This window comes from Giraffa tippelskirchi, chromosome 8 (genome assembly GCF_054371585.1).
Source record: "Giraffa tippelskirchi isolate mGirTip1 chromosome 8, T2T-mGirTip1v1.2.pri, whole genome shotgun sequence".
In the NCBI taxonomy this organism is placed as follows: domain Eukaryota; kingdom Metazoa; phylum Chordata; class Mammalia; order Artiodactyla; family Giraffidae; genus Giraffa; species Giraffa tippelskirchi.
The window spans coordinates 161,509,394-162,015,527 of NC_137282.1; the positions used below are offsets into that span (position 1 = coordinate 161,509,394).

General features: G+C 49.5%; 4 protein-coding genes, 12 long non-coding RNA genes and 1 pseudogene across 32 annotated transcripts; 10 read left to right on the forward strand and 7 right to left on the reverse strand.

Moving 5' to 3' along the window:
• Positions 1-8,531: 8,531 nt before the first annotated feature.
• Positions 8,532-9,551, forward strand: LOC145519053 (lymphokine-activated killer T-cell-originated protein kinase pseudogene; annotated as a pseudogene).
• Positions 9,552-27,476: 17,925 nt separating this feature from the next.
• Positions 27,477-33,360, forward strand: LOC145517860 (uncharacterized). The gene is made up of 2 exons (XR_014062412.1): positions 27,477-31,914; positions 32,494-33,360. It is a non-coding gene; the product is annotated as an uncharacterized LOC145517860 (long non-coding RNA).
• Positions 33,361-58,572: 25,212 nt separating this feature from the next.
• On the reverse strand, positions 58,573-347,689 carry FARS2 (phenylalanyl-tRNA synthetase 2, mitochondrial). Of its 4 annotated transcripts, XR_014062413.1 has the most exons (12): positions 347,566-347,689; positions 299,107-299,726; positions 272,089-272,248; positions 262,521-262,652; positions 188,800-188,960; positions 162,014-162,165; positions 74,798-75,471; positions 73,797-74,544; positions 62,750-62,899; positions 62,174-62,427; positions 61,014-61,142; positions 58,573-60,738 (listed from the first exon to the last, which is right to left on the reverse strand). XR_014062413.1 is itself a non-coding variant. In XM_081521166.1 (7 exons), the coding sequence occupies exons 2-7, from the start codon at positions 299,701-299,703 to the stop codon at positions 58,709-58,711; spliced, it is 1,341 nt and encodes a 446-aa protein (XP_081377292.1). In that variant the 5' UTR covers positions 299,704-299,726; positions 347,566-347,689; the 3' UTR covers positions 58,573-58,708. The 4 variants fall into 4 exon arrangements, 2 of the variants coding, with proteins under 2 accessions (XP_081377292.1, XP_081377293.1); XR_014062414.1 differs by lacking the exons at positions 61,014-61,142; positions 62,174-62,427; positions 62,750-62,899 and having other exon boundaries at positions 73,797-73,959; positions 74,057-74,544; XM_081521166.1 differs by lacking the exons at positions 61,014-61,142; positions 62,174-62,427; positions 62,750-62,899; positions 73,797-74,544; positions 74,798-75,471 and having other exon boundaries at positions 58,573-58,847.
• LOC145517869 (uncharacterized) lies at positions 61,966-67,062 on the forward strand. The gene is made up of 2 exons (XR_014062420.1): positions 61,966-65,993; positions 66,471-67,062. It is a non-coding gene; the product is annotated as an uncharacterized LOC145517869 (long non-coding RNA).
• Positions 161,081-167,733, forward strand: LOC145517865 (uncharacterized). The gene is made up of 6 exons (XR_014062416.1): positions 161,081-161,718; positions 163,302-163,390; positions 163,771-164,200; positions 164,408-164,710; positions 165,089-165,162; positions 165,391-167,733. It is a non-coding gene; the product is annotated as an uncharacterized LOC145517865 (long non-coding RNA).
• Positions 176,989-203,411, forward strand: LOC145517864 (uncharacterized). The gene is made up of 3 exons (XR_014062415.1): positions 176,989-177,138; positions 188,758-189,070; positions 200,917-203,411. It is a non-coding gene; the product is annotated as an uncharacterized LOC145517864 (long non-coding RNA).
• Positions 182,424-186,928, reverse strand: LOC145517870 (uncharacterized). The gene is made up of 2 exons (XR_014062421.1): positions 185,202-186,928; positions 182,424-183,925 (listed from the first exon to the last, which is right to left on the reverse strand). It is a non-coding gene; the product is annotated as an uncharacterized LOC145517870 (long non-coding RNA).
• LOC145517872 (uncharacterized) lies at positions 216,121-224,834 on the reverse strand. The gene is made up of 2 exons (XR_014062423.1): positions 224,602-224,834; positions 216,121-218,723 (listed from the first exon to the last, which is right to left on the reverse strand). It is a non-coding gene; the product is annotated as an uncharacterized LOC145517872 (long non-coding RNA).
• On the forward strand, positions 224,926-231,658 carry LOC145517866 (uncharacterized). The gene is made up of 3 exons (XR_014062417.1): positions 224,926-225,375; positions 228,087-228,338; positions 231,355-231,658. It is a non-coding gene; the product is annotated as an uncharacterized LOC145517866 (long non-coding RNA).
• Positions 245,993-256,773, forward strand: LOC145517874 (uncharacterized). Its single transcript, XR_014062425.1, has 2 exons — positions 245,993-246,041; positions 254,752-256,773. It is a non-coding gene; the product is annotated as an uncharacterized LOC145517874 (long non-coding RNA).
• A 234-nt stretch (positions 347,690-347,923) lies between the features above and the next one.
• LYRM4 (LYR motif containing 4) lies at positions 347,924-472,059 on the forward strand. Of its 5 annotated transcripts, XM_081521170.1 has the most exons (7): positions 347,924-348,518; positions 370,973-371,093; positions 442,289-442,405; positions 457,839-457,919; positions 466,956-467,214; positions 467,468-467,722; positions 469,589-472,059. In XM_081521170.1, the coding sequence occupies exons 1-4, from the start codon at positions 348,433-348,435 to the stop codon at positions 457,899-457,901; spliced, it is 387 nt and encodes a 128-aa protein (XP_081377296.1). In that variant the 5' UTR covers positions 347,924-348,432; the 3' UTR covers positions 457,902-457,919; positions 466,956-467,214; positions 467,468-467,722; positions 469,589-472,059. The 5 variants fall into 5 exon arrangements, with proteins under 5 accessions (XP_081377296.1, XP_081377297.1, XP_081377295.1 ...); XM_081521171.1 differs by lacking the exon at positions 469,589-472,059 and having other exon boundaries at positions 467,572-467,722; XM_081521169.1 differs by lacking the exons at positions 457,839-457,919; positions 466,956-467,214; positions 467,468-467,722; positions 469,589-472,059 and adding an exon at positions 443,119-445,944.
• LOC145517871 (uncharacterized) lies at positions 399,445-402,829 on the reverse strand. The gene is made up of 2 exons (XR_014062422.1): positions 402,500-402,829; positions 399,445-402,317 (listed from the first exon to the last, which is right to left on the reverse strand). It is a non-coding gene; the product is annotated as an uncharacterized LOC145517871 (long non-coding RNA).
• Positions 412,308-422,111, reverse strand: LOC145517867 (uncharacterized). Its single transcript, XR_014062418.1, has 3 exons — positions 421,725-422,111; positions 413,021-413,149; positions 412,308-412,554 (listed from the first exon to the last, which is right to left on the reverse strand). It is a non-coding gene; the product is annotated as an uncharacterized LOC145517867 (long non-coding RNA).
• LOC145517873 (uncharacterized) lies at positions 422,203-435,597 on the forward strand. Its single transcript, XR_014062424.1, has 3 exons — positions 422,203-426,937; positions 427,014-427,088; positions 435,481-435,597. It is a non-coding gene; the product is annotated as an uncharacterized LOC145517873 (long non-coding RNA).
• PPP1R3G (protein phosphatase 1 regulatory subunit 3G) lies at positions 447,178-450,203 on the reverse strand. Its single transcript, XM_081521168.1, has one exon. The coding sequence runs from the start codon at positions 450,092-450,094 to the stop codon at positions 449,069-449,071; it is 1,026 nt and encodes a 341-aa protein (XP_081377294.1). The 5' UTR covers positions 450,095-450,203; the 3' UTR covers positions 447,178-449,068.
• On the reverse strand, positions 462,475-465,820 carry LOC145517868 (uncharacterized). The gene is made up of 2 exons (XR_014062419.1): positions 465,774-465,820; positions 462,475-464,719 (listed from the first exon to the last, which is right to left on the reverse strand). It is a non-coding gene; the product is annotated as an uncharacterized LOC145517868 (long non-coding RNA).
• Positions 472,060-472,326: 267 nt separating the features above from the next.
• RPP40 (ribonuclease P/MRP subunit p40) lies at positions 472,327-481,854 on the forward strand. 10 transcript variants are annotated; one of them, XM_081521176.1, is made up of 8 exons: positions 472,327-472,477; positions 474,300-474,444; positions 475,666-475,734; positions 476,395-476,487; positions 477,366-477,491; positions 479,622-479,877; positions 480,063-480,197; positions 481,309-481,854. In XM_081521176.1, exons 1-8 carry the CDS (start codon positions 472,355-472,357, stop codon positions 481,505-481,507), a joined length of 1,146 nt encoding a protein of 381 aa, XP_081377302.1. In that variant the 5' UTR covers positions 472,327-472,354; the 3' UTR covers positions 481,508-481,854. The 10 variants fall into 10 exon arrangements, with proteins under 10 accessions (XP_081377302.1, XP_081377305.1, XP_081377306.1 ...); XM_081521179.1 differs by having other exon boundaries at positions 479,679-479,877; XM_081521180.1 differs by having other exon boundaries at positions 479,685-479,877.
• The last annotated feature ends 24,280 nt before the right edge of the window (positions 481,855-506,134 follow it).

A 506,134-nucleotide genomic window follows, 5' to 3' on the forward strand; every position in this document is an offset into this window, starting at 1 on the left:
TATTGTCAGTTCCCAAGAACGCTTGCCTTCTCCCCAGAGACTTGCAAGAATTACTTAATACTAAATGCTTGTCAAGCCCTTTACCAATGTTAAGGATTTGTTTCATGTGAAAGGTCAGAGTAAGCACAAATAGAAGAGTTTGGCTTTATTTTGTAAATACTCTGAGGATGAGCAAAAATGAACTTGCCCGTGGAAAGCACAAGTGAGAGCCTCTGCTGTACAGAAGGGTCATCTCCACACCACACCTGCCTGCACTGAGTTGGGTGCTTATTAAGTATATGATATATACTACGGAATTGCATCAACGGGTAGATGCACAGCTAAAGACAAGGACCTCATTATTTCCTCCAAGAAACACCTCTGATACCTACAATAAGATATAAGAGCATGCTGGGAAAGATTGAGGGCAGGAGGAGAAGGGGGTGACAGAGGATGAGACGGAGGATGGCATCATCCACTCAATGGACCTACGTTTGAGCAAACTCCAGGAAATAGAGAAGGACAGGGAAGCCTGGCATGCTCCAGTCCATGGGTGTGACGGTGGAACACCTGAATTATTAACACAAGGTAATGGAGGGTTGTCTGTTGTCTAGAGAAGGTTCAGAGGCAGACGGGGCCTTACCTGGAGCCAGTCAAGCTGAAAGTCTAAGGGAACAGCCCCCAAGGCTTCCCTGGCTTCTGATACCACCTTCATGGTCAGGAACTTTCCAAAACAACCTCTGTTGTCAATAGGTCACTAGAAGGACTCACAGTTCTCACTGGAAACTGTTACCCTCACAACTACAGCTTGTTACAGGAAAAAGGCTGCAACCAGACAGACACACGCAAGGTAGAGTTGGGGTCCCACTGTCCTCAGGAGTCCCACCCTCTTATTAACAGCATCAGCATGTGACAATCTGTGTCAGGCATCCCAGCCTGGGAAGCTCACCTTTAACGAAGGCAAAATCAGTGGACCAGTGGCGCCCGAGGTTGAACCCCAGTCCAGTTCCCTTCTCTAGTATCACTTGGCCCGAGGGTCGTGAGCCCCCGTTAGCATACATGATCAGGTGAGGTCCCAGGAGCTAGTGGTGAACAGCAAGGCCTCTCTGATCAGGCAGGGAGGTGACCTCCCAGGAGCCAGAGACAAGGGCCAGATTTCTTTGTGGGAGGACCAATTCCTTGCCATCCAGCTCCCAGGGAGAGCAAGGGTCTCTGCGCGAGAAGTGTACTGGGGGCAGAGGCCGAAGCAGCAGGGCCCAAGAAGTCTGAGGGAAAATGATTATGCCCCAGATGGGAAGTCAGGGGATTTATGCTCTTCATGCCTATGTCCTCTCTGCAGAGCAGACGTGGGGGTGGTGGGAAGAGAATGTTCTAGAAACAAGCCACTGCCAGTCACGTACCCTAAGGCTGGAGCATGTTCAAGGAACAGCGGGGGAGCCCCTGCGGTGCGGTGGAGTGAGCGAGAGGGAAAGAGGCGGGGAGGGGGCACAGGAAGTCTGACCTCAGCGACGACCTCGCCGTCTCCTCGGTGCAGGGAGAAGCCGTGCAGGTTTGTGCAGAGGAGCAACGTGAAGTCCAGTTTTCCAAAGGCCACTCTGTGCTGAGCGTTGGGACAGACTCAAGGAACAGGTTCAGAAAGTGGAGCGCCCCAAGAAAGCTTTGCAATATTCCACACGTGAGATAAGCCTGCCCCGGACCAGGGTGCAAGCAGAGGTGGAGTTCTGGGTCAGTTGTGAAGGTGGGGCCGGCAGAATTTGCCCCCATATGGGATCCAGGGCTTAGAAAGACCGAAGTCAAGAAGAGTAGATCAGTCCAAACCACGTGCAGGAGAAAATGCGAAGACATGAGAAAACACTCAGGATGTATTTCTAAGTGAAAAGGCACGCTGTGGATCAGTGAGTCCAAGATGATTCCATTCTTGGAAAAAGGAAAAGACATATGTGTGGATGCAAATACAAGAAGGGTGTCAACTGAACTGTCCCCTTGAGAGGGATCACGATAGTGTTTATTTTTCCTTTTGCTTATTTTTAATTTCTACATTTCCCAGTATGTACAGGCATGGCTCTTTAACTAGGAAAAATAAAGCAAGTCATTTAAATCTGAAGCTCCTTCCCATCATTTTATCCCCTCATCTGTCGCTACCGAACCCTCCTCCAGGTCACTCCTTGACGCTCTCTGGTGGTCCTGATGGTAATTAAAGCTGCTGCTGCTGCTGCTAAGTCGCGTCAGTCGTGTCCGACTCTGTGCGACCCCATAGACGGCAGCCCACCAGGCTCCCCCGTCCCTGGGATTCTCCAGGCAAGAGTACCGGAGTGGGTTGCCATTTCCCTCTCCAGGGCATGAAAGTGAAAAGTGAAAGTGGAGTCACTCAGTCGTGTCTGACTCAGTGACCCCATGGACTGCAGCCTGCCAGGCTCCTCCGTCCATGGGATTTTCCAGGCAAGAGTACTGGAGTGGGGTGCCATTGCCTTCTCCAAATTAAAGCTACTAAAGACGTTATAGCTTCAAAGAGAGAAGCCAGTAAAGAGGTGGAAATCTTTGCTTTATTTCCCAGAAGCCAGCTCAGGCAGAAGAGGGCCCATGCCTCGTGAACTCAGAGGAAGCAGACGCTTGGGAAAGTTGTAGTGGTAATTCATATCAAATTGCCTGACACACAGGAAGTGCCCAGAATGGTATCCAGAATGATTGGGTACCACATCTGCTTTACCCTTTCCTCTGATGATGGACATTTAGATTGCTTTCATGTCCTAGCTACAGTAAATAGTGCTGCTATGAACACTAGGGCTCATGTATCTTTTTTAATTATGGTTTTTTCTGGATGTATGCCCAGTAGCGGGATTGTTGGGTCACACGCTAGTTGTATTTTTAGTTTTTTAGGGAAACTCCATACTGTTTTCCATAGTGGTTGCATCAGTTTACACTCCCACCGACAGTACATGAGGGTTCCTTCCCTTTCCTCCACACCCTCTCCAGCATTATGGATACAAGGAGTAAAGGGGAGGGTGGGAGAAACTGGGAGATTGGGATTGACACATGTACACTGTTGATACTGTATATAAAATCAATAAATAATGAGAACCTGCTGCATAGCACAGGGAACTCTATTTAATGCTGGGCGGGGACCTGAATGGGAAGGAAGTCCAAAAGGGAGGAGACTCATGTATGTGTGGTTGCTTCATTTTGTTGTGCAGTAGAAAATAATACAGTGCTGTACAGCAACTATGTTCCAATAAAAATTAATCTCAAAAAGAGTCCCTGGGGACACCTATCGGCTCCAGCTTGCTGTTGAGGGTCTGTCTCCTGTGCTGCTAGAGGAGGCAGCACGTACAGGCGGGAGAAGGAGGAAATGCCTAGTGCAGCTCGGACCCTGGGTGTCACAGGTGAGCGAGAAAGATGGGAGGACATGCTGGGGTTTCGCTGCCTGGAGGTCGGAAGCTGACCTCCATCCTCAAGAAAGAAAAGGGACAGATGAAGGCAGGCACAGAGCAGAGGAGAAAGTTCCCGATTAAACAAAGGGCTTGTTCTCTTTACAGCTGTTCAGTAAATGACGGCAGCTTCTCCGGAGAAACCCCCTGAGGAACACTCAAGTCCCCTTTTCACAGGAAGCTCTATTACTTCTGGTGCATGGCGGCGGCTCACCCAGCCTCCTCGTCTATGGAAATGTTCCTATCTCCCCAAAATAAAACCTTAATAGAGTTAGGATTATTTAACTAATCCTCTCCTTTTAAATGAATAGTGAAAATGGAAACCTTTAAATGATGTGCTCGAGGTTATTTATGTGTTTAAGAAATGAGTTTCTTCAGCGCAATAATTTTAGCGTTGCCAGTCTCACAGTTAATGACTAAATAAATGGTCCCACTTTCGGTTTTGGTAAATATTCCTCACTCCATCATCATTTATTCTCTTAGGGGAGCCGTAGACTGCACCATAAACTCGGTATGGAGAATTGGTCCAAGTTTCTTTGATGCAATATTTAGCAGAAACTGCCTATCACATCCTTTAGAGGAGATAATGGATTTTTCTCCTTTTCTGGAAAGTCTGTAACTATGACAGTCACAAAATGAGCGTTTTATCCTCTCTGGACCTGGGTCTGCTCCAGTTCTCAAATTGTGCAGATTTAGACATCGGCACGAGGCTAATTCTCTCCCATCCTGTAAATTCCCAGCCTTTGTCACTGCCTTCACTAGAGAAGGAAGAGATCCCCTGGTCTAGGACAGGGCACCTCCCCAGGCCTGCCGGCTGTGAACTGAGTCAGCGACCCCTGACCTGACAGGCATGTTGCGGGCTCACAAGGCCTTGAGTTCAGACTTCTCCCTCCATAGCAAAGTGCCATCTGTGCCCACAGCAGAGGCGACCCCTGGAGTCCATGCTGTGCCCACGTGTCCCGGAGGAGGTGTTCTGCTGTGAGCCCTGGAGGGCGGCAGGCACCACCGCTCATCCCCAAGCTCAAGCTGCCAGGATGAGGGGCTTCCCAGGTGGCTCGGGGGGAAGAATCTGCCTGCCAACCCAGGGGGTGCAGGAGATGCGGGTCAGATCCCTGGGTCGGAAAGGTCCCATGTGCCACAAGGCAGCGCTGCCCCATGATGACCAGGCCTGTGCTCTAGAGCCCAGGAGATGCAACTACTGAAGGCTGCCTGGAGCCTGTGCCCCGCAACAAGACAAAAAAACAAACCAAAAAACCCGCCGCAACGAAATGCTCACGCGCTGCAACTAGAGAATAACCCCCACTCAGCACAACTAGAGAAAAGCCCGCACAGCAGTGAAGGCCCAGCACAGCCAAAACAAACAAAGAAATACAAATTTAAAAAATAATTCAGAAAGGAGAGTAACTTTATTTTAAAAAAGAAAAGACTCTGTGATGGGAAGATTGCACCCCCCTACCCCACCCCGTGCATCCCGCCCTGGTCGATCTAGTGCCAAACCTCTTGCAACAATGCAAAACTGAATAGGATTGTTTACTGTGGAAACAGACCATTGAGAATGCAGAGATTTATTGATATAAACTTGCACATTTTAATGACAGCTTGTAAATACGAGTAGCTTAGAGACAAAAATCTAATATCTGGCCCCAGTTCTCTCTTGGAGTTACCTGTTAATCCTTGGATTGCTTCTCCGTTTGCTTCTGCATCATCAATATATATTTTTAAATATTTATTGTGCATCTATTATGTGTCAAGCACTGTTCTATGCATAGAGTACATCCAGTGAACAAAAAGCCATCCTGTCCTTGTGAAGCCCACCACCTTGCAGGGGAGAGAGATAATGAGTTATGAGCATAAGAAGAAAAGAACATTGTACAGCATGTTAGAAAGCGGTAACTATGGAGAGGAAAATTAAGTTGAACAGGAAAAGGGGGCAAGAGCACCTGGAAGAGTGTAGGGACCATGGCTCGATGCGCAAGAGGGAGCCAGGAGGGGAGGGGCTGGGGCCAAGGGCTGAAGGGTGGCACTGGGCACATCCCGGGATGCAGGAGGCCGGGGTGGCTGCACCAGGGGCCCAGGGGCCAGCAGCGAGAGATGGGGCCGGAAGTGGTCAGGGCCAGAAGCCCCAGGGAAGACCTCTGCCTTTTTCCAGGGGCAGCTAGGAGCCCACTGGAGGGTTTCAGAAGAACTGAGGCACCACAGACTTTCACCTCAAAAGGATCCTCTGTGTCTGTGTTGAAAGTAGACTCCAGGGGACAGAGGTTGGGGCAGGAAGGTCAGGTCAGAGGCTCCGCATGAACCCAGACAAGAGTGGATGGTGGCTCGAAATAGACCAGGAACAATTGAAGTGGAAAGGGCCCTCCGAACTCTCTAACATACCAATTATTTGTACCTTCAAGCCTGAAGCCACGCGGCTGCTTCTCTGTCTCTCTTTTTTGGTTAACTTTTATTGAAAAGTGTATAAGTTCTCCGTGTACAGTTTGATTAATACTCACCACCCGAGTGGGAACCTCAGCCCTCACTGTGTCTCCGCATGGTCCCCACCCTCTTCTCCAAACATAAGCAGCCTTGAACAGTGTAGATTAGGGGTTTTTTTTGTGTGTGTGGGGTGCTTTGGGAGGTTGATGTGGACCATTTTTAAATTTGTTATTGAATTTGTTACAATATTGCTTTTCTTTTGTGTTTTGGCTTTTTGGCCATGAGGCATGTGGGATCTTAGCTTCCCCTTCAAACCCACACCCCTTGAACTGGAAGGTGAAGTCTTAACCACTGGACTGCCAAGGAAGTCCCCAGTTTTTTGGTTGTTTTTAATTTATATGACTATAGAGGAATTATACAAGTCTTTTATGTCTGGCTTTTTTTTTTTTCAGTGACATTTCAGTGTATAGCAATAGCTGGTTCATTTCATCAGATTTCCAGCCATTCTGTCCACCATTTACTCTATTTTCTTTATTATTAACCACTGTTATTTAAAATTCACATCTGATGCACTTGCGTATCTGCTAGTGGCAGGTCTTTTTCTATCGTCTATTTTTGCTCTTTGGGCTGGATACCAGTATTGTGCATGGAAACTTGTAAAGGCTGTGAATGATGTCTTTTTTCCTGAAAGGATTTATTTGTGCTTCTGGCAAACAGGATGGAAACAGGGCGCTTTAATCTAGTCTGTGATTGAGCTGATGCAGAACATGGTTTCAAACTCAGAGGCTGGTTCATTTCTCACTCGCCCTTACTTCTGGGGTTCCACCTGCCAGCCGGGGGTTCCCCAGGGACCCCTCCTCATGTGTAGACCCTGAATCCAAAGCTCTGTCTTCCCAGTACTATCAGACTGCTGAAATCTCTGTTGAGCTTCTCAGCCTCAGAGCAGCCACTTCCTGCTTATCTTCACAGCTTTTCTGCTGCAAATAAACTGGCAAATAGCTCAAGAGAAAAATAAGAGCACACCAGCCTCGTCTCCCTGTGGTTCTGGGGGTCTGAGAAACCTGTGGCTACTGGTCACTTCCTCTGTCCCATGATGCCACTTGGAATGCATAGACTGAGCAGCTGGCAGAAACCCAACCAAGAAGACAGGAAGGAACAAGTGGAAACTCCAGAAGGTGACCCCCATGCTCAGATGAGACAGCAAATCTCTACGGAATGGCTGAGATTGGTGCTACCCTCGGGAATCGAACGAACACGGGCTGAAAGTTGCCGTCTTACCCCCATTCAACCCATCTGTTATGGTTTCTGCAAAAATCAGATGGATTTTCACGGATGTGTACTCAGTTGCTAAGATGTATCCGATTCTTTGCGACCCCATGGACTATAGGCTGCCAGTCTCCTCTGCCTATGTATGGGATTTCCCAGGCAGGAAAACTGGAGTGGGTTGCCATTTCCTTCTCCAGGGGATCTTCCTGACCCAGGGATTGAACCTAAGTCTCCAGCGGCTCCTGCATTTATTATTTTTCATATTTTATTTAGTTATTTGTCTAGGCTTTGCCAGGTCTTAGTTGTGGCGTGTGGGATCTAGTTCCCTGACCAGGGATCAAACCCAAGACCCCTGCATCAAGAGCTCAGAGTCTTACCCACTGGACTACCAGGGAAGTCCGAGCAGATGGGCTATCGCTTTATCGCTGAGTCCCCAGGGAAGCCCTGGATTTTCATGAATGATGGTAGATTACCAAAAACTTACCCAATGAGTAGCCCCAACTGTAGCTGCTGAATTAGAGCTGGTCTCTTAACCAGAACGGATCAGCACAGCCTTTGGTACTTGGGTTGCCACTATCCATCTGGCAGTGAGTTCTTTTAAAACCTTCTTAGGAGAGACAGCCGACAGCAGCTGCATTACATCAAAAGGACGGAAGTGCACGTCCCTGCTTGACGCCAGGGGCACACTCATTCTCCTGCTCTCTGTTGTCTCGACAGCCCCCAGGATACCAGGCGGGTCTACTGTGCTTCTGGCATCACGCTAATTGGAAGGGCAAACAGGAAGTGGTGAGGGCTTTGGAGGCCAGAGCAAAACACATGTGTGTCAGAACATAACAATCCCTTACGCTTCCCGAGTCCTGCCGTGCTGATGCCGATCTGAGAGGTGGGTGCCTCCTAGGGGGATGTCCTCTAAGGCAAATGACTACCCTGTATAAAATGGTCCATGGCTTGGGGACGCTTTGGATTTGGGGGGCAGCCTATATTGCACTTGGTATTATTTCTTGAGTGCTGGGCTTGAGGGAGGCCCACAGTATAAGGGGCTCTCCAGGAATTCTAGGTTTCAGTGCAGCCTATCCTGCTACTGAGGCCACACGATTTATCAGATCCATCAGTGCTAGATGTATCCAGAGTAGCCTAAGATGCTGTCAGGGATCTTAGACAAGCCCTGGTAGGAGATTGGCAGTGCAGAATATCGAGGGTTCTAGACCGAGGTCATGGCCATTCCATTTCAAGGACTATTTACTGTGAAAATGCTCCTATTTAAAAACCAGCTCCTGGGAAAAGGCCAGCAGATTCAGGACAGTTGCTGAGTCCGTGTGTTGGCAGGTGGGACCCCCAGGCAGCCGTGGAGTGTTCGGGGCCACTCGGGACCAGTTTTCAAAACAGCCTTTCCCTGGACGTCTCATCGTCTCACCTCATGGCTCCAGACCTTGAACGATTATTACAATGGAAGAAACCAGTAATTTCAAGACACCAAGATTATCTGAAAAAAGGAAATCTGCATTATGTTTAACTGCATGCATAAATATTCCTGCCTCTTCATTTATGCGGAAGCTTGGCTTTGGTACTGGAGTAAACATCTACCTTATGAAAAGATCTCCAAGAGGTTTGTCTCATTCTCCCTGGGCTGTGAAAAAGATTAATCCTAGATGTAATGATGTTTATCAGAGTATGTATCTAAAGAGACTAGCTGATGAAGCTAAGAATTTGAAAAGCCTCAATCATCCAAACATTATAGCTTTCACTGAAGCTGGCGATGGTTGTCTGAGTCTTGCTATGGAGTATGGGGTGAAAAGTCTCTGAATGACTTAATAGAATAATGAAATAAAGATAGCCAAGATCCTTTTCCAGCAGCCATAATTTTAAAAGTTGCTTTGAACATGGCAAGAGGGTTAAAGTATCTACACCAAGATAAGAAACTGCTCCATGGAGATATAAAGTCTTCAAATGTTGTTATTACAGGTGACTTTGAAACAACTAAAATCTGTGATGTAGGAGTCTCTCTACCATTGAATGAAAATATGACTGTGGCTGACCCTGAGGCCTTTTACACTGGCACTGAGCCTTGGAAACCTGAGGAAGCTCTGGAGGAGGATGGTATTATTACTGACAAGGCAGACATAATTGCCTTTGGCCTTACTCTGTGGGAAATAATGACTTTATTCCACACATCAATCTTCCAGATGATGATGATGAAGATAAAACTTTTGATGAAAGTGACTTTGATGGTGACGCATACTATGCAGCTTTGGGAACGCGGCTGCCTATTGATACGGAAGAACTGGATGAAACGTACCAGAAGTAATTGAGCTCTTCTCCATGTGCCCTGATGAAGATCCTAAAGATCATCCTTTGGCTGCGCACATTGTGGAGGCTTTAGAAATGGATGTCCTGTGCTCACCTCACACCCGTGACGACTGGAGCCTCAAGTATGGCTCATGCACACAGCAGTTCTGTTTACCATGATACATTTATGTAGCTATTATGATGATCCATAATTATTAGATGGAAGTGGTCTATTTTAGGACCGTAGATAGCACCTGAGTAACAGTTGAATAACTGTTTCTATCATAAAGGTATTTTATGTATGCTTATGTTAATAAGCATTTGTGATTGTAGAGAGTTTTCTATAAAGTTTAAGAAACTACTCAAAAATTTGAACTTTATATAGGTTTAAGAGTGCTGTAAAACTGATGTCTAACATTAATTTGGATTGAGTGACTATTTGATTGATGATCTTTCTTAGATGTTCTCTGTTTTAATGGATCCACTGAAATTAGCACTTTGTGTATTACAAAATAAGTCTACATTTGCTTACCTTTTAAAACAAACCTTTTGCTGGCCTTTCTTGGCTGATATGCATATTAGATATGGTCACTGAGACCAGAGACCTGGGATAAGGCTCAAAAAAGTAGTTCCCTGGGTAGATCCAAACAGTTTTGGTTAAGGCTCGTCTTGTTCCAGAGCTTTGGGTTTTGCTTTAATTTATTGAATGTATTTTCTGTACTGGTATCTTTAATATTTTTATTTACTGATCTATATCTTAAACATATCACAGTATTGGTATAAAAATAAAACCCTAAAAGGACAATATAGAATAAAGGACTTGTCAGTTACCCAAAAGTGTGTTATCCTATTTTGTACTCCACTGAATTGAGTGTTGTCATTAAACTTACTGAGTGAAAGTTAAAAAAAAAAACAAAAAAACAAAACAGCTCCTGAACTTCCCTGGCAGTTCAGTGGTTAAAACTCCATGCTCCCAAGGTGGAGTTGGTGGGGGAAGGGTGGGGGGTGGGGGTGAGGGTGTGTGTGTGTGTGTGTGTGTGTGTGTATGTGCATATTTCAGTTTCTGGTCGGGGAACTCAGATTCTGCATACTGTGTAGTGCAGCAACAAAAAAATAATAATAATTAATTTAAAAATTAAGAAAAATTTTAAAATAATATAGATTTTGAATTTTAAAAAAATTAAAAGAAACTAGGAAGAACTTGAAAAAATATTTTAAAATAAAAACCAGCTCCTGAAGTGATGACAGATAATAGAAATCAAGCTGAAAATGGAACATCAAGTGATTGTATGACCAGACATCAAGTGATTGTATGACCAGAACTGCTCATCACGAGCAGGACATCTGCACATCCACCAAGTCATTCTGGCATCTGATGGAAGCAGTCCATTTAGAATCAGTCCTGAGCAAGTCCAGAGGGCACAGGGGGTCCCAGGGCCCCACGTCACCTCCCTGCATTGTCCTGACACTTCTCTCAGCTTTATAACAATGAGGGGGACGGGGGCTGCTACGATTCACTGGTGAAGGCGGGGAAACACAGCTTGTTCCTGCTTTGTGGATGGATCAGTTCTCATCGCCGTGTTGGCTGGCAGTGGACCGCTGTCAAAACTGCGGCTCTGTCAGGGGTGGCCCTAGGGACAATGCTGAGGGGAGACCCTACCAGAAGGTCCTGTGCTGTGAGAACATATGCTTACAATGTCTGTGCACACATGCACGCGTGCGCACGCACACGCACACACACACACACACACACACACACACACACGACTATAAGGAAAATATCATTGTAGCTGCACAGGAGAAGCTGGCTCTCTGGATCACAAAAGACATTATCAAGACATTGCCAGTGGGAGAGGGGCTAGTTATGAGCCAAAGATTAGAGAGGAAAAAGCCTTTGTAGTACATAAATAGCCTGATGAACTCAAATAGACTCAGTGTCTGGAGAATCACAGGACAGAGCAAGTTCCTTTTTCATCTACGGAGTGAAGGGGTTTGCATGGACGAACCCCACATATGTGCCTTGTGCAACTTCAAGGCTCTGGGAAACAGTTTGAAAACCTGAGCCAATCCACCTCTTTCTTCCAAAAATGTCTCCAGTCCATCCACCTCTGGCAGGGAAGAACCATCCACGTTACTAACAGCCCTCAGAGAAGGGGACCGGTGCAGCTTCCCAGTTACCATGAAGCTCTACCATTTTGACACAAGTGGATATTGCTTTAAGGCTCTCCTACTGCAGGTCGATCCTCATTATTCTTCTCCTAGTCTCGGGGAAACAGGAAGAAGTTGCCATCATTTCACCAAGTCCTTTTACATCCCTCGGGGTATTAGAGTTAACAGTTTTTATATTTGATCGGGTTGTGATTAACGGGAATTAAAAGAGGCTGAGAATATATGTATCAAGCAATTCTTATTTGCAGTGAGTTGTTCATTAAATTTCTGTTTGCCTCCCCGGGTAGATATAAAGAACTGAGCAACGACAATTTTTTCTTATTTATTAAAGGTTAAATTATGTCCCCCTCCAAAAAACTCTGTGTCGGAGTCTGAACCTCTAGTACCAGGGAATGTGACGTTATTTGGACACAGGTAGTTAGTGAAGATGAAGTCACACAGCAGTAGGGTGGGAGGACTACATCGTATTCCAGGATGACTGGCACCTTATACTCCACGTGGAGACAGAGACACACACAGGGAGGAGCCCTCTGATGATGGAGGCAGAGATGAAGTTATACAGCTACAAGCCCGAGGATGCCAAGGAGAGCGACTGCCTCCGGAAGCTAGAGGAGGCGCCTGCTGGTCCCTGATTTTGTATTTCTAGGCTCCAGAGCTGTGAGACAATACGCTTCTTTTTTTAAGCCGTCTGGTATGCAGACCTTTGTTGTAGCAGCCCTAGGAAACTAATGCACTTGTATTAATGGTTTCTCTTTGATTAAGTCTCTAACATGTATTGATCAGAATAAAAGCGTGTCTCCACAACTGACCCATTTCTTCTCTTTTTTGAGAGACTTTGGAAGCTTCTGAATTAAGAGGCTATTTTCAGGAATAGTAACCTAAGTTTCAGTTTTGGCTATATTTAATTCTAATTTATAAATCAGTAGCACTTCTCACAAAAAGATCTGTCCTAAATCCATCTGAAATTCAAAGAGGTACTGATTTCAAACAACTCACTACCTCCACAGTCCTTAATAGATACACAATTCTCTGTAAGAATAACAGAGCATTATTCTAAAATTAAAATCACCACTAAAGCTGGGTGACAGAATGCCTTTATGTGGGCCTCCACAGGCCTGGCTATGTCAGATTTAATTAAGGAGTTTTATTTGCATCAATAAATTATTATCCGAGGTAAAATAAAAGTTATTCGATTTGTTCACACTCAATTTCGTTTAGGTGCACAATTAGTGGTTTAAGTCTATTGCAAAATAATTCAGCCAAGAAATCAATTTTAGCACCTACCAAAAGCCCAACCAAGCTATAATTACAATCTTCTAAATGCTAATTGTGTACAGTTTGGGATAGGAAGTACACATATATATCATCTTACTGTTTACCACCAAAAATTATACTTGCGTAAAACATGGGAAAATTATCTTTGTTATTTATGACCCTCCATAGGCTAGGGTGTTCGTTTTATAGCCCTTTCCGGATCGGTCCAGGTTCATAAACTACTGTTTTCTGTGGTTGTCTGTGTACCTTTTATTCTTCTTCAGCCGTTGGAAGTTAAAGAGGGTTGAGGCACAGAACCCCATAGTCGGAGGCAGTGGGGCCCAGAGGCCACAGTGGGAGCTGGGACCTCAGGGAGGGCAGAGCCTGGGTTTCTGGGGGCTTCTGCTACCTGGATGCTCAGAGTCTTCACATCCGCTAAGAGGACAGGCCACCAGCTGGGGGGTAAGTGACTAATGGAGGGACTGATGAAAACGAAGCTTGTTGCCAGATTGGAAACTAAATACTGCTCTGGGGAGGCTGTCAGGGGACTACCCCTGACGAAGAACCAGGATAACGTGTGACAATGTTCCACAGGCTGTTTTGAGAGTCTTAGTGGCCTCTAAAGCATTCTGCATCTAAAAATTCTGCATGGAATATTGGGAACAATTGAAGAACACAAAGGCAGGACATGTTTGAGATGTGCTGTGCTGTTTTGACATATTCTCTTCCCATCTGCCAAAACCATAGTCCCTGTGACAAGGACGCTTGCAGGCCCAACATGAGTCTCTCTCCCTGGGAGGCGGATTAGCAAGTGACTGTTCCTGCCACGCCTGCCAGGAAACTAAAGAAGGACTGGAATGGGAGAAGCTGGGTGGTTCAGCCAGGGCCCCGAGGCTCCTCCAGGCTCCTCCGGTACCACCTTTTGACACTACGAGTATTTTGCATTTCACAGGGAATGGCGAATGTCACAGCAAACACACGTCCATTTTTCTATTTATTATTAAGAGTTATTTTGTATAGTGTTCATGCACCACACAGTGTCTTCTTGCCTGGGACTGTTGAGGGAAGCTTCTTAATGTCTTAGCACATAAAGAAGCGTTGTCAGGACTTCCCCGGAAGTACAGCGGTTAGGAATCTGTCTGCCAGTCCTGGAGACAGATTGAATGTCCAGGGAAGAGCCACAGGCTGCAGATCAGCTAAGCCTGGGCACCCACCGCAAGGACTGGGGCCCCCGTGCCTAGAGCCCGAGCTCTGCAACAGCAGAAGCCATGGCAATGAGATGCCCCGCACGACAGTAAAGACCCAGTGCAACTAAAAACAAACAAAAATTAAAAAGAGAACTGTTGTCCTGAGCATAGAGCTGGGGGTGTCCCTGCTCACACAGCCCAGCATCCTCTGGAGAAATGGATGTATGTTCTTCTGGGCCACCTTCACTCCCAAGAACACCTACAAGACGCTCCAAGGTGCCTGGGTGTTGAAAGACAAGCAAGGGTTGATCCAGAGAATGATGGTGGGGAAGGTGGAACAGGCAGAGGTGACGAGGCTGGAGGATGTCATCGTCCCTGACACTGACCATGATCGGCTCATGGGGAGTGCCACGTGACCCTGGCACTAAGCTCGAGGGGAGACGGTGACAAATGCCGTGTGTCCAAAGAAAGTGCGGTGGGCAGTTAGGAAAGAGTCCTCGTGAGGAGGTGATGAAGGACCTGGGGGTGGTGAGTGTGGATTGGAGAAATCTCGAGGAGGCATCATATCTGGATCCTCCTAGGCCAAGTACCCATGAAGAAAGAGGCAGACATTCGGTGGATGCACAGGGCATGTGAGATCACTGGAAAAGAGTACCAGGCAGGAAAGTTCACCTTGGGTTAAGAAAAATCACCCTAACAATTACAGCGGACAGTGATGATCTATGGAATTTTTTATCCTTGGCTGGAATTATATAAGCAACGATTGGAGAGCTGTCCAAAAGAGCATCATTTGGCTCAAACAAATGGCCTCGGGTGTCTTCTGGAATCTAAATGCCTACACCTCCAGGAATAAGGTCTTGGCTCCCCAGTTTCATTATTCCTTGGTGTCTGCGAGAGATCTCTCCACAGTACAGCAATCCTTTTTATCTCCTATGATCTCAGGGCCACTTAGAATATCATTTCTTTGGCTGACTCCTTGGCTCTGAAAAGCAATGCCAAAACGCAAAGGAATCATGATGCGCTGTTGGTAAACCTCTATAAATTGCTGATCTATTTCTTATCTTAGTATCTCAGACTTTGTAGGCATTCAATAGAGTTTTGATGGGTGAATGAATGAATGAATGAATGCATGAGTGTGAGCATTACTTAGCTAATTTTGAAAACAGTATTCCAGGCTTCAAAGACAGAAGAAGAGGGGAAGAATCCAGATAATCTTTTGAATCTTTTAAAGCAGGTGTAAGTTAGAAATTAATTAGTAACAACTGCTCATGATTTTTAAAAAAATACTCATATCATTTTATTTTTTACTCTTAAGATAGAAAATTTCTTTAAAATTATTTTTTTAGCCTATAAAAATATATGCATACATTACACTAAGTGGTGAAATATAAAAGCATTTCCTTTATTTTTTTGAATTTTTGGGGGGGAGGGCCACATCACTTGTCACATGAGCTCTTAGTTCCCAAACTTGTGCCCCCGGCAATGGAAGAGCAGAGTCTTAACTACTGAACTGCCGGCTGTTGTTCAGTTGCTAAGTCGTGTCTGACTCTCTGTGACCCCATGGACTGTAGCACGCCAGGCCTCCCGGTCCATCACCAACCCCCGGAGCTTCCTCAAACCCGTGTCCATTGAGTTGGTGATGTCATCCAACCATCTCATCCTCTGTCGTCCCCTTCTCCTCCTGCCCTCAATCTTTCCAGCATCAGTAATTTAAAAATTCATTTATTGGTCATAAATAATCAAACAATAAAAGTAGAATAAAAAACCAATACAGATTTATAACCACCAAAATGATCTCTTCTTAATTTGACCTTGCTAAATCTTTTCTGACTGTCTCTGCTCTCACGACTAAACAGCATGGAAACAGAAGTCTCGTGCTCACAGACTCCCTCGTGAGCTCACAGGCCGCCTGGGCAGCTGCCTCCTGGGCAGCTCCGTCTGCTCTCAGGGGGCAGGTTAACTTTTGGGAGCTGCACTTCCTTTCCCGTCTTTACACAGAGCTTCCTCCTGGAGAAGCAAAGCAAACCTGCTCTTCTCGGCCATAATCTTCTCTATGATCCCTCTTGTTAAAGACTCAACCTGGGCGAAGCATAGTGGATTCCCTTTAATAAAGAATTTAAATCAAATTGAAGTTTTTTATCATGCTTCCCTGATAGCTCAGTTGGTAAAGAATCCGCCTGCAATGCAGGAGACCCCAGTTGGATCACTGGGTTAGGAAGATCCCCTGGAGAAGGAATGGGCTACCCACTCCGGTATTCTTTCTGGCCTGGAGAATTCCGTGGACTGTATAGTCCATGGGGTCACAAAGAGTCGGACATGACTGAGTGACTTTCACTTCACATATTAACTAATTATGAGCAAAAATATGTGTGGGGTCAGAAAAGGCATAAATAATAAAATAGGCATATATATACACATTTATACAAAATGGACTACTACTCAGCCATAAAAAAAGAATTAAAAAAAAAGAATGACATTTGCAGCGACATGGATGGACCCAGCAGTTATCATACTAAGTGAAGTCAGTGGGAGAAATGCAAATATTGCATGGTATCACTTACACGTGGAATTTAAAAAATTATACAAATGAACTCATTTACAAAACAGAAATAGACTCACAGATGTAGTAAACAAACTTATGGTCATCAAAGGGGAAAGAAGAAGGGAGAGATAAATTAGGCGTTTGGGGTTAACATACACACTCTACAATCTATTTCATAATAGATAACCAACAAAAACCTACCATATAGCACAGAGAACTCTACTCCATATTTTGCAATAACCTATAATGGAGAAGAATGTGAAAAAGAACAGATTATATATAGATAGATACATAGATATGTATAACTGAAGCCTGGCGTGCAGCAGTCCATGGGGTCGAAAAGACATGACTGAGCAACTAAACCACAATAACTGAATCACTTAGCTGTACACCTGAAACTAAAAAAATTGTAAATCAACTATATTGCAATAAAAAACGAAGCCTCAAAATAAAGACAAGTATGATCTATTAAAAAAAGAAGAAAATAGGCACATTGACTGAGAAGTCTGTCTGACAGGTTCGGTCATCCAAGAGCTCCCTGGGTATGTCTGGCACCTTCAACACAGGTGTCAATAAAAGAAAAGTAAAATGTGACTTGAAACCAGTGTAACCAAGTGAGATATGCAATCGAACGTAGGGAACATTCGCTGATGGCTCAGATGGAAAAGACTCTGCCTGCAATACAGGAGACCCGGTTTCGATCCCTGCATCAGAAAGATCCCCTGGAGAAGGGAATGGCTACCCACTCCAGTATTCTTGCCTGGGAAATCCCATGAACAGAGGAGCCTGGTGGGCTACAGTCCCTGTGGTCGAAAAGAGATGAACAGGACTGAGCGGCTAATACATAGAGAATATCTACTATAATTTCATGATTAATATTTCCATACATTTAAAAAATGTATATATGACATGAAATTAAACTTCAGTTTCTTCTCTGCCATTCTGCAAGCCTGAACTAAGTCAAGACAGGTTTTTGACTTTATAGCGTAAGCTGTACAATGGAAAGAAAAGGAAAGTTTATTTAGTACCAATCTAGAGCCAAAAATTGTGCTTCAAATTTCACAGCATCCTCCCAACAACCAATAAGTACTATTAAACCATTTTATCTATTGTTCTGTTATCTATTGCTGAATAAACTACTCTAAAACTTAGTAGCTTAAACCGACAGCTTATTCTTATACCTCGCCCTTCTGTGGGTCATAAACTTGGGTCACAAAAGGCAGGGCAAAGACAGACAGTCTGCACTCCGGTCTGTGCTGTGGGGCATCAGTGGGAACGTCTGGAAGGCCGGGGGCTGTTAGGGCCTCTCTCTCTGTCCCCCACATCCAGCCCCTTCACGGGGGTTTCCTCCCAACATGATGACCTCAGGACAGGCGAGTCTCTACGAAGGGCTTGGGGTGCCAAGAGATGAGGCAGCTGCTGCCGCGCCTCTTAGGGCCTGGCTCGGGCCAGCAGAGGACCACCGCCCCAAGCCAGGCCATCCTAGGGCCAGCCTGCATTGAGACAGAGGAAGCGGGAGGCACCTCACAAGGACCCACGAGCCTGTGGTCCAACCCCAGATGAAGAGGCACACAGCAGCGGGAGGCAGCGGAGCCAGGACTCAAACCAGACTTGACCAGTTATTCCCCCCCCGGGAACCACTCATGACCACATCTGTGCTCATGGATTCAAGGGTGTCCTGCAAGGTGACCTCCAATGCCGTGTCCTTTCAGTCTCAGCGACTCTTCCAAGCTCCCGACCTCAATCTCCAAACATGAACTGCATGTATCCATTCAAATGCCACAGCAAAATTCAGACTCAACTTTTTGTTGTTCACTGGCTCAGTTGCGTCCAACTCTTTGCAACCCATGAACAACAGCACGCCAGTCTTCCCTGTCCTTCACTATCTCCCGGAGTTTGCTCAAACTCGTGTCCATTGAGTCGGTGATGCCATCCAACCATCTCATCCTCTGTCGTCCCCTTCTCCTCCCACCTTCAATCTTTCCCAGTATCAGGGTCTTTTCCAATGAGTCAGCTCTTTGCATCAGGTGGCCCAAGTATTGGAATTTCAGCTTCAGCATCAGTCCCTCCAGTGAATATTCAGAGGTGATTTTCTTTAGGATTGACTGGTTTGATCTCTTTGCAGTCCAAGTGACTCTCAGGAGTCTTTTCCAACACCACAATTCAAAGGCATCAATTCTCCAGTGCTCAGCCTTCTTTATGGTCTAACTTTCCCATCCGTATATGACTACTGAAAAACCATATCTTTGACTAGATGGACCTTTGTCGGCAAAATGAGGTTCCAGACTCTGGAGCAGACATGAATTCTGGCCACATCATGGGTCCCCTCTATCCCAAACCAGCAGCCCCTGACATCCCCCCAGTCTCGCTGGCTCAGCACCTCGTGGGGACTCTGTCCCTGCTGTCACTTTTCCCTGGGTCCACTGTCAGTCACCCAGGTGAGTCACCCAGCCTTCGAGGCTGCCGGAGGACCTTGCCCACCGGCCTCGCCAGCCTCCCTCCCCACCCCAGGCTCACCCCGCCCCCACCACACTGCCCTGTTGCTCCTCCCAGAGCACCTGCCTTGTCCCCACCTTCGGTCACTGCCCAGACCCCGTCTCCGCAGAGGGCCCACCCCCCGAGAAGAGCATCTCCGCTCCACCCCAGCTTGTGTCACTCCACCCCATCCTTCACCTCCTGATGTGGCGATATCTGTTTATTCACTTCTTTACTTACTGTCCCTGCCTTTGGCTGGAACAGCGCTGATCAGGAGAAATACAGTGTGAGCCTCATACGTAATCTTCCAGTTAACAGTCACCACACATCAAAGGGCAGAAGGAAGCAGATGAAATCAACTTCAGTGATATATTTTATTTAGCCCAAGACACCCAGAATGTTATCTTTTCAACACATAACCAATGGGGAAAAGTATTCATGAAGTCCTTTCCACTTTTGGTCTCTGGTGCATTGACAGTGCTTCTCATGGAGATGACCCACGTGTTAAGGGCTCCACAGCCACGTGAGGGCAGCTGGAGAATATAAATACCATGGAGGCAACGCCTTCTTCTCTTGCTCACCTCCCACGGGTCAGCCTGGAACAGAGCCTAGCACTTAGCATGCATTTGTTGATGGCCTGCGTGGATGTGGGCGTGGGTACAATGGACCACACACATCCCTTGCTTTTGAGCCTCCTCCTGCCTCACCTGCCCGGCCCCTCCTCGCCTTGAATGTGGCACCTGTCAGCCTCTGCAGGTGTGGCCAGCAGCTACTCTTTTTCAACCTGGGATGCTCTACCCTCATCAGCAGTTCCAGAGGCCGAGAGAAAGAGGCTCTGAAAGTCACAGAGCTGAAAGTCAACTACCTGGGAAACTTCAGGCAAGTTTTCAAACATCTGTGATTATTTTCCTCTCTGTTATGGATAAATCCCATAACTCTAGCCCCAGCCACTATAAGAATAAAAATAAAGCAACATGACTAAAACAATTTAAAAAAATGGGCAAAGGGCTCAAATAAACATTTTTCCAAAGAAGATATGAAAATAACCAGCAAGTACAAGAGAAGATGCTTGACATCACTAATCATTAGGAAACTGCAAATCAAGATCACCATGAGTTACCACTCATATCCACCAGGAAGTCTATTATCAGAAAAGACAGGAAGTAGCTGGTGTTGGTGAGGATGTTCAGAGGGTAAACCCTTGTGCAGTGGTGGTAGGAATGTAAAATGGTGTAGCCTGTGGAAAATGGTACAGCAGTCCTTCAAAAAATTAAAATAGAATCACCATATGATTCAACAAGTACCCTTCTGGGTACAGACACAAAGGAAGTGAAAGTAGAGATCTGATCTGTTGTACACCCGTGTTTATAGCAGCATTATTCACAACAGCCAAAAGGTGGGAACAGCCTGCTGATGGGTGGACGGATAAACAAAATGTGGTCTATGTGTACCATGGCACGTTGTTCAGTTTTGGAAATTCTGGAACATGCTACAAAGTGGATGAAACCAAAGACATGCTTAGTGCAACAAGCCAATCTGTAAAAGGCCAATATTACGTGAGCTGCCTAGACAGTCAAGCTCATAGAGGCGGAAGGAACAGTGGTTGCCAGGGGCTGGGACTGGGGGAACAGGAGCGAAGTGCTGAATGTGGGCAGCGTTTCAGTTTGAGACGAGGACAAATGTTTGTGGATGGATGGTGGTGATGGCTGCAGAACAACAGGATGCGCTCAGTGGCGCAGATTTGTGCGCTTAAAAAGGATTAAGATGGAAAATATTATGTCTACTTTATCACAACAACAAAAAGTAAAGCGGTGTCAGTGAAAGTGCTCTGTTGGGTGTGATACTCACACAAATGTCAGGTGGCGTTATCTCTAATGGTCCCCCCCACCTGCTCACCCACACCCCCGGGCGTCTCTGAGACCCAGGCAACAGTCGCTAAAGCGATGCGGTGAGCCCCCCGCCCCCCACGGAAGTACTCGCTCCTCCTTTACCTGCCCCTCCGCAGAGGCGTAGAGTGGGCCATCTTCCTTGAATGTCTTTTTTTTCTTTTTTTACATTTGAATAGAAAATTTATTATTTTCATTTTCCAAGTGTTTTCTTTTTCTATCAGGGGAAAAAAAAGAAATCTTAAGGACAGTTGTCACTTGCTGCCAAATTGAGGGTAGTCTTTCTCTAGTGGTTTAGTCACTAAGTCGCGTCCGACTCTTGTGATCCCATGGACTGTAGCCTGCCAGGCTCCTCTATCCATGGGATTCTCCAGGCAAGAATACTGGAGTGGGTTGCCATTTCCTTCTCCATGAATATGTCTTTTAAACTACGCCAGTCTGAATAGTTTTAACGTGACGGAACGCGGAACGGGATGCAGAAAGCACGGTAGAGAGGTGTGTGTGCTGTGCCTTCACGGGTTTGTGTTTAGAAGACAGCGATTTATTTTTAAAGTCGGCAACCGCTGGTTCCACCTGCTGGTTTCTTTTGGCGACCCGGTCTGTGTGCGCCTTCTCTACCTGCTTGCCTTCTCTACCTGCTTTGGAGTCAGCGTCCGCGAGCTGTTTGTCCCCCTGACCAGCTGCACGCGGTGCATGTGGCGAAAACACAACCCACAGCACGTAGCCTGGGGGGCCCGAAATCCGTGCCCCCTCCCCGCCGTGGACGCAGAAGCTGAGCGAAGCAATAAGGCCTAATAACCTCCCCCGTCCTCCTAATTGCTTTCTTCTCTTGACAAAGAACCGCAGCAGCAGCTCCGGCTGCCCTCAGGGAAATCTCGGCTTGTTATGAGGCTGGTGGGCAATCCTTTCATCCCCGTGAAATGCTGGCAGTTTGTGTCAACAAATCCAATTTCAGTCAATCAACAGACAACCCGCCTCCCGGCTCCGTCCTCCCGGCTCCGTCCTCCCTGCTGGGGGGGCTGACACAGGCCCCTGCTCCTTCCACCCCTGCCCGAAGGGCCCCGCAGGAAGGACACCTGGCGTGGTGCCCAGGCAGCCCGCCATGGGCACGGATGGCCCAATCCGTCAGGAGCGCAGCCGAGTGCCAGCTTCACGCAGACGGACCCGGTACCAGCTCCGGCTCTGCCGCTGCTGGCCGCCTGGCCTTGGATGAGATATTACCTCTCTGACCCCTCGTTTCTAAAGTGAGATGATGACAGGGCTGGACAGTGGGCAAAGGAAGCGTTACCATACGCGCAAGCCACTTAGCCAGCCTCGGCCTGCAGTAAGTAAAAAGCCAGAGAGGCCTTGATGATCTGCCAGGTCTTTAGCCAAACAGGGCAATAAATGGGAGCTACTGAGGGCTTTACAACCATCATTAGCATCTTCATCACACCCCGTCACCTTGAGGATTGGATGGAAAACAGCTTAGGAACCAGCCTGTGTGGCTCTCCTTCAGCTGCTAGTCAGTGAAGGTTCACTTTGCAAAGATGTTCAGGGCGCCGTCAGTGTTTGCAACAAGAAACAGCCAGACTGCAGTGTCCTCATCAGGGGCCTGGAGTCTGCAGCTAGAGGGGCGTTCAGGCGGCTGCCCCATCACACGGTAGAACACCCGGCAGGAACCTGGTCCTGAGAGCAGACCCAGCGGGGCCCGGCAGGGGCACCCTGAGATCTCTGTGTCTTCCCTGGGGAGCTGGAGGGAAGCAAGGCCTTCCCATGAGGAGCCCTCCCCCTGTAGGGGAGACCCCAGATTTTTAGGTCTTTGGGGACTAGAGGTCTTTGCTGGGCAACAAAGAGTTAATCCCACTCTGTTCCATTTCGTGCCAGGTGGGGTGGCTGTCACGCCTCCTAGTTGGGGGTGACACGCCGTTGCCTGAGCCCAGGAATCCCCGAGATGAGAAGCCTTCAGAATGGGGTGCAGGGGTGGGAACCAGCAAATCGAGAGCTCGGGGGCTCCCACGAGGTCCAGGAGGTCATTTCCAACTGACTGGGGAGACGGACGTCCCTCCAGCAGGAAACAGAACAAGTACCTGGGCTGCATCTTGCTGGTGCTGCTGCCGCCACCACCGCTGTGTTTAATTGGGGAGGGAAAGGGTAACCAGAGGCGAGGTTTTCAGCCACAGGACACCCTGACATTGACAGACTTCCTGCGCCGGCGCAGGCGTGGTGAGAGGCCCTTCTGCATGGATTACTTCCTTCTAGGTGTCACAATCACCCCGCACGGCAGGTACATTTATCTCTTTTGTTAAATGACGATGCCGAGGCCCAGATGTCACCAGAGAGCTCGGGGACCTGGCTCAGAGCAGGTGCCCAGGAACAAGAGCGACCGAGGCTTGCCCGGGTCACAGTCGGCAGGGACAGTCAGCCGCAGGCTCTAAAGGTCCAAGCCGCTCCTGATGGCGTTCTGTTCTTTCCCGACGCGACTGTTCCCGGCAGGGAGGACTTCACCAGGAATGGGTTTTGGCTCCTGGGAAACAGTTTCAGGTGGGGAAAAAAAGCTTTTTCTAGGGAAATCTGCCTTTAGAAGAGCAGCCGGGCTGCTTCCCGCAGCCCGAGGGTAGGGCCCTCTGAACACGACGGCAGTCCCGAGTATTGGGAGGAGAGAGTCAAAGATACTGCATGAAAGAAAGACCCCAAGCCAGCAACATGTGAGTTATGTTGGCTATGACATTGCACTTTTCTCACGTGACAGGGAGTCCTCAAAATGTCTGATTCTTTTCTAAAATTTTCATTATATTGACAATGAAAAAAAATTTAAAAAGAAGAGACTTCCCTGGAGGTCCAGGGGTTAAGACTCCACATTTTCACTGCAGGGGGCATGGGTTCAATCTTTGGTCAGGGACTAAGATCCCGCATGCCACACGGTGCAGCCAAGATAATAAATAAATGAATAAAGATATTGGGACAATTGGCTACATCCATCATAAATTCCTACTTTAGTACATTTCAAAAATAAGCCTCATATGGATTACAGATAGAAACAAAATCAAAACAAGGGAAGTATTAAAGAAAAGAAAAAGAAAAGAGAAAAACCACAGAGCCATGTATGATGGGGAAAGTTTGAGACAGGCACACGTGGAGGGAATATTCACAGCTCCTAAAAATTTAATTGCTGGAGAGAAACGGACATAGAAATCTGGGTTTCCAAGCAGACTGCCCCTTGAGTTCTGAATGAGGATGTGAAACTACCTCGGAAGCCCTCAGTGACGTCCCCCAAACATACACAACTCAGCACGCCTGAAACCAGATGAGCTGTTGGCCATGCCCACCGCGGAGAATGTCGCCTGCAGGCTCCTCTGGGGTTGGTGCATCATTGTCCCCACAGCCTCTCCAGCTGGACCCGTGGAATTCCTCCCAGACTCCCCCTCCCTGGTTTAGCAGGTCTATTCACTGCTATGTTGTCCTCTTACCACCATCACTGCCCCTGGCCTTTCTTTATTCTTCTGTGCCAGCTTCTAAACCAACCTCTCTGACAGCAGGCTCACCCTCCTCTACCCATCCGTGGGTCCTGGGCGACCTCTCTAAAGCCTACACTTGACCCTGGCATGCCCCTCCTTACCACAGTCCATCACCCACCAGCACTAAGGAATCTGGAGCCTAAGCTCCTTGCCTGGTACGAGAATGCGCCTGATCACCAGAGATGGACACCCCGGATCTGCCTGCTCAGTCCTCACAGTCTCGGTAAAGAAGCATCGCTGTGAAGGTTCATCCTGCTGTCAGCTTGGCTGGGTCCGGTGTGTTGGTTCGCTCAGGCTGTCATACAAAGGACCACAGGCTGGCCAGCTTCTAGAGGCTGGAGTCCAAGGTCAAGCTGGCAGCAGGACTGGACTCTCCCGAGGCCTCTCTCCTTGGGGAGCAACGGCCACCTTCTGGCTGTGTCCTCGCATGCTCACCCCTTGGACACCTGCTGTCCGTCTGCGTGTCCTGATCTCCCCTTCTCCTAAGGACATCAGTCAGACTGGATCAGGATGCATGCTAGCAAGTTCATTTTAACTTCATTACCTCTTTAAAGATACTATCATCAAATGCCATCATATTCTGTGGTACAGAGGGATAAGAGTTCAATGTAAGAGTTTAGAGGGGACACAGTTCAGCCCATAAATGCCATGGTAACCACTTTGGGGTCAAGCAACAACCTGGACATTGCTGTGAAGGTATTTTTTAGATGCAGATAAAATTTAAACCAGTGGGCTTTGAGTAAAACATAACACCCTCCATTATGTGGGTGGACCTCGTCCAATCAGTTGAGAGCTGTAAGAGAAGAGATTGAATGCGGTGCCCTGAAGACGTGGGGTTTCTGCCTCCAGACTGGCTTTGGACTCGAGCAGCAGCATCGACTGTTTCATAGATCTGCAGATTTCAGATTTTTCAGTCTTCACAATTGTATGAGACAATTCCTTAAAACAAATATCTCTTTACAGATACATACATACCCTATTAGTTCTGTTTCTCTGGAGAGTCCTGATTAACACAATCATAAACTCCAAAAGTTACCCAATAACATATAAAAACATTTGTCCCGAGGAGGCAATCCGAGACTAATACCTGGTTTCCAGAGTCACCAGAGAGCAGGCTTCTTTCATCTTACTCTTTCCTGATCCTAGAGTGCTACCTCATGGCTCAAGCTGGCTGCTTGAGTTCCAGACATCACATCGCCATTCTAGCCAGCCAGAGAGTGGAAGGTGCATAACAGGGCACACTTCCCTTTAAGAACACTTTCTTGAAGCTGAAGCTGAACTTCCTATTGGCCAGAGCTTACTCATATCTAGCTGTAAGGGAACTAGGAAGGTAGTCTTTATTCCAGAATACGTGTGCCCAGCTAAAATCAGAAGGTGTGGTATAATGGTAGAAAGCAGGAATGGATGTTGCACTGCACCACAATACCACATCTGCAACAAGTGCCAAATGATGCATGCCAACACGAATGAGCTACTGAGAAATTAGGAGGAGCTTAACGTCAACCTGGGCAGACAGAGAGGGCTGCATAGTGGAAAGGGCTACCTTTGAAGGAAGGGTTAATTCGCTCAAGGAAGGAAACATCCCAGCACCCTTGCCCCAGGGTGAGCATGAAAACTGCTGTGACAGCATGGCAACCCAGGAGTCTGTGATGTGAGGCCAGCGCTGGAAGGCAGCCTCTCTCTGCCACTGGCTTGCAAGTGGCAGCTGCCAGCTGACGATGGCCAGGCTGACAGGCTGTGGGCCCACGGCCAAGGGCATCGCGACCTTTCCAGCACCCCTGGTCCTCGCTGAAGCCTCGGAAGGCTGGGGCGGGGCGGGGCAGCTGCAGCCATCGCCTCAGGCCCTGCCAGCCAATGAGCGGCCTCGCTGATGCTGTAATGCTCCAGCTCGGCATTTCATTGGCCGGCTGTCTTTCTGGGGCTCAAACTAGTTCTTTCTTTCTTTCTTTTTTTTTAGAAATTGAAAGTGGGCATAAACAAAATTACAGAGGAGAGGGGCTTACCTGAGCCCAGATGGGTGGACACAGTGCAGTGTTGTTTGTGAGGACAGAAGGCTCTGCTCCCAGGCACTCGCTTGACTTCTGGGTCAGGGGAAGGACTGCTCTCATATTATTTAGGTTTTGGTTTTATAGTCTGACAATTCACAGTTCTTACTGTAGCATTGCTCAGAGCTTTTAATACACCAAAAGGCGCTGTGAAGCTTCACAGGGATATGCCTTTCTCACGCTTGGATGGTCTCAGAACCTTTTATTCCCAGAGCATGGGGACTCAGCGTTCCACAGACACACTCTAGAAAACGCTCCTACCGGGACGGGTCACTCCAGAAATCCAGCTTGTCAGGCACCCTCCAGGGTCCCCTCATACGCACCTTGAGGTTTTCTTATCAGGCTCTGGTTAATTGAGGGTTCTGACGTCACAGGAAATCAGCAGCTGCCCTGGTCAAACGTGGTCCCAGCTGGAGGGGGAAGCCTCACTCTGCCTCCCAGCCTGCCCTTTGCACCCTGATGTGGATCACAGGTGCCCAGGATCCCAGTCAACCCATAGTGACCGAGGCCCTTCTCAGCACCAGCATCCTTGGGTGGGAAGATAGGTTCTGCCTTCAAAGTGTCTCAGGTGAGAAGACCCAGGGCAGAGAACTAAGCAGGTCGCTGCAGTACAGCCTGCGGGATGCAAGGGTGTAAGTCATACCAGGTACGGTGGCAGCTCGAAAGAAGGGAGTGATGACTTCGCTCTGGGGGGGGTCGGTGTGGGGGAGAGGGGTAGCACCAAGGAGGAAGGCAGGAGAAGCTGGAGACCCAAGTCGGCCCTTGAGCTTGTCAGATGAAACCCACACACTGCCCAGGAGCCTCTAAAGTGTTCTCATCCCAGGGAAGCAGGTCTGGAGTCTGAGAATCAGGCTTGTGGGACAAGAACCTGCCTCACTCTCACCCTGGGAGTTACTGATGTTGGTGCCTGGGCAGAGGGTCAGCAAGTCCAGGCTGCTGCAGGTGCCCTGGGCAAGCCCACCCCTGGCCTCCAGACTGCAGCTCCTACTTGATGTCACAGAGGGAGTTTTGGTCAGGCAAGGCCACGTGGTCAGAGGCCACCAGCCCCCCAGCCCCAAGCTGGGTTAAGCACATCGCATGGTGGGGGAGAAGGTACAGGCGCGGGAGTTGCTGGTGTGTTGGGTCCTCCTGCAGCTGCAGTCGGGACTGAAGCAGTCAGAGAAGGTGGAATGCAGATGGGGCCACGACAAGGAGATGGGGGAGAGAGAGGAGGAAACAGGGAGAGGGCAGCTGGCCCAGGGCCAGGGAGTGCCCTGTGATCGGGGGTGGGGTGGGCTTACATCACGTTCCCAGCTGCCCCTTACTGCCTGCATGACCTTGGGCATCATCTCTGCTCCTGACCAGCTCATTTACCTGCAAGAGGAGGTGAGGAGGCTAGCAGTGACCGCAGTGCCCCTCCTCCTCAGAGTCACAGCATCCTCAATTCTGGATGGTCCCATACCAGCTGCGGCCACTGACCAGGAGCAGGCAGACAGGTGCAGATGGCACGGCAGTGCTGGCGGAGTGGGGGGGCGACTCCACAGGGGTGCAGCCACCCGTCTGCCCTCCAGATGTCTGCCTCCTACCTGCTGAGCCCCCAGGACCCAGGGAGTAATGGAATGGCCTCCTCCAATGCCCAAACGGTCCTGCAGCAGCTTCTGCAGGCCCCCCTCTCTGCTGACAGCAGGCTGTGAGTTCAGAGGGAAAACGAGCTCCCTGCCCTCGAGGTGAAGCCAGGCTGCAGCGTCAGCCCAGGACAGAGGCTGGCTGCATCCTCCAGGTGCGGGTCGGTCTGGAGAAAACCTCGATTGTTCCTCTGCCCCACGGGATCTGAGTAGAAGCACCAGGAACATCCTTTGCTCCTCATTTGATACGGTGTCCTTTCCTGCAGTTATTTCCAAACTGGGTTTCGCTAAGAATCCTTTCTTTACATGCAGTCTTATGCAGAAGTGTAAGCAACACATTATTCAATAATTCTTTACTGAAATAAGTACGCCTTAGGTGCAGTGTTGAGAATGGGGTCCCCACTGAGGTCACAAACAGACTTGCTCCCCGCCACAGAGGCCGCTCAGCTGACTGGAGGTACAGCCTTGTACGCACCTTCTCTGTGGTCCTTAGTGAAGAGATCTCCACGTTTGGGGCCAATCAGGAGTTCATAAGCAAGGGCAGACCCAGTCAAAGCCAAGGAGACTGTACATTGGGCAGAAGACAGGAGAAGGGCTTTATGTGGTCAGCTTAGCCCTGAGACACCCTCCCTGCGCAGACAATGTAATCTGAGCACAGATCTTGGGAAATTCCTATTCTTCGATCCAGCAGCTCCCCGTCCACAATGTGATAGACCTGCTGAGAAAAGCAAGTCTAAGTCAACTGATAGAGGCCCTCTCTGCTGATTCAAATTTCGTTTTCAGAGAACCTGGCTGCCCACGGGCTGCTCCCTCTTGGAACCCTTTAAAGGCTGAGTGTGTGCTGATGAGATGCCGTGAACTTCCCTGAGTCCCCCCAGGACTTGGGAATTCTATTTCACACCAAAGTCTGCATCTGTGATGTTTTGATTTGTGAATGTGAAAACTGAAGTGGAGGTGAATACTGATGTACCCCAAGGCCCCTCTCGGCTACTTAATTCAACAGGGCCTGGGATTCTGGAAATTCTGATGTTCCAGTTTACCTGAAATTTCAAGTGGTTCCCCAGAAGCTGACCTGAGATGAGGAGGGTGTGAAGGTGACTCAGAGGAGGGGGGAGCATGAAACAGAGACGGAAGCGGGTGAAGATGCAGACAGCAAGGCCTTGGGCTCGCACATGACCAGCTCGTCCACCCGAGCGGTGGGGACCAGGAGCCCGCCCCCTGCCTGTCGAGAGTGAAGGGCTGTCTCAGATGGAGGAGCATCCAGGTGTTTCCTGCTCTCCAGATACCCGCCATGTCTTTGACCATGCTTGGTACCGCGGAGAAGACAGCAGCCACCAGATCTCACCATTCCATCAGCAGTGGGGTCTGTTCTTTCGACACCCCAAACCAGCCTTTAAAGGTCATCATCTCTTGGAACTAGCTCCCTGGGGTAATGACAGGGACCATCAGTGAACCATCACGGGCCATAGGTACTCTGGAAATGACCACCGTTTCAGTAACTGTGCTACTGATAACAGCAACGACAAGGAGAACAGTGTGGCTGGCACCGGCCTGATGCCCACCACATGCATTTTCGCTTCCTGGCACACAGCAGTTTTCTATTCCAGCTCCCTTGGATCTCAGAAGGTCCTAGTTCTCCACAAGGAATTTGTGTCTGGGTCTAGATAGTGAAAGCAGATATGATGTTCCCTTAGATAACTTCAGGCTTCCCTGATAGCTCAGTTGGTAAAGAATCCACCTGCAAGGCAGGAGACCACCTGTGTTCGATTCCTGGGTAGGGAAGATCCACTGGAAAAGGGATAGGCTACCCACTCCAGTATTCTTGGGCTTTCCTTGTGGCTCAGGTGGTAAAGAATCAGCCTGCAACACGGGAGACCTGGGTTTGATCCCTGGGTTAGGAAGATCCCCTGGATACCTTCAAGGCTGCCTGTTGAAGATCCTGGTGCCACAGAATGGAAGGCCCCAAGGGATCCTTGAGTGCTTGGGTCGCAGGAGAGCTGGCTGACCAGAATCATCTACATTGGACTCTGCACTGGGGAGAAACAAATGTTTATTAAGGACCGGTGGTGGTGTTTCAGTCTCTAAGTTGTGACCGACCCTTGCGACCCCATGGACTGTAGCCCACCCGGCTTCTCTGTCCAAGGGATTTTCCAGGCAAGAATACTGGAGTGGTTTGCTATTTCCTTCTCTAGGGGATCTTCCCAGGGATTGAATCTGCAGCTCCTGCATTGCTGGCGGTCTCCTGCATTGCGGGCGTGGGGATGTTCAATTTGTTAGCGGTTAGCTTGCTCTCTTACAGTGAACACTGATGACCACAGAAGCAGCAGCCTGTTGGGTAGTTACCGCTATTTTCATTTTGTAGGTGAGAAAATTGAGGCTCGAAATGGTTCAGCAGTTAGCAAATGGCAGAGGTGGGACTCAAAGTCTGTTTTTAGGCCCTCTCCTGGGCTCATTGTTATGTAAAGCTTAGTGTGGACTTTGATGCTTTCCCACTTGTAGGCATTGATGGGACAGAGGGGAGAAGAAGGACTCCCTGGGTCCCTTGGGTGGAATCTGGGTTGGGGAGGGAGGATACAGAACAGGGAGGCCCCCTGGCATCAGAAGCTGAGTTTTGGGCACTCCACGATTTTGCTAAGGGCTTCCCCCCCTGCTCATATTGGGTCTGGTCCCCAGTGTTCTCACTCTGATAAAGCTGTTTCTTCATTATACACTGGGTTTCCCTGATAGCTCAGTTGGTAAAGAACCTGCCTGCAATGCAGGAAACCCCGGTTCGATTCCTGGGTAGGGAAGATCCCCTGGAGACGTGAAAGGCTACCCACTCTAGCATTCTGGTCTAGAGAATTCCATGGACTGTATAGTCCATGGGGTCACAAAGAGTCAGACACAACTGACTACACTCATTTGTCTCTTGTGATTCAAATGAGTACTTGCTCCTGAAAAGAAGAAATGAGATGCTCAAAGGGGCAAACCCTGAATCTCCAAGCCGGTGCCCTCAACTCCAAGCAGAGGAAGCAGGAACATCTTGTTCTGTGTGGACACCTTGGTGGCCTTCTGTTCTGCCTTAGTAATAGAATCTGATCTTGTTCATCCTCATCCAAGTCCTCTGGGGAAATCTAGGCCATCACCTTTACCAAGGGTGGGAGTCCATGGCCTTGGCTGGAAGGCCAATGTGTTGGAAGGATCTGTCCCGACAAATGATTGGTTTAGGCTTGGGTATGGGGTGCCGTTTTTATCAATGGACCTAAGCAGGAAATCTGCAGGGGAAGCCTTTGGGCTTGGAGTCTGTGTATTGTTCCTAAAATCAAAGCAGTCTTCTTGGGTCCATCAGGAGAACAATTGATGAGGATAATCCAAAATATTTTGGATGGCAGAGTAGAAAAATGAAAATAAGCTGGGTCGTTGAGACGTTGGTGAACTGGTGAGTCAACCACCCCAGAGCGGCTGTCTGTCTGGACTCCCTTTGTGAGATGATGAACCACTTAGCCCTTGAGATCATGGTGACTCAGGATTTCTGCTACTTGCACCCATCTGCACCCAATGGATTCAGCTGACGTCTTGTCATAGACTTCATCCAGAAGAGCACATGTGAGCTTCCGACTCGCTCAGCCTCTGATGCAGCTGGCTTTGGGGTAGAGTCTCAGCTTACATGCCCAACCCTCCTCTATAATGAACTCCTGCCCATTTCTCTTACTCAGGGGTCCACTGTCTTAGCCCCTACCTGGTAAACGGAGTCTCTGCTGAATTACGACATGACAAACCCTCAAGTGCCCCCTGGCTACCCAGTCATCCATTCCTGTGGTTGTGAGAAGAGAAGGATGTTGAAAACTGTGAGTCTTGACAATGCTGTGTACATGGACCGTCAATGTTTTCTTGAGTTTCCATAGGTAAGTAACAGGAAGGGAAAGAAAATAGGCTCATTTTTTCTAACATTGATTAATTCACACAAGGTCACATTTTACATCATTTTAATTAACTTCCACTGAGTTCATGTTAAAAATGGGGACAAGGGTTTATTAAAATAAGTCGCAAGAACCCTAGGTATAACAGCATGGGTATTTAAATAGGATAGGAAATTGGCAATCTTTCCCTTCTGCTCTGATGCATGGAGGGGTTTTGTGAAATCCTAACTTTTCTCAAATATATCCCTTTTGCAAATGATGGAAAGAAATAGACTTACAGGCAGCGACTCATCCAGGAAGCCCTTCCCAAGGTTTCTCGCCCCTGCTGGTCCCCCTCCTCGGCCACTGGGTAGGACCCCTTCCTTGTTAATACCCTGGAAACCTCTGCCTCACAACCGCTACGTCATCCTGACATTAATTGTTTACTTTTTTGTTTCTCCCACAATATTGTGAGATTTTTGAGGGTGAAACTTTGTCTTCTAGCAGGATACCTGGTGTAGCGTAGGTGCTCAGTATAGGTTTATGAATGAAAACCAAGACACTTTTTCCTGGCCTTCATTTCAGTTCAACAAAGGACAAACGTGTCTGTTTTGCACTGTGTAAAATGGAAGTGAAAGGAGCAAGTCCATTCACGGAGTGTCCAGAGGCTGCAGGACCTGCCGTACACGCGGAGGGATTGGTGGGGCACAGCTGGTGGGCATTCTCTGACGTGGGGCCCCGGGGTGAGTGTGGGTCCGTGAGCTTCACACACCTGGACATACAGTAGCAGGGCCCTAAAGCTGCCCCTAGCACACCTGTGCTAACCTGGGCCGGGGAGGGGCGTCGCTGCTGCCAGAGATATTTTTGTTCCATGTTTTGGCTCCGCGGTTTGTCCCCAGATTAAGCAAAAGCATTTCTCTTGGCTGGGCTGACACAGATTCTCCAGGCACCTGCCCACCTAACTCAGAAGGCCTCCACCACTCCTCATTTCTCAGATAAACTTCACCCCAGGAGTTCTCGTTGAGCGTGTCGTCGGCCTAGTTACACACCCAGTCCCACCGCAGGACTTCACATCCTCCTTGGTTGCCCCATTTCCTTTGTCCACCAGCCCACTGTCCTCTTCATTCCAGCCCCCAATGGGATGACCATGCCTGTCCCCATTTGGCAAACTAGCATGAAATGAACTGGAGGAAAAAGCAACTGTCTTCTTATGTTCAAGAGAAGGCTTTGTAGCTGGGAAGGTTTGAGGCTGAATTTCCCCACACTTAGATTGACCTCCCTGTTGAAATTTTTAAGTACTTGTGTGACTTACTTCTGAGAAAATCTGATATTCAGATTCCTAAATGTAGAGTCAAACACTACTCATACCACAAAAGGATTCTCCTGTTTTCAAAAGAATTGTTCTCATAGCACTCTTACAAATCGCTAATAGAACAGACAGCCAAACAAAAATGAACAAAACATTTGATCAAGCTTTTCCTTTGAAAGTTTATCTAAATGACTGATATCATAGAAAAGAATGCTCCACTGCATTAGTCATCATGCAAATACAAATTAAAACCGTAATCTAGTATCAACCGACACCCACCAGCATGAGTAAAATGAAAGACACAGGAATAGCAAGTGTTGATGGAGATACAGAGCAACTGAAATTCCCATTCACTGCTCGTGAGATGGGGAATCGGTGTAGCCTCTACAGAAAACTGACACTATTTTTAAAACTGAAAATATGCATAACCTCTGACTCAAAGATTCCACCCAACAGAAATGCACGTATATATCCACTGACACACATATTAGGATGTACCTATAAGCACTATTTGTTATAGAATAAATCTGGGCACTATAAAAATGCCAATTAGTGGTTGATACACAGGGATATAGTTGCACGATGGAGTATCTACAGCAATGACAATTAACCCAGAACTACCTGCAACAGCATGGATGAAATTTACAAACACAAGGCAAGCAAAGAGGATGGACGAAAAGAGCATAAATTATACGAATCCCTTCAAATAAAGTGAAACCTGGTAACATTAACCTATGTTCCTAGGAGTCAGGACACAGGTGGTCCTAAGGGGATAAGTGAGTGGAGGGTTCACGGGGAGGGGTCTTTATTGGCGTGTTCAGTTTGTGATATATGAACTTTTCAGAACGTATATGTGTACGCTCAGACACGTCTGACTCTCTGTGACCCCATGGACTGTAGCCCGCCAGGCTCCTCTGTCCATGGGATTCTCCAGGCAAGCATACTGGAGTGGGTTGCCACTTCCTTCCCCAGGGAATCTTCCCGACCCAGGGATCAAACCTGAATCTCTTGCATCTCCTGCCTTGGCAGGTGGATTCTTTTCCACTGCACCACTTGGGAAGTTCTTTATTAAACTTTAATTAAAAAAACCCTTTCTTGGAGTATGATTCACTTTATAAAATTTCCATGTCAGATGGAACTTTCTAGAATCACGTTTCATCCAGCATGAAATGCACCCCGGATATGCAGTTGCTTCGAGTGTCGTTCCTCCCACCCTATGTTCACTTATTCACTGTCCCTGCAGGACAGGGAATGAGCTAGGATTCAGGGAGCACTTCTGTTTGGGGGCCTCGGATCCTGTGCTTCTCGTATCACCCATGATACAACATGACATGTCCATGGCATGCTCTCCGGCTGGGTTTCACACTCTCCTTCCTCTCCACCCTACCCCGTTCCTCAGTGCCCAGCTGATCAGAAGATTCTTCAGAAGACACAGTGCTGAGTTGCAGAGGATTCCTTATTCCTCTGACTTGGTTATGGAACAAGTTCTGAGGCTGGTGCCCATCCTGTAGGAAGCGAACATTTATTATGTGCCTGGAATCACCTCCACACGCTCCCTCAGCCATGCCCATTTTACAGAGGAGGAAACTGAGAAGCTTCCCTCAAAAGGCCTCATCCTGGGATGTGATGCACTGGCCTCAGGATCCGGCTGGCCTCCGGCACCAGCACCCTGCCTGCTGTTTCCGAGAGAAGCCTGGCTCTGGGGTTTTCCTTGCCCTGACTGGCTCCCTTCCTTGTGCAGCTAATGACAGACCACCGCCGGCCCGCCATCTGTGGGGAGCTGTGCTCTCACCCCCTCCCTGCCGGGGCCTGGGACGACTCTCAGGACATGCCTGCTCCTGCTGGAGGCCTCGTCTCTCCCCAGATCCCAGTGGGGCTGAGAGCGGCTCGCCAAGCTCTGGGCCTGCTTGTTCTCTCTCTGCTGGAGAGAGATGGAGCCCCGGAGCCTGGCCCGCCTCTCTGCAGCAGGGGGAGCAGGCAGCTGGCCCACCCCGGCCCCGGGGAGGCTCTGCTCTGGGTGCCCGGCCCGCAGAGGCTTCCAGGCTGCCCGGGTTACCGCCCACACTGGCCACCCACGCTGGCCGTCCACATCCCCCAGGCAGCCCGACGGCAGGGTCCACAGCACAGCCTCGCTGTCCAGAGCGTCCGCCCTGCCGGTCACAGCACCGCCTCTGCAGACGTAAAGCTGCCCTGGAATGTGCCGGGGGAGGCTCGGTTCTGCCCAGGGATGTGATCACGGCTCAGCTTCAGGGAATGAGCTGCCGGGCCTCAGCTCACCCCAAATCCTTCGCTGCAGCCTCAAGCCGGAATTTCCCCCAGGCTTGCTTGTCCAGACCCCGGGGGGGCACACTGGCCTCCCCCCCATGCCCCAGTGTTGTCATGGAAACAGCAAACTGCCACGTCTCGGGGGGCCCATGGACACTCGTGATCTCTGTGCCTGGGGCTCCATTCTTTGGCCGACCCTCTGTGACCGCTTTCTGCACTTGGCATGCCTGCCTCGTCCTCGGAGGGAAAACTCCTGCAGGATCCCAGCAGGAGTCGCAGAGTTCCAGCTCAAACGACTGGAACCTCAGAGGCGTCCGCTGTTCATTTCACCAAAACAAGCCCAGAGAAGCTCAGTGACTGGCCCAGCATCGACACAGTCCGCGGTTTGCTCCGGGTGGTCCTAACTCACCCCGTCCAGGATCCAGGAGACGGAGCTCAGGGCCGCTAGGCCAGGACCCTCAGGGACCAGAGACCCCTCCCCAGCCCCGCCTCCTTCCAAGTGGGCAGGCTTCCCCCCGCTGGGGGCGCGCATGGCCCCTGCTGTCCACACAGCCCTGATCATCCAGGGCCTGCTTCTCTGCTCAGGAAAACTGGCCTCTATGCCAGCCCCACCCAATGAGCCTGGGTTAGGAAGTGGGCTCCAGCAAGGGCCACCAACAGAGCAAGTGGGACCAGGGGCTCAGCTCTTCCTGGAGGCACACAGCCCAGGGAAGAGTTATTCAAAGCACAGGGACAACAAGCTCCGGAGGTCACCAGGGCAGCCAGCAAAGCCCACCCTTCACCAACCAGCAGCCTCCCTGCTTGGGGGGGGTCCCCACATCCCAGCTCCCAGGGAGGCGAGTGGGCCACGAACCGGTGGGAGGGGTCTCCTCTCAGGAGGAGATTCAAGGTGCGTGAGGAGAGAGGTGGTCCATGTGGAGGGTACTTACAGTCCAATTCAAAACAGTCAATCCTAGAGGAAATCAATCCTGAATATTCACTGGAAGGACTGATGCTCAAGCTGAAGCTCCAATACTTTGGCCACCTGATGGGAAGAGCTGACTCATTGGAAAAGACCCTGATGCTGGGAAAGATTGAAGGCAGGAGGAGAAGGGGACGACAGAGGATGAGATGGTTGGATGGCATCACCGATTCAATGGACATGAGTTTGAGCAAACTCCGGGAGATGGTGGAGGACAGGGGAGTCTGGCATGCTGCGGTCCATGGGGTCGCAAAGAGTCGGACACGACCAAGTGACTGAACAACAACAACAGTTTTAGGAAGCAAACACAAATATTCTCAGGCCTCAAGTGAAGCCAGGCAGGCCTGTGAATCAGCTCAGAGAAATTCTCACGACAAACTCGGGAACCAGTCCCACCCCGCAAACTGGGGTTCAGTGCGCCCTCCCTGGCACCCCAGCTCAGGGCCTCCAGCCACAGAGCCCCCCACCTACCCATGCAGGACCGGGCCTGACACCTAGGATGCGCCCAAATATTGTAGCTGTTACTATCACCACGGGCCCCGACATCCCAGTGAGCCCACCTGCAGGAAACTGAGGCCTGGGACGCAGCCACAAAGCCGGTGAGAGGCCACATGCAGGTTCCGAGCCTCCCGGCCGAGGCTTGGACGATGCGCTTCTGACGGCCGAGCGCAACCTCAGCCCGGGCCCGCTGCGTGTCCCAAGAGGCGCTGACTCGGGAACCCCAGAGGCTGCTCCGGCCCAGCGGCCCTGGTCCACCGCCCCCACCCCCGCCCTCAGCCGTTTCAGCAGCTATGCTGTGCTCATTTCAGGTTTTTAATTTTTTTCTCTTCCTTTTTTTTTTGCTCCCTCTGAGACGCAAACGTTCGAACAAAGATGTGATGCTGGAATGAGGCATTAATTTCAATAGTCACTTGAAAGAAATTGCCGGGGAAATATCTCATTTTCCCATTAAGAGCCGTGGAGCCCAGGCCTCTGGCGGTTCTGCTCTGCACCCGCTCCAGGCCCCGACCCCCGCGCTGCCCTCCCCTCTCCTGCCAGCATCGCACTATACCCTGCAGGCGAGGTCTCACTCCCTGCCCTGGAAGGACGCCCTGGGCTCCATGTGGCTCCCCGACGGCAAATGCCCAACAGGCAGGCTCCTCTGGGGACGCCTCCCTGGAGGGGGTCCCCCGGCACACGGACGGGGCGGCTTCCTGGGGGCACAGAGCAGGTGCTCATCCTCTTCACATCTCGGGGACCACTCAGGGTGGGGGCGGGGGGGGCAGCGGGCACACAGGCCGGCTCCCCAGAGGTCCCGCCTTGACGGTGGGAAGTGGCTGGGGTCAGAAAAGGGTTTCCAGCCTCCCTGCGGCCTCCACACCACAGGGCCAGGAGGAGGACACGCCTTCCCAGGCCCCTGCCTGGGCAGCGGCTCACCTGCGGAGCCCGAGGTTGACGGGTGTGGCTGGCCTGAGAGAAGGAGGGTGTGTCTTTCTCTCCAAATCCAGAGCCCCCCCGCCTCCCCCGCCCCAAGGCCCAGGCCTGCGTGAGGCAGAACCAGAGGCTGAGAAGGGGGTCTGGTCCTCCCTCAGCCTTCCATCCCCCCATGTGGTGACCACCGACCCCTCACCTCCCCGGCGCCCAGCTCTCCCCCGGTTCTATTCCTGCAGGCCCCGTTCTCGCCTGTCAGCTAACCTCCCGTCAACAAATACTTGTGAGGCACTCCACCCAGGGCTCTTTCTCTCTTACAAAGAGCAATTACTATTTAACAAACTTATTTATACATATTTTTAATGTTATCTAGGGGCCTCCCGTGTAGCACAGTTGGTAAAGAATCTGCCTGCAATGCAGGAGGCCTGGGTTCAATTCCTGGATCAGGAAGATCCCCTGGAGAAGCAAAAGGCAGCCCACTCCAGTATTCTTGCCTGGAGAATCCCATGGACAGTGGAGCCTGGTGGACTACTGTCCAGGGGGTCGCAAGAGTCAGACACGACTACTTAGTGACTAAACTACCGTCACCACCAATGTTATATAAAAATTGTTATGATTAGAAATTAGAGCCGAGGTGTGTGGCGCCCTCCAGGACATGACCCGTGTCCGTAGGCTCGAGCCCGTCCACCACGTGTGGAGACTGGGTGTGGGACCCACCACAGCCTGGGTTACAGAGGAAGGGCTGAAGCCCAGAAACTTGGTCCTGTGTCCTGAGGTCCTGCAGCCGAGCTCTGAGGATCCGAACCCAGCTTCTCTCTGCCCCAGTGGCTGAACGCTTGACCTGGTGGCCTGGACCGTTGTCCATCCAGCCCTCAAGACTCAACGGAGTCCGTCTCCAGGGAGGGTGCCTGAAAACTGGCAGGAAGGTGCTCGGCGCTGGGGGCCCCACTACGCCTGTGTGGGTCCACGGCTACGGACGCCGGCGGCCCCATTTAGGTCTCACCTGAATGAGACGGACGAGGGGACCACAGCCACTACGGAAAACAGGACGAAGGGGCCTCAAAAAGTTAAGAATACAGCTTTTATATGTTAACACAAATGCCTGTTTCCTGTGTACAGTGAGGTGAACAAAGCTAACAGGAGTTTGGAGCAGAGGAAGGTTTACTGCAGGACCGTGCGGAGACAGGTGGCCCATGCCCTGAAAGGCCCAGACTCCCAGAAGGGTTTCGGCAAAGCACTTCTAAAAGCCAGGTGGGGGAGTCGGGCCGTGGGGTCTGTGGTCGTCTCATATACAAGCCTCTGGTTGACTGATGACGAGCTAGCAGGTGGTGTCACAGGGTGAACTGTGTCAGACCTTAGGCTGCTGAAGACCTGGGGCTGTGTGCTCAAGGTCATCAAGTGGTTAACATCTTCCATTTGGTGGGGGTTTTGCATCTGCAAAACAGCTCAGGAAGTGTGCCTCACATGCTATAGTCTGGGTACTTCAGAGAGGTGCTAAAGCAGAGGATGTGGGTAGGGTCTGCCCCACCCCTTCCCAAAGACCCCACGGGGTCCTGCTTGGTTACAATGGAACATTACTCAGCCTTGAAAAAGGGAGAGCCCTCCCATTGGCAATAACATGGATGAACCTGGAGGACACTACACTTAGTGAAAAAAGCAGACAGAGAAAAAGAAAGTGAGTGGTACTTTTAGACACGTGGGCTCTTGATGCAGCCCAAGTCACAGAAGCAGAGAAGCTTGGACACAGGAGCCAGTGAAGGGACAGCACTTCGTTTATGCCGGATGAGCAAGTTCTGGGGACACAGAGGACAGCGTGGTGACCCTGGGTAACACGGTGCCGTACTGCGTGCTTGAAATGTGCTAAGACGGTAGGTCTTGAGTGTTCTCGTCCAAGGAAACAAAGCAAAGGAAATGGTGACTGAGGTCGGGTCCTGGGTATGTTAGCTCGCTCACTTGTGGGGACAGCTTCATCGTGTGTTCCGTGTGTGGTCAGTTGCTTCAGTCGCGTCCGACTCTGCGACCCCATGGACGGTAGCCCACCAGGCTCCTCTGTCCAAGGGATTCTCCAGGCAAGAACACTGGAGTGGGTAGCCATGCCCTCCTCCAGGGGATCTTTCTGACCCAGGGATGGAACCCCAATCTCCTGCACTGGCAGGTGGGTTCTTTACCACTGAGCCACCTGGGAAGCCCTAGAAGGGTCCTAGGAACCAACAAAACTGCAGATGAAGGCAGAGGCCATCTATAGCCCCAAGAGATGGGGTAGGGGGGAACCCAGTCATTTTCTCCAACATGAGGCCCCATCTCTTTGCTTACTTTCAATATCAGTAAAATAATTTCAGGCACGCACCCCAATATGATTTATAAATTCTACAAACATGCTCCCGAACTAATGAAAGCATCACAAAGCAGACACAAAGGTCAGCATATTAAAGGAAGAACACAGAACTCCACCTCGATTTCTGGTGTTTTCTCCCTGCATGCCCTGAGGTCCCAGGCTGGCCCTGCTGGGCTGGTGGGCACGGCTTATGGACCCTGGTGGGAAACCCGCTGGGGTCTGAGTGCGAGGCGGGAGGGGGGCAGCCCACAGACAGGCCCTTCCCCACAGGAAGCTGGTGGGTGAGGCTTCGGAAGCACAGACTTTGGGGTCAGACGGAAGCAGGATCTGAGCTCAGCCCCACCTCTGAGGAGCCGCGTGGCCTAGGAGACGACCTTCCTCTCCAAGCCTCGGCTTCCTGACTTCAATGAGGGAGACAGGCCTCTGCTCAGAACTGATGAGGTGCTGGCCACAGGGCATGGCACGTGTGGGCACACAGGTGTGCGAGGAGTCCTCTGCCCCACCCTGCCTGGGTATCTGGAAATCAGTCCTGAGTGCTCAGTCGTGTCCAACTCTTTGTGACCCTGTGGACTGTGGCCCACCAGGCTCCTCTGTCCATGGGATTCTCCAGGCAAGAACACTGGGGTGGGTTGCCGTGCCCTCCTCCAGGGATTTTCCCGACCTAGGGCTCGAACCCACGTCTCTGACGTCTCCTGCAACAGCAGATGGGTTCTTTACCACTAGTGCCACTTGGGAAGCCCAGTCAGTCCTGGGGATGAATCTAAACAGGAGGAGATGGCCCCCAAGGTCCCCTTTGACTCTTGGGCACACCTTCCCCTGCAACCATGAGAGGGGCGGGCCTCCCACAAAGCAGGAGACCTTCCGGGTAGAGAGAAGTCCGTGAACACACACAGACATTATTTTGGTTTACCTCTTCTTTCAGCACCTTCCCAGTTGTTTTTCCACAGGTGCCTGTAAGTCTCTTTGGCAACTTAGAAAGCAGAGTAGGCCCAGAAAAACAGTCCAGGAGCAGTAGAAATTTTTTTTGGCCTGAACAGTGCGGTGGAAGTGTGCTATCTCCAAGTCAAGGCCGTTTCTCCCAACCCACATTGGCCCCCGGGGCCCCAGGCTGCCGCCCCACATGGCGAAGTCACGCGCCCCCTCCCGAAGGAGCAGTGCTGGATGGTCAGAGCCGCTCACCAGCTGGGCTGACCTCTGACCCCGCCCGAGTGGCCCGGGGACTGTGGCCTGGGACAGAGCATTTCAGGAGAGCACTCCAGGGCAATCAGTCCCAGGACTGTCTTCCCCTGGAAGAACTGCTTTCCAACTGGCACCAAATCAAACCCGCATTTCAGCAGGGCTTGGGGGGTGGGGAGCTATCGGGCTGTGATGATGGAGAAGGGATGCAGGAGACGCGGGCAAGGCGGAGGGAGGAGGCGGCGTGGCTGCTTGGCCTCGGCTGCTCCCAGCAACCGGAGCCCTGTTCTCTCTCCCATCCTCCCCCAGAGCTCTTCACGTACAAGTGTTAGACTCCGCTGGGCTGCAGCGGGCACACTGACGGACGACCCAGCAGGCTTCGAGGATGCCTGCCCAGTGCCAGCCTGGATTGCAAAGACCTTAGGGGAGTAGGTGCTGGCCTAGACGCCCCTGGTGACCCGTGCTCTCTGCCAGCCGCCTGCAGCGGCCTTTCGCCCTTGCCTTCCTTGCTGCCCACCCAACCCCCATCCCGGTGAAAGGCTCTCAGCCCCCAGCACCATCCTCATGGCACTTTCAGCGCAAAGTTGCATAAGCTTTCACTCCCCCCAATCCCCGCCACCCGCCCTGCCCTGGCTTGGCCTGCCGGCTCCGCTCCAGCCACTGTGAGGACAGGAGGAATTCATCTGCAGAGGACAAGCTCAAGTCTCTGGTGGAAAACAAATGCATGTACTGCAGTAAATGGGAGCAGCTTAAAAAAAAAAAAAGAGCACAAAATCCATTGGGGACCCCGTTGCCATAGGAACTGGTGTTACAGCTGCTTCCGATAATTAATGGAGGGCTTTGCTATTACGGTCTTCTTGAAACTTCGCTCTCCCCACTGCTGCACTGCAGCATGTGGCAGCCTCCCCATTCATAAATATTTCATCACCCCGGACAGCGCAGGGCCCGCTCTGCTGAATCTCGGTCCCGGCTTCTCTCAGCTTCGCTCTCTCCCTCCGCCTCCTGCGTCTGCTTGCCTGCCGGGCGTCCTCTACCTCTAAACCCGGAGGGGCGGCTTTCGCGCCCTAGTTTTCAGAGTCCAGGTCCTGGGCCTGGTCTTCCTTCCTCAGGGTCTCTGGCCTCCCTCCCTCGTGGCATAGTCAGCTGGGGCCCTGCAGCCGGCCGCCTTGCTTTCTCCCCGAGGGCGCCCTGGGCTTCCGGACCTGCTGTGAGCTGGCCGAGCTCGGGTTTCTGCTCAGTGCGGAGTCCGCCTGCCCTGCAGGGTTTGAGAGAGAGACCCTCGCCCCCAGCCCCGCTGCCCCAGATATACTCAGATGTTGGTCCCCTTAGCGGGGGGTGGCTGGCCCCGGTTTTCATCTAGATGAAATAACATCCGAGGGTTTTTCTCCTCCTGGCTGCCCTGGACAGCAGCGGGAACTCTCTGGAAGGCGTGGCACAGGGAGGGCCCTTCACAGGCACAGGGGGGAGAGCTGGCCCCCCTCCTGGGGACCCCACAGGGCGCTGCTGACCGGAGGAGTCCCGAGCTGGAGTCAGGCACCCGGGGTCCAATTGAGTGCATCACGGGCGGAGATCAGGCTCGGGGTCACTGTCCCCTCCGTCCTGCGCTTCCTGGGAGGGTCAGGGCCCCATTAGCGATGCTTTCAGCTCCATGAGCCTTGCTCTGGAGGAGGTGCTGTGCTGGGTGGACGGGCCCTTTTCCTCCGGTTCAGGCAGCACAATGGGTCCCAGCGGTGACCCAGGGGTATTCCCCAGCTCCCCAGGGCTCTAGACTTGGCTCCCTGCCCCGAGAGGATAAGCCCAGCCCTGTCACTGGCCTGGCCCTGCCCCTCTCCCCTCAGAACCGCCTTGGGAGCCTTGTTCTTGGAGAGCACCTCCCCTCCAGGCCTGATTTCCACACCTGCCACGCGTCCCTGGTAAACGAGTGGTGCGCTTGTCTGGTCCGAACCTCCCCTAACAGGGGCCCAGCTGGTCACACCAGTGACAGTGACTGAAAGGGGAGCGGAGGCTCCCCCGGAGGCTGAGGACAACTAGCCCTGCAGGGCGTTCACTCTGCACAAGGCACGTTCCATTCGGAGGGCTCTGCACACGGGGCGCAGGGGGCGGCTCGGAGGGCTTTCCCGGTCCCTGCGTGTGTGAGCGGGATGGCTGCGGTGTGGGCTCAGCTCCTGCCAAAAGCGCTCTTCCCCCTCGGAAGGGAACCTGGGCGCCTTCTCCCTGGGGAGGTGGTGCAGGGGCCTCAGGTCTGGAGTTCAGTCTGCTTCTGGGATTCTTGTCCTTAGACCTCAGCTGCTTCACTTCTTAGCGAATGCAAAGTGGGTTGAACGTGGACCCCGTAGTCCACACCTGCCAGCGCCAGGTCAGACAATGATTCCTTAAATCCAGAACACTTTATGCAGTTTCCAGGGGTTTCCACCCTGTCTCACCTGACAACACCCCAGGACGCAGACACCTCTTAGCGAATGCAAACGCCTACCCTGTCTGCATCCTGGAGTGTTTCAGGTCAGACCAGGTGGAAACCCCTAGAAACTGCACAGAGAGTTCTAGATTTAAGGAATCATTGTCTGACCCGCCGCTGGCCAGTGTGGGCAACAGGATTCGTGTTCAACCAAATGCAACGTGCAGAGACGTCAAGACGCAGGGCATAAGGACCTACTGTACAGCACAGGGAACTGAACTCAACACTCTAATGACCTGGATGGGAAAAGAACCTGAGCAGGTAGACGCATAACTGACTCGCTTTGCTATAAGCAGAAGCTAACACAACATTGTTAATCAGCTAGACTCCGATAGAGCTGATTCCTGACCCAGGGATGGAACTCATGACCCCTGCACCACCTGGGAAGCCCAATACGCCAATAGAGATTAATTAAAAAGATACAGGGCGGTTGGTGGTGGTGGCCATCTGTGCCCACCCCCCACATTACAGATGCAGCCATTCCTTGGGGTGGCATGAGGCATGTCTGAATGGCTTCCAAAACGACCAATCCTTTGATGTTAAATTTAAATATATAAACTTGCAAGCTTCTCATCCGAGTTCCCTGGGAAAGGGAGTTTTAGTTTTGGTGTCTCTTTTTGTAGCAGGCAATTAATGATACTGTTTAAACCCCTGGGTCTACGGGTGGACCCTCTGGACTAGAATCCCATGGCATTCCTCAGCACAGAGCCCTGCTTGCTTTGACAGCGCCTAGCCGGCCTAGGGGACTGCGTATGTGTGCAAGAGGAGAGGGGTCCAGAGGAGGGGGCACGCTGAGCTGCACAGGGCCGCCCCCTCCGTGTGGACCCCTCTCTTTGCTTCTGCGCCACGCGTCCCTCTCGGCACTCCCAGACAGCACGCCGCAACAGTGCCCCTTCACACACAGGCACCTCCAAGTTGGGGACTTAACAGTTTGGAGAAACCCGTTAGAAGCAACAGCCAGCGTTGCAAAGCTGGCAACGGTCTAGGGCTCTTTTTTGCCGTTCCCCATTTTAACTGTTAAAATCCAACTCCGACATCGCACGCGCGGATGAAATCAACCGTCTCTTATCAGATCCCAAATCTGTCAGCTGGAGTCTACCAGCCGCCTGGAGCCAGAAGCCTGTTCGCACGTGTGACTTGAGCTGAACAGGGGCTGGGACGATAGCGAAGTCAGCTCTGCTCCAGCGCCTGCCTTCCCCAACATTTGCTCACTTGGAGCCCGGGAGGCAGGCCGCCAGCCTCCGTCTCCCCGGCGGGCTTCCAGGCCCCTGTGGGACCAGCGACCAAACGCAGTCCTCTGCTCCCGCCGGTGTCCACGACGGGGGCGGCCCGGGGCACCAGAGCCCGACCGGGGAGAGGGGATTCACCCCGCCCCGCCCGGCCCAGTGCTTTCAGGGCTGGGGGCTCTGCTCCCAGGCGGGGTGGGCAGCTCCCGGATGGACCTGGACACACGCCACTGCACTTCCGTCCAAGACGCCTGCTCCCAGGACATCTGCTGGAAAGAAACAAAAGACTTCACAGAATGTAAGTTTCCCAAGGACAGGTTTGCAGTTAATCCATCTACAGATTCCCCGGTCTGGCACAAGAGCAATATTAATAAGAACCATTCACTGGGCATCTGCTGGGTGCCAGGCACTTGACATCATCTTGTGAGTGTAAACAGATATATACTTTTTTAAGCTCATGAAATTAAGGAAACTTCCTGAGATAGTGAAAAAGCAAAGCCCCTGTGCGTTTCCCTGGACTCTTATGATAATGATGGATGAGTGGATACGTTGAATGAATGAATGAATGGGTGAGGGGGTGAGTGAAGTCTTTCTTCCTGTCTGTTAACCAGTTGCTGCATTTATCTGACGGAGGACGAGGGACGAGCATGGCACACGGCAGGTGCCCACGGCTGTGAGGTGAAGGTGGGGCCCCAGCCCCACCCGAGTGAGGAGGCTGAACCCTCACGGGCACAGGAGCAGAAGCCCCCTTGTCCCTGCAGCCTTCACGCCTGAAGCCCAGCCCCCAGCTGCTGAGACTGAGCCGCCCCAGGCTCTGCGGCTGCGTCCTGCGGGCAGGACGGGCTGGCCCGGTCAGGCAGGCAGGGCAAGGCCCCGCACCTGCGGCCCTTGTGCTCGTCTGGTCTGCAGATGCTGGGACGAGGCCCACCCGCAGGGTGTGCGCCTGCATCGTTGCTCCAGCCGTGTCTGACTCTGCGACCCCGAGGACTGCAGCCCGCCAGGCTCCTCTGTCCACGGGACTCTCCAGGCAGGAAGACTGGAGTGGGCTGCCGTGCCTCCTCCGGGGGATCTTCTCAATCTAGGGATCAGACCTGCGTCTCTTATGTCTCCTGCATTGGCAGGCGGGTTCTTTACTGGGAAGCCCACTCATATTGGGGGGAGGCGGTCTGCTTTACTCAGTCTACCAGTTCAAGGGCAAATCTCATCTAGAAACACCCTCACAGACACAGCTAGAATAAGTGTGATCAACTATCTGGGCACCCATGCCTCAGTCAGGCTGACTCCACACATAAAGTTAGCCACCCACTACTCACAAGTGCTACCAGCTCCTAGGACTTTAAGTGTCTGCAGCTGGCCTCCACTCCTCCCCTCTGCCAGCCGCCCCTTCTCCTGCCAGCCTCCCAAGCTGGGACCAGGGCCTAACAACCCCCCTCAGTCCACATGGCTCAGCCTCCGAGCCCCGTGGAGCCCCCTCCAGAGACGCCCCCCGCGTCCCCTCCCAGCTCTCCTCCCGCGGCGCCCGCCCGCCCCTGGGCCCCGTCAGGTGCCTGAGTTTCGCGCTCTCCCTGGTTGTCGTTCCCCCTCCAGGCTTTTCCCCGCTTCACGTCCTTCTGCGATGCCGTGCCCTGGCCTGGAGTCTATGGTCGTGGTGTATTTGTTGTTGTTCAGTCGCTCAGTTGTTGTCCGACTTCTTGCGACCCCATGGACTACAGCATGTCAGGCTTCCCTGTCCTCCGCTATCTCCTGGAGTTTGCTGAAGTTCATGTCCATTGAGTCAGTGATGCCATCCAACCATCTCATCCTCTGCCGCCCCCTCCTCCTTTCGCCTTCAATCTTTCCCAGAATCAGGGTCTTTTCCAATGAGTCGGCTCTTTGCATCTGGTGGCCCAAGTATTGAAGCTTCAGTTTCAGCATCAGTCCTTCCAATGAATATTCAGGGTTGATTTCCTCTGTTTACATATAAACTTACATATTTATATATACATTTAAAGCTTTTCCCCTAAAATCTAGAGTATATGCACATATGTCCAGCACCATGAATCCTCAAATGACATTTTCTTTTCTCCCAAGATTTTTACTGACTCTTCTTCATAGATCAAACATTAATCTAGGTACTAGTCCCCATTATTGCTTCCTTGTTCACTCACTTTTCAATTTCATCACTAATTCAAAGCTTATTTGAAGGTATTGTGAAATATTTAAGATGTACCCAATGTAGGTAGAATAAATTCAATGCACTACTCTGCATCCACCATCTGATTGAACAAATAAAACATTGCACATACATATGATGGAGAAGGCAATGGCACCCCACTCCAGTACTCTTGCCTAGAAAATCCCATGGATGGAGGAGCCTGGTAGGCTACAGTCCATGGGGTCACTAAGAGTCGGATACGACTGAGTGACTTCACTTTCACTTTTCACTTTCATGCATTGGAGAAGGACATGGCAACCCACTCCAGTGTTCTTGCCTGGAGAATCCCAGGGACGGGGGAGCCTGGTGGGCTGCTGTCTATGGGGTCACACAGAGTCGGACACGATTGAAGCAACTTAGCAGCAGCAGCAGCAGGATACATATGAAACTTTCACAGTATCAGCTCCCCATGAACAGGTGAACTGTGAAATCAGACCTTAAAATCACTGTTCTTTGCTTTACATAGTTACTACATATGCATTCATCCCTACACAGGATGTAGTACCATTTTCATGTTTTATTTTTAATATAAATGAATCTCAGTGTATGTCATCTTTTGCAACTTGCTTTCCTTATTCAACACTACATTTTTGAAATCCATGAATGTTAATACATAACACACTGGCTCTTGCATTTTTCATGGCTGCATAGTACTCTGCACACGAATACATCACAATCTGTGAATCCGTTGTTCTACTGATGAACATTTAAAGAAACGCTGCTACGAACCTTCTAGGACAGATCTTCCTCCGTCTTTCATTGTGGTCCATCATCTTAACAGATTTTCTAATGTTAAACCAGCTTTGGATTTCTGGGAGAAACCCAACTTGCTCAAAATGTCTTTATTTTTTATAAAGTACTGAATTTGGTAGGAAACAGTAATATGGAGGCCCTCAATCGGTCGTAGGTGGCAGGTGAAAAAAGTGGAGTGTTAGTCCTTCAGTCGTGTCTGACTGTGTGACCCCATGGACTGCAGCCCGCCAGGCTCTTCTGTCCATGGGATTTCCCAGGCAAGAATACTGGAGCGGGTTGCCATTCCCTTCTCCAGGGCACCTGCCTGAGTGGCAGGTGGCCAATCCCAAAGTCAGGACCATCGCTGAAGGGCCCCGAGTAACTCCGGGTGGGCAGCGTGCTCGACTCTTCCTGACTGTTGCAGGCACCTGATCCACACCTCCTGTCCAGCTCCCTCCTCCTGTGGGCACCCTCCCCCAGCTGCAGGTCTCCGGCTGACGTCTGCTCTCCTAGTGGAGTCGAGTAAGACGGCAGCTGCCAGGTAGAGGCCCCGCCCAGCTGGGTCATTGCCAGGCGGTGGGCCTGCCTCTTCTCCTCTCCCTTAACTGAGACTTGGCCATCTGCCCCAAGAGCCCAAATCTGCCAGGGTCCATGCTCACCCCTAGGGCAGCAGGAGAAAATGCCGCCTACACACCAGGTGGTGGAGGTTAATACTGGACAATCAACTTGAGACCGAGATGCAAGTCGCATCTTACTGAGAGAGGACGGCATGCTTGGGTGGGAAGAACAGCTTCTTTATGACGATGCAAGGTTTTTGTTTTCTGACCACGCTCCGCAGCAGGTAGGGTCTTTGTTCCCCTACCAGGGATCAACCAGGCCCCCTGTAGTGGGAGCGCCGAGTCTCAGCCATCGGACTGTACGGGAGTCACCGATTGTTTTGGTGGCACCCCCGTGGCATGTGGGATCTTAGTTCGCTGGCGGGGGATCAAAGCCACGTCCCCTCTTGGAAGGGCGAAATCTTAGCCACTGGACCACCAGGGAAGGCTGGAGGATGCTAGGACTTTTAAGGGAGGTAATTTGGCATATATATTTTAAGGGAGGTAATTTGGTGTATATATATATATATATATATATATATATATTTTAAGAGAGGTAATTTGGCATATATATATATCTATATATATCTATATTTTAAGGGAGGTAATTTGGTATATATATATCTATATATCTATATTTTAAGGGAGGTAATTTGGTATATATATATCTATATATCTATATTCTAAGGGAGGTAATTTGGTAGAGGGCTATCTAAAGACGAGGGGGAAGAGGAGAGAGAGCTGAGTGGAGAGGGGTCTTCCGGACCTGCCTCTTCAGCGTCTCTGCTCGCTTCAAGCAAGTCAGTAGCGGGATGCTCAATGTCCTCAGGGAAGCATGAGGCAGGGTCTGCCTCCGCCATCCCGGGAGCTCCTTCTGGCTTTGTTATCTGTGGGAAACCCCAAATACCTGGGCACAGGGGATTCAGAGCACCTTGAAGAAACAGAAATGATCACTCAGGCTTAAAAGAGGGGCCTGACCACTTCCACCATTGCCACTCAGGCCTGCCTCTCCGAGAGGGCAAATCCTGGAAAGGGAAGGGCCGCAGGGGGTGCCTGACCTTATAGGATCCTCCGCCCCTGACGCCCCCGCCGGCTCTCCGTGGCAGCCTGGGCGTGTGGATGCCCGCGGACCAGATGGACATTTGCACTCTGTGAACCTGGGCGGGGAGGGGAGGGGCCCTGGGGATGAGCTCAGTCACACAGTCCGTCTGCAAGTTCAGGGTCGGAAAACGCACCGGGGACATTGGGACACGGTAGGTCATCCGGTCTACGGGCCATGAGACACGCCCACCACTCCTTGTGGAGCAGCGAATTCTGCCCTCCGGGCCTTGTCAGCCCACAGCTGCAGCGCAGGCTGGGGCGGGCATGCAGCTGCAAACAGCAGGTGCACCCCCGGGAGGAGGATGCAGCCACCGGAGCACCTGACTCACACTTGGGTACCTGGTGACGGGCAGGACCCACCAGGCTGGCCTTTAAGGCTGTGAAAAGTCAGTGGCGAGAAGGGTGCTGGAAGCTTCTGAGCTTCTTGCCAGCGGCGAGCGCCACGTGCTCCCAGGCTCGGAGCATCACCAGGGTAACCCGTCTGGAGGCAGCGGGTCACTGCGCAATCGGAGGAGTGAGTTTGAGACTCCTTGTTCCTAATTTCTCCCCAGAGTAATCACTGTCCGTTATGCCCGTGTACACTTCCCATTGGGATAGGGACATTCGACACGCCACAGGCTGCATGTCATTAGACGCAGCAGAGCATGCTGGTGGTTCTGTTTTACTAAGGAAAATGGAAATAAATTCAGCGCAGAGAAAAGATCAAACCATGAAGTTGCACAGAAACAGGAATGAACCAGAGGGTTCTCTGGGCTGTGCTTGGTGCTGATTCCTCAAGTTTGCCGTTAAATTGTCTTTTAAAGCTGTTTTCTTTATTTCTCCCCCGTTTTAAACTAATTCTCTCCAACCATCCAGCACAGATTCAGAACAATTAACCCGGAAAAGAGGGGGAAAAGGGAAGGTCGTCTTGGTAACGGGAGACTTTGAGCGGCTGCAGCTCCCTGCCCGGAGGACCTGATTCCCGCGTTCCTTTACCGCTCCTGTGCCCACTCTGTCAGCATCCTCTCCTGGAGGCAGCAAGGAAGCTGGAGAAAGACAGCGCCAACACCCCCAGGCTCAGGGGACCATCTCCGCCTGATACAGCCCCTGCTTCTCCCTCAGGATTTCTAAATCTGCTCTTGGTGGTCGGTTGCAATTCTGGGTTCCCCCTGTTTTAAGCTCAAGTCTCTGTCTGGATCATCAGAAATGATTTTGGATATAAAACTGTACCCTTTGACCCAGAAATTCTAGCTGAATGAACTAATCTCCAAGATACAGAAAGTTGTGGATCTGAAGATGTTCACGGCAGCGTGTTTTATACTGGTGACAGGTGGACAGCGGCTTGCCTATATGAAATAGTGGATGATTATGCAATGCGTGAGTGCAATGGGATGGTTAGATTCCCTGTGTCTTACTTCCTGCTGAAATGGCACCGTGGTTCCCAATAGGGGTCCTGGGGGATCCCTGGGGTGCCTCAGTGGGGGGCAGTCTGGGAGATGCTGTGAACACATCACAGAGCAAAGTGAAAATCCCCACATTCCCCCAGCAAGGCTGTGAAGGCTATCAAAAATATTAAGTTCCTTTGCTTTAGGCAGGAATTAAATCAACCCAGGGTGGTAATAAGGGTTATCTCCTGCAGATCAGAGACTCTGGCTGGCAGTATGTATATCTTTGATTAATTTTAAAAATGAGAAAATGAATAAATTATTGCTTGGTAAATGCACTTGTTTGGTAGATGAGAATCTCTTAAAACATGGGGTCCTGGGGGAGAAAAATCACAAATGAGTTTCTTAGTGGTAAATAAAATTCATGAAAGTGTCAGCCTGCTCGGCAAACAGTGGCCTGGCCTCAGCCCCTTTATTCCTCCCATGAAGGGGTGACTTGTTGTGCGGGCCTGGGATTCTGAGGGTTCTCAGATGGGAACCCTCACTGAGGCACCCCAGGGACCCCCCGGGACCCCTACTGGGATCCATGGCCTGGGATTCTGACACATAGGGGTGGGAGGTGAGAGATACGTGTCTTCCAGGGGAGGCCATGCAGTCCAATCTCTGCCAGCATCTCAGCATCATCAGTGGCAAGAGGTCCTGCAAGCGACAAGGCCCAGGACAGTTGCGTCCCTCCGAACTCCTCTCCTGCTATCCTTCTGGCTCACAGATGGATGCCTCCATTGGCTGTCTTCATCACCTGGGCCGGCCGGGCCCCGGGAGCATCCTCTCTCTTTCCAGCCTCCCATCCATGCAGCCTTGTCCTCCCTACAGCCGGCTCCTGTGGGGACTGCAGCTGGCTCCTCCTGGCAGGCCCCCTCTGCTCCTCTGGCCAGTTTCTTAGGTCACGGGTATGTTCTTCTGCTCTTTGCCTGCAGAGCTGTGGCCACATCACTCCTTAGCACTGAAGGCAGCCATGGCTTCTGCCTTTTCAGGTCTATCACTCACCAGCCTTCTGGAAACCTGGACCCAGGCACGTGCAGCCTGACCGGTGGGGCTGGTTGTGCCCTACCTCCGAGCCTTTGGGGCTTCCGTAACTGCTTTCCTGACATTTGGCTTGGAAAAGTGACAAAGGGCTTTGCGTTGTGATTTCTGGTGACACGTAGTGCTCCTGACAGCAAATGTGGTAAATCCCAGGGAACCAGAATGCTGGGTTCCTATGTGACTTTGAACCAGTCCATCCACCTGTCTGAAAAGTATGGTTGCCATCTACTGAATCATGCATTACAGACACACAAAAATGAGTTATCTAAAGGGCTTCTCTGGGGACTCAGATAGGAATCTGCCTCCAATATGGGAGACCTGGGTTTGATCCCTGGGTTGGGAAGATCCCCTGGAGAAGGGCATGGCAACCCACTCTGGTATTCTTGCCTGGAAAATTCCATGAGCAGAGGAGCCTGCATGGCTATAATCCATGGGGCCACAAAGAATCAGACATGACTGAACACACACTCATAGGACTAAAAAACACTAGAGAAGCAGGCGCCTGGCAGTGATAAACGTACTTGGAGAAGAGCCAGCTCCGGAGGGACATGGAGCCCTGGGTCACGAATACCAACACCCCTGCCCGATGAATCCACCAGTGCCTGTCCCGACCCTCCATGACAAAAATCCAGACATGGGGGAGTCTGGAGGGGCGGGCCCACTTAGGAGCCCTGGGAACCTCTAGGCTGAGCAGCTTTCCTGCCATACACACGGGCGGCTCCCGCTGCCTCTCAGCCTGGCCTCCTAGTGCCCCGCTCAGTGTGGACTCCAAGCTTCAGCATAACTAGTTCTCCAGCAGAGACTAGCGGCCCTTCACTACACACTTTCTGACGCCCTCGCTCAGCAAGAAGGCGGCAACATCCAGGAGGAGACACCGAGAAACGACACCGGGCCTGGAACCAAGAGAAGTGGGTTCTCATCTGGGCCCTGTGAGCTCTGGTCGCCAAGTAGCTGGATGGCTTTGGGTCAGTCTGGGTGACACTGTGGCTTGCCTATGAAATACCATCTCCCACTCCCCTTATCTATTTGTTTATTTATTTTTTGGTAGCATCTTTTTTCCTACAATAGAGGCTAGAAATGATAGACACTTCCCTTCCCAAGTCTTGAAGCTGGACTGCGGATTTGTGAACAAATCCTGGCCAGTGAGACTTGAAGAGAAGGCTGTTTTCTCTATGAGAAAAAGAAATTTGTGGAGGGAAACCGAGATCCTGTGCTCCCTCCATTTCTTCTGTTGGAGGGTGTGTGGAGACATGCTGGCTGGTGCATCTGCAGCCATGCTGTAACCATGAGGGGAAGACATCACCCATCTGCTGCAGCTGGCAGAGCAGAAGGAAGAGCCTGGGGTCTCAGTGAAGCACTGGGCCAGTGAACCAGACCTGTCTCCTCCAGCCTCACTGTTCTGAGGTAACTGTCTAAGCCAGTCGGCACTGGTTATTCATCCACGTAGTGCAGAAGTCATTTTACTGCTCTGGGCCTCAGCAATTCACCCCTAAAATGGGGCCACCAGACAAATGATCACTAAGTTTCCTTTGAGTCTAGATCTCCTAGGATACTGCCCTGTGCCACATCTTCCCAGACCCCGCGGTCACTTTAGTTGGGAGGGTGGCCCTCTCTGAACCCACAGCCGCTCTCCTTCCACTGTCTGCTTACCCGGCAGCATGCAAACAGCTTCCCATACACAGGGTCCCGTCATCCTTACAACATCCACTGCAGACCTGCTCCGAGAGATTAAGGGGTTACGGACCCCATGTTTGAGCTTGCCTCTGCCTGATGACAAAGCCCATGTTTTCAACCATTTTGCTAAACCGCCTGTCTTCTTGAAAACACGCTTGAAGCGACCCCATTCAACGGTATTTTTCAGGCCCCAAGGCCCACACGCGGCATCAGTCCAGGAGTTAACAGGCTTTCCTGGCCTGGGCTGAGCTGCCAGCGAGCATCCCCGCGAGCCTGCTGGAGGGGCTGGCACAGAGGAGGAGAGGCCGGTTATCTGAGCGCCCGGCCCACCCTGCGCCGGCAGAGCAAGACCTCAGAGACTCCAGCCCCGCGGCGCCCTGCAGGGAGGTGGCCGGCTTCCCCTCCATCTGCCGGTGCTCCTGGTGGGGCGGAGGGGCTTCGGGAGCCAGGAGGAGGCCGGGCCGCCCGCCCAGTCCGCCACACAGCGACAGGAGCGCTGACTGCAGTCCTCACCAGGGAGTGGCCCTTTGCCAGGCGCTGTGCCCTCATCCAAGGGGTGAGACCATGAACAGACCCGACGTGTTTCCCTCCGGTGAGCCTGTGGCTTCATTCTCATCATCCGGGTCCGAATTAATCCAGGCCAGAGCGGCCTCTTCCAGACGGCTGGGCAGGAGGCAGGGAGGGAGGGGAGGAGGGAGGGAGAGGACGGAGAGGGGGCAGTGGGGGGCAGACTTGGTGGCTGGTGGTACCCAGGCAGCTCAGACGCGTGGTCCAGAAGGACTGAGGGGTGGGCTGCATGTGGCCGGGCTGTGGTCCTCACAGCAGCCAGCCGGGAGGGAGCCTCATGGGGTCTGATTCTCAGCGGGGCCACGTGTTACCCTTTCCTGGTGGCAGAGAGAAGTGCAGGCACCTTGTTGCTCCAGCCACCCCCCTCCCCGTCCCAACTTCCTGGAGAGCTGCCCACCCATCTCAAGCGTGATCTTGTCCCTGGAGTCCCAGAGCCCCGTCTACGCCCACCTCTCTGCCTGCTCCCCCGGCTCCGAGCTGGAGCTGTAGTTGCTCACCCGACCGTGTTGGTTGTCTCTTTTTCATTGTGGCATAATTTATCTGTGGCGCAAGGCACAGATCTTAAAGCATCCAGTCTGAGGAGTTTTGACAAATGCACCGTCCGCGTAACCTGCGTGCCAGTCAAGACGGAGACGATTCCCGTCACTCAAATCCCCACGGGCCCCCATCAGTCCCTCCCCGGGTGCAGGCCACCTCTGGTCTGCTTTCTGCGGCCACGGACGAGTCCTGTCTGCTCATAGCTTCATCAATGCATTTCCCTGGTGGCCAATAACGTTGAGCCTAAGTCTTATTGGTCATTTATAAATGTTTTCGTGAAGTGCTTGTTCTTTTTTTTTAGTTTTTTAGTTATCAAATTGTAGGAAACCTTTGTGCATTTTTCTAAAGACTTTTTAAAGAAATTATTCCAAAATTGTAGTAAATCTTTGTGTATTCTGGATAAAAATTTCTTTGTTGAATATGTGTCACAAATTTTTCTCCCAATCTGTGGGTTTCCTATTCATTTTTTTTTTTTTTTAACTCTTCGTTTTGTATTTGAGTAGAGCTGATGAACAATGTTGTGATAGTTTCATTTGAACAGTGAAAAGACTCAGCCATACATATACATGTAGCCATTCTCCCCCAAACTCCCCTCCCATCCGGGCTGGCACATAACCTTGAGCAGAGTTCCCTGTGCTGTCCAGGAGGTCCTTGATGGTGACCCACTTTAAACACTGCAGTGTGTACATGTCCATCCCAAACTCCCTACCTATCCCTTCCTCCAACTCTTCCCTCCTGGTAACCACAAGTTCCTTCTCTAAGTCTGTGAGCCTCTTTCTGTTTTGTTCATTTGTATCATTTCTTTTTAGATTCCACATATAAGGGATGTCATACGATATTTCTCCTTCTCTGTCTTACTTACTTCACTCAGTATGACAATCTCTAGGTCCATCCATTCCTACTCATTTTCTTAATGATGTATTTCAAAGAGTAAATGTTTTAAATCTTGAAAAAGCCCACGGTATCAGTTTTTTCTTCTCTAGCTCTTTCTGTGACCTCTGTAGGAAGTCACTCCCTACCTGAGGTCACAAGAACAATCCCTTATGTTTTCTTCTTTAAGCTCGATGGTAAGTTTTTGACTTTTATATTTAGGCCTATGTTCCATCTTGAATTAATTTTTGTGTGAAGTGTGGAAGTGGGGTTGAGATGATTTTCTTTTTAAATAACATCTTAAAAAATTTTTTTTAATTATTTTGTGGCTGCAGCATGCAAGATTCCAGTTCCCCGACCAGGAATCAAACCCGTGCTCCCTGCCCTGGAAGTATGGATTCTTAACCACCAGAGCTCCAGGGGAGTCCCCCTTTTTCTTTCTTTGTTTTTTTAGCATGGAGAACCAGTTGCTCTGGAAATACCTGTTGAAAAGACTTTCCTTTTTCCATTGACTTGCTTGTCATCCTAGTTGTTTCTTATTAAGTAAAGATGACTTCAAATGAGACACTCAGTAGACTGGAAGCCGTTAAAAATAGATTTCAAAATGTCCTCTGTAACAGTGCCAGGCTCACACACCTGCCCGTGAAAGCCCTTCTTGTCCGGGAGAGAAGGGCGATGACCCAGCTGGCACGATGTGGTGGGCCCTGGCCCTGGGTGCCTGTCCTGCCCACAGACGCCAGCAGCCTGGGATGCAGCTGGGACCCGGCTGGACGTGAGGCTTTAGAGCGGAGCCTGCTGATTACACTGATTTCCTTCTCTGATGGATCCTTGTAGTTTACCCGGGTTCATGCGCCCTCCTTGAGGCCTCCTGTTTAACTCAGCGTGGCCTGGTCACCCCGCGTCCTTTGGAAGCATATGCACACCAAGCCCTCTTTAAGGCTTGTGTCCAAATAGACAAACACGTGCGCGTGCTGGCTTGCACTTGAGCAGTGGAGACCGTGGAGGGCGAACCCCTTGTCTCACGCCTGAGGCTGCAGAGGGCAAGGCATGGCCACTGTGCTCTCATCCGCTGTCCATCCTTGGCCCACACAGGGCATGGCGGGAAGACCCCGGGCTTTGGTCTTACAGAGAGGGGGCCTCGAGTTCTAGCTCTGCTCCCCGCTGCCCGGAGGACCCAGGGTCTGTCCTTGGCCTCGTGGTCTCAGCTCCCAGGGGGACGCACCACGGCCCCTGCTCCGCGAAGGAGAGCGGCCCCCCGGTGGGCGTGGTTATGGCAGGGGTGCTGGTCACCACGCTGCACGAAGCAGAGTCGTCTGTCACCAAGTTGCAGAGTGCCGGTCATCTCAGGGCTTACATTTTCCTTCTTCTTTTTTCCTTCCTCACTATTCTCCTTTTTCACTCCCATGAAGAAGTCAGGAGCTGGGCGTCCCCTGGTGCCCCTGGTAGGCAGGCCCACCTTTGGCAGGAGCGCCAATACCCAGAGCAGACTGAGGGGGTCGCACAAGCTCCTGGGTCTCATGGAAACAGAATGAAGGCCCGGAAGCAGGAGGGACCTGGCACCCCATTTAGCTGCAAGTTCTGAATCTGGGGGCAGCAGGCTCAGGTGAGGCCTCCCCCTGCCTGGCATGTTCCTGGTTGAGGCCCCTCACGAAAGGGCTGACTGCATCATATAGAGTGTTGAGAGGAGCGTTCAGGAAAGCCCTCTGTAAGACGCCCCCCACCCTGAACGCCAGCTCTCCCAGCCCCAGTGCCCGGCCCTGGGCATTTCTGAGCTCTGCTGGCTGGTCAACAAGCAGCACCATGTCTTCTGAGTGCTACTCCGTCAGCTGGTTTGGGGGGAGCACTTCCATGAACGCCTAACTGGTTTGGGGGGTCAAAGCGATCCCAGGCCGGGTCAGGAATGTCTGCAAGCAAAAGATCAGCAGTCCCGCGGGGCACTGCACGTGTCCGATCCTGGGCCCTGGCCCCCAGCTTGGCTGGGCTGGGGTGCAGCCTGCACTGGATTCCCATGAAAGTCCACGGGAAGCGCCCCTCAGGATAAAGGCCAAAATGACACTGAGGCCGTGCCTCCCGCTAGAGCGCCTGCCCACCCCACGCCACCAGCTGCTAATGGCCGCGCTCATCAAATATTTATCCCGGCGCGTGCGGTCCGCCATCAGCCTCCAGCATCATGCTGGGGAGGGAATCTGATTAGAAAACTGGTCGGGAGTGGGGCAGGCAGACTACAGAAGCGCTGGGCATGGAAACGGGGAGACGCCAAAGCCCCACAGTCCCCCATAAAGGTCGTCTCAGAAGCAGAGGCCGCCTGTCAGGAAACAAAAGCTCCCGGGCTTCCAGGACGTGTCCCACCAGGTCAGGGGCCTCCCAACCCTGGGGACAAGGCTCCGTCTCCTCCCTGGGGACAGGAGGCACCTCCACCCACGCGCTGAGGCCAGAGGCTGGCCTCCAAGGTCTGTGAAAAGGAAAGAAAATCCTGTCCGCTCCCTCCGCCTCCAAGGAGCCCTGGTGTCTCCTCCACACCCCACGCTCCTGCCCTTTGCGGAACAGAAGGAGGGAGACGGGCTGGGAGCCGGTGCAGGAGAGCTTCCGGGGTCTGCAGTCAGTCCCTCGGTGTGGCTTCACTCATTCCGGGGAGGGAAGAGCCTGTCAGGCAAGAAGTCATGTCTGGTGTTTACACTTGAGCGGAATCCAGGGACCAATTAAGCACCCCGAGCGCCCACGGCAAAGCGTTTCTAAAAGGAGTGGAAGGTCGCTCTCGCCTCACTGTGCCTCCCCCGCTTCTCCCAAATAAAAGACAAACGGCCACAGGTTCTCGAGAGCAATCCTTTATTTTCTGAGAGTCCTGGAACCAGCTCCTTTATCGCAGGATGACGGATGCCTCAGTCCACAGACGGGATCCTTCTCTCCTTCACTCAGCAACCCTGGAGCCCCGGGGAAGCGGGGCCTCAAAATCTGCCCTCGACGCCCAGCTGCCGCACGGCCGCCTCCTGCACGGCCTGGTGGACGCCCCCGACCTCTCTCTGCGACAGCGTGCGCTCCATGTGGCGGTAGGTGATGCGGTAGCAGTGGCTGGTCCTGTGTGTCCTGGAGGATGGGAGAGAGAGGCAGGTGAGCGCGGGCAGGTGTGAGTGCGGGCAGGTGTGAGTGCGGGCAGGTGTGAGTGCGGGCAGGTGTGTGAGTGCGGGCAGGTGTGTGAGTGTGAGTGAGGGCAGGTGTGAGTGTGGGCAGGTGTGTGAGTGTGTGAGTGCGGGCAGGTGTGTGAGTGTGAGTGAGGGCAGGTGTGAGTGCGGGCAGGTGTGTGAGTGCGGGCAGGTGTGAGTGCGGGCAGGTGTGTGAGTGTGTGAGTGCAGGCACGTGTGTGAGTGTGAGTGAGGGCAGGTGTGAGTGCGGGCAGGTGTGTGAGTGCGGGCAGGTGTGGGGAGTGCAGGCAGGTACGTGAGTGCGGGCAGGTGTGTGAGTGCGGGCAGGTGTGTGAGTGAGGGCAGGTGTGAGTGCGGGCAGGTGTGTGAGTGTGTGAGCACAGGCAGGTGTGTGTGTGTGAGCACAGGCAGGTGTGTGAGTGTGTGAGTGTGTACAGGTGTGTGAGTGTGAGTGTGGGCAGGTGTGAGTGCAGGCAGGTGTGTGAGTGTGTGAGTGCGGGCAGGTGTGGTGAGTGCAGGCAGGTATGTGAGCGTGGGCAGGTGTGAGTGAGGGCAGGTATGTGAGTGTGCACAGGTGTGTGAGTGTGAGTGTGGGCAAGTGTGAGTGCAGGCAGGTGTGTGAGTGTGTGAGTGTGGGCAGGTGTGTGAGCGCGGGCAGGTGTGTGAGCGCGGGCAGGTGTGTGAGCGCGGGCAGGTATGTGAGTGCGGGCAGGTGTGAGTAAGGGCAGGGGTGTGAGTGTGGGCAGGTGTGTGAGTGTGTGAGTGTGGACAGGTGTGTGAGTGTGGGCAGGTGAGAGTGCAGGCAGGTGTGTGAGTGTGTGAGTGTGGGCAGATGTGTGAGTGTGTGAGTGTGGGCAGGTGTGTGAGCAGGCAGGTGTGTGAGTGTGTGAGTGTGGGCAGGTGTGTGAGTGTGTGAGTGTGGGCAGGTGTGTGAGTGCGGGCAGGTGTGTGAGTGCGGGCAGGTGTGAGTACGGGCAGGGGTGTGATGGTGGGCAGGTGTGTGAGTGTGTGAGTGCGGGCAGATGTGCTACCCGAGGGAGCAACAGTGAGCGCCGAGGACGACAACAGACTGCTGACGGGTGATGCGGAGGCAGTGGCCCCCACGAGAGCCGGCGCGTCCCTTAACAGACTCCGGGGCAGGTGCTGGTGACGGGAACCCCGACCACTGGGTCCCCTGGGAGGGAAGCCTCCTCCAGTCTGACTTCCTGGGCCAGCCCTGGAGACCAAGTCGGAGCTGGGGGGCCCCTGGGCTCCCGGGGACTCTGACCAGCAGAGCGGGTCAGGAGCCTGCGGGCCGCAGGCAGCACACAGACGGGGGTGCCCTCCCCGTGCTGTGCAGACAAGTCACTCGAACCCGCCTGCGCCAGGCGGCTATGGGCCTGGCCGCCACAGCGCAGCTGGGGGGCGCTGCAACAGAGATCGCGGATGGCACGTCTGCAGCGCGGCAGCTGCCAACCCATGGGCGCCCAGCGCCTAAGCAGGGAGGCCTGGGCACTAGCTGGCAAGCCTGGGCCTCCCTCACCCCTCCCCAGGCACCTCCGTCTCTCTCCTGAACCTCAGCCACTAAATCCCTCCTCTCCAGCCCCGGCCGAGCCAGCCCTGCCGTCCCCGCCGCTGGTGACGAAGCTGGAGCAGACGAGTGGTCCTGGGCAGAGCCCAGGGGAGTCAGCCTGACACCACGTGTCACGTGCCCTTGGCCCAGACCCTTGAGCCAAGGACCTCTGGTGGGGTGGCCGCTCCACACCCCCTGGCTGGTGGGGACGTCAAGTTGTGCGGCCGCTGGGCAAAGAGCTGGAGGAACCTCCGGGGGTCACACATCGACGGTCCTTCGAACGCTGAAACACACCATCACCCAGTGATTATGCGTTCAAGAGAAACGAAAGCATGCGTCCACACACAAACCAGCATGTGCATGTTCAGAGCAGCATCAGTCACGCCAGCCAAAGTGGAAACCACCCAAGTGTCCTTCACGTGGTGGGTGGATAAATGCTCGACCTCTGCATGGAGTACTACGCAGCCATGAAGAGAAAGGACGTTATAGCGCCACGAGCAAGACAAAGCTTGAACACACGGTGCTTTAGTGAGAGACGCCAGGCAGGGAGAGCCACACCTTATATGATTCCATCTAATGAAATGTCCAGAACAGGCAAGTCCACACAGACAGAAAGCAGATTCCTGACAGCCCCGGGCTGGGGGGTGCAGCTGGGCAATGGAGTGACTGCTAAGGGGGTCCGGTTATCTGTTGAGGGTAATGGAATGTCTGGAGTGAGATGGTGATGACTATTATAAAACCGCTAAGTTGAACACTTTAAATGGGTGTATGATGTCTGAATCACGTCTCACTAAAGCCATCCTACTAGAAGAAGAACCTTGCCCTGTGGGCCGAGGGTGGGCCCGTGCCGACCGTGGGGCTGCACACTCTGCTCTTCCGGCGCCCAGAGCAGTGTCTGGCATACAGCAGGTGCTGCATAAAAGCTGCTGAATGAACGCTTGTAAAATCACCAGAACCTGGGGCGGCCGTCTGCATTCAGGCCTCATGGGGGCGGGCCAGCCTATCACTGCCCGCTGGGTCTCCCTGCCCGAGTTCTTCTCCTCCCTCCTCCCACCCCTGCCTCTAACGGTGATGGAAGTGATGCTGTCAGCATCCCGAGGGGACGGCAGAGGGGAGGGAGGGTCAACACCGGGAAGCCCCAAGCTCTCGGCCCACAGGAGCCTCGTCTTCACTGTGTTTCCTGGTTCCCGGAAGCAAAGCCTCTGCGGAGCCCTCGGGGGACACCAGGCCACGGTGCCTGATGCAGAGGCTGTGTGCGGGCTGCAGGAGGCTCCTGCACAGGCCTTGTGGTGGGGCTGGAGGGGCAAGGCCTGAACTGCCCAGGTCCCCGAGCAGCCACGTCCCTGCAGAGGTGTAGCCCAGCTGGGCCCCACCAGACAGCTCCCCGCGGCCGCTGGAAGACCTGCCCGCCCCACTCCCAGAGAAGAGGGGCGCTCTTCCCCCATCTCAACCTCAGCTGGCAAGGGTGCTGCCGGGCCCAGGGTTCTGAGACGCGGAGGGTTCTAGGGGAGGGTCAGTTAGTTAAGGAGGAGAAAAAGGGCAGAGAAACTGCGGGCTGCAAACGTTTACTAGAATAGGCATGGTGATGGGACCTGGGCCCAGGCTGTCAGCAGATGGGGCCCCAGCGAGGATGGAGGACAGTCTCCTGCAGGGGAGGTGGATGCCCCTCCCTCCCCGACCACACAGGCCCCGCAAGGCTGGAGGCCTCGAGCCAGCACCTCCATTCCAGGCTACGACACACGTCCTGACTCCCAGCGTCTCCTCCATCGAAGGAGCAACAGTGCAGACTCCGACGACCTTTCCGGACCACAGAGGAGATGCGGGCAGAAGGCGCCGGGGCCCAGAAACTCTCAAGATTCACGAGCACGAGATGAAAGTGTTCTCACGACACTGTTATTACATTTTTCCAGGGGTTCACGCAGGTCTCTGTCTCTCAGCTGAAGAGCTGGAACGTAGACTCGCCAGGCTGAGACTTCCAACCAAAGACAAGTGGGAAAAGTTTTATCTCCTTGCTCCTGAGTGCTTCCGAGAAGGCCCCTGTAAGGATTCTTGGGCTTCAAACAGCTTTTATAAAACACTGTGAGGAACTGGGTGTAATGAATCATGAACATATGGATTAATTTTAAAAATTGAGAGAAACAGTATTTGGCAGAATAGTTGGCGAAAGTTCAGTAGATTCAACTGAAAACCAACCAGGTTTGCCTTTTCCTAGCGTCTCTGGTGAGAGAGAGAAAGGAGCGCCTTTTGTCTGCTTCCTAGAGACTTGTATTTGGAGCTTCAGACGGTGGACATACCTGGTCCTCCTTTTACTGGCTGGGAAACCTGGGCCCTGGTCTGACTGCAGGACCGAATCTCCCAGCCCCGAGGAGTGGTCCCGCCATGAAGACCGCACGGCTCAGCGTGGAGCAGGTGAGAAGATGGAGTCCCCAGACGGGGAGGGACGCCTGGAAGGGACAGCCCCAAAGGCCTGGATTAGGGCCTCTCTGATTCTTCTACATCCTCTTAACGTGGCCTCTTTTAGCCCAAAAGCTTCCCAAGCTTTCATCCACGAAGGCTCCCCCTTCACAGAAACAGAGCAGCCGCAGACACGGATGCAGCGCCTCTTACACACCACGTCAGCATCACGGCCCCCACGGCCCCAGCGGGGAGCCCACATCACTGTCCCGACACACAAATGAGGAGACGAGGCAGAGAGGGCACAAGACACAGAACCACATCCACACAGCGAGTCAGGGCTGGACATGAAGCCAGGCAAGGATGTGCAACAGGGCAGTGTCTCCTCAACAAGGTGAACAGAGCTACCATGTGACTGGGTACCCAGAGCTACCATGTGACTGGGTACCCAGAGCTACCATGTGAGCCAGGTACCCAGAGCTACCATGTGAGCCGGGTACCCAGAGCTACCACGTGAGCCGGGTACACGGAGCTACCATGTGAGCTGGGTACACAGAGCTACCATGTGACCAAGTACCCAGAGCTACCACGTGAGCCGGGTACCCAGAGCTACCACGTGAGCCGGGTACCCAGAGCTACCACGTGAGCCGGGTACATGGAGCTACCACGTGAGCCGGGTACATGGAGCTACCACGTGAGCCGGGTACATGGAGCTACCACGTGAGCCAGGTACACAGAACTACCATGTGACCAAGTACCCAGAGCTACCATGTGACCCAGGCACACAGAGCTACCATGTGAGCCGGGTACACGGAGCCACTACGTGAGCTGGGTACACAGAGCTACCATGTGAGCCGGGTACATGGAGCTACCACGTGAGCCGGGTACATGGAGCTACCACGTGAGCCGGGTACATGGAGCTACCACGTGAGCCAGGCACCCAGAACTACCATGTGACCCGGGTACATGGAGCTACCACGTGAGCCGGGTACATGGAGCTACCACGTGAGCCAGGCACCCAGAACTACCATGTGACCTGGGTACACGGAGCTACCATGTGTACAGCACTCCTGGGTGCGCACTCCAGAGAACAGAGACTCCCAGAGAACAAACCAGTGGCTACCAGAGGGGAGGAGGTGGAGGAGGGCAAAACAGAGAAGAGGGATGGAAAGGAGCAGGCTGCTGGACATAAAATAAGTAAGTGGTGAGGCTGGAACGTACAGTACAGGGAAAACAGCCAATATTTTATAGTCAGTTTGTATGGAGTACGATCTACAAGAAACACTGAATTGCTATGATGTACACCCGAAACTAACGTCATGTTGTAAATCAACAATCCGTCAGTGGAAAGATGGTACCGTGGAGCTCACTGCTGCTTTCCAGGTGACAGTGCTGGGGGTGGACTCTGAGGAACCGGGTCACCAGGCTTCCCTGGATGGGAGGGACGGTGGGGCAGACCACCTCCACCACCCCCACGGGGGTGACCTAGCCGCCCACACAGGCTCCGGACTCGAGGTCAAGTCCGTCCCGGCATGCAGATGACAGATGCAATGTCTGCTTGTCCGTCAGTGAGGAGGGCAGCTCCTTCACATTCTCGGTGGTGTGCTGGATGCCACCCAGAATGGGTCAGCGCGTCCACAGGGCACACGGACACCTCCACCTGCAGGGCTACCCCCAGAGGCGACGAGCTATCCCGGGGCAGGTGCGGTTCTCGGAGGAGGCAGTGCAACCCCAGACTCACTCCTGGCTCAAGGGACGCCGAAGCCCAGCCTGACGGCCACACAGCAGAACCCTCGCCCCTCCAGGAGGCTCGGGAGAGGGAACAGTGCGGTGGGAAGGGGATCAGGGAGGGGACGGGGCACGAGGCGGAGAGAAGCCGGACCTGCAGCTGGAGCCCTGCCTCCACTCCCTCCCCCGCCTCCTGCGGCCCAAGGTGAGACGGTGCCATGTGCTTCCTGGGCTGGTGCTGCTAGTGTGGGACCCCCCAGCAAACGCATGAGACCCTGATGGCCAGGTACCCGGGGTTGGCGGTCTGCCCCAACCCCGACTCGTGCTACTGATGGGGAGAGAAGGGCGGACGGGGAGAGGATGGGGCGTGAACGCCCTGGGGGCCTGGCTGGGGAAGCTGGTGAGGCGTGGGCAGGGAGTCAGGGAGAGACGAGAATTACCGCTCAGAACTGCACACGATTTAAACACGTGCTCTGCACACGAAGCAAACCACAGCCCCCTCCCCGACCTTCGCTATATTAAAAAAGCCAGAGGGGAGAGGAGAAATGAAATCCTGGTCACAAGACCTCGGGTCCAGGGACTGTGTGCCTGGCTCCTAATGAACTGCTCTGGGCTTTCCGAGGACAGAGGTTTCACGGATTTAATGCAAGAAAGCACCCGGGCCCCAGTCCCGGCCGTGCGATCTCCCGGGGGCAGGCTGGACTGAGCGATGGCCGGCTCCCCCCGGCTCTGCATCCCAGGTGACAGCATGGGCAACAGTGGAGGTCCTGTGGGGAACGAGCCGGCTGGGCCGAGCCTCTGCTCAGCCCGCGTGGATGAAGGGGAAGGGGCGCCCATCTGAGGGGCTTCAGGGAAGGGCAGAGCTGGGGTGCAGCCACCCTGGGGGCAGGGGCGGTGGAAGCCGGGGGCAGCGGCTGGCATTGTGGGGGCAGGTGAGGGCCGGGCGGGCCGGCCTAGGGAGACGTCCTGCAGGAGGTGGGTCTTGGGTCAGACCAGACCCCCCGCGCCGTCCTGGGCCCCCGTCCACCGCTGTCTGCCACCCCTCCCAGCGTCACATGCTCTGCGTGTCGCTCACGTCTCAGGCTCAGACGGTCTGGCCTGCCGCTCCTGGGGGCCACTCTGAGTGTGCCTGTGTGTTCACGGTGTGGACACCACTGCCTTGCGCGGCCTCTGCAGCGGCAATTTCTCCCCATAGGGATTTCTGTTCCTTGGAGTCATTCACCAGAAACCAGCCAGATGGTTCTTCTGACAGTCACCGCCTGGGGAACGAAACTCCATTCCAGGCCTCGATGGAGGGAGGGGAGCTGGGAGAGAGGCTCGCTTCCAGAGCGGCCCCCACCACGGGCCCCAGCACCCCCGACTCCCTGCACCCTGGCAGCTGAAGAGGTCCTCGGAGACGCAGGCTTTGCCGGCAAGGTAAGCTGCTTCACATCAGATACTTGTCAAGCCCTCAAGGAGGCGTCAGCTCCCCCCACTCCCCACCCACTTCATTCTCATGGATCCTGGAAACTTCCCGCATCTTTGCGGCGGCCGGGGGGGGGGGGGTGTCTAATGTCACTAGGTTGGGAGGAGGAGACCCTGCCCTGGCCTTCTGGGGAGGGGGCCGCTGTTCTTGGTCTCCACTGCAAGTTCTGATGAAAACAACTGCTCTGGGGAAGTTTCCTAAAAGCCTCTCTCATGGGGAGGCAGACGGGGACAGCTCTGCTGAGCCCTACCGCTTCCCCGGTCTGGGTCTCGGGCCAGTTCCTCGTTGCTGATCCAGGCTCTCACTCTAAGATGCAGATCACAGGCTCACGGGGTTTTTGAAGGACCAGATGACGATAATCCATGTCACGTGTTCCGCACAGTTCAGGCTACAGCTGACAACTGGTCTTATTACTCGTGTGCCCAAAGATTCTGCAGCCTCAGTTGGGACCACAGAGGAAGGCCGCAAAGACCTCGGACAAGTCACCGAGCTTCAGCCCCCTCACCTGTACAAACGGATCCCAAGAAGATACGTGCTGCAAACTGGGGGGAGCTGGGAGGCGTTCTGATCGGTGAAATGGGGCAGACGCAGAAGGTCAGAGGTTACACAGCTCCAGTCCCACAGAGTCCCAAGAGCAGCCAGACTCACAGAGATGGAGGAGAGAGTAGGGGTCGCAGGGTCTGAGGGAGGGGACAGAGAGGTAGTGTTCAAGGCAGGCAGGGTCCCACTGAGCAAAGGAGGTGGACAGTGGGGATGGGGGCACATGAGGGCGTCCAGGAGGTGGACGGTGGGGATGGGGGAAGATGAGGACATTCAGGGGGTGGACGGTGGGGATGGCTGCGCAGGAGTGTGGGGGCATCAATGCCACTGGAATGCACACTGGAGAACGGTGACGGGGGTAAATTTCGCATCTGTGGATTTCAGCACAATAAACTTCTCCTTTTGGAGGAGCGTTGGCCCAAACCACCTAGTTGACTATTGCTAGAAATGGAAATTGGGAACTCAAATTTACACTAAAAAGAGACAAATCGAAAACAAGGATGAAAAACCCCACCAGGCCACTGCTCAGCAGGGCAGGACCGTCTTAAGAGAACGGTGTGGTTGGCTTCCACCTGCCCAGACAGCTCAGCTTCTTGACGTCATTAACTTAGCAACCAGGCTGCCCTGCGTTTCACACAAGTGGTTTCGATGCTCACCGTGCTATCACAGGGTTTACCATATTTGAAAAATTCTTTGCAACAACTCCATTGTCTTCCAAGCCGTCCTCCTACATTTCTAACAAACTTGAAGTAACGTCTCATGCAGCACAGATTTCCAAAGCTCCGTGCTCTTCCTTTGTGGGAAAATTTGGAAGAGGTTTTCTTTTCCTCCCTGGCTGCATTTGCCCAGCCCAAGTCGACCAGCTAACTTTAACTCCAGGCTGGTACGTGGTGGCTTCCTGAACGAGCTGGCACTCCAGTGGATGAGTCGGGTCACAAAACACAAGATTTTTGGTAGGTGACGTGCTACATTTTCAACTCAGTCAGTTGACCTGCAATGATGTATTCTGCATTGGGGCAGAAACTGCAGGAGATACAGAATGGGGATAGCATTGCTTTATCAATACATGAATACTCAGGCAGTGGCCGTTCTGTGCATGACACAGCGGCAGGTGAGGGGAAAATGTGCCCCAAAACAAGACACGCAAGGATGAGGCTAGATTACCACCTGTGTGGGGGCTGAGATGTGGATGCATGGCCCAGGGCCAGGCTGTCAGTGCTGAGTGTCAGACGCATGACATAGGCTGTAGGTGACTTCGGGGTGAGAAAAGACTGGCGGGGAGATGAGCTTACACCTAGATCTTAAGCATGGGTAGCGTTTGGCAGGTGAAGGGCAAGGACGCTGTTCTAGGTGGTGAACGACACACGTGTTACTGATGGGGGTGTTCATTATGTCTCCCCTTTTGTTTCAACAAAGGACGCTGAGTGTATGCTCCAGGTATAAGTGGTCCAACGGGGAGAAGTCCAGAGGCTGCGTGATCTGTGGGGAGACGGCTTTAAAACTCTGGCTAAGAAGCCTCAGGGCTTCCCTAGTGGCTCAGATGGGAAAGAATCTGCCTGCAATGCAGGAGACGTGGGTTCGATCCCTGGGTTGGGAAGATCTCCTGGAGAAGGAAATGGCAACCCACTCCAGTATTCTTGCCTGGAGAATCCCCTGGACAGAGGAGCCTGGTGGGCTATAGTTCATGGGGTCGCAAAGAGTCACACATGACTTGGCAACTAAACAACAACAAAGAAGCCTCAAGTGAAAGTATTCAGAGTCAACTGAAACCAGAGTTCAGGACTGGGGACCTAAGGAAGCCGTGAAAGGTGGGTGGGCCCTTGCTCCTGGCACTTTCACTGCATCTAGAGGCTGTTAAACTAGCTTTTACAGCCCCCAACAACAGAGGGTTCCAGAGGTTTAACACTATATACCATGTCACCCATCTGAATTAAGAGCCACCCAACCAAGGAGTATGTGGTAGAGTTCCCCATGAGAGTGCATGTCCTACAGCTTTTATTTCTTTAATGAGTCCTGGAGGAAATGGGCTAATTATGTTAAAAGAGTCGGTGACTAGTTCATTACAAAGGAAGCACACGATAGTAAAGGGAAATTTATGCATATGTCTATGATTTATGGTTATTTTGCAAATGCTTTTGAGAAGAGACCCTCTGGGTCTAATAGTCGCACATCCCTCCACAAACAGTGAGAGGTTGAGGGCCAGAGCAACCAAACAGGGACTCGGCTGGAGGACAGGCTTCCTCTCGACATAGACTCTAGGCTGGAATACGGCAGGGAGAGCTGATTAAACACTCGTCATCCGAGCAGCGTGTTTCATGGGATCACGGGATCCAGCATCAGGGACCATGGAGACTTTGCGGTCCAGGGTGGAGTGCTCGCTGCAGACCCTTGTGATGATCACTTCCGGGGCAGCCCACCCAGGAACCCACAGCACAGGCTGAGAGCGACCTCACCCCACGGCGAGCTGGCAAGGGTTCCCTGGCTCTCCTGGCTGGTCCTGCGTTCACCTCAGTCCTTCTCCCCTACGAGAGCCCTGCTGACCCCTCGGTCACTGTCAGCAGCAAAGCAGTCTGGTGGTCTTGGTGGGGACCCCAGGACCAGTGGTGATCAGAGTGACAAAGGGCCTTGGGGGAAGTGCCTGTAATGTTTTAACACCTCTGCCTAGGAGGTTAGACACTGTCTCGCCGCGACATTCATTCACTCTCTCATTCGCTCAACAAATGAAATGAATATCCGCCACACGGCGTGTATTCTGCTGGGTACTCAAATCGACCACCCCAGACGTCTACTCCCCCGAGAAGCTGATAGGAGGAAACACACTGACACAAACTTGTTCTAGAAGCTTGTATGACTTAGGTATGTAAACAGATTTTAAATTCCAAATACTGACAAGACTGACGAAAGCTCTGGGCCTTGGCATCACATACTTTTTAAACAACTGAAGACACTTTGTCAATAGTAACAGTAGCAGCAATAGGAAAGTTGGCAGTTATAAAGCTATGCAGCTTCTAGAACCTCACGCCCACACGACATCACTGGCTGTGACCATGGGGCAGTCCTGAGAGGTGGACACTGTCGCCTCTGCTTGCAGAACAGGGCCAGGCCTGCAGAGACAGCGTGAGTGGGTGGGGGTCGAGACTGGAACCCCACTCCCTTCCCCCGCATTCAACTCGGCTCATCTTCCCTCCCAGACGCACTCTGCCGGGTTGTGGACGTCCACTGCAGTCACCACTGGCTGCTTTTCAAAAGGGAGATCCCACTAACAGATGAATTACAGGATGCCTTCTGAAACGTGACTAGAACTTTATCACACAAAGGAAAGAACTGAATTGTTAGCAAATATTATACAGCAGAGAAAGCGTAGGAAGTATGAAGAAAGGGCAAGAGAAGAAAAACCCTTTAAAGGGAAGGAGGGTCTATTAAGCATAAAGTGCTAGGCCCTTGAATATTTCATTCCATCTTTGCCCTGCATAGAAAATATGGATAAAAAAAAAAGCCAGAATGAGGGAAAACATAAGGTTGATGAAGGCAAAGTGAGACCTGGGAAGCATGGAACACAGACGTGCAGGCGTGAGCTGAATGAACGGAGATGTAAATCTGGTTTAGAACTCGCAGCCACGGTGGAAGAAGCCTGATCAGTCCCCAGGTCCTCACTGCCCGAGGGGAGAAGAGATCACAGGGGTTCAGAGAAGGAAATCCACCCCGGAGAAAAGCCTAGGTGGGGCTCCATACACACAGCTTCAGGTGAGCAGTGACTACGATTTCTGGGTGACTTAGCCTGGCTGCAAGCACTCACTGAATTTTCATCACGGTCCCATCGTAATGGGGATGCCCCCCCTATTTTGCAGGTGAGAAAACTACGGCTCAGAGAGGCTCCAAGCGCCCTCTCAGATCACTCAAGTAGCAGGTGACAGGGTGGGCTCCCAGCTGTCTCCAAAGCTGCGCTTTTAGTTCCGGCTTCTGCCCGACTTAGTGGCCAGTGTCTCAACTATGCTGCTATTTCAAGGCGGTCGTGCATTTCATAAACCTATTCCCTTGATGAAACTTCAGAGAAAGCTCTAAAATGTACTTCCAAGAAAAAGCAATTTTGTCTGGGGCCATGGAGGTGGGTCCGCTCAAGTGCACAGCACTTTCTTGGTGGTCTGGCCATCTCTGTTTTGTCCATAAATCTATTGACCTCTCCAGCTCTCAATAAAACCAAAGTAATGCTGTTTGCTCCTAACTAGTCCCTCGGTTAGGAAAAGTCATGTGAGCAAAGCATGGTCAGCAACTTGGAAGAAAGTACTAATAAAATAAAAGTCAGAGTCAATAAACCATATCAAAATATAATTGAGTTGTGGTTGTCCATTTTCAAACTCAAGGAAAAGAAAAGTTCTTTTCTTGATATTTTCTTACTTCAAAAAAAGAAAAAGCCACTGAGCTTACATTTCTGGTATACAGGAGAAAAACATATTCCATTTTCTAAGTTGAATTCTGCTCCTTATAAACGTTTAGGTGAGATTCAGTAAGACTGCTCAGGAGTCAATTTCAAAGGCAAAGTATCAGCAAGACACCTCCATCATGGGCTTGAGGTCCAATCTGACACTGCCGCGCATTGATGGAAGCACCGTGTGGTCCAACATCTTCCGGCTCCCGTACTTCATGCTGAGTTTTTTTACTGGGCAAAGGACTGAGTGTTGGGCACTGAGTTGGGCACAGTGTTGTGCTTTGGAAAGATTGCTAGAACAGGCGATCAGAGAATTAAGTCTGTCCCTTTCTTTTCCACAATCTGTTCCATGTATGACAATTAGCTCGGAATAAGATAGTACTGAGCCAAGAAGAGTCCAGAAAGATGGTGAAATATGATAAACTAAAGATCCTACTGCAACATACTCCTAGATTTGCGAATAACACTTGAGAACATTGACAGCTGAGTAGATTATGAAAGCAAGTGGAAATCTCCAGGTACAAAAAACAAAGGAAAAAAAAAACCCTGAAATAATACGTGTCTAGAACTTGTGCTGCCCAGAGGAGGGAGCGGAATCAGCCACTGTAACCTAGAGTGCAGATGTTAATGTCTACCTGGGAGCAGGAGATGGAGGCTTTGGTCCACATGAAGCGAGAAATTGGACCTGAAATTCCCACACGAAGCTGGAACTCTAAAGGGCTGTATCCCTGACGTGACAGTAGACTAAGAAATGCTGCAGATCTTCAAGCTGAGACATCAACACAAAACTGGTCCTGGAATGATGCTACCCGCAGGATCCCTAGACAACCTGGCAGAAGACAGTGCAGAACAGCCCTGGAGAAAACAGTGGCCATGGAGGATCACTTCAGCAAAGGTCCCAGTGAACATAACCTCAGTTAGGAAACACAGAGCACACGAGAAGACGCCCAGGACATGCCAGTCACTGGGTAAAAACACGGAAGGATTAGCATCCCGAGAACTTCAAACACAAGGACAATCCAAAAAGTGCTTCAGTGATTAAAAGTTAGCTTAAACATTTAAAAATACTTATAGACATACAAGATATGAAAGAACATTATAAATAATAGCAGATCTGAAAAAGACCTATATGTTAATAGAAAATGTATCGAAATAAAAATATAGTTATAATTTTAAAATGAGTGGAAGGGCTAAACAATAGACTAGATACAACTGAATGCAGAATTAAAAAAACAGGAAGACACATGTGTGGAACTGTTTAGAATGCTGATGGCTCAGACAGTAAAGAATCTGTCTGCAATGCGGGAGACGTGAGTTCGATCCCTGGGTCCGGAAGACCCCCTGGAGGAGGGCATGGCAACCCACTCCAGTATTCTTGCCTGGAGAATCCCATGGACAGAGGAGCCTGGTGGGCTACAGCCCATGGGGGCTGCAAAGAGTCAGACACGACTGAGCAACTAAGCACAGCGCAACAGGGAAGCACAGAAACGAAAACCCTGGAGAATGTAAGAAAAGTCAGATGACTATGAGTCCCAGAAGAAGAACAGAGGACAAGGAGGGACAATATCTGAAAACACAGCGGATGGGAACTTCCAGAAATAATGAAGTCCTCAGACTCAGAAGCACAATAAGTTCTGGATGGGATTAAAAAATAAAAGTCTGCCCTAAGCACACGGTGATGCAACTGCAAAACAATTAAGACCAAGAGACGACCTTCATAGCAACTAGAGAGGAAAAGTAGAAAACTTACAAAGGAACAATTAAAGACACGGGTGACTTCTCAGTGGCTCCAAAGAAGTCAGGAGGTGATAGAATAATATCAACAAAATGTGGACCTATAGAGTTACACTCAGCTAAGCTGTTACTCTGGAATAACGGCAAAACAAAAACATTTTCAAAGTGAGACAAAATGAGAAAGCTTACCACTCAACACCTGCAATGAAAGCCCTATGAATGGTATCGTTCAGGAAGAAAATCAAACTCAGAAAGAAGTGACGTTAAGAAGCCAGCAGCAATCATAGGATGGCTCAGATCATAGACGAGCGAAAACCAGGTTCAGTCTCCAGCGGAACTGCTTCCAGGGGCTGGTCTCAGAGGTCCCACTTTTCCAGAGGTGGTCTCCACCTTGGATGCTGTTCCAGATGCCCTCAGTTGCAGTAAAATAGCTCAGGAAAGCGGACTTCCTGTTTAGGTTGTTACCATCAGCCCCAGGCTTCCCACAGAACCTTACCACTCACGAAACACGCGGTGAGTCAGGTCAGCAGAGGGACTGAGAGACCTGCTCTCATTCTGGCAAGTTCCTGACTCTCCCTAAGCCTAGTGTTCAACACCAAGTAGGGCTAATAAAACATGGGCTTCCCAGGTGGGTCAGTGGTTAAAAAAAAAAAATCTGTCTGCCAGTGTAGAAGACGCCAGAGATGCAGGTTCCATCCCTGGGTCGAAAAGATCCTCTGGAGGAGGCAATGGCCACCCACTCCAGTGTTCCTGCCTGGAGAATCCCATGGACGGAGGAGCCTGGGAGGTTGCAGTCCTGGGGCCACAAAGAGTCAGACACGACTGGGAGACTGAGAACCCAACACAAATAGGCTTATGAGATAAGATTACAATGTAATGCCCGGTACAAAAGGAGTACTCGGTAAAAGACAACATTTACTATAGTTAGTATCAGCATTATAAGCCTTGTAATTAATTTGTTTAATGAGCAGGGCATACATTTAGGTTAATAAAAAGTTATGTGTCCCCCGATTTACTTAAAAAGAAAACAAACAAACAAGGGCATTGATATTACCTGTGACGTCCTGGGCGCCAGGCACTCAGCCGCGTCCATTCACCCTTGTGCCCCGCCACCGGCCCGTGAGGACCCCTGGCCGGTGAGCACCGACACCTGAGCAGCCTCTCTGTCAGCACCTCCGGGATGCGGGTTCGGTCTGGACCGCCCGCTCGTATCCAAACTGTAGGGAAAAGGCTGGTGGGTCTTTCAACTGTGCTCAACTTGGAAGACATACCCCGGTTGGTTCTGTTTTTTTAAAAACCACTCTCTGCAGTTACCTCGGGGCACAGGAAAAATCAAGACACGGAGAGAAGAGCGCTTTTCAGCAAACGGGCCGCAGCCATGAAATTCACACGCACGTTAACACGGGGAGGCAGCGCCCAGGTTACGGATGGCCGTTTGGCGTGGCCGGTCATTTCACAGTCCATTAAAATATGCTCATTCACTCGGCCTGCAGGTGTAGACCCAGGTACGTTCCAACGACAAAAATAGCAACTCACGAAACACGGGCAAGTGTCCATCAGAAGGGCTGCAGAGGGATCTCGTGTCCGTGGACAGATGTGGGCAGAGCTCTGAGCTGGGATGGAGGCCCCAGCGTAATCCTGGGCCCCCGAGCACAGTGCCAGAGGGAGCTTCCGTCTTCCCGCTCAAGAGAGGGGGGCCCCCCAAAGCAGAGCCACCTGCTTTTTCCAGTGTTTGTGGGAGTGGCCGATTCATTACGTTTTCACACCTGCGTTTGCTCTCTCTCCTCTCCAGCCTCCTGTCCCTGAATCAAGATAGAAGGGATTTTGGGTACTGAGGGTCTCACCAAGGAGACCCTGAGAGCTCAGGGTCAAGTACGGAGTCTGGGAGCCCGAGGGGCTGTATGGCTCCCCGCCTCACTGCCCTGCCAGCTGGGGCAGAGTCTGTAGGGACCATGGGGGGCGGCTACAGGTGTAGGCCCGTAGGGGGGTGTCAGGAGACCCGGGTCCCCAAAGTGTAGCCCTTCCCTAAGTACCCGGGTAATCCCAAGCAAGCACCTTCTTGTCTCTGGGCCTCAGTTCTTGCCCGGAACCTCCGGCTGCTCTAACCATGAGTGTCCAAGGGCGTTCCGTGTCAACTGCTGGTGAAGGACAGAGAAAAGCAGGGACCCCGGGTGAAACAGGCTTCTCACCCACCAGGACCCCCAGCGCCCTGCGCTGGCGCACGCACTCTGGCCACAGTAATCGCTGGTGACAAGTGGGCAGACCCTGGGCTGGGCGATGCGTCTGGAGCCAGACTTGACTACAGCCGCTCGGAGGAAGGAGCTGCAAAGCTGCTAATTGGATTCGGCAAGTTGCTGAGTCACTGTCGGGTGAGATCAAGTCTCTCTGCGAAGACAGGAGGCCTGGCCTGTCAGCAGCTGAGAACATCTCCTTCATGATGAAAAGGAGCAGGGGCATGCAGAGCGGAGCCTGGGAGGAGCTTTCACAATTTACGAGTAATTAAAATCAAACAGGCCACAATTAGAAAGCACCCGCCACAACCTTATTTTGCCATTTGTCTTTTAATTAAATACGCCCTGGTACTTAGCTTTAGTGTGCAGAGACTTCGATGGGGTAGAAACCACGGAGCTGGAGCCTGATGTGCTGGCTGCCATGTCTTCTTGGAGGCGGAGGGTGGGGAGAAGCAGAAGTGTTTCCTGTGAGTCGCAGCCCGCCCCCTCCTGGGACCTCTGCAGAGCAGAGCAGAGGAATCAGGCGAGCCTGACTCTTCAGGAAACCACCTCTTCCCAGATAGGAGTGTGTGTGTGTGTGTGTGTGAGTGTGTGTGTGTGTGTGTGTGTACACGCATGTGCGTGCATGCGTACGCACTCAGTCGTATCTGACTCTTTGCAACCCTATGTTCTGTAGCCTGCCAGGCTCCTCTGTCCGTGGGATTCTCCAGGCAAGAACACTGGGGTGGCTTGGCATGCCCTCCTCCAGGGGATCTTCCCCACCCAGGGATGGAACCTGCGTTTCGAACATCTCTTGCTTTGGCAGGCGGGTTCTTTACCACTAGCGCCACTTGGGAAGCCCATTACTAGTAACAGTCATCTCTTACATGATCTTGTCTTCCTTCCAGGCAGGAAGAGGATGTCCTCAAGAAGCCCCTCCAGCTGCCCGCCAGCAAGCCCACAGCTCCGCCAGTGCTCACAGCCTCCTTGCCTTTCTCTTCCATCCTTCCTCCCATCTAAGGCTAAGCCTAGCATGGCGATGGCTGTTCCCCTGCCTTCAAACTCTGGGGACCTTCCCTCTACATGCCCCATTCACAAATTCCTACTCATTCCTCATGTTTCTGCTTGGAAGCTCCTCCCTTGAGAAGCTCTCCCTGTCGTCCCTGTGCTGGAGGGTTGTGACAACCCATCACATGTGTGTGCACCAGCCCCCCCTACACCCTCAGAAGGCAGGACTCCTTGCCGAGCCACAGGCACCGGTACGATGCTTGGTCCACAGCAGCGGCTCAGCAGACACCTGCCGGATGGCAGAGAGCAGACTCCCTTGGGAGGCCTGCAGCCTCCTGACCATGCCCCAGCCTCACCAGCCAAGTCAGGCTGCTGCCTCCAGGCTGGACCACTTCCCTGAAGACCTGGGCCTGAGTCGGTGCTGTCCACAAAGAACTTTGGTTTGAAAAGACGAAGAGCACTGTGCCAGCCACCTTCCTTGGCTGAGGACACTGAGTGGCCGGAGTTCATGACCAGGACACAGAAAGCCGCCGTCTGGACCGCACCAAGAACGCATGGATGGCCGGCAGGCAGATAAGGACCCGTGAGGTCAAACACAGAAGCTGGATACCACTGGTGTGGAGACGAGTGCATGTGTGCATGTGTGTGCATGTGTGCATGTGTGTGTGTGTGTGTGTGTGTGTGTGCTTCCTCATCGGTGACATTGTCTCTGTTTGCAAGGGTGGCCCTGACTTCCAGAAGAAAGCCTGCTCCACTCTGGGCTGCCCTCCGCAGTGAAACAGAAAACTACCTGCTGGCTGTGTGGGAGTTTAAATAGCAAATATTAGATTACTTAGTAATTAAAATAATGAAAGGAATCATGAGAGCTGAAAGACATTTTTTTTTTTTTTGTCTTTTTAAACTGAAGACTAAGTAAGGGTTAAAGTCTGAACCGGAGACACATATCCTGACGGATCCACTCTTAATTGCAGGGCAGGCCAGCTGGAGCCTGGGCCACATCACAGGCTTCGGGGTTCCTTTCAAGGGTGAGCCGCTCCCAGGGTTCCCCTCTGACTCCACCACACAGGGTCACAGAGGGCTCCCTTTGGTATAAAAGACCCCTTGATTTATTTCTTCTCTTATGGCAGCGATGGACATTCTGTGCTTTCTTCAAACAGGTCTTTTTATTTCACTGTCTTTGAGAAAAGCTAATAAAGAATCAATTACAAGAGATACACACAAATAGAAACTGGTATTTATCTAGGCGGGATGTCTGCTGAAAAGTAAAAGAGCCCATTAAACCACAGGCACACACAGTGAAGCATGTCTACGTAAGATCTCCTACCGTAGGCGTGAGCGTGTCTGGCTCTCAAAGGAGAGGCTCGTCCTTTCCCGACGGAAGGGAAAAGGGCGCAGGGCGAGGCTGCGGGTGGGGGCAGTCATCTCATGGACCCAAGAGCCCTGGACTCACTCCTAACTTAGGATTCCCAGGAAATCGCTGGGGAGGCCATTTTTTCCCCTAAGAATTTGGCATCACATGAGCTAGAAAGTAGAACAGGGCTAATAATAACTTTATCATCACTGTAGCCTTGATTCAGAACTTTGTTTTATTATTTTTCTTAACGGCTCTGTTCTAGGATACCATCTTGTAGGTCTATTTGTGGGTGTTAATTGTGGCATAAACGTTACAGATCATGACGTAAACACCACTGCTTCTCCTGAAGAGTGCCAGATGCTGCAGAGGAAGGTAATGGAGTGACTAGGCTGGAGAGGATGACCAAGATCACCATGACTAGTTCTTTGTCATCAACGCTTGAAGGCAAAAGGAGAAGGGGGCGGCAGAGGATGAGATGGTTGGATAGCATCACTGACACAATGGACATGAACCTGAGCAGACTCTGGGAGAGAGCGAAGGACAGAGGAGCCTGGCGCGCTGCAGTCCATGGGGTTGCAGAGAGTGAGACGTGCCTTAGTGACTGAACACCATCACCACCACCAAGGTTTAATGACCAGATCCAACAGATCTTGACTGGGATGGCTTCTTTACGATTATTCATTGTACTGCACATTTGTGTTGTTGGCACTATCTGCACATGTGTTGCATTTAGCAATAAAAAGGTAAAGCGTTTTCATGTCCTGCCCACCTAGAGGGTTCTGTGGGGAAATCACAGCACCTGCCTGGAACTCCTGGGTCCTCCTCTGGAGGAGTCACTGAGCCCACACGCTGAGCACAGCATGGAAATGGAGAGGTTCCTCCCGCCCCCGGAAAAGGGAGCGTCTTCCCAACAGAAAGCCCATCAGGAGGTGGAAGCAGATGGGGACCCCGGAGAAGGAGAGCAGGCTTAGGACTCAGACAGAACTGGGTTTGCATCCAAGTTTTGCCACTTCGTGGCCACGTGCCCTGGTGAAGCTACTCAAGCCCCCAAAGCCTGTGCGTCTCCCCTGTTGACAGAGACTCTGAGAGTCATGGTGACTCAGTGCCACACGGGTCCAGCCAGGACGGGGCTGGCCGTGGGGACCACAACCCCAGGGCAAAGGGACTCAGAGCACACAGCAAGTGCAGGGTCAGGCTGTCCTGGTAAGAGCAGGGCGGGTGAGAGGGTCGGCCTGTAGCCGGTCTGGTTCCTCTGCCTCTTGCTGAGCCCTGCTCTCCCTCAGCCCCAGACTGCGGTCCACAGGCCAGCAAAGCATCGTCTGGGGTGTCCCTCGGGAGTGTCCCTTCTGCTGCCTCACACCCTCCCCCGTGGGGCCTCACTGCCCACGTGAAGCCGCTCCGTGTCACTGCTGGTGCCGGGTGCTGACCGGTCAGGAGGAAGAGAAGAAACGACCATCAGCAACTGAGAGTGGCCGGCTGGGGTCAGAGCCCAGACGTAAGTGTGGAAGGATGGTGAGGAGAAGTGCGCACGTATACGGGACGTTCCTAGCAGGGATCAGCCCTCGAGGAACTGAGTCCACTATCGCTGGTGGTTGCATACATGACAGATATTTATTAAATGCTTCCTGATAAATACATTGGCTTTTCACTTCCTGAAAGGAGAGGGAGAGAGCTGACTGTAGGCTCAGCACGATTTCAGTGGCTGCTTTCCCGGCCTCCGCTCACCCCCTCTCCCAGCTCCTCCAGGATGTGCCATCTACCAATGATGGCCCCGACCCAGCCTCCTGAACTCGGAGTCAAGCTCAGCGCAACAGGCGTGAGCTTTCAGCCACGGCATCAGAAACACGGTTTTGTTCTGGGCGAGGTCTGTCACTGATCAAATGCTCCCATGAAACTCTGATGGGGTTATTAGAGAGCACGGCTTTCACCTTCTAATGCTGAAGCCGTTTGTACAGAGGCGAAGAGACGGCAGAACCAGGGGCATCGACTAAGGGGCCCCATAAAGCAACACCAGCGCCATCGCCTTTCAGCCGCCGCAGGAAAGCTGATGCGTGAGCTTGGGCCCGTCTGCCGCCCTCCGGGCCTGTGGTCAGCGTCCCCCACAGGGGCCGTCGCTGGGGGCTTTGGCGTTGAGGTTGGGATGGACAGAAGGAGGCCTCCACAGTTTCCTATGTGGCAGAGCAGTTTGCAGGGTGACCGCCACCAATCAGACGGTCCCGTCAAGAGAGCTTCAGAGTTGAGTGAGAAGAAGGTTCAAGGGTGCACAGGTGGCTATTGAGTAAGATACTGAATCGCTGAGGGACTGCCCTTGGGTTCTCCGGAGGCTGCATTATAGCTGGGAGAGTCTGCAGAGCTCAGACGACTGGACCCTGCCTACAGGGCAGCGGACTCAGGATTCCACTCGTCTCTCGAGTCATATACCGTGTTCCCGCTCCCGTGATCTAACACACACCCCCAGCCTGAGCACACACAGACACACCCACACCTGCGGGCACCTCACGGGACACCAGGCACAAGCGTGATTTCTCTTTGTAGCTCTGGGACCCGTGTCTCCACAGGATCTGAGCTTCTCTCCGCGTTGCCTTCACAGACCGTGATGCTTCTTTTTCAAGAAACCTTTATGGGACAGGACGTTCACCTGTTACAGTACTACCCCCAGAGCCCTATTCCTGGTTTTCAGTACCCTCAAACACATCTTTTTTGCAGACACTTAAAGAGTGAGAGGCACGCGGGGAAGAGGAAGTGGTGAAGGTTACGGAGGGCAAGAAAAGGCACTCCGCCAGCCTAACGAGGCTGAAAGCAAAACACAACAGCCAAAGGAAAATTCTGCCACACAAAACACGACAAAAAAAAGTCTCCAACTCTTCCAAAGGCTTCCACCAGCAAAGTTCACTGAACTTCACGCTTAGATGGTTAGGCATATAATGAGAAAAAGTGAAATGTACTAAATAAAAAACAACCTGCTACAGTTTTTGAGAACTGTCATCTCTTTCCCCACTCGGCCCTTAGAATAAGTGACTTGGTTCTTCATTAGAAGCTATGTTTAGAATCAAAGGGATGACAGATCTGGGGAGGTGTCAATGCAGGAAGAAGGGACAAAGTCAGAGACGGGTGATGATTAAAGGCCACACTGCAGGGGCTGAACAGCTGTGCTCCCAGGGTCCGCAGGGAAGGAGCCCAGTCGTTCCGTGAGCATCTGGGTAACAGATCCTAGGAGGAGATTCAGGGCCCAGCAGACCTGGAGTTCCAGGTACACTTTGGGGAAAAGCTCACTCAGATGGACCCCTTCATCTTAGAACTGGAGGAGGTAGGGTTGTCTTTCCCAAGGCCGCATGGACACAGAAGCTTCAGAGGAACAAGATGGCAACCAAGGCTGGGTTTAGAAATGGACACAGAGGAGACGTCCCGGCGACCTGGGGGACCCGAGGTCCCTGTGACCAGAAAGAGGCCAGTCCTCAAGGCCACTGTCTGGGAGGCGAGGGGCCAGGGAGGGAGGGTGTGGGGGCCCCGGGGATGCCGCTGGGCGGTGTCCCAGCCTCAAGGCTTCATGTGTACGATGAGGTGAGTACTCTGTGTAGGTGTTGAGAGGATAAACACAGTTGGAAGTGGCTGAGCCAGAAGTTAGAATTCTTGGGTGTTTAGTTTTTTGATTTGTGCTCAGATCTCAGGGCATTGTGCTGAGTGAGAAGAGCCAATAACGAAAGGTCATATACTGAGTGATTCCATTCCTACAATATTCTTAAAATGACACAATTACAGAGATGAAAAATGGCAGTGATACAGAGATGAGCGGTTGCGAGGGGCAGGGTGGTGGGGGGAGGGGGGGTGACTGCAAAGAGGACACAGGGAGCCGGTTTTCACAACCGCGTCGCTCGGCAGGAGACCGGGCAGCGCTCACACCGGTGTGCACACACATCACACATGTGCAGACGCACACTCACATCCTCTGTCACACGTGTGCAGATGCACACCCACACCCTCTGCTCAGCTTCTCAGGGAGCCATCGCACAGTTATCTTTCAACAGAATACAGTCATGTGCAGCAACCTGGATAGAGCTAGAGATCATCACACTAACTGCGGTGAGTCAGGCAGAGACAAACACCGTATTATATCGCTTACAGGTAGCATCTAAAATACGGCACCAATGAATGTATCTATGAAACAGAAACAGCTTCACAGACACAGAGAACAGACTTGTGGCTGCCAGTGGGGAGGGGGGTGGGGATGGACAGATTGGGAGTGTGGGATGAGCAGATGCAAATTATATAGGGTGATAAGCAACAAGGTCCTACTGGAGAGCACAGGGAACTAAATTCCATCTCCTAAGATAAACCATAGTGGAAAAATATGAAAAAATGTATATATATGTACAACTGAGTCATTTTGTTATACAGCAGAAACAACATTGTAAGTCAACTATATTTCAATAAAAAGTAAATTACAGTGATCTTTCCAACAACCACAGAGCCCTAACTTCCTCAGCATTGGAGATTCCTGAGCTAGAGGTGAGGGTCCTCGCTGGCTTCTTATCGCTCTCTTTATTGGTGAGGCCATCTTTCATTGCATCTAAATCCGGGGCACCAGAGTGTTTAAAACCACACTGAGCTAGTGCAGAGACAGAACCAGAAGCCACACAACCCACCCTACCTCCCAGTGTCTTAGATTCTGATGGCTCAAGGCTGCCTGGGTTGTAGATGGTCACCCAAGCAGGGCACAAGAATGGAGATACGTTTCAGCATCACACACACACTGTCCCCGCAGACCTCGGGGCTGGTGCCCTGAGACTCGGCACCAAGGACCAGCTCACCTGCGGCTGTGGCGGATGGCTGCTCTGTCAGAGACCATGCCGCACTGGCTGGTCAATGCTAGACTATGACCCCTAGGTCTCACAAGACTTTATTACACATTCTAGAGGATGAGAACAGAAAACAGAAAGCAAAACAAGTACACAACACTCTGATGAAAGTTTTATACTTTTAGGAGTCTTGAAACTTGAAATTTTTTTTCTAAATGCAGGGACCTGTGATGAGTATTTTGAATTTAACTGTTGGAAAGGAATCTGTGACTAGCTTCGTGACTTGTAAGTAACTCTTCTTGCTGTTACCATATGGTGTTTCCTTTAATAAAAACATTTTGCAGAAATAATGATAAAAAAATCACTTTAAGCTTTTAAAAAAGTTAGATGTTTTTGGCAATAAAAACATTCCTTGTGATTATGTAGATAACTTTGTATCTGATAAACAGGAAAGAGTCTGTTCTCCTCGTCACTTTACTTCTAAGTAAAAATGATGTGTTGCTCTGTGTCATTCATTCTGAGACAGTTTCTGAGCATGTTCTTATTCATCAAGTTCTCTCTAGATTTCAGGAATGTACATTAGAGGATCCTGTTCTGTTCACGTAGGAGCCCATTTCCTTTGATTTTTGCAACAGAACAAAATACTCTATATCTGCAGAGCTTGGAGCCGTAATTGTGTATGTCAGTTCTGATGAGTTCAGCTTCATGCTGCACGAAAAGCTGACCTGGCTTCAAGGCATTCAACACTTCCAGAAGTGCAAGGCAAGGGGACAAACCTAGACAGTGTATTATAAAGCATAGACATCACTTAGCCAACAAACGTCTGTATAGTCAAAGCTATGGTCTTTCCAGTAGTCATGTGCAGATGTGAGAGTTGGACCATAGAGAAGGCTGAGTGCCAAAGGATTAATGCTTTCGAACTGTGGTGTTGGAGAAGACTCTTGAGAGTCCCTTGGACTGCAAGGAAATCAAACCAGTCAATCCTAAAGGAAGTCAATCCTGAATATTCATTGGAAGGACTGATGATGAAGCTCCAATACTTTGGCCACATGATGTGAAGAGTTGACATTGGAAAAGACCCTGATGCTGGGAAAGATTGAGGGCAGGAGGAGAAGGGGATGACAGAGGATGAGATGGCTGGATAGCATCACCAACTCGATGGACATGGGTTTGGGTAGACTCAGGGAGTTGGTGATGGACAGGGAGGCCTGGTGTGCTGAGGTTCATGGGGTTGCAAAGAGTTGGACATGACTGAGCAACTGAACTGAACTGAAGCTGAAACTCCAATACTTTGGCCACCTGATGCAGAGAACTGACTCATTGGAAAAGACTCTGATGCTGGGAAAGATTGAAGGCAGGAGGAGAAGGGGGTGACAGAGGATGAGATGGTTGGATGGCATCACTGACTTGATGGACAGGAGTTTGAGCAAGCTCTGGGAGTTGGTGAAAGACAGGGAGGCCTGGTGTGCTGCGGTTCATGGGGTCGCAAAGAGTCACACATGACTAAGAGACTGAACAACAAAGGCCAAAGGAGCAGTCAAGGATGCCAAGGGGTCAGAACCCCTTTTCCTTCTGCTTCACCAGCCTTAACAAGCTATAGTCACAAGGTGGCTGCTCCAGCTCCAGGCCTCACATCAGCATTGCAGACAGAGGGTAGTGAAAGGCCACAGGGGTATACTGGGCAAAAAGCCTTCTGGAAACCACATCCAGAAATTTCCGCTTATTGTTATTGGTCAGAACTGGGTTGCATGGTCACTGCTAGGCCAAGAATAAGAGAGTTGTGGATGGGGGTCAGGACACCCAACGAGTATCACCTACTCGCACTGCTGCAGAAAGGGTGAGGGGTTGTCTTCCTTCCTGTAGGATCTTATTTCTGAAGTGTGTTCTATTTCTTGCTTCCTCCATGGCCTTCTAGAATCCCTGGGAGAATGCTTCTCAGTGCATATATAAGAGGCTTTGGTTGCTTAAGTTTCCTTATAAGAAGCTAGTGAATATGTGATCTTCCTTCACATGAGCTTGATTGTATTGCCAATGAGTGGTAGCTAGGAGGTTTGATTTCATTTCCTTACATTAATTCACAGGGCAAAGTGAAAGTAGAGTGGGTTTAAATCAATGTCTTCACCCCGAGTCATCGGGCTTAGTGTGGAGGGAGAGAAGAAACAGCCCGTGTACTAATGGGAATTGTATAGACAGGGAAGAGAAGAGTGAGACGGAGTACACATTACTGTATTTATACATCACAGAAACCTAGCAGTGGATTGCTTTTCTGTGCATTTTACCATCACTCTTTTTTTTTTTTGCCTCCTCTTACACTTTAATAAGGAATTTGACATAAGTCCTAGGTCTTCCTAAGACTGCCTGGTGCCTGTTTTGACAAGGTTCATATATAAGAAATATAAACAAACTTTCTTGTACCAGGGGCTTCATCATTAACTTTACTCATTACAGTCCCATCAGCTTGTCAGTTCAGTCACTCAGTTGCGTCCGACTCTGCGACCCCATGAACCACAGCACGCCAGGCCTCCCTGTCCATCACCAACTCCCTGAGTCCACCCAAACTCATGTCCATCAAGTCGGTGATGCCATCCAGCCATCTCATCCTCTGTCATCCCCATCTCATCCTCTGTCATCCCCTTCTCCTCCTGCCTTCAATCTTTCCCAGCATCAGGGTCTTTTCCAATGAGTCAGCTCTTTGCAGCAGGTGGCCAAAGTATTGGAGTTTCAGCTTCAGCATCAGTCCTTCCAATGAACACCCAGGACTGATCTCCTTTAGGATGGACTGGTTGGATCTCCTTGCAGTCCAAGGGACTCTCAAGAGTCTTCTCCAACACCACAGTTCAAAAGCATCAATTCTTTGGTGCTCAGCTTTCTTTAGAGTCCAACTCTCACATCCATACATGACCACTGGAAAAACCATAGCCTTGACTAGATGGACCTTTGTTGGCAAAGTAATGTCTCTGCTTTTTAATATGCTGTGTAGGTTGGTCATAACTTTCCTTCCAAGGAGTAAGCGTCTTTTAATTTCATGGCTGCAATCACCATCTGATTTTGGAGCCCAGGAAAATAAAGTCAGCCACTGTTTCCACTGTTTCCCCATCTATTTGCCATGAAGTGATGGGACTGGATGCCATGATCTTAGTTTTCTGAACGTTGAGCTTTAAGCCAACTTTTTCACTCTCCTCTTTCCCTTTCATCAAGAGGCTCTTTAGTTCTTCTTCACTTTCTGCCATAAGGGTGGTGTCATCTGCATATCTGAGGTCATTACAGTCCGTGAAAAATCAAATGCCCAAATGGCAGAGTGTGAGGTGGGCAGATAAGCTCTCCTTATATCAGAAAATGTATAAGAAGGAAGAGAAATGGTGATGTCTCAGACAGGTGGATGGTTAGGTATGCCTACTTGTGCTACCTACTTTATTGAAACTTGAATCCGAGTTGTCACCTCCTGACAAATCTGTACACTGTGTGGATGTAGATGCAAACCTACCCTACCTGGAATCTGACCGAAGTTCCCTGACCAATCACAAGTGATACCTGGGCGGCAACAGACTCACACACTGATCTCCATCTTTCTATGTTAACCATCATTCTCAGACAACACTCCCCTCTGGACTGAATGATGGAGATTCTAGCAGCTATGACCGCTTGAAATGAATAAGAGCTGAATTCATGCTGTTTTATAATTAAGGATCTGTACTCATCTCTGTCATAAATATCCAGGAGTTTGTTTGCTGTTGTTGTTTAGTTGCTAAGTCATGTCCTACTCTTTGCGACCCCATGGACTCGCAGCCTGCCAGCCTCCTCTGTCCCTGGGATTCCCCAGGCAAGAACACTGGCGTGCGTTACCATTTTATACAGTAAACAAATAAACCTTCAGGCTATACTGGCATTATGTTTCTAGCTTTTGTTTCAACACAATTATTATCAGTTGGGCTTTCTGCATTTTAATATAATCCATCAATTATAAAATCCACAGGTTCAGCTGATGAGTCTTGGAATAAATGTGGACTGACTCTTCTACGAGGATGCTTGGCCCACAGGGTTGGCCTTTGTAGAAAGAAAAGTCAGTGGATGGGAAAAACCCCATGTTTTTGGAACAACACTCCCTCCCCCCTTTTCAGGCCATGGTCATACAAAGGTTAAAGAAAACGTGCCGTGAATCTCCCTTCTATAACATGAAACGGGTCAAGACTCACTTCACTTAGACTGGAAAGTGGAAACCACGTGACCAACACAGCTTCAATTTCCTCTGCTGAAAACCAAATCCTATTTTCACTAGTGGGTATTTCATTCATCTCTGCTTTTTTGGTTTTTTAATTACATCGCAGAAAGTGCTACTGTAATTTCCTCCCTCAGTAACGACAGCATTATTCATCAAGAAGCTTTTAATTCTATACAGCAATTGCTTCTCTTCAAAAATCTGATTTCAATCTCCGCAGAGGCAGAAGGGTATGATTTTTTGACCCGAGGGTTAATTATCTGCAAATAAGTTAAAAATCGCACAAAACCTCATCCTGGGAAAAGGGAATCCAGGCACGACCTTTCAGGCTCCCTGTCTCACTGTTAGAGGGTGTGGTGTGCAGCTGGCCGGGCACCCATGCCTGGAGGGTCCCTTGTCTGTCCTGCCAACCTCCGCCCCGCCAGTGAGGGTGGCAGGGCCTCCATCTGGGCTTATCTTCAGAGCCCAGGATCGGCACACAGGAGGAACTTGATAAGCATTTACAGAATTGACCTGAATTGAAGGGACAGTGAATGGAGGTACAGGCTTTGAAATATTTGTTAAAAAAAAAAAAGGTGTCTAAAAAGGTCCTATTTCTGGACAAAGATAAGGAGAGAAACAGAGAGGAGACTCACTGGGGGCCATCCGCGGACTTGAGATGGGGCTGGAGGGGCACAGTCGCCCCAAGGGAGGGAAGGGGGACCCGTGGGACCCCATCTCTCCCGGCCCCACCGGGCCTCCAGGAACGCCCGCTCCTCCCTCCAGCTTCCCAAGCTCTCTCCCGGGGGCCCCAACACTCACTTATTCATTTATTTAATTTAATTTGGAAGCTTTTCTGAATACAAGTACATCTGATGCTGGAACTAGGGGAGGAGTGGGCCGGAGGGAGACAAGGACAGTGACAGCTGACACCTGGGGGCCGGGTACCCCGTCTCGCACGGCCCAGCAGGAACCCATCCGACACCCAGTGCCCCTTGGGGCTGAACTCCAGGTGGTCCCTGCCCTCCGAGGTACCTGGTGCTGACTGGTGAGCTGTGCTGTTTACGTGGCTTCGGGTCCAGCACGTGAGACTGGAAGGATGCTCGTGGAGAAGCCTTGCAGAGCAGGCACAGAGGGCTGAGTGTGGGCGGGGCTGGACCCCAGGCGCACGTGACCCATGGGCGGACTCCGTGAGTCTGTCTCGGGGTTGGGGGCGCAGGACCCCGGGAGGAGGGCAGGAGCGAGGGCGCTGAGGGTCTGCAGGGCTGGGCCCCACTGCCGCCCAGAGGACACACGACCCGGGATGTGCTCAGTCACGCTGGGGCACAGAGAAGGGCGAGGTCCCCACCATGCAAATGAAGGCTGAGGCCCGGGAGGGACCCAGGAAGCCCATTCTCACCATCTTCAGTTTTCAGTGGGAAAGGACATCTGAGAAGACAGACACCAAACAGTGTACCCCGGATCGAAAGCTCCCCAGCCTCGGATGGATTTCACTGCAAAGGGGCTGTGAGCGCCAGGTACACGGCACTTCCGATTCTGCCCCCTGGCACAGCACGACCCATGAAGGACATGCAGGAGATCAAGGGCAGGATAGGGGAAGCTGGTTGTTAAAAATCAGGCTCCACGTGTGGGAGCCCTGGCTCTCAGTCCAGCGGCTGGGCCGAGGGCAGGGGCAAAGGGGGCACACATGGGATCCATACACACAGCAGAGAGGGGGCTGTCGGGGGGGACTGCAAAGAGGAGGAGGGAGGCGCAGGATGGAGGAGGGGAACACAGAGAGGGAGCCCCCTGCCTCTGAGTGGTGCTCCATCTCACAAGCGCGGCTGGCATCCCAGATTTGCTTAAATGCCCCAGGCTTGTCAGCTGAACGTCCGGCACAGTCAGCCCACGGAGGCAGGTGAGACTGGTGTTCTCAAGGTCACCCTGCAGGGATCGGGATCCCCTGAGCAGCTGTGTGATGTGGGGCAAGTGACTGAGCCTCGCTGAGCTTCCATTTCCCCTCTACCTTCGGGGGCTGCAAGATCTGAGTGAAGCTCGGGGACCATAAGCCCATGATGAAGGGACTAACTCTATGGTGAGGGGGGTCCATTACCGGAAACAAGGGAACCGTTCGCTGAGACTGGAGAAGCCGGGACTGGGCTCCTGACCGCTGAGGCCACCCACTCTGGTCTGACGCACCCTCTGTGGACAGCCTGTTACCTCTGCTCCATCCGTGCCTGCCAGGACTGCCTGAGATGGCACAGCCCACCCGCCTTCCGCCCTGACGCTCGCTCCTGTCTCTCAGCCGCCGGGATGCTGCACTCTGGGAATCTCACTGCGTCTCTGACCCGCTGCTTCCTGGGTCCCTCGCCTCCCCATCCCCCAAGCCCTCACCTGCTTCCATGTTGCCCTGGGCAGGTGAACGAGTAAAGAAGTAATACGCAGATCTAAGAGCCAAGAATGACGCTCCTGTTGGAAAGGGGAAGGGGCTGCCCTAGCATGGTTCCAGGGTGGCAGAGGTTCCTAGCAGGGGAATGCGTCTGGAGAAGTTGTGGGCTGTCACAGCCTGGTGGGAGGCAGTGTGCAATGCCCCTGGCACCTAGTGGTGGACACCCTCCAGAGCACCAGCTGGCCCCACAGTAAAGAATGATCCGGTCCAAATGTCAGCACCCCTGAGGTTGAGAAGACTGGCTTTAGGCTGACCAAAGTCAGTCCCTTGGGAAACGGGCAGGTGTTTTGAGAGGAAGAGAAGGAATGCAGTGAGTCATTCCAGCCTCTGAGTCATTCCAGCCTCGGACACTTGTGCTTCAAAACCAGGCAGATGAGAACGGGGAAGCCTGGTGCTGAGAAGAGTGAGGACAGAGGCCCCTGCAAGGGACCCAGGCCCCCACCCCTTCGGAGGAAGAGCAAGGCTCCGAACCCACAGGAACCCAAGCACCGTGGGAGATCCCAAAGCGTTCCAAGGAGAAAAAGGAGAATGAGCACAGACGTCAGCTTTGGAAACACCAAGCGTTGGATGCGTGTTGCCTTTTCTGAACAGCTGTCTCTGCTGAGACCGCGTGCCTCCCCTGGCCTGCTGCCCTGGGTCCCGAGACGCCCCGCTCGCCTCCTCGTCCACCCCCGCTCTCTGCCACGTCCAGGCCCAGCCCTGGGGCCAGGCTCTGGGAGCCCTCCGGCCGGGCTGAAGCTTGGTGGGTTCCACAGGGGCTCAGGCAACCTGGCCCCTGCCCTGCCCTTGGGAGAGCTGGGACAGCAGGGCTCTGGGGGCATCGTGTTCACCAGCACAGGCCGTTCGTGAGAGGAAGCCGAGTCAGCACACGCCCCAGACCAAGTCCAACCCCAGCAGCACAGGCCCGCCTGTTCCCGCGGCGAGAAGACTGATGCTGCCTGGGGCTCCAGGTCTGCTGTGCTTAAGTGCCCTTTGCAGCCGAGCTGTGAGACGTGGAAGTCACCGCTGTCCGCAGCGCGAGTGGGCACCGTGGACCTGAGAGCCGTTGCGCCCACTGCCAGCTCCCTATGGGGCTCGGGCGGGGTGCTGGCTGGGTGCCGTCAGAAGCGTGCCGCCTGCTGCTACAGACTAGGGGCCCTTTGAACCGCCTTCGGAAGTCAGTGGGGAGAGAAGTGGTGAGCCCAGGCGGGCTCAGGGAGGTTTCACGTGGGACAGCTTCAACACAGCAGGCTCAGAACCCCTATGAAGCTGCAGCCCCGGATGGAGGCCAAGGGCAGCCGCAGGGAGTGGAAAATTCTACCAAAAAGCACAGCTTCCGGGGGGCGAGCACCTGGTATTTCCTGGGGAAACGCAACCACAGGAAGTTCGGAACAAGGACTTGACACCGAGCCTCCGTGTCCCTCCCCTGCGGTCCAGCGTGAAGCCACCTCTCTGCCAGCTGCAGCTGTCCATGGCACACGCTGTTTTTCCTGTCAATTTACTGCAGGCAGAGAATCATGTGAGCACAGTCTCAGCTTTGCCAACAGCAAAAAATCATTTTGAAGAAGGCATCTTTTCTAGATGAGCAAAATTATTCTTCCCTCCCCGGCATGAATAAACAGTCATTGCAGCTTTAGCAAACCTTGCTTCAAAAATAGGCATGGAAGAAAAAAAAAAGCAAGCAAACAATCCAATAAAGCTGTAATGCTCTAAAATCCACAGTTCCCCTCCAAACGTCATGATGTGAAAGCACCGGGTCCCTTTAAGCACATCAGCAGGCGATACTAGCCCATCTCCGCCTCTGAGACTATTGAAACAAACCTGAATTCCTGGGCGGAACTGAAGGCCAGACATGATTCCTCTATTGACGTTCCTCATGAAGCCACTCCTGTGGCTGGAAACTCCTCCTACTGTTCAGGACTAACTAAGGAGGCAGGCGCTGCTGATGAAACATCAATGACCAGTGTGCAAACGTCCGAGGGCCCCTTTAGCTCATCACGGCTCATCAGCCCACCACTCACCCACCTCCCACTTTAGACACTCAGTTACTCAGCATCCATTAAGCGCCCACAGTGAGCTAAGCCCTGAGTGGGCTTTCACCCACCGTGGGGCCCCTTGGACCCTCCACGCACCTGATGCCTTTCTCTCTGCTCGGGCAGATTGACTTCGGCCTTAAGGCGGGAAACTCGCTGAGAATCACCCTCTCTGGGAGCCCCCCTGTACAACATGTCCGAGGGCTGAGGACGCAGGGCCACGAGCATCATGCAGAAGCAGGGATGAAGTGGGCGGCTGAGCGCTTTGGCCTGTTCAGAGCCACGTTCTGATCACACGGACAACTGGCCCATCTTCACCCACGTGGAGCCGGGGACCACGGAGGAAGCATGAGGTGAGAGACACGGGGAGGACCCCCTCATTCCAGATGACACCCCGCACTGCCTGCTCCAGACTTGGCTGCAGCCCAAGTCACAGAGCCTGAGTCCAGAAGGTCCCCGAGTGCACTTTCTTCGCCATTACCAGAAACCCCCAGGGTAGCATTTCCGGCCTTTAGACAGACAGTCCCCGACCTGGTCTTTACTTCGCTCTGGCTGCTCAGTACCGCGCCATTACCTCTGAAAAGAGATAACGAATACAAATGGCACCACGACCATGGTGAAACAGGTACAAACAAAACGTTCTAGGGACCAGGGGAGAGAGAGAGCCCCTGGCAGAGGACCAGGTCTAGGCCCTGGAGGCGGCAGCCGGGGAGCTGACCCCGGGACGCTGGTTCTGTTCAGAGAAACCCACGAGGGCGAACATCACCCCACCGCCCACCACTGCAGCTGCAGCAGCCCCTGCGTTTACACGCAATTTCCTGGGTGCTGAGCACCGGGGTTGTGCTTTTCTCACTAGAACAGTCCACCAATCCCATTTTCCAGATGGTAAAAGTGAGGCTCAGGAAGGCTGAGTCTTTACTCAAGGCCATGCTATCTGCACGTGACGGTGGAAGACAGAGCTGAAATGGGCGTCATGTTTGCTTAACTGAGCCCATCACTCAGCCAGCCTGAGGATGCGGCATGTGCATCCCACGTCCAGAGACCCTGGGAGCCCACTCTGGGAGGCCTGGAGTCCCCGGGAAGCGCTGCCTGCTGCTGAGAGCTGGCGCAGGCGCTGTGTTCTGGGGCTGAAGAGAGGGCAGTGGGGACCTGGGCTTTCTCTTGACTGTCGAGGTCCCCGCCCCACCCTGTCTGTGGCCTCTAATATCTCTGGAAACAACAGCTTGCTCATTCTTTTTTAAAGCTTTTTAAACGTTATTTTGAAACTGCAGAAACATTACAGGGAAACAATGGGCTGAGACTCTCTCCATCTTAATACGAGTGCAGCCCTGTGCCTGCCCTTCTCTGCAGCCTTGCTCGTCCACGCTCAGGCTCACAGGGAACGACGGTTCTGCATGTGCCACCTTAGGTTTTGTTCCATTTAACATGACTGTCCGAACAGTTTCCTTTCTGCTGCTGTCTTCACAGTCATCATCTGGGTGGTGGGCTCCAGCCCACCACCAACTCAACCATGTGTCCCCAGCATGCTGGCTCGGGAGGGGACGCTTGAAACTCCTTCCCCAAGTCCACATGCACATATCCGTTCCACACTTTGACTAAGGGGTTCCAGTGTAATTAACCCAAGTGGGGATTAAGCAAGATTTTAAAAAGAAACAAAAGTCCAGTTTCTATTTGTGTTTCAACTGCAGGGGAGGAGGAGGAGGTGAGAACCTGGAACAGGTGGCGTGGGGGAGGGAGGGGGTGGGGGTATGCGGGGGCAGACCCAGCCCTTGAGAGGCTGGTGGGCCCCCCTGCCCTCCTGTGAGAGTCATCTAACCGCTCAAACTCACCCACCTTCCTTCTGACCAGTGTTCCTAAAATAACGACCACGACAGCGATGAACACAGGGAGCACTATTACGGTGCTGTTTCACACGCTAGGTACCGTTCCAAGAGCGTCACACCGTCAACTCATCCAGTCTTCACAACTTCGTAGTATTATTGTTCCTGTTTTACAGATGTGGAAACTGAGGCTGGAGACGGCCAGGATTGAACCCGGGCAGCAGGAGGAGAGACCTTGCTTGGAGCCAACAAGCGCTTCAACACTCAGACCTTATTTCCCTCCCCAGTCTCTTTTCTCATCTCTTGTTGATCGTCAGGTTCAGTTCCGATTGTCAGCCTGGCACGTGCGGCCCCACACAGCCTCCTGGCAAGCTCCACTCTCCCCACGCGTCCCCTTCAACCTGCCCGACTCCGGGCGTGAGGCCCTGGGGTCACTGTTCCCGGCCTCTGTCCCCCAGGCGCCGGCCTGGGATGCCTCCACCCCAAGTTCTAGTTTTCACCTGCTTTCCTGTTCCAGGAGCTTCCTTCCCAGACACACAGCACCCCCAACCCCCAACTCTGAACATTTCAAGTCCACTGGAAACTTGTAAGACAAACAGAAAACCTTCCTGCCTCGGCCGGGGCCCACTCAGTAAAACAGGCCTCCCTTCAGTCACCTAGGCCCCACCTTGGCAAAGTCATGGAAACCACCCAGAGAAGTCCCCTGCAGTCCTCCGTCTCGTCCGTTCCATACACAGCCCATCTCCCCGCCTGCCTCTCGCTCTCAAATCACCTCCGCTCGGCGCCCCCAAAACTCTGCCCTCGCGCCCTTCCTACCCACACTGCTGCAGGGGGAGCCCGCCGATGGGGCAAGGTGATGGGTCACCCTGGGAACTGCCTGTGCTGGGAGGCGGCTCTGAGGTGCCCTGGTGAGGGGTGGGGTGGGGGTTGGGGCCACCTCTGGTCTCTGATGGCTCTCAGCCCTGCACCAACCCCTTCCTTACAGAAGTGTCTTAGTTCTGGAAGCTGCCTGGTAGGGCAGATTCAAAGCTGAGGTCGTGCAGTAGCAGAAGACCCCTGAAATTCAACAGGGCGGCCTGGTGCAGTCTCCCGGGCCTCCCACCCCGGCCGCCTCTGCCAGCTTGCAGCTGTGCAGGTACCTGGGCCCCTCACTACTGGGACCGCCTGCTGCTGCGGCTGCTGCTAAAATTTGTTTCAAGCCACATCTTGGCCCAAAGCCCGAAGCCTCTTTTCAGGAAGAAAGCATGCATCTTCTCAATTTCATATATATATATATTTACTGCTTGTTCAAAGAACAATAAGATAAAAATATCACCTCAGGCAAAGGGAATTTAATTCAAACATTCTTAAGAATAGATTCAACAATCTTTTCCTCAAAAACCAAAACAAAACAAAACAAACAAACCTGCTTCATTCTTGGTTTCCCCAGCTACATAGAGAAAGAGCAAAAGGAAAGAAACGGGGAGAATTTACAGGAAAGGGAATTTTCGCGCGCCCTTTGCAGGTGCCTTAGAGCCTGGGAACCAGCACTTTCGGCGTTGGTCTATTCCGTCTTCTCAGCGAGCCTACGAGAGGGGTTCTGCCACCAGCCCACAATGCAGATGAAGACCCCGACAAGGCCTGGAGGGTTAGCGGTGTGTGCATGTCTGGAGGTGCACAAAGCAAGGGTTTGAATCTAGGGGGCCTCAGCCCAGGACCCACGCTCTTAACCAGATGCTGAGTTCATTTCTGCACATCTGTCATCAGAGATCCATGTGCTGCCTTTTGGTTTGTAAAGAAAGGAAAGAGGTGTCAGACTTGTTTCTTCTCCACGTTCATCTTCCTTTTATATCAAACCCCAGGTGCACACACCTGGGTCAGCCGTGGTCCGTGGCTCTGACACACTCTTACGAAGGGTCCACCCACCGCTGCCTGCTTTCTCTTACTTATCTGCCCTTAACCTGGGAAGATTAAGTTACTTAATACTACTTAATTAAGACTAAGATACCAATACTTTGGCCACCTGATGCAAAGAACTGACTCACTGGAAAAGACCCTGATGTTGGGAAAGACTGAAGGCAGGAGGAGAAGGGGACGACAGAGGATGAGATGGTTGGATGGCATCACCGATATGACGGACATGAGCTTGAGCAAACTCCGGGAGTTGGTGATGGATAGGGAAGCCTGGCGTGCTGCAGTCCATGGGGTCACAGAGAGTCGGACACGACTGAGTGACTGAACTGAACTGAATCTGGGAAATCCCTTAAACAGAGGAGCCTGCAGGCTACAGTCCATGGGGTGGCAAAGAGTTGGACGTGAGTGAGCAACTAAACCACCACCACCACCAATGAGATAAGACTATACACACCCAGGACCCCAGCACTCAGGTCAGAACTGGAACCCGGACGAGGACCCATGTCTCCAGGTCGACTTCCCCTAAGCGGCCCTCCTGACCCCTGGGCCAAGGTCTGTTGACCCACGGCTTCCTTTGCAGGCAGCCTCATCACAAACTGTACTGTTGTTAGAAGTGATTTTTCCCTTTATAGACAGGATCATGCTGTGTGTCATCTGTGGGACTTTTCCCACTCACATTCAGAGTTTTTACAGCTGGGGTTAGCATTAGGACTTCAAATCCTGCTGTGCTCACCCACCGGTGAAGACGCAGCCTCCTGGGGGCAGTACAGGGGCCATCACCTTGCTTCTGGGCGTGGTGGGCTCCGAGTCCTCACAGACCAGAGGATACAGTCCTTCTCCTCTCCTTGGTTTCTAAGGCCCAACCCGGTGGGGCATCTTGACTGTCTTGCTAACCACCCCCTCCCCAGCTGAACTCACTATGCTCAGCACCTGGGTCCTCTCGCTGCCTCTTGAACATTCTGGCCTTGGAGGCTGAGCGGCCTGTCCCACTCTGCCTGCCGGAAGTTTCAGCCAAAATTTACCTTCTCTGAGAAGCCTCTTATCACTGTCCGACCTAAACTAGCCCCTCTGTCACACGGCCCTGCTTTTTGCTGGTGACAGCATGACCCACATTTGGGGTTTATTATCTGTCTTCCTCCGCCATGAGAAAAAGGCCTTGTGGAGGTCTGCTGTGTATCTGGTGCAGACTCTGGGGGTCCCTGAGACTCTTTCAGGAGTTCATAAGGCCAAAAAAAAAAAAAAAAAGCACTTCCACTACAGAAGACTTTCTGTGCGCTTTCTACCATGCTGACATTTATTATTGATTTATTTTTGGCTGTGCTGGGTCTTCGTTGCTGTTCAGGCTACTCTCAGTTGTGGTGTACGAGCTTCTCATTTTGGTGGCTTCTCTTGTTGTGAAGCTTGGGTCTTTAGGGTACATGAGCTCAGTCGTTACGGCTCCCAGGCTCTAGAGCACAGGCTCAATAGCTGTGGTGCAAGGTCTTAACTGTGGCATGTGGGATCCTCCCAGATCAGGGATCGAACCCGTGTCTCTTGCACTGGCAGATGGATTCTTTACTACTGAGCTACCGGGGAAGCCCGTGTGTGGACATTTAAAACATCGGTGCAAAGGCACACGAGGAGAAGACTCCTTGTGCCTTAACACGGATCCCAAGAGCGGCATCAACTATGCTGGTGTTCATGGAAGGTTTCACTATCTCACACTTGCAGGAAAAACCTCAATGCGGGCCCACTGAAGCTTCACCTTTATTGACTCTTTCCCCCAGGGCGCACCAGGCTTGTGTACGTTCTGTGCAACTGGACAGGGACATGGGGCATTCCTGCTACACGCTGACGCCCAGGGGTCGTCTCAAGGAGAAGCACTTCTGTGACTGAGTTACAAGCACTTTCCTCCCTGGAACGGCGATTTCAGGTGCGAGAAACGCAGGCAGATGATGGTGGGATTTTCTCAGAAAATGAATGCAGTGAGTCTGCTGGTTCAAGAGCTGACAGTGGTTTTTTTGCCAAAGATAAACTGCTAGCTTTCAAGTGAAAATCTGAATTCTGGACAACTTATATCTGCCAATGCCTCCCAACACTTAAGATGTTTCTGCCGAGATTGGTGGTGATATTAGTGAACGTGATGTTTTTTGATCTTGGATAATAAAAGGTGTCAACTTGGAAGCAGCTGTATAACTCAGTGAACTGATATTTTCCAACTGCCTCTCGTAACTGTCAAAAAACCATGTGTGGGTGAAAGATCTGTTCAGACTGGGAGACAGACTGATGGATTTTAACATAACTAATACAGAAGTTCATCAATAGGGTTTCAGATCCCTCAGTGCAGCTAACTTTTAAGGAACTACTATTGTTGACTTTTGGCATAATATCAAAGAAGATAATCCATGATTTTTTCAAAAGGAGATTATAGCATCTCTCTCTTTTTCAATAGGATATCTGCGGCAAAGTCAAATCCTTCATAGACTTCATCCAAAACATCTTAGAGCACCAGACTGAATAGAGAAGCTGAGATAAGAAACCAGCTCTCTCTACTAAGGCAGACACGAAAGAGAGCTGGAAAAAATGCAAACCGGGAACTCCCTGGCGGCCGAGCGGTTAGGAATTGGAGCTTTCACTGCCACGGGCCCAGATTTGATCCTGGTCAGGGAACTAAGATCCCGTAAGCCCCGTGGCTCAGCTGAAAAACCAAAAAAGAAAATATGTAAACCACTGAGATTCCTTTCATTAAAATTTTCAGTTATTTTTCATATACATGTGCTATTTTTGTGAACATGTGATGGTTTCATGATTATGTCTAAATGAATTAAAACATAAATTTAAGCATGTCTTAATTACTTAAGATATAACATTTAAAATTTTAACATGCATGCGTGCATGTACAACCTTGGCAAGACATTTAACTTCTTTGAACTTCAGTTTTCGTCAATGTAAAACGGGGGTACTACAGGTTTATATGGATGACATGAGGGTCATATATTTAGAGCACGTGGTGCAGTGTAGGAACATATAAAACGCTCAAGAAACAGTGGGCTTCTATTCTTCTCAACTGTTGTTTGTTTTCCCTTCATATTAGCCCTTTCAGGAGCATCTATCTCTTCAGCATCTCCCTCAGAAACCACAGAGAATATGATGGATGCTGAGATGCTCACAAAACCTTCCTGACTTCCAGATGCTTCCTCAGCTTTGTCCTTCTTACACTGTCTGAGTATGGAAGAAGAGTGGAGAAGAGACTTGTCTGATACTGTATGATCTCTCTGACGTGCGGTTTAAAAACAATACAGATGAATACACATGCAATGCAGAAGCAAACTCAGGTTTAGGGGCTTCCCTGGTGGCTCACTGGTAAAGAACCTGCCTGCCAATGCAGGAGATGTGGGCTCGATCCTGGGTCAGGATGATCCCCTGGAGGAGGAAATGGCAACCCCCTCCAGTATTCTTGCCTGGAGAATCCCATGGACAGGGGAGCCTGGCGGGCTGCAGTCCACGGGGTCACAGAGTCGGACACGACTGAGCGACCTCAGAGATACTGTCTGATTCTCCTGAAGGAGCCTGTCGTTCCAAGGGTTCTGTTCTCGGTGAGTGAGGGAGTCAGTTTCTATTTGGCTTCAAGTTACAGATGAGGATTCAGGAAGAGCAGCTAGCGATGTAAGGAAACCAATTTCAGCTACTTCGGTCAAGCCCGTGGGGAAGGCTGACCCCCTCACCCGATGGCCAGAGACACCAGGACAGCAAAGGAGAGGGGCCCCCAGGTGAGCCTCCGACCCCTTCTTGGGAGGCGCCTCTGGTGTCCAGCTGTGCCCAGCCCGGAGGCGGCGGCTGCGTCCCGCTGCTCCCACTAACCCTGGACTCCACCAGCACGGTCGTCTGCCCTGGATCCCGCTCCTTCGTCCCTGCAAATCACCTCCTACGTCAGCAAAGGGCTCTGGCTCCTTTTCAGTCACAAAGAGCTCTCCATGAACAGAAATCGGGAAAGCTGCGATAAATGTTTCATAAATGGCACTCTGAAAGCTCCGTTCACACACACGCACACAATGGGATTTATTCACTCACGTGCTCTCGGCACAGAAAGGCAGCATTTTCTCCCGTTCGAGTTTGCTCCAAAACAGATTTAAAAGTTTCGTTTGGTTGTACTGTATGTATCAACTGCACCAGGCGATGAGCCAAGGAGAGACTGAAACATATGGACTCAACTGCAGGGCTTTGAGAGACGTGGTGGAACAAGACAGAGGTGAGCTCTCACACTCTGTTCTCTGGGGCTGCCACTCGGCTGGGCAGGAGCCGGGCCCGAACTCTGCACCCTGGGGCGCAGGGCCAAAGGGCTGCCCCGTCTCTGCAGTGCTGATGTGCTTTTAAACTCTGATCATCCCATCCATCACAGGAAGGAGGACCCGGCATTGTGTTTCTCTATGTATATATACATAATTTTGTTTATTTATTTCATTTTTGGCTGTGCTGAGTCTTCGTTGCTGTGAGGGCTTTTTTTCTCGTAGCAGAGAGAGGGGACTACTCTCCAGCTGTGGTGCTCCTTTCTCATCGTGGTGCCTCCTCTTTCTGCCCACCATGGGTTCTGGGCGTGCGGGCTGCAGTAGTCGCGGCACGTGGGCTCAATACTTGCGGGTCCCCGGCTCTGGAGCACAGGCTTAGTCGTTCGGAGGCATGTGGGATTGTCCTGGACCAGGGACGGAACCCGTGTCTCCTGTACTGGCAGGCAGACTCTACCACCGAGCCACCAGGGACGCCCCCTGGCATTGTGTTTTTAAAGCCCACCCAGGGGAGGTGACACAGACCTTCCCAGAGAGGCGGCGAGTGGAGGGCGAGAGGGCACTGGATTGGAAGTGGGTGACAGGGCCCACATGGGGAAGGACCAAGGGTCCAGGGGACCCCAGGAGCAGGGGAGGCCAGGAGCCCGTGCCTGCATAGCATCTCCTGGGGTGGAGGGACCTTCCTAGGGGAGCTCAGGGATGCAGGGTGGAATGCACATCCAGAGCGGAAACTTCAAGAGCCCTGATGAAAGAGCATCATGCCCAGCTTTGCACAGAAGTAGCCAGCACTCAACATATACCATGTTCAGTTCAGTTCAGTCGCTCAGTCATGTCCAACTCTTTGCGACCCCATGAACTGCAGCATGCCAGGCCTCCCTGTCCATCACCAACTGCCAGAGTCCACCCAAACCCATGTCCATCGAGTCAGTGATGCCATCCAACCATCTCATCCTCTGTCGTCCCCTTCTCCTCCTACCCCCAGTCCTTTCCAGCATTAGGGTCTTTTCCAATGAGTCGACTCTTCACATGAGGTGGCCAAAGTATTGGAGTTTCAGCTTCAACATCAGTCCTTCCAATGAACACCCAGGATTGATCTTCTTTAGGATTGATCTATTAGATCTCCTTGCAGTCCAAGGGACTCTCAAGAGTCTTCTCCAACACCACAGTTCAAAAGCATCAATTCTGCGGCACTCAGCTTTCTTCACTGTCCAACTCTCACATCCATACATGACCACTGGAAAAACCATAGCCTTGACTAGACGGACTTTTTTGGCAGAGTAATGTCTCTGCTTTTAAATATGCTATCTAGGTTGGCCATAACCTTCCTTCCAAGGAGTAAGCGTCTTTTAATTTCATGGCTGCAATCACCATCAGCATACCATGGGTGTCCCATTAAAGCACAAAACTACTCTTAATAAAAAGTTCTGGCTAGAACACATTGAGCATTTCAATCAGCCTTTTCTTTACTCGTGTTTTCTCAAAGTTGACGTCAAGTTAACCGCTCTCTGCTTTTCATTTATCTCACTTAATGACATTTCTTCCTCATTTCTACTGCTCTTTTAGGGATGGTGCCAGAGGAATGAGACACAAAGTCCTGCCAGGACCAGACTTGTTGGGTCTGGACGCCAGTGCTAAGTAACTGTCTGTACAGAAACAACAGACTTGTCGTCGCCAAGGGGGAGGGGGTTGGGAAGGGGAGGATTGGGAGTTTGGGAGGAGCAGGCGCAAACTATTATATATGGGCTGGATAGACAACAAGGGCCTACTGTACAGCACAGGGAACGGCAGTCAGTATCCCGGAGTAAACCGTAGTGGAAAAGAACATGAACAAGAATGTTTCCATCTGTATAAAAGAGTCACTGTGCCGTAGAGCAGAAATAAATACAACATTGTAAATCAACCACACTTCAATGAAATAAATTTTTAAAAAAATGCTGCAAAGAACCCATCATTCTGGTTCCGAAAGGGTCACGAGATGCCTCCGTTCTGCATCCCCCACCAGATGCTGCCGTGTGTGCACCGTGTCTGGTCCCCGGAGCCCAGCTCGAGGTCTGTGCACCTCCACGTTCACAGTCACGCTCTGTATGCACAGGAAGAGGTGACTGACAGTAACCCTGGCTTCCCAGGCGGTGCTAGCGGTAAAGAATCTGCCCGCAGTGTAGGAGACATGGGAGATATGGGTTCAGTCCCTGGGTCGGGAAGATCCCCTGGAGAAGGAAATGGCGACCCCCTCCAGTATTCTTGCCTGGAGAACCCCAGAGACAGAGGAGCCTGGAGGGCTACCCGTGGGGTCACAGAGAGTCAGACACAACTAAGCACCCAGCACACACACTAATCCTGGGCCTTCCTAGAGCTGGCAACAAGCGGGCCTGAGCAGGTCACCCCGATGGATGAGAGGACCCCAGGGCTCTGGTGCCAGGTACCCCGCCCCCCCAACTCCCGCAGACGGCCACAGGCCGGCAGCCCATCTGTCGGCCTCGGCCACCAAGTCCCAGGGAGCCTTCCGGCCTTTGCTGCAGGCTTCTCAGGCTCTCGATCTTATAACATTCATGGGAAAAGAGCAATTGCTGCTTGCTAGGCCCATACACGTCTTGTTGAAAATGCACACCTGTCTACAGCCATACTACCCTGAGTGCGCCCGATCTCGTCTGAAAATGCACACCTTGCTCAAGCAGAAGCAGGAAGTAGTGTGTTCATCCTCTTCCAAGGCCATTTGAGAAGGGAAACTCTGCCCACGGAACAGAGTCTCCAGCCACAGAGCAGAGTCTCCGCCCATGGGAGCAGGGTCTCTGCTGTGCGCCCCACAAAGGTGGGCTTCAGTGGACCCTGCAGGCGCCTGTGTGTCTGACATCTCACTTCCTTGGGAAAGGTATCAGAGACGTGGAGGGTCTTTATTTGATGATGTGTGAAGGGAGCAGTGGGAATCTTGACAGCAGATTACCAAGGCTACTGCAGCAAAAATTTTAAAAAGATCCTTCTGTTTATAACCCCAAAAGTTAACTAAATGAAATCAAGCACATTCTTTCCATTACCTACTCTAGATCTGACGTTCAGTAAAAAACAGAACAAAGAAGGAACCAGGGTAAAACAACCTTCTGCTGTCTGGGGACATCAAGTTTGAAATTCTATTAGTCTGGGAAATACTTTAAAGGTACAGTTTAGTAAATGGGTGGATTTGTATCCCCGTGACTTGCAGTCATGGCATCTTCAAAGGGAAATTCAGGCGTGGTGCCTGTGCCCTCTCCAGTCGTGTACAGAGCCCCACTGACTGCTGGGAACGGGTGGAAGCTGCACTTTCTGAAAAGCACAGGGTGCATTTGGGGGTCGGAGATCAGTCTGGCACAGCTGAGCAGAAATGGCCCTGGGAAGGTTTAGGGAGGCCCCAAAGGTGGCCGTGAAAGTCACCTGGGTTCCTGCACAGCAGTGGTCCTCAGACGCTGCTGCATGACACGGCTACCTGGGAGCTCTAAGAGTCTTGGTGCAAGACCTGCCTGCACACCTGGAAACCTATCAATTCTTCTTTAAATCTCTCTGGGTAATCCAAATGGGCTACCCAGTGTGAGAACCAGGGCCACGGTTAAGAGCTTTTCCAACTTCAATGTGAACACGAATTTCCGGGGATGGTGTGAAGATGCAGATTCTGATTCAGCTGGTCTGGGGTCAGGCCTCAGAGCTGCATTTTAACAAGACCCAGGGATGCTGTCCCGGCTGGAGGACTGGTTTACATGGCGGAACCAGAGACCGTGGGAAACCAGCACAAATTTCTGTGTGCGGAGGTGACGTCATCAAAGCTGAGCTTTGCGAAGATGACCCAAACAGCCCTGGGCATAAGCAGATTCAAAGAAGTGGCAAGGAGTAGGGGATCAGTAAGGAAGCGGTTGAGAGGGGATCAGACAAGTCAGAATGGCTCCTTCAGACAAGTCACGCCCTGTCTTACTCAATACCGCCCCGCGGGGGCTGCTGTCCCAGGGTGCACTTGTAGAAAGCTCTCCTAGGCACTCAAAGACCACGAAAATTGAGTCTACTTGACTATATTTAAAGCAGATAACCGACAAGGACCTACCGTATAGCACAGGGAACGCGGCTCAGTAATCTATAATAACCTAAATGGGAAAAGAATCTGATGCTTGTACGGGCATTGAATTATCACTTTGCCCTACACCTGGAACTAACACATCATTGTAAATCTAACTATACATCAATATAAAATGAAAATAAAGAAAATAAACTGAATGCTATTGGTAATATCCCATACTTAGGAAAAAAACAGAGAGTCTACTTGAGCGCGTGGTCCTTCCCCGAGGTCTGAGGGACTGAAACACAGTGTGGGGAGGAGCGGCCGAGTTTTGTGAGCAGACTGTGCTGCCCTGCGCCCGCCCCTTCCCCGCTCCTTCCAGGCACGTGCCCGCCCTCCGGCAGTGACCGTGTGTCTGCAGTGTGGACAGGCAGTCAGGTAGACAGAGTGAGAAATACACTCCTGGTAAGTAGTGTTTTTCGGGTTACCTGCTACTGCAGAGTTGACCTGGCTAATCTTGACTGATAAGGGGCTTCACAGGTGGCTCAGTGGTAAAGAAGCCATCTGCCAATGCAGGAGATGCAGGAGGCTTGGGTTCGATCCGTGGGTCGGGAAGATCTCCTGGAGGAGGAAACGGGAACCCACTCCAGTATTCCTGCCTGAGAAATCCCATGGACAGAGGAGCCTGGCGGGCTACAGTTCATGGGGTCGCAAAGAGTCAGACATGACTGAGTGACTTAGCACGCACGCAGTCTCGGCTGATACACCGACTGACGGCCTTCCTCCCTGGGGACCAGTCCCAGGAGGCTGGGAGAGATGATCGGAGACTCCCAGTGGCTGGCGAGCCCGCTGATGAGCTGCCTGAGTTCCAGTGAGGCTGGGAGTGTGGTCCTGGTGACTCGTGTGACCCACGGGGCTTCGGGGGATGCTTCACAAGGCTCACATCTCAGAAGGGGCTCCTCAGCCCCGGAAGTGCTCCTTGTGAATAAGATGCTTCTGCAGGAAGTGCTCCTGGCTGAAGGCTGTCTCTCCTGCCTTGGCCCCCCATGGCGGCGGGACAGGCCCAGACACTGTAACTTGGTTTCCACCTCTGCTCTCTGCTCCATCCAGACTCCTTCCAAGCCTCTTTTCCACACCCAGAGTTTTAACTAAAGAGGGTGACACAAATCTATTGTTAAGAAGGCTCAAATGATATCAGATGATTTTTTTAATTAAAAAAATAAGTGTTGCTTTTAAGCTGAGATGTAGTTTGAGATTCTTCCCCGACGTCTCACTTCACACCCAGCCAAAGACAGTTCAGAGGCTCCCGATGTCACTCGGCCAAGCTTTGCCCGAAATTAGATATTTGAAGGCTGCAGATGAATGTAAAACAGGTCCTGTGTGAACACAGTATGAAAATAATGACCTGAAAGCACTTCAAAGGCCAATCATCAACTTCCCGTGTATCTCATGGTTTGTCTTTGTTTATTGAAAGTCAGACCGACTTCTCAAGTGAATAATGAGCAGTGTCCTGGGAAAGCACTCAGGAAGTAGAAAGAGTACCACATGGGGTACTCGATAAATATTTTTAAATTCAATTAATGAATAAATGAACCCAGATTCCTCATTTGCAGGATGGACTTAGATGTCTTTTCATCTCTAAAGTTTTTGCAGCGTTGCTTCAGGACGCCCTCTCGCGGGAAATGTGACCCTATCTTTGCTGGAAATTGGAGTACTTTTCAAAGAATGCCTTTAGTTCTTCTCTCAGACAGGCACCCTTTAACTCTCCACCCATCAGTCAGCTTCCTTCACCTCTCATGAAAGTTGCAAAAAAATCTCAAAATTCATTCTAATCAGTCCTCAGTCCAGCTTTTTGTTTAGATGTGACCTTGGAATTGTTCTCTGGGTCTAAGTTTATAGCCCACGGGTTTCCCCAGTGGGCTCAGCAGGTAAAGAATCTGTCTGCAATGCAGGATACACAGGTTCCATCCCTGAGTTGGGAAGAGCCCCTGAAGGAGGAAATGGCAACCCACTCCAGGATTCTTGCCTGGAGAATCCCATGGACAGAGGAGCCTGGCGGGCTGTAGCCCATGGGGTCACAAAGAGTCGGACACAACTGAGCACTGCATGGTAACAGTAAGAAAACCCGTGTGCACGCAGGCTGAGTCACTTTAGTTGTGTCCAGCTCTTTGCAACTCCATGGACTGTAGCTCACCAGGCTCCTCTGTCCTTGGGATTCTCCAGACAAGAACACTGGAGTGGGTGGCCATGCCCTCCTCTGGGGGATCTTCCTGACCCAGGGATCGAACTCATGTCTCTTATTTCTCCTGCATGACAGGCAGACTCTTTACAGCTGAGCCACCTGGGAAGCCCTAAAATAAAGCCAATGTGAGATTAATTTTTTTTCTTTGAGCTAATTGGTATTTTTCAAATTTCGACAATAAATGTACCACTTTGGCGGACAGGAAAACATGGTACTGTTGTACACAGATGGCAGAATCCCTTCCCTGTTCATCAGAGACTATCATCACATTGTTAACCGGCTATACAAAATAAAAAGTTCAAAAGAAAAAAAATAAAAATAAAGTGCATGGCATTGTATGACAACTCAGAAAGTGTCTTTCCTTCCAAAATATTTTTTCCTATTTCTGCTGGGCTAAAAAACTCATCTAGGCAGAGACTTATCCCCCAAGAGATTCTAGTCAGTTTTCCTAAAATTTTTATTACCTTCACTGTTTGTTAAGTCGTTGATACCTGTTCTCGATGGTGGGGTAAGTTCTATCAACAGGGGTTGATCCATTTATATAGGCTGTTTCTGGCAAAGGGAGCCCTAATAAATGAATATCTTCTGCACTGGGTTTTAAAATTACTGTTTTATTATAAAAATAATATACGCTCATAGTAAAAAAATTAAATTATACAGAAGGGGGTTATGAACTGAAGAACATAAGATATCCCCAATTCCAGTTCCCTGCTGCGGAGATAACACTGGCTCGCAACTTCCTTTGTATCTTTTTAGATGTTTTCTAGGCATAGAGAAGTCTATGAAAGTGAAAGTGTGAAAATGTTAGTCGCTCAGTCATGTCCAACTCCTTTCGACCCCATGGACTGTAGCCCGCCAGGCTCCTCTGTCCATGGATTTCCTGGGCAAGGATACTGGAGTGGATCGCCATTTCCTTCTCCTAGTATACATGTCTATTAAAAACAGGAAATGGGATAATCATCTACAGAATTATGCAAGACTTGGTTCTTTCAGTATATCCTGGTCATCTTTTCTTATTGATGGATGAAATAACGATGACTAGATTCCTGTATAACTCATCAGTCGTCCACGGAAGAACAGTTTTTGACGTTATGTGAAACGGCAATAAACACACAGGCACACATCTTTGAATACCTATATTAAGATATTTATGGGATAGATAAAATCTGGATCAAAGGGAGTGTGTATTTTAAATTTTGATAGACATTGTGAAACTGCCTTCCAGAAGAACCGTACCGATTTGCATTTCCACAAATAACACAGATGAAAGCGCCTATCATCCCCTTGTACATTTGACAGCATAGAGTTTTACCAATTAAAAAAATCTTGGCCAATTCAACAGATGATAAAGTATAACTTGCACTTCCCTAAGCACCAGTGAGGCTGGCACACTCGCCCTTGGAGCCATCGGCTGCCTTTAAAGCCTTTACAGAGCTGAGGCCACTGGGGAGGACCCTCCGGCCACACGGAGGGGACGGTGCTCCTGCCCAAACCCCAGAGGTCCCACTGGAGCCTCTGCCAGACCCCAGAAGTAAGATGGCTCACTCCACCTCGGTGCATTTTCCCCAACTGCGCCCCGACGCTGCACCAACAAGGATAACACGGTCAGCAGAGCGGCGTAGGGGCACTCGGTTACACAGCTGCAGATAGCTAGACGAGCCGGAGATACCTAGATGCTGATTCTAGGTCCACTGAAAAACGGGCTGTCTTGCAACTTGCTTAGGAAAAACGACTCCCTGGGTCGCTGCTGCTTGTCTGCAGGACCGATGCAAACAGACAAGCCACGTTGCCCAGGAATGTCCTGCTAACAGCCTCACCTCGCCCCGGAAGCAGCGGTTTCCCTCTCCTCCCAGTCTAAAGGCTGAACAACAGAGCCTTGTAAATCATCAGGCTGCTCAGAGATTAGCGGTGAAGGGGCAGACCCTGGCTAGGGCTTTCCAAGAGGAAAATAAAATATTTACATCATCTCGCAAGTCACTCTTCAAATGCTACATTTTTCTCTTTCATCGGTTTTTACCTGACAGCACTTGACAATTGTCTCTGCGGCTGTGAAAACTTCAACCCATTTATCTTGAGAACACGGAAGATGAATGCAGACTGGACTGCCGCGTGGAAGGCTAACAGGCTGCGTGTGGGTGCGTCCAAAGAGCGCAACAATGACTTACCATGATCGTTAAAATTTACTTTGCAACAGAGGAAATACTAATTCTCTGACAGAGGGTTCAACATGGGGATGGGGTACAGGAGACATAGTATTGATTAACCTGAGTTTATAAAGATCCTCCTTTCTGGTGGCAAAAAAGTGAGGACCCTGGAATAAGGCATTGGAATGACCCAACGCCCAGGATGGTCAGCAACTAGCTGAGAGGTCATCAATGCGGTTTCGGAACAGCACATTCTGAACACCTGGACCAGCATGCAAGGCAGGGGTGCACAAAAGCCACGCACACACCTCGGCCCACAGGTTCACCTGGCACAGATTCGGTATATTGGTACACACGCATTTCCACGTCGGCATCTATTACAGTAAACTTGGGAGGAGGTATATTATAAACACAATTTAGCATTCCTCTCCTAAGGCTGGTTAGTAGTAAATAGTCAACTTTCCAACCTTCAAGCGTAACATTTTTGAAGCCTGTTAGCTTCTGTAGGTAGATTTTACTTCCCTCCCAGGTTTTCAAAAATCTTGCTTTCAAAGTGAACTCTGAACATGGCTGCACACACCCAGCTCAGGGTGTGGTGGCAAGTGAGAGCTTAGCTCCCAGTTTTGATGGCTAGAAAAGGAAAGTGGCTAGTTGCTATTTTAAAAGCTGGAGCTGAGATCAGTTCCAAGTGGGATAAGAGGTTCATGGAAACCAAGACAGTTCTCACCAGCAAGAGCCAACCTATGGGGCTTGTGCAGATGCGTCCTGAGGGTCCACTGTGGTCCAGGCACCTCCTTTGGCTGCCCCGGGCCCTCTCAAGTCCTCCCCGGCATAATTTCACCATTTTACATGTGAGAGAGCAGAAAGTCTGCTGAGTAACACGGTGGGGACTTATTCTAATGGTCTTCGGTCTAACTAACATCCTTTCTGAATTACAGTCTCCGTTCTTCTGGCTCTGTTCTGAAGGTTTTCTCACCCAAAACCCAGGAAAATACTGCCAAGGTAACTCGACTTGAATAGTAAGAGACCCAATGCGATATGAGCCTTTTCTGGGCACCCTTTGGATGCGGCGTCACTCTGGTGCTGGAGGCCCTGTCAGAGCTGGTCCAGGAGAGGGTGCGGCCTCCTGCCCTCGGTACAGCCCGGCAACCGGAGCCCCAGACATTCTCTCACTTCAGTCTGAATTTAGAAGGAGCTCCCTGGTCCAGAGAGTCTAAACCTGGTCCTCAAACTTTGTTGGTGTCATTAAGTTGCTAAGTCGAGTCCGACTCTTTGTGACCCCAGGTCCTCAAACTAAGTTCTTCTTATTCTCTGTGGGGCAGAGTCCACCGGGCTCCTGGAAATGTCTTTCTTTCCATGGTGCTCACAGGTCAAGGTCACCCACCCTGGGAGTAGAGCCTCCTCATTGCAACAGCGACTTGTAGGATGTCCCGCTGAGGCCTGCAGATCCGCACGGTTACAGTCTGGCTGGCTGGGTGGGGTCAGACAGAGTCCAACAGGACAGTGTGAAGCTGGCCACTGGACCTGCAGCCCAGGTGGGGACCAGGGTCGGAGGAGAGGGCAGGAAGCTGAGGTGGGGGGATCTCAGACCCCTCACCTGACTCCCAAGTAATGAATGTTTTATGCAAAAGCAATTATATCCAGGAGGAAAACATTCTTTCTCTGAACTGGCACAAATGAAGCAACTGTTGATTGGCTTTGTCCCTAAACGACAGGACCACGTCTCCTGCACTCTCAGCCTCCTTTGGCGGGGGCGGGGGGGGTCCGCCTCGCTCTGCTTTGGCCCTGCCTCCACATGGCTGGCTGCAGGCACACGAACGTCTTCTCGGGTCACGGACCTCCCTGAATTCCACAGGTTCTGGGTGATGAATTCTGAGCTTCTCCACTTCAGGAAGAAAAATTATAAAAGGAGATTGACCTCCGGTTCCACTTCATCTTCTTCTGATGCTGCAGGAAAGCACACACGAGCCCCCTCGCTGGCCGGGGACCGGCAGTCTGAAGGACTGGAAGTTGAATCAAGGACCAGGCGTCAAAGGAACAGCTCTTCAGAGTCTTTCCGCTGACCTAACAGACTCGCTGGCGAGATTGTGTAGATTAGTGCCCCAAATGTCCTTTCAAATCCATTCTACCTCTCCATTCCATGTGTGAGTTGTCTCCTTAGGTGATGAGTCCTTGGCCTGTTTAATATGGCCTTTGAGAGGTAGAAGGGATTTCCCTGGTGGCTCAAATGGTAAAGAAACCACCTGCAATGCAGGAGTCCCGGGTTTGATCCCTGGGTCAGGAAGATCCCCTGGAGAAGGGAATGGCAACCCCCTCCAGGATTCTTGCCTGGGGAACCCCATGGACAGAGGAGTCTGGTGGGCTACAGTCCATGGGGTCGCCAAGAGTCGGCCGTGACTGAGTGACTGACACTTTCACTTTTTGAGAGGAAGCAAGGACAGAAGCCTGCCGACCTGCAGTGGCTGGGAGGGGAGAAGCTGGTGTCCTGTGTTGGCTTCTCATGTCCCTCAGTCCAGGGCGGTGGTGATGAAGACAAACCAGCCCCTGAGGTGGCGGGAATCCTTAGAGAACAAAATGCAAACTTAACTTCCGGATCCCGGAAGTCGTGAGATCCGCCTTGCTTTGTTCTCAGAGGGGACCTTGCGCTGGTTCTGAGCGGCAGTGCCCAGCGAGGCTCCTGATGGGAGGACGGTGGGGCTGGCACGGGCCCAGCGGGGCTGCAGGCTCTGCGGGCTCTGCAGCAGGGCTGGCATCGGGGTGACTCTCCGACATGTTCGCACACATGCTCTGGGCCACGACTCCAGATGGGAGAGCTCACTGCACAGGATGGCGGGTGGAAGGGCGGCACCATCGCAGGTCTGCACGGAGCGGGAAGCAGCTTACCATGCTCTAAAAGGCGGGCGGGGCACAGGAGACGGCGATCAGGGAGACGGAACCACGTGCCCGGGATGGAACTGCTGCCTCGGAGGGCCCGTGGACTAGGCTCGGTTCTCCAGCTGCAGAGCAAGGGCTTAGCTGCCCCGAAGCGTGCGGGATCTTCCTCTATCAGGGACTGAACCCACATCACCTGCATTGGAAGGCGGATTCTGAAAGTTCACTGAACGACCAGGGAAGTCCCTCTGATGACATCTCTGAGGATGAATTCCACCACCTCTACCTTATATTTCTTTAGGAGTTTACATATTATATAATCACATTTTAAAAATGAATACATGGGCCCAGCCCAGTGCCTGGCATACGGTGAGAGCTCAGTAAACATTCACTGCAGAATTAAAGGACTTCCCAGGTGGTGCTAGTGGTAAAGAACCTGGCCTGCCAGTGCAGGAGACATAAACGACTTGTGTTCGATCCCTGGGTCAGGAAGATCCCGTGGAGAAGGAAATGGCAACCCACTCCAGTATTCTTCCCTGGAGAATCCCCTGGACAGAGAAGCCTGGCAGGCTACAGTCCATAGGGTCGCAAAGAGTTGGACATGGCTGAAGCAACTTAGCATGCATGCACAGAGGATTTGAAAAAAAAAAACAAAAACCTATCATCTGGCATCAAATTAATCATTTTCACTTCTCCATGCTCCCTCTGTTTCCTTTCAATATGAGTAATATGTTTTTACACTGTTGTAACCATAAATAGGTATTAATTTGTTTTCTGCCTTTCATAGCATGTTTTGATGTTGCAACCTAGTCTGTGGTGTCTAATGACTGTGTAATATTCCGTCAAGGTGTCTAGTCTTCTCTAAATCAAGGTAGGATTGGGCCTGTTCTTTCAGCAGAACCCAAACCTCACCAACCAGGGCAGAGTAAAACCACAGGGTGGTCTGTCTGCAAGCAGCCCAACCTCCGCCTATCGTCTGGGTTGGCGACACACCCTGTATGCTGTCCTTGGAAAACTCGAAATCATTTCACAAATTGTTTATGAAAGGATGACTTCAACCACTGACCAGATGCAAGCAGCCTCAGGAAAAAACCACCGACGGAGGGAGAGGTAGGGGGATCAGAGGAGGGGCAAAGAGACAGCTGACATCGACCTGAAGAGACATTAATAAAGGCACCAGCCAGGGGCCAGGGCCTGCTTTCTTCCTCCCATCTCTTGGGAAAACAGTCAGCAGTTCTTAGCAGATGGATCAGCCAGAGTCAGGGGCCTGGGATTTTCCCATCTTGCATTGTTAAAACGCTTATGAGATGCCGCAGCCAGAGTGCGGTTTCCTTCTTTTTCATCTTTAGATAACTTTTCCTCCCCTTTATACAAGGGAAACACCCACTCACTCAAAATAATCTGGGAAACAGGGGGGAAATGTACAGAAGAAAGTGAAAACCGCCTGCAGTCCTGAGCCCGGGACAACACGGGTGTGGTGTGTTTGCTGACCCCCACTTCCGTCCACGTTCATACAGCGATGCTTAGATCACAGCCCCCCACCTTCTACACCTGCAGTTAGACGGTGAACCTCTTCATCCGTGTCGGTAACGATTCTTTAAAATGTTTTAAATATGTGTAAAAGAGTTCACTGTTGGGATTAGAGACGCATAATTGATTTGCTTCCTCACTGGTAACAGGATGCCACCTCATTCAGGGTGCTCCTCAGTTCTCTCTCTTAGAAGTGACAGCGCCCCAGTCTTTGAGTGTTTCTCAGCTAAATGCACCAGCGCAGATCTGAAACTGCAGAACCACTGGATCAGGGTGCGGACGCCTGGAGACTGAGCCACAAGGCAGAACACACTCATTCCTGGAGCTCTACACACGCGCCCAGGCCTGCACCAGGCTCGTTACATCATTATTGTTATCATTTAACTGTGGATGAAAAATGAAATCATTATTTTAAATTGCATTTCGTTGATTGCTGGAGAGGCTGAACTTTTAAATTTTGTTTTCCGGCTATAAGTTTAAATAAACTGCTTAGTGAACTGTTTTCTACTGAACTGTCCATTTTTCTATTAAAGCTAGAGATTTTTTTCACTGATTGCGCCACTATAATCTTACTTTGTGAAAGCTAAAAAACATTTACATACATTCAAAATGCAACTCTGCAAAAGAAAAAAAAAAAAGCTTGGAAACAAGATTAGTAGGAAACACAATAAAACACTAACCATGTTAGGCATTAGGTGGAAGGAGCACTGGCTGAATCTTCCCAAAGCAGGACCATGAAAAGAGGACAATAAGCCACGCTCCGGGGGCGCTGTCTGCGGTGACGAAGGCGGTGGACAGGGCAGGCGTGCGGGGGCTGGAGCTCAGGCGTGTGCGGCGGCGCGGGGGGGGGGTCTCTTTATTCTGATTCACCACGATCCCCACTGCACACTCCCTGGTCCACCCCTATCCCTGATACAGACACCCACGAGGCATCCACCTCTGTTTGACCCCGGGGATAAACAACATGGGCTGGATGACTGCGTGACTCAGGATCACTGTTTTAATTTATTTATCTCATTGAAGTATAGCTGATTGATACAATGCGTTAATTTCTGCTGTGGAGCAAAGCGATTCAGTTTACACACATACACATCCCTTTCCATCTGCTTCTCTAAGTTCATCACAGGACAGCGAATGTAACTCCCTGTGGGTACGGTATGACCTTGTTTATCCATCCCACACTTAACAGTCTGCATCTGCTCAGCGTCAAGCCCCATGCCACCCCCCACACACCCCTGCCTTTGGTAACCACAAGTCTGTTCTCTCTGTGAGAGCCTGTTTCTGTTCTGTGTGTGCTGTTAGCTGTGTTCTGCAGATAAATTCATTTCTGTCCTATGTTCGAGTCCACACATAAATGATATCATGTGGTATTTGTCTTCCTCCGTGTCACTTCCTTCACTTGGTATGATCATCTCTAGGTCCAGCTATGTTGCTGCAAACAGTATCATTTCATTCTTTTCATAATAGTCCATCGTCTACATGTACCACATCCCCTTCATACATTCATCTGCTGATGGACATTTAGGTTGTTTCCATGTCTTGGTTGTTGTGAAGAGTGTTGCTATGAACGCTGGAGTGCAAGCCCATACACTGTATGTAGACCGCCAGGTTCTGCTGTCCACGGGATTCTCCAGGTAAGAATACTGGAGTGGGTTGCCATTTCCTTCTCTAGGGGTCTTCCTGACCCAGGGATGGAACGTGGGTCTCCTGCACTGCAGGCGGATTATTTACCAGCTGAGCCATGAGTGAAGCCTCCATACTGCTCTCCGTAGAGGCCCGGGCCTCTCTCACTGCCAGGGCTGCAGTCCTGTTTTCCTGGTGAAGTGTCTCCTTGCTGGAAGGGCAGGGGGCTGCATCCAACGTTGCTTTATCTGCACAACTCCCAAGGATATGCCGGGGCTCTGACCACATGGCAGGTTTACAGACATCCCCGAGCCTCAGCACTGAGCTACGCTGTAATGGTGGGCACGGAGTGGAGCCGGCTGAGATCAGATCTTCACTGTATAGCGGAAAGAAACAAGGGCTATCAACCTATATCTGGATGCAGCTATTTCCACATTGGCTTAGCGGATAAAATTTAGCTTTAGAGGCAGAACAACTCTTTAGTCTGCAAAAACAGGTGAATGAATTCTTTATGATGAGAAGTAAGGCCCTGGGGACAGGGCTGCTGAAGGAGAGAAAGGGAGGCCGCCCACACGGTGAAGTAAAGGATCCCGCAGGGCTCGGGTGAAGGAAGCGACTTGTGGGGGCTTCCTAGGGTGAGGCCCGAGAGGTAGGTGTTTGGGGAAGGACGGCCCTGAGGGGGAGCCGGGACGCAAGGCTGGGTTTCCCCGAAGGAGACCAGAGCTTCCTAGCCGTAGCCCAGGAGACAAGACGAGGGCGGCCAGGGACTGACTCAGACGGTGACTGGCCCTGATAACCCGCCACGACTGCGCGGCACACGCTCAGCTCCAGTCTCCTTTCCATTACGTCTGACCTTTTGCACACGTGTTCGTGCCATTGAGGGCGTCCTGGAGAACAGACAGGCACCAACGCGGGGAAGCGACGGCCTGCAGTGTGGCGGGACGGGGTGGGGGTGGCGGAGGGGGCCCAGGAACAAGTGTTCGGGGCTGGAGGAGACGGCAGGACGTGACAGCCCAGCGAACCCTGCAGAGACCCTCAATGGGCGGCCGGGAAAGCAGGGCTTACATGGTGCTTGGATGTTTCTAAAAAAGGGGAGAGAAGGCGCCTGACCCGAGGGCACATTTAGTTTCGAGGACGTTCCTGAGGCCCTAGGTTTAACATCTCGCAGGCACGGTCTCTGCAGATAGAGGGTGTCGCCCCTTGCAAAGCACAGCCTGAAGGAAGGAGCAGGAGGTACAAGGCCCACCGGTTGCTCGTTTTCTGGCTTCAAGGGAAGGTCAGCGGCCGCCGGGCGTCTCTTCACCAGCAGACAACCCCGTGAGACGGTTTCCTGAGGACAGGCCTCTGGCAGGATGGCTCGGTGCCCAGCTCTCCCTTCCAGCCCCAGAGCCGCGGGTGTCGGACGCTCCTCTGATGAGAAGGGCGTGCTTCTGGGTCGAGGTGAGACCACAGCCCGAGTCGCCAGGGAGCAGACGCAGCAGACGAACACTCGGGAGCACCTGGCACTGTGTCGTCTGGCAGTTTCAGAGATGCCCTTGGGAGGTCCGTGCAAGAGCGGGGGACCTGGGACTGAAGACGGACCCTTCTCGACACCCGTGGGGCGGCTCCCGGACCCCAGCGAGCACACCTGCCCCTGGCCCCCCACCCCTCACTCACATCTTCTGTGTTTCTCAGGGATCTGGGGACAGACGTGGTTGAAGCTCCAGGGGCCCGAAACGGTGCAGACGGTGTCCAGGTGACGCTTGGGTCACAAACGGTGGCTGGGATGATGTGACCCAGAGGACATCCAGCCGGGGCTCAGGGTGCTGATTTCCCAGCAGATCCTGAGCCATGGGGTGCTGCTGAGGCCGAGGGGCTGACCCTGAAACCCCCTTCCCGTACCAGCCTCCAGGTTCCCCGTCCTCCCGCCCTCCTCCCGAGTCTACAGAGGACTGTGACCTTCAGGAAAGGAGGGAGACACTCTTTAAAACAAGTGCATCCACTGGGTCTATCAAAGAAGGTTTTTCTGCTCGAAAGTCATTTATCTGAACAGCGATCTTGGGAAACTGGGTCGGGCTCGGAGAGGGGAGGGGATGTCGCAGGCTGGGAGGGACGTGCGTTTAGAGAAGCTTTCCTCGAAAACAAGATTTTTGACACGGTTTCTCCACGTTCATTCACCTTGTAGGAAGGCGTATTTGTCATCGCCCCTCACGACCCTGCTCTGGTGGAGTCCCCATCTCCAGCTCTGCCAGCAAGCTCGCCCTCTGCTCAGGCAGGGCCCAACTCCCAGGGCCTGGCTCACTTGCCTCCCAGTCCCCTCCCTGCACATCGCATCCACCCACTTCTGCCATCTTCACCGTCATCATCTGAACCCAGACTCGCGGCTGGTGCCAGGCTTAGCTGCCTGTGACAGGTTCCTTCAGTCACTCTACACACATTTCCTGCACGCCTGCTTCTGCCAGGACTGAGAAACAACCCTGCCCACTGGGAACTGCACGATCAAGTGGGGAAAATAAGACGTGCAAACAACCATTTCAAATACGTACAAGGCAAAACGAGAAACGCACGCACACACCCTGTTACACGAGCACTCAGGTGAAGGGAAAAAGACTTGGGTTTGGTAAGAGTCCCCGGCTGGTCTCCGTCTGGGGTGGGTGCCCACTGCCCCCCGTCCTCACTGAAGCCAGGGGTGTGTCCCAAAGCACTGGGGCAAGGCCACTGCCAGCAGCACCCCCACGGGCGGGCAGAATTGGAGGCGGCTCCTGCGTCTTTGTGCAGCAGCTCTAGTGATGAGAAAGTGTTTGCAACAGAGCATCCTGAGTGCCCCGCTGTCAGAGAAGACTGGCCAACGGAGTTTTATGACGTTGGTTCATCACCACATTCTGAACAGACTTGAAGGTGCGCAGGGGCAAGGTAGAGCAGGGCGGGAAGAAAGCGTGATGAAAGGAACCGGGAGGAGAGGATGCAGGAAAGCTGAATACAGATGTTGCTTTTTGGTTCTCTTACGGACTAGTCCTTTCTAACTATGTTTGTTTGATTCTCAGCACTTATACCAAGTCTCTATTAAAAAAAAAGAAAAAGCAGGACGTGTCGCTTGATAAAGGATTTGGTTGGATTCACAAAATTTTGTAAAAATTTTACTAAGATACTACATTTCTAATATTTTTAATTGAAAGAATAACAGTTTATGAAGCCAATCATGAACAATCTTAGATATGGGGGTACTTTAAATATACAAAACACCTCTGAATTTGAGATGGATTTTTAAAACACTTGTTTGGTCACTCGTAAAGTAAAGCAGGGCAAAACAAACAGTTCTTTCTGACAGTAATAATGGCCATACTCTGCAGTTTTCTCAAATGGAATTTTCTCTGTAGGTAAATATTGAGACAACACTTAAGTTGGCTCAGATCCGTCTATATTGACTTCAGGAAGCAGCAAATATCACAGGACAACACAAGAGTGAGGGAGGGAACCCTGGAGTGGTGATCCCCACGGCAAAATGGGGCACATAGTCATTCAAGATCAACTGTGAGGACTTTCCCTTACTAATATTCAATACAAACACAGAAGTTTCCGGTTTATTAAATCTGGGAGCATTTAATACATGAGTAAACAGAATGAGACTTTCACATTCAAAATATGGCTCCATACAAAAATTTTTAAATCACTTTGAACCTTTTCTATACAAAACCCTATTTACAATCATTTACTGTATTACTCTCGATGAAAGTGGAAGAGGAGAGTGAAAAAGTTGGCTTAAAGCTCAACGTTCAGAAAACTAAGAGCATGGCATCTGGTCCCATCACTTCATGGGAAATAGATGGGGAAACAGTGGAAACAGTGTCAGACTTTATTTTTGGGGGCTCCAAAATCACTGTGATGGTGATTGCAGCCATGAAATTAAAAGACGCTTACTCCTTGGAAGAAAGGTTATGACCAACCTAGATAGCATATTTAAAAGCAGAGACATTACTTTGCCAACAAAGGTCTGTCTAGTCAAGGCTATGGTTTTTCCAGTGGTCATGTATGGATGTGAGAGTTGGACTATAAAGAAAGCTGAGTGCCGAAGAATTGATGCTTTTGAACTGTGGTGTTGGAGAAGACTCTTGAGAGTCCCTTGGACTACAAGGAGATCCAATCAATCCATCCTAAAGGAGCTCAGTCCTGGGTGTTCATTGGAAGGACTGATGTTGAAGCTGAAACTCCAATACTTTGGCCACCTCATGCGAAGAGTTGACTCATTGGAAAAGACCCTGATGCTGGGAAGGATTAGGGGCAGGAGGAGAAGGGGACGACAGAGGATGAGATGGTTGGATGGCATCACCGACTCGATGGACATGGGTTTGGGTAAACTCCGGGAGTTGGTGATGGACAGGGAGGCCTCGCGTGCTATGATTCATGGGGTTGCAAAGAGTCGGACACGACTGAGCGACTGAACTGAACTGTATTATTACAAAGCACACAACTTACACTCTACCTCAGTATGACATTATAAATGTCTTTATGGCTAAGTGTTGCTCTCTGTGATACTTTTATTAGGATGCTATTGAGAATTTAAGCAGGTCCCAAACTAGGACACCAGAGGCATGTGCAATAAAATATGCTGTTAGTCTCTTATATAAATGCATGCTTCTGAATATGTTTCCAGTCTGATATGTATGCTGTTGTTTATATTTAACAAATGCAAAATCCAACTGAATGCCTAAGGGCCCAATATGAGAATGGAGGAGAGGAAAGGAAGGAGTAAATAAAATAGATCATCAATAATAGAAATGACAGAGATCCCCTGTTCATCTAATGCTCTATTCAAGTGAGTAGCCTTGATAACCGAAGCTGACAGACATCTTTAAATACCATTAGGGGGACTTCCCCGGTGGTCCAGTGGTTAAGAATCAGCCTTCCACTGCAGGGGGTGTGGGTTTGATCCCTGGTTGGGAAACTAAGATCCCACCTGCCTGCAGAGCCCCTGAAGCCTGCAGGCCCTCAGCGAAGAGCCAGTGCAGCCGACATAAATAAGGAATCCCCATCAGGAACGTTTTCCTGCATACTTAGAGGGAGCGTACTAAACGTTTTTTGGTAGCAAACTTGAGTCATGCTGTTTTAACTGTTATTATTTGTCTATATGAGCCTAACCAAACTTATTAATAGTAGTTATCTTTAATTTGTACTTTAAATGCCTCCTTCATTCAATAAAGCAGTGAAATTTCCCCAAGGTGGGAGAAAAAGAATGATTTCACCATAGTTTCAATGTAGCATATGCCACAGTTATGACCAAGATGTGGTTCAATACGGGCAACAGGTGATTAAGAAGACATATTCTGTGACAGCGTAAAGGAAATGAGAAATTTACCTTCCTGCTTGGCATGTCAAACCAACAGAAGACATGATGAAAACAAGGTCCCTTCTGTAGAGTGTTTATGAATTAGTCCACGTTGCTTTATTTACCTGCGACTTTTCACTCTGTCTAAGGTGAGTTCTTCCTTCAAGGTTTTCTAAGTTACTCTTTCAAAATAAAATAGAAGCAACTCGAAAACACAAATCCAAAACAAAGATGCATGGTATAATTACTGGGTACCGTTCCTCCCACACATGCTCTATGGTTCATCCCCATTTAACACGCCTGTGGTGCCGTCTGGTACCTGTGGAGTGTCAGTGACATATTTTCTGACTGAATGAGCACTTAAGCCAGCACCACCCTGACACCAAAGTACCCGCGCGCAACCGTGTACGGCTTTCTCACCTAGCAGGCTTGCAGTGACAAGGAGTATCCTTTCTCTGTCTCCTAAAATTCTCTGTCACTCCTCCCCAGAGCCTCTTCCTTTTTTAAAAATTTTATTTTATTTTAGGTGGCGCTGGGTCTTTGTTGCGGCAGAGCCTCTTCCTTTGAAGAGAGCCAGGTGGACTAAGGACACAGACTAACTAAATCCTTGTGCGGACAGGGAGCAGGCATGCTGGTGCTACTGGCTACCTAGTAGCATCATCCGTCTATCCATCCATCCATCCTCCTACCTACCTATCTGTGTGTGTACAGATGTGCTATACTTTTTATCAACTCAGTGGGTCAATGGGTCAATAAATATGCAAATTTATTAAATAATGTCTTCATCAATTATTGATTGACTACCTACATTGTTAGAAAACACTGCTGTAGTTTCTTATAATAGCTGGAAATCTTAGGTAAAAAGCCCCACATATTAAAAGCAGTAAAAAGAGCACGGGGCTTTAGCCGCAGCCCCGCCACCAGCTTCTTCTGGGGACTTCGGGCATTTCCCTTTGCCGGTGTTGAGCTCAGCTCTTTCTTTTGAATAATGAAGACACTGAAGCACACGCTCTCTTTTAAAGAACTCCTCTGAGTACAGAATGCCACAAATATGGAAGTATTTTATAATGCTGGAGACGGGAAAAGTAACACTTCTCCCAGAAGAACTTAGGGATACTGATCTCATTTAAGTTAAAATCATTCCAATTTGAGAAAAACGTTATGTATCGTGCCTTCTAACTCCCAGTTAAGAATCTGAGCCTGGGTAAAAAGAAGTCAGGCATTCCCAGAGCTCTTGTGAAGAAAACAAGCTTGGATGGCCATAAACGTTTCCTAAGGGCAGTAGGCCATAAAATGCACCTGTGAAGGCATTACTTCTTGCCTACGGTTGCAGGGTACGTGGAGGGTGAGCAACATTTCCCAGTCTCTAGTCTGCTGTCCCAGTGTGTTTCCACGCCCTCCAGGGTCAACCGTCAGTGTCCTCTGAGGTCTGCGGAGGACAATTAGAACTAATATTTGAACAACAGTTGCCGTTGTTCAGTCACTCAGTTGTGTCTGACTCTTTGCAACCCCATGGACTGCAGCATGCCAGGCTTCCCTGTCCATCACCAACTCCTGGAGTTTGCTCAAACTCATGTCCATTGAGTCGGTGATGCCATCCAACCAACTCACCCTCCGTCACTCCCTTCTTCTCCTGCCCTCAGTCTTTCCCAGCATCAGTCTTTTATTAAGGGACCGTTTCTGACCAGTAGGCTTTCCTCATAATATTTCCATCAAACACAACCTTAATAGGAGGTTAACTTTATGAGAATACTCACAAATGGAGAAAATTTGGGCTGTTACCAATATTAGGTTTAGATGCAAAGAAAATACAATTATCAACATGGAACACTTTCTCTGATTTGTGAATTTGTGGCATCTACTTTCCTATTTTTTTTCTTCTTTTTTTGGAAGAGGATGCACTGCCTGAAAATAGTCATCTTTAAACTGACGCAAAAACGGACAGATCTTCAGGATAAATGGTTTCTAACTCCATGCTGGAATATAACACACAATAGGTCTTTGGCTGGACCACCCACTCTTGGAAAGTCTAACTTCAACATTTTGCTTAGTATTTGGCTGACTTAAAAAAAAAAAAAATCACACGACTGATTCACATAAATGATTTTAAATGAAAATAAATACATAAGGGGAAAAAAAGTTAAAGGCTACCACAATCCTATGATTCAGAGATAACCAGACTTAACATCTGGTGGTATATCCTTCTACTCTTCTGGAAGGTAGGTGTACATTACATATATGTATCTCTATCTATGCCCACAGACAAAATCCATCCCATACTCCCACATATCCAGGTGTCCAGAGAGCTCACGATGGCATCCCTGCCTCTCTGCACACATCTTTCTACAAGGTACCCTCTTCTGGAAATCTCACCTCCTATAAATCTTAGTTTATTGGCAACAGGCATTGTTGGCGTTGCGGTGAAGCCCTTCTGCTTCCTGGAGAGCACCTGAGCTCCTGTTCTCTGCCCTCACTTCCCAAGAGCTGGCGCAGGTCCAGCTGACGGCAGTGCAGCCGGATTCTGCACACACGCAGGAGTACGGGGTTCCTTCCTGCCCAAGCCCCACTTTGAGAATAAAACACAGTAACTGCACTCGGCTGACACAGATCTCCATGCTTCCCCAGACCCTCGCACCCTTTGGTGGTCTGGCCCAAACCCATGCCCCTGGCAAGGCTGGAAGGAACTGTGTGGGGACCCAGTCCTGATGGCAGAAGGGGGCAGGCGGGAGCTGCAGGCAGTGCAAGCTCTCCTCAGGTCCACAAACTCGCCGACCCCTCAGACACCTGCCCAATGACCACAGGGTGTGGCTCTTGCTTCAAGGAAGCTGCCTGGGAACAGACACACGTGGTTAGAATTGACGTGGGAAGTTCAGGCTGCTGCCTTCATTGGCTCTGTCTTCCTAGGTTCCTCTAGGGGAGTGTGTGGGGGCTAAGTCGCTTCAGTCATGTCCGGCTCTTTGAGACCCTACAGACTGTAGCCCGCCAGGCTCTTCTGTCCATGGGATTCTCCAGGCAAGAATACTGGAGTGGGTTGCCATGTCCTTCTCCCAGGGATCTTTCTGATCCAAGAATCGAACCGGCAACTCTTATGTCTCCTACAATGGCAGGCGGATTGTTTACCACAAGTGCCGCCTGGGAAGCGCTCTCTAGGGTAAGGACCACATCTATTTGATCTTTTGTCTCTCCTCAGTGGGACGCTCAGTTTGGAGCTCATGAAAGGTGCTCCTGAAGCTCCAATACTCTGACCACCTGATGCGAAGAACTGACTCATTTGAAAAGACCCTGATGCTGGGAAAGATTGAGGGCAGGGGGAGAAGGGGACGACAGAGGATGAGATGGTTGGATGGCATCACCGGCTCAATGGACATGCGTCAGAGTCAACTCTGGGAGCTGGTGACGGACAGGGAGGCCTGGTGTGCTGCAGTCCATGGGGTCACAGAGTTAGACATGACTGAGCGAGAGAACTGAACTGAAAGGTGCTGGGCACTCGGCTGGTGGCCTGGCTTGATATCAGGCTGCAGCGGTGGATGAAATGCACGTCCTGTACAGCTGTGTTCTCCACAGGTCTTCAGTTATGCTAATTACACACTTTCCCCTAATAAATAGTGAGGAATTCTGTGGGTGGGGCTTTTCAGGTGGCTCGGTGGTAAAGAATCCACCCGTCAACGCAGGAGACCTGGGTGTGATCCGTGGGGTGAGAAGATCCCTGGAGAAGGAGATGGCAACCCGCTCCAGTATTCTTGCCTGGGAAATCCTATGAGTAGAGAAGCCTGGTGGGCTCCAGTCCATGGGGTCACAAAACAGTCAGACACGACTGGGTGACTAACAACAACAGTTCTGTGGGTCATAGGGGGAAGGTCCATCTCATCCCATTACTGTCATTATGCACAAGGGTTTCTACACCAAAGGCAAAATATGGTGTCGCCAAACTCCAGGGAAGAACAGAGAGGAACACGTTGTCCGTGGCAACCAGGCTTAGCCTCCATCATGAATCACTGTGGCCTCATTCTGACAGGTCCGGTTACAGCCTAGCCCCGATCACACCAAGCAGTGACTCAGCTACAATGAGACTTCAGATGCTATTTTTAAGGGGGAGGGGGAGGCAGGGGGAGGACGGAGACACAGAAAGGCTTCATGATGCCTTCCTGAATTTTAATAGCCTAAACTAAATCTCCACTTTGACACTTGGAAACATTAACCTGCCCCTGAAGTTATGTAACTTCTACAGTTTACTTTTTATATCGCAGCTTGCTCATTAAATCCACAAATGACTGCCATGGTGAAAAGCTGATGGAAACGGAAGAGAGGAGTTTTCACAAGAGTTGGGGCCTAAGGGAAGCAACTGTGGTGCTGAGGACGGAGCGCTAGCTGGACGGTCAGACGCTCGGCCTCTGGAAGCTGAGTCCGGGGGCCTGAAGGGCCGGGATGTGCCCGGGGTGGGCAGTGGGGCAGCTGTGCTGCGGGGGTCCCAGGGTGAGCATCGGGGCATGGTGAGCGTGTCTGTCCTGCTAACTGTGCACCTGGATTTGGTGACGGAAACTGTCCCGACCTCAGGGATCCTGTGTCCCACCCCACGGACCTCAGCGCTGTCTGCTCACTCCCTCTCCAGGCCCCGCTTGCCACGTTGGCTTTGCTGCTCCGTAACCACCCTGTAGCCGCCAGGACCCCCGCTATCAGCTCACCGACACCTCCCTGACTTCTTCCAGCTGCGCCGCCCCTCGAGCTGTTACAACAGCGCACATGTGTCCAGAGTAGACACGTGACATTTCTGTGAAAACGCAAGATGATGCTCTCCTCATGGTCAGAATTTTGTCCCCTTGCCTGCCAGAGTCCCTGGTCACCTACAGCAATTCTTTTCCTCTGGATACAGGTCGATGGTCCCCGAGGCCCCCAGCTGACCCTGGAGCGGTTTCCTCTCTGAGGAGGAGCCGGTGGGCGGCGGGGGGACCTCTCCCGGGGTCAACTCTGCTCCAGACAGCCTTCACCCGGTGAACATCCTGCAGTGGTCAAACCGACCTCTTAAGACACACGGGCGGCTCTTTCAAGAACGCTTGTTTCCGGAGCAAAGCCTCTCCCGGGCTGCGGGCTGCGAGGAGGCCGGGGAAGACGCCACCCGCAGCGGCCCCGGGTGTGGAGAGGAAGGGAGGACGAGTGAAAGGAGGAGGCCTAACCACCCCCGCACCGGCCCGTCCGCCGGCGACCCCGGACGTGCGGCTTCTTCCTGCAGCTGGGGCGGCTGGGGACCCACACCAGCACGGAGGGCGCCCCCGGCCGAGCGGACGTCCCCCTGGCCCCTGGCGAGCCCACGGCCGGGACGCTCGCCCGCCGCCAGCGCCCGCGGCTCCGGGGACGGCAGGGCGGGGCTGTGGGGGCGGCTCGCCATCGGTCCCGGAAGCGCCGGCCGGAGCCTCGACCGCCTTTCCGAGGAGCTCGTGGACACTTCCTCCTCCTCCTCAGCTGCTGGCCGGCAGCCGGCCCCAAGCTGGTTAAAAGTAACTGTAATAGACATGAGGCAAATGAATTATATTTAACTCTCGCCGCCACCTCAGGGATTGTCTAGAGACGGAATAATTTTAGCTTCTGCTCCAGAAGTCCCCAGCTGAGGCAGAAAGTCATTACCTCAGGATTCACCGTGAGGCGCTGACACGAGGTGTGTATTCCAGCGCGTGAGCGTTCAGATTTCTTACACAGTCAGGCACGGAGAATACGGTCCTGGGTGGGCACAACAAGGCCAGGCAAAATAAAGACGTTCCAGGCACAGATAAATCCAGTGACGTCACCTGACTTTGGGCTTCGTTAAGAACTAGTAACGGCCATGGAGGGTCCTGGTGGAACAGGGTCTGGACAGGGTCTGCTGTGCAACGCAAATCCTGAACATCACACCTCAGACAGTCGGCTTTCCCAGAGAAGAAGCTGCATGGCAACACTTGAAAAGTGTGCTTTTTAAAAAAAAAAAATGTAATTGGGCTTTATTAAAAAGCAGAGATATCACTTTGTTAAAAAGGTCCGTATAGTCAAAGTTGTGGGTTTTCCTGTAGTCATGTACGGATGTGAGAGTTGGATCATAAAGAAGGCTGAGTGCCGAAGAATTGATGCTTTCTAACTGTGGTGATGCAGAAGACTCTTGAGAGTACCTTGGACTGCAAGGCAATCAAATCAGTCAATTCTAAAGGAAATTAACCCTGAATATTCATTGGAAGGACTGATGCTGAAGCTCCAATATTTCGGCTACCTGATGTGAAGAGCTGACTCATTGGAAAAGACCCAGATGCTGAGAAAGATTGAGGGCAAAAGGAGAAGGGGGCAGCAGAGGATGAGATGGTTAGATAGCATCGCCGACTCAATGAACATGAATTTAAGCAAACTGCAGAAGAGAGTGCAGGACAGGGGAGCTGGGCGTGCTATCGTCTGCGCTGTAGTCTGACAAGAGTCAGACACGACTTAGCTAAACAATGACAACAAACTGGGCTTCAGTGCTGGGCATGCTGATCAGAAACCAAGCTCATCTATCTATTAAAGCAGGTGCTTATTTACTCAGCAGCATTTGTGAGCAGACAGTGTGTGTTTCTGGAAGTACCTACAAGTAATAACAACTTGTCTGAAACGCCGTTCTTCACAAGCACTCTGAAATCCTACACTCCACTTATTCTGAATACTCTCCCCATGTGCAACACACTCATTTGGCCACTCGTGCCCTGTGTGTTTATGATGCTTCAGCTGAGGGCCCAGCACGACAGGGATGAAGAACCTAAGGCAGGGCCTCTGTGCTCCGGAAGCGGGGCAGGAGACACAGCCCTGACGACTTCCTGCGTCTGGTCTCTGCCCTGATGAGCAAGGGGCGACCTTCCAGCACAACAGCAGTGGTCGGCCCTGGTGTACATCCTTCGAGGGGAGACGCCTGAACGGGACCTGACGGGTGATTGGACCGCCCACCACTGCCGGTCACCGCAGGCCCTTTGCACACACATGCTCAGGGCACCACGTCCCACGGTGGGAGCCTGCAGCCGCTGCACGCAACAGTTAACTTGGACACAGATCTCTGCTGCTTCGTGGTTTTACATCTCGCCTCACTCCACAGAGGATTTAGAGAGGCTTACGAAAGAAACTACACCATAAAATAATGTTGGAATATGAATAAAAATAAAGAATCCACGTGAGGGGTGGGATGCTACCGACACGTTCCTCAAGCCAGACTCACTTCTGCCCACTCCTTCCCTGCTCCCTTCACGGGAACCTCGCAGGCAGACCTGAGGATGTGGGCTTGGGGTTGCTGGGTGCTCTGCCCAGCTGGGTGCAGCCCTGTCAGCCCCTCCTGGCCTGCGTGGACCAGGAGGTGTGACGAGCAGGAGCAACCCACAAGGCAGGATTCAAGTTGTAGTTGAAATACCATGAGAGCCAGAACAACACGATCTGCTAGGCACTCAGAGGTGACTCCCATCCATCCATCCATCCATCCATCCATCTGTCTACCCATCCATCCATCCATCCGTCTACCCATCCATCCATCCATCCGTCTACCCATCCATCCATCCATCTGTCCTTCTACCCATCCATCCGTCCATCCATCCATCCGTCCTTCCATCCGAGATCACTCTCTTAGGAGGAGGGGAATTAACATTTGTTTTGTTTTCAGTGACTGTGCTAAGTACCTTATATTTATTAATTAAAACACAGTTCTCCCGAAAACACTACGCAGTAAGTATTACCATCCCCATTTTACAAGTAAAAACACTGAGGTTCAGAGAAATTAAATAACTTGCTCAAAGTACATAGCTACTGAGAGGTAAAGCTAGAATTCAAACTTGGATTTATCTTCAAAGCTGTAGATTTTTGCTTCAGCTGTTGCTACATTAAAAAAAAAACCCAAAAAACAGATTAAACATTTTGCCTGAATCAAGCAGCAAAAACCAACTGAAAAAGTCAACCATTCATTTAAATAAGCTTTAGCGATTCTTTCCCCATTGGTTTCTCTGATCATCTGGCTGAAATGCCTGATCGACCAGCTATTGCAACGTCATGGAGAATCCGAACAGTGTGCGGGCGTCTACCTAGCTTTCTCAAAGGTAGATCCAAGCTTGAATCTGTACAATGTTATAGATGTTAGCAGCTGCTGTCCAACAGTACAAGAGTGAAAATAAATTAAATATTTGCCTATGTGGCTGCATATACAATACATATAAAACAGAAAATTAAATTCATACATAAGTCATCAGCATTCATAAGTAAAATTCAACATAAATGAAGCTGCTAATAAGCTCCACCTCATTCCTCAGGGTGGGGAGGAGGCCAAATTGAAAAACCTCATCTTTTCAGGCTTACTGTTTATTCTGAGTATACAGACTTCTGAAAGAGTGGAGCTGAGCAGGCAGAATGATGGGCATTAAAGGCACATTGCCATGAATGGTAAAGCGGATGTTGGGGGGGCGCTGTGAGAAAGCTCAGCACCCCCAGAAGAATGGAAAGCATCAGTGTAATTGCCCATCAAGGTCAGAAGTGCTTCTCTGGCTCTAAGCGTCAGTCACAACAGTCAAAGTATTTGAAGATGAGAAAGCATGAGCCTCCACCAACCCAGTCAAGTCTGGGTGCGGCCAGAAAGAAAAGTAGACCAGAAGGCCAGCATCTCCCCCTCTGGTTCTCTTTCTAGAGACAGTCCTACAAGTTTGTTTGGTGCCAAGATTTTCCATAAATTCAACTGCTGGCTCCACAACTGGTATTTGTAGTTTCCTTTTAAGGGGCTCTCTGTAATGTCAAATGATACCTCTTTTTCTCTCCCCTGAATTTGGTCTTGTTGGACATGATCTTAATCACATCTTAATTATTTTGTTTCTTAGTATCTCTTCTTATTTGTATCTCTAGTATCTAGCATTGCATACGCCTGGTACATGGCAAATCTGAACTGCACACTAAATATTGATTAAAATTTCCTCTCTCTTTTCAGCTGGCAAGGGTCCTGTGGAGCCTAGTACCATACAGGATAGAACTCCAAATTGTTCTTGGGGGTCAGCCTGGTTTCTCTCCTGTGATGAAGGGTCTCATAAAGTGCATCCAGATGCTGCCTCTTCTAACTTAACACACATCCCTGCAGTGGCCATGACCAGCCAGTGCTGAGCACATTAATGTGCCTTGCTCTGTATAACAAGCACAGATATTTGCAAACCGTATATCTCTGATAATGGGTCAATATCCAAAAAACATAAAGAAGTCACACAATTCAATAGCAAAAACCCGAAATAACCCAATTGAAAAATGGGCAAAGAATCTGAATAGATATTTCCCTAAAGAAGACATGAAAAGTCAAGAGGCACATGAAAGATGATCAACATCACTGGTCATTAGGTAACTGCAAATTAATATCACAGTGAAATATCACCTCACACCTATGAGAACAGCCATTCTCAAAAAGATAATGGAGAACAAATGCTGGCATGGGTGTGGAGAACAGGGGCCCTCGGGCACTGTGGATGGGAATATAAATCGGTATGGCCACTGTGGAGAACAGTATGGAGGAGCCTCAAAAAAATTAAAATTAGAACTACCATATGATCCAGCAATTCTGTTTCTGGGAATATATCCAAAGGCAATGAAAACACTAACTCAAAAAGATAATCTGCACCCCCATGGTCACTGCAGTGTTATTTATAACAGGCAAGACATGGCAACAACCTAGATGTCCATGATGAATGAATGGGTAAACAAGTAGTTGTCATATGTATGTATGTGTGTGTGTGTATGTGTATATATATATATATTAATACATAATGATACATTATGCTCAGTTACTCAGTCATGTCTGACTGTCTGACTCTGTAACCTCATGGACTGTAGCCCACCAGACTCCACTGTCCATGGAATTTTCCAGGCAAGAATACTGGACTGGGTTGCCATTTGCTATTCCAGGCGATCTTCCTGACCCAGGATTGAACACATGTCTCCTGCAATGGCAGGCAGATTCTTTACTACTGAACTACCTGGGAAGCCTATAATGATGCATTATTCAGCCAAAAAAAAAAGAGAAAATCCTACCATTTGCAACATGGATAGACTTTGGAGGCATTACATTAAGTGAAATAAGTGAGACAATGAAAGACAAATGCTCTATGATCTAACTCATATGGAATTAAAAACAACCCCCTCCCCAACAAACTCATGGAAAAAGATCAGAATTGCGGTTATTACAGGTGAGGGATGCGGGAGGGGGCATTGGAGGAAGGCAGTCAAAAGGAACAAACTCCCAGTTATAGGATAAATAAGTGCCTGGGATGTGGTGGAAACATAACTAGAGTGGACGCTGCTCGATGATGCGTAAGAAAGTCGTCAAGAGATTAGACCCCAGGAGTTCTCATCACCAAAAGAACATTTTCCCCCTTTTCTTCTTTACTTTCTTTTTATTGAATCCATACAAGGAGATGGATGTTAACTGAACCTACTGTGGTCATCATTTCACAGTATGTGTAAATCAAATACCGTTTTTGTACATCTGAAACTTGGACAGCAATGGATGATAATTATTTAAAAAAACTAACAGCCACCAGTTTTTTCCCCCCAGTTATGTTCCTTTTCAGTAAGAAACAATTATTCTAAGTCAGTTGAGGGAATTGCTGGATTGTTTGTGTAGCACACTGTTCCTATCACAGGGCATTGCACCTTGTGGTCACAGGGTGATCTTGGTATCACAGGAAGCACCCAGTACTGAGAGCTCAGTTCAGCTCAGTTCAGTTCAGTTCAGTTGCTCAGTGGTGTCCGACTCTTTGCGACCCCATGAATCGCAGCACGTCAGGCCTCCCTGTCCATCACCAACTCCCGGAGCTTACCCAAACTCATGTCCATCGAGTCGGTGATAGCATCCAGCCATCTCATCCTCTGTCATCCCCTTCTCCTCCTGCCCCCAATCCTTCAGCTCAGGGAGTCAGTAAACACCAGAGCCTTTGCCAGGACAGCTCCCCAGGCCTTCTGTGGCTGTGAATGCCCCCTCCACCCGCAGGCCCAGACACGCCTCTCCACTCTGGGCCTCTTCAGCGCCAGTGCCGCTACAACCCCAGCCGTCCCCTCTCCCAGTCCCCGACTCTCTGCCGTATCACCGAGTCCCTCCGCTGGGAAGAGTGGAGCACCACGGAAAGAAGGCGGAGGCCAAGATGCCACCTCGCAGAGGGTCTGCGACTAGCCGGTCATTTACACATTTGAGTTCTGCCAGGGTCTGTTTCGTGAAAGCATTAGAAAGCCATACGAGACAGGCAGACCTCAGAGGAGACGGTTACAAGGAAGAGGCACAATCTCCACAAGCTTTCCAAATGGCGAAACGCATTTCAGCCCCGTACGGAATGTGGAATGTACTTCTCTCTCCCAGGTCACTGAGATGCCTGCCCTGTGCTGTGTTTCTGGCTCAGACACCCTAATGCGAGGGGAAAATGGGTACGATGGAAATAGAACTTGCAGTCCTACCGTTGAGTAGATAGGAGCCACCTCATGCATACCTACCCACTCCCTGTATCTCCTTGACGTCCCCGTCTCAAATCTCTCAGGAGTGTGTGAGGACTAAGTCTCCAAGAAATCCTTTTTGCTTTGAAGACAAGCTACGTTATGTCCTGTCCACCAAGTCTGTCCAGTCAGCACCCTCTGGGCCTTCTCCTCGCTGGGTCCCGGGGGCCTCATGCATCGTGGGGTGCCGCCAGCTCCCACCCCACCCCTAGAGAGGGCCGAAGGGACCGCTGCCCCGTATTCACCCACTACATCTCTCCCATCACCCTGCGATGGCGTCCAACGTGGGCCGCCAGTCAGCACCTTGGCCAGTGGAGCCTCGGGCAAGCGTCCGCAGGGCCACAGTCTCTGACCACCCAGCGCCTGCTTTTTTCAAGTGGGAAAGGATGACAAGAAATCCTGTCTTAACCAACAGTGAAGATGTCTTTGAAATGATGTGAGGGAAGCCGGAGACCGACGTGGCATGGCGTTGGACCAGGTCTGCCCTGCAGCTCTCGAGGAAAGACGGTCCAGCCCCTGTGGTTCACCCGCAGGCCACTTGCTCCGTCACAAACAGCCCCCATCGCTGGAGGCTCTCCGAATGCAGCTGAAATCAACCTTTTATAATTCTCACATCAGTCTTAGTCCTGTCTGTGAACAGGCATACTCCCTTTTCATCATCAACCGTCTCCTTAAAACAACATAAAGAAAACTAAAAGCCAGCAGCATCATGTGTGGAAGGACACAGGAAGCCGCAGGAGCACAGGCAAGATCAAATGGACACAGCAGCACTTTTGTGAAACCAGCTAAAGTGCCGTGAAAACGAGACCCTTCCAACCTTTTCCTTGTCCACTTGCCCTTGAACTACTAGGGGGCAGACTGATAGGAATCTCCAGATCAGTTACAAAATTCAACAACCGTGTATGCAGTAAGTGGCTGCTCAGAGGAAGCTCCCACGTTAGTGCTAACGGTGCAGACTGAGGTTCCCACCCTCGGCACCTCATATTCTAGTGAGAGAAGCAGATGCGTCTAGAACTAAACATAACACAACATCCATTTCAAAGAGCTCTGGGCTTGGACTCATGGGTTACTTTGTGTTTTAGTGGCGCTAGTGGTAAAGAACCTGCCTGCCAATGCAGGAGACATAAGAGACGTGGGTTCGATCTCTGGGTTGGGAAGATCCCCCCAGAGAAGGAAATGGCAACCTGCTCCAGTATTCTTGCCTGGAGAATCCCATGGACTGAGGAGCCTGGTGGGCTACAGTCTATGGGGTCTCAAAGAATCGGACATGGCTGAAGTGACTCGGCACTTGTGCTTTTGAGATGGCGCTTTTTATGTCTTAATTATTCATTTAAAACAGAAGTGGAGGAAATGCAGGGAAGTCAGTTTGGGGATGTGGACACACCAGGCAAGTCGCTGGTGGGAGAGCCCGGAGGAACGTGCAGACTGGCGAAGGCACGAGCCCATGCCCCAGGCCTGGGGGTCAGCTCCGGGGCGGGAGAGGAAGACCTTGGATCCCTCAGCACAAAGCTGGTGGCCTCGAGGGCCAGGCCAGCACAGAGGACATCTTCTAGGCGGCATTGAATGGACGATTGGCGGGGGTTGGTCTACTGGGCTCCCTGCCACTCAGAGAGGCTTTGATTTCCAGCCCTTTCTCTCCTCTTCCTAAGCAGGAGAATTCCCATTTGCAGCATAAAATTAGCATAGAGATGAAATCGTCTCAGGGGACACAGACTGAACGGACACAGGAGACATTACATTTTTCATTTCTCAAATGAAAAAGTTTTCCTTTTTCTTTAAAGCCCAAGACTGCCGCTTAATTTGTGTTCAGACGACGCTTGCACTGCTGAGTGAGGCTGCAGGAGGCGGGGGGAGCCGGCAGCAGGGGTCTGCCCTGGGCCCCACAGGGCCCCGCCTGGGCTGCGTGGACGGTCCACGCTCCGCACCTCCGGCAGACACGCTGGCAGCCTGAGGGTGAACTGCAGGGCTGGACGCATCTTTCCTCGAGAGCTGCAGGGCAGGACCTGGTCCAACGCCATGCCATGTCAGTCTCCGGCTTCCCTCACATCATTTCAAAGGCATCTTCACTGTTGGTTAAGACAGGATTTCATGTCATCCTTTCCCACTCGAAGAAAAGATTCTGAGTAGCTAGGCTGGGACGAAAGCCAGCCCCGCCCCTTCTTCCATACCAGCTCTGGTCTTTTTTTAGGATTTCTCACATCCCTCCTCTCTGCTCTCCTAAGCACTCGAGTTCTCTCCATTTTTTCTTTAGTGGATTGCTTCTGATCTCATCGGAAAACATTCTCTGAGTCATTAACAATACAAGACGGTAAAGCAAGCTGTCCACCGGTGGCCCCAAAGGCAATCCCTCTTCAGCATCAGTGTCAAGGCCCTTCAATTAAGAGAGCAGACAGTGGCCCGGAATAATACCGGGTCTTTGCAGCAAATGAGTCCATCCAAACAGACTTGGGAGGAATGTTTTCTTAAAAGTTCAACCATCTGATTCCTCTGTTGAAAAGAGCTGAAAAAGAACGCTTTTATCTGTACCAAGCTGAAAGAAGAGACACCCTTGTATTCAAGAGCCCCACCCTCCAGGGGAGAGGGGGTTATTTTTAATTTTTGAAGTGAACCATTTTTTTTAATTTATTGACTTTATTACAGTATCACTTCTGCTTTATGTTTTTGGTTTTTTGGCCATGAGGCATGTGGGATCTTATCTCCCTGACCAGGAATTGAACCTGAGCCCTCTATGTTGGGCGGGGGGTGGGGGGTGATGTCTTAACCGCTGGATCACCAGGGCAGTCCCGAGGGGGCTGTTTTCAATGCACAGGGAGCAAGTGTTGCTTATTACAAATACGGGAGAAGAGAAATCAGTATCCATGTCATATAAAACCTTACTACTGTGGATTAATATTTAGACATTGTAAAAAGCTATACAGCAGCCTACTTTCTGAGGTGTGTGTGATGAGCAGCGAGTGTCTGCTCAACGAACCTGACAGTGGACACAGCAGACGATCCCAGCCTTCTGAGTCCCCACTGCAGGAAGGAACACCATCCAATCACAGCTAGAATCTGCTAAGTACTGACCCTGTGCCAGGCATTGTTCTAAGAGCTCTATGTGAATTAATTCTTTTAATCCTTACAATAATCACATAAGATGGGTAGGACTAGGTCTGTTTTATAGAGAAGTAAACTGGGGCGCAGGGATGTTATAATCTGCCCAAGGTCACACGTGGCAGCAAAGGGCAGGTCCTTTTTATTCAAAGCCAGGCGGCCTGACCCGAGAATCTCCCTCTTGACCACAACACATGCCAATTACACATCGCTAGCTTCTCACAGAAGGACCTGAAAAATGACTACTTGGCATTGCTTACTCAGGCGATTATAATTTTGATTAATAACTTGAAGGAGAATTGTGTCTCAACCACTGGACCACCAGGGAGGTCCCTGTCTTGTACACACTTGAATTAATCCAGAGATACTTCTCCCTGAGCTAGTTGAAATGGTAAACACCATAAACAGGGGGGCGGACGCCAGGTCCCTCTCTGCTCCATCCTGGGGGAGCCCGGGAGGCTCCTTCTAGACACGAGAGGCCACGTGCAGCTGCGGGAGCTGGCGGTCTGGGTAAGAACCCCGACACTGCTGTGGGGTGAGCTTCACACACAGCACACAGGCGCTATGAGAATGACTGTCATCTTTCATAAATTACATCCTGCTATTCACAGGGAAGGCCCTGCAAAACTAAAGTAATAATATGCATAGAGAACAGCGGTAATAACATCGTAAGCAACACATCGTAAGGATGAGGACAACACAGCACGTGAAAAATACAAGCGGTAATAAAAGACCTGACAGAGAAGAAAAGGAGATTGAAAAAAAAAGTCATGAATTTAAAAACCTGTTGAGGCACGGAATAACGCATGGTAAGAACTCAACAAAAATTACAGTGGCCTAGATTCATGTCAGAGATAAACCCACGTAGGAAAATAAGAGCAAAACAAACAAAAAAACCACTTCTCCTTTCCTTCTTTCAATGTAAAATATCTTTTCGGGCAGTTGAACATACTAATGTCTCAAGGGCTTGGCAGCGGGTTTCCTGGGGAAGGAAGCAGGCTGGGATTGCCAGCACTGGGGCCCCAGGAAGGACCTGTGCCCGAGCCCAGCTGCCAGGCGCCTCCCTCGCAGGACCACCTGTGCAGCTGCCCCTCCCCCACCACCACACGGTTTCAGACGCTCCCCAGTGTCCTCAGCCCACCCTGACTCGACCTCCCCGTCACTCACCTCGGGAGGTTCCTCCCACCTGCGTCACAGAGCAGCTACTCACTCATGTGTATACACACACGTGCACACACATGCACGCACGCACACGCACACACACGCGTGCACACACATGCACACGCGCACACACAGACAACTTGACCTTCCAGTCCCCACGTCTCCTGTGAGATTTAGACTTTTTCAACTCACTCAAGCCTGTGCAGCATGCTGACCTCAGCATCTCAGGTGAATCTCAAGGTCAGTGCGCCCAAACCTCTGCCCCGGCCAGTCCTGTCCTTTCACCAACACCTGCCAACCCTGCACATCGTGGTACACTTGGTACCATCCCCCATAACCTCAGACTCAATCAAGAGCCAGGTTCTGGAGATTCTGGTTCCTATTAATCTTGGGATGTCCACGTCCCTCATTCCCTCGGCCACAAGCTCGGTTCCTAGCTGCCATCTCCTCCTGCCCCGGGGTCCCTCCCTCCTCCTCCTCCTGACTCCAGGGTCCCTCCTCCTCCCTGCCCCATGGCGCTCCTCCTCCTCCTGCCCCGGGGTCCCTCCTCCTCCCACCCCGGGGTCCCTCCTCGCCGTGCCCTGGGGTCCCTCCTCCTCCCTGCCCCATGGTCCCTCCTCCTCCCTGCCTCATGGCGCTCCTCCTCCTCCTGCCCTGGGGTCCCTCCTCCTCCCACCCCGAGGTCCCTCCTCCTCCCGCCCCAGGGTCCCTCCTCCTCCTAGCCCCATGGTCCCTCCTCCTCCCTGCCCCATGGTCCCTCCTCCTGCCCTGGGGGGTCCCTCCTCCTCCTCCTCCTGCCCCGGGGTCCCTCTTCCTCCTAGTCCTCCCTCTGCAGGACAGCCTGGGTACCTCCTTCTGAACACCATGACCAGTCACCTAGCAGGTTTTGCTTACTTAACCCACTCCGGGGGTTCCTGCTGCTCTTGGACGTGGCCTGTGAGGCCCGGCATGGTCTGAGCTCACCACCTCCTCAGCCTCGTTACCACGGCCCCTCGCGTCCAGCCACACGGCCTCCCCAGGACCCCCGTGTCCCTGCCGGAGCCGTGCTGGTGCTGCCTCAGCTCTGCATGGTCTCCTCCTCCCACCCCTCGATTCCAGCGCTCAGCTGTGCTTCAAGCACCATGTTGTAACACTTCTCCCAGCTGTCATGTCACATTCATACGTGTGATTATTTGATTAAAGTCAGCTTCTCCAGCTGGTCTAGACCATAAGCTCTTGGAGAACATCAGCCAGGTCTGTCTACTTCCCAGTCTCTACAGCGTGTGCGCACAGTAGGCATTCAACTGAATCAGCAAACGAATGAATGAACTAGAGGTGCAGAGAGCCACCGACCAAGCAGCAGCCAGGGCCGGGCTGGGGCGTCCTCTCTCTAGACGGCTTCGGAGGGAGGGTGGCCTCGCGGTTCCGAGCACAGGGCAGGTCCACCAGCCGACCCTCCTCCAGAACCACTCAATCCAGACATGCCTCAGCGGAGGGGGAAGAAAGGGAAGGAGACGGCAGTAGGTCCGACAGGATTTCCAGCCTAGTGGAAGGTGCAACTGCGCCCGAGAGGGAACATTTTACAGTTCCTTCCATGAAGGAGCACACAGCACGCCTGTGAACACCTCGGGAGGATTCAGCAGGACTGAAGTGGTGTCTTCGACGCACCGTGTCATTCTTATTCACATCACAGGTCCTTAGACACATCTCTGTTCTCGGTTCTTCACACGCCTGTCTCCTTCACCTAGACGATAAATCCCTTGACGGCAAGGACCTGATTCTCTCCCTCAGGCATGTGGCACCGACGTGAGGCTGGCGCCCAGCACAGCTCAGGCACTCGGGAGTGTTCTCTGAAGGACTCAAGGAAGAGGAACTGACTGGGTAAGTGGAGAGACAGGCGTCAAGAGCGAAGCTGCCTACTCGACAGCTCCATGGAGGGACTGAAACAGCACCTACCGGACAACTGTACGACCCCGCCCCGGGGCGCTTTGGTGGAGAGGATGCAGACAGCTCGGTTCTGTAATTACCGGTTTACCTGACCGTCACCTCTCTAAGCTGGGGGCTGGGGGCTCCCCAAGGATGGCAGCCTCCGTGCTGAGCAGATGTGATTTTATCTGTCTTTGTGCTGAGTGGCTGTGAGTGATCACAAACCCTTTACTTTAGTTACTAAATGAATCCAAGTCCGGTCCCAGCTCTTGGACTATCAGGGTTGGTACTGGCTGGAAAAGCCTTGTCTTTCTGGCTCTAATGCCTCAAGGGTAAGATGCTACAGTACGATGACATGATCACTCTAGCCCAAGCACCTGATGAACTGTCATCAACTGTCCTAACAAGCAGAGAAGACCAGGGACAGCCTGGGCCTAAGCAAGTGTACTGACCACAGTGAACCACAAGCTACTTTAAAAATCTTGCCCACTGCTAATCTTAGCAGGCGCTGCTCCCAAGGATCAGGGTAAAGGAACAACTGTAGCCTAACACAGGCAATCTGCATGGAAGTCTTCTGATATATTGCAAACCATTATCAGGAACAATTATAAAACAGGGATGAGCATCGGCGCCAAGTAACTTGGCAGCTCACAGGGCAGTAATTCAAATAAAAAATAACCCCGATCTGAAGTTGGATGTGAACATATATAAAATATTGCTATAATCAGCATCCCTGGAAAGGATGAGTAAGCAATGTGACATGAATTTAAAATTATCTAATAACCTGGTTTTATCTTTGGGGAGGAAATGTTTGATTTCTCCCGAAATGCATCTCTTGAAAATTTGTGGCAGAAATTCCAGTCATGTATTTGGCTAACAATGTATCTATCTCAATCTGGAAAAACTGAGCTCTTTAACGCAGAATTCTTGGCAACTTCCCTCCAGTTTATACAATGTAAATGCCATCTTGGCTCTGACAACAAAACATGTATACCAAGCACTTGTCAAACAAGCAAGTGTACGGTAGAGAACTACCGAGGGGAAAGGCAGTGAAATGCCTCAGACCCTAGCACGCTGCTCACCCCCTTCATGTGTCCACCTTTTATGCTTTTAGGCGACAAAAGTCTTTTAAAGATGTATTAATGCTTCCAGTCCCTGCAGAGTAATAACTTAGCAACAGTAATAATCATCCATGTTTGCGTGCATGGGAAGTCGCTTCAGTCGTGTCTGACTCTTTGCGACCCCATGGACTGTAGCCCACCAGGCCCCTCTGTCCATGGGATTCTCCAGGCAAGAATACTGGAGTGGGCTGCCATTTCCTCCTCCAGGGGATCTTCCCGGCCCAGGGTTGAGTGCGCGTCCCTTATGTCTCCTGGCATTGGCAGGTGGATTCTTTACCACTAGCACCTGTTTACTGAGCGTATTTTGTGCCAGGCACCCGCCTAAGTGCTTCCGTGTGTTAACCTACGTGACCGTCACAGCAGCTCTGAGGCAGGCACTGTTGATGTTCATCCCTCATCTCTTGGGTGCAGACGCTGATGCACAGAGATATTCCTGGGGCACCACGGCCCGTAAGTGGTGACATGCAGACCTGAACTCAGGCAGCCCGCCTCCAAGCCTACCCTCTTAACCACAACTTGACACTGAGCCCGTTAAGCTACTGACCATCATGTAAACTTTTACTGAAGACCGAGAGCAACATACAATTGTGAGCATCAGACTCTGAAAGGGCCACGCTCGCTTTCAGTACTGTCCGGTTTAAAAACGGTTAATGCGGTTCGGGCTTCACGCAGCTGAAAGCGTGTAAATCCTGACGGGACACAAATACACCCAAGCCCCTCTGTAGCCAGAACCTCATTTCCAAGGGCCAGGGGCTCTCAAATAACACAACTCTAGGGCCAACTCTACTGAAGCTGCTTATCCGAGCTTCCGTCAGGAGGGCAGATGTGTAAAGGACGCCCACATCCGGTCTCCCATGCCATTGCCTCTTCTGAGCTTGACTGGGTGACCTCATCAGTGCAGTCTAGTGGAAACAGCCTTTCACGGCCCCAGGCGACCCTGCACTCGTGTGTGGCCAGCGGGACCTAAGCTCTGGGCCCTCGTTTAGACAAAGGCTCTCATCTCAAAAGATGCAGCCATCGGTTCTTCAACCGATTCATCAATATATACACCTTGACATTAGGCTTCCCTGGTGACTCAGTCGGTAAAAAATCCACCTGCAATGCAGGAGACTCGAATTTGATCCCTGGGTTGGGAAGTTCCCTTGGAGAAGGACAAGGCAACCCACTCTACTATTCTTGGAGAATCCCATGGACAGAGGAGCCTGGCGGACTACAGTTCATGGGGTCGCAAAGAGTTGGACACAGCTGAAGCAACTGAAATGTACGTGGGTATACACAGATGCATGCCTAGATTGACTAGTTAGCAGGCCTTCCCTATCTCTGAAGCAAGAAGAGACAAAAATACAATGCATGTTCAATAAGTGGCATATGGCCTGCTTTACAAATATAGTTTATATTTAGTCTCTCTCCTGCACACACAAAACACCCAAACTCTGCCTCTCAGGGTGGTGGCCTCTTGCCCTAGTTTGAGGGGCCCCAACAGAACCTGTCAGGACCTTTAGGGCCACCATCTCCTTACAGATTGGGGGAAGCTTGTCCGTTCCCACCAACCAGGAAGCACCCTGTACACTAGATCCTCACATGCGGCGAGGTGCTTTTAACGCCCTTCCCACCAAGGCCGGAGGTTCCTCTAACCGTGCCAGCTGCACCCTGGGTCCGGCCACCACTGCCTCCGTCCAGGTGCCCCACGAGGCCCGAAGGCGTTAACAAGCACAGATCGGAAGCCTCTGTCCACAGCGTCCCCCACCGTCCTCTTGTTCGCTGGACGTCAGTGGCAGACCACGAAAGGGCCGATGGGTGGCTGGACGACTTTGAGGAAAGCAGTCAGTCAACGTGGCCACGCAGTGACTTTTGTACATGAGGGGAGCCTTGAAAGAAAAAGGAAAACTAACACTTATGGAATTCCTAGGAAGAGGGAACTATTTTATAACAGTCTTGCAGGTCTTCCTTTCTGAAATTTAGTTGTTATTTTTATCTGCACATATTTGAAGAGCCAAATAATTCTGCAGGCTTGTTGTGAAAGGCAGCGGCCCCCAGCTCACTCCTCCAGTGGGCTCCTGGAGTCTTCAGCTCTCATGCTTGATCAGCTCCCAAATTTCCATTGCTGGCACACCCCCTTCCTGTTCACCTGGTCCTTGATTAATTTATGCCCCCCAAAACCCCAAACTCTTTACTGTTACTGTCAGAACATCCTGAGAGGTAACCGAGGCTAACGCTTGTGTTCAACCTGCCACCTTTAATCAAAAGTCTATTAACCTTATTTCTTAGGAAAGGTGACTGATGCACCAGGAGAGGGTGAACCATGTGTTCATGAGTCAAGTTCTCGAACCCAGGAAGAAAAGGATGAGAACCTGACATCAGGTCTGCCTGATCCTGAGGCCCAGGCCTCTCCAGGAGAGCTCGCCACATCCCCTGAGGAGCACGGGGCTCCTGTGCTGGACCACTGTCCCCTGAAATTGACAGCAGCACGAACACCAGCAGCCCGGGGAGATCCAGGTGGCTCTCAGTGTTGCCGTCACCACTTCCCATCCCACGCCTTGTCCCGAAAGCCCCTCACTGTCGCCCCTGAATCCCGCCCACTGACCAGGCTCTGCCCTCTGCCCTCTACCCTCAGTTTGCAGGGGCTGCTAACAGGGAAGGGAATGGTTCCAATGGTGGGTGGGTGGAGGGACTTGCCTAATAGTACGGATGTTGACTGTAACCTCTTCCAGCGATCGAGACTTCTGGGAATTCAAAAAAACGCCTTCTCAGAAAATGTCTGAGAAGACATTTTTTTTTTTAACCAAACCAAAAAGGCAGGAGAGGGACACTTTCAGGTCTCATCACAAACGGTCATTACTGATCAACCACAGACCCTGTGTGATGACTTTGTTCTGAGGGTTGCAAGCAGGTCAAGCTCTTCTCTAGGCGAGTGGCTATGAGCACAGGCTCTCGAGTCACACAGCCTGGTGTTCAAACCTCAGCTCGGTCACTTCTTATTCATGTGGACTTTGGACAAGCTTTGTAAGTTCTCCAAGCATGGCTTTCTCATCCATAACATGGTATTAATAACAGTCATGCATACACTTTACTGAGATGCTGTTGGTTTAAATGAGATAGTGTACATTACACGTTAATTATAATATCTAGCAGTGCACAGTTCATACATACTAGCTCATATTTTATTTTTCCTGCTATTACCACGTTCAAGAAATGTTTATGCACAAGAAAAAAATGTAACTACATATGACGACGGATGTGAACTGGTCTTACTGTGGTGATAATTCTGAAATATATACCAACATCAAATCATTGTCGTGTTACACCTGAGACTAACATAATGTTATATGTCAATTATACCTCAATTAAAAAAACATTTATGCCACAAATTCACTGACAATTTATCAAAGCACCAACTACGTTTAGAGAGTAGAGCCACACTTTAAAAACAAAAATAGTTTATCTGGCTGCACCGGGTCTCAGTTGCAGCCCTTGGGCTCTTTAGTTGCAGCCTGAGATTGAACCCAGGCCCTCTGCATTGGGAACATGGAGTCTTAGCTGCTGGACAGCCAGGGAAGTCCCGAGGGTTGTGTTACACTCTGTGGAGGATACTAGAATGAGCAAAGCTCAGCTCTATCTTTAAATGGCTTGTGGCCAGGTGCCAGGTGGGGTGAACGGCACAGGTATCCTGTACGGCATTAGCCAGGAAGGGAGCCAGGGAGCCAGCAGGCACAGCTTAGGCCCTGCAGGGAGCCTCACGTCCCCGGAGGCTGGCCTTCGTGTTCCTAGGTCGTTTCCAACCACTCAAATCTCCCAAATGATGTGTACCAGGGACAGAAACTTCAGTTATGTAAGAGCATGAGATGATGCAAGCCACTTGAAGGGTACCGGAGATAAATGATCTATTTATATTTTTATGCTGAAGACATAAATAGAAAAAAAAAAAATAAAACAGCACCAAAGAAACGTTCCTTAAGATAGACGGAGAGCATGGTTGAGAGATGAATGCACAGAACAAGCAGATGCTGACTACACAGCTCTCCACATCAGCCAGAACGCCGCAGGACCCTGCACTCAAGGAGACTTGCCGAGCGCACCACCACGACGGCAGCTGACCCTCTGACACGGGACACGGTGTGCTTGGGCGGTGTTTAGAGACATTGTGTAATAAGGCTGTTGAAACGGAGTAATGAGGTGCTCCAAAATCCCAGCCCCGACTATAAACCCACAGACATCATGAATCTATAGCACAGCGTTATTTTATGCAGCATGTATCCCCTCAGCAGGGATGGGCTGGTACCCACTGAGTGCCCGGGGCCATGTGGGCCCAGGGACAGAGCAGGGCAGGACCGAGATCTTATCCCTGAAGTAACACCTCAGCGTCAGTTTGGACGCTAAACACGCTAATGAAGAATATTTCCACATAACAACAAAAAAAAATGCCATAAAGAAAATTTTTGAACGGTAGCAGACCTGAATGACACACCTCAAATAGAGTCGGGTAAATTGAAAACCCCAAAATCTAACCTAAAAGGATTTGAATTCTTTGAGGGGCAGAGAGACAGAAAAAAAGAGAGGGGGGCGTCGGGAAAAGGTGAAGTCAAAGATTAAGAAAGAAAGTATCAGAAGTGTAGGCTAGAGAGGTCTGGCCCTCATAAAGCAGGGACCCCGGTCGGCAACCCCAACCCCTGCTCCCGCAATGCAGCCTGTGGACAACCCCCTGACCGGGACAGAAGGCGGGGCCCTGACGCAGAACCCCCGCCCCGCCAAGAGGAGCCTCCCCAGACAGCTGTGATCTGAACACAGGCTGTCTGGCTCCCCATTTCAAGCTCTTCACCATCAGCTCACGAGCTAATTGCAGGAGTGGCCAAAAGGTGGGGGCGTGGGGGACTCCGGTGGTCTGTTTGGGTCACACGTGGCTGTCAGGATGCGAGGGGGCCCCGTCCTTGGTGATTCCGTGGAGGCTGGAGCGCACGCTTGTGTTCTACTCGCCACCTGCCCACCTGACCCTCCCACAGGGAAACGTCCGACTTCGCCCCGAACGCGTTTCAGTTCTGCTGGATTCATGCGTCCTGCCTCAGGCGTAGGGGCAGCTTCTCTACGTTCTGAACGAAGGAGGCGGCGATCTGGGTGAGTGGGACAGGATGGCACACGTTTCCCACGGTGATACAGAAATCAGGGGATCGATCCAAGTGCTGAACGGTCTGACCCCAGTCAGCACGCGTGCAGGCCAGGCTTATGAATGGACGACGCTCTGTCTTTCCTACCGGTGACAGTTCCATTTTGAGGATTATGTTAAATTTCAAATATTCTTTCTCATCTTCTTGGCTTACTTTGAAACCAAGGCAGTCAACCAGTATACTCTGATGATATGCTAAGCGCCAAACTCTCTGCTAAGGGTACAAAGATGAATAGTGTTAGTCGCTCGGTTGTGTCCGACTCTTTGTGACTGCAGCCCGCCAGGCTCCGCTGTCCAGGGGATTCTCCAGGCAAGAATACTGCAGTGGGTTGCCATTCCCTTCTCTCCAGGGGATCTTCCCAACCCACCCCACGGATCACACCCAGGTCTCCTGCATTGCAGGCAGATTCCTTCCTATCTGAGCCACCATGGGTGAATAAGAAGCCCTTGGTCCCGAACAGCAAGGAGGAAAGAAGAGGCGGGAGCAGAGTCTTGCTTGGAATGGGATGAGGGTGAAGACCCTCCTGGATAAAACAGTAGCTCCCTGTACCCTTCCAACTGTGGGTGAGGAACACAGCAAACCAAACCAAACCAAAGAACATCAGGATCCGTGTCTTCACTGTGCGATGCCTATGTCTCAGATTCGCCAGTGCTGACCACAAGTAGAGGACACGTGATACAGAAATCAGAGGGGATCGATCAAAGTGCTGAAGTGCCTTGCCTCTCCCGAGGCATCTCTGCTGAACGTGTTTACAGGCGCCAGGAACACCATACCAAGTTTAGTAAACAGATTCATAATCCAACCCCGCCCAGGTATTCTTCTTAAAAGACTTCCTCTTTCCTAGAGCAGAGGCACCCTGGAAAGGGTGGGGTAGACAGGGAGACAGAAGACCCCACCTCGACTTCAGAGCCAGGAAGTGGGTTCTCAGGGTCCGGGGACGTTTCCAGGGTCACCCGGCTGGTGATGGCTGGGCCCCTGCAGCCAGACGTGTCCGTCCCTAACCTAAGTCTCCTCGTGACGCTGTAGCCTCCATATGAAGGGCGGCAGGGGACACGTTCTGAGGACAGCGAGAGGCATCCAGCAACTCCGAGAAAACCTTCTATACCATGTCTCCCCGCCACTACTCTATACGAGAACTCACCCTCATCTCAATCCACCAAACCCCGAGGCTTCCGTTTAAAACAGGTGGACCTGGGCACAGGACAGCCTCCTTGCAACAACCTATTCCCGACCCTCCATCAGCTGGTGCGCAAAAAACATGCAAAGATGCCTCACGCTTTGAATGAAGTGTGAATAGATCAAAGACCACGGGGCACTAAAAATGGGAGCCCAGAAAAGGCTCTTTGTGGCACTGTGCGGTTTGTTAATCCTACAGCCGACGATAATGTATGAGGCCAGGCAATTAATTCCAATATTTCACACGTGCTGATTTTTTAAAGCACCAGATCAATTCTATGCAGGCCCCTGTGCCAGACGCACATTTGCCAAGACAAAGGGCCGATCTGACAGGACCAAATCCCCCCAGGGTCTCAGGGCCCCTCTGACTTGAAAGCCTCCGGACTCGCCAGCTTCCCTTCTGCTGCAGGTTCACGCCCGTGGAGGAGACGTCAAGAGGATGGTGAAGCAGGCATATGACCGCCTGGCCCTGAACAAAAGGTGCGTCTGCCGTCTGGCGGGGACCCTGGTCCCACGGGGATGGACCGGCAGAGCGGGCAGGAGCGCAGAGGCCGTGTGGGGACCCCGGGCGAAGCCTGGTCTGCCCTGCTCCTCCCCTGGGACTTCTATTGGCTTCACACGCTTCTCCAAGGTGACATTCAAATCAACCCCACAGCTCAGGTTCCTTTGCTTGTGGCCCTAATTGAATAAATGTAACATAGCAACAGATGCACTGGCCCAGAGCCTTGGCCAGATTCCCCCTTGGACATTAACAGCCCATTCTAGCTGTTTCAGCTGTGCCTGCGAGCAGGGAGGGGCACCCGGGGCATCCTCCCGTCTCCATGTGTATAGTAAGTGTATATATGTGGTATAGAGGGCATCCCCCTGTCTACATGTGTATAGTATGTGGATATATGTGGTATAGAGGGCATCCCCCTGTCTACATGTGTATAGTATGTATATATATGTGGTATAGAGGGCATCCCCCATCTCCATGTGTATAGTATGTGTATATATGTGGTATAGAGGGCATCCCCCATCTCCATGTGTATAGTATGTGTATATATGTGGTATAGAGGGCAGCCCCCCGTCTCCATGTGTATAGTATGTGTATATATGTGGTATAGAGGGCAGCCCCCCGTCTCCATGTGTATAGTATGTGTATATATGTGGTATAGAGGGCATCCCCCCGTCTCCATGTGTATAGTATGTATATATATGTGGTATAGAGGGCAGCCCCCGTCTCCATGTGTATAGTATGTATATATATGTGGTACAGAGGGCAGCCCCCCGTCTCCATGTGTATAGTATGTGTATATATGTGGTATAGAGGGCAGCCCCCGTCTCCATGTGTATAGTATGTGTATATATGTGGTATAGAGGGCATCCCCCCGTCTCCATGTGTATAGTATGTATATATATGTGGTATAGAGGGCAGCCCCCGTCTCCATGTGTATAGTATGTATATATATGTGGTATAGAGGGCAGCCCCCCGTCTCCATGTGTATAGTATGTATATATATGTGGTATAGAGGGCAGCCCCCGTCTCCATGTGTATAGTATGTATATATATGTGGTATAGAGGGCAGCCCCCCGTCTCCATGTGTATAGTATGTGTATATATGTGGTATAGAGGGCATCCCCCGTCTCCATGTGTATAGTATGTGTATATATGTGGTATAGAGGGCATCCCCCCGTCTACATGTGTATAGTATGTATATATATGTGGTATAGAGGGCAGCCCCCCATCTACACCAGAGCAGAATGACTGCCCTCCGCTGCTTCAGTGGCTGTTAATATTTACTCATGGGTGAAAAGTCTGCAGGAGAATCTGAGAAGAATTGAAGCGTCTTCGAAGGTGGGAAGGGTACCTTAGCCAAGTCGGTTTTTAATGCAAAGATGTTCAGAAAGGGGCTGTTCTGTGCCTAAACATACACGGCTTCAGAATCCTAAGAGGTGAGTCAGCAGAGAGTTTGTTGAGTCTGTTTTCATTAAGATGACCTGAGTTTGCAGCTATTCCCATTGGTAAACATATTCAGGGAACCAGTCACTAAAATAAACCTGCCATTCATTTGAGCTTCTTTCCGTCCTTTTGCAGAGGGTAAAAAATTTTAAAACTGTATCATTACCTCCTGGGAGTAGGCATGCAGGTTATCACGTGAGCAAGCCGTTGACGCTGGGTTTAAAACTGGAAGATCAGACCCTGGCGCCTCCAAGCTCCTCTCTGGGGAGGACACCGCCCGGCGAGGGTGCTTTCAAGGGACTCACGGGGCTGAACAGCCAAGATCACAGGGGCCAGCCTGCTGACATCCAGCCAGCCATCTGAGAGCAGGGCGAACAGGGACCAGCGCGCACGACCGGCCCCTCTCAGGGGAGGGAAGGCTCTGCTGTGAGCACAGGGCTGCGGGCTCCTGTCTCGCTGGCAGACAGGGACAACCCTCTCCTCCCAGGCGCGGCCCCGCGCTCAGACTCTCGCTGTAAAGAAGGTTTCTGCTCCTCCCCGTGTGCGTGTTTTCATTATACGTTCTTCACATGTTCTTTTTTAAATTAGTTTTTTATTTGGGCCATTTTTTTTTTAAGTTTTTTTATTGAATTTGTTACAATATTGCTTCTGTTTCATGGGTTTTTTTGTTTTTTGGCCATGAGGCATGTGGGATCTTAGCTTCCCGAAACCACACCCCCTGCACTGGAGGGCCAAGTCTTAACCGTCGGACCCCAGGGAAGCCCCTCATCGCACATTCTCGAGAGTCTAGGAACTTGTCCCCACCCAGCAAGCACTGGGGCTCACAGACCTCCTCCCGCCTGGACAGACCGCACATGGTCCTCGCCTTCGCAGTGACCCTGCCACCCGCCGGTCCTCGCCACCTCTTGCTACGCTTTCCTTTCACAGGCAGAATCGTTCCAAGTCTTTGACTTCCCTTCTCAGGCCCCTGGGTCCCTTGTCAGACTAACAAAGCCCAGGTTCAACTACTGCGCGGGCTGGAGAGTCTGCACCTAGCGGTCCACGCTGGAAACTGACCCCTGGCCACCAGGACGCAGGGCGAGAAGGGGGTTTAGCAGCCCGCAGGCCTGTCTGCTGCCAGGACAAACGCTCTCACTGGAGCCAGCCGGTCGTCTCGCCTTAGTGTGGCAGGGTGCCCCACGGTCATCGCCAACGCTGCCCCAAAGAGCGGGCATGTGTTCAGCGGCAGGGAGGATGGGGGTGAACGGAGGTCAACATCCCTACCCGGGGCACGAGCCTATGCAACAGCCCTCAGCCTGGGCATTTCAGCGCCTGGGTGAGATTTTCCCTTCTTACCTTCCTCTTCTGCCCCTCTGATCTCACATCTTGCCTCTAATCACAGCTCAGAGGGAACACATGTAAGGTAATTACTCCTGAGCGAGCTGTGGAAGAGCTCATTGATTAGAAATCATTTTCAGAGGGAATGCTGTAACACAAGAGTTTTGATCAAAGCTGGATTATTACTTCGGTTCTTTGTCTTACCCACATACACTTGCTCCCTACTCCTAGAAGAAAATTTGTGTGTGCATGAAGGTAGAATCATAAGGGAGCTGAGAGTTCTTAGAGTAGAGCTATTTGTTTCTTTCATTAGTCTAGAATAAATATTTCCCTAAAAAGCCACTCATCAAGCCTTTTTCCCCTGAAGCCCATGCTCTGAGCCCATAATAGCATTTCCTTCAGCACCACCTCCCTGGAAGGAAGTCAAGCTCAGGTTGAGACGCTTCGTGCTGCAGGGCGAGACCCAAGCAGGGTCAGAGTGAATGCACCTGTCCAGGCTGCTGAGAGTGCTGAGAGCGAGTATCGAGAGGGTGCAGAGAGCCCTCTGAAGACGTGACTGGGCCCTGGGGGGCTCGGGGTAGCCAATGCGTTTACCCACGGGCCCATCTTCCTGTGCTGGCCTCTTCAATGACGAGCACCTTCATGGTCCAGTGCATTCACAAACTGCCTTCTTTCAAGTGGTTCACAACTGTGCAAATTTACTCTCTTATCTCGCCCTGGAAGGCAGGCATCCAAGGTCAGCAACAGAAGCCGGAGGAAGGTGCAAAGGAGGAAGTTCTATTTTTTTTTTTTTTTTTTTTTACATTTAAAAAGCCTTTTTCGTTCTTCCTGAGGTGCTAGGTTAGATTCTACATGCAGCGGCAAAGGCAGGATATATTACAAATCAACTCTCAGTGACTGCTTTACATGGGGCAGGAATGACTTCAGATATCCCAAAAGGCTTTTAAAGTGAAAATACTTTGTTCAGAGTAAGAATTTTATCTTGGAGTAAACCATCCTTAGCCCTTACTCCGATTAATCAGAAAGCTTAAACAACAGACAAATGATTTTTAAAAAAGTCATATGAGGGATTTATGTGATTCAGAAGCATATTATACATGGATTGTCCTGGATCAATTATAGCTCAAGCTTTAGCCTATACTGTTCTTCATTTACAGTTTTCTATACATGTCTCAAGTATGTATTTTATATATATGTGTGTTATAATCCGGGCTTCCCTAGTGGCTCAGACAGTAAAGAATCAGGCTGCAAAGCAAGAGACCCGGGTTCGATCCCTAGGTCAGGAAGATCCCCTGGAGGAGGGCATGGCAACCCACTCCAGTATCCTTGCCTGGAGAATCCCATGGACAGAGGAGCCTGGCGGGCTACAGCCATGGGGTTACAAACAGTCGGACATGACTGAACTGACTTAGCATGCACGCTTCACGGTGGGGAGGGGGAGAGATGGCCAACACCCAGATTTGATTTGTTTTTTCTGCAAGATATGAAGCAATGCAAGAGCTGCTGTGTCTCCTTTAAGTCCTGCCATAACCACCCAATGGAGAAGGCAATGGCACCCCACTCCAGTACTCTTGCCTGGAAAATCCCATGGACGGAGGAGCCTGGTAGGCTACAGTCCATGGGGTCGCTAAGAGTCAGAGACGACTGAGCGACTTCACTTTCACTTTTCCCTTTCATGCACTGGAGAAGGAAATGGCAACCCACTCCAGTATTCTTGCCTGGACAATCCTAGGGACGGCGGAGCCTGGTGAGCTGCCGTCTATGGGGTCGCACAGAGTTGGACACGACTGAAGCGACTTAGCATGACCACCCAACAGCTGTGTGACCTCAGGCCAATGACTTAAACTCTCCAAGCCTCAACCCTCCCACTGTACCAGCATATAAAACGGCAGCTCATACAGAACAGGTACTCAGTAACCCCTGCATCTGCATGCACATGCACGTGCACCCACACACACACATACACTCTCACTCTAATTAAATTGCCCACGTAGGGTTATAGGCAGAACAGACTTGAAAGACACATGGTCATGTAAAAGCTCAACATTATCTTGGGGATATAACCTTTAAAAACTCAGTCCAAGATTGAAGCGGATAGCAGTAAAATGGAGCATGACTTTTTTTTTTTTTAAAGGATTATTCAGAAACCCACCAGATGATTTGACAGTTGATTAGAGACCAGTTACCCGAGGGAAGTACGTGACCCTTTGGCACTCTGCTCAGAACAAGGGGAAGAAATCAAGTCAGGCTTCAGAAACCCCTGTGTAGCCCGACGCCCAGCCCACAGAAGCAGACAGGCAGCTGCAGACAGCAGGGCAGGCGCCGACCACGGTAGTGATGGTGAGTGACAGGCTGGTCCTCAGAGACCCTGCCTGACGGTCAGTGAAAGCCACAAGTCCACAGACACCTTCTCAAGGCCCTACACCTCACGAGCACCATACTCACTGACCCATCTGCAAATAAAGAGCCAGACGTCCAGTAAAGAAGAGAGGGAAGGTAGGTCTGATACCCAATTTACAACATAACGTGGCCTTTCCCAGGCACCCCAGAGCTTCCTACAGGCATTTGTGCAAATGGCCAGTTCACTCTACCTAAGCCAGAAGAACCAACCTACTGTGCATTCCTGGAAGTCCCCAAAGACACTCCGAATAGACCTGATGGGATTCCCAGGTGAGAACAAACCTTCACGAGTGCTCTAAATGCAGAATACAAACATGATGATGTTTCATATGCAAATTCCAAATAATGACTGAGAACAAGCGCGTGTGCCATAGGATGATATACCCACAACAGGACGGGAGATACACCCAGACAGAGCGCCAGCCCCTGGGAACACATCTGCAGCCACACAGAAGGCTGAAGGTCATGTGTTAAAATTAAAAATTCAATCATTTTGCTTTTGTAAAAAAACACTGGATGTGCTTCTATGAACTTCCTTTCAATCGTAGACTTTTATGTTGCTGCTTTCAACGTAGATTTATGACACCAGGTTTTTAGCTGATGAACCAGTGGCTTGTCCAGATAAGAGAGAAGGCAGGTAAGAATGCAGGTGAGAACACAGGGTGTCCGTCCGTTAACGGGGCACACTCCCTAGAGAGACGTTGTGAGGAAGCAGGGTTTCATCCCGCGGTGCACGGCTCCACAGGCAGCCTCACCACTGCACGTGCTGCCCAGGGAGGCCCCCACGCCCCCCCGTGCCCTCGGGGCCCTGCATGAGTCGCCCGTTCACGCCGCAGGGATTTTTATAAATTGGTGTAACAATAGACATCTAAAATAGACATCTAATGGTTGATGTGCTCTGCAGACTACTTTATCATGAAATAGATTTTAAAACACCAGTAGAGGATGGCAGAATGGTGCCACCTCCTAAAAATGACCAGTCTCCCTTGTTTCGTGAACACTGAAAGCAACGATCTTTCAGTCATCGACACCACCGGATCGGCTGTGCTGAATTCCAAATCAGAAAACAAAGTGTTGGAATGAAGACTCTACAGGGTCCACTTCTGGCCTGAATCTCACCTGAGTAACACAGACGCCGGGCCTGCTCCACAGTGGAACTCTCATCAGATACTGCTTTACAACAGATGCGCTGGCTGCAAGGTCCGGCATTTCTTCCCATTTCCTCTATCAACAACATCACACTGCCTACATCCTAGAGCATTTGTTGTGCTCAGAAAAAAAAAAAGTATACTGCAACTTCTTACGGTGTTAAAAAAACTCCTTCTCAGATCTCAAAGCCCATCACACGTTTTTTTCTTTCATAGTATCGTCAACTTTCTTTCCTGGTCTTCCAATCCAAAACAACTAGACCTTAAGAAAGCAGCTTTGTCGTTGATTTTCATCAAGCAACTAGGTATCTCTTATGCGCGTGAGCCTAACTGCACACAGAACACAACACACACGCTTTCCAACGGGAAGCTGCGCCGTCTTGCTCTGTAGTCAGCACTTCCTTTCGATGACAGTGAGTTTCTCCCAGAAGGAGACCCAGCACCAGGGTTTTGGCACCGCCGCCAACAGTGGTTAGTGCTGCACAGGCGTGTGCCAGCCCCGCGAAAGAACCTGTAAGGCAGGGTCTGACGGTAATTCCATTCTAAAGACAAACTCAGAGAGAGAGAGCAACTGGAAGTCCCACTGGTGACAAAGCCAAGCCCTGAACTCCAGGCGGCCGTGAGGGCCGGCGCGCTGCCCCGCGAGGCCTGCCGGCCCCTGTGACACCCGGTCCTCTCCTCCTGGGATGCTGCCACATCGGGCACCCGCTGCGGGCCGATCGAACTCCAGGGACCATGAGCGGTCTCAGGAGGGCAAGTGACGCCCATCAGGGATGTTTAAACCTGCTTCTCCACCAAACACTCCCATGGGATATTTAACAGAAACGGCTGCCTTCTCTTCACTGGGGGATGGGCGGAGAGGCTGATTTTAAAAACATAATGCAAAGGCCCAACTGATACACAAACATAAAACTTTAAAATTATTAATACCGCTTCTTTCAAACTTGAGTGTTCAACTTTACTGATGATAAAGCAGCAAAACCTCCTTCTAACTATAATTATTAGCCGCTCAAGGCAGCATATCAACAGATCATAATAGCTATTTTTCACAGTTGCTTATGAGAGTGTCAGCACGACTGAATGTAATTTTAATTAAACAAATCTGCCGTTATGAGTACAATAACTGCCTTGCCATTTTTACATTATGGCATGAGCTAAAAGAAAAAAAAAATCCCCCTTGTATTGCAATAAGCAGAAAACCTATTAGTAAGCAAAAGTATTGTTAAAAATAGTTAAACAGTATGATTACAATATATCAATGTGTAAACTGGGTCCTACATTACAGAGTCGGACTTTGCCCTATACCTGGTCCAGCCACTGGCCAAGCAGAGCAACCTGTAGGGGGACGTCCAGGCAGGAAGGGGGCTCCATGCCCGGCGTGGGGCGTGAGGGAGGGGTCACCACCGCCCCTGGGGGAACCCGCTGGAACCTCTAAGACACGTTTGTTTCCTGAGCCACACTTGCTCTGCTTTGAAGGTTGGAGGGACCTGGAATTTTGGTTTCCTACTAACTGTTAGGATTTTTCCCATCTTGAATATCTGTATTGATCTCCTTCACTTAAACAAGGCCAAGAATAGCTTCTGTTCAGCCTAGGCTTCTAGAGGGCTTGATCTGCTTAATACCGCCAGGTATATTCCTGCGGCAGACGTGAGGTGACATGATTTGGGATTCATATTTAAATAGGTTTTCTTGCCGGAGGAATCCTGAAAGGGAGAGGCTCAATATTATAGGTATCCATTGATTGAATCTAGGTCAAAAAAATCGCCTCCTAAATATAACCGAGTCTTCTCCGTTTTCCCTGCCATACGTGCCTCCCACTTCCCTCCTCGCGTCCGCTCACTGTGGGGCGGACGGCTGTTTCTGGTTTGGGAGGTGGGTGGAGGTGTGCGGTGTTACGCTGGATTGCACCCTGTCCCCCAGGTGGACCCGCTGCCCTCCGGAGGAGGCCACCCCCACAGGGGGTGCGCAGACCCCTGCTGCACAGAGGCACCCGGAAGTGCATGAGACCTTAAGGAGTGTTTCCTTCTGGTGCCATTTCAAAAAGTGCTGATCAAAGTATCATTTAAATTCTAAATCCTGCTCATATGCTTAGGTCCTAGTTTTCAGGCCATACTCTTTCCTGAGCTGAACACACTGACTGCACCCCTTTAAACGAACCTGAGGAGGCTGTGTTGGGAGGACCACCCGGCGCCGGGAGGCGGGGTGCTAACCACCATGTCCCTACAGCCTCTGCTTTCGGAGCGCCTGGAGCAGGTCCTCCAGCGGCTCCACTCAATCCTTTAAGTGAACCAAGCAGGGAAGGAAGACAAACAGGGGGATGACGGAAAAGGGAAACTTCCTGCAGCACTGCTTCAGAGGGGACGGCCAGACGCAAGCGCCGAAGGCCAGGGCCAGGAGGCGGAGCACTGCCCCCTGGGTCTCTGTAGTCCGTCCACCCTCGGCCCCTGGGTCTCTAGTCCGTCCATCCTCGGCCCTGGGTCTCTGTAGTCCGTCCACCCTCGGCCCCTGGGTCTCTGTAGTCCGTCCACCCTCGGCCCCTGGGTCTCTAGTCCGTCCACCCTCGGCCCCTGGGTCTCTGTAGTCCGTCCACCCTCGGCCCCTGGGTCTCTGTAGTCCGTCCACCCTCGGCCCCTGGGTCTCTGTAGTCCGTCCACCCTCGGCCCCTGGGTCTCTGTAGTCCGTCCACCCTCGGCCCCTGGGTCTCTGTAGTCCGTCCACCCTCGGCCCCTGGGTCTCTGTAGTCCGTCCACCCTCGGCCCCTGGGTCTCTGTAGTCCGTCCACCCTCGGCCCCTGGGTCTCTGTAGTCCGTCCACCCTCGGCCCCTGGGTCTCTGTAGTCCGTCCACCCTCGGCCCCTGGGTCTCTGTAGTCCGTCCACCCTCGGCCCCTGGGTCTCTGTAGTCCGTCCACCCTCGGCCCCTGGGTCTCTGTAGTCCGTCCACCCTCGGCCCCTGGGTCTCTGTAGTCCGTCCACCCTCGGCCCCTGGGTCTCTGTAGTCCGTCCACCCTCGGCCCCTGGGTCTCTGTAGTCCGTCCACCCTCGGCCCCTGGGTCTCTGTAGTCCGTCCACCCTCGGCCCCTGGGTCTCTGTAGTCCGTCCACCCTCGGCCCCTGGGTCTCTGTAGTCCGTCCACCCTCGGCCCCTGGGTCTCTGTAGTCCGTCCACCCTCGGCCCCTGGGTCTCTGTAGTCCGTCCACCCTCGGCCCCTGGGTCTCTGTAGTCCGTCCACCCTCGGCCCCTGGGTCTCTCTGTAGTCCGTCCACCCTCGGCCCCTGGGTCTCTGTAGTCCGTCCACCCTCGGCCCCTGGGTCTCTGTAGTCCGTCCACCCTCGGCCCCTGGGTCTCTGTAGTCCGTCCACCCTCGGCCCCTGGGTCTCTGTAGTCCGTCCACCCTCGGCCCCTGGGTCTCTGTAGTCCGTCCGCCCTCGGCCCCTGGGTCTCTGTAGTCCGTCCGCCCTCGGCCCCTGGGTCTCTCTGTAGTCCGTCCACCCTCAGCCCCCTGGGAAAGGGGGCCAGTCACTCCTGTCACCCTGGACAGGACGATGTGGGGCCGCACGCTTAGGGAGCCCCACTCTCAGACGGTGGGAAGCTTCTCCACCTTCCCTGAGCAGACAGCTTTTCTCTTCACGGCACCTTCCTTCATAGATGTTCCTTGTTCCTCGCGTTAGGCAAACAGACATACACATGAACCCGCCCTAATCGGACTCCTTGAATTTCTCTCCTGCCTTGTGATTGCTCCTCTTCCAATCAGAAGAGGGGTTTCCTAGGTAACCGTGGATAATCTGCATATGTCTAACACCCCCCATCAGCTTCCTGATCCTGGGAGCTCAGAGTTTCAAATATATTTTATACAGGATATGCCCAACCTTCTTCACAAAACTCCCCCCACCCCCCACTTTCTTTCCTTCCTTTTCTCCCTCTGAACATTTGGTCCAAACCACACTATTTTTAAACCAGTGGTTTACTCACATCCCAACTTACTGCAGCCTAATTCTTGTTTCTATATAGCAATCCGCACCCCACGTTTCTCTCCTGTAAGAGAAGAAGCATCGTAACTGAGAGGTAAGGTTCTGGTCATTTAACCAGAAAATGTTACCAACTGGGGAGTGTTTTTGGTCTATGTGGAAAGAGGTGTCAGTTATATCCTGAAAAAAAAATATAACATAGAGATTTTCTTTCTTCTTCTTTATGGTGAATCAATTTCATCAAAATTTCTTAATTGAGTACTCTGTTCTAAATGCCAAAGAGAGTAGAAAGTTCAAGACCTAGCGCTTGACACTGATTTACAGTGCAAGGATGGAAAAATATATAAATATAAGGCCATGGAGCGGTTGCTAAAACAGAAGAATGTGTTAGAAATGCTCCTTCTACTATAACCATAGAATTTCAAAAGTTGCACACTGGTTGCATTACTAGACAGACAATCCAGGAGAAATTACCATATTTAATAAATGCTAGGATAAGAGATGGGTTTCCCTGGTGGCTCAGTCAGTAAAGAATCCTCCTGCAATGAGGGAGGCCTGGGTTCGATCCTTGGGTCGGGAAGAGCCCCTGGAGGAGGGCATGGTAACCCACTCCTGTATTCTTGCCTGGAGAATCCCCATGGACAGAGGAGCCTGGAGGGCTACAGTTCACGTGGTCACAAAGAGTCAGACACAACTGAGCGACTACGCACAGCACAAGGTAAGAGAATCTTCCACTAAACCTGTGTGCACGTCTAGACCACAGCTGTCATCTCCGGTACAGATATTTCACCTGCCTAATTTCCAAGACAAGCTTCCTTCCTCATCTTACTATTGCCACTTCCTTTCGGGAGCAGGTGAGGACTATGAACGGTGGCCACATCTCCATCTCCATCTCTCAAACACAGACTCACTTCTGTGAAGTGTTCTTTCTCCTCTGAGAAATACTACACGTGAGACATCCTATAAAAGTTCTGGAAGGCAACTGGCATTCTGTGGATTTTGTCCTCATCTCTGAATTGTGCACGCGTGGAAAAGATGTCCGTGTAAACGAGACTTAGGACCGACCCAGAATCCCCGGCCCTTGTTTGCTGTGTTCAGGTCAGTTCAGTTCAGTCGCTCAGTCGTGTCCGACTCTTTGTGACCCCATGAACCGCAGCACGCCAGGTCTCCCTGTCCATCACCAACTCCTGGAGTCCACTCAAACCCATGTCCATTGAGTCAGCGATGCCATCCAACCATCTCATCCTCTGTCATCCCCTTCTCCGCCTGCCCTCAATCTTTCCCAGCATCTGGGTCTTTTCCAATGAGTCAACTCTTCGCATGAGGTGGCCAAAGTATTGGAGTTTCAGCTTCAGCATCAGTCCTTCCAATGAACACTCAGGACTGATCTCCTTTAGGATGGAATGGTTGGATCTCCTTGCAGTCCAAGGGACTCTCAAGAGTCTTCTCCAACACCACAGTTAAAAGCATCAATTTTTTGGCGCTCAGCTTTTCTTTATAGTCCAACTCTCACATCCATACATGACTACTGGAAAAACCATAGCCTTGACTGGACAGACCTTTATTGACAAAGTAATGTCTCTGCTTTTAAATATGCTGTCTAGGTCGGTCATAACTTTTCTTCCAAGGAGTAAGCGTCTTTTAATTTCATGGCTGCAGTCACCATCTGCAGTGATTTTGGAGCCCCCCAAAATAAAGTCAGCCACTGTTTCCACTGTTTCCCCATCTATTTGCCATGAATTGATGGGACTGGATGCCATGATCTTAGTTTTCTGAACGTTGAGCTTTAAGCCAACTTTTTTCAGTCTCCTCTTTCCCTTTCATCAAGAGGCTCTTTAGTTCTTCTTCACTTTCTGCCATAAGGATGGTGTCATCTGCATATCTGAGGTTCTTGATATTTCTCCCGGCAATCTTGATTCCAGCTCGTGCTTCCTCCAGCCCAGCGTTTCTCATGATGTACTCTGCATATAAGTTAAATAAGCAGGGTGACAATATACAGCCTTGACGGACTCCTTTTCCTATCTGGAACCAGTCTGTTGTTCCATGTCCAGTTCTAACTGTTGCTTCCTGACCTGCATACAGGTTTCTCAAGAGGCAGGTCAGATGGTCTGAGATTCCCATCTCTTTCAGAATTTTCCACAGTTTATTGTTTGCTGTGTTACCTGAAGGGAGAAGACCAGGGCAGGACATGGGGGAGGCTCTCTGTGTGGCCGGTGGGGAGACTGGGCTCAGCCAGAGGTGACAAGCATGACGACACCAGTGGGGCAGGGTGGGGGACCCGCTGTGCACAAGCCCAGAACACGCAGGGCACCACGGGGCTCCACGGCTCGATGGTGAGCCGGCCGGGGCCACACTGGCAGTCACCGCCACGTTCAGTGGAGTGAGCTGGTTTGTGAACACGCATGGGACACCCTCTGGGGCTTCCAGAACACCCCGAGGGGGCTCTGCTGGAGACAGAGATGCGTGTGAGCAGGTGCGTGGTGATTGCGGGGGTGGCGGGACTGAAGCCCCTTCGCTCCAAGCCCCAGCGTCTGCCTCGTCCTCTCGTCACAAGAGGCCCCGTGATGGGGACGCCCCCGCCTGCACCGCGCAGCCTTGGGGCGCCCTTGTCTCCTTCCGGGACTCTCAGGACATTCTACCTTGCTCTCTGCTCACTAGACCCTGATCAAATTCTCTCAATGATAACACCTCCTCTGACTCCAAACTACACCTGAATAAATGATTGCGGTGAAGCTGTGGACTACTAAAACGAAGCAAAACAGAGACGGAAGCTCCCACAAAGACCGGCTGCGCCCCCGGGGTGTTATAACCCCACCATTCCCCGTGTCCCCTTACGCCTTGCATCTCAGATTCTGCCCCGTTCTGGACTCAGAGCCAGACTCCCCTTCTGAGAGGGGGACCCGCAGGAGCCCTTGGCCAGCAGCTCCCAGCAGAACACGCAGACAATCCTGCGAGGCCTCTGCCCCAACATCTGGGGCTCCCACCGCAGGAGGAGCCTCCACGCTCCCCCAGGCCAGCCTGAGCTGGGCTCCCCTCCACTCTTGGCTGATGGCTATTCCAAAGCCCGGCTCCTGTGTGACCGCCTGTCTGCCCTGCTGCACGCCTCCACCTGCTCCTGACTGCCAGGCCCGCTACCAACATCCCTAAAGGCAGACGCCCAGACGGCGGGTACCACTGGGCCCACCTGTGCACATCACCGGTCCTTCCCCCTGGAGGGCCCCTCCGCCCGTAGGTGGCTTCCCTCGGCCTTCTTTGGTGCATCCTTCTGACTGCTGCTTGAGCCTCAGATTGACCAAGTTGAGGAAAACAAGTCGCCAGGAGACACTGGACAGCTGCCTGGAACCGCCCTCGCCGACAGGTCTCGGCCCCGCCCGGGGTGACACTGGAGTCCAGAGGCGCTGGGGGCACGAGAGGCTTGATGGTTTTTCAGGAGGCCAGCCAGGTGAGGCCCAGGTCTGCGGGCGTCTCTGCTGCTTGGAGATCTGAAGTTTTGACGACTGACTCAAACAGGTCTCACCTGTATATCACAGAGGCTTCCTTACAAATACAGACCCAACCGTAGAGACTCAGCTCCCAGCTCCCGACTCTCTAGTGAGGATGACGGCGTGGTGATGCTCCGTACAATTCCGGCTGCATCTGGATTCACGCGCCTCGTGGTCACTAGGACAACATCACCGACTCTGAGGACAGTGGTACACGGGGCCCGAGTCTCCGTGGGGTGTGAAAAGTGAGGTGACAGACAAGGGGACTGGCGGAGGGGGGGTGGGGGAGGGCCGACTCCCACCGCGGGCCCTGGGCATTCATTTGTGTGGCAGCTGGTGGACGGAAGTGACCTTGTGAACTGAGATAACAACTTTAAAGACCCAAATGATGGAAAGCCTTTCTCTTAACTGCCCCCCATGACGGGGGAGGGGGGAGTTCTGCTCATTCCACCCCTGCGAGCAAGACTGAGACCTCCCGTCCTCAGACATGCTGCCCTGGGTGCACGTCTTAACCTGCGTCCCTCTAATCGCTACTGTGGGTGTAGGACCAGGCACCACGAAGGGGTGTGAGGCACCCTTACCTGCATCTTGGAAAGAGGGCATTCAGTCTCCACACTTACAAAAAGGTGCACAAGGTGCCAAGCACAGACACTGCCGGAGAACTCTCTGAAAAGGGCCAACGGCAAGTTCCAAAGGAGAGAGGGGCTTCCTGGTTCGTCTGCACAAAGGCGCGGGGTGACGCGGCAGGTGGCTGGGGACGGGGCGCCGCTGTCCGGGCGCCTGACCCCTGGCCCAGCCTCCCCGGCATCCAGCAGGTGCTCGGTTCCCTCCCTACTCTGTGCACGGCTGCTCCTCTGGGGTCAGGTCAGCCTGCAGGTGAGCCCCAAGAACCTTTCTGCAAACGGTGAGGTCCTGGGGGACGCGGCGGAAGAGGGGCGTTTGGGGACTGAACTAATTGTGTTCTATAGCGTCCCCCGCTGGGGGCCAGCGGGGCCGCTCTGTGATGGCGACAGGATACACCCCTCTCGGCTGCTTTAGAAAGAAGGCTTGGGGATGGAGGGGAGGGAAGGGATCGGGGCAAAGAAATACAAGGCTAAAAATAGCTTTCTTAGAACCGCTTTCTGGGCTGTCTGAACCACAATAGACGTTCTTATACTCATGCCGCCAGCCTTGCAACAAAAGTGAGGGAAGGGCGAGCAGCCAGCGGAGTTCTAAGGCCGTCTCCTTGGCACTGCACGCTGACTCTTTCAAGGGGACGCGTCTTCTGACGAGCTCTCCCAAGATGAGCTGGAGCGGGCTTCTCACTGCTGGCCCCCCTTTAAGATGAGCTGGAGCGGGCCTCTCACTGCCACCCCTCTTTAAGTTCCGGTGACTGCACTTACTGGGCTGTGTCTCTAGAAAGATGACCAGAGATGTCAGCTCACCTGCTGGCACTGCCCGCAGCATCGCCTCGGCCTACAGCCCAGAGACCAGTCCTGTGGACGACGGAGCCCGGCCTGCCAGCATCTATGCCACTGGATGAAGTACTGGTGTTTTTTTTTTTTTTTTTTTTTCTGATTAAAATTTTACTCCTCAAGTTGCAGGAAGACCAGGCACCATTTCAGAACGACATGCTATGTGAAGCCTCATTCTCTTCTCTCTAGAATCATAGCTTCATCATTTGGACCGACCGCCAAACCCAAGCGGATTTGTTGTACTGAGGTCGTCCTCTGTCTTACGGAAACAAGATGGGTTGACTGTGGAAGTTACTGGTTGATACTCGACCACCGAGCAATTATTTTAGAACTCGGTGGTTTTCAAAGCATGTCACACAGACGGGCTCATCTTGTGTTTGCGGCAACCCCTGAAAGACTGTATCCGAGCACTCAAGTGGGCAAAGGAGGAGACTGCGGCCCAGAGTCCCAGGACCAGGTATTAGGACGAAGAGAGGCGGGAATCAGGGTGCCTGACTCCCAGCTCTTTCCGCCAGACCACACGGCCTCGCCTTCCAACGCCATAAACCACCTCTGGTCATGGAATAAAAGCTCCTCTAGGGAGTGAGGGGGGGTGGTTAGGCACCCACCAGCCACGAAGCAGTGAGCCCCCTTCCACCCCTGAGAACACTGAGGGTGGGTGGGGGGAGGCACGGGGCCCTGGGCCCCTGCAGAGTCTGCATCGGGGGGCTGGCAGGTGAAGACTAAAACGCGACCGAGCCAGCGGCCAGGGGCGAGCAGGGAGTCCCGCAGGTGGAGGAGGCCGGGCGGCCGGGGAGGAGGAGGGGAGGGGAGGACTGGGAGGAGGACGGCAGTGTCCCCGAGCTGGGTCCGACACCGTTCAGTGAGCCCCTCTGCTGAGGATGCACTTGCCTGGAAGAGGGGCCAGGCGGTTTGGGCGGCCCCCCCTGACCAGACCAACTACAGGTTCTTGAACCAACGGCGGCTCGTCCACAGCCTGCTCAGACCCCAGGAAGCAGCCTGATGTGCAGGGCTCCACCTGGCACAGGGTTCACGGTTTGCTCAGTCAGTGGGGCTGCCTCCCCCCAGAACTGGTGCTGGTATCAAAGAGAGGATGGGCTAGAAAAGCCTTGGGCTGAGGCAGCGAGGGGTGGAGATGCGAATGCGTGTTTAAATGAGGGAGGCGCTGAGATGCACAGAGTCTCTGGCCTCAGACCTGCCTTGGTCTGAGTAGCCTTCAGCCCTGACTCAGGTGTATCCTAAATAAATCCCTTTGTCCTAAAGAGTCACCATGAGGGACTCTGTCCTGACAACAAAGCAGCCTAACAACCCAGAGTTGTTTTTATAGAAGCTGAAGGTTTCCACCAAAGGGCGCTGACTTGCATTAATCGGGACTGGGGGCGTGTCTCACAAGATGACTCACAAGATACCAAAGGGAGCCCCCAGCTCAGCCCTCAACCTCCTGCGAAGAGCTGGTTCCGAGAATCCAACACATTCAAATATGACGGACAAAAAGCAATCACACGCACACCACTGATGCACCAACTAAAATACAGGGAAGGAAAAAATAGGGAAATGGCAGAAAAACTTACTGACGGGAAGTCACAGAAAAATACTGCCATTGGGTCACATGAAATTTCTGGCCAACTATTTTGCAGTGAATTTTAAAAAAACAAATGAAGCAATTTATCCAAGGAGGAAAAATCACAAAGCAGAAATGACTCTGGGAAGAGACAGGAAGAAAACAGGGAGAACTGAAATATGAGCTTGAAGAACTCAGAAAAGGTGGGTGTGGGACAGAATAACTGAATTGGAATGTGGGCAAGAAGAGACCACAGCAGACGGGGGTGGGGGAGGAGATGACGGTGGGGGGAGCACCGAAGACTACGTGGAGAGAGAGGGAGAAACAGCAGCCCGAGGCGTCGGACAGAGGAGGGATCCCCGAGGGAGGGTCAGGAGAGATCCTTGTTGATACGATTCAAGAAAACTTTCCTGAGACCCAGGAGGCAGCCAACCTTGATGAGAGAGAGACAAGGGTTCACAGAGTAGCAGGAGCAGGTCACAACCGAGAGGGATCCTGATACGATTATTAAACTTTGAAGACAAAGAATTCTTCAGGAAGAAAAGAAAAAAAGAAAAAAAAGCCTGGCCTCAGATTTCTTTATATCAGCGTCAACTTGAGAAGACAACTGAGCAACACGGGCAAGATCCTGCCCCCGGAATGGGTGAGCCCAGAACCTTCTATCCAACCGAGCTGCCAGTGAAGCACTGACAGAAACAGAGACGCAGTGCTGAACATGTAGGAGCTCAGGGAATATCGCCCCCCCAGTCCTCGAGCAAACCTCTGGACGCGCACCGAACTCCTGGGGCGCAACACAGGTCTTGGTGCGCGGTGTGTGCTTAATAAATGTTCACTGAGAGACTACCAAAACAGCGTTCCCGCCACAAACTGCTCCTTTGGCTTCATTTCCTCGGTACCCAGAATGTGAGAGGGTAAGAAATCGCTTCCCAAAACAATACCGGAAAACTCCAACATCTTTAAAACCTTCTCTTTCATATCCTTTGTTTACTAAGGCAGGAAAGATGAAAACCGCATCTTAGAAAGATTTTCAGAAAGTACTGATACAAAAGAGCTTTCTGACGTGCTGAATCAGGTCCACTATAAATTCAGATCACATTTGTCTCTTACACACTACGTTGCAGCAAAACTCTATTACATGTTCCCACATGCCATTTGTCACACAGAAACAAAAAAGGATAAGCCAGAGAGGGTTTTTTTTTTACTTACTTTGGATGTTCAAACTTGTCTATAAGATCAACTTTTTCCACCAGGTCTCCTCCAATTGTTCGGACTAAGTCATAGAAATCGTTCTCGGTGTAATTCTCACGAGGTAGCCAGAAGGAGATGTCGTTGATCACAGCAGGGTATTTGCTGAAAGGCTAATGAAACGAGAGAAGAAAAGACAGACTGATTTGCAAGTTGAATGTCAATGTTTGAGTTTTTTCATGGCAAGTTTCACTTGGGCTAGTTAGAAAATGCTGGCAAGACAATGCTTCAACACTTGAATGTTCAGGAACAAAACGAACTTAAAAGATAAGTCAATATCCGAAATTGGCAAATTCCATTATGAATATTGTAGATCCTTATCACATTCATGTGTAACGTTACCATATATTATATTTATATTGCCATTAACGTTCAATTTAGTATAAAGCAATTTGAATACATCATACTTCAGTTTTTTTTCCATTTGAAAACTAGAGGAGAAAAGTTTACATTTAATTAACAGGCAATTCATTAACTTCCTGTGATACTTTCAGGAAGCCATTTTAATAGAGAAATAAGTAAGGGTCTGTCAGAATTGATATTTCAATTAGTAATGTCATTATTTGTTAGTATTTCTAATTATTAAGGGAATACTTCTAATTGTTAATTATGTAGGGAGTTATTTTTCAAATTATGCTTCTAAGGATGTGATAGACACAAATGTAGCCTCTCCTCCATTTTATCCCACTCTTTTCCCAGTTTATTAGGGGCCACTAACTAGTTCATAATATTGGACACATATTTAAAATTAGGTATTTTTAGAAGTTACCACATTTGTTTACACAGCTTAAACACGTACATCACAAATACATATCTATATATTACTCATATATATACACACATATGGCATAGATAGTCGTCATGGAAGTCTGTAAGTTACTGCCACAATAAAAAATGTCTCCTTAAATGCTTCATTACATAACTATGAAATCTATTCAACTAAGGAAATATCTACTAAAGCTATAAATTTGTTAGAAGAACAAGTTTATAAATTGATTTATACTAAGCCTGATATCACTATAAACCCCCTGAAGAATCACTGATTAGAAAAAGTATAAAACTTTTTAAACAGAAAAACCTCTGAAGAACTAAGTACTCAGACATAAATGATCTCAACTTGCAATATCAACAAAGCTGTCACACAAAAGCATTGGTTCGGAACACACATTTCAAACGAACATAATAAAGCTACCATCCAGGTGCTCCTGACAAAGGACCACTGCTCCTGAAAATCCTCGTTTTTTTTCAGAGCCGAGACGCTGGGATAAACAATCTGCAGGCTAAGATAACGCGAGATGAAGGGAGGTGGTTGCTTACACAGTGCTTCTCCTTTGGATGGTATCCTTTTGCCACTTTTAAGGAACATGGGTATTTAGAGGAATTAGTTAAGAGGCAGGGGTTTCCAGGAATAAGCATGAAATCTCTTCCACAACAGACATGGAAGGAGGCACTGGTTTCAGGAGTCCAAGAACAACAGTCAACGTGACAACAGCCAGAATGTAAGACACTACAAAATACAGGGTTTATATTCCCGTAAATACAGGTGTTAAACCATGGAGGAAAACCCAGACCCTTGTATTGCAAACTGAGTTCACACTAACAATAGGTAGCAAGTTTAAAGCAGCGACGGCAGGTGTCTTGCGAGCTTGGCGAGTGTAGAACCCGAGGCTTTCACAGCTCCTGATGGCCGACCCTCTCTCTCGGCTCTCTTCTTGCAGGTGAACAGCTTTTCTCCCATTGGAAGCGTGTGGAAGGCAGCCTTCAGAACTGACCTGGCTGAGACACGCCCACGGGAACCATCTGATGGGGCCGAGGCTGCAGGGTCGCTGCGTCCCTGCCCAGCTGTGCCCGTCAGCACTGATGACAAGGCTGCCGTCAGGCAGAGCTGCTTCTGCACCGGGCATCTGTCTTTTCTTCCCGGCCGCGCGGAGGCTTTCTTCTTCATCTTGGAGGTTCTAGGGAAGCTGGGCCTGCCCTCATCTTGGTTTATTCTGCTCAGGACTGTGCGCTTTCACTCAGGCACTTCACACTCCATCCATGTCGGAAATTTCCAGCCACGACTCCTGCTTTTCTCCTCTGGAACCCCAACGCTCCACCTTGCGGGGCTTCTCAATCTACCTTCCGTTCCTCTTACCTGATTGATTGCAGGTTTTTAATCTTTACATATTTGTGCTCTGTCCTGGGTGAACTCTTTAGTCACAGCCTCTGAGTTACTCATTCTCCTTTCAACTGACTTCTGGTCTCATCTGTTTTGGTTTTTTTTCCTCTATTTCAGTGACTCTATTATTCACTTCTGATATTTCTAGTTTCTTTTCCCCATAAGTATTTACACTCTGTGTTTTGCCTTTTATCCAGAATTTCCTCTTCTTCGTCACCGTCTTGCTTTTACGGTTATTATCACTCCACTGATCTCTTCGAGGACACTGGGCGTGGGGGAAGGACCCCGGGGGGCTGGCGCCTCCACCGTCTCTGGAGGAGCAGCTGTGGAACCTCGAGGCGGCCTCACTGAGCTTTGCAGCCGAGCGTCAGGCTCTGGTCCTGGCCCTGCTGGGTGTGTTCACACGTCTGAGGAGACTTACCTCACAGCTTCCTCATCTCTCAGACAGAGATGGTGCCTGTGTGAGCAAACTGCAGTGGAGAAGACACGAAGTAACACTCGTGAGGCACATCCTTAATCATTTTCTCGCCCAGCTCAGCGGACGCACACCTTTGACAGCTCTCCGAGACCCCGTTGCTAAAGTGACTGGGGTAGGGGTGGTGGTGGTGGTCTAGTCGCTAAGTTGTGTCTGACTCTTGTGATCCCATGGACAGAGGAGCCTGACAGGCTACAGTCCATGGGATTCGCCAGACAAGGATACTGGAGTGGGTTGCTGGTAGGGGAAGGGCTTGTCTAAAGAGGGAGATTTTGGTTTAACAGGGCTCCCCGGCCCTGGCTGGCCCCTTGCTCCAGGCTCGCCCCTGCCAGTATGTAAAATGTCAACATCTCCACGTACCTGCTAAGGTGAAAATCTCACAGGCGCCCTTCCCATTATCCAGGATGAAGTCAACATTCTCCAGCCCCATAACGGTTCAGAAACGCCATCTATTAAGGCCACTTCACCCCGTCCACGGTAATGCAGCCTGGTGCAGCCATGATTTACTCAAGGAATTGGTTTCTATACCAACACCTCCCTCTTGACTGGACCACCCACCTGTTTCCTAGCGTTGCTCAAGGAGGGCCCAGGTTATCTTCCCCACAGGGAAGGTCTTCTGCTCTAGTCAGCGATTATTCACTCAGCCTCTGGCTTCTTCCCTTTAGGCAAAGCTAGTATGATTTTTTTTGTTGTTGTTGTTTTAAGGATTGACAGTCGTTCTAACAGGGATGGGTCAGCTCGCCACAGTTCTGGAGTTGCCAAGGAGACGTCCACTCAGCTTCCAGCCACGGCCACGTGTGGTCAAGGTTCACCCTGTGGGGTTTGCCCCACGGCCACGTGTGGTCAAGGTTCGCCCTGTGCGGTTTGCCCCACGGCCACGTGTGGTCAAGGTTCGCCCTGTGCGGTTTGCCCCACGGCCACGTGTGGTCAAGGTTCGCCCTGTGCGGTTTGCCCCACGGCCACGTGTGGTCAAGGTTCGCCCTGTGGGGTTTGCCCCTCGGCCACGTGTGGTCAAGGTTCGCCCTGTGGGGTTTGCCCCTCGGCCACGTGTGGTCAAGGTTCGCCCTGTGGGGTTTGCCCCGTGTGGTCAAGGTTCGCCCTGTGGGGTGTGCCCCACGGCCACGTGTGGTCAAGGTTCGCCCTGTGGGGTTTGCCCCAGGCTCTGCATCTCCTCCGAGAACACAGCCCTGCCCCTCGGTTTTGACGGTGATTACGTTACCAACGTGCCGCCCGTGGGTGCTGGCGCTTTCCGTGGGTCACCTCGCTGACGGACGGTGTGCTCCTGTGACGCGGCCACCTTTTCTGTTCCCACGGTGTCCACGGGGACACTGTGGCTGACAGACCTTAGCTAATGTGTTCAAGGTCAAAGAGCCCGTAAGCAGCAGAGCCAAGGTCAAACGCAAGGCCAGGCTGTGCTCTTAACCCCCATGCTTTAAGGCCTCCATTTAAAACAAGGGTTTCACAGGAAACAGCTCAGCTCTTTAGTACTGTTTCCAGAAGCAGTCTTTTCAGCCCAATTAATAACTGTGTAAATAAGACCAAAGCTAACATGTATCCCTGTGGTGCCGTCCATGACATTTCCTTTTCAAATGACTCATTTAGCTTTTCGATTAATTATCTCGACTTACAAGCACTTCCAGTCTGTTTACCGTCTATGTGATTGTGATCTTATCTAAATGAACTTAAAAACCGGTCTTTCCTATGAAATAGTATGCATTGCCAATGACTTGCCTTTACATTCAAATGGCAACCCTCACTTGAATTCCATCTACTCGTTTTGTAATAAAAAACGGCTTCTTGAATTTGGCTGCCAGGCGAGGTGTTTGACAAATTCAGGTTGTTCGAACTCACGATTCCATGCTGCCTTGATGTTTACAGATTTTGTCACTTTGTTCCAACAATTTGTTTTTGATTCTGACTTAATTTCGCCGAGAGCGCCAGGAGCAGACTGTGCTGGTCGGAGGGAGGCCCAGCTCCCACTTGGAAACTTTTGTTCTGTGATTTCACCGAGAAGCCATGTGGGATCCACCGAGTTCTAAGCTTCCGACCTTTAAGGGAGCCTCCCATGTTTGTTCCTATCTTCGGACAGAATTTCAGTTGGATGTGAAGATTCGCAGGAAACAAAAAATTTCCACAAGGAAATCACAGGGAACCACGCAACCCTTCTGGCAAATGTGGATTGGATTAATTAACCATGTTTCTAAACCATGGCTCCCAATGATCCACTGACATCCTTAAGAGCAGAAACAGGATCTGAAATCTTTTTGAATCCTCTCAGATCTACTTTCAAGCTTAGGAATTGTTTATTTGGGACTTCCCTGGTGGTCCAGCAGTTAAGAATCCGCCTGCCAATGCCAGGGACATGGGTTTGACCCCTGATCTGGGAAGATCCCACATGCCGTGGAGCAGCTAGGCCCATGTGTCACAACTATGAAGCCCCCACACCCTAGAGAAGCCACTGCAGTGAGAAGCAACTCGAGGGCTTAGAGAAGACCCTCACGCAGCAGCAAGACCCACTGCAGTCAAAATACACAAACGTATAAAAATGTAAAAATATATTTACTTAAAACACATCAAATGCTGCCAAGCATTAGAAAACCAATGGTAGGCAGGTGGGAGCACAGCACTGCATGCAGCCCACATTCTCTGCGGGACGGAGGGGCCCGGAGCACGGTGCCAGGGCCCTGCCTGAACATGATGGGTCTTCGCTTAAGAAACTAGGGGGGAAAGTCAGCTTCAGAAATCTTTGTTCAAGCGCAATTTCGTCTGTGCTTCTGGTTAAACAACTGCAGGGACAGGGGCCTGCAGCCCAGACCTCTGAGCATCAGAGGAGTGCTGACGGAGAAGACAAGTGATGAAAATAAAAAGGGCATCTTTCAGGGGAGATGAAACATTTCTAAAACTGAATGTGGAGCTGGTCACACGTCTCCATGAATGTACTAAAGACCACTGAACTGCACAGTTTTAATGGGGAAATTGTATAGTACGCAAAATACATCTCAATAAAATTGCTGTGAAGACAATAAAAATCATTATGAAGACAATAAATATATTGTTATGAATAAATAAATGCATCCGGTAAAGAAAGATGGGTCTCTAGAATGGAAAACTTCTATCTCCTATTCAGCCTCTTTATTTCATCTTCAGAACTTGTCAAAGACATCATTTCTTAAATTCACTTTTTTCCCCACTGGTTGTGGGGAGCAGGGGCTGCTCTGTCGTGATGCGTGGACTTCTCGTTGCCGGGGCTTCTCGTGCTGTGGAGCGTGGGCTTAGGGCACACGGGCTTCGCTGCTCCGAGCCACGTGGGATCTTTCCGGATCAGGGATTGAACCTGTGTATCCTTCACTGACAGGCGGATTCTTTACCACTGAGCCACCAGGGAAGACCCGTAAATCCCCTGTTTCCAGGTTAAAAGATTGAGCCTTTCCAAGGCCAGCACTACTTCTGAATTCTAGCTGGCCCTCTCAGAGAAGGTTTGCACAGTCATTTAAATCTTCCACTAAATCTCTCGTCTTATCTTCATGGTCTTACATCATCACTGTGTTTTAAGTGAGGTCACGTACAGTTTAATGATGATGACTGTTTCCAGGTAACCATGTTCACCAGGGGATGGATATTTCCCTTTCATACACCTCAGGTAAGTGAGTGGGGGCTACAGATTAAAAAAGAAAAAGACATAATGGGAAAGAGGTGTGTTAACCCTCGCCCCACATTTAACCTGAAAACAGAGTGAGCTCCAAGCACAGCCTGGCTGGCCTGCTCCCAGCGCCGGTTTCATCGCACGTCATCCCCGTCCTGCAAGTCCCCGTTCTTACAGGGCTGGATGCTGGGAGGGCCGGGGACTTGGACTTGACCTGGTTCATGCAGAGCTGGCCTCCGGACTACTCCAGTGTTCAGAGGAAAGTGAGCAAAACGGAAACTAACCTCCACCACTTGAGACATCTGACTCCCAGCGGCTGGTCCAAAACTGGAGTAAAGATCGCACTTGGGGCCTTTTGCAGAGCGGACGCCCTTGGACCGGACCTCCTTCCGCCCCTCCTCTCCCGTCCTCTCCCCGCACACGTAGGCGTTGGTATTTCTTCCCAAAGGCCAAAGAGTCAGCCCGGGGCAGACCCCCACCCTGTGTCAGAAACTTTGTTCTCCATCCTACTGACGGTAGAAACGTCCAGGGGGTGCATTTGGGCAAATGACCTCTGAAAACATTTACCGATTTGATTTTTCCAGAAAACAGCCTAATATCCACTCTTGGTCATGGGGCAGAAACAGATATGGAACAAAAGGCTAACTGTGAGGACCTCAATGTTTCAGAGAAAACATGGCAGGTGCTCTGGGCGGGGCGGGGGCGATGTTGAGGGGCTGGGAGAAGCAGGGGGTGGGATGGGGTGGGAAGAAAACCCCAAGATACAAAAAAACTGGGGGGCTTCCTGGGGATCTATGGTGTTCTTATACTTCCTAGGTGAAATTACTTTCCAAATATTAGATACAAAGAAAATGAAAGAAAATGGTCTCAATTTTTAGTCATTTACCCAGAGAAACTATGTTGAGAGGAAAACAAGGGCCATAGTTTATGCATCCACATTTTAAAAAGAAGTGGTTTCTTCTCTATTTAAAATAAAACTCCACCTGTTAATATTAGATTCTATTTCAGTAACAAAAACAATGAGTTCAACTTCTTCACGTTAGGGAGAAATGTGAAGCGTTATTTTCTTTGGCACCAAATCCATGCGAGTCAAACAATGTTTACAGCGCGGTGCACAGGGCAGGTGTGACAGACGCCTTAGTTCCGGGTACGTGGACGGTGAATGCGGGTTCTGATGGAGGCGCCCCGGGCCCCGTTTCCAGCGCGGTGCATGGGGCGGGTGTGATGGACGCCTTAGTTCTGGGTACGTGGACGGTGAATGCGGGTTCTGATGGAGGTGCCCCGGGCCCCGTTTACAGCGCAGGGCACGGGACGGGTGTGACGGATGCCTTAGTTCCGGGAACGTGGACGGTGAACGCGGGCTCTGATGGAGGCGCCCCGTGCCCGACTCACGTGGGAGCTGGCAGACGGTGCACTGGGCTGGAGCCGGGGGACAAGACGGCCAGTGTTGAGCAGCCGCCTGCTCTGGCTACTCAGGCACAGAGAGGTAACATTCCGAGCTCAGTAACGACGAATTTCGCTTCCGAAAAGTGAACAGAATACTCCATACACTGGATCGGCCACCAAGGCAACTTTGGGGATTTCTTCTTTTCTCCCCAAACCATCACATGCTCGTCACCTGCACAGGACATGAGGTTTCCCACGCGCACGTGACCGTCCTCACCATGGGGTCGGGTGTGCGGTGTAGCCCAGTCAGTGTGGACAGGGCACAGGTAACACATAGCGAGTGACAGCAGAGGTGGGGTGTGGACACGGCTGGCTCCCCAGCCTCTAACCCACCCAGGAAGTCACAGCTCGCCAAGCGGGGCCCTCCTGAGGCCCACTGGGCTGCTCTGAGCAGCCCGACTCCCACGTGAGCTGTGGCACCACGCACCTCAGCCTCCGCAGACGCTTCTGTCTGACAGCAGGCATAGTCTCACCCCATCGAATTATTATGAAGATCAAATGAGATGATATATATTAAAAGTCCTTATAAACTACAGAATACTATAGAAGGTAACATATGATTAATTATCCCTTTTTATTTTGTAATCTTTAACAAAATTCATCAGATGAACAACCTAATAATGGTTACCACTGAGCTGGGGTCCGCTGCACCCCAGGCAGTCACCTCTTGCGTCTTCACACGAAGCCTAGGGGGCCATCGCTCCGCTGGGACAGCCTGGCTCTGTCACCTACTAGTTTGGGTGACTTCGGGGGGGAGAGGTCCTTTAACTCCTGGTCCCCCATTTTCAAAAGCTATTCTTCCACTGACTGAGAGAAAATCTAGAGGTACGGTTCCTACCTACTTAGTGTTGGAGGCGAAGGAGCAAAGTGATGGGGATGTTCGATCAGCAGATGACCTGCTGGGCAGGCGTCTCAGAGGCGGGCACGGAGCGGACTACACACTGGCCACCCGTGTGTCCTCCACATCCCCGGCAGAGGACGGCCGAGGCTGTGACCCTGTTACTGGCCGGGCACGTGCCCTGGCCTGGGGGTTCTCACTGCAGCTGGCTGGGACTGGAGCCCCTCACCGACGGAATCTATGCCCCTGGGGGCAACGCCCGGCAAGAGTCTCCTCTCAGAACTCATGGGGACGCCACAGAGCGTCGGTAACCACGCTCTAGTCTCAAACACAAGGACACGGGTCACACACTATGGCTCCTGCATAGCTCGGCCACCTTCAAACACAGGGTGCTTCCAGAGACAGCGGTCATCTTCCCGAGGAATAAAAGGCCCGTCAGCCCTTTGCCCCCCACCCTCTGCCCCCACCTCCAGAGCCAGAGGTCCACGTGTACGTCAATGTGTTACCTCATAGTTCCCATACGATCATGCCTCATTTAATAGAACGTGTTAAAAACATACATTATGTCACTTAACAACCTTATGGGATAAATACTATTGTCCCCCTTTAGAAATGAGAATCCTGAGGCTTGGAGACTTAAGGGATGAACTCAAGGTCACAATAACCAAGACCTGTACATGGGCAGCCCACTTCGTTCAGAGCTCGTGAGCTTGGGGTGGCAGGGAGGCTGGACCTCGTGGACGATTCAGATCTCTCTTAAGGTTTCATGGAAATGTTTGTGGGGGGCAGGGGTCTGAAGGGGTTACTCAGAGCCCAGGTCCTCACCAGCTTCAGATTGTAGACCTTCACTCAACTCAATGCTTCGTGCTTATCAGAAATAATGCCAAATTAATGTATTAAGAAGCCAATTTAATTTACTAAGAGAGTAGATCCTGAAAGTGTTCATCATGAGGAAAAATAGTTTTCCTTTTCTTTTTTGTATCTGTATGATAGACGTTAACTAAACTTACTGTGGCAACCAGTTCACTATATATATATATATATATATGTATGTATGTGTATATATATATATATATATATGTATGTATGTGTGTATATATATATTAACAAGTCAAATCATTATGCTGTACATCTTAAACCAGTATTGTCGATTACATCTCAGTGAAACTGAAAAACACCAGTTTATTCACTCCTGTAGGAAAAATACCGTGATCATAGCCATCGTGACCTTTACACACAATGAATAGATGTCTATACTCCAACTCTCAAACAAAAAAAATACATGAAAATGAAAGGGTCCATGGGCCAATAAGCTGGGGACATGCTGGCTTCAGGTTTCTTATAGTAAGACTCTCAGAACCTTTAAAGCATTAACAGGCTTTGTGACTCTCCCAGTAACTGAAGCCACGTCCCAGAATTTAGTTATCAAATCTTTTGCCAGAAACACACCATGGATCATGGTGATGCAGGAAGGATAGGTTCTGGAGCCACAGGAACAGAAACTGAAAATTAAGGGCTGAACAATATAGATTTTTTTAAACCAAGTAACGTGTGCGAATCTGATACTTTCGGAAAATATTTCATTTACAGAAATCTACCGGGCTTATGGTCTCACCTTTTCCTCACTCACCTGAAATCTCAATGAAAATATATCTTGTTTTTCTGCCTCTATTTACCTGCAATGCTATCAACCTCCACTCACAGCAGGAAGACAAGCGAAATGCTCGTACACGCAAGGGTATTCTGACACTTCCTGTTCTATACACTCCTCACTTTGACTTTCGTGAGATAGAAACCACTGCATCCACATTTTACAGAGGAAGAAAATGAAGACCAAGGGTTAGACATCAAAGAACTACTACGCAGGTGTCAGAACACGAACCCACTCTTTCTCCAGAAACATATCAAGTGCTGCCTGATGCTAAGGTCCTGATTGGACCCTAAGCATGCCTGGTACAGTTTTTAACTTGAGTTTTTACAGTTCTTTTAAACGCATCCTGCTTTCTTATTTATCAGTCATTTGAAGGTTAGTCTTCTCGCTAGGTCATATGGCTCCCAGTGAGCCATACGTTTTGATTAACCCCATTCCTCAATCACGGTGGTGACAGTGAGGCTGAGTCTTATTATGATTAAAAGGGCTTTATGACATCAAGGAGCCAATCCTAAAAGGACCAACAGCCTTTAAAAAAAAAATAATACAGGTGATTTTCATTTTTATTCTACAAAAGAAATATTTTCCCCACAAAACTCTTTCTTTTTATACATAGTTATCGTTAAAGATCTCGAGCACTGTGATTTGGAAGGAGAAAGAATATTGGAAGAGGGCTATTACAATAATAAAAAATAATGCATTTTTCTTTCTGCAGCTGCCTTTTGTCATTTAGTTTCCATGTAACCTAATTCTTATTCTGATCAGAGGAGAAGGAGCTGAAACCAGGTTTTTATTAACACCATCGATATCTACCTGTGCTCAGGCACACGCGCACACACAGTCCTCCACTTCTAATTACACACGGTACACAGGAGCCTCCCTGGCTGCTCGCCACACAGATGATGAATAAAGTAGCTTTTGTTTCCAGAGATTTATTTCAAACACCTCTTCATTAAATGCTATTTGGAAGCAGATGCGTATTCGTGGAATGTTAAAGAAAAAACAGGCTGACAAAATAGTCATCAAGGAAATGTGCCAATGCAGACCCTTAGACAGCCTTGTTCCAAAGGACACACTCGAAACACATACACACACACACATGCACACACACCAGGGAGGAAGAAGAAATTTATTACAAAAAGCCCTTGCATATCTCTTTTAAAATATATGACATTCCTATACAGAGTACTAAGCACTTGAAGATGCAGCTGGAAAATGAATGGCGGCTTGTTTTTTAGATGGTGGTGATGGGGGGAGGGCGATGCCCAACTCTGCCGGAGTCTGGTGAAGCCTGCTGTTTGTGCCTTACGGCTTGGATGACTGGGCTCTGGACAGCAAAAGGAAGAGCGGAGAGGAGAATGCTGACGTGAGGGGAAGCGGACCCCCGTCCCTCCCCTTCTCTTGGACCCTCATCTGCACGCTCCGGGCAGGGGTAGGGTGCAGCAAAGGGGCAGGGCTAAGCCAGAGCTGCTCCAAAACAGAGACAGCGATGTCTCCTGGGACAAGCCATCTTCCTGCTTTCGAACTCCATCACAATTAGGATGAAAAACTATTTAACTGCAGCAGAAGCATTACTTTCCTCAAAAGCAATTGCATTCAGGGACACAAAAGAGAACCCATCCAACACAGGTGCCTGGGTGCAAACAGCCACCTGCCCGTGGCTGAGGCCAGGACGTGCCGTGGGGTCACCACGCGCCTCCCTGGCAGCAGGCACCAGACTTGCTGCACTCAGCCCGGCTCCGGAGCCAGTGGCCCTGAGCCAGTTACGTGTCCTTCCTGGGTCTTGGTTTCTTCATCTGTAAAATGGGGATAATTAGTAGTATCTGTGGAAGAGGTTTCCTGTAAAGTACTTAACAGGGCCTGGAAGCATGACAGAAGGCTCTGTTAAACAAACGGTCTACTTGTAAATACAGGAGACAGGGAGCTGGATTTTGTTACTGAATAATCGGATTTATTAATAATTTAACTGGCACCCACATTTCAGAGGGAGAGTGCAAAGTTGTCATTCAAATGAAAGCCCTTGGAAGTAGAACTGACTTCACATTGCAAGTGGGGAAACTGAGGCACCCAGAGCACGGAGGCTCCTTCTGCAAGGCCCACCTCATGCTTCCCCCACAGAGCCACCCACCGTGGACGCTGGATAAACACTGTGGCCCAAACGGACTCTCGCGAGATCCGAGACTTCCCTGGGAACACAACATTGCTTATTCTACCTCCATTCCTCTTACAGATTTTAATTGCTGAGAAAGAACAGGTATACATTTGGGATGCTGAACCATTTCATTTTCACAATGGCTCTTATTCAAGCGTGGACTTCCCAGATGATACAGTGGTAAAGAATCTGTCTGCCAATGCAGGAGACGTGGGTTCCATCCCTGGGTCGGGAATATTCCCTGGAGAAGAAAATGGAAAACCACTCCAGTATTGTTGCCTGGAAAACCTTATGGACAGAGAAGGCGGGCAGGCTACAGTCCAAGAAGTTGCAAAGAGTCAGTCACGACTCAGTACTCACACGCAAACACTCCTTCAAGCCTGGGGATTCGGTACCAGCCATGGGGAACACTCCTTCATGGATGAGATGTGTGTTTAGAGTATCCAGTGATGAACACAGGAGGGCTAGAAAACCCCTGACTCTGTGGCTCATTTAAGCCTGGGAGGCCTTGCTGAGCCCACCTGTCACACGCCTCTCATGTCTTCACTCGTTACACTGCCTTGAAAAAATGAGAGCCTTCAAAAATGAACTAGCATGTTACATCAAAGAACCTGTAAGACTTAGTGTCCTGTGTCAACAATGACATCAGGAACTTCGCCATTTCATGCCTCGCATTTTAGCACAAAGGACCATCCTATTTGGGTAAAAGATTGTCCAAAGAAATTTTTTTTAACTTTGGTAAAGGTCCTATTTTTTCATGGATGGAGCCTGGGTAAAAGCTCGCCTCACTGCGGAGGCCTTTATATCAGTCCACACGCATGAGCCAAGGACCATCTCTAGCAACGCCCTGCCACAGGTGGTCAGATTGAACACAGGGAATGGCTATCACTGCCTTTTCTAACCACCTTCCCCGGCCAAAGCCACTTCATAAGCTTCAACCTGAGAGCCCTATAGCTTAGGACAAATTCCTAAATTCTCCAAACCTCAGGTTTTCCATGTATAAAATGGGGATATTCTTAGCACTTCCTTTATGACGTTATCATAAAGGTTATAGAACATTATTAAAAATTATTATTAAAAAATATTAAAAAGCAGAGACATCACTTTGCCAACAAAGGTCCATATAGTCAAAGCTATGGTTTTTCCTGTAGTCATGTATGGATGTGAGAGTTGGACCATAAAGAAAGCTGAGCATGGAAGAATTGATGCTTTTGAACTGTGGTGTTGGAGAAGACTCTTGAGAGTCCCTTGGATTGCAAGGAGATCAAAGAAGTCCATCCTAAAGAAAATCAATCCTGAATAGTCATTGGAAGGACTGATGCTGAAGCTGAAGCTCCAATGCTCTGGCTACCTGATGCCAAGAACTGACTCACTGGAAAAGACCCTGATGCTGGGAAAGACTGAGGTCAGGAGGAGAAAGGGGCACCAGAGGATGAGGTGCTTGGATGGCATCACTGACTCAATGGACGTGAGCTTGAGCGAGCTCCAGGAGACAGTGAAGGACAGGGAAGCGAGAGGGCTGCCTGGACCCAAAGGGTGAGGTCCCCTTCCCAAGGGCGGCTTCCTGAACCATCGCAGCCTGACTGATGGGCTCCAGAAGCAGAGACGACTTATATCCCCAGAGCCCGTCCAGCAGCAGCCTGTACACACAGGGGCTTCTCATGCAAGGTCTCAGCCACTCCTGTCATGCAAGCCAGAGGGGTATCGTGCCCATTTCACACAGGAGGAGACTGAGGTTTAGAAAGAACACGTGTCTGACTGTAGCGCCACACGGCGGACAATGCTGCTGGCCGTTTGGGTGTCTGGGCTTTAGATGGGCGAAGCTGGTGGCACAGGGCTACCTGGGTTCTGGCGGTGGCCTTCCTGGTGACTGGACCACAGTGTGGTGCAAACACCTTGAAGCCTCAATTTCTTCAAATGAACTCTACCCTTTTTTACCTGTGGGTATTAAGTTACAGCAAATAAAAAAAGCAGATGAAATCAAGGGCAAAAAAACAAAAAAACAGAATGCAAAAGAAAGATAGGGAAGCTAGGGTGAGGACTGGATCCTCAATGGGAAAGCACTATTTTTTTAAATGCTATTTTATTTAATAGATGTGGAGGTGTATTTGTGTCATCTGTGAGTGATAGTGTTGCCATGGTGATTACTTACATGTTTCCAGAAAAGAAATAACCATGGAGAAATCAATCGATAGTACCCCAACAAGACACACAGTGCTGTGCACAGACCGTCAGATCCCCCACACAGGATGCAGAGGAGTTCGAACGGGTAAAAGAAAAAAACACTGGCTTGGGGGAAAAACAACACGTTCCTTCTGCCAAACCCAGAGAGATGTGGCATTAAAACGGCACTGTTTTTCCTTTTTGTGAGCAGAGTCTTTGGGCTAAAATGTAAGAGTTATCCAAACAAAAATTTGGTACATTTAACTTGAAGCAGATCAAGCCAAGAGGAAACCCAGGCTCCATCCCGGGCTGGGGAGACCCACCGAGCGGGCAACAGCAGCCCACTCCGGCGCTCTTGCCTGGATAGCTCCACGGATAGAGGAGCCTGCTGGGCTACAGTCTATGAGGTCACAGAAGAGCTGGACACGACTTAGTGACTAAATCACAACAACAAACATGGCAAGAAAAGAAGGGCTTATATACAGCACTTAACATGCTTGCCTGCTCTTGAATCCACTCACAGTTACTGCTACAATAGCTGGGATCTACTGAACAATACGGTATGTCAGGCACTGTGCTAAATAAGGCCATGACAAGTATTTAACCTGATCGACCCTCACGACAACACGGTCCCCTAATGCTGAGAAGACTCAGAGGTGGCGATGAGGGCAGGTGGGGGACTTGCGCTAGACGGCCTCGGCCTTTTCCGGGGATAAAGCGGGGCTATTTGTCAAAGGCTGGCGTGGTGGCGGGAGGCTGTGGGACACCCGAGGATCCCGACAAGAGCCCGCACGAGTGAGGAGGGCCACCCAGGCCTGATATTTACGGGCACACTCAACATGGAACCGTGTTCAGTCAGCAAAGAGGCGAGTCTGGGGTTCACGCGGGATCTGGCCGGGCAGTGCAGGGAGCAGAAATGAGAGGGTCAGGATTGGAGGGTGATGGTGAGAATGCAGGGGCAGGCTGGGCTTCCCAAAGCAAGAAGGACTGCCATGGGTGGGGGCAGCAGCCTAGGCCCAAGACAGGAGGAAGGGGGAGGCCATGGCTTGGAGCCCCCTGAGCCGGGGCCAACAGCCATTCTCCCCAGAGCTTCCCGATCATTGTCTGTGCTGTGACGGGCCATGGTTCTACACGTGCCTCATGAGCCCTCCTTCTCTATAGGATTGGGCAATCTTTTCCATTAAATTATCTATTATTATTTAATAGCTAGGTAAGCCTGTAGACTGTGATCCCTAGGTGGCTCAGTGGTAAAGAACCCGTCTGCCAGACGAATGGATAAGGAAGCTGTGGTATATATACACAATGGAATATTACTCAGCCATTAAAAAAAAAATACATTTGAATCGGTTCTATTGAGATGGATGAAACTGGAGCCCATTATACAGAGTGAAGTAAGCCAGAAAGAAAAACACCAATACAGTATACTAATGCATATATATGGATTTGAAAGATGGTAACGATAACCCTATATGCGAGACAGAATAAGAGACACAGATGCCTAGAACAGTTTTATGGACTCTGAGGGAGAAGGTGAGGATGGGACGTTCTGGGAGAATAGCATTGAAACATGTATATTATCATATGTGAAACGGAACACCATTCCATGTTCGATGCATGAGACAAATGCTCAGGGCTGGGGCAATGGGATGACCCAGAGGGATGGGATGGGGAGGGAGGTGGGTGGGGGGTTCAGGATGGGGAACACATGTAAACCCATTGCTGATTCATGTCAATGTATGGCAAAAACTACTACAATATTGTAAAATAATTAGCCCCCAACTAAAATAAATAAATTTATTAAAAAAAAAAAAAAAGAACCCATCTGCCAATGTAGGAGACATGGATTTGATCCCTGGGTTAGGAAGATGCCCTGGAGAAGGGCATGGCAACCCACTCCAGTATTCTTACCTGGAGAATCCCATGGACAGAGGAGCCTGGTGGGCCACAGTCCATGTGGTCACAAAGAGTCGGATACGACTGAGTGACCAAGCACACACAAGCATGTAAACTATTTTTGAAATACAGGTACCATGACCATATGTCGCGACCGAGGCATGAATGAAGTCAGACCAAAAGGAAACTGGCCTGTGTCTCGATGGAGGCAGGCCCACCATGCAGGGGTCCACCCGTTCCTACAGCCCCTCCTCTGATCACAATCAACTAATTAGTCAAGAAATCACATTCGAGGCTTCACCTCATTTGCTGGGTGCCCGAGTTCAATTGACACACTAATGGATGTGTATTTGCCTTTAATAGATACAGTGCGTGAACGTAAGTATAATAAATAACTATTTAAGTGTGACGTTACATCTTCATGAGAAATCTGAAAATGAAACGGCCAGTGAATCTGTTTGCTTCCTCTATACTAGGAAATAAAGTGAACCACCGGCAGAAAAGAAAAACGAGAATGGTTTCAGGGCGGCAGGGTAACAGAGGCGACGCTTGCAGAAAGGAAGGGGGAAGCTGGCGCGCTCTCTGGCGTGGAGCTGGGAACGCACAGTGGCAGGGCTGCTGCGGATGCCCGGCCTGATGCCAGGAGCCTGTCAGTCATCTTTCTCGCTCCAGTTCTAGAATCTGTTAAATACTCAGGTGCTCTCTTCTGCAGTCTCGCTGCAACTCCACACCCAGAGACGTGGCTTTCTTTGAGGCTGAACCAACTGAGTAATGAGGTGTGTTTTTCCATTCTCTCTTTTTTCTTTCAAAAGGTTAAATGGCACAGTGCAATTTTCTGTGAAGCAGGTGTGCAGCTAACAAGGTGATAATTGGAAAACTGGGTGAAAAGGAAAAATCCTATAAAATTAGAAACCTGCAGTATCTGGGAAAGAGGGTGACTGAATTACCTCTGGAAGAGGAAGAAGCTAAGGTAATACAGTGCTAAAGATGTAAACTGAAGTCCACCAGAGTGAAAAAAGGAGACGCGAGGGCTGTTAACATCCCACTGGGAGGCAGAGGGCACACCGTAATATTCAGGATTGTTGAAGATTCAAACAAATGGTGCAAGCCAAACTTCAGTATCACCTCTTCTCATTTCCTCACATGTTCAAGAAGATAAACACTTTAGCAAGACCTTCCAAATATTCAAATGTGGATAGCATTTACTACAATATTTGATTTTAATTATTTTTTCCTTCCAGTTTTCATTCTTGGTCAGGAAAAAACTTTTTTTTTCTGCTTAAGATACAGAAATGTTCCAGAAGAGATCTCCAAAATCTTCCAACAACCGTGATTTCCCGGGAAACATTTTTGTAATGATGTAACATTAGCTTTCGGTGATGACCCATGTTTATATGAAGCTGTTCTCAAGCAAGCCCCAAGAGCCCGAAGCAGCTGCAGAGTGATGCCAGCAGTGCCCCGGCTGAGCGGGCACTGAGAAGGACAGTTGTCTGGCCCTGTGGTCCCCCTTCACCCCACCTCCTTGTTAGTGTGGTCCTCTGGTCGGGAGGAAGCTGTGTCAGAGTCTTACTTCTTGGCCTTTGCGCGCTGTCTTCTTTCCAGCAATTCCCCCGCACCAGCGCTGGACCCACTCACCAGCCACTTCTTGCTAGTAATGACATGCCCACCCCACCTCGCCCTGCCCTGGACCATCCACCTCCTCCTCAATAAACACTCGGCTCCCAACTTCTCTTCCTTCCTGCCTCAGCTGGAGCGGTCACCTGGATACAGCCATACCTGCTACCATCCCCGAGGACCTGTCTGTGGCAACTAAAACAAACAAAACAATGGTAAAGACGATGCCAACAAAAAAGCAGAGCTTGAAAGGGGACATCAGTGAATCCTGAGTTCAAATGCTTCCACTCAGGTAAACTCTTCAGGTCTGTTTCTTTTCTCCTGTTTTCCATCCACTGACGGGGAACCTGCCCCCGAGGCTCTGCCACCAAGAAGTTATTTCTAGAGGAAAGGACTTGCAAAGACAGAGGCTGAGTCCCCCTTCTGCAGAGCCGTGCTACCATCTTCTCGTGGCTCCTCTGGATCTCAGAATCCAGAGTCGGTTTGGAGGGATTTCAACCACCTGGCAGGACTTCTCTGAGGGACAAGGGCTCAGGAGCGGTCATAATCTCTTCCACAACAGACACGTTTTTCTCATTGGGCAAAATTAAGTCCAAATGAGTGCCAGGAGGAGCAGTGCCGTCTGAGGTGGGTGGAGGATATACGGAAATCTAACCGTCACCCATCACAGACTGTGGCCGGACCTCGAGAATGACCGGCAGCACTTGCGTCACCAGGGCCGGGACTGAGTGACCCAGCAGCACTTAGGAGACTGGCCCAAGGCAAAAGAAATGGTCAACAGGTGCACGGAAAGATGCTGAACATCACAGATCATCAGGGAAACGCGTCAAAAACACATTGAGATATAACTTTACGCCTACCAGGATGGCTACCATATTACAAGAGAGAGAAGACAATAACTTTTGGCAAAGAAGGGAAATTGGAACTGTGCTCTGTTGGTGGGCGTGTAACATGGTGCAGCCGTGGTGGGAAGCAGTGTGATGGTTCATCAAAAAGACCTAAAAAGAGAATTACTCTATGATCCAGCAATCCCACGTCTGGGGAAAAGAGTTCCCAACAGAACTGAAAATGGGGTCTTGAAGAGATAACTATATTCCTATGTTTACAGCGGCATTGTTTCACAACGGTCAAAGGGTGGGGGGCAACTCAAGTGTCCAACCGCAGATGAATGAATAAGCAAAACACGTCACAAAAAGATGCACACAGGTGGAGTCCCTACAGTGATCAGTTCACAGAGAAAGAAAATGAAGTGGGTTCCAAGGGCTGTGGGGTAGGGGGTTGTTGTTGTTTATTTGCTCAGTCGTGTCTGACTCTTTTGCAATCCCCTGGACTGCAGCCCGCCAGGCTCCTCCGCCCATGGGGTTTTCCCAGGCAAGAATACTGGAGTGGGCTGCCATTTCCTTCTCCAGGGGATCTTCTCAACCCAGGGATTGAACCTGGGTCTCCTGCATTGGCAGGCGGGTTCTTTACCATCTGAGCCCCCAGGGAAGCCCCCAAAATATGCTAAAGCATTTGTAAATTTTGAGTCATTATGATAAAAACTCTTAGCCAACTAGAAATAGAAGGAAATATCCCTAATTTGATTTTTAAAAACAGGCTTCACAAAAAAACCTACAGCAACCACTTTAAATAAATACTTATTCACAAACTTTCAAGATCAGACATTTAATTAGGCCTTAATTTTACATCACCACAGTTCATTTAGTTCAATCTCCCCAATTCAATCTACTGCAATAAGAATCAAAGGATCATTCACAGCAAAGTGACTTTTTCAAAGTCAGTGGCTGATAAATTGCCTTTTCCACTTAGATCTGCAAACCCCTGCAATTCGTTTTTGAATAATTAGGAGTCTGGGGTCGAGTTTCATTTTTTTTCCCATATGGATACTCAATTATCCGTGCTTCGTTTGCACAGACGTCGCCTCCTCCTGCGGGTTCTATAGTGCAGGCCATGTCAGGAGGCCAGAAATAATACAAAGCTGTGTTTCTGGGCTCCCGACAGCCTTCACAGGCCTCTGTGTCTGCCTTGCCTTGGGTCCACGCTCTTACAATTACTGTAAAAAAGACGACATCAGAGAAGCAAGTCCTTCAACTTAGTTATCTGGCTGTTTTGGATTCTCTGCATTGCCATATAAATTGTAGAATATGCTCATCAAATTCCTCATTAAATCTCCCTGAATTTCTATTTCTTTATTTGAAATTTAATTTTTTAATTTTCTATATAAGAATAGTTGGTTCACAATGATGCACTAGTTTCAGGTGAAGTTCACAGCAAAGCGAATTTCTGTGTTTTAGCTACTTGGCTGTCCAGTGTCATTTTGAAGCAATCCTACAAACTGTTTTTGTTTTTTTTTTTGATATATGCAAACTGCAATAATAACCTGAGAATGGCAAACATCAAACCAAAGTCAGAGGTCACCTCTGGGGAAGAAAACAGGAAGACGGGTCCATCAGGGAGGCATGGGTGTGTCAAATGCATTTCGAATGCTTTTCTTCTTTACAAAGATTTGTGGTAAATCCCAGCATATTTGCTAGGTGGAGGGTACACAGTTCTATGTTATTAAAAAGTCAAATCAGAAAAATATATGTTTGTATGTTTAGAAGATTTCATAATTTTAAAAATGAGTACAGAAAAATATATCGAAGCTACTTGGTCCTCATCCACTGATTAAACAGGAGTTCAAACTCTGCCAAATGGACTCTACAAGGGTCATCTATTTATAATCCACTATCCTTGGTCATGAATTACAGTCTCTGATTGTAATTTATAAATCTCATAGGGAGGCTCTTGAGAAAATAAATTCTTCCCTCAAATAGAAAGAAAACATTTGATTCATTACTCAGCCAAGTGATAGAAAGAAAAATTAAGCTATCCACGATATAAATGAATGCTTATGTTAACCATTCTTCATTTTCAAGATCACAAGATTATACATACAAAACGCCAACCGAAGTGCACAGTTTGAAAAAAAAAAAGCTGTGTGATAATGGAATCACAAAGTAATTCTCATTTCTCAGTCTAAATACAGGCTGACTTTAAGTTAGAGATGAACCCAAATGTTCCCCTCATCCTCTGAATAGTTACTCGGTTCAGTTCACCACTAACTGAAAATGTGAAGAGTTTTGTTTCTCCTTTCATTCAGGATGAGGCAAATTAAGAGATACACAATACACTTACCTTTCATGACTAATAACTTAGCAAGTTAAATTACTTCGGTGTTATTCTGTCCCCAGAACATCAATAAAAGCCTTGAACTTTCCACCTGGACCGGCTCTGGTATTCTGATGATCGCTCTGAGAGGCTCATCCCAGGCTGAGCCCCTTGAGGTCAGCTCTCCAGCCTTTTCCCTTTGGACTGTAAGTTAACTCAGGTGCAAGTGCCCGGGGGACCGGATTTCTATACTCAGTTTCAAACAGAGAAAAACACATCCCATAGCCACATCCTGTCCACGCCTCCCATGCCCCTGATGCAGGAACACAGGCACAGCCAGGTCCAGGCAAGGGGAGCATTAGGGCTTCCCAGATGGCTCAGAGGGTAGAGAGTCTGACTGCAGTGCAGGAGACTCAGGTTCGATCCCTGGGTCAGGAAGATACCCCAGAGAAGCGAATGGAAACCTAATCCAGTATTCTTGTCCTGCAGGGCTACAATGCATGCTTAAGGTAAGACTGGGCCCCCCTTAATTTGGATTCCCCAGTGGTTCAAGTGGTAAAGAATCTGCCTGCAATGCAAGAGAGTCAAAAGATGCAAGTTTGATCCCTGGGTCGGGAAGATAGCCCCTGGAGGAGGATATGACAACACACTCTGGTATTGTTCCCTGGAAAATCCCAAGGACAGAGGAGCCTGGCGGGCTGCAGTCCATGTGGTCACAAAGAGTCGGACATGACTGAGCATGTACGCGCCTGGCGGCGTCTATAAACAGGAAGCTGTTGTGCATCTTCCTCGGGTTAACGGCCAGAAAGTTGTAACAAGAATGTTGAATGTGTGTGCATATAAAGGTCACACAACATAACTGTCCAATCTATACCAGAAGATCTGAGGACCTCACTCTTACTGTTTTAAAAGTGCATTAAATAAGGAAGAAATGTGTGGTGGCTGCCCTCTATTTTCCTTTCACAAAGACAAAAAGCAGTCATAAATCCATAAGCCTCTGACAACAGAGGCCCCTGGACAGACACAGGGTCACAATCGAACAGGACTCAACAGACCGAGGGTCCGTGAAACATCCTCACATCGCAAGGCGGGCAAAGCAAGGTGGAGATGGAAACTGCAGGCGGGAAGGACCAGGAGTCACAAGGGGACCGTGGCCACTTCGCCCAGTGGCTGTGGAGGTCATGACAACAGGAGTACGTTAACATGGACGAGATGCTCACTAGGCACTCGGTCACTGGGATGAAGGCTTTATGTAAATACACCAGGACGGCCCCCACGGCAAACGGGTCCATCCTCCTGCTTGCTGCATCTCTCCACGTCTGACCGTCAACAATGACTACAGGGCACAAATGGTCCTGTGGTGGGTCATCTCCCCCACTTCCTATGATTTTCTATGACTTTCTTCTAGGATAAACATTCTCCTTCCTGCAGAAGAAAAATATTTATGTGCTTTTTTTTTTTTTTTGGCGAGATGGAAAAAATTGCACAGGGAAACAGTGGGAAGAAAAATGAGATGCACTAATTTCACCGCAACGAAGCTGATGGGATTCTTGCAGTTGGATTGATCTGGGAACAGAATGAGGAAACATTGCATAACCCTGCGCTGAGTCTCTACCAGACAGCATTTATGGTAACGACAGAGAAACTGGGTCTAGGGACTATTCCAAGTCCTGGAGATTGGCAAGTAATCGCAGGCTCAAGTCCTGATACAATTCTGGAGAGACGTGGAAGGATTCTGAGAATTAACTAGCAAAATAGGATTAAAAAAAGATGAAAATTTTGATCCCTGCATACACTGGTCAGTGTTAGCAAAACTCTACATTCACCTGTGTGCAGCCCTTCACCGCACTTCATATTATTTACAATTTTGTGGTTTAGTCACTCAGTCATGTCCGACTCTTTTGCAACCCCATGGACTGTAGCCCGCCAGTCTCCTCTGTCCATGGGATTTCCCAGGCAAGAATACTGGAGTGGGGTGCCATTTCCTTCTCCAGGGGATCTCCCGACCCAGGGGTGGGACCCATCTCTTCCGCACTGCAGGTGGCTTCTTTATCACTGAGACACGGGGGAAGCCATCTCGTGATAAATCTGTCTCCTTCTCTAGATTGAAAACAGCTTGAAGTCAGAAACTGTCCACTTCATCTCATTGACTCCAGAGCGGTGCTTCGTCTAGGAAACGAGATTTTACCAGTTCAATATTAGGAGCTCCCTGGAGTCGGCTTTAGTGAAAACCCTAGCTCTGTAACTTGCTGGCAGAGCTCTTGGGGCTGAGCTCCTTGTTGGCTCCAAGACTCGGTTTCACTGTCTATACAATGGGTTAATAGACTTCACCCCCATCAGATTGTGAAGAATGAAAGCTATGATACAGGCAAACTGTCTAGTCCCATGACCTGTACACAGCACTCAACAAATGACAAGTGTTATAAGGCACTAAATAAATTAATGCACAGACTACGGGGAACTGAACCATGACCGCAGGAAGACAGAAAATTAGGGAAAACGGCCAACCTTGGCCGTAAGAAACTCCCAGTCCTCATAGAGCAGAGTGCTTGCAGCTGATGCCTGGTACCCCAGGGAGACCAAGGACTGCCTGATGGCTTCCCAGGAGTCTAACTACGACCGACCTCAGAGACGACGGGCCGGCAGGAGACCCACCCTCTCACGGTCACCGAACGGCTGACGTCGACCCAACGCTTTGTGCCTTCAGGCTCAGCCTCACCATCTTTTATAACCATGTTACATGTTCTTCCTCAGACAGGCCAACGCCATTAAGTGACAAAGGAGTCCCTATTTCCTTCATGTATAGACCCACGACCACTCCACACAAACGGTTAGAAACTGCTCACACTTTCATATTATCTATCTTATTTACACCTAACAACAAAATCTCCTCTATTCTCTCTGAAGCAAGAACTCTGCCATGATGGAAATGGAACAGATAAAGGTATATGCGGAACTTCCGCGGTGGTCCAGTGGCTAAGACTCTGCACTCCCAAGGGAGGAGGGCCCTGGTTCCATCGCTGGTCAGGGAACCGGAGTCCACACGCCACAGCTCAAGATCTCACATGCACAGCTAAGGCCCGGCGCAGCCAAACAAATAATGCTTTTTTTAAAAAAAGAGAAGTGTATGTGATGGGCTGAATAACGACCCCCAGAGAGGTCCACTTCTGCATCCGAGGAACCGGGGATCTGCTACCTCACACTCGAAGAGGACTTCTCGGATGCGATGAAGAAAACATGTTCGTGTGTGGAGACAACCTTGTCGCAAGGGCCCTCGTGAGAACAGACAAATGTGTGCAAGGAAGGTGGAGCAACCACGCGCGGAAGGAAAGGAAGGGGCGCGGTGTGATGCAGCCGGAAGTCAAGCATCGCGGTCGGCCCTGGAAGCTGACCCAGGCAGGAGTAGCGGAGGGTCTCCCCTGGAGCCTCCGGGGGGACCAGCCCCGCTGCCCCTGAGCTTGAGCCCGGCAGACTGACTGTGAATTCCTGACCTCGGGGACTGTAAAATAATAGAGACGTATGGGTTGAACCTGCGAGCTTTGTGGTAATTTGTAACGTTAGCCACAGGAAACTGACACATTATAGTCAATAGATGCTAATTATAAGGGAGTCACTAGGAAGTCACTCTCTGCGATCTGTAATTCACAAAGCATTTTACAGAGGTCTACTGTCTCAGCTATCAAATCCTAACTGCCACCACCAGCCCCCGCCCCGCCCCCGGCCAGAAGTTAAATTTCTTACACAAACTTAAGGAGACGCGAAATCCAGTTTGACTCCTGGTTATGACAAAGGGATCTGGCTTCATTGCCTTCGCTGCCTGCCCGGGGAAGGGGTAAGGCTTCCTGAGGACACATGTTGCCAATATTTAAAAACTAAGAGGAGTGAAGAAGCAGGAAAACGTGACCCATAACTAAGAAAAAAAGAAGACTAAAAGGAAAACAACACAGAAATGAAAGCTTGGAACTAACAGACCAAGACTTAAAAAATCACCATCATGAACATGCTGAAGAATTTAAGGGAAACTATACAAAATGGATGAAAAGATGGAGAATTTCATCAGTCATAAAAACTCTAAAAAGGTGCAAGTAGAAACTGTAGAAGTGATGCGTACAAAGTTGGAATGAAAACTCGCTGGAGGGACTTAGTGGTTATGTGAACACAATAGAGAAGACGAGGAAACCCAAAGATAAGACAAGAAAAACTACCCAAGATAAAGCACACAGTGGGGAAAAAAAGTCAATAATAAAAAACACACCCTGGGCATCAGAGTTCTGCGGCACAAATCCAAATGGGCTGATACACATGTAGTCACAGTCTGAAAAGCAAAGGAAGAAAGAATTGTTGGAAGAGATAGGAGGCTTTTCAAAAAGGGTTGAAAAGCACTAATTCAACACACTGAAGCCCCAAGCAAGATAATAGAAAGTCACACACAGGTGAACCCACCAGAAACCAAAGTAAAAAGACAGAGGCAACGAAATGACACATTTTAAAGAACTAAGAGGAAAAAAAAAAGCCTGCACAAATATTGGCAACCTGGACGCCTATATCCATGGAAAATATTACTAAAATAAAATAAAGATGAAACAAAGGCATTTCCAAAGAAAAGCCAGGAAAATTCATGCTGCACTACCAGAAACGGTAAAGGAAGTCCTTCAGACTTACAGAAAATGATTACTGAGAAAAATCATGAAGGCCGTGAGGAATGGGCAAATATCAAGGAAAATACAGTTTTAAATTTCTTTGAAGGACAACGGCTATTTGAATCAAATAGAGCAATGTATTGTGGGATTATAATATACAGAGAAATAAAATATAACAGTAATAATACAAGAAAAAGAAAGTAAATAGAATTACAGTATTGTAACATTAAATGTTTCATGCAGTTGTAATACTCTTTGGTTACTCATGGTAAAGTGTGATGAATTAATTATGCATACTGTAATCTAGAATAACCACTTAAAAATAATATAAAATTGAGAAACTAAACAGCAATAGAGTAATAAAATATAATACAAAAACAAACAAGCCACCGCACAAAATCTCAATTTCCAAATAAAGAACAGAAAAGGAAAATGGATAAGAATTAAAGAGATAATAAAAATTATCCCATGTAGTATATTGAGTGTAACAAAGAGTCAACACCCCAATTAAATATGGATTTAAAAAAAGACCCAGCTGTTTACAAGAGATGTGCTTTTAATATAAAGACAGAAACTGAAAATAAATGATGAAAAAATGTACATTTCAAACACTAATCATAAGAAAGTCAATGTGTCTAGATTAGCATAAAAAAAAAACTGAACTGTGAAAGTATCATCAGTGATAAAGATGGGTATTTCATGAAAAACAGACATTAATGAAACCCAAAGTTGGTTCCCTGCTTAGAGTAACAGGCTTGATAAATCTCCTTTTATCAGTATACAATTTTAGAAGGTCCATGGATCTGCATGTTTGTGAATCTCTACTGAAAGCGCTTTCCAAGGTCACATTACCTTTAAACTCACTGATTCTTCTTACGGCAGGGGACCCTCACTTGTGCTCACTGGACCCCCGCCCTCACTCACCTGAAATTTCACCTTCTGGTTGATGTCCTGCACGCGGAACTGCCTCAGGAAGCGCTCGTCCTCACTCCAGAAGAGGCGGATGTCGGGGATGTCGTAGAGGATCATGGCCAACCGCTCCAGCCCCAGCCCGAAGGCCCAACCGATCCGGTCCTGAGCTCCAGCTGCAGTGGGGAGAGAAGACAAGATGACGGTTAAAGGGCACGAGGGGCCACAGGTCCATCCCACTCCTGATACCCAGACAGGACCTCAGCGAGTGCAGACCAGAGGAAAGGTGAGTTTACACAGTAAATGTTTATCACAAGCTTATAAAAAATGTCTATCCGAAAATGAGTATGTACTATGATCAGTTCAGTTCAGTTCAGTCGCTCAGTCGTGTCCGACTTTTTGCAACCCCATGAACCGCAGCACGCCAGGCCTCCCTGTCCATCACCAACTCCTGGAGTTTACCCAAACCCACGTCCATTGAGTCGGTGATGATGGATGGTTGGACCCAACCATCTCATCCTCTGTCATCCCCTTCTCCTCCTGCCTTCAATCTTTCCCAGCATCAGGGTCTTTTCATATGAGTCAGCTCTTCGCATGAGGTGGCCAAAGTATTGGAGTTTCAGCTTCAACATCAGTCCTTCCAATGAACACCCAGGACTGATCTCCTTTAGGATGGACTGGTTGGATCTCCTTGCAGTCCAAGGGACTCTCAAGAGTCTTCTCCTACACCACAGTTCAAAAGCATCAATTCTGCAGCACTCAGCTTTCTTCATAGTCCAACTCTCACATCCATACATGACTACTGGAAAAACCAAAGCCTTGACTAGACGGACCTTTGTTGGCAAAGTCATCTCTCTGCTTTTTAATATGCTGTCTAGGTTGGTCATAACTTTCCTTCCAAGGAGCAAGCATCTTTTAATTTCATAGCTGCAGTCACCATCTGCAGTGATTTTGGAGCCCAGAAAAATAAAGTCAGCCACTGTTTCCCCCTGTGTTTGCCATGAAGTAATGGGACTGGATGCCATGATCTTAGTTTCCTGAATGTTGAGTTTCAAGCCAACTTTTTCACTCTCCTCTTTCCCTTTCATCAAGAGGCTCTTTAGTTCCTCTTTGCTTTCTGCCATAAGGGTGGCGTCATCTGCATATCTGAGGTTATTGATATTTCTCCCAGCAATCTTGATTCCAGCTTGTGTTTCTTCCAGCCCAGAGTTTCTCATGATGTACTCTGCATAGAAGTTAAATAAGCAGAGTGACAATATACAGCCTTGACGTACTCCTTTTCCTATTTGGAACTAGTCTGTTGTTCCATGTCCAGTTCTAACTGTTGCTTCCTGACCTGCATACAGATTTCTCAAGAGGCAGGTCAGGTGGTCTGATATTCCCATCTCTTTCAGAATTTTCCAGTTTATTGTGATCCACACAGTCAAAGGCTTTGGCATAGTCAATAAAGCAGAAATAGATGTTTTTCTGGAACACTCTTGCTTTTTCGATGATCCAACAGATGTTGGCAATTTGATCTCTGGTTCCTCTGCCTTTTCTAAAACCAGCTTGAACATCTGGAAGTTCACAGTTCACATATTGCTGAAGCCTGGCTTGGAGAATTTTGAGCATTACTTTACTAGCGTGTGAGATGAGTGCAATTGTGCTATGATACCACTCTATAATATAGGGACAAATAAGGGTTGTAATGTAAAAAAAAAATAAAAATAAAATGTGATATTCAAGGATTGTAAGGTTAATAGTTTTAAAATATGTTTAAAACATTTCTGAACTATCTTTGCAAATAAAGATAGGTGGAATATTAATGTTGCTCTATGAATTGCTCCTTAATTATTAAATCCTTTATATTTTATTATAAAATTTTTAGATAAAACCAACCGTCTGAGCCCAGCACCTGCAGCTGAAAGAGCAGCAGGTTTAACATGCTTGAATCGATTTCACATGCAGCAGCTTTTAGTTCTTAGCTTTTGCTCCTTGCATTCATTACCCTAACCAGCTTCCTTACCCGCTGAAACTTTCCTAGAGCAAGATAAGATCGACACACAGCCCCTAACGGTAGGTAAGAAAAATAATAACAATCTCATTATTCAGACTGGCAAAGAATATGAAGATGTGCACAAAAAGGGAGAAAAAAATGATTCTTCAGCAAATGAAAAGCTTACTTAAGGAAAACAGAAGTGCACCAAGTTACCATTTTTTACTTATCTGACTGGCAAAAATAAAACCATTTCATCACATACTTGACACCAAAGCCAAGGGAAACCACGGCCTTTCATACGCTGAGAGCAGGTGCATGAGTGGGCTTTTATCCCTAGACCTAAGGAGTGTCACACTGTTGCCATCCTCAGAATTACAGACACACCACACTGCCACTTTCACTACTAGGCTGTTTCCTATGTACAGGAAGTTATGAATGTATAAGGCTGTTTACTAGAGCATTGTTTATAACAAGACAATAAACAGTGCAAGTGTCCATGAATAGGAAGCTGGTTGAATAAACCTCCTATATCCATACAGTGGAATATTATGGTTAGGAAAAAAAAAAAAGCAGTAGCTGTCTGTCTTTTGAGAGGGAAGTAACTGGGCGAATGGAGGACAGACTTTTATATACGCCTTTTATATAACGCGTGAGAAGAAACATTTCAGATAAAAATTTTCATGGCTGAATGAAATAATTTCTGTTTCTTTTGGGGCGGTTATAAGAACAAAGGGCCTCCCAGGTGAAGCTAGTGGTAAAGAATCCACCTGTTAACGCAGGAGACGTAAGAGAGGCAGGTTTGATCCCTGGGTCGGGAAGATCCCCTGGAGGCAGGCACGGTAACCCACTCCAGGATTCTTGCCTGGAGAATCCCATGGACAGAGGAGCCTGGTGGGCTACAGTCCATGGGGTCACAGAGAGTCGGACACGACTGAAGTGACTGAGTAGGCATGCATCATATTTGAAAGGTAACCAAGAGATGAATTTAGGAAGATCACAATATACAGAAACCCAGGGTGGGTGTGACTCGGGGGCCTCCTGGCTGCCAGTGAGGACAGGCCTGAGAGGACCCCGGATGCAGGCCAGCGGGGGGCCATCCATCAGCACCGGAAACTGCAGCACCTTGTACGTGGACACTCAAGGACGAGGCCCTCATGAGGAGCAGGGAGCCGTGGCCTCTAGCTTCCTCCGCTGCCCACCACCTCCAACTCTCACACTCATTCTTACTGCAGAGCCTGCTGGTGATGGTCAATCACCAGGAAGGGCTGCAGGGAAGGATGTCTATGGGCTGAGATGTGACAAATTCTATTTTTGAAACACTCTGCTTTGGTCCCATTGAGATCTGCCTCTTCTGAATTGCACCCCTGCACAATGGCAACCCTCTTCAGTCTTCTTGCCTGGAGAATCCCATGGACAGAGGAGCCTGGTGGGCTGTAGTCCATGGGGTCGCAAGAGTTGGACACGACTGAGCGACTGAACAACCACCACTGAGCTGTCCGGCCTGTCGCTTCCAGGAGACGCCAGGAGCTCCTTGTCGAAAGTGCTGGTCACTAGGTCACTGAGTCGTCCCTGCTAGTCTTCATGAAACAATCTGATCTCAGGTCTGAGAAGATGGGAACAGGAAAAGCTTCTTCTCCCGAACAACTGGATTGTTTTCAGTGTGAGGGCATCTTGACTTCACGTAACTAGTCCTAACTCACCCCTCACTCCCGCCCCGTGGAAGCTTACAGGCATCCTTACGGGTCACCTCTAAGAACAGCAACGCGGCTCTGTGCGGCTCCTGTTCCAGTTTTATTTTCTTATCCTTACATCCTCCTCGTCTTGATTATCTAAACTACTGACTCTGCCCTCCTGTACATACGTTTACACGGCGCTTCAAGTTCTTTATGGATGAAAGAGAGCCGTAAATAACCAGACACTCGGAGGTATCGTCACCCCGGGCAGGTCTGATTCTCAGGTCTCTGGCACTCCTCGGCGGTAATTTGTTACTGGGTCCTCCTGGGCTGACAGGGTTTTAAGGCAGTAATTTTTTTTTTTCCTTTTTTCCTACATTCCCGTACTGGAGGGTTCCAGTAAATGAGAATCTCTGGAGCAGAAAACTGACTGGAAAGAAGCTCCCTCAGTTAAACAGAATGTTCCAGATGGGAGGCAATTAGGTGTCCTCCTCCTCCTGCTTTTGAACTTCCCGTCTCCAGACTCTCATCTCATATTATTTTGGTTTTACAAAGAAGCTGGCCTTCTTAGAAGGGTTTTCAGCAACTAATCCCCTGACCCTGCTCTGTTTTCTTCAGAGAATACCACCTTCTAAGACTCCCCAACTTTTCGCGCTGGTTGCATTTACTGTTGCCTGCAGACTCTGTGGGCAGGTCTGATCCACGGGGTGGGGACCGGGGCTGGCTTCCATCGCTGACACTCCTGGAGGGGCCGGACCAGCTTCTGGCGCCTACGTGGGCTCACACACCGAGAGGGAGGGAGTGAGCGGCAGGAAGGCGGGGCTCAGAGATTTTTCCACCGTTTAACTTATTGACTTCATTTAAACGGGTCATATTAGGAAGAATTTCATACTTAAAAATGAAGTTTTTGATACAGGCAGTGACTTTAAATTTAAATCTGTGAGAGAGTTTATCTATCACAGTATGAGGCGATATGAGAGATGCTATTTCTGAAAAGACATCTCAGAAAGAAGCAAACTGGGACACAAAAGAAGGAATAATAGGAAAATGGAATGTCCTGTCCCCTCCCGCTGCCTTCTTCACCATCGCCGGGGCTCGTCCAGACAGGCCAGCGCAGGCCAGCGCCGCGGCCTCCACGTCGGAGCATCTTAGCTGTTTCCGCTCCAAACCCCCATCTCATTTTCTCCCCCACTGACTGAACCCTGCACCCCACCATCTCCTCTCATAGGCTGTTTTGCGGCAAAAGTGAAAACCGTGTGTGTGCTCCGTCACGTCTGACTCTCTGTGACCCCATGGACTGCAGCCCGCCAGGCTCCTCCGTCCGTGGGATTCTCTAGGCAGGAACACTGCATGGGTTGCCCTGCCCTCCTCCAGGGAGTCTCAGGGATCGAACCCAGGTCTCCTGCACTGCAGGCAGATTCTTTATCGTCTGAGCCACCAGGCAAAGCCAAGGGTCAAATTAAAACTTGAAACCATTACATACTGGAAAAATATTTTTATCATATGAAGTACTTCCCTGTCAATAGGGACTGATTTCTAGGAATTCTTTGGTTCAGTGAACTGACACTTTCCCAAAATAACTGTGACAAGAAACGCTGAAACAACCTAGCAATTAGCATTCATATTTTATAGAACTTTACCAATTACAAAGTGCCCCACCCCGATTATCATCATTCTGATCCTCACAACGACCCTATAGGGGATGTCAGACTGGTATTATTAGCTATGTTTAAAAAATAAACACCACTTTAGCAAGATCACAGACACTGGGACTCAAATCTACGTGCTCTTTGGTTTGTTTTTTTTACTTCAAGTATATGTCCAATGAAATATTAGCTTCGAGAGGCTCTGTTCAAAGTATTTCAAAACATCAGACAGCTCCGTTCCACTGATGTCTGTGTGCTTTCTGCTTTGTAATTGCCAGTTTCCTGATGGACTTTGTCATTATTCCATGAAAGCTACTAAAATGATTTGCATAAGCAGTTGCTTAACTATACCAGCAGGCTTTCCCGAAGGCTTTTCGTCCCTCTGAGTGTGCCTTTCACAGTGGTCCTGGCCAATACAAACGGGGCCTGCAGCGTGAGCTGACGGGGCTTCTGTCGAGCAGCGGTTTGGGACAAAAAGCCTTCGCTGCCCTCGACTGTTAGTTGCGAAGACAGCCACACAGGGACAAAAGCCCACAGCATCCCAGTGCGACACGCACGTCCACAGGCAGGCCTAGAAAGCCCAGCACAGCTACATAAATTCTGATTTCTTTCCTCCCGTCACGGACTGAGTCCTTGATCCCCCGCGTTCCAGCTACAATTCTTGAACCGTTTCCTCAGAGGCTTGTCACCGGATGATTGACTTTTTGAGCTGAGCCCAAAGATTGATCTCCCGCCTGAAAACTTTCTCTAGTTGTATATAACCTCGGCTCCGCACGCTTCTGTCGACAAGTCCTTCACATGGTCTAAAGGCAGACCTCTTTGAAAAGAACTTTACCACGGAACAGACTGTGATCAGCCTCTACAAGCCATGAAAGCTGCGTTCCTTCATACAGTCTGAGCTGGGCTGGATTCTCATCAACATTGTAATGGAAACTTTCTTTGTTGTCGTTCTTTTTTTTCTTTTTTTAACGGGTCATTTTTTAAAGAAGTTTTTATTGGACTACAGCTGCTTTACAATGTGGTGTTAGTTTCTGCTGGACAGCATGGTGAGTCGGCTGTATGAACACATCTATCTCCTCTTGTTTCTGGATTTCCTTCCCACACCGGTCACAGAGCATGGAGCAGAGTCCCCTGAGCTGTATGCACAGAGGTGCCCATCAGTTCTCATTAGCGATTTTTGGTGCAAATGCTAACCAGCAGTGCTTGAACCAATGCCCCATGGTTGTGTCCAGCCAGAATTCTCCTTATCACATCTCCAGTTTCCTTTAGGGACCTATGTCCTAAAAATCCATATCCTTCCAACAAGGGGAAAACATATGGCAGCAGAAACATAAAACGGAATTGAGTTGACCAAGTGGACAACAGTACAGGGTAGTCTAGAACCTTTTGAAAATATAAAGGAAACAGCCTTGCCTTGCTTAGCGTTTACTAAGAGTTAAAAACAAAAGGATAGCTCCAATACTTTGGCCGCCTGATGTGAAAAGCTGACTCACTGGAAAAGACCCTGATGCTGGCAAAGACTGAGGGCAGGAGGAGAAGGGGGTGACATAGGATGAGATGCTTGGATGGCGTCACTGACTCAGCGGACACAAATTTGAGCAAACTCTGAGCGATGGCAGAGGACAGAGGAGCTTGGCCTGCTACAGTCCACAGGGTCACAAAGAGCTGGACTCACTTAGGGACAAAACAATAACAACAAAAATCTAAATATATAGACTGGAGTATCATCAACCGAGGACTCACATTCTACCTCCTACAACTCCTTTTGACTGGCCACCAAAATATAGCAATTTTATCCTTTAACGCTTTCCCTGCCACTTCAATCTAAGGCCCTAGAACTCAGGAGAATTAAGTACTATTGTGCAGCACACTGCCAGCAAAGGTTTCCAGTGAGCAAAAACTGGCCCTCTGAACAGTCTCCTAGCTGTGCTCATCTTCTACTTTTGAGACAGAAGTTGCTTTTCTTTGTTGGTTGTTATTCTGTTTTGAATTGCCTGAATTGCACACAGAACTTCAGGTAACAATATAATTTCAAAATTTGTATGGGAGACTTTTTTTTTTAACTGAATCATATTTTACATGCACTAAGATGATCATCAATTATAATCACTTTCAACTAAATGGGGATTCTCCATACACCAAGTTTTAGAATGTGATTGACCCACGTCCATAGCAGGTATTCAAGGAAGCCTGTCAAACTCTATGCAGAACAGTCAGTGCTGGGACATGCTTCTACCGACTTCACAGGTATCGTTCAGTTTGTCGCTCAGTCGTGTCCGACTCTCTGCGACCCCATGAACCGCAGCACGCCAGGCCTCCCTGTCCATCACCAACTCCTGGAGTCCACCCAAACCCATGTCCATCGAGTCGGTGATGCCATCCAACCATCTCATCCTCTGTCGTCCCCTTCTCCTCCTGCCCTCAATCTTTCTCAGCATCAGGGTCTTTTCAAATGGGTCAGCTCTTCGCATCAGGTGGCCAAAGTATTGGAGTTTCAGCTTCAACAACAGTCCTTCCAATGAACACCCAGGACTGGTCTCCTTTAGGATGGACTGGTTGGATCTCCTTGCAGTCCAAGGGACTCTCAAGAGTCTTCTCTAGCACCACAGTTCAAAAGCATCAATTCTTTGACACTCAGCCTTCTTTATGGTTCAACTCTCATATCCATACATGACCACTGGGAAAACAGGTATTGTTAAGGTGCCTTATTAACAAGAGCCATCAAAACTGGGCCACAGGCAACAAGTCACCTAGAACTGAGATGTCTTTCAGGAAGGAAGGAGCAGAAATGGGAAATGCAACCCCAGGAGCCCGAATGACGGGAGGGAGGCAGCCTCGGGGACAGGCCTTTGGATGGCGGCCAGCGCCGGCCTGCCCACAGATTCCACTGGCCCTGTGGCTCTGAGTCCACTGACCATTAGTCAGACGCACAGGGGCGGCTCCAAGTGGGCAGAGCAACCCGGCCCAGGCCCGGCTGCCAGGGGGAAGCCCCATGGGAGACTGTTCTCTTCCCTGTGAGCGTGGCACGCGTGCTAAGTCATGTCAGTTGTGTCCGACTTGTGAACCCAGGGGCTGTAGCCCCACCAGGCTCCTCTGTCCATGGGATTCTCCAGGCAGTAATACTGGAGGGGGTTGCCATGCCCTTCCCCAGAGGATCTTCCCAACCCAGGGATCGAACCCACGTCTCCTGCACTGCAGGTGGGTTTTTTATCGCCGAGCCACCCGGGAAGCCCTTTGAACATTCCATCCCCTCATTGAAACTCCTGGAGAATTAACTTGGATGCGCTTATCTATTCCCTTCGGTTACAGAGCCAAGGAATAACCCTTCCTGCCTTCTAGTCTAAAAACCTGCACCTTTACCTCTGTTAGAAAGATGGTGTTCCAAAATAAAAGTTAATAGTGCTCTATTTCTTGTCACACTGTTATAATTTTTTAACCGAGAAAGGAACTTAATTTAGAGTAAGTAATGCCACTGTCACTTAAACATACAAATGATAAAAGAAACGCCAGCAGCTCTAATTCCATAATTCCCGAGTAATGACAATTAATGGAACCCTCTTTCCTGGTGGGAGTTGTTTTCGGCAGTAGATAAAGGAGCCACTGAGCCTTTTAAGATTTACTCTCATACCCAAATTGCATCTCTTTTCATCATTATCTGAAACATAATTAAAAGATGACATATAAAACAAACTAAAAATCAAACAGGGCTCCATCCCCGGAGGAGACGCTGAGGAGCGCCTCCTTGCCTCCACTGAGACTGGCTGGAGACTCGCGTCCCTGGCGCCAGTTGTGTCCTGCGCCTGTCCACCCGCGGCGTCCGCCTCCCCTGTCAGCACACGAGAGCTGGGTGAGGCCATCGCTGGCTGTGACTGGGTAGATATTAACCGGGTCGTTTCACTGCTGTGGATGCACTCTCTGACCTTTCCAAAAAGAAAACGAATCAACAGGAGTATCTTATAAAGACGCTCTTTCCTCCCTCGGCTTGCTCCCACAGTCCACAGTTTATAGAGTGGCATGCCCGTGGTCTCTACGGCGCGAGATCATCGCTTTGGTGACCATCTACATCCAGAGAAGAGTCAGCTTTTAAGGCAGGCCTGAGCACACAGTTCAGTTGCCTTTAGGACCTCTAGGCTGATACCAGGCTTCTTCTTTTTTCTTTTTGGCCGTGCAGCCAGTGGGATCTTAGTCCCCTGAGGAAAAAAAGTCAGCATTTGGACACTGGCCACTCCGGAAGCCACCACTGCCACATTCCACTCTCCGGTGACAGAAGCCCTCTCCCGGCCTCGCCTCGCTTCCCCCCTCCCCGTCCGGCGCTCCCCTCCCCTGCCCCTGCCGCCCGTCACCCCGCTTCCAGCTCCCACCCCTGCACCCCGTTCTGTGCCCAGGGAGGGAAGAAGCGTTAAGCTGCACGGAAGACGGAAGCTGTGCCATCAGACCGGACCGCGCTTGAAGACGACCAAGAAGGCTGAGATCTGCTTGAAACCTCACCCTGGATGAGGAGGAAGATCAGACAGAACCTGCTGAAGGCACTGGTGTGAAAAACAAACTCGTTTCAGGGCTCGCACCTACTGAGTCCGGCTCACTGGCCGTCAGGGCTCGCACCTACTGAGTCCGGCTCACTGGCCGTCAGGGCTCGCACCTACTGAGTCCGGCTCACTGGCCGTCAGGGCTCGCACCTACTGAGTCCGGCTCACTGGCCGTCAGGGCTCGCACCTACTGAGTCCGGCTCACTGGCCGTCAGGGCTCGCACCTACTGAGTCCGGCTCACTGGCCGTCAGGGCTCGCACCTACTGAGTCCGGCTCACTGGCCGTCAGGGCTCGCACCTACTGAGTCCGGCTCACTGGCCGTCAGGGCTCGCACCTACTGAGTCCGGCTCACTGGCCGTCAGGGCTCGCACCTACTGAGTCCGGCTCACTGGCCGTCAGGGCTCGCACCTACTGAGTCCGGCTCACTGGCCGCCGCGTTGTGAGCGGTTTGCTTGTCCTCCCTTCTCCCCGCCCTCAGGCAGACGGCCCCCCCGTGGTTCTCTGCCTCCCAACCCCTCCAGACCTGCTCTTCCTTCTCTGCCTCCAGGTAAGGCAGAAATAGTTGAAATACTCACATATTTTATTCCGGACCCCAAAGAGAGTAGCGTGTAATATTAAACCAAATGAAAGAGACAGGGAACAGAACAAGGAAATAGGAGCACGGGAATTAAATGTGCCCAATGTCTCCCTTCTTCTTCCCAAGGGATCCGAGGCATTTTTAGCCATGTGGCCACAAAATCTGAGAGATAAAGCAGATGGAGGGGGACTAAAACGGACACGGGAACAGAGATGGATACAAATAAGCTATCGGTCGGCAAAGCTAAACACAGTCCCACGGGCGTAAGCACATGGAAGTTCTGTAACATAATGTGTGAATCAGACCAAATAGGTGGTCGGAACAATGACACAGACTGTCCCTGTCATCAACAAACCAGCCGGTCACATCCAGGCCAGTAAGAAGGGTGTCCGCGGGGGAAACACTAGGTGGAAACCAAGCCCTGCGTCATCCTCAGCACCCTGGACCCACCAGCAGAGCCTGGGGGCCACGTGATCGAGCTCCGGCCCCTGGAACCGAAGTGAGCAGAGGCGAGACCTCCCACCCCTGGGAGACCCTCCAGCTCTCTCCTCCCCGGCCACGGGGGCCCTGGGGGGTCACACGTTCCAAACGGCATTGCTGTGGACGGAGGACTCCACAGAGGTCTCTCTCTGAAGGAGAGAGAGAGAGACACTTTCAGTGGATTAAACCACTAAGATTTCAGGAGGGCCTCTGTTAGCTCAGCACAGCCCGTCTATCCTGACAATTAATCAGCCCTGACTTTCTGGTGTGACAGAGGAATCTGGACTCACTGAAGAGCAATATAAACTCTGAGCGGCACCAGTCTCTGGGGGTCAGTGCCACTTTTCCTTGTCCTACAAAAATAATTTTGCCAGCTCAGTATAAACATTTCAAGTAAACTCTGGAGGAGACTTATAGAGAGCCCACTACTTATAAACTGTTACTAAGAAAATGGTGTTCCTTCACTGTGCAAGGGCTTCCCTGGTGGCTCATTGGTAAAGAACCCGCCTGCCAATGCAGGAGACATAAGAGACACATGTTCGTTCCCGGGGTTGGGAAGATTCCCCTGGAGAAGGGAATGGCACCCCACTCTAGAATTTTTGCTGCAGAATCCCATGGACAAAAGGAGCCTGGCGGGCTACAGTCCATAGGGCTGCAGAGTCAGACACGACTGAGCGACTGAGCAAGCTGTGCAATGGTTCAGTAAACAAGAAATTGCTAAAATATAAGGGGAAAAAAAAAAAAAAACCCTTGAAAGTCTAAGGAATTTAGCACTAAAACAGGTGACCCAGAGAGGCTGGAGAACCAGAGACCCTGGTTGGGGAGCTAAGATCCCACAAGCAAAAAAAAAATTACAAAGTGAAAGAGAGGCTTTTTAAGAACTTCTAAGAATATGTTTGTTTTTGGTTTTGTTTTTTTAAAGTAAAGCCTTTAAGAACCCGAGCTTGTATCTGATGTGATTCTATCAGGAGAGAAGCAGGTGCGTGGCCATCACTCTTGCTGGTAAATAGCATCTGTCAAATGTAAGCCCACCCTGCCTCCCTTGGGGCCAGCAGCCAAATCCATCACTCAGTGACCAATCAAAATCCAACAGGACAATCAAAATATTCTGGGTCACTAACATATGTATCCGTCGATATTTTCTCATTTTCAGTTTTAATACATTTGTCATGAATTTTTAATCGATAATTTACTTCCTTGGGGAGCTCTATTTCTTTGCAAACTTACCCTCTTCGTGTTGTCTTTTCCCAGGAACTCCAGAGATAATTTGAAAAAGCATGGCTTCACCATTTCTCACTTGCCCAACTGGCAGACACTGTGGCCTGACAATGAGAGCCGCGGACAAGAAGATGGGCGGGCACAGGGTGGCACAGGGTCACCCCTGCCACCAGGCCGCCGGTCCCTTCTCTGATGTCATTTCACGAGTTGGTGTTGTGAACAGAGAATCTACTGTATTATTCTCTGGACTCTGTAGAATGCTTGAAAGTTTTCTTAATAATAATTTTCAAAATATGCCCTTAAAGGACAGGGGCAGAACTGGTCACATCCGTCACCCGCTGCCAAATACAGAGAAGTAACTGTGCAATTTGATCTAAAGGCAAGAGACATGAGTGCTGCTGTAACAGGGCAGCCTTGAGCTGGACGTGGCTGTCCCTAACAGGAGCCAGAGCCGAGGGAAGTATGACTCTCTGGTCACAGGCAGCCGCCACGGCTTGTCTACAATGCCTGCATTCAGGCCTTACAAACCCCAACAAAGACCTTCTTAAACCATCACCAGCAGCAGCACCACAGCAGGCGGCTTCCTCTCTGAACTGACTTTAGGATCCTCAGGTTCCACTCACCCCTGGGGGCATCAGGGTCATTGAGCACATCTCTGTCTTTGGTCAAGAGGAACTGCCGCCACCTCCTCCCAAAACTGCCAACAGCCGGGCGTCGTGGGGAACTGGCTGGTACTGTTTGGCAGGAAGACCCCAACAGTGGTCACTCCAACAGGAAGAAAAACTGAATTTTAAGAAAGTCACCTGGGTTACAGTTACAGTGTCTGAGCTTGAATTCACTCTTCTGATCTCATTGGCTTATTCGAAGCAACACAGGAAACTATGAATAGACAAATCATCCACTTTCTCAAAGGAGCTCAGGGTTGAGACCACACCAGATCCATCCAGTGAGACGTAACAGAATAAACCCCATCGTGGGGTCAACTAAATCTGAGAACACAAGGGAACCCCCTATTCTATTTCATTATTTTTTAAAATGACATGACATAGGGGATCAGAGAGTCATGTGGTCGTTGAGAGTACAGTAGAAAAAAAGGGAAACCTGGAACACACAGCAGCTCCCTTACTATACACCTTCTTCCTGGGCCTCGGGCACAGGACTCCTGGAGAAATTTCTACGTCCAAGCTTCACCAAGCAAACAGCATCCAAAATCACCACCTCTCTCTCCAACCAATCTACGTGTTGAAAGCTCTCCCTTCAAACTCTCGGAACCCTGCTTCTAGAATATGTTACCCCTTCCCTTTGGACAAGCTTCTGGAAAGGGCAGTTGACATTCACCGAGTCCAGTCTTCAGTCCTCGTCAACACCTCGGTACAATCAAGTTGAATGGCACTGTGGCCTGTACACTCTGTTCTATCAGGACTAACCTTCGCAAAAACCAATGCCAACAGGAACCTCACCTGCCAAAGTCAAAGCCCCCTCCTGGGACTTAGTTCAGGCTGCTATAACAAAGTACCATAGACCGGTGGTTACAAGACATTGAAAACTCCCTTCTCACGGCTCTGGAGGTGGGGACGCCAGGGCAAGGCCCCAGCCTGTCCAAGGGTCTGCGCTCTGGCATGGCCTCCAGGGCACGTGCTCCAGGGGCCACCACTGCCTCCCGTCTTCCCCACTCCCCAGTCCTCCGGGTAATTACACAGAAGCCCACTGTTGTGTTGCCACCTGGGCACTCCCAAGCCTCTTTCTCCAGCCCCAACCTCTTGCTGGAGCTTCAGCTCCATCAAACCAAGCACCTGCCGATGTACCACAGCCAATCACGTCCACCTGCACGCACTGTCCCCCTCCCCAGCGCAGAGCCTGCTTCTCCAAACCGGAAAGCCTCAGCCTGTGATACAACCACCCCACCAGTCACCCAAGACAGAGACCCGGCAGTCACCCCTGACTCCTTGTTCCAAACTCCAACTGCCAACGCAAGCCCCTCTCTGGCCCTCTGGGAACAGCAGTGCCCACCACCTGGCGAGTAACCCAGCCTCCAGCCTCCACCCACTCGTTGCTGTCTAGTCGCTCAGTCGTGTCTGACTCTCTGTGACCCCCGACTGCAGCCCGGCCAGGCTCCTCTGCCCGTGGGATTCTCCAGGCAAGAATACTGGAGTGGGTTGCCATGCCCTCCTCCAGGGGATCTTCCCGACCCAGGGATTGAACCCACATCTCCTGCATTGGCAGGTGGACTCTCTACTGCTGAGCCACCAGAGAGGCCCCATCAACCACAAAGCCTAGGGCTAACTAACGTGCACACAACCGACCGTGACTCCGCCATGGAAAGCTCTCCAGTTTAAACAGATACAGGCTGAGCTGACTAGACAGCAGCACCCGGGCCACCCCCCACCCCACCCCTGTGTCCACCAGCAACTCCAACCACACCCTCCTTCGTAAGCTCTGCCCCAGACCAGCCCCACCCAACAGAGACAGAACGCGGGCCAATTTAAGAGACAACAGAGTAAAATCATTCAGACTCAGCTCACCATCCACTTTCTTGTGTGGGTTTTTTTTTTTTGCATTATTAGATATTTGGTTTTAACCTTTTTATTTTGTATTGGAATACAGCTGATTAACAATGTTGTGATACTTCCAGGTGGACAGTGAAGGGACCCAGCAACTCTGGCCACGTCTTCCTTCACAAGCTATGCCCTGGAACAGCCTCATCCAACAGACACAGAACACAGGCCATGCAGGCGGTTTAAATTTTCTAGTAGCCACACTGACAACGGCAGGGCAGAGGGAGGTGGAATTAATTAATATACTTAACCTACTATATCTAAAACATTCATTTCACCATGTAATCAATATTTTTTAAAGTATTCATGAGATAGGTTACATTCGTGTTTGAACTCAGTATTTGGAACCTGGTATATATTTCACACTTAAAGCAATCTCAGTTTGAACTGCATTCCACATGCATGACAGCTACACGTGGCCAGTGGCTGCCACGCTGGACAGGTCAGCTCCAGTTCCAAGAAGATGCTTGAAGTTTTCCCCATGTGGCATGCTCTTCCAAACTTACTACGTTAATTTTCTGGGATTCAGCTCAGATACCCCTGCCTACCTCCCAAGCTATGCCAAGCACAGAGTCACATTCCATTAACTGTTGGGCCAGCCGCCATCCCACTTCCCAAAGCACACTGAACTTATCTGTGCACGTGTGTCTCCAATGCTACAATACTAGTTACCCCAGAACAAAAGCCTACCAGATGTACTCGTCTTCATATGCCAAGCACCCGGCAAAATGCTTGTGCATAGCAGCAGACAATTAAACCTTCGCTGAATTAAACTGATTCAGAGTAGTACATGTACCAATGAAATCAGAGTTGTACGTTTAAATTCTGGGTTCCTGAGTGAACATTTTATATCCTTGGTTAACAAAAAAGAATGCAAAGACAGACTGCAAACATACCCAATCTATTTAAGTGCAGAGCCTGGTTGTGAAAACATTTACCTGTGGTAGACCGTGAGTAGAATAAAGAAATTTAAAATTTGAAGTTATAAGGGATCGTGGTATGAGCTAATTATTTCAGATATAAAGAGAAAAGAGGTGAAATAATTTAAATGGCAAATACAAATGTACACAACTAATGAAGGCAGAACTAGCACCATAACCTGGGTCCCTGCAGTTTTCCATTACACAGTTGGCTTGTGTGGCTGTGTCAACAAGTCACGTTAATCAAATAAAATTTGTCATTAAAATTCATTTAAAATTTGAGAAAGCCTGTACGATTGAGAATCTAGCTGTTTGTTATCACTGCTGTCCACTCTTTTCCAGGCGGCGTGGCAGAAAACAGACCGCTCAGCAAACACTGCCCCTGGGCTCCTCCTGGTCCTGATGCCGTCCCTCGGGCCGAGGATGGGTTCTGTCCACAAAGCTTGGGAGGGGCACAATAGCTCAGGGGTGTGGCGTCCAGGAGGCGGGGCGCTACCTCCAGCCTCCTCTCCCAGAGCCTGCAGCCAGCGTGGGGATGGTGTGGCACAGGCTGGGAGGGTCTGCGACGCTGAGCTACCAAACAGAAGTGTCAGCCCTCACGAGGGCAAGATACGAACTCTGCTGCTGCTGCTGCTGCTGCTGCTGCTGCTAAGTCGCTTCAGTCGTGTCTGACTCTGTGCGACCCCACAGATGGCAGCCCACCAGGCTCCGCCGTCCCTGGGATTCTCCAGGCAAGAACACTGGAGTGGGTTGCCATTTCCTTCTCCAGTGCATGAAAGTGAAAAGTGAAAGGGAAGTCGCTCAGTCGTGTCTGACTCTTCGCGACCCCATGGACTGCAGCCTACCAGGCTCCTCCGTCCATGGGATTTTCCAGGCAAGAGGACTGGAGCGGGGTGCCATTGCCTTCTCTGGACACGAACTCTGGTTGTGCCGAATTACCCAGATTCTGAAGGTGTTTCTCAGTGGCAGCAGTTCATGTTTAATTACCCTGAATAATAACCAACAGAAAACTAAATTACAGATCTAAGAGCCTGTACCTTGAAATTGAGTGCTTCGGCAAATGTAATTAACATTATTCTAAATTACTGAAAGGGCTTCCCAGGTGGCGCTAGTGGTCAAGAACCCACCTGCCAATGCAGGTAGACATAACAGACTCAGGTTCAATCCCTGGGTTGGGAAGATCCCCCTGGAGGAGGGCCTGGCAACCCACTCCAGTGTGCTCGCCTGGAGAATCCCATGGACAGAGGAGTCTGGCGGGCTACAGTTCTAAGGTTGCAAAGAGTTGGACACGGCTGAAGCAACTTGGCACTAAGCACTAAATTACTAAATGGGAATCCACTTTACAATATTCTCTGCTACTATTTTTATTTTATGGTGACACAATAAACTTACCTCAAATGAAGACGTATCAGGTGTAAGATATGGTTAGAGACACACAATTGTCAACGTGGGAAACACAAAAACCCACTGCTGGATCAGGATCTTAGCACCAATTACTTTATCCAAAACGGGCCATAAACATTCTTGTGAAGTGGCTACATCAGCCAAGGTCACTGTCTGGGGCTAGGATGGGGGTGTTCTTTCCATACAGGCTGTCACTCCACAAGGAATTCCTATCGGCAAAAGTGTCATGGAATGTCAAGGGGGACTTGGGGGGAGAATTAATGAAGTACAGTTTAAATCTCCTGACTCTACATAAAGGGATGTCAGTGCAACACTGTATTGAAACATTTGGAAAGATTTGAGAGTTGGCACCAAATTTCAGGGAAAATACTCTTCGCCATGCAGAGCTGCTCACAGCAATATGCAGTCATTTTGCAAACTGAACGCATGATTACTTTGTGTTTCAGCCAGAAGAGCTTCAGCCAATTGTAGGGTGAATACTCTGAATGTCTGCATTTTTACATTCACACTGGGAAACTTTTAGACACTTAGAACAGATTTTCAAGATGTTTAGACTTTTAAATGCCACCAACCCTTTCTAAACAATGGCCTGAACTAGGTAATCCCCAAATACTATTATAGAATAGGGGCTTCCCAGGTAGCTCAGTGGTAAAGAATCCACCTGCAACGCAGGAGACATGAGTTCAATCTCTGGGTCGGGAAGATTCCCTGGAGAAGGAAACAGCAACCCACTCCAATATTCTTCCCTGGAAAATCCCATGGACAGAGGAGCCTGGTGGGGGTCCATAGGGTCAGAAAAGAGTTGGACATGACTTAGCAACTAACAACAACAAAACATTACAGAATAACTATGCAAGGAAGGCCACGCATATCTCTAAGATGACCCAGATTGGTGTCTTTTTAACGTTCCTCTGAAGTACATTTCCTTCCATTAAAAATGTGTATTTGGTTGGAAAGAATTTCATTATAATTCACACAATTTGTTTTAACTAGATGGCTGGCAGATTACTTGTGCTTCATTTAAGGGTTTGGCTGAGTATTTGTGAATTTGTACTACACAGAATTTTCTAAAAATCAAAACATATCTGGGGCATTCCTAGATTCACTTTAATCTTAGATTTTTTCCCCATCCTTGATTTTCATCACCTTTTTAAATTTTTTTTTTCCTATTTTGCTTTCCTATAAGCATCTTCCCATCTATAACGTAGGAGATCAGAGATGATGCAATGAAGAGATAAGATTTTTTATCACATCTGACCTATTGATAGATCTTTACAAATCTAAAATATACCTCACAGAATCATGTCTTCTTGACTCTTGGAGTCTGTAATGGTTTGGAAAGCCTTCCCCATCCTGGGGACCCGGAGGGACCTGGCTGTGGGCCAAGTGACAATTCAGACAGCGAAGAGCCCCAAGGACTCAGTGTTCATTCACGCTGGCTGAGAGCTGCTGAAACAGAGCTTCAGCTGAACTGCTTCCTAGACGGGAGTTACCGTGAGGATCACCATCATTCTCGTCACCCTGGCCAACCCACTGCCTCCCTAGACAGACGGAAGAGGCTCTCAGAAGAAAAGCTGGAGGCGTGACTTTCACTCCTCCCAGGGCTTGCCAAAACCCTGAACAAGAGGGGCAGCTTCAGGGGCTTGTGGGTGAAGCAAGAGACCTCTTTCCATGCATGCGTGTTCATTCATCAAGACATTTTGCAGAGGTTTGTTCAGCAATTTTCAGATACGTCTAAGTGAACGATCCAGCCCTATTCTTTTCATAAGGGTATCTTAGGAGACTTTCCCAAGTGCTTTGCCAGAATCCAAATATGCTTTATCTACAGCCTTTTTCGGCTTACCCACACAGTCATGCGGGGCTTCCCTGGTGGCTCAGAGGGTAAAGAATCTGCCTGCCAATGCCAGAGACCTAGCTAGGTGTGATCCCTGGGTCAAGGAAGAGCGCCTGGAGAAGGGCTTGTCAATGCACTCCAGTATTCTTGCCTGGAGATTTCCATGGACAGAAGAGCCTGGCTGGCTGCAGTCCACAGGGTCGCAGAGTCGGACATGACTTAGGGACTAAACAACAGCACCACAGTCAAGCAACCACAACAGATCATGAGAACAGGAGGTTAGCACTCTGGGTTTCCAGACTCAGAAACCCACCAAGCAGGAAAAGGGATTTCAGTGGCTTACATAGCCAGGAGGTCCATGGGTGACCCGGCTTCTGATCCAGCTGGACACAGGTCACACGACTAATTAGAGGCAGAGCCAGCGCTAGAATTTACTTCTGCTCCTCCGACTCCCAGGCAATTCCAATTTCATTATGTGCTGCTACCTTCAGGCACCTCAATCAATATCAGCTGAATTAAAGCAAAATGAAACGAGGAAGGCCTGTCTCCTCCCTGGGGTCGCTAATAGGTTATTCTGACTCTACCTCTCAAGACCTACACAGCTCGAGATCCTGTAGGAAACTCGAAGAGGCTTCCTCGCGAAGCACAGTCATTGCTCTGTGCTTGCTTTAGTTCACTGTGTCCTCTGCCAAGGAAGTGATTTGTCCAGCAATCACGTGTCCCTCCATTTATGTTACAAACATTATTTGGCATTTCCTGGGTTACAGATGCTGTGCTGAGTGTCTGGGATGCGAATGTGCTAAAGACACGGACAGGTGCAGAAAAAGGACAGTTTAAGTAAGAGGCCCAGTAAGTGTGCACGATCTTCACGTGTTCATTCTTTTAATGTCAAAACTGGAAGAGATGAGAAACACGTGAGTCAAGATTCAATGGCCTAGAGAGGCTCCACAAGATAAGGAGGACGCAGAAAAGCCCATTTAGGGCCACCTTCAGCTTCTCCTCCAAACACACCTGGAGATGTTACCTGGCCTGGGAAATGAGTCTCCTATGTTTTTCTTTTCAGTTTCTATGGTTTGTAATTAAGTTTCTTGTCAGTTTGTATATTTTATTCTACTTTGTAGATAGGGTATTATTTCTTAATTGGAACTGTTCTTAGAGTTAGTTGGGAAAGTTGCCCGTTTGTGATTAATTAGCTTTTCGATTATTTTGTGTTTAAGAGCCTGGAGGCCTTTAGGCATATGCACCTGAAAATTAAAATTTATTAATGTTAACATAATGAAATCAAAATGATTTTATGTAATTTCATGATTTATATTTTGGGGGAAAGCTATTTAAATGTAATTTATAGGCCTTTCCCCCCAAGCATAACTGCTTTCACTCTCCTCATTTTCCTTGGCAAGAAAAATCCCAAGATTTCCTAAGTCTCTTCTCATGTAAAACACCTGCCCCTCGGCTTCTATGTTCTTTCTTGTTACCGTTTCCATCGCTCTACTTTTCCTCTGACTTGCTGCTTTTGACCAGCAGGTGTGGCCACGTGGTGGGGGGGGTGGGGGGCATGTGGGCACCGTCACCTCCCTGCCTCTCGCCCCTGAGTCAGTAAGTGCAGACACGTGGGGTGGGCATGCAGACACTGTCACCTGCATGCCTCTCGCCCCAAGTCAGTAAGTGCAGACACGTGGGGTGGGCATGCGGACACCGTCACCTGCATGCCTCTCGCCCCTGAGTCAGTAAGTGCAGACACGTGGTGGGCATGCGGACACCGTCACCTCCATGCCTCTCGCCCCTGAGTCAGTAAGTGCAGACACGTGGTGGGCACGCGGACACCGTCACCGCTGTGCCTCTCACCCTGTGTCTCAGTCCCTTGGAGCCCAGGGGAGGCCGGGGGGATAGCTGTGTCCCAGGGGCTCCTGCCTTCAGAGCCCCGGGGAGGAGGACAGGAAGCAGGAGACTCACCTGGACAGCCGCCCTGAACACACTGGAAGGAAGCCCACCCGGGGGAAGGGCTCCTGGGCGCTGGCCCACCGTGACTAGGCACAGGCAGCTGCCCCTCTTTACTAGGAAGCCATTCTGTGGGTTCAGCTGCTAGGTGGTGCCCCCTCCTCATGCGGCCTCGGGAGCAGGGCTGGGAGCCCGCTCCCCTGTGAGGTCAGGCTCTGCTCCGCCATCCACACAGCCGTCCGACTCGGATGGGTGACCAGGGGCCTCCCCGGCACGGGGGTCACCGAGCTGAGACAGGCTCAGGCCCTGTATTCTGATGGCTCGGGTTCCCCCATCCTTTCCATGAAGTGTGAGACTCCGTGCCCGCTGCTCTGGGGGCCGGGGAGAACCTCTTACAAGGAGGACAGCAGGCTGCCCCGGGGCACAGGCAGGGCGCAGAGAGGCTGAGCCGGCGAACCTGAGGGGCCGGCCGGCCCTGGTCCACGGCTGCGAGATGGACACAGCAGGCAGGCCGGCGTCAGGCCGGGAGGGGCAAAATGACCCGGTGGGACCTCCCCCCAGTGCCCACGTGGCTTCCAGAGCGGCTGCTGCTGAGTCGCGTCAGTCGTGTCCAACTCTGTGCGACCCCATAGACGGCAGCCGTCCCTGGGATTCTCCAGGCAAGAACACCGGAGTGGGTTGCCATTTCCTTCTCCGGCTTCCAGAGCTGCCATCCCTGAAAACGGAGCGGGGAACTTTCACTCTTGAGATAACCTCAGAATCACTACATTTAAAAAAAAAAAAAAGGATGAAATGAGGCAAAATCTTTGTTTAAAAAGAAAAGAGAGAAAAGCCACCTTGCCCGCTGATCCCTGCCTCCCTCCACCCCCATAAGACTCCCCCGGGTCCTGCTCCTCCCTGCCGTCTTCCTGGCGGCAATCTCCGGCATCCCCGGCCCGGCAGGCCTCACGAGATAGAAAGCTAAAAGTACGGTCAGCACCACCCTTCAGAGCTCCACCGGACATTAGAAAACAAGATTGGGCGACATCATGTATTTTGAGTAAAAGAGAAACAAACCAGAAGCCGTGTGTCTATATAAACACGCAAGAATATGCATACGCTGGGTGTGGGTTATATGTAGATGCAGTGTTGTGGATGCTATTCTTCCCAATAACCCGTTTTCCTACCCACGGTGCGCCACGGCCGTACCCATGTAAAGCAGCCGCCCGCTTTCACGGGAGGGCAGGGCAGCAGCACCGTCCGTTTGTCCCCCTGCCTCCAGCCTCGGCGCCGAGCTTGACTCATTACCCTCCTGACACCCCTTCCGTGCTCCTCCCCGGAAAGTCAGTCACCCGGGAGTTCCAAGGGCCCCTTGCCTTAGCCTTGAGAACCCATGTCCCCCCGCCCGCCCCCTCCAGCCCGTCCCCCATGTTCTGAGCCGCTCTGTTCCTCTGCCGTCCCCTGGGTCTCCCCTCCGTGTCCAGAGACAACCCTCAGCATCTGACCTGCCTCCCCAGAGATCACTGAGCGCTGAGCAGGGACACTGGACAATGCCCTGATTCAAAGAGTAAGCTCTGATTACAGTTTTCACCTCCCTTGAAAGCCATCATGATTATTCTCTGAAAACCAGAGCCAGCTCCCAGCTTCTACCTCAGCCTGCCAATTACTCATTCTTGTCTGGAAACTTTCACGTCTAACCGCTTTTTTAAACATAAATGAAAGTACTAAAAATTAATAGCTGAAAGAAGAGATGAAAAGGAACATGCTTCAAACTCATTTTTAGCCATTACAAGTCAGAGGGAGCCCAAACGTTAGTCTTTGGGGGAAAAAAAGAGAAGGCTTCTGTTTTCACGAATTGGTACAAGACACACCAATGAGATGACACGTCAGACCCCAGATGGGCCCTGGACACAAACATCTGAGTCACGTGTCCAGTCTGTAGGTCAACGTTAGCTGGCAGGACCGCACTCAACCAGGGGAGAGCTGGTTGGGCTCGGCACAGGGAAGTGACCGCTAAGATGCTGGATGCCATCCACTTTTTGCTGCCATATTCTGAAACCTGTCTTTGAAAGGCTGTGAGCGCTGTGTGCACAGAGAAGGTAGGTGGCAGAGAGGGGCTGGAGAGGCCAGGTGTCTGTGAGAACCAGTTTGTACAAAGATCTGAAACCCCAACCAGCAGTGTGCATGCACCCAAACGTGCAAACCCGGAGGACAGTGATCCTGGGCTGAAAAATCAAAGCCGCTGACAGCAGACACACATCCAGGAAGGGGGCACGCTTTAAATAGCCGGTTAGCCTTTCAGCCTCTCTCTGTGGAGAACTCGGCTGCCCCGAGCCACACAGAAGGTTTACTGTTACGGGCAGATCTCCCTGCTAGCTTCTCGTGTGCCGCCTTTCAGCGGTTTTCCACCTAGCTGCTTTCACACCTGCCTAAATGACCAGCCCCGGCCGCAGATGGCTTTTCTCACTGTCGCTGCGTCTGGGAGCGACATCTGCTCTGTCCCTCAGAGCAGACCCTTCCCAGGCCCAAAGCATCATGAGCAACGTGACCGACAAGCATGAAGCATCCCACCTGCTGTCTGCGTTCGCTGGCCTCCGGCTGTTGGCCGGAAAACCTCAGGCGGGGGTGGGGGTACTAGAGACCAGCCCGGGAAGCCTGCTCATGGAGCCCAACGAGCACACGGGGTGCGGGCTCACAGCGCTGCAGGCAGCACATGGCACGGCCGCGCGGGAGGCTGGCAGCCGGGGCTCGGCGCGTCTCTACCCAGCCCTGCCCTCCAGCGACCATCCGAACGCTGGCATCCACCCATCGCGGGAGTTGAGGTTCAGGCTCTGGTTCAGGCTCATGGTAAGGGGCTCTCCTTCCAGCGGGCCTGTGTTTCCACCTGCAGAGAAATTTCCAGGAGGGCAATTCTTCCGACCCCCTCGCTCTGCCCGTCACTGAGACCGTGTGGAAGGACTAAGTTCTTGATCGGTCCTTATTCCTGGAGGAGGCAGACCTCAAATGCTGGAAATCTGCTGTTTCCTGTGCTTCCACTTCAGCCAGAGGAGAGAGGATGCCTGATATGACTCGATGGACATGGGTTTGGGTGGACTCCGGGAGTTGGTGATGGACAGGGAGGCCTGGCGTGCTGCGGTTCATGGGGTCGCAAAGAGTCAGACACGACTGAGAGACTGAACTGAAAGGAGGGCAAGCAGTGATGGCCCCGGACAGAGAGGCAGTCAGGGAGAAATCAAGTGAGCCTTCTGCTCCCTCCATCTGCTCTGGCGTCTTATTCTCAACTTGCTCTAAGCTCAGGAGGGTAAGATATGACTCTTCTGGGTGCAACTGAGAGCAATTAAACTTGAATTTACAAAGTAAAAGGTTGATTTATTATGAAAATGTTCAGGGGACTGGTGGAACCTGAGGGGAGCCTCAGGGAATCATCCCCCCAGGAGGTTAAATATGACCCTGCCCCGCCTTCTGCATCCGCCTCCTCCTTCCTGTCTGGTCGGCCTGCTGACTCTCTCGTCTGAAGTAGGAGACTCAGCCATCCTCGGCTCAGCAGGTCCTCATTGCACGGCCTCAGGCACTGAGCAGGGTCTGGACCACTTGCTGTCTAAGACAGAGTCCTGGGCACACATCTGCGCGGCCCAGCCTGGCAAGGGGCCCTGCTGTCAGCTGCCTGGGATGGAGGGGTGCTCGCAGGTGACGCAGGTGAGTGTGCTCGGTGGAGTGAAGCAGGCGGGGCAGGGCTGGGCTCTGGGGACCATGCTGGAGACCCTGAGAGCCGTCCCCTAAGTTGCTGGGTAGAGGCTGCAGTCACTGGATAAGTTGCAGGCAGATTTGGGAAGGTTCGAGCGGGGCGGCAGGATGGGAGGGAGGCACAGCTGAGCGGGACAGGGCTGGCTCGTGTTCCCGTCTGGCTTGTTAAAACACCATCCAGGGCAGAAGTGCTGACGCGAAGGATCGTGTAAAAATTGTATCTTCATAAAACGACGTGTTTGCAGAGGACGCTGGCCCTCAGCTTGGCATCTCTGGTGTCTGCCTCCGCCAGAATCCCAGGTGCCCCCATCATCACTCCTGCAGCAGAAAGAGGGAAGGGAGCCATCCACGGGGAGAGCTGGGGACCAAGGCCGACGAACAGGAGATCCAGCCAGGGTGGCACCCAACGTTTCAGGAGGGAGTGACAGCTAGCTGAGCCAGGCTTGGTCTTTAAAAGAGCAACGAATGACCTTAGGGAGGACACTCCGGGACCCGGAAGTGGTACCCAGCTTTGCACCAGGTTTCTCTTCCTGCACGCAGTGATGTCACCATGCCAAGGGAACCAAACAGGGACCAAGGATCCTGAAGCCGGAAGTGCAGCGAACGCTGGGAACTTGACAGGGAAGTCAGGGCCTGTGGATTTCCTTAATGCACTGAACTAAAGAGCAGCGATCATCGCTACCAACCCACAGACCTCCCGCATCTAGTGGATGAGCAGGTGGAGCCCAGAGAGAGGAAACGCCTGCTCCAGGGTCATCCCCAGTCACTAGCAGATGGGAGATTAGAAATCAACCTTCTCGGGCCTCCTTGGGGGTCCAGAGGTAGAGAATTCGCCTGCCAATGCAGGGGACACAGGTTCGATCCCTGATCCGGGATGATCCCACACGCCACGGGGCAACTGAGTCCATGCGCCACAACTACTGAGCCTGTGCTTCGCAACCAGAGAAGCCCACGAAGCAATGAAGACTCAGCACAGCCAGAAATAAGCCCATGAATAAAATTACATATTAAAAAAAAATCAACCTTCTCATTCCACTCTTACCCAAAAATCAACCTTCTCACTCCATTCTTACCCACTCTTTCCTTTTCCCACACTGCCCTAATTCATGGGAGATGGAGGTGAAGAATCCCAGGTACAGACTGCATCTCAGGGAGTAAAGACATGGCTACAGAAGCGCACAGCCTGACTTGCTTCACCTCTTTCTGCTCCTGAGATGTGTGACTCTGAAAAAAGGTGTTTGCTCCAACCTCTCAGGTCTCGCTCTGGCCACAACTAGGTTGGAAGTCAGCCAGTGAAGCACTGGGTCAGGCATGATGTGATGACCACATCCAAAATGCCAGCCTCCTGGCTCATCCATGTTCCTGGTTCTCCTGATTTCATGGAGAGACCCCCAGCCATCATACTCTTGTCTTCACACTGCTGTCCTGCTGTGAAAAGGTGGGACTCAACCTGCAAAGGGGCTGCCTGCTGGTGGTGTGGGAGGGGACCAGCTCCGAGGAGGGCGGCAGGGGTTAGTAGCAAGCGAGACAAAGTAACGCTATTCTCTGGAGGAACTGTACACAAAGGAATGCATGGACCCCAGTCCTCATTCAACAATCACTCAGACACCACGGTCTTGAGTGGCTGGTGTGGGCGGGTCCCTCTGCTGCTGGGGACACAGAGGTGAACAGAGTCCTCCCTGGATCCGTCTGAAATCTGGAGAAGACACAAAAGGTGTGAAGGTCCCCAGACTGATGAGAAGTAACACCAGCCCCGTCAGGCTGCTCGCTGTCAAGAATCTAACTTGGCTAATCCGACTCCGACCTTGGCATCCCTGTTCCCCTGCGGGTGCTCTTGAGCCAGGACTAAGAACTGAAATAGCCAAAGGCCTGGCGATGAGGACAGAGGAGACAAAGGAAGAGCCTGAAAAGTCTCCCACCCCAAACAAACATATCTTCCCAGACAATCTAGAAAGATTTTCTTATCAGGGGAGACTGTATTTCCAACAGAGAACTCTAAAATATGAAAGAAATTAAACCATTTCTTATCCTCTAAGATTTGTCCCAGATTCCATTCAGTGAAACAGCAAGTAACTTCAAATTGCCTAAGTCAACAAATATTTAAGTCCTAAACAGCCCCAGAGAGATCCCCTTACCCCTTGGAGTCCCTGACACAGGCAGTCAAGGAGATGTGTTTGGAGGATTTTTATCCCTCTCAAAACTGGCTCCAGAGCTGTATAATCAGCCATAAGATCCCTACATTATAGCATCTGGGGAAAGGGGACTGCAAGTGTGTATTCACAATAGTCGCTCAGTTGTGTCCAACTCTGCAACCCCATGGACTGTAGCCTGCCAGGCTCCTCTGTCCATGGGATTCTCCAGGCAAGAACACTGGAGTGCCATCTCCTTCTCCAGGGGATCTTCCCAACCCAGAGGCTGAACCTGCATCTCTGGTGTCTCCTACGCTGGCAGGCAGATTCTTTACCACTGAGCCAACTAGGTGGCCCCGTTTATTCACAATATCAAACACTTAATTGGCTTCAGACGCTCCAGTTCCTGTTACAAAGAAAGATTAATGAATGACTTATTTGGGGTGGAGGAGAACAAATTAAGGAATTGCATTTTTAAAGCAGGTATTTTCTAAATTTCTACCTAAAATGAAACTAAGGATGATAAAACCACCCACATTTATAGGTCTCAATCAGAACAACGTTGAGGAAGACAATTTAAACACATTTAGGAAACGAAGTTCTTTCCTTTTCAGTGTTGATGTCTTCCTTATCACGGTAATAGTTACACCGGGCTTAAAACTGAGGGAGGGAAATCAAGTTTGGTGAAACACGTCGGCTTCTACTATTAAGAAAAGAGCACAATGTTCCTCTCACTCCTTTTTCTGACATTTAATCCAAGACAGTCAATGAGTCCACATACTGTCTAGTTTGTCCTCTGTCTCACATGAAGAATTTCATCCTCAACAGGCCTGGAAAAAAGATCCGCCCTTGAGAGATGCTCGGCACCCAGAGAGGCGGGATGGGGCCCGGCGCCTGCTCCACGCCAGCGTCCTGACGGCCTGTTTCCACTGCATCCTGCTCACATGAGGCTGGGTCTCACTTACCCCCTGACGGGTTGAACTGCGCCCTCCCTCCGTTCACATGGTGAAGTTTTAGCCGCAGGACCTCTGAGGGTGACTGCGTCTGGAGGCGAGGTCTTCACAGAGGTTATGAGGTGAAATGAGATCACTGAGGTGGACTCTGAGTCTTCTGCTGTCCTGGTAAGAGGAGATTAGGACACAGACACACACAGAGAAGACCCTGGGAGGGTCACGGGGAGGAGGTGGCACCTGCCAGCCAAGGAGAGACGCCTCAGGAAAAACCAGCCCTGTGACACCTTGACCTTGGACGTCCGGCCTTCAGACTGTGAGGGATGATGTTTCAGTGACCCTGTCTGGTCTGTGGGCCTCTGTTAGGGCAGCTGGAGTGGACTAATACAGCCCCGTCTCCTGTATGCTGTGCACAGGTGTCCAGCTTTTAGGTGGAACAAATTCACCAGCTTCCCAAAACTCTTCTTTGCTTTGCTGACAAAATATTCTGAAAGCTGAACATCTCATGAGGTCTGACTTTTAATGATCTTGGACTGACTCCCAGAACACCAACAGAGAAGTCATCATCTAAAAACATCCAAGAGACCATGACCCGGCTGAGCACCCTGGCCTGCCACAGATCAGCCAGGAAAGCAGGCAGCACGTCTCCACACCAAGGGTCAAAGAGAAGGGAACGCCCGCTCCAAAATGGAGAGAAGACACAGTCTGAGGTTGTGTGGCAAAGTCATTGCAGAGAGTCAGGAGAGGAATCAACTGGCGGAGGAGGGGAATTCTAATGGAAAAGCAGGTCACAGTAATTTGACAGGGAGGAGGGTCCATTGATGATTTTAACGAAATGAGTTTTCTCCAACATGGAGACAGGAGTGGAAGGAACTGAACATTAGGCCAGAAGAGGGTTTGCCAACATTTGAGGAGAAAAGAAAAAAACGTTTAATTCTTGCAGGAAAGACACTTGAGAGATCTTGAGAGAAGCATAGAAGTCTTCAGGCTAAATGTTTAGTCACTAAGCCTTGTCCGACTCTTTGCGGCCACAAGGACTGTAGCCTGCCAGGGTCCTCTGTCCTTGGGATTCCTGGCAATCACTATGGTGCTGAAGAAACAAAGGATGTGCTGTGTATGAAAGAATAAGGATTCTGGTTGCCTCCCAGTAAGTCACAGGAGCCGCAGGAATAAACTCCCTCTTTACAGGCATTTTCACATGAGTCCAGTTGTTATCTCATTAAACTACAAAAATGTTTACTTTCTTCTTTTCAGAGTTTCTGAGCCGAATTTACTGCTCTATATTATCTACTTAAAAGTCGACAGGTGATCAAAAGGTGAAATTATTGATAAAGCGTGAAAGTTAGAGGTCATCTCTTCCAACTGCTTATCTGAAAACCGACTGGCAATTATCGCGACTTAAAAAGGCTACTAGAGGGTGACCGGCAGTGAGGCCGTTTGTTGGCCAAAGTCCTTTGTTTCATTTCTTCTGGGCACCCTGGCCCCTTCCCCTGCAGCTCTGTGTCCTGGGCTTCACTACTGAATCAATTCTACGTCCAGCCCACTGCAATACACAGACAGACCAAGTCCCTAACTTTAGGCCTTGCTGGTTAAAGTCAAAAGAACGAAACTTGAATGTTCACAAGAGTCTCATTTCTTCATTCATTCATTCATCGCACATCTACCAGGTGTCGACAGTGTGCCCGGGACAGATCTAGACACTGATGCTACGATGGTGGAAAGAAAGATAAGTTCCTTGTCCCAGCAGAGCTTAGAGTCTAACTGGTGTGCTACACAGCCGTGCGAGGGTTTAAGGAAAAGGGGCACCAGGAGAGGCCCTCACCAGGTGGCAGGAGTTTAGCAGGATCGCCAGCCTCGTCCTGGAGAGCCTGCCAGCCCTGAACTCTAGGCAGCCAGTCAATCAGGGCTGATACGTGGATTGTAATCTATTTACTGTTCCCGCTTAGAGCGTGAGAATTTAAACAGCAAGCTCTCACAGGTCCCAAACAGTTCTGGGTGGGTTTCTGCTCTGGATCACTTCACCTGTGAAGACAATTCCTGTGAATCAAGCCAATTGCGAGGACATGAACCCCCACTCCCCTGTTACGGGTTTAATTGTGGATAAAACTTAACAGATGGTCTTCTGACCCAAATAAAAGAGCAGAGTTGGAACAGATCACCCAGAGGCTTAAGGGTTTATGTTCCATAAGGAGCCTCTGGCCTGAAGAGCAGGCTTCCGTCTCTCTTCCTTCCTCCAGTTCTTTCTTTGCACCTTTTGTGTTTCTATTAGACTAGACACCAGAAGCGTCAGCAGAACAGAGGCTGTGTTCGCATTTCCAATGCACTTTTAATTATAGGAAACAGTTGGCAAAATATCAAAACCCCATGTACAATTTCTTCTGGTTCCGCTGGGAGCACGAAGGTTTGCCAAGAGAGGAAAAACAGAGAAAATATAATAAAGTTAGAGAGTTATGACAATGCAGAAAAGGAAAGAAAAGGTGAACCATGGGCAGAAAAGAATGACAAATTTACATCTTCCAGCGGCCACCCTACCTCGGATCAAAAGCTAGAAACGTGGGCTCTAATACAAGGTGGCTACAATTTTCCCTGGGCTTAACCTGCAATCACATTTCTGACCTCCACAGAGTGCATAGTTGGAAAAAGACTTTATCATTTGAGAGGGAAGAAAATGAGGTGATGGGGGGGAACGATAAAGTTCCCCTCTTCTACCAACCTCTAGCACCCGGGTGCATCACCTCCCACAGCTGGTCATTTTCGGAGGTGCGATCCCAAGGGAAGAACAGTCACTCCTTAAACAAACCAACAGATTCGTCGGGTTACAAGGGTCAAACAGAAGGAAAAGATGAATCTGAACTACGAGGAGGCATGTAACAGAGGTATTTTCCATTGCTTTTTCCTCACCTCATTTTTTTCGACAAGACTATCAGGACACTTTGAACACTTGAGTTCTAGAGGGTGGGGCGGGGGAGAAAAGGGACACTGATCGAACCTCTCTGTGAGTCTATGCTTGAGATGCTACTCATCAGTCACGTGACCGTGGGCAGGCGACATGGCAAAGGAGACACTGCGGAAGTAAAGAAGGCTGGGACGCAAAAGGGACAAGAGTGGGGGTGCCCGGAGTCTGAGGATGGGCAGAGAGGAGGAAGAGCAGGCATGAACTCAACCCTGGTTTGCCCGTCCACAGGGGCCACCCTCTCCAACATAGGAAACGTGTCTCCACTTTGCTCCCAGTGGGAACGGGAAGATTGGGGTGAGGACACGGGGACACAGCAGGGCCGTCAAAAGCAGAGCTCCCTGAGGCTTGAAGAAGGAGACTCTGTAGGTGGCTGTGGACCCCTGAGATCACACTGACAGGGGATCAGAGGCTGACAGTGGACTTACGCCACAAAGATACACAAAATGATGACTCGCTTAAAGGACAGGACAGGACAGAAGCCGGCTCTGCTGTGTCCAGCGCAGTGGCCACACTGCTATGGTCACTTGACAAATTACATAAGCAGAGGCTGCAGAGAGAGACAGAAAACTGGTTTAGCAACACAGAATTTATCAAGTGAGAACAAATTATCTTTTTAAGCTACATTAATCGAGGCTCCAATTACGTAACAAAGGCATTGAAATAATCAAATTACATAACATTTCATAATCACCAAAAAAGAAGAGGCAGCAAACGCGCTCCTGAAGTGAACATAAGCAACGTGGGTCAGTGCTGAGATGAGTGATGAGTCACAAGAATAAGATAGGACAGTGTCCGATGCAGACCTGTCCCTCTAAACTGTCCATTTTTGGAGGCTGGAGACAAGACTGAATAGTACAAGAACCTTGAGCCCACCTCCTCCCACAAACACACCCAAATCATAACTCACAGCTGGATTACCATCGATAAAAAGACTGGAACCTACCAGAAAAAGACATTCTTCAGCCAAAGACATGACATCTGTCCATCTTTGATTCCAGCAGCCCCGCCTTCTGCAGCAAGGACGGACGCGTGCACGGAATCCTCCTGCAGTCCTTTAGTTCTCTCTGTGTTCCCGTTATCTCGCACGCTCTGGAACGCCATCGCCCTATTCTGGCCCCTGGGAACTCCTACTGACCATTCAAACTTCAGTCCCAATGTTACCCTTTGGGAAGCCTTCCCTGGCAGCCCCAGACAGGGGCTGTGCTCCCGGAAGCTGCCTCCGTGATTTGCGTGAGCCTTTCCTGCTGATTCAAAGTCACCAATGTGGGAACCACCCTCCACCATGTCCGCCTCTCATCTGGGAGCTCCTGGATGACACGATTTCTGGATTATTCACTTTCATACATGAGCCGTGCCCAGAACACAGGCTTGATGAATACCAGATGAAGAGCAAACAAACTCAAATTCACAGGAAATACGCCGAGTGTCATCTGGCACTCACAGACCTAGCACGATGCTTTACATATAGCAAATGCTCAGCAAATATTTGCTGATGTGAAAGGTCCATCTAATCAAAGCTACGGTTTTTCCAGTAGTCATGTATGGATGTGAGAGTTGGACCATAAGGAAGGCTGAGCACCGAAGAATTGATGCTTTTGAACTGTGGTGTTGGAGAAGACTCTTGAGAGTCCCTTGGACTGCAAGGAGATCAAACCAGTCAGTCCTAAAGGAAATCAATCCAGAATATTCATTGGAAGGACTGATGCTAAAGCATAAGCTCCAATACTTTGGCCACCTGATTTGAAGAGTTGACATTGGAAAAGACCCTGATGCTGGGGAAGATTGAGGGCAGGAGGAGAAGGGGGCAGCAAAGGATGAGATGGTTGGATGGTATCATTGACTCACTGGACACAAGTTTTAGCAAGCTCCAGGAGACAGCGAAGGACAGGGAAGCCAGGTGTGCTGCAGTCCATGGGGTCGCGGAGAGTCGGACATGACTGAGTGACTGAAAACCAACAATGATTCCACTGCTGGTAGAATTAAAAAATCTGTGTTCAACATAAAGCTGTGAGATGTTCATTTAAACAAGACTTGCAGTAAATAGCAATTTTGTAATAATGTTTGCAGAATAGATTTTACTTTTTTGGAGTCTAAATTTTGGGTCATCTCTTAATATAGGAAAGTCAGGATATATGCTATCTTATTAAATCTTTACAACAACTTCATGAGGTGGATGTTATGAAAATTCTGCTAACCTAACTGAGGATCACGCTACTAGAATCCCTTACTATTTTTAACCCGATTTTTTAAGGGTTAAGAAGAATAATATTCATCTCTGATATCTAGAAAGTACAAAAGCAGTGAGTGTTAAAGGGACAAGTCAGAAAGAAGATAAGATTATGATGGAAACAAAAATTAGGGATGATTATAAAATATGAATCAGGTAATTAAAATGATGAATGTTGCACATGTGTGTAGAAATGAAGCAGATGCTGGGAGAAAAAATTCTAAGGGCAGAGAAGGAATCCTGCAACACGGAAGAAGTACATCTCTTAGGAACTGGCAAGAGACAAAGAGAAGTGATTAATGACATGGAAGAAATCTGAGTGGTGGCTAGAGAATTAGCTTCAGTGGTGCCTGATTATTAACTCAAGGTCACTTCAGAAAAAGACAGATATTGAGAATTTAAGGCTAAGCACAGTCAAATACTGTTAAAAAAAAAAAAATTACAGCAATTCTGCTCAGCAACAAGGGCACAGGCCATGACTGGTAAGGATCCTCAACTCCTGTGGAGACAGTACAACAGATCTGCAGGACAGAACAAAATTTTCAAAAAGGCAAAAGACCCCTATATTTAATGTGCAAAAGTAGGGAGAGACACTTCACAAATGGCAATATTTTTAACAACACGAAAAATCTGACCTTGAAAAAAACAAAGAATGATGCCCAACATCACTAGTCATCAGAGAGATGCAAATTAAAATTACAACGAGGTACAAGACACCTGCAAGAATCTCTCATTAAGAACGCCGCCGACGCCCCCAAGCCAATCAGTAGCACTAGCCCGGTCAGCCTCGGGGAGGCAGCCTGCGGCCTGACGTGGAGTGGAAGGACTGGGGCCTCGCTCCGGGTGTCGGGCTTGTGGCCGACAGGGTGCTCGGGAGAAGACTGTGAGACTACAGTGCTGCGTCGCTGGCAGGGAGCAGCCCCCCACGATGCCGGAGCTGCGGCGGCCTAGGGGGCCCATCGCGGGGGGACAGGCTCTTCTGGCATCAGTGCCGCGTGCTGCAGCCACCCGACCCGACTCGAGACTACTTCAGCCCCATGGACTGCAACCAACCGTTCCTTCAGCGTCGACACTGTGAAGCTCCAGCAAAGATACCAGCAACTGCAGCGCCTTGTCCACCCAGATTTCTTCAGCCAGAGGTCTAAGCTAAACAGAAAGAACTGACTGACGATGTGAGCAGAGCTCTTGAAAGAGACGATTTTGAAAAAGCCAAGGAACTCTTAACAAAGATGAGATACTTTTCAAACGTTAAAGAAAAGATTAAGTTAAAGAAGATTCCCCTCTAATGGTTGCTATTTTTATGTTTTAAAAATAAAGTTCTTATCAATTAAAAAAAAAAATGCTGATGATGTCAAATGCTGCTCAGGAGGGGGAGATACTAGAAGTCTCATTGCTATCCATTGCTGTGTAACAACTGATCTCAAAGCCCAGTGGCTTGAAACAACAAACATTAATCCTCTCACAGCTTCTGATGGCTCAGAGTCTAACAGCAGTTTAAGTGAGCAGTTCTGACTCTGGGTCTCACATGATGTTGTAATCAAGGTGTCTCCAAGGCTGCAGTCATCTGGAGGTATCACTGGGCCAGAATATGTGCTTCCAAGCTAACTCACAGAGCTGTTAACAGGAGGCATCAGTTTCTAATTGGGGGTTGGCCAGAGGCCTCAGCTCCTCATCTCGTGGGTGTCTGCAGAGGCCTGCTTGTAACCCTGGCTTCCAACCAATCAAGAAGCAAGTGTACTTCATAACCTGAGCTCAGAAGTAAGGTCCCTCATTTCTGCTGTGTTCTACACTCAAACCAACCCTGACACAACATGGGAGAAGACCACACACAGGCGTGACCCCCAGAAGGCAGGGATTTCTGGAGGTCACTGTGCAGGAGGGCTATCACAGCCACACATCCTCAGTGGGAACACACATGGTACAATCACTGGGGAAATTACACGACAGCCCCGTAAAGTTAAACACAAGTTACCAGGGACCTTCGCTCCCTTCCAGTCCTGTCTGCTCAAGAGAACCGAATACACACGTCTACCCAAAGTTGTGTGTGTGAATGTTCACAGCAGCATCACACGGGACAGACCCACACTGGATGCACCCAGATGCTCACAAGCCGAGACAGAGAGACAAACTGTGATAAACCCACCACTCCAGGGAATACGACTTGGCAATTATAAAAAATAGAAGATATTGAACTGATAAATGTTCAACATGGATGAACCTCAAACAGTAAATGAGGACAAGCAAACAAACACAAAAGTCTATGCCCTGTTTGAGTCCAGTGACAGGACACGAAGCTTATGCGTCACATGCGTCCACTGAAAAGGGACTGGTGCCTCGCAGGCCTCTCTGGGGACCAAGGCAACTGAGCATTTTGAGAAAAGACGATGAAGGCTGGAACCAGAAGTAACGGCAGCTGGGCACTTCCCTGGTGGTCCGGTGGGTAAGACTCCATGCTCCCAATGCAAGGAGCATGGGTTCGATCCCTGGTCAGGGAACTAGATCCCACATGCCACATGGCACCACCAAAAAATATATATATATAGAAGTAATAGCAGCCAAAGAGAGAAGGAAACGGACTGAGCTGTGTCACCCAGGCTGAAATGATGGGACCTGTCAACTGATTGCAGGTGAAGGACAAAGGAGAGCTTCACGTCTGACGACTGGGAGGTCACAACACTGTGAAAATGTCAGATGTCACCTGCCCAGCAAGGCACTGGCAGACTCTCCTGTTTTAAATGGAAACACTCACCCCTCTAAATCAGAGCTTCCTACCCTTCCTCTCTGCTTCATTTCCATGACATCGTTTATGATCCTGTCACACTAGATAATGTAATTCACTCCTTCACCTTGTTGACTGTCTACTCCTACCAGACTGTAAGCTCCAGAAAGTAGTGTTCTGTCCTATTTTACTGACTAGTGTATACCCAGCGCCTAGAAATGTTCCTGTCACATAGTAGGAGCTCAGTAAATACTTACTGAATGAAATGGATAAAAGTAGTAGAAGAAATAAAATCAGGAAGATAAGCGGGCATGTGTGTGTTTGAGGAGAGTAAAAGGAATGATGGTCTGGGTTTAGACGCACCGAATCTGAGCTATTTCACAGCTGCAGCGGCGCCAGGGGACACAGGGGTGCCCGCGTTGTTGGTTTTCCCAAAGGCGAGGGCTGAAGCTCTGCAGATCCACGAGCTGCCCGTGAGGCACCGCAGACCCAAGTCCGCGAGCAAGCTCTTATGCTCCGTGAAACCTGCCGTCTTTCAGCGGGGACCTGGGGTCTCTTCACCACCGGACTCCACTGTGCTGCACCAGCCCTCGTCTCCCCGGGCGTGGAGACAACACGCCCTTTATGACGCGTGCAGTGATGACTGTGTGTGGTCGTCAGACAGCATCACGGAGCAACCGCGCCCACAGAATCAGCTGTAGGCGCGGAGGTCAGCGGAAGCATTTAGGAGGTGCAATCGTAGACCGCAGCCCTCTTGACTCTTTGAGCCGCGACAGATGGGCTGGAAGAAGCCTGGGCACCTGATATACGTGGAACTGGTGCAAGGCTCTTCACGAGGAGCCGAGTAACCGCCTGGCGGCCGACAACCTTGGAGACAGAGCCACAGACTCCCGCTGAGCTTCACCCTCAAAGCCTGAGCACTCCAACCTCCGTTGTTTGGGGGAAGATGGCGTGGAGATGCGGGCAGCGTTCAGAAGAACCGTTAAAGCAAAGGTCAGAGTCTAATATACAAGCTGAAGACTGACTCCAGAGCTCGGGAAGAAACATTTGTCCCAGGACACCGCTAACCCTGATACCTACTTCCCAATGAAAGGACTTGAAGAAATTAGCCTCAGGCATGACAGATGCTGCCTCCAGGTGAGAATACCCGGCAGAGTGGACACGGACCTGAGGCCCCTCCAGCTGCCCTGCGGCCACGGGACAGCCGGGGTGTCTTTCCCTGGGTCAGTACCTCCTGAGCCCACCACATGGCCGACAGATAGCGCACATGGCCGACAGACAGCACACGTGGCCTCCCAGGGCTCAACCCACAGGACCAAGCATCCCTGTGATGCTGGGATCTAAAAACCTCAGGCTGGAACAGTCGAGTCAAACCACTCGGTGTCCAGACGGAAGATGAGACCCAGAGAGGTGCACCAGGCGTGGGTACAGTCTGCGAGGGGAGCAGAGAAGAGGAGCACGTGGAAGGCGGGAGGGGCGCCCGCCACCGGGGCGCCTGGGCCGAACCCAGCTCCATGCCCCCCATGGAAATGTGGGACCTGGGGCTGTCACCTTCTCCAGGGTGCCGGGGGGAGGGAACAGCAGCAGGAGTGCCCGATGGGTCGCTGTAAACACTAAAGAAGGTCTCCAGGGGTCTTTCTGCCTCGGTACCAGCCCAGAGTGCCGAACGCTCAGAACCCGTCAGCACTTCTAGAGCTGGTTGGTGCTGCTACTGCCCTGATTCTTTTATCCACCAAGTGTTAGGGATTGATCCTGATAAAGTCCGTTCCAGGACTAAGAGACACTGAATTACTGTGTCTAAGTTGCTTCCTGAGCCTGTCAGTCTAGATTCCTTGGTTCCTGAAATTTCAGCTCCCTGCCTAAGGGCCAGTCACTAACTCTTCCAGCCCCCTGCACAGAGGCCCCGCTTTCTAGATTCCAGCCATCAGCACTTCTTCACCCCATGTGCCTGGGGCAGAGACGCCACCTCTGGCCCCTGAGGCCGGGAAGGTCCCAGCAGACATCCGCTCCCCTCGCCCGTTTGGTGGCCCAGCGGCCCAGACCCACACACAGGGCTGCATGTCCCAGAGGGAAACGGGGAAACCTTGATGTGCAAACTGAAAAACAAAAAACCAGAACATCTCCTCTGTCTAAGCTCTGTTACTTCAGCCGAGCCCTTCCAGCACCTCACGCTAACTTCTCTAAATAATCACCAGCATCCCTGGATGTGAACAACCAGGATCCAGCCACTTCCTGTCTATTGGCATGGGGCCCTCCTGGGGTGCTAACAGTATGATGCGGTGTACACACACACACACCCCTCACGTGATCACTGATCATCTGGGATTACTAACGGTACTACCGTTATCAGCTGATATCAGCTGGTCATGACCATGACCTCTGATCCATGGGGACAGAGGCAGATCACTGCAGGAAAGGGCTGGCTCTCGGTGGCATGTTCACGCCATCACGTGATGGATACGGGGCTGACAGGTGCCCACGGGGAGTGGGTGTGAGAAGCCTGCAACCCCCAGGCTGGTCTCCTGACGTCCCGCTGGGCTCAGGGCTCCGGATGAAAGAAGACTCGCTGCCCAGCAGCAGGTCACACACGAGCCCTGAAGGCGCGCCAATCAACACAGTGTCGGCTGAGCTCCCTCATAAGCCGAACAATAACTGATGACACTTCTGATTGCGGGGCACCGTCCCCGGAGCGCTGACCTGGATCTCCACCCCATCGCCAAGCTCAACAAATGTTTAGCGTGGATTTTTCACACAGTTACTACAGGATGAGCACCAACGGGAACAGAAGGTTAAGTTGAGAACAAGTCAGAGGGATGACAGACAGGAAATTCAGGGCCCAGAGAGCTTCCCTTCACTGGGCAACGATTATCCAAATGTAGGGTCACACTTCATGAACGTCCTGCAAAAAGGATGATGACCCTTCTTCTAAATAAAGCTTCTAAAGGGAAGCTTTCTCAGAATGAATCATAACGCGCCGTAGCTGAGCTGCAGTATTAGCAGTGAGCTTGAGAGTGGCCAGGCCTGCAGCAGGACTTCAGAGTCACTGACTCTTCACCGCATCCTCGGGAGAGGTGAGCTCTTCTCTTCCCCATTCTACGGGCGCGTGAACAGAGGCTCGGAAACAGTCAACAACTCGTCTCGGGCCATCAGGCTAGTTAGCGGCAAAGTTAGGGTTTGACCAAATTCTAGAAGAGGGCTGCCCCCAGAGCTTTCCATGCTCTGGGGATACTCTGTCCTCCTGCCCCGTTCCGCTGCCATCAGGCCCGTGTGGCGACGGGGTACCTGGAATGTGGCTGACGTTAGTAGGAACTGAAATTCAATTTTCATTCAAGTGTCCGTGGCCCCAGGCAGCGAGCGGCTACCATGCCAGACTGGACCGAGCAGGTCAGGAGCAGGGGTCATGCAATTTGGCTGGGGTCTGCTTCCGTATAATCAAGAGCTAAGAACGTGCTTTATATTTTTAAAAGTTTTTTACAAAAGAAGCAGCAGCAACAGAGACAGCATGTAACCCACAAAACCTACAGCGTTGACGCCCTGGCCCTTTCCAGGACAAGTCAGTGGTCCCTAGCCCCGAGCTGCCCTCTCAACCACAGTCACTGCCCCAGGAAAAGAGACTGCAAACCCGCTTCCCAGTTTAAATCTTAACAGGGTGAGGACGACATTAAAAATCACATCACGTGAGCACTTTCTATTTCCATTCTGGTGTGTAAGTGATCTGAGCCTGAGCAAAGGCAAAGATGCTGACCAAGATCTGGCCTGATTAATTTCTGCACAGTCAGCCACCAAAATAATGCCTCGCGTTTACAGACAGCCTCTGCATTCGTTATCTTGTGTTTTATTGAAAACAGGCTCCGGAGTGAGGATGCCCATTTCATAGAGGAGAACACGGAAACACATAACGGGACCCAGTGCTGCCTCCAAGACGCGGTAGTTCCAAGTCTACGAACCAAGACGCTGGGAGAAGCTGCAGAAGATGCCTCGGGATGAGCACCCCTTTGCGCTGGGCCCGCGGACTGCCCCCCGATTCTCCTGGGGGGGCTGTTCAAGCCTTTGGTGTTTCGTACCCTTTCCCTGTGCTCTACATGGAGCCATCTGACAAGGTAGCTGACAGCTTCATGTGGTTCCTTTACTTTAAGCTAATTAGAACCGAATGATACTAAAAATCTAGTTCCTCAGTTACATTCAGGTGCAGCTTCAGCTTAAGGCCACATGTGGTCAGTGGCCACCATACTGGACAGGATGGAGGACATTCCCGTTAGCGCTGAAAGTTCTGGTCGACAGTGTTGTGGTCTGAACCCTTTATTCGCACAACCCTGGCCAAGTGGACATGAGATGCAGGGGACCGTGCTTCCTCCGACTCCTGACAGCTCCCACGGCCCAGGGCCACCACCCCAGGGACCACCCCAGTGACTTCCAGCAGTGACTCACCCTTCACGGCCCCACACGCTGAACTCCCCGGGATCACTTCCTGAACGCTTCCCTCCACAGGTCCCCTTCGCTCATCTCACAACTGAGTCACTTACTCATGTGCCAGGAAGTTTTACTCGACAACATAAACCACCAAACCAGCAGGACTCTACATACGTTGCTCAAGTTACTTCATTTATCGCACCAACAGCCCAGCTCGGTTAAACGGTACTTCATCAAACCCAAGCCACCACTGACTGTAAGATCCCACTGCAGGTTTTATTCGGAGAAGGCAATGGCACCCACTCCAGTACTCATGCCTGGAAAATCCCATGGGGGAGGAGCCTGGTAGGCTGCAGTCCATGGGGTCACTAAGAGTCGGACACGACTGAGCGACTTCACTTTCACTTTTCACTTTCATGCGTTGGAGAAGGAAATGGCAACCCACTCCAGTGTTCTTGCCTGGAGAATCCCAGGGATGGGGGAGCCTGGTGGGCTGCCGTCTGTGGGGTCGCACAGAGTTGGACACGACTGAAGGGACTTAGCAGCAGCAGCAGGTTTTATTTACCATTAGGAAATGCTGCCACAATAATCGAGAGATGATACTGGTTGTAAGACAAATACTGACTTCAGAAATACAAAAATGAGGAGGAAAAAACCGTCTAGAATTTTTGAAAATGTGGTATTTATCTCCCATCTGATTCCAAAAAAGATTTAAGTTAACAGGCCTTTAAGACAGATGGGATTATTCACATTTACCAATTAAAGAAATGGAGGTTTATCAACACCATTCTTCCGGATTCCATATGTATATGTTGATATACAATTATTTGTTTTCCTCTTTCTGACTTACACTTTACCCTGTATAACAGCCTCTAGGTTCATCCACCTCACTAGAATTTACTCAAATTCATTCTTTTTATGGCTGAGTAATATTCTGTTGTGGGTCTTCCCCCAGTGACTCAGAGGTAAACAATCTGCCTTCAGTGCAGGAGACAAAGGAGACAGAGGTTCAATCCCTGGGTGGGGAAGATCCCCTGGAGGCGGGCATGGCACCCCACTCGAGTGTTCTTGCCTGGAGAATCCCATGGACGGAGGAGCCTGGTGGGCTCCAGTCTACAGGGTGGCAAAGAGACACGACTGAGGGACTGAGCACAGAGCACAGAGCACAGAGCTCTGCTGTGTGTCTGCACCACGTGCTCTTACCCAAGGAACGGAGACACAAAGGTAGAGAAGGACCTGTGGACCCAGCGGGAGAGAGTGGGACGAACAGAGAGAGTAGTATTCACATATATGCACCAGCGTGTGTAAAATGGACAGCTGGCGAGAAGCTGTGTGTAACACAGGGAACCCAGGCTGGCTCTGTGATGACCTGGAGGGGTGAGACGGGGTGAGGCAGAGGGGGGGTGTGGCAGGAGGCTCAACAAGGACGGGATACATGTATAATTATGGCTGGTTTGCATTGTATGGCAGAAACCAACACAACATTATAAAAGTTACAAAACAAAAAATAAAATAAGTAAAATTAGATTGTGGTTGCACAACCCTATGCATATGCTACAGAGTTGTACACGTTACATGGTGAATTGCACGGAATGTGAATTACATCTCATTTTAAAAAAAAGAAAAAGAAATGGAGGCTCCTAAGGAAGACAGTCTGGGTTTCCTTGGCCCCCTCCCTCTCTACGTCCTGAGGCTCCCTCCTCCCTCTCGAGTAGGACCTTCGATCCAGAACGCGGTGTGACCTCGTTCACGCTGGGAGGGAAGTTGCAAGGACAGTCTTCCAGGAGAGGCCATGAATTCCTGCCCTTCTCACACTCGGACCAGAGGAGCAGGAGGCCAGCCCTGAGGGCTGCATCTCCAGGTGGGGAAATGCAGGAAGGTGAGGGCGACCGGGGAGCGAGTCTGGAAGCAGGGGAGTGTTTTCGAGACAGCCCGCCACACCATGATGTGCACCAACACACTCAAATATTCCCAGTGGAAGATGACCGCGCATGCTGAGGCAACCATGAGAAACGTAAGAGGAGGTCCTGGACCAGCCGCGCCGCTAACACAGCAGGCAAGGCCGGGGCTCTGACAGGCGGCGGAGCTGCTGGATGGAGGCTGCATCACGGTTTCACTGTCTGTCTGTTTTTTTTTGCCACATGTGGAATCTTAATTCCCCAACCAGGGATTGAGCCTGTACCCTCTGCACTGGCAGACAGGGTCTCGACCGTGGGCCACCAGCAAAGTCCAGCTTAGCTTTCTTTTGAAGAGTCACCTGAGTGGGTGCATACTCTGGCTACTGATGACCAATGATCAGAGTCCCCTTCCCATCCTGAGGCTGAACAGTAAAGAGCTCAGGGCGGGGCTCAAGCAAGAGGAAGAAGGGAAAGAAACCGAGGTCGTAATTACAGCTGGCACCCTGCTTGCGACTGACAGCTTGCGGTGCCCCAGGCCTTTTATTCCCCCTCAGACAGCAGGCAGCCTTAACGAGCTAATGTAATAAAGAGGGGCTGGGGCTGGACGCTTTGTGAAGCTGGCACTTCCCTCCCCTGTGACTGCCCCCTCCCCCCGGCTTATTAGCAACGAGGCCTGGCACGGCCACCACGTCACCAGGTGGCACCCGGGCAATGCACGCAGGGCTCCCCCGGGCTCTGGAGGCAGGTGGTACCCGACCCAAACAGAGATGACAGGGACATGCTGATGCCAGAACATTTTTCTTTCCAGGGCCAAGAGATGGAACTGAAAGGGAGGTGTAAGACGTGCAGAGAGGCCTGACTGCCTTTTCCTGCTGCCAGGAAATGCCATGCCGCAGGCTACCTGCAGAGGAGAATTTTTTAAAGAGTGCTTTCATTTTTAATTTTGCAAAATGGATTCAACCAACAGACTAGCACATGCACACACTCACCACAGTGTTTGCGGTTTTTCAATCCTCTATAGAGGCTGCAGGAGTCTACAGAAGCATCAAAAAAATAATTCAAATTCACCATATAGTTAAACCTGTTTAAAGAATAAAGACTTCAATCACTAAGACGATACTGATTTGGTAGCTTTGTTTTAGGTAAAAGTGGCAGCAGAGACTGTAATTTCAGGATGGGGGGGTGGCAGAGAGTCAGGAAGAGCGAACCAAGGGCGGGGCTTTTTCTAGATTGTTAACAATCTCTGAAGATCTCTTCTGAAGTAGTGTCATTTCTTTGCGTCGAAGGATTTTATCCCAAAGTTCTGTATCTCACCTTGCAATGAAATATTTTTACTTAACGCATTGAAACAGACACACCACTTGGTAATCTCTGAGTTCTGGGGTATCTCAGGCAAGGGAGAGGATTCACTGCAATGACCCACACGACCTCTCAGCGCTAATGCTTTTCTGGAACAACACACGCTGCTTCCATCACATCGTCGACATTTTTCACCAGCTTTATCATCGTGGTATCTGCTCATACGTGATCCCATGGACTGTAGTCCACTGGGCTCCTCTGTCCATGGGACTCTCCAAGCAAGAATACTGGAGTGAGTAGCCATTCCCTTCTGCAGGGGATTTTCCTGACCCAGGGATCAAACCTGGGTCTCCAGCATTGCAGGTAGATTCTTTCACCATCTGAGCCACCAGGGAAGCTTCTTATCATAAGTTAACTCACACTGAATTTGTGACAAATTACATCTTCCACGTCTCCTCATGCTAGAGCTGTACAATTCTTTTTTTTTTTTTAAAACCTATCTTAAAGGCTTTCTACTTATCTTTCCCATTTTTCACCCTGTTATTTTGAGCACATCATTTTAGACTATCAAGATTTTCTTGACTCAAGATCAAGTCACTAATCATATCAGCTGTTGCTCCCAGCCTATGTCAACTGCTGACTTGATAAACACATCTTTATCAAAGTCGCTGGTAAAAAGCATGAGCAAAACAAGTCTGAAGGCAGAGGCTTCACTATATTGGCCTGGCTCCACTGTAGATATTCCTGCAGGTCCACAGTAAGCTGATAGTCCACACCTGGAAAGATCTATCCATATAAATTTGAATCTAGGTAAAGCTCAACCCACTGTTCTCCATGGCACTCACAAGGGCCACTGGGGACATTTTACCGCATGCCTTGGCTACCCACACATACAGTGTCCCTCGTGGTCTCTGCCGTTAGACGGGTGTGAGCACTAAGGTCAGCGGGAGGGGCCGAGTTTTCGGCCGAGTCCAGCAGCACCAAGGCCTGGACAACCTGGTCCCAGCCATGGAGACGTCCCCAACCCAAACAACAATTAATAATCATATCCTCCTTTCACCCAGAACTTCACCCTCTCTACGTCAGGGGATGATAATCAGATGGCTTATATACCCTGTTTTTGCATAATGGTGGATTAAAAACCTGAGGTTAAGTCAGCAGAAATAAATTAAATGCAAAACCTGAACTCAACTTTTAAAAAACATGCCTCAAACAGTGAAAGCCTAAAATATGAGCCCTTGGCAACGCCCCTTCACCGCCTGCTTGAACTGCTCTCCCGGGAAGGGGCCCTGAACCAGGTCTTGGGGGGCCCGTCCCCAGAGCCACCAGGAGATGCTGTGAGCCTGGATTTGTGGTCTGTCTTCCAGGTGCTTCACTCGCTGTCCTGTGAACAGAGGGAGGGGCCTGGAGCCCCCCGCTGGAGGCAGGGCTTCCTTCTACATGAGCCATTTCTTGTCCTTTAGTCTCCTGGCCCCTCTTTTAGGGGTGGGTGTGGGGGCCTTGGCTGCTACAGACAAGGAAACTCAATAGTGTGTGTGTGTGTGTGTGCGTGTGCGTGTGCGCGTGCGCGCGTGCGTGCGTGTGTGCGCGCACGCATGCGTGTGCCTCTTGCGTGTGCTTGCTCTCTACAGTGAGGAGGGAGATTTAAGAGACCAGACACCGACCGGTCCCTGGTCCTCCCAACCATCCTTCCCGGCCCTGTTCCTCAGGAGCGGAGGCTGCACTAGGACGGGTGGATCATGATGGCAAGCTGATGCCCACCTGAGGTTACCAGACCCAGGTGTAGCCGTGTAGGTGTCGGCTTAACTGTTTTAAAACTGTTAAGTTAACCTTTAAAATTAAGTTGTAAGAGAGTCAACGCTATGAGCTCAAACCAGAATGATGTTTTCTTTACTATTCTGGAATTTTATATAAAGGACACCATCTGAACCGGGTCGCTACACAGGGCTTTGGCAGTTGCTTTATTATGCAGAGACTTGGGCTGTAACAGCATTTGCTACAAGAGGCGATGACTTTTCTAGAGAGAATTGCAAAAGCAGAACGGAGGGAAGCACTTCCTGCTGAGTTATCAAGGGTCAGCGTGGCTGTGCGCAGTCAGGGGAGGGAACACAAGCAGGGAGCCCTGGCCGGGGTCCACGGCAGTGAGCCACTTAGGGCCGGGGTGTAGGGAGGGCAACTACAGGCTGGGAAACAGGTCAACAGTAAAGAGCGGCCGCCTGAATGAGAAAGAGCTGGTCCTGCAAATCCCGGGGGGAAGAGTGTTGGAGGCAAGGACAGCAACATCAGGCACCCGGATGTTCACAACAGCCAAGACAGCCAAACAACCTAAATGTCCAGCGACAGAGGGATGGATAAAGAAGATGAGGTGTATAATACGATGGAGTACTACTCAGCCATTAAAAGGAACAAACTGCTGCCACTTGCAGCCACATGGATGGACCTACAGATTCTCATACTAAGTAAAGTACGTCAGAAAGAGAATGACAAATACCACATGATATCACGTACGTGTGGAATCTAAAATATGAAACAAATGAACCTATCTGTGAGGCTGAAATAGAACAAGAAACATAGACAGCGGATAAGTGGTTGCCAAGAAGGAAGGGCCTAGAGGGCGGGATGAAGAGGGAGCTTGAGGTTAGCAGATATAAGCTTTTACATCCAGAACAGGCATGTAATGCCCGGGGAGAAGTCATTTCTCCCACCTGCTAAGAATCGTATCACTTTGTCCAGTTTTCCTCTGAAGGCACTTGTCAACCTCTACCTTGCATATGGCTTTTTGGAATGAGATTACAGAAACGAGATGGCAGCTCGAGAAGTGTGCAGTTACTCTAGTTTGGTAATGATGAGGAATATTTCACGAATGAAGTGTTCTTCTACTTTTATATTAATTCCTGGCAGAACTGAAGGGCTATTAGGAGGCTGACAGGGAAGGATCCTAAGGTTCCCAAATGGTCCACAGCGAGACTGGGTTTCTTGGTTGATGCTGTAAAAAGTGCTGATGCCAGTGATCAGGGAAGCTGTCTTCCAAGGGCGTCTAACAGAACGGCACCTGTGCTGTGCCATCCACGCAGTAGGATCTTTGCTGATTATCTTCTTGTACACGGCTGCCCATGCTACACAAAGACCCTTCGTCTTTACAGGCCTGGGTAGATTAGGCAAAAAAAAAAAAAAAGCAAGTAACAAAGATAATGGAATTCTCCAGGCAAGAATACTGGAGTGGGTAGCCACTCCCTTCTCCGGGGGGTCTGGAGGGACCGATCCAGGATTCGAATACACATCTCCTGCATTGCAGGCAGATTCTTTACCGTCTGAGCCACTAGGGGAAGCCCTATAATCTACTTTAGCCTGCAAATTAAAAACTGAGTTGCCGGCTTCCCTGATGGTGCAGTGGTTAAGAATCTGCCTGGCAATGCAAGGGTTCAATCCCTGGTGCGGGAAGATCCTGCATGCCTTGGAGCAAGTAAGCCTGTGTGCTACGACTACCTGAGCTCCTGAACCCTGGAGCCCGTGGTCCGCAACTAGAGAAGCCGCTGCGATAAGAAGCCTGCGCAGCGCAATGGAAGAAGCCCCCGCTCACCGCAACGAGAGAAAGCCTGGACACAGCAACGAAAACCCACCATGGTCAAAAAATAAAATAAGTAAATAAATCTTAAAAAAATAAAAATATAAAAAAAAGCACTGAGTCTTCTGCAAAATTCACTTTAAACAAGCGATGGACTGAAGAAGCCGAAGGAAGACTGAAAGAAGCAGCAGCGTGTCTGCACGTGTGATCCCTGTCTTCCGGAGCCTTAGGTGCCTTGTCATGAACGAGGAGTGGGATATTCCTAACTTACATGAATGTGCAACGGACATCAGTTACAAAGCACGAGGCTCTGCTCATGTCGGTTTGTGTCACCAGCCCCTTGGCATTGCTTAAATGCAATTTCTGCATTGTTAAATGCAGAAATATGAGTCCTACCAGAAGTAACATCTAAAACAAAATATAAAAATAGTACCCACTAGTTAAAAATAATGCCACATACGAACACATCTATGGGCTACAAGCGTTACCTTTTGATGCTGTACATATGTCGGCAGTATATGCAAATGTTAACATTATTAACACAAAACTCTGTATGTGTCAAATCTGTATTTGTATTTGACAAATTTATCTGTGCTCCTCTCATTTAGCAAGAGCGTGCGCCTGCGTGTGTGTGCTCTTAATTCTCCCACCCAAACAAACAAGCAGATTGACATCACAAGGCTTCTTTTTCACTGAGGCAGAATATCGAGCAAACAAATATTTATTCTGGGTTACTCAGCTGTGATACATAAGGGGATTCCTGACATGCTACGTCTGGTGCCTGCTTAGCTTTTACGAGATAATTGCATCTCCGATCACCTAGGACATCGCCTTAAATGCAGAGACCTGATTTTAAAATTTAAAAAACATGGAATGGGCAGGATTTAATCAGTCATGCCTCCATAAAATCACGGGGAGATATAAATAAATGGGCAATAGAAAGGTGCAATAAAGCAGGATTAATCAAACTGTGATTAATTCGGGATCAGATGGACCTTGGTGCCAGCTACACCGGGCCCCTTGTGTGGCCCTTATTCCCTCCTGCTCCTCCTCCCAGGCCTTCCTCCTCCTTCCCCTCTGCTCTCACCCCAAGGGCACCCTCCTCCTCTGTGGATAAACCTGCGGGAGAGTTAATTGTCACATACACGGGTTTAATCACACTGCCCATCACATCTGGGGGCCCTGCCGGTAGCGATCCGTGACTAATTGTTGTGGTAATTTTTCAATCATTAACAGCAGCACATATGCTGCAGACAAATCCCAAGGTGCCTGCTAAACCCCGGTGACAAGCGGCTCGCGGGCTCCAGGAGGGCCGGCACGTGCCTGGCCCCCGCCCCCCAAACCCCATCAGTCACGCACCGTCATTAGTACACATCGAGCCCCAGGATGTGTCCGGCTGCCAGGAGGCCCCAGGGGCCCAAGTGTGCCCATCTATTGTTTGAAAGAGGAAGGGGAAGACTGGTGGGGGGAGGGGGGAGGAAATTAAAACTCCACGTGGGACAAGTGGCCCAGGGCCTATTCTAAATTCCGCTGTTTCTCATTCACTTCGAGCGGGCTCCAGCCAGTGGTCTTTCTTGGAGTTTCTGCAGCAGGAGCTGTTTCCATGACAACCACGGTGCTCACTGAGGCTCACGAGGCAGCTTCCTGGGGCTCAATTCTCTGGCGTGCGGGGGTGCCGGACGGGGCCCCGTGCGCACTGGTGGGACCACCCTGCGCTGGGGGACGGTCCCGCTGACTGAAGCTGGCTCTGATCGTCGCAGCATGTGAGCCCACAGGAGCCCTCGGGGTCTGAGCTGCCCGCACGGGTTCCGCGAACGCTATTTAGTTTTCATTTCCCCTTTCTAAGGCTCTTTGTCGGCTAAGAGCAAAGGGCCACTGGAATAACTATCTTAGAAAACAAAGACTCAATTTAAAATAGACAGTAGAACAGGGCATTCTACTCAGTATTCGGTAATAACCTACGTGAGGAAACAATCTGAAACGAATGCAAAGAAATGGAGATATGTGAAAAAGATACATATATCTCTCTCCATTCTGTGGACCGGGAGGCCTGGCGTGCCACAGTCCATGGGGTCGCAGAGCGCCGGACACGACTGAGCGACTGAACTCAACTGATTCTTTTTCAGATTCAGTTATACATATAACTGAATCACTTTGCTGTACGCTTGAAACTAAGACAACATTGTAAATCAACTATCCTCCAATATAAAATAAAATTTAAATTAAACTTTAAATTCTAAAAACAGGCCGTACAGATAATGTCGTGGGTATCGATATACTGGAGGTGTGCAGCTCATATATCTTGCATTAAAGGAATAGTCAGGAGGAAATCAAATCTCCTGAGTTTTCCCTTTGGCTCTTCCTCAACGCAGGAATGTTTGGGATATTAGCCAGGGTAGGGAAAGGCCAGAGACGGATTCTTGGGCTGTGACTGAAATTCTGACTCTTCCTATGGAGTCTCAGGAAATTCCCTCTGTACCTCGTTTCCTCGAGATTCAAATAAGACCTACTTATCTTGGGCACTTAGCAGTGGATCACGGCACAAGGTCCCGGCAAGACTTCATCAGTCTGTGCGATTCATTTTCAGCTCCTCAGATGACAGCTGTTTGTGCGGCTCTACTGCAGGGAAACGAGAGGCCGGGCGCCCTCTGCTGCTGCTTCTGGGTCGGCCTCTGGGTGTCTGCAACCCGCCGCCCACGGGGGCACGCCCACTGTTCCCAAGCATCCTTACACCAGCGAGGAAGGCATTTACTGGTAGGACCAGGAGGGAAGGTGCAAGGGAGGAGGAAGAGAAAACAGACCGCAGGCTGACCGCTACAAGTGGAGCATCTCCCACCAAGGCGGCTGCTCAGAGCGGGTGAGAAAGGTCTGCGAGAGTCCCCAGCGCCTGGCTCTGCGTCAGCAACACGCACTGAAGGACAAGGAGGGAACACGGAGGAGAACGACGGGACCTCGCTGACCAATCTGTTTTCTAGAAAAGTCAGGGGAACAGAGAACCTCGTTTCTCTTAGATTTTGTTAACATTCACATTCACAGTAGCTCCTGACTTTGTTTCTGGGTTTAGTCTGAACAGCTTCCCTAGTGGCTCAGCGGTCAAGAATCTGCCTGCCAATGCAGCAGACATGGGTTCAATTCCTGGTCTGGGAAGATCCTCTGGAGAAGGAGATGGCAACCCACTCCAGTATTCCTGTCTGGAGAATCCCATGGACAGAGGAGCCTGGAGGGCTACAGTCTATGGGGTTGCAAAAGAGTCAGACACGACTGAGCAACTAAACAACAACGAACAACGTCAGGAAGGTTAGAGTCTGATTTATCGCCTAATTTGCATCAGCTATAGGTTAATGCTCTTTTCCATTTCTCCATCTAGTTTGAACAAAGCCAGAACCACACTTCGTAACACTCTATGAACAAATCCATTTTTGAGCCTAGATGTTCTTATTATCTCTCACCATGAACAAAAAGTTATGCAGATGAAAACGAAAAGCATTTGACATGATTGCTATTTTTTCCTCCACTCTCTAAGTAATGACCCTTTTAATAACATTTGAACACCAGAAAATACAAATTCAGTGCGGAGCTGACGTTGGACGGCAACTTTCTTTTAATAAAGAAATTCTGCTTCTTTATTAGAAATTAACTATTCTTGAAAGATGCTGGTAATGATAGTAATAATAACAATACACTAAATAAAAAAATATTCAAGCCTAAAATTCACTGAACTCTTGCAGTGTCAGAAACAGTTCTGAATGGTCCACCTGTGATATTCTTTAATTTTGGTAACTCTTCAAGGTCAGGACCGATATTACTGCCACTTTTGAGTTAGGGGGACAGGCACAGAGGGAATAAGCATCTTGCCATCGACGCTGTCACATAACTGACAAGTGACGCAGCCAGAACTCAAACCCAGGCCCCTGGAATCCTAAACCCACCAGGCTAACCAGTGAACTACGTTGAAGAACATAGCAGAATCAAATTCCCAAGCTGTTCGGCTTCAATAAAAGCTGCAATTATGAAAGCTCTGTTCAGCTTCTGTATCTCCTCCTTCAAACCCAGACCTTGTCTTGTTAGAAGCCAAGACCACGTATTTTTCTATCGCCTTTAATTTTTTCATGGAACATCATCGGTTCACCCTTGAACTGAGTCAGTGTCCCTGACGGAAACCCACCTGAGGACCCCAGGGTCGGCATTCAGAACCCAGCGGATGTGAGCGGCTGCATGGCCATGGGCCGCCAGCACCGCGTCCTGACCCGCCGTGAGCGCAGAAGGGCTTCTCTGGGCCCTGAGCAGTGGTCTAGGGAGAAGGGCAAGGACACGCCCAGGGGCAGGATCGGCCTCTCATCGCCCCTGAGTCTGTCCAGCTGCTGTCGGTGGGCAGGGGCGGGCACAGAGCAGAGGAGTCGGGGAGCTGGGGAGCAGGGGTGCAGCCGGGCCAGGAAGGGGCCTCGTGGGCCCAGGGCGGGTGAGGACGGGGAGCCCATAGGGGGGTGAGGATGGGGGGGCCCATGGGGGGTGAGGATGGGGGGCCCGTGGGGGGTGAGGACAGCGGGGCCCACGGCGGGTGAGGACAGGGGAGCCCTGACTGCGGGGCTGCCACTGGGTGCCCCCCAGGAGCAGTCAGACTGCAGGCAGCAATGGCGGAAGACAGGCTCCACTACGACCAGCGCGTCAAGGGCTTACGTCAGTCTCTGGCCCTTTTCAAGGACCTGAATCCCATCGGACTCACAACGGCTGTGCTGTGCTCAATCGTGTCCGAGTCTTTTCAACCCCATGGACTGCAGCCTGTCAGGCTCCTCTGTCCATGGGATTCTCCAGGCAAGAATACTGGAGTGGGTTGCCATTTCCTCCTCCAGGGGAATCTTCTCGACCCAGGGATCTAACCTGCGTCTCTTGCGTCTCATGTATTGGCAGGCGGGTTCTTTAGCACTGAGCCACTTGAGAAGAAGCCTCAAAATGACTAGACTCCAGCAACCTGAGATGGTCAGGAAGACGTATTTTTCACATCTCCCTGTCACACTAGCTGGAGAGGTGGGTTATGAGATACCACGACGAATGCACATCTATATCTGTAACCACAGACACAAATTCCAGAGACAGAAGCCCTGAACTCACACCCTCCTGAGAGAGCCACAGCCTGCACACAGGCCATGCTCCCCACCGCCCCCTCCACAGGGGCCTTCCCTCCTTTTCTCACTACTCTTCTCCAGTCCATCTGTCTAAGAACAGGAACCTCCTGCAGCATCCCGGGCAGTCCAGTCATACAAAAGTGTGAATAATTCGCTAACTGTGTGGAAATGAAATGGTTTATGGATCACACAGGGAATCTGTGATATGAAAAAGCTGAAAGATCAAACTCTAGAATTTATAATTGCGTGATTATGTTTTATGAGTGAAGTGGCCCCCTTTGAAACTGATTTAAAGATTCCTGGTCAAACTGTATTTTAGAAAATGAGTATTCTTTCTGTAATGTTATAGATTATCCTTAAATAGTTCTCTCTTCAATTATGAAACGTTTGAGGAGACTACGAAAGGGAATTCAGTTATCATAAGATACAACCTTACTTTACCATCATACAGATTCTCCTTTCATTATATGGCTAATTATTTTTCCTGTTACCAGCCAGGGGAAAAAAAGATCTAATTGGCATGCTCTGAAATACTGAGTTGACTCCATACTACAGATGTGCAGTGTCTCACAGCTTAAGATTTCTATTCTGCAATGCACTGCAGGATGAGAAATACCACTTAGAAAAGCATCGGCTTTGATGCTGCTGACCTGAGGGTTTCCATGACACTTCAGCTCTTGAAAGAGTTTACCCTGATGTGTTTAACATCACCCAGAAACCCTGGGTTAAGAATACCCCTGCCTCTCTGCCAAGAAAGGATAAGATGCCCCTTCCGGTCCCTTCCAGCTCTGACGTTTGGTGACTGTAGGTTTTCACTGCTGACCTCACTATCTCTGGTGGCCCAGACAGTAAAGAATCTACCGGCAATGCAGGAGACCCAGGTTCGATTCCTGGGGAAGGAAGATACCCTGGAGAAGGAAATGGCAACCCACTCCAGTATTCTTGCCTGGGAAATCATGTGGACAGAGGAGCCTGGTGGGCTACAGTCCCTGGGGTCACAAAGAGTCAGACACGACTTAGCGACTAAAGAACAACAAAAACATAGAGAAATAAGCAAAGACAACTGCATAAAAAGCTGGGCAGAATAGAGAAGAGAAGCCTAGTTTGCTACTGTACCTGTGGATAGCATTTGGCTCGTCACGACCACCCAGCGCAGAGCACTGACCCAGCCCCGGCCACACTCTAACTATGGGGACCTTTGGGAGACTGGAAGAGCACCTGTTCTGATCATTGAAAAGTGAAAGTGTTAGTCACTCAGGCTCCTCTGTCCATGGGATTCTCCAGGCAAGAATACCAGAGTGGGTTTGCCATGCTCTCCTCCAGGGGATCTTCCTGACCCAGGGATCAAACCTGGGTTGACTGCATGGCAGGGTGATTCTTTACCTTCTGAGCCACAGTAGGGTGGGGCAGAGACGGCTAAATCCTCTTATTTCATATCATACAGTTAAAAGAGAGACTAAAGTGGAAAGAAATCAGGAAGTAGCAACGTGGGTGTGTTACTTGGAGATGGAGCAGATGTCAGGAACCCAGCTGCCTCCGAGGGAGGAAGCAGGGACGCAGCGTGGAGGGGCAGAGGGTGGAGATACGGGGGGTTTGTCCTCATCCTGGTTCAGCTCTCTGACTCCTAAACTATGCAGTGAATAAACTTTAATAAAAAGAAAAATCTTCAAAAGGAAGAAGAAAAGGAAGTGGTCTGGACTCTCCCATCACTCCACGCCTGAGGCCCAGTGGGTACAGATGGATGGGACTTGTGCCCTGGGCCCTGGGGACAGCCAGCCAGCTCTGGGCCCACCAGCATGGGCGGCACACGCTTCCCCTTCACTCTCCTGCCCAGAGAGCCAGCCGGGCCACCGCAAACCAAAAGCACAAAAGAAGGACAAGTTCAAATAAAACTGTAGTTACAGCAATAGGAAAAGATCAGATACAAAGCGACATTTCAGAATAATGTGGGGTCAAATTAAAAATCATAGACTGGTTTTTAAAGAGAAAGAATCTGAAATAAGTTGGAGGCAACCACTAGCAACTGCCTCTATCTAAAAACAGCTATGAAAAGACCAGCATTCTGAGCTAAAGGTTAATTAGCTTGCCTAAATTCAAATTTGCTTCTGAAGTATCCAAGAGCCATGGTTTCCAGAAATACAGAGAACTGATTTCTTCTTCTTGAAAGCAGAGCAGGTCTGAGGAACAGCTCAGACGATGGCCTGCAGAGGAGGCACGTGTCCCTGCAGGCTGCTCTCATGGACCCGTTTCCAGCGGTTCTGTGGTTCTGTGAGCCTTCCCGTGTGGAGCAGTCAATGCAGAAGTTTTACAAAGCAATGTGTCCAGCTCAACGATTCCATTCAGTCAAATTAATATATTTGATCCCTTAATTTTTAATCTAATGCAGCTAAGGGAACAAAAGAATAAAAGCCACAACCAGCGCCTCTGTCAAAATTTATCTTCGGGGTAGAACTGTGCCATTTACACAGGCATGGCGCTTCTGCCCACAACAGATAAATTTGCACTTGCCTGAGTGAAATTTCATTCTTCCCGCAATCAAACTGCTACCAGCATGTTTGCGAACACTATAAATCTGCCCGTGTTGATTCTTAAAATGAAAAACACCAAGGGAAATAAATAATCCTTTACTCCCTGCCCTTCTCAGGAGTAAGAGACCACAGACGTTCTGACTAGGCAGAAGACACAGCGAAAATGCCCCGTTGGCAGGCTCTGGGTGGAGCGGCAGCTTCAGTGGACCTGGTGGGTCACAGAACTGTCCCAGGCTGACAGGCGTGATCCCTATGTGGAAAATAAGATCCCAACGATATGCTGCTGGTAATTCACAATTATTAGCAGTTATTTGGGAGAGGGGAGAAATTCAGATCGCATCCAGCTCTCAGCATTTGTGAGTTTCTGTGCATTTCAGACTATGGAGGGCGGTGGTCTGGCCACAGTCAGAAAGTGCTCCCTACCCAGAGGGTAAGGCTCCAGGGCCCCGGGCAGGAAGGCCAGCTTTGCCCGCCTGGGCTCCCTGCCTGCCTCCACAGCCGCAGGTGTTGTAGACACAGCAGGGCAAAGCCCTCTCCAGCTTGGGGAGCCCTCAATCACCATGCCCAGACAGACCCAAAGAGCAGGAGGCTGAGTTGGGCCGAATCAGGGCTGAGGGAAGGGCCCCAGGGGTCCGAGGGTGGGCGCAGAAGCATGAGCCCCTGGAGCTGAGCGGCCCGCACCGACAGCTGCGGGCAGAGGACCCACGACAGCCACGCGGAGGCCACTGCAGAGGACCCGAGTCTCTCTCCATCGTGACTCGGGGGCTTCGCTGGTACCAGAGCAAATATCATCAGCATCAGGGAGCTTTTCAGCAGGCCGAGCTCAGTCTGCAGAGCAGATGAGCGCAAGAGGCTGGAAACACTTGTACGAGGAGGGAGAGGCCTGGAAGCCCTTAAAACCACAATGTTTTTCTACTGCTATCGGCTACACCCCACAATGTCTGGTCTTGGCTGAGATGTCCAAGCACGAGTTTTCTTAATTTTTCTTTGACTTGGTTTCCCCCCAGAGAAACAGGAAGGAAAACCATAGGCTTATTTCCACGTCTAAAATCCAACTCTCCAAGAATTCGATTCTATTTATTTCAGGTCATTAAATTTTCATCATGTCTAGGAACCGGGTGCTTCAAGGGATTAAAAAATAAATAAATAAAACACACACAGGCCCTGCTGTCAAGGAGCTCAGAGCTAGAAGGTTAAACACAAAAATCCTCAAATGATACCAGAAGGTAAACTCCGGGAAATACGGGAGGAGATCCAGTCACAGCGCAACTCCGCAACCAGTCCTGTGGGTCAGGAATGTTCAGGGAGTCCGGTGAGCCGCAGAGGAGCCGCACCCAGCAGCCAGCCCTGCCCTGGATGGTGCGGACACTGCAGGGGCACGGGGGTCGGGGCGGAGGAGGCGGCTCCGGGGCCCAAGCGTCAGAGAGAGCCGTCGAACTGACTGTGACGGCGTGGCCACGCCTGGTGGGGGGGGACACCGGCCGGCAGAGGGGGTACCGGAGCTGTGAGCGGCCAGAGGGGAAAGGGGCTCACGCCCGCCCCCGTGACCACAGGCAGGGAGGGAAGGGCGAGGACAGTGGCTCGAGGCCTGGCTGGCAAAGCGGGTGTTCGTGGTCTGTAGGGCGGGGTGGGGGATCCTGAAGCACTTTTGTGTCACGACTGGAGCTTAAACCAACGGCAGGAAGACTCGGGCCAAGGCGAAGGTGCCGCTCAGCCTCCCCGTCTCCCGTGCTGTGAGACAGAACGCTGGCCAGGACGTGGGGATAGACGGGGCAGGGAGCAGGATGAGGGCCACCCAGTCCTCGCCACTGGCCCTTGCTTCCGCCTGTGAGAGGCATCCGCTCGGCCTGAGGGTGGGGTGTCCATCGGTCATCGCAGGACGGGTCCAGCTCTCCAGCCCTGCTGCCCGGGGGCCCTCCCATCACACAGAGAAGCTGGAGCCGACTCCACCTTCAAATGCCCAGAACACGGGCTGTGGCGGAGCTGGAGGGCGCGCTTGCCTGTGCTCTGCAGTGCCTGGGAGAGAGGCTGGCACACGGTAGGGGCGCGATAAACATTTGTTCAATGAACAAAGCTGAGACTGTGAACAATCCTCAATGTCATCTCAGGCTCTTCCTCTGACAGATGAGGACACGGAAGTGCCCCAGGACCCCCCTGGAGCCAGGCAGCCCATTGGTCAGCGGTGAGACCACAACCACCCCCAGCCTCCCGCGCTGAGGGTGAAGGTCTCGACACTGCCCCACGCGTCACCCCCGGTCTCCCGCTTTCTCAATGCCTTATAATTGGGAGCAATGAGATCAGAAAGCGGCGGTTTACAGAGCGAACCTCCGTGACATAGAACATTAAGGTAACAAACACCAACAGGGAGCTGGACAGGGGAGACATTCTGAGTTCAGGTCACTGAAGGGAGAGTGGCATTCTGTGCTTCCACGGCACCGCTGCCTATAGTTTCTGCGATTGCCTCCATCACTCTGCTTTGAAACTGCTCTGTAAACCACATCAGACGTTACTCGACTACCACCCTCACTGCCGGGCCCTCCCTGCTGGCTCCCCGGAGACCAGCACGTACCCAAGCTTCAAAAAGCTTCCCTGGGTACCCAATGTGTATATATTTTTGAAAGGCAACAAATAGAGACTTGTGTCACCTTTGGAGTGGCTTTTTGGAAACTTCTGCAGAAATTTAAAACCAAAAAGCTGCTTGGGACCCATCTGCAGAGTAAGAAACAAATAACGAATAAGCGGTAACCAAGGGCGTCTTCAGTGAAGACCAGAGAAGGGAGCCTCTCGATGACACCACTCCAAAGTGTCTGTGATGGCTGGCTCCACACCAGGCGCTGCGAGAGGCTGGGGGATGCTGAGCCGTGTCCTCACCCTGCCTACAGTCTTGGAGAAGCGCTGAGTCAGGGACGCAATCACCATCGGTCCGTTGCCATGGTGACACAGACGCTCCTGAAGACCAGGAAGTACACAAGGGCTTCAGGTACGTCCCATGGGGTCCTCTGCTAGGCCAGGCTGGTCCCAGCAGAAGAAAGGGCACGTGGAAGAACTGAGAGGCCGGGGTGGCAGGAACGCCAGGGGCCACGGGGGCGGGCTGGGTGGGGGCAGAGGGGCGGCCGGGACCAGAGCGCAGCAGGACTTCACCCTCCAAGCATCGAAAATCCAAAGATTATGAAGAGATTATAATGACGAAGACCTGACTGTTAAAAGATCATCTCTAGAAAAACAAGTGTTTGTGCTTTCAGAACAGTACCAACCACTTGAAATAAAAGGATGTAAACTAGGACATAAGGAAGGTTGGCGTGGCATTTAGGAGAGATGGCAGAAGAGTGTGTCCAGGCACCCGTGGAATGGAGGGCATACTTGGTAACCCCAAATGGCACTGATTGAGCTAACAAGCACACTTCTATGCCAAAAACAAACTGGGGAACATGATGTTTCTAGAGACTATACCAAAACTCAAAATGTGTTGAAAGAATCAACTAATGACTCAAGTCCCAATTTAGTGCATAAACTAAATAATAAAAACATCGAGGCTATCACAAACTAATCACTCCTTCTTCCCAGACCTCCCTTGGCGCCCCCAGGCCTCACCAGCCTCTCCGTCAGCTGAACTGCCAGACATCCTTGAAGGTCTCGGCCTACGGCCTGGAACACACTTTCCACGTATTTACACCTAGGCTGCCCACTGGGACTGTGAGCTCCTCAGGGAATTCCCATACACGTGTACCTCCTGGGTACCGGGTGACATGCCCTGCACGGCAGGGCTTGCCAGTGTGGACTTGTCAGGTGACCAATTGGTAAAAGACAGAAAAGGGGATTTGGAAGTAATCTGTGGATTTGGGTTAGAGATCTTTCACAATTAACTTCATTATACGTTAAGTAGAGCAAACTGTATCACACTAGTAGGAAAAAAGACCAAGGGATGTAAAAAAAAAAAAAAACCATGAAACTCGACCGTGTTAAAGACATCACGTCTCACAGGCGTGGGGGTATTTTCTCCCAGCTCTCTGTGCCCAGAATATTGAGCTTTCCCTTAAAAAAAAAAAGGGGGTCTGCTTTTGTCTTGCAGATATTATACTAGAGACTGTTAATTAACTGTGTTTCCCACTTTCCTTTCAGCATTAGGCAGCGAGAGCCAGATTTATGTCTCCTACAGCAATGGAGACAAACGTGTGTTTCTCTGCCACAACCCTAGCCCAGCTTTCTCCTTTTCCTATTCTTGTTTTCTTTTGCCCTTTTCTCCCTAAGATTTTTAACTACGTGCATCTCTTTCTATAGAAGTCATTATTATCTCCCAGCCTTTGTAGAACTGTTATGAATAAATCTAAATAATCAAATAATTAGGCAAACGATGCTTCAGCATCCCACAATTTGCTGTAGAAACTTTGGTCATAGTTTCTCAAACCAAGGCAGTTAACCCTTAGATAAGCTGATGTTCAACCGAACCTACACAGAAGGGCCTCCCCATCACCCAAAAGAACAGCCGGGGGCGGCGTGATGAGGGGCGCGTCTGGCCGCCTCACTCCGCCGCTTCCCCTGGCTCCTCCGCTCTGCGTGACGCCCGCCTCCTTCGTGCCTCTCGGCCGTCAGCTGCTTCCTCCAGCCTCCAGAATCCATTTCCTCCCTAGATTTCTGCGGCTGCGGATGTAATTCACACTGTCACATTTCTCTCCGAGGGGACTGGAAGCACTCCCAGCCAACTCACTGCCTCCCATCCCCGCTCCATCCAATCCATCTTTTAGTCCAGACGTGGGGAATCTGCACCAGAATGCATTCCTTCATCCACGCGTTCGATATCTACTGAAGTTTGCTCACTCAGTCCTGTTCGACTCTTTGCGACCCCGTGGACTGTAGCCCGCCAGGCTCCTCTGTCCACGGGATTCTCCAGGCAGGAACACTGGAGTGGGTTGCCATGCCCTCCTCCAGGGGGTCTTCCCGACCCCGGCATCGAACCCGGGACTTCAGCACTGCAGGTGGATTCTTTACCGTCTGAGCCACCAGGGAAGCCCAAAAGTCTGCTGAGCACCTACTGAAGGTGAGACGCGTATGAAGCAGCTCAGGAACAGTGTGGAGGCACAGCAGGAACCAACCTCCGCCCGGAGGCCACGCGAGCGCCGGAAGCCCTGGACAGAGTGTGCGTGGTACCTCTGGGCTCCCTGCAGGGGCGTCTGCAGGGGAGAGCGGGGCGAGCGGGGACCGCAGGGGCAGCCAAGGCCGGTCAGGAAGGACCTGAGGGGCCACCAAGTTCTCCGCATGACCATTTGGGAACCCCCAGCGTCCCTGTGGCCCTGTCTACCCTCCTGATCATTCCATTTCCAACCCTGCACCATGCCCTGTGCCTGCGCCTCAGGGACGCTGGGCACCTGGGCCCTCGACCTGAGCGGAACCGCCCTGATTCCATCACAGACACCTGTGCCCGCTGAAAACATGCAGAGCATCTGCTCAGTACCTGTGATACCGCAGCCGCTAACCAGGAGGAACTCACAATGGTTCCTACCCTCAAGGAGATTAGGCTCTCAGGGAGAAACCGGCAAACTGAGTATCACGCAGACTCCGAATAGATTCCACATACAGTGGATTCCACTGCATTAATCGTGGACAGCATTAGCCTTCACTTGGCTTCTCTTAATTCTAAGAACACTCTAGCAGGAATGTGTAGCTCATATGAGCCCGATACCATGGAGACAGATGTGGTCCACACCCCCAAACACAGGGTCAGGGCTGCAGGATGATGAGGGCCCAGTGGCCACTTCTCCACGGATGATAAAAGAAAGCAGGGAGCTAGAGAGCCCCAAGTCTTAGACAGTTCAAGAATCATCACACTGACTTCCTTGACAATTAAATACGAAGCAGAGCGTGTTTCGCGGAGACGGGAATAATTGAATTTTCATGAAACGCAAGGTAATGTTTGTTCATTCTATGTAAACACATACAGATTGCGAGTAAGGCTAGATTAATTCCTTCAAAGCACACTGAATTCCCACAAACATAACGAAGCTGCCTCTGGTAATAAAGCCTTAGAAGTCAACATCTGAAGACGTTTTCATTTATTTCATTATACCTGAAGTGGCAGGATAAAAACAAGATGAAAATATAGGACTTTTATATGTAAATTAATTCAAAAGTAACTTTTCTAGGAAATACACAAAAAGCTCAGAATGAAAGTAAACTCTGAATGCAGATCTAGGAACAGTAGTGACCCAGAAAGTTCTGACGGCACCTCCGATCACATCAAATACGACGTGACTGTCGGGGAGCAGAACCCGTCCCGAGGCCTTCCTGAAGGGGAGCTGAGGCGGACAAAGTGAGGGGAGTGTCTCGACCACCTTCGTGGAGAACCCCTGGGGGCTTTTCAGAAAAGCACAGAAACAGTGGAGAGGCGGCCCAAGAAGATCCGTGGAGTGACTGCTCGAACAAGTCCACTTCTACACTGGACACAATGGACCGCCAGGGGAGCCCCGGGTTCGCTTCTAGAGACACGTCCCACAGAGAGACTGGCGCACAGAATGCAACACGTCCACAGCGATTCCCTGAAACATCGCTCTGGACGGCAAGCTCAGACACAGCACAGAATGCCTCTCAGCTTAGCACTGGTAGCGCCGGTTAAACACAGTATGGCTCATATACGTGGTGGAGACACTCTCCAACACAGAGACCTCCAGAAGTTTACTGAGGTGGGGGCGGGGGGAAAGATGTAAAACAATATAGTATAGTACGCCACCTTTATTAAGCAGGAAAGAAAAAGAACATGCATTTGCATCTGCATTAAACACTGGGAGGACCTGGGAACCCCCTGCAGGTCCAGTGTGGGGACTCGGCACTTCCACTGCCTGGGGCCTGGGTTCAACCCCCGGTCAGGGAACTAAGATCCCACAAGCCTCAAGGCGTGGCCAAAAAAACCAAAAAGAAAACAGAAGGATCCAAATAGAAAAAGGAAAAAAAAAAAAAAAAGTGAAGTCAGCAGAAGGGAGAATACACACAGACACAGGCACACACAAGCAAGGAAGCGACCTAGAAATAAACTCTCATCATAAATGGACAGCCATCTCCTACTCGCCTTCCCCTCACCACCCCCCGCCAAGGACGTCTCCTGGCCGTGGTGACCCCAGCCTGAAGCTCCCTAACCTGTAAGCCAAGGCCATCACCCCCCAGGTCCCTCTGGACCCACCGCCCACACCTTCCCCCCAATCACACCGCACGTCTGTCCTCAGAGATTTGCCCCCCGCTTCAGAAGCCCTGTGACTGCTGCCCTCTGCGAGAAGGCCTGACCTGTCTCTGTCCTGGCAGAGTCCTGGGCAGCCTCCCACATCAAGGTCAGACAGCAGTTCTGCGGGGTACAGGACCCCCGACAGCCCTGGCTGCCAACGCCCCGCCCCCGGCCTGATGACCCACCTGGTTCGGGGTCTGCTTGGGACTGGACCCCTCATTAGACCACTCTCTCTTCGAAGCCAGGGGCGCTGTCTTACCCACCTATGCTTGCCAAGCATCTAGCTTCCCAACAAATGCTCCCTGTCTCCCTCGCCTTGTCCTCAAAAAACTAGCGATGAATGCTTTGCCTTCCCGGGAACAAGCGCCTTCACCTAACAAATTTTGCTTGTCTGAATAAGGTCCTCAAGGCGACAGCGTTATTAGTCATGAAAAGGCCTGGGCCCTCACGTAGACCTGCGTCTGGTTCTCTACCACACACCCCTCCAACTGCCTCATCACACGAGCCTAAGCCCTCCTGTGCGAGGGCAGGGGACTGGATGACACTGGTGGTCCCCAACCTTTCCAAGTCACAGAGGCCTGGGGGCATCTGGCGTCTTCCTCTGCACCCACCCCAAAAAGAAACCGCCCTTACGCAAGTGGCTGCAAACGCCAACGGGCAACTTCAGGAGATGCACAGAGTGAATGACGCCTGGAATCATTTCCAACTTAACTACTCTCTGAAAGACGGAAGGCTTAAGGTAAGAGGAGAAAAGATCTAACACGTTTTGATCATTTACCGAACACTAGACACGTGGCTAGGGCTTCGCAGATGGCTCAGTGGGTAAAGAATCTGCCTGCCAATGCAAGAGACACAGGAGACACAGGTTCAATCCCTGGGTCAGGAAGATCCCCTGGAGGAGGGAATGACTACCCACTTCAGTGTTCTTGCCCGGAGAATCTCATGGACAGAGGAGCCTGGGGGACTATAGTCCATGGGTCGCAAAGAGTCAGACGTGACTGAGCGACTGAGCCCAAGATACTGGGCTGAGCACATTATACCCATGGATTCATTTGTTCTCCGACCCAGAGCAGTGAGGTGCGTGTTGTTATTCTCATTTTCTAAATCGGGCACTGGGATTCAGGGATGGTAAGGGATAAATGGATTTGTCAGTGAAGGTCCATCTTTCTGGTCTGAAGCTCCCAATATTTTCTGCAGGGACACGTACACCCTCCCCGTAGTGGTCGAGGGAAGAGTCGGCCGCAGCCAGGAGGCACCAGAAGGAAGGAGTCTGTTCTGCCCCCCCCAGGCCCTCCCCACGTTACTCTTCCAGCACCTCCAAGACAGGACACAGGAGGGACGTGCAACCACCGAGACGCTCCCGCGCCCAGGCCCCTCCACGGCCAGCAGGGAACTCACCAGCCACGGCCAAGGAGGACGGGCCTTAACTGCACGAACCAGTGACAGGGCCACAGACCTGGAGAAAGGAAGGGCCCAAGGTCCCTTCGGGTCTGGCCTCAGGGGCGCAGGTCTCTGTACCCCAGGACCCTGCAGACCCCCTCCTGCATGCAGTCATCCTGCTCCTCGTTGGGAAGCAGACAGGCTTGGGCTCAGGGAGGACCCAGAGAGGCCCGCCAAGGGGAGCCTGAGCCATTCCATAGGGCTGGCAGCCGACAGCATCCAGAAGAGCTCTCTCTAAAACAGGAATAAAATGTCAGCTCTTCAACCTCCGAAGAGATCTGCCTCCTCTTCAAACCTCCAGGATGAGGAAGGAGCTACGCTGGTTACTAAGGTACCTGAAGGTACCAAAGCGGGGGAGGCGGGGGCGAGAGTGGGCACTGGAATCCGCTGCGGTCCTCTGGAGGGCGCACGCTGGTGAGCACACCAGAGCTCTGGGTGTCAATGAAGCCCGGGAAGGCTGCACGCACTCGCTGCCCCTGAGAGGGTGCCCTCTTCACCACACCGAGGTCAGGGCCCCGGGCGCACGGACCCGGGGGAGACTCCTAGACCTGCTGCGTGGGGCCCCTCCCTCCCCCATGGTGCCGTCACACTCCGTCTAGACTGTCCCCCTGGTCTCCTGCCGTTGAAGCTGCATTTCTTGGACTCACTCTCAACAGTGCTTCAATCTTTCAACTGCGTGCTCCCCCAAGGTGAGATGGAAGGTCCTTGACTTGCCCTCCACTCCCTTCCAGGGCAGACCTCGGCCTCCACGTGGTTCCGGTCCGGGTTCTCCCAGCGCTCCGCGCTAATCTGTCTCTACAGAACCTGCAGTGCGGCCGCCCACCTGGTGTGTCCTGCACAGGCCCGGCTCTTTGCCCAGAAAGATCCCCTCCTCGCTGTGCCATCACAGAGCCTGCTCCCCTTCACGGCTCAGGTCCAGCACCACAACCCTGGGGAAGCCTTCCCTGTCTCTCAGGGAACCTCCCCCTCCTCCGACTTTCCCCACAGATCCAGGGACACAGCTCATGACCTGCCGTCCCCACCACTGGACTGGGTGCCCCTTGGAGGTGGAAACCCCTCTGTGTCCATGGCCCTTGCATGGCGCCTGCCAGGCCGATACTTCACAAACATGTGTTGAAGAACCAGACGGAGAAGGGACATGCTGATCTAATACCTGGAAGCATCCAATAATGGATTTTGAGAGCTTTCGCCTCCTAATGCCTTCAAAACCCACAAATCCTCCATTTCTAGGACTCTGTAGACAAATAGCCTAAAATATCAAATGAATGTGCTAAATTATGAATGTTGATATTGGCTGCTTCCCTTCACATTGAAGGCACTCCTCAAGGTAAAACTGAAGAATTATCTTACCGTGCTTTGTCATTACTGCCCCAAATTACACCGCTGCAGGCCTCCTAGTTCACGACCAACCCAGCAGCCGATGGACAAGCGTCGCTCCAGGTGTCCTTGGGACGCATTCTACAGAAGGGACGTGCTCCTGGCCGGACTCTGAGTCCCGTAACCGGGGCTCTGCTCACTCGCCCAGCTCAGAGACACACTCCACAAGACAGACACATGGCTCTGCCAACTCACTCTGCCCCACACTTCATTGAGCGTCAAGTCTTCTTTTTCCTGTGTTTTGTTATTCCGCCGCTCAGTCGTGTCCAACTCTTTGCATATCCATGGACTGTGGCCGGTCAGGCTCCTCCGTCCATGGAATTTCCCAGGTTAGAGGACTGGAGTGAGCTGCCATGTCCTTTTCCTTCTTTTTCCATGAAACACCTAATAATATGAGCATTCTAAGTCATACGGTCTGAGAGATGTTACACTTGGCCAACTCCTGAATTACGTCCATTGAAAACACAACTTGAGAATCTGGCCTAAACTTTTGCCTAACGATGTCACTTCATTTTATCCATGGGCATGACAGTATGGCTGCTGCATGAAGACACTGCTTCCAGCCTAAAATGCAGAAACGAATCTTGAAAAAAATAACTTAGCAGATTGTGTTTATCCCCACGGTGCCATAAATAATTCCTAAACTTCCAAATTGCCTCTTTGCAGGGGAGAAAATAAAACTGAGCCGTCGAGTAGCAGCACGTCACTGCCTGCCTGCAAAGCTGCAGTGACTCCAGGAAGCAAGGGGCTCATAAATAGTTTAAATAAAATTCAGTTAAGTGAGCATCCTTTTTAAAATTTTTTTGACAGTCTTAGAGAGTTTCTTTAAGGGGTCTGGTCTGGGAAGAGACCTAATTAACCAACCAGAGATACCAAAAGCCAGTGCTATGCAATTTTCAATTGTTGTTGTTTAGTCACTAAGTCCTGTCTGACTCTTTGCGATCCCACAGACTGCAGTGCACCAGACTTCCCTGTCCTTCACTATCTCCCGGACTTTGCTCAACTCATGTTCATTGAGTGGGTGATGCCATCTAACCATCTCATCCTCTGTCGTCCCTTCTCCTTTTGTCTTCAATCTTTCCCAGCATCAGGGTCTTTTCCAATGAGTCGGCTCTTGGCATCAGGTAGCCACAATACTGAAGCTTCAACTTCAGCATCAGTCCTTCTAGTGAACATTCAGGGTTAATTTTCTTTAAATTGTCTGGTTTGATCTCCTTGCCGTCCAAGGGACTCTCAAGAGTCTTCTCCAGCACCACAGTTTGAAATCATCAGTCCTTCGGTGCAGTTTTCCATGTGGTGTTTTAAAACAAAACACAATGCCCTGTGGGTTGTATTAATACTGCACATCTCTGGCTTGTTTCAAGGCCAGAGTTAAAGTTAGTCACACAGTCGTGTCTGACTCTTTGCAATCCCATCGACTGTAGCCTGCCTGGATCCTCTGTCTGTGGAATTCTCCAGGTAAGAGTACTGGAATGGGTTGCCACTTCCTTCTCCAAGGGATCTTCCCGACCCAGGGATTGAACCTGGGTCTCCTGCATTGCAGGCAGATTCTTTACCAACTGAACCACTAGGGAAGCCAACTGGCTTGTTTAGGAGACCAAATAATGGGATCCAAGAGCTAAAAGGAAATCTGGAGGTTATATCATCTAACACCCTTATTTTATAGATGGAGAAACTGAGACCTTCAGGACTGGCCCAAGATTTCCAGCACAGCGCATGGCAGGGCCTCAGAATGGTTGAAAATAGAAAATTAAGTCCACACTGATGGAAGAAGGACAACTGCTTTATATCTGCTAAATACCTAAGACCTTAGATGGTGAAAATAAGACACAGGGCAGAAGCTCTGCTTTCCAGAAGTCTCCTATGGATAGAGACGATGCCACAGGTGGTATGGAACATATACTACAGCTACAAAAACACCAGAAACATATATACAGATTACAGCTTGAATCAAGTTACCAAAATATTTGCTTTTGTTACAATAGCAGAAATATTGGAAGGGATGGCAAGGATTCTAAGGAGGATCAGGAAGAACTGCAAAATATACAAAGAAACAAATCAAATTCTGTGCAAACGGTATAACTGGAGTGCTCAAGCAAGCTCCAAGCTATGTCTCCTAGTCAAAAAAGGGCATCCCAGAATCTGCCTTCCAAACACCAGAACTGTCACAGAGGGTGGGACCAAGCCTGACAGCATTAGGAGAGGGAAGGAAGATGCTTGAATGTCATTCAATATTCAGAAACCCCACATGGAAAATATGAATGATACAGCAGTAATATCAGAGACTTAAACCACTAGCATCAAGCATGACAAGCAGAAGGGTTATCTTTACAGAACTTGTCAACTTACACCCACTCACATTCTCTGATGAAGTGACTTTTTGGGAGAATGACATTTAGAAAGAAACCTAAAGCTACCCAAGTAAAAAATACAGATATTCCATTTATTAGAGAGCAACTTAAAAAAAGAAAGAAAGAAAGAAAAGCCACAACCTAGAGAATATAATTGTTACGTGTAAAAGTGACAAATAATTAGCCTTCAAAATAAATTAATTCCTACCAGTCAATTAAAAACAAAGAGAAAAATGAGCCCCACCCAAAATGAGCAAAAGAAAAGCTGTATGTGTCAAATAAATATATTAAAATGTGATCAACCTCAATGGCAGTTGCATGTAAACAAGACCACAGTGAGAGACTATTCTGAACTCACCAGACTGACCAAATAAACTGAACCAAGTCAAACGCTAGAGAGGGTGTGGAGCAACAGGAACTTTTGTGGAAATCGGCCCAACGCCTCTGGGAAACAACCTGGTGACGCCAACAAAGCTAAGACACTAAGGGCTTCCCTGGTGGCTCAGTGGTGAAGAAAGTTCCTGCAATGTAGGAGCTACAGGGAGACGCAGGTTCAGTTCCTGAGTCCAGAAGATCCCCTGGAGAAGGGCATAGCAACCCACTCCAGGATTCTTGTCTGGAGATTCCCAAGGACAGAAGAGTCTGGCGGCCTACAGTCCATGGAGTTGCAAGGAGCAGGGCACTGCTGAAGCGACTCAGCACGCACGCAAGATGTTCAGAAGTGCTGACTCAGCAATTCCACGGCTAAATAAAATGTAACTAAGAAACTTCTAGTCCTATACATGCAACATATACAAAAATGTACACAAGTAGCATCTGAAGCAGCAAAAAAAGGACAATGTAAACAGTCCACTGTCCATTAAAGAACGGATGAATAAACTATGGCAAATTCACCCACTAGAATTTGAGCAGTGAAAGATGAATGAAATGAAACTCAACAGGGGACAACAGAGAGGAGCCTCAAGCACCGCAGCTGCAGTTCTCGTGAAGAACTGCAGGGAAGGACGAGTAGCATGATTCCATTTGTTAAAGCACAAAAGCTGGGGAAAGTTCACTTGTTGACAAAATGCACAGAAAATCGAGGTAACGAGACAAAAGTCAGAACAGCGAATGCTCGTGGGGCAAGGGGAGTGCTAACAGGGAGGGACACTTGGGGGCTTCGACCTGTCTGCTGTCCCATCTCTTCAGCTGAGTGCGGACCCCGGACTGGCTGATTCAGTGAAGGACTAGAAGACAGAGAGGGCAGATAAAGCACCAGAATGAAGTCTTTCAGTAAAGGATAACTTTAAGGAAAAAGTTGTTTTATAATTAGGGAGACTTGAGCACATCATGGCAAAGAGTAAAAAATGAACAAAGGAAGAACAAAGACGGACTCACACGTCCCGATTTCAAACTTACTACAAAGCTAATGAAATCAAAACAGTGTGGACATCGGCCTTCCCTGGTGGTCCAGTGGTTGAGAATCCACCTGCCGATGCAGGAGACACGGGTTTGCTCCCAGGTCCAGGAAGATTCCTTGTGCTGCAGGGCAACTAGTCTGTGAGCTGCAACTACTGAGCGCGTGCTCTCCAGCCTTTGCTCGGTGACGAGAGGAGCCCGCGCGCGGTAACTACAGGGTAGCCCTGATCTCCGCAACTAGAGAAAGCCTGCCCAGAGCAATGAAAAACAGGCGCTGCTATGGGCGAAAATAAATAAGTAATACCAGTATGGACACGAGGAGGGGAACACAGAACAATGGAACGGAACTGAGAGTCCAGAGATAAAGGCAAACGTCTATGGTCAGCTGACTCTGGACAGCGGGACGGAGGCCCCTCAGTGAGCAGTGCTGTCTGTCAGACCCCCGCTGTCCTGCCCGGTGGGCAGAGCTCCCTCCTCACACACCGCAGGCCACCCCCACGAACGGCACGTGCGTTCATGCTCTGATGACACAGTCTCATCTTCCTGAACTCATGCCGAGTTTTACCCGGAGAGGTCACCTCTCACCATTTTCCGTGTCTTCCTGCTTGTCCGTTGCAGGACAAGGTGCCAAGTACAGGAACGGCACATCTGCTCACATCTAACACAGGGCCACAAGGTTTGTGCCACCTGGGAGCTCACCAACTTAGATCAGTAACACTGCGTGATACAACCGTGTGCAGGAGCTTAGAGACTGTCTACCAGAGAGAGGGACAGACTGAAAACAGGGTCACACCTAGACAGGGAGAGAAGCATCAGCTGTGTCAACTGTACGTCCAGGCAAAGATCAAGTACATGACCCCTTGCGAACAGGAAGCTTACTTATGCTGAGATGCTCACGTCACACTGCAGGGCAGCCCAAAGTCATCAGAGGTTACCTTCTACCCTGTGTGTAACCAGGACGAGGGCTTGGCACCATCTTCCCCAACTCTGCCCACCGTACCTCTGTTACAAACGTGTGCCACGTGGCACTCTAACCATTTATGTTTATGTCTGGGTGTGCTGTGTTGTTTTCAACAGCCAGGACAATGCTTTTTTGCTTTTCCACAGCCTTAGAAGTAATTCAAGAAATATTTGACAAATGAACAAAAGAATGATTGTTTAAAACTAGAAACTGTTTATGTGCATATTTATAAGGTTTTCCCCCAAAGAGTCAAGTTTTAAATTTTAATGAAGAGGTAAAGAAAGTGGTTCCGTTTTTTAAAAAGTTACTTCCCAGGACGGAGCCTTCTCTCCTCCCTGGCCTGTGTACAGTCTTCTAAATCTTTCAGTAAGCGGTCAATTCCTTCCAGGCATGATGATGGCCCACAGTCCCCCAGGGACGTTCTCTGTGCTCCTGATCTGTATAGTACCCGGAAGGACGGCAGCGTGAGTCAGCCCAAAGGGAGGTGAGTGTGTAGTATTTGGAGACATGACTCACTGCTGTCTTCAGAACATCTCCTCAAGGGAAACACAATCAAGTCATCAGGACAGCAGTCGCCACCCACATCACAGTTACCAGATCTCGGCAGTCGGAAAGCAATGGTGAAGGCACCCTAACTTAAGGGAGAAGAAATAAAATTCTCTTAGCTATCCGGAAGAGCCTTATCTTATTCTGTGCGCAAAAACACACGTACGCCACCGTCAACTTAAATGTGTCATAAAGTGTTTTCACTGCCTGTTCAAATTAGCAATCTAATCTTATGCTTTTAATTAAATACACTTGATCACAGAGATCACCCACATGGGGGCAAGGCCCCTCTGCGAGGCAATAAAGAACCGCTGAGCGAATGGAGCTTCGGTCGCTGTTGCTTTGATTGGTTCCAGCTCCTCATTCTATGTTCAGCAGAATCATGTATTTGAAACGACTTCTAGCCACTTCAAAACCATGCAATTTACTATTCAGGTAGCAGATAGAGTAACTGACTATTGTCAGCAAGATCTGGGCAAGGGGTGCTGCCAGCCATTCAATCCTGATCACCTTTCGGAGGCGCCAGCAGAGGGAGAGTAACAGCATCCACCCAGAGCTTTGCTGGCAAAGGTCAAACAAAAGCAAGCCTCGAGGGCATTTCGTGAGCTCCTGGCACCCGGTCAGGGCTCAGCTGACACCTGCTAGTGTCACTGCCCCATCAACCTCTTCAGTCCCCACGTATTTCAGCATTAAGCAGCACCTCAAGGAAAGCTATGACAAACCTAGACAGCATATTAAAAAGCAGAAACATCACTTTGCTGACAAAGGTCTGTATAGTCAAAGCTATGGTTTTCCCAGTAGTCATGTTTGGATGTGAGAGTTGGACCATAAAGAAGGCTGAGCGCTGAAGAATTGATACTTTCAAACTTTAGTGCTGGATAAGACTCTTGAGAGTCCCTTGGACTGCAAGGAGATCCAACCAGTTCATCCTAAAGGAAATCAGTCCTGAATATTCATTGGAAGGACTGATGCTGAAGCTGAAACTCCAATACTTTGGCCATCTGATGTGAAGAGCCGACTTATTGGAAAAAGACCCTGAAGCTGGGAAAGATTGCAGGCAGGAGGAGAAGGGGACGACAGAGGATGAGGTGGTTGGATGGCATCAGCGACTCAATGGACATGAGTTTGAGCAAACTCCAGGAGATAATGAAGGACAGGGAAGCCTGGCGTGCTGCAGTCCATGGGGTTTCAAAGAGTCAGACAAGGTTTAGTGACTGAACAACTGTAAGAACCGCAGAGATGGAGACTATAATGACTGATTTTAGCATTGCTTGGAACTTCTATTTTTAAAAGCTGGGGTGGTGGTGTGCGGTTTGGGAAATGCAAGAGGAAAGACGGTAAGAATGGCAAAGTGAGCTGAGGCGATGTGACCAGAGCCAGCCTGCCCCCTGACACACCACGGGAACTCAGAAAACAGAAAGCTGGCGGTCCTCGCACATGCTGTCTGTGGTTAGTGACCGCCTGGCACACAGTTTAAGGATTATGACTACAGACGTCAAAACACATGCCCGTCTGACAACATGGAGCAGAACTCTGTCATAACAACTTCAAGTTCAAACAGAAAAGCCCACACAGAATTTCTTCTCTTCTTCCTTTTCTTTAGTCTCTCTCTTGCAAGGTATTTAAATTTTGTGTACCATTTCCCAACAACTGAAAGCACCCCCTACCACCCTGTGAATCTATCAGACACATTTGCATCTCAGGTGTCTTTTTCTTTTCTTTTCTTTTTCTACTTTGCCATTTCCTCCAAGAATTACTTGACACGGCTGATTTAATTGTAGAACAGCAGTGTCATTAACGTACAATAATGACTTGGAAACCTGTTTCAGAGAGTATATTCAGCCAATTACTGTGCGAATAAACCTCATAAAAACCTATCAAGGATACTGGCAAAGCACGAGGAAGTGACAACTGATTCGTAACTAATCCTCCCTAAATTTGTGTTCTGAGTGCTCGGCCCTGACATCAGGTGCCCCTGGGAGGAAGCCTAGGATCCAGCAAATCTTTCGTCTAAAAAACAAAGCAAATCAAACAAAAGGGCCTTTTTTTTTTGAAGTTAGTTCCTGCTCAAGAAGACATTACAGCTCACATATTTGCTCCCAGTACTTTGCGTTTTCCATTAAGATGCGTGTCTTTGATTCTCTTGTTTCTTACTACCTTCAGTCTTCCTTCTCCCTCTAAACTTACTCACTCCATCTAGCATCACGGATGGTAAGATTACAGAGGAAATCCGGTTCTACTTGACCAGAAACTGTCTCTCTGACATGCTGGACAGCCTCTGTTTAAACATTTCCAACAAGGGGGCTCCGGAGAAGGCAATGGCACCCCACTCCAGTACTCTTGCCTGGAAAATCTCATGGACGGAGGAGCCTGGTAGGCTACAGTCCATGGGGTCGCTAAGAGTCGGACACGACTGAGTGACTTCACTTTCGCTTTTCCCTTTCATGCACTGGAGAAGGAAATGGTAACCCACTCCAGTGTTCTTGCCTGGAGAATCCTAGGGATGGCGGAGCCTGGTGGGCTGCCGTCTATGGGGTCGCACAGAGTCGGACACGACTGAAGCGACTTAGCAGCAACAAGGGGGCTCTCTGTTAATAAGTGGCTCTCACCATTTGGAAAAAAAAAGAAAACCTGTTTAATAACATCAGAGATGCACTTTTACTGGCTACGTGCTAGAGGCTGTGCTCGGCTTGCCTCCGCGAACCGTCAGAAAGAACCTTGGAGGGAGGCGTCTCTGTGCTCGTTTTAACCATGAAAAAACGGAGACTGGCGGGGGTTAGACAACGTGCTGAGGACGACACAGCTGTCGGCGGACGGCACTCCTCGCCCGCTGCTTCAGACAAGGCCCTCCTCGGCCACCTCTCTGCTCCCTCTTCTCCAGGAAAGACCTTCAAACGTTGGAAAACCGTCCGAGAAGCGTGTGGCCCGGAGCTGGGCTCTCCCGTGAGCCTTGCTTGGCTAACTGGAGAGGAATCCCGGAGCGGCCTGGGTCTGAGCCCAGGGCAGGCCCCACGGCCCAGTGCAGGCAGCGCCAGCTCCCCATCTCCTGTCTCCCTCCACCCTCATTCTCTTACCCCTGGACCTTAACCCAGGGTCCATCCTCAGCTCTGAGTCACCAAGAGGGACCGCTCTCCTCCGGTCTGCTGCTGCAGGAAGCCCGTGACCAGCCTGAGCCAGAGCCACCTCACTCCCCGGCCACAGAGGGCATGTCCTTCTATATGGGGAGGGGGCTGGGGGGCAGTGGAGACCATCAGCATAAGCCCCCCTCCTCCTCCTACTGCTCATGCAGTGACCCTCCTACCCTGATGCCCAATCTTAGCCAGCTTCCCCTGGAGGATTCACAACGTGATAATGTATTTTTAAACTTAAATTCTGACAGTGACTTAAAAAAAAACTTCACAGCTCTGAAATTAAGTTTAGAAATAATCTTTTTTTTGCGGGGGGGTGGTGAAGTTGGACCTTGTGGCTTGTGGGATCCTAGTTCCCTGACCCGAGGTTCTTGGCAGTGAGAGCAAGGAGTCCTAACCATTGGACCCCTGGAGAATTCCTAGAAATAATCATTTTCATGAAACAATGGTCCTACAGAGAAGAGCTGGAAAGATCCTTCTCAAGTTCCTACAGTCCAGGGAGAATTTCATCAGAGCCCCCGTTTTCCACTCCCCCCACATCGGGTGGTCCAGCCAACAGTGCGGGCCGAGGACAAATCAGCAAACATGACAGACAGGCCTATGTGTCTGACACCGTGTTCTCAGCACTTATGAAACACCTGCTGAACCAGGGGCACAGTTCCAAATGCAGTGGGAACAAAAAAAGGGACAACAGACTGGCTTTGTTCCTAAATAGTCTGGAAGACAGACAGCTCTCGTGGGACACGCCTCAAAGGCTTGTGGGTGATTCCAAAGCAGCCGATCGACAAACACGACACGGTAAGTGCAAACCCAACCCCCGGCGGTGACGAGGAAGAGCTCCAGGACCAAGAAGCCTCCGCAGAATCAGGTGAGAGAGACAGCGCTCTCCCAGAGCGCAGCACAATAAACTCCAGAGGGCGGTGCAAGCACAGAGGCAGGGCGGCGCGCCCTGCAGGAGGTGCAAATGTGGACGCAGACAGCACTCGAGTGGGGCTCCCTGGGAAGAGGCCCCTCAGCAGAGCCTGGGCCCACACACTGGGTCCTCCCGTACCTGAGTTTACCAGCTGCTGCTCCATCACCCCGCAGCCCAGAACTTCCAGCCATTCCCCGTGGAAGTTGATCTCCATCTCGAAGGAGGGATGAGTGAAGGGGAAATAGCAGTCCACCCATCTGATGTCCAGTCCTGCAAAGACGCCGGAGAAAAGCAGACAGAGTTACAGGCAGCCTTGCCTTTCCCGTAATCAAATCTGCTAATGACAGATTAGCTGATGACACCAAAAGACTACTTTCTGAGTAAAATAAATAGCAAATAAATTAATTTGAAACACTTTAGGGGGAGGCAATAAATCTTAAAACTTGTGAAAAACTGACCACATCTTTTCCAATACGAGAAACACTCCGTGTAGTTCCAGGACCCTCTGAAACCCAATCAATCACCTGTCAACCCTGTGGCCACCTGGCAGAGGAGAGAGTTAGGTCAAGATCACAGGAAAGGGGGCTTCCCAGGTGGGCCAGCGGTAAAGAACCTGCTGCCAATGCAGGAGACACAGACATGCATGAGACGCGGGTTCGATCCCCGGGTCGGGAAGATCCTCTGGAGGAGGAAATGGCAGCCCACTCCAGCATCCTTGCCTGGAGAATCCCATCGACAGAGGAGCCTGGTGGCCTGCAGTCCACAGGGTCATAAACAGTCGGACATGACTGAAGTGACTTAGCACGCACACACGGGAAAGCAGGTCATTCTGCTCATTTCTATAAATGCAAACAACATCTAAATCAGACCCACAGCCCCCTGAACTGGATCTGCACCAAGCAGCGGACAGGCCTTTTTCCACATCTCTTGATGCTGCTCTGCTCTAACAACTTTCTTAAAAAATTTTTGAGTCAGTAATATATTCACAGGGTTCAAAATCGAAACACTGTAAAAAGAATACATTTCCCTGTATAAACAGGCCATGAGTGAAAAAATTCTAAGTTTGTGAGGTGACTGGCATTATGTAAACTTACTGTGGCGATCCTTTTGCAATATATACATATACCCAATCATTACATCGTATACGAATACAATGCTCTATGTCAGTTAAATCAATCAAACTGAAATAAAAATAAGGCACTGTTTAGAAGTCTCACTGGCAAAGCGGTTCCTGGCTCCTCTGCCCCTTGAGTCCCTCTGGGTAAATTCCCAGGGTTTCCTTTTTCATTAACAGACGTGAGCAAACGCACGCGTGCACCTCTCGCTTCCCTGTTTCCTTACACAGAAACACCACGGTATCCCACACCACGCCTCTCTCACGCGGTGACACGGAGGCCCACACTGCACCCTCCATGTCTGGCCCCAGAGACGAGGGTGGGTCCCCCAAGCGCAGAGAGAGCGAGCACAGACCCGTGACCGAATCCAGCTCCACCACCGCAAGCCGAGGGGCCTCAGGCAAGTTCCTTAACTTCTCCCTGCCTCGGTCTTGGTCAAAATCGGAACATTCATCTCGAGGAGTTCTGGTGACAATTTATTAGGGTGTGTAAAAATCTTAAACACTCAATGGGTGATTTTCAAAACAAATGTCATCGCAAATCAGACCATGATCTAACGTCTCTCAGGTTTTCATAAAAATATGAAGAAAAAGAAACATTCCTAGAGCGCACGCTAAGGTCACTGACGTCCATTGCTTATTTACTATGGTGCTACACGAGATGGTTCACGGGCCTCCTTCAGTTCAACCTTTACGCTGAGGACAGGCGGCCATGAACACGGCACCATCATCACCCCCGCTCCCGTCTCACAGACGCAGGAGCCGTGCCGGCTTACACTTCTGTTCGACGTTTACTGTTAGAAAACGCCGAGATGCGAATTCAGCACCAGACGGCAGGCGGCACAGCCCTCCGCGGCCCTCCCCTGGGCAGACCGTGGAGGCGGACCCCACTCGGCTTCCAGGCCAAGCGCCCCCAGCCAAGAGCGCACCACCAGCCTCCTGCTCCCCACGCACCACGACAGGAATGATAAAACAGAGAAAACCACAAAGGCCAGGCTGTGATCAAAGACGAGAGAAGTACTTCCCCTGGTCAGAAACAGGACAGAAAAGCAAGTGGGCAGAGAGGGCCAAGCTCCGTGTTGCTGGGCTCGGGGTCCGCAATCCGGGAGGGACGCCAGGAGCTCGCCGCCTGCAGGAACACGCGCTGCTGGCCTGGGATCCGAACGAGGCCAGAAGCCTGCGGTCAGACGCTGGGCAGCAGAGGCACCCTGCTGGCGAGAGAGGGGACAGAAGCCGTCACCAAGCATGCTTGGGGCTGTGCCTCTGAGGAGCTGTAGGCTTGGGGAGAGCCACGCCCCGGGCGCGAGACCTGCTGCGTCCCTATCAGGGCTGTGAGTGCACCTGACGGGCCCCCAAACCTCTGCTGGACTGAAGGTCTGGAGAGCTCGGGGCCCTGGGGCCAGCATGCAGCCCCTGAGAACTGGGGAGGAGGGCGGTGAAGCGAAAGGGTGGGGGCTGGGGGGCCAAAAGGCTGGGCCTTCAGGTCCCGGCCACAGCCAGCCTTTGGAGGCAGACAGCCCTGGGAAGGGCGTGCCCTAGGGCGAGGAGCCTGCCCACCGCTGCGGCTGCTCTGAGACAGACACGACTCGCCCACAGCCGGTGCCGGGACGGGCAGTGGGGAGCGAGTCTCACAGACAACGCCGAGCCTGTTTGGCTCTGAAACAGAGAGAGGTGACTCGCCCACAGCAACGCATCTAGCCAGCAGCGGAGGATCACAGTCCATCTCTCCTTCACATCCATTCATCTAAACTGTGCTGGGAGGCTACAAGGAAATGTCAGCGTTCAGCAGGGAGACGGGCTGGAAGCCCTGAAGGACAGAAAGTGAGACCAAAATGTGAGGAATCCTACATCCCACCTGAGCTGCTCTTAAAGAAACCATCTGCTACAGACGGTACAAAATGGAGGGAAACAATTTAGCAATGTTAAAAAATGTCAGTGAATTCCATGAGCGTAAAAGTTGTCTGCAGGTTATTTTCTCTCTTTCCAATTCTAAACGGATAACCTCTCTTATAACAGCCTTAGGATGCTGGTGCAATTGAAATGTTAGCAGAAAATAATCAACTGCTTTGGCAAGTGGGGAAAAAAAAAAAAAACCCTGAAACTAAAACAGCTGTAATAACAACAAATTGCCACAAGGAAATAGTGTGTTGTAATTTTTAATTTTGCTTTTCAAGAACAAAGAATACAACACTAATAATTTAAAAGAGTAAAAAACTTGGACCATAAAAACAAATAAAAAAAGAGTTGCTGAATAATTCTGAGGCCTGCCCAGGCAGTTTCTATTCATTATTAGCTGATTAAAGAAGGACTGAATTTGAAGTTTCTAAGTGATCTTTGGTGCCTGAAATGTACCTGAATATGCTGTCACGGGCAGGGCTTTATCCAGAGCAGCTACAGGGGAGTCAGAGGTACAGAGTTGGGGGCAACACCCCGGAGGAGGCCCCATTTTTTTTTTTTTAACATCATGGCTTTTGGAAACATCAGTGTCAGAAATATTATTGAAATGACTTCTTTCTCTCCTTTGAAAAGAGCTAACATCTAACACAGGCTCGGAAGTCAAAATTAGGGAACTCAAGCTGAAAAGGTCAATCGCTCAGTTGTGTCCAACTCTTTGCGACTCATGAACTGTAGCCCACAAGGCTCCTCTAGGTCCATGGGATTTCCCAGGCGAGAATCCTGGAGTGGGTAGCTATTCCCTTCTCCAGGGGATCCTCCCAACCCAGGGATCAAACTTGGACTTCCTGCATTGCAAGCAGATTCTTTACCGTCTGAGCCACCAGGAAAGCCCAAGGAGGCTCAAACCAGGCCTCAGGTTACTCCAGAGCTGTGTGGTTACTTGGTACTTCATTGCTCCATGTCCGGGTTCCCTAACCTTAAAACTGCAGATTACAGTCACACCTATGTCACAGATGCAGGTCAGAACACAGAAAGTCCTTGTGAGAGCTTAATGCAGCAGCTGACACTGTTAATTAACATCATCACTACTACGGCCATTATTACTCTAAACCAGGGGTCCCCAACCTCCAGGTGAGGATCGGTACCTCCCACCAGATGCGTAGTGGCATTAGATTAGAAATAAAGTGCGCAATACATGTGATGTGCTTGACTCATCCCCAAACCCTCCCCTGCCCCTGCCCAGTCTGTGGAAAAACTGTCTGCCACAAAACCCATCCCTGGTACCAAAAAGGCTGGGGACTGCTACCCTAAAAGACATCCAGACGGCTTGTACCCAGAAGGTTTACTGAGACATTTTTCAGCAACTAGCACCCCTACCCCAAATAAAACAACTAAATGACCCCCGAAACGCGTGAAGTCAGAGCATGGCACGGCCCTTCAGCCAGCTCCCGGGGAGCTGTGAACACCCACCCGCCTGAGCGCTGTGAGGGCACACAGCCCGCCTCCTATAACACAGCCCCTCACCCTTCAAGTTCACAGCGTGAGCCTGGCGGGGGCACCTCCCCTCCCCGAGAAGCATCTCAGTGGATGATTCAAACGCCCCAACACCCCTTCAGCGATACCCTGCAAAGGTGCATGGGGCCGGGCAAGGCTGGGCGGATGAGGGGTGTGGGAGGATTTTTGGGGTGTTTAGCAACTGTGTGAATGGGGTTAAGGATGATCGCATGGCTGCAAGGAAAGAAAAAATAAAAGGCTTTTTCACAGACCGACTTTAGTGCCAGGAACAAGATGTACTCTCTGAGCAGGTGGATACTTTACTTTATTGCCACTCCACTATTCTGCTGACTCTAGTCTCATGAACAAAAACGTTAAGTTTGAAGATTTATGAAATAGTAACTCCGACCTGTAATGAAATCTAAAACCTAAAAGTCTAAGCTGGTAGCATTTTAAAAATAAAGTAAATGTTTGCCTGAAATAGAGATGCTACAACTTCATTGCTGTTTCAAAACTTGAGATTCTTAATTCTCGGCCGTGGGCATGGCCATGAGAGGTGTATGAGAAAACGCATACACTGCGGGAATGGTCTTTTATAAGGAAAACAGCTACCTGGACACTTTTACCTCAATGCTCAGTTTTGAAAGCTATTCACATATAAATGTAAAGAATAATGAGACAAAGGAAAGTTCAAGACTACGTTCAGGGGAATGCATATCCTCAGGACCCCTGGGAACATCTTTATAACATATACAAGGTCTAGCGGTGTGCATGCCTGTTTAGTTACCTGCTGGAGCCCAGAAAGGCTTTCGGAGCACCATCAATGCCAGTCTGAACTGCTGTGGCTGTTGTCTGGCATAAAGTGACATCTCATCTTACTAGGCAAAACAAAGACAAGCCAATGTAACTATTGTTCTTTGATTGTATGGCCCCATTTGGATTGCCTTCATTTTCCTGCCCTTCCTTATTCCTTTTTTTCATATGTACACATGCATTTAATATCTTCTTAAAGGGCACTGTTCACATATGTTATCTCACTTTATTCTCATGGGAAACAGTACTATTTATTATCTTGGGTTTTAAAAATACTAAGACCTAAAGCACTAAATGACCAGTTCAAGATTTCAGAGCAAGTGGAGGAAAGAGAACTTAAATGTAATTTTTCTGGTTCCGTGCGGCCGTCTCCAAGTGGCCATGAGATTTTTCTTCTTCTTTGCGTCCTTCACATGGTCCAGCTTGATGCTCGGTCTCAGTGACTAAGGCAGCTCAGACGTCCCCCACTGGGAGCTCTCCTGGCCAGATCCCGGAGGAGTTGCCTTTCCTATGCGCTCCCTTGACACTCGGGCCTCCCCATGAGAAGACTTCACACTCTCAGCCGCTCAAAGACTGGGACTGTGTCTCATGTGCCCAATAGTGGGACGCCCGCAGCATGCTGGAAATCCAGCCAAGTGAAACCCACTTGCGGGAGTTCAGAGGAGCGCAGAAGGGGCGGCTCCCCAGAGCTCAGCATGGACTCCAGGAGCGTTCCTGGTTGGAGGACACTGGAGGTGAAACCAGAGGACAAGTGAGAAGTGTCCAGGTGGAGGGGCTGGGAGAGCAAGCAAGGGGAGGGGCAAAAGGAGTGAAAAAGAGCACAGAAGTAGGAGAGACACAAATGCTAGCTGTTAGAGAGAGGAAGCGATCCGCCACTTCAGGACCACGCGGTTATCCGTGTAACTGCAAGGCAGCTTCTGAACCTCACAAGGGGCTTCCTTGGTGGCTCAGCGGTCAAGAATCCGAATCCATCTGCTAAGTACAGGAGACACAGGTCCAATCCCTGGGTTGGGTTGGGAAGATCCCCTGGAGAAGGAAATGGCAACCTACTCCAGTATTTTTGCTGGGAAATCCCATGGGCAGAGGAGCCTGGCAGACTACAGTCCAAGGGGTCAAAAAGAGTTAGACACAACTTAGCAACTAAACAACAACAACAAATCTCACAAATGGGTCATTTGATGATAGAAATGTGTAGCAAGACATAAATAAGGAGGGCTTAAAACCAATATTCTTCATAGGTTGACAACAGAAAAATTGAGATGATCCTGAATTTTTTGTAAAGCGACTTGAGACAGACTACTATTTCCCTAAAATGTTAGAACTGTGGCTGTTCAGTCGCTCAGTTGTGTCCGACTCGTTGCAACCCCATGTACTGCATGCAGCACACCAGGCTTGCCTGTCCTTCACCATCTCCCAGAGCTCACTCAAATTCATGTCCACTGAGCCGGTGATGCCATCCAACCATCTCATCCTCTGTTGTCCCCTTCTCCTCCCACCTTCAATCTTTCCCAGAATCAGGGTCTTTTCCAGTGAGTCAGTTCTTGGCATCAGCTGACCAAAGTATTGGAGCTTCAGCTTCACATCAGTCGTTCCAATTCAGGGCTGATTTCCTTTAGGATGGACTGGTTGTATTTCCTTGTATCCAAGGAGATGTTAGAATTCCTTCTACTATTACTTGCCTCGAAAACGCCCTGAACAGCACAGTCCACCTCCCTATATTATTCCAGTGTTAACTGGATTATATTACTGCTAAAAATACCACAATTCCTATCTTTTATCATGAAAGTAAAGAGAAGCTGGCTATAATAAGATTTCTGCATCAGTAATCTCTATCTGAAACCTGCCTCACAAGTACATTATACCATTTTAACATGAAATATTCCAAACAAAGAGACAGAAATAGAAAACAGCAAACATCTACACACTCACTATTCAGTTTTACCAAATCATCACATGCTGCCATAGTTAACTTCATATCTTTTTTGTTTTAGTAGAACCCTATGAACCCACTTGAAAGCCTGGTTTGGACCTTCTCTGTACCAGCACTCTCTGCCTCCTAGAAAAAGACACTAGCATGAAATTGATGTACTTTTTAAAAAAATGTACATATATAAACAATATGTGGGGTTATTAGTGGTTTCTTAAACAGTACATGAACAGTCGAGATATTCGAAGAAGCCTTGGTATAACAGGGAAGCAGAGGCTTAATAAATCATAATAATAATCTTTTTAAACACATATCTGAGTTCACACATAAGTAGGGAAAGCTAGAGGTAGGAAAAATGAGGCACGTAATAGTAGTGAGTGAGTGGTCAAGTTCTCCAGGGGGAAGGTATTGCAGATACCTGAATAAGGCCAAGACCGCGTACTGTAGCCTATTTTTTTTATATCTATGTCAATACACACAACTGTTGGATTTTTCAGTTTTTTCTCATATGAAGAACGACAAAGGATAGCTCAGGCAGTCTTCATTTGCTTCTCCTGATTGCTAATCAGAGTGAGCATCTCTTCATACATCATTCTATCAATAACCACATCATCTGTTGCCTTCATGATCACCCATTTCTCTCATAGGTTGATTTCTCCTTGTTTATTTGGAAGAGTTATCTATATAACTGAATGTTTATTTGACAAATCACTAGTGTCCTATTAGAATGGTTAAAATTTAAATGCCTGGCCACCTCAAGAGCACATGGAGTTTTCATACACTATTGGACAGTTTAGCAGCTTTTTAGAAAGTTAAAATTCACCTGCCAAATGATCGAACCATTGTACTCCTGGGTACTTAACAAAAAAAAAATGAAGGCATTAGTCCAGACAGAGACGTGTACTCGAATATGCGCAGATTTACCTGTAACAGCAAAAAACTGGAGACAACCCAAATGTCTCTCAATGGATGGACAGATAAACTACAGAATAGAATACTGCTCATTAAGCAAAAAGGAATGAACTACTGACATTACGCTACAACATGGATCAATCTTCAAATAATTGTACTAAGTGAAATATGCTGGCAGGAGGGGTGGGGAGAATACACATTACAGGATTCATCTATATAAACCTAGGAGGAGCAGACTCAACGGCAGTGACAGAAAGTAGATCACCGTTTGCCTGGGGTGAGGAGGTACAGGCAATGCAAGGAGAGTCTACCAGGCACCAGAGGAGACCTCGGGGGGGATGGACCCATTCATTAGCTCCATTAGCTAGTGGTTTCACAGATGTACACAAGTATTGAGACTTATAAAACTGTGTAAATATGTTTTATTGCATATAAACTTAGCTGATTATACACTCTAGATATACATCGTTTACTTTTTGTCAATCACACTTGGATAAAGAACTTGTTCTTTTAAAAAACTCACAAGAGTACAAGAATAAAAAAGGATTCTAATCATGCAGGGCCTCTGTTTTCTAAACATGTTTAAAATGTAGATCACAGGGGTGATGGAGTCCATGGTGGCTCAGTGGTGAAGAGTCCGCCTGCCTCTGTAGGACGCGTGGGTTTGATACCCGACCTGGGAAGATGCCTCGTGTCATGGGAGCAACTGAGCCCGTGAGCTACAAGTACTGAGCCTGTGAGCTGCAAGTACTGAGCCTGTGAGCTACAAGTACTGAGCCCGTGAGCTACAAGTACTGAGCCTGTGAGCTGCAAGTACTGAGCCTGTGAGCTACAAGTACTGAGCCTGAGCTGCAAGTACTGAGCCCGAGAGCCCACGCAGCAACAAAGACCCAGCACAGCCGACAATAAATTAATTAATAAATAAAATCTTTTTTAAAAAGTAGGTTGTAATTAAGGAACAACCTCCCCTTTTCTTTACATCTTTATACAGACAAAAATATTATCTCAAGTAAATCAGAGAGTTGGAGGGGAAAGGAAAACATTAAAATTTCTTAGAGAAAGAATGAAGGGCAAGTGATTAAAGTGAGAATCCACATCTTAAAAACACTGTTCTCCCTCCAGGAAACTGGTGGTATTTTGCTGTTGACAGTGGTAATCAGTATGTCAGAATGTAAAATCTTCTGCTGGGCTCACTCACACAGTTAAGAATCCTGCCCCATCAATCAAGGCTGACCAATGATAATATATTAATATTCCGACATTAATCAGCCTGTTCACTTCCTCTCCATTGATGAGACTGATCTCAATTCATTACCATTCTTATCAAAAGCTGTAATCATTTTTCTTTCTCCAGCTAATTCCATTTTCATATCCTCCTGCTCCTCACATGGAATGAACCAGGAAATCCATAAGCTTTATCTCACTAAGGACTGAAACCATTAACTACAACTTAGACCAAAAACTTTAGACACAACTAGGCTTAATGATTTCAGGAAGATGATAACCGTTGAATATTTAAGCCCCCAAAGACACAGGCATTTAGTACCTACCGTCTCCAAAGATATGTGTCATAAGCCGGGTCAGTGTTTGCTTAAGGTCAAACTCGACGAGCTTCGTGGCCTCCAGCGTATGTGTCTCTTGTTTATGGGCAGAGCGGGAACTCTGTTCAAAAAGCTGCAGGTTTTCTCCATCTTTTATGCCAGCAAATAACTGTAAACCAAGAGGAATAATGCAAACAAATAAAAACAGTATCTTTACCAGTCTACATCAAAAACCACAATGCGGAAATGAAACTCAGTGAGTCTTACCATCAGTGAACATACTGAGATTGACATTCATTTGGTATCAGCGTTGAACAAGGCCCTGTGTCACATGTAATGGACAGTCTTTCGGAAATTAAAGACACCATTCTGATCGTGCTGATCGCCTCTTTTCCTTTTGCACCAACTTATTCACATGCCATTTCCTTACAAGACACATGACCCTCCGTGCTACTGGAAATACCAGTGAACCAGGTTTCCACCGTCCTTACAACGTGACCTGAGACCAGGTGAGAAAGGACAATCTAGGCATGAAGTCCTGTGAAGCCCTCTGAGGCTGGATGCACCTTGGACTTGTTGTCCTGTGACCCCAAAGGCCAGGACAAGGCTGGAAACTTGTTTCTGCCATTTACTGTCCAGTAAGCTACAAAAAATTCAAGTTTCCTTGGTAGCTCAGCTGGTAAAGAATCTGCCTGCAATGTGGGAGACACGGGTTCAATCCCTGGGTTGGGAAGATCCCCTGGAGAAGGGGACAGCTACCCACTCCAGTATTCTGGCTTGGAGAATTTCATGGACATGTATAGTCCATGGGGTCGCAAAGAGTTGAACATGACTGAGAGATTTTCCCTTTCAAACTCCAAAAAGTGATACAGGAACTAAGCTTCAGGTAATGGTTAAAAAGTGGGGATGAAAAGAGACTTTATGATAATTAAATAAAATAATGCAGAAGCACAGAATCCCTGGCACATTGCAGTGACCAAATACATTGCCTTCACAATCACCAATCACTAATCACAGCTGTCATCAGTCTGAAGCCGCTTAACCACTAAATAAAATGCTCTTGTCTTTAACAACAAAGCAGGTCTTTGCCCGGTAGGGAGACTGACTCAGGATGGAGGTAACTAAACACAAGTTGAGGCGGGGGGAGAAGACGGGAACTAGTGAGGAACCAGGAGACCTAAAACCAGCACCAGAAGAAGTGAGTGTTCAAATTCTAAGATCTGATCAGAGGCCACAGAAAAGGGATTCAAATGTTTGCTCAGTTTGAAACTGCAGTTTTCGAAAGGCATGGTTACAATGGAAGAGAAAGGGGCAAAAGAAAGCAAAAGATATTTGTTTGGCCATTAGGGTAGGGAGGTGTAAAACAAACAAAAGAGAAAGTCTAGGGCTTCACAGAATAAAACAAACCTAGAAAATTAGAGGCTTTATAAAACCATTCCCCACTCCCTCTAAAACAACAAATTCCACTAAAGAGTCTGCACTTTGCTACACTAACAGAAGAGGGCACTAGAGAGCTGCAAAACCTTCCACACAACCAAAAATCCACAGAAAGCAGCAGAAATGATTCTGCAGAACTATAGAAACTTACCACAAAAGAATTAAAAAATTTTAAAAACCATTCAAAACAGCTCAACTGATGACCCTCTTCCTCAATTAAAGAAAACCAAGAAGCAGAAGAAAAGTGTAAGATGATACTTGAAAATGAAATTAAATGTGCTCAAACAAGCATTTGGGGACATAAACAATTGCTTGATGTTTAGAACAAACATGAACAAAAAAACAGAGAACTGTGAACTCAAGGAAGAAATAGAAGGAAAAGAAAATCATCTCAGAACCGAACTCTAAATTGCAAGATACACAAGGAAAAATGGATTCAATGAAGACGTAGTGAGAAGACCTGAAGAAAGGGAAATAACCACGAAAGTGACAAGGAGATGAAGAAGAATCAGAGCGAAGGTAGTGGAAAGGGAAGACAGGCAAAGGAGAAACAACCTTCATATGACTGGGGTCGGAGAGAGGGAAAACCAAACAGTGCGGCAGAATAAATGTGCAGCAGGTAAAACGGTACCTGAAGAGGCAAACAAAAGACATCCTAGCAGAACTACAAGATCTCAACAATGAAAAAACCCTCAAGGTTTCCAGGCAAAAAGATCACACATCTTAGAAAGGCAAAGCCACCTGCCTAGCATCAAACTTCCAAAACAGCATGCAAACAAGGCAACAGTGAAGCCACATATTCAAACAACTCAAAAAAAACCAAAAATACATGGACCAAGAATTTTATATTCAGCAACGCTGGGCTTTCAGTACCAAATCCATAGAAAAAGCTTTAAACATATGAGAGCATAGGGAATTTCTTATTAATGAACTTTTTTCTATATGTCATGACAAAATAGAAATAGTGCAACCCAAAAGTGGAAGAAGAGAGAGTGACAGTGGAATAAACTCATTGGTTTAATGGCTGAAAAACTCAATAGAAAAATGGGAGAAATACATGAACAGATAATTCACCAAAAAAAAAAAAGAAAATGACCCTTAAACCTGTGAAAAGGTATTCAGACAGAGAAATGCAAAATAAAACAATGACATATTGTTTTTCAGCTATTGCATTGGCGGAAATTAAAAGGCAAGACAACAATCTTTTGGTGAGGCTTGGGAAAAGATGAACTCTCACACACTGCTGATGGAAGTGAAAACTGGTGGGACCATTCTGGAGGTAAATTTGGCAATATCCAACAAAACTACATTTGTATTCATCTCCTGACCTAGTGCTTCTACTTCTGGCTATTTACCTTGAATATAACTCCAGAACTAATATATACGTAACAAGGTTTTCACTGTAGCATTATTTAAAATTGCAAAGTACTGAAAAACAAAGAAATGTCCACACAAAAAAGAGAGAGAGGTTAAATAAACTATGGTCTATCCATACAGTAGTCCAATACTTTGGCCACCTGATGTGAAGAACTGACTCACTGGAAAAAGACCCTGATGTTGGGAAAGATGGAGGGCAGGAGGAGAGGGGAGTGACAGAGGTTGAGATGGTTGGATGGCACCACCAACTCGATAGACATGAGTTTGAGCAAGCTTCAGGAGATGGTGATGGACAGAGAAGCCTGGCGTGCTCCAGTCCATGGGGTCGCAAAGAGTCAGAAATGACCGAGTGACTGAACTGACTGATCCATACAGTGGAGTACTTAAGAGACATAATATTAATTAAAATATGAGGATGACCACTCTGAAATGATATGTAATGACTCTCAAGCCCCACTACTATGAGGAAAAAGCAATCTTACTATGGTACTTTTCATGCAAGAAAGAAGAGAAAATAATACAATATACATGAATCTGAGACTTCCCTGGCAGTCCAGTTGTTAGGACCCTGCGCTTTCACTGCTGAGGGTCCGGGTTTGATCCCTGATTGGGGAACTAAGATCCCACAAGCCACTTGGTATGGCCAAAATATATTTAAATAAATATATATGTGAATATATATATATAATATATATATAATGAACCTGTTTATTAGCATAAAACAAAAATAAACAAACACCATAGGAATGATGAAATAGAAATGAGACTGCCTACTAGAAAGCAGAATGGCACAGACTGCAGGACGAAAAGAACTGGGAAGCAAGGTGGAGTGAGGAGGAGGTGGGAAGCAGGCAGAGACAGGAGGGACCCTTTTTTAAGGAAGATTGTTTACACGGTTCTGACTTTTGGGATCACATTAATATTTTACTACTTTTTAAAAACTAATATCTATAGCATCTGCAATATATAGGTAGAACAAAGAAAATATTCATACTATAAAGACTAAAGTTTGGAAAATTTTGAAAGAAGGAAAAGCAGTAATTTATGATACCATCAGCATAATTCAGCACAGGAGAAAAAAAACAAACCAACACGTAAACAGGTCAGCTCTTATTTCTAGAGGAAATGTAACCCTGGAGCTGGAAGGGACATGAGCGAGCAGCCGAGCCAACCTCAGACAAGGCAACGGACTCTGGAGCGGGGAAGACCCAGGGAAGCTGAGATCACTAGCCAAGCGGTCACCACGCCGGGACCAAACCGCTCGTCTCACCCTTGATTCCAGGGGCCTTGAAGTGGCTGCCTTTCATTTAGCTTTCTGTTTGAGAGACATCCAATGGCAATAAAACTAAATTAGGTTTCCATTAACTGCACACAATAGGCTGTGCCATTTGTTTTTCCACTAGGATTTCTTCTATTTCTCTGACATTTTCTTAAGTGTCCTTGCAGAAGCCTCAGTGACCCAGAATACAAATTCCACCCCTACTAGAACTGCTTACAGAAGCCAGGGCAGGTAGTTCACAAATGAGAAAAGAATAGGTGCAAGAAATTAATTCTAATCACGCTTAAGAATAAAAATGGATTGCAAAAGCCAATTAAATTTGAAATTTAGAAAGCCAAAAGGATTTTGCAAAACGGCCCAGATTTTAAACACACATTTAAAACACGAATAAAAAGGCAAATGGTCAGAAGAATAACATAACATCTATGCAAAATCCAATGGGCGGCCAAGGATAAATGGGGCTTGAATGACAGCAAAATTCCAGGCAGTTATTTAGGGCTGGTGTGTGGTTCCCAAGGAAGCCATTTTTCTATTCAACGGTTTAAAATTATGCATTGATCACTGGTTTAATCCATACAGTCCACCTTACATATTAATGCAAACTTCCCCCCGCCCTGCCTCTCTGAATTCCTGGGCAGATGCAATGACCCTGTAACTGACTGCTGCTGCTGCGGCATGGACTGCTATTGGGTAACAGTTATTGCTTGTTTACTAATTTGCTACCTTACTGCGGGCTTACCTTATTACTTGAGGGGTTCATTTAATTCTCACAATCCTGTTCTTTCCCCCATTTCTCATATAAGAAACTTGAGACTTTGAGAAGTTAACCGGCCATTGGTGCACAGAAGGCGATGAAGCGTGAACTGAAACCAGACTCTGGCTCCTGATCCCATCTGCTGGGCTCCACTCTTATTCCCCTGACAGCACACACATGACCGTCGACTTGGCTTAGTGGTCAGAGGGTCTATGGTCGGACAGATGGGATTAAGGAGTGGACAGAAGGCTTGAGCAGAGAGGAGCAGTGGTGGCTTGACACGGTGATGCGGCGGTGAGCACCTTCCATGAAACAGTGACGGTTTATCCCAACTAAATCATTACTGTTGCACAAGGGCCAATCAATCCTTCAAAGAATGAAAACTAAATGTTTGCTTTTTGAGTATCTTCTAATGCACACGTGCTTCAGTGTGCCGGGTTATTTGAGGAGGCCCGCTCTGGAACCACGCATGAGCTACAACGATGCTGCCCCAGTAACTGGGAGGCGCTGGGTGGCGGAGGCCACGTGGAGGCCGAGGGCACCACGGGGCACGGGGAGGCTGGTGACCCCGTGGCTCCTATCGCAGCACCGGTGCTGGACACGGGGTATCTCAGCCTGCCCTCCTCATCCAAGGAAGGAAGAGAAGCAAAGGAAAAAGTGGGAGAAACGAAGAAAAGAAATGCTTCGAGAGCTTAGACAAAGCAGTAATCCTCATGCAGGTGGGAAAGGGGAAGAGACGCTGCTCAAACCCAGAGGTGGTCAGGAGAAACCCCCCGGGAGGAAAAGACGTGGGCCAGTCATGTTGTTCATTGTACGAAACTCTGAAGGATGACAGAGCGTAGAATAACCAAAATAACACCCGAATTCAAGGGGTCCCCGTGCGGCAGGGGGCTCTGAACACGCAAGGGCCCTCAAGGGAACCCAAGAAGGATGTGCCAGGCACGTGGGATGCCCAAGTGCACACGCTCACTGCACCTCAGCCTGTCCGCGGTGCCGAGGAAATCACCCCACCTCTCCTGCTGCAGGGTCTGAGCCCAGGAAACAGGCTGGGGGCTGGCCCCACGCCACGGAGAGGCAAGAATCGGGCTCTTCACACCCACCTTCCATTAAAAAACAAGAAAACGAACGCACACCCTCTCCCGATGGCTGCAGGTGTCACTAGCGCCCCCGCAGTGACACTGTCCTCAGCGCTCTCACCTGGAAACCCCACCACCACCACGTCTCCGGGACCTTTGACCTCTGCCTGGCTCTCTCTGCTCAGTAAGCGTGGTCCATTCTCTTTACATAATGGTCCACAAGACCAACAAGACACCCTCCATCCTGTCTCCTGCTGCGACCACCCTTCTGTCCGCGGTCAGGCTGGCCACTCTCCCGTGGTTCTCTTCACGCTTCCTCTGCTTCCTCCCCATCGTTAAGTATTTCTACTTCGCAGGCCTCTTTTTTCAGCTTGTGCACATCGTACGCATCTTGCTCTGCAGACTCTGCCTGAGATGGGCGCAGCCAAGCCACCACCCGCGATGGAGCCTGCATCTGCATCTCCACACACGCAGACACGACTGCCCGCTGGACACATGCACCGGCAGGACCTCTGCCCAAACGTGTCCCAAGTCCACTAGCTCTCCGGACCCCACCCCAAACACCTCTCCTCCTGTGGCCCCTGACTCTGGGGATGGTCCCAAGACAGCAGCCCAGGCGTCCTTTTCATCTGTTTTTCCTTTTCCTTCACCTCCCCGCATGCAGCCACCAAACCCAGTAAATCCCGCATTGCCCCTCGAGTCTTCCCTTTCTGATCTGCTGTCCCCACTGTTTTGGGGGCTTTGAGCCGCCTTGGTTCTTAGAGGATTATAAATAATCTAGTCTCCTCAAGACCAGTCTTGCCCTATTTCCACCAGCTATTTGGCAGATTTTTCTAAACTGCTAAACTGATGACATCCTTTTTATCTTTTGCATTGGCTGCTTTTTTTTTTTTAATTGGAGGATAATTGCTTTACAATACTGTGTTACTTTCTGCCATACATCAACATGAAGCAGCCATAGGTATGCATATACCCCCTCCCTCTTGAGCCTCCCTCCCACCTCCCACCCCATCCCACCCCTCCAGGTTGTCACAGAGCACCAGGCTGAGCTCCCTGCTCATACAGCAAATTCCCACGGGCTCTCTCTTTTACACGTGGTGTGTCTAAGTTTCCATGCTGCTCTCTCGATTTGTCCTGACCTCTCCTTCCCTCACGGTGTCCACAAGTCTATTGTATCTGCAGATGCCATCCCTCTTATGCTTAAAAACTAAAACTAAAGACTCCTCACTCTTTGTAAACTAATGCTCAAACTCCAAAAAGCTACATGGAAGGCCCTCCACCAACAGCTCACAGCTCTCTGTCCATCTCCCTTCCCCACCGCTCCTCTGGGGCCCGGCCGCTCCACGACTCATCACAGCCCGGGTCCTCCCGCCTTCCCGTCTACTGCTGGCGCTCCCTGGAGCACCGCACCCACCCTTCCTGGGAGCTCCAAGCTCCTCTCTAAGATGCTATGTAAGCCTTCCATGACTACTCCAGGGATACAGGTTTCCTTCTGCACCTTGGCCATGTCTCTCTCCCGGTGCTGACCAGACAGAGTGGACCATCTGATTTATCTGCCTCTCTCGCTAAGCTGTCCACGAAGGCCACAGCCCTTGGTCAGGACCTTACAACAATCCTGTTTAGGAGGGGCTTCGCATGCCATCTGATCTATGCCCAGTTTGGCTCAACCCAAACCCGTCACAGACCAGACCAGCTCTGAGCCCCAGGCACAGGCCATTCACCTGGAGAGTGACAGATAAAGCTGGGGTTCTGATGAATACAGTCTTCTCTACCTGGCAGGCCCACTGCTTATTAATTCTTGGCTCAGGGATGGAGGAATAAGTAAGAATCACTTCTAAAAATAAGCACGTTCACATATCTTGCCATAGGGACTCCCAAGCCTTCCTGTCCCCTGAATGCAGCAGGAAAAATTCAATTACGCTATTCAAATCCAACTTAAGCATCTCAGCAAATATTAAGTATTCAAATCACTGTGGAGGGAGGATTGGGATGTCTTAGTGAGATGAACAGACAGACGTATTAAAGGGATAGCAGGCTCATCCAAGTGGATTTCGGCTGCTAATTTGCACAGTTTTTAATTTCTTTAAACAACTGGGCCCTGAGTGAAATCTTCCCTATGTGAGAAACTCGTGAGTGAAAGGGCCCCGTCAAGTACAGCTCCATCCTGGGGTTTCTGTGGGAAGTCCTTTCCTGCTCTAGCTAATTGATATTGAATCGGGTTTGTCATTTCCCGGATTTCTGGCAACACATCACATGCCGATTAATCAAGGTGCAGAGCTGAGCCCCACGGAGGGCAAGCTGCACCTTCCCCAGCTGCCTGACGCCCTCTTCCGGCCGCCAGGCTGGTGCCAGGGCAGTAATCAGAACAGACGCGGAACCGTCAAGGTCTGCGGTCAACGAGGCTACACAACACCTTGGAGGTGGAGAAGCTACTTCCGCCAGGCAGCGGGACCCAGCACTGGCTGCTGGGCGCCACGAGGACGAGAAGCTTAAGCTCCAGGTGGTTTCCGCCCAAGCTTTCTCAGGAGCCCCCACCCTAGACCTCCAGGTGCAGACTCAGACAGGTCCGCACTGGACGATGCAGTCTTTCCAAATCTCCTCTCACTCCAGCCTCCACGAGCGAAAAAAGGCTGAACCTATCAGAGAGGCGGTTCAGCTCCTGGCGGACGCATGTTCCCAAGACACCAGCATCACGAAGAGCCTGCGGACAGTGCGTCGTTCACCTCCCTGCAGGCCTCCCCCTGGCACGCAGGAGGCTGGCTCCGCAGAAACGTGGTGAGCGCCATCAGCCAGCGGCCCTGCCTCCGAGGGCTTCATCATCAAAGGATGGTGGACTCGGACACGTTTCAAGGAGAGTATCTGTCCACGCTTTTCTCTCACGGGCTCTCCTAGGGGCTCCAGTGGGAGCACCGTGTGTGTGTTTGGTCTTGTCCAACTCCAGGCGATCCCGTGGACTGTAGGCCACCAGGCTCCTCTGTCGATGGGATTCTCCAGGCAAGAACGCTGGAATGGGTTGCCATTTTCTTAGGAAGACATACATTAATATTCTCCAAGCTCTGGGCTATACAGAGAACACATCAGGGACTTCGAGACGTTAAAGCAGGGAAGTTACCTACAAACTAAATGAGAGCTTAGATGTCTGGATGCATTGAGGCAAAAAACAACAACAATAACAACAACAAAAAAAAACACCCTGTCCCAGCATGAACCGGTTCTCATGATAACCATCATTTAACAGAGGAGAAAACTTCACCCATTGCGCGGCCTGTGAAAATCATGCTCTCCCGGCATGGTCTTCCTCGGCCACGGTGACAGATAACGCAGGGAAGGAGACTGCGTTTTCCTCTTCAGGTGGCTAGACAGCTCGTTCATGATGTCAGCAGCGAGTGAAACCTAACAGGACTAAGCAAGACTACGTCTAAATTCTACCACCTCCCTTCAAGGAAGGTGACGTAAGACATGACTAATGAGTCCACAGAAAAGACGGCAGTGGCTTAAAAAAAGAAAGTACATCAGACCTAAAAAGTAGGTCCCACAAGGTTACTGATTCATGCTAATGATACACAGGTAGATGAACACTTAACCAGCATCTATGTTTAAGACAAATATGGTGGGGAGGGGGGCAGACATTTGCTGAGCACGGCAGACTCGGGCACCAGCCAGGCTCTCCAGCCATGCTCAGGAGCCGTCCTGTGTCCACAAAGGACACTGAAGGAAACTGAGGCTCAGAGTGGCCCAAGAGCTCGTCTCAGGCCACAGACAGCGAGATCAAGTCTGGACTCCCCTACACTGGGGTCGTTTTTGGGTGACAGGCACTGCTCCCAGAAGCATTTCCCATGCCTGATGCCAAGGCCCACAGATGGGCTCTGAGAGACACGACCCAACAGCTCAGGTCCCCGACTCAGCCCTGAAGGGGAAAAGTGCATGGTTGCACACTTCTGACACTTTCGTGTATAAGCACACTTCCATGTATTTTCTAGTAATTGACTAAGTGTACGAGGAGTTTCTGAAATGTGGCATCCATAGAACACTGCTGAAGAGTTATCAGAATTGCCCGGAGACACTCAGCGTCCACTACAGAGTCAGGCTGACCAGGAGTGTGACAGTTCATTCTATGTCCACTTATCTGGGCCACAGGATCACCAGATACTTGGCTAAACATTATTTCTGGGTGTTTCCATGAGCCTGTTTCTAGATAAGATTAACATCTGAATCAGCTGACGGAACACAGCAGACGGCCCTCCCTGTGTGAGTGGGCTTCATTCCGTCTGCTGAAAACCTGAATAGAATAAAGGCTAAGAAAGAATTCTTTCCCTCTGCCTGCCTGTCTCTGAGCTGGGACACTGGTCTCCTCCTGCCTTCAGACTTGGATTTAGACTGAAGCTCTCCCATCAGTTCTCCTTGGTCTGGACTTCTCAGCCTCCAAGAGCAAGTGAGCCACTTCCTTATCATTAATCTCTTTGTATAAATCATCTCACCTCATCTCCCTCTTTCTACACACACACACACACACACACACACACACACACACACACACACACACACACACACACACACACACACACACCCCTATTGGTTCTGCTCCTCTGCAAAATCGTGATTTATACAAATGGGCAACACCTGAAAGCCCTGGAACATGTTGGAAAAGCTGGAATCACACAATGTACAAGAAGGAAGCTACCCCTGCATCTTGAGTGGCGTTGTGGTTGGTTGTGGATTCTGAGTGCTGGTGGAACCTTTCAACAAAAAATCATTATTGGTTGTATTTTTATTTTATGGATGAATTTATTGTAGGTTATTTAATAAAGACTACAGCCTATATTAACACATAATGGAATCAACATTAACAACTCGATGTTAAAATTATATTTAAGACACTGTAGTTCAAATAAGAATAATTTACACCACTATTGCCAAAACTGATGGATACATATTCTACATGGACGCAATGCCAAATTCCCCCAAAGTGAGACGTGATCACTACCACAGAGTTCTCTCTGCACTGAAAAGGTGAAAGAGTTGTGCCAACTCGACTGAGGAGTCTTTCACCTCGTCTAAGAGTCCATGTCCTAAAAATACTGAGATCACCCTGGTGGTGGGAAACCAAATTCCCTCTGAATATCCATCTCTTGCTTAAGATCCTTTTATGAGAGTTGTTTGTTCCATGTTCTATTTGTCTGGTGTAACCCTTCCCTGTTTTAAGCCTGGGTCGTGAACCTTAACACATACAACAAATGACTGAACCCCAGCATGTCATACGTCTCCAGGAGTCACCTTTCCTCGGATAAGCGGTAAGACCTGCTTCCTACAAGATCCATACTCTCAACTCTGTACCTGAGTCCAATTACCAGGGCCTCACCAGCTTTCTAAACATAGAACTACCTCCCCTTTCTGGATATGGAATGTCCCCTGCCCCACGACAGAGGCTCTCAGACTTGCACAGAAACTGTCCCTCCAGCATCCCCCAAATACACTCATCCTACCCTCCAGTCCTAGGCGGCCTCTGACCCTTAACTCCTGACTTCGACTCGATCCTCAAATCAACGCGACAGCTAACACCTGGTCATTCCCAAGTTAGGCGCATTCTGTGCCCTCCTACGGCTAAGTTAACTCTAACTAGTCTGTCCATGAAATCCACCACCAAACACAATCCCAGCCCAGCAACATAGTCCAAGAGAAATATTACAGAAACAGCAGAAGTGGGAAGAGAGAATTATTACGAGAATAGAAAACAGTTTTTTCTAACTTGCTACAGACTTAGGCTGGAAATTAGCAACATGGAGACTGAAATGGCTCCTTGGACACTGACTTCTAATTTCACCATCCAATCCAGGGGCCTACAATACCCCTTAGACTATATACAAAGTGCATGTGTATTTGTGGAGGTTGTCCGAATCTCTCATCACAGTCTCAAATGGTAAAAGAAGGAGGTCAGAAACCCCTGCTCTGATGAAATACTATCAATCAGATACAACATTGTAGAAAGTTTCAATAAAGCTGAAAACCCTGAATATTCACTGGAAGGACGGATGCTGAAGCCAAAGCTGCAACATTTGGGCCACCTGATGAGAAGAGGATGAGGTGGTTAGAGAGTGTTACCAACTCAATGGACATAAATTTGAGCAGACTCCAGGTTACAGTGGAGGGCAGGGGAGCCTGGCCCGCTGCAGTCCAAGGGGTCACAAAGAGTTGGACAGAACTTAGCGTCTGAACAACAACATGCTAAAAAACAGCACTGTGTTTAGATGACATACCTAGTTGAAGAAAACTCAATTTTATCTTCCAAACCCATTCATATGGACAAGTATAAGACTTCACTGAGACCTACTCCAGGCTGAGTCAAGACGACGACACTAGAAACCAGATTTCAGGGCAGAGCCTCAGAGAGAGGGTGTTTAAAGTGCCAGGAAAAGGCGTCCTACTAGCTCGATGGCAGGTGTCACCCTTCACCTTTCCAAGGGCAGACTCGGGCACTGGCTGTACAGTCTGACGGGACGTGAGTGTCAGGGGCTGCTGGCCCCTCGGAGGCCGGCGAAGAACCCCCCTCCTGTCCCCAGCCCACCTGCACCCACCAAGCTGAGAACGTGAAATTCCACCACCAGCCACACAATAGCTCTCAGGAATGTGTGGCAGGCCGAGAAATGTGGTGTCTAGCGAGGTGTGAAGTCTACTGTGAAAGAGCATAATATCACTGTGGAAATATTTCTGCTGCTTCTGCACAACACTTGAGCTGGTACAAAAAATACTGTTACTGTAATTATGCAGATTCAGTAAAACCGAGTGAGGCCCCTCCTGGTCTCCCACAGCAAGTGGGGAATAGACATGGCAATGGCTGTCCTGAGACCCTGGAGGAATGAGACAGAAACCTCACCTGCTTCTCTCTGGACGCTGTGCCGGTGCAGGTACACGAGCTTGGACCCTTCAAACCACCCTCCGTCCTTCATACATTCGATGTACTAAGCACCAGTAACTGGAGGACTTCTCCACTCCTGAAATTATACTCAGAAATCCTGAGCTAGCATCAAGGACAAATGGTTTTGCCTCCTTAAATGTGACTTTCCCCAGCCACTCCTGTATTGGGCGAATAACAGCCTGCCTCCCTGAAGCCTTCTAGACACTCAGGAGAGGAAGCAAGCTGACTCTGCCAGTTATCAATTCACTGCCTCTTGACAAGTCGGTCCTTCATCGACTGCTCCGTGAAAACTGAGTTGGGCTCCTGAAGCATTTGTCCTTTGCCAGCTGGCGTGGTGTTAAGCACGGTCAGTAGAGGTCGCTGAGATCCTGCAAGGGGCTTCTTGCTGGAACCCTGGGCCTCACTTGCCCTGCAGTGCAAGCAACCCCACCCCGCTCCCCAGGCCCCCGACTATCTCCTCACCACCCCTCTTGGGCAGTGTCACAGCACAGGGCTTCCTGCAAGACACCTTCCCTGAAACAGCTTCCCCTGGCACCCCAGAAAGCAGACATCCAGTCACTTCCAGAGTGTAGACGTGTAGCAATTTCATCAGCATGAAACCACTATACCATCCAGGGAGCCATAGCTGGGGCCGGGGGCTGGTGGTGGTAGGGGGTGAGGGTCTCCCCCAGACTTGGGGTGGCCGCTGCTCCTGGATCCATTACTTCCATGCTCTCCAGGGTTCTCTCCTTACTTGCCAGCCCCTCACCACCCAGTTCCCTGTGTTATACTTCATAATTCTGTATGTTAAGTTTTCTGTGATCAAGTCACAGCTGGCCTCTGCCTTGCAGTCCAGCCCTGCCCTCCTTGGGAAGCCTGGGGCAGGAGAAACAGCTCTGGGAGTGAAAAGTGGACAGTGACCCACCGTGTTCTTGACACTGTGTGCTGCCATCCTTGACAGGGTGGACGTCTGGAGAAGGAGAGAGGCATCTGAGTGCCTCGTCCACCAACTGCTACTCGGCGCAGGACCCTGGGCTAGAGACACGACGAGATGCAAGGAAGAAAGAGCGACCTTCAAGGCACTGACTGTCAGCTGGGGAAACCAGACATGCACAAAGCCTCAGCTCCAGGCAGTACGTGCTGAGAGCTCCCCGAGGTCAAGAGCAGTAAGCCAGGGGTCGGTGTTGGGGCCTCAGGCTAAGAGGCCGTCGTTCCTACCTTGTCATGCTTGTGTGCTAAGTCGCTCCAGTCGTGTCCGACTCTGTGTGACCCCATGGACTGTAGCCCACCAGGATCCTCTGTCCATGGGATTCTCCAGGCAACAACAATGGAGTGGGTTGCCATGTCCTCCTCCAGGGGTCTTCCCAATCCAGGGATTGAACCTGGATCTTTTATGTCTCCTGCACTGGCAGGCGGGTTCTTTACCACTAGCGTCACCTGGGAAGCAAGAACTAATTCTCTGATGGGCTCAATGCCACAGAAAACAGAGACTGGGCTCGCTTTAAATGGGTCTCCAAGCCCAGTCCGTCTCCCAGCAACCAACTGTTATCCGAGTTCAATGTGTGGTGGGTCCTGACTGTGACCAGCTGCTTTCTGCTTTACTGTCAAGAGATACACCTAAGTAAATATTTGGGAAGAGAAAAAGAATTTTAAAAAAGAAAAGCCATTTCAGCTTAAGTGTCTCTGACAGGGGGAGTCCTTCCTCTAAAAGATTTTCAAGAAGAGATTAGGGAAACATGGTGACTATAATCTATCAAGGCCAAATGAAAACTCCTTCAATAAAGCCCCTCCACATGAGGCTATTAAGGAAACCCAGTAACCGCATGGTGGAGGATAAAACCTGTCATTCACTGAAGACAGCACAGGGGTTCAGGGGAGAGAGCAAGAATAAAGAGGCTACCCTTGGCTCACGGTGAGAGTGACGGCAGGGGAGCCCGGCAAAGCCGCCCAGGAACAGTAGGGTTCTAATGAACCATCTGTAAAGTGGGAGAGAGCATCAAAGCGAGGAAAATGGAATTTTCTGATGGTGAAGGAGAGCGGTTTTCTAACAAGGGTGGACCACGATGGACGCTAAATGAAGGATGTCCATTCCACCAGGATCAAGTCATTGCAGACAGGTGCGTGGCTACGGATGGGCCCCGACCTGCCCTCCCACAGGGGAAATGGGGAGCCACAGGGGTTACTTTAAAAAGGGGGATGGGGTCTTCCCTGGTGGGCCAGTGGTTAAGACTCCTTGCCTCCACTGCAGGGGGCACAGGTTCAATCCCTGGTCGAGGAACTAAGATCCCATATGCTGCACGCCATGGCGAAGAAAAAACCTTAAAAAAAAAATAAAGGGGAGCTGGGATGGGATCTGAGCTTGACACAGAGGTCGTAATGAAGTAGTATATAGCAATAATGGTGGTCAAAATTATATCAAAAGCTTACTTCTCTGTACATCTTCATTCATGTCTTCTGTGAAAAATATGCCCCTTTGTTTCTATGTGAATATTCATGAATTACATAATTATAAAATATTTACAACTTCTCTATAACAACACCTTCAGTTATTAAGACTTAAAGTTTTGTATTCCATAGACCAGCAAAAACTTCAAAAAAGTCAAGGCACTAAGAAAAGGTTGGCAACGATTTGTTTTGCCAAAACAGGCAAAATTTTTGAATACTATGACCATCACTTCATAAAAGAAAGAATATGTTGACACTCAAGAAAGTAACAAGAAAATCACCTTAGGTCAAGGAGAGTCCTTTAAAGTGAATAAACATACCTCTACAAGACTTGCTACTTTGCTCTTAAATTTTAAATTTGCCTGTGAGATCAACAAAAACTTGATCATGAACCAGGACTGTTAATACACTCAGGTTTGAGAACCACGAGCCAAGAAAACAAAGGCAAGAAAAATATACACATTCTGAAAATGAAAAGAAAGGAAGAGGGAGGGAGGGAGGGAGATAGGGAGGAAGGAAAGTAGCATTTAGAATTTCTTTGACAAGAATGAAGACAGAACTGGGCAGGAAGGAAGGCTGATATGAACCATGCGTGGCTGTCCTGAGTTTATGTAACAGAAAGACCCTGGATAACACTGGCCCACGAAAGTCATCAAAGCAGGGTGCAGACCCGGAGGAGACAGCCTCTGCAGCCAAGAGCCAGGGTGAACCCCAAACGTCTGCCCCCCGCCGACCCCCACCCCGAGCACCGCACAGGGCACTGCCTGCGAAACAGCACAGGCATCTCCAGAGACCAGCCGAAAGTGGAGTGCTGGTCTACGCACGTACCTCTGAATTAATATATTTAAATCACATTAAAGAAATACAGGGATCATATGGGCTCCCTCTGGTGGGTCTGGCAAACACAGGGAATCTGCTGTTTTTTACAAAAGAGACATCTCAATAAAAGTTTTGAAAAAATTTGGTTTCGAAGCTATAGAACAGTGGCTCTCAAACTTGTTGGTCTCACAGACCCTTCTGTGCGCTTCAGAAATCCGTGACATCCTGATGCATCTGCAAACAATGACGGTGCCTGCCACCAGCACTCACCCCGTCTACACCTCACGGGAAATCACCGTCTTAATGTGGGTGCTTATCCTTCCCATGTGCTTCTTTCACACCTACCTACACAGTTATGGAACCAAAAAAACTGTGTGACCGTGGTCTGCGTGTGTGTAGAGAGAGAGAGGAAGAGCTGAGAAGCAAGTGAAACACAGACAGACAGACAGACAGAGAGCATGGACTAAGCACACACTGAGAGCCCTGCTGGGCGTATTTTGAAAGGTCTATTGAAAAGATGTCCTAGTTTAGTATCACTCATAATTCCTTTGTTTCTCTCAACATTTTACTAAAACCTCATCTAAGCTGACACAGGGACTTCTAACTTATTTATGTTAATAGCTATAAAGTACTCAATGTAGAGTTATACCCCACTGTCCCTTTTTTTTAGCACTTCAAAGAAAAATGCCAGATCATAGAGAACACAATGAAAAAAAAAGAAAGCCTACCAAATAACTCTACAAAGTGGTGGCAACTATATGCACCCCACATAGCAGGCCGTAAGATCCTTGGTTCCTCTGGGCTTTGTCACTAAGTCATGTCCAACTGTTTGCAGCCCCATGGACTGTAGCCTGCCAGGCTCCTCTGTCCATGGGACTCTCCAGGCAAGAATGCTGGAGTAGGTTGCCATGCCCTCCTTCAGGGGATCTTCTCAGCCCAGGGATCGAACCAGCATCTCCTGCAACTCCTGTATTGCAGGCAGATTGTTAAACGCTGAGCCACCGGGGAAGCCCATAAAAAGTGTATGTCATTCTAAATAATAATAAGAGCATATACCCTGTGCGTCAAGGATGTATATTGTCACCCTGCTTATTTAACTTATATGCAGAGTACATCATGAGAAATGCTGGGATGGAAGAAACACAAGCTGGAATCAAGATTGCTGGGAGAAATATCAATAACCTCAGATATGCAGATGACACCACCCTTATGGCAGAAAGTGAAGAAGAACTAAAGAGCCTCTTGATGAAAGTGAAAGAGGAGAGTGAAAAAGTTGGCTTGAAGCTCAACGTTCAGAAAACTAAGATCATGGCATCTGGTCCCATCACTTCATGGGAAATAGATGGGGAAACAGTGGAAACAGTGTCAGACTTTATTTTTTTGGGCTCCAAAATCACTGCTGATGGTGATTGCAGCCATGAAATTAAAAGACGCTTACTCCTTGGAAGGAAGGTTATGGCCAACCTAGATAGCATATTAAAAAGCAGAGACATTACTTTGCCAACAAAGGTCCATCTAGTCAAGGCTATGGTTTTTCCAGTGGTCATGTATGGATGTGAGAGTTGGACGGTGAAGAAAGCTGAGCACCGCAGAATTGATGCTTTTGAACTGTGGTGCTGGAGAAGACTCTTGAGAGTCCCTTGGACTGCAAGGAGATCCAATCAATCCATCCTAAAAGAGATCAATCCTGGATGTTCATTGGAAGGACTGATGTTGAAGCTGAAGCTCCAATACTTTGGCCACCTCATGCGAAGAGTTGACTCATTGGAAAAGACCCTAATGCTGGGTAGGATTGGGGCAGGAGGAGAAGGGGACGACAGAGGATGAGATGGTTGGATGGCATCACTGACTCGACAGACATGGGTTTGGGTAGACTCCGGGAGTTGGTGATGGACAGAGAGGCCTGGCGTGCTGCCATTCATGGGGTCACAAAGAGTCGGATACGACTGAGTGACTGAACTGAACTGAACTGATACCCTGTGCTCACCACTCACACCCATTTTCAGAAAAGAGAATAGTAGAATACCAAAAACTGCATCCCCTTGCTCATCACAATCCCTGCCACTCCTTGTGTAGGTAACAACCAAACAATGTTTAAAGTATTTCTTTGCTTTCCCGAACTTTTCCACATGTGCATGAACCCCTAAATAATATATCAGGTTAGTTATGCCCATGTCTTAAGTGTTAAACAAACACAATCAGAATATCTAAGCTTTGATAACTCTCTTTGCCTAATGCTACTTTCTATATTCATTCATCTTGATATATTTGGTTGTGACTTACTCATTCTCACAGACATATGAATGCCATACCAGATCCATAGTGCTATGAACATTCTCATCTACCTGCTGATGTAAGCACTCATGAGGCGTCTAAACTATAGGCTTGGGAGCTGGACTCCAGGCATGGGTTTTAAACACCCTCAGAGCCTTCTCACTGCCTCACATGTCCGCCAACTCTCGGAATTTCAGACTTCCCCTACTGGATTGTGTCACACTGAGGCCTTTATATCTGAATAACACAAATCCTCTGTTAGTTACTTGTGCAGCAGATTCCCCACCCAGCCCACTGCTTGTCTTTTAACTTCGTTTAAGAATTCTTTTATTAGACATAAGTTTTACCCTAAGAGTCAACTTAAAACATTTTTTCCATTAAGGATTCCTCTTGTTCAGGAACTCTCAGTTTAAGAGACTGTACTCTACCCCCAAAGTCATATCAGTAATGCCTTGTGTTTTCCTCTTAAGTCTAGAAGACTTTCTGTTCACAGATGGATTGTGAAACCATTTAGAGTTGAATTCTGCATGTGTTGAGAGGTGGAGAGTGAGTGTTTTTTTCCTCTATGGACAACTAAGAGCAATGCCTGTGCAATCGGTGGATTCCATCTCCCTACTTATTTAAAATCAGTTCCATTTTATAGTGAAAACAAATTCCCAAAGAGGAGGAAAGCTGTTTGAGAGTTCTCTATCTGACCACACTTGTGCCAACACAAGGCCATCCTAAGGACCAGAGCGCAGTGGGTCTGGGTGCTTGGCAGGCACAGCCCCTTACACTGGCGCGCTTACGTATCTCCTGGCTATTTGTAAACTTGCTCTTTCTACAAGTGGGAAAACCGGTTCTTCAGCTTCTCCAAAATATGCTTTTATTAGATTTACAATGAATTTATAGATCAGTTTTGGGAGAGCTACCATCTTCATGAATCTACGAACACGGAACACCGGTCCTCTGTCTCTTCCTGTATGGCTTTCAATCATATCTGATAATGTTATCTACAAGCGCCTGGAACATCTTCTGCAACAATGATATCCAGATGCTTCAAAGTTGTAGGTGATGTTATGAATGAAATCTTTATTTCATTATATTTTCTAACTGGTTATAACCTATAGATAAGAAACAGATTCTTGTATGTATTGTCTTTGTACCCACAGCTTTGCTGAATGGTCTAATTAGTGCTAATAATGGATCTGGACATTCTAGTCAACTTCCTCGGTAGCCCATCATGCCATTTACAAACAAAGCAGCTTTAGCTCATGTTTCCCAAAGCTTAGACTTGCTTTTCTCTTTCTGGTTTACCACATAAGCTAGGACCTCCCACACAATGATGAACAGTGATTGCAACAGTGCCTCCTACACAGTGATGGCAAATAACCCTGAACTGTTGCTAATTTGATAGAAGTGTTTATAATGATTCACCACTAATTACGATGTATGCTGAGAGTGCTTGACAAATACCATTTATCATGTTACGGAAGTTCCCTTCTGTTCCTAGCTTGCTAAAAGTTTTTATCATAAGATATTAATGCCGTCAAATGCTTTTTTAACATCCTAAAACATTAAATGCCATCAGCTTGTTTCCCTATGTCTATTAAGGTGATCACATGCTTTTCCTTAATAATTATACCACATTAACTTGCATCAGTTAGTATGGTATAATGTAGTACACGTATAGTGATCACGTGGAAGGACACAATATGTTATTAACAAGTCTAATATGAAATGACCTTAATATGTTCATCTTTTTCTACTTTTTGAGAAAGACTACAAGACTTCCAAATTTTATAAAACCTTGCAATAAGATCACCTCTACTAGCTCTGTTTGTAGTGATGCTTCCTAAGGCCCACTTGACTTCACACTCCAGGATTTCTGACTCTAGGTGAGTGACCACACCACTATGATTACCCAGGTCACTAAGACAGTTTTTGTATGGTTCTTCTGTGTATTCTCACCACCTCTTCTTAATCTCTTCTGCTTCTGTGAGGTCCTTACTGTTTCTGTCCTTTATCATGCCCATGCTTGCATGAAGTGTTCCCTTGATATCTCCAATTTTCTTGAAGAGATCTCTAGACTTTCCCATTTATTGTTTTCCTCTATTTTCTTGCATTGTTCATTTAAAAAGACCTGCTTATCTCTCCTTGTTATTCTCTGGAACTCTGCATTCAGGTATATTTTTCCCTTTCTCCCTGGTCTTTTGCTTCTCTTCTTTCCTCAGCTGTTTGTAAGGCCTCCTCAGACAACCACTTTGCTTTCATGTATTTCGTTTTCTTGAGGATGGTTTTGGTCACTGCCTCCTGCACAATGTTACAAACCTCCGTCCATAGTTCTTCAGGCACTCTGTCTACCAGATCTAATCCCTTAAATCTATTTGTCACCTCCACTGTATAAATCATAAGGGATTTGATTTAGGTCATACCTGAATGGCCTAGTGGTTTTTCCCTACTTGCTTCAATTTAAGCCTGAATTTTGCAATAAGGAGCTCATGATCTGAGCCACAGTCAGCTCCAGGTCTTGTTTTTGATAGTGGAGGCGATGGAATTCCCACTGAGCTATTCAAAATCCTGAAAGATGATGCTGTCAAAGTGCTGCACTCAATATGTCAGCAAATTTGAGAAACTCAGCAGTGGCCACAAAACTGGAAAAGGTCAGTTTTCATTCCAATCCCAAAGAAGGGCAATGCCAAAGAATGTTCAAACTACTGGACAACTGCACTTATTTCACATGCTAGCAAGGTTATGCTCAAATTTCTTCAAGCTAGGCTTCAGCAGTACATAAACTGAGAACTTCCAGATATACAAGCTGGGTTTAGAAAAGGCAGAGGAACTAGATGTCACATTGTCAACATTCACTGGATCATAGACAAAGCAAGTGAATTCCAAAAAACATCTACTTTTGTTTCATTGACTATGCTAAAGCCTTTAACTGTGTGGATCACAACAAACTGTGGAAAACTTCTTAAAGAGATAGGAATACCAGATCACCTGACCTGCCTCCTGAGAAACCTGTATGTAGGTCAAGAAGCAACAGTTAGAACCAGACATGAAACAATGGACTGGTTCTAAATTGGGAAAGGAGTACGTCAAGGCTATATACTGTCACCCTGCTTATTTAACTTATATGCAGAGTATGTCATGCAAAATGCCAGGCTGGATGAAGCGCAAGCTGAAATGAAAATTGCCAAGAGAAATATCAACAATCTCAGATATGCAGAGGATACCACTCTAAGGACAGAAAGTGAAGAACTAAAGAGGCTCTTCATGAGGGTGAAAGAGGAGACTGAAAACATTGGCTTAAAACTCAACACTCAAAAAACGAAGATTATGGCATCTGGTCTCATCACCTCATGGCAAACAGATGGGGAAACAGTGACGAATTTTATTTTCTGGGGCTTCAGAATTACTGTGGATGGTGACTGCAGTCATGAAATTAAAAGATGGTTGCTACTTGGAAGAAAAGCTATGGCAAAGCTAGACAGCACATTCAACAGCAGAGACATTACTTTGCTGACAAAGGTCCATGTAGTCAAAGCTATGATTTTTCCATTAGTCATGTATGGATGTGAGAGTTGGACTATAAAGAAGGCTGAGCACCAAAGAATTGATGCCTTTGAACTGTGGTGTTGGAGAAGACTCTTGAGAGTTCCTTGGACTGCAAGGAGATCAAATCAGTCAATCCTAAAGGAAATTAACTCTGAATAGCATTGGAAGGACTGATGTGAAGATGAAGTTGAAGATGAAGAAGAAGATGAAGATGAAATTCCAATATTATTGGCACCTGATGTGAAGAGCCGACTCATTGGAAAATACCCTGTTTCTGGGAAAGATTGAAAGCAAAAGGAGAAGGAGGTGGCAGAGGATGAGATGGTTGGATGGCATCACTGACTCAATGGACATGAATCGGAGCAAACTCCAGAAGGACAGCGGAACCTGGCAGGCTGTGTCCATGGGGTTGCAAAGACTTGAATACAACTTAATGATTGAAAAACAACAACACAGTAAGATCATCTGAGAATGATGGAAGCAAGGCTATTAATTCTAGCTTGAATCGATCTCAGTTTTCCACTGAATATAATCTACACTCATGCCCCCGAGTGTGATATTTCTTGCCTCCTGCTGCTTTTTAATCTTTCCCATGAAACCAGGAACTTTCTCATGACTGTCTGATACCGTCTCTCTCTCTCTGATACCTTCTCACAGCAATGCATCTCAGTTCATGCTCAGAAAAAAAAATTTTTTTGATCGACAGACTGACTGATCCCAGTGTTTTCCTTCAGTCTTTTTCTTTAAACTTTTATTAGGAAAATTTCAAACATACACAAAAATTGACAGGATAATGATTCATCATGTATCCAACACCTGGCTTCAGTCATTGACAATTCATGACCCATCCTCTTACATTCATCCCCAAATGCCCATTCCCCATTATTTTGAAGAAAATCCATCATTTGGTTCCCAGTATTTTAATATGTATCTCTGAGAGATAATGACTGTATAAAAATATAATATCACTGTCGTACCTCAAAAACTAAAAACAAAGAACTCCTGAAACTCAAATGTTCAGTTAGTGTTCAAGTTCCCAACAGCCTCGCATCTTTCTCTCTCTTGAAAGATGCTGCCCTTGATAGGAGCTGCACGCTGTGACTGATTGAGCTCTGTTTTTTTTAACCTATAGGCACCAGCTATTGTTTTTTCCTTGCTTTTATTTGAAGCAACTGGATCATTTATCCTGAAGAGCAGTGCTTCTCAAACTGTCTGTGGCAGAGACAGTTTTGGGTTTCTAATCAGTCTGGAACTGACACACAGGTGCTGTGCAAAACCACCCCGAGTGAACACAGAGCGCTCACCCAGAGGAAGGCCTGGACCAGACTGCGTGCAGCCCCACAGACGTCCCCGGGCAGCAGCCTGGAACGCGGCCGCCTCATCATTCCTGATCACTCCCTGTGATTCCTGTACTATTTCATCAGGCAGATCTCACCTTGAATAGCACTGCTATGGAATTTCCCCAGGCTGGATTTTGTTCTCTGCATCCACATGATGTCGTTTAATGCGCTTCTCTGTCCTCTGTATTTCTCTGAATGTGTTGTTAGATCTAGCAAGTTGAGCTGACATACGTCCAGTTTTTTTGACAGGACTTTTTGCAGGTGGCCTTGTATTCTCTCGACAGGAGACACGTATGTGTGGCTGCTCCTCCTTCTGTGATGTCAGTGGTCACGGTGAACGGGGCTACCACCAGAATCATACAGTGACTCTCTTCACCACACCTGAGCAGCGTGAAGTCAGTGTTTTCCCTGCTAGTTAGTGAAAAGGAACTTTTGATAACTCTAATATTTCTCTTGAACCCATGAATCTACAGCTGTGAATTTTTAGATAGCTAGGGATATGGGAAGCTTTATTATTCTTTTCTTACTGCTTTCCACATGAACTACATTGCCGCCAGGCATAGTTCTAATAATGGTATTGGGTCTCTGACATTTATTTACAACTTCAACTGTCAACTAGTATGTGGACAACTTTTTAAGTTTTTCCATGTGACTATATACCTCTAACACTTGGGTATAGAATTTATGTGTGTGTGTGTCTGTCTGTACAAACAAAAACACACATACATAGTTACAGAATTTTAAAAACAAGCAAATTCAAGCATGCTAATCATATTTTTCAGATTTGCTATATCTTTACTCATTTTGTCTGCTTAATTCATCCATCTTTGATTGATGTCATTTAAAATCTACTATCATAGTGAACTTTTCAAACTTTGGTTTCTTCAGTTTTGGCTTCTGTATTAAGGCTATGATGTCGGGCACATTAAAATTCCTAAGTCACAAGGCATCTTGGTCCATGTATTATCCCTCTTTATTCATAGTTACGATTTTTTCCACATATTCTATTTTATCTAATATTAATAATTGCTTTACCAGCTTTCAGCTTCGTTTTTAAGTGTTTGCTACATATACCTTTTTCTTGCCCTTTACTTTCAACCTCTGGTGATTCTGTTTCAGGATTCTCTGATTGAAAAATGTCCAATCTGATAATGGATGTCTTTAAATCGGTACATTTAACACATTTAAATTTGTGAATACTGATACATTTTACCTTTTCTGAAACACAAAAGGGTTTTATTCACAACTAATAGTTAAATAACATATATACATTTCTATGCTTATTCTTGTTTCCTTTACCCCACATCTGTCGATTCACCTCTCTTCTTCCTGAAATACACCACGTTGCTGCTGCTGCTGCTGCTGCTGCTTCTAAGTCGTTTCAGTCGTGTCCAACTCTGTGCAACCCCATAGACAGCAGCCCACCAGGCTCCTCCGTCCCTGGGATTCTCCAGGCAAGAACACTGGAGTGGGTTGCCATTTCCTTCTCCAATGCATGCATGCATGCTAAGTCGCTTCAGTCATGTCCGACTCTATGCAACCTTATGGACAGCAGCCCCCAGGCTCCTCTGTCCACAGGATTTTCTAGGCAAGAATACTGGAGTGGGTTGCCATTTCCTTCTCCAAATATACCACGCAGTGAATAAAATAATGATTACCAACATTATGAAATAACAGGAAAACTTTAAAGAATGACAATACAGTTTTTTAAATTACATATGTAGCGTGATTACAATGACTGGAAAAAAAAAAAAACCCTATTCACAGAGTAATAAAGTGAAAGAAGGAAAAAATCTCGTTTTGATCATTAAGGTTAGATCATATTTGGTACCAGCTGAGGCCAGGAATCCACAAAACACCAGTCCTCTCTCCCTGACACTGTTCCTGGAACTAAAGCCCCGGCTGGGTCGTGAGCAACTAACTGCTCTGTGAAAAGCAACCAGATGTGGCAGAACGGGTGATGCCACCAGCTGGCAGGGCGACCCTGGGCGAGTCACTAAACCTGCTGCGGCTTCAGACTCCCCATGGCTGCAGTGGAAGTAATCTGCCTCACAGGGTTTTATGATGAGGAGCAAATGAAACAAGGCATGTGGAACTACCTTACTGTACTGTTAGATACACACGTGTACGTGTGTGCGTGTAGTCTTTCTGACTACAAGACAGAACACACAGTCACATCATCTGAAGAGAAGCCATGCCTGCTCCCCGCCCCCCGCTAACCTGGCCTGGACCCCGCAAAAGTGTGAAACAAAAAGACGTTCATTCCCTATCCGCCCGTTTCCCACCTTCTAAGGGAGCCTGGGTTCTTCCTCCATTAAAACACCAGCGTGCGTCTCACAGCCTCCACTGCCATTTCCACGACTCGCAGGCTCACCAACCAGTGGGCACTGTCCTTTCTCATTTTTGTAACGTGATAAATGTGACCTGGACACCTGCTCCCTGACGTCACACCTCTGCTGGCTCATTAGCTGCAGGTGACATTCCATCACTCGGTCATATTCCCTGGACTTTGACCCTTGTGTTTCCTAACAAATCTGCATCCTTGTAATAGTTATTACCCTTAACATAGAAAATAGTCAGCTTTCCCAAGTAGAAAAGTGCTCATCTCAGCAGTTCTGGGATCAAGCACAGGTGGACTTTTGTGCAAAGCTAATACCTATTTCTGCATCTTCACAGATTCCCAGGAAGAGTTGAGCACCCTGAGGCAGTGGTCTCCTACAACGTGACTCATTTAACACAACAAGCGATGATTACTTATCAGCCTAAGGACCCGACACCGTTCCTGCTCATATGCAACAACCCAAGGAGCCAACACTGTTCTTGCTCACTCAACAACCCAAGAGCCGACACCGTTCCTGCTCACTCCAACAACCCGCTGACCTGATGCTTTCCAGGAGGGATTTGGTTGATAATTATTCCTCCTGTTTCAGTGAACAGTTTGTAAGAAGCACTAGGGAGTAAAGTAAGATATTTCCCGTGCCTCATTAATTCCATTTGTTTCTTACATAAAAACAGAGATAGTTTAAAAATATGTTAATGAAAGACAAGTGACATTGCACTCTTTTAAGAAACAGACTCAAGCTTTCAGGAATTTTCGTAAATTGCCAAGAAAAAAAAAATGAAAGATTCGCACAACATGTTAGGATGTCAGCTACCAGATGCGAGGAGTTGGGTGCTTTTGAGAATGACCAGACTATCAGATCTCCCGATCAAAAAGGCTCCCTGAACCCAAACACAAACTCTGGGAAAAGAGGAACAGTGAAGCCCTCTCACAGAGAAAAGCATATACAGCAGCCACAAGTGCACAGCAGGGGCCCTGAGGAAAGGGCTTGGGGGCAAGAAGGCCCCTCACAGTCTCAGCCAGGAGAGCGCCAGTGCCCTGGGCTACCTAAGAAAGCCCCTGGGGTCCGACACCCCGCACGGGTCATTAACCTCCACTCAGTGGGAACCGGAGCGACCCAACCACGGGTCTCAGCCCTGCATCTCCAGTCCTCTGCCTGCAGGGTACGTGCGAGCTGCTGACTGCTCACTCATCAGGAGAAATGCAGAGGCAGGCAGGTGAGGACCGGAAGGCAGAAGTGAGACCAGGGGCAGTCAAGGCCAGCCAGGGCCCACGTTACTAACACAGCACACCGGCCAGGGTGTCCAGAGCCCCGCCTGCACCAAGGACGCGTCCAGGACGGATGACGCACGGATGCCAAGGAGGCTCCAGGGCCCGCGTGGCTCGGCTGCAGCATCCCTCCCTGAGACAACGCTGGTCCCCCCGCCCCGCGCCGCGCCCGCGGGGGCCGGCTCACCTGGTGGCAGGAGAAGAGACGCACGGCCTCCAGCTGGTGGAACACGGGGTAGTGCTGGGCGTCGATCTGGTCGCGCCGGTACACGTCGCCCACCACCAGGAAGGCGTCCAGCCCCGCGCGCAGCAGGTCCCACTGGTGCGCCGACGTGTGCGCGCGCAGCATGTGCGTGGCGTTCAGGTAGTAGTTGTCGCCCTTCTTCCGGCTGGGGTGGTCGGCCGGGATGAGCAGGCTGTCGAAGTTCTGCCAGGTGGTGACCACCGGGGAGAGGTCGTCGTACACGGAGAAGAGCGGGGCCCCCGCGCGGCCCGCGTAGCGCGTGTAGAAGTGCTGCTTCACCCGCTCCTTGAGCAGCCAGAGCGGGTGCTGCGGCTGCTTGTGCAGATTCCGGCCCACCTTGGACAGGACCTTGCGGGTCAGGTTGCTGTAGCCGTCCTGGGGGTAGGACTTGCCCAGCAGCTCCACCGTGCTGCCCGGGGCTCCCGGGGCAGCGGGCCTCGGGCCCAAGGGCTGATGCTCGTGGCCCCGGCAGACGTCGGTGGCCTTCCGGGCCAGGTGGGCACGCACCTGGGCGACTCTCCTGAGAGCCCAGCAGACCATGGCGGCAGCTTCCTCCACGAGTTCTGGAAAGAGGACACACACACAGCAGAGTCACCTCTCACCCGGGGAGGGTCGGTCTCCCACCAGCACCCCCCCCCCCACATCAAGAGAATCATGAACATCATGTTTGGATCCCCAATCTCGAGTTGTCCTTCCCTGGACACTTGAGACAATGAAATTGAAGCAAGTGTCCTTTATTCATGTCCTGTCATGTCCTGGATCCCTCACATGGAACAAACCTATGGATGTGACGACCTCCTTTTATTCTGACTCCATTCGGGGTCTCATTCCTGAAAGGAAGCCCATGACTGCATCCAACGGGCCCTGAAGGATGGAGGGAGGTTTGACCCACTATCCCCCCATTCCATCCTCATAACCACCAAGTTCTGCTCACTTCTGCCAAAATGTGACTTCCAGACTAGTTCACTATATTGTAAGATGACATGAACAACACTTTTTTTTTTTTTGGATGTTTCAAATAAAATACACTCATTTAGGTAATGGTTATTTTTATGTAATTTTTAAAAAAATAGAAGTGAAAAACTTAAGGAAATATTACACAGAGTGATAGACCACACCAGTGGACAGCTGGAACTATATTTATAGATGCAAATCTTTTCTATCCTCACATCCGGTCATGTCACTTCCACTTAATACCATCGCAGGATCCCATCAATGACACGTCTGGTAAAAGAGCAGGTTTCCACTGCACACCCACGGGAAACCAGGAGCAGGACTGCCCTCACCCGGGGAGAGAAACGGAGCAGTCAGGACATAGAGGGTGGCCAGATCTTTTTCCTAATGCCCAGAATTTAACAAGAGGACCAGACCTCACAGCTGGAGGTCCCATGGCAGTCACCTCACACAGGCTGTGTGCGTCAAAAATGAGATGACAAAGAGCCGGTGGAGAGGCCCAAACCCTAAGGTGCTGGGAGCACTGAGACAACACCAGAGATTTCTGGACGCTCTCGCTGGCCCACCAGCAGGTTTAAACGGACGCGGGGATCTTGGGCATGACAAGCTTTAGATGTCAAATCCCTACGTTGGTAAAAACAATTGCTGTGAACTTAAATCAGCCAAACCCATCTCTAAAACTTGGCATTGTTACCACTGAGTTACTATAAAGCCCACAGGTAGGTGGTTATTTGACTTCTAGGCTCTACATACTACCAAGAAAGCACACAACTTCATGATAATAAACACATTAGAAGGGAACAACATTGCTCCCAGTGACCATCCAAAGCACACTGGGGGTGCACCAGGCATCACAGCCCACCCGGATAAATGCCTGTGCATCTGTAAGGTGGCTTATTAGACGCCTGGGCGTAGCCCTGGTGTTTGAGACAGCCGTCATGTGAGACGTTTTCACGAACTCAGAAACTCTCTGGATTTGTTCATTTATGGCACTGTTTTGTCGGAGTTGCGGCGGAAAGCATTTTTGGCTGAGCTTCAGTGGAAATCTGTCTTCCCCTGTACAGTGCTCACTGGCTTGTCACCGCCGCAGGTAGAAATTTTAAATATGCCCGAGTCGCCTTATGCATCTCAGCACTCAGTCACGCTGGTGGGTTGTCAGCGACCCGGCTCAGCGCCCTTGGTAGACACAAGAAAGCCTCTTCCCTCCAAAGGCGTGTGCCGTCACCACACTCAGGATCCGTCTGGGGAAGGTGTTATCACTGCACGCAGCCTTTGACTGCTTTTCGCCCTCAGGTTTCTCAGAGGAAATAGTACCTATCTCCTAGGAAAAGATCTTGTTCATAATGTACTTAATTCATCGCCAGTACATAAAGACACAAGATAAGTTAAAGGTTAAAAATGGCCCATTAAAAGTTAAAAAAAGACCCCAGACTGTTAAAAAACAGTCGCCCACTGAGAGAGAACACGGGATGAACTCTGGATTTTGCCCAAATGATTTCCATGTGTGTGTCTGCGGCTGGAGCAACCTGGGCCGTGCTGAAGTTAAGCATGGGAGACAGAGACACATTATCAAATTCCACACTCATCCAACTTATTTACTGCGCTGGTGGATCCGCTTCTGGCAGAAGAGCCATGTGGCATAAGCTCTCCATTAGTGACATGAAACCCTTCGACGTCTCGCCTCCAGGTTCACGGTCAAACCTCACTGTGGTCCAGAGTCAGTGACAAGCATTGTATGGTGCTGATTTATCAGCCTCGTCTCTGGCATTAGCAGCTGCAGAAATGGCGGTTTCAGGCTGAGCTCTTTCAGGTTTCAGAACGGGAAGAATCTGTTAATCCTACCGTGGAATCAGGTTCATTGACTGTATAATGACTGCACACGCGTTCCTCAGGGGACATAAAACTCCATGGTCACCAGGCTCCTTCACAGATGTCACAGTGTCGCGTAGGCAAATGTCCAAAATACTACTTTTCACAAGAAGCTGAAAAGTAAGGCTGTGAGCAACTTTTGGCAAAAAAAGAGCTCTCAAGAGGGGGCGCCTGTTTGTCTTGTCACTAACCTGAAACCAGACACCCCCCTGTTCTATTCATCTCCAGCCCGAGCACACCTTTCAGATCTCCAGACTACACCAGCCTTGCCTAACCTGCTGGCAGGGTGCTGTGTGGTCCAGAGAAATCAACAACCCTGAATGTTCATCGGAAGGACTGATGCTGAAGCTGAAGCTCCAATACTTTGGCCACCTGATGCAAAGAACCTTTTGGTTCTTTCCATAGATCAGAGGAATAGAAATGAAGACTAAGTCATTAGCAGGTGTCCAGATTGCTTCCTTAGCATCCTCTTCAGTAACTATGAGAACAAGCTAACATCTAAAGAAAAAATCACAAGAAGTCCACAAGCTGGCACCCCAGCCTAACCTCCATCTCAGTGATTAGCTGAGATGACTTCTTCAGTTTTTCCCTTTAAAAACTCTCATGGGTGAGCAGAAAATTCACATATGACTTTGGAGGGACCCAACCACCTTTCCTGCCTCTCTTCTCAGGACAAATAACATGTTTTCACTCTCTCAGGCACCTATGTGTTACGGAATGACCTTTGGGTACTTGCAGAAATAGCATTTTCTTTAATTTTGATATATTAATATTGACATATTAACAGACTCATTGGAATTTTAATTACATGGCAAAACAGTAAATAGGTTCAATTAAAGTGTTTTCCTCATAAGTGATGTTACTCAGAAGGGAACTATAATAAAATAGTGTAGAGAAATACAACACATCATGTTATGTTGGTATAATTGATGCTTTTGAACTGTGGTGCTGCAGAAGACTCGAGTCCCTTGGACTTCAAGGAGATCAAACCAGTCAATCCTAAAGGAAATCAACCCTGAAGATTTGCTGGAAGGACTTAGGAAATCAACCCTGAAGATTCGCTGGAAGGACTAATGCTGAAGCTGAAGCTCCAAAACTTTGGCCACTTGATGCAAGGAACCAACTCATTGGAAAAGACCCTGATGCTGGGAAAAATTGAAGGAGGAGAAGGGGGTGACAGAGGATGAGATGGTTGGATGGCATCACCAACTCAATGGACATGAGTTTGAGCAAACTCCAGGAGATAATGAAGGACAGGGAAGCCTGGCAGGCTACAGTCTATGGGGCTGCAAAGAGTCAGACACAAGTGAGCAACTAAACAACAACTACTGCAATGTTAGTAGAAGCTAGTTCTGAATTCAGGAAAATCTGTGTCAAAACATTTATATATTTTAGAGAAACATACAAGATTGGGTTACAGAATGTTCATATGACCCAAACTGAAAGAGGTAAAGAAGCCAAGAACACAGCTGAAACTTTTCAGATAGGGCAAAGATCTTACCAAAGAGTCACCAGGACTCAGGCCAGAGTTGCATCCCTGGGAGAAGAAGACAGAAGGAAAAGGCCACGTGCAAATGAAGTCTGTCCCCAGGGACAAGGCCACACATTACCAGGAGAGCCCCACCCGAAGAATAACGGGGGGTTATTCGGGGAGGGGTTTTATGCAACACACGAAGAATAAAATCACAGCGAGTCCAGCCTAGATACGCAGAAAGACGAGAAGATACTGTTCGTATAGAGTCTGGAATTCACTGGGCAGCAGGAAAACTTATCTCCTGCTGGCTTGGTTGAAGCCAACAGAAACAGAAAGAGTCACACTTTTCATGCCAAATGAACCTACTGGTAAGTAACTATCTGTGGACATGGACCTCTCTCCCTCTAGCAGATAACCAATATAGGGTCAGGTGGACCCTGCGTTCGGATATCGTTAACTTGAGTAACATGAAACGCCCAGGAGAACGTCTGAACATGCAGCTGCACCAAGAGTGCCCCGGGCTCCTCCCTTGAGCTCCGTCCGTTTGGACACAGTGACTGTTTTCCCCCCGCATCTGGTGTGCCCAATTCCTAGGTGTGACTGTGGGCACTGGTGCAACAACCTTGCTTTTCTACTTCAGGCCCTTTAACACCGGACGGCAAGAAGTATATAAACTCTTTCCGCTAAAGATTCACCATCAAGATGTGTTTTTGCGATGGATTCTGGAGCATGTAAGCGACACCAGGGAAGCCCCCAAGGCAGAAAGAGAAGGCTCCAGCACACAGGAGGGTCTGCAGCTCGGAAACACCAGCCGCCCTTTACCATTCACAAACGCTCTTACCTCGCCAGAATAAATGAATGCAATCCTTACCTCAAACAACTATCTATCCACCACTGGTTTCAGCAACATATTTAAGGTCTGGCTTAAAGCCACCAGCAAGAAACTGGCGCTGGACTCTGCTGCCTGGGGCGCCTGGCTTCCACGGGCAGGCAGAGGCCCAGCTGCTCCGACAAGGAGCGCACACTTGTCGAGACAATTACACAAGAGCTTGGCAGCTCACTCTGAGGGCGGGCCCGAGGGGAGGCAGCGCCCGGGCACAGGGCAGGCCCGAGGGGAGGCAGCGCCCGGGCACAGGGCAGGCCCGAGGGGAGGCAGTGCCCGGGCACAGGGCAGGCCCGAGGGGAGGCAGCGCCCAGGCACACGGGTCAGAGCCCCAAACCCCCTGCCACCACGGCCTTCTTATGTAATCGGCAGCTTGTGTGTAGATAATGTCTTTCATTAAAATTAAGTCTAAGGGGGGAGAAAAAAGGAGCAACGAAGGCAATTCTAAACACAATGTTTATCTGAATACACAAGGCCATGTTCCCACTCAGAAGAGACGTCTTTTCATCGCTGTAATTCAGTGGAGAAATGACTAGCAACGCCACTCTTTGCTCATAAATGCCATGTTTTCAAGAATGAGAGGTAGGAAAGTGTTCTGCCATGCTGGAAACTGCTTAATTATTCAAGAATAGAGGAGTCCTCAAGAGAAAAGTATTTTGTGATGGACACAGACAAATGGGAAGACACAACTTTTTAAAGGTTTTTTTTTAAAACACACACACAAATCAATGGACTCAGTTCCAAGAGAAATCAGTTTTGCTGTCACAAGTCAAAAGGTGAAAATCTGTAATTAAACAAATACATGAGGGAATGAAGGCAGACAAAAGACCCTGCAAAATTAATTTAAAGCCTGGTTAATAAGTATCTAAAGATGTCACCATGTTTGGAATGGCAGTTGAACTCCCAACCACTCTTTCACAAATTTTCACTTGAGAAAAATATCAGTTAACATTAAGTTCATGTTAGTAGTACCCATTAGTATGACTACTTTCTTAAATATGCCAGGGGAAACAAATTCTTCTCAATGCATATAAAAAATAACACACACTGCAAAACAAATATACCAAACTCATCCTTAATGCTCTTCAGAGTCTTATCAAAGTCAAATGAAACATCAAAACTGCTAGTTAATCTCAACTTAGGTCAATCAACTAGTCATCATTTATCTTTGTCTTTAATGAAAGGTATTTACAGTAGTCCCACATGATACACATTTGGAGAATGACAGCATAATTCATTATCCACTATATTCAGCATCAAATAAAGTGTAATCACCCTGCATGTACAGAACAGTCTTAAAATAAAAAAATACTTGGCTAATGAAAAAGACTAACGTGTTCACCCAGAAATAATTAGCAAGCCGAATGGCTATGGCAAGTAAAATTAAAACTTGTTTTAAATCAACTCACTAAACTGCATATTAAAAACTATTTTAGGTAATTAGAAATAATACTATTACACAGAAGACACGGCCTCCAGGTTAAAAATCCTTCTCTCCTAAATATTCTAAATAAACTGATTTCATCTAAGATCCTCCAAATGAAGTCACTGCATACAGAATCCTGGAGTCTTGGCTAGAGTGGAGGAAAGAGTCTTTGCCAGTCCTTTCCTCCATAATTACTTGTTTGTCTGCTTCTGTATTTATTTCTTTTATTGTATTTTTAATTGGAGGATAATTATTACAGTACTGTGTTGGTTTCTGCCAAACATCAACATGAACCAGCCATGGGTGTACATATGTCCCCTCCCTCTTGAACCTTCCTCCCACCTCCCCCCAACCTACCCCTCTAGGCTGTCACGGAGCACCGACTTTGGGTTCCGTGTGTCACACAGCAAATTCTCACTGGCTGTCTACTTTACATATGGTAACGGTTATGTTTCAATGCTGCTACCCTCTCAAATCATCCCACCTTCTCTCTCCCCCCGCTGTATTTACTTTTTTATATTTTCCTGAATGTTCATTGGAAGGACTGATGTTGAAGCTGAAACTCCAATACTTTGGCCACCTCATGCAAAGGGTTGACTCATTGGAAAAGACCCTAATGCTGGGTAGGATTGGGGGCAGGAGGAGAAGGGGACGACAGAGGATGAGATGGTTGGAGGGCATCACCGACTCGATGGACATGGGTTTGGGTAAACTCTGGGAGTTGGTGATGGACAGAGAGGCCTGGGGTGCTGCAATTCATGGGGTCGCAGAGTCGGACACGACTGAGCGACTGAACTGAACTGAACTGAAGTACAGTTGATAGCTCCGCAATTATCAGGTAGACACTAACAGCCTGAAGCATTTCCCTACCTACAAATGGTGACTTAGTGTCACTTCTTCTCTGAAGCCTTTTCTTTCTTCCTCTCTGTCTTTTGAGCCTCTTGGCAGCACTATGACAGACAGACACTGCTGGGCAATCCTCCTGACTGAAAGGAGCACCAGGTTCAGGGCCCGGCCACTGACTCGCACCTGGTCCCTGACATTCCCGTTGCTTGTCCTCTCCTGATAAATGCCAGCCAACCTCACTTTCTGCAACAGATACAGTCCTGGTAAGTTCCTTATGAGTTTTCTTTTCAAACCGAAACACATCTTACTGTTGACATGGTCCGTTAACTCCAGAGATGCTCCACCTCTGTGACACCAGGTCTTATCCTTCATACTCTGCCCACACAGAACTGACCTATCTCTTCTTTCTTCCTGAGAAGCACACAAAACCCTTACTGCGCCCACCCATCAGGACACTGGTCCATCTCTTGGATGTTAAGATCCTGGAGGAACAGGACGATGTTTCTGTCCTTTAAAAAGAACCTCTTCCCAAGTCAAAGGAGTAACCCCCACTAGGAATACCCATGTTAGGTATTTCTGAATTGCTGTTTCACTGAGAAGAGACACCATCTGTTAACTCACAGTGATACTGCAACTGCTCCGTCCTCTCCCTACAGCAGACCTAATGAAAATAACCAAAGCACAGCATTGAGGTTTCTCAGCAAGTCATGGACAAGGACAGAAATCAAGCAACACTCCTTAATTCTTATTTCAGAGAAGGTAGCCACGCACCTGCTAGATAATGCCTGAACATCGCATCAAGACAGAGAGTGACACTGAGCTCCACATCTCAGGTTCCATCAGCCCTGAGCAGCCCCTGACCATACTGAGCTCTGCTAAAACCCCCTGGAAACAGAGTTCGGCATTTTTCTGTACGTTTTGTAAGTTTTAAGGATTAGCTAGTACATGAAATGGAGAAGGCAATGACAACCCACTCCAGTACTCTTGCCTGGAAAATACCATGGACGGAGGAGCCTGGTGGGCTGCAGTCCATGGGGTCGCACAGAGTAGGACACGACTGAAGCGACTTAGCAGCAGCAGCAGCAGTACATGAAAGCATTTAATTCAAATTGCAAGATACCCGAATCGTGAAAACAATGAAAATAATACACAGTCAATTCCCGTTATTCGCAGCAGTTCTGATCTAGAACATCTCTGAGTGCACGGAATCAGTGGATGCTGAACCACTGCTCCTCGGGGAAATACAGGGCCAGTTTGTGTCCCTGAGGCCAATTTTCAGGATTGCAGCAGCTTATGTCTTAGCTACAGGCTGGTCGTCATGTAGCTGACTTCTTCCACCTGGTGGGGATTTCAGCATCCATAGGACAGCTCCCAGGATATGGCTCAGAATGTTATCTATAGCCTGGGAGGAGGAACTCAAGCTCCTTGACACTGCTCAATGACTAAACTATTATTATTTACTCTCCTTTGACTGTTTTCCTTGTCTTCTGCATTGTCTCGCGTCTCTTATGGAACTTATTCTTTGGCTAAAGCTTGTCCACAGACAAAAAGCAGGCTGAGGACCTGGGGGAAAGGACCATAGGGTCCTGCTCTGCTTCACAAGGATGCAGAGAAACACACACACAAACAGAAAAGCATCGCTGGGGTGGTGATGAGTTTTACCCACATGAGCTCCATGAGCCTGAGTGAGGAACAAAGCACCACTACCTTTCGGGAAGGGCTCAGAAAAACACGCAGAGTGGTGCCTCCTGTGTCTGCTCAGAGAACCGAACGCCAGAAAGGACACTGAAGATCGGCCGGTTTCATGTGCTCCCTCTCTGGATGAGAGGCCTGGGTCCAGCTGGGGGAGACGCCCAGGTGACCCGTCATCCCAGGGCCAGCGGGAGGCGGGCCTGGCCTTGGGGCCACGGCTCACTCTTCCACGTGGCCAAGTCCCGCCACAGTCCCAGCACCCTGGAGACTCTTTAATGAGATTTCCTGGTTGTTTTGGTGACAAGCTATTTGAAAAATAAGGTCTGTGCTTCACAGGACAACATGCTTCAGGAACAGAAGTGTGTTTTCTCCCCTGGCTGCATGTGAAGGGTAATAGGCCTATTTTCTGATTTTGACATTTATCTGAAATTCAGATTCTATTGTATAACCTAATACGAGCTGTGAAGATAATTAATATAAATGTGAAAATCTCAGGGCGAAGCAGGAGAAGGGAGAAGGAACATTCTTAAAGTTCAAGCCGCTTTCCTGTGCTGCTTTAGGCATTTAATTGTCTGCCTGTCTCAAACACAAAATTCAAGCACGAAGCTAAATTCCTCTCCTCTCCACTTCCAGATCACCTGCTCTGAACAAAGAACACATGGGCTCGTCTGCGCCAGTGTGTCTGAGGCGCTGCGGGCACGCTGCAACTGAAAGGAACCCCATGCTGACCTTGCGGTGGAGAGGCCAAGGTGCCCCCTTACTTAACAAATTACATTTATTTAATTTACGCCGCCCCTGATGAACATACTCGTGTAAATTAGCAGTTTTGCAACCTCGGCAGTCCTGGGTCTTTTTTTTTTTTTAATTAATTAATTAATTAATTTTATTTTTTTAATAAATTTATTTTAGTTGGGGGACTGGGTCTTTCTTTGTTATTGTTCAGATGCTAAGTCATGTCCGACTGTTTGCCACCCCATGGACTGCAGCACGCCAGGCCTCCCTGTCCATCACCAACTCCAGGAGCTTACTCAAATTCATGTCAATTGAGTCAGTGATGTCATCCAGCCATCTCATCCTCTGTCGTCCCCTTCTCCTCCTGCCTTCAATCTTTTCCAGCATCAGGGTCTTTTCCAATGAGTCAGCTCTTCACATCAGGTGGCCAAAGTATTGGAGCTTCAGCTTTAGCATCAGTCCTTCCAATGAGTATTCATAGTTGATCTCCTTTAGGATTGACTGGTTTGATCTCCTTGCAGTCTAAGGGACTCTCAAGGGTCTTCTCCAGCACAGTTCAAAAGCATCAATTCTTCAGCACTCAGCCTTCTTTATGGTCCAACTCTCACATTCAGACATGACTAAACCACAGCTTTTCTGCTATCTTTAAAATGTCCAAATAGTAATTTGCCTTACAGACTTTCCACCTTTACAACAGATCAAAGAGAAAAAGGTCTAAAAGTTGCTTATTGTTTTACTAACACCTCTTGCAAAAGGTCTGGTGGAAGAACAGATGAATAATAGAATAATCATGACATCATTATGACTAGTATTTCTTGAGTCACTGAGAACCTCACAGATGTCGCCTCATCTAGTCATCAGCACAATTCAAGATTGATATTTTGTAGAAAAGGAAGATGAGGCTGTACAAACACATAGAAAACAGGGGTCTTGGTGAGAGCCAGAGCCCAGATCGAACCCAAAGTCCATTGTTGTTCACATCAGGTGGCCAAAGTATTGGAGCTTCAGCATCAGTCCTTCCAGTGAATATTCAGGGTTGGTTTCCTTTAGGATTGACTGGTTTGATCTCCTTGCAGTCCAAGGGACTCTCAAGAGTCTTCTCTAGCACCACAGTTGGAGAGCATCCGTTCTTCGGCACTCTGCTTTCTTTATGGCCCAACTCTCCAACTTTAAAAATGACCCCCAGGACTTCCCTGGTCCAGTGGTCAAGACTCCAACCTTCCAGTTCAAGGGGTGCGGGTTTGATCCTTGGTCAGGGAAGTAAGACCCCACATGCCACAAAATAAAGTCCATTAAAAAATATATAAAAATAATCCCCATGTTCATTTGAAAAATTAAACAAGTGACAGAAGCTAGGAATTTTTTGAAAAATTAATAGGAAAACAATAATAGTAAAAACTGGTACAAGAACTGACAGAGCAAATACATTCAGAGATATCTAAAAACTTAATATATATTCTCATTAATCAAGATAGAAATGGCTCATATAAGAAATAATGTTATAAAACTAAGTATTTGGGAGAAAAATGATCTGATCTTCACATCATCTGACATGCCAAAATAAGAAAAGAGAAAGTTCTGTAATGTCTTAAAAGTTGTTTTTTTTTAAGAAAACAGAAGAAATATGAGTAATTCTTCAACTGATCTGGGGTTAGGAATGACTGTTTAACAAGTAAACAAAAGAAACAAATGATACATATATTTGACCCATGAAAATGTGTGTGTGTGTGTGTGAGCGCTTACTCACTAGTGCCCAACTCTTTGTGACCCCAGGGACCGTAGCCCGCCAGGCTCCTCTGTCCAGGGGATTTTTCAGGCAAGAATACAGAGCGGGTTGCCAGGTTGCCGAGTTCTCCAGGTCAACTTCCTGATCCAGGAATCGAACCTGAGTGTCCTGTGTCTCCTGCATTGTAGGTGGATTCTTTACCCAATGAGCCATCTTTGGATGTTTACAAGTATCAAAAAATTTGCACGGTTAAAAAACAGTTGGGAAACATTTCTGCACGGAGTGACAGAGTCAGCCACTGTTTACTTGAGCTCTTTGAAATGCTGACGGTCTTTTCGAGTCTGACACCACATAAATAGCTCTGCGCACCATTTTAGACACAGATCTGGGAAACACGACCATATATTTTATTTCAAAAACAAATCTGGGCTTTTGAAAACAGTTTATTTGCCCACAGACTTATGAGATGCCATACATGTGAAGAAATATCTTTGGTTTTAGGAACACTTTGAAGACTCCCAGCTTCCAGTTACATGGGAATGAAATAAAGTCTCTCTGACTTTTAAAAACCATCAACTGCCAGATCTTTGTTCTTTCAGAGAAAAAACCTGTCTTATTTTATAACTCTAGAATGATATGTAATATTTAGAACTAAGATATTTTTTCCTCCACTATGAGCTTTCTTACTAAGAACTACCTTATCTTTTGGGTTGTTTTAATCTCAAAGGAAATAGTATCTGATAAATAATGTCAATTGAAAAAAATGCAGAACCTGAGAATTATGAGTTTTTATCTGGGGCAAAATGAACCCAAGAGACAGCCTCTCACGATAGATCTGAGAAACTGCTCCAAAGAGGCGGGGGGGAGGGCAGTCAGTATATATGTAATTCTGGTAAAGGGGGTACATGCAATGAAACACATATTTTTGCAGAACATTACTGCTAGTCACGGGGCTTTCCAGCTGGCACTAGTGGTAAAGAACCTGCCTGCCAATGCAGGAGACGTGAGAAATGAAGGTTCAATCCCTGGGTTGGAAGATACCCTGAAGGGGGCGCATAGCAATCCACTCCAGTATTCTTGCCTGGGAAATTCTAGGGACAGGGGAGTCTGGCGAGGTATAGTCCACTGGGTCGCAAAGAGTCAGACACGACCGAAGGGACTCAGCATGCACGCACACACTGCTAGTCATGAGGAACAGATGTCTGCAGTCATGACTTGAGTGTTTTTCTAGATATAGAGTTGCAAGAACTGGGCTCATACAATCTTCTCCTGAAAACAGCTAATTATCTGAAGGCCTGTTCTTCCAGTTCTTCCTGGAGCAGAGTGCCTCGTTCCTGATCACCACCCTGCACTTCTTTCAGAGGGTGTTGAAGGTCAGCGGCTACAGAGGCCAGTGACTTCACTCTTACAGAACTGGATGGTAAGTGACAATTTTTAGTCGGCAATAAAAATAAAATGATACAGGGGCAAAGGGTGAAAATGAATGGTTCAATTACATCTATGCCTCTGTAATTTTTCCTATTACGTCTCGCAGGAGCTCTGTACTGAAACGGTAGGCCCACTGCTTCCTGAAGTCTGTGCTAGAAAGACACTCACCCAGTGGAAGCAGCAACGCTGAGTTCAGCACCTTCCGAAAAACAACATCTCCTGCCTCTCTTCTCTGCAAAAGGCAAACCACTTGCCCCAAAGGTATGAAACAAATGGAGTTAAACGCACAGGTGCCCTCTGTCGACAACACTCATTGTAGGTAAAATTAGTACCACTTACTACTGGACAATGGCACTAAATAAGAGTCTGTGTTTATTTATATGCATGGGTGCTCGGTAGCTCAGTTGAGTCAGACTCTTTTGGACTGCAGCCCGTCAGGCTCCTCTGTCCATGGGATTCTCCAAGCAAGAATACTGGAGTGGGCTGCCATTTCCTCCTCCAGGGGATCTTCCCCACCCACGGCCGCCCGCGGGTCACTGCGGACCTCTCCTCCGTGTCAGCCCCACCCTCCCCTCAGCAAGATGTCCGGGAGAACACCTGTCCCCCTCTCCAGCCGTGGTCGTCACAGATGGTCGAGTGGAGCAGAACTGAACTGGACAAGGAAGCCGCAAGTGTGAGAGTCGCTGACAGGCACCCGAGATAAGGACGCAGAACTGGACACAGGAATTCCTGACAGTCACTCGTGCTGGGGACCGGGGCTCTCACAGGTCAGAGGCCACGACAGGCGGTTCCATGCCTGAGAAGCCGGATCCCATCCCAAGAGCTTCATGGAAAGCATGAACCCGTGATGGACATCCTCCAATGGCAGTATCAGATCCTAACCTTAGAGTCAGAAAGCCTGCTCCTGGAAACCAGGCTTAGCCACACCGGGAGCTCGACAGTGGTGGACAAGGTTCCACACCACAAGAACACGGCTTATCTGTCAAGGCTGCGAAGTTTGACTCAATAATGGCTTTTTCCCTGGGGAGACACGTACAGCTTTTAATTTTTTTCTCTGATATTAAGTGATTCACGATCACTTTATGTTAAAAAAAAATAAACATGAAAATACAAACGAGAACAAAGAAAAATATTATTTCTTAACTTTATCTTTTAAACCAACGCACCAGAACTATAAGCTATTTCACACTTCTGACTATCTCTTTGTGAGGACCCGGATCCCCGGGTGAGGCGGAGCTGGGGGCTGGGACATCCGCTGTTCTTCGCCACCTGGACTTCCTAGTGTAAAGTTCTGGCGTCATCACCCAGCTCCACCGTCTCCGCCAAGGCCGCCACTCAGCTTCACTTACTGAAGACACGCTGCTAGATCTGCAGCTATGCTAAGCTCTTCACACACATTATCTCAGCTACTGTTCTTAAGTCAACAGACTTGGGAATAAGTCTATACTATCAGACTTTTAAAAAATTAATCTGATATTTTTCATAGAAAAATTATAATAATAACATTGAAATGTGATAAAAGGGTAAGCAGTGAAGAGTCAATTCCACTGCCTCCGGGACCTCCCTATAAGCAAGTTTCCATGCCGTAGAGCTGTACACCCCCACACACACACATGCACACATGCCCCCCTGCAGACTTCGGTTCGGTTCAGTTCAGTTCAGTCGCTCAGTCGTGTCCGACTCCCTGTGACCACCTGGACTGTAGCACACCAGGCCTCCCTGTCCATCACCAACTCCCGGAGTTTACCCAAACTCATGTCCATTGAGTCAGCGATATCATCCAACCATCTCATCCTCTGTCGTCCCCTTCTCCTCCTGCCCTCAATCTTTCCCCGCATCAGGGTCTTTTCAAATGAGTCAGACTTAACTTTACACAAATGTTAGCGTCTGTTCTGCACCTTATTCTTGTCGGTGAAGGATTCACAGGGAAGGTGCATGTAGATCTATTTCATTCCTTTACCTGGTGCAGTCTTTCATCATACGAATCTCCCACAATGTATTTAGCCATTTCCCTATTGAACATTTAACTTTTTCCAATATTTTGTTAAAATGAATAAATCTATAAAGAGTGCCCTTGTACACATTTGGTTGCATATACGTAACAGCATTTTTAGGACAAACTCCTAAAAGCTGGACTGCAAGGTCAAACAGTTTATGCGTCTTGAACAGAGAGGGCCGAACGAGTCTCCCAGCAGGAGTGCCCTGGTTGGCAGCCCCACAAATGATGTGCAAGCGTCAGACCCCCCGTGCCCGCCGTGACACGGTCCCTGAGCAAACCTCATGCTGCCAGCAAGTTTACTAAAATCAAGTCACACTGAATCATTTGTAAAGGAGTTTCTTTTTAACTCCCACTTCGTGTAAAATATTGTTGTTCAAATCGTTGTCCATGACATCAAAGACCTTAAAATACATGAAGCTGGAGCCCCTCAGTACTGAGTTACACAGAGAAACACGCTGATAAGGGAGTGCGTGGTTGATGAGAGGACGGCCAGAGTCCCGCAGAGGTGCAGGAGGGGCCAACGCAGAGAACAAGGGGAGTGCATCCACGAAGAGGCGAGACTCCGAGGGGACGGTCAGTGGTGGGCGCCTTAAGTCTGGGGAGCCAGGAAGGACCAGGGCAGGCACAGCAGAGGGCGCACAGACAGGATGAGCGCAGGCTGAGCTCAAAGTCACACCAGATGCATAGGTGCTGTGCTGCTGGTCTGACAGCTCGCTAGGCACGGCTCAAGATACTAAGTGGCCAAGTCAGACAAGTGACCCCATGGACTGCAGCCCGCCAGGCTCCTCTGTCCGTGGGATTCTCCAGGCAAGGACACTGGAGTGGGTTGCCATTCCCTTCTCCAAGGGATCTTCCCCACCCAGGGATCAAACCCAGGTCTCCTACATTGCACAGTATTTTTCTACCATCTGAGCCACCTGGAAAGCCCCCACGTGAAGAAAAACAGTAGCCAAATAGCACAGCTTCACAAGTGACAGCTGCCAATAAGAATTCAATTATAAGCAGAGACTAGCAATTCAGAAGGGCATCCTCCTCTGCTCTAGATCCTTGGAAAAAGGCTCAACGCCTAGGGAGGCCCGACTCACACATTCTCTAGACTCACCCTAGGACCCTCGTGAAACACCTACTTAACAAGATCGTGCTGGTCAAAGTAACTAGATCGAAAGCAACACGACAGCTTCACCAAGTCATGTTCTGTAACCTTCTGATAACTGCAGCTTAAGTCTTTGCAAGACAGATACCAACAAAAACAAGAGCTTTGAAAGAAAAACTCCTGGGTTCAAATTCTAAACCCATCTTAACTAGCAAGTCATTTGATCCTTTTTTTTTTAATTTGATCTCTTTAAACCACAGTTTTGTCATCTGCAAAATGGTTATAAATACTACACAAAGTGAGATAACAGTATACAGACAGACAAATATATACATATGTAAACACATGGAATCTAGGAGGGTGTCTGGCACACAGTGCGTGAGTTCTACACACAAATTGCTTTCTTCTCCTTTCCCTCCTATTTAAGTAAAATCAAAGTATATAGCATTGGGACTTCCTGGTTTTTCCACTGGTTCAGATTCTGAGTTTCCACTACAGAAGGTGTAGGTTTGATCCCTGGTCGGGGAACTAAGATGCTGCATGCAGTGTGGTGTAGCCTAAAAGAAAAAAATACATAGCATCACTTAAATATTCATTCCTCACAAGCACATGGTTTAGTTTTAATTTCACTGACAGAATTCCACCGAAACAGCACAAAAAAGTACTTGGTGAAAGAAAATGCCTAGACAATTAAAAAAGTAGAATGGTACATTTTAGAAGTTACTGATACCAAAAAAAGGTGTTTTGGATTAAATTTTAAAAATCGTATCAGAAACTCAATGTTAGTACAGCATTCTTCATTTGGCCTATAACCATGAGAGCTGAGTCAACTCAGAATTAGTCACTTTGCTGAATAAAAGCAAGAGTCTAGATCTGCACTCAGTGCTGAACCACTGTGGTCTTCATCCCTTGTAATAACTGGGGCCACCTTTCCCTGTGGGCACTGACCCCCAGGCCATTCACACTAGGAGCTCAGGCACGCTCTCAGGGGCAGGATGCAGATAAACGGTGTTGAAATCACATAAGAGTGCCCTTGCTTTCTCCACTTCCTCTCTGACCCTAAAGCACCTCACACCCAGTGGAACACAGGTGCGTGCCCTCCAGGTGCAAGGAAAGGAGGGCACTCTGGGAGAGCACGCATTTAAATGAAGCCCTGCTGGGCTCACCTGAGGAGCTCAGCTACTTTCGGTCCACCATCAATTATCAAAACCAGCCAGAAACTGCGAGGAGAGCATCTTCCAAACCTCACGTACATAAATCTGCAGGTTTCCTAACACGCACGTCAAATTACCCTTTCATGCTCTGCTCGTTTCTACTTTATAACCGTAAACTTCTTCCCATTGATTCTCAGCACTTCATATATTGGCAGGAAACCTCTGCCAACCTAATATAAAGTCATGCATTTATGCAGAGCTTTTAATTAAGTCCTTCTGGAACCTCCTCGGCATCCTGATGAGGAACAGGCAGCGCCCTCCTGGGGGTGGTGGATGCGGAGTTTTCTGTGCGCTCCCGGTCCCCACTCAGGGGGTGCCCACGGTTCCTTGGTCACTGGGGCAAAGCAGCCCTGGGCTTGATTTCCTGCTCCCGAACTTCCCAAACCTAACCTGGAGGCTGACAAGTCATGCTACCTCTCGGGACTTTAATTTCTTCTCTGAAAAATGGGGGTGAGGAACACCCATTTCACACTTTCTGTGAAAACTAGAAATAATGTAAGGTCACTGCGGAAGAGCTGGCACATAAGGGCTGATGAAACTGCACGTGATTTTCACTGAACCACCCAGACATCCTGACACGAGTTACACAGGAACAGTGGACAATGGGTTCAGAGCAATGTCCCCTTTAAGACCGGGAACTACTGGCTGGCCCAAAAGTTCATCCTGGTTTTTCCATAAGATGTGAAACCCACAACATCTTACAGAAAAACTTGAACAAACTTTTTGGCCAACATCATATATAGTAGGGTAGTACCAGGCCCTGAGAAGCAGCCAGCGTTCTCTGAAATTGGCCTGGACCCCTATGGCATATGGACTTTCCAGGTGGTGCTAGTGGTAAAGAATCCACCTGCCAATGTGGGGAGATGCAAGAGACGCAGGTTTGATCCCTGGGCCAGAAAGATTCCCTGAAGGAGGAAATGGCAACCCACTCCAGTATTCTTGCCTGGGAAATCCCATGGACAGAGGAGCCTGGTGGGCTACAGCCCATGGGGTCTCAAAGAGTCGACATGACTGAGCAACTAAACCCCCAACCACCTGTGACCGGCAAATCCTAAGGGGTAGAGCAGGTACAGCATGGTGGGCTGGACGTGGGGAAAGCAGAGACATTTAAATGCTCCCAGAAGACGGGAAACATGGCTCTGGTTAACCTCTCATTCTGAGTATCTACGTACAAAGCACTTTAAAATGACAACTCAGCGGTCTAACAAACACACTTTGAAAAGGGGGACATTAAAATGCAGACCGCCATGATTAATTCAACCAAACAATACAAGAGAAAAAATTAAATCTTCTATCCAAAGGCTACCTGAAAACTTCAGAGTTCCTAATAAATGATGGACCTCAAAATATTTGGCAATCTTTAATAAGATGATCAACCAACAGTCCTGACCTGTAATACTCACATTTGCACGGTCTTTCAGAAGTTACAAAGTACATATGTTCACATGCTCACATGTTCTAACTACTCAAATCTAACGATCCCGTCGGAGTTAATGAATGAAGATATCTCTGGGGGAGCCTGGAGGTATAGTCCAAAGGGGTCTGTTAATGAACATAAAATTTCTTTGATGCCACGTTTCTGATTTTCTTCTAATCCACAATATCCTTGTACTTGTTGTAATCAGGCCTACATATGATAAAATCTCCATAGAAATCCCTAAGCGATGGGGTTTGGAGAGTGTTCAGGTGGTGAGCACATCGAGGTGCTGGGAGGGTGGAGGGGCCCCGCGCCTCCACCCAGCCCCTGACTCACGCATCCTCCTTCGTAGCTCTTCCGCTTGGCTCTTCCTGAATTATATCTTTCATCAAAAACCCATAAACTCCTAAGTAAAGCACTTTCTGCTTTCTGTGAGCCAATGTAGCAAATTGTTGAAGCTGAGAAGGGCACTGTGGAAACCAAAGATTTCCACCTGGGTGGTGAAAGGTATAGATGGACACCCGGATGGTGACTAACTAGCATCTGAGGGAGGGGGAGTTCGGTGGGACTGAGCCCTTTACCTACAGCGTTTAGGCTAACGCTGGGTAGTCAGTACAGAATTTAATTGTAGGACACCCAGCTGGTGTCTGGAAGATTTGAAAGGAAAACAAAAAATAATGCATTTGGTATCAAAAATGTTATGACCACAAACAGCTCACAGGCCCATTGACCATGGCAGGACAGCAATTACAGCCAATTAAGAGACACGGGCAAGTTCTTTCAGGTGTTCACAATTTTGAAACATCAATGCTGGGAGAAACTGAATAAGGTGGAGCAGGTAATGGATTTCAGAAATCAGTATCCTACAGAAGCTTAAAACACACTGCACTAGCTGGTCGACCTCATATTATGAAAGTTAACTTCTACCAGCTTGTTTCTGAGTTGGCTGGCCAGGATGGCCCCATGCAGATGTTCATGACTTATGGGAGGAAATGAAAAAGTGTTCCTTTTGACAACACGTCGAGACCCCTGCTCTAGAGTCTGTGTTCGTTCTGTCCAGGATAAACATCCTTTCAGTCACCAGCGCAGCAACTCGGGCTTTCCCTGGGGCTAAGTGCAAGCCCTCCATGCAGTGAGTTACATCTCAGGGGCACCGAGCCCGAGCAGCGCCCCCGTGACCGTCACATGAAGTAAATGAAGCTGTACTGCGCAGCCGCGGATGAAGGGAACTGTCACACCGAAAAAGCACATGCATTTCTGAGTCATCATAATATACTGGCGAGCAGCCAATACTCACAAGTGTACCTGAGAAGTCACATTTCCAGTCCCTCCCTGACACTGAGTGCTGTTTTTTCATCACTGCCAATCTGATGCTTAGAAGTGCATGCTTTTATATTCATTTCACTGATTACTAGTGATGTTTATAACATCTTCACATTTTTTTATTAAACTTCAGACTTCTTTCCTTGAACTGGCAATTCTTGACATTTTACTACCACAGTGATGACTGTGTTACAACGAATTCATCCAACATGTATACCGCATGTATTAGAAATATCTGGTCATCTGCCTTTCATCTTTCTCATAGTGTTTAATAAGAAAAATATTGTAGATTATTTGGAATATTTTATCAAAAAGCATAAATCGTGATGGGCACCTTTGTAAATAACTGGACATTTGTTTTTTTTACTTCTAACCTGAAAATGTGTGCAAAAAGAGTTCTACCTGACACGGCTTTTTTAGAGTCTGTTGCCTGAGCTGTAGGAAGGTAATGTATCCTATAGTAAACCACCAGAAATGCTTGTGGCCCCTGCTCTTCAGCAACAAAGTGATCCTCATGTTTGCAGGGTGAACACTGCTGAACTTGACTCCCGCCCAGGAGACAGGAAGAGCAGCTGGGCTCACACCAGTCCCTGCGAGTCCCCACCTGCTGCTGGACGGCAGACCCGACAGGTACACTCAGCATCAGGAAGCAAAATTAACAACGCATCACTCTGGCAACTCCCCTAGCTTTGGTATAAAAGGTGGAAATAGATTTGTTTTAGGGGCTCTGGCCCACAGTATGTCAGCAATTCCTCTCCCCTTTGACACAGAGAGGGGAAAATTTAAAACACCCCCCAGAGCTGTCAGCTTACGGGGGGATGAGATGTCCCAAAGGACTTGATATGTTATGAATCTGTGAAGCAGCCAAGCCACATAGAAACATTCTTCATTAACCAAACTAAAAATGAATATCTTGAGAGGTGGAAGCCGTTTTTGATAAATACTCTAGTTTCTCGAGCTCTGTGCCTGTGAGCTGCAGCGAGGACAAGCACCCAGGTGTTCGCAGCGCTGCTGACACGGCTTCCTGCGGCAGGACGGCTTGTCTCTCAACAGGACGGTCCAAGGAGGCCGGGAAGGAACAAGGGAACTCCTGATGTGTTCCAGGTGGAGAGCCTATCAATGCACCTTCCACTGAGCCGGTAACCTCAGCACACATCTTCCCAGCATTCCGGGGCCGCCAGCCAAGCCCAGAAAGGCAGGGGGAAGGCTGGATTCCAGCCTTCATTTCATCCAAGCGTTAGAGCCAACAGCCACATTTTCTCCAACGCTGTCTGTACACAGTCAATGAGGCACCTATGACCTGGCTCCCAGGCTGTGTGCTCTTCGTACACTAGCAAATGGAAATTCATTTCACCAAAATTATACAAATGTCCTTTCACTAACATATTCAAAAAACAAGACACAGAACAAGAACTGAGAGAGGGAAGAAAAGGTAGCTGAGAAGTGGGAGGGTCCACCTTTTCACGTAACAGCAGAGAACTGTGACAAACACACTGATGGAAAACCATAGTCTCTTCTTCCGTGCGATTATCCCTGAAAAGAGTGGTGAGTGACAGGTAAGGGAAGAGAAGGGTGGAATAGATTATAAATTAATTGGAGAGAGACTAAATCCCAGAGGTAAATTGCCAATCAGTTTCAAGCAGGTAAAGTGTATATGCGTTATCCTTGCTGTTTTCTGAATAAATTCACAGCCCTGAAGAGCAGGAGCTGCTGTCACTGCAGGACTGGGGCCAGGGGGGGAAAAGTCCTCAGTGAGGCCTGCTCCCCACCAGCTCCTCCCTAAGGCTCAGCAGTAATGAGCCCATCACCAAACTGGTCATTCTGCGAGATCTCCCAGGGAGCCGGCAGAAAATCCTGGAAGGAATCTGGATGAGAGCAGCTTTCCACCCTAAATATTCATAACAGAAACTCATAGTAAAAAGTATATGACTTGTAAGTGTAACTTGCTACCTGTGTAATCTGGAGCATAAGGAAAGCAGGAGGAAGTCTTTGAGCATCTCTGAAATCAAAATGGAAAAGCAGCCCCATCTGTGTAAGGCTAAACCTTGATATCTCTCTTGGGTAGAGCAGGGCAATTACAAGATGGTGTGAAAGATAGGCTGAGTGCAACACTGTCCTGTCCACCAGAACTATATCAGCTTCAAGGACCCAGTGGGGCTTTAAAATAGTATTTTGGACTCTATGGGAGAGGGTGAGGGAGGGATGATATGGGAGAATGACATTGAAGCATGTAAATTATCATATGTGAAACGAATCACCAGTCCAGGTTCGATGCATGAGACAGGGTGCTCGGGGCTGGTGCACCGGTATGATCCAGAGAGATGGGATGGGGAGGGAGGTGGGATTCTGGAAGGGGAACACATGTACACCCATGGCGGATTCCTGTCAATGTATGGCAAAACAAATACAATATTGTAAATTAAAAAAAAAGACAAATAAATAAATTCAAAGAAAAACAAAATAAAATAATAGAAGTTAAAAGGGAGAAACACACACACACACACACACACACAAAACTTTCTTCAGAGGGATAATATTACAGATTGGAGGAAAAAGTTCCAGAATAGGGGGGAAAAAAGATAATCAAAAGTTTGACAGCATGGAACATGTGAGACCCAGGAAAACTGAGTAACTGAACCAAATGGCTAAAGCCCTCACCTGAAATGCCACTCTGAGCTAAAGACAAAAGAGGATGTTAGGGACAGCGGTTTGCGATGTCAAAGGGGAGAAAGGCAATGGACATGGAGCTAGAAAAGCAAGCGTTTGGTAAATCAGCATTTGCTGGGCCAGGCAGAGACCAAGGCACAGAGTGGACTCGAATCTCGGGCAGTTTCTGCACCAGCTGGACCCTGGGACCTATCTATTAACATCCAAGTGTCCTATAGAACATCTGGAAAGCATGGGGTTCATGCATCTGAAATCTTCCCAGCTCGAGTCTATGTTCTGGGCGGCCCAGGAAGGCAGGTGGAGTGAGCCATCTGCCTCTGCTGCCCTAGAGCTTCCCCCGGCCACTCTGCCTTTCCGATGAACAGAGGGCTGTTTCCACCACGCTCAGGGCTCCGGGTTCCACGCGCTCCTGCTCTCTGCTCCGTCAGGGCAGGGGGTGCTGAGGGTCTCTGCCACCCTTTCCCTCCCTTCCCCTCCACCCCCTGGCCCACTCAACCCTCACCCGTTTCCGCCCCCCAACCTCCCCCTTCCCAGGCTGGGTTCAGGGTCCAGCCTCTACACCTGTCTGCTCCACACACCGATTAACAGTAAAGAGACGCTTCTTTATGACTTGCTGGGTTCTGGGCACATAATAAATACATGTGAATGCCTCTCCAACCACTTACTGCCCCTGGAGGACAAGGGGCATACTCTATTCACCTTTCCAGCTCTCGCACCATTCAAGCACACACTAGCTGCCCCATAAATACGTTTGATTAATAAATACTTATTACCCATATTTCCATACCCAGATCCTAACATTCCATCAGGAGTCAAAACATTAACGGCTTGGATAAATGAACTTGCACGTGAATACAGGAGGACTGGCCCGGGGGAGGGGCTGGTCCAGGTTAAGGTGGGTTTGCAGCAGACAACAGGCGGTCAGCCCGAAGGCCTCGCTCCCTGTCTGCTCTCCAGCTCGTGAGGAGAGCAGAGGAGCCACCACCCTCCTGTCAGGCCTGGATCAGGCTCCTCCTGAAGCTGGGGCTCTGGCCCTCATGTGCTCGAGGCCTGTAGGGCACAGCCCCTCGGGCTGAACAGGACTCCGCCCAGGCTCAGCGATTCCAGCACTCTGGACAGCTCCATTTTCTTCCAGGTGTCAGGGGTAGAGTTTGGGATCAGGACCCTGTCCTGCTTGTGCAGAGGATTCGGGGGCCTGCAGACAAGCTGACTCACAAGGAGCTCTAAAGAGTGCTGCCCAACATGGCTGGTGGTCTCAGCTCTCCCACGACTGGACTGTTGAGAGACACAAAGTCACAACCAGAGGCCGCAACCTGAGCCTGGGAGGCTGCAGAGCCCGAGGTTTAGGGCACAAGCCCACAAGCCGGGGAAGGATGCAGCTGTGGGTGGGTGGGCCGAGGGCGGGGGCTTCCTGTAGACAATGCAGCCCTCCAGCTGGGCTGTCCTGTGGCCCAGGAGCCCGGGTGGTCATCACTTGGTCAGGCTCAGGCCATCCGTGAGTCCTGGACTGTTCCCACGTGCAGCCCATGCACAGCACTGACTCAGACTGCCGGTCCTTGTAGTCGGGGAGGGGGTGTCTTCATGGAAGGTGCCAGTCCCTCCTCGGGGTCCCTCATGATTTCCTCTAACATGCCTCTCACCTGGGTTCAAGGTCAGGAAGTGATCAAGCAGGTTTCCACTTTCTATGAACACAAAGGAAAAAAAGTCGGATATTCACTCAATATTGGCTCATGCAGCCCTTTGAATCCCAGTCCTCTGACCAGTGAGCTGTGGCCTTGGGCAAATAACATAACCTCTGTGAGTATGTAAAGAAGGGGAATCTCTAAGATCCTTTCCCATAATGTAAGTCTTGGGTCTCTGATCCTACTGGGAAAACAGTCATTATCATCGGTGATTAGAAATACTGTAAAACTAACAGAACATGAAGAGGAAAACGTGGTTTCGTCTGTGTGACGGAGTCGAGAACACACCCGGAAGGAAAGAGAAGAGAAGGTACTCAGCCTGCTGACGAGGGTGCACACGCTGCTGAGGCCACAGTCAGCCGTCGCTGCTGCTCGGGTCAACGTCTGAAAGCAGGTGGCCCGGCTTCAGGTCCCGAGGACGCCGCCCTCTGGTGGCCGCACACCGGGCCTGCCCCGCGGACGCGGCCTGGCAGGATCTGCCCAGGCCTCCTCCTCTTCCAGGCGGCCGTGGTCCAGCAGGGAGGCGCGCATCGCCCCTCCAGTGACGTGCCCCACGACCAGGAGGAGTGTCTCCTGGGTGTCAGTCACATCAGAGAGCTTCAAGATACCGGGGTGATTCAAGGCCTCAGGCCCTGGAGGCTGAAGGAGCTCTGTGGACTCTTCATTTAAAAGTAAGAGAATGAAGAAAAAAAGAAAAAAATTTAAAGAAGAATAAGAAAAATAATAGTAGAGGAGAAAAATAACAAAGGTGCTGACTGTCCGTCTGGTGAGCTTGCTTTCTTGTGAGGACAGGACTGTGGCCGTCCAAGCCCTTCATGGGTCGCCCTGTCAATCTTTTTGGTCTGTTACTGTGTTGTTTTGGTGGTTTCACAGTCTTGTTTACAGTGTTCAAACCTTCAAGAATCTATGCATGTTTCCAGTGTGTCACTTATGACCTGTTATTTGAACGTACTATTTACTCACAGGAAAACCACTCTCAGCACAAACCCGGCTTCAGAGAAGCAGCTCATCCACCGAGCCCCTCACCTCAATGAGCCTGGGAGCAGCACGTCTGACCTCTGACATCTCTCTGGACGCTTCCGTTACAGCGATCTTTTCTCTGCAAATGACTGCTAAAAGCAGGTGTCAGCCAACAAATATATGGCTCTGTTAGTCAGTTAAGGCGGCCAGTGAAGCTTCTGGATAGCCACCAGTATCCCTTTCTGTAAGGATGCCTCACAGGATGACAGAGTGAGCCCCAGAAGCACACACTGCCTTCTGTCCCACATGACTCCCTGGTGACGCCATGCGAGGTGGCAGGAGGGAAATGACCTCCTTTAAATGAAGCAGGCTCCTGTCTGGCAATTTATAGTGGTCACTTGCCTCTGAACATACATATACAACCAGCCAATCACGACTGTGTCGGGGATTCTGGTGCCCTCTGTTCCCCGATTCTTTAAAAACCAGCCTCCTCCTCAGAAATCAAGCAAAAAAATTCATTTCAAAATAACAAATCCATTTCAAAATCCATACTATTACGTTAACATCAACATATCTTAATGCTTTGGGAAATTTATTTTCTTGCTGGTTATGTCATTCTTCCTTTGAAAGATGGGGCAGAGGTATTACTTCACTGCAAATTCTGAATGTGCAGGTCTTACTATTTTTCAGATGTGGGTTCTCCTTTCCAGACTGTATTGTGACCATTTCTCTTTGCTCCTTTTTCTCACTCAAGTGAAATTCCCACTTCCCTCTATGATTTTGGCTTCAAAATTCATTCATTTACCTAGGTAAACCTATAGTGAATTTCATGACAGATAATTTGTGACTTTAGAAGCATATTTATGGCCCTGGACCAAGACATCACACACACGGTTAGACTTCACCAGGCAGCTCTGCGTGCAAGGAAAGACATGGGACAGCTTCACACAAAAGTTACAGCAAAGGGCAAAGGTCAGGCGGCACCTAAGCAAAGGTGACGGTATCCAGCGTTTTGTGGCAGTGAGGGGTCTTCATCCTTAATAACGCCGGCCCAAGATCCTCAGAACACTATTAGGTGATTAAATAACAGCCAGGTGGGCTGTTCCTTATCCCAAAAGATTATTCTTGAAATCCGAGCCATGTGAACCAACTTTAACCACTCTACTGGTTAAAGTCCTTCAGTTCAGTTCAGTCGCTCAGTCGTGTCTGACTCTTAGCGAGCCCATGGACCACAGCACGCCAGGCCTCCCTGTCCATCACCAACTCCGGAGTTTACTCAAACTCATCTCCATTGAGTCAGTGATGCCATCCAACCATCTCATCCTCTGTCATCCCCTTCTTCTCCTGCCTTCAATCTTTTCCAGCATCAGGGTCTTTCCCAATGAGTCAGCTCTTCGCATCAGGTGGCCAAAGTATTGGAGTTTCAGCTTCAACATCAGTCCTTCCAATGAACACCCAGGAATGATCTCCTTTAGGATGGACTGGTTGGATCTCCTTGCAGCCCAAGGGACTCTCAAGAGTCTTCTCCAACACCACAGTTCAAAAGCATCAATTCTTCGGCGCTCAGCTTTCTTTACAGTCCAACTCTCACATCCATACATGACCACTGGAAAAATCATAGCCTTGACGAGATGGACCTTTTGGTGAAGTAATGTCTCTGCATTTTAATATGCTGTCTAGGTTGTCCTTCAGTGGCTCCTTAATACCAAAAACATTCTGTGGATAAAATCCATATGACATGTATCATTATAAGGCTTGGAGGTGCCCAAGTTTTGCTGCACATTGAGATCTGGGAAGCTTGACAACTCCCGATGCCCCAGCACACCCCACACCATGGAGTCACGAGCCTGGCGGTGAGTCAGTCTGCAGGCACCAGCACCCTCCCAACACACACACACACACTCCCCCCCCCCCACCCCAGACCCCCGGATTGGGGTTAGAGGCCACCCCTTCAAGCTCTCTGGCAGCTCGCGCCTCCCCCACAGGAGGCCCGGTGCTGGTCTTGCTCTGGAGCGTCAGTCTCCCCACTAACCCCAAGGCCATGGCAGCAGGGCCACAGGCACAGACTTCACGGCCCAACACTGGCCTGCAGCTCTCACAGCACGTGCAACACCCTGGGACCCAACCTCTCATCCAAGCCCAGGCCTGCTGCTGTTCCGTCGCTAAGGCACATTTGACTCCGTGTGACCCCCTGGACTGCAGCACGCCGTTTCCTTGTTCTTCACTCTTTCCCGGAGTTTGTTCAAACTCATATCCATCGAGTCGGTGATGCCACCCAATCATCTCATCCTCTGTCATCCCCTTCTCCTCCCGCCTTCAGTCTTTCCCAGGATCAGGGTCTTTTCCTAATGTGAATCTCTTCACATCAGGTAGCCAAAGTATTGGAGCTTCAGCATCAGTCCTTCTGATGAATATCCAGGTGATTTCCTCTGGGATGGACTGGTTGGATCTCCTTGCTGGAGTCCACACCAGACCCCTTTAACACTGATGAATCAACAGTGGACAGTGTGCTCTTGAAAATCTGAGTGACAACTCTTTAGGAAGGAACAGCCTAGAACAGCGGGGCAGGAAGAAGGAGCCCCTCACTTCTGAGCCCATCCTGGGAATAACCCAAGTTTTAAAACCCTCCTCAGTGAGCATGCTGCCAGCGGCTACAGGCATGGGCCCAATCTTTAAGTTCTGATTTGCCTTGGTTCTCCCTGCTGGGTCACTCTAATATTCTGTACCACTGCTAACGTCTTTTCTAAGCTGGCAACACTGTCCTCAGACATCAAATACTTAAATCCTCAGGTGATAAAGACATCTCCCGTCTGCTGCTTCCCAGGGCTGCTATGAAGTGTGAGGGAGCATGTACAGAAAACTCATCTAAAACACACAGGAACACTTCACAAAGAAAAGGTACGAGACTTATTATAATAGTAAGCAAAGCCCAGAAGATACGCTTCTCGGCACTGTAACACTTTTACTTCCGGGCAAATGGATACTATGAGTGAAACTGCCGTGCTTCAGTTCAAAAGGCACCTTTGGAAGGACTGTAGTGTCACTCACCATCTGAACTGCTTCCAGAAGACGGTCCCAAGTCGTCTGCTTGTGTCTAAATTACCTACAGGCTTTAGACTCTGTACACGTGTAAGTGCTCATGAGAAGTCAAAGAGCTTTACACGCCTAAATTTGGTTTGTGGATGAACATGTGTCTGTAATGCATAAAACCCAAAAACATTCACTAGAGCCAATGATGCAAGGAGAGTTATTTCTACTAACTTGCGCCCCCAAACAAATCCACAGTGGGTAAATCGCAGGAAGCCACAATGAAGAGATCGCATCAACACGGATTAAAAATGCATCGCACTTACAGGAGCACGCAGTCAGCGGTGGGCTCTGGTCTCCCGTTCCTGTCAGCTGGACCCCAGCCCCGTGTAGCCATCACCTGCAGACTCTAGGTTCTCACTCACCCTCCGCACCCAGCCTGAAAAAGAGGCTCACGGTCCTCTCCTTAGCAGACTAAGCCACCACAGTCCAAAGTTGAGAAAATCTCAACCTTAAAGAGTTTCCCAAATCTAAAGAGGACGGCATAGAAATAAGTGGATCTGAGTTCAACACAACAACCTACAAATAAAGAAAACTCCATATAAATTATTTTTTCCCTTAGTAACATTTGTCAGGGTCGCATACATGTGCACATGTTTTAACACACAGAGGTTAAAAGGGAAAGAAAGCGCTGTAGTCTCAAATACAGAAAACCCTACTGTGCTAAAGACGGTAACACGCGGGGGCCGCCACCGCTCTTTCACTGCGGGAGAAGGACGAGCCCCTGGTCCCCGCGTTAACAGAGCAAGCACACACTTCAATGTAGGCCGATCAATGAAAGATTAAATTTCTGTAAAGGAAATTACACAGTAACAAGAAAAAACATATGTGATACATAAAAAAGGTAAAACTTTCATAAACAGTCTAATAAGAACCACATAAAAATCACACAGCAGAAAGGAATGAAAGAAAACTTTTTAATATTATGAGTGGCTGGCATTCAGGTGGAAGGAACTTGAATAAGTTTTCTCTCCTTTCAGTTTCTCCTTACAGTCTGCACTTTTGAGATGAAGCTTCAAGCTCCTATCATGGAAACAATATGGAAAATCCTCAACTCAGCCCTCCACTGAGGCATCCTTAAGACTGTTCCGCAGGTGATGTGAACTCTGCAGGCAGGTTAGCTTCACTCCTGAGCACGTGCTCGGGCACTTCCAGGGCTCTCCCCTCCTGTTTCCCAAACCTCCTCAAAGTCCACCTTTACCCCCAAACCGTCAGGCATTCCTGAAAAGCAGGGGGCCAATCGGAACCTCGTCACAATGGCTAAATGTGCTTGCCAATTCACCTTTGCCAACTTTTTTACAATTCCAAGTTCCAGGGAAATAGAAAATGTATATATGCTTGCTTAACTCCATGTCTGTGTGTGCACACGTGCTAAGTTGCTTCAGTCATGTCTGACTCTTTTTGACCCCGTGGACTGTAGCCCACCAGGCTCCTCTGTCCAAGGGATTCTCCAGGCGAGAATTCTGGAGTGAGTTGCCATGCCCTCCTCCAGGGGATCTTTCTGACCCAGGGATCGAACCCGAGTCTCCTGTGACTCCTGCACTGCAGGCAGATTCTTTACCGCTGAGCCGCCGGGGAAGCCCAACTCCATGTCTACCACGCTCTGTATTAAACCCTGAAACACACGACTTACGTGGGACTGGACACCAAGCATCTTCCCACTAAGAAGAACAACATATGATGGCACTGAGGCTTAGATCAGCGCACACACAAAGCTAAAAGGTTCACACACACACAGCACACGCGCACACACGCGTACGCACACCCCTCCTCTCCTGCCGTGAGAGGCTGCACTCCTAATCCTGGCTGGCCATCTGGGAAACAAACGACTCTGTGAGGGCACTGTAAATTGGTTCCACTCCTCTGGAAAGCAATCTGGCAGTATGGTTTAGAAGCCATAAAACTGTTCCTGTTCTCTGCCCTAGTAATACCACTAGGGACTCTATCATAAGAAACTAATTGAAAATATGGAAATAGCTACATGCACAAAGATGTACCTCGTGGTGTTACTAACAGCCACGAGAAGTTGGGAGCAGGGTACTCATCAACAACAGAGTCAAGGACTTGGGGGTGTGGAATCACAACAGAACATTACGCAACCATTACAACAGTAACGACGAAGACTGCATAGCAGGGAGAGGAAATGCAGATGGGAGACAACAGGTACAACCATGTAAAAATCACTGAAAAAAACACGATAATATTAACAACCTATAATCATTGCTTTAGGACAGCAAAGGCGGTGTTTTCTCCTGTTCTATTTCTTGGCTTTCTGTGATCCGTCTCTGATGCTTCTACCATTCAAAGATAATCTTTTTAAAAACAAACCCAGGCCTTGTTCGCAAGGACAAGGGGACAAGCCCACATCAGCGAGCCCAGCTGCCACTTTCTGCAGGGGGAAGGGGGTGGGGCGCTTGGCGTCCCGGGGCGGCTCCGGAGAGCCCCCCCGCAGCCCTCAGGAACCTGTCAGCAACAAGGGAAATACGAGCAGCGCCCATCTGCTAAGCCCAGTCAATCCCCTGCATTACGAGCACCAGGAGACCGAGGACTCCCCAGGCACGCTGTGTGCGCTGCCAGCTTAGTTATCTGTTTACCAGATTTACAGGGGGTCACACGGGGCTCTTCGATCATTTATTGAAAGGAAGTAAGCTCAGATTTTCACATCTGGAGCAAAGAGGAATGACTGCACCCAGAAATGCATGACCATAAAAGTGGGGGGGCGGGGGGGGGGAGAAACCACCTACCGCCTCTGGTGAGGCAGAGAACGGGGCACCGTGGGGGCAGCCACATGGGCGTCTACGGAGCCCACCAGAGCCTTCAGCTTAGGGGGTGAAACTGCCCTCGGATGCAGAGTGACCAGGAGCCGGCAGAGAAATCTGGGCCAGCACATCCCTGCCCGTCCTCTGTGTTCCCGGACTCAAGGCTCCGCAGAGGGAGCGAGACGAGCGCCTATGGCCACTGGCGCCAAACAGAGAGACGGCCTCCGTGAGGACGTGAACACCACCTCCCAACACAGAAGAGATCCCGTGGGGGAGAGGGATCCCTGCTAATCAGGACACTGGAGAAGACAGTTCTGTAGCTTTTGTGATGAGAAAAATCTTAATTAGAGCCCAAAGAATGAGGTGCTCAAGAGAAATGAGAGCAACAGCTCCATACCTGGACCGTACCATTTGGAACCATCTGTGACGCTCTTTAAAAACCCCGTGACCAGGGCTCACGCCAGGACAGTGACCGGAGGATCACTGAGGTGGACTGCGGTGCAGGCCCTGGCTGGGAGCCGCCTGATTCAGAACGATTCTGCAGACACTGTCCAGGGCAGAGTTGACCTGAGCGTGACCGTGGGTCCTCTGTCTAGACCTCCACCAGCTACGACGGTGGACCAGCCACTCACCCTCAGCCTGGGAGGGGCTCGGGGCCACGCACACACAGCTCCCCCCCATACATACACCGTTAAAATGCAGCACAGGAGAGGTCACCCACCCAGAGGGCCTGCCTGGAGGAGCGGGGTGCAGAAACCCTCGGTCGGCGTCTGCAGGGAGAGCACCTCCCCAGCAGCACCGTGAGGAGCTGTGCACCCAGGCCGTGTCGGGAGCTGACCCTCGGCCCCCGCTGAGCCAGCGTCCCCCAGGGAACGAGCTTCAGGATGCCACCAGGCCCCGCACAACCAGTCTGTGAGGGACAATGCAGATGCTCTTAGCAAATCACACACAAGGATCAAAGAAATGGATACATTTCCAAGCTGCTGCTCCTGTACTGATAAAATGGAAAATTCACTTTATCTGAGTTTTTTTTAAAGTCCTCAGTGTTTATCACTGATCCGTTCCAAGTCCCCCTCCCCCCATTTAAATTCAGCTTAGATAGTTTTATTTAGTTTTATTGGAAAGCAAACTTCTGGCAGGGGTAGGTAGAGCAGAGATATATACAAAACTTCGGCAGGATCAATTTGCATTTATTCAAAGCATTTACAGGCAAAATTTGACCCAAGAATTTAAATAAAATCAAACATATTGCATACATCTTGAAAGACAGTTTAAATAAGAGAACATTTTACAGCATAAATTTAGAAAGGCAGGGAAAAAACCATACAGATATTAAATCTACGATGTTTAACACCATGAGCTGTGAAGGCCGACGGCCTGGGTTTGAACCCGTGCGCTGTGCCCTGAACCACGTCCCGAGCCTCTGCGCCTCCTCTTGTGTTTGTGTCAGAGGTTCTAGAGGCAGATCATCAGACCGTCAGGCTCAGAGTTGGGTCTGCGCGTGAGCAGTGTGAGCACATGGAACCTCCCCGCCCCTCCTCCGCTGTGGTACTGAAACAAGGAAGGCACCTGCCTCCAACCTGGAGGAGCCGGAACCCTCGCGCACAGCGGATGGGGACACACAACGGTGCAGCTGCTGCAGGAAACAGCCCGGTGGCCCCTAAACACACCAAACACAGAATTACCGCAGGGTCCAGCAATTCCATGTCTTGGACTATGCCCCAAAGAGCTGTGAGCAGAGAGAGGGACAGATATTTGCACACCCATGGTCACAACAGTATATGAACCACAGCCAAAATGGGAAAGCGGCCCAAGTGTCCATCAACACAGCCATGGATAAAATGCGTTGCACACCCACCGTGAAGTGTTACTCACCCTTAAAAAGGAAGCTGACACGCTCTGACGTGGATGAACCTTGAAGATAACTATGCCAAGTGAAATAAGCCAGTTATGGAAAGACAAAACACTGTTTGATTTCATGTATATGAGTATGTACAGAAACAGAGAGAATGGTGGTTGCTAGGGTCTCTGGAGGAGGGCTGGGGAGTTAGGAGTTCGGTGAGGATGGAGGTTAGTACTGCGTGTAATATGCCAGCAAATCTGGAAAGCTCAGCAGTGGCCACAGGACTGGAAAACGTCAGTCTTCATTCCAATCCCAAAGAAAGGCAATGCCAAAGAATGTTCAAACTACTGCACAATTGTACTAATCTCACATGCTAGCAAAGTAATGCTCAAAATTCTTCAAGCAAGGCTCCAACAGTACATGAACCAAGAACTTTGAGATGCTCAAGCTGGATTCAGAAAAGGCAGAGGAGCCAGAGATCAAATCACCAACATCTGTTGGATCATAGAAAAAGCAGGAGAATTCCAGAAAAACATCTACTTCTGCTGCATTGACTACGCTAAAACCTTTGACTGTGTGGATCACAACAAACTGTGGAAAATTCTTAAAGGGATGGGAATACCAGACCACCTTACCTGCCTCCTGAGCAATCTGTATGCAGGTCAAGAAGCAACAGTTAGAACCAGACATGGAACAATGGACTGGTTCCAAATTGGAAAAGGAGTATGTCAAGGCTGTATACTCTTACCATTATTTAACTTATATGCAGAGTACATCATGAGAAATGCCGGGCTGGATGAAGCACAAGCTGGAATCAAGATTGCTGGGAGAAATATCAATAACCTCAGATATGCAGATGACACCACCCTTATGGCAGAAAGTGAAGAAGAACTAAAGAGCCTTTTGATGAAAGTGAAAGAGGAGAGTGAAAAAGCTGGCTTAAACCTCAACATTCAAATAACTAAGATCATGGCATCCAGTCCCACCATTTCATGGCAAATAGATGGGGAAACAATGGAAACAGTGACAGACTTTATTTTCTTAGGCTCCAAAATTATTGCAGATAGTGACTGCAGCCATGAAATTAAAAGACGCTTGCTTCTTGAAAGAAAAGTTATGAGCAACCTAGACAGCATATTAAAAAGCTGAGACATTACTTTGCCAGCAAAGGTATGTCTAGGCAAGGTTATGGTTTTTCCAGTAGTCGTGTATGGATGTGAGAGTTGGACTATAAAGAAACCTGAGCGCTGAAGAATTGATGCTTTTGAACTGTGGTGATGGAGAAGACTCTTGAGAGTCCCTTGGACTGCAAGGAGATCCAACCAGTCAATCGTAAAGGAAATCCGTCCTGAATATTCATTGAACGACTGATGCTGAAGCTGAAACTCCAATACTTTGGCCTGATGTGAAGAGCCAACTCCCTGGAAAAAATCCTAAGAAAGATTGAAGGCAGGAGGAGAAGGGGGTGACAGAGGATGAGATGGTTGGATGGCATCACCAACTCGATGGACATGAGTTTGAGCAAGCTTCGGAGTTGGTGATGGGCAGGGAAGCCTGGTGTTCTGCTGCCCATGGGATCACAAACAGTCAGACACGACTGAGCGACTGAATTGAACTGAACTGAGAGGTTCAGTTTGGGGAAATGAAAAAGTTCTGAGTTGGATGGTGGTGAAGGTTACCCAACAATGTGAATGTACTTAGTGCCACTGAATTGCACATTTAAAAATGTTTAAGATAGTAATTTTTGTCTTATACATTTTATCATAATTTTTTTTTTAAAGTAAACAAGATAGACTACCCCCTAACTCACAGATCTGCTGTGAGGACTGGCCATCCATGTAGCGTTTAGAGAGCGTCGGGCACAGGGCGGTCCTCCATGAGTACTAGCTACTGTCTTCCTTTCCTGTCTCTGGAGCACCCCCTTCAGGCCCCACTTCGTGTTCTGCAGAAACAGATGCTCAGTGACTAGACTCTGACTCCCGCCGCCCCCAGAGCTGTACACCTTGTGCAGTGAGACAGTTCTAGCCCTGGGCTTCCTTCCAGGGCAGATGCTCTGGTATCGGGACAAACCCACTGCCATCAGATGAAGATGAAGAAACCACCTAATTTCTGCAGTCTTTACACACAGAGCTGAGAGACCACATTAAAAAAAAAAAAAAAAGATTTTGTCTATTTCCTAAACTGTTTGTGGATAATTTTGCCTCAAAAATAGGTTCACAGGCTAATGCTATCACACAGGTCTGATAGCGAAGAAGAGAGAAAAAAGTCACCCCAATATTCATAAAAATTCTTTCTCCTTTAATCATAATCAAGATTGTTTTACTTTGCTTCATCATTTAAGTCATTTCATTATGAAAACTTTCAAGCATATACAAAAGTAGAGACTTAACTAGCCTCCATGTATCCCGCTTAATAGCCAACTTTAACCTCTCTGACTATCTAAGACTCAACATCCTCCCCCAAAAGGCTAGAATAAAAACACCAGGACAGTTACATTGAAGCAATGTTCATTTCTAACAATCCTTATTATCATCATTACTACTTTACTCTTAGTTTTTTTTTGGTATCTTCTCAGCTGCTTTCCTTCTTTTTCTTTGAAACTACAAATAACTGCAATACTTACCATGCCAGGGTCATTGTGAAGATATAACAAACATGGAAGTACAGAGCTCGGTGTCTGACATGTAAGACATTCCCGAGAAATTTTACTTCTCCAGTGACCACCGCCTCACCCTTCTCTCCAAGAGAACAGACACCACACGCCCCCACTACACACAAACCCTTCTCTGATTGTCTACACACACACACACACACACCCTTCTCTGCTCTTCGTCTACACACACACACACACACCCTTCTCTGCTCTTCGTCTACACACACACACACACACACCCTTCTCTGCTCTTCGTCTACACACACACGCACACCCTTCTCTCTCTTCGTCTACACACACCACACACACTTCTCTGCTCTTCGTCTACACACACACACCCTTCTCTGCTCTTCGTCTACACACACACACACACACCCTTCTCTGCTCTTCATCTATACACATACACCCACACCCTTCTCTGCTCTTCATCTACACACACACACACACCCTTCTCTGCTCTTCGTCTACACACACACCCTTCTCTGCTCTTCGTCTACACACACACACACACAAACACCCTTCTCTGCTCTTCGTCTACACACGCACACCCTTCTCTGCTCTTCGTCTACACACACACACACACCCTTCTCTGCTCTTCGTCTACACACACACACACACAAACACCCTTCTCTGCTCTTCGTCTACACACACACACCCTTCTCTGCTCTTCGTCTACACACACACACACACACCCTTCTCTGCTCTTCATCTATACACATACACCCACACCCTTCTCTGCTCTTCATCTACACACACACACACACCCTTCTCTGCTCTTCGTCTACACACACACACACACACCCTTCTCTGCTCTTCGTCTACACACACACACACACCCTTCTCTGCTCTTCGTCTACACACACACACACACAAACACCCTTCTCTGCTCTTCGTCTACACACGCACACCCTTCTCTGCTCTTCGTCTACACACACACACACACACACACACACACACACCCTTCTCTGCTCGTCTACACACACACACACACAAACACCCTTCTCTGCTCTTCGTCTACACACACACACCCTTCTCTGCTCTTTGTCTACACACACACACACACACACCCTTCTCTGCTCTTCGTCTACACACACACACACACACACACACACCCTTCTCTGCTCTTCATCTACACACACACACACACACACACCCTTCTCTGCTCTTCGTCTACACACGCACACACACACACCCTTCTCTTTGCTCTCCATCTCCCCCCCTCCCTTCCGAAACACCAGTCCTTGCTTCCCCTCTGCCCCTCTGCTGAGCCAGGGATCCCAAACACAAACGTCTGACCACAAACCCACTCACCTAGAAGACCCCAAATATAAAGACAAATCCAGAAAGTGGACAAACTGAGCTGGCAGATACATTTAACATTTAGGGCTGGGGTTCAACGATAGGAGCCTCTTGAGGTTCATTACTGCTCAGACTCTCAGCTGTGTCCAACGCTTTGCAACCCCGTGGACTGCAGTCCTCCAGGCTCCTCTGTCCCTGGGATTCTCCAGGCAAGAATACTGGAGTGAGTTGACATGTCCTCCTCCAGGGGATCTTCCTGACCCAGGGATCGAACCCACATCTCTTACATCTCCTGCATTGGCAGACGGGTTCCTTACCACTGCACCACCTGGGGAACCCCAACATTTACCATACTAGCCACTAAATTAAAAATTAAAAAACATGCCCAATCGAGTGCCTGTATATTATTTAACAGAAAAACCAGACTAGACACAACACTGCAAAATAGCACAAACAAGGATTCCTATGCAGGTCGTGTCTGTGTGTGTACTTATATTTTAAACATTAAATCCTTTTTTGATGATCCAAGAAGTTTTATATGCTGATGAAATTCATTTCCTTGCAGTACTTTTCGCCAGGGGCAAACCTGCCACCTCTAATTTGTTTTAAAAAGAATTCTAATCACCCAATCAATCATACTCTTGACCTTCAGCCTTCATGGTCACTTCGCTGTGGTCAAAGCTGGCTCCGAAAGTTCATGCTCTAACAGCGCTGTTGTCCTCAAGCACCAAATCACCCATGACAGGAATATAATTTGCCCCAACCCTCCGGTAGAGGCAAAAACAGCACCTGAAGTTTCTAATTTGTCTTCTATGGAGATTCTCTAAGTAAGAGTGAATGTCTAAGATATTATTAAGTAATAACTTTTCTTCCACTGGGGTTTAAAGACTTATAAATCATCCAAGTCTCTATGCAGTGAAATCCAGTCTCTTCACTACAAAATTCAACAGCTCATTTTTGCTTTTAAATAACTTTTCTTTCTGCAGAGACATCATGACCGAGTCATAATCCTTCTGAACGCCCCCTCCTCTCCGAGCACACGCTCAGTCTGAGATGCACGGGCGGCCACCGTCCAGCTGTGAAGACGTGTCCGCGTCTGCCACCTGCCCCCCTTGTCCGCACCCTCCCTCCTGGCCACCGGGCTCCCCCGGCGACACCCAGCAGGAGCACACCCATGACGCAGCCCGGACCACCAGGGAAACCTGAGGGGTGACCGCAAACAGAAGCGGCATGTCGAGTGGAGAAGCGGGCTTGGGGTGGGGTGCAGAATGCGATCCTTTTAGACATGCTATTGGAGGGGCTGGCGGGGCAAGCAGATGGACACGTTCAGTGATGTTCACATTGGTGACGAAGTCACACGGCAAAGGAGCACCACTGGGCTCGTGGGGGGGGTGGTGTGGAGAGACCACCTGTGGAGGGAGGAGAGCTCGGCTCTGAGCATCACCGAAGCTGAGACAGGAGAGCAGCACTTCAAGGAGGCAACTGCAAACACTGGCCGGGGGTGAAACACCGAAGCTCAACTGCAGACGGCTGAACGAGGGGACAGGTAACTTAATCACGAGAAAGTTCTCCATCTTCGAGAAGCTGTTTCAGTGATGAATAAGACATGCACTTAAAACGATATGCAACAATCCCAAATAAAAGGTACACAGACAGAAACCACTGAGGGAACACTAACCACTGAGGGAACACTACACCAACGCCATGGGGGTGGTGGGCGGCTGCCGGGCACAGAGTCATGGCGGGAGACCCAGCCCACTCGCTGACCCCGTGCTCAAAGGAGAAGAGTCAAGTGACCGGCCCCCAGATGCGCTGAAGACACTCCCTCTTCCTGAAGACAAACTCTTAAAATAGGAACAGATGACAACTGCCTTAATAAGATCCCAATGTATCCACCAAAACTCTGGGATCGTGATTTGAGAAACCCCTATAAGAAGTCCAAAAAGTCCAACTTCCGAACAGAGAAATGGCAGTCAGAGAGTGACACCGAGTTCCCCCAAAAGGAAGCAGAAATACCTCTGAAAGTTATAAAACGATGTTCAAAGAAAGGCAAATTAAAATGACAACTAGATTTTTAAAAATCTACAGATTGGGGAAGATTCTGTCGATATCATGATATTACAAGGGCCTAAGAGACAGGCCCTGACAGTAAAACATCCATGGAAGAAAGTCTCACAACATATTGACATTTAAAAGGCACATATTTAATTCAACAATCCCATGTGGAGTAAATTAAAGATTCACTTCATGTACAACATGATGCATGAACAAGCATATTCACTAAACCATCTTAAGGGCCAAAGACAAGAAATACATTTCCATTAATTGGGGACTGTGTACCTGTGTGTTTATTCGCTCAGTCATGTCCAACTCTTTGCGACCCCATGGACTATAGTCCATGGGATTCTCCAGGTCAGAATACTGGAGTGGGTAGCCTTTCTCTTCTCCAGGGGATCTTCCCAACCGAGGAATAGAACCGGGGTCTTCTGCATTGCAGGCACATTCTTTACCCACTGAGCTATTGGGGAAGCCCTAATTGAGGACTAGCTAAGCAAATTAAGAACAAGCTAGCCAGCTCTACCTGTACTGACATAGGGTATCTCCAAGATAAATTATTAAATGATAAAAATGAAGAGGTGTTCATTGGCTGTGCATGGGAACTACCACTTTTCAACAGAAAGATAAACATAGCTTGTGCATAAACACATGTGTATAAGGAAGTGCAGATGTGGTAGGAACTGAGGGACTCAGACAGGAAAGCCTGCTGTTCAGCACAGGAATCTGTGCCTTTGATTTTACATGATGTGCGTTACAACCTGGTGACCTGAGAGCACTCCTGACCTTCCCCCTGCTTCAGTCAATCGGCAGGGCCTCGGAACTGTCTCCACAATGTCGCTGCCATCCAGCCCCCCTCCCCACCGTCACAAGTGACATAACCCTCAGTATCTTCCCAGGGTAAACAGCCTTAGTGCCTTCTGCTTAGAACAACCTCCTCTGATTCACCTTATGTACTGTGCCCAGATTTGGGCATTCCAGGTGGGGCTAGTGGTGAAGAACCCACCTGCCAATGCAGGAGATGTGAGACATGAGTTCAGTCCCTGGGTCGGGAAGATCCCCTGGAGTTGGAAATGGCAACCCACCCCAGTATTCTTGCTGGAGAATCCCATGGACAGAGGAGCCTGGCAGGTTATGGTCTATAGGGTCACAAAGAGTCAGACACACCGAGCAACTAAAAAGCATCTGATGAGGGACATGCTTCCCTTCAAATTCCCCAGATTCCTAGTTCCTGAGCTGGTCAATTCAGATGTGTCCAGTGCTCACAGTGATGTTATACTAAGGTGCATCAGTCACTCAGTCGTGTCCGACTCTTTGTGACCCCATGGACCGTAGTCCACCAAACTCCTCTATGGGATTCTCCAGGCCAGAACACTGGAGTAGGCTGTCATTCTCTCCTCTAGGGGATCAAACCCAGGTCTCCTGGATTGTAGGCAAATTCTTACCATTATACTAAGGTAGGAGGTATTAAAAATACTAAGTAACTGCTTTTGGTTCTTTTTGCCTTTCTCAGTGGAGATTGGTAAAAAGTTTGGAATCCCAAGCACATGACAACACATGTACAAGGAAGTCCATCTTACCATCTGTCACTGAAAACTCATTTTCTAGAGTTACTGTTTTCTTAAATGAGCGAGATAATCTCTCTCGAGGAGAGCATGTAAGGTTAGTGATGGCTGGGAGCAGGGACTAAAGCGGATAATTTCAGGTCCTTAATGAAAAGTGTCTGCCATTTCCGAACATAAGGCAATTATGCATTAGGTAGGCCAAGGTCATCTAAAACGAGGTGATTCCTGGAGGAGACACATGGATATTAGCATTACATATTAGTTAGGACAATAAGTTATGGAAAAGAATTTTAAAATTCATCCAATTCATAGAAATAAAACAGTTGTTCCCCAGGGCCAGGGGGAGAGGAGAATGGGCAGTTAGGGTTCAGCAGGGTCTGGGAAGATGAAAGAGTTCTAGCAACAGGATGGTGGTCATGGTAAACGCACAAATGCCACTGAACCGCACACTTTAAAATGGCTAAGATGGCGGACTTTATTATGTAAATATATATAGAAACACAATTTTTTTAAATCTACCACGAAACATGAATTTTAAACATTTTATTTCTAATAAGTAAAAGATGCAACTACCAATTCTTTTTATTTCTCATATCAAGACCTAAGACAATATAGACAAAGTATCAATATAGACAATATGGACAAAAGTGTAATATAGACAAACCAATATAGACTAAGTGTAAATCTATGGCTCTAATACAGCAATTATTAAAGTTTATCTTGATAATTCTTTTTTTAACCCTACAGTCTCTTGGAAAGCACTAACATATCAAATTTAATCTCCTAATTCTCCTTCTTTTTAATCCCACTCCTCACTTAAAAAGCTTTCCGCCTTCAAGGTCAGGTGCATGCCATGAAGTCAGAAAGCAATTCTTACGTAAGCACCAGCTGATGGTGGTTGGCCGCAGAAGGCTGGGATGCAAAGAATCAGCCCTTGTTCCTGAAGGATCCTCCCACAAACTAAAGCCCAGAAGGGCTCCAGACTATTGATAAAATGCAACTAAAGCATTAAAAATTGAAAAAATAAAGACTGTACGGAAAGTGCAATGATAATCCTAAATCATGGAAGGCCACTGAGGACATAGGATTTTCTTCTGCTTCTCAAGTAGACCATAAAACACACCTGCCATGCATTGTAAAATGAGCTGTACACAGCACTGCTATGAGAAGGCCTTTCCAAAGGCTGTGGAGATTACCTGTGCTCAATGGGTTCGTAGTCAATGGTAATGTTTCTCAAGGTTAGAAGCTAATAAAATCACATCCTCTAGACTGCGGTGTCCAATATAGTAGCAGCTAAACTACATACGCCTACGTAAACACCAGGGCTTCCCTGGTGGCTCAGACAGTAAAGAATCCGCCTGCAGAGCAGGAGACTCGGGTTCAATCCCTGGGTCAGGAAGATCCCCTGGAGGAGGAAATGGCAACCACTCCAGTATTCTCACCTGGGAAATCCCATGGAGAGAGAAGGCTGTCGGGCCACAGTTCATGGCGTCCCAAAGAGTCGGACACAACTTCAACTGAGTAACTAACACTTTCGTGTAAAATTAAAGTTAAAAATTCAGCTCCTTAGTTGCACGAGTCACATTTCCAGTGCTCAAGAGCCACATGTGGGTGGCAGCTGCCACACTGGACAAGGCAGATAGAAACACTTCCATCTTCCCTGAACGTCTCCTGGAGAAGAGCTGCGCTAGGCACGAGGGCCTTTTCCTGAAGCACTCACAGCAGCTTCTGACCACTCAGCTTACACACGTTTGCTCAACTCCGTCTATGTGACAGGCCAAGGGCCAGCTGTCAAGCATGGCAGTGAGTTAAAACCAACAATTCAAGTAGGAGATAAAGAGAAACCCCAAGATAAAAATGGAGACACGATTTTTAGTTATAGGTGAGCAGCCAGGCAAAAACCTTTGACTGTGTGGATCACAATACACTGTGGAAAATTCTTCAAGAGATGGGAATACCAGACCACCTGACCTGCCTCTTGAGAAACCTGTATGCAGGTCAGGAAGCAACAGTTAGAACTGGACATGGAACAACAGACTGGTTTCAAATAGGAAAAGGAGTACGTCAAGGCTGTATATTGTCACCCTGCTTATTTAACTTATATGCAGAGTACATCATGAGGAATGCTGGGCTGGATGAAGCACAAGCTGGAATCAATATTGCCAGGAGAAGTATCAATAACCTCAGATATGCAGATGACACCACCCTTATGGCAGAAAGTGAAGAAGAACTAAAGAGCCTCTTGATGAAAGTGAAAGAGGAAGAGTGAAAAAGCTGGCTTAAAGCTCAACATTCAGAAAACTAAGATCATGGCTTCTGGTCCCATCACTTTATGGCAAACAAATGGAGAAACAGTGGAAATAGTGGCAGACTTTATTTTCTTGGGCTCCAAAATCACTGCAGATGGTGACTGCAGCCGTGAAATTAAAAGATGCTTGCTCCTTGGAAGAAAAGTTATGACCAACCTAGACAGCATGTTAAAAAGCAGAGACATTACTTTGCCAACAAAGGTCCGTCTAGTCAAGGCTATGGTTTTTCCAGTAGTCATGGAAGGATGTGAGAGTTAAAGCTGGAGCGCCGAAGAATTGATGCTTTTGAACTGTGGTGTTGCAGAAGACTCTTGAGAGTCCCTTGGACTGCAAGGAGATCCAACCAGTCCATCCTAAAGGAGATCAGTCCTGGGTGTTCATTGGAAGGACTGATGCTGAAGCTGAAACTCCAATACTTTGGCCACCTGATGCGAAGAGCTGACTCATTTGAAAAGACCCTGATGCTGGGAGAGAGATTGAAGGCGGGAGGAGAAGGGGACGAGAGGATGAGATGGTTGGATGGCATCACCGACTCAATGGACATGGGTTTGAGTAAACTCCGGGAGTTGGTGATGGACAGGGAGGCCTGGCGTGCTGTGGTTCATGGGGTCGCAAAGAATCGGACATGACTGAGCGACTGAACTGAACTGAGCAGCCAGGGGAGGGCTGGCTGAAGAAGTCACTTTAAGCCAAGATTAGAAAGATAAGCCATTTAAGGGGACAGTTTCCAAACAGAGGGGCTGAAGAACCCCTGTGCTCAGGTGGGAAGGGGTCTGCACATTCCAGAAACTGATTTTCGTGCCTTCTGCAGCTGTCTCATTAGACCTGAAACACCAAGCAGTGAACCAAATCTATTCTGGGGGGAAGTCAGACTAACAGTCCATATATAATATTCAGCCGTTCCTCTTCCTCTAAATCACCTGTGTTTCTGTCATTTCATTTCTGGAAGGACAGACTTCTGAGTGGGCAGGCACAGGAAAAGCAATGAACTTTGTCACTTCTTAGCAGAGGAAAGAGGGCTTAAGTGAGGTTCCTGAGTGACCCTGCGTCGTAACAGGCTGTGTCCACATGGGCACTGGAGACACCTCCATCTCAGGCTGAGCAGCTTCCATGTGGCGGAGCTGTCAGCATTCCTGCTGGGGGCCAACCACTCAGCCTGACCTCGAGCTGCAAGACCCAGCTGACAGGATGACCCTCACTGGGTGGGTGACCTTTCCCAGGCAGCGGGCACCTCCGCCCGGCCACTGTCCTGCAGACAGCACACTGCTGGGGGGCTGCACACACCCTCTAGACCTTTGAACATCTCTGCTCAGCAACTCAGTGGCCCCATCACACACAGCGTCATTCTCCCAGTTCTCTTCCTTCTCTCCCTTTGCAACCAAGTGGCCGTGCCTCTCACAGACCAGGCATCGTCACAGGGGCTCCCCAGGGCCTGTAGGATGCTCCCCCGGGGCCTCTACACAGAGCCCTCTGGGGCGCCCACAGCATCCGGAGAGCAGCGTCTGGACTCCCCTGGTCCAGCCAGAGCCACCCACCAGGAAGCCCCTTCCCACCCCATTCACGTTGGGGACAGAAAACCAGAACCTCCACTGCTGGGATAAGCTGCAACGCTGAGACTGGGGGGAAAGGCTGCATTCTCACACCAAATTAAGAGTCAGATGTGGACATTATGCTTATCACATCAGGTTTTGATTTTTCTGTCTTAATGAAGAAAAGGCTTTTCTGAACAGAAAACCCCAGTGAGGTCGAACAGTTAGAGACAGTGTTAAGGAAGGTACTGTTTGTCCACACATGCCCTAACACCCACTGCAAGGGACATTTCTACCCAAACATATGTCAGTAGTTAAAATTAGGTTTCTTTCAAAGTATGCCATTAACACTTTGGGTAAAACTTGGTTAAAAAAAAAAAGTCATTTTCCTTTATTTTGCAGAAAGCATAAGCTTCTGACGTTAGAATATTATGTGAATGTAACACAAAAAACAAACAAAAAACCCAGTAAAACCTATGCACCTGTCAGACCTAGTTCACTCACAGCAACGATACCACAACCCCCTGCACACCGTTTTTCCAGAAAACCAAAACAAAGCGTCTCAGCTCAAGCTGCTCTCACAGAGACACTGTGGACCTGGTGGCTTATAAGCTACAAACATTTACCGCTTAGTTCTGGAGGCTGGGAAGCCCAAGACCAAGCTGCCCGCAGATTCGGTGCCAGATAAGAGCACACTTCTTGGATCACAGACTGTGTCCTCACATAGCAGGTGGGGTGGGGGAGCTTCCTGTGGTCCCTTTTATAAGGAAACTCATCTCATCCTGGGGACTCCGCTCTCATGACCTAAGCACCTCCCCAAGACCCACCTCCTAACACAGCACATGGGGTGAGGATCTCAACATATTTATTGGAGCTGGGGCGGGGCGGGGGGTGGGAGGGTGGGAATGGGGAATGGCATGAGGGACTACCACTGACAGATGGTACAGGATCGTTATACAGGTAGCTGTAGAAGTCCCAGTAGGGGATTATAGAGCGGGAAACCAAGGGAACTTTGAGAGACCACTGTAAGCTAATGGTGGCTCAAGACAGCCTATCGTAATATCGAGAACGAAGCAGGCTTGCTTAACTACAGAGCAAGACATATGCCCCAAGTCATTAAGAAAAAATGTTAACACCCTTCTGCTGATTTGAATAAATGCTATGACCTTCCTAGTAGGACCTCAGAGTCAGACATGCTCTAGCCCAACGTGAAGGAGGAACTCAAAACACAGTCTTCTCTGCTTCCCAACTGTCCTTGGATTATAAAAATGCAGCCCCCTCAACACTCAGGGCGGAGCCCCCTCACCCGTTCCCTTGCAACGCTCACGAGAAACCTGGATTAATAAATCTACTGCTTGCCTGTCAGTTTGCCTCTCCCTGAATTCCTTTTGCGCTGAGACACAAAGAAGCTGAGCATAAGTGCAGACACCAGGTGAGTGATTACAATTAAAAGACCGTGGGTTAGAGTCCCAGTGTGAGGTGCAGAGGTTCACAACCATTCAGCTCATGGCACAAACTCATGAGAATACGTTCTTGGTTTTGGCACTGTCCCTAGAGGTAGGGAGAGCACAGCTCATCTCCCTTCTGGTTTGGACTGAAGAGAGGAGTTAAGCAGGAAAAGGTGATCAGGTCACAGATCACACACCTGGGGCAGAGTCTGGCTAACCTTTGACCTTCCAGGGTTATGGTCGTTACTGCACCCATTTAGGGATCTACCATCACTGTTGAAAATGGGTCAAAAATGGATGGCTGCTTACTTGAAGTTAATTACACATAAAGTATAACTTTAGAGAATGTCTTTTTAAAGAGTTAGGCTTCTCGTACAAACAGAGCAAGATGTAAGATACCACACAAGTTACCTACTCTGCTCAGCTTCCTTATTCTGTGGGGGCTGGGGACAAGGACAAGCCTTAAAGTGAGGGTGAAAACTGACAATGTGATATTCGGATTTTATGGAAAACAGTAATGCTAAGCACAGGGACAACACCAGTGCTCTTCCAAGTTATGAATAAATTACAAAATATAAAGATGTAATTTTTAAAAGTCCAAAAACATCTTTCAAATCTTAAACACATTCACTTCTAAACATGGGATTTCTCATAATCTGCCATTACAGAAAAACAAATTTTAGCTTCAGTACTGCCAGCACCCTTTATATCCTGGACAGGTTATTTGGGAAATCATCTGACTTTAAGAACAAACATTTAAAGCATCTGGGGGTTGGTGGTCCTTAACTTTACCAAGTTTCACTGCACCTTTCTTGCCTCTGAGCCAATACCTTTCCGGCAAATTAAAAAACAAAAAAACATTTGCTGTAACTAAAAAGTACCTACAGCCACTCCCTTGGATTTTATTAGTCTTTTAAAGCAATGATGATCAACATAATGGCAAATTATTTCAAATGAAATTATAAAAGTATTTTTTGTGAAACAATTGGGAAGTTCTCACTTCCCTAAACTCAGTTAACTCCTTGTACTAATAGGTGACTAGACTACCCAAACAAAGTAAGCTTTATATATTTATTTGGAAAGTTTTCTTTGACTTTCCAAAGACTTTATTTGGAAAGTTTGCTTTAACAACAGTTAAGGTCAGTCTGATAACGTTAATTGTATAAGTAATGATTAACTTGCTTGATAATGAGACAACTGCATATCTTAATAATTATTCCAACTTCGTTTTCTACATGAAAGCAAAATACAGTAAGATAATGCAATCCCCACTGTTTTTAAACAAGCCAAAATAATCTTCATGTTTCCTCTTCTGACTTTGATAGCTTTCTCTATCTGTACCTTGCACTAACATGTAGTTCCCCCAGGGGCCACACTCCTAATGTATATCATCAGCACTCAACTGTGTTACCACAGTAAGGAAAAACAGCTCTGGATCTCCTTCTATAATAATGTACGAGTCCCTTGGTCTTGAATCATTTGAGTAATGCCAAAGGAGTTTTGAGTAGGCTCTGGGAGTTGGTGATGGACAGGGAAGCCTGGTGTGCTGCAGTCCATGGGGTCGCAGAGTCCCACACGACTGAGCAACTGAACTGAAAATTCAGTTACTGATACACTCAAAATATCAGAACTGCTTTCAATTAACCCAAAGCAAGACATGCCCAATGACTGATCACCCTGCAGGAGTAACAGGAGTTTGGCTACTCTGTAAAAAGCTTTATTTTGAGACTCAGAGACATATGAGACGTAACAAAAATCAAAAGGGAAGCGTAAGAGGATTTTAATAAAAGTGTTTTCTCTTCCGTGCCTTTTGAAAAATGTCATTATAATAGGTAGCATAACAAATACAACAAGCATATGTGGATATGCAAGGACCCTAGGTTATAAGTACCCTTAAGTGTCTGCCATTAAAGTTCCTGAAAATACGAGTCTGCTTTGAAATTGACTAAGTGTGACTTCAAAATGAGATAAAGGAGACACAGTCATAAACAGCGTGGTGGGAGAAAGAGAGATGTGAACGGAGACTTGTCTCTCTCGTGTAAGTTACCCCTCGCACCGTGTTGGAGGAGAAAACTCTGGCTGTCCCCAACGTTGGCTACAGACACAAAGATCCCAAAACCGAGACAAGCGCTTTGCAAACGCTGTAGAACCAGCGGAGGCTTCCCCGCGCCGGACTCTACGTTCCAGGACCAGAGCAAACTGCATCCACCCGAACAACAGGGAAATCAGGAAAGTTGGCGTCTTCAGAGAAAGGAGAGGAGTTAGCTGGGAAGAGCTTCAGGAGGAGACTTGTTCGGCTTCTCGCCTGGGGGCGGACACGGCCCCAACAGAGTCCTTAACTCCCCAAGCCCCCCGGCTTCAGCACCCCCGGCTCCGGCCCAGGCCGCCCCGGTGCCGCCTCTCCAGCAGACCACAGCGGTCTGCGGGCGCACGCAGAGCTGACCGCCCGCCGCGCCCCGCGCGCACTCACCCGCCGCTTCCAGGAGACGGGAGACTGCCCGGGGTGGAGGGCTCGAGGCCTCTCGGGGCTCCTCAGCACGGCGCTCACAGACTCCCGGGCGCCGCCATCTTGCCCAGGAAGCGGGCCTCGCGCCGGAGGCCCCCGGGCGGGCGCCCTCAGCGGAGCCGGAGCGCCGAGGAGCCCCGGGCGGCGGCCCCGCGGCCCCGCGCGCCCGCGGCGGCCCGGCCCCCCTCGGCCAGGTCCCGCACCCAGCCCCCGACCCAGGCGCCGGCGGAGTCGGCGCCCCGCTCAGCCCGCACGGCGGCTCAGGCGGCGCCGAGGACAGCCCGGGCGGAGGGGCGGGGATGGGGCGGGCGTTCGGTAACCTGGCGACGCGGAGCGTCTCGGCCGCCCCCGCCCGGCTGCCCGCCGACCCCCGCCCTCCGCCGAGAGGAAGCGCGGCCCGCGGCCCGGCGTCCGGCCCTCGGCCGCTCGGCGAGCTGCGACGGTGGCTGCCCCGCGGGACCCCGGGGCGGGGGCGGCCGCAGGGAACGCCTCCCGCAGGCACCGCCCCCTTAGCTGTCCGAAGCCCGCCTGCGCCGCGGCGCGCGGCCGGAGCGCCCCTGAGGCGGAGACCTCTCAGACGGGCCGCGCGGGCGGAGCTCTCCTGAGGCGGAGACCCCTCCTCCGGGGCGCGCGGCCAGAGCCTCCTCTCAGCCCGGGCCCCCCCGAGCCCGAGCCCCCCTGAGGCGGGGTGTGGGCCGCGCCCTGCGCGCAGCCCCGCGCCCGCGTCCCGCCCGCGCTTCCCGCGGCGGCGGCGGCGGCGGCGGCGGTTTCGCGGGTCGAGTTTAAACTCGGGGCCTCGGCGCAGAGGACCCCTTGCGTGTTGCGCTCAAGATGGCGGCGTCCAGCCGCGCGCAGGTGCTGGACCTGTACCGGGCGATGCTGCGGGAGAGCAAGCGCTTCGGCGCCTACAACTACCGGTGAGCGGGTTGGTGGGGGGCGCCCTCGGCGGCGGGAGAGGCTCGTCCCTTTCCCCGGAGTCGGACCCTCTGCTCGGGGACCTCCGGCAGCCCGCGCTCCGAGAGGAGGGGCGCTCTCTGCTTCTGGGCGGCCGCCGAGGTGCAGAGGTTCCTGTCAGCCTGGTGCACCTCTGAGAACTCCTCGTGGTATGGGAAGCCTGGCCCGTAGAGGTGCCCCGTCAGTGGCCACGGCCCACAGCCGGAGGCCCTCTCTGGCCGTTCCCTTCACCTCCGAGGTGTCTTCATTAGCCCCTTTGCTCGCCAGAGTGCGTTCTGCTGTTGTCCGCGGTCGTGGGGCGGGGTTTGTGAGCAGGACACGCAGGTAACGGTAAACCGAGAAAGATGGGCCCGGCTTCCAGGAGCTGAAATGTTCACCCAGATGGGGATCCAGCTTTCAGGATCTCAGCAGCAGGGGAATGAGAGGCTAAGCTCTTACTACATCCTCAATGCAGCGCACAGTTTTTGCACGCCTGCCCCATTCTCATGTCTGCTCTTGAGTTCCTTTTTCTCTTTCTCCTTTTTTTATCTGCTTCAGAGCATCTGCTTTCCTTTTCTGCTTCCTTATAACCTCTGACTCACCACGAGCATATGTACCTTATGGCTTTTCTCTCTGCATCTTTGTGGATTTGGTATCTTCTACTAACTACCTGGTCCTCTGAGTTTCAGCGGTATTCCCAAACCAACAATTTGATAAGGCCTTCTCTTCTCTTCACACTTGGTCTCACCTTCCATGACTGAGCAGCCTGAGGACTGGGGTTCCTTGCAGCAGAATCTGGGACCCCCGGAGCAGGCCTGGTTGGGTAGCTGCCCCACACTGGGTGGATGAGCTGGCGGGCGCTGAGGGGTAGACCCAGTGCAGCTTGGTTACCAGACAGACACTAAACCTCCCAAGCAGTGACTTCCTAATTTTTAGACACCTGCATAGAAAAGGTACTCATCCCATACATTTGAGAACATCTAGGTCATACCAATGAGGTCATGTCCAACTAGTCAGGTAATTAATTAAAAAAAACAAAACATTTCTGAGAATGCATTGTTTCATTTATTGACTTTGGCTTTGGAAGCTAAGGTTTGTAAACAGTAGATATACTGTTAGAATTTTAAACAAAAAGTTAACCCAGAGTTAGTTCCAAGAACTTAACCAGGTTTGTTGAAGGAGCCAACAAAATACACTTGTAAATAAGTTGAACCTTTTTCACCACAGTCAAGAAGAAGTATTTGTAATTTACTTAAATTTGTAATTTACTTAAACAAGAACTGCAGGAAATTCACTCGGCGCTGTACTCTGTAGGCAGAAAGTGGAAATTACATGATATCCGTACTTCCAGGATATTGGTTCACATTATACTTTGAGTAATCATTTTGAGCTAAACTTATTATCCACATATAAATACATTGTCCAGAGGAATCTGGTATCACTTTACACTGTTTCCTGCAATCATGTACCTACAGCCTGAGATTCCCAGCATTATGTTGTAAGATAATAAATGTGTTATAGAATACGTCCTTGATTGGTATTGAGGTTAAGGCTGTGTCTTGTGGATTTCAAGGATCACCCCTCCCTTGTACGTCTCTCTCCGGCATGCCCTTTAATCATTTCTGCCTTGAATTCCCCTGCTTTCTTTGAGCTTCAGCCAGTGTAACTGTGGGCAGGTTTGCCTTGTTCTCGTCACTGTGCATTCCCCCCAGGTCCACACATGTCCTGTCGCTACTGTCTTTGACTTCAGGGCTTCCAGGCACTCTCCAGACTGCTTTGCCTACTACCGCAGCAGCCCCTGGAGATAGCAAGATGAGAGCCTGGGGCTCAGCAAGGCACCCACTGTCAGCGGCTCTTTGACGGGTCTCTGTAGGACACAATGTAGAATCGCTCTCACAAACTCGTGAGTGCTGTGGAAGGCCCACACAGGGTGATGAATCAAAGTGCTTCCCAGAAGACAGCTCAGTATCACAGGCACGAAGCAGCCTGGTGCACTCAGGTGACACCACCGGGCAGAATTCTGCTGGAGAGTTAAGTGAGCTTCTGGGGTGATGGAGGCAGCACTGGGGTCGGAAAGGGCCACGCAAGGGCCATGCTGAGGAACCCAGACCTCATTCTTAGCTACCAGGCGGCCAGTGGAGAGCTTCACGCCATAAGGTGTCCCAGCCAGACGTGCTGTTTAGCTCGACCACGCTGGCAATCAGGTGGAGGATGACCGTGAGGGCCAGACCCAAGGACCCCAAAGGAGGGTTGGTTACAGCAGTGCTGACGATAGATCAGGGCTCTTCTGAGGGCCTGAAGAGGGGAAGATACAGGGAAAGGTACACTTGGTTAATAATTAGAAGGTAAAACTGTTAGACCTCGATGAATGATTGGATTCAGGAATAAAGAAGAGAATCCAAGCAGAGTCTGAAATGCGAGCCAGGTTCCTAGGTTAACTGAGGCACAGAGGGTCAGTGTAAACGCTCTACCATTAACTAACTTAAGAAATACAGAAATAGCTAGTCTTGTGGATGTGAAAGTTGCTCAGTCGTGTCCAACTCTTTGCAACCCCATGGACTATACAGTCAATGGAATTCTCCAGGCAAGAATACTGGAGTGGGTAGACGTTCCTTTCTCCAGGGGATCTTCCTAACCCAGGGATCGAACCCAGGTCTCCCGCATTGCAGACAGATTCTTTACCATTTGAACCACCAGGGAAGCCCAAGAATAATCTAGAAGATGGAGGTAATGACTTATCTGTGTCACAAGAGACAAGGTTTAAGTGAATGAATACGTATCAAGGGGTTAGAATTGTGCCTGGTGCAGAGTAGGCACCGAATAAGTCCAGTTATTTCTTATTATAAGTGGGATTAAAACCCTTGATATTTGGTAGCATTTCCAGGAAGAATATTCAGAGCAGTGGTTCTCAGCCAGGGCCAGTTTTATTCAGCCATGTCTGGAGACATTTTTGGTTGTCACAACGTGGGTGGAAGGATGCTACTGGCCTCTAGTAGTTACCTGCAAGAGGTCCCACCAAGCTTAGGACAGTGCCCCACAGAAAGACTTCTCTGGCCCTGACTGTCACTTGTACCAAGATTGAGGAATCCTAGTTTATGGTGAGAAAATGAGTGGGCTTAGGATGTGGTTCTAGAGAACATAAAAATTTGAGGTGTTTGCCGAAGAAGAGCCCCTGCAAGAAGGCAGAGAAATCTCAGTCTAAGAACGTGGTTCTTGACTTATTGGTCTTAGGAATCTTTTACATTCTTTAATGTTCCTCAGGGCCTTGAAACCCTTGCTTATGTGGGGCATAGTTATCTATATTAGAAAGTAAAACTGAAACATTTTAAAGCACTTACTTCTGGGTGCTGTTAATGGGGTTCCTGGAGTGGTTTGCCATTCCCTCTCCATTTCTAAGTAAACAAATAAACCCGAGTGTGCTTCATTTGTGTCCAACTCTGTGACCCCACGGACTGCAGCCCACTAGGCTCCTCTGTCCATGGGATTCTCCAGGCAAGACTGGAGTGGGTTGCCATGCCCTTACCCCGGATTTGAACCCAAGTCTCTTATGTCTCCTGCATTGGCAGGCGGGTTCTTTACCACTAGCGCCACCTGGGAAACCCATTGCACACTAACATAAATAACACCTTTATGAGGAATAGCTATTTTTCTCCCCCCACCAAAAAAAAGCACAGTGATGCGGGTTTTGCTGTTTGACATATTTTGCAAGTGTCTTTAGTGTTTGGCTTAGTGGAAGACATCTGGGTTCTGTATTTGTGTCCGCCTAGACCTGTCGCTGTGTCACGCATAGCCTAGCCTCTGGGAAATTCCTCTGTCCACTTACCAGAGAATCAGGCTGAAAAGGTAAATACCTGCTTGAAACAATAAAAATTCCTTTTCCTGATGGATCTCCTGAAAGATCTCCAAGGCCCAGCGGTCCCTGGGCTGCTCTTTGATGACTGCCGAAGTGTCTGAAAAGCAAGGAAGCAGGCAGACAGCAGTGTCACCAGAGTCAGGGACTGGGGGCAGCAGGCCACTTGCTGTAGCAAGGTCCAATAGATGAAGAGGAAGGCGTCCCCAGCGTAGGGACCTCCAGGGGCCTTTCCCAGAGCAGCATATAAAGTGGTTAAGACACTGCCCGGGGTGGGATGCTGAGAAGTGAAGAGAAGGAAGTAAACCATCGCCATGAGTGTAGACCACCACCACCACCCCCAGGAAGCCTGGCTAACACATGCGAGTGTGGGAACTGCTAGAGAAAGGCCACACCCAAGTGACAAACCCCGCCTCTGCAGGCACAGGTGGCGGCCTGGTCACTGAGGAGGAAGAACACTCCCCTTTCCATCAGAGAAGGAGGTGGATTTAAGTTGGAATGTAAGAGGACAGGAAGTTGAAGCAATTGGTGCCTTGCTGGCAGCCTGTTTCTGGATAATGGGGAGGGTACTCAAGGGTGTGTTCTCATTAATTACGTGCACCACACTACTTGTCTCTGCCATTTGTCCCTTGAATTCCATCTTATCTCTGCATTCCTAGTGCTTAGCACAATACCTCCCTACTCAATGCTTATAAATACTTGTTGAAAAGCAGGGGGAAATTGTATTCAGAGGTAATTTTTATCAGCCATTCACCCCTACTGATTAAAAATGTACATTGCTGTAAATGTGAGAGAAGGCAAGAGTAATGCTCGAATGCCTACCCAGCTGAGTGTCAGAACTCCTTACTTCTCACTAAGTGGTTGAGTCTCTATTATACTTGTTGCACACCGAGTGTTGTGTTGGGAGCTGCAAATCAGAATGGGAGATCGGTTAAGGGTAGAGTGGTGAGTGATGTCAGAAGTGTGAGCCACCTTGAAAGCAGATCTCATCAGGAATGCTTTTCCTGAGAAATCTGTACACAAGTCAAGAAGCAACAGTTAGTACCAGACAGGGAACAACAGAACGGTTCCAAATTGGGAAAGGAGTACGTCAAGGCTGTATATTGTCACCCTGCTTATTTAACTTATATGCAGAGTACATCATGAGAAATGCCAGGCTGGATGAAGCACAAGCTGGAATCAAGATTGTCAGGAGAAATATCAATAACCTCAGATATGCAGATGACACCACCCTTATGGCAGAAAGTGAAGAAGAACTAAAGAGCCTCTTGATGAGAGTGAAAGAAGAGAGTGAAAAAGTTGGCTTAAAACAACATTCAGAAAACTAAGATCATGGCATCTGGTCCCATCACTTCATGGCAGATAGATGGGGAAACAGTGGAAACAGTGACAGACTGAACTGAACTGAACAGTAAACCTTCACAAGGTGCTTAAGTCAGTTGGGGTTACCCTTCTCACACGGAAAAGGTCCTGAGCATGAGGCTGCTCAAGCTGATTCAGCAGCTGGGTGTCTCGAGTCTTAGGTTTCCTCTCATGCTTATGCCTGATGGTTGCAAACAGCTGTTAAAGCTCCAAATCTGTCGTTATTCAAGGCGAGACAGAGGAGCAGCGCCAGCGGGGCATGGATGGGCTTTCCCTTCCACGAGGAAAGGGTCAACTCTCCTGGAAGCTTTCCAGCAGACTTCCGCGGTTCTGTCTGATTGACCAGAACTCGGTTACATTCCTACACTAGCTGAGCAGGGGCTGGGGAACTAGGTTGCAGCTCATCTAGCCTCTGCAGCAGAAGGTGACAAAGAGATAAGCACGGGAGTGACTGCTGGCTCAGCCCACAGCCGGCATCTGTGTGGATGGGGCGTGTGGATGGGAGCAGACAGCTCTCCAGGTGTGCACGGCAAGGCGCGGGGAGGCGACGTGCCCGGGGCACTGGGGACCAGGCACAGGTGGTGGGCTAAGCCCAGCCGGGGCTCTGTCCCAGGTGGGCTCGGCTGAAGAACTGAAAGAACTAGCCGGCGAGCAGCAGGAGGGATCTGAGAGAAAAGTGAGGTCACAGCGGGTCGGGACAGAATGGGGACTGGAAAGTTCCAGGTCTCTGCCTTTCCACAACTGCACTCTTCGGTACGAACTCCCTACAACCTGGGCGGCCTCTGACGCGGCCTCCAGAAGTCTTAGAAACCTCAACCCACAGATCCTTATTTTCACAGTTTCTTTTTACAACTGCAGCAGCCAAACAGGCTCTCTGGTTTCCTGACAGTTAAATTACTAACTGTTGATACGTGTCACTCTGAACTGCTACTGCACAACTGTATGCAGCCTTACAGAAGTGTTTGCAATCCAGTGAAGGGACTAGATAAGGACCCCCATTCAGGAGTCTGTTTTCTTTGTGAAGAGGGAGCTGAGCGCCTGGAACCGCGAACTTGTCGAGGAGTCAGGACCCCGGCAAAGGGCTCCACTCGCACGCTTCTGTGTTCATCGTTGCGGCTCGTTTTACACTGGCGGCCTCTTCTGCGGCATGTGTCCCTGGTCACTGACTGATGGAGTAGACTGGGGTGAATAGCACCAGTCCAGCGTGGGGTGTCAACCCCAAGCACCTTTCCCCTTCTGCAGTGGACCGGCCACTCTAGAGAATGTAGGGCCAAGTGTCCCTTCAGCCCAGAGCAGAGCGGGTATTCCCTGAGAACCCAGAGCACAGACATGACTGCACCGGGGCCTGGGGGAGACGGAGGACCTGCTCCAGGCGGCCCTGCTGTTACAGGATCGTCTTGTGATGGGCATGTGACGTGGGCGCAGGGGGCAGCTCAGGAAACTCACAGAGGAAACGTGCAAGTTGAAGTAATGCCCAGACGCTGCAGATTTGTGATATTAGAACACCACACACATACTTGTGAACGATATTGTGGTCATTGCTTCATCCCTCTTGGCCTAACTGCCAGTCCAGTTTTAACTTGATATGTCTCTTCTCCTTTAAAAACTTAAAACCCTTAAATATGTCCTCCATTTCAACAAGTGTAACTCCAGCCTCCCCACGGGGAAAATCTTTGCTTTGTCCTCAGACTAAAACATGCCTTTAACCGGAAGTTGCTGATATGTGAGAAATTCCATCCTCTTGTTCTTTTTCACCTTGTATCCCTTAACTCAGTTTAGAGCCACACAGACCAGATGTCACCTGGGACAGCTCTCAGGCTGGGAAGCAGTGAAATGTTGTATTTTGCTTCCTGGCATTCTCAAAGACAAGATTATTAGGATTTTTTTCCCCCTGGTACAAAGTTTTCCCTCTTTTTAAGTCATGAAATGCCTGTTTATATTGTGAGGATTCGGAGATATGGTAGAACTCTGTTCTACTGTATAAGATTTCTGATATAAAAAATAACCTTACATAAAAAAATGAGTTTTGCCTACAATAAAATGTGGAACAAGCCATACGTCTCTATGAAAACAGCTTTAACTGTTTGTATTACAGGCTATGCAAAAACACAGAGAAGGTGGGAAGGAATACAAGAGAAAAAAAGACTACTATTTTTTAAGTTCTTCCCAAATTAAGCCTTCACTGTGTTCTGAGTTAGTACCGATGGGCCCTTTGATGGAACTGTCTAGTGACCCCTCCCTCCCTCAGGCCCCATAGAACTCCAGCCAGTTTACTTGTGCCAAAGAAAAGCGATTTTGTAGACTTTTGAAAGATGAATTGTTCACTATCATTAATTACACTTGGAATGCTCCCCCATCCAATTTTTTTCTCTTACGGCTGCTAAGTTCTGCTACGGTGAGTGATGATGGTTTTGAAAAGTAAGAAAGAATTGTCTAGTTAACTTAGGGAAGAATACATTTAAGATATTCAGCAGCCTAAATTTGGAGGGAAGTGTTAAAAAGAATCATTAGATCAATGTCATTGCTGATTTATAAGTTTCCAAGTTGCACTTCCTCTATTTGTACTTAACCAAAGGGGCTTCCCTGGTGGTTCAGCTGGTAAAGAATCTGCCTGCAATGCGGGAGACCTGGGTTAGATCCCTGGATTGGGAAGATCCCCTCAGGGAGGGCATGGCAATTCATTCCAGTATTCTTGCCTACAGAATCCCTGTGAACAGAGAGGGGCCTGGTGGGCTACCGTCCATGAGATCGCAAAGAGTTGGACATGACCAAGCAAATAAGCACAGTGGCCCCTAAAACCGTTTTAAAAACTGATAAGAATACATAAAATGCAATGCTGCTGCTGCTGCTAAGTCGCGTCAGTCGTGTCCGACTCTGTGCGACCCCATAGACGGCAGCCCACCAGGCTCCTCCGTCCCTAGGATTCTCCAGGCAAGAGTACCGGAGTGGGTTGCCATTTCTTTCTCCAGGGCATGAAAGTGAAAAGTGAAAGTGGAGTCGCTCAGTCGTGTCCGACTCAGTGACCCCATGGACTGCAGCCCGCCAGGCTCCGCCGTTCATGGGATTTTCCAGGCAAGAGTAATAGCATGAATTAATTGTTATTATTTTAAAGTTATAGAGAATCAGGGCCAAGGTAAAATAAAGGTAGAGAATATAACAAAGTGAGATGTAAAGTTAGACCACAAAATGCCATTATAAGTCAATAGGATTCCTTAAAGTCTCTTTAAATTAATCTGTTTTGCAGTAGGGTAATACTTTTTTAAATGCAAAATGTACTTACAGGTTCTATTAGGAAATTGCGTTTCACAGCCTCGCATCAGTAGCAGTGTGTCTGCTTGTTGTGGAGGCAAGATACTTCTTGGCCTAGTACTTCTCTGTGGCCCCATTCCTGACTGCCTGAATCCCACTTCATCAGGTGGTAGAGGTTTGTATCTGCCTTAGCATTTGTTTTCTCACCTAACTGGTACCTAGCCAATTTGCTGCTGCTGCTGCTGCTGCTAAGTCGCTTCAGTCGCGTCCGACTCTGTGCGACCCCATAGACAGCGGCCCACCAGGCTCCCCCGTCCCTGGGATTTTCCAGGCAAGAACACTTGAGTGGGTTGCCATTTCCTCCTCCAATGCATGAAAGTGAAAAGTGAAAGTGAAGACGCTCAGTCGTGTCCGACTCTTAGCGACTCCATGGATTGCAGCCTACCAGGCTCCTCCGTCCATGGGATTTTCCAGGCAAGAGTACTGGAGTGGGGTGCCATTGCCTTCTCCCCCTAGCCAATTTAGGAAAATTCTAACCTTTAGAAACCAAGTGAAGTGATAAAATTAGATAAATTGCATGAACCAACCTATGAGTTTCTAGATTAGCAGGAGTCAGATAAATTAATGCCTGTCCTCCTGGCTTTTGTCTGGATTAATAATAGGAATACCCTGAATAGGGTTCCTTCAGCTGATCTCTACCACCCTTATTTTAAGAAGCGGATTTAAAATTGCCAAAGTTGAGACATAATAATATATCACTGTGACATTTTTTTTATCTGTTTGAATTCATAGCAACTGATTATTACAGTTCTATTTGAAAGAATAATTTTTTGTTGTTTTTAAACTCAGGGAGTTTGGGATTAAAAGCAAACAGCTCACAGAAATGATCTTTCACGACAAATAAAGGATAAATGAAAGTCACGTGACTTGATGCCAGTGCTTCCCCCTGTTTTCTTCCCCTAGACCCATGTTTCTTTCCCTAATACAGTGAATCCTGAACTGATTTTTGCTTTAAGTATTGTTTTCAGTGTTCTGAATGAGGACCATGAGCAAGGTGATGTTGATTTAGAGAGACTCCTGGCCTTTGAATCAAGAAACCTTGGTTCAGGTTTGAGGTCAGCTAGCTCCCAGCTCTGTGACCTTGATGCATTTACTCCCTGACACATCATTCCAAAGGCGCAAGCTGCAGAACCTTCTGGCCGAATGTTGGGCTCCAGAGTCCCGTGTGCAGATAGATACAAGTAAACTAGTGACTGCACGTGTGCATGCTGAGTCGCTTCAGTCGTGTCCGACTCTCTGCGACCCCATGGACTGCAGCCCACCAAACTCTTCTCTCCATGGGATTCTCCAGACGAGAATACTGGAGTGGGTTGCCATGCCACTCCAGTATTACTGCACAGTTATCTGTTAAACTGGTAGGTCAGCTGCCAAATCTTTTTAATTCGTAGTAGCTAGCAGTCATTTAATGAACTTGGTTAAACGGTTGAGCCACACTCTGCACCAGGTGCTTCCTTGCCATCCAGAGACCTCCGTCACTGTAGCGTGTGGCCTCTAATGAGGTCGGCTCGAGTCTTCAGCAGACGTTGGTTGGGAACCCACCGTGTCCCAGCCCCTGGGCTCCTGCGGAAGTGCAGAGACAAACAGAGCGTGACCATCTCCCAGGAGGGGCTTGTGGTTCAGTGCACAGAGTAATGCACTCACTGAAAGAAGAAGAAAGTGTAGTCACTCAGTCGTGTTCGACTATATGTGACCCCATGGACTGCAGCCCTCCATGCTCCTCTGTCCATGGAATTTTCTCACTGAGGATTCTGCGAAGACGCAGAGGCAGTGCCGCAATAGAGAATGAACAGCAGGTTGTGGGGGCAGATAGGAGAGGCAACACAGCCTGCCCCGGAAGGGCCAGGGGTTAGGAAAGGAATGGTGGCTGCCCTGGGCTGTCAGGGTTCTGCAGGGCTTCGCTGGTGAAGGGAGGCTGGAGCAGTGGGGATGGACCCACAGGCCAATGTAGTTGGTGTTGAGTGCGTGGAGCTACCAGCAGTGTGGTGTCCCCCCTGGGGGCGGTGGGAGCAGGTGAGGGGGAGGGACGCAGAGCTTCGGGGGCCCCACCAAGATGCTGGACGCCATCCTCGGCAGTGGACAGCCACACAGGCGTCTGAACAGACCACAGACAACACCTTCCAGCTGGACCACCCGAAGCGGGAGGAGGCTAAAGATGTGGAGGCCAGTCGGAGATGGGTTACGCAGTGAATGATGGGGAGGGCTGGGTGCAGCCGTGGTGAGGGCAGAGGAGGGGAGGATGGTCTTGAGATACACTGAGAGTTAGCCAGGCTCAGTGGCTGGTTGAACACGCTGGGTTGGAGAGAACTACTTGACCTTTGGCCAGGGGAATGTAACTGGAAGAAGAAGTTGTTGGAAATGAGACATCACATCTCAGGGACTGACGGTGCCTCCCGGGTGTGAGGACCACGTTCTCTGCGAGCGTCTTTGGTGCAGGGCCGTCGCCTCAGAAGCTCGTCTGCACGGTTCAGGCTCAGTTTTAAAGCATCTCTTTGGTCGTAGGTGTTAATCTGCAGCCCTCCATATGTGCTCACCTCACTTTTCTTCTCCAGTTATGTACCTTTATACGCTAATGTTGCTAATTTGCCAGTTAATCAGTCCTTGGTCTGCAATTAGTTGACTCTATCTTTTTCCAGAGTAATTATTTGTTTTCTTTACTACTTGGCTGTTATTCTCACTGGATGTCATTTATGTATCTATTAGCCTTATATTTATTCCTTTGTTTCTGGGGTAGTTTTTTGAGTAGATTTAATATCTCCTCTGTTTGGTCTTATTTATTCAAAGTTACTTATATGATCAATTCATTATAATGATAAATATTACTCTATAGCACGGTTATTCATTTAATGCTTTCATGAATTTCTTTTTGTCTGCCCATGTTTTAAGGATAAATACAAATATTTTTCCCATATAATTATGCCTCCCCTACATCTAATCCCTAGAAGTGGTGGTGTGTGCACCAGAAATCACTTCCATGGATGCAAGCAGCTCTTAAAATCCTTTTTCCTCTTTACTGTGAAGCAAAATACTAAATTAAATGAGAAAAGAGTTCCTTACAACCAAACTGGAGCCAGAAAAAGCCATTGACCCTCTGTCCTGGTCTAACTGTGTCTCAGGCATTGATTCGACAAGTCTTCCTGGATCCCCCACTGCCCTGTGCATGAGTTCAGAGCTGTGTCCTTCCCTCCCAGACTGAGCAAGCTCGGCTTTCAGGACAGGTGGTCTCTAAGCTGGGGAGACACTGAAGTGGTGATGATGCTTTTAGCAGCAACTTGATGCTTTAGCACCAGACTTGAACGCCTGAAGGAAGGAAAGCCCCAGCGGGCGTATATCTCAGTGAGAGCAAACCCTGATCAGACAGCCTCCTGGCAGGGGCGTCACGCAAGGGCTCTGCCCACGGCGGGCCCCAGAATTCTTCCAGTCAGCTAAGACCAAGTTCCACATCTGGGGTCAGCATCTCAGAGCCAGAACTGCCCACAGTCCTGAGCAGTAAGGCTCAGACCACTTTAGGGGAGGAAAACCTTACTGTCTTGTACTCTGTGTCTGGAGCCTGCAAATTAAACTGTCAGAAAAGACTTAACAAGAGAGAACATGTACACATTTTATTTCATGTTAATATTTTTATATAACATGGAAGGCGCCTCATAGAAAAGTGACAGCCCCAAAGCAGCAGTTAGACTTAGGTTTATATACCGTTTTTACAAAGGGCCATCAATTGTGGAGCAGTGACGAGACAAAGGATTTGGGCATCTAAGGACAGGGTGTCATTGGAAATTGGCTATGAAATAACATCGGGGAAACGGACAGAAGACAAGGATTATTTGTGTGGTTTGTGCAGACTCATCTCAGCCTCAGCTCCCCATGTCTGCTGATAAGAATCTTCTCTCCTTCCTGGTACCAGGAGGACACCTTTCTCGTGGGGAGCTTATGCCCCACTTCTGGCAGAAAGGACAGGACAGACGGTGCTTCCTGCATCTGCTGTTTCTCCGTTGTCTTCAGCTCAAGATAACCCAGTGCCAGGATGGCGTATTTGTGGGTGGAACATCCTGCTCCCCGTCATTATCACGGCTTGACTTTGGACTTTGCTCTGGGATCTGTATGGTCGGGACCTTCTGGAAAAAGGGGCGGGGAATGTACTGACAGTCTCCGCTGTACCTAATGGAACTCGCACCTCTGAGGCTGTGTCGCTGGAGGGTTAGGGGAGGTGCAAGCACAGCTGCACCTGGTGTGCAGCAGGTGTCCTGGGTCCGTTAGCTGCTGTCAGGGGAGGGTCTGTAAGGAGCCTGTGATGAATGAGCAGGACTTGCCCATGGAAACTGTCAGCACAGCACCTGGGACCCCTCTGACCCCTGCCGGGGCGTAGTTTCGTCCTTGTCAGCATTTCCCAAAATGTAAGGGGTGTTCGTGGAGCAGGGAGACTGAAGGAGTCCGGGTGCCTCCCTTTGCCTTCTCATGTCTCCAGGGTTCTTCTCTGCTTTAACATGCAGACGCTCCGTGTGGCTCTTCCACAGACACACAGTGCCTTCTGGGAGACGGGGGTCCACGTGTCGCATCCGATTCCCACTCACCTGAGGCTCTTGAAAGCACATAAGTCTCAGGAGGGCTCCCCAAATCTGCCGAGTCCCCCTCCTCTGCCTGCATTGTCGATCATACACGAGACCGCCTTGCTTCTTGGAGACCTGCATTTTGCAGAAGAATGCAGTGAGGAGAGCATCACCGCTCTGCCTCGGTGTATCAACCATGGGCTTCTGCCTCTGTGTTCATCCACTGACAATTCTTCCCAGAAGTTATTTGGTAAATGCAGTTTATCACACTTGTGTGGCTTTTGATGCAAGGTAGACATTTTGAATATTTTAGTAGGTAAAGAAGATGGAACTCCTTTGAGTGAGTCTGGCCCACATTAAAATAACTATTGCATACCCACTGAGAATGTGCCCTTTGTTGATTCTGGACGGGGTTGTTGGATCGAGGAATTACAGACAGTAATGAGGCCACAAACCACCTTGCTCTGAGCACTTAAGTATATTGAAAAGTTGGCCTTGGATTTAAGCCAAGTAATAAAAGTTTCATGCAACTCAAAATGAAAGCATGTTGCGGATTTCTGTTCCTGAGATTATTGCTGTTGAAATGTAAGTGGTAGGGAGAAAGCCCTTCTGACTTGACCAGTTAGACCCGGTGTCTGCACAGTTGTGGTCCTCATCCAGAGAGCAGGGAGCTGGACCTTGGACCTACACAGTTAGCAGAAGAATGTCACATGCTGAAGGAGAAACCCAGGGAGATACCGTGAAGGGTTTTATCAGCCATGCAGCACTTTGCTCTCCAGCACTGCTTTTCACCTCTGTCACTTCCGTGTCTTCTAACCAAGGATGCTCTTACTTGGCCAGGAAGAGGCACCACCTTTGAGAATCATCTATATCCCAACAGAATTAGCAAGAGCTCGGCTGTCCAATCGAGCAGACACTTTTGGCCCAGGAGCTCTAAGTAGTGACCGTGACATGGTCAGTTACAGGGACAGCCTGTGGCCAGGATCCTTCAGCCAGACCGTGGCCCAAAGGGAGAAGAGGAGTGTGCCCACAGGTGAAGGCTCCCAGGGCCAGTTGGGGCAGAATGAGGAGAGGTGGGTTTATGTTCATCATCAAGGCTGGTTTTTCAGCTGCATTTTGGGTTTGACGGATTCTGTGTACTTTTTTTACTTTTTTGTTTTGGTAGGTACATGCCAAGTGTCATTCTACTATTAGTGTTAATATAAATAGTAGTGAAATAAATAGTAATAACTTATAAATGCAGATGTTTGCTCTGTTTTCTTTAGTGTTCCAGTTTTGTAAATAAAATTAAATCTCAGCACAAAAATACCCAAACGCCTACTAGATGATTCACAGAGATGTCATGGAAATAAATTATGTAATGCATGAAAATATTTTGACCTACTTGAAAGAAAGATGCAATAGCAGGTCTCCTGCCTTGCAAACAGATTCTTTACCATCTGAGCCACCAGGGAAGCCGGTTACAGGTTATTTGTACTATAAACGGCCAAGCCAACAAACATCTCAAGGCAGAACAGCACTCAGGTCAGGATAACCATCCCCCTGTAACAGTGCAGGGTCTTCCATGCCCACGCAGCCTGTGACATCCCGGGAGACACAGAGGTTAACTGCATCTTTCAATTCATAAAATTTTAGACCAGACAGAATGTTAGAGATGCATCTGCTCTGTAAACAGCAAAATTAAAGCTCGCCGAAGGGTGAAAGTGCTTCTGGATTTTGTGAGTAAAGCCAGGGAGGGATGTGATTTTTGTGCCTCTTTGCATAAATTTACATATAGAGGTCAGAGTCCTTTAATGCCCAGGAGGTAAAATAAAATTAGCTCATGGCCTCCCTGTGCTGGACTCACTCCTTATTCAGGGATGGAGGGAACCCAGGCCGAGCTGGTCCCTCAAGGTGCTCTCAAAGCCGGGATGCTCTCAGGATGCTGACCTCGATAATGACCTTCCTTCCCAGCTATGAATTATGGGTCCCGAGACCATCCATATACACCTCCTGGTTTCTGGGTTTACAGATGATTAGCATAACACTTATTTTCAGGATTTAATCCAAGTTTCAGAAGATACTGGTTGTAGCCTGGAAACAGGATTCCCTCGTGGCTCAGATGGTAAAGTGTCTGCCTGCAGTGCGGGAGACCCGGGTTCGATCCCTGGGCTGGGAAGATCCCCTGGAGAAGGAAATGGCAACCCACTCCAGTACTCTTGCCTGGAAAATTCCATGGACTGAGGAGCCTGGTAGGCTACAGTCCATGGGGTCGCAAAGAGTCGGTCACGACTGAGCGACTTGACTTTGCCTTACTTTTACTATATCTCTGGAATATTTTTAGGTAGTTTTTTTTTTTTCCTCCTGAATAACCCAGCCAGTATTCTACTTCACACATCCTAGGAGGGGGGTGAGAACCACTCTGCACTTCTCTGCTCTGTGAATTATCCTTCATGATGTGTTGAGCACAATCTCGGTGACTTATCTGTGTCCCCTGTCCTCCCTTCTTCCTGGCTCACTTATTCTTGCTGGTGAGTAATGGCAGGAGGAAAGGATAACAAACAAAAGTCACTTTATTTGTCTTCGTTTTAGCAAAGCTGTTAGGAAATTTTAATGAAGACACCTGAGTTTAAACCATGAGGAATTGTTCTATTTCTGTTGTTTTCTAGAGTAATTTCTATTGTTCGTGCTTTATTTTCTGCCATCAAGTGGAAAATCCAGAAGTAATTGAATATTCTACCATAGATAGTTATTCTTCTTTAAATTTAAATCATTTGAAGGTCCTGTCTTGCATTGGCACGGTTCACACTATAATTTTAAAGTAAAATTTAAAAAATTGTATTCGGTAGTTTTCTAACTTTTAACTCTTATTATACAGTGAAAGCTTGAGTTTGCCTTTTTGGTACAAGGTCAAGCTCATATCTGGTAGATGAGGGGGTCATGGGGGAAGAAGGCAGAAAATCCCGTCCCTGCCCGTGGCGCACTGATGTCATGGTGGTACTTTTAAAGGAAGCATGGCCAGTTCCATGAGGAGAGGACTGGTAGGTGTGAGGACAGTTAGTACTTGAGTGGTACCTTGGTTGTCTCCCCACAGGAGTGTTTGCAGGACTCCACAGATGAAGGACAGTTGATCCCTCACCTCTCTTTGTCCAGGATCAGGTGAGAAGGGCACTGTGGGTCCGAGCTGTCCGAGTCCAGCTTGCAGGGCACCGCACTATCCACACAGCTGTGTCTAAAACCCAGAAACAGGGAGGTGTGCCTCTCTGCCATGGCGCTAGACAGCATTTTAGAGGTGGCCTTTACTTTGATAAATTGGTTTACATTCTGAAAAATCTTGTTTGCAACAAAATGTCAGTGGCAATGAGGATAGATCCAAGTGGTAACTGGAAGTTTAATTTTGATGAATTGTAGGTTAAATATTCTAAATGTTTTTAAGCATCAGGAAGCCTAGACAGAAATACTCCTGAACTTTTCCTCCAGGGCCTGAGGGGACATCTGCTGTAGGACGAAGATGCCTTTCTTTCTTTCCACTGTTTGTTGAGGGCTTTTTGTTTAGTTTTTGTGTTTTTCTGGGTGCTTTTTGGCATGCCGCTGGGAGGCCTGTGGGATCTTAGTTCCCCTGCATCGAAAGCGTGGAGTCTTAGCCACTGGACCACCAGGGAAGTTCCCTTTTTTTTTTTAAAGAGAATGTTACTTTTTAAAAAATCTCCATAGAACTGTACCTAAAATCTGCAGTTATGTAAAAATGGTTTTTAGGTCATAACAGTTTGCGTACACTTTTTCTTGGATATACATAATTTTCATATTCAATATTTAATGCTTATTATAAGCCACAAATTTACCGTAACTTCTTTGACTGTTTATTATTGGGCAGTTAGATCAGGGTTGAATTCTACAAAGGGGACTAAGTAGGAGGTTGGCCCGAGTTCTCAGAACTGGGCTTCCAGAAGGCTGTGACCGTGGGGAGGGGGTCCCAGCGCCATCTCTTTTGTGCCCTGGAAGGTTTTTCTCTCTCTTTGCCCTTCTGTTGCACTCACCTGTCAGAACTGCAGCCCTGGGTTTACTAACACATCTGTCTTTTCCATAGCCACACCTGGCCAATTGAACTCAGCTGGAGAAAAGTCACCCACTTTGGCAGACTGGAGCCACTGGACTGGGTGTTGCCCAGCTCTGCTGGCCTTCTTGTTGGACAGCGAGCACTGGAAGCCTGCCCCGGCTCTCTGTTTCTGAAATAATTGTTTTAAACCCCTCTGTTCAAGCTTCCAATCCTCCTCACTCTTTTTTTCCTTATAATTTTGCTTTCTGATGTACACTTCAGAAGTCATAACATAAAAGAACAAACTCAGTTGTCTTAGCTAATTTCACTGTTTTTTTTTTTCACTTTTCATTGGTTTGGCACATTTTAAAAATACCTTGTCTCTTATTTTCTTATGGGATATTGCTGCCTTTCTAAGATGTTAGGAAGTATTTCTAATTTATTAAGCTCTGCTTTTACTTTATTAATAATCAATCTGGGTAAGCCATTAATTTTCATCTGAGTATGGCTTTGACTACATTCCAAAGATTCTATGCATTGACTTTTTCATTATTTTAAAAATATTTTCTTATTATGTGGCAAATTTTTTTCCTTCTCCCAGTTGTTACTCACAAGCATGTTTCCAAAAATCCGGGCTGTTTCTTGCTGTATGTACTGCACTGTAGTCATTGAGTACATGCCGACATGTTCTTGCTGAAGTTACTAATGGCCTCTTAACTGCTCGCTCCAGTGGGGCTCTTCCCAGGCTTCGTCTTGTCTTTTCTAGGACGAGTGGCGTTCCTGTGTCCTCCCTGCTTATAAAGTGGGCCTCCTTGTCTCCATCTTTCCTGCCTCGACACCTTGCCTGCTTTTAAATATTGGCACCATTTCTCCCGGGCTGTGTCCCAGGCTAGCTTCTCTTCCCATTCTGCAGCTGTCCTCAAAGCAGGCTCATCTACCTCCACCATCTTGCCTCATTCTTCTTTGTCAAAGATTTTCAGGTTTATTACCAGCTCGGACCTTCTTACCGGAGATCCAAAACCACATTTCCGGTAGCCTGCTGGACATACCTGTCTTGTTGTCCCAGCATTGCCTCAGAGAAACCTTGTGGAACCTGTTGTTATCTGTTACTACTAAACACTCCCTTCCTCTTTTCCCAGGCACTGCTTTAGTCTGATCCCCTGTGCTGCCTGTTACTACTAAACACTCCGTTCCTCTTCCCCAGGCACTGCTTTAGTCTGACCCTGTGCTGCCTGTTACTACTAAACACTCCCTTCCTCTTCCCCAGGCACTGCTTTAGTCTGACCCTGTGGTGCCTGTTACTACTAAACACTCCCTTCCTCTTTCCCAGGCACTGCTTTAGTCTGACCCTGTGCTGCCTGTCTGCTGGCTATCTGTATTTGTCTAAGTATATTTCCTGCCCCGATCTCGTCTCACAGATTGAACCTTCTCCGATTTTTCTTTATTATGGTAAATTACCAGCACTTAAAATTATTAATAAATAATCATTATTATAATAATTTAGAGAGCAGGGCTTCCCTGGTGGCTTAGTGATAAAGAATCCACCTGCCAACGCAGGAGACATGGGTTCCATCCCTGATCTGGGAAGATCCCACATGTCACAGGGCAACTAAGCCCGTGCACCACAGCGACTGAGCCTGTGCCCTAGAGCCTGGGAGCCGCAACTCCTGCAGCCTGTGCCCTAGAGCCTGTTTTCCGCAACAAGAGAAGCCACTGCAGTGAGAACCTGTGCACCGCAACTCGACAGTAGTCCCTGCTCGGTGCAACTAGAGAAAAGCTCACGCAGGAACGAAAACCCAACACAGCCAAAAACAAATTAAAAAATTATTTAAAACATTTAGAAAGCATAAACTCCAATCATCAAAAGTAATTTGAAACACGCTCTTTGTATTTTTTCTATATTTAACATAATTGAGATCATCCTGAATATAGACTAAATATCTTTCACGTCAGAAAACTTAACATCAGAGGGTAAAGTTAGATTCCATATTCAACAGCTACCACCAAAATTAATTCCAAAAAGATCAAAGAGTTAAACATAAAAAGATAGACCAAAAAAGTTCTCAGGAATACGTGGGTGAGTGTTTGTTGTGATCTCACAGCAGAGAAGACCTAACCCTATAATGTATAACCAGAAGTCACAATATAAAAAGTGATACACTTGATGGAACGGAACGCTTGCTTGTACGTGACAAAGCACACAAACGTAAAGTCAGATGGCAATCAAGGGAGAACTTCGCAACTCATCCCAAAGGGGTAGTTTCCTCAGCACCATCTTACAAATCAATCAGAAAGATCACTCAGTTAAGAAAAGGCAGAGATATCAACAGAGACACGAATGGCTTTAAGCTTCTGAAAAACTGGTCGGCAGCACTCGTAACAAGCAAAATGCAATGTAAAGTGAAATGAGAGACCGTCTTTCACCTGTTAGGTCAGCAGAGATCAGAAAGCTTCACTGCACATGTTGGCAGTGGTGCTGGAAACAAGCAGTGTACGTGTTGCTGGTGGACACGTGGGTGCGTCCCTCTGCAGAGAGAACTTGGGCGATGTTTTATTAAAACCACAGATACACGTGTCCTTTGCCTCCCACTTCCCTATCTGTGAGTTGACTGCACGTACACACGTGCACGTGATGCTGCAGGAAACAAGGATACTGGTCGTCACAGCAAGAATGGAGACAATCTAAGTACCCATTCATTAGTAAGTGAAAGTCGCTCTGTCATGTCCGACTCTTTGCAACTCCCTAAACTATACGGTCTATGGAATTCTCCAGGCCAGAATACTGGAATGGGTAGCCATTCCTTTCTCCAGGGGATTTTCCCAACCCAGGGATCGAACCCAGGTCTCCCACATTGCAGGTGGATTCTTTACCAGCTGAGCCACCAGGGAAATAAGGGGTCCACTAATGGTGGGTCTCTGTGCTGTGGGTCAGCTCGTTTGTACTGATAGGAAATGATTGCTCAGATGTATTTTAATTCAGGAATTAAAGGTGCACAGTGTGTTTAGAGCTCCACTGTTGTGAAGAGGAATATACACGGGCAGGGTTTACTACGAACCCAGTGTCTTCGGGAGGCTTCACAGGAACCTGCATGTAATGGAGCAGAGCATCGGGGGCCAGAGGGAGACTGAGTACTCGCCTTACACCTTCCTACACCTCTGACTTTGGTACCTGTGACTTTAAGGGTTTGGAAGCATCTCTTTTAAAAGCTGCATGATGTCATAATTCATGTAGCCACTTCTCTGTTGTTGAGCATTTAAAGCTGCTTCTATTTTTAATGTTCATGAACAGGTCTATAGTGAACATCTTTTTGTATACAGCTTTGTTATTTCTACAGGCTGTTTCTACAGGATCACTAAGAGTAGAATTAGTGGATAAAGGATTATGAATATTATTGCAGATTATGATGCCCTTTTCCCCACAGGAAGTGTAGTTCGTATCCCACCAACAAGCGTACGTGCCCATTAAAAAAAAAAAAAAATTCTGCTAACTTGATGGACAGAAAATTCTGCCCTGTTTAAATGTATGCTTCTTTGATGATAGGTGAGGCTGAGGCTCCATATATTTATGTCAACCTTCTCTGTAAATTTAGTCACTCTCGGCTGCATTGTAATTACCGGTGCACACCTTGCACTCACTGTGGTCCTTCTCTCCTTCTACTGGAATTACATGTGCTGAGGATGTTAATCTTTTGTCGTGTTTGTTCCTAACTTGGTTAGGTCTTTAAGGACATGGAAGAGTTAGCCGAGAAATCAGGCTGGAGAAGGACACCCCCCTGTGGAGAAATAGCAGGCCGGCCGACAGGAAAGCCCGGGTCTTCCTGTGAGGCAGGAGTCGGTGGTCCCTCTTGGACGTGGTACTTGACGGGGTGGGGTCGAGGAACAGGGACACACTGTCCGTGCTAATGCACTTGACTCTTGTGGTAACGGTAAACCAGCAGGGGAAGCCTGTCACGGGCTTACTTGCAGCCCCCCCCCCCCCCAAGGCTGAGAGCCTTTGGTCCCCAGAGTGGCTTCTCTGATAGTGACTTGACCTCCTCACTCTGTACCCTCCTCATTGGTCAGTGCCCTCCTCCTTGAAATAATGAAGCTCAGTTGTTCCACTCACACTTACTGCTTATGTCAATAGCTCTTTCCCTCATAATGCTCTCAGCCACTTTTCCTAAGACTCGCTTGGCACTTGAATTATTTGTAGCAATACTTGAAGTACCGTTGGGAGACGAGATGATCTTTCTACTCTTTGTGATGCCAGTCAGTTTTTGTGTTTTTTAATGCCTTGGCGAATGAACAGCAACTTGGCTTATAGCAAGTACAGCTGAAAATCATAGATTCCGTTCAGCTGTTTGCAGAACCTAGTTCTACTGCTTACTGGACATTTGATCTTGGCCATTTTTATTATTATTACCTCTGAGTTGTAGTTTGTGCATATTAAATCGGATAATGCATATCCCATTCTGAGCAGAGTCTCCTGTGCCTGGTCCCTGGGCCACATAGATTCGTAGATGTTATTTGTTGTCCCTTTGGACCCTCAATACAGTTAGGCAAATGACTGTAAAACAGCTGTTTTCTTTGCAGATTTCTGAAAATAGAAATCTGAGGTTGTACTTACCTACGTTGCATTCATTATTACCTGCTTAAAGTTCTTTTTTTTATCCTTTCAGGAAGTATTTTTCCTCTGACCTTGGAGTTCAGGGTTTTATAAGTAAATATCTTGGCATGGTCATCTGGTTATTAAACCTCCATGAACCCTCTTAATTTATTGTTATCACTTCTGAGACATTTTCTTCCATTTATAACTTAAACTACCTACTCAGTCCAGCTTGTCCACACTTACTATTCATGGACTCTAAAGCATCTTGTTGTCATCTCCACTCTCAGCTGTGGTGGGATCCCAGCATGGACCACACGTGTTATGGTCCACAGGAGGAGGAAACAGCCAAGGGGTGGGGTGAGGTTGGAGAGCCGACCCCAGGGTGGCATCCCTCACCGTCCTGGTACCCGCATGCCTGCATGTACAGCACCTGGCTGCATCTCAGTCCTTGCTTGTCTCTACACATTGAGGGTCAGTTGTCCGTGTTAATGGAGGGAAGCCAGACGCGAACAGCTCTAAGGAGCCCGTAACCTGAGGAGCGTTGTCTGGAGTCCCGTGTGAGTTGTCCAGAGTTGATTCACCTCCGTAAATCTGTTTGCCCAGTCATCCCAGCATAGGAATGGATGGGCCTGTGCCCAGAGCAGTGAGCAAAGGTGATTCTCCCTAGGGGCCCAGCAGACAGCTGATTCCTACGGAAACTCTTGTGAATTGATTTAGAAGCATTGTTTGAAACACACTGACACCTTTTCCTCTTTTTCCCTGAATTCATTTAGAACTTACGCCATCAGGAGGATACGAGACGCCTTCAGAGAAAACAAAAATGTGAAGGATCCCGTAGAAATCCAAGCCCTGGTGAATAAAGCCAAAAGAGACCTGGGCATAATCCGTCGCCAGGTAAGACGACCAAGAGCGCTGAGCTTCCACAGGTGCCCCGTGCTGGATATCACAGCTCTGATGTTTGTGAGTCACACCCGGGATCACGAGACTCTCTTCCTCTTGCTCGTGTGGACAGAGACGAGCTGTCCTGTCACTGAATCAAGGGGTGCATGAAGGAAGTGCCAGCTGTCTGAATTCCCAGAGCACACGTCCTTTGGGGAAGCTGGGTCCCACACTTTAGTAGACGATGGTGCTTTAAGTATGGGAAACTTTGTTAAAATTTCATCTCTTTGTTCGATGCATTACACATTGATACGTGGACGTATGTCAAAGAGGATAAATATATTCTACTTTTCCCAGTATTTTAAGATCATAACTCAAGACCGTGCTGCCCTTTTCCTGAAGACACCGTTATTGGCAATGAAGCTGAGTTTTGCTGCCACGTGGCAGGTGTGTCTGCATGTGTGAAACACAGCTGCGTAGGCCCTGACCCCAGCGGACCCGGCGAGCGCTTTGTGTCCTCCTGTGGAAGAGCTGGCGGTCGTCTCGGCCTCTCGCTCTGCTCTTTCTTGCGAGGCGGACAGGGCCTCTGCCGCAGCCGGGCCTCCGGGTGGGATGATGTGTCCTTGTCTCTGCAGAATTAATCAGGGCGCCAAAGGCGAGAGGGCCTGCTGTCAGCTGGTTTTCTCACCCTCTGAAAAACCCTCCTTCCCTCTGTTTTTCTCTAATTCATCAGGAGTCACACCGTGAGCTCCGTTTCTGCTTCCATTTGTTTTTCGCTCTTCCTTGCAGTGAGTTTGTTTAGCTGTGGAAGGACACCCTTACATTTTCCTAAGACCTGTGAGTGTGTTAGAGGGGCTCCTTCATCGTCAGGAGATCCCAGTGTGGCTGACATTAGGTCATATCGTGACATGTGTATCAGGATATATATTTATATCTCTGACCCTTCTTCATGCTTGACTCTAAACCATTCGTAAAAGAAGCAGTATTAAAAGCTGGTTTTCATTTTATGTCAAAGTTAATAGTCTTGTTATGTTGCCTGCATCATAGAACAGTCCCTTCTATAATAACCTTTCGGATTCTGACAGCTCTCCTTGAGTCCTGCAGTTACCTAGGAGTGGAATAACTCAGCCATTTTAAAGAAATGATCTTTAACTAAAGGCATGAAGAGATAATAGGATACTCAGAAAAAGAAACTTGTCTGCACATTTCCAAGGATGCTGATAGTGGCAGAGAAGTGAGTTGCCCTTTTGAAAACTCTAGAAGGATGGCCTTCCCCAGGCATCAGTGGTGGAGTTTTATGGGATCCTTTAGCACCAGAACTTGGGAAAACAAGCAGCCTGCATCCTTATTTTGCATAAATTCAGGAAGATGCAGTTTTTGGCATTTTCCTGCACAGAGGTTGGCTAGCGCCTCCAAAACAGACTGGTTTTATCTTTTACTGTAAAGTTGCTCAGAGTAGGAACTGCTGAGAAAAGGGACCTGTACGTAATCTTGCCACCATTTCTTCTGTTATAGAATTGTCTGTGTCACTTCTCAGTATGAAATGCTTTATTTAAAAAAAAAAAAAATGGATAGACTGGCTCTCACCAGACATGCCCAGTGAATCCGCACAAAACAGTTTCAAACTCTGGGGCCACGGGTCGGGCCCTCCCCAGGACAGCCTGCCAGGTGCGCCCTTCTTGATGGGGGTGGGGAGGGTGTGCAGCCCGCTTCCAGGCACAGGGATTCTGTGTTAACCGGCAGAGCAGTGGGGGCTTCCCTGTCGCGTCAAGACTGTGCCGAATCCCAGCGTCAGGTTGACCGGAGTTACCTTATGAGATGCCGGTGGCTCCCTGAGCCGCCTCACGCTGAGCTGGCCAAGCTGACCTTGGCCTCAAGACCTTAAATAAAACAGCATCTGTCTGTCTCCACAGTGCCCCTGAATCTGCTGCTCGCCTCCCTCCCTAGCCCCCAGTGGTCTGTCCTCCACAGGCTGCAGGGTGACCTTTTTAAAAGGAAAATCAGAGCAGGTGACACCCCTGCTCAAAACCCTCCATGGGCTTCGTCCCCGGCCAGTCCCCCTCACCCAGCCCGTCCCGGAGACCCCCTTGCCGCCGCCCCTGGTCGCCGCCCCCTCCCCCCAGCCTGACCCTCGGTGCCCCTCGCATGGAGCAGTCTCCCCAGACCTTCCCAGAGCTGGACGCCCCTTTCCACGCCGGGTTTTCCTCAGGTGGCTTGAGTCACAGAGCGTCAGTTGGGAACAGCGTGTGATGCCCTCACACAGCCGCCAGTGCGTCTCGGCGCTTGCGTGCTGGTCAGTCAGAAGGCCCAGACCGGCTCCGCCTGGAGGCGGCTCTCCACTGTTTGGGGACTGAATGAATACATGACGTTTGTCGCCTGAGGTCGTGACCCTCAGCCCAGGGTGTGTGCCACCAGAACCATGGTGTCTCGCCGGCTGCCCCGAACCTCACGTGGGTCGTACGGACGGTCCGTGAGAGGAGGGTGGGGATCTGGTGACCTGAGACGCCGCCCTCAGAGCCACAGTGTGCCCCACGTCACGTCCCTCCTCCACTGGGTGCTGGCGCGGACACCGTCCCCCGGGCCGCTCTCCCGTCTCAGCAGCATTTCCCTGGAGAGAGCCCGCGGCCACCTTTCCGGCCGCCAGATGCACACGTCCATGAGGCAGCTCTCAAACCAAGAGCGTCCTCTCGACACCGTCCCCGCCTCCTGCTCCCTGTCCTCGCAGGTGGTCTTGGCTGTGACGCTGATGACGCCCCTGTCGCATGGTAAGATTCTGCAGTTTTTACAGAAGTCTCTGAGGAAAGATTTCTTCTGGTTGTCTAGGCGTAGAGAATCCACAGAGCGAGAAGGCTGGCTGCCGCGTCTCGGGGCGCCCGGCCAGACACGCCCTCAGGTCTTCGTTCCTGAGGGCAAACGCAGAAGTTCCAGGACATGAGCTCCTGAGTCAGGAGAAACGGAAGGATAAAGATACTTTCAAGTCCTCTCCCAGTTTTGTTCCCCAGACATTTAAGGACCACATCGTCCTAGCCCATCCTGTCCCCAGAGATCTTGCCCTTCATGTGCTGAGACATTTAGTCTTCACGTGGCCACCCCAGGGATTCCAGCAGCATCAGCTCATACCGGCCTTCCCCGCGGCTCCTAGGGGTGACTCCCACCGCGGGAAGCGCATGCAGGTCAAGTTCCTCTGTACGAGCACATCGGGCTCCTTTCCCTCACTGTCTGCAACTGCAGCCCATGGACTAGGAGCCGGCCGCTTCTTCCTGTGTTGTGGACCACCTCTCCCCTTAACCCCAGGCTCCCCTCTCTCCAGCTGCCTGCGTCCTCTCGCATCCCATAACAGCAGAGACATTCACCCACTTTTCTATAAACTCTGTTTCCAGATAAAATGGTTCCATAAAGACAGCTTGAGCCTGGCGGCTTGTGTGAGTTCTTCCTCTGCTGAAAGCAGGTTCTGGACTAGCCCCCACTGAACCTGGGTTCCCTGTCCACTTCCCAAGTGGGGTCAGAAAAGAGGGAGAGGCCCTTCGCGTGGGTGCCAGCAGCACCGGGAGGGTTCGCGGAAGCCAGCTGAGCGTGGGGCCTGGGCACACAGCTCTCACCGTCCGGGCCACGGAGAAGTGACGGGGGACGTTCTGCCCGAGACGTCAACAGAGATCAGGGTGGTTCACGTGAGACAGAGAAGCAAGAGCGTCAACCAGACTCTGCTTTCATCTTTGTTCTTTTCTCCGTTTTGCTGTTCTGACCATGTATTCCTTCTGATCCCTCTGGGTAAGGCATTTATTAGACTCTCACCCCTGACTTAGAGCTCGGCAGTTGGTCGCGCCCTTAGAATTATAAGCAACCAGTCTTAGTTTGTATGGCTGTTTGCTGTACTCCGTAGCCTGCAGGGAGGACAGTTCCCAGCCTGGGTAGCTCACAGAGACTGTGAGAAATCACAGAGAAAGCATTTCCCCAGCGTTCTGACACAGTTACATCCCTGGCTTGATAGCCCTTGCCTGTGGGAGAAGCAGCAAAAGGGACGGCTGAGAATGGGAGCCCTCCCGCCGCACTAGCTGAGCGGGCCCCGCGCCTGTGTTTCTGTGCTCAGAAACGCGAGTTCCTTGAGTATGTGAGTCACAATTATGGTTCAGGAGTATCCAGCTGAATCTTAAGTGTGTAGCACCTTTTTGTTCAAACCTGGTGAAAACTAAAATGTCTGTGCCAAGCTTGGGGGTACGTTCCGCTGTGTGCTGCTCTCACTGTTCACCAGCATGTCCCCCGGGACGGCAACTCTTCGGCTCTGCTGGGCTCAGAGCTGAGCTGGCAGACAGTTTCCCAGCCCCTCGCTCGTGTACTCTGGTGACTGAGCACTGGACCTACTTCCAGAGGATGTTTGCTTACTGCACCAGTGATGCGGTATTGCGGTATTCATGTATCCAGCTGAGCAGGGTTTGTGTAACTGAAGTATTTAGATGAAGACATACAGTGTTAACTGTAGGCTGTAGTTACACCCTGAGAAGGTCAACTGGATATTGTGTTTTCTAATTCTGGATAACGAGGTATTAGAGTTATACCATTATCGTCAGCAGCTTTTTAGTGATGACAAGATTCCATACCATGTCAGCTGCTCGTGTTTTTTAATGAAGCAATTCAAATAACGGCTTTAACAGACCCAGAGCTGTGAAACTGCCATCGTACTCGATTCAGGGAGGACGTTGTGCACAACCATTGAAGACACCAGGAAAGGGGTTGATGACGTGGGTAGCAGTCTGCTTGTTAACCCGAATGTCACCCTGCAGACAGCCTGAGAAGGTAGGCGTTTTATCCACAGGTCTGGTGGGAAAAGCAGTAGTGCACTTCCTCTGTCCTCTTGTTCACTTTTAGCGGAAACACTGTTCTGGTAGTTTCAGGGGAATCGCTAAAGTTTATTTGGCAGTCGTTTTGATGGAGGAGAGGAAAGTGAATCTGTAGATTAGGGGCATTTAAATAAAATACATGGAAAGAGTTACTCGTCATTCACAGTATCTAAGAGGTAAAAGCAACCCAAATTCCCACTGACGGATGGATAAACAAAACAAAACGTAGCGTTTACATGCAGTGGAATGTTATTCAGTCTTAAAAAGAAGGAAACTGACACAGGCCTCAGCATGTACGGACCTACACACCTGCGCTCCATGCGCTAAGCCAGACTCAGAAGGACCAGCACTGCCTGATCCCCCTTGTGTGAGAGTCCTCACGCCGTCGGGTGCAGAGACAGGGAGGAGGGTGGTGGTGGCAGCCAGTGGTTGGGGGAGTGGAAAGGGGAGTTAGCGTTTAAATGGATGTGTAGTCTCAGGTTTTCAGAATAAAAAAGTTCTGGAGATGTGTTTTACAACAATGTGAGTGTACTTAACACTATTGAATTATTAACATATGCTTAAAATTAGTCAAGATGGCAACTTCTTAATTTTTTTCACAATAAAAAATTCTTTCTTCTAAAGAAGAATTTTATAACCAATCATCAATTTTCTTAATTGAGAAAAATAAAATGAAGTGTTTCAGACACTGACTTATATTTGAGTGTGGGAAATGTAAGTCCTTCCAGTTCTGAAATGCCGTGGTTCCACATTTCACACCAGTATCTGTCCCCTTCTTGAGTATTTGCAGAAGCTGCTGATACATTTCAGGGTAAATTACTATGTGCTCAGCTTTCCTTGACCATTTTTCACCAGGATCTTAATCCAGAGTTTAGTTTCCAGCCATGTTTTTGTGCCATCATAAATTCCAAAACCTTCTCCTGGTCTGAACTTTCCACTACAGAGAAAGTAAAAAAAAAAAATTGGATTGTTTTATGAGTGTTGCTTGCTCCTCTGCTGTTAACCTTCCTTTCTGGTAAAGACGCATCACTGGTACTAAAACATATTTTTGAGGAGAATGTTTTCCTTCAAAGAAAATGGCAGCAGCACATGAAGAGCAGATCACCCACAGGCTGGAGAAGGATGGGAGTGCTCCCCCCAGGCTCCTCCTTAGAGTTGATGCTACTTTCTGTTTGATTGACCCCTTCCTGCTCCTTGCTCCCTGCTCCAGGAACTTCGATCCCCCTCTGCCAGACAAATCACACACACTGCACTTCTGCAATTCCAGGCCCACCGTTTCTTTCCCTATTTATCAAGTGCCCATTCTGTGCCATATAATTATGAGTTGATTTTGTAAGTTTTTTAGAGACAGAGTTGGGATGGAATTAAGAGGTCCATCAGAACCTCACAGAAGTTCTTTCTGACTTTGACCTTTCTGGAGGGAGGCCAGTCCTCTCCATTCTAGTTACAATCTGTTCACTCATTTCATGGAACAGAACATGGAGTTTATAGGGCTTGCCCAGGGGTACTTTATACCCTGTGCTTCTGTAAATCAACCAAGATTAGATCAAAAGTTCAATCTACATATTAAAAAAAAAAAAAAGACAAGCAGTCAGAGGCAACGGAGATTTATATACTCTGTTTGGACTTGAATAAAGTCCTTGGGAAGTCCACATGAACTTATATACAATGACCAGAATCGCCCTCTAAGTGGACCCTGTGTCTTGGGATAGGTGAACTGTTTCTATAGGGATAAACGGTTCCCCAGCCTCCTGAGAAGGTTTCAGAAAGCAGAGCAGTGAGAGGCTTGTTTAGTTTTATAGTTCAGCCCATGTATGACATTTATTTTTTCAGCCTATTCAGTATGTAGTTCCTCTGCAGCTAAAAAAAAAAAAAAAAGACTTCTTCATGCAAGAATTTAAACCAGTGTCCTCTCTGCTTTTTGTAGAAATGCCTCAAGTCTGGGGCCATAGTGTTTCCCCACAGTTGGCATTCTTGTAGAACAAATGCCTCTCAGTTGAAAATCATTCATTAAACTCGCTTCACTCCTCCAGGGTTGACACGCACAGAACAAGATTCCACGTCCTTTTAGAGGGAGCCTGTCTCACCTGTGCCTTTTTTACGTACAGTAATGGCTTTTCTGCACCCATGCATGTGTGAACTCACAAGAGCTCACACAGCAGTGCTGTTTGGAGAAAACTGTGGCATGAGTCTCCTTTGGGAATTTTTATCTTGGTGTCTGTCCTTCTCCCATCTAGTCTAGCCGATGAATCTCCTAGTCTAGTCGGCCAAACCTGCTCACTCTTGACTTCCACGAGAAGCTGTTTCCTTGTGAAGCACGTTAAGTGGAAGCAGATACTGACAACTCTGGAGCAGAAAGGACACTGACCTCACAGGCAGGAGGTGGACGGGCTCATCTCAGCCCTGACAGTAACTGTGGGACCTGGGCGGGGGGCGAGGGCTGCCTTGGGTGCTGCGTCTGTGAGGGGTCGGCTTTATCAGTGAAGGTGGTGGTGGTGGGTGCTCGTCACCAGCGTGGGTTCGTCACGCCTCCCTGGACACCGATGCCACGCCTCACACAAGCACTTAGAATGCCCACCAGCAGCCTCGCGAGGTGTCCCGTGTCCTATGAGGAAGTTCAGACGGGGCATGTTTGGATCGTTCTCCCGGGGACACAGAGTTAGAAGGACGGCCCGCGTCTGTTCAGGCATTTCTCAGAAGAGGGGTCACACGGGCTGGCCTTATCTCCACCGAAGGTAAACGACTGGAGGTGGGAGGAGGTGGCCGGGTGTGCGTTCCTCGCCGTTGGTTCTCAGAACTCTCCCTGGAAGGCAGCAGTTTCCCCCGAAGGCTCGTGAACAGCTTCTCCCTCAGGGCTGGTCTCCTTGCTCACTTCTCAGAAAACTCTCACCGTCTGCCTTCGAAAGGAAAAAGCAGTACAAACCCCGCCGTCGGGAAGGGTCGAGGTCGGCCACCTCGTGTGAGAGCGTCCCCACTCTCGGGTCTGGGGCCGCAGCCCCATCAGGCTTTCCCCAGCAGCTGCCCTGCTGGCCTCCCGCGGAGCCCGCGTGTCACCCTCCTGCCAGCGGTCCTTGCCACCATCATCGTCCGTCCGTGCCATGCTCGCGCCGAGGCCCCCCCCAAGCCCACAGGGCATGGTGCCCACTCGCCGAGCAAGGGACAGAGGGGCTTGCTTATGTCACTCTGTGTTTCTGTCCCGTGTCCTCTGGGCGACGGCAAGCTGACGACCCAGCCCAGCGCGCGTGTGAGAACTAGTCCTTGATTCTCAGCGCTGGGTATCTGCCTTTGATGGGTTTTACCTGCACGTATGTGAAGGGCGGTTTCACCAATGCTATTGGAGAGGTTTTTTCCTAATCACACACAGTCACGCGTCTGGTGCTTCACTCAGAGACGTAACTAGGAGTCGGAGGGAAGAGGAGAGGCTTCGAGCGAGATGCATCTGAATTCAAATCCTGACCCTTATCAACCCCGCTCTATCCTCAGTCAGGGTATTTAATCACTCTTAAGACTTGATCATCAGTCAGTGTGTCTTCAGAAGCCCAAGGAACACCATTCGTAAGTGAAAGCTAGTCTTGTCCCTGCTGTGTATTTGAAATACCAGAACCAAGGGATGTGTCAGAAGTGCTCTCTCATCCCCAAACCTGGTAATTAAGGCTGTCATTTCATAGATTGGTCAGTTATAAATAATTGAAAGGCTCTAGAAATTCTCTGAAATGGGGCCCTGTAATAATCTTAGCTTTAGTAAATAATGCTGATGTGCAGTTTAAATCAGTCTTTTACATAGGTGCTTTTTCTTCAAGCATGTCCACTTCATAGAGCCTATCAGATGCTTCTCTTTTCCTTGCCCCCCATCTCACCTCCTTAATGTTGTAAAAAGCACCAGCCCGAAGTCACATAGAATCGCCTTCAGTTCAGTTCAGTCGCTCAGTTGTGTCCTACTCTTCGCGACCCCATGGACTACAGCACGCCAGGCCTCCCTGTCCATCACCAACTCCCGGAGTTTATTCAAACTCATGTCCATCAAGTCGGTGATGCCATCCAACCATGTCATCCTCTGTCATCCCCTTCTCCAACCTTCAGCCTTTCCCAGCATCAGAGTCTTTTCCAAGAAGTCAGGTCTTCGCATCAGGTGGCCAAAGTATTGGAGCTTCAGCTTCAGCATCAGTCCTTCCAATGAATATTCAGGACTGATTTCCTTTAGGATGGACTGGTTGGATCTCCTTGCTGTCCAAGGGATTCTCAAGAGTCTTCTCCAACACCACAGTTCAAAAGCATCAGTTCTTCGGTGCTCAGTTTTCTTTATAGTCCAACTTTCACATCCATACATGACTACTGGAAAAACCATAGCTTTGACTAGACGGACCTTTGCTGGCAAAGTAATGTCTCTGCTTTTTAATATGCTGTCTAGGTTGGTTATAGCTTTTCTTCCAAGGAGCAAGCATCTTTTAATTTCATGGCTGCAGTCACCATCTGCAGTGATTTTGGAGCCCAAGGAAATAAAGTTTGTCACTGTTTCCACTGTTTCCCCATCTATTTGCCATGAAGTGATGGGACCAGATGCCATGATCTTAGTTTTCTGAATGTTGAGGTTTAAGCCAACTTTTTCACTTTCATCAAGAGGCTCTTTATCTTTAGTTCCTCTTTGCTTTCTGCCATAAGGGTAGTGTCATCTGCAAATCTGAGGTTATTGATATTTCTCCCAGCAATCTTGATTCCAGCTTGTGCTTCATCCAGCCCAGCGTTTCTCATGATGTACTCTGCATATAAGTTAAATAAGCAGGGTGACAATATACAGTCTTGATATACTCCTTTCCCTGTTTGGAACCAGTCTGTTGTTCCATGTCCAGTTCTAACTGTTGCTTCCTGACCTGCATACAGATTTCTCAGGAGGCTTTCTCAGGAGGCAGGTCAGGTGGTCTGGTATTCCCATCTCTTGAAGAATTTTCCACAGTGTGTTGTGATCCACACAGTCAAAGGCTTTGGCATAGTCAATAAAGCAGAAGTAAATGTTTTTCTGAAACTCTCTTGCTTTTTCCATGATCTAGCGGATGTTGGCAATTTGATCACTGGTTCCTCTGCGTTTTCTAAAACCAGCTTGAACATCTGGAAGTTCACAGTTTCACGTACTATTGATGGCTGGCTTGGAGAACTTTGAGCATTACTTTAGTAGCGTGTGAGATGGGTGCAGTTGTGTGGTAGTTTGAGAGTTCTCTGGCATTGCCTTTCTAGTCTGTCAAAACCCGAGGCAGCATCACCTGCAAGTTCACGAGCTGCTGGGCTTCATCTGGAAAAGGTGAGGAATTGGGTGCCTTGCTTTCCAAGACCCTAACAGCACAGGAGTTCCTTCTATGACTCTGCTCTGTATAACACACCCTGTTGGGGTTGAAGTGGAGCTTCCCGCACAGTGTTAATCTGCACTCACTCAGCTGAGCGTGTCCCAGGGTCCCCTGCACAGACATGGACGCGCTCTCGGAGCTCAGTGCACGCCCGTCACTGCACATGGGCCCGCCTGCTCCTGACCCTGCCCACTGCAGACGGTCATCGAGGCCAGCTTCCTCCTGTGGGCGTGCAGGGGCGCAAGGTCCCCTTTCATGCCTGATGTTTTCTGATTCTGAAAATAATTGACAGTGATAGTTAGATCCCAGAAGCATACCTGTGAGTGTTGGATTTTGACCAAGGTGAGGTTTGTCACTGACCCTTTGCATTTACTGAATTGACTTTAAACAGCTCGGCTGCCAGGTGTCACAGGCAGCCTATCGTGTTGACGTGGGCAGTGCCTGGTGGCCTGGCTGAGTTATGTAACGGTGGTTCCCACTGTCAGCTGTGGCCTCGGGGCCAAGTCCAGAAAAGCCCTTGGCTACACTTCGCAGAAGCTTTTAACACCCAGCGATGGCAGGGACGTGGCGTGGATCATGGCAGCTTTTGGGGACCTGTGAGCTGTGACAGAAGCCACCCTTCACGCAGGTGGCAGACTGCAGACGCCTCGTCACCAGGGAGACATCCTTTACTGGACTCGACAGGCCTCCCAGGAGGAGTGGGGTGAGGAGGGGAGACTAGAGGAGAACACAAATCCTGTGTCTGGCTCTGATCCTGATCTGTCTCAGCTGAGCAGGCCCAGCACGCGCGTTTTCAGTAACTCTCAGCTGTTGTTTAAAGTTTGCAGCTGTCCCTGTAGCTGTCCGTGTTTTTCTTGCCATGATCGTATAGTGGTTAGTACTGTGCATTGTGTGTTGCTGTCCATGCTTTTCTTAATATTAAGTGTTTTTCTTACTGAAAACATTTTTTAAAGGGAGCCCGTGTTTCCCTCTAGGCCAGCGACCATCCTTCGTTCTCTGCTGGGCAGTTTATAGAGCCATTAGGCAGCGATGTGGCTGCTGACAGGGTCCCGCTCCCTGGTGGCTGGCCCCCGTGGATGGACTGTTCTGTCAGATAGGCGGAAGCGACCCCCGCTGCAGGGACAAGAAGATCCAGCAAGAGCCAGAGCAGCGGCACAGCGCCCCGCCCATGGGAGACACCCCAGTGCCGGCGTCCTGGGGACGCGTCCCGGTTTGGTTTCAGATCCTGGCCGTGCAGGAGGCGCAGCTGCGGGTCCTCCGCGTGCGCGCCCAAGCCTTCGTTCGTGGCACATGAGCTCGATGTTGTGCAGGCCGGACCCTCCCGAGTGCATCTCAGTTGAAGTGGCCTCGCGTCCAGCGTGGAGGGGCCTCTGTTTCCTGGCCGCCTGCCTTCCCCCAGTCCTCTGGGGCTTCGAGGCGTATTGACGGGCATTGCTCTAACTGCCCATGTCAGAGCTCTTCGGGAGCCTCATCAGTCTCATGCTTCTCTAATTGACATCAGTAATGCGTTTGCCTCTGTCAATGCTGCCTAATTGCCGGGTTATAAACAGTGGAGCTTCTGTGATAAATCATGCCCACAGCTATCTTCAGACATTAAGGCTTAAGGCTCCTGTCAATATTTTGATGTGCTATAAATTGTTTCTATGAGGATTCTTTTTCTGTTATGAGAAAGGGGGAGCTGTGCAGCAGGAGACAGAATTGAGTCAGTGTCACCACGTGAAATCAAGTTGAAGAGGCAGACCATTCCCGTGAAAACACAAGAAGGCTGTCTGCCAGGCCAGCGCAGTGCACTTCCGTAAAGCTGCACCAAGAGCCACCGCGCCCGTGAACGCTAATGAGTCCCCCGAGGGCGACGTGCGTGCCAGGGCCCTGCCCGAGAAAGGGAATTGAACCAAACAGTGGCGGATATTCCCAGGAAGGAGGACGTGTTATCAGCTCGTTTTTCTGAAGCGAAAGCTTGCTTGAGTGAAATGGTGACTTGGCAAGGCAGGGTCTCACCCCCAGGGCTGGTGGAGTCCATGGCTGGACTCTTGACCTTTTAGGGACCAGCTCAACCAAACCCAAAGAGGGAGACCCAGTGTCAGAGCACCGACGCCATGGTGTCTGTTACGCAGCTGGAGGCTCTGGGATGCCTGGCTTGGAAAAAGATGAGTGTGGAGGCTCCGGAAGTCTGTCCCCCTGTCATCTGCGGGAGGGTTAGCCCTGGGGTCTGTGCATCCAGCAGACTTCTGACCTGGCGGGAGGCCCAGGTCATAGAGAAAAGGGAAGAAAGGAGAATGAAAAAGAGAAAAGGAGAATGAAAAAGCTGGCTTGAAACTCAAAATACAAAAATGAAGATCATGGCATCCTGCCCCTTCATGGCAAACAGAAGGGGGAAAAGTAGAGATTGTGAGAGATTTTATTTTGTTGGGCTCCAGAATCACTTCAGTCAGTGACTGTAGCCATGAAATTAAAAGACACTTGCTCCTTGGAAGAAAAGCTATGACAAACGTAGGTGGCGTATTAAAAGGCAGAGACATCACTTGGCTGACGAAGGTCTATAGTCAAAGCTGTTTTTTCCAGTAGTCCTTTACGGATGTGAGGGTTGGATCATCACCTCTGTGACCCACAGCCATGCCGTCCCCAGCAAGTCCCGGGTCAGCCACCAGCTGCTGCCCTTGGGCAGGTCACTAGGCCGCCATTTGTGCCTGTGTCCTCAGTCACGAGGGGAGTGACAGCCATGCCTGCTTAGTAAGACTGCTGAGGGCTCATTGAGTTAATGCGGAAAAGGGCCTGCGATGGTGTTGGGCGTGTGGGGTATGTGTTACAGGGTTTGCTGTTGTTCCAGTGTAAAGTCAGACTAGGTGTGTGAAAGAGTGCTCTAAAAACCGTTCAGTCTTTGTCCATTATTTCTGCAACTCTTTATGTACTAGACACTGTTCCAGACACTAGGATACAGCAATAAATGATAATAATCCTGTCCCTGCCCCTACCCCCGTGAAGCTTACCTTCTGTGTTAGAGGAAGTTAGTTACCTTGTGAATCAGTGAAACACCCAGTCAGCACATGAAGAAGCCACATTGAGAGGTGAGCCCCCAGCCCTTCTCTTGAGACCATGGAAGACGTCCCGGCTGAGGCTGGCTGAGGTCCTTGTGAGCAGGGGCTCCTCCTGTGGGCTTTCACAGTGTTCCTAACGTCCCTCTGCAAAAGAAGGTTCACTGAACATGCCTCATACGGTAGCACAGGAGCACGTGTTGGTAATTTAAAAACAAAGATACATTAAGGCTGCATGCATGAACATCTTTTGCTAGTGACGTTAACAACGTAAAAAGCTTAAGGTCTCCCACCAGAAGCTGTACCCAAACACCCGAGGACATTACATCTGAAGCCAGGCCTCGCCCTTGGGCCCCGACCCATCCTGTTCAGGTGGAAATGATGCCCTTTAGATGTCGTTCATTTAAAGGCCTGTGGGGAAGCGAACTCCTGTTGGCTCAGCAAAGGAGACAGACCATGTCTAAGAGGTGGATGTATCACTCAGGGCCTGTGAGGTCTCAGGCTTCCATGAGCTCTGCGTTTTGACTGAAGTGACTTCTTGGTTTATTAGTGTTGGGGTGGGGGGTGGGAATCAACCCTTTTCTTGTGTCAAAATCCTCACTCTAATCTCATAACGCCTGTGGTACTTGCTGACAGCTTTGCTGATGTTTGCAGATTTAACTTTGAAGAGGTTCACTGTGCACCTTCTAACTGCGCGCTCCACTCAGCTGCCAAGGTAGGCGCCTAAGACAGCTCAGGGGCTGACGTTAAAACTCATCCCTCAGGCATGTTTTTTCTGAATGGAAAGTAGTGTATCACTCTTCTCTGGATGGTTTTCTCCTTTAAAAGATTATTTTACTTGAACTTGAGCAGCTTATGTAAAAGAATGAATATTTTGTCCTTTTTAATTTCACCAATGTTGACATTAGGTTGCAGATGTAACCCTGCCTCTGTAGATGTCAGTAGCTGTCTTCTTAGGACAAGGACATGTGTCTGCCGACTCAGGGTGCTGTTTTCACACCTCAGAACTGAGCATCCATGAATGCTGGCTGACTCACAGTCCATTTTCACACCTCCAACTGCCCCACCTTCATAACTGCCTCTAAGCGAGAACCCATTCAGGCATCAAGAGGTGCATTCACTTAAGAGATGTAGTCACATCTCTTAAGTCTCCTTTGATGTGGAAGAGACCCTCTGCCTTTTTTTTTCCAACTTGCATGATATTGGCATATTTAGTCTAGACTATTCCCAGTCTGAATCAGTTAGCGTGTCTCTGTTATTACACTTGAAACAAACCCTTCAGCAGGAACCCTGAGTGGGTTATAAGGCTTCTCCCTTTCCAGCCATCAGTAGCCCACAATGTCGGTGGAACCGTTATTGGTTTGTGCTTAGTTTGATCCTTTCTTAAAGTAGAGGCGAGATATTTCCATTACAAACACCCCATTTCTCTTCGTGATTAATAAATAAACGATTCCCCATCAGCCTTTCGCCCAGTGGTTTCCAGACCCATTAATGCACCTTGCCTGAATCAGTTATTACCTCGTGGTTACAAAATGGTGACTTGTCTAATTCTCTTATATAACCTCGTTGGTTTCTCCATATCACTTGGGGGCCCTTTTTAATGACCATAAACCTCAATTACAGTCAGGTATGTTTCTCACTCATCTGTCTTGATTCTACCAGTTTAGCAAACTTATGATCTTAGCCCAGGACTCAGACAGCTCCCTACTGACCCACTCTGGGGGTTTATCTTGGACTCAGGTTCCGCCCAGGGTGTCACATGGCTCCACTGTTTCTCCCAGAGGCCTGGGAGTCGGCCTGACGTCAGAAGGACCTCAGATGGCTTCTGTGAACTGCCTGTCGGCAGCTGTTCAACTTGCCTGGAACTCGGCCGTGAACCGAAGTGGAGACGCGGGCTTGCCTTTATAGCTCCCTGGGGATCACAGCCACGCATGGGGCTTCCAGCCTCTTCACTCGATGTCTGGTCAGCATCTCATGTGACTCGGGTCTCTTTTGCCTCATGATTTCTTTTTATGGCTCCCGGTATTTTATGTTAGAGCTTACCATGATGTGTTTATTTTATCTCCCAGATGTTGAAAATTATTTGGTTTCCTTTTTCTCCCTCTCCTATTAGAGACACTGTGGCTGTAAAAACCTTCACATATTTCCTGGCTGTTTTCTTAAGAGAAACTTCTAAAATTAAAATTATTGGGTCAAAGTGTGCATGTATTTTTAGGGTATAAACATAGTGCCTTATATCTGATATCACCCCCAGAAATGTGTCCACCTCAAGCAGACAGAGGTCTCTGGGTTTTGGGGAGCCGCGGCTGGGGCTCAGAAGCTTGTCCACATTACCGAAGCCTGACACTCCTCCAGGACACCCTGCCCACGCGGCTCTCTGAGGCCCCTCTGGCCACCTCAGGATGCAGTTTCAGGCGCGGCTTTAATCCGGATGACTACCTGTGAGACTACAAGGGGTTTTTCCGTTATTTACTGATCAAAACGTGTGTGATCTCATCGTGGAGTTTCACTTTTCAGGGGTAGGGTTGGGGTGTTTCACATTCAAAATCAGTTCCTGCAGCTCTTCCTATCGCCTCAGCCCACGGGGAGCCCTCCCGCTCACAGTCGGTCGTTCACATGTTTGTACTCCCGGAAGTGAAACAGGAGCAACCGTACGCTGATGGCAGTTCTTAGACCTGCACTTGGGGTTTGAATTTTCCCTTCTCAGTTGGTTCTGTTGTTGTGATGTAACGCATTTGTAGTTAGGCCTGGGAGTGACCGAGCTCTGAGTCGGCCTCTCCACATGGACCTGGAGGTCGAGTGACACAGGGCCCTCAACGTCGCTCCTGGGACTCTAGCCCAGGAACATCCTCCGACAGGGACAGCAGCCCAGACAGTTTTTTTAAATCTTTCTTTCAGCTGGGATAGAAAATATTTGCCAGTAAATTCTTTTTGTTGAGGAAAAGATTGGGATTTTGGGATCCCTGAAACCCGCAGCTGTCCTTCTGCCGTGAGCTAAGACGTTAACTTACACTGTCTGCCCCATTTGTTCCAAGTGCTCACTGCTGGGCAGCCGAGATGTGGCACGGAGATTTTTTTTTTTTAACTGAGTTATGTCCCAGGAAAGAATCTGACCCAAAATGCTTCCAAAGGTGTCAGAGAAAGGAGACTGATTTAAAAATGATGTTTTCTGGCATCTGATGTTTTCAGTCACGTGTGAAGTGGTCAGGTTATCATGCTATGTGTACACGCATATGTGTGTTTACGTGTGTATATTCAGCTGGGAGGGGGGTAATTTTCAAAACATCTGCTTCATCAACTACGATAAACCTTTTGACTGTGTAGGTCACAGCAAACTGTGGGAAATTCTTCAAGAGATAGGAGTCCCAGACCACCTCACCTCTCTCCTAGAAACCTGTATGCAAGTCAAGAAGCAACAGTTAGAACCAGTAATAGAACAATAAACTGGTTCAGAATTGGGAAAGGAGTATGACAAGGCTGTATATTGTCAGCCTGCTTATTTAACTTACATGCAGGGGTTTCCTGGGTGGCTCAATGATAAAGAATCTTCGTGCCATTGCAGGAGACACAGGTTTGATCCCTGGGTTGGAAAGATCCTATGGAGAAGGAAATGGCAACCCACTCCAGTATTCTTGCCTGGGAAATCCCATGGACAGAGGAGCCTGGCGGGCTGCAGTCCACGGGGTCACAAAAGAGTTGGACACAACTTAGTAACTAAACAACAACAGCAAACAGTACATCCTGCAAAATGCTGAGCTGAATGCATCGCAAGCTGGAATCAAGATTGCCAGGAGAAATATCAACAGCCTTAGATATGCAGATGATACGACTCTGATTGCAGAAAACAAAGAGGAACTAAAAAGCCTCTTGATGAAGGTGAAAGAGGAGAATGAAAAAGCTGGCTTGAAACTCAAATTACAAAAATGAAGATCATGGCATCCTGCCCCTTCATGGCCAACAGAAGGGGGAAAAGTAGAGATTGTGAGAGATTTTATTTTGTTGGGCTCCAGAATCACTTCAGTCAGTGACTGTAGCCATGAAATTAAAAGACACTTGCTCCTTGGAAGAAAAGCTATGACAAACGTAGGTGGCGTATTAAAAGGCAGAGACATCACTTGGCTGACGAAGGTCTATAGTCAAAGCTGTTTTTTCCAGTAGTCTTTTACGGATGTGAGGGTTGGATCATTAAGAAGGCTGAGCACCAAAGAATTGATGTTTTCTAATTGTGGTGCTGGAAAAGATTCTTAAGAGTCCTTTGGACTGCAAGGAGATCAAACCAGTCAATCCTAAAGGAAATCAACCCTGAGTATTCATTGGAAGGACTGATGCTGAAGCTAAAGCTGCAATACTTTGGCCACCTGATTCAAAGAACTGACTCATTGGAAAAGACCCTGATGCTGGGAAGGATTGAGGGCAGGGGGAGAAGGGGGCAACAGAGGGTGAGATGGTTAGATAGCCTCACCAACTCAATGGACATGAGTGTGAGCAAACTCTGGGAAATCGTGGAGGACAGAGGAGCCTGGCGTGCTGCAGTCCGTGGGGTTCCAAAGAGTCGAACATGACTTAGGGACTGAAGGACATTTTTAATTAAATAACATTCAATTAAATTTTAAGTGTCAGAGACTGTCAGAGCCTTCACATTCAGCTGATAATTGCTCATTAAGATAGTTCAGAACAGGGGCATCACTACTACAGATACTAAATGAATTTTCTTCTAAATGGACTTTTCCTAGTGTTACATTGCACTAAAGTTCATCTATATATAAGGAAAGCATTTAACGTCAAGGCTATTTAAAAGTGTTGAGGATTTATAGTTTGAGCCAAACTATTTAAAAACAAAAATTCAAGGAAACCAATTATTTTGCATCAACTCAGGAATTTATTGCAACTCCAACATACTTATTCCATGTGCTTAGCATAATGCTTCATAATTCCAAGATAAACTCAGAACTGATTCCAGAACATCCTATGAAAAAAATTAAAGAGGGGAAGAGTGGGATCCCTCTGTGTGGAATCTGAGGCAGATTCCAGTGCTTTAAAGCCAGGCTCTTGGTCTGCCTCCCTGACTGGGAGGCAGGGGACTGGACTCAGATCTGGTTCGGCCATAACTCTCTGAGGACCTCGAGGAGAGGACGTCAGCTCTTTGCCTCTGTCTAGTCAGCAGCGATGTCACTGTCAGTCTGCTTTTCCAGCCCAGGAAAAACGTTCTTTAGGTCAGACCAGCTTCTGTTGTGTAAAGAATTATTGAACACAGTAGCACTCTAATGAAAATGCTTTGGTCTCGGGACAGCAGTGATTAGATTGATAGATTAAATGAAGCACATATTGATCTCTTAGGTGATTTAGCCACCTCTGTGCGTTTTTTTTTCTTTTTTGTGCTTTTTGAGCTCTCTGTGCTGTCACCACTAACCGTCGTAGAAAAATTTAATGTATTTTTAAAAAATGTGATCATCAACAGAACTGAGTGACAAGCAGCACTTTGGTTGGCTGTGTCCAAGGTACCATCAGAGCACAACGCCAAGTAGTTCACAGTTGACAGAAATTCACAGAAAAATATAGGGCTCATTGATCCTCCCATGGCTGTGATTGAGAAGGAAAGACTGTTCAAGTCAGAGACCTGCTTTCAGATCCTACGTGGTGATCTTAGGCTCGCTACATAATTTCTCTGAGATGGAGATAGAATAATAATGTTATATAGTCTAGAAGTCCAGAGTCAGGTAATAATTACATGTAATAGGGCACTGGAAAACTGTAACATGGAAGAGTTCTAATACTGATAATAAGTCATGTTTTTTTGAGCACTTAACTTTGTACCAGGCTCTGTGCTAAGTACCGTTTCAGTTAGCCTTCCAGCCAATACTGTGAGGTGAGGAAACTGCCTTTTAGGGCAGTTAATGAACTGCCCTATATGAACTCCTTTTTACTGAGCCTCAGTCTCAGTCTTGTTACTGAGTCTCACGTACCCACTGTGGCCCTGCCCGCCTAAGTCAGGGAGGTAAACAGAGAGCCTGGCTTTAAAGCGCTGTAGATAGGATTTTCATGATCATGTGTTAAAGGGGAACAAGAAACCTACTGGCTAGATAACTTGGGGGGGGGGGTTCAGTTTTGTTTTCTCTTTTGAAGTTTATATTAGTTTACTTTCCTTTTTTAAATATTTATTTATGTATGTGTTTGGTTGTGCCAGATCTGAGTTGTGCTGTGTCTTAGTTGCAACATGTGGGATCTAGTTCCCTGACCAGGAATCAAACCCAGTCCCCCTGCATTGGGAACGCAGAGTCTTAGCCACTGGACCACCAGGGAAGTCCCCTACTTTTCATTTTTTAAATCAAATGCATTCCCCAGATAAGACACTTAGAGGCAAAAAGGAGGTTCCTCTCCTCATTCTGCTCTCCTGGCTCTAACTCTCACTTTCCACGTAAGATCCCAGTGCCGCCTTCCAGAATTCTCTGTGCGTCCGAGGTGGGGAGTCATGGGCGCGCGCCCTCTTTAGCTGCTGGTGGTGCTCCGCAGTGTGACTGTGTTGTCATTTGTCTGGCCCCTTCCTGCTTACATGACATGGGTCTCACAGTTTGCCATTATGAGCAGGGCCAGAGTAGACATCCTAGCACCTGCGTCTTTATTTAGGACAAAGTCTGAGGAAGTGAGCTTTGAAAATGTAGACCTTCCATCTGCACGCTGCCCAGCAGCTCACTGTTCCAGCAGCCCCATCCTTACCCTCACCCTCACCCTCAGCCTTGAGAACATCAAACGTTTTCATCTTTATCAATCCAGTTTGTGAAAGACAGTATCTCCTTAGTTATGGGTCAAGCTGCTGCTGCTGCTGCTAAGTCGCTTCAGTCGTGTCGGACTTTGTGCGACCCCATAGACAGCAGCCCACCAGGCTCCCCCGTCCCTGGGATTCTCCAGGCAAGAACACTGGAGTGGGTTGCCATTGCCTTCTCCGATGGGTCAAGTTAAGGATATTTTATGTATGTTAACCATTTATTTCTCTTCTATATTAATCAGTCTTATTGTTTATTTTTGTATTTGTCACAAATATGTGTTTCCCGTTTGTTATTTGTTTTTTACTTTGTTCACCACGTCTTTACACAGAAGATTTTAATTTCTGTGTAGTTACATGCTGTTTCATCGCCCCTGTATTTACATCATGCCCAATTCCCAACCCAGGATTATAAAAGTTCTCTTGTACTTTCTTCTGGTGCTTCTATAGATGCTTTTTTATTTTTAACTTTTGATGTACTGAGAATTTATCTTGGCCTAAGAATGGACTTTTTCCAAAATGATAACCCTTTATCCCAGTACTGTTTATTGACGAAGTAGACATTTCTGTCTCCGTGGAACTTGTCAGGCGAGAAGATCCTCCGAGCCTCCCTTTACCTGGTGAAGAAGCAGTTATGGTTCTGCTTTGGCTCAGGCCTCGTGTCCTTCCCGGGAGCCTGCTGCTTTAGGCCTGGCTGTGCAAGGCAGTCCATCGTGCTGCTTCCAGAACACCCTGGACTTCCTTGCCTCCTCCCACAGCTTTCACAGCTCGCCCGCCCCGCAGGCTGGACCCCAGCTGTCTGGAGCAACTCCTCTAGAGGCCCGGGTTCCTCCCCGCCAGGAGCCCCGGTCCGCCTGCCCTCATCCGAGCACCTCAGTGCGTCTGACCCCCGGGGCCGTGCTGGAGGCCGCTCCTCCGAGCCCCTGCCCCTCCTCCTTCCCACAGCCCTGCTCTTCCTGGGATCCCCGGGCCCCTGACCCCTGAGGACGACTCGCAGGTATGTCTTCAGTGGTTACACGCTCCTGAGCACAGGCAGTGCGTTGAGGGTGCCTGCTGTGAGCCCTGAGCTGCTGCTCCCCAGCCTGGGGCCTTGGGAGCTGCTGCTTGTCTCAGCCTCCTTGTGGCTCTGTCTGCCTTGCTGGACCCTGGGTTTCCACGGTGGAGACTGGAGACAGCATATTTTATATTAGACTAGAGTTTGCCTTACCGAGGGCCTCCCTGTCGAGTATTAGACTATGGACTTCGTATGGCTCATCTCTGACAAAGGAGTTATATGTTTGGATTCACTTTTTATTTCGACCCAGAGAAATCTGAACCAAAACCCACCCCTTCCCAGTATCTATTGGTATGTCTCCAGTACTCTCTAAAAGGGAGGCTGTGTTCTCGGGAAATCCTCTTTGCAGCCATTCTCCCTGCCGGGGCCCTTGCCCTCCACCATGCCAGCTCCCCGGCTCAGTCAGCCCCCTCATGCCAGATTCTCCCAGGCCCTAGGAGCTCGAGGTGGTCAGACAGACTCTGCCCCCAGCAGCTGGTGGGGGGACTGTTGCAATGAGGGACACATGGCAGGAGGGGGGTGGGGGGACAAAGCTCCCGGAAGCACCAGCCAAGGAGCACGTGGGTGCTGCCCAGTGAGGCCCCGGGCGCCGGTGCGGGGACAAGCCGGGGGCTCCTGGGAGCTCGCATCCCACGCGTGGGCTTTGTCCTGAGGGCGGGCCCTGAGGCCCAGCTGAGCTGGGACAGGACTGGCTGTTCGGTGCACTCGGGCAGCCCCCTGCCGCCCTCTGGAAGCACGGGGGAGCGGAGGCTGTCTCTTTACCGCGAGACCTTGGGCGCCTGGTCCACGGTGCACGCTCAGCGGGGCTGGTGGGCAAACGAGTGTGTATTAATAGAATGCAGGGGATGTGATCCAAGGGTCTCCTTTTCCTTAAAAAAGCACGAACTCAAGAACTAATTATACCTTGTTTATTTTCTTTACAGAATCAGACCCATTTTCCAAACACCAGATGGCTTAAATTAATTTGTTAAAATAGTAGTAAGGTTGATCCTTATAAAATATAAGCAAGTCCTTTTTGTTTTTGCAGGGTTTTTACAGCAGCTCCACAGAGTAAAATCAAGCCTTAATAGAAGCAGAAACACCAGGTTGTCTAATATCTGTTGGCTTCTAAGAGGGAAAAATAAAAATGAAACTTTTTTCCTTTAAAGAAAAAAAGGAAAGAGGAGAGAATATCCAGTTATAACTTTGACCCCTTTATGGTAAAAAGCCACTCACATCCTGCTTTAGTCTTCGAAATTTGCTTATTTTAATACACCGCCCCTACAGTGTGGACATGTAAGAGCGTATATGCAAGGATTTCCCTGGTGGTCCAGTGGTTCAGACGTCTCACTCCCCACACAGGGGCACAGGTTTGATCCCTAGTCAACAGGGCTAAGATCCCACATACCACACAGCCAAATAAATAAAGTACTCGAATTAAAATTCAAAAAGGCTATACACGAAAAAGCGTTTGTCTTCAACGCAGGCCAGTCTGAGGACAAAAAAAATGGATGAGATTACCCACTCAGTCCCTTCTAAGTAAGTAAGACTTTAGGTTATTATTCTTAACAACCCAAGCAGAGCTTTAAACAAGATCCAGGCTTTCTTAGTCTCCAGATTTGTTTTCCTGCCTCCTGTTTATTTCTTCTCTCGCAGTCAGAAGATGAGAAATGACCACTTCTAACTACACACTTGATTTAGCAGCTCTGAAGAGAGAGAAGGGGGCGGGGGGGAGACGCGAGCTCTGGCACGCAGCTCGGGACAGAAGACTCTACGGGCCGAGCAGGGTCACTCCAGCACCGAGGATCTCTCAGCGTCATCCTAGTGTACACGTTGACCCCTTGTTTTCTTTTTTCCTTTGTCTGCACCAAGCAGCATGTGGGATCTTAGTTCCCCAACCAAGAATTGAACCTGCGCCCCTTACACTGAAAGCGTAGGGACTTAACCACTGGACCATCAGGACGTCCCTGTTGATCTTGGATAGGAAGCTTTTCTTTACTATATAATAGCTCCAAATATAATAATAATAATAATAATTGCTACCATTCCTTCTGCTTCTTACATACCTGTGTAGCCTGTTTTCACTGAGGCTGAAAAGGAGTGGTGGATGCCACCCACAGCTGAGCGTCAAGCCCCCAGCCCAGCGGCGGTGAGAGTGCTGTCGGGTGGGACACACGGGGAGCCCTCATCCGTGCATCCCGGGAAAGGGGGCCTGCAGAGCAGCATCTTGGCTGCGCTCAGCTGCATCCATTGGCCCTTAGGCCCTGGATTTCCAGCTAGAGGCCCGGTTCGCAGACGCCTTTCTGAATCAGTACACGTGTAGACCGAGCCAGGGAGAAAGGGAGGGAGGAGGAGAAGCCTTCAGTACTGAACTAAGACGTGTCCCAGGCATTCGCCCTTCAGGTCGCAGATTTACACTTTCATTATAGTTTCTACAACTGTGTGTGGCAAATACTAGATCAGAAAAATAAAACATAATGTGCAGACTAAATCTTCCTACAGTAAAAATCTCTGTAACATAGAATATTCCCCACTGTCAGGTTATGGCCTCCTTGAAAACGGATGCATTTTAACTAAAGAATATAGACGGTCCATCGATGTGGGGCAAAGTGCGACCTGACTGGTAATAGAAGCTGGTTACTGTGCTCTGCGCACGGTCGGAAGAACCTAAACCGAGATCCCTGGGCGGGGCCACGTCCTTCATACGCGTGCTGGGCTTGCAGCTCTGACAGGACGTCCTGGACAGACCTGTGGCACCAGCCACCCTCCCGACGAAAGAGAAGTGCAGGGCACGCTTGTGAGGGGGGAGCCTTTACTGTCCAGGGCTTACAGCCACGGACAAGTTTATTCTCGGTTTAGTCATCACTTCATTAGTCTTACACACTGGTAATTGAAACTTGAAAATGGATTTTTGCTAAACATTTGCACATTGATTAAAAGCTAAATTATATTTCCTCAACCAAATTAAAAACCAGTTTTCAGCCTCATATAGGGGCTTCTCTTAAATTCTCCAAACACCTTAAAAAGTAGCAAACACAACACAGAAAATAGTTCTTACAGAACCTGTTACTATACTTACTACAGTTACTAAACCTGTTATAAAATACCAACAGTTTTGTTTTGACTCAAATCTTCATTATTTCTACACAGCATCCTAGGGTTTCAGAATGTCACATTAATTATTACCTTTCTCAGTTTTAATAATAAGAATCTACTACTGCTACTACTAAGTCGCTTCAGTCGTGTCCAACTCTGTGCGACCCCATAGACAGCAGCCCACCAGGCTCCGCCGTCCCTGGGATTCTCCAGGCAAGAACACTGGAGTGGGTTGCTATTTCCGTTTCCAGTGCATGAAAGGGAAAAGCGAAAGTGAAGTCGCTCAGTCGTGTCCGACTCTTAGCAACCCCATGGACTGTAGCCTACCAGGCTCCTCCGTCCATGGGATTTTCCAGGCAGGAGTACTGGAGTGGGGTGCCATTGCCTTCTGCGAATAATAAGAATACCTGAGTTTTAATAATAAAAACAATACCCTGCCCATTCAGGGTACTGGTCACCAATCTGAGCTGCCTTGTTGTGGGTAAAGTTCACTTGTTGCTTCAGTGCAGCTGTGTGAGAGGGTGTGTGTGTGTGTGTGTGTGTGTGTGTGTGTGTCTGTTGCTTCGCTCAGTGGGAATGCTGTTAGCAACAGGGAACCAAGAGGATCCACATGAAGCAAGAAATGTCCTCTGGGAGATGCCGGCCAGCTTGGTATTGTCTAGGTTAACCCAGCAAAGAGGTGAAAATGCAGACCTAGAGCTCAGAGGCCTCTTGGGGCAGGAGGCCTGAGTTTGGAAGGCATCTGATAAGAGGTGAAACCCTGAGACTGGGCCATGTTGCCTCGAGGGAGCAGGCAGAACAAGACGAGGCCAGGCGGAGCCTGGGGGAGAGTCTGGGCATGATGTGTTCCCATGTCCCGCGCTCAGAGCAGTAAGAGGCCTCCGGGAGGAGGCGGCGGGAGGCCACTGGGAACTGCAGGAGCAGCTTCGCGGGAGGTAAGGGGATAGGCAGGGCCGACAAGGGCCAGAGGCAGAGGCACCGAGGTGGAGGAGAAGGCGGGCAGTGAGGGCAGAAGGGGCCGCGCTGCCGTTCGAGAGTCTGGGGAGCAGGAGACGGGTCCCTCCAGAGTTTCTGTGAGGATGCAAGGGTTTTATTATATTTGCTGACAAGAAGGAGGGAGCCAGTGCAGAAGAAAGTGTCAGCTGCGCATGGAAGAGGAGAAGGAACTGAATGGAGCAGGGTCCTGGAGCAGCCGGGGGAAACTTTTCCTGAAGGAGCCTCACATGCCGCTGGAGAAGCGGCGAGACTAGAGGAGACTGAAAGACGTGCAGGACAATCCAAGGCGAAGAAGCTGAGGGTCACGTGTTCTTTTTCCTACTTTGTCATTCGTCTTCAGAAAAACAAAACATAATTATATGGGCAATGCCAAAGAATGTTCAAACTACCGCACAGTTGCACTCATCTCACACACTCGCAAAGTAATGCTCAAAATTCTCCAAGCCAGGCTTCAACAGCACGTGAACCAAGAACTTCCAGATGTTCAAGCTGGATTTAGAAAAGACGGAGGAACCAGAGATCGAATTGCCAACATCCATTGGATCATCGAAAAAGCTAGAGAATTTCAGAAAGACATCTACTTCTGTTTCATTGACTACACTGAAACCTTTGACTGCATGGATCACAACAAACTGTGGAAAATTCTTAGAGAGATGGGAATACCAGACCACCTTAGCCATCTCCTGAGAAACCTGTATGCAGGTCAAGAAGCAACAGTTAGAACTGGACATGGAACAACGGACTGGTTCAACATTGGGGAAGGAGTATGTCAAGGCTGTATATTGTCACCTTGCTTATTTAACTTATATGCAGAGATGACTTAGTAAAGAATCTGCCTGCAATGTGGGAGACCTGGGTTCAGTCCCTGGGTTGGGAAGATCCCCTGGAGGAGGGCATGGCAGCCTGCTCCCGTATTCTTGTCTGGAGAATCCCCATGAACGGAGGAGCCTGGCGGGCGACAGTCCACGGGGTCGCGAAGAGTCAGACACGACTGAGCGACTGAGCACAGCACAGCAGCAGAGTGCGTCCTGTAGGACGTGGGGCTGGATGGAGCCCGGCTGGGGGCAAGACTGTGGGGAGGGGTGTCAGAGCCTCAGATACGCAGATGACACCGCCCTAGGGCAGAAAGGGAAGAGGAATTAAAGAGCCTCTTGGTGAAGGGGAAAGAGGAGAGTGAGAAAGCTGGCTTAAAGCTCAACATTCAGAAAACTAAGATCGTGCATCTGGTCCCATCACTTCATGGCAAATAGATGGGGAAACAGTGGAAACAGTGACAGACTTTATTTTCTTGGGCTCCAAAATCACTGTAGATGGTGACTGCAGCCATGAAATTAAAAGACGCTTGCTCCTTGGATGAAAAGCAAAGACAAATCTAGACAGTGTATTAAAAAGCAGAGACATTACTTTGCCGCCTACAAAGGTCCGTATAATGAACGCTATGGTTTTTCCAGTAGTCATGTATGGGTGTGAGAGCTGGACAGTAAAAAAGGCTGAGCACCGAAAAATTAATGCCTTCAAACTCTGGTGCTGCAGAGACTCTTGAGAGTCCCTTGGACAGCAAGATCAAACCAGTTAATCCTAAAGGAAATCAACCCTGAATATTCATTGGGATGACTGATGTTGAAGGTAAAGCTCCAATACTTTGGCCACCTGATAACGAAGAACCGATTCATTGGAAAAGACCCTGATTCTGGGAAAGATCAAGGGCAGGAGGAGAAGGGGGTGACGGAGGATGAGATGGTTGGATGGCATTGCCAACTTAATGGACATGAGTTTGAGCAAACTCTGGGAGATAGTGAAGGACAGGGAAGCCTGATGTGCTGCAGTTCATGGGGTAGCAAAGAGTTGGACACGCCTGAGCAACTGAACAACAATGTAATGACATCAACTGTTTCTTTTATACTTTTGTTTTTCTTAGCATGAAAATTCATTCATCTTACGTGGTCTCAATTCTTTCAAGAAATTTAAAAAGCAGATCTCTCTGTGCACAGTTTGGATTGTAGGACCATGATGTGATGCTTGAGAAAAGTTGGAAAGGCTCTGTTATAGTACATTGAGAGAATGTGAGGGGGTGCGTTGAAAATAGGTACAAGGATAACTGCAGAGATGACAAATTTAATGTCGAATAGCACACTTCAGAATCAGAAAGGGAAGGAGGTTGGTGCCATCTTCCCCAGGCTGGGCTCGGCAGGGAGAAGGCAGTGCGGACGGCAGGTGAAGCAGGAGTGCCCACACTGGCATCACCACGGTGACCCTGTCACCAGGGTCCATCTGGGCAGAGCAGCCCTGAGGTGGGAGTACAGCTGGGCTGTGGGAACAGAAGGGGCCGCTCAGCAGGAGGCGGCACTGAAGAGGGAGGGCAAGCTCGGGGTGACGGTGGAGAAAAGCAGGATGGAGCTGCATCAAGTCTGGGGCCTGGAGCTGCCGGTGAGGTCTGAGGGCAGAGGGCATTAGGGAGACAGGTTAGAGTGGGGTGTGTGTGAGCCAGGGTGATAGCACTGGCCGTGATGGACACTGCCAGGCCTGCAGATGCCTCAGAGGAGTGAGGAGACAGGGAGCCAAGTGGGCCCCCTGGACAGTGGCAGAGGGCAGTCAGGATGCAGGTACAGCTCTGGGAGGAAGTCGGGACTGTCCCTGCATACTCCTGCCCCGTGGTACACAGTGCCACTGGGAAGTGAGGTGAGTGGGCGCCGTAAACCTCATGATGCAGAGCTTCTGGGGCCCTGGGCCCACAGGCCCTTACAGCCATGAGTAGCCGTCTGCAGGAAGACCCTGGCCTTCTCAGCTTAACCCAGTAAGCTGCTCTGCTTATGTAGCTGAGTCGTCATTTGTGGCTTTGTGTTGAGACTTAGCTCGTGTGTTTCTACCTAAGAACCTGTGCTGTGAGGCTGGTAGTAAAGGAAGCTGATGAGCCTGTGTGGCTGGCGTGATAAGACTTCATCTGGTGTAGTCACATGTCCTGTGATTAAGCTAAGTAAGACATTAATGGTCAACAGAGCCATAGCAGCAGCGTGCCGCAGGTACGATGCAGCACAGTGTTATAAAATTCACCATGCACGGCTGTTCTTCCAAAAATTTAAACCTGGAAATACCATACGATCTAGCACTTCCACTTCTGGTTCAGTGCCCAGAAGACTTGAGAGCAGAGACAGGAAGAGCTGTCGATGCCCGTGTTCATAGCATCATCCTTCGCAGTAGCCAAAAGGTGGAAAGTTTAAATGATAAATTTTAGGTATAACCACAATTTTATAAATATAGAATAAATTCTTCTAAATAAATGGCATACATGGTAGATTTTACATATATTATATATCACAATAAAGGAAAAACCAACTTAGACCCTGACTTTGAGTTACCAAGGCCTTTTCACTCCTTTTTTTCAAGTATGCATTAGTTCTTGTTGAGAAAAAAAGCCAAGAAGAGCAGATCTGTGTATCGTTTTTAAATCACGAATGTATAACCATGGATGCATGCATGTTTGTGTCCACAGATGCAAATATGTGCTTTATTCCACTTCCTCTCAGCACATGTGAGCTGCCAGTGATTGACTCCCTTGAGGAAAAGGGATTCTGTTTTAACCCTTTGCAGCAGGGAGGTACAACCAGAGGAAGCTCTTTCAGCCCCACCCATTTTATTCATTTCTTCTCTTCTCTCTGGGTCAGAAAAGGTAACTGCAGAAAGCCTCTTAAAGCCAGGACGCCATATGAGTGCACGGCTGGGAGGCGACGGGCGCTGGGCCTCCAGCTTCCCCACCCCGAGCAGGGTTGAGGCCTGATGCCCCTGGACAGGCCTCCAGGGCCAAGGGCGGAGGCAGCGACCTCACCCTTCCTTCTGCTGGGGAAACACTCTGAAAAGGAAACCTCCACTTCATCCATCACCTTTCAGTCACACTGGTGATCCCCGCGCGGTCCCCGGGCAGAGCATCGCCCCACCGCACCCTCAGAGCCGGCCACGCTTTCTGTCGGAAGCTCTGCCTTTTGAGGAAGTTCCGCAGAGGAATCCTGAAGGGTGGTCTTGAAGACCCACACGTGGAGCTCTCCATCCAAGCGTTGCTCTGAAACGACTCGCCCGGAGGGGCCTGTTGGCTCCAGAAAGCTTCCTTCTGCAGAACTGCCTTCAGTTCCAGTTTCCCAGGCTCCTGAGAAAACTGAGTAGTGTCTCGGCTTCTTTCTTCATCCTTGACTCTGAAGCATTTAACTGTTTCCAAAAGGTAAATCTGCCCCCAGAGGATGGCTCTCTGCCGACAAAGACGACGTGCAAAAGAGCCCTGAGCTAACTCATTCAGTCAACACTGAGCACCTGCTGGACACCAGGGACAGGAGGTGAGACCCTTCCCTTCCTCGCTGTCAAGCTGCTGATCATCTTAGCGGAAGACAGACGCTCTCACAAACCATTACATATGCAGTGAACAGCGGTGTCGGGTGTGGTCAAGCAGGGGCCCAGGAGAGGAGTGGCTTTCAGAAGGGTTTTGAACAGAGACATCGTCCCAGAATGCAGTATCCTCTCCCCGAGTGACAGTCCTAAGGAAGGTGTGAGGACTCTTCATTTCCTGACAATCACTTCCCATCTCTTTACAAATGCATCTGACCTGCATGGGTGCTCAGTCTCGTCTGACACTCTGCAACCCATGGACTGTCGCCCGCCAGGCTCATCTGTCCATGGGATTCTCTAGTCAAGAGTACTGGAGTGGGTTGCCATTTCCTCCTCCAGGGGATCTTCCCAGCCCAGGGGTCTAACCGATGTCTCCTACATTACAGGTGGATTCTTCACCACTGAGCCACCTGGGAAGCCCCACTTGACCTGGGATATTTGCAATTACAGGGAACAGATAACTGCTATTGTGTGATGACCTGGCCTTGAGCCCCACAGACTGATCAAAGAAGATACATTATAGCATCTTAGAGCTCTAGCTAGATTTTATATTTTTATTAGTCACTTAAATAACTGGGTGCCATAAGGACATGTTTGACAGCTGTGGCTAAAACGAATGAAGAAAAGACTCAATAAAATATTGCTTAAGTAAGAACAGTAAGGCAGAAACAGCATGCCCTAGCAAGACTACACGGAAGGGTGGATCTTGAGGTAAACTTAACAAGCGTCCTTCACTTGGGTGGTAATTGTGTTGGCATCAGAGAGCTTCTGTATCCCTGAATCATTCTCTTAAAGAGGCAGTTGGGGGACTTCCCTGGTGGTCCAGTGGTTAAGGCTCTGGGCTCCCAATGCAGGGTCATGGGTTTGATCCCTGTTTGGGGATCTCACGTGCCACACAGCACGGCTAAAAAAAAAGACGGTTGGTACTTAAAAGGAATCATCTTGGAGGACAGGACAGGGAGGGTTTTGTGGTCAGGCGATTTAGTTCCAAGCAAGAACACGCTTTACTAGGAAAACTTCTTTCTCTGCTCCTTAAGAATACATCAGCTGTGCCATTTAAGGAAACCCTTAAGAAGGTATATTAACTAGCAGAGAAATACGAAGTTGAAAAATTTCTAAACTCCTCTGAAAATGCTACTGAAGTTGGCATTTCAGTAGCGGCCACACCTGTCAGGCACACAGCTCTCCAACACACGAAGGCGTGGAGATCTCAGTAGTCCTCCTGCAGTAATCAAATTAACACTTCTCCACGTTTCTCCTTCATGTTGCCATTCTGAAGGTTTACACACATTTGTGGCATTTACACATTTGTGGCATTTACACAGTAGGGGATATTTAAGACAGTTCCCAGGGCCCTAAACAAAATGAGTGCTACTGTGGTGTGTCATCTGCAGCGCTAAAGAAGCATATGCCCATGTACAGCCCTCTTGGATGTGACTGTGAAGGGCAGCTGGGGAAACACACAGGAGGTTCCAGGCATCACCCCTCTGTCCCTGTACCTACGCAGACCAAGTCATTCTCCCACCCTTGGGAATCTGAGATCTGTATTCAGACCAGGCCTTTGAGCCACTGCGAGATAGGTAATCGGCTAACGTCATCCTTGTTTTCAGCGTGAAGATGGAAACCTCGTTTTCAGGAGAAAATCTGTCAGATCATAACACAAGCAAACTTCCTCTGGTGCTTCAGCCCTTAGGCACGGAACAGCCAGGATTGGTTTCTAAACCGCGCTGCTTAGAGTGAAGACGGACCACCACCCGCGTAACCTCCTTCCCATCGGTTCCTGAGAAGAGAGGAACATAGAGCAGACTGCTGAGTGTTCAGTTTACAGTCTGGGATGCAGCTCAGAACCCACCAGAGGCTCGCTGATGGTCAGGCCTATAGCACAAAAGAAGCCGGGGCAGCGATTTTCCCAGTGGTCCCCAGGCCCCGTTCCCAAGATCTGTGGCCCTCACCAGAACTGACCTGTGGAAAACAGCCACCATTCTGACTGTACTCGCCGCCCCTGTGACTCGGGAATTCCGATAGCATGTAGTGCAGATGGCGTGTCTGCCCCATGACGCCAGCCCCAGTGGGAAAGGTTAAACAGCTGCGGATGGCGCAGGGGGCTGGACGTGGGCTCACCTGGAGGCTTCTTCCCCCGGGACCAGCCACGCCCCTTAAACAGAACAGCTCCCTGTGGGCTCACCACGAGGCCGGGCGCCCTGCCCTGGCTCCACTTCTTAGGCCGTGCTCAGAGCCGCAGAGAACAGGACACAGCGGCCTGGCCTCTGAGGACCTCGCCTTGCTTTGGCCAGCCTCCGTTGGGCACAAGTTCAGATTCAAGGGGCGGGGACATGCCCCTCCCTTAATTCTCAGTGGCAGGAGTGTCACAGAATCGGTGGCCTTGTTTTAAAACAACCCCAGGCCTTTGAATCGCAGACAGCCCTTCGTGCTGGAATCCTCGGAAGAATTGTGTTCTAATTGTAGTCTGATTCTCCCCACCGCCCAGCTCTAGGACGAGAGCCTGGAGCTCCACCTGCAGCTCGTGGGCTCAGGCGGAGACAAGAAGGGGGTGTTGGTGAAAGGAAAGGTTCAGGCGGCAGTCTCCTCGGCTGGTTGGGGAGCTGCTACCTTTTGAGGGACAGCTGTTAGTTCCAGCTGAAGGTGCCATAAAGTCTGCATTTTCAGATCCTCCCATTTAAATGGGAGATTGGTTTTTTTTCGTGTTGATTCACCCTGTTTTAAACACATGCTACGGGCCGGCCAAACCGTTTGGCTGCATTTAATTTTAACCTCTGGATCCTCCAGAGTTCCGGCTTGAGCTCTTGTCTGCACTGGCTGTGAACCCCTCGTAAAGGCCCAGAGCTCGCTGGACAAGGCAGTACCCAAGGTCACACATCACATCACGCACAGAGGTCACACTGGCTTCTGCAGTGCCCCTCTTTCAGATACTGCAAACTTGACAGTGTGGTTGCAAAGCCTCTGGCTGAGAGTGTGGGTCCTTCTCAGTGAGCAGAAGGCCTCCTTCCTCCGCCTGGGCCAGCGGCGCACCCAGGGCAGCAGCTCAGTGTGTGGTGTTCATGACCCCAGTTGGCTGAGAAGCACACCATGCTGGATAAAACTGACGGGGGAGGATTGGCTTGTGTTTTATATTCTGAGCTCTTCTCAATATTTGTTAGAATTTAACCTTGTCCTAAGCATATCTGTTTGAAATAGGGGCAGGAAAAATACATGCATGTTTATATATATATACTTCAGTTTAATATTTGGGACCTTATAATGACTAGTTATCACTATAATGACAAATTTTAAAGTGTAGGAAAAGAGACCAGGTAAAGGTTTCAGGACTCTCGAGCTGAAGTTTGTTTCTCTTCCTGCCGTCCTTGAAGCAATCATTGGCTGAGTTTCTAGATGACCCCCTCCCCACCCGAGAAGTGGCCTAGGGGCGCTGGCCACACGGCGAGAAGCATGGCAAACCACCTTCATTTTCCTTTTTGTAACTTGGGTTTGTGGCAGCTGTCCTGTGCAGGCTAAGTCTCTCGGGTTCTATCAGTTATCCCCTCTGGGGGAGCCAGACATGGGGAGAGATGGATATCCGCCTCCTGTTAACAACAATAGTTGGCTTTAAAGGGGACACTGCCCTTAGTACCTTGGCTGGGGCCCTGGAGCGGGTGAGACTGGTTGTTGTACTCTTGGTGGTGGTAAAATTTTAATGATTGTTTTCAATATGCTGTAGAGCTTTCCTCCTTCCCCGTAAAGATGATGAGGTCTAAACTCAGGCAGCTGCTTGTGGGAGACTCTTTACTTCTCCTTTAGCCTCCCTTTTACAAAAGAGAGAGAGAAAAAAGCACAGAAATCAGAGAGACTCTCCTCTGGAAAACCTCGGGTCTCACAGTAGAGCTCTTGAGGGGCAGGGCATTGGGCATCCTGGGTCCCAGTTCTCCCCTTACAGACCCTGGCGGCGGTCACGCGGCTTCCTCTTTGGACCCCCACATGCCCCCACCTCGGCACAGCACCTTCCATCTGTAGTTTCTCTACTTCATGGAACCCGGGCCTGCCGGGATCTGCCTGCCACCCCTGGGACAGCTTCCTGCTGAAAGCAGCTCTGGAAGCGGACTGCTGGGTTTCGAGAGCTAGCTCCTTGCTTTACGATCTGCCTCTTCACCAGATGGATTTCTCTCTGGCGTATGTGCGTAAATGTGAGCCCTGCACTCAGAAAAACTGACCATGGAAGGTGACTAGCCTACAGTAAGCACTCAGTAAAGAGTAAATTTATAAATTAAAAAAGCTTGAAATAGCTATGGGTTTTCCAGTGGTCATGTACATATGTGAGAGTTGGACCACAAAGAAGGCTGAGTGCCAAAGAATTGATGCTTTTGAATCGTGCTGGAGAAGGCTCTTGAGAGTCCCTTGGACAGCAAGGAGATCCAACCAATCAATCCTAAAGGAAATCAACCCTGAATATTCATTGGCAGGACTGATGCTGAAGCTGAAGCTCCAATATTTTAGCCACCTGATGTGAAGAGCCAACTCCCTGGAAAAGACCCTGATGCTGAGAAAGATTGAAGGCAGGAGGAGAAGCGGGCAACAGAGGATGAGATGGTTGGATGGCATCACCGACTGAATGGACATGAGATTGAACAAATCCCAGGAGATGGCGAAAGACAAGCAAGCCTGGTGTGCTGCACTCTATGGGGTCACAAAGAATTTTACATGACTTAGCAACTAAACAACAAAATATATATAATTGAAGGGAAGGGTTATATTTATTAAGATCACTTGTAACTCTCAAGTGCAACATCTGTGATGAGGCTGACTGTTTGTGTTCTGTGACTGATTCAGACTTGTGATGCCTTAGCCCTCCCTGTCTTGGGTGCTTACCCAATTGTGCTGCACAGAGGTGGGAACCCTGTGCCAGCTCAGGGAGCATCTCAGAGGCCCTTGTAGAAGAAGGTTCCAGCTCTCTGAGCAATGTCTAGGAGAGTGTAGCTCCACAAAGAGTATGTGGCAGTGTTGGTACTTCTAACTGCTATGCCATATGAAAAAAACGTGTAGTGGCACAAATCACTAGAAATTTCATTATGTCTCTGGCAAATTGATATTGAAAGAAAGGGCAGATGGTTGAAAACAGCCATAAAATATTCCATTACATGTCTGTGCAAACCATTAGACAGTAGTTAGAGGTGTTATTAATGGATCGGATTCATTTGGGGAGTCATGTGTCTGTAATGCACATTAAAACAATGATGCTTCTGGTGTTTTAATGTAATCAGGGCCAAAGACAAACATATCTTCCCGTGTAATTAGAAAACAGATTTATGGACAGTGAAGGAGCTGCTGTGCGGGCAGCTCCAGTCATCTGGGAGGTGATCGCGTGATCTAACACTGAGGAGGGGGTGTGACGGGGCTGCAGTCCTGGAGCTCACAGAAGCAGTGCGCCGTGCGTTCTTGATACGTTCCGAGGGGACGGGGAAGAGGGCAAATTATTATTTCTGAAGACCATCAAAGCCCATTTTTTAAAACCCATCAATAACTAACCGATTTGTGAACTATGAATAAGTAATTTGAGCCTCGTGCAGGCTTCAGCGTGTCCTTGAGAATTAATACAGACGTCAGCGTTTTGACTTTGTGAGCACGAGAGTGATGGTGGTGTGTGCTCTGTGAGTGACAGTCTCGGTGTATCTATGAGACGACGGGGAGCCTTTTAGGCCAGGGGCAGCCCCATGCTGTGGTCCCCACCATGCAGAGCAGGGCGCATAGCCGTGCGGGTCCAAATGTCAGCATCACGGGGTGATCAGTGCTTGGGGAGTGAGGCTTCCTTGGGGCACCCCACACTGAGAAACAGGAGGGGGCCGTGGAATCAGTCCTGCCTCAGAGCAAAGGACCGGAGGTGAGGGCAGGGCTGGGATCCCTGCTCTGAGGGTCCGGGCCTCCTCTCCCTCAGTGTGTCTGCCCAGCCTTGCCTCTGCACTTCCTTTTTCCACACGCTCTGAACTTGCTGCCCTTCAGGCCGCTCCTCCGCACAGGGCCAGCCCGAGTGTCAGCCTGCTTTCCCAGAACGTGGGAGTGCGTGGGGTGTAGCACATTTTCACCTGTCACCTTTTCCACCCACTGCCAACCTGTGGCTTCCAGGTGGGCCTGTACGCACAGTCAGTAGGTTGCCAGAGCCCCTCGGGGAGTGGGCAGGTGTGACTTTCCTACAGTACGCGACCAGGAGCTGCTGGTGCTGGCAGAGGTCCTGGCCGGGGGGTCCTCACAGTACATCTGTGGGCTCCGTCCCAGTGGCGTGGTGCTTCGTGTGTCCTGGACTAGAGACTGATCACGTCTCAGCGAGTTCCCCCCACCGTCCCCTAAGGAAAGGACCTCTCCCTTCTGGTGACACAGCAGAGTGAGGGCAGGATTATAAATGAAGAATGAAAGTGGGATCCGTTGGACTCACAAGCAACTGTGAACATTTTACTGGTTTGAGATAACTTTAATTACTTATGCAAATAAATGTGAGATTGAATCCAGAAGTCAAATCTATTTAGTTAGCAAAAACAAAACAAAACAAAAATATCCCAACAAAGACAAGCCCAGGACCAGTTGGCTTCTCTGGTGAATTTTACCCTGCCCTTTAAAAGAAGGGCATTAAAAGAAGAATTAATGCCAATCCTTCTCAAACTCTTCCAAAATTTGAAGAAGATAGACACTCCCAAGTTCATGTTACAAGACCAGTGTTACTCTGATGCCAAAGCCCGATGAGGATATTGGTTCATCAGACCAGCATCCCTGGTGAAGGTGAATGTGAAGATTCTCATTAAAACGCTAGCAAACCAAACTCAGCAGCACATTAAAAGGATCATTCACCGTGATCAAGTGGGATCTTTTTCAAGGATGCAAGGATGGTTCACCGTATACAAGCCAATCAATATGATACCTCACGTTACTATTAACAGAAAGAAAGAAAAAAAAATCTTCATGTCAAGAAACACAAAAAAAGCATTTAACAAAACTCAGCATCTGTTCATGATAGAAATTTAACAGATTAGGCATAGAAGGAACACACTTCAGCATGATAAGATACATGTGATAAGCCCGCTGTGAACGTCACACTCAGTGGAGAAAGTTTGAAATCTTTTCCTTTAAGATCAGGAGCAAGACAAGGGTGCCCACTCACACCGTCCTTTTCAGCCCAGCAGTAGAAACTCTCGCCAGTGCGATCACAATGACACTTCGCCCCTAAACTTTTCAGCATGTCTCCTAAGAACACCTGGGCCTCCCAGGTGGCTCAGATGGTAAAGACTCTGCCTGCAGTGCGGGAGTCTGGGGTTCGATCCCTTGGTCGGGAAGATCCCCTGGAGAAGGGCATGGCAACCCACTCCAGTATTCTTGCCTGGAGAATCCCATGGACGGAGGAGCCTGGTAGGCCACAGCCCATGGGGTAGCAAAGAGTCAGACACAACTGAGCGACTTCACTTTCCTAAGAACGCGCACGTTCTCCGCCATAGGCACAGTGCCAGCGTCACACTTGAGACGGTTACCGAGGGTGCAGCGACGGTACCCACTGGCGTGACACCCAGTCCGGCACCACGCTCCGCCACACCCCTCCCGCCCCTCCCGTTCAGGATCCAGGATCAGGTCCCGGCTGGGACCCTAGTGCCCTCTATGCCTCCCCAGCTCCTGTGGTCTTCCGTGAGGCCGAGCCGGCCATCCTGAACGGCGTCCTGCAGTCTGGACTCATTTCTAGGTCCAGGGGAGCATCTCCGTCAGGGAGGCTGTGTGCTTCTCACCTCCCCACCTCCATGGCGGGGCCCACACCCTGTGCCTGTCCCACTCTCGGGGGCGCGGTGGCTCGTCTGTCTGAGACCCTTCTTCCCATAGTGAGGCAGTGGTGTCTGAGCCTCAAGAGGTGGTTTCCTGTCCTGCAGCCCCTTTTGATCCAGGCTGAGCCCTCGGGCGCGGACCCTGCCTGAGGTCGCCTGCATCAGTGGTCACACAGGCGACCTCTGGACGACCTGGCCCTCCCTCTTCCCCCCTGCTTTCTGAGCATCACCGCACACGCTGATGCTTTCACACTCACGGCACCGTGGCCTGACCGCCGTGTCCTGAGCGCTCACACGGCCCCGCCCGTTGTCGGGAGCCCTGTCTGGCCAGGCGCTCCTCCCGGTGACGGGCGCCCGCTGCTCTCTGGGCACGGCCTTGCGCTCTGACATGGGAACATGGCGCAGTTAGTAACACCTGTTATTTTTTAGCCATGGCTGTGTCTTATCAGGAGGGCCAGCTGTTTCTGAAAAGCAAACAAAAACTATATGCTCCATTCATAGCTAAAAATAAAAAATGCAATGTATTTCTCCAGCAATGGATGTCTGGATCAAAGCCCAGCAATGAATAACCCCTTCCTCTCGAGGAAGAGTAGGTCATTAAGAAATCTCTGACTCGGCATTGCTAGCGTGTGTCAAGCATTTCCAGGACAGCAGAGAAAGGCGGGTGAGGTGTGTGTGACTCGGGATACAGGACACTCACCGACGACACTCAGATAAGATCCAGGGCGTGCCCAGCACCGTGCAGGTAGATATCAGAGGACAGGAGACCCGCCGGAACAGAGAAACAAGCCGGTACCGGGCAGAGCCCTTGCCGCTGTCAGGACTAGCGGGGAGGGGAGCGCAGGGTGAAGGCGAGCTTGGCACTGACAGTGTGTGTGCGTTGCTGCAGGCCTGGTGCAGACCCTCCTAACACAGCGAGCTGGTTGTCGTGGGGGGTGCAGAGGGGCAAGTGAGGAGAAAATTCAAGAAACTCTGAAGGTCAGGCCAGCATTTGCCTCACCCGCACCTCAGTCTGATCTGGGGTTGATGACGCCGGCGTGCATCCTGATGGGCTGTTTCTGGGGTAAGAGAACTTTTTCTCTCCCTTCCTTGGTCTGGCCGATAACCTGGAACAAAGCAGGCAAGGAGGAAACCCCACTTGCTACGCCGCCCCAGGTCCACAGAGGTGAGGGAACCCCTTGAAGGGAAACGAGGGACAGCTGCACGATTGTTTTGAAACTGAACAGCCGTTCAGCTTGAAAACTGACCCAGAAAACCACCACACAGCTTTTGAAACAACCATTTCCTACCTCAGGGCCCCACGATTGAGTCACAAGACGATTCACCTGGGTAACTCCCGTGCTTTTTAGTGAAGCCTTTAAGCATTTAATGTGGTTTGAGACGTTTTTCCACAGACAGCTTTCAGCAGCGTCACAAACCTCTGTCCGGTGATGGGGTTGTGTTGTTTTCTTTTAAAATCCTTGTTCGTTTGTTTTCAGTATATTAGCAAAGCTGAACAAAATATTCTCTAGGTTGCTCTTTCATAGCACTTGATATTCTAGCTTACGAGAATTTATTTTCTTCCATTATATAAGGATTGCTGTTATTTTTATTCAAACTTGAATTATATTATCATTTTATAATTTAAAAAAAACTAAATTTGTCCATCTAGCCTTTCAGCTCACTGCCTTTGTTAACAATTTCAGCTTTTTCCGTAATTCTCAGTTTCATTTTAAATTTTCACTTAGTGGATTATAGAAATGTGAGCCACAATCACAGTAGTATATTTTCTGGGTATAATAGACTAAAAGGAACCAAGCTAGCATGCGTTGCCAATTTGGGGGAAATTTTGTTACATCATACCTAAAAATGAATGTCCCAGGATTCTGTACTTGGATCCACTGATTAGTATTGACACAAAACTAAAGAAAAACAAATCAGGGCAACCAGACGTTAGCACAGCTAATCTGCAGAACGACAGCTAAAGGGCTCCTTACCGATGCTGTTCATTCTTTGTGATATGACATTGTCTCTTTGTAAAATAAACGCGGACGTACGCTTGTGGTCCTAGTAGAGCTGGTGCTGAACCACTGGAATTGTCGGAACAGTAAGTGGTGGTGTGAACGGGAGGTGGTGGTGCCTCATACTTTTTATTTCTCCATTTTTACATCCAAAATAAAGGTAAAGAAAGTGCTTCTAACTGGATGCTCACAGAGCTTGGCATGATTAAATGCCCAGGGAGTTCCCTGGTGGCCTAGCACTTAGGATTCCAGGCTTTCGCTGACGTGGCCTGGGTTCAGCCCCTGGTCAGAGAACTGAGATCCCACAAGATTCACGACACTGCCAAAAGAAAAACGAAGAAAGATAAAAATGCCCCCAAATTACTGCATTTAGACTGATTGCCATGTTTGAAAGCTTCTGTAGAGCAAACCACTGTGTATCATCCCTGGAACTAACGGTGCTGTGGGTCAGCTGTGCCTCAGCGTCAAGAAGAAAGAACTCCCTTTAGATTGTTCGTTAAATGCTCTGCGAGTGGGGAGGGGGAAATACTCAAAAGGAAATACTGTTTGCTAAAACGCAGATGCATGTGTGTGAAGAGCACCGTAGCGCAAGAGTACAGCTCAGTGTGTTTTTATCCCCTCTGTGTGCCTGCTCAGTCGTGTCCAGCTCTCTGTGGCCCCGTGGACTGTAGCCCGCCAGGCTCCTCTGTCCATGGAATTCTCCAGGCAGGAACACTGGAGTGGGTTAGCCATGCCCTCCTCTAGGGCTCTTCCCGACCCAGGGATCGAACCCAGGTCTCTTGCGTCTCCTGCATTGGCAGGCGGACTCTTACCACTGCGCCACCTGGGAAGCCCCAGGTTTATCTACTGAAGATGTCTTAACTCAGAGCCTAGGTCATTAAAAAGAATCTTACCAGAGGCCCTTCATGTCCCCTGCCATCACTCTGCCCCACCAGGATCACCAGTCCCCCGCCTCGTCACTTGGAGTGGCTTTCCTGCTTCTTCGCATTCCCTAATGGAATCTACCCAGTCTTGCCCAATATTGCTTGAGATCTGTTCATACTATTGCATTCTGGTGTGGATGGCTCCTCCTCCAGGCTGTATTTTCTTTTTTTTAATCACTTGTGAACGCATCACAAAATGTATTTATCATTTCTACCATTCATGGACATTTGGGCCATTTCCAGTTTGGGGCTGCTTTGAGGCACTTGCCTGTTGGTGCATGGTCACTGCAGGGGTAGAGTTGCCAGCTGATTGGTTTGCGTGTGTTCACCTGAAGAAGGTACTGTCAAAACATCCACAGTGGATGCACCAAATTGCATTCCATCCGTCAGCAATATATTTTCCAGTGGCTGTTCTCTATGGTATTTGGTATTTTTGTGTTTTATCATTTTAACCATTCTAGTGGCTATGATAACTTGACTTTTAATTTCTCTAATGACTTGTGATGATGAGTACCTTCATGTGTATTTGTCCATGAGGGACATTCCATGTTTACAGATTGGAATACCCAATATTATAAAGCTGTCAGTGTTCTTCAAATTCATATATAGAAGTGATACATTCCCAATCATATTACTAACAATATTTTTTTTGTAAAAACTGAGATAGTCATTTAAAAATTCACATGGAAATGCAAAAGACCAGGGAAAGTTAACACATATGTAAAGAAAAAGAATGGGGATATTTCCACTACCCATGTAAAACCTTTTCTAAAGCTCTGTTAGTTGAGATAGTTTGGCATTGGTGCGCCGCTAGGCTGACTGATCAGTGGGGCAGAGTCCAGGAGGAGACCCACCGGCGGACAGTCACCTGACTTTTGGCAGAGATGTCGCTGCAGAGCACTGGCCTTTTCGGTCAGTGGTGTTTAGTCTGTGGATAGCTGTTTGGAGGGTCAAGTGTCTTGACCTCTTCCCCATTCATGCTTAAAAGTGGATTGTACATGTAAGTGGGAAAGGAAAAAAACAAGTTTTAGAGCTCTTAAAGAACAAGATTCAACTGAGAAAATCTTGGAGATCGTATTGCCTTTTTTGAACAACTCATGAATCAGGCAGCATTCCGCGTGGAAGAGAGGAGGAGCTCCGAGGAGCTGTGCAGAAGGAGGGACGGGCACAGGCAGGGTGGAGACTGGGAGCGGAAGCGCAGTCTGCCAGTGGCAGGGTCCCTCTGCTTTAGGGGCCACAGGCTTGTCCAGCCGATGAGCTGATGAGCGCTGATCAGGTGATTCCTGATGGGCTGGTTCAAGATTCCATTTCTGGAAGAGGCAGAAACTGTGATGAAGTCTCAGTTTGGTGACCTGTGGTACATGTCACCAAACAGGCTTGGTACAGGCTTGGTACAGTCAACTCCATGTGAGGCCTGTCATCTTGTTTTCAACAGAGGAAAACTAAACAAAACATCTGCATCCCTTTGAAATAGGCAAAGATTTCTTAAATAGGACACAAAAATGCGAGACGTAAAAGAAAAAAAAAAAAAACAACATTGGGCTGTACTAAAATTGTGGCATCAAGAGCAACAGTAAGAGAATAAAAGAGCAGAATGGGAGAAAATGTCTGAAAAGAGAATACATAAAGGACTGGAACCAGCTTTTAAAAATGAGTGAAAAATGTGAACATTCACTTTACAAATGGTGGTATCCAGGTGGCAGGTTGGCCTGGAGGGGTTCCCCTTTTGGGAGGGGGGTTCTCTCTACTTTTAATAGGAGTATGTATGTCACTCACACATTCAGACGCCTCCTCAGTACCGACAGCCCACGGTAGTTCACCTATGGAGCCCAGTGCCGTGTGTGGTTACAGCAACACACACCGCCCTCTGACTGTTGATGCCATGGGCATGTAAACAGGCAGGATCTAAAGGATGCAACAGCAGGAGACACCAGATGGCTTCACACTTACTTATAACCCTAAAGAAAAATTATCTTTTCCATTAGCATGAAATGTGAGCAAACAGATGCCCCCTGCCGCCTGCTCCCCAGCTCTGACTCACCCCACTGCACACACATACGTGCACACACGTACACACACACACACACCAGGCTCACCGCTGCCAGTCGCTCGCATCATCTTTAGGGCAATAACGGAAGGACACATCAGTGGCAGGATAGATGGAGTGAGGAGGCATGCCCTGTGCTCTGCTTGGAAATGTTATAAGTTACAATTTAATGGTTGTTTTTTTAGGTAAACGCAGTAGGGTGTGACCTTGACACAAGACTTTGTGCTCTAATTCACACTGACGAGGTGAAACCTATGAACTCATGACCCCTGGGTCCCGTGCAGCCTGGCCCCCGGAAGGCCCGGGACCTCCCTGTGTGCGCTGACGTGCCGCCCAGCCTGGAGTCCCTGCGGCCCTGAGTCAGGGCATGGTTAGCCTGAAGCTTCTGGACTCTGGGCTTGACTGGGGGGTGGGGGGCTTGTTCTTCCGGCAGCTCCTCTCCAGGGAGGACGTGGCCCAGGGAATGACAGAGCGTGCTCGCAGACTTCCTGTCCAGCAGACTCCTCTCCCTTCCTAAGGGCAAGCCCAGCAGAGAGGCTCCGGGCCTCAATGTCTCCTGAGTCCGCGCATCCGGCTGTCCTCTGTCCTACCCGCCCCCATCATGCGGATGAAGGAGTCGTGACCGTCACCCGGGCAGGTCAGCGCTGTGACAGCACCCAGCCCCTCGGCACCTCCCTGTGAGACACTGCGGGTGGTGGCTGTTCTGATGTTTATTTTTAAAATTCCACTGTGAATACTACTATCCTCTAATGGAAATGCATCACTAAAATTTTTACATAATTCATGCAGCTTTTGTAACTGCTCTTCTCAGTGATTAATACCTTATTTGCTTTCCTCTTCAGTAACCAAAAATAATTGATGTGCTGTACTCTGATCTTTTATATTACACTGCTCTGCTGCTGCTGCTGCTGCTGAGTCGCTCCAGTCGTGTCCGACTCTGTGTGACCCCATAGACGGCAGCCCACCAGGCTCCCCCGTCCCTGGGATTCTCCAGGCAAGAACACTGGAGTGGGTTGCCATTTCCTTCTCCAATGCGTGAAAGTGAAAAGTGAAAGGGAAGTCGCTCAGTCGTGTCCGACTCTTAGCGACCCCATGGACTGCAGCCCACCAGGCTCCTCCATCCATGGGATTTTCCAGGCAAGAGTAATAGAGTGGGTTACCATTGCCTTCTCCGATTACACTGCTCTAACTGATTTCAAAAGTTATTCCAAATGCTGACCACTAAGGATATTTTTATACTTATCTACTAAGCTATTTGAAAGTGAAAGTCTCACAGTCATGTCCGACTCTGTGCAGTCCAACCCCATGGTCTGTGGCCCGCCAGGCTCCTCTGTTGATGGGGATTCTCCAGGCAAGAATCCTGGAGTGGGATTGCCATTTCCTTCTCCAGGGGGTATTCCTGACCCAGGGATCAAACTGGGGTCTCCTGCATTGCAGGTGGATTCTTCACTGTCTGAGCCAGCAGGGTAGCCTAGGTGGTTCAGTGGGTAAAGAATCCACCTGCAATGCAGGAAACACAGGAGACGTGAGTTCAGCTCCTGAGTTGGGAAGATCCCCTGGAGAAGGAAATGGCAACCTACTCCAGGATTCTTGCCTGGAGAATCCCAGGGACAGAGGAGCCTGGCGGGCCACAGTCCACAGGGTCGCAAAGAGTCATTCGGACACAACCAGAGGGACTGAGCACAGTAAGCTATTGAAGGTTGTGAAGTGCTGGGGGAGCAGAGTGAGACACTACTGAGCACACACACACATAGATGCACATAAATACACACATGTGCATACATGTGTACGTACAGATGGATGGATGGGTAGATAAACACACATAAAATAAAACTTTGGGGAGTAGGGACTGCTTTTCCTTCCTTCTCTGAGTCTTCCCCAGGAATAAACGGAGTGGGGCACGCTTTGTGTTGCTGCTGATTTGGGGTTCAGGGTGGCTCCCCTCTTCAGGGACCCGCACCCCTTTCCCTCAGGAGCCACGGCAGCAGCGGGCCCCCCGGCTGGGCCGCCTTCACCACCGGCTTTGCTTACGAGCCTGATTTAAATCCAGCCGTGACCCCGCTCTGGGTCGCGCACCGTTAAGATGGAGAGATGCCTTCAGTTTTAAACAAGAACAAAGTCCGTCTCCTAAAGAAAAGTGGAACAGTCTCCTATGGCATTTCTTTAAATGGATTAATATGTTGATCTTGGGGGGAACAGGAGCTATCCCTCACGGTTTCATGATTAAGCCAGGTGAAATGAAAAGCAAATCTCACTGCTAAACACCGCCCCTGGGAATTTAGCTGTGTTACTTCTATTTTACAGTAACCTGCAGGATTTCTTCTTTAGTTAAAGCAGACTCTTGTAAATATAAAATCTCAGTATTCTGAAAAAAAAAAACTGTAGACACCATTTACTTGCTTCCTGTTTGCAGAGCTCCCACCAAGAACACTTAATAATGTTAACTGGCTGCGAATGTCTAATCGTGTGAGAAATAGCTGCTGTGTCTGTACTTTCGCAAGTGAAGGAAGCGGCAGCCTGAACCTGGTAATAAAGCACCAATTATCAGAGCTCTGCATCTTAGTCCTCAGCAGATACCCAAGTCCTTATTCCCTTAAATGTTTGTTTTTAAAGGGAAACTATCAGTCATAAAATAAAATGGTAACTTTTGCCACCCTAGTTTATTCTTGACAATTCATGGGAAGATGGTTTTCCATATTTCAGGCTTTCATTCAATATCTATTTATAAATGAGGGGATATCCAGATGATTTTAAGAGCACGCAAGAATGCTGTCTCTGTTTTGTGAGGATTGCAAACCTCTGAACCTACAACTCTGTGCTGTTTATCTGAGTTTCAGGGGAGAGCTCTTGAAGGTGGTCTTAGCATTACTTTACTGTTGCTCATCAGGTGAAATTCAAAATGCTGCAAGGGTGTTTTTTTTTCTTTCCCTGGAAAAGGTGGAATCAGGCTGGGCGGTAGGTTAGGCAAAGCCTGTAACAGCACTGTGGTGCGCCCTGTGGCAGGAGGCCCCTACAGCTGAGCTGGCTGTGTGGGGAAGCGCAGGCACCCCCAGCAGGCCTGAGTGCTCTTCCCGAGGGGACCCAGATGTCTCCCTGCGTGGAGCCCTTCCTGTTTGCAGGAAAGAGATGGGACGAGGTGCCGTTGCCTGGAGCGGACGGGGGCGCTGGGGGTTTATTCTGAGGACACGCAGGGAGGCGACACCTCTGGGCCACGAGCACCCACCGGTCCCCTGCCCACCTCCTCGCTGCCCACCACGTGTTCTTTCTGCCTCCCTGGAGCTCACTAGAGTCCCTGTTCAAACAGTCGCTCAGATCTCTTCCATTTGGACGTCCCATCCTGAGATGACAGCCTTCCCCTTCAGAGCTAGTGGCTGTGCACCTGTTATCTTGGACGGAAAAAGGGTTATTCGTTGTCTGCCTTTGCCTTCTGTTTTGGCAGACACTGCCCAAGATAGAAGATAGTCCTACAGAGCTCAGTGTTGAGTGACCAAGGTTGTAAGCCTATATGGTCACCTGCGGAGAGCGTCTGATCTGCCTAGCCCGCTTCCAGAGACATCTGAGACCTTGCCCTCTGCCCTGTCCTCTCAGCCACAGAGATCACTGGGGCTTGTTCCTCAGGGAGCGTGTGAGAGGCCTGGAATCTAGCCAGCCTGATGGCTCCACCAAGCCAGGGACCTCTGCTCAGGGCTTTCCAGGTGTCCAAGTGCCCCCCCACCGTGCAAACCTAGACAGCATATTAAAAAGCAGTGACATCACTTTGACAACAAGGTCCGTATAGTCCAAGCTATGGTTTTTCCAGCAGACCTGTATGGATATGAGAATTGAACTATAAAGAAGGCTGAGTGCCAAAAATTAATGCTTTCGAACTATAGTATGGGAGAAGACTCTTGAGAGTCCCTCGGACAGCAAGGAGAGATCAAACCAGTCAGTCTTAAAGGAAGTCAACCCTGAATATTCATTGGAAGGACTGATGCTGAAGCTCCAAAACTTTGGCCACCTGATGCGAAGAGCCAACTTGCTGGAAAAGACCCTGATGCTGGGAAAGACTGAGGGCAGGAGAAGTGGGCAACAGAAGATGAGATGGTTGGATGGCATCATCAACTCAATGGGCATGAGTTTGAGCAAACTCCAGGAGATAGTGAAGGACAGGGAAGCCTTGCTGCAGTCCACGGGTTGCAAAGAGTCAGTGACACGAGTGCCTGAAGAATGCATGCACTATCATTTTAACCTCGGAGTGGGAGGAGAGGTTTACTCACCCTTCGCTGCTGAGAAAACAGACCTAACAATGAAGAGCAGGTAATGGCAGAACCAGTATTAGAATCCCTGTTTCCTGGAAGGCTGTAAGACATCCTGATGTAAGATCCCTAAGTGATCGATGTGTGCATGGCTTCCCACCCCCGCTCCAAACACAAACACACCTGTGTGTTGGAAAATGACAGAATTTATCAGCATCGATCATTTCTTCTGTGTGTGTGTGTGTGTATGTGTGTGTTCCTGGTAGCTAAGAAATTAAAAGCCTAGTGAAGGCAGAATCCGAAAACCTGTCGTGTGTTTCTCCAGTATTATCAGCAATCAGTCTAGCGGCAGGCAATGCAGGGTCCTCTGATTCTGATTGGAAAAGGCTTTCTGGATCCCTCTTCTTCTTTCCAACCATCCATTTAGCCAGCCATCCTCTGAGAGTGACATTGTAATCGTTCCCAGGCCTGGGGTGACGGGACCTGCACTGTGAGGCCCCTTGCAGGACACTCAGTATGCAGTTTGGGTTGTTACTGCAGTGGTGAATCAGATTTTTCAGTCTGTAAAGTGAGGTGCTGGAGTTGTTTCCTGATGTTTCCTGTACATACCGCGTGGTCTCAGGTCCTACACTCAACTGTCTCTAAGCCACCCCCTTTGTAACCTCCCTTCCCATCCCAGCCAGGGCTTAGGGACTAGAGAGGCGGGTGTCAGAATATATTAAAATCCTCCCTTACCTACTCGCCGTCTGTAGGCATTGTATGACATTCCTCCTGCCATCTAACTCCGCTCAGTTGCACTTCTGTGTTAATAAGCTAATGTTTTATGAACTTGTGAGATTGACCATATGGAGTGTGATCAGGATTTCTGATACTTGATGGGGGTGTGGACATTCAGCAGAAGCCACTGAAGACTTCCAGGCGGACCTTAATTCAAATTAGTGGCTCAAAGACGTAGACTATCTCATTTACAGGATTTTTTTCCACTGATTATTCTATGACTTGGGCAAAAATTGAGCACACCGTTTATGATCACTTATCAGGTCATCTTCTGTGCAGAATTTAAGGAAGAGCCAGTGATTTAGAATCAGTGTTTCCTGTGGCCACATAGAGGGTGTTCTCAGGCTTAATTGCTGCAGTTCAGTGTTTTCATCTGGGATATTCTCCTGAGGGGCAGGCTCTCTGTTTTCTCGTGTGGAGTTATCAGGGTTTTCCTTTTGTGTCTTTTTGTATTTCTTTTTAACCAAAGAAGACCCAGCGGGACGCACTTTTTTACATAAAAGACGAGAAGGGTGAAGGGTCATTGAAACCCACCTCTGCTCCCTTGTTCAGCCCGTCACGCCAGGCGCCGGCGCTGCTAACTACAGATGCGGCGTCAGATTACAAGTCGTTTATTTCCTGTGGATGATTCCCCGAGCTGCATAAGTTATTTGGGTGGCTGACATCCTCCTAAGAAATACTTCTGGCGTCTCCTGCCTCCCAGTGATGTCACTGGGAGAACGCGGTGGATGGAGGAGCTCAGAGCTGAGTGTGTAGGTCTGTTGATTTGCATGTTGACCTCAGGCAAGTCACTCACTTTCTCTGGCATTTGGCGGCCTTGTCTGTAATGTGAGGTTGAGTTCGTGACTTGTTTCTAAAGTCCCCTTATTCTCACGTCCAGTGATTTGCATTGACAAGAGTTTTAATGCCATACAGTCATTCACTCAGTCAGCGTGTGTGTGTCACCCTCCGTGTGCGGGGCAGGTCTAGCTGCCACGGGGACCCCAGCCGTGCATCACCCGAAGGCCTGCCCTCCTGCAGCACCCCCTCCATCCAGGGGGCGGAAATAGCACACAGGTAATTCTCAGAGGAAGTGAGGGTGAAAGCAGAATTAAGAAGGACGAGGGAAGATAAACTTGTATTTAGTTAGTCTCTGGGTGTGCCCCAGGGACTCATCCTGTGAGGTCAGTGGTAGGGTCCCATTTTATAAATAAGGGCTCAGAGGTTGTACCGCTGGAGTACCGAGCCAGGATTTAGAAACAACTTTTTGTGATTTCAAAGCCCATGCTTTTGCAGCGTCTGTTGACATCACCCACAGCTTGCGAGTTCCCCACAGCTGGGAGCCTCCTCTGGAGGTGCTGGCGTGTCCACACACACGGTGGACAGACAGCTGTGGCCCAGCGCCGCCTCTAGTGCCCGTCCTGCCCCGCCCGCGAGAAGGGTGAGTGGCTGAGAGTCAGCAAGGGCGCAGGGGGGCTTCTGTGCATGAAGGCTGGCTGGCTTGCTCCTCACAGGTATCCTAGATTACTGAGATTGCTTTTAAGTGATGGATGTTTTACTTGTAGGAAATCATTTATAGGAACGACCAACTTAATACCATGATTAGCAAATAAGATGACCTATGCTTGAAATGGTTCCTATACCGCACACGTGTGTGTGTGTGTGTTTATGTGTATGCACACATGCAGATACTCGCATTGCACATATATGATTTATCAGGTTTTTACATTTACAGATGTTTATGTTTAACTTTAGGGGAACACTGACTCCAATTCACTTATCTCGTTGTCTCACTCTTCCAGTCATAACAGGAGGGAGTTTGTTTGAGCTCTGACCACTCACCAGGTGTGTTCTGAGACCCAGGAAGCCCTCTGATGTCCTGATCTCCACAGCACTGGAAGCCTTCGGGGCTGTATTTTTTCCCATGAGACACACCAAGATTTTTTAGATTGGTTTTCCCACCATCCTCAGCTCACCTGCTGATCCTGGGATGCCAGTATTCAAAGAGGTCAGGTGAATCCGGCAGCTGAGGTGGTCTTGGCAGTTTCTGGTTCTCTCCTCCCTGCCCCAACGAAGAACACTTGGAGAATGTCCAGAAAAGCAGGAAGGACCCAGCAGTGGTTTGAGCTGTGGCTCTGAAACCCAGCATCCAAGGGAGCCGCTGTCACTCGCCGTGTGACCTCGCTGCTGTCACTCGCCGTGTGGCCTCGCCGTGCGGCCTCGCTTAGGCACCACCTCTCCCTTGCCTCCGCCTCAGTGTCTGTGGTGATGAACCACACACCATCCCTGGCGTCTGTGTCCCCGGGACCTGGGAGAACTCACGAGCTGGGCAGTCAGATGCTCCTCGTACGAGTCTTGGGCTGCTGGGCCTCTCATAGGAAAGCTTGTGGTCAAGTGTGTCTTTGTGAGTGTGGTTTCTTTCAGGTCCTCACTTTATTATCCTTGCTTAATACATGCCCATAATATTGCTTCATATCAGCACATTAGTACCTTTTTCTCTGATATTGTGCATATTAATGAAGTTTCATTGAGTTGTTACGAAGCACTCAGGACTGTACATCTAACAGAAAGCTAAATTGGGAAACTACTACTCACCCAACGGTTTATCTGGGTCAGGAAGATCCCCTGGAGAAGGAAATGGCAGCCCACTCCAGTATTCTTGCCTGGAAAATTCCATGGACAGAGGAGCTGGAGGGCTGCAGACCATAGGGGTCGCAATAATGTTCGCACACAACTTAGTGACTGAACAAGTGGCTTATCTGAAATATTGTGTCATCCTGCCACCCTTCAAAGTGTAACAGTTAATACAAAGTTTCAAGTTTAAAGCACAGTTTTGTTGTACCAAATAAGCATCATGTCAAAAAAATGAAATTTTGTTAAAGGATCTATTCTAGATCATTAAAAAGTTAAATTTAAGCTCCAGAAAAAAAATCCAAAACTCATAGAGTTGGAAATACAATATAAATGAGGTCATCTTTATACTTATAGATTTAATTAGCAGTTATTTTATTACATATCTTCCATATAAATGGAAAATGATTTCAAGTAAGAGGCTGTCATTTTCAATAATTATTGTTGGGAGAGTTGATTTCTTGCTTGCTGTAAAGAGTGTGTGTGTGTACACACATGTGTGCACGTGTTCATGTGTATCTGTCTCCTCACTGGGTCAAGTTTTTTGTTTTCCTCAGTCACTCAGTCATGTCCGACTGTGTGTGACCCCGTGGACTGCAGCCCGCCAGGCTCCTCTGTCCATGGGATTCTCCAAGCAAGAATACTGGAGCGGGCTGCCATTTCCTCCCCCAGGGGGTCTTCCCGACCCAGGGATCGAACCCGTGTCTCCTCCAGTGCAGGCAGATTCTTTACCACTGTCAGCGAATGTGACACTTTCTCTTTACATAACCAGTTAAGTCTTCTCTTTCTTTCAGCCCGAGGGGTTGTGTACCTGCGTCCAGGACCTGCATTTATCACGTATTCCAGGTGCTACCCATCGGTCATGCTAAACGATCACTTCCTCCTCCTCGCCGTCCTGACCAGCTCGGCGGCCTCAGATACTCACGGCATCTCACAGCTCTGCTTTTTCCTCACGGGTGAATGAGGGTGGCGGTGCCTGTCTCAGGAGAGGACCTGAGATGCGAGAGAACACACAGGCCTGGTCTTGGTTCCCAGCAAGGCCGAGTCCCCGCAGGGGCGGGCCTGAGAAGGGCCCTCAGCACTCCGCACGGTCGCGCTCCTCGTCACGCTGCTCACAGACGGCGGGGCCCTGGGGCTGGCAGCAGACCGGTGACGGCCGTCCCGCGGCGCGAGCCCCTCGCCGTCTGCAGGAGGCAGGCGTGGGCGGGGGGGGGGGGGTGGTGAGCCCCGCGCGCAGAGAACGTGTGCCGTCACGTGACGTGTCGCACGTTGTGCCGTCTGCCGTGACGGCGAGTTGGTTGTGTGCGAGCGTTGGCGGCAGTGGCGGTCCGGGTCGGAGGCGTGGTCCACACAGGAGCTCCTTCGAGGGCTGGTGGGGCGGGGGTGGGGGACGGCCGGAATGGAAGGAGCCGGTGGATTCGGAGGGCATTTAAGGAGCCAGCGCGCGGCTCTGGGGGCCCAGGAGGGAAGCCCCGGCCCCAGCAGGGACTTGGCAGCCTCGGTGGCGAAACCCTGGGCGCGGCCGCGCGCCCGTCTGGTGCAGACAGGCTGCGGCCCTCCTGACTTCTGATGCTGTTTCCCACCAGCGTGCACCAAGAAAGAGGGCCGAGGGGAGGAGTGTTCGTGCGTTTGTCCTCCTTGGCAGCCACCTCGCCTGTGCCCCCCACCCCGTGGTGACAAGGGTCGTACTGCTCTCCTGAGCCTGTTTCTCTGTGGGCAGGAGGGCCCGGCTGTAGCAGAGGAGCCCTGCCCGAGCCATCCCAGCGCAGAGCCCAGGGGAGACTGCCCGCGGGTCTGGGCAAGCGCACGCGGGCCGCGGGAGGCTGAGCCCCGCTCCTGATCTCTGGAAGCCTCCTTTTCCTCGCCTGGGAAATGAGAAGCGTCTTGACTCCACTTATCACGAGTGGATGTCCTTGTCTCTATTCAAACAGAAACAAAGGCGGGTTGTGGGGGCAGCTTGAGGCTGGGCGGGAAGGGCCTGCCTCACAGGGCAGCGACGCGCTGGGCTGGAGACCACCGCCAAGGAGAGCCCCGCCCAGCGCTCGACCTGGCAGGTGGCACTGCCTGCTGGGGCCAGCCCGCCACACACCTCACGAAGGCTGCTTCCTCCCCTGGGCATCCCCGCCAGGCCTCTCACGTCTGGGCTGGTCAGGGTTGGGGGGGGGTGGTCTCTGGGAAGGACAGCGGGGAAACGTGATACCCTGTGTGAGAATTTCTTCTTTCTTATGAACATGACATATTCCTTACACACAAGCCGCTCTTCCCTCCTTGCCCGAGCCAGGCCAAGGCCACCCTCTTCTCCCCACACGTCAGTTCATGCGGCTGAGCAGGCAGCAAGGGATAGGGGGGCGGGGGCAGGGGACCCAGTGGAGGGCAGGGCCCCGGACAGGGCGCCCCCAGCGCAGACCTGGTCAGCCACTCGGGTGAGGCTGTCAAACCAGACCTGTCCCTCCCCCGGCCCAAGCATTTCTTCTTCTGGGAATGGAATGGTTCTGGAGAAAGCAATCTGCTGTCAGGAGCTTGGGAATTAGGATTCAGAAGCTTGGAATTGGAGCTCAGCTGCAGGTGGAAAATACCCTGTGAATGTTTTATTCAGCAGTGCATGTATAAGGTTGAGCAGAATGCAAACACATAAATCATTTAAACAATAGCCGTTAAAAGCTGCCTCCCAGCATTTCAGAACCGGCTGCCCGGGCCCTCGCAAAGTCCTCTGTTGCCATCTGCTGCTGGAGCATGTTATTACACTGCCAGGTCTCACTGGTTTTTCTGGGCCTCTGCGTTCACACCCTCAGGCACGGGGTTTTCCTGGGGTAACATGTATTTGAGAGTTGCACGAGGGACTGCAGCACCTTTAGAACTCTGTGGGGACAGAGCAGAGATGACAGAGCCAGTGTCTTCACTTGGCTTTTCACCAAGTTGAGGCCTCGGTGCTCAGTCATCCCTAGAAGCACAGGGTCCTGTGACCGCAGCAGTCTGCCTCTCGCCACCCGTCACGGTCACCAGCATATTACCGCCAAGAAGCAGGAAGGGTCAGTGTCTCAGCAGTGACACCCGCCTGCAAGTCAGCACAGGCTCCCATGACTCCAGGTGGAGGTCCCTCGCCCTGCAGGAGTCGCTTCATCCCCTGTGTAAATCAGAGGTGAAGGTTACTGGGTCAGTGTTTGACCGCAGTCCAGAATGGCCCCTGCGTCCTGAGTGATGAGGCACAGCAGCCAGCACCACGCAGGAGATCTGCAGCACAGCCCTGGGGCCTCGGAGCGCTTGACCGTCTGAGGTGCCACCTCAGCCTCCCCGTGGGCCTTCTGGACCTGCAGGGGCACCACTGAGGTCTCCCCTGCCCTGAGACAGTACATGGGGCATCTCAGCTCCTCGAAGTCTCACAGAGCGCTGGATGGCTAAGACTGCCCGGGCAGCCATGCAGTGATCCAGGTTAGAGCAGGGAGATGGGCTGCTGTGCGGCGATTTGGACTGTGGCAGGGATACAGGCAGCTACGCAGTGATCCAGGCTGGGGCAGAGAGACGGGCAGCTGCTGGACCGCGGGCTGCACGGTGGTGAGGCAGGCAGGCGCAGGGCCACGACCGTGTCCTCTTTCCAGGCTGAGTTGCTGCGGCGTCCCTGGCTCTTGATATCAGGGGTGACTGTGAGCCCCGAAAGATGCTGTTGGTTAATATTATTATCTCTGAAAAACGGTGAGGTCGTGGAAGGAAAACCATGTTTCACATGGGCAGGGAAAAACTACAGAGCAAGCAAGGTTTCCCTTTAACCATTAACCTGCGGAAGGGAGAGTGGAGCGTTGGGTAGAACAGACATGAGACTCTCCTTTTAATAGAAAATGTGGAGCCGCGTGGACCCTGGGTCGCAGCCCCCCCATCCCCCATCTGTCCCATTCCTGCAAAGGGCCTGGGCCCTGGACAGTCTTGTTTTCAATCCCACAAATGTGAAAAATGGTCAGTTACTTTATATAAAGTATAGATTTTCCAGATATGAAAACTCTAGATGCAAAAACTGCAAAGTTCGAAATAAAACTCTGGTAAGGTACACATCACAAAGCTTACCATCTAAACTGTTTTTAAGTACACCATGTTAGATTTTAACAGGCTCTTAGTGACTGAATAAGAACCTAAGAAGCAAGGAAGCACCAGGCCTCACGTGCCCACAGGTACAAAGCCAGTTGACACACCAGGGGCTGTTCCTTAGCCAAGTCCACGGTCCGAGAAGGGCCTCGGCCACCCACTCTGAATACCCGGAACAGCCTGGAGCCTTGCTTCTTTGATATACTGAGGTCATGAAACTGCAGGCAGGTGTCCTGCAAGACTGAAGCCTGTGTGGTTTGGACGTACACATCGTGTGCTTATAAACTCCCCTTCCCCCACAAATTTTTCAAATTTCGTCAAATTTTAAACTTTATTTTTTTTAAAAAATGTCGTGTAATATTAAACATCATTACATCAAAAGTATGAAAAAACCGGTAAAGAGGTACTGTTTTAAAATCAAACATTCACTTTTACATAATACTCCTCAGCCCCCAGCACTGGCTGTGGTTTCTGTAAATACAGCGTGACCTGTGCTGTGAATTGAACTTGGTTTCTGTAGCCTTACTTGGAAGTGTCTTGTTGATCGAAGCTGTAGCCGTGATGCAGTAGCCCTGTTTATGGAGTTGTGCTGACGGGGTGGGTTGAACTTGGCTTCTCCCCGGACCTCAGGCTTGGGCCGGGAGCCCAGATGAGAGAGCTCTCAGCTCGGCAGCTGCACCATTGAGAGCGGCCTCCCCCCGGCTCCCGCCCCCCAGACCTCTGTCCTCTCACCCTGCAGCAGCAGAGACTTGCACACCTGTTGCCCGGGAGTGTTACCAAGGCGGGAGATCCAGGTCTGGGGATTAAGTGCCCAGTGTAAGTGCCTGGAGCTTAGTAGGCTTTTGGTGAATGTTACTCCTACCCTTCTTTGGGGATTAAATTCTCAGGCTTTATCTCTAGCAACCATGGAATTTGAAAAAGTTAACATGGATGGAAGTTAAGATGGATGGTGGCAATGGCTACACAAAAATGTGAACGTGTTTAATGCCGCAAAACTGTACGTTTAGAAATGGCTCAAATGGCATATTTATTTTGTGCATATTTTACCACCGTAAAAAAAGAAAGATTGGGTTTGTTTCAAATTCTAGAGCCGGGAAGCTTTTTTGAATGGAGTCAGCAGGAAAACTTAAAAGAAAGTCCTTGTCTTTGAAGGAGACACGACTCGCGGCGTCACGAGTGGGCCCTGCCTAGGGGGGTGATTCCGATGCCTGGAAAGCGCACAGCTGACGGTCCCGGGAGGCGGCGAGCTGGGAGAGGGCGGTGAGCTCAGAGAAGGCGGTGAGCTCAGAGAGGGCGGTGAGCTCGGAGAGGGCAGTGAGCTCCGAGAGGGCGGTGAGCTCGGAGAGGGCAGTGAGCTCCGAGAGGGCAGTGAGCAGACATGAGGGTCCTGGAACAAACAGACATCTGCTTCCACCTGCAGCCAGTGTTAGTTTGCAATGGCTGTGATTTTTTTGTTTGTTTCTTAACTTGTTTCCCTTCTAGCCTTATTGCAGTTTGATTTGCAAATAAAAGTTCTGTATATTTAAGCATATGACATGATGTTTTCCTACCCACACACACTCTGAGATGATTTTCACAGCCGACCTGATTCAAATCCTACCCCCATACTGTCCCCTTCTTTGTGTGTGGTGACAACACTGAGATTTACTCTTAGCAGATTGCAAGTGTGCATGACATCCTTATGACCTGGAGTCGCCATTAGATGGACACCCTTAGGTCTCCACAACGTTCTAACCTCATCAGAGTTTGTACCTTTTGATCGGTATCCATGTCCCCTCCCCCGTCTGGTGAACACCATTCATCCTAGTACTCTGTGAGTTTGGCTTTTTTTCTTTTTATTTCTACATACACGTGAGATCATGCACTGTTGTCTTTTGTATCTGTCCCAGCCCAGTGTCCTGTGCGTCCATTCATGTTTTCACAGATGGAGGGATTCTGTTCTTTTTATGGGTGAGTAATATTGCTCTGTGTGTCCGTGCGTGCACGTATACAGAGCATTCTCTTTTATCCATTCATCTTTCAACAGACACTGGTTGTTTCTGTATCTTGGCTATCGGAAGTAACACTGCACTGACTGTGGGCGTGCAGAGATCTCTTCAAGGTACTGGTTTCATTTCCTTTGCATATATACCCAGAAATCGGAATCCTGGATCATATAGTAGTTCTATTTTTAATTTTTTTGGAACCTGTGTACTGATTTTCATGATAGCTATACCAGTTTATCATTCACTTTGTCTTATGGGAAAATATGAACAAATACAAACAGTAGAGAGAACAGTATAATGAGCTCTGAGTACCTGTCGCCCTTTACCCGCCTCTCGTAATTACATCTTCATGGCATTCTATGCATATGCCCACCCATGTTATTTGAGAAAATGTATGTTTTATGTGAAACTATTTTGGTATATACTTGGAAAGATAGATTCTTGTGTGAAACATAACTACAATACCATTGTTATAATGAACATACTAACAATAATTTCTCAATATCATCAAGTATGCGTGTTCAGTTGCTCAGTCATGTCCAACTCTGTGTGATCCAGTGGACTGTAGCCCACCAGGCTCCTCTGTCCATGGGATTTTCCAGGCAAGAATACTGCAGTGGGTTGCCATTTCCTTCTCTATCAAATATACAGTGTTTAAAGTTTCAGATTATCTCACAAATATAATTTTCTTAACTTTGGATGTTTGACTTAGGATCCAAATAAGGTTTTGGATAATATGTCTCTTATCTGTGGGTTTCCCCGTATCTTCCCCCGCACACTCTTGTGTTTTCTTGTCATTTGCTGAAGAAGTAAGTTCTCGTGTCTGAGTTTTGCTGGTTGATCTTTATTTTGTCATTTATCATATATAAAAATTGATAGTTGGATCTTAACTAGCTGGGTACTTATGCTTGGCTAGATGCTCAACTCACCTGGGAAGCTTTAAAAAAAATTTCTGGCATGTGTATAAATAGTTGGGCGGTTTCTAGATGAAGTTAAACATAAAATCACCTCATCCCCCATCACTTCCACTCCGGAAGAACTGAAGCAGTTATTTAAACAGAAGCTTGTGCAAAAATGTTCATAGCAGCACTCTTCACAACAGCCAGAGGTCCAGACAGCCCAAGTATCCTTCAACTGAAAAAGAGCTGGACAAACTAGGTAGGACGTGTGCATGCAGCAGAAATCAGCCTTGAGATCTGCAAGTTCCTGATCATGCCTTGAGGACATCATGCCAGTGAAAGAAGCCTGCAGAGCCACACGCCATACGGTTCCATCTCTAGGAAATAATTCAAGATAAGGAAACCCAGAGAGACACAAGTAAATCCATGGGGCTGGGGGTGGGGGCAGGAGCGGGGGGTGACTGCTAGGGGTGCGAGGTCTCCTTGGGGTGGGGTGGGGGGTGACAAGGTCCTGGGCTGGGCGGTGCCAGTGTCTGTTACAGCACGTGACTGTCACTAATGCCAGCAGATTGGCTCCTCTGAAGGGGTTCAAGTGGAGGTTTATGTTGCGTCTTTCACCACAGCTATGCGCCAAGTGTGACCCATAAGCCACACCTGAGACCAGGGCCAGTCCCTTTCCAGGAACCCTGGGGGCAGGAGGCCCAGTGGCACTGCCCACTGACCTCTCGGGGACAGGAAGGGGCTTCCTCCCTCGGTCCCTAGTCCTGCTGGCTCGTGCTGCCCTCGGGCCTGTGGACACTCAGTGGGGCCGGCCCCCTGCCCCCGTCAGGAAGGAAAATGCCCTTTCCTAGTGCGACTCACCTCCCCGGATCAGGGCTCGCAGCAGCCTTCGCAGGCCCCTCTGCTCTCATCTAGCTTGCTTTTCTGGCAAAACCAGCATAGACTCAGAAACACTGGCGGGGGGCTTGTTGCTCCCCATGGAGCGTCACAAAGCATAGTTCTCCGTGGGACCCAGGGCCGCCTGTAGGTCCCCTGCTCAGCTTCATCAGCTAACACCCCAACCACCCTCTCCTGGAAACACCTGTGGCCGCAGGGAGCTCCTGCCGCAGGCCCACAGCTAGAGCTCTTTTCACCTGCCTCAGCCTCTGCACCCAGCCTGAGGGGCCGAGGGCACTTCTGTTTGAATAACGCGGGGCTTCTGCTTAAAATACTAATTACAAGGAACAAAAACACTTTCAGAGGATGTGTGCTGGAGTGAAAAGATGATGGAATTTGGTCTTCCCAGATCCCCTCGCCTCACCTTTCCAGGCCCATCTCCAACCCAGGAGCTGGCCGTCTCCTCCCTCTGTTCCCTGACCCTTGAGAGGCTTACTTAGCTCTGATAAAGTAGCAAGGTATATATATAGCAAGATATTATATTTGGAAAGGCCATAGGTTTGGAGTCAGAAGACCTGGCTGAGTTGGACTATGTCAGCTCCATAATTCGTGTACCAGTTGTGAAAATGTAGGCAGGTCACTAAATTCTTCTGATTCCTTTTATTCATCCATAAGATGTATGTATCATGTAGTGATAGGATATTTGTAGAAATTAAGAAACTAAACTTAAAAGACATTTTTAATGAAATTAAAAAGATGGTTTCTCCTTGGAAGGAAAGCTATGAAAACCCTAGACAGCATATTAAAAAGCAGAGACATTATTTTGCCAACAAGGGTCTATATAGCCAAAGCTACGGTTTTCAGTAGTCATGTATGGATGTGAGAGTTGGACCATAAAGAAGGCTGAGCGCCAAAAAATTGGTGCTTTTGAACTGTGGCGTTAAAGAAGACTCTTGATATTCCCTTGGACTATAAGGAGATCCAACCAGTCAATCCTAAAGGAAATCAGTCTTGAATATTCATTGGAAGGACTGATGCTGAAGCTGAAACTCCAATACTTTGGCCACCTGATGTGAAGAACTGATTCATTGGAAAAGACCCTGATGCTAGGAAAGATTGAAGAAGGAGAAGGGGATGACAGAGAATGAGATGGTTGGATGGCATCACCAACTTGATGGACATGAGTTTGAGCAAACTCCGGGAGATAGTGAGGGACAGGGAAGCCTGGCGTATTGCAATCCATGGGGTCGCAAAGTGTTGGACACAACTTAATGACTGAACAACAACAAAAGGGAGAAGCTAAGCAGTTAAGCCACTCAGCCTGGTACCTGCCCAGTAAATGTGACTTTCCTAGTGATGGATTGCTCAGCAGGTAAAGTGAGGGAGGGTTGGGTGGGATGTGGAAATGCCTCTGTCCTCACCCTGGGGGTGTCCTGAAAGCCACAGTCATGGAAACCTCCTTGGGGTGAAACCAGGTCAGAATCTCCCACCTGCTGCTCAGTCCTAGTCTGCCCCCTGGGGACCCAGGACTGCACGCAGAAAAAGCCATGAGTTTGGGGCAGAGTTGTGAAGCCAGGACATGTGATGCTTACCTCTCAATTATGATTAATATTGTGCTTTTTCTTTTCCACTCAAATTGTATTCTCCAGGTCATGAAATATTCTTCTACAATGTCATTTTTAATGACAGCACATTGAGGATGTGCTTTAAGAGAAAGTGATGGGCAACTCTCTGGCACCTAAGTCAAAAATCTAATCAAGAGTAAATTAACCTGAGAAATGGAAGAGTTTTTAAGATTTTCTTTGGCCAAGTCCTTGAGTGTCTGGCTCTATTTTGTTTTGGAGGAATGGTATCAGAATTTCCCACTGTAACCTTGTTTTTATGAATTTCTCCTTTCATTTCTAATAGTTTCTGCTTTATATGCTCAGCCATGGTCTTGCTACATCTTTTTTGTAACTGTTGCTCATTATTCAATATAGTGTTTTTTAGACTCTACCGGGTCTAAGGTTAATGTAAACTGGTATCCTCCCCACCCCCACCCCGAGTGTGCTTCGTGTATCTTAATTCACGCCTCGATTTTCAGTCTTTATCACATACTTTTGTTTTTGGAGTCTTGTTATCTATCCCTGGTGGTCCTTTCACGTTTCATACAGGGGATGGTATGGTTGACTTTGTTCCCGTGGTCTCATCCTGTTATTCATCACAATTTGTTTTCTCTTCTTCGCTTCTTTATCTTTGTTGGTCTGGGAACTCTGTTCTGCTCTTGTGTATCTTTGGTGACGGTCTCCTGTAGCCGCATGCAGAAAGTTAGATGTACACACTTTTCGGTGTTATTTCAAAAGGATGTCTGGTTTCAGTCAAGACGTCCCATCTCCCTGTGTGTTCAGTCACTCAGTCATGTCTGATTGTTTGCAGTCCCGTGGACTGTAGCCCGCCAGGCTCTTCTGTCCATGGGACTTCCCAGGCAAGAATACTGGAGTGGGTTGCCATTTTCTGCTCCAGGGGATCTTCCCAACCCAGAGATCGACCCCGTGCCCCCACACGCGCACATTTGATAAATACGTCCATGTTTCCCCCTGAGTCTTACGTGCTCTGACCACACTGCTTGTCGTTGGCTGCTCCCGGCAGCGTCCTGTTAACAGGCAGACGTTTGGATCAGGTGTCTTCTGTCTGGCTCCTAGGTTCCCTTCAGTTCAGTTCATTTCAGCCACTCAGTCGTATCCAACTCTTTGCGACCCCGTGGACTGCAGCGCACCAGGCCTCCCTGTCCATCACCAACTCCCGGAGTTTACTCAAACTCATGTCCGTCGAGTTGGTGATGCCATCCAACCATCTCATCCTCTGTCGTCCCCTTTTCCTCCCACCTTCAGTCTTTCCCAGCATCAGGGTCTTTTCAAATGAGTCAGTTCTTCGCATCAGGTGGCCAAAGTACTGGAGTTTCAGCTTCAGCATCAGTCCTTCCAATGAATGTTCAGGACTGATTTCCTTTAGGATGGACTGGTTGGATCTCCCTGCTGTCCAAGGGACTCTCAAGAGTCTTCTCCAACACCACAGTTCAAAAGCATCAATTCTTCGGCACTCAGCTTTCTGTATAATACAACTCTCACATCCATACATGACTACTGGATAGATTTCTTAGGTGTATTGTTATTTTCTCTGTCGTCTCTCTGGTGTTTGGGTCTGGTCATTACCCTGCCCTGTGTGGCTGCAGTTCCACAGGTGACAGGGGCAGGGTCCATCCCCCCAGGGGCTCACGCGATCGCAGTGCCAGCAGCTGCCTGTAGCCGAGCGATCTGGCCTGGACACTGCATTGCCTGCTGCTGCAACCGTCCTGCTCTGGGGCAAGTGCAGGCCAGCCCAGGGGAGGCGAGCCCATCTCCCGGCCCTGCTCAGCGCCAGCCGAGCGTCTGCCGCTTGTGGTCCAGCGGTCTGGTGCTCACCGTGGTTGTGTATGCACAGGTAGGGCTTCCTGACGCCGGCGCCCCCAAACAGTAGGCTGTTCGGGGAGCAGGTATGCCACCCACCAGGGCAGCACCCCCCTGGCAGGAGGTTCAGAGGTCTGTGCCATCAGTTAGGTGGTGTTTGTCTCTCAGTGTCCACTGCAGTGTTCTTTTCAGCCTGGCTTCGGGGTGGGGAAGAGAGAAGGGAGCCCTGTTAATCAGGTGTGCCAGGGTACATCCACCCCAGGGTTTCAGGAGGCTCCCAGCCCTGGGAAGGTGCAGCCATGGCTGATGGCTGGTCCCCATGTCCCTGCATCTAACACAGCTGTGCTGGCAGGGTGGGCGCTGAGGAGCACAGGCCGCTGCTGGAAAGAGGGATGGAGGGATGTGCGTGTCCTGACCTGGGAGTGCTGAGCGTGAGAGCCGGGCTGTGGGGACGTGGGCACCTGCCCCCGGGCATGGCGTCCACTCAGGAGCTGCTGGGTGTGGGGGGTGGAGAGACCACCCCGGGGGGCTGGGTCTCGGGGGCAGTGCCCGGGGCGGGGGGTGGACAGGGTGGGTGCTCATCCTTTTCTCTGGGGGCACCTGCTCACTCCCGCCTTCTCAGCACCCGCCGATCACACGCACGCTGGGCGGGCCAGCCAGGAGGTGGGCGCCCTCACAGCCCGAGTCTTCCGCCGTGCCGGGCGCCCCTCCGGGTTGCGCCCTGGACACTTCGGTGCTGTCCTGACCCCAACTCTGGATCCGCTGTGCTCGTTGCTCTGGACGTTGTGAGTCTGTTAGTGCGGCCGTCTCAGGTGTCGCTGCCCCCACCCCCCAAGCCCACAGTCAGGGACCCATATCCAAGCGCAGCAGCGCGTGACCGCGCCCCGTGCCGTCCTTGTCGTCCAGTGAGGTGCAGAGCATGGCCCATCGGCAGGCCTCCAGAAGCCAGCCGTCGCCTAGCTCACTACTTGTCTTTTTCTCTGACCTTTTTATGTTTGTCTAAAGCAGCTCTCTAATCCGACTCGGTTCACACCGACCCTGCAGAGGGGTCCTGTAGGGATGGCAGAGCACAGAGTGGCCTGACTGCCTGAGAACGTGGTGGACAGCGTCCCCGGGCAGGGGGTAAAGGCTCCGGCAGGAACCCGCTGGCCTCAGCACCGGCCCTGGGACTCCAGCCGCGGGTCACCTCACCTCGTGGCCGATTCTCGCACTGCCGGCCTGGTGGCCTGGGGCCCACGTGCAAGCCCAGGGGGTGGCAGCATGACCGCTGATGGGCTCCCTCTGGTGCTTTGCCCGGTTCCTGCTGTCACCACCCTGGGGAGGTGCCAGCTCTCGCACTGACATGATCCTGGGTTCTGCCCGCTTCCAAGAAGGGCTTGGTGAAGCCCTTCCAGCGGCACTTCCAACAGCTGCGGGTACTGACCTGCCACCCAGTGGCTTTCGCCTGGCAGAGCTTCCCCACCCACCCCGGGGACTCAGGGCCACTGGCCGGCAGACGGTCTGTCTCCAGTGACCCCCCCGTGGCCAGCTCTGCGCCCGTCCCCGGGGCCAAAGGATGGGGAGTGCTGTGGGCGCCGGCTGGCATGTCTCCTGCCTCACCCGAGCAGCATTCCTCAAATCTGAACTCTCTGGAGCGCCCCCTGCTTCTTGGTTCTGCCCTCTTCTCTGGAGCCCTTCATGGCGCCTAGGGGACCAGGTCACCTCACACAGCTACGTTTCTTGCAAGAGCACCTAGCCCTGCAGATGCTGGCTCTGAGGAACAGGTACTGCGTGAACTGTCTGGCAGGGCATCTGTTAGGAGGGCCAGGCTGGGGAAGCAGGCCATAGGCACACAGTGTCCCCCGTGAGCCAGGTGGAAAGACGTGTTTGTTCTGCCAAACCTTCACACCGTCCAGAGAGTCAGTTTCAAGCAAATGCACACTTTTAGAAAGTAGTTTTGTAAGATCCATAAGAGCCATAAAAATATTCATACCTATTTACCCAATAATCCCACTTTTATAAACCTTTTATAAGAAAAATCAGAGACACTATAAAAGGTTTATACATGCGAATGGTAACCCCAAGACTCAGCGAAAACTCTGCAAACATTCATCATATGAGAATGATTAAACAAATTGTGCTTCTTCACAATGCAGCTTTGTCCATTATTAAAAATATCCTTTCAAAGACTGTTTCATGACATAAGGATACAAAGTTAAGTTTTTTAAAAGTTATGATTACAAATTTAAATATTCTGCTTGAATATATATGCATGTATTTTAAATGTGTAAGTGAATAAAAAGACTAGACAACAAAAATGCTAAAATATTAATAGCTACATACTCTAAAACAAGTATTGTGGGACAAAAGGAGATCTCTCTAAGTCTCCGTGTGGCTTTGTTTAAACTTCAGAAATTTCCAGACTGTCTGTTAATGGCACTTCCCCAGGTGATAGTAATACTGTTTCCACTTATCCTAGGGTACACCTTCTTCTTTGCAGTGAGCTTTTTTTATCAGTCATCATATAGTCTACAATTAAAACTCACAATATGCATTCACATCAGTTAGTATTTGGTTTAGTTGTATATAACAAGAAACCCAAATAACACATTTAAAAATATAGATATTTATTTTTCTGTCACGTAAAAGAAAAGTTGGCAATAAGCTACTTAAGTTGGCTGATGGCTCCATAGTCATCAAAAACCCAGGCTCCTGCTTCCTGCCTCTCATCTTCAGTGTGATGAGGCAAACTTACCTCCTAGTGCTAGAATAGCTGCGGATGCTCCAGCCATCAGGTTACAGTTACCTCCCTCCTTTGTCTGTCTCCCCTCCCAGACTCTTAAGCTTCCTGAGGGCAGATCAGTCTCTGTCTCCCCCGAGCACAGTCCTGGTACAGGAGGTGCCCGCCACTTATCTGTGTCTTGGCTGGGACTAGGCTGCCCTTCACATCTCCTCCAGGGCTCGTGGGGGCGTTCCCTCAACAAAGGCCCCTGAATCATCTCTGCTGCTAAGCCCTCTGATCTCTGCTTCCTTCTCTCATCCTCTCATCAGTGGTCCTAGGACTGCAGGACTCAGGGCCACAGCATGCCTGGGTCACCTGCCCTGCCTTTGAGGGGCTCCCAGGGAGACCTGGATGGACACATGCCCTTGAAGGTGGTCCAGGTGGGCTGCTGGGTGGGGACCACAGGCTTCACAGCATCCCTCTGGCTGCTGCCAGCCGAGGGCACGTTAGGAGACAGAGCTGGCCCCTCAGGATGTGGCAGGAAGCCCGTTACCCCACCCGCACTGCAGCACATGTGTGACTGGCCCGGGGCTCTCACACCCTGTAGGCATCAACAGTGTTGTGGGTTCAAAGCAGAGGACTGTGAAGATCTGCTGGGAGCCGCCAGGGCTCTCTTACAGATGAAGATGCTGAGACCAGAGGACAGAGGTGGATAGTGAGACAGGTGCGTGCAGAACCAGGCTTTGCCCAGTGTGGACAAGGCTCATGCACACTTTATGATAAAAGTCCATCCTTATGGAAGAACCAGTCCTAAAGGCCAGAAATCCTGTGGTTGTGGAGTCGCCATGCACGGGGCCGCCTGGGTCTCACCGGCTCAGGATAGCCCGCCGCTGGGGCCGTTCCAGGGGCGAGGAGTGAATGGGAACCTCCCACCGTTCCCAAAGCGGGGGAACTGGAGGTGGGGGTACAGTGTCAGGATGTAGCCGAAGCAAAGCCGTGACTGCACTCTGCCCGCAGCACGGTTTCCAGAAAGACGCACGTCTGCACCAACACACTGGAGATGCTCTGAGTTTTCACAGCTAACGGAGCCCGAGTTCCTGATCTTTGTGTTCTCTTTGCCTCCAGGTCCACATTGGCCAAATGTATTCAACCGACAAGCTTGTCATTGAGAATCAGGAGAAGCCCCGGGCCTAGGAGCCAGGACCAGCCTCCAACAGCAGCGTGGACCACCGGCAGCATCCGTTCTGCTTGCCATGGGGCCCCCAGCAGACCTCGAGGGGCCTCCGCATCAGCTTTAAATAGCCTCACTCTACCTGCCCTCCAGGAACTGATGAACTGAGTGAAGTGTCCCTTCTTCTGCAGCCTTAGTGACAGAGGTCGGCTGTCGCTGTCTGTCCTTGGTTCAAGCGTCAGGATGAAGAGCTGGAGGGCCTCGAGGAAAGGCCGTGTACAATGGTGTTTCGTCCACCCCACCCCTCTCTGTGGCTCTGCAGCACCTGTATAGAGCATTTCCAGACGTGTTTCTCGGTCCTTGACAATAAACAAAAGCGTCTCCCTCGCCTTCTCTACCAGACACACGTGTCTTCATGATTAACGCACTTTTGTTTCCTGCTGGTGCTGGGCCTGCAGAGGGTGGTGGGGGGCCTAGCAGGGAAGGCCTAGCCCTGAGCTGAGTGGCCCCTTTGCAAAGCCAAGTCCCCACACTGGGAGAGATCCAGGGACGGAGGGGAGCAGGGTGCATCCTACCACTGAGACCTAGGCCCAGCGTGACAGCAGAGGTTCCCTGTGCGTGGCTGCTCACCTGGGGACCGGTCCTACAACCCGCTGCTCAGGGTGGTCTCGGGATCACTTGACGTCAGCCCCACCCCAACCTGTTTTGAATCAGAATCTTCAGTCTGACACACCCCAGGGGACTCCAGTATACGCTGAAACGTGCGTCCCAAAGCTCACTCACTGAGTCAGAGTCACCTGAAGAGATTGGCAGTTTTTAAAAATAAATTTCTCAGCACTTCATATTCTGACTTGATAAGTGACAGATGAGGCACAGTGATTTAGTTGTTGTGTTGTTCAGTCGCTAATTCATGTCCAGTTCTTTGCAACCCCATGGACCGCAGCATGCCAGGCTCCCTGTCCATCACCAACTCCCGGAGTTTACCCAAACTCATGTCCTCTGAGTTGGTGATGCCATCCAACCATCTCATCCTCTGTTGTCCCCTTCTCCTCCCACCTTCAATCTTTCCCAGCATCAGGGTCCTTTCAAATGAGTCAGTTCTTCGCATCAGGTGGCCAAAGTACTGGAGTTTCAGCTTCAGCATCAGTTCTTCCATTGAATATTCAGGGTTGATTTCCTTTAGGACTGACTGGTTTGATCTCCCTGCTGTTCAAGGAACTCTCAAGAGTCTTCTCCAGCACCACAGTTCAAAAGCATCAATTCTTTGGCACTCAGCCTTCTTTATTGTCCAGCTCTCACATCCATACATGATTACTGGAAAAACCATAGTTTTGACTAGATGGACATTTGTCAGCAAAGTAATGTCTCTGCTTTTTAATATGCTGTCTAGGTTGGTCATAGCTTTTCTTCCAAGGAGCAAGCATCTTTTAATTTCATGGCTGCAGTCACCATCTGCAGTGATTTTGGAGCCCAAGAAAATAGTCTGTCACTATTTCCACTGTTTCCCCATCTATTTGCCATGAAGTGATGGGACCGGATTCCATGATCTTTGTTTTTTGAATGTTAAGTTTTAAGCCAGCTTTTTCACTCTCCTCTCTCACTTTCATCGAGAGGCTCTTTAGTTCCTCTTTGCTTTCTGCCATAAGGGTGTTGTCATCTGCATATCTGAGGTTATTGATATTTCTCCCAGAAATCTTGATTCCAGCTTGTGCTTCATCCAGCCTGCATTTCTCATGATGGACTCTGCATATAAGTTAAACAATCAGGATGACAATATACAGCCTTGACGTACTCCTTCCTGATTGGGGACCAGTCTGTTCCATGTCCAGTTCTAACTGCTGCTTCTTGACCTGTATACATGCTTCTCAAGAGACAGCTAAGATGGTCTGGTATTACCATCTCTATAAGAATTTTCCAGTTTGTTGTGATCCACACAGTCAAAGGCTTTAGTGTAGTCAATGAAGCAGAAGTAGATGGTTTTTTAGAATTCCCTTGTTTTTCTCTATAATCTGGCAGATGTTGGCAATTTGATCTCTGGTTCCTCTGCCTTTTCTAAATCAGAGGAACCATAGATCAAATCACCAACAATGATTTTATAAATTTTAAATTTCTCCTGGTCTTTTTAATGTTGAGCCAGTTCAGGAACCTCTGCCCTTTGATTATGTTACAGGTAGAAATGATATTCATGTGCATTTATCCTTGAAAACACATCAGTTCAAAACAGGAAAAGAAGGGATTGCTAACCTACTTCTGGGGATTTTATGAGGGACCCGGACGCTGGGTGGTTTCTTGCTTATGACCCCCCACCATCTGCAGCACTGCGTGAATCTGTTACTCGCGTGTTTGGGTTTACAACAGGCTCGTATAAATAGCCGCAGGTCCTAAAATAGTGGTGACTGTCACCAATGTGCCCCTGCACCGCTTCCCGTGTCACTCTAATTCTCAGTCACGGGAGTCCTCGCACCCTGGGGGAGACCGTGCCTGCCCGCCTCGTCCGTGGAGGGTAGATGGTGTTGTGACACCGCTTTCACGTGGTCCCAACGTGCGTCCATGGCGTCTGGCAGTAACTGATGGTTCCAGGATGCTCTGGCCCATGTGTGCCCGTGAGACCCATCCCTGCTCAGTCCCTGGTCTGTTCCCCCGTGAACCCAGGTCCTTGCACTTCTGAGGGCCACGGTGTAAGGACACCGCTCAGCAGATGGTGAACGTGGTGGGAGGCAAACCTCCCCCTGCCCCCAGCTGGCTGTCCCGGGGCAGCGTCTCAGCCTGGGTGTGGGGCTCCGGGCCGTTCCCCTCTGCCCAGGCAGGGGTCTGGTTGCTCAGACACAACTGCGTGGGACCAGGGTGCCGGCCAACGGATGCCGGCTCTGACGTCACCCCATCAAGGAAACCTCCAGAGCCCTGCCCCGCCCCGCCCCACCCCTCCCCTCCCCTAGATGAGCTTTCCTAGGAAGTTAGAAACCTTTTCCTCTCATCAGCCAGAAAGTTACAGGGAGCACCTCCTGAATGTCAGTTAAACATTGTGACAATATTTCAGTAGAACTTCCCTTCAGTTACTGAGTGAATTCAGGTGACCACAACTGTCTTGAATACAGAGACAGTTTAATAACATGACTGGTTCTAAGTTTTTAAAGGAGTAATTTTTTTTTGCATTTAAAAACTTATTGAAGTACAGTGGACTTAAAATGTTATGTTAGTTTCAAGTGTACAGCATAGTGACTCATTTTTTTTTTTAGATTTGTACAGGGTCTTAGAAAAATGAATTTGTTATTCCATGGAAGGAGTACTTTCCATTTATGTGCACCTATGTGATTACGAAGCACATGTAGGATATACGATCAAGGACTCCAATATTAATGCTAAGTGTCTCATCTTCCACTCACACTTCAACCATAGAGCATATTTAGGATTATTAATTTGCCAGATTTTAGCATGTATTTTTACTTCTAAAAACACAGCCTTTCACTTCCTCGTGGGACTCTACAGACAGAAGCTTGTTCAGAAAGGGAAAACGATGTATCAATAACCCAGACTGCAAAAATAAATAAAACATTTCTTTTTTAAAAAAAAATTTGGAAGACAGGAATATGGTGTGGTGGGAGGAATGCAAGTGGTGGGAAAAAAATCCAGCCACTGAGGCGGACAGCTGAAGACCTGGGTCTAATTTCATGTTCAGCTCATGAACATCACCTTCATGTTCCAGGGTCCCAGGGCTGACCAGACCCCTAATGACCTTTCCAGCTCTAAAAGTCTGCAATGCCAGTTAAATCAAAAGGAAAGAAACTATCCTCCAGACCATCTGGATGCTAGTCTCGTTTTCGTTTTTCCTTTGGCCCTACCTTGTGGCTTGAAGCGTCTTAGTTCCCCAGCCAGGCTTGAGCCTGCACCCTGGCAGTGAGAACGCTGAATCCCAACCACTGGACCACCAGGAATTCCCTGAATGCTAGTTTCTGGCACAATCAGCGAGAAATCGTCAGCATCCGTCCCCAGCTTCATGTGGAACATGGGTGCTGTTTGGGGCCACTCAGCCCAGCCCATGGCCCACGAGCATATGGACTTGGAATGGCTGGGCAGTGAAGCCAGCTGGCCGCCTGCAGAGGCACAGAGAACTCATGGAGGAGGCCCTTGGCCCCTCGGATTCCTCCCCAACCAGCAGTTCAGAGTCTGAGCCAACAAGTGTGTTTGCAGCTTCTTCTAAACTGAGCACTTCTTCTCCCTGGCTTATGCTTCTGCGATTCCTCAAACGAGTTTGAACCCTGAGAAAGGGGACATCTGCCTCTTGCTCAGCAGCAGTAACTGTCCCCTCGCACATCTTCGCACTAGGCACACGGTTCAAAGGAAAGTTCTGAATGTTCTCGGCAGAGCGGTCAGTTTGGGGGTAGAGGCACGTGGGGGCCGGCACAGCCAGGGGTCCCTGCCCCCAAAAATCTGGCTTCATGGCTGGGGAGCCCCGCTGAACACCTGGAGGACAACCAGAACACCAGCCAGTGCCGTCCTGGGCACACGAGCAAGGGAGCAGGCTGGGCAGAGGGAGCTCACAGAGATCCTGGGGCTGGAACAGCCTGGGGGGTGAAGACTCGGCTCAGGAGGTGGAGCGCATATCGAAGGCAGGCACCCCGTGAGTGGGAGCGGAGACGGAGCAGGAAGTCCTGGCTCTTCAGCAGCTTCCTGGGCTTCCCAGGGGGCTCAGGGGTAAGGAACCCGCCTGCCAATGCAGGAGACATCATAAGAGACCTGGGTTCAACCTGTAGGTCAGGAAGATCCCCTGGAGGAGGGCATGGCAACCCACTCCAGTATTCCTGTCTGGAGAATCCCATGGACAGAGGAGCCTGGTGGGTGACAGTCCATAGGGTCACAAAGAGTCGGACATGACTTACTTACTGGCAGTCCAGTGGTCAAGACTCCACGCTTCCACTGCAGGGGGCATGGGATCGATCCTTGGTTGGGGAACTAAGATCCCACATGCAGAGTGGCCAAAAATTTTTTTAAAAAAATAGTGTGTGCTTGGCACGCCACAGAGAGCCTCCCTTCAAGCTCACAACCGTGCAGTTAAGCAAGAATACTGCCCTTGCTTGGCAGATGTGAAAACTCACGCTCTCTAGGGAAGGGACGTGTTTGAAAGTGCAGGGACAGCAAGGCCGAGCTGTGTCCACGGCCGGCCTCGTCAGGCCACCTGCAGGCAGCCCAGCACACTTGTCTGTTAGCACTGCGCCTGGCAACGCTTCACACGCTGCTCGGAGCAGGTTTTCTTTCTTTAAAAACAAAAGTTTACTGTTGTTACTAACTTTTTATCTGAAATGGTTTGAAACTCACAAGTGTTTGCAGAAAAAGCAGAGAATTCCCGGGTTCACTTCTCATAACTTACCCCAGCGATAGTATCCCCTGTAACCTTGGCTCATTGTCAGAACCGGGAAATCGATGCTCGGACGCTACTACTGACTGGTGTTCTCCAGCCTCGTGCGGAGGTCTCGGGGCCCCTGTGCTGGGGGCCGCGTGTGTATCGCAGGATGTCCACAGCATCCGCGACCTCGACCCACTAAGTCCAGAGCCCCCCGCCGCAGTGGTGAGCCCTGAATACGTTCCCAGACTCAGTGACGGCTTTCAAGGTAGCAAATCACTTCACACTCTTTATTCAAATTAGGACTTTGGGTTCAGCACTTTTTTTCAAGCGTAGCACATACAGAAATATCACCATAACGGCGGAGCAGTGCACAGAAAATTTCCTCCAAATTCCTTAGAACTGAAAAGACATTTTCAAACCACAAAGATATAATCATCCTTTTAAAAGTCGAGGGGAAACACGGGCTGGGTTTGGACTACAGTAGTTCTGAGTTTAAGTAAACATATCGGAATCACATTCACAGAAACCTGTTACTCAAGCTGGACATTCCACCGGGCACACTTCCAGGCAAATGTCAAAACGAAGGTTAATGAGGTTACTTTCTCTCACGTTATTAGAAGGAACTGTGCAGAATTCCTCACAAGCACATTGAAATATCCCGTCTGGGAGAGTGGCCGACAAGGACCACTCGGGCCCCACAGCTTGGGAGGGCAGGCTCTGGGTGACCCCCCCCCCACATTCATGGTCGTCTTGGACCCTGAGACCTGCCCCCCACCCCTCTATGAGCCAAAGCTGTCCGAAGCAGCCTCCCTTGAAAGCCCAGGGCTTCCAGACACAGCGGGGTGAGCTGTGTTGCATTTTCAGACCCTGGAGGAATGATGTGGGTATTTGGTGACATTGCAGTGGCTGTGGACTCAACCACACCGGGCTGAAGTCAGACCATCGCTGACACAAGGGAGCCCCTACGCTGAAGCCGGAACCTGTTACCGGTCCATCCCCAGCCTCCGCGGTCACATACAGGTAACGTGTCACAGGTGTCTGTCCTACAGAGAATGGCACCAATGGCTTTAGAAACCCTTGGCTTAACAAACTCATCCCTGGGGGTCTCCTGAGCCACCTGCATGCTGTCGGGTCAGGGCCTCAAGGGCCCTGCCCTGGTCTTCATGGCAGCCTGCAGCCCACCCTGCCCAGGCCAGGGGTCTCGGGGCGGGGAGGACCTTCCACCCGCAGGCCCAGGCCCCACGTGGCGTATCCTCTCCCTGGCACCGGCTCCTGGCTCCAGGTTGGCGGGTCATGCAGAGCCGGGCAGCCCCCAGCCTCGGAAGCCAAGACCTTGCAGCCCATTCTGAAGGTGTTTCCTTAGCCAGAAAAACTAGTCTTTCAGGGCAGTAGCATCAGTACAGAAAGTCAACATTCTTTTGTTGTTATTTTAAGATATTTATTTATGGATTTGGCCACGCCTTAGCTGAGAGACTCAGGATCTTTAGTCGTGGCACGTGAGCACTAGTTCCCCGGCCAGGGCTCGAACCCCAGCCCCCTGCATTGGGAGCAAAGAGTCGGAGCGGCTGGACCACCAGGGAAGTCCCAGAAAGTTATTAAAAATGACTTTAAAAAACACAGCAAAGCCTCAAATGCCATTAACAGGAGCACCTCTGGTTCAGACGTTTGGGGATGGGAAAATAAGCAGGGGAATCAGAGATCTAAGTGTGGGCTGTTTTTGTTTTTTCCGAAAGAACATCTTCTCCTTAACCAGGCTGAGAAGGACTTACAGATGGGATTCTCTAAGCTGCTTCAGGTGGTTCTGAATGCACATGCACATTTGTTTTTATGTAAAAATCAGACAAAACCTAACTTCCTACGATCAACAGTCACCTGTTTCTCCCACTTCGGGTGTAAAAAACACCGACTCAGCTGCATCAGAACAGCCTCCTGATGTCAGGAGTTCTCCTCCCAGAGCCGTCCCAGGAGGCGCTGTACCCACAAACACCGCAGAGCCCTGCCAGGCGGCCCCTTTAAGGACCATGAATTTCCCACCACCGTCAACTTCTCACATGCTCGAGTGGGTGTTTTCTCAGCATAACACGTGTAGCTGTTTATAGAAAGGCCTTCTGCAGGACATGCTCAGGAATTCTTCAACTTGGAGATTAAATGTTTCAAGCTCAGTTCACCAAACACCTGCTTTCAATCTTGACTCCATTCAGAGTTTCAGACCGAGTTTCCCATTTCTGGACACATTAGGAGGCTGCTGGTTCTCCTTGGGCAATGACTTGAGTTAACAAGTTTCAGAGAACCTGAGCAGTGCCAACAATACGAATGGGATGGGTAACTATACAAGTCTGATTTCTCCAAAATGTCTGAAAGTGTCTCTACAGCATCTGTGCTTTACCAGAGATGTTTGTGTATCTAAAGATTTCCAAGTTGAAATGGCTCTGAACTCCTGACTCCGTAGACTTCTGCTCCTCTATTAGATTCACCAGGTTCGTCTCAGTATCACACCTTAACAGCGAGTCCTTGATCTTCGCCATCTCAGAAATCTCCCCGCAGCCCAAAGGTGACTCCTTTCTTTACCAAAACGTGTCTGTTCACAGAGGGTGAAGCCAAAGAACTAACTCTACAGGATGCAAATACTACATCAAAAAGATTCAAAGGGCTTTCAGTCCTAATGAGCCTAAAATTTCAGTGTTTAGCTGTCCAGCCACCAGCCTGGGAGGCTTAAAGGACCACAAAGGGCTGCGTCCTGACAGTCCGCTGATCAGCAGAAGGGAGCCTGGAGGAGGACGTGGAAACACAGCTGGTCAACTGGTAGAACGTGTCCATCACTAGTCCCGAGGAGAAGCAGGGCCAGCCTCTCCCGAAGGGGCTTCAGGCACCAGTCCGCTTACTGACAGTAAGGCCAGGATGGCCCTGCAGGAGGAAAGGAGGGTCACTGGGCTGAGCTCAGTTTCCGCTCAGCCCCTGGCCACTGTAACTGCACAAAGCACACCCCCCAGGCTGGCAGACCGTCCAGGCCTGGAACCACGGGGGCTGGCCGGGCAAAGCTGGACTGCACACAGCTCACTGTTTATCAGGGCTGCCTGCTAAGCTACAGCACACACGGTGCCTCCTTTTAAACTACAAACCCGTGTCCCGTGACGTGAGCCAGAAATGCACACCAGTACCGTGATGTCGCACGAGAGCCAAACCTCCCGTTCCTGCCAAAGGCTGTTCCTCGCACTCCTGACAAGGTACACATGACACAGCTCACAACACCCTACGTGGCTCCAAGTGACACGCTCCTAAGAAACAAGCAACTGAGTGGGGGAATGAGAAAACTGAGCCAGAGAGCAGAAAAATGGAAACCTCATAAAATGATACACCAGGAGTCCAAAACAAACCCGCAAAAATTAAACGGGCAGCAGGCTCTGCATGGCTCAAACCCGCAGCATCGCCCAGGAAGCCCTCCCCCTGGTCAGGGCAGGAGGGGTACAGCAGGCAGGGGCGTGGCCAGGTGAGACACGCACAGCACACCTGCCGGGAGAAGGTTCCCCAGGCCCTGCAGCCGGATTCTGGATGACCACTGCCCACCACCCCCTGCTGCAGGACGGCTCCTGAGCCCGCAGAGAGCTGCCTGGTGTCCCCAGAGCTCGGCTGGCTTCCAGGTCCAATGGCCACACCCTGGCTGGGATCCTCAGTTAGATCTTGGAAGCGACCGGTCATCTTGCTTCATAAAGCCGAGGGTTATCAGGGGACATTTGTCCACACAGATGGCTGCATTTCCAAGCACTGCTCTGATGCACTGGACTGGGACACACACTTCACACAACATCCCCTGACCCGTGGGCCCCTCCTTGCCCAAACAGAAGAAAACCGAGTCCCTCTAGTCAAAGTCAGGGTCCTCAGCTGAGCTGAGCAGGACTTCTAGTTTTTGATCACTAGAGCCGGGTGAGATGTTGAAGCTATTACATTTTCAAGCACAGTGACCGTCACTTATCAAGTTGTGATACATATTACCGCAAAAATGCCACAGCTGCACTGTGGGAATTTAGCTTTGGGGATAAATGTGTGTGTTCGTTCCATTCGGGAAGTACACTCTTAAACACTTCCTCACACCCGTCAGTACTGCCCCTTCCTTTGAGACTTTTCAAAAACAAACCAAAAAAGAGCTATTTTAACGTCCTAACATTTCTTTGCAGAGTGTTTGCTATCAGTCTACAGTGAAAAGTTGGCACTTTATAAAAATAAGGTTGGCATTTAGAAGATTGCCAGTTCTAGAGCTTTGAAAGGCTATAACCACGTGCAGAAAGACTGCGCTAGTCACCATATTTTACAGGCTTTTGTAACCTGAGCCTTAGAAGAGCTATCCTCCAAGACTTTCAGGAGAGCAAATCCAGGTTTTCTTTCCTAACAGTTATACTTGACCAAATAGAACTCTCAGCTTACAGTTCCCAAACAGAACAGTTTGAAGTTTTTATATTATGAAACAAGTCATCTTAAAATTGTTTGAATTCCAAAATATAATTTTGAAAATCAGTAATGGTTTTTTAGGAATAAAATTTTTGCTGTACGTGGCCTCTTAAAAATCCATTTCTCATGTATTTTATTCTAGATTTAATGGGTTACCATTTTAAAAGATACAGGACAAGAGGGTCTCTATTTTGATCATAATATTGTGCTCCTAATTTAATTTTAATAATTAATAATCTAAAACAATCCAAACTAATGCATTGCTGCCATACAAACTAGCATTTCAAACTGTATTACAGGCCATATACACTATCACTACTTTTCAACTAAAATGTATTCATAAGAAAAATAGAAAATGTATTTATCTAGGTCTCATTATTATGCAGTAATGCACTTTCAAAAAGGAAGTGATATGCCAGACCCAATATCAGACATTGAATAAAAACGCTTAATTGTATTTGTATTTAGTAGCAGAAAAATTATGTAGTTCTAATAATTGCTTGAAAGTGAAAGTGTTAGTCACCCAGTTGTGTCCAACTCTTTGCTACCCCATGGACTATAGGCCGCCAGGCTCCTCTGTCCATGGGATTCTCCAGGCAAGAATACTGGAGTGGGTTGCCAGAGAGGGCTTCCCTGATAGCTCAGTTGGTCAAGAATCCACCTGCAATGCAGGAGACCCCAGTTCGATTCCTGGGTCGGGAAGATCCCCTAGAGAAGGGATAGACTATACCCACTGCAGTATTCTTGGGCTTCCCTTGTGGCTCAGCTGGTAAAGAATCTGCCTGCAATGAGGGAGACCTGAGTTCGATCCCTGCATTGGGAAGATCCCCTGGAGAAGGGAAAGGCTACCCACTCCAGTATTCTAGCCTGGAGAATTCCATGGACTGTATAATCCTTGGGGTCACAAAGAGTTGGACATGACTGAACGACTTTCACTTTCTCCAGAGGAAATTCTCAAGCCAGGGGTGGAACCCAGATGTCCTGCATTGCAGGCGATTTCTTTCCATCTGGGCCCCTTTATCATTATAAAGTTTTTTTTATAAGCACATGTGAATTAGGTCATCCACATGACCATTTTTTTTAGTCTGCTTTATTCCAACTGAAAATTGTATTTCATTAACTTCTGATGGCTTTCCACTCATAAATCAGTATTTAAATTTTTTCCATGATCAGTACCTTTGGCAAACACCACCATAGTCAGAAAGGATATTTTACAAACCAGAGTTCAAACTAAATATTTCTATAGCTTGAGACATCCCATTTTGAGGTATGGAAATATCTGGCAGTTTTTTGTAGCTTGATGTTAATTCCAAGGGGTGCCATAGTTCAGCTGTCTTGACTTTCTATTATTTCTTTTTTTCTTCTTTTTTTCCCCTGTGGCATAGGGGATCTTAGTTCCTCAGCCAGGGATCAAACCCTCATTCCCTGTATTCTTAACCACTGGGCCACCAGGGAAGTCCCTCTGCTATTAGAAGAAGCAGATGGATTCCCCTCCCCAGTATAGGAATAATTGTACTTATTTGGTGTCTTAGTGTTTATTGTAATCAACCAAGATTACCAAGAGTAATGCAACCAGTTTTACCTTCACCCAAAGGAGGTTTATGTCAAGTGACAAATTTTTACTAAAAGTTTAACTGCTTTGTTAAGTATAACTCTCAACATACAGTTAAAAAAAAAAATACTACTTCTCTAGAGCAGGGGTTGGCAGAGTTTCTATAACGGGCCAGACAGTAAGTATTTTAGAGTTTGCCATGTGGTCTCTGTTGCATCTACTCAGCTCTGCACTTGTAGCAGGAAAGTGATCGTGAATAACATATATGTGAATGTGCATGGCTGTGTTCCTACAAACCTGTACTGACAGGCACTGAAATCTGAATTTTGTCCACTTCTTTTGTGTCACATAGTATTCTTCTTTTGAATTCTTCCAACTATTTAAGAATGTAGAAGACATTCTTAGCTCTCAGGACCTTCAAGAACAGCCTTCAGGGCTGCATCTGGCCCATGGGCTGTAGGTTGCCTACCCTGGTTCTTAGAGAGCAGCAGTGAAACCACCGCTCCCTGAAGATCAGCATTGCAAAACGGAGCTGACTATACTAGCCATGTGCCTGAACACGTGAAAACCAAAGACAGATTACCAAGGGATGACCGAGGTTTGAAGTTGAGTCCTCAGGAGGCTCACCAGCCCTGGTCATGCATGGCCACCTTCTCCTGGCATCCACGGCCATCAGCAGTGAATGAAGACGGCCAGCCAGACTGGTGCCCACAGTCGTAGCCTGTGCAAGGTGCCCAGTGGGTTCAGAGCAGGAGCTTCTTGGTGGGCAGGCTTCATCCTTCAAGTCACCACTCCCCACTGTGGCTCCAGGAGGCACAGAAAGCCCTTTCCTTCCTTTGTCTCCCGCTGTGGAGTCCAACCACTGAGAGTCCAGCTTCTCTGACTGCTGATGGCCCAGAAGTCCAGCAGCGACCATGTGCTTTGCCTGTACAAAGGGGCTGGAGGCCAGGGACCGGCTCTGGCGGCTCACAGCCAAGGCCTGACAATCGCTCTGGCATTTCAACCCACCAAGCATCTTGTTCTGCCCCGGGAAAGAACGACTTCTACAAAACATTTTTAAGAACACTCTGGCCCACTATGGAAAATCTAGGCCCTTTTCACATCAGAGAGGAGGGATGGAACAAGGGAAATTTGAAAATACTGTGCTTTGATTATTTTAAAGTGCAGCAGCACCCGCTGAAGATGGGCTGACTGCCAAGGCCTCCCAAACTGCCAGGAGCTGAAATATCAAATAGCAGGCATGCACGTGGCCTTAAATTTTCAAAAGGATATCTGTATGCAAGCGCTAACACTTCCCAGACCCCAATGAAGAGAAAAGGCAGTGACGACACGAAGGCTCCCGCGGACCTGCTATCCATGCCGGCCCTCGGCGCGATGCTTCCACCTCTCCCTGAGAGCCGAGGGGGTGTCCACAGCTAAAAACAAATCCCAAAGGTTTGCAGCCTTGCTCAGGAGTCTTTTTTATTTTCTTGGAGAAAGTCACTGCTCGGAATCCTGAGGATTTTTTCCCATTCTATGCGGGGCGAGAATTCCAAAGAGAAGGCAGGGCGCTTGGCCCGGGCTCCGTGCTTGCTGGCAGGATCTGTCTGGGTGCCAAGGAACGAGCTTGCAGTGAGGGACTCCCTCTCCCTGGGGGGATGATGCCCGGCTGCCTGGGCCCCGCGCGCCATCGGCCCAGCCCCGCGGGCTCAGAGCGCGTCGGCCGGGCGCCCCGAGCGCAGCGTGTAGTTGGCCCCCGCGTTGTTGTCCCAGTACTCGCCCTGGGCGCAGCGGTAGCAGATGGCGAAGTGGACGGCGAGGCCTGGTGCGTCCGCGTCCTCCCCCTCCTTGGGCAGCAGGCCCGGGGGCAGGGACAGCGCGAAGTGGAAGCGCTCAGCGCCCGGCTCCTCCTCGGTGTCCCCGGGCTCCCCCGACGGCGCGTCGGGCATCCTGGGTTCAGGCCGCAGCTCGGCCGGCACGTCCAGGAAGGAGCGCCACTCGGTAAAGGTGTAGCGCACGGCTACGGTGCGCGGCCCGGGGCAGCCCAGCACCCGGCCCGAGCCGGTCACCTCCGTGCCGCCGGGCGCCGCGCACTGCACGCGCTCCAGGCACACGCGCTGTCTCCGCAGGCGCGCGGCCGCCGCGCTCGGCCCGGGCAGCTCGAAGAGGGGCTGCAGCCCCGGCGGCGGCGCGCGGGGGGGCGCGGCCACCACCGTGGCCAGCAGGCCCGGGAGCAGCTCCAGGTCCTCGGCGCGCTCCCGGAAGCTGCGCAGGCGGGAGAGCACGGCGGGCGGCACCTGCGGCTCCTCGGCCTCGCTGAAGTGCTTCACGCGGGCCAGGCTCAGCCCCAGCGCGTCCGCAAACTGTACCCGCTTCTTGCACTTGGCGCAGCAGTCGCCCGGACCGAGAGGCGCGTCCTCGGCCGCCTCGCCGCCCTCCGGCCCCGGGTCAGGCGGCTGGCGCCGCCGCAGGAACTGGGCCGCCTGCAGGATCGGATCGGCGGGCAGCGAGAAGGAGCGCGCGCGGCGGCGGCTCTCCAGCCGCGCCTCCTGCTCCCCGGGGCTGGCCCGCTCCTGCGAGGACCCGCGCTCGGCGTCGGGGCCCGGGGCCGCCGCCGCGCAGCCGCCCTCCGTGAGGGGCCCTCCCGCTGCGGGCGGCTCCTCGGCTGCGCGGGGCTCTTCCGGGGGCGCGGGTCCCGGCGCTTCCGAACTTAGCAGCACCCCCCAGGGCTCCATGACGCCCTGGCCCGGGACCTGTCCTCGGGACACTTGACGCCTGGGGAGGTGCACAGAGAGCGCAGCGCCCGCCTCGGGCCGGGAGGAGAAGGCAGTTCCAGTCGGGAGGCTCGGGGGTTTTGGCCGCGCTGCCCGAGTCGGGGTGGGAGGAGGGGGCGGGCCGGGCGCGGCCGCACGGACCGGAGCCGGCTCGTGGCGGGGGAGGGCCCGGGAGGCGCGGAGTCCGGGCGGGCGGGGTCCCGGGGCTCCCGGGTTTACCCAGTCCTGCCCCCGAGCTCCGGAGTGAGCGCGCGCTCAGCTCGGTCGTCCTCACCGCGAGGTCGGCCCCGCGGGTCCGGACGGGTCCGCCCTCCTGAGGATCGCGGCGCGGACTCCCGCGCGCCGTCGCACCGGCCGAGGAGCCGCAAAACTGCGGAAAACTCGCCGGCGGGGCAGCTGGGCGGCGGCGGGCCTCGCTGATTGGCTCTTCCTTCCTCCCCAAGTTCCAGGCGCTCGGAAGCGGGCCCGGTCCGGCGCGATCGCCCCACGGGCGCCGGGTGGACCCGGACCAGGCCCGGGCCAGAGACTGTGCTGGGCCGGGGACCGGGCGGGGGCCGCTTCCGAGCGCCTCCGGAGGCCATTCGCGCGGGGCCCGGGCGCACGTCCCGCCCCGCCCCTCTCCCCGCCCGCCGCGCTCGGCCGGAGCGGGGGGACCCTGGTCACAACCCGGCTGCCTGGAGCGGGACCCGCCGCGCGTCCGGGCCTTCCGAGGGGGGTGCTGCCCAAAGCGCCCTCTGGATGGTTTCGCTTTGTTTCCTTTTTAAGGCTAACTTTAGCTGCCTGTAGGTCGCAGTTTCTCAAGCATCTGCTCGCGTCCCTATCACCTGGTCGGGGTGTGCGAGCTCAGGACTGGGCCCCACCCTAGGGTTTCAGTCTGTAGGCCCGGGGTGGGGCCCCAAAATACTTCCCGCAGGAACATGTGGAGGCTCCTTCGTGGCCTCCCACGCCAGCGTGGAACGCCTTGATTGCCTCTCAACCTGGGGACTTACAAGAGGCCCCAGACATACCTGGCGCGTCTACCTATTGGAACAAAGACAAGATTTGGGGAAGAGCATTGTTTTTACATTTACCTAAACGCTGACATAGGGCTTCCCTCATAGCTCAGTTGGTAAATCATCTGCCTGCAATCCAGGAGAGTTGGGTTTGAATCCTGTGTCAGGAAGATCCCCTGGAGAAGGAGATGGCAACCCACTCCAGTACTCATGCCTGGAGAATCCCATGGTCAGAGGAGCCTGGCAGGCTACAGTCCACGGATCGCAAGAGTCGGACACGACTTAGCAACCAAACCACCACCACCACCACCAAACGCTGACATGCTAGGGAGTAAAATACAAAATCTGCAAACTATCTTAAAGATCAGATAGACCTTCTCAGAGACTTCGAGTCTGTGGAGACCTCCTGGGCTCCTGCTTCATCAGGCGCCCCCCCACCCCGAACCCTTCCCCCACCTCCCCACCCCACCCTCCCACTCCCCCAGACCCCACCCCACCCCCACTCCAGGGCGGGACAAGAGGAAGGGGGAACTAAAGGAGGCCTGGCTGTCAGGGCCTGTGGGCTGGTCCAGCTGCCCTGTCCCACTCTTTGGTGGCAACGCGGGATGCTCTGGTATATGGGGGGAGACCACGTTTAACCAGAAAGTCACTGGAGTAGATAGAGTCAGCCCCTGTGGCAGATGCTAAGGAGACGGTCCGACCCCATCAGGGAGGCCGGGGAACCTCGGTAAGGGCGGAGAGTGGGGTTAACAGGAGGGCCGCTGGGGGGAACATTTCAGCCATATCGGGGGTCAGGGGGCACCTACAAGAGTGGCTGCAGGCGGGGTCCCCTTCCAGGATCCTTAAGGCAGCCTCTGACTACGGTAGCGGCCTGGGCCTGGCTGCCCAACACCAGGCCCCTGTGTTCCTGTCTCACCCCTCCTCCACACGGCCCCTCCCCGGGGAGGCTGACCCCTCTCTCCTCCAGAGCAGCACCTGTCTCATCCAGGAGGAACCCCCTCCCTGCCCAGACGGGCTCAGAAATGAGTGAGTGACCCAGTAGGATGTGAGAGGGACGTCTGAGAGGCAACATCCGAGGGGAGTGTCCTTTCTCCCCAGAGGAGATGGACGCTGATGTCACGGCCACCTTGCCACTGTCAGTGGTACAGTTCCCGAGCGTGGGAAATGCAGGGCCCTGTAGGCCATCATGTGCTCCAGCTGCTAAGGGGATGTTTCTAGAGAAGGCTGCTGGCATTCTGAGCGGGACAGTTCTTTGTTGTGACTGTCTACTGCAAACTAAGGGCTTTCACTTCCAGGAGGCCCACCCTCCAAATGTTGATAGCAGCCCCAGGAATCGTACCCCAGTTTGCAGACACCCCAGCTGCATGGAGTGAAATGCAACCTTCTGGTTCAGTTAGCGTGATGGAGCTTCCTGCCGCTTGTAGACCAGTGTCCTAACAGGAAGGCATTTTTATTCATTTGTTTAGCTGCACTGGGTCTCCATTGTGGCGCGTGGGATCTTCCGTTGTGGCATGTGTTAGACCAGGGGGTCTAACCTGGCCGCCTGCATTGGGAGTTCACTTCTGCAAACCCACAGCATCATTGCCTGCTTCCCTGGGATGGCCTCTTACCAAGTCCTGCCCTGGCTCGTTCTGACTTGTTTCCAAGTTTTGTCTCCAATTAGCACATCTCTGCTTGCAGAGCAGGGACTGTGTCTAATTGGTCTTTCTTACTTTGCCAGGGTGTAGAATTGGAGGCTTGGTCTGAACTAAAGACCCAGGAGACAGGATAGCCAAGTTTAAATTTCAGTACCACCTTTTCTGCAAGTTCCGTGACCTCTCTGAGCTGTGGTCTCCTCACCTGTAAAGGGTGACAATGTACCCACGCACTTGAAGAGGCAGACCTTGTGAAATGCTTTGCAAGAAGCCCACCATGTGGGTGCACAGTAATTGTTTTCTGTTATTACCTGCCAGCACAGTGTGTTCATTCATTAATTCACTGTATGTTTATTGCATGCCTGCTCCGTGCCAGACAGACACTCCTAGATGCTGGGAACACAGCAGTCAAAAAATGCAAGTCTCTGCCTCCTGGGAGCTCACATTCTAGTGTCAGGATGGGAGAGAAACAACACACACATGAAGGAAGTATGCAGCATCCCTGTGATGATGCCTGTGGGAAAGATGGGCCTCCCTGGTGCTTTAGTGGTAAAGAATCTACCGGCCAGTGCAGGAGGCTCAAGTTCAATCCCTGGGCCAGGAAGATCCCCTGGAGAGGGAAATGGCAATCCACTCCAATATTCTTGCTTGGGAAATCCCATGGGCAGATGAGCCTGGCGAGCTACAGTCCATGGGGTGGCCAAGAGTTGGGACACGACTAAGCGACTAAACAACGATAGGAAATACAAAGTTCTACACATAGTAGAGACTTGCTAGACGAGTGGACTCTCTTTCTCTCACCTCTCTCCCACCCCCCACTTTCTGTCAGTCCCAGCATCCCGTTTCCAATGAGATTGTATAATGTGGGGCCCAAACTCTGGAGACAGGCCGGGTAGATGTCCCGCACCACGCGTAGGCCTGGAAAGGACGCTGCACCTGTGAGAGGAGCCCACACGCCATCCTGCCCCTGACCTGGGGGACACCCGCAGGTGGTCTGAGGCGTGCCTTCCTCCTGGGAGCAGACGATTGTTCTCCCAAGTTTGCATTCCTCGGGGGATCGATGCTCACTGCCCTGTGAAGTCAGGACAGTAAACAGTGGACCGGCCCATGTGGGGTGAGGGGTTGGGAGGCGTGGGCTGGACCAAGTTTCTGACCCCAGGCGCCGGCCTCCAGCCATGTGGCCTGGCCTCGTGTTCCTGCCGCAGAAACTGTTTACCTCTCCTCCGCTCCCTCCAGACTCGGACGTCCCGGAGTCCAGCATGGACCTCCCCCGAGTGTGGGCCAAGAGACAACATCACCACGGGACAGACACCCGCTTGTCAACAGAGGAAGACCAAAGGCCCGAGGTCGGAAGGCAGGAGCCCAAGCCTAGAGCAAAGTGGAAGATGGGGACATGGATCTTTTTCAAAGGGAAAAATGAGGCTTAGAGCGTATGCTTACACTGTGATCAATGTAGGGTTCTCCTGAGATGTTAAATGTATGAAAGTCAATTTATTCCTGCAACCTTCCCATAGCTAAGCATGAGCATATTAGTTCATACAAATTTTAAACCTTGATACTACATATTAATATTTAATAATTATATGAGTCCATGATTTTGATAGTTAAGCTTCCTCAACACAGATCATTTGCTACAAATTGTCACTGGATTTATTTTAATAGCGCTTCCTTTGTCTGTATCATTTCTGTAAATTTGGAAGACACGTCCAGAACCTCACAGCTCTGTTCCTGGAACTTGATCCCACGCTGTCACATGTACATGCATGTTCCGCTGAAGTCCTGTTTGTAACAGGAAGACACCAGAAACATCTTACAAGCGGAACAGATTCAAAACACCGTGTCTGTCTGTAATTTATGTCATTGGCACAAGGGTTGAGGTAACTCGTGAGTACGCACTCACATGAAATAATCCCCGAGAACCAGACTTAAGAAGAAGACAGACAGGTCCAGAGCTGTGAGAACCGGGAGCTTCTCTTGGTTCAGTACAAGGGGAGGAGTCTGCTTGTTACACGAACAGACGATTTCTCGAAGGAAGGGACGGATAACACCTGTGCCTCAGCAGACAGGTTAGGGGGCCAGTGAAGTGAAGTGAAGTGTTAGTTGCTCAATTGTGCCCGTCTCTTTGTGACCCCATGGACTGCAGCCCACCAGGATCCTCTGTCCATGGGATTTTCCAGGCAAAGATACTAGAGTGGGTTGCCATTTCCTCCTCCAAGGGATCTTCCCGACCCAGGGATCAAACCTGGGTCTCCTGCACTGCAGGCAGATTCTTTACCAACTAAGGTACAAGGGAAGCCCTCCCCTCTCGTCAGGTCCTACCTCCGTCACGGGCTGTTGTTACTTTCCCGATGAAAAACAGTTAATGAAAAGTCAAGGAAAACCAGGTGAAAGCAGGAATTTTTACCTTGAATAAACCTGAAAGAAATTAAAGTAGACAAAAAGGAAAACAAACAGCAGACATTAAAGCAATTTGATATACTCAAATAGTGCGGAGACACGGAACTGTAAGACTAAGTATAACACGATAAAACAAGAGTAATAACAGGACTTCCCTGCTGGCTTCCCTGGTGGCTCAGGCAGTAAAGAATCTGCCTGCTGATGTAAGAGGCACGGGTTTGATCCCTGGACTGGGAAGCTCCCACGTGCCGTGGAGCAGCTAAGCCCATGAGCCACAACTGCTGAGCCTGCGCTCTGGAGCCCGGAGCCACAACTGCTGAAGCCCCCCAGCCCTAGAGCCTGTGCTCTGCAGCAAGAGAAGCCACCCCAGTGAGAAGTCTGCAGCCCTCAACTAGAGAGTAACCCCACTGGCTACACCTAGAAAAAGCCCCTGTAGCATAGAAACATTGATGCTTTTCAACTGTGGTGTTGGAGAAGACTCTTGAGAGTCCCTTGGACTGCAAGGAGATCCAACCAGTCCATCCTAAAGGAGATCAGTCCTGAATATTCATTGGAAGGACTGATGTTGAAGCTGAAACTCCAATACTCTGGCCACCTGATTCGAAGAGCTGACTCATTTGAAAAGACCCTGATGCTGGGAAAGACTGAAGGTGGGAGGAGAAGGGGATGACAGAGGATGACATGGTTGGATGGCATCACCAACTCAATGGACATGAGTTTGAGTAAACTCCGGGAGTTGGTGATGGACAGGGAGGCCTGGTGTGCTGCAGTGCATGGGGTCACAAAGAGTCGGACACGACTGAGCAACTGAACTGAACTGAACTGAGCATAGAAGACCCAGCACAGCCAATAAATAAACATTTTTTTTTTAAAGAAAAAAATTATAACAGTAACAGACTGAGACAGAGAGAGGAAGAGGTAACAGCTGGAGGCAGACAGCTCACAGTCCGCAGTGTAGGCCACAGCTTGGACCCGGGGTGCCCACGTGTCCCCCGCCCGGGGATGCCTGGAAGCTGAGCTATTCAGAGCCCCGGCAAGGCCCAGAAACAGAAAAAGATGAGGCCAGGGGGAGTCCAGGCTGGGGACAGGACCTCGTCCAGGCCAACTCTCCCTGGCCCCGGGGCTGGGCTGGGGGAACAGGGCTGAGTGTAGGGTGTAAACTAAAGGCTGGGTCCTTATACTGCATCCCCACGGAGGCTTGCGAATTATCGGTCTGGGCAGAGAGCTGGCAGCATCTGAGGCCATTCTTGCAAGACCTGTTTCCAGTGGTGACCCCGTGGGGCCAAGAGAAGTGTGGCTCCAGGCTTCTGCCTGGACTCCGGCCTCCTCCGCCCTCCAGGCAGAGAGCCCAGTAGGACTCTTCAGGGGCATGAACTCCGAGGCAGACCTGGACCTTGGGAAACTGGAACGACAATAGAGGAGTCTTGGGGCTTCCTTGGTGGCCCAGTGGCTGAGACTCCACACTCCAGTGCAGGGATCCCATGCTTGACCCCCGGTCAGGGGACTACATCCCTTGTGCTGCAGCCAAGACCCCATGCAGCCAAATAAGTAAATAAGTATTTTTCGAAAAGGAGTCATAAGTGCATTGGAGCCTAATATAGAGGAGCAAGTCCCCTGAAACCTCTGAACGAAGATGAAGAGGGCGTCAGGCATAGCCCCTGGGTCTCCCCCACCAACCTCTTTGGTCCCAAGGTTGGGACAGAGGGTAAACGGGGAGGTGCGGGGAGGCTGGGGAGGCTGGAGCTGCCCCTTTGGGTTAAAGCACGTGCCAGGCTCTCAGTTACTGCGGGCTGGACAGCAGGGTCACTGAGCATTCAGCTCCTGGGATGTTATGTCAAAAGTATTTTCAGAGCGAAATTAAGACATCACTTGCCTTTTCCACTTTGAAGACATCTGCACTGCACAAAAGCAGTGGTGAGTAAAACCGTGCCCACGTCATTTAAGAATATCCTGGCTAAACCATTGAAAATTATACACTCTATTAAGTCTCAACACGGAGTACCGGACCTTAATATCCTACGTGACAAAATGGGCCACCTGCATAACGTGCTTCTACTCCTGACGCGCGATGACTGCTCTGGGGAAGGGCACCCAGGGGATTGTCATGAGCTGAGCCAGAAGCTTTTTTTTTTTTTTTCATGAAACACCATTTTTACTTAAAGAAATGATGAATAAACCATGGACATTCACATTCGGGTGTGGAGTAGACATTTTCCTTAAAATTACTGAAACGAATCTCTGACTTCAAGGGAAGCAACTGAAAGAATGCGTTGCCAATCCTGAAATCTGAACTTTGAAGGAAAAATGGTAACTTGAAATGCCTTCATCTACCGTGGGACTGACAGCTTCCCAGCACTGAGAGGCTTCTCTGATGGGATCAGCAGTGCAGCAAATGGAAATTTTGATAGTGCATGCTGACAGACCGCCAGGTTTGGGAGATCTGCATTTCTTAGTAAATCCTAATTTTCCAAACAGGCCGTGTATGATGTCACATGTGGGGGCCACTGTGTATAAAACAGACAAACTTCAACAGAAATACTTATAACGGAAAAGAGTCTGAAAAAGAATAGATAGATAGATCTGAGTCATTTTGCTGTACATCTGAAACTAACAAGCATTATAAATTAACTGTACTTCAATTTTTTAAATGGTTTAAAAAAATCTTTTTAATTATCCTTGAAGGGCATCTCTGTGCTGGAGGTCAACCAGAGGGGTAAACTTGAGGTCTTCTCAGGCCTCTTCTGAGCCTACACCCTTGCCAAGGTATGTGCTGTGACTTTTTGATTGTTTTGTATATATGGTTTCTTTTGAATGTTTTAATCTCTTAATGTCTGACTTCCAAAAAGGGAAAAAGAAAAATTTAAAGGAGGGAAAAAAACAGAACCTAAAAACAAGCACCAGTTCTTTTTTTTTAAGATTTTTAAAAAATTTATTTGGCTGCACCGGATCGTAGTTGCTACACTCAAGATTTTCCGTCTTCCTTGGAGCGGCCAGGATCTTTAGTAGCAGCGTACAATCTCTAGTTGTTAATCTTTGGTTATAGTTGTTCAGTCTCCAAGTCTTGTCTGACTCTTCGAGACCCAGTGGACTGCAACACACCAGGCTTCCCTGTCCTTCACCATCTCTCGGAGTTTGCCCGAGTTCGTGTCCATTGAGTTGGTGATGCCATCCAACCATCTCATCCTCTGTCACCCTCTTTTCCTCCTGCCTTCACTCTTTCCCAGTATCAGGGTCTTTTCCAATGAGTCAGCTATTCGCATCAGGAGGCCAGAGTATAATCTAGTTCTCTAACCAGGGATCCAACCCTGGCTCCCTGCGTTGAGTCTCAGCCTCTGGACCACCAAGGAAGTCCCAGGCAGCAGCTCTTGAAATTTTCTGGAAGTTGTTTCCACTGGAAGAGGCAGGGTATGTAACAAGGGTGGTGAAGGTTGCAAAAATGCTGACCTTCTCTGGGTCTGTGGGCTTCCCTTGTGGCTCAGCTGGTATAGAATCTGCCTGCAATGCGGGAGACCTGGGTTTGATCACTGGGTTGGAAAGATCCCCCGGAGAAGGGAAAGGCTACCCACTCCCATATTCTGGCCTGGAGAATTCCATGGACTCATGGTCCATGGAGTCGCAAAGAGCTAGACATGACTGAGTTTCGCTTTCGCTTTCTCTGGGTCTGCACCTTTGTGATCCGAGTAGGAACCAGTGGACAGAGCACAGAGCCCTGTTAATGGAGGGCGGGGTCCTTCTTGCCTCCCGGGCTCCTGCCTGGGGGCAGTGGTGGGGGTGAGTGTTGGGGCGGTAGGGAATGCTGCTGTGATAGGAGCTGAAATTGACCAAACTTGATAGGTATGAGAAATGGTCATAAAGTGTGGTTTTCAGCCACTGGTTTCTTCCTTTATAATTTTATTACTTTGTTGTTGTTGTTTAAAAAAATTGTATTAAGGTAGCAATGGTTTACAACATTTTGAAAGTGAAAGTCGCTCAGTCGTGTCCAGCTCTTTGCGACCCTACGGACTATACAGTTCACTGAAGTCTCCAGGCCAGAATAGTGGAGTGGGTTGCCTTTCCCTTCTCCCGAGGATCTTCCCAACCCAGGGATGGAACCCAGGTCTCCCGCATTGCAGGCAGATTCTTTACCAGCCAAGCTACCAGGGAAGCCCAAGAATACTGGACACTTTATACATGTCCAAATTTTTTTCTTTAAAAAAATGATGGTAAAAGAAGACTTACATGAACGAACTTGCCATCTTAGTGTCTTTAAACTGTGCGGTTCAGTGGCATCAAGAACACCCACAGTGCTGTGCACCATCACCAGCTGGACGCCTGCCATCTTCCCAAACTGAAACTCTTCATTCATGAAACAGTCACTCCTCCTTCTGCCCACTCCCCAGCCCCTGACAACAGCCATTCTACTTTCTGCGTCCATGAATCCGATGAATCTAGGTGCTTCATATAAGTGGAATCATGCTATGTCAGGCTTTTTTCACTCAGGATAATATCTTCAATGTTTATCCACGCTGTAGCCCATGTCAGAATGTCCTTCCTTTTAAAGGCTGCATAATATTCCAGTGTGTGTTTATGCCATGGCTTGTTTATCCGCGCATCCTCTGATGGACCCTAGAGGTAGACAGACAACTGGTTCATTGAGCTGAGGTTAGACCTCACTGCTGAAATCGTTGGGGGATGACGGTTACTGAAGCAGAGAAGTATACGCCTGTGTCAGAGCATGGGGTTCACTGACTTACTGCCACTGGGACCTCCACTCTGCAGGCTGTGATACAGGCTGTGGGGGTTGAGGGACAAGAGAGATGAAGAAATACAGCTTCTCATAGATGTCTTCCTGGGTTTTAAGGGAAAAAAGTTTCCTCTTTAAATCTTCCTCCCAGTCTGGACCACTTTCAATCCTGCTTTTATGTGGTTGTTGTTCAGTCGCCCAATCGTGTCTGACTCTGCCACCCCACGGATTGCAGATTAGGCTTCCTTGGCCTTCAGTATCTCCCAGAGTTTGCTCAAACTCATGTCCATTGAGTCGGTGATGCCATCCAACCATCTCATCCTCTGTCGTCCCCTTCTCCTCCTGCCCCCAATCCTTCCCAGCATCAGGGTCTTTTCCAATGAGTTGGCTGTTCACATCATGTGGCCAACGTATTGGAGCTTCAGCTTCAGAATCAGTGCTTCCAGTGAATATTCAGGGTTGTTTTCCTTTAGGATGGACTGGTTTCATCTCCTTGCTGTCCAAGGGACTCTCAAGAGTCTTCTCCAACACCACAGCTCAAAAGCATCAATTCTTTGACGCTAAGCCTTCTTTATGGTCCAACTCTCACATCCATATATGACTACTAAAAAAACCATAGCCTTGACTAGATGGACCTTTGTCGGCAAAATGACGTCTCTGCTTTTTAGTATGTTGTCTAGCTTTGTTGTAGCTTTTCTTCCAAGGAGTAAGCATCTTTTAATATTATGGCTGCAGTCACTGTCCGCATTGATTTTGGAGCCCAAGAAAATAAAATCTGTCAGTTTCCACTTTTTCTCCATCTCTTGCCACAAGGTGATGGGACCGGATGCCCGGATCTCAGTTTTCTGGATGTTGAGTTTTAAGCCAGCACTTTTATGTTAGGCTCTTACTTCTTGGAAGGTAATGCCATGCCAGGCCACATGGGGACCCCGTGTTTATAAGGACCACATTGAACTGAGATGTGTGTTTTCATAAACTCTATCCAGGGACAAACTGGCTGCTACCCAGTTTTTATGGAAAAGCGGACAAAGCATCCCTGGCTTTCATGTTGTGGGAGGAGAGAAGGCTGGCATGGAATGCTCAGATTTCTTCTCCTTCCTGACCATCCTGTCTGATCTCAGGCTCCAAGGAAAGTGGGCACTGTTTTCTGAGCAAACATCTACATGACGCCAAACAAACTGGACGGAACGTCAACAGCTAGCAGACAGTGGTTTGGCCTCTGGATTGCAGAATGACCAGCAGGGGTGGCTTGGCTGTGTTCTCTGCTTTATCCTACAGCCTTTTCTCCCTTCGCTTGTGTTCAATTAAGACTTAAGACTTAATTGTCTTAAGACCGTTTCAGGTTTAAGAAGGGGAACCAGGGCTCTCAGCCAGAGTGATCTTGGCTTCTCTGTTTTGGAAAGCAGCAACGTCATGCCCAGTGTCACTTTTGGCAGACAGGTCAGCCAATGGATAACTTCGGGACAGGGGGCCTCATGCTGGAGGCAATGCAAAGGGAAAGAAAAGCGTGCTGCCGTGGAAACAGCGCGGCTCCCCCACACCCACACCCCGCGGTAGTCCAAAATCGCAGTCCTAGCAGTCTGCTGCTTTTTATTTTTAACTCTGAGGGCATGGATTAGAGCCTTCAGTTCTGTCCCCAGAGGTTCCGGTCTGAGCCCGGACTCAGCAGACAGACATGCTTCCTCCCGGCGGCAACACAGCTCCTTAACTGGCTTGAAAACTGGCAGCCGGACCCCAGCAGCTGCTGCTCCCAGGCTGGTTGGGCAGAGCCCCTCTGGGCTCTCACACGCACCCCCTCTGTTCCTTCTAGTGGAGTTCATTCCTGGGGCCCCTCCCCCAGCTTCCCTCGCAGCCTCGTCACGTGGCCGCTGCATGCGGACAGTCTGGGGCCAGCACTTCCTGCCTGCGCCTGCAGGCAAGTCCTCTGCAAGGGTCCCCTGGTCCCTCTGCCCCCCGGACCCCGACGGGCAGCCCCAGTCTGTTACCACCTCGGACAGAACGCTTGCGGCCGACTTTCTCTAGAGTGTTTGTCCATCTGTCTTTTAACTGGTCCTTCTCCTGCCTCTGGGGGCTTCCCGTGGGCTTCCTGGGTAGCTCAGTTGGTAAAGAATCTGCCTGCAATGCTGGAGACTTGGGTTTGATCCCTGGGTCGGGAAGATCCTCTGGAGAAGGATATGGCAACCCACTCCAGTGTTCTTGCCTGGAGAAAGAATCCCATGGACAGAGGAGCCTGGTGGACTACAGTCCATGGGGTCGCAAGAGTCAGACACAACTTACCCCTTTCTTTCTGTCTCTTTCTTTCTTTCCTTCTTTCCTTCTTTCTTCCCTCCCTCCCTCCTTCTTTCTTTTCTTTCTTTCTTTCTTTCTCTCTCTCTCTCTTTCTCTCTCTTTCTCTCTTTCTTTCTTTTCTTTCTCTGGCCCCAGAGTTCCTTGCTGGGCTCACCGCCCGGCCTGGCCCCAGGCGTCCGACCTGGGAGGCTGGGGTGCACTGGGCCCCCGCATGGGTAGGAGCAGCGAGAGCTTGGGTTGCCTTGGCCTCGGTTTCCCCTTCTGCCGATGAAAAGGGTTTGATTCAATCAATTTGTTCTCAAATTCTGGTTTTCTTTCAATGGTTTTATTCAAACTGTTGACTAAAAAAATATAGTCACAACCCCAAAGGAGAGTTATTTGGTGTCAATGTTTAGAACTCCAAGCCCAGGAGACAGCATCTCAGTATCTCTGAGAAAACTGCTCCAAGGAGGTGGGTCGGGGAGTCGGGCTATATACAAGTTGACAACAAAGGGAGCAGGAGTCTGAACATCAGTGATCAGATATCAAATTAAAGGAATTTAGTGTCCTGTGTATGGGACGATGCAAGCCTCTGGGCTCACTGAATCCATTCCTTTCACATGCACCTCAGCTGCCTGGGGCCAAATCCTGTTTCCAGTTCACCTTAAGGACTGGCAGACGTTGCGGGCGGCTCCTTGGCTCCTTCGTGCACTCCCCCAGCTCCTCAGCAACCTCCTTGTGGTGGGGGTGGGGGTAGGGGGTGGCAGCAGCCGCTAGATCGAAGTTTGGGAGCCCTCATTTACACTTGGAGACCAGAAATCCCTGATGGCTGTGGCATTTCTTGTTGATTGATACGGCAGGAGATACTTTTGTCTCACAAAACAAAAACACACCCTACGGAGCCTTGTCCACTGAGCTCCATGCCCTGCATGCCCGGCAGACCTCGCTCCCAGGGGATCACCAGATGCGACTCTCCCCGAGGCCCCTTTCAGCTCTTAGCAGGCTGGGCTCCTGCGGCTGGAACTTTCAGGCAAGACCCCAGGGGAGGCGGCGGATGTAATGGGGCGGCATGGCCGCTCCTGTCTGAGCTCCAGAGCAGAGGCTCAGGGGACAGGAAAGAAGCACAGATGGCAACTGCACATGCTGCGGGCCCGGAGCCTCGAGCCTCAGTTTACCTAAAATCGAGTTGGGGAAACAACTCCGGGGGTGTTTGCACCCACCCAGGCCCACCCTGAGTGGTGAGGTTGGAGTGGTAGGCCCCACTGAGGTTTTTGCTGTTTGTTTGCTTTTTTTTCCAGTGCAGTGGGAAGTTATGGAAAGGTTTTAAATACAGGCTCAGCATGATCTGATTTACACACCTGAAAGATTTACATTTTTGAAAGACTCTAGGACTTCCCTAGTGGTTCAGGGGTTAAGACTCCTCACTCCCAATTCCAGGGCCTGGGTTCAACCCCCGGTTGGGGAAGTAAATCCCACATGCCTCGCAGCATGGCCCCCCAAAAATTTTTTTAGTAAATTAAAAGACTCTAGTGTTAGGTTGAAGAGTAGATTGGGAGGATAAAGCCTAATGGAGGAAAAACTGGAAATGTCTGAGCTTATTCACTAGTCTTACTGAGAGATGACAGGATACCCAAGAGAAGGGAACCTCTGTCCACACAGAACCTGGCACAGGAATGTCCAAGCAGCACCGATCATAGTAGCCCCCGGTGGAAGCACCCCTGATGGCCACCTGCTGACCCGCGGATAAACACTATGTGGGTTATCCATGAACGGAAACCTCAGTCACACAGAGTCGGGAGACCAGCAGGGGGAGCTCTCACCCCTGCAAGGCCAGCGCGCACACGTGGAAGGCGCCGACAGTCTGGTGAGGACCAGCCAATGAGAAGCTGGGGGCTCCGTCTACTAAGGCCGCGCACCTTCCTCTTCCCTCTACGAAAGCTGCTTTCCCTGCCTGCAGTGGCCTGCGCATGGCCACTAGGCTTGAAACTTGCAGTTGCGATTTTCTGCTGATGCTGAGTAGACTCGTCTTTGCTGGGAAATACCTGGCAGACTTTCCACTTTTGGCCAACCTTTGGGCGGCCCGTGCGGGGTCCAGAGAAGACCCCTGGCTGCTGAGCAGATTGGTGCAGTTCCCACCCTGAGCTCATCGTCACTCACTGCTTTTCTCGAGGACCCTGGATTCTGAAGGTGCGTTTTTCTCCTGAGCCCATCTTCTTTGCGTTTTCAAGCTCTCCAGGTTTTAGTCAGGACGTTTGCTAAAGCTTTGTCCTCTCTGGTCAAGGTCTTGTTCTGCGTGCGAGGACTCATTTGGCACTTTGGTCTGATTTGAGATCAAGCCGATCCAGCTGGCACTGCTTGCCTTCGGACGGCGACTTTGGAACACACCTTCACCCCAGCTCCTCTGGGACCAGACTGCCCCCTTAGAACTGCTGGTCTTGGGCCTGTGGGCTGTTTGAGCTGTTTAGGCTGTTTGAAAACGACTCTCGGGAGTTCCCTGGTGGTCTAGTGGTTAGGATCCAGCGCTTTCTCTTCCAAGAGCCTGAGTTCAACCCCTCCCTGAGGGACTGAGATCCTGCAAGCCAAGCGGCAAAAAAAAAAAAAAAAAAAAATTAGCCACTTACCCCTCTCTGCCAAACAAACCAAAAATCACCTCTGAGGAACTGGATCCTCCTTATCCGAATACTTTGAGGGTGCCCCTCCCTCCTACTTTGTTGTTGTTGTTATTCAGTTGATAATTTGTGTCCGATTCTTTGTGACCCCATGGACTCTATCCCACCAGGCCCCCCTGTCCATCACTATCTCCCGGAGTCTGCCCAAGTTCATGTCCATTGAGTTGGTGATGCTATCCAACTGTCTCATCCTTTGCCACCCTCTTTTCCTTTTGCCCTCAATCTTTCCTTGTATCAGGGTCTCTTCCAGTGAGTTGGCTGGAGGAGAGAATGGCAAACCACTCCAGTATTCTTGCCACGAGAACCCCATGAACAGTATAAAAAGGCAAAAAGATATGACACGGAAAGATAAGTCCCCCCAGGTTGGAAGGTGTCCAATGGGCTACTCGGGAGGAGGAGAGGTCACTTACCAATAGCTCCCTTCTACGAATAGCCTCCTAGTACCTGTCTGATATTATGTCTTGAACCATGACCTTCCTCATGCACGTTTCTAACTAAATGGACTCACCTGACCAGAGTCCGTTTAGCACAGCAGGAGCAGGGACCCAGCCCCTGGCCACCCAGGGCCGTCTCCATGGTGGCCCCAGACATGGGGGCTACCCCAGCCCAAACTTATTTTCTTAAAACTGAATTGGACAACGATTCCTCTAAAATTTCCAGAACTGAATGGAACACCTATTTCTATTGGTATTTTGAGGCTTCCAAATGTTGTCAGGAGCCTAAAACTGCCCCTGTGTAATATGAGATGTTAAGATTCACGGAGGCAAACAGACAAAGATAAAGCGGCTCCTGAAGCCTCAGGCCCTGCTTCCCAGCTTGTTTGTCTCGGCTCAGCCCCCAGCACCATCGCCCCCTCTCGGTCCCTACCCCCGGCCCCCCTCTACACCCTCACACTCATTCTCTTGCCCAGCTTCCCGTTTCCTCTCATCTGGTCAGACCCTGTCCTTTTAAACTTACGCTTCTGAGGACCCAGAGGCTGAACCTGTTTTTATGCTCCATGGACTAAAGCTCAGTTGTGAGCCACAGCCAAAGACTCTCCTAAAGTAACCGAAGACCTCACTCACACATCTGCTGAGGAATTTTGTACAGTCATGCAAACCTATCCGCCTGATTTCTCAGGCTTATATCAGCTAGTTCACATGCTTGTCAGTGAAGCCAGCCTCAGCATTCAGTCTGCCATGAACTGGCAAGATCCTGGGTCTCTAGGATTACAACTGGGAGACCTGGGCATTAATTTATATGATCGGACCCGGGCGATCATTCAGTGACATCATCAGGCCATTCCTAGGACTTTCCCAAAGCCTGCTTTTTGTTGTTTGTTTAATATTTATTTATCCAGCTTGCTGCACCAGATCCGAGTTGCAGCACACGGGATCTTCGATCGTCACTGCAGCATGGGGTTCTTTAGTTGCAGCCTGCAAACTCTTAGGTGTGGCATGTGGGACCTAGTTCCCTGACTAGGGATTGAACCCCGGCCCCCTGCACTGGGAGCGTGGAGTCTTAGCCACTGGACCACCAGGGAAGTCCCTAGCAAGTACCTTTTTGCCTCTACTTGGGGAGAAAAACAACTCATCTGGACAGTAATGCCGCAGGATTTACTGCTTTCCTGTTTCTGACAAATCCTAGAGGCTGACCTGTCCAGTACCAAGTTCCCCAGAGGCTCTGCTGTGTTGCAACATGTGGATGAAGTTGCCTCTCTGCTCTCCTTCTCAAGCCTCCGCACAGGAAGACTGCCTCCAGTCTGCCTCCAGTCGCTAGGGCTTTTAGCCTTAAAGGGACATAACGTCCAAGAAAAATTGCAGTTTGCCCAAAACCAGATTCCATATTTAGGGCATCTGATATCAGAACCAGAGCTCCACCAAGGTCCAGATAGACTTCATAATGTCCCAGGTTTTCCCAAACCCAAAACTCAGCACCAACTGTCATATTTTTCTCGGGCTAGCTGGTTATTGCTATAACTGGATTCCAGATTTCTGTTTGGGTCAAACCTCTGTATGTTTTACTAAAGAGTAACAACCCAAGCCAATCTTATGGGAAGAATAGGACTACATAGACTGTAAGGCCTTAAAGGAGAGTTTGCTGAGCCCACCTGCCCTCTGGCATCCAGTTATCTGATTCCCGGTTTCCTTTTTATACAAGAAAAGGAAGAGAATGCCCTCGAGGTGTTACCCAAAACGGCAAGACCATCACTGACCCGTAGGGCATCATAGCCAGCAGCTTCCGCTTGGCATGGGGGCTCCCTCCGTTGCCTGACGGGCGTTCCCGCCACTGCCCTTTGGTTCTGGAGCTTTTGAAGGAGTACAGTTGGTGACAGGTGGGCGCTGGGGCTCGAGACGGAGCAGTCCAGTCCCTGGACCCAGAAGTGTCACCCGTGTGGACAGCAGAGGCCTGGAGCGAGGTAGGTCCAGATGGTGAAACACAAGTCGAGAGTCACGGGAGGGGAGGGTGCCCATGTGCCGGGAGGGCCCCGGGCATGCTGCCTCGTGTGGGACTTCCGCGGCGGGCTGGCCCGTGGGCAGAGGCGGCAGTCATCTTGAGGTGTCAACTTGGCTGCTGTCACGGAGATGGCCCAGGCCACCATCCCGATCGGGCACCTTCCTGCCTTCCAGCAGCTGGCCCTCAACCACTCTTCCCCACCCCTCCAATCCCAGACAGGGCCCTGCGCTTACCTGTGCCTGTGCTCCCCTGTACCTGTGCTCCCCTGTACCTGCGCTCACCTGTGCCTGCGCTCACCTGTTCCTACGCTAACCTGTAGCAGTGCTCCCCTGTACCAGTGCTCACCTGTGCCTGCGCTCACCTGTGCCTGCACTCCCCTGTACCAGTGCTCACCTGTGCCTGCGCTCACCTGTGCCTGCGCTCCCCTGTTCCTGTGCTCACCTGTACCTGTGCTCTACTTGACACTGATGGTGAGTGGTTTCCAGCCTGTGTGCCCCACTAGTACAGGGGTTCTCTCTTTTCTCTAAACTTGTATTTGTAGCCAGGCTCTGCGTACACAGCAGGCAGACAGACAGGTAGTTACTGGAGGAAAATTTTAGAGCTGGTCCAGCCTCTTCACTATTTGAATCATCTTCCCTACCCCTGACCCCAGGGTTTAAGCCCCAGTGACCGAAACCCCAGGTGGCATTCTGGGTCTGGACCTACAGTGAGGCACACCCAGCGAAAAGGGCACAGGAGTGAATTCCACTGGCCTGGTTTCCACTCTTGATTCTGCCCTGACTCACAGCTTCTCTCTCTCTCTCTTTTTTTTTTTTATAAATTTATTTATTTTAATTGGGGGCTAATTACTTTACAATATTGTAATAGTTTTTGCCATACATTGACATGAATCAGCCATGGGTTTACATGTGTTCCCCTTCCTGGACCCCCCACCCACCTCCCTCCCCATCCCATCCTTCTGGATCATCCCATTGCCCCGGCCCTGAGCCCTTATCCAGCTTCAACTCCCTGAACTATTTCATTTTTTAGTATTTTTTAAAAATAATAATCCCATGTCCTAGAAGGTATGTTCACTTCCTGGCCTCCAGGTGGCGCTAGTGGTAAAGAATCTGCCTGCAGTGCAGGAGACAGGGGAGATGTGAGTTCAGTCCCTGGGTTGGGAAGATCCCCTGGAGAAGGAAATGGCAACCCCCTCCAGTATTCTTGCCTGGAGAATCCCAGGGACGAGGGACCCTGGTGGGCTGCCGTCTCTGGGGTCACACAGAGTCGGACACGACTGAAGCGACTTAGCAGCAGCAGCAGCAGCACAGTCCTGAGGGAGGGAAAGCGCCGGCTGCAGCCCCTCCTAGCCCTCCCGTCTCACCCGAGTGGGGGCGGGGGTGGGGTGGAGCAACTCGCAGACCCGGGCACAGCCCCACTGAGAGGCCTAACAGACGTTTCACCACCACACCGAAGGGCACCACGTCAAGCACAGGTGACAGTGGGAAGAACCGAGAGCCTTATCTAAGAGAAAAACTCGAGGAGAACCCAGAGAGGATGCGGGGCGGGAAAACAAGGACAGAGGGAAATTCAGCCTCCCACACCTCCTGCTGCAGCAGAGAGCAAACACAGCTTAACTTCCAGCCACACAAACAAGCCTCACACTAAAAGCATGTTTACTTATACCCAGGACAGCCTGTCCCATCTTTCAACAAAAAGTTACAAAGTATACTACAAAGGGAAAAAACACAACTTGAAGAGACAGAGCAAGCATCAGAGCCAGACTCTGATATGGCGGAAACTGCAGCATTATTGGCCCAGGAATTAAAATAACTATGATTAACATGCTAAGGGCCCTAACTGAGAAAGTGGATGACCTGAGAGAACTCGCTCAGTCGTGTCCGACTCTGCGACCACATGGACTGTGCAGGCCAGAATACTGGAGTGGGTAGCTGTTCCCTTCTCCAGGGGATCTTCCCAACCCAGGGACTGAACCCAGATCTCCCGCATTGCAGGTGGATTCTTCACCAGCTGAGCCACCAGGGAAGCCCACTTGTGAGAAAAGGTGGGTAATACAAGCAGAGATGGAAACTAAGAAAGAATCAAAAGGGATGCCTAAAATAGAAAATAATGTAACTGTGAGACAACTACAAAAGGTGTAACATACAAATAATAGCACTATCAGAAGGAAAAGAGAAAGGAACAGAAGAAATATTTGAAGTAATAATGGCTGAGAATTTCCCCCAATTAATGATAAACACCAAACCACAGATCCAGGAAGCTCAGAGAGCACTATGCAGGCAAATACCAAAAAAATAAACAAACCTACACTAAGACATGTTATATTCTAACTGCAGAAAAATCAAGGAAAAGACTGACTTGAAAAAAGCAGAGGAAACAAACACCTTACCCCCAGAGGGACAGGGATAAAATTCCATCTGACATCTCACAAATCATGCAAGCAAAACTGAAAAATCTCTTCAACTTAGAATCCAGTGAAATTATCCTTCAAAAGTGAAGCGACATATACTTTCTCAGACAAACAAAAACCAAAGGAGACACCCCCTTCCCGACTACAAGGACCAGCAGTCTGAGTCAGTGCTGTGCATGGGCTGCACGTGGGAACAGTCCAGGACTCACGGATGGCCTGAGCCTGACCAAGTGATGACCACCCGGGCTCCTGGGCCACAGGACAGCCCAGCTGGAGGGCTGCATTGTCTATGGGAAGCCCCCGCCCTCGGCCCACCCACCCACAGCTGCATCCTTCCCAGGCCTGTGGGCTTGTGCCCTAAACCTCGGGCTCTGCAGCCTCCCAGGCTCAGGTTGCGGCCTCTGGTTGTGACTTTGTGTCTCTCGACAGTCCAGTCGTGGGAGAGCTGAGACCACCGGCGACACTGGGCAGCACTCCTCAGAGCTCCTTGTGAGTCAGCTTGTCTGCAGGCCCCCGAGTCCTTCTCTGCACAAGCGGGACAGGGTCCTGATCCCAAACTCTACCCTCAACACCTGGAAGAAAATGGAGCTGTCCAGAGTGCTGGAATCGCTGAGCCTGGGCGGAGTCCTGTTCAGCCCGAGGGGCTGTGCCCTACAGGCCTCGAGCACACGAGGGCCAGAGCCCCAGCTTCAGGAGGAGCCTGATCCAGGCCAGACAGGAGGGCGGTGGCTCCTCTGCTCTCCTCACGAGCTGGAGAGCAGACGGGGAGCGAGGCCTTCGGGCTGACTGCCTGGCTGTCTGCTGCAAACCCACCTCAACCTGGACCAGCCCCTCCCCCGGGCCAGTCCTCCTGTATTCACATGCAAGTTCATTTATCCAAGCCATTAATGTTTTGACTCCTGATGGAATGTTAGGATTTGGGTATGGAAATATGGATAATAAGTATTTATTAAACAAACGTATTTATGGGGCAGTTAGTGTGTGCTTGAATGGTGCGAGAGCTGGAAAGGTGAATAGAGTATGCCCCTTGTCCTCCAGGGGCAGTAACTGGTTGGAGAGGCATTCACACGTATTTATTATGTGCCCAGAACCCAGCAAGTCATAAAGAAGCGTCTCTTTACTGTTAATCGGTGTGTGGGGCAGACGGGTGTAGAGGCTGGGCCCTAGACATATGTCATGTTGTTCATATATTCAAGAGATCAGTCTGGATGCTGACTGTAGGAGGGCAAGACAGTTGGGAGGCTGAGACTGGCAGTGACCAGAAAGAGAGGAAGGTGGCCAGCAGTGGTTGTAGACTGGAGACAGTGGGGAGGGGCTACAGAGCCATTTTGATGAAGTATTGTGGAGAAAAGCTGAAGTTTACACATATAGAAGTTACACTGAGCCTTCAAAAGTTAATGCAACATTTTAACCTAAATGGCTTGTTGGAAGAGCTTCATGTTGCTTTCACACGTAGACCATTAGAAGCACAGCAGTCACTTTGCAGCTTTGGAGTACCAACCAAGGAGAGGCCCACCTCTGACGTTGCAGGTCTAAGAGAGGCCACTGCCTACTGACTTGGGTGGTGCCCATGAAGCAATGCCTTAAGCATCTACATTCTAATATGATATTTTTAAGTTGTATCTAAGTGCCTTATTGTGATTTAGGAAATTGGTAGTTTTGTGATCAATTTGCTATTCCTTTATCATTCTTCCTATTTAAAATAATGGAAGATTGGTGTCCCTTAGAGTATTTGCAGAGGTAATCTGACATTTGAGGCACAGGAGTAATGGTGAAACCTGTCTCTTAGTTTTGGATTAGATTTACACGTGACGGAGCGGGCTGCCATCTCCTCCTTTAGGGGGCTGAACCCTCCTCTTGTGTCTCCTGCATTGCTAGGTGGATTCTTGACCACTAGCACCACTTGGGAAAACCCCGACTTACACATACTTATCTTCTAAATTGGGCTTCCCAGGTGGCTTAGTGGTAAAGAATCCACCTACAATTCAAGAGATGTGGGTTCGATCTCTGGGTTAGGAAGATCCCTGGGGAAGGCAATGGCTACCCAGTTCAGTATTCTTGACTGGGAAATCCCACAGACAGAGGAGCCTGGCAGGCTACAGTCCATGGGGTTGCAAAAGAGTTGGACACGACTGAGTACACACGCATCCATGCATCTTCTAAATTATTTAACTTCTATTCTTCCAATCTTATAGTAAAATTGATGCTCCAGAACGTTGTACCAAATACTCTGTTGCTTTGCATCCTCTCTGCATAGAATTGGGCTGTGCAGACTCCAGTTTGAGAAGTGTGTAGTAGTATAGTAGTTGGAGTTGGTCAGAAAGATTAGATGGAAAAACGAATTATCACTATAACTTCCAATAGCAACAAATTATTAAAATTGTTTCCAAAAGGCTATTTTTCTTTCTTTTCTTTTTTTTTGGTTGCGCCGGCTTGTGAGATCTTCATTTCCCCAACCAGGGGTTGAACCCTGGCTCGAGAGAGTTCATTCCAGGCAGTGCACCTTTCCTGTACCCATCAGAGAGCTTCGGCTGAAGTTCCGGAGGCCTAGCTCCGCCCCCGGCTAGCCCCGCCCCTACCCGGGCCGCCTCCGCACGTGCGCCCAGCCAGCACTGCGCACGCCCACGGGGTGGGGGCGGGGCGAGGGAAGGGGCGGGGCGAGCCGAGCCGGCAGGGTCTGCGTGAGGAGAGCATGGCCACGCTGCGCCGCCTGCGAGAGGTGCCCCGGCACCTGCTAGTCTGCGAGAAGTCCAACTTCGGCCATGACAAGTCGCGCCACCGGCATATCGTGGAGACGCACTATCACAATTACAGGGTGAGTCCTGGCCCTGGGTCCGCGGATCGCGCACCCTCTCTCCCGCGGAAGTGGGAGGCTGGGGGGGTGCCGGGCACTGCCCCGGGGGCCCGCCCTCGTCGCATGTAGGGGCGGGGCCCTCGCTCGGCATGCTGGGAGCTGTAGTCTCTTCTTGGCTCCAGGGGCGTGTGTTTGCTCGCTTCAGGACCACAAGTCCCAGGGTGCACCGGTGCGGGGGCGGTGCCCCACCGTCGGAGGGCGGGGCAGGTTCACGGGGCCTCTGGTCCCTAACTGTGGCTTAGCCCCGCCCCAGGCGTGCTGCGTCCCGGAGGCGGGGCCGGGAGACGAGGGCGGCCCGGGTCGGGGGCGGGGCCAGACGGGGAGGGGCGGGACCAGAAGGCGGAGGAAGGGGCGGGGCCGGGGCGGGACGGCAGCGTTCTTTCCCCGCCGCGGGCTTCCTGCGCCCGCCGCGCGCTGACGCGCCTCTCCGGATCGTCGAGCCCAGTCCCGCCCGGGAGCTGCTTGCTTCTCTGAACCGCTTACGGGCGCTAGTTTGATCTCTGAGAAGCTCTTCCTTCTGCCCGCTGCCCTCCGCCTTGTCCACCCAGAGCGCCAGGGCGGCATTTGGGCAGCTTGTGGCAGCAATTCGCCTCGGTGGCCTTGCCCACAGCGATGTTTGCCGGTGTTTCCTGGAAGCGTCGCCCGCCCCGGGGCCTTTTTCGCGGCTGAGGCGTCAGTGGGGTTAGTTACTGGACCTGCTGAGAGGAGGAGACACCCCGAGCCCCGGGCGGTGTCTACTGGGAAGGCATCACCGACCCTTGAAAGTGGGGAGGACTCCAGACTAGACCTTGAAATGGAAGTGCGTGAAGCCTCTCACACCTTCAGTTTGATCAGCCTAATCTCAACTCAGGCCTCGCTGGCCAGTGCCTCAGACACAAGTGGTGACCCCGGCCCCTCCGCGACACTCTGGTGTCCCCGCTTTGGGAGAGTGGCCTTTTTCAAGGTGTGGAGCAGCCGGGCACCGCTTGAAACCTGTCAGGGTGAACATCTCTGGATGGAGAGCTCATCACAGACAGCCGTCTGGGAGGTGCATCGTGTCGGCCCGTCCCACGAGCAGAGCTTTCCTGTCAGGACAGTAGGAACACCCAGCTGACTTCTGCTTCCATGCAGCCTCTTAATAACCAGTGTCTCTAAATTCCTTATGCCCTAAGGGACAGTTCCTCTGATTCCAGCCTGGTACCAGGAAACACAGATCTGGGGATATTCACTTGTTGTTGAGTCCCTAACTCGTGTCTGACTGTTTGTGACCCCCTGGACTATAGCCCACCAGGCTCCTTCTGTCCGTGGGATTTCCCAGGCAAGAGTACTGGAGTGGGTTGCTGTTTCCTTTTCCAGGGGATCTTCCTGATCCAAGGATGAAACCTGGGTCTCTTGCATTGGCAGGCAGATTCTTTACCACTGAGCCACCAGGGAAGCCATCGTTTGTACTGTATGTCCCTAAAAATTAATTAATGTAGTGACAGGAACAGGGCATCAAATATATTGCTTATTTTCAAAAGATAAAACGCAAGCAAGAGTTTCCCATTAAAATTATTATTTTTTCATTCAATTTTCCTATACTGTACACTTGAATTCAGAAATGGAAAGCTTGAATTGTCGAATTTCTTTCCTGAGATTAGTAAATTAATTTCAGAGTTCTGTTGAAAGCTGTGGAGGAATGGTTAGTAGCCTTCATTATATATGAATCACATGCTGTACATGTGAAACTAGTATAATAGTGTAAGTCAACCATGCTTCTATTATTAATAAAAAAATAAGTTTATATATATATATATTCCAATAGGTTTCCTTTCTGATTCCTGAATGTGGGATACTGTCAAAAGAACTGAAAGATCTGGTCATGGAATTTGGACCCTATTACTTTGTGAAGGATTTACCTCTTTATGAGTTAATCACACACGAATTCATCAGTACTTTTGTCAAGAAAGGTAAGAAAAACCGCGCCGTGTCTGTGCACGTGGTGGGATGTGGAAGGCAAGGGAGGTCACACTGCTGTTCGAGGGCCCCTGCCTTGTTCGAATCAGACAGACGGAGCTCGTCTGTGAGGTCAGGCGTGCGCAGCCCTCCCTCCACCCCTCAGTAGCTCAGCCTGCTCTGTGCGTCCTTAGGTTTGGTTTCTGATTCCACGGGTCCACACGCGTCCCGTGGGGATGTTGTCACACAAGGTTCGTGGAGAAGAAAAGCTCTCCGGTGCCGTGTTCAGATGCACTGCCGTCGGGCGTGGCTGCAAGGACACTGCTCCCCGCAGTGCCGACAGCAGCTGTCTCTGCATGTTGGTCTGCTGATGGGGCCACACTGCCATCCACACGGCCAGGTGCTGACTGGGGCCCGGCGTCTTCCTCTTGGACTCTGCAGCCCTCACCATCCCATCTGTGTCTGCTGGGTTGATTGGCTTATTCTAGGTACTTCCTGGGAGCCACTTGTTTGAAACTATTCCAGCGTCTTTAAGGGTCCGCCCTCACTGCAGGCATCACTGCACAAGAGCCACTGGCCTCTTGTTGTCAGTCTCACCGACATGATTCCTTTCACCGGTTTTGAAACGATGCTGAGGAGTTCCCTGGCGGCCCAGTGGTTAGGGCTCCAGGCTTTCACTGCCCAGGGCCTGGGTTTAGTCCTTGGTCAGGGAACTAGGGTGACACAAACTCCGTGGCGCAGCCAAAAACAGAAACGTTGGATGCTCGAATTGCTAATGATGCGGGCACAGGCCACGGCAGGCACTTTGACATGGGTGACTCGACGTAACCCCAGCAATAACACTGTGAAATGGGCCTGCAGCCCCTATTTTACAGGTGAGGAAATTGAAGCGCAGGGAGAGCGAGCAGCTCTCTTGACTTCACCCAAGTTCTTGGCAGGTTTGAGTCTTCACCCGGAACTCGGCCTCGCTGGGGTGTGCCTCTCTGCCAGCGTCTGCAGAGGTGCACGCGTTTGCTGCACAGTGGGAGTCAGCCTGCACAGACAGGCCCTGGGTGGGGACGTGGATGAGCTATGCCTGGCATTGCATGTCCCCCCCTTCACCTTGGCCGGTTTAGGGTTATTGAGTGAGCGGGACCTGTAACCTGGAAGATTGGTTATCATGTCAAAGTAATCCACTAACTTTTTGCAGGTGTGACTTTTTTTTTTCTTAATTTCTCCACTGGGCTGTCTTTCAGGTTCGTGCTACGCGCTGACATACAACACAAATATTGATGAGGATAATACTGTTGCCCTGCTGCCAAATGGTAAGCACACTCATTTTTCCTTCATTCTTAAGGAAATGCATACTGTAAAAAAGAAAAAAGTCAAGTCATACAGGTGTGAGTAAAGTGATGGTCCACCCTTTCATCCGGCTCCCCCAGACTCATTCCCGTTCTTAGCAGGCACTCTTATTAGCAGGTAGGTATTTATTCTTCTAGACACATTCTATGAATTTAAAAATCACACATGCAGGTTGTTCTTTTAAAAAAGAAACGTATATTATGTCACACTCTATTGTTTCTCAGTTTTCTTCTTTTCCCCAAGATCTATATCCTAGACATCGTTCCATATCAGTGAATACAGTTTTAATTTACTATTTTTAATGTCTTGAAAATATCCCAAAGGAGTGTACCATAATATATTCTTTCTTTAATAAAAAGTTAGATAATTTCTAGTTTCACTATAATAAATGTGTTTGTACATGTAATTATAAGTAATACTCGTTTATAAGTAGGGTATATATGGGTAAATAATATACTCGTATTATAAAATGATCTTTATGTGCATTGGTATTTAAGTGCTCAATTTACCTTGCTTTCTCTTAGAGAACACGTTATATTTTTACTTTATTTTTTAACACCAAAAACATGAGAACATGTTCTGTGTTTAATGTCTCTTTATGGGAATTATTACTTGATTTATAGGGAAGTTAATTTTATCGCTGGATAAAGACACTTACGAGGAAACCGGGCTCCAGGGCCGTCCGTCTCAGTCCGGCAGGAAGACCACGCGGTTCAGTGAGTGCTGCGCTCTCCCCATCACTGTCTAACAAAAGCCAGTGGTCTCAGCGGGTTCAGGTTCACGTGAGTGAACTGCTTCTGTTCTCTTTGTGAGGAAGCAGCGTGGCTTTCTCTTGTCTTTAAAATTCCTCATCAGAGAGGATGAGAGACTGCTGTGCAGCCAGGTGTCTGTAGCGACTGCGCCTCACAAAGGTCGTGGACTTGGAGCTGGTCTTAGATATGTATGTTTCGGGTCACAAGTTCGAAGTAATGAACCCAACTTGTTCTTTTTTTTTTTAATTTTGCATTGAAGTGTGGTTGATTTGCAGCGTTGTGTTAGTTACTGCTGTACAGCAGAGTGACTCAGTTATACATATGTGTACATTGTTTTTCGTATTCTTTTTCATGATGGTTTATCACAGGATATTGACTGTAGTTGCCTGTGCAATACTCCAGACCCTGTTGTTTACCCAGTCTACGTATACACATTTTTATCTGCTCCAACTTGGTCTTAGTAAAGAATTCCCTTTAATTTTAAAGTGGTATGATTCCAGTAGAAATCACCCATGACTGAGATGTAGCTGTGCCGACGGTCTGCTGAACGTCGGTGGTCACGGCTGCCACCTGTATGGCTTGATTAGAGACGCTCTCTGCCCTTGGCCTTTGACTGAGAAAAGTGTGAATTTAAAGCACCTGTTGCGATTAGCTCGATTGCTGAAATGCCCATCAAAAGCAGAGTTTTGATTTGGTAAACCAAAGGGAGGGGAAGGAGGACAAAGTGACTTTTTTCTTCCATGAATTTTCCAAAACTCCTGATGTTTTTAATCCAGCATGTATTGCACAGTGCAAGCTGCGTGTGTATGAACGAAATATTTATTCCTCTCCATTTTTTAAAGTTGTTTCCATTGATCTGGTGGATTTATCCTCTAACCTGGACTCTAAGAAGTATAAGAGAGTATCTTGGGCCTTCAAAGAGAAGAAGCCATTGAAGTTTGATTTTCTTTTGGCGTGGCATCAAACAGGTATGAAAAATAAATTGTGTAATAACGATACAGTGGTGTTGAAATCTAGTTGTTAGTTGCAGGGGCTTAGTGAGGATGACATGATGATTCAGGCCACTGGTCAGGGATGCTGTGTACCTACATGGATATAGCTATCCGCCACTTCTTTGCCACCCACAGACCATAGCCCGCCAGGCTCCTCTGTCCATGGGATTCTCCAGGCCAGAACACTGGAGTGGGTAGCCATTCCCTTCTCCAGGGTTCTTCCTGACCCAGGGATCGAACCTAGGTCTCCCACATTGAAGCCAGATTCTTTAGTGTCTGAGCCAGCAGGGAAGCCCTTATGTTACTTAAGTTTTACCCAAAAAAGTGAAAATAGTGCTCGGCATGTGTCTTGCAGCAAGCTTCCATGGAGGTGGTGGGCACCCCAGGAGCGAGAGGGCACCCCCAGGCTCCTTCCCCCAGAACTGCACTCAGCATCTTAGCCTTACGCCGTCAGAGCTTTGAACTGGGTCTGTGAGCATCTGTGCTTTATCTTGATGTATTTCATGCATCTGTTAGCAAGCTGTGTCTTAAGGTGATTGCTTTTTCACGTTGTGCCATTTCGACCTAACCAAAGGTTTGGTAGGGACACTCTGCTTTGGGATAGCAGGGAGCCTGTAAGCTTTGTTAAGGAACCTGCTCAGTCCCTCTGGCATCCGCGTAGTTCAGGATCGTCCAGCCATGCAGCCATCTGGCTCCCTCTCCCCGGGTTACGTGTCCATCCAGAGCTCTGGAGGATGGTCTCATAGCAGCTGACCTTTCCCGTTTCTCTCCTTCCTCCCTCCAGCTCAGCTCCAGCAGCCTTGGCCAGAAAGTGTTAAAATAACATTTCTAGTGACGCACACAAACTGCCTCCTTGTCATTGCAGAGTCATAATCAGGCATATCGTTAAATGTCAGATTAAATTTGTCATAACGTCTACTTGATTGGAACGATACGTTGTTCACTATACATTTTGATCTGTTTACAACCACCATGTGCCTCACTCCTTTTCGAAGCGTTATCTTTGGCCCAAACCAAGACTATAAGGAATCAGGGCATGGTGGTTACCGTGATGGGGCGCTCTCTCCTGGAGAAGAGGAAAGCCCTGGGGCCGTTTTGGAAGTAGGCCCCTCGGGCTGCTCTCCCTGGGAAGCTCATGGTCCCGGGGTCCGGCAGGGCTCCTGCATGAACCCTGGCTCCGCAGCACCTCAGTGCAGCTTCTGTGTGGTGTGGACACAGGGCCGAGAGGCTGGCATCTCAGTGGCCTGCAGTCTGTGGAAGGCCTCCCTGTGCGTTGGGTTCTGGAGAGCTCTGTGTTCTAAGGCTCCTAGGTATTTTAGGGGCTTGTTGAGACCTGGGAAAGGTCTGAGGTTTTTGCCCTACTTGCAAGCTACGAAGTTAGCCCGCACCGTCTCTTGGGCACCGGCAGGAGACACGAGACCCCTGGGTCAGAAGCAGAGGACCGAGTTACTCCCAGCAGCCGCCGCGGCCAGAGCGTCAGCGTCTGCGCCAGTTCACCGGGTCCTGGTTCCTGTGGGGGCCGCTCAGGCGGGGGCAGCTTTACAGAAGGGGCGGCCTGGAACCTCCGGAGTGCAGACCTTTTATCCTGGGCAGTGAGCCTGCTGATCTCTGCGCTGGAGGGAGGGGAGGGGGAGGGAGGTATTCTTTCTAATACGCTGGACTGTTAGCAAGCCTGCTCCCTGCTCCAGGGGGTCACTACTTCTGTCTTCCAAGGCCACCAGAAGATCCTTCAGGACCCACTGGATCTTACTGGGTTTCGAGGACAAGCTGGACCGAGGTTCTGCCCTTCAGCTCCTCTGTTTCCTTTTTCAAGAGCGTGCAGATAAGCGCAGATAAGCTCCTTTCTCTGTGTGCGTAGAGTTCACTGATTTTATTGAAGATAAGTAATGCCTTGGGTTTTACTCACTAGCTTGAAAGTTGCTTAGTAGAGCAGATGATGAGGGTAGTGTGGGTTGAATCTGAAAGCATTCGGATTTTCCAGGAAGATGGATTTGACATGACTTTGGCTTTAGGAGGTGGAAGCGACTTAAATGGTTTTACTTTGAGTAAAGCTTTGTACAGCGCCCTCGGTCTGACTTCACCCTCCCTGCTTCCCGAAACCCTCAGGCAGGAACCGGGTGGGCTCAGGGACTCTTCAAGCGGCCTTATTTGGTGTGTCTGAAGGTGCAGAAGGATCCACGATGATGTCATACTTTTCCGGTTACGGAATTCAGGAGCATCAGCCAAAAATAGCGCTGAGCACGACGTGGGATCTGCGGTGCCCGGTGCTGCGGAGCGGCCTGCTCGGGGGTGAGCCAGAGGCGGCCTGCAGCGCCCGCGAGCTCTTCGACTGGCTGGGCGCCGTCTTCGGTCACGCAGACCTGTGCGTACGAGGGCTCCCGGGTCCCGGTGGGCTGGGGCTGGCTTCTCGTTTCTAATGGGTCCCTGCGGGCTGGGGCTGGCTTCTCGTTTCTAATGGGTCCCTGCGGGCTGGGGCTGGCTTCTCGTTTCTAACGGGTTTAGTACTCCGAAAGGGGTGGATATAAAGGTGTTTTTTCTTTCTTACAGAAATAATGAGCCTTATAATTTCGTATCAACCTACTGCTGTCCTCAGCCAAGCACAGTGGTGGCCCAGGCTTCCTTGTGCACCGTGACTGGGTTCATCCTTCCGGAGAGGATATGTGTCCTGTTGGAGCAGCTGTGGTGAGAGCGCCTTTTGTTGCTCATTCTTTCTTGCTTGTCTGCACCTCCGTGATGTTCTGGGGGCAGTGCTCGTGATCCAGGTCCCACAGTCCTCCAGCACACTCTTTTCCCCCTCTTGCATGGGTTCCCGTGCAGTAAGGTCATCATCTTACGTGATGTAATTAGTTATCCCTGGTGATGTTGCCGCATCCTTGTCCTTTGGGAAGGAGAAGAGCTGGACTGTGCTTCTTGAGAACAAACTGCTTGCTCTTCTTGCCCTGCCTCGCCCCGACCGTTTCAGTGCAGTCAGAGTTACAGTATCACTTAAGAAAACAGCGGAGCTCCACGGAACATATTCTGATCTGTTTTATGTGTTGGAGTTCTGCAAAATGTTTCACTTTTTGAAATGGTTGGGAAAAGGAGTTGACCACCTCTGAATCCGCATCCTAAGATCCAGCCTAGCTCTAACATCTGTGAGTCCCTGGACACCAATGACGTGCCGCAGGCTGTGTAGTGTAAAGCGCCACTGAGCTTTCATTCCGGGAGGCGATATGTAAACCCGGCGTCAGGCCACCCCGGTCCCGTGCTGGGAAGACTCTAAAGTGAGCATGGTGCCTCCTAAGTCATCACTTGGAAAATGTCAAAGATGTAACTGTTGAGGCTTTTCCTTTTTAAATCCAGCATCCCTTTTTCACATTTATTGCTTTGTGCTTTGATTTTCCTCAGTAAGAAGATTGAGGTTTCAAAAATTTGATGAATTTTAAAAGAGAAACCTGATATTCTGCAGTGTTTCAGTTCATAGAACCCCCAAAAGCAGGACTCTTAAAGGGGGAAATGGTTCTTAACACAGTTTGTGGAGGTTTTCTGTCCTTTGAACCGTGTGTGCTCCTCCACGGTACGGGTAGGAGCCGCTGAAGGTTGTCCTGTGCGTCGTGGGGTGAGCCTTGACCGAGTTCACAGCGTAGCACCAGGAGTTGCATTTCTTCTGTCTTCTAGTTTTTATGAATAAAAACTTAGGTGGAAGCCTCATAGGAGCATCAGAAATACCACTTATCCTGAATAAGTAAAAGAGAAGATAAATATGACCATCCCTAAGTCTCCCTGTTTGTTAAGAAGTGTCTGTCTTTTTCAGTCACTACTTTGATGAACCAAAGTTGGCCCCATGGGTGACGCTGTCCGTTCAAGGCTTTGCAGACAGCCCTGTTTCCTGGAGAGAAAATGAACACGGCTTTCAGAAGGGAGGAGAACATTTATACAACTTCGTGATCTTTAATAATCGGGACTACTGGCTTCAGATGGCTGTGGGGGCAGACGACGACTGTCCGCCGTAATAAGCACGGAATTTACAGTCACGTTCGTTGATGTTTGTCTGTCATCTCTCCTGGTGGTGTGAGGACTGTGTGTTCACTCAGACTCGGATGCCGGTGGCATTGCTCAGATCAGCGCCCGCCAGCATCTGCTTTGCACTCGGGCCCTTCCTCTGGCTGCAGCCGGGCTTGCTGTCCAGCGGAAGCTCGTAGTCCGTGTCTCCTTGTCCATGTGAGCCCAGGGGGTGGGCGACTGCCTGTTGCCTTGGGCCAGGGTGGCCAGGGACCCGGGGTTCTGGGACCGTTGGATAAGATGTGTGCCGTGACTGTAGTTTTTTCATATAATAACAACAGACAGTCCTTACATCATACGTAGCAGAGCCAGTTCCTGCATTAACTGCTGTTCATGCGTTACCGCGCCTGAGTCTCACATCAGTCCTTTGAGGGAGCATAAGCTGCTGAGGTCATCCAGCTGGTGCATCAGGAGGGATGTTTAGGTGCTGAATATTGTTAAAAAGCAAGTTATGGTAACTTATAAGGGAAGAGAATCTGGAAAAAAACATATATAATATATATATATATGAAGAAAGTGAAAGTGTCAGTTGCTCAGTCGTGTCCGATTCTGTGTGACCCCATGGACTGTAGCCCACCAGGCTCCTCTGGCATGGAATTCTCCAGGCCAGAATACTGAAGTGGGTAGCCGTTCCCTTTTGCAGGGGATCTTTCCAACCCAGAGATTGAGCCCAGGTCTCCCACATTGCAGGCAGATGCTTTACCATCTGAGCCATACGTAATACACATACATATATATACACACACATGTAAAACTGAATCCCTGTTCTTTATACCCGAAACAAACGTGACATCGCAACTCAACTACAGTTCCTGGTTAAGAATGGGATTTCCCTGCAGTCCAGTGACTAGGCCTCCCTGTACTTTATACCTGAGACGAACGTGACATCGTAACTCAGCTACAGTCTCTGTTTGACAGCGGGATCCCCCCGCGGTCCGGTGACCCCCCCCGCGGTCCGATGATCCCCCCCCGCGGTCCGGTGATCCCCCCCGCGGTCCGGTGATTCCCCCCCGCGGTCCGGAGATCCCCCCCGCGGTCCGGTGATTCCCCCACGCGGTCCGGAGATCCCCCCCGCGGTCCGGAGATTCCCCCCCGCGGTCCGGTGATCCCCCCCGCGGTCCAGAGATCCCCGCCACAGTCCGGTGATCCTCCGCGGTCCGGTGATCCCCCCGCGGTCCGGTGATCCCCCCCCGCGGTCCGGTGATCCCCCCCCGCGGTCCGGTGATCCCCCCCCGCGGTCCGGTGATCCCCCCCCGCGGTCCGGTGATCCCCCCCCGCGGTCCGGTGATCCCCCTGCGGTCCGGCGACCAGGCTGCTGCGCTTCCAATGCAGGAGGTGCATGTTTGATCCCTGACCTGGGAATGCAGGTCCCACATGCACAGAGTAGCCAAAAAATTTTTTAAAAAAGAAGTTGAAAACTTTTTTCCCCAGCAATATGACTGATAAGGACCCATTGAAAACTACTTAAATTTCCCGAATACCTATCAAGAGCCATTTTAAAAAATGTATTGGTTAGCTGCAAAATAATTCAGAATTGTCAAAAGCTAAATAATTTGGCCACATGAAATTAAATTAGAAATCAATAAAGATCCTTCAATATCCCAAATATTTGGCAATGAAATAACTCACAAGGCAAAGAACAAGTCTAAAGAGAAATTAGAATGTAATTTGAAATGAATTTTTAAAACCAGAATTTGTGGGTTCTTGCTAAAGCAGTAGTTAGAGGGTAACTTGTAGCTTTAAATGTCTGTATTAGAAAGGGAAAGAGGTTTCATATCAGTGACCTCAGTTCCCACTTTTAAGAAGCAGTGAAACAAGAGTAAAGTAAGTCCAAAGTAAGCAGAAGAAAAGGAATAATAAAGGTCAAACTGGCAACCAATGAAATGAAAGAGAAAGATTAATCCAAAAGCTTGTTCTCTGGGAAAATCAGTAAAATTGATAGATCTCCAGCCAGATTGGTGAGGGGAAAAGACCAGGTACCAATATAAGGAGTGAGAGAGGCAACATCACTGAAGATCCTGTAACATTGAATTAACAGGAGTATTAGGGACACCTTTGAACTAATTTAAGAACATGAGTGAAATTGATCAATTCCTTGAAAGACACAAACTACCAGAGCTCACCCAAGAAGAAATAGGTAAAACCTTTCTGTAACCCCTGTGACTTCAGTGGTGAGTTTTAGCAAACGTTTGAAGAAGTAATACCAGTTCTACACAAATTCCACCACTCATTCTATGGGGTCAGCATTACCCTGGTTTCAAACTTACCTAGGTATTCTGGCCGGACAAACCAAAACCTCCACAACAAATATTCTTTATGAACATAGGTGCAAAAACTTGAAGCAAAAGTTTAGTGAATTAAAACCTATGATATGATAAAAAAAATGTAACATGTCATGGTCATGGGGTTTATCCCAGGAATGCAGGGTACATTAAACATTCACATAATGTTGGAATCAATACTAGAAAGGTATTTGACAAAACCCACTGTCGAAAAGAGTTGGACACAACACTTTTCACTTTCACTCACGTTATCTACTTCTGGTAAAAAATCCAGCAAACTAGGAATAAAGGGACTTTCCCCAATCTTATTAAAAGGCACCTGCAGAAACCCTACAACTCACATCAAACTTAATTGTGAAGGATTGAATACTTTCCCCCCGTATCAGGAAGAAATCAGGGATGTCTCTGTTAATCATTGTATTGGAGATTCTAGACTGCAACCAGACAAGAAACAGAATTAAGAACATCCAAATTGGAAAGAAAAAAATAAAATTGTTTTCTTTTTCACAGATGACATTATCATCTATGTAGAAAATTCAATGAAATTTGTAAGGTATTAGAACTAATAAGTGAGTGTATCAAGGCTGCAGGATGTAAAGTAATGAGCAAAAATCAATTATATTTCTATATGTTAGCAATGAAATGAACAGTTGGAAAGAGAAATGAAAAACATTTACAATAGCATAAAAAAAAATAAGGTAGTTTGGAATAAGTGACAAAAATGTGAAAGACTTGTTGTTGCAACCCCATGGACTGTAGCCCACTAGGCTCCTCCGTCCATTGGATTCCCCAGGCAAGAGTACTGGAGTTGGTAGCCATTTCCTTCTCGGGATCTTCCCCACCCAGGGACTGAACCCATGTCTCCTTCGCTGGCAGGTGGATTCTTCACCTCTGAGTCACCAGGAAAGCCCTAGACATAGAACTATTACAGACCTAAGTAAACAGTGCTGTATTACACCTTGTTCATGGTCAGAAGACCCAACATTGTTAAGATGTCATTCCAAAACACAGATTCACCATAGATTCAATGCAACCCCAGCAGGCTACTTTGTGTCTGCATGTAAGTTGACAAGCTGATTTTAAAATTTTTTGTAGAATTGCAAAGGACCTAGAGTAGCTTCCAGGGCTGTTTTAGAACTTGACAGTACAGCACCCCAAAGCCTCTAGCTGCCCCAGTCTTTCTCCCTCAACGTGATCTTCACCACCAGTCCAAGCAGGAAGTCAGGAGGTGGTGGTTTTCAGTGAGTTCCACTGTGATCTATAGGGATGCCTGCTGTCAGAAAGGAAGTCTTGTAATAAGGAACTTAATTTAGGAAGTGCCAGTTATTGTTGGGGGCTTCCCAGATGGTGCAGTGGTAAAGAATCTGCCTGCCAATGTAGGAGACTCAGGAGATTCCCGGAGTTGGAAATGGCAACCCACTCCAATTTCTTGCCTGGGAAATCCTATGGACAGAGGAGCCGCGCGATCTGTGGTCCATGGGGTCACAAAGAGTCAGACACGACTGAGCATACACACATGTAGTTAACACTGGAAATAAGATTTCTTGCTGTTAATTCTCTGGAATAATCTGTGGTTGACTGGTTTTTCCAAACTGTATCTGCTGGTTAATACCATTTTCAACTATTTTCCATGTAAAGTTAAATATTTGGTATAAAAGGGATTTTAAAAGGCTGAGTGGAGGAATTTATGTCAGTAGGAAAACAGACTTATAGATCTTTAAGAAACAAGTGTCAGGAGGTTTCTGGAAAGAAAGAAACAAACAAATTACCAAGGCAGTCTTCTTAAGTTTGAAGCATAGGCATCAGTAACACAGCAACCAACCAAAAAAGCCAAGCTGTAAACATCCCTATCTGAGCTAAGATTGTGCTCAAATTCTTTCAGTGTAATTTACCAGGACTTGGGGATCAGAAAGACCACTGCAAGCATATTCTTGAGAATCCAGGTGGGAGGGAAAAGGTTTATTCTTTGGGTGCTAAGTTACTGCCCTCTGGATCTTCATAAATCAAACTAAATTATTTAGCAGGAAGCGGAGAGTGACCCACCCATTTCTGAAGAAGTGACCAGAGATCAGAGATGTTTATTTTCATCTCTTATAATTGAAGAAATGTTTGTCTTGTTTTTATGTTGCCCGATGTTGAAGTTTTTTCCCTCCTGTTGTGTTGCCCATAAACCCATGAGTCATTTTTACCACCAAACTCCTGGATTCGCCAGAGACAATCAAAAGGAGATATATATATATATATATATATATCAATGTAAAATATGTGAATACATAGTCATGTATAATGTTTATTATACAAATATTTGAATATATCATGAATATAATACATAATAAACTATATAACATTTATATAATAGGGGTTGCAAAGAGTTGGACATGACTTCAGTTCAGTTCAGTCGCTCAGTTGTGTCCGACTCTTTGCGACCCCATGGACTGCAGCACGCCAGGCCTCCCTGTCCATCACCAACTCCCAGAGTTTACTCAAACTCATGTCCATCAAGTCATTGATGCCATCCAACCATCTCATCCTCTGTCATCCCCTTCTCCTCCTGCCTTCAATCTTTCCCAGCATCAGGGTCTTTTCAAATGAGTCAGTTCTTCACATCCAGGTGGCCAAAGTATTAGCTTCAGCATCAGTCCTTCCAATGAATATTCAGGACTGATTTCCTTTAGGATGGACTGGTTGGATTTCCTTAGGGACTAAATAAAAACTACCATAAATGTGTGTGTATGTGTATATATATATATCCTTTTGTCTCTCTGGAGCATCCAGGAAGCTTGGTGGTGAAAATGACTTGTGAGTTTAGAGACAACACACCAGGAGAAAAAAAAACTCCAACCTTGGGCAATAGAAAAACAAGACAAACATTTCTTCAATTAAATGAAAATAAACATCTCTGATCTCTGGTCATTTCTTCAGAAATGGGTGGGTCTCTCTTGGCTTACTGCTAAATAGTTTGATTTATGAAGAGTATTTTGAATTGTGGTGCTAGAGAAGACTCTTCAGAGTCCCTTGGACTGCAAGGAGATCAAACCAGTCAATCCTAAAGGAAATCAGTCCTGAATAATCATTGGAAGGACTGGTGCTAAAGCTGAAACTTCAATACTTTGGCCACCTGATGTGAAAAGCCAGCTCATTGTAAAAGACCCTGATGCTGGGAAAGATTGAAGGCAGGAGGAGAAGGGGACGACAGAGGATGAGATGGTTGGATGGCATCATTGACTCAATGGGCATGAGTTTGAGCAAATTCCGGGAGATAGTGAAGGACAGGGAAGCCTGGTGTGTTGCAGTCTGTGGGGTCTCAAAGGGTCGGACATGACTTAGACTGAACAGCTACATGAAGAATATTATTAATACAGATCTTTGACTTATGATGGAGTTACATCCTGATAAGCCCATTATAATGTGAAAGTATTTTAAGTTGAAAATGTATTTAATACACCTCACCCACCAAACACACATCACAGCTTGCCCTAGCCTACCTTAAACATGCTCAGGACACTTATATTAGCCCACAGTCAGGCAGAATTACCTAACACAAAGCCTGTTTTATAATGGTGTTGAAAACCTCGTATCATTCATTACATACTATACTGAAAGTGGGAAGCACAGTGGTGGGTAGAGCGCCATTGTCTCTGTATGGGCGGTTCACCCTCGCACTGGCAGGGCTGGCCGGGAACCGCCCGGCGTCACAAGAGACAACCTTGCTGCATGCACACCGCTAGCCCAGGAAAAGATCAAAACTCAAAAGTGTGGTTTCTGCTGAGCGTGTTTCACTTTCGCACCATCGTACAGTTGGAGAATCCTAACTTGAGACATAGGAGGGACCATATGTTTTCTCGTGATGAAATGGCTCCTGCAGTTAGGAGTGTGAGAAGTCCTGCAACTTCTGTGTTGCAGGCTGTAGACCCAGGAGAATGGGTGTAGTCCTTCCACGTCTGAAGACCTGGGGACCAGGGGAGCCTGGTGTGGTCCCATCGGAGGGCAGAGACCCATGCCCCAGCTCAGCAGTCAGAGTGCTAACCACTCCTTTCTTGGCTTTTTTGTGCTATTCAGGCCTTCGAGGGTGGGATGAGGCCCACACACCCTTCAGCCTCCCTAGTGGCTCAGTGGTAAAGAATCTGCCTGCCAATCAATGCAGGAGATGCAGGTTAGATCCCTGGGATGGGAAGATCCCCTGGAGGAGGAAATGGCAACCCACTCCTGTATTCTTGCCTGGGAAATCCCGTGGACAGAGGAGCCTGGCGGTCTGTGGGGTCACAAAAGAGTCGGACACAACTTAGCAACTAAACAGCAGCCGCGCTGAGAAGGTTAATCTGCTTACTGAGTCTGCTGATTCGGATGCTAAGCTCACCTAGGCACCCCTCCCCAGACACCCCCAGAGACAACATTCAGCCAAGTATCTGGATGCCCCATGATCCAGTCTGGTTGCACATAAAATGAACTCTCACACGCCCAGGAGTTCCTGTGGTCTGTGGTGGTATTTTGGAGCGCCTGGTTTGCGCTCACTGGTTACTGGTGCTGTAGTAGGAAGAACAGACCTGTGTTGGCCCCGTTTCTTTAGCCTTCGTGTTTTGTTTTTGCTACAAGTTAATCCCCAAAAGGGTGATGCCTGTAAGCTTAAATTGTACATAATGGCCCATCTCTGGGAACCCTGCCTCCCAGGTAATGAGCATTCAGTTAAATACCTTTGTTTAGCTCCCAGGAAACATCCTAACCAGGCCCACCTGGGGGTGGGAGGAGGGGCTTAGCTGTCCCTTCCAGGGGCCGACGGGAAACAGGAAGTGGGACTGATGGGAAACAGGCCTTGCTCGACTTTGCTCCCACCCACTTAGGAAGAAGCCGGCATCTAACAGGCAGGGTGGTTCTTGGGGGCGTGAGTCCACCACCCTCTCGGTCTGCTGGCGTCCCAGATAAAGTCGTCCTTCCTTGCCCCACCGCCCAGTCTCTTGTTTAGCAGCCTGTGGTGTGGCGGGCAGTAGGAGCTTGGACTCAGCAGCCCTGGGGGCTGTGAGAACAGAAGAAATCGATGACTTGGCTTCTCCTTTTGAGGAAAAGACACTTCAGGAAGACGGTTGTCTCTGCCTCGACCAGCTCTCGGCTCAAGCTGACCGGTAAGTGAGTGCTACAGCCTACAGGGAGGGCGTCTCCGGTCAGCCGGGCCCTTCCCGGGCCTGCTCTCCTGCCCTCCACCCACGGGGCCCCCTGACCAGCGTGTGAAGCCGCTGCCCAGCAGGACAGCAGCTGTCTTTGGAAAGAGCTTGATGGGAGCCAGTCTCCTCCAGGGATGGACACTCTTCTCCAGAGAAGGCGCTGCTTTATAGAAACACCGTTGCCTTCAACAGGCCCATGCCGTTTGCAGAGCAGCAGCTCCTGCGTTAGCTGCTGCAGTGGGGCGGCCCGTCTCAGTTTAGGACAGGAGGACTCACGGGGGGAGGGGGTTAGACGTGGGGCACGACTGAATTCTTTCTTTTTATCCCCTTAGGGCTGTGAGCGGGAGGAGCTGCTGAAATCCTTGCCCAGTACCTGAGCACCGTCAGCAGGAACCCCTCGGCGAACAGGTAAGATGGAGAGAAATCTGGGCTCTGGGAATCGGCGGTTATCGCTCCGTGAGCTCCTTCCAAGGAGCAAACAGGCAGAAAAAAGCACATTCCTGGAGACTTCCTTGGTTTCTTTCAACTAATGATGTAAGTGGAGCCCTTTCCTTTTACTGGTGAAGCGCTCACAGCTAGGTCTCATTTCAGATAACAATTGGCAGCCTCCAGGCCCCCTGTCCCATAAATATTACTGAATCTCTCGGTTTAGGCCAAACTGCTTGACAGTCTTCAGGCAAGGGACCCAGATAAGGTTGGGAGGCTTGAGAATGTAGGGCAGGCTCTTAGTTCACAAGCCGCCAGAGTTTGTCATGTTTTGTTTTTTGGGTTTTTTTTTTAGCCTCTAAGAAGGTTTGATCTTTATTCCTGAGGGTCAGTTGTGGGCAGGTGATGGCTCCGAGCTTCCCAAACTTGTCTGTGTCTGAGTTGGTCAGCTTTGCCCCTGTTTCATTTCGAATCCATTCCGAAGTTCTCAAAGTACCAGCCAGTAGATTTGATTTCATCGTCAGAGCTGACATGCTCTACGCACTGTGTTGAGGCAGGCTGAGCGTTCTGTGCACGTTCCGTCCCCGAGTGCTCACTCAAGACAGTTTTTATGTTGAAGTCGAGTTGATTTTCAGTGTTCTGTTAGTTCCAGGTGTACAGCAAAGGGATTCCGTGGTTTATTTACATATATATACACATGCATCTTATGTATATGTGCATATATACACACACACTTTTCAGATTCTTTCCCCTTGTAGGTTACTATAAAAGATTGAATATAGTTCCCTCTGCTATACAGTAAATCTTTGTTAGTTATTTTATATATAATCGTGTGTGTATGTTAATCCCAAACTCCTAATTTATTCCCTCCCAACCTTTACCCTTTGGTAACCTGAGTCTGTTTTCTGTGTCTGGCCCACTAAAGACTCTTAAAGCGTTACTCACATTTTGCATGGAAGGCTAGAGAAATGAAGTAATCTTCCTGAGGCTAGGAGCTAAGTAAGCAGTGAAATCAAAATTGCAAGTTACATTTGATTGTGTAGCTGGAGGTTTTACACAAATCCCCTTATTCACGTTTGAGATTGGGAGAACAAAAAGGAGCCGTCTCAGTCATCCTTTGCAAGGTTGCAAATCACCCCCAAAACCTGCATCTTTCCCCTGATGGTGCAGTGGCTGGAAGCTCCGGTGTGGTCACTCCCACGGCTGGCTGCCAGTGCAGGTCACGGACGTGGAGGGCAGCCGGGGCTGGCAGCCAGACGCCTCAGTTCTGCCCTACACGGACTCTTGTGTGACTGCTTGGCTTCCTCGGAGCATGGCGTCTGGCCTTTAAATATTTCAAGAAGACATTGCTTCTTGGTCTTTTGGCTAAGGTCAAGTGTAACGTGGGGGCTTCCCTGCTGGCTCGGTGGTAAAGAACATGCCTGGCACTGCCCGAGACATGGGTTCGATATTTGGTTCGAGAAGATCCCCCGGGGTAGGAAATGGCAACCTGCTCCAGTATTTTTGCCTGAAAAATTCCACGGACAGAGGATGCTGGTGGGCTACAGTCCATAGGGTTGCAAAGAATCGGACACGACTGAGTGAAAACGCCCACACACAGTCTCTCTCTCCCCTCAAGACGACAAACCCCACTGAGAAAGCCCTTATGAAACCTGCACTTCTCATATACTTGCTAACGGCCCAATGGCCAAAGCTGGTCTCATGGCCAAGCCCTGTGTCCATGCGGGCTGCATCCCGCAGGTGGGGGGGCTCCCGTGGGAGAAGGGGTGATGTCCTGAGGGCAGAGCCATATCAAACACACTGTTCTGTAAGTAGATGAGGATCTAGAGGAGTCTGTTTACATTGACGGGGGCACCAGGGCCGCATAGATAGGAAAGGAGGGAAACCCCGGGTGATGAGTCAAATCCACGCCACCTGCCGGCGCTAATCAAGGTCATTGCAAGGTTTTCATGCCTCCACGTGGCACATTAGCCTAAACGAGATGTTGCCCTGAGGTGTTTTCCAAGGTCTTGGAATCACCTGTGTATAGTTGGAGCTGAGCTGGTTGAGACTGGACGGGACCATCAGGCCTCACCTGGGCCTGCGGGAGCGCCCACTCCCCGACCTTCTGAGCGGCCTGGAGCTTAGTTGCGCCTGCGCAGAGAGATGGGTTTGCACCTTTTCCAACCTTTCTCTTCACTCTGCGAGCCTTGACCAAACCTCTTCTTGATTCTTCATCCCAGGAACACTCCAGCCCCTCGCCTCCCGGGAGGCAGGCTTGAGGTGGGTTTTGCCTCTCTGCTCAGCTGCTTTCTGAATAAACCTTCTCTCTGCTGCAGACCTCAACATGTCAGGTTGCTGGGCAGTGGGCAAAAACCAACCTGGCAGGAGGAGGAAAAACCCAGCAAGTGCAGCAGAGAGCCCAAGGAGGGGGTTCCCGGAGACAAGGGAGGAGCGGGCATCCCGTGGAGCAGGTGAGTGAGGCAGGCAGGAGATGGTTCTGGGGCCAAGCCAGCCAGGGAGGGGTCCCAGAGCTGGCCAGGGGCTCCCAGAGCCGGCTGGGAGGGTCCCAGAGCTGGCCAGGGGCCCCCAGTCACCCAGAGCTGGCCAGGAAAGAAGGTGAGGGTCGCTGCCAACCAGGCCTAGGCTGGTCGGACTGTCCCGCGGGCCGGGCTGGAGTGGGCGCGAGACTCCCAGGATTTGGCCCCAAGCAGCCTTTCCCCTGCTTGTGTGTCTGTTTCTCTGGCTCTCTGGGAATTACGAATTTTAAATGCGCTATGAAAGGCCCAGCATCCAAAAAGCAAGTACGTGTTTGCCTATTGGGCCCAGAACTGGTAGGATGAGTACTTGCAAATCAGCTTACTTGTGACAAAAGGCGAATCTGTGACTGCCTGGGGAGAGGTAGCGTTGGGGCCAGGGGCGGGTTACGAGGAGGCTCAAGGAAACCTCGCGGTGATGGGGACGTTCGCTCTTGACTATGCCGGCGCTGTCCCCTCTGTACACGTGTCAGAACGTAGCAAGTCTTACCCTTGAAACGTGGAGCTGACTGTGTGACAGTTGCCCCTTGAAGCTGTGAAACTAGTGCGTCGCGCATATGCACGGAGTTTGCACGAAGCGGTTCAGGTTACACTTTAATCACTTGAGTACAGGCTTCTCCCTGCAAACTGGTCACGTCCAAGAGCCCTGGTTCTTGTAAGTGTCCTGGGCTTCAGTGCGGCGGCTGACCCCACTGCTGTGTGTCAGGATTCCAGGGACGGGACCTGCTGCATGTCTGGGATAGGAAAGACTCAGTCCACGTCTGCCTCGTCCCCACGACTACTGCACACATGGTCGCTGGAGCCTGCGACTTGAACTCTACAGTCTGCAGGGCCCATGACCACGTCCCTGTCCTCCTCACAGGCCCTGGGGTGGTCTTCCCACCTCCTTCCCAGGAAAACTGGGGGTTGAGAGGTGGGGGCTGAAGATGAAGACCCTACGGGAACAAAGCGTACCCGAGTCCTGGGCAGCTGCGGGCTGGTGCTGCTGTAACAGCCACACTGTGCGGACAAGAATTGGAGGTCGTGGCCCCTCCCCAGACTGCGTTTATCTAGTAGCTTCTCACCCCAGGAGGTTGTCAGGCTCCAAAGTAATAAAGCTTTCTAGAAGCAAAGAAATCGGTGGTAACTGTCACAATTCCCAGACTGCTACTAGCAAACATTTACAGCAAAGCATAAATCCAACTGATTTTCTTCATTTTACTCAAACCATGCAGGTCTCAGAAGAGGCATGGGTCTAGGAGAGGTGTTTTGGGGGGTCCTTGATGGGTGACCTGCTGCAGTGGAGGGTTCGCAGTCCCTCCAGGAGCCCCGAAGTGGCCCTGGTCTATTTAAGCTGTTCTCTCGATCTTTCTGTTGATTAACACAGGGCTCCCCCACCTCTGGGGTCTAATGCCTGATGACCTGAGGTGGAGCTGATGTGATAATAATAGAAATAAAGTGCGCAATACATGTAATGCCTGCCCTTGAATCATCCTGAAACCATCCCCCCGGTCCGTGGGAAGATTGTCTTCCACGAAACCAGTGCCTGCCTGGTGCCAAAAAGTTTGGGGACTGCTGGATGAAGAGTTGCTATCAGGCAGCCAGCTCAGGTCTTTGGCAAAGGATCAGACTGGCAGGCAGCTCCCCACGTCAGGACCAAATCCTCTCAGCGCAACCTTCAACTGAGCAGCTGCTCCAGAGTGAGAGGAAGGGGAGTGCTGAGGCCCCAAGGAAGATGCTAGAAGGCCCCCCACCCAACCCCCAGACACCCAGTGGCGGAGCCCAGGGCACCCAGGGCCTGAGATGGGAACTGTCTTCTTCAAGGTGAAATCTGAACCGTGGTACAGGGCTTGCTTCGGCGGGTCGTATGCTAAAACTGAAATGTGCGTGAGTGGCTGCTGCCTCAGCACAAGGGTCCAGCCCAGCAAACCCGAGGCTGCGCTGAGGGAGGCCGCACTGGAGCCTGAGTGGGATCAAGGCTGGCACTCATGTCTCAGAGGTTGTCGGTTTCTTTCTAACTCTTATTTATTTGACTGAGCCGGGTCCTAGCTGTGGCAGGCAGGATCTTCTGCCTTTGCTCTGACATGTAGGATCTAGTTCTCTGAGTGGGGATTGAACCTGGGCCCCCTGCATTGGGAACGTGGATCTTAGCCACTGGACCAGCAGGAAAGTCCCGGGGCATCGGTTTCTGAATATTCAGGCTGGGCCCCTTTGGGAACCAGGCTGATGGTTCCTGACATGGGGACAAAAGGCACATTCTACCAACAAGTGTGTTTTATAAAAAGTTACGTAAACAGTCTCGTAAAGTTAAAACCATTATGCCAGTGTTGAGGAGTTCCTCGTACCTACTAGAAATAATCAGTGTTAGCCAAACCGAAAGTCTGTATTTTGTGTGCGTCTGTAACTCTCCCTCACCACCCACATCTTTCTGGTTCCCGATTTAGATAATGGGAGTCAGGTGCCAAACCTGAGTCAGGAGGAATGGTACATATCCCAGATGAGTTTGACCCCTAAGTTTAAGGTCATGAGTAGCAAGAGTTTATATAACAAAAGATCTAAAAACTGACTTCATTGACTCCAGCGCTACAGCAGAAGTGTGGAGAGCAAGGGTGCCCATGCTGGCACACATATCACAAGTATCCAAACGTTTCTAAAAGTCAAGAGGCGATCAGTGTCACGTTCACATCTGTTTCCAGATAAAATCAAGTTAGTTCTCAGCTGCTCGTTTGCAGAGAATGTGAAAGTCCAGGTACTCCTGGCTCCTCCCCTTCCCTGGTTGCGTGCGCCTGGACCCTGGGTCCGCAGGTCCCTGATTCTGGGTGTGATTTGTTGTTGTTGTTCAGTCACTAAGTTGTGTCCGACTCTTTGCGACCCCAAGGACTGCAGCACACTCGGCTTCCCTGTCTTTCAGTATCTCCCCGAGTTTGCTCACATTCGTGTCCATTGAGTCGGTGATGCCGTCTCCTCCTCTGTCGTCCCCTTCTCCTGCCCTCAATCTTTCCCAGCATCAGAGTCTTTTCCAATGAGTTGGCTCTTTGCATCAGGTATTGGAGCTTCAAAGTATTGGAAATCAGTCCTTCCAATTCAGGGTCCAGGGGTTCAGGGTTGATTTCCTTTAGGATTGACAGGTTTGATCTTCTTCCAGTCCAAGGGACTATCAAGAGCCTTCTCCAGCAGCACAATTCAAAAGCATCAATTCTTCAGCATTCAGCCTTGTTAATGGTCCAACTCTCACATCTACATGTGACTACTGGAGAAACTATAGCTTTGACTATACGGACAAAATGATGTTTCTGCGTTTTAATACACTGTCTAGATTTGTCATAGCTTTTCTTCCAAGAAGCAAGTGTCTTTTAATTTTATGGCTGCAGTCACCATCTGCAGTGATTTGGGAGCCTAAGAAAGTAAAATCTGTCACCATTTCCACTTTTTCCCCATCTGCTGCTACTGCTACTGTTAAGTCGCTTCAGTCGTGTCCGACTCTGTGTGACCCTATAGACAGCAGCCCACCAGGCTCCCCCGTCCCTGGGATTCTCCAGGCAAGAACACTGGAGTGGGTTGCCATTTCCTTCTCCAATGCATGAAGGTGAAAAGTGAAAGTGAAGTCGCTCAGTCGTGTCCGACTCTTAGCCATCCCATGGACTGTAGCCTACCGGCTCCTCCGTCCATGGGATTTTCCAGGCAAGAGTACTGGAGTGGGGTGCCATTGCCTTCTCCATTTCCCCATCTATTTACCATGAAGTAATGGGACCGGATGCCCTGATCTTAGTTTTTTGAACGTTGAGTTTTAAGCCAGGCTTTTCACTCTCCTCTTTCACCCTCATCAAGAGGCTCTTTAGTTCCTCTTCACTTTCTGCCATCACAGTGTGATTTGGTTGCTGTCAAACACCTGTTCCAACACTTACAAGGAGGTGACCTTGGAGAAAACATGTAACCTCTTTAAGTCTGTTTTCTTAGCTGAAAAATCGAGTTTTCCCAACATTATGAGTTGCCCTGCGGTCCATTGTTTAGGCATAAAGCCATCTATGTACCCAGTCCCTTTATAAGGTGATGCTTAAATGCAGAGAATAAACAGGACGTTAAAATGAAAGCTTCAGCTGAGAGCCCACATTGTTGTCTGTCTGTGGTCTGTATGTGTAGGAGTGGATCTGTCAAGGACCAGAGTGAGCTGTGAGGCTGATCTTCGGGGTGGGTTTATCAACCACCAAAGTGTATGATCTCATAGTTGCCAGGACACACGTCAGTCCTGCTGATTTGGGTCCTCTGGCCAGGGGTCCCTCACTGCTCAGCTGGGGAGGGATTTCATCCAAGCTGGCCCCTGGGGGCTCTGCTCACCCAAGGGCCTCGGGTCCTCACTGGCTGTGGTAGAGTCGACCCCCCGTTCCTCGGCTGGCGTGTGCTCCCTCAGGGCCCCGTAGCTTCAGCTGGCCTCCCCAGCGTGAGCACGAAGAGGCAGAAAGAGCAGGTGTCTCTCAGTCTGATCTCAGAAACGACAGTCTGTCGCTTCTGCCATTTTCCATTTGTTTAAAAAGTTGCTGGTCAGGTCCCCCGAAAGGGGAGGGGATTACTGGAGAGTGCGCGGTGGGGTCGTAGGGAGGAAATTTAGGAGTCTCTATACTCACACCTGGAAACTTGCAAAAATAAAGCACAAAACCAGTTAATGTGACTGAATATCCCACTTCCACTGATGACCCAAGAAGGTCAGAGTCTATCTATCAAGTGCAGGCTTGTGCCAAAATCTCCCTGAATGGTTTTTCACTTTTCTGTTTTCTGTGGTGGCGACACCAATTTCTCCTTCATATGCTGAGGATAGGTAAGGCGGTGCACACATCTGGAGCCTTCATCTTTTAATAAAACTGAGTGTGCTGAGTCTAGAAGTAACGACTTCATTGTGAAGAAACACTTTTTCTAACATTCTTTTTATTTTAACAAATATTTTGATGTTAATTCAGCTACCAGTTTTGCTTTTTGTCTTGTGTTTTTGGGGTGAGGGGGGTGCAGTTAGTATTTATATAGTACACATTTTCTACCTTTCTACCGTCAACTTTTCAGTTTTAGATCTTATTTGTAAAGAGCATGTACATACATCTAGACTTATTCACACAAGCCTTTAGTCTACCTTCACATAATATATTGACTAGTAGTTTGAAATAAAAGTCACATCAAGTATGTTTATTATTTGGCCATTTTCATTCCTTACTTTGGCTCAATTAAACATGTTACCACTTTTCTCTATTTTGAGGATATGTACGTTTTAAACAATGGGGATATAATCCAAACACTATAAGACTAACCATTTTAAAGCAGATACTATTCAGTGGTTTTAGTCTATTCGACGAGGTTGTGCAGGAGTCACTCATCATCCCCCGAAGAAAACCGTGTACTTGCCAGCAGTGCTCCTCTCTCCCGACCCCCGCCCACCTCAGTCCTGGCAGCTGCCCGTCTCCTTTATGTTTATGTGTCTGTCCTGGCCTCTCATCCAAACGGAATCATACGAATATATGGCCTTCGGTGTCTGCTTCTTCCACTTAGCGTAATGTTTTGGCGGCTAATGTATCAGTCCTTCATTCTTTTTTATTGCCAAGTAACATTCCATTACTTGGATATACCGTATTTTGTTTATCCATTCATCCGCTGATGGACCTGTGGGTTGTTTCTACAATGTTTGACCGCCATGAAAAGTGATGTGATGAATATTTTTGTGTGAACACTTGAGTACTTGTTTTCAGGTCCCTAGGGTGTATAATTAGGGATGGAATTATAGAATTATATAGTAACCCTATGTTTAACATTTTGTGAAACTGTTAAGCAGTTTTCCTCTTGTGGTTGTACCAGTTTATATCCCTACTAGCAATATAGGTTTCCAATTTTTCTACATTTTCATCAACGTTTGTTATTTTCCATTTTTTCCCATTATAGCCATTCTGGTGTTGAGAAGTGGTATGTCATTATGGACTTGACTGTACTTCCCTAACGATTAATGGGGCTTCCCTGGTGGCTCAGTGGTAAAGGATCCACCTGTCGATGCAGGAGATACAGGTTCAATTTCTGGGTTGGGAAGATTCCCTGGGAGAGGAAATGGCAACCCACTCCAGTGTTGACAGGGAAATCCCACAGACAGAAGAACCTGCGGGGCTGCAGTCCATGGAGTCACAGAAGAGACACGGATTAGCGACTAAACAGCAGTGATTAATGATACATTGAATACCTTTTCAGGTACTTCCATTTGTACATTGTTGCAGAGTGTCTGTTCAGATCCTTTGCCTATTTTTAAATGATGTTGTCGCTTTACTGTTGAATTGTAAGAGTTTTTTTATATATTCTGGCACTAGACCCTCATCACATATATAAATTGTGAATACCTTCTCCATTCTGTGAGTTGTCTTTTCCACTTTCTTGGTGGTGTTCTTCAAAGTACAAAGTGTAAAATTTTTTATGAGGTCCAATTTGTTTTTTTCTTTGGTTGTGCTTTTAGTGTCATATCTTAAAAAAATCACTGCCTAATTTGGGATCATGAGTTAGGTCTCTTCTGAAAGGTTTATATTTGTGGGGCTTCAGTCTAGTTCTGGTCTTTTAATCCATTTTGAGTTTTGTTTATGTTGAGTCCAACTTGATGCCTTTGCATGAAATATCCAGTTGTCCCAGAATCATTTGTTAATAAGACTATTCTTTCCCCCATTGAATGGTCTTGGCATCCTTGTTGAAAATCAATTGATTATGGATGTAAGGGTATATTTCTGTACTCTCAGTTTGGTTCCATTGATTCATATGTCTTTCTTTATGCCAGTATGACACTATCTTTTTTTTTTTACACTTGGAAAATGGTTTAATGATGTTTTACAACAGAAATGAGCTGTACATTTGCAGTAAGTTTAATATATATAAAAAATTACAGCAGATAAATGCATATACACAAAATCTACCATTCTGACTCACTATCACTTTCACAGCCTCTCCCAAGCATACAGCCCCCTGCAGGCAGCCCCAGGAGTGGGAATCAGAGGGCCTCCTTGATGGCTGTAGCCCTGCAGGAAGTTTTGAAACTGTCAAGTGTGAGCCCTCCAACTTTGTCTTCACTTTCAAGATTGAATTGTCTAACTTGGATCCTTTGTGTTTTCATATAAATTTTAGGACTGGCTTATCTATTTCTGCAAAAAAAAAAAAAGCAGTTGGAATTTTGATAGGGATTTCACTGAATTTGTAGATGAATTTAGTTTTGCCAGTTTAACAAAATTAGGTCTTCCAATCCATATGAATGTCTTTTAATTTATTAATTTATTTAGGTGCCTTTAATTTCTTACAGCAGTGTTGTTTCCAGGGCACAAGTCTTGCATTTCTTTGGCTAATTTATTCCTAGTAATTTTATTCTTTTTGATTCTATTATAGATGGAATTGCTTTCTTAATCTCATCTTCAAAGTGTTTATTGCTAATGTATAGAAATGCGATTGATTTTTGTGTATTGATTTTGTATCTTGCAACCTTCTCTACTCTCTTGGCAGCTTTCAAACATACAGTACAGTATTAACTGTATTTGCCACACTGTACATCACATGCACACGACTCATTTTATAACGAAGTTTATACTTCTCGACCCCCTTCATCCATCCCAACCGCCCCTCCCAACCGCCCACCTTCTGGAAACCACCGGTCTGTTTTCTGTATCTGAGCTTCGTGGTTTTTATTTTGAATCTCAGATATTAGGGAGATCATAGGGTGTCTGTCTTGCTCTGACATAGCGCAATGCCCTTGTGGTTTATTCATATTGTCACAAATGGCAAGCTTTCATTATTTTTTTCTAGCTGAGTAATTTTTTCTTATGTAAATTGTCCTGGTTAGAACTTTTAATACAATGCTGAATGGATGTGGGAAGAACGAGCATCTTGTTCCTGATGTTACGGTGAAAGCTTTTCACACTGTTCAGTCTAATGTTAGCTGTGGGTTCCCAGAGATGACCTTTATCAAGTTGAAGAAACCCCTCCTATCCCAAGTTTGTTGGGTGTTTTCATTACAATGGCTGTTACGCTTTCCAAGTGCATTTTCTACATTTGAGATGCTCATATGGTTCTATCCTTATTTTACCAATATTATGTATTATATTGTATTATACAGTGTAATATTGCATATTACATTGATTGTTTTGGTTAGCAAAGCAATCTGTGAAGTAACTTTGAACCAACCTTGCATTCATAGCATAAATCCCACTTGGTCATGGTGTAAAATTTTTATATGGTGCCAGATTATTTTGTAGAGAATTTTTATGCTTATATTAATAAGGAATATTGATCTGTAGTTTCCTTTTGCTGTGATACCTGTGTGTGTGTTTGTATTAGGGAAATACAGGCCACATAGAATGTTAGAAAGTCTTCCATCTATTTCTTGGAAGTATCTATGAAGGTACTGATTTGATGGAATTTCGTGAGTGAAGCCAGTGGTCCTGGACTTTTCTCTGTGAGATTCTTGATTCCTGACACATTCTCTCTCTATAGGTGTGTTCAGCTTGTCTATTTCTTGAGTCGGTTTCAGTAGTTTCTTTCCTGGAATTAGCTCATCTCATGTTTCTTATCCAATTTGTTGACATACAGTTGCTCATGGTATCCCCTTACAGTTCTTATTTCTGTAAGTTTGGTCGTCCTGTCTCCTGTCTCACTCCTAATATTAGTAACCGAGTGAGTATTCCTTTTCCTTAATCAGTCTAATTTTTTCAAAGAACTAACATTCAGTCTCCCTGATTTTTCTCTGCGGTCGTCATATTCCCCATTTGACTTAACTTTGCTCTGATTTTGTTTGTTTCCTTCTGCTTGCCTTGGGGTTAGTTTGCTTTTCTTTTTTCCAGTATCTTAAGGTGGAATGTTATTGACTTGTCTATTTACTTTTCTACTTTTTAACACAGGTGTTTAGTTATTATATAATTATAGTTTTCATTTTTATTTATCTCTAAATATTTTCTTTCTCTTGTGAGAGGTTTTTCTTTGTGGAGGAATGTGATCTTTAATGCCCACGTATTTAATTTTCTAAATTTGTTATTGACATGTAATTTCATTCCATTGTGGTTGAAAAATACAGTTTGTATGACGTCAATGCTTTTAAGTTGTTTTAGAATACAACATAAAATTTAGGAAAATAGGAATTAATGTTAAAACTCATTAGACCTTAACCTTTGTTTAGTAGAGGCACTTATTAAAAAAAGAAAAATCTGTCACGCAAGGACACAACATGACTCTAAGATCATAAAGTCAACTTTTTTTTTTTTTTAAGATTTATTTATTTTTATTTTACTTCTTGGCTGTGGTGGATCTTTGCACGTGGGCTTTCTCCAGCCATGGCAAGCGAGGGCTCTTCTTCACTGTAGTCCGACAGCTCCTCGTTGCAGCGGCTTCTCTGGTTGTGAGAAGCCGCTCGGGTTCCGGGCACGCGGGCTCAGCAGTCGTGGGGCCCGGGCTCAGTTGCTCCGGGCCTGTGGGAACTTCCCGGACCAGCGGTCGCACAGTACCTCGTCTTGCAAGGTGGATTCTTAACCACTGGACCACCAGGGAGGGCCTCATAAAGTCTACTTTTAGACTTGAGAAACCTTTAGGATTTCATTTCCACCAAAAAGTACCTTTTAAACCAATGTTCACATCATCCAATATCATTTTCACCAAGCAGATGTTTGTCCTTTGTCTGCATCTTCAGAGATGCCATCTTAATGTTCCCGGGAGGACAGAGAGGGATTTCTTGAAATGTTGTCAATCCTTCCCCTGTTGCTGAACAGTGAAGCTGTTTTTTATTTCTTTAATTCAGTTCAGTCGCGTCCGACTCTTTGCAACCCCATGGACTGCAGCACGCCAGGCCTCCCTGTCCATCATCAACTCCCAGAGTTTGCTCAAACTCATGTCCATTGAGTCGGTGATGCCATCCAACCATCTCATCCTCTGTCGTCCCCTTCTCCTCCCACCTTCAATCTTTCCCAGCATCAGGGTCTTTTCAAATGAGTCAGTTCTTTGCATCAGGTGGCCAAACTATTGGAGTTTCAGCTTGAGCATCAGTCCTTCCAATGAATATCCAGGACTGATCTCCTTTAGGATGGACTGGTTGGATCTCCTTGCAGTCCAAGGGACTCTCAAGAGTCTTCTCCAACACCGCAGTTCAAAAGCATCAGTTCTTCAGCACTCAGCTTTCTTTATAGTCCAACTCTCACATCCATACATGACTACTGGAAAAACCATAGCCTCGACTAGATGGACCTTTGTGGCAAAGTAATGTCTCTGCTTTTTAATATACTGTGTAGGTGGTTATAGCTTTGCTTCCAAGAAGCCAGTGTTTTGTAATTTCATGGCTGCAGTCACTGTATGCAGTGATTTTGGAGCCTCCCAAAAATAGTCTCTCACTGTTTCCATTATTTCCCAATCTATTTGCCATGAAGTGATAGGACCACATGCCATGATCTTTGTTTTCTGAATGTTGAATTTTGAGCCAACTTTTTCACTCTCCTCTTTCACTTTCATCAAGAGGCTTGTTAGTTCTTCTTCGCTTTCTCCCATAAGGGCATATCTGAGGTTATTGATATTTCTCCCAGCAATCTTGACTCCAGCTCATGCTTCTTCCAGCCCAGCATTTCTCCTGATGTACTCTGCATATAAGTTACATAAGCAGGGTGACAACATATAGCCTTGACGTACTCCTTTCCCAATTTGGACCCAGTCTGTTTTTCCATGTCTAGTTCTAACTGTTGCTTCTTGACCTGCATACAGATTCCTCAGGAGGCAGGTCATAGAGGGGTGATAGTTTTTTAAATTGAGGTATAGTTGAATTACAATTTTATATAAGTTTCAGGTGTACAACATAGTGATTCACAAATTTTAAAGGTTATAATTTGTTTATAGTTATTACAAAATAGTGGCTGCATTGCCTGCCCTGCCCAGTATATCCTGGTGTGTATGTACCTGTGCCCTCAGTCGTGTCTGACTCTCTGCAGCCCCATGGACTGCAGCCCACCAGGCTCCTCTGTCCATGGGATTTCCCAGGCAAGAATACTGGAGTGGGTTGCCATTTCATTCTCTGAGGATCTTCCCAACCCAAGGATCAAACCTGCGCCTTTTGCGTCTCCTGAATTGGCAGGCAGGTTCTTTACCACTGTGCCACCTGGGAAACCAATCTAGCCTTGCAGCTTGTATAGTTAATGCACACCTCCATCCCCTGCCCCTGCCCCACCCCTCCGCACCTCCCTCCACTGGCAGCTACGGATCTGTTCTCTATCTGTGAGTCTGCTTCTCTGTATTCTGTTCATTAATCTGTCTTTTAGATTCCACATATAAGTGATATCCTATAGCACTTGTCTTTCCATCTCATTTCACTAAGCGTAATTTCTTCCAAGTTGTTGCCAATGGCAAACCCCGTTCTTTGTATGGCTGAGTAGTATCGTATGTTGACACCACATCCTTGTCTTCCATTCATCTGTTGATGCACACGCAAGTTGCTTTCATTTCTTGGCTATTATAAACAATCCTGCTATCAACATCGAGTTTCACGTATCTTTTCCAGCTAGTGTTTTCATTTTCTTTGGATATATGCTGAGGAGTGAATTGTTGGATCATATGGTGGTTGTTAGTTTTTGAGAAACCTCTGTATCTCGTTAGGCAGTGGCTGCACCAATCTACATTCCCACTAACAGTGCAGGAGGGTTCCCTTTTCTCCACATTCTCACCAATATTAGTGTGTGGTCTTTTTGATGGTGCCCTTTTTTAAAAAAAACATTTATTTTACTTTATTATCTGGTGCTGCGCCAGGCCTTGGTTGCAGCACGCGGGACTTTAGTCGTGGCATGTGGGGTCTAGTTCCCTGACCAGGGATCGAAGCCACGCCCCCTGCATTGGGAGCACAGAGTCTTAGCCACTGGACCACTAGGGAAGTCCCAGTGAGGCACATTCTGACAGGTGTGAATTGATACCTCATTGTGGTTTTGATTTGCATTTTCTGATTAACAGTGTTGAGCATCTGTGTGCTGGTGTGTCTTCTTTGGCAAAGTGTCTATTCAGGTCTTCTGCCTACAATTTAAAAAAAAAACCTGGTTGGTTGTATTTTTGATACTGAGTTGTATGAACTTTCTATATAGTTTAGGCATTAACCCCTCTTTGATCATATCGTTTGCAAATAGTTTCTCCCACTCCTTTGGGTTGTCTTTGGCAGTGGTTTTCTTTGCTGTGCAGAAGCTTTTAATTAGGTCCCCATAAAACTCCTATTTCTGTCTGTCAAGGACTCCCAATACTGTGTTGAATAACAGTGATGAGTAGGCATCCTTTTCTTCCCCCTGATATTAGAGGAAAGCTTAGAGCTGTTTAACCCTGAGGGTGATGTTAGCTATGGGCTTGTCACCTATGGCCTTTATTATGTTGAGGTATGTTCCCTTTATCACCACTTTCTGGAGTTTTTATCTTGGAGGGGATGTAGAATTTTGTCAGCTGCTTTCTCTACACCTCACCTCTTGAGATGATCACAATTTTTATTCTTTAGTTTGTTAATGTGCTGCTGAGTAGTGATCTGCGGATATTGAAAAATGCTTGCATCCCTGAGGTAAATCCCTTTTGATCACGGTGTATTACTGGACTTGGTTTGGTAGTATTTTATTTAGGATTTTTGCATCTGTGTCAGTGATACTGCCTATAATTTTCTTTCTTGTGCTATCTTTGGTTTTGGTATCAGAGTGATACTGGACTTGTTAAGTTTGAAAGTGTTCCTCCTTCTGCGATTTTTTTTGGGAAGTTTGAGGACCGATGTTAACTGTTCTTTAAATGTTTGGGCAAATTTACCTGTGAACCCATTTAGGCCTGGACCTTTATTTGGGAGACTTTTAAACATTGACTTCCACGGGCTCCCCGGCGGTCCAGTGGGTAAGACTGCACGCTCCCCGTGCGGGCGCGCAAGTTCGATCCCGCTCGCCACACAGCACAGCCAAACAAAAATAATAAATTTCCTCACTGTTACCTGGTCTCCTCACATTTTTTCTGTTTTCCTGGTTCAGTCTTGGAAGTTTATACATTGCAAGTTATCCGTTTCTTCTAGGCTGTTCACTTTACTGGTCTATAGCTCTATGGTATAGTATATGGCTTAGTTTGTAGTATTCTCTTATCTCTTGTTATCTACAGGGCCAGTTAACTTCTTTTTCATTTGTGGTTTTATTGATTTGGGCTTTTTTTCCCTTAGTGAGTCTGGTTAAAGGTTTATGAATCTCGTTCATCTTTTCAAAGAACTAGCTTAGTTTCATTGGTCTTTTCTGTTTTGCTCTGATTTTTCTTTCCTTCTGTTAACTTAGGGTTTTTGTTGTTTTTCTAGTTCTTGCAGGTTAAGGTTAGGTTGGCGTTTTTTTGTTCCTGAAGCTTGTATTGCTATGAACTTCCTCCAGCTGTTCCTGCTGTGTTGTGTAGGTTTTCAGATCGTTGTTTATTGTTTTCGTTTGCAAGTGGGCAGAACTCGGGGCCCAGCCGGTCCCAGGACAGGTGCTGGCCTGCTGGCGAGTCTGCAGGGCTGTGGGTGCCCAGGGCTGGCATCTGCCTGCTGCTGGGTGAGTCTGGTCCTGAGGCTGAAGCAGGCTTGCTGCTCACGGGGGCTGGGCCTCTGATGGGTGGGGACAGGTCTTGGGGCCTTTGGCTGCAGGGCCCCCGGGTGAACGCCTGTGCCCTGGTGCATGGGGCCAGGTCCTGGGCCCTCAGGCAGGTGGGGTGCTGTCCAGGCGTGGCTGTGGGTTTGGTGTGGTGTGTGCAATGGTGGGGGGGGGGCCCTGTGGCCAGCGGCATCTCAGTTCTGGTGTCCACAGGCTGGTGGGTGAGGGAGGGGATGGGTCCCGAGGACAGTGGGCTGGAGGGGGATCCAAATGGCACTGCCAGCACCAGGGTCCAGACCACCGCCGCAGTGTCTGTGCCCCAGGGTGAGCGCTGGCTGCTCCCCACCCGCCTCACCAGGATCGGCAGGTAGGCCTGAGCCAGGCGCCTTGCCAGTGACTGCTGCACAGACACCCGGACTGCGGGGCCCAGACCCTGCTCCTGCAGGAGCATCTCTGACTGCCCTCCGGGGTGTGGGCTGCCCACCGAGGGTGGAGGACCTGACGACATTGCGGCTGTCCCTCCTACACACGTTGACTGTTCTTTTTACCTATAGTGTTAGAAGACGTTTCCTGGAAGGTTCTGGGCTTTTTCATGGATGGTAGTTCTGCACAAAGTTTTCATTTTTGGCATGCCTGTGACGG

What these genes read in the sequence shown, in the direction of transcription:
- PPP1R3G (XM_081521168.1), bottom strand. Translation starts at nt 450,094, where the DNA reads ATGGAGCCCTGGGGGGTGCTGCTAAGTTCGGAAGCGCCGGGACCCGCG.
- FARS2 (XM_081521166.1), bottom strand. Translation starts at nt 299,703, where the DNA reads ATGGTCTGCTGGGCTCTCAGGAGAGTCGCCCAGGTGCGTGCCCACCTG. An exon ending in GACACATATCTTTGGAGACG is followed by an intron (nt 262,653 to 272,088) that starts GTAGGTACTAAA and finishes GCGTCTTTGCAG; the next exon opens with GACTGGACATCAGATGGGTG. An exon ending in GCAGCAGCTGGTAAACTCAG is followed by an intron (nt 188,961 to 262,520) that starts GTACGGGAGGAC and finishes TCCCCACTGCAG; the next exon opens with CTGGAGCTCAGGACCGGATC.
- RPP40 (XM_081521176.1), top strand. Translation starts at nt 472,355, where the DNA reads ATGGCCACGCTGCGCCGCCTGCGAGAGGTGCCCCGGCACCTGCTAGTC. An exon ending in CGCACTATCACAATTACAGG is followed by an intron (nt 472,478 to 474,299) that starts GTGAGTCCTGGC and finishes ATATTCCAATAG; the next exon opens with GTTTCCTTTCTGATTCCTGA. An exon ending in TTTGGCGTGGCATCAAACAG is followed by an intron (nt 477,492 to 479,621) that starts GTATGAAAAATA and finishes CGAAACCCTCAG; the next exon opens with GCAGGAACCGGGTGGGCTCA.
- LYRM4 (XM_081521169.1), top strand. Translation starts at nt 348,433, where the DNA reads ATGGCGGCGTCCAGCCGCGCGCAGGTGCTGGACCTGTACCGGGCGATG. An exon ending in TTCGGCGCCTACAACTACCG is followed by an intron (nt 348,519 to 370,972) that starts GTGAGCGGGTTG and finishes GAATTCATTTAG; the next exon opens with AACTTACGCCATCAGGAGGA. An exon ending in TGGGCATAATCCGTCGCCAG is followed by an intron (nt 371,094 to 442,288) that starts GTAAGACGACCA and finishes GTGACATTGCAG; the next exon opens with TGGCTGTGGACTCAACCACA.